The sequence below is a fragment of the Ambystoma mexicanum genome, chromosome 6q, assembly GCF_040938575.1.
Source record: "Ambystoma mexicanum isolate Mex_15411 chromosome 6q, UKY_AmexF1_1, whole genome shotgun sequence".
Classification (NCBI taxonomy): domain Eukaryota; kingdom Metazoa; phylum Chordata; class Amphibia; order Caudata; family Ambystomatidae; genus Ambystoma; species Ambystoma mexicanum.
The window spans coordinates 775,556,692-776,133,407 of NC_090937.1; the positions used below are offsets into that span (position 1 = coordinate 775,556,692).

At 46.6% G+C, this 576,716-nt stretch overlaps 1 protein-coding gene and 1 non-coding gene across 4 annotated transcripts; one reads left to right on the forward strand and one right to left on the reverse strand.

Annotated features, from left to right (window-relative positions):
- Positions 1–6,372: 6,372 nt before the first annotated feature.
- Positions 6,373–433,478, reverse strand: PLRG1 (pleiotropic regulator 1). Of its 3 annotated transcripts, none has more exons than XM_069631306.1 (15): positions 433,149–433,478; positions 413,767–413,873; positions 405,043–405,167; positions 338,521–338,574; positions 322,942–323,035; positions 281,933–282,023; positions 258,133–258,234; positions 227,963–228,055; positions 227,398–227,547; positions 227,166–227,267; positions 178,723–178,825; positions 146,834–146,942; positions 117,611–117,750; positions 103,995–104,188; positions 6,373–6,552 (listed from the first exon to the last, which is right to left on the reverse strand). In XM_069631306.1, the coding sequence occupies exons 1-15, from the start codon at positions 433,185–433,187 to the stop codon at positions 6,493–6,495; spliced, it is 1,563 nt and encodes a 520-aa protein (XP_069487407.1). In that variant the 5' UTR covers positions 433,188–433,478; the 3' UTR covers positions 6,373–6,492. The 3 variants fall into 3 exon arrangements, with proteins under 3 accessions (XP_069487407.1, XP_069487406.1, XP_069487408.1); XM_069631305.1 differs by having other exon boundaries at positions 281,933–282,026; positions 433,149–433,291; XM_069631307.1 differs by lacking the exon at positions 413,767–413,873 and having other exon boundaries at positions 281,933–282,026; positions 433,149–433,287.
- Positions 433,479–510,172: 76,694 nt separating this feature from the next.
- LOC138517234 (U1 spliceosomal RNA) lies at positions 510,173–510,334 on the forward strand. The gene has a single exon (XR_011282445.1). It is a non-coding gene; the product is annotated as a U1 spliceosomal RNA (small nuclear RNA).
- The last annotated feature ends 66,382 nt before the right edge of the window (positions 510,335–576,716 follow it).

A 576,716-nucleotide genomic window follows, 5' to 3' on the forward strand; every position in this document is an offset into this window, starting at 1 on the left:
AGGAAGTTAGAGGGACGGCAGGCGCCGGTCAAAGAGGAGGTTGGGTTGAGGTAGTGCCAATGTGATAGCCATTAATGATATAATGATACATCTGGATGACGCAAAGCCCACCAAGAGGACTTACCATTTGGTGCCACCATTAATGGGAGAGGATGTGAAAGGGGAGAGAGTAGAGTTGAGGAGTCCATAGATCTGGAGAGGGGACAGAGAAGAGGATATCAGTGAAGACCTGTCTAGAAGTTGCACTGACACAGGTGACTGCGATGGGTAGGCCAGGGTTAGTGGCCATGATGTCTTTTTTGTGCTTTTTCTTCGTAACTCAGTGAGAGAGGGAAGGTAGGCGATCATGTAGCAGTTAGAGAAGATAGAGGAGATGTTGAGTGCCATAGGGGCAGCAGAGGATAGTTGAAGGAAAGGAGTGGCTGCACAGCAGTTCTAGCCCAAACTCACAGGCGGCCTCGTAGTTACAAAAAGGACACCAAGGACACAAAATGCACTGCAAAATGGGGTGCAAAGATCTTAAAAAAAAAAACAGACCTAGATTTGAATTTAAGGGACACAAAATGCAATGCAAAAAGTCGATCAGGTGAGGCAATGAAGGCAGGGTGAGATAGGCACAGTTTTGGTTCAGAGTTGTTAGTGGAGGAGGCAATGGAGAAGTTCAGCCAACACTCACTGGTAGATCTGCATAGAGGTGCAGGGGCCAAGTTCTTGCGGTGGCAGGCTGTACACCAGGAGGAAGCTTCATAGGTTGAAGAGGAGGGTGGGTAGGTAGGTTAGGGGCCCTCCGGGCCCTCCTCGGCCCAGACAGGCTCAGACTGGGCCTTAGCTGTGGGTCTTTGATGAAGGGGCCAACTAAAGCCTGCCCTCTTCCCGATAGGCCACAAGAGTGCTGAGCAGCCCAATCATGGTGCAGGAGAAGAGACTCTGAGGAACATTCCTAGTGTGGGCTGGAAGCAGCCATCTTGGAATTGCTGGAGGAATCCGTGATCTGTAGGCCGATTGGTTTCTGCTTCTTATGATCAGACAGCAGCTGTCTCATGGAATGATACCAGGCAGTGGGTCTGCGTGCAAAAGTGCACCGTCAGTAATTGCACAATTACACAAATAAAAATGCAGATTTTTCTTGTATTTAGGCAATTTCTTCTCATACTGTTCCGGTTGTATCCAGATGCTGCCAACGGGTTGGTGCAGGCCTTAGTAAGCAGTGTTGCGGCATCCGGCAGTCCTCAGGGTGGGTGGGAGTCCTGGTCTTCAGAACTCGCATGCGGGATAAGGTCCCCTGAGAGGATTTAAGTAAAACTGTCCTAACAAAGGGTTCTGCCACAAGGCAGAAACCAGATCGGCAATGGCCATGTTAAACGCAATGTTATCTCAATCTGTGGGCCCTTATTCAGGATGTCCGTGAGTTGGTAACACCCTAGTGATTTAGCCAGTGCCTCAAGGTATCCACCACTTTCTTAATTACCGTCTTGTATTGAATATGGGGTGCACAAATGGGGACACCTGCTGCATTTTGAGATCAGACAAGGTATCGCAACCACTGGTGTCGAAAAGACCCAAAGTCAAGTTGCCCATGTCTTTGGCCAAAAAGTCTGGCAAAAAGCCTGCCTGTGCTCCCAATAGATTCTGGGTCAAAAAGGACAGCATCATCCTCATTATCAACTATGCTCCGCATGGACTGGATGAACCGAACCCTAGAAAGCCCGACAGAGGCACCTAACTGCAACTCGGGCAAAGTGGTTGAGCCTTCAATCTCGAATGAGACAGACTTTGGTGCTTAAAACTGACAGACATTGCCATCTGAGGAGCCTGAACTATGAGAAGTCCTTACCGCTGGACAAGAGCTCCGCGGACTGCATGGCTGCTGTCGAGGATGAAGCTGTACCGACTTTGAGAAAATGGCCAACATCTGATCACTGCTTGTTTCTGTCATGATGCCTACCCCCGGAGCAACAGGCCAGGCCCAGCACCCCCGGAAGCAGGCATCATGCCCTTGGGTAAAAGCCCAGCGGCCCCTTATAGGGCCTCTTTGGACTCCGTCCTGGCGCCTTTGGCACCAGGCTCATAAAGGGAGGTGTTTTGTGCACTTACCTGATGCAGACCATGCTGCACGCTTCAGGCCTGAGACCTGAAAGGGACTATTTTTTCATAGGGACTATTTTTTCACTCGGGCGTGGCCAGGGAAGGATACATACCTAGTTGGGGAAGGATACATACCTGGGACTTCTTTGGAGGCTATTTAAGCCACGCCCAGACAGCAGCTCATGCTTCGCGGTGTTCTGCTTCCTGCAGCTTAACGCTCACCGTGTCTGCTCCTGCTCCTGGACTCCAGCCACGCCCGCCTCGAACCTGGAAGACCTGCAAGGAAGGAAGAGAAGAGAAAGGTGAAAACCAAGGACTATTTCAAACTTCTTACCTGCATCCGGAATCTTCTCGCCAGCATCCCTGAAGAAAGACTTCCATTTAAAAGCATCCCGTTGCTCGCTGCAGCGCCACGCTTCACTCACCTGTCCTCGAGACATCTCCCGGCTCCATCGCGGCTGTCAGCATCGGACGCCACATCTCTGCACCTAGGGGAGAGAGGAAGAAACAAAAGGTGAGCAGAAGGAACACAGAAGGAAAGCCTGATTAACAGCCATAATACTTACCGGCTTTTCTTCCACATTTCAGGTCGGCGCCGCCCAGTTGGCAGGTACCGTACCCCGGCCCCTATGGGGAAAGGACAAGAGACATTTCTGGGGAATAAGGACATTTAGAGGGATCGCCCTCATCACTACTCACCTCGGCAGTTTAACCCCTCTATGCATCGCCTTCATTCTGCACCTGAAATAAAGGACAGATCACAGGTTAGAAAGACAACATAAAGGGGGCCTCACTTGAACTTTCATACTTACGGCGCATCGCTCAGGAAAGTCAAGTGGATTTTGCCAGCGCCATTCTGAAAACCAGTGAAGTAACTGGAAGCAGGATGGAGAGTTCATCCTTCCAAACCATAAGGTGAGCTTAAACCGGGGTTTGGGGGAAGTTAGAGAGGAACGAAGGGGGAAAGAGGGGAGCTAGCACACCATTCTGCATACTGTTAATCCCCTTTCTCATCTGCAGAAGGATATTCCTACGGGCCAGGCAAGCACGATTTGGAGGTCCTGTCCAATCGGTGTTCCGGGTCCTGCACATCACGCTAGAAAAGGCCACAGCAATCCAGACTAGACCAGCGCCCCCGTGGGAACCAGGTGAGCGTTACAGTTTCCCCATTCTTCCCTAGGGGCATGCTTCAAAGGAAAATAGGGCTTACTGTCATAAGAGTCAAAAGATTCCTCACTGTCATCCCTCCTCGACATGTGGTGGTGCTCTTTTTGTACCAGGAAGAATGGTGAGATGTGCTGGAGGGACACAAGCACTTTTTGTTCTTCTTAATCCTACTACTCCCATCCTTTTTCTTTGAGGTGGGCTCCTCTGTCCCCAAACCGGACAACTTGTAAAGGTAGGGAGCAAAAGGCTTTGAGGGTGGACGGCATGGCGCCAGCTTAGTGGCCTGTACCCTGATCACTTGGGGTTCAATGACTGGCTTGAGCCACATTGCTCTAGATCATGGTCCAAACACAGACATTGTGCAGGTCCGTGATGAACATCCCACAGCTGCAGAACTGGAGGCGTTTGGAACCAAATGGCTTGGGACCAATAATAGTTACACAGCAAAACAATTTCGAAACTGAGGTAATAGGGCGAAGTGTGGGCTATTTATGCAGCAGCATGATGTCCCGAGTTGAGGGAGTCGAGCAACGAGGACGAGGGTCGCCGAGTTACATTAAGCCACCTGGACAATTTTGAGAACTGCTGGCACTGGAGGATATCCATCTAGATGAGCTCTGTGGGCAGATGCAATTTGATGACCCTAAAAGTGCTCGACATTTTCCAAATCCTCAAATGGGTGGATGTCAGTACTTTAATGCAGTTATGCACAGTGTGCTGCTAAGTTTTCATGAATTCTATTAGAACGATTACCACAACTGTAAAATAATTATGGCCATTGATTGTGTGAATAAAGTGTACAGGAAGTGGCTTAATGAATTAAAAGCATGTTCAAATAACTGTGAAAACCGCATTTTGCATACAGGTTACATCAAGAACCAGGTCAAGTGACAACATGCAGCTTAGCTCTTATATGAGAGAGTAAGAATTAATTTCTTGACAGAAAATAGTTTGCTGATTGCAACTACAACATATATCTTGAAATCACTCTGCCAGACTAGCAGTGTAGGGAAATAAGAACAACTGAAGAATGAGATGGATAGATTGGATGAAATAAGTTATTGTATTATTAGGGCATTTATTGAGCATGGGTGTAGCTTGGGGCAGCAACAGAGTGCTACACAATCATAGGGGGAGGGCACTGAAAGGGAAGCAGAGATACAAGGGTGCGGAGAGCAAACAGAGAAGGGCAGGCAATTTGGAAGCAAGAGATCTACAAGCAACCAGGGAGTAAACAGTGGGGAAGAGATAACCCAATCTTGAGAAGGGTGGGGAGTGGAGGGTGTGTGGACCTAGCTGTTAGGGAGGAGCCATTCCTTGAAGGGAGGGCCTTGAGCTCCTTCTGGAAATTTAGAACCGAGGGGGGTGAGTCTTGTGTTGACAGGGAGGAGGATCCAGAGCTTGGGGGCAGAGACAGAGATGGCCGGTCTTCTGGTTCTTTCGTTCTAAATAAATGAGGCTCCAGAGAAACCTCCAACAAAGTTGAAATTTGAAAGTACCTTATGAAGTTTATGCATTCCTCAAAAACTGATGCTTAACTTGGAAAAGACTCATACTGATGCAGCAATACATTTATCCTCATCTATATTACAGTAGGCCCATTCTGTTCCCCAAGTGCACACCGCCCCATAAAAGCCGGTCTGACTCAATGTCACAACACGTCATGACCAGATGCACGCCTTTTTCGTACACTATGCCAATGCCATTTATGGAATAGGACATTTGCTAATATATGCTGACAATGTAAGCGCTTGACTTGTTACTGTCTTAGATTACAGTAAATAAAGGGGTTTGTTCCCCTTAGGTTACATGTGACTTGGGTGCATGCCAATATATGTGTATAGGAGAGAGATCTCTTAGCTACAACCGCAGAGCTCCTAATCGCAATCTATGTGCTTGTCATTACAAGCTTTCCAAGCCTCAGCTGATTATTGTTCATTCTGTATTAGAACACCCTAGAGGGTGTTGAGGGTTGTGATTGTTCAATCTAAGGGCTATACGAACTGGTGTAGCCCGCAGATTGAATACAGCTTGCAATTATTGGGGGAATTCCATAACTGTTCCCTGTCCGGGCGCCCACGTAAGCCTGCAGAGTTGCCGTGTTTGTCTCAGTGTAATTTCGGAACGGAAAGTGTTACCTTTTCGTTCCGAATTACATGTTGCAAGACCAACGTGTGCAACGCAGCCCCGTCCACTGATGTGAAGCTGGAAGAAACGCTTTCCGCTTTCACTTCGTATGGAAAGCGTTTCATGAAATGTAAAACGGCAGAGAAAGGAAAGCTGCATTTTTTTTGTTATGGAACGTGGCACGTTTCATTTTTCCCCAAAATTAAGACATAGGGAACCTTGCTCTCACCTCCTCACGTTGTTTGGATGTTTGGTGCACAGTAGTATGGGAAGGATAATCTGAAACCAGATCATACAAAGGTAAGTTGATAGCACGTTAATTTACATGGAGCGTCCTTGCTAATGTTGTGCTACTGTGTTTAAGTGTGCAATAATTGGAAGGGTATGTTTGTGTATAGGGGGGACACACGTGAAATTATCTTAATTGAAACACTGGGCATGCATACCCACACCCGATTTTTGTTTAATATGATACTCCTCCCACCCAATCACCTTGCACCACACTGTAATAAAAAAGAGAGACATGTTTGGTTTAAGTACAAAAAATTGCAAAATGGTAAATGTCTGCAACATTTATTTACCATTTTGCTATGTTTTGTACTTCAATTAAACATGTCTTATTTATTCTATTTTAACTAAACACTGAGGGTATTCGAATAGCTTTATAGACATGCAGCAAGGGCCGTACAAGGCGTTATGGTCCCTCATACCTCGTTAAAGGTGCTCACGCACCCGGTACAGCCCTCGCTGCAGGTCTATAAAGCTATATTATTGTGCGTCTAATAACAAACCAATTTATCCATCCGCTTGCCGTCCAAGTGCTCTGGGCTCCTGTGTTGGTCTCTGGTCCCTTCTGGGCTATAAGTGTCTTTTCCAGGCCACAACAATACCAACACTTGCTCCATACAAAGGGAATAAGTTCAAAATCAATACATCCAAAAAGGAAAAAACAACTCATTCCATGAAGCAGACAAATTCAAGGAAGCCACCAAATAAATAAAACAATTTAATAACTAGGAGGCACAACAACAATGCAGCGTTTTACTCTGGCACAGAGTAGAATGTAAAAAAAAAGTCACTGATATAATGAGAGTAATTTTCCATTTGTGTCCTTTAAAATCGCTTCCGCTTTGTAATTTCTGGTTTCCAACTGACAGGATGTGTTTCTTCCGTCTAAAATAAAAGAAGAGAGTTGCAACTTAGATGTTATATGAAAGATGTCAAACAGAAAGCAGAATCCACTACTGGGAAACCAATTTGTCAAGCTTGAAGGCAAACGGCAATGGTATTTCCATGCATAGACAGCACATATAGAGACAGCATGGAAACAATCTCCAAGGTTAGGCATCAGCACTGAAAAAAAGACACTTCTTTGCCAAGAAACATATTAGCAATATATAGATCTAAATGCCTGGCCCTAACGTTTCAACTTGTAGTACATGCAGATTTCAGTTACCAAATTCATATTAATTCTTCGGTAAAGAATAGGGCAGTAGGATTTCTTCTAAAAGATTTTAAGTTCCAGATGAAAAACATGGTAGAGGCCATTTGCTCAAAATCATTAAGTATCAAAAGGGTTACCCAGATTTCCTGGCTTATGACTTGGGAGAAGGAAGAGAGTGAAGGGGGGAGGGTGCTTGAGTGGGGGACTCAATGATTGTGCTGATAACCAGATGACAACCGTGCTGTTGACAGTGCCTATAAAAAATATTGCTAGTAGCTTGCTACTTGAAACGTTTACCCTGTTGCAGAGCAGTTATTGGTTAAACAGGTTAAACCTTTAACATTTCACAGTCTTCACTACTGTCGCATCTCGGAGATGTCTATTGTTAATAGGTAAGTGAAAGTCTATTCCTGTGCTGGTTTAAAGTTCGTGGGTACTATACGTCCACAGGGTCTTCATCCTCCTCAAGTTCTTCCTAGTCTATTTCCAATTTCAGGGATTCGACTGCCAACTTTTTCGACTGTCAGTAATCTCTCCCAATACTCCTCCTCTGTCTCCTCAGAGATGTTAACAGTGTAACTTTCCATAGCTGACTGGCATCACATGTCTGATTGTTTCCAAATGGTCTTTGTTTTTACAAAACCTACAGTAAGCTTTTGATTTTTCCAAAAGCTTTCTTCTCCATTTCACCTCTCTGGAGTTCCAGATATTAAGTCTACATCTCAACAGGACGTCTCTATAGTGGCTTGATGGACATTTTGCCAGGTAAGGGGGGAGCAGATTTAAGCCTTTTCGCTCCCATAAAATGTTACTGATTCTTGGACAGTCTGATGCCCGAGTTTCCTCTCAATCCTTTTCCTGGATGATTCTTTTTGCCTTGTCTGGATTGGATTTCAGGGTATCGTCAGAGATTCCGAACTGTTCCAAAATTATCTTACATTTCTTTTTCCAACCGAGTATCGTATCTCCAGTTAAGGGCCCTGTCCAGGCTAGGATATCTTACGGTTTAGGTGGCTTATCCAGGATGCATTTTCTGTAGAGCGATCAAGTTTTCCACAGCACGGTTGATACCAAGGATTGGAGCCTTAGTTCAGTTCTTATAAGCTCTGACAGCGAATTTGGGAGGCGTAGAATTTTCCTCCAAAAGTAGGACCCGCAAAAGTTCCAGGCTTCCCACCATAGGGCTAGCAGGGTCTTGGCCCCATAAGTGATTACGGCCACAACTTTTTGTTTATAGAAGGTTATTATGAGCATCATGGAAAACTTTCCATACCTTTGGTGTATAACTAGCCCTTGACTGGTCAGAGTCGTTAGCTTTTCCCGGATCAATGCGTAGTGCCCTTCTTCATTGCAGTTTTTATTTATTCTTACCCCAAGGTATAAAGTTGTGGCCACCACCTCCAGTTTTTCCTTCTCCAGCGACCAAGCAAAATGTTTCCCTGCCATTTTTTTCCCACGACAGGACTTCATTATTAAGACCATTGACTTCTTGATGTTTATTTTCATGTCGTTTTCGACAAGGTACTTGTTGAAAGTCACTATTCGACGCTGGAGTCCTATGGGCGTTTGGTCAACCAGTACGGCATCATCCGCATACAGCATCCACATCACTTCAGTCCCGTTTATCTTTGGAGGGAAGGCACGGACTAGATCTTGCAAGGTCTTCATATCTGCCATATATATATATATATATGACAAATAGAAAGGGGGCTAAGGCACATCCCTGTTTGATTCCATGGAAGTTTCAATCTTTGTCAGCCCTCCATTAGCTGTCGTTTGAATCTGTATAGTAGTGCCGGTGTACAAGGCTTGGATCGCTTCTAGAAGATCTGGCGGGCATCCCCAGTTCGTCATTTTGATCCACAGGCGATCCCGATTTACCCCATCGAAAGCCTGTTCGAGGTCAATAAAAGCTAAATAGGGAGCTTTCTTTCCTTCCAAGGCTTTGGCTTTCAACAGGTTGATCAGGAAGAGGTTTAGACCAGTTTCTACTCCGCTGATGAAGGCTGTTTGTCGCTCATCCATGATGTTCGCCAGGATCGCCCATTTTTTTTAGATCTCTTAGAAGGAGAGAAGCAAATAGCTTGCCAATAGAGTCCAACTCCGCTATCGGCCTATAATTTTTTGGGCTGCTTCGATCTCCTTTTTTATAGATTGGGACAATATATGCCTCTGTCCAATAGGAGGGGATTTGCCTAGCTCGTTTTATTTGTTGGAACAGCGCATATATTAGATCCGACCAATCTTCACAACTGTCTTTCAGTATCTTATTCGAGATGCCATCGGGGCCAGTTGCCCTAGAGGCGCTGAGTTTTTTTATTAAGATTACAATGTCGTCTCTATCGAATTCAAGGGCCCAAGGAGTTTGTTCGTGGATCTTCTCTGTAGGCATTTTCTTGGTTTTCCCCTCATACAACCGGGTGTCGTGGTTAAGCCAATTCTCCTCCGAAACTTGATTGACACCTAATGCCGATTGATTGCGATTTCTGGTATTCAATAAGTCCCACAAGCTTCGTGTATTATTTGTTGAGACTGCAGCTGGCATTTTCTCTGCATCCCTTTGTGTTCTTAGGAATCGGGTAGAGCATAGCCAGTTTTTATACGACTGCTGACACTTCCTGTGGAGATCATACCTCGACGCAGTTTGCCTTTTAAATCTGTGTCCGTTCCGCTCTGTACAGTTTTCTTCTGGCTACTAGAGCTTTATCGTAAGAGTTTCCTTTCGATTGTTTTCACTCTGTTCGGGTCAGATTTAACTTCAAATGCTTCAAAGCAACCATTTATATTCAACCACCTCTTTATCCTTCCAAATATAGTCTTGTACCAGGTTTAGTATTGCCTGTTTTTTGAGCTTTAGACAATTTCGACCCCACGACACCTCAGTTTCCATCAGACCTTTTTTCCTTGGAATTGAACTTATTTTCCAGGCTAGTTCCGTTTCCAACAGGCAACGGTCGCTATTTGTTTGCCTTATTATTGTGAAAGAATTTACCCATGCAAGCGCGTTTCCTCCTACGAAGCAGTAGTCCAGACAGGCTCCCGATTTGCCACTATGCCATGTATTCGCTCCGTTCAGGCCACCTCTCGTCTGGCCATTTAGCAACCTCATGTCTCGGATACGCATTTCTTCCATCCATTTTTGTTCTTTCCCAACTAGATGTTCTGTCTTTTTAATTTTACCCTTACTGTCAAGCAACTTGATATTTAGGTCCCCACTGAGAAGGATCAACTGGTCTTTTTCCTCCGTCATTGATTTATCGATGGCATTCACGATGGCTTTTAGATACCCCGCCAGATTCGGCATATTTTCGCTCCAATAGGTGTTAATCAGTAGCAGACTTGACGGGCCATCGGTCTTCTTCGATTTGACTGCTAACTTTACTATTTGCACGTAGGGGTTCGGGTTGTGTGCTCCAGCACTTGTAGGGGGCCATCTAATTTTTTTAGGATCATGAGGCCCGCAAAGGGTCTCCCTTTCGGCCCCTTTCTGGCTGTATTTATGTATACTTCGTATCCCTCACACACTGGTGGTTCACGCAGCCAATATTCCTGGATAGAGATGAGGTCGTATTTGCCCAATAATCTACTGTTTTTAGAGAACAGATGCTTAAAGCCTCTGGTATTCCATGAGGCGCTGTAGACCGATCTTTGTGGCTCCAAACTATTGTTTTTTCTTTGTGTTTAGAGTGTTGGCCATCCACGGCCAGTCGTTGGACTTCTTATCCCCTTTCTTAGGGTTTATATTCCCCTTCCTCAGGTTCACAGAGTTGTCCACAGTAAACCTCAAGGTCCTCAGTTTTTCTATACTGTTCTTCATTCTGGGTAGTATTGCCTTTTGGGTTTTATTGTCTTTGTTCGTGTTTTGGCTTGAGGTCTTCTTTATTTCATCCACTGGGACTGGTTTTTGCACTAGTCTCCTTCTCGGTGTCTTGCTTTGTATTGTGGACATTCCTCACCCCCATACGGTCCTTTGCTTCCTTTTGTTTCTTTTATACTGGCAGGCTTGTTATTTTCTTCCAGAGTTTATAGTCTGAAACCTCTTATGAGGTTGTCACTGGCCTCCAGCAATTTCTGTTTGATCCTATTTGAGGTTAAGTGGAGAATTACTTGGTCCATCCGCTTTTCTTTTGGAAATTCAACAATTTTCATATCGTCTGTTGATAGCATGCGCAGTGCTGAAATTTCATTGCAGAGTCATTACGTAGCTTCTATTTAATACCACCCTATTAGGGCCTTTGGATGTTTCTAATTTTTAGTAGTATCCTTTCGGGGGTCTTGTATTCTTTGGCCTTTGCCGAGGAGAGGCACACCTTGGCGTATCTTCAGAATGTACCCTTCTTTTTTATTCCTTTTTGGAGTTGGATGGAACACTTCTTGATGCTTCCTTTCGGACTTATTTTTGATGTCATCCTCCTTCCTTTTTTGTTCAAGTGTTTTGAAATGAATGGCATCACATTGATCGTCACGGAGCCTCTATGTACGGAATCCGCTTTATTCCCAAGAATCTTGGTCATATTTGTCGGTTTCTCTCTTTTGGACTTTGGCGTCTTAACACTTTTTGGTTGCATTCCCGGGTCAACAGTTTCCCAGTTATCTAGGGTTTGCCAGTCAGATAAACTGATGCTCTCCCATTGCTCCTCTTCAGTGTTTTTGTCCATCATTTCAATTAAGTCACTTAGATCCACGGTTTGCTCCGTCTCGTCCCATTCTTCATCCTCCATTGCCCCCTGTTCTTTGGCTTCCGTTTCCCTGTCGTCCATCAACATCACCGACACTGTCAGAATCAGTTCTCTTCTAGGTTTCTTTGCGCACTGTGAACTCTTTTTTGGGTGGCGTTCTTAGATTCGTCAGGAAGGCTCTCGAGCCATTTACTTTCCGTGTTAGGGTTTAATTCTTTGATTTTTTTCCTTTTTCTTGGGTGCCTCCTTTCCATTCAGCAAGTCCTGGCTGTTTGAATTGCCGCCAGCAAAAATGGAAAAGTTTTATTGCTCCAGTTTCAATGCGGGAGCACTTCTTTCCTCAATTATCTTTCGAGGGGAGATCAGAATTACCTCTTCCAGTGGGTTATCTTTGTGTTTGGGGTGTCTTTTATCCTCTTGAATCCATTTCATTGGCCCAGTTCATCCATGTACATTCTCTCCTCTGGGGTCCAAGTCGTTTTTCTGTTTATAAACAGACCTCATCCATTTGCAGTCCTCAAGGACTGCCTTCATTAGCAATGATTTATCAGTTGCGTCTCTTCTCGCTAAGTCACTGAGGCGAATTTGCCAGAGTTGCGATTGCTCTGCTTCCTTATTTATTCGGGTGTCCAAGCTCTGTAAGGAGGTTTCCATTTTCAGATTTGCCACTTTGATTTGTGTATTAGTGCTGGCAACTTCTTGGAGAGAGTCCTTTATCACCTCGTAGAGCTTTAGAAATGGAGCAAGCGTGATGTTCAATGATGCCATAATAACCTTTTGACAGTGGTCGGTATCCATTTTTCTTTGTTTATCCAGACTTCATTGACTATTTGGGTCAATTGCTCTTTAATCAGCTCAGCTTGGGACAGGCTATTATCGTCGCAAGGTGATGTTTGGGTCATTTTAGTTGAGGATTTTTTCCCTTGGGGTATAATGGGAGTCATGACTAGGTCCTCTTTGGAAGAGGTCCCTTTCACATGGTCTTTGTCTAGGGCAGCCATTTTTTTCATTTATGAAGGAGCTTTTCCTTTTCTCTTTCAATTTTCCCTGTTAAATTCGTTATGTCTTCCATGATTTTATTCGCCAGACTAGAGTTGCTCTGGCTAGTTCCCAGCGAGTTTGGGTATACGTTATTTCGTAAACCTCCTGACAATCTCGTTCTCTCAACGGGCGTCCGTACTCGATTATGACTAAAACCAAAATCGGGTATTTCGGTTGTCAATTCCTGGATGGGGCAAAAGCTATGACTTCCCTCCCCGCCTATATTTTCATTAGTCTTCGACATTACATTGTGCTGTTTGCTCACTCGATAACTTCTACCTCTGTTTCCTTGATTTTGGTGGTCTTCCTTGAATGGCAGAAAAATGTCAAACCCTGTTGGATTAGTTCCTGTTGGGGTTATTTGGTGCGACATTTTCCCCTTGGTGGTCTTAAGGCCCTGGAGGGCTTTGTCCAGGTTGCCAAGCTCGGTCGGGTCCCAATGGCCGGCATTTTCCGATAAGGCCTCTGCAATTGCAGAGGCCCATGGGATATCATTGGATGGTATCTTTGTTCTATCGGAATCCGGACTGAGTGTCGCAAATTCCACCCCTAGCTTACTTCCAATCGTATTGCTCAAAAGACATTCATTTTGTGCCTTAACAGGCAAAGGCGACCCTTCCCGGGTCGGGGGAGTCAAATCAACAGTTAGATTTCACATTCTGACCTGTCGCTTGAGCCCCAAAACTCTTGTTGGAGGTTTGGGGGTCCCCCCAGGGGGAATCATTTGGGCGACCAGCCTTGGTGGTTCTGGATTTCTCCAAAAGGTTTGAGTTAAGATTCTCTTTATCTGGCCTTGACCTGTTTGACAGGTTCTCGGGGGTCTCAGAGTTCCGGTCTTATTAGACCTAAGCAGGTATCATGCGGAGTAGGGAGAATAATACAATCCGTCTGGCCTTTTTCCCCCACATGACTTGCCTGAAGCTCTCCGATGCTCCCCACAAGTGTGCATGCTTCAGCCGCTTGGATATTGTCAGGGTCCGAGGCCGGCAGGCTAGTACTCTCCACTGACATTGGATTAAGGCAGTCATTATGGAGATGAGCGAGTTGAGCGGCAGAGGCCGAGTTGCCCTCCACTTCCAGAGGCACCAATGAGCTCTTTTCAGTTGACAGATCGGCCCCCACTGAGAGGCTCTTTCTCTTCTTTGTACTATAGGGTAAACATGTCTGTTTAAGCATAGGCAGATCCTTTTGCATCGTTCTAGGAGAAAGAGCAGGGTTGCCCTCACCTTCCGGTAGTGAAGTGAAACGTTGTCTTACCTGAAGACTAGTTCTTAGAGTCGCGATTGAGGACTCCACGTGCACACACTTCATTTTGTCGTGCAGCTCCTCTATCAGCTTCCCTCCTGGTAGTGACCCTTAGGTGGCTGGCAAAGCCACAGCAATCAGCCAAACAGCACAACAGCAGGTACTCCTGAGGACACCCTTTGCACGCACAGGCTTCGCACCGCAAGGGTGCCTGGGAAGATCTTTTCTAGGCCCACTTTCTGCCAGGCAGAGCTGGGGGCAAAAGGGGGCGGGGCTTAATAGCGCAACAGGGCTTCTTCTTTCACAGTCAATTTCACTTGCTTTCTGAGGAACGGCTGAGGTATAGATACTCCCACGCAGCCACCGCACAACAGCAGGTACTCCGGACGACGCCCTTTGCACGCACAGGCTTAGCAAAGTATTAAAAGTCACTGTTAGGAAAATTTTCCTTAAGTCCACTTGAGGTAAGACTTCAAAAAGTATTCCTATGGCATACAGGTACCCAACTCTTAGTATAAGCTTGTACTATTCAAGGAACATTGGTAGAGTTGCAGAGCAGTCAGGCTTATCATAGAAGGAAGTTGTGAGCTGTAGGTGTGTACACTGCAGGCATTTAGTACAGTAGTCCAAAGAAACACTTACCCAATACACAATATATATTATATTTACAAAAGGAATGTCTTAAAATACATCATTTAACCAACACACACAGGATTACTTATGAATACTTTTCAAAGGAAACTGCTTAGTTGGTAGTTGCTTGCGATACAAGTTTGACACTAATGACAGTTCTACCATATTATTGGTACGACCGCGCACTCACGTTAAGATATACAGTCATTGTATTTAGTTAGCAAAACTATATGAGAAATTCTTTTAGTAAGGAAAAAGATTGGTTAGTCAAACAGTAGCAGAGCTTAACATTCTAGAGGCGGGTTCTTAGCAAACTAAAGCTTTTAAAGTTGGATTCCCCAACTATGTAAATGTCAGTTCGGAGAGTGCTCAAAGTCTGACAAAGCAGCAGAACAGCAAAGGTTCCTGTGGATACTTTCGGTCTCTAAGACAAGATGCTAGAAAGGTTTTGGAAGAGTTCATGCAGACCCTGTAAAAGGACTAGCTAAAGGGGCACAAGCCGGCAGCTTGGATCAGAGGTAAGAGTGGACACCCCTTCACGCACTCCAATAATCTGGAGCCACTTCTTGGTTAAAGATGAGCAATACTTTTTCATCCATGTGAGAAACCTGAATGTGTCTCCCTAGCTAGTCCCTGTGGATCTGTCATTCAGGTGGCCAGGACACGGCCATCGCTATTGGATCCAGTTCCTGGGTGGTGGACCAGTGAAGGAGGATCACCTAGATGGCGGGGTTCCTCGGGGAGTGGGACACTGATGGGTGAGACGAGGTATCCCCCTTCTTTCAACACCTTTTCCCCATCCTACCACGTAGGACATTCAAAACCAGTGCCGCCCCGCCACCCTTTTCCGACATGAACATTTTCACACGACACAGCAGAGCCATTTACCTGACATGTCCCAGTACACGAGTCAGGCAACTGATCAGAATCCCACACACCGGATGGCCCTTTCCCTTCCTAAAAGGGGTAAAAGGTGGAGCAACAGAGGACAGAACTAGCAAGGCTGATCGCACAACACCACAGCTATCCAGACAGCAGTTCAAGAGAAGGAGAAAGGCAGCGAATATCGAGAGGCTGACAAGGAGAGACACGACCTTGCCCTTTGCAACACAGACCTGCGAAACCTCCGCAGAGGGAATATTAAGACGGAGGACAATAGCCCAAGTGTGCTGCAACAGATGTCAACGGTACATGGAGCGTGTCGAAGCTGATAAGCGGGAGCAAGGGAAACTCCTGCTACCCTGGTACCAACCTTAACTCCAGTAAAGAAGAAAGCCAAGCGGTTCATCACAGCTGGTGAGTCGAGGGGAGAGCTGATAAGAACTCGGCTGTGGTAAATGAAAGTCGCAAAGTGAGAAAGTTCAAAGAACTGTAAAAGATTAAAGGGGAGACCGGCACCACGAGGGTGCTGCTCTGAGAAACTCTGGTCGATCCCAATCCGAGTAAAACTACAGAAACCAGAAGGCCAAAGGAGAGCCGCCAAGATAGGTCAAAGAGGTCATACAGCAGGTCAAGCAAAATCCCTGTACAGTCGAAAGCCTTTGATCTATGAATTATAAAGAAAGTAAGGGGAGTGAATCCCACCACATGAGAAAGCGATGGGAGTGAATCCCGAATACACTGAAAGGAAGTTGGCAAGTGTGAGGGATGCGGATGAGAAGGGGGCAAACTCTGAAGTCCCAAGAACCAGTATGTTGACAAAGATGAACCCGGCCGAGGAATGTACACTGGAACTGTTTAAAAAGACATTAAGATTTGTGAGCGTAGGAAAAGTCATTGTGAACACAGAGGAGGGAGGCTGAAAGTAAAAAGGGGTCAGCATCCGGAAGAGGGAACCCGCAGGTGAACAATCCTCACCCAAAGTAAAACCAGGAAAATAACTAATTGTTTTGAAGGAACTTTTGTTTTGTTATTGAATAAGTTAGGCCAGCGAAGGCAAGAAACGTTCAAGAGGAACAAGACTTGGCCATCGACGGTCCGGATAGCTGCAAGTGGAACTGTCGACTCGTGCTGGGAAAGCTATAGCGTGTACTGTGCTCCAAGATCCCATCTTACCTCGTGCTCAAAACGTGGGCGAAAGTAGATCCAAGCTAGCACATCCTGACATTTTTTGTCAACACTTCTTTCTTTTCTTGAAAACCACCCCACACCCTTTTTGTATTAGTTGTAAGATTTGGCAAGGTTTCTTAGTATAAGCCCTTTTTATATTTGACACAACACCACAAGGACTGCCTTATTTTCATTTGATGGTCGACGCTTGCTCACATCTTAGATTTAGGTTTAGATTAGGCGTTTTTTTCCGATCTGCATACAGTTTAATGAACACTCTTGAACTGTGATCACTTGTGTCGGTCTTTACTGTTGCCTCCAGGAGTTCCTTACACCACACAGTACCTTCGGTTTCAAGAAATGTTCATGGCTGAATGTTACTCTGTGCAGCAGTGGCAGACCCGGTCTCCTGATTTCTCAGTCTGGTGACGAACAGAAGGGCTCTGAATGGGATATCTCAGCAGCAGTCTCGAGAGAGAGAGAGAGGACCCTTGGCACGGATTTCGTCTTCTCTGGTCAATCTGCAGTTTTGGTGGCTTTCCCTCAGCACCAACAAAGGACAGTATTCACGCGGTCGATCTTCGAATCCTGGAGTCCCTCACTCAGGTGAAGGGACTTGGATGAGTTGGATTGTGTCTCTCAAGGTAAACCTGGAGCTCAGCAAAGACTTGGACGGATTCAGCCTCGGCAACACCATGCACTACGATTGGGCCAGAGGTCTCATGGTAATCGTGGTCTGCAGCTCTGGAAAGTCACAGCACCTAGGGAGATGGCTCAGATTGTAGTTCGTCTCAGGTTTGGTTGTTCTCACCAGTCAAAGGGAAGGAGTCGTCCTCTTCAGAGCTCCTCTGTCAAATAGAAAACTGGGTTTGGACAGCAGTGGTCACTTCATAGTGATGCAAAGGGTCTGCAGGCGTCTCTGGTTGTCTTCGGTTACTTCAGTTTCCAGTGGTCGACTTGCCTTTCACCTCAGGAATCCCACCTTTTATTCAGTTTCACCACACACTTATCTGCAAACTCCCACAGCATTTTACAGAAAGGGGTGGGTGGCTGTCCAATCAGAATAGCAAGCCCCCTCAGTGGGAACTGGTTCCATTCAGTCACCCAGGCAGACAAAAAAAGCACAGCGTGAAAAACTCCTCCCCCACTTCCTGCCTGCCCAGACACACTGAAACCTAGGCAGGGACACTCAAGGGTTCTCACTAAAGCCAAAACACACAGACCTCTGCCTCTCAGAATGGTAGAAGGGCTAACAAAGAAGAACCATGCTAGAAATTGGGAAAAAGAAAGGAGCCACCATGTTAGTACATAGGTGACCCTATTGTGCACAACCGAAACCGACTAGTCTCTGCGGTAAGAAATAGCACAATAGTTGGTAGAACACATCCACCAGACATAACTAGAGGGTTGTCTATGAGACTATAAAGTCACAGGAGCAGAGAAAAGGGGGGATACAAAATATCCCCTTGGCATTCCAGATAAGGTGGTGTGCAAATCTCTCAGAATATGAAGTTTTAGGAGAGCTCTATCCTCAAGAACAGTAGTAAGGATAAGGAAATTATATCAAAGGGGAACCCAAAGGGTTCCCAGCAACACTGCCCATAAGGACCTGTGAGCTGCAAAATTTAAAAACAGATGCCTTAAAAGAGCTATGGAGGAAGGTAGACTCCATAGTAAAGGTAAAACACAGAGTTCCAAACAGTAGAGCCCAAAGGAATGAATGAATGGAAAAAGGCTCCACACATTCAGGATATAAAAGGAAAAAAGTCCAGAAAAAGTGCTTGGGGTCTCACTAGGAGAAGGGATGAAAAATAAAAATGATAAATCTGCTTAACATTCTGCCACACTACAATTACCTTGGTTGGTATAGACTTGTACTAAGAGTTGGAGTTTCTGTATTGCCCAAGAATAGTCTTGCAAAGTCCTTTGGGTGGACCTTAGAAAAACTGTCCTAACAATTACATGGACCAAGGAGGAATGGCATGACTGCAAGGATCATGAAAGTAGAGCCCTGCTCTGGGGTCTGTTTGAAAAATCGAAATGTTAGCAAGATCACCCTTCAGAGTGCTAATCTACAGGCCCTTCAGGGCCAAAGACAGTGGAAAATCCAAAACAGAGGATGTGGAGCAAGTAAAAAGGGACAATTTTCATTTCTGTGCTAAATTCCTCCCACCTTAGAGACCCCCAGCTCTTTTGCTTAACTTAGGACTTCTTAATTTTAACCCTGGAGTGAGACCGACCTTTTTCTCATTCTCCCATGTGTTTTTACCAGATTTGGACTGTGTTTTCACTCTTTTCGAGTCTGACAAACTGCACAGGCATCTGATTTTTGTATGGGGTCACAGCACTTTCAGTGTAGTGTCACAGAGATCCTTTTAGATTTCTCACAAGGTTAAAATACCTTTTCTTGTGTGAACTACAGTTCCCAAGAAAAGTAAAGTGAAATTGACTTTACTTACCTTTTCTCTTTGTAGGTCCAGCACGCACCATGTTATGTGGAGTGCTGGGGGGGTTACCTAGTAGTCCCTTATCCTAGATTCTCATGTAACAATGTTAGGTTACCCTCCCTATTTTAAATTGCAGGTGGCAGTGGTTTACTTTGTCCTAACATTGTGCTTTTCTACCGCAGGCTGAACCTTCAGCTGCACTACAGCACCCCTTGGTGACCATTTCATCAAAACGGCCCTAGCCTCCTTTTTTCGCCATTTTTGGTTTGTGAGGTCTTTCTTGGGTTTTACTCTGTGCGGTGAGACAGGTTTGAGCCCTTTGTTGGTCTTGCCTTTGGCGGGCTTCATGGCTCCAGTATGTATGGAAGGACAAGATGTGAGGGAGGGTCCCGAAACTCCCTTGTCCTTTGTCTCTAGGAATGCCTGAAAGGAATTAGTCCTGATTGGCTAGCTGTCCGTTCAGTACAGCCACACCGCTGTGTGATTGACAGCCTAGGCTGTGCATGAATGGAAGAAAACTACTTAAAAGCGAGGGTTTTGCGACTACAGGCAGTGTCTACCACTGGGAGAAACACCAGATGAAGAAACCGTGAACGAAGTTTCTGCATCCTCCAGGACCTTTGAATTGCCTGGTGTAGCCCTGCTGCTGTCCTTTTTTACCTCGACAGAGAAGCTCTGGACGGAAAGACTTCTCCCCTTGGGTTAGTGGGACCAACTAACCTCGAGACGAACTCCACTGGACCATGGTCCCTGACTGGCTGTACTTCTACGTTGCTGTAAGAACCGAATGCCAGGGTCGAGTAATCCGTAGTTGAGTGAAACGTTTGATGCGGTAACGAATAGTGATCAAAGCCCAACCGTGACGGTGCTGTTTGCTAAGCACTGAAACTGTGATGTGCTGCTGAACCGAAAAGAGCCCATAGATGCAGACGACCTCCCAAGCACCGATGCACAAGTCCTCCAGACTTCCTCCATCTTGTCCCCACGACTGAGGATCAGGAACAAGGGTCTGCACCGCTCTAGCAAGACAGAATCCCGCTGGACTACGTTTCTTCAAACCAGAGGTACTGTTTAGGCTTGGGGTACTTACCTTGTTGCCTTTTAGCTGTGCTTTTCTCAGTTGGGAATTGCAGTGGCTTACCTTTTAGAGTTGATGCCAACTCTCCTTTCACAGGCTTCGCAGCTTGTGACCATACAAGTGATTCTTTTCTACAAACGCTCTAACTTTGTGCAGGACTTTTATGTAAGTAGTGCATCAGATCAATAGACTGTGTGCAAATTGACTTTGGCTGTCCTGACGAATCTTCTGGTCCATTGACTGCGATACTGTTTGTCCCTCATAGTTGGTAGCTTGTTGTAAACTGTTACTGCTGGGAAAGGCTGATCTAGATTTCATTGGAAGAGTCATTTGTCCTCACATATGCTGAGAAACGGTTTCACATTTTCCCTTCCTTAACCTTTCCGCTACCTCAGAATCTGCAAAGTCTAACTAGTGAGATATATAAATGCCATTACTGTCCTTGTGATGGACGTCAGGAATGTAGGAATTGTGTAAGAAGCATATCCAAAGATTATCCACTAACTTGTTCTAATTCTAAAAAGCAATTCTAAAGTATATTTACATTGTTACATGAATTGCCTTTTTAAAGAAGTCTTATTTAAAAATGTATGTTAATTAAATGACTAACTGAAGCCTTGAGTGTCAGTATTGTATTTATTCTTATAAAGCGCTTTATACCAAAGCGCTGTACAGTTACAACAGGGTACAATTAACATTAAAAAAAAATTGTAACAGAGGCAAATTACAAACATGAATCAGTCTCAAAAACAGAATGTAGAGCAATTATTCGGAAGGGGAGAGGAGGGGGAGGGCTAGGAAGAATGGGGAGGGAAAGTGGGAGGAGCTTGGAGGAAGGGGGTGGGAGAGGATAAGGGAGGGAGGAGGGGAAAGGGGGTAGGAGAGGGGAGAGAGAGTAGGGGGGTGTCATGGCGGGGAATGGAGAAGGAGAGATTTGAGGGAGGTGCAGAAGGAGGAAAGGGTAGGAGACGAGCAGATAGAGAAAGCCAAGGAGTTCCAGTGGAGGAGGGGGGAGGAGCAGTTGGAAGGAGCGTAGTCAAGTAAGTGTTACTTGACTACTTGTATTCACAAATTGAATTTGTACAGCTCACATTTAACCCTCTTGAGATAGGCCTGGCTGCTCAGTCACACTACCAACGTGTGTAGTACCGACCTATATGAAAAGGTGGGGAACCTAATACCAGGCAGACGAGTATTGTGTAGTCTCAGTGTGACTGCATCAATTCTTACCTAACAAAACGTACGCTCACTGCAGGCATAGACTGATTTGGTGCCGGGCCTTCTAGCTGACAGAAGCAAGTCTAGAACATCCTTTGACAAATCCCATTCCTTATACCTCAGCCTTTCAGAAGCCAGGCATAAATGTTCGGGCTGCAGAGGTTTGGGTACAGGACCAGCCTCTCCGAGTGGGAGACTAAGTATGTCCTCTGCGGCAGGCACCAGTGAGGGCAGATGGCCATGCCCAGCAACTCTGGGTACCACCCTCTACCGGCCCAATAAGAAGCGATCAATATCACCATGGGCCCGAACAGGCATAGCCTCCTGAGACCCAGCGATAAATGCAGGGATCAGTGGGAACACAGAGCAGGTTGAAGTCTCACTTTGCTGTCAAGGCATCCCCCAATGCTCCCCGACAAGGGAATTCTCTTGAGCTGAACCACTTGCCACTTACTGTTCACACTGAAAGCGAAGAGGACCACCTAAGGAGTGCCCCAAACATGAAATTCCTGTCAGAGCTCCCACTCGTGGAAAGTTGAACACTGTCTGCCCAGGGCCATCCGCCAACACGTTCTCCTTGCCAGCCAGGTGAGCTGGCGTCAGAGACCCGCTGTTCTCCAAAGCTCTGTAACACTGCCTCGGTGCAGAGATGCAACAAGGCTAAGAGCCAACACCATTTCGCATGGCCTCAGAGTTGTCCGTCATGACCAGCTTGGTCTTGCCTCTCAGAGGGGAAGAAAAGGTTCCAGCTGAAACACAACAAATTGATGTGCTCCCATTACTCCAACGGGGACCACAGGTTGCTCAGCGTCACGTCTTGGGGGTAAGTGCTCCAGCCTTTTTAGGCACACATCCATGACCATAGTAAATCTGGGACAGGGTTGTCAAAACAACGCCCATCTTCGCAGGTTGTCTTTCAAGGACCATCATTGTATGTCTCCAGACACTTTTGCAGAGACCTGAAGATCTGAGGTCGGTCCGTGAAATCGAGACCACTATGAACTCAGAAGCCACTGAAGCAACCTCATACGTAACCAAGTTTCTGCCACCACAAAGATGCAGGCAAGCACCAGCAAGCACAGAAAAACTGAGGCTGGAATCCTTGCCAGTATTCGGAAGACAGAGACCATCTTGGAGATATTCTCCACCCTGTCCTCGGTGGCAAGGCAGAGGCAAATGTCCAAGAACGCTCTGATGAATTGGGGAGTGTGGGGGACTGGGATGCCAACATTTGAGACTTCTTGAAGTTCAGGGAGAAGCTCAAGTGGTCCAATAGTGTGTACATCCAATACAAGTGTGCAGACGCAATCAGAACAGACGTAGAGACCACCGGCACAGAGGCTGAAGCCACCAGTCAGGACCAGTGCTGCCAGTGCCTTGGCAAAGAGGTCAAGCATCTTCTGCATGAAGGCCTCACAATCCTCTGGAGTGGTTCTCCTCTTTGAATGGTACCTTGAAGAAACACCTGGAAATCTGGATCTTTTGCAGTGTTGCTTCTATTTATTCTTTCAGAGGGAGGACCATTTTTATGTGCCGCCGTCCACGCCCGACTACCTTGAACGGGCTCATTTGTCAGCTCTCTGCTTGTGGAGAAAGGAGAACAGCTTTGCCTCATGTTCTCCAAGTGCCTTCGGGTGCGTTGAGTGGTACAATGTGTTAAGACCGTAAAGACAGATGTGGGGTGGGTCTGAAACCGACATTTAGCACCTGCAAATGACACAAGATACCACCAAATTGTAAGACCATTACCACTACTTGGTCTTGCAGCATTACTGCCGAATTATAAGTGGTGGATTTAGTCCCCTTTTAATTGGAGGCCATAGGACTCCATGGGGGATTTTGGCGGAATTACTGCAGCGGTAATTCCACCAAAAGGTTGCAGATTTACCTCCAGCTCATAGCTGGAGTTCAATCCTCCAACTTTCTCCCAAACTCCTAGAGGAGTGGTGCTGTAATGCCGTGGAGACTGATACCACCACATTTTAGCCACACCGCCCAACTCCTAATGAGACCCATTGTGTAAAACTTGATGACTAGCGATTACCTAGTGTTCAACATCCACTACATATGTATGCCTCGCTATTCTGCTGACCCCATAACATGGCTAGATCTACCCTGGTATGCTGGACATTCTACATAAAATCTTGACTAATTGTGTTAGACTAGTAAGTTTAGTTTATTCATTTGTATTGCGCACCAGACCCGAGCGTATGAGGGTGCAGGAGCAACAAGGTTATTCACAGCTTGGTTACAGGTTACAATGCATTACTATAATTACAATGGGACAATGGAAGGCAAAAGGTTTACAAATAATTTATATGGTATACAGCGGGGCAGTGGGCTGGATAGTATTAGTGGTCATTGTTCTTTATCCAATGGATATAGTTGCGTCTAAAGTGTGTGTAAGTTTGGGGTGTCCTTAGAGAGGGTGGTAGGGAGTTCCAGTGTTGGGCTGCTTTCACCTGGAAGCTGTTGCCACCCATTTTGGTGTGTTTGAACCTGGGAACTGTGAGCAGGTTTGCGTTGGAAGTTCTGGTAGGTCTATTAGAGGTGTATTTGCTTATTCTATTGACTAAGTAGCGGGGGGGCAGCGTTGTTAAGGCATTTGTGTGTTAGTGAGGCTACTTTGAGCAGGATTTTATCTGTAGTGTTGAGCCAATTATGGGTTCTCCTAATGTTAGAGATGTGTTCTCTCATGGGGATGCCGAGTGCTGCTCTGAGAGCGTTGTTTTGTAGCGTCTGTATTTTGTTAGTGACCTGCTTGCTAGCTCCTACGTAGAGGGCATTACAGTAGTCCAGTTTTGCTAATACAAGGGCTCTGGCTAACGTAATGCACCTCTGGGTGGATAAGAAGGGTTTGGCTGCTCTTATAAGCTTACATGTGTAGGCCGTGGAGGATGCCATAGAGCCAACCTGTTTATGGAAGGAAAGGGAGGAGTCGATGTATATTGCTAAACTTTTCACTTCTTTGGCTACCTTGATCGGGTTCCCATCTTATAATGAAGCTGGTGTAGTTGTGGTCCAATTTGGTTAGGTTTGAGGTGGAACCAAGGATGAGGAGTTCAGTCTTATCATCATTCAGGCATAGACTGTGAGAAGCCATCCATGCCTGGATGATGAGGTACACCTTTTTCACCAAGGCCAAATCACGGTTGTAATCTCCCGTCAACGGGATGAGGATCTGTGTATCATCGGCGTAATTAGTGTAGGTGATACCCAGACCATCTAGATCATCAAACAGGGGCTTCGTGAACACATTGTACAGTGTAGGGGAGACCCATGAACCTTGGGGGACTCCACATGTGAAGGGGTCGGCGGCAGCAGAGGTGAAGACACGCATGGATCTGTTGCTGAGGAATGACTCGATCCAGCTGATGGCTTCTTGGGAGAAGTGGGCAGCTGAATCCAAGTGATTGCATAAGATTTTGTGATCGACTAGATCGAATGCCACGGAGAGGTCCAGGAGAAGTAATAAAGCAGTTTTCCCATTGTCTCCAAGGGTGTCAATTTGAGCCTTCAGGTCGATAAGGGCCGTTTCTGTCCCGTGTTGGGGTCTGAAGCCTGATTGCCGAATACCTAGGAGATGGTTTATTTCAAGGTATTTTTGGATTTGTTGGTAGGCTGTCTTGTCAAATATCTTGAGCAAGAATGGGACGGTGGTAATAGGTCTGTAGTTAGGGGGTCAAGAGAGGGCTTTACGAGAAGGGGGAGGACCCAGGACTCTTTAAGGTTGCTAGGGACGGTACCTGAGGAGGAGGAATTAATGAATCTGGTGATGAATGGCAAGAGGTCTCTTGCATCTTTAAAGATTTGTGGGGGCAAAGGTCGCCCTGACAGTTAGATGGTTTTAGGCTGAGAATGATTTTTTCCACTTCAAGAGTGGAGACTTTGGAAAAGCTGAAGCGAGTGGGGTTGGGTCGGGGGTGTTGGGGTGTGGGGCACTATTAGTGGGGTTGGTTGGTTTAGCTATGGATTTTTTCTTATTTTTAATTTTAGTTTGTAGGCCTGTGACTTTATTGTTTAGGGCATTTTGGACACTAGTGCACCATTGTTTGTCCTTCACACAAGTGTCTGGAGTTAGCACCGGTGTTTCCAGTTCTTTAATGATCGTAAACAGCTCTTTGGTGCTGGAGTTGGATTGTGCAATTCTCTGGTTGTAAGACTCTTGTTTGGCTGCTATGATTTCTTTTTTGTAGTTGGACGTTATTTTATTAAGCACTATCTTGTTATGGTCTGTGGAGACTGTCTCCAGGCTTGTTCCATTTTGCGTTTTTCTAATCTAAGAGCTTTAAGGTGGCTAGAGAACCATTGGTTGAGGTGCTTTTTCGGTTTACATTTTCTTGGTTTTAATGGTGCAATGGAGTCTAAGGCTGTGCTGTGCGCATGGTTTTGTTATAGCCTTCTGCGAGGTCGTAGGGGTTGGAAGTAGCAAGGAGTTTGTTAAGCGTTGGGAGGATGAGAGGGATCCATTTTTCCACTGATATTTTTCTTACTTCTCGTGGCGAAGGCTGAGGCTAGCACATTATTGGTGATGGGGCTCGAAGCTTCGAGGGAACAAGTTACTTACCTGTAACTGTTCTCCACCATGGGTCTGGCATGGATTAAAGTTCTGCTCTTTACTCTGGAGAATTACTCCCTTCTCCTGGATGCCAAGTGTCTATGTTTTCTCAAACTAAAGGTTCCATAAAGTTCTGACTTGTGAAACAAAAACAACAAAACGGTTCTGCAGGATCCTTGTGGGGCTAGGAGAATGACTCCCTTCTATCTGGTTTCTCAATGTTCCTTATAGTTTTCTGCTCAATGGGCGACTCCCTTACAGAGGTTTTCAAATTTCAAGATTCTTTATATTCTTTATTCCACCCCCAATGGGACAATGAAGATGCTCCCCAAGTTCCAGTCGACTATTGAGCACCATACCTTTGAGGAGCTGGTCAGGGAATTGTTATTCCAAGTAATTCACTACTTTGTTTCCTTTACATTTATAGTCTCAAGTATTCTCGATTCCCTGGATGTTACCAGAATACTTTCTAAAAGTAAGGGCCCGATTCTCAGCTATTCAAAAAGAGAATTAAACGACAAAGATAAGGATTTTCTTCTTACTTCAAAAGGGAGTGTTATTTTATTTCATTGGATATTTGTATGATGCCTGTACGACAAGCATTACTTACCGTAAAAGCATTTCTGATGATTGTATCTGCTTAGATTCACATGCTGTGCATATGGTCCGACATCCAGTGGTAAGCGCAGAGTATTGCATCTCGTCTTTCGGGGGACCGAAAGGGGACGTCGGCATAGGCGTGTCTGAAACACTATCCTTATCGTGACGTGTGTAGTATTCAAAATCCCTCACGCGCCGAGGTCCCTCCGATTGTATTTTTTCGGCCATGAGGGAGCCCAAGGCTATAGTGAGAGTACATGAAGAGAGAAAATAGTAAGAAGTCTATGTTCTTTCCACCCCGAGTGGGGAGGTAGGGAGGGCGCATGTGAATCTAAGCAGATACAATCATCAGAAATGCTTTTACGGTAAGTAATGCATGTCTTCTGATGCTTGTTAATCTGCTTAGAATCACATGCTGTGCATAGACTAGCGAGCAGTACCCGGAGTTGGAGGTGGTTTGTGAGAAGGAACAGTAGAAAAAAGATGTCTTAGTACTGCTTGTCCCACCTGAGAATCAGACCTAGAATGAGTGTCTAGGCAGTAGTGTTTTGTAAAGGTGTGTACAGAACTCCAGGTTGCCGCTTTGCAAATGGACTCATGGGGAACATTTGCAATGAATGCTATGGATGCCCCAGTGCCTCGAGTAGAATGTGCTCTAGGTTTGAAGGGCAGTTCTCTCTTTGCAAGAGTGTAACATAGTGTGATGCATTTGACAATCCACCTTGATATTGCCGATTTAGAGACAGGGTCCCCTTCTCTACAAGCTGCCACTGAAACAAAGAATTGTTTAGTTTTCCTCAGTGGTTTAGTTCTATCCATGTAGAACATGACTGCCCTGCGCACATCTAGTGTGTGAAGGCTTCTTTCGGCCATGTTAGTAGGTCTCTGGAAGAACGTGGGTAGTTCGATTGACTGGTTCACATGGAACTTCGAAATAAATTTCAGCGCAAATCTGGGATGAGTGCGCAGAACTACTTTATCTTTGTGGACTGTAACAAAGGGGTCCAAGACCGAGAGGGCCTGTAGTTCGCTAACTCTTCTGATAGAAGTGATAGTTACTAGAAAGGCTGTCTTGTAAGTCAGGCCTTTCAGACTAGCTTTATGCATAGTCTCAAAAGGTGGTCCCATGAGCCTAGTTAAAACCACATTTAGATCCCACCCAGGGGCTGGGTGAGTGATGGCGGGATAAATTCTTTTAACCCCTTCCATAAAGGCTTTAATCACAGGTATTTTCCACCACGACACCTTCTGCTGTGACGTGGTGTAGGCTGACAACGCCGCTAGGTGAACATTTAAGGAATTGAAGACTAACCCAGAGTCCAAAAGATGGGTTAGATATAACACAATGTGTGAAGGAGAACAATTGGTGGGATTGACTCCTTTGGAACTGCATCAAATGACAAAACGTTTCCATTTGCTGGCATAGCATAGCTTTCTTGCCTCCCTCAGTATGTCCATGCATCTTTGAGGGAGTTGCAGATGTCCAAACACTTACTTCAGGAGCCAGGCTGCTAAATTCAGAGTTTGTGGGCATGGGTGCAGTCTCTCCCCCCCTGTCCTGAGACAACATGTTGTACGGGCAGGGCAGCTTGACTGGTGGGGAGGGGGACATTTCCATCAGGTGCGCGAACCAGGGTTGGCGGGCCCACATGGGAGCCACCAGAATCATGGTGACTGGTTCCTGGTGCATCTTGTGCACCATCTTGTTCAGAAGGGGAGTTGGGGGAAAAGCGTAAACAAATTTCCCCGGCCAAGTTATCCAGAGACCGTTCCCCTTGGATCGGTTCTGGGGGTACCTGGAGGTGTAATCTGGGCATTGGGCGTTCTCCTGAGTAGCGAACAAGTCGATCTCTGGAAACCCCCATTCTGCAAAGACGTTGGATACAATGTCTTCGTGCAGACGCCATTCGTATTCTTCTGGTAGAGGAAAATCTCTGCTGAGTACGTCTGCCAGACGATTGAGTTCCCCTGGAACATGTTGGGATATCAGGAACATCTTGTGTTTGAGAGCCCATATCCAGATGTTTTGGGACAGCTTGGATAGCCTTGGAGAGTGAGTGCCCCCCTGCTTGTTCAGATACATTGCTGTTGTGCTGTCGGTTAGGCCCAGCACCGTCTTCCCTTGCTGTTGCTCCTGAAAGGCTTTCAATGTTTGAACACTGCTAGTAGCTCCAGTAGGTTTATATGGTTGGATGCTACCTGAGGGGACCACACTCCGTGCGCTGTCTGTTGAAGCAGGTGAAGGGCCCCCCCACCCTGTGAGAGATGCGTATGTCGTGAGAGTGGCTTCCACTGCAGGGGTGGTGAAGGTTTTCCCCTTCAAGAGGTTCTCCCTCGACCACCACTGCAGAGAGAGAACATCCAAAAAAAAGCGCAACGGCAAAATGGTTCACCCCACTATTAAACGACATGAAAAAGGAAAACAAAAAGACGGAATTAGAATGAGGAAAGAATACAACCCAAAAAAAAAAAAACACTGTACCAGAAACAAATCCGTGCATACAAAAAGGAAATTCAAAAGGCAAAGAGAAGACATTACAATGACAGAATCAACAATGCCACCAACACTCAAAAAGAAATGTTTAGCATCATCGAAGAAATGAGAAACTCACCAGGCTGCGATAACACCCCAAACCCCTCAGAAAAACTATGCAATGACCTGGCGGACCACATAAAAAACACAAAAAAAAAAATCAATGACATCCGTCAAACCATACAAAAGCGACTTACCAACCACAACATACAACCCAACGAACCTAACACGGAATCACAGCACAAACTCCGAAGCTTTCCTGAAATATCAGCAGAGGCATTCGCAATGCTGGTAAAACAAAGCAAGAAAGCAGGATCACCCATGGACCCATGTCCCGCAGACATCTACAAATCGATCCTCGCGCAAGGATCGCTAGCAGGACACTACAGAAACCTTCTAAATCTATCACTATCAACAGGGACTGTACCGAAGATCTTCAAATCAGCATACATCAAGCCACTCTTGAAAAACACAAGTGGTGATGTAGATGACCTTTCCAACTACAGGCCGATCTCTAACATCCCCTACCCAGCAAAACTTCTAGAAACCTATGTATATAAACTAACCCAAGAACACGTAGAAAAACACCACCTCCTGGACCAAGCTCAAATCGGTTTCAGACCAGCAAGAGGAACGGAAACAGCACTACTATCCATCTGTGACGACCTCAAAACTAACGCAGACTCGAACACTACCTCAGCCCTTATTCTGCTCGACCTCTCCGCAGCCTTTGACACAGTTAGCCACAACACCCTGACCAAAAGACTAGAAGACATAGGCATAACTGACACAGCACTACGCTGGACCAAATAATTCCTAGCAGACAGGACAGAAACCGTATGGATCAAACCTTTCAAATCCACTCCACGAGTTAACGACTGGAGTGCCACAAGGATCTTCACTATCCCCACTATATTTCAACATCTATCAGACTCCGGTCATCAGAATCTTAAAAAAATACAACATTACATGTTACTACGCGGACGACACTCAGATCATCTACAAAATCGAAGACACCAATGCCGACCATTCAACCCTAATCGACTGTCTAAAAGATGTCTTCAACTGGATGGATGCCAACAACCTGAAAATCAACCCAGGAAAGACAGAAATCTTGATCGTATCCAAAGACCAAGAGAACAAAACCACCATCCCATGGCCTACGGAAATGGGAAACACACCAACACCATCGAAGGTAGTAAAAAATCTGGGAGTCCTAATGGACAATACCCTAACCCTGGAACCACAAATAAATGCAGCAGTGAAGAAATGCTTTTTTCTCCTCCACACGGCAAGAAGAATTCTACCTTTCCTCTCCTTCACGCACAAAACACTCACTATTGTCGCCCCAATCATGTCAAAAATCGACTATGCAAACAGCCTCTACCTAGGAATACCAGAATACTTCCTAAAGAAACTGCAACGGATCCAAAATGCGGCAGCAAGACTACTCCTCAAACTATCCAGAAGAGACCACATTACAAACACTACACTGGCTCCCAGTAAAAACGCATCACCTTCAAAACAATGTGCATAACGCACAGGGCAATCGGCGGACAAGGAGCGGAATTCCTACAAAGGAAAATAAGTCTACAAGGCAATAAGACCCCTCCGATCAAGCAACGCAATCTGCCTGGAACTCAAACCATACCTTAAGAAAAAACTTGGAGGCACCTCTTTCTACCACTTAGCCGCAAAAACCTGGAACAACATCCCAAAAGAAATAAACACTGAAGATCACCTAAAATTCAGGAAATCACTAAAAACCTGGCTCTTCAACACCACAGACCAAATCTGGAAACCAAAACCGGAAAAAGGACGACTAATCTGGAAAGGTCACAGACATCCCCGACCCGAGAGGGTAGCTACCACGACACCTGGACAGGTTACTCCAGACAGGTTGGAACACAGGCGGCATGCACAGAAACGGAGTCAACTATCCCAGACAATCCCAACAACACTATCGCCTGCTCCCTTAGGTACCACAGTAGCGTGGAATTGTCGAATATTGGCTATCACCACACTACCTGAGAAGCTGACATAGGCAGGTGCACTGGCCACAGGAGTAGGAAGGAAGGATAAGGGGAGCTATGAGAGAGCATGTTAGAGGTGTGGGCCAGAGGAGTAAGGTACCCTGTCTACCAATCGGACCCAGATCAGGAGAGAGCCGCATCAGGGGAGACTACGCAAGCCGAGCACCTCAAATCAGGATAGAGACGCAAACTAACCAACCCTACTAACAATCTCCCTTTCTGCATACACCTCTCAAACTCCAAACCAAACCCAACCCAACCCAACCAAAACCTACAGCACAACAAACCGCACACACTTCACTACATTGCAACAACAAAACAAAAACACACAATCTTGCACAACAGTACACGACGACTGCCGGCCGCAAACACCCCAGGCCCAGCCAACGGACCCACCGGGCTGAGGCCGCCAACAGCACATCACTGCTCTCTTGCACTTTTCCTGCTTCCTCCCACTAACTCAACCTACGCTCCTCTTTCAGAGCCGCCAGAGCGCCAGGGGACCACTCCGGTGGTGATAGTGCACAGTCCAAATGTCCTTTAACATTAACATTCCCCTCGCTGTCCGGCAGAAGATGAGGAATTAAGACAACCTCATCCTGCAGCCGCTGACTCATCCAGTCCGGCGACAGCTGTGACCAAAAGGCACTTGGGTGCGGATTCTGACACCCTGTACTTTTTCTCCAGCCTTTCCCTCTTGGCCGAATCCAGGTTCTTCAACAGGGCCAGGTCTTCCGCCCAAACGTCATCCAGGAGAGGCACCGCCATGATGGTTTTCCTTTTGCTTTGCGATTCTTGTAAAGGAAACATTCCTTTTTATTCTCCTCGGGCGTTAGCTGGAAGAGGTTTCTAAGCACGGAACCGGGGCTAGAACCTGTGCTGATCGGCATCGTCTTGCTTCCAAGGCGAGCGCGCTGTCCGGAGCCATCATCCCGAGACCTCCATGAAACGGCCCCACTTCATCTGGTGGGGATGCCATCAGCTGAGGCGATCCATCCACCGAGACGATGTCGCCAGTCATCGCCGTGGCTGTGTCAGTCTCCGTGTACCTCACGGGGTAAGGCATGCGGCACGGATGTAGAGGTTGATGCGGCGCTGTTGTGTGGCGATTCCTCTTTTTTGCCAGAGGCTCCTGCAAAGCCACCAGGACTGGGGTCGGAGGAATAATTTTTTTAATTTCTGACACCAATATGTGCAGGGTCGGGAGGATGTCCAGCGATAAATCTCTTGGCAGAATACGAGTGGTAGGCCTACTAGACCAAGCACCGTCAGCATTTCCGCCACCGTTTCCGCCGTTGTTCTCCACCATCGTTATGGATTGTGTGAATGGATGATTGGTCTTCATCGTCCGAAGAAGAAACACCTGTGCCTTGGAGTATGGTCTTCCCTGAGGCCTTCTCGCCCCCCGTTTTTTGCATCCTGAGGGTTTGGATTCGGGCTTAGTGATGGCATCCTCTTTTCCGGTGTCCTCTCTATCGCCCTGGCGGAGGCTTTCCGCTTTTGGGGTAGGGAGACTTTGGCTTTACAGGCTCAGCCCCTTTGTCCTTCGAAAGAGCGGCCGCCACCATTTCGATAGTTGACGATTTGTCGTGCCCTGGATGGGCCTTGTTTGGCAGGTCGGCTGCATTCTCTTGCACCCTAGGCTTCTCCTGTAGCTTAGCTGGGTTGGCCGATTCCCTCTTTGAGGAGGAGCTGGATCGATGGCTACAGATGGAGGCAGATGGTGAGGTAGATCGCGCCCTGCCCATCATGGGACCCGCTTGCTCGGAGACCCCGACGGAAATGGAATCGCGTTGCTTGGCCTGGCACCTGCTCCTCGGACCAGCCGGTCCTGAGCGAGGCATGCCCCTTCCTGGGGCACGGGGCAGAGACCTTGGCGCTGAACCACGCCACCAGTCTACTGTTATTATATATCATGTTTCTCTTGGTGAACCCGAGGAAGATTTCTCAATCTCCTTCTCGGTGGTCCGGATAGAGACAGTAGAGGCACTGAAGGCGTTTGTCCTCCACAAACATATTCTGCAGTCCGTAGCTGAAGCAGAGCTTGAAAAGGGAGTTCCCTCCTTCTCTTCCGACCTGGTCCGGAGTGCAGTGTTGGCCTGATGGCCTTCTGGAAACTTCAGCGAAACGCAACGATCCTTGCCCTTGAGGGGCATTGAAATTCACTGAAAAACAGATCCCCGCTTGTCGGTCGATGGAGAGAAAGAGCACACGGGCTCTTGTTTGACAAAAATAAGACTTTTTCCTCGAAAGTGCTGGAAAAACGTAGAAAAGCTCAGAGCAAAATTCGAGGACTCAACACTTGAACGTATGGTAAAAATCTGAAGATGGCTGCCAGAGGAGGGGCTAAGGCGGAGGGCAGTCATTTGCTGGGGGCAGTATGACCCAGAGTACAGCGACTGGTTTAGAGGGGAAAATACCTTTTGTAAGTGAAAGTGAAACTGTTCTTTCTTGTACTGAGGATTCCCAGCCAGACGACGGGGAATATTCATGAGCATGTGAATCCATGCCAGACCCCATGCTGGAGAAATACCTTTTTTTCTCTCGTTGGGTGCTTGTTTCATCGACCCTGTACTGATGATTGCTCTGGTGTTGGTAATAGACTCGATCCTCCTTTCCGTACAAGTCGTTCAGCCACTACTACTCTGGATGCTTCTCAAACCTGTTAATGTGACTTTTCGAAAGGCCGGGCGTTAGCGTCTCTGCACAGTTAGTGGGTGAACCGTGCGGGCCACCCACTAACGGTCAGACCTCCACAACCTGATCTACGTCCTTCCGTTGGGCCGGTTCACAACAGACTGGCATGATGATTTACAGGCGTCTCACAAATACCATACGTTTGTTTCACTGGGGCGTTGCGTTTTCTCAAAATGGCCTGTCTTGTGTTGCCATTCCTTCTCAGTTCGTTTCTTCAGGGCTTTTAATCTGTTTGAATTGGGTTCGAGTCCTGTGTGTTTTGCCTTTGGCAGGCTTCAACCCTGAAGCCCGCCCAGGCTCCAGTGTGTCTGGAAAGGCAGGAAGTGAGGGAGGGTCCTGAAACTTCCCTGTCCTTCGTCTCTAGGTGTGCTTGAGTGAAACCATTTCCAGAACACCCACCCTGCTGTGTGATCGACAGCCTAAGGATGTGAATAAATGAGAATGTGCATAAAAAGCAAGGTTTTTGGAACCGGAGGCAGAGTCGACCCATGTAGGACAACAACCAAAGAAGATGACTTAAGACGCCAGCAGCACCCTCCTGGACCGCAAAGTGCCTGGTGAAGCCATGCAGCTGTGCTGGCCCTGTTTTTGAATTGACTGGGAAGACCCGTACGGGATGAATTCCTCCCTTAGGCTGGTGAGACCAACTAGACTCAAGACAAACTATTTTAGCGCACCCCCCGACTCGCTGTGACTTTCCAGGGCTGTAGAATCCCAATACCCGGGGTACCTCAACCATCTGAGTGCATTGTCTTCCAAAGTGCAAATCTGGCCAAAACTTTGTGGGCATCCAGGGGACACTACAGAAGAAGGAAATCTGCATCCAGAGTCCCCTCACCAGAGTCCAGGACTGAGGGATCAAAGAACATCGAACCAAAGCCATTTGTTTTTCTTTGGCGCTGAGAAAAAGGCTATCAAAAATGATGGGAGGCATGAGGGAGGTAAACTTCTCACCAGGCAATCCCTCAAAACAGATTTCAAAACCTTTAACTAACAACAATGCGTGCGGGTAGAATGTCGTTTCAGGGTGGGTACCAAATCCTATCAAGGGAGTATCGCTCTTCTTAGGCGATATACTGACAAAGAGTTTTTCAATCAACTCATAAAACAGTTGAATTATAATCAACAAAAATATAAATTTTATTTGAATACACATTAATTAAAACAATTTTAGTTTGTTGCAAAATGCAAAACAGTACGCAAAAAGACAGTTGAAACTAAAACTCACAACAGGCATTCAATTCAGACTACTACTCACTCACACCTTCATAATAAAACATTCTCATCCATCCCAACATATTTCTTTCCTCGACATGCAAATGGAATGTTACTTTGGGAAATTCTTCAGTGGTTAACTGTCTTGCGACTGTACAACAATGTGCAGTTTTGTGTTCAAGACCACCACGGTCTGGGAATGCAAGATTTCCCTTTTAATTGGTAACGCTGCATTCTTTAGTGCTGGTCCTATATTGATGTCCTCACTTGATTGGGAAATCGTATCCTCCGCTGAGAAAAAGGCACAAAACCAGAAAGAGCGCTGAATTGATGGAAATCCATTGCTGCCGAGACCCTCTTTCGAGTGCTGCCCTGCCTCAGGAGCACGTCACACGTCTCCCCTTTCGTCACTGCGACCAAGCACCAGGAAACAAGGGTTTCCTGCACTGCAACCAGAAGGCATCCAGCTTGAACAACTTTTTCAATTCAAAGTTAATGTGGGGCTTGGGGTACATTATCCGTTTGCCATTTGGGGTGCTTCCTACCTTTGGGAGTGCTATTTAACCCTACTCTGATTTGACCTCAACTCACTTGCACTAGCCTTTCAGCTTGTGCTTTAAGGTGGCTACTCTTGAGTTGCTGTGATTTCTTATTAAACTAATGACTATTTAAGAAATGTTTTCTAAGAAGAGCATCAGAACTTTACTTTGCCCAATGACTTGGGCTTTCCTGGCTCCCTAAAAGCCTCCTTCTAAACCTATTGGCTTTGGAAGTGCTCGTTTCCTTAAAGGTTTTAATTGTAGAACAATTAATGCTGGGCTAAAAGATTGCCTGCATCACTTTGGGAGAATCTAACTGTTTCTATAGAATACCAGTCTGTTCTGATCGAACCCGAACCTTTCCATCCTTAACTCAATACTGCAAAGGTGATACAAAATAAGTGTTATATTGACCTGAAATGAAGTTACCCTTGGTGCTGGAAAAAAAGGAACATGAAAAATTACTCACCTGCTTTATTTTTCACTTTTTGAATTGGATCCTAACTTGGGATTTGTGTTACTGCTTGTTACTGCTTTTTACAGAATGCTTTAAGTATCTTTGTGTATAAATACATATTTATTATATCGCTAAGTGTGTAGTGCAGGCCTACATTATATATTAAAAGGTGGGTTACCCAATACCAAGAGATAAGTCTTGTGTAGACCCACATCAGTTGGGCTGCACTAATTCTTACCGACTTTAGGAAAGTATTACCCTCAGCCACAGTACACCTCAGCAGTGAAGTAGAGCTTGCAGATGGACACCTTCGCAATTCAAGAGCGGAGGATTCAGTCTCTGGATTCTTGGTTGTGGTGCCGAATGAAGGGACGCTGGATGGGAATGTGCAGCAGTAGTTAACAGAAAAGGCCTCCAACAGAGGATTCTTTGGTGCTTCTCACAGCTCTGTGGATTTGGTGCTCCTTTCAAAGTACCAGCTAGGGAACAGTCAACGTCTGATCATTTTCCCTCGCTATCTCGGTCCAGCACTCTGGTCAGGGAACTTCAAGAAGTGGAATCCTTGCTTCTGGCGGTCCAACAGGAGTCCATCCAAGTTTCAGTGATTTTCATTCACGTGAAGACTTTGCACAGCACTCCGCATCAAGGTCCCAGGGTATTGGCAGTATGCAGCCCAGGAAAGTCACAACTCGTTGTGGGATGGTTCGAAATGCAGGTCTTCTTAAAACTGATTGGTCCCACCAGTCTAAGGGCCGTTGTCTTCGGGACTGCTCTGTTGCACAGAACGAGGGGTGAGCAAGCACAGGCAGCGGTTACACAGCAGATATCTTCAGTCGCTGGAATCCGCTACAGCTGTCTTCGCTTCTTCTTCTTCATCTGATTAAGCTCCAGTGGTCGATTTATCTTCTATGTCCAGTTGTAGGCCATTTATTCAGAAAGGGGATACTATGAATCTCCTCCGCATTCCACATAAGGTGGGGTGTGCGGATCTCACAATGGGAATGTAGAAAGGATAACATGTATCCTTCTACCCTTGGGAACAGTAGTTCACACAAGGATCAAAAGAGAAAATAAAAAGAAGCCCAAGGTGCTCTTCAACAGCACTGCACAGAAAATGCTGTGTGCTGCAATGATAAAATGTATATGCCCAAAAAGTTATAGGAAAGTATGAGTCACAAAATAAAGAATGGAGAGTCACAAAATGACTTCCATGCAAAGATCAAAAGAAAGTGAGTGGGGAAAAAGGTTCCCACACTCAGGAACAAGTCCAGCAAAACGTGCTGGTGGTCTTTCAGGTGAGGGAGCTTTAGCATAAATAGGAAAATCTAATCTGACACTCTGCACTTTAATGGCTCTAACTGCAGACCTACTACTGCTGCCTATATACCTAGTACATAACTAGTTTACTTTAAGCTGTGCATGCGCACCTTAACTGACCGTGCTATCCCCATAATAACTGTAGCTTGTGGCATTTCATCTACACTCCCAATGTATAACTGGTTGGACTTCCTTGTATTTACCTGAACAACCAGTACCAAAATAAATCAAAACACCTATTATAGCTATTCTGTCATAAGGAACAAGTTACTTATCTGTAACTTTTCTTCTCCAGCATGGGTCTGGCATGGATTCACATGCTCATAAATATTCCATCGTCAGGCTGGGAATCCTCAGTAAAAGAAAAAAATCAGTTTCAGTTTCATTTCTTTCTCCTAACAACCAATCACTGAGCTCTGGGTCATACTGCCCCTAGCCAATGACCGCCCTCTACCTAAGCCCCTCCTCTGCTCCTCTGGCAGCCAAATTTCAGATTTGGTAGCACATAAATTCGCAGTAGGACCAAGAGAAGAGCCGCAGAGGGGTAGGTGGTGGGGCTCGCATGTGAATCAATGCCAGACCTATGCTGGAAAACAACAGTTACAGGTAAGTAACTTGTTTCTTCTCCAGCATGGGGTCTGGCATGGAGCCACATGCTCACGAATAAAGAATACACAGCAGTACAAACATGCACAACCACGGGAGGTGGCAAAGCTCAAATAAGCATCTCTTGCCTTCTCATAAAGCTCACCTTCAAGTGAACAGAATGCACAGCATTGCTTGGCCAACTCTGGGCTCCTCCCTAGAATCCCTGTTGATGCAGTAGAATTTCGTGAAGGTGTGCATCGACCTCCATGTAGCAGCCACTGAATTCTAGTGCTGCAGGAGCCACACCTTCAGGGTTAAAGACCCTGGATCGGGGTGAAGAATGGCACTGCCTTCCTTGGCGAGAAGATCTGCGACTACTAAAAGCTTGACTGGGTACCAGATCTGCCTCAGCCACGCAGGTGCAACGAAGACCATCCGGCACTGGTACTGCCTGAGTTGAATGATGACTCGAAGTAACAGCGGAATGGATGAAACACATACAGAAAGGGGCCTTTCCAAGGGAATGAGAATGCGTCCCCCATGCTCCCCTGCTGGGGGAACCTGCTGGCAAACCTCTGGCACTTGGTGTTAGTCGCCGTCGCAAACGAGTCGATCTGGGGATAGCCCCATCGGAGGAAAAGGTTCTCTACTAGATTTTGACAAAGTTCCCACTCGTGGCAAGAGCGAAGCTCCCTGCTCAAATAGTCAGCGACCGTGTTCTTTATTCCTGCCAGATGAAATGGAATGATGAACATCCATTAGGCGACGGCCCAGTGCCATAAATCCTGCGCCTCTTTGGAGAACGCTGGGGATCTGGTGCCCCGTTTCCTGAAATAAAACATAGTGGTGGTGTTGGCTCCCCATCGTTCCAGGGAAGCGTCTGTCGTGATTGTCTTCTGGTGCAGTGGGGCCTGGAAATCTGCATACCCGGTCAGATGCGAGCGCACGACCCACCAGCTTATCGCCCGATGGAACCCCTTGTCGAGAGTGATCCCATCTTGGAAGCTTCCAGACACCTGGCTCAAACGGGCGTCGAGGAACTCCTGCAGTGGGCGCATCCATAACCTGCAGAGCAGCATGAGGTAAATGCATGGCATGCCGAGCAAAGACTTGATGGCCCGCACCGTGGTGATTTTCAGAGCCAACAGCTGTTGCACCTTGCCCAGGATGGCCACTACCTTCTGATCCAACGGTGACACCAGGCATGACACCGTGTTGAGGCAGGATCACAGAAGGAACAAGTTACTTACCTGTAACTGTTCTCCAGCATGGGTCTGGCATGGATTCACATGCTCATGAATATTCCCCGTCATGCCGGGAATCCTCGGTATAGAAAAAAATCAGTATCAGTTTCGTTTCTGATCTGTCTTTCTTAGTAGTAACCAATCATTGGTCTCTGGGTCATACTGCCCCCAGCCAATGACTGCCCTCTCCCTAAGCCCCGCCTCTGGAAGCCATCCTCAGATTTGGTAGCACGTAAAGTGGCAGTATGACCAAGTGAAGTGCCGCAGAGGGGTAAGCGGGAGGGTTCGCATGTGAATCCATGCCAGACCCATGCTGGAGAATAACAGTTACAGGTAAGTAACTTGTTCCTTCTCCAGCATGGGGTCTGGCATGGATTCACATGCTCATGAATAAGAGAATACATAGCAGTACACACATGCACAACCACGGGAGGTGGCAACAGGCTCAACATTAAGCAATACAACAACTCAACATTAAGCATCTCTTATCTCCTCACCAGGCTCACCTTAGGCGAACAGGTTGCGCAGCACTGCTTGGCTGACCCTGGACTCCTCCCTGGAGTCCCGATCGACGCAGTAGAATCTTGTGAAGGTGTGCGTCGACCTCCACGTCGCAGCCCTGCAGATGTCCAGCAGGGGCACACCAGACAGGAACGCCGTGGTAGCAGCGATCGCTCTGGTCGAATGGGCTCTCGGACGGCCGGGCAGCGGTCAGTTTGCCAACCGGTGACAATGCATGATGCAGCCGGAGAGCCATCTGGAAATGGAAGTCTTCGAGAGAGCCTTCCCTTGGTTCACAGGTCCAAAGTTCACAAACAGCTGTGACGTCTTCCGAAAACTCTTTGTGCGGTCCACGTAGAACTTCAGCGTTCTAGCTACATCCAGCGAGTGCAAAGTCCCCTCGGCCGGCGACGAAGGCGACGGGAAGAAAACTGGCAACACCAAGGGCTCGTTTAGGTGGAAGTCTGAAGGCACCTTGGGCATAAAGGAGGGGTGCGTCCTCAGCACCACCCTCGTGTCATGAAAAGTCAAGTATGGAGGCTTGCAAGATAGGGCCTGATCTCTCCCACTCGTCGTGCGGAGGTGATGGCCACGAGGAAAGCGGTCTTCCATGACAGGAACTTCAAAGGCGCCGAATGCATAGGCTCGAATGGGGCCCCCCATGAGCCTGGTCAGCACCACATTAAGCTCCCAGGCAGGAGCCTTCACCGGCGGGAATGATCAGAATAGTCCCTTCATGAATTCTTTCACCAGGCGATGAGACCACAAGGACGCCCGTCCCGTAGTCCTGGTATATCGGGAGATTGCAGCCAGATGTATTTTGATGGAGGCGTGAGCCAGTCCAGCTTTGGCCAGCGACAGTAGGTACGGCAGTACTTGAGGGGCCGTAATCCGCAGAGGGTTAATCTTCTGTGCACGGCACCAGACAGAGAATCTCTTTCATTTATGTCCGTAGCACGAGAGTTGAGGACGCTCTGGCCTTTGCAAGAACCTCTCTGCAGTCGGCCGGGATGCCGCACCCTCCAAACTCTAGCGCTGCAGGAGCCAGGCCTGCAAGTTCAGCGGCTCCGGGTTGTGGTGAAGAATGGCACCTCCTTCTCTGGAGAGAAGGTCTGCGTCCGTTGGCAGATTGACTGGTGTGGACGTTGACAAGTCCAGAAGGTCCGGGAACCAGATATGTCTCGGCCACGCCGGTGCGACGAGGATCATCCTGCACCGGGACCTCTTGAGCTGGTTGATGAGCCGGAGCAGCAACAGCAGCGGAGGGAACGCATAAAGAAATGGGCCGTCCCAGGGGAACGAGAAAGCATTGCCCATGCTCCTCGGCTAGGGGAACCTGCTGGCGAAACTTCGGCATTTGGAATTCATCACCGTCGCGAAGAGATTGATTTGGGGTTCGCCCCATTGTCGGAAGAGTCGATCCACTTGATCCTGGCGTAGTTCCCACTCGTGGCACGAGCGCAGCTCCCTGCTGAGTGAGTCGGCGATCGTGTTTTTTATTCCTGCCAGATGAAGAGGCACCAGAAAGATCCGTTGGGCGACGGCCCAATGCCACAGATCCTGGGCCTCCTTGGATAGGGCCGGGGACCTGGTTCCGCCCTGCTTCCGGATGTAGAACATCGTGGTGGTGTTGTCGGTGAAGATCCTCACCACCTTGCCCTTGGAGGGACGGAAGAAAGGACCTGAGGACCCAGAACACTGCACAGAGCTCCAAGATGTTGATGTGGAGTGACTTCTCCTCCGGGAGCCAAAGGCCTCTCGCGTGAAGATCTCCGGAGTGCGCTCCCCAACCTTCCAGGGAGGCGTCCCTCGTCACCGTCACCTGGTGAGCTGGGGTCTGAAAGTCCATACTAGCCAACAGATGGGAGCGGGTACCCCACCACCGGATCGCCTGACGGAACGTCTCGTTGAGAGGGATCCTGTCCTCGAAGCTGCCCGTCGACTGGACCCAGCGGGCGTCGAGGAACTCTTGTAAGGGGCGCATCCAAAGCCTGCAAAGGCGCACCAGATAAATGCAGGAGGACATCATCGCGAGGAGGGACTTGATAGATCTTACCCTGGCCATGTCCGTGGCCAGCAGACGCTGCACCTTGCCCAGAATGGTCCTGGTCCTCTCCTCCGACGCCGAGGCCAGCCGCGCCACTGTGTCGAGCTTGGCTCCCAGAAACAGGGTGACTTGCGACGGAACCAGGTGGGATTTTGGAAAGTTGATGGAGAATCCCAGGTCCGTGAGCAGCTGGACGGTCTTCGCAGTTTGCTCCACGGTGAGCTCCCTTGTCCTTGCCCGGATGAGCCTGTCGTCCAAGTAGGGGTAGACGTGGATCCCCTGTAGGCGCAGCCGCGCCTCCACCGGTGTGAGGCACTTGGTGAACACCCTGGGTGCTGACTTCAATCCGAATGGGAGGGCCTTGAACTGGTAGTGCCGCCCTTGGACCACGAACCTGAGGAACTTTCGGTGTCTTTTTAGACTGGGGATGTGGAAGTACGCATCCTCCAAGTCCAACGAAGACAGGAAATCGCCCTCCTCCAGCTGTCCCAGCACGTGCTGGAGGGGGACCATACAGAACTTCTGTGCCTTGATGTACTTGTTCAGTCGTCGCAGGTCCAGGATGGGGCGCCATCCTCCTGTCTTCTTTTTCCCGAGGAAGTACCTTGAGTAAACTCCGGAGCCCCGAAGCCTCTTTGGGACAAGCTCGATGGCACCCCTCTTGAGCATCGCCCTTACAGTAGTTGAGGGACATGAATTTTTTTCCTGGCCAAGGGTGGAACGCGAGGGCACTTCTTCTGAAACTCGAGGGCGTGCCCTTGGGCCAGGGCGTCCAGCACCCAACGGTCGGTGGAGATGGACTCCCACACGCTGACGAACCTCGCCAGCCGGCCTCCCACCGGGGTGCTTCGGCGGGGGCCCGACCCCACGGTCGGTTCAATCTTGTTTGGAGGCTGCCTTGCCTCCTTGACCTCCCTGACGACGACGGGCACCACCTGACTTGCTGCGTCCCCTGTAGGCTTCCTGGGACGAATATCTTGCCGGTACATGGAGGAGCCACTGCTGGATCCCTTGGAGGCACCTTGTCTGCCTCTGGAGCTCCGAAAGGACGGCCGTCGTTGTTGGAGCACTCCCAGTGCCCGGCTAGTGTCTGTGTGTCTTGATGGCCTGAAGAGACTCATCAACCGCCTTCCCAAACAGGTTGTTCCCGTCGAAGGGCATGTCCAAAACCTTGGTTTGTACGTCCTGGCGGAAATCCGTGGCCTTGAGCCATCCTCGACGTCTCAAGCAAACGCCGTTGCCCAACTGGCGGAAACCGGTGTCGGCGATGTCCGTTGCCACCGTGATGGCGTGGTCCGAAGCAATCTCACCTTCCTGTAGGATTTCAAGGGCCTCAGCCCTTTTGGCGTCCGGAAGGAAGTCCAACAGAGGGGCAATTTTGAACCACAACTCCCTGTCGTAGCGGGCTACGATAGCCAGGGCGTTGGCCGTCTTGATAGTCGTCGCTGCGGATGAGATGATCCGTCGTCCCATCGTGTCCAGCTTCCTGCCCTCGCCGTCCGGCGGGGAAGTTGATGTCGAGGCCGATGCCCCCCCAGCTTTCTTCTTTGCCGCCGCCGAGACGACCAAATCCAGGGTAGGTTGCGCCCAAAGGCACAAGGGGGCAGCGTCGGGGATCGGTACTTCTCGTACCGGTCCCTCTTTGCCGGCGTCATGGCAGGGTTCTTGAGGAGGGCGAGCCCCTCATCCCAGATGTCATCAAGAAGCGGTACGGCGAGGACCGTCTTCCTTTTAGCATCGCGCCGTTAGTAAAGGAACCCTCCTCCTCTTCTGGGCAGAACTGGAAGAGCTCGGATGCCCTGGAAATCATGGCATGAAAGGATCCAATCTCGTCGGGCGGGGACGCCCGGGCAGGGGGCGACACGTCCCGTCGTCGCCTCCGTCGTCATCTGTACCCGTCGTAGCCGTGTCCGTGCCTGTATCATCCCCGTGGGTAGTAGACTGGGGGGGGAGGCAGAGCAGGCCGCAGAGTTGGGAGAGGTGGCGTAGGATGAGTCGTCCTCTTATGCGATGGACTTTCCGAAGGTCCTGGCTCCGGTTCCCCCGTCGGTCTGGCTCAGGTACCTCCGTCAGGGGGGAGGGGCAACCTTGTACTTATCTCCGAGCATAAGGACTGAATCGCTGACAAAATGGCCGCCGAAGTGTCCTGCGGCACCGGAAACGACAGGCGCGAGGGCTCTGGAGGAGCCTCGGCGACACCGTCGCTCTCGTCGGGATCCCTCCCGATGGGCTGGGCTTCTTCCACGACTTCGATGAGCTCTTCCTCAGAGGTCGTGTCCATATCCACGATGGCCACCAGCCCCTCCCCCACCTTTCCCAACGAGGACTTTGTGGGGGTCTTCTCAATGGGCCTGAAAGACGACTCCCTCCGCAATGGCAGGGAGACTCTGGGTCCTGAGGTCACCTCCACTGGTGTAGCCTCCACAGGCTGAGCCAGGGCCGCGGCGACATCCTCAATCGAGGTCTTAGCAGGGTGAATTAAGGCCATCGTCACCTTCTGTACGCCTGGGGCCTTCACCTTGGGGGGGGAGGGTCCGAGCCTCGCTCCCCCCTCTGCCGGAATCTTCGAGATCGACCGAGGCCTTTCCAGAAGCTTCGCCGGGTTCTCAGACTTCCTCTTACCCGAGCCAGAGAGTTGGCTCGTGGTTGATGGCGCCGGGGAGGATGCGCCCTGCCTGGCAGCCAAGGAGCCCGACCGTTCGGCGCTCCTGGTGCCCACGGACTCGCGGTGCTTAGCCTTTTGTTGGGCCCCCGTCGCCGGGGCGCCCTCACAGGACTTAGAAGACCGCTCAGACTTTTCCTTCTTCTCGCCTGACGGGCTCTTCCCTTCCAGCCAGTTGGCGAGACGGAGGTGGCGATCCTTCATGGTCCGCTCCGGCATGTTCCCACAAAACGCACAGTCCTTCTCCGTGTGCATCTTGTCCTCATGGAGACAGTAGAGGCATAACGAATGCTCGTCCTCCTTGAAAACATTCTGAAGCTGGCATCCAGGGCAGGTCCTGAACAGCTTCCCGGGCGTCGAGCTTCCTTTCTCCTGGGCCATGTCCGGGGTAGGCCTCGGAACTTCTGGAATCCTCCAAAAGCGTAACTCGACGAAATCTTCACCCTTGAGGGGCGTAGAAAACTCCAAAACGGATCCCCGTTGATCGGATGTAGAAACGGTGGAGCTTGAGGCTCTATTTAACCGAAAAATGAAAATAATCTCCTGAAAAAGCACGAAAACGCAGCAAAAGCTCGAGAGCTACAGCACGAGGACTCCCAACACTTGAACGTGCGGTAAAAATCTGAGGATGGCTACGAGAGGCGGGGCTTAGGGAGAGGGCAGTCATTGGCTGGGGGCAGTATGACCCAAAGACCAGTGATTAGTATGGTACTGATTTTTTTCTATACCGAGGATTCCCGGCCTGACGGCGGGGAATATTCATCAGCATGTGAATCCATGCCAGACCCCATGCTGGAGAAACAGAGCGTCCTGCGATGGAGTCAAGCAGGAGTTTGTATAATACACTGAGAACCCCAGATCCGTCAGTAGGCGGACAGTCCTTGTTGTGTGGTCGACTGCGATGTCTCTTGATTTGGCCCGGATGAGCCAGTCGTCCAAGTAAGAGTAGACATGGATCCCTTGTAGTCGCAGATGGGCCGCCACCGGCGCCAGACACTTGAAGACTCTGGGTGCCGATTTCAGCCCGGAAGGAAGGACCTTGAATTGGTAATGCTTCCTCTGAATGACGAAACGCAGAAACTTAGTGTCCTTGGTGAATGGGGATGTGGAAGTACGCATCCTCCAGATCCAACTACAGAAAAACTCTCCCTCTTACAGCTGTCTGAGCACGTGTTGAAGAGTGCATGTGTTGAAGAGTGCATGTGCTGAAGAGTGACCATTCGGAAATTCAGGGACAATGTACTTGTTCAGTCGTCGCAGGTCGACAATGGGCCTCCAGCCCCCGGTCTTCTTTCGCACAAGGCAGTGGCTTGAATAAACGCAGGTTTTCCTGCCGGGCCACAAGTGTTATATGAGGACACCTTCGCTGGAACTCTAGAGTGTGTCCGTGGGCAAGAGCGTCCAGCATCCAATGGTCGGTGGAGATGGTCTTCCATACGTTAATGAAGTTAGTCAGCCGGCCACCCACCGGGGTGCACGGTTGGGGGCCCGACACCCTGGCCAGTTCATTCCTGTTTGGGGGTAGACAAGCTGCTCTGCGGGCCCAGACGACGACAGCGTCCTCATCCGAAGGCCTTGTTGGTTTCTTGGGCAGAGGAGTGGGAGGGTTGGTGGTAAGAAGAGGAGCCCCCGCCGGAACCCCCCGCAGACTGGTGAGACTTGCCTCCTGGGGACCGAAAGGATGGCAGTCGCTGCTGTAGTGTGCCCATGGCACGTGCCGTCTCCGCTTCTGTCTTGATCGCCTGTAGGGCCCTCAGCCACCGCTTTCCCGAAAAGATTATCTCCGTTGTAGAGCATGTCCAAAACCCTTCTTTGGACCTCCTGTTGAAGGTTGGTGGCCTTGAGCAAGCCACGGCGGCAAAGACAAACGCCATTGACCATCTGGCGGAAACCTGTGTACGCGATGTCTGTGGCCACCATGATGGCGTGGTCCGATGTCACTTCGCCCTCTTGAAGAATCTCCAAAGGCTCTGACCTCTTGTCAGGAAGGAAGTCCAGCATGCCATGATAGCAGGGGCATTGGCTCACTTGATGGTCGTCACTGCAGAGTAGATAACTCTCCTACCCATCGCATCCAACTTCTTCCCCTCGTTGTCAGGAGGGGTGGATGCTGCAGAAGAAGTTGAGCCAGACGACTTCTTGGCTGCTGCAGAAACCACTGAGTCCGGCAACGGTTGGGCCCGCAGGCACTTAGTCCGGCACCCTAGACTTCTCTAGGCGGTCCCTCTTCGCTGGGGCTTTAGAAGGGTACTTAATGAGAGTCAGTCCTTCTTCCCAAATATCATCCAGGAGTGGGACTGAAAGGGTGGTCTTTCTAGTCACCTTGCGGCGCTGGTATAAGAAGCCCCCCTCCTCCTCCGGCGCGAGCTGGAAAAGCTCTGATGCTCTGGAAATCATTGCATGAAAAAATCCTATCGCGTCTGAAACTGATTTCTTCTTTTACCGAGGATTCCCAGCCTGATGAAATGGAATATTCATGAGCATGTGAATCCATGTCAGATCTCATCCTGGAGATCCAGTACTACTTCACTGCAACTAGGACCCTCACACAGTATCAGACACAAACAATTCTTCAAATTCAGGCAATCATTGTAAACATACACCTTTCCATAACCTGACCACTGGAAAATCAGCTCACCTGTATGGTCTACAAACCAATGCCCTATAACATACTCAGAACAGTTTAATAATCTCCCAACTAACCATTGTCACATAGGGATAAGGAAATCCTTAAATGAACCAACCACAAATGCAGACACAAATAAAATCCCATCTGGCCTTGCTTTATCACCCCCCACCCGCTCTTCGCGACCCTCAAAAACTAGATGGTGAAAACATGGTGACAAGATGCCTAGAAACAACAAAGGTAGCAGAATCAGAAAAGAAGAAAGGACAGAATTAGAAGCAGCCCTCACTACCCCTTCTGGTCAGGCATCCAGAGACTCTTCAAGCTTCCCACTACCTCCCCTGAAGAGACTTTTGATGGCTTTTATAATCAGATAACTCCTAAAGCATCTAGCTGAAGCACATTACTATGCCCTACCATTGGTCCAAGAAACGGCTCACCAACAACATAACACCCTTGCATGCATATAAACCAGAGAACCATTCAACCAACCATAAAATGGGACCTGCAAAAAAAGACCTAGTACTCCATTCAAGGAGCATGGCACAGAGCCGCATTGAATCTCAAAGCCTTAACGTTGTGCTCTGGGAAACAAATGAAAACAATATTTAAATTAAAAAAAAAGCACTACACAGAAATTCTAGGCGCACAATGCCTCCTGATTAATGCATATTCTGTATCCAAATACACATTTGACCTCATCTCCGAAGATAGACTTATTCTTCATCACAGAAACGTGGGTCTCAGATGATCAGTCCCCCGGTTATCCAAGAAAGTATCTCACCAGGTTCAAGATCATTTGTGCTAATCGCAACAATAAAAGAGGTGGTGGCATAGTTCTGGTGCACAGACTGTTGTGTCAACCACCTCTACTGACATCATCCCAGACTTGTGAATCGCTCGCTCTGTCCTGCTCCATCTCTCCCACAATTACCCTAAGCTTCCTCTTAATCCACAGCCCTCCCTCCTACAACCCACACTTTACTGACAAACTATCTGATGCAGACATACCACCATAGATCGCCAACTACTAATTATACTTGGAGATTTCAACATTTGGCTCGAGAAAGAAGACAACTTGCATTGTTGGGCACACTCTGGATGGCATTTTTGTAATAAAGACATAATCACTGTTGGCTCAACAGGGCACCTGCACTGGGGAAGTCACTCATTTTGAAGTTCCTGTGAATATTGTGAACAAAATAGATAACCATCAACCATGATCAAAACAGTTTAAAGAAACACTCCCTATTAGAAAGGCTGGAATCATTCTAATCTATCATCCCCGCAGATGAACCAACAACCACATTGGATACAATACTCCTCCACATTCACAACTGGTTTTTTTCGCATTGGATCGTATTTCCACTAAGAAACCTTTCAAACACGCTCAAAAAAAAGAAACAAACCAAATAGTTCACCCCCAGACTAAATTACTTAAAAGAAAATCGGAAGATGGAGAAAATCTGGAGGAAAACCAATCCACAAACTAGCAAATTCACCCACCATCAGCAGCTATGGCTTTACAGAGCTGAAGTACTTAAAGCAAAGAAAGCTCACTACTCCAAACACATTGACTCTGCGCATAAACAGCAAAAGGGAAAAGTATAAGCTCAGAGAATTCAAAAACCTGATAGTCTGTAATGCAACCCCTACACAAAAGGTAGTATGTTGCTTACCTGTAGCTCCTGTTATCTAGCACTGGTATCTTCCATGGATTCCCATGATTTGAATATTCCCCGACGACAGGCTGTGAATCCTCTGCAACATTTTATTATAGCTTATAATGGAGCTTTTAAGCTCAGTTTAGTATCCCATACATGTTCTCTTGGTTGTATTCTGCCTCAGCCAATGGGACGCCGAGTGACAAGCCCCACCCAGGAGACCATCTTCAGATTCTATCCCCAGACAGATGAGAATTAGCAAATGTAGCCTTGCTGCCTTAAAGGTGGTAGGTGGACGCATATGAATCCAAGAAGGATACCAAAGCTGGAGAACAGCAGTTACAGGAAAGCAACATACCTCTTATCCAGCATTGGATCTATCATGGATTCACATGCTTTGAATATATTGCCACAGCAGTTAACATTTTGTAATAGGTTGTGTAACGGGAGAAGGCATACTTTATTGAAACACGTATTGTAGTACGTCTCTTCCGACCGTTGCTTCAGCTTCTCCTTGTTCCTCCATGCAGTAATGCTTGACGAAAGTAAGCAGGACTGCCCGGGAGCTGTTAGGGGAGCCCCTGCCCATAGTGCCACCAAAGACCTCCACTGCCCTACAGGAATGGGCGCAGACGGGTCCTTGTAGTGGCCGACTGGCTTGAGTGTGCCCAAATCGCGGTAGAAACCCATCTGGCAATAACTTGCTTCGAAATAGGTCTATCTTTGTTAGGGGGCCCGAACGCCACAATAGTTGAGATGTTCGATGAAAATTCTTTTTTCTGTCTATGAAGGTCTAGCAATTGCAGCTGGTGTGGACGGGTTTGCGAAGAAAACCTGTAAGGTTACCTCGGTTTGCAGGTGGAAGTTGAACACTTTGGAAACAAACGTAGGAATCTTTTTTACATTTTTTTTTTTTATTTTTTTTTAAAGACTGTTCTTTTCAAACCGTAGATATGGAGGTTTAACAGATCGTGCATGTATTTCCGACACCTGTCTGAAGAACAAGTTACTTTCTTACCTGGTAACGTTCTTTCGATGGGATGGTCCGACGACGTATTCCATATCTATGACATGTAATCACCACAGCTGTGCTGCTTCGGAAACTTTTTCGGCGTCTGCGTCCTGCGTCGATGACGTCGATGCGCCGTCGTCGAGGACCTCCTCCGACGTCCGACGTCATCCGATGTGATAAGTAGGACGCCCGACGCCCATAGCCTCAGTTGTAGTTTTTTCCCCCAGAACGTGTGACATAAATCAACTGCCAGTCAGACACCAAGCCTTGCGGAACGTACGCTGCAATCGCAAAAGAAATTCTGCAGCGGGGAAGGCCGGGCGGGAGCGATGTGGAATACGTCGTCGGACCATCCCATCGAAAGAACGTTACCAGGTAAGAAAGTAACTTGTTCTTCGAGGGGATTGGGTCCTCCAACGTATTCCATATCTATGACAGACTCCCAAAGAGGTACCAAAGCAAGGAGGAGGGAAAGAATTTAGAATCAAAATGTAGAATAGCCAATCAAATAGCAGAGCAAAGGACCGCCTTGCCAAAGGCCAGATCCTGTGCTCGGATGGAATCAAGGGAATAGTGACGTACAAACGTATGTACTGAAGCCCAGGTGGCTGCATCACAGATGGTGCGAATAGGAACACCCCTCTGCAGGGCAGTAGACGCAGCCATACCCCTGGTAGAATGGGCCCGCAAGCCAGCCGGTGGGTCCTTACCCGCCAAACGGTAGCACTCCGAGATGGCCAAAATAATCCAGCGAGACAAAGTCTGTTTCGTCACAGCTTGCCCCAAACGCTTTCCAGCATAACCAATAAAGAGTTGATCATCCACTCTGACCCGGGACATGCGTGAAACATAAAAGCTTAAAGCTCTCCTAGGATCAAGCCTATGGAGCCTCTCCTCTTCCTTACCAGGATGCGGAGGAGGAAAGAATGCCGGAAGAACAACCTTCTGGGCCAAATGAAATTCCGTCACTACCTTCGGAAGAAAAGAAGGACGAACTCTAAGGACAACCCTGTCCTTGTGAAATACAGTGAAGGGAGGCTTAACTGAAAGTGCCTGTAACTCACTCTGCGAGCGGAAGTAACCGCAACCAAAAACACAGTTTTCAGAGTTAATAGCCTCAAAGGGCAAGAATGTAAAGGCTCAAACGGAGCACCCATAAGAAACTTAAGAACCAGGTTTAAATCCCAACCGGGCACCAGGAAAGGTGACGGAGGGAACACATTAGTGAGCCCTTTCAGGAACTGTGAAATCAAAGGGATTTTAAAGTAAGAACACTCTTCAGACGAGCGCTTAAAGATGGACAGCGCCGCCAGGTAACCCTTAACGGTACCCACTTGCAAGCCCCTGTGGGCCAAAGAAAGTAAAAAGGACAGAACCATGGGGATGTCACATGCAAAAGGATCCACATTCTGAACTCTGCACCAGTCGCAGAACTTACGCCAACGGCAACGGTACAGAGACTTTGTTGCCGGCCTTCGGGCCGAAAGCAACACCTCCATCACGTCCTCAGGGAGGTCCCAATCCTTATACCTCAACCTTTCAGAAGCCAAGCGTGAAGGTTGAGGGATCTGACCTCTGGATGGAGAACCTGACCCCCCCCTCCCGTGAGAGCAGATCGTCTCGGTAGGGAAGACGACGTGGAGGGCAGATGGATAAGTCGAGAAGGTCCGGGTACCACGTCCTCCGAGCCCACGCCGGGGCAATGAGGATCATGCGGGAACCAAACTTCCGTAACCTCCGCAGCACTTGCGGGATGACGGGGACTGGAGGAAACGCGTACAGCAGCGGGAATGACCACTCCACCACGAACGCGTCTCCTAAGGCTCCTTCTGGAGGAAATTCCCGCGAGCAAAACCTTTCGCACTTCCGGTTGACTACGGAGGCGAAGAGATCCACTTGAGGGGTCCCCCAAAGGGCGAAGATCTCCAGGAGAATCTCCTGAGCCAACTCCCACTCGTGAGAGATTGCGCTCTGCCTGCTCAGAGCGTCCGCCGTCACGATTTCGGCTCCGGCCAGATGAACTGCCGAGATCGAAACTTCCTGCTGGATGGCCCAGAACTCGAGCTGCATCGCCTCTCTGCACAGAGGAAGTGACCCTGCCCCCCCCCTTTTTGTTGAGGTAGTGCATGGCCACTGTGTTGTCCGTCAGGATCAGGACATTCTTCCCTCGCACAGACGGCAGAAAAGCCTTCAGGGCTAGCCTGACGGCCCTCAGCTCCAACAGATTGATTATGGAGTCTGGACTCCGACGGAGACCAATGACCGCTGACTGTCAGCCCGTTGGCATGAGCTCCCCATCCCGTGAGGGATGCATCCGTCACGATCGTCACCTCCGGCCAGGGAAGCCAAAATGGAGCCCCATTCATCAAGTTGCCTTCGACGGCCCACCACAGAAGGTCCCGGGCGACCGAGGACGGCACCTGAATCGAGTCCGACATCCTGCCGGAGGACTGCGACCATTGCGTCTTGAGTGCCCACTGCAAAGATCTCATCCGCAGGCGAGCCTCTGGCACCAGAAGAATGCAGGATGCCATGAGGCCGAGCAACCTCAAGAACTCGAACGCTGGGAGCGTCTGGGCATGCTGAAACTTGTGCACCATCTGCTGAATGTGAAGAGCCCTCACCTGGGGAGGAAAACACTGCCCCAGGAAAGTGTCGAGCACTGCTCCGATGTACTGGAGCCGCTGTGTTGGCGTCAAATGGGACTTCTTTAAATTGAGGGAGAAGCCCAGCCTGTGAAGGGAGCGACAGGTGATCGATAAATGATCCAGGACTTGCTCGGGAGAGCTCCCCCTGATCAACCAATCGTCCAGGTAGGGGTAGACGTGAATCCCCCCTTGCCTGAGATGCGCTGCCACCACCACCACGAGCTTGGTGAAAACCCTCGGGGCGGAGGTCAATCCGAACGGCAGGACCCGAAACTGAAAGTGCGAGTCGCCAACCGCGAACCTCAGGTACTTCTTGTGCTTGGGATGGATCGGCACATGGAAGTAAGCATCCTTGAGGTCGAGTGACACCAACCAGTCCTGAAGCTGAAGGGCCTGGAGGACTTGAGAGAGAGTAACCATCTTGAACTTGTCCTTCCTGAGGAGTTTGTTCAAACCGCGCAAGTCCATGATGGGTCTCAATCCCCCGTCTTTCTTCGAAACCAAAAAATAAGGGGAATACCATCCCTTGTTCCTCTCCGCTACAGGCACCAGTTCTATGGCGCCTTTCTCCAGCAGGGCTTGAATTTCCTGCGCAAGGAGCGGATCCGGACTCTGCAAAGAGAGGTTCCCCGGTGGATTGTCGCGAGGCCTGTGCCGAAAAGGAAGACAGTAGCCGTGGGTTATGATCTCCAGAACCCACACATCTGAAGTAATGGCTTGCCACTCTACAAGATGCTGCGCCAGCCTTCCCCCAACCGGCGAACCATGGGACATGGCCTCACGACTGAGTGGGAGCGGCTGCGGCGTTACCTGAGGGCAAAGAGGCAACTGCCCGAGCGGCCCTGGCACCACGGGTACCCTGTCGTCCACCTCTGGTACCCCTGCGTTGGCCTCTTTGACTGCCAGCTCCTCTCGCTTTACTGAAGGATGAGTAATAGCGAAAGGAACCACCCCTCCACTGCTGTCCCCTAGGACGAAAAGGCGGAGGTTGGCGAACCGCAGCGCCCAACGACTTCGCTGCAGCTTTTGAGGTCTGCAACCTCTCAAGGCTCTCGTCAGCCTTGCTGCCAAAAAGGTGTTCACCATCAAAGGGCATGTTGAGGAGCCGGGACTGCATATCAGGAGCAAACCCCGACTTCCGCAACCACGCAAACCTGCGTATCACGGTGCTCGCCGCCATGGACCTACTGACGCATTCAGCCAAGTCCAGACCCGACTGAACGGACTCACACATGGCATCCTTACCATCCTGGACCATAGAAAGGAAACCATCCTGTTCATCCCCTTCGGGAATATGTTCAGCCGCTAACGCAACACAGTTCCACAGAGTGTGCGTGAAACGTGACAAGGCACAAATGGAGTTGGCCGCCTGAAGCGCCATACCACCAGAAGAAAACACTTTCTTCGCCCAGCCATCAAAACGTTTGTCGTCCCCATCAGGAGAGATGGTAGGGTACGACGCCTGCTATGCCGGGGCCGTGGCCGCCTGCACCACCAAACTTTCCGGAGTAGGGTGCCTGGTCAAGTAGCAGGGGTCGCTACTGGCTGGACGGTATTTACGCGACAAGGATCTGCCCACCGCCGGGAGACTCTCCGGAGCAGTCCAAGCCGCCGCCACCCTTCTCTGCAAAGCCATATGGAACGGCAGTACCGGGTCAGTTGGGGGACCAACATTAAGGATGTCCGTCAGATCATCCTGCACAAACTCCCCTGGGGGAGCAGACCATCCCAGATACTCAGACACCCTAGCCATAAGGCGCCGGTACGAGGAATCGGCATGGGAGCCAGGCTCAGGCCTACAAAATTCCACCTCCGGAGAGGTGTCTAGTCCACTGGCATCATGCAGTGACTGCCTCAAATCGTCAAACTGACTAAGGCCCGAGACAATTTCATCTGGCACCTGACTAGGAACCAGGCCATCAGAATCCTCATCCGCCTCCGAAATATATTCCAGGTGGCGAAAAGGCACCCGAGAGTGCTTGCTCCTAACCAGAGCCTTCCTAGGGGGCACACCCGTGACACGGGGCACCTCCGACACGAAAGGCGTCGATGGCGTCGAGCGAATCGGCGCCGAGAAAACCGGCAACAGCGCCGAGAGGGTCGACGTCGAGGAAATCGGTGTCGACGTCAGATGCAGCGCCTCCAGAATCGGCGGCGTCGACACAGCCCTCGAAGCCGGAGCCCCGAGCGTGTCCCTCGACGACCTGATAGTCGACGGCCTCGACGACGTCCTCTAAGCCGGAGCCTCGAGAAAGCCTGTTGGCCGAATAGAAAATAGAATAGAATAGCCTTGAAAGAAGAACCGACACCACCACCATACCCACCAACTTCCTGATAGAATGTATCCGAATAGCCATGGGAGAAAACTTTTTTCTATTCGGCCAACAAATGTACCAACAGATCAAAGGCGTTAGTATGGGGGCCACCTTTGCACCAGACGTCGCAAACCTCTACATGGCCCAGTATGAGGAAGATAACATTTATAACAACCCTCACAGATCACACATCAAATTTTGGCGCCGCTACATTGACGATGTGCTCTTGATCTGGGAAGGCAATCGAGAATCACTACTGGCTTTTCATCAATGGCTGAACACACAGAATACCCACATAAAGTTCACCATCGAGTGGGATTACCAAGCAATCAACTTTCTCGATCTACATATTTATCGATCTGGAGATAGGTTGAAAACAGAACTTTTCAGAAAGCCCACCGACAGAAACACCTTGCTACATTTCACGAGTTACCACCCAGAAGGGTTAAAGTACAACCTCCCATACGGCCAGTTTCTTCGCATCCGTCGAAATTGCACCGACAGAGAGAAATTCTTCCATCATGCAAAACAACTTCAAATACGCCTAGGACAGAGAGGCTATCCGAAAAAATCCATCAGGACTGCCAGGAAGAGAGCAGAGAACACCGACCACTCGATTTGCTTGACAGCAAAAGAAAAAAATCCCACCAACAGGACTGTCTGTGTAACTACCTTCAACCCGGTCAGCAATTTCATAAAGAGCACCATCAACAGAAACTGGCATTTGATTAAGAACGAGGGCAGCCTAGCGAAGAAACCACTGTTCGCTTTCAAGAAAAACAGGAACCTGAGGGATACCCTTGTACACACATTTTTGGAACCCACGAAAACGACTGCAACCCTATGGAGTATCCCTCCAGTTACTGGTCACTTCAGTTGTGGACACTGTCGCCTGTAAATACACCACCAACAGTAAGACCTTCACACACAAGGACTTCACATGGAAGATGAACAACCACACCAACTGCGAGAGCAGATGTGTTATCTACGCCATCAAATGTCCCTGCGACATGGTCTACATTGGCAAAACAATAAGGCCCGTAAAACAAAGGATTAATGAACACAGGTCCTGCATAAAGAACTCAGTCCAAGACAAACCACTCGTTGAACACTACACCAAAAAGGGCCATACTCATGAACAATTTCCATGGACCGTGCTGCAACAGCTCCAACCACAACGTCGTGGGGGGGATATCAATTTGATTCTGACAAAACTGGAACAGAAATGGGTTCACAAATTGGACACCGTACGTCACGGTTTAAATATAACCGTTGAATGGAAACATTTCTAAAAACAAAAACCCCCTCACCCTCTTTTATCATTTCGGGACACCAGGGGCAACCTATATAGATATCTCAGCTTGCATACATTAACAACTGTATTACTGTCACCAATTGTTTTAATCTCTGGCAATCAGAACCTATGTAACACCAAGTGTACACATGTATTCACATGGACTGTGGTTTTTTCACCAATTGTTTTGACATCTGGCAATCAGTACTTATGCATCTCCCGTTAACACCAAGTGTACACATGTATTAATTACCACCACGGGTGACATGTGATATGACATGCATATATGTCCAATGCTAATTAACCTTTTATTTTATGGACCCGTACAATGAATGGATGCCTATGCACTCAACAGCATGTATAGTGGACCTCTCTACCTGTATTATGCCAGCACTCACAATAGGCAGTTTGGACAGATCATGCACTGGTATATACAACGCACTTCCCGCTGGTAATAATTAATAAACAATAGGTGTCTCTATGGAGCCATTATGAAATGCTACCAGACTCAGAGCCAACCGGTTTGCCCGTTTCCACACACCCTTTTCCACACTTTGCATTCAGTGCATCCCATTCAGCATTGCTTTAGCCTGCAAGCACCGTTTCTGGGACCACACCTCCCATGATGCTCCACCATTCGAGTAGTTCAATTATGCTCCACCTTCTTGACAACACGCGATTGGTTCAAACTCCTTCCTGTACCCATTGGGTACTTCCAATGCGCGTTTTTGATTGGCTGCCGCCTAGCTTGTAAAATGTATATTTACAACGCACTTCCCGCTGGTAATAATTAACAAACAATAGGTGTCTCTATGGAGCTATTATGAAATGCTACCAGACTCAGAGCCAACCGGTTTGCCTTTTCTACACACCCTTTTCCACATTTTGCATTCAGTGCATCCCATTCAGCATTGCTTTAGCCTGCAAGCACCGTTTCTGGGACCACACCTCCCATGATGCTCCACCATTCGAGTAGTTCAATTATGCTCCACCTTCTTGACAACACACGATTGGTTCAAACTCCTTCCTGTACCCATTGGGTACTTCCAATGCGCGTTTTTGATTGGCTGCCGCCTAGCCTGTAAAATGTATATTTACACAGCAGCCAGCATTCTCCTCAGTTTCATTTCGAGCTAAGGACCCCGTATACAGAGGTACGCCAGACATACTGCGGTAAGCTAGCCAGGGAACAGCACCTTAGCTTTTCAATTGTTGACCAGAGCGCGCCCCTTTTTGACTTGGCTTGCCAGTCTGCACTTACTATACCCTGCTGCCGGGCTCCACTCTTAACTAAAAGTAGGCATTTCAGGTGTCCACACCGCCACATACAGGCACCTAATTACCCGAATTTTTGCACCTCCCACGTGCCTTTTCTCACTCCCCAGATCCCAACACGATCTCACTGCATTGAATATAGTGCTCCCTACTACACCTCAGCGCCACTTCATGCGCGCACCTTCAGGCACTCTAAGTCCTCCACACCCCTCGTGCCGTTTTTCCCAACTCGGTCTCACTGCATCGATTTCAGTCTTTTCACCGGTCATTTTCCTGCCTAGACCTCAGCGCTACTCGATGCGCGCTCTCGCACTCCCGATAGCCACACAGGATTTCGACATGCGGCTAGTTCCACCCCCATGGACCACCGCTGCACCGGAACGACTCTACCCCCGTGGGAGCCACCCTGCTCACCGAGATGTACTCATCACAGACCACCTGAACCACTGGTCAGACGTCTACACCTCATAGGCACGTACTCGCCCACCACCATGCTCTTCGAGGGCAGTCTACCCCGAGTAGGATTCTCTCACCATCATCAAATCCACTCCTCTGAATCCTTATCCAGGATCATGCATTCTGATCCTATATTCTCTTTCTCTCAGATCTGGGACCCACTGTGGCCCTTCACAGTCAGCGGGAACCAGAGAGATGTCGGCCTGAAGCACTCTCAGGCATATTCCTAAGTGCAATCACGCACACACTATCCTTCAACCACGTGAGGATATTTCCCAGCTTGCCACTGCCACCGGAGCAGCAGGTAAGCCGTTTCTCAGTTGCACCATGAGATGTAACACCATGGCCAAATTTGGCCAGTATTTAATACTATCCTAAATTAATTAAATCACCCCTTTTTGAAGATCCTCACTGCCTCTCTTAAACCCACAGAATCAACGGACAGCACCACCAATGGTGCCTTTCCTGACGAAGGCCAGCATATAGACCGGCTTCAATCAAGCCATGTTTTGGCCGAAACACACCTGTGTCGATCCCCGTGACACAACTGTATCTTCCCCCTTGTGTATGTTGTGTAAATATCTGTTGTGTACACCTTGTGTGAACTAACCCTGGGGCCATTTTCAAGCCTCAGGTATACTTTCCCTGCTTGATAGTTCTTTCTCTATCACATCTATACAGGGAATGTACTTCAGTGTGGAGTTTTAACCTCAATACATCAGAGGTTGACACTTAACCCGTGTCACCACCGTTCACAATCACTTTTGTCCGTTTGATGCCAAAAAACTTTCTTGCTTATCGAAAGACCTGTAAAATAAATTGTTGAATGAACTAAAAAAGGACTGTGTCAATGTAAAATAAACATACATGCACGGCACAACTGGCTTACTTGTAGGATCTTCTTCATCCTGATTATTCCTCTTAATGTTAAGGGAGCAAAACAAGGCTCCAGGAGGTACAGACAAAAAGGGATCAGAGTTAACCCTTTTCAATACTCCATGTAAGATGGGGTGTATTGTGTCTGTAGTTTAAGTGACTACATAAAGTTAATGGAAACTTTACCCATTTCTAGGGGACAGTATTCAGCCCCAGAAAAAATGAGTCAGTGGGAAGTCTCAGAGACAACCCTGTGTCACTGCACTGAAGGTGCTGTGTAACACGCACAGAAAGTGGGGCTCACTGAGTGGTGTGGCTCCAGAGCCCAAGAACACACAAAAAGTAGAAGTACACATGACAAAACACATGTAAGAGTGGGAAAAAGGTTCACACACGTATTAGGTGGAAAAAAAAAAGAAATCCAGCAAAGCTGCTGAGGGACTCACTAGTTAAGGGAAATTAACCATAAATGTAAATTCTCCCAAAGAGTGCTGGGGGGTTACATAGTAACTCCTTATCCCACTTCTCATGTAACATTCTGTAACACGAACTTGAATGGCTGGTGGCAGTGGTTTCTTTTTTTCTACCCTTGTGCCATGCATCTGCAGGCTGATTTCTAGCACCCAAGGGTGACCATTTTCCCAAAATGGCCCCAGTCTTTTTTCACCATTTCTTGTTAGTTAGTTCCTTCTGGCATTTACTCTGTTTGAATTGAGTTTAAGTCCTTCGTGCAGTTTGCCTATGGCAGCTTCAGGCCCGAAGCCCGCCCCGACTCCAGTGTGTCTGGAAAAGCAGGAAAGTGAATGAGGGTCCAGAAAACTTCCCTACACCTTGTCTATAGGTGCCCGAGTGAAACCAGTGCAGCGTCTTCAGAAGTGCAAATCCAGCCGAATCTTTGAGGGCATCCAGAGGACCCTACAGAAGCAGGAAATCTTGGGGCTACTGTTGAGCTGTCAAGGAAAATGGCTGCCTATCCCAACGGCACATCAGCGCGTATATCTGAGAGGGAAGCAGCACTATCTGGCAATATTATCTCTGCTGGGGGGTGGAATGTGCCCCCGCAATGCTGGTGCACCCAACCCAAGGACAACGTTGCAGCCTTCTAGCTGTCCGGGCTGCAATGAGAGAGATCCTGTGATGGAGACGGGCCATAACACACGAGGAGGAGACCTGAGCAGCCCATATCGATCTGTTCGCTGCTCCTGTAACGCTCACCTGGTATCCACAGGGTACCACCCGACTTGGTTGGGCTGCTTCCGACCTGGATTCGCCTCCCCCGGGTTCTCATTCTGCCGAGGATCTAGTCTGGAAGACAGGAGTTCTGGTTTAGCCCACAGCCTCTTTCTCTTGGAGCCTAGCGACCCTTAGAGTTTCTCACCTTGTGTTTCGATGAGATGCGCTCTCCTTCCTGCCGTTCTGTGAAGGGGTGCGTCGTGATGGGTGCCTTGCTGTCAAGTTACTTCACTGACGTGGCCCGAGAGTCCAGACCTGCTGCGACTCTGTTCTTGAGGTAAGTCTATTGTTCTTAAATAATGTGTCCGTAATTGTAATTGCCCTAGTTAATGTCCTTCTCTCGTAGGTGCAGAAAGGATGATGAAGACGTCGAGCTGATGGAGAGGGCTGTGATCGAGATGGTAAGTGAATGCGTGAAGCGCAGCGATTTGTGCGCTTTTGCTATTTTGCTAACCTGTACTATTCTTTTGCAGGCCACCGTGATGTTCCTGGATGAAGAACAGCCGGGAGGATGCGGAACGTTGAGTGGAAGATGTCCGGACAGCCGTGGAGTACCAACGGAGTGTTTCACTAGGTAAGCGCTCTTCCGAATGATGTTTGAATGAGGAAGGCGAACGCTTACTAATGTCCTTTCCTTTCCTCCTCCAGGATGCTGCTTTCAAGTGAGGACGAGCTTCCGAGGTGAAACTGGAGCAATTGAGGAGCTGGATTGCCAAGCAGGTAAGGATGGTTAATGGTGTTCTTCTCTTCTCCTTTGCAGGTGCAGGCCTGGAATTCTGAGGACAGATCACGGTGAACGCCATGCTGCGAGTGCAGAGCAACGCGAAGCATGTGCTGCAGCTCGGGCGTGGCTTAAATAGTCTACAGGTATCTCGGGTGCCTTCAGGGCTGACCACACCCTAGAGGCTAGACCGCATGTTTCAGTTCTGAACTGAACCATGTGGGGGAAGCCATGTTGTTCCATTCCCATTGGAAGCTCCATCTGCCATATGAGCCTGGCGCCAAAGGCGCCAGGACTGACTTCAGTAGTCTCTTGAGGGGCATGATGGGGCCCTGCAAGAACACCGATTGGGCCCAGAGACCCAGAGTACCAGCGCCAGGGGCTATGGCCAGGACAGCTCTCTCCCCTGACCCCCCCCACCCAAAACCCACTGCGCCCCCCCCCCTTTCTCCCCCCAAGGCACCTCTCACGGTGGTTCCTCTGTCTGGTCCTGTCTTGGTGGGGTACTCTCAATGAAAATGTCGCATTAAACGTGGTGCATGGATGTAATCACTGGGTTCCCATGTTATGTCCTGTGGACCATATCCCTTCCAGTCCACTAGGTAGTATAGTTTTGTTCTAACGTACTTTGAGTATAAGATGTCCTTGACCTGGAATTCTGGTTCTCCCTGGAGCATTATAGGTCCTGGTGGTGTGGTTACTTGAGTCCCAGGCTGAACTGGTTTTAAAAAGGGACACATGGAACACCGGGTGGATATGCATGTTGGTTGGCAGAGTCAGTTTAACTGCAGCCGGGTTTATGGATTCAATGGCAAAAGGCCCTAGATATCGTGGGCGGAATGTCCAGGTCCCTTTTAGAGGTACATGCTTGTATGCTAGCCACACTTTGTCTCCTACTTGGTAGTCGGGAGCCTTTTGGCGATGCAGATCTGCGTATTTCTTTTGGCGAACTTTGGCTTGACGCAAGTGCTCAATGGCCCTTGTGAAGCCCTGAGAAATGGTGGCGTGTAGGGTTTTGATGGCTGGCTTTTCCAGAGTCGTGGGAATGTCCAGTTCGGACGTGCGTGGGTGTCTGCCATACATAGTATAAAATGGAGTCTGCCCAGTGCTGCTGTGTAGCGAATTGTTATAGGCATTCTCGGCAATCCACATCAAGTCTTTCCAATCCCCTTCCATTTGATGGAGCATACAGCGCAAGTATTGTTCGAGTGTCTGGTTAGTCCTCTCAGTTTGGCCATCAGTTTGGGGATGGTGGGTAGTGTTTAGCCTAATGTCAATTCGGGTCATTGAACAACATTTCCTCCAGAGGTTGGATACGAATTGGGTGCCCCGATCCGAGATCAATACTGACGGGAACCCATGGAGCCGTACAATGTGTTCTAGGAATGTCTTAGCCAGGCTGGATGTGTTCGGAAGACCGGCAAGAAGTGGGCCATTTTAGAAAACAGGTCTACGACCACTAGGATGGTGTTATATCCTTGACAAGAGGGTAGGTCAGTCATAAAGTATGCCATGGGGCGGGTGGAATGTTCAATGGCCCAAGGAGCCCGGCTGGTCTTTGTTTTGATGACTTATTCTGTGCACAAATACCACTAGAGATGACAAACTGAATAACGTCTGTGCGCCACATTGGCCACCAGTAGTTCCGCTTCACCTTGGCCAGGGTTTTAGCTATTCCCGGGTGACCTTCCATGAGGGAATCCTGATACTCTGAGATGACCTGTTCCTGAAGCTCTTTCTTGGGTAAGAATAAACGATTCCTGTAGTATGGTAGTTTATCCTTAACGGCATATTGTTCTCCCTGCAAAATCCATTCACGTAGTAGTTCCCTGAGTCATTCCTTGTTGGATTTCTTGCAGCAATTCGTCTTGAGTCATGGTGGTTGTAATGCCTAGGAGTTTGTCGCTCGGTATGATGGCCACGGGATCGGGGGGTGTGTACACCAGTTCATCTGTGACCATGCACGGAAGGGCATCAGCTTTGCCATTTCTGACTCCAGGTCGCAAGGGGATTACGTAGTCGTACTGCGCGAAGAAAAGGGCCCAGCGTAGTTGCCGAGAGGACTGAGCCTTCGCACTCTTCAAGTATTGTAAATTTCGATGGTCAGTTATCACGGTGAGTGTCTGGCCCCAAGCAGATAATGTCGCCAGGCGTTGAAGGCTGATTTTATGGCCAGGAGCTCCTTGTCAGTGATGGCATAATTGAGCTTGGGCGACGAGAACTTAAGCAACCAGAAGGCTACTGGATGTAACTGGCCGGTGTGTGGGTCCCTTTGCGATAGAACAGCACCCATAGCCGTACGGGAGGCGTCAGTTTATGCCACAAACGGAAGATCTGGGCGAGGATGCCGTAAAATTGGAGCAGTAGTGAATTTCACCTTGAGTTCCTAAAAAGCCTTTTCAGCCTCTTCTGTCCACTGGAATTTCTTATTGCACTTTCTTAATAAAGACTTGATTGGGTATACTATTTGAGAGAATCTTGGGATGAATCGGCGGTAAAAGTTTGCAAAGCCTAACATGCTTTGGACCCCTTTGAATGAACTTGGGGCTGGCCAATTTAGAACAGCGTTGACTTTGTGCACATCCATTCAGATTCCTTTTGGAGTGTGGATAAACCCCAGGAACTCTACCTCAGTAATATGGAATGAGCATTTCTCAAGTTTGGTGTAGAGATGATGTTGACGAAACTTAGTAAGGACGGAACGCACATGCTTGACATGGTCCTGTTTTGAGGTCGAATATACTAGGATATCGTCTATGTAGACTAGAAGACATCGTTCATGAAATATGGCGGGGGCATTGCAAAGGCCAAATGGCATTACTTGTTATTCATATAACCCATATTTGGTACAGAACCCCGTTTTCCATTCGTCCCCTTTTTTAATGCAAAAAAGATGGTAGGCCCCTCGAAGGTCAAATTTTGTGTAGATTTGGGCGTCTTTGACTTGGTCTAACAATTCCGGGATCAGGGGAAAGGGGTAACGATTCTTGACGGTGACTTGGTTTAACTCGCGGTAGTCGATGCAAGTCCTCACATTTCCTTTCTTCTTCGGCACGAAGAATAAGGGAAATGCTGCAGGTGACTGAGGGGCGGATGAAACCGTTGGCCAAATATTGTTCGAAGTATAATTTCAAATGTTGGTTCTCGGGGTTCTGGGAGTGCATAGATTCGGCCACAAGGGATTTGCGCACCAGGTATCAGGTCGATCTGGCAATCGTAGGGTCTGTGTGGTGGCAAGGTATTAGCTTGTTCCTTTTGAAACACATCTTAAGTCCTGATATTGGATTGGCAGGGTAACAACCAAACCTAAGGCACTTGTCGCCCCTTCCTGAACAGATGAGCCAGTGTTGTCTTCCTCCCTTTATGATAGCAGGTGTGTGTACAATCCTGGGAAAAAACCAATTCTCGAGCACGCCAGTTGATTCGTGGGTTATGTGCGACCAGCCACGGCATCCCTAGGATCAGTCGGAACTGAGGTGCTTTGATAAGGTCAAAAGCGATTGATTCCTGATGGCCACCCTGACATAAGAGGGTGAGAACAGTGGTACATTCCGACACGGGTCGGAGGCGATTTCAGTGCCATCTAGCGTGGTTACAGTCTCAGTGGTGGATTTAGGGCAGAGTGAAAGCCCCATCTTTGCTACAAGGTCCCGGTCCATGTAATTCCACACGGCCCCGCTGTCAATGTAAGCTTCTAACAAATGCATCTTTGACGGCTGTTGGTGGTTGATCAGGATCACAGGCAACGCAAAATGGGAAGTCTGTAATTGGGTTTCTTCTCTCAACAAATGGACCCCTACAATTGCCGGGCTTGGTAATTTTCAGACTCCTCACTTGATTTCTCCTCATCTGTGGCTCCTACGATCCTTCTAGGTGGTTTTACTGGGTATTCTTTGAGAAAATGGCCTGCCTTTCCGCAGTACAAGCATAACTGCTGTTCTCTCCTCATGTCCCTTTCTGCTTTGATTAAAGGGGGTCTGACCCCTATTAGTTGCATTGGTTCCACAGAAGTTTGTCCCCCGCTGAACATGGTCCTTGGAACGCACAAACATGGGGCATGCATCTGGTCTACTTCGATCTGTTCTTCGATCTTGTAACCTATGATCAAGTTGAACCACCAGGTTAATAAACTCGGCACAGTCCTTGGGTGGATCTACTACTTGGGCAAGTACATCCTTTAACTCCCCTTGTAAGCCCCGGTGGAATAATGTTGTCCTTTTGTCCTCTGTCCACTCTGCTTCGACCACCAGCCTATTGAAGGTAGCTATGTACGTCAACAGATCCTGGTTTCCTTGACGGAGGGACAAGAGTTCATTGTCTAAGGACTGTCCATGGGAAGGACGGGCGAAGAGCTTTTCCAGCTCCTGCTGAAAACCCCCAAAATCGTGTAGCGGTGGATCATCCCAGCTAATGAAGGGCACGGACCAGTCTGCAGCACTGCCACTCAGATAAGACAAAGGCCACTCGCGACTGGTCATTAGGAAACGCCCCAGGTCTGCAAAGAAAATGGAGGCAACACTGGTTCATAAAGGTTGCATACTTCCTAGGGTCCCCCGAGAAGAGCTCCGGTGGAGCTAAAGGAACTGCTCCAGGAAAGGTGATGTGCACTGGGTTACTCACTGGGGTTGGCATCGATGGATTGATCCCAGGCAAAGGGGCTTGTCCGGCCTGTGATTGAAGGAGTTGTCTACCTAGATCATCAGTACGTTCTTTGATCAGTATTAGCTCTCTCCGCAATGTATTGGTTTCCTGTCAGGCTGAATGTACCTCTGCGCGTAACTGCCCCAGTACCTGAGCTAACTGGCCGGTTTCCGAGGTTTCCATGCTGGGCGCCCGCGTGGATTATAATGTTGCGGCTTCGCGTTCTGGAACGCTCACCTGGTATCCACAGGGACGCCACCCGTCTTGCTTGGACTGCTTCCGACCTGGATTCGCCTACCCCGGGTTCTCGTTCTGCCGAGGATCTAGTCTGGAAGACAGGAGTTCTGGTTTAGACCAGTGTCTCTTTCTCTTGGGGCCCGCCTCCTGTGTGGACCCCAGCGACCCCTTAGTTTCCTCACCTTGTTTCTCGATAAGATGCGCTCTCCATCCTGCCGTTCTGTGCAGGGGTGCGTCGTGATGGGTGCCTTGCTGTCAAGTTACTTCACTGGCGTGGGCCGAGAGTCCGGACCTGCTGCGACTGTTCTTGAGGCAAGTCTATTGTTCTTAAATAATGTGTCCGTAATTGTAATTCCCTGGTTAATGTCCTTCTCTCGTAGGTGCAGAAGGGATGATGAAGACGTTGAGCTGATGGATGGCTGTGCTCGAGATGGTAAGTGAAAGCGCGAAGCGCGTCGCTATGTGCGCTTTTGCTATTTGGCTAACCTGTATTATTCTTTTGCAGGCCACCATGATGTTCCTGTATGAAGAACGGCCGGGAGGATGCGGAACGTTGAGTGGAAGATGTCTGGACAGCCATGGACTACCAACAGAGTGTTTCACTAGGTAAGCACGCTTCCGAATGATGCTTGAATGAGGAAGGCGAACGCTTACTAACTGCTTTCAAGCGAGGACGAGCTTCCGAGGTGAAACTGGAGCGATCGAGGAGCTGGATTGCCAAGCAGGTAAGGATGGTTAATCGTGTTCTTCTCTTCTCCTTTGCAGGTGCAGGCCTGGAAGGCTGAGGACAGATCACAGTGAACGTCACGCTACGAGTGCAGAGCAACGCAAAGCGTGTGCTGCAACTCGGCATGGCTTAAATAGTCTACAGGTATCCCAGGTGCCTTCAGGGCTGACCACACCCTAGATGCTAGACTGCATGATTCAGTTCTGAACTGAATGATGTGGGGGCAGCCATGTTGTTCCATTGCCATTGGAAGCTCCATCTGCCATATGAGCCTGGCGCCAAAGGCGCGAGGACTGACTCCAGGAGAGTCTTGAGGGGCACAATGGGGTCCTTGGGGCCCTGCAAGAACACTGATGGGGCCCAGAGACCCGAGTACCAGGGCCAGGGGCTATGGCCATGACAGTTCCTCACAAATCTAGTGATCCACATTTCACCCAAAGCCCGCCTGCAGTATCTAGCGAAACAGAGCGACCTGGCATCCGGATGTCTCAGTGCTCCTCCGGGTTCTTTCTGACCCCAGCCCCTCCTCAGCGGCTGGCGGGGCAGGCCCTCCCATCTCCCTCAACATGTGCATTGATCGCGGCCCTGGAGCAGGGAAGCAGCAGAACAGGCGCCAAGGACAGCCCGACCTGCAGCGGGGAGTTGGAAGCCTTATCCACACAATGGGTATATGAGGTGAGGAACACTACCCCCCCCCCCACCCCAACCACACAGTGCATGGCCCGGAAGGACAAATTTGCACATTTCAGCACGAAAAGGGCAACTGAAGCCTGCGTGACATAGAAAGCACATGGCACCCCCCGCTTTACAGCTCAGCCCCGGGGCGGCCCACAGGATATCCAACACAGTTGTTGAGTTACCTCATAGTGAGAAAATAGACTGGTGACCTCATAGCAGACCTAGACCCTAACAATCTGTACGAGGTGGTAAGAGCTACCCCCACACAAGGCAAACAGCAGGCCCCAAAGGGAATCTTGCATGATATACAGTGCACGGCCCAAGAGACCTAGCGGTTGGGGCATAAATCATACTGAATAGCTCCCTGAAACCCTTGGGCCCCATGTGCACATACCAGCACCAAAGAGGTAAAGTAGGAAACCTATGAGACCGCGGGGCTCGGATCATTTTTTACCACTGGGACATGCGAGGCGAGCCAGAGAATATCCTTCACAGTGGTGAAGCTCCCCCTTAGTGGGAGAGTGGACCGGCAACCTCATAGCCAGAGAACAGTCCCGGGTCCTAACCATATTGCTTGCTGAACCCCGGAACTGGATCCCCATAATTCACCATGACAAAAGGAGCCGGTGGGGGGAAAAGAAAAATCCAGAGCCTTGGACAAATTCAGAAGATCCACTCCCAGAGGTGAGCAGGGACAATAAAGTCAGGTCCAACTGGACCCTGTCCTCCCGACCCCCGGGCTTGCACCTTCCCCAGATCTGATAAACATGATGGAAGCAATGGCGAAAGGATTTGACGCCCTGTACGAAAAGCTTGACGACGTGACAGCAAATGTGGCGTCCATGCGCTCTCAATTGGCACAGGAAGGGGCCCGGATAATGAGGCAGAGGCAAGGATAGGTGCCACTAAAAGAATGTACATGCCCTCCGGGATACTGTTGCTACCCTCACCAGGGACATGACATTTGTCAAAAACAAATGCGATGACCTAGAATTGCACTCACGCAGGAATAACATCCGTATAGTTGGGGTACCGGAGGATGCCCTGACTGGAAGCATGGAATCTGCCGTGTAAAGCCTGCTCAGAGACCTTCTGGGTCACCTAGACCTTTTCCCCTTCTTTGCTGGGGTACGAGCCTACCGCGCTTTAGCCCCCCCAGACTCAAACCGGGTGACTTCCCTAGGCCCAACATAGCGAAAATACTGAGTTACCGATACAGGGATCATCTGCTGTGCTTGGCCTGAGAGAAGAAGGCACTGAGATTGGGATTCCCAAACCATTTGCATGTTCCCAGATTTTTCACTCCCGATGCAGCACAGGCGCCGTTAGTTTATTGGTGTAAAGAAAATGCTCCGGGAGTGCAATATACAATACGCTATTCTGTTCCCAGCATGACTGAGTCTCCAGTTCCGGGGTAAATTCTACTTTTTCAGAGTCCTGAGCGAAGCTGTGAAGTTCATTGGAGCTCAGATCCCCATACACAACCCCATTGCTGACCCTGCTGAGGGAAATATACCTGACTGAAGGATTTAATTGCCCAGCGACACATTTAACAGTTGGGGTTTCATACAAGTTGTTAGTAGTACAATTAGGTGTATTTGGTGCCTCATTACTGTATACATAAAGGATGTCATCCAATGTCAAATGTTAAGTGCCGTGCTGCAACAGTGAGCCCCATTGCAGTTGCTTTGTAGGAATTGAGAGAAACAACCCCCTCAGGCCACGTTGGAACTGAGGGGCGGGGGGGAGGGAGGGTTCTGTACACTGCAGGTGGGGGGGGGCGGATATGGCCTTGTGCTATAATAGGCCTTCAAGTATGGCTGTGTGCCAGTTAAGCAGTTCAGGGGAGTTGGGGGGAGAAAACATTTTATTGGCAATTGAGTGCTCAGACTGCATATTTCTAGATTGCACAGAAGTTCGGACTCTTAGTAAACAGCGTAAACCATGAAATAACACACATGATATGTCACAACAACTGAGAATAATGTGTTGGAATATCAGAGGTCTGGGGAATTTCACTAAAACACGGAAGGTGATGTCCTATGTACATAGACATAGGGCAAATGTTCTACTCCTGCAGGAAACCCATGCTAAAGAAGGAATATTCCGTAGTATTGCCCTTACATGGGCGAGGAAGGAACGAGTTACTTACCTGTAACTGTTCTCCAGCATGGGTCGGGCATGGATTCACATGCTAATGAATATTCTCCGTCATCAGGCTGTGAATCCTCGGTTAAAGAAAAAAACAGTTTCACTTTCTTTTATAAACTGTCTTTCTCCTATAACCCAATAACTGAGCTCTGGGTCATAGTGCCCCCAGCCAATGACTGCCCTCTCACTGAGCCTCTCCCCTGGCAGCCATCTTCAGATTTAGTAGCATGTAAAGTGGCAGTATGATCAAGGAGGGCCGCCGAGGGGCAGTCGGGAGGGTTTGCATGTGAATTCATGCCAGACCCACGCTGGAGAACAACAGTTACAGGTATCTAACTTGTTCCTTCTCCAGCTTGGGGTCTGGCATGGATTCACATGCTCATGAATAAAGAATACAAGCAGTACATGCATATACAACCACGGGAGGTGACGAGGCTCAACAGAAGCAATTACTCTTACCAGGGCCAACCGCTCTGGTGGGGGTGTAGCCCTGATCTTCCCCGAGTGGATTCCTGCCTCTGTCACTCCTATGCAGGCCTACTCCTCTTTTGAATGCCCCGTCTGCAGGCTCTCCCTCTCCCCTAGCTATTCACTTACTGTGGCTACTATCTATCGGCCACCTGGTCACATTTCATCCTTCCTTTCCGAGTGGGCGGACCTCTCAGCCTCACTCTTGGCCTTTGCTACTCAACTCCTACTTCTTGGAGACTTCAACATCCACCTGGATGCCTCCTGTCCTGACTCATCCTGACACAGCCCTCTCCACGCTCCACTCTGCTATATCTGATACTCTTGAGATCATTGCCCCTGTCATGAGAATCCGCCTGAAGCCCAAAGCCAAGTGCAACTCCTGGTACGACTCAGACCCCGTCACCCGAAAACGCAAGTTTAGGGTGGCCAAGAGGAAATGGCGTGCTTCATGTACATCCTCTGACAAACTGGCCTGCCGCCTGCTGCAAAGGCAATACCGGCTCTCTGTCCTAACCAAGAAGAGAGCGCATATTCAAGCCCACGTCTCTGCAGCATCTAACAACTCGGCTGAACTAAATCTGCAAGGAACTGGCCAATCCTGCCGCAGTCGCTACCTCTCTCGTCCCCTCCGAGGCCCTCTGTACGGCACTAGCTTCTAACTTCATCTCTGAAACTCAGGACATCCTTTCCTCTCTCTCCCTCTCCTCCTTTCCCCTCCGTCCCCCACTCCCTGTTCTTCCTCTGGCCCTTCTGCAGCAACCTCTCTTCCCTCCTTCTCCTCCTTTCCCCTGTTCTCCGCAGACAAGGTTTCTAGACAGGTCCGATCTATGAAAGTCTTGTCGAAACAGGTTCACCCCTATTCCTCCAAAACCATCAAGGACCACATCAACTCCCTGGCGCCTGCCCTGGCTGATTTCTGCAATCACTGCTTCGCCACTGGAGTTTTCCCTTTCCCCCTAAAGCACTCCCTTGTGCACCCCCTTCTTAAGAAACCCTCTGCCGACCCCTCCTGCCTGGCTAAATCGCCCAATCTCCATCACTCCCTTCCTGGGCAAGCTCCTGGAGAAACTGGCCATCTCCCAACTTAATCTCCACACTGAATCTGTTGGTTGTCTTCATGACCATCAGTCTGGCTTCAGAGCTGCCAGAAGCACGGAAACAGCTCTCCTGAACATCCGTGAAGACCTGCTGTCCAACCTTGACTTGCGCCCTCATCCTGCTTGATCTCACCTCTGCCTTTGACACTGTCAACCATGCCATCCTGCTCAACCGTCTGTGATAACCTGGGTATCACTGGTCAGGCTCTGGCGTGGCTGACCTTTTTCCTCTCTGACCGACCCTCCCAGGTCCAACTTGGGTCCTTCCTCTCTGCTATCTTTTTCTCAACCCGTGGTGTCCCCCAGGGGTCTATCCTCTCCCCTGGTTGTTCAACCAATAACTGGCACTCCTGGCTCACTGCATCGCTGCTCCTGCCCCAACTTTCAGTGCTATGCGGATGACACCCAGCTCATCTTCAGGCTACCCTTGGACTCCTCCTCTACTTCCCTCATCTCTGACTGTGTCTGCTATCCAGGAGTGGTGTGCTGCCAATGACCTCTGCCTTAATGCCAGTAAGACAGACTCTCCTCATTGGCACACCAGCTCCCTCCTTTCCTGTAGCTCTCTGGCCAGTCTCTCTTGGCCCTCTTCCTGTTGCTACCTGCAAGGATAAAAACCTCGGGGTCATTTTCAACTCTACACTCTCCTCACATCTCCGACGTCTCTAAGAAGTCACACTACCTGCTACACCTTCTCAGAGGTATTCTTCCTTTCCTCTCCGCCCCTCAGAAACTCACGGTCTCCAGAGCTCTGGTTCTCTCTAGGCTGGACTAATGTAACCGCCGCTTTCTAAATCTGCCCGCTTCTACTCTCCGCCCTCTGCAACTTATCCAGAACAGGACTGTGAGACTTGTCTTTGGCCTCAAGCCCAGGGATCGGATCTCTCCAGGACTGAAATCTCTGCACTGGCTCCCAGTGGCTGTGAGGATGAAGTTCAAAACCCTCTGCATCGTCCAAAAGGCCTTCTGGGGCCTGGGCATCAACTCTCTCTTCCTAAATACCTTCCTTCGCGAGCTCTTTGCTCATCTGCCTTAAACTCCCTCAGGGTCAGTCGCTTCTCCAAGCAACAAGTTGGTGGTAGATCTCTCTTCGGCTGCGGCCTCCCTCTGGAACAGCCTCCCTGAAACTGGAGTAGAATCATCTTCGGTTCCGGAAGCTCCTCAAAACCTCTCTCTTTGCCTCCACTTTTTCTCCTGCTCTCCCTTGCGAACTTCCAGGCTGACACTGAAACTGCACTGGCTACCTGGCCACCCTCTGATCTCAGGCCCAGGTCCCCTCCCCCGCCAGACGTAATCCTGCACAGCCTCCCTAGGAACCCCCGCACTTGGGACTGTTGTCTGTACCCTACAATCCCACCACCAGCACTTGACACCTGATGTCTGCACTTCCCCTTGCACCTACCACTTGCTGGCTGTACTTTACTTATTGTTATTCATTTCCCCATCCCATGTACTGCCCAGTCCTCTTCCCCTTCCCGCCGCACTTCTCCTTCCCTTGCGCGATCTGAATGACACCTGGCCTTGTAGGATCGTTGTCTGTCTTCCCACTGTTCCTCCCCCCTCCCTTGCCTCGTCTAGCCTTGAAACACTGGTGTATAGGCGCGTTATAAATGCCATATCATACCTCCTCACCAGGCTCACCTTCAAGCAACAGGTTGCGTAGCACTGCTTGGCCGACTCTGGACTCTTCCCTGGAATCCCTGTTGACACAGTAGAATTTCGTGAAGGTATGCGTAGACCGTCACGTAACAGCCCTGCAGATGTCCAGTAGGGGTACACCAGACAGGAACGCTGTTGTCGCAGCGATAACTCTGGTAGAAAGGTCTCTCTGACAGCCAAGCAGCGGTCACTTTGCCAACCGGTGACAATGAGTGATGCAGCAGGAGAGCCACCTGGAGATGGAAGCCTTCGACAAGGCCTTCTCATGGTTCACAGGACCAAAGTTCACAAAAAGCTGAGAAGTCTTCCAGAAACTCTTGTGCAGGCCACATAGAACTTCAGCGCTCCAGCAACAGCCAGCGTGTGTAAAGTCCTTTCAACCGGCAACAAAGGCGTCGGAAAAAAACACAGGCCTCACCAAGTGTTCGATGAGATGAAATTCCGACGGAACCTTGGGGGTGAAGGAGGGGTGCATCCGCAGCACCACCCTTGTCTAGTGGACAGTCAAACAAGGCAGCTTGCAGGACAGGGCCTGGATCTCACCGGAGCCAGGCACTTTGTAAAGACTCTTAGGCGGCAACTTCAGTCCAAAGGGGAGAGGCTTGAACTGGTAGTGCTTCCCTTGTACAACGAAGCGCAAGAACTTGCACTGTTTTTCGCGGATGGGGACGTGGAAGTAAGCGTACTCTAGATCCAACAACAACAAAGTCTCCCTCCTCCAGTTGGCTCAGCATGTGCTGCAACGTGACCATCCTGAATTTCTGGAACTTGATGTGCTTGCCGAGTCATCGTAGATCGAGACCTGGTCTTCTTTCTTACCAGAAAGTACCTTGATTAAACTCCGGAGCCCCGTGGTCGCTTCGGAGCCAGCTCCATCGCCCCTTTTCTTAACATGGGCCGAACGTACAGCAGCAGCCAAGGGATGTTTTGTTCCTGCCGGGCAACCAGTGGTATTTGCAGACACTTTAGTTGCAACTCTAAAGTGTGTCCGTGGGCGATAGCGTCCAGCAGCCATCGATCAGTGGAGGTTTTTTCCCCACATGCTGACTAAGTCCGCCAGCCGGCCTCCCACCAGGAAGCAGGGGCCCGACGTTTTGGATGGTTCAGTCCTGCTTGGAGGCCGGTGCGCTGCCCTGGGAGCCTAGGCGATGACTGGCCACCCCCAAAGCCATTGACACGACCCCTGTAGGCTTCCTGGGTCATGGAATGGGAGGGTTGGCGGTAAGAGGACGATCCACTGGTGAAAGTCTTCAAAGACCTACCAGACTTCCCTCCAGAAGGATAAAAGGTGGTGTTGCAGTGTGCCCAGGGCCCAGGCCATCTCCGTGTCAGTCTTGATGGACTGGAGAGATTCATCAACAGCCTTGCCGAAGAGGTTGTCCCCGTCAAATGGCATTTGGAGGAGCCTCATCGGAACGTCTTGTCTGAAGTTGGTGGCCTTCAGCCAGCCACGACGACTGAGGCAGACTGTTTCCCATCTGGTGGAACCCTGTGTCCACAATGTCCAGTGCTACGGTGATGGCGTGGTCCAACGCCACCTCGCCTTTCTGAAGGATCTCCATTGCCTTGTCCTCGAGTAGGAAATCCAGGATTGGAGCCATCTTGTACCATAGCTCCCAGTTGTACCTGTCCAGGATCGCTAAGGCGTTGGCCGCCTTGACTTTCGTTGGTGCGGAGTAAATGACCTTCTGTCCGACGGCGTCCAACTTTTTCCCCACGCCATCCAGGGGGACAGAGGCAGACGACAACTGTTTGGATGATTTCTTCCTAGCCACAGCAGACACCACTGAGTCGGCAATGATTGTGACCGCAGACATTTGGGTGCAGATTCCAGCACCCAGTATCTTTTCTAGCTGGCCCCTCTTCCCAGACGTCAGACCTAAACCGTGCCAGCCCCTCATCCCAGACGTCATGCAGGAGCGGTACCAACAGAATGGTCTTCCTTTTCGCCTCTCGGCGTCGATACAGTAAATCCTCCTCTTCTGGGGTGAGTTTGAAGAGTTCCAATGCCCGGGCAATCATGGAGTAGAAGGAACCCACTTCGTCCGGTGCAGAAACCCTTGGTGGCGGATAGATTCTGCCGCTGTCAGTATCAGCCGTCGCTGTGTCCGTCCCAGTGTCCCTAGGGGGCGGGGAGGTAAGGGGGGGGGGCAATGCCAGTTGGAGCAGAGGCGTAGGGTGTCTCCTCCTTTTCTTCAGCAGTGGTGGCCCAGGTGTCAACAGGGTCGTCGCCGATGGTGTTGCTGGGGGTGACATCAGCACCCTCTTCTGAATCTCCGACACCAGTGTCTGGCGGGTCAAGAGAATAACATGCGACTGATCTCTGGGAGGTGCCTGGGGAACAGGGTCGCTGGGCCCAGCGTCCATGTCCTCGTCCCCATCTTCGACATCTCCGGCGGGCATCTCTTTGGTAGTCGTGCCCTGGAGCACTCTCATTCCCCCCCCCCCTTCTTTGGTTCTGAGGGGTAGGAATCGGGCTAAAGTCCGGCATCCTCTTCTCCAACGGTTTGGCAGACGCCTCCCACCTGGGAGGAAGAGCCACCCTGGCCACCACTGGGGTAGCCTGGACCAGGTCAGCTCTCGCCTTCGAAAGAGCAGCAGCAACCATCTCGAAGGAGGATGATTTGGCCTGCACCACCTGGGCCTTGACTGGCAGGCTGGACGCCTTGTACTTCTTGGCCTTCTCCGGCTTCTCTCAGCTTCCCCGGGATAGCCGACATCCTTTTTGACGAAGAAATGGAGCAATGGCTGGTGATCGAGGCCGATTGATACGATGAACGTGCCCAGACCGTCGCGGGACCAGCTTGCGCAGCGACTCCGACGGAAGCAGACTTGCAGTGCTTGTCCTCGACTTGGGCCCCCACGGATGGAGCACCCTGAAAGGACTTCGAAGCCTGCTCTGGTTGGCTGGATCTGGATGAGGCCTGCTCCTGTGGCCCACACGGGGTAGAGACCCTGGCCACCAGTTGAACGTGCAGATCCTTCATCGTGCACTTGGAAAAGCCACAGCAGATCTTGCAATCTTCCTTGTGCATCGGGTGAAGACAAAGGCACTGGGAATGCTGGTTGTCCGTGAAAACATTCTGCATACCAGCTTGTGCAGAGCTTGAAGAAGGAAGCCCCGCCCTCCTCCTCCTACGACATGGTATAGTCCTGATGGACTTCTGGAAACTTCCAAGAAGAAAACACTCGATTTTTGCCCTTGAGGGGCAATGAAAGTTGATGAAAAACAGGTCCCTGTCAATCGGATGAGTAAATGATGGAGCACACAGGCTCGATTGAACAAAATAGGGGTTTCCTAGCTAAAAAAAGCGTGAAAAACACAGAAAGCTCTAAGAGTGAAACACGAGGAGTCCGAACACTTGAACGGGCAGTAAGAAATCTGAAGATGGCTGCCAGAGGAGGGGCGTAGGGAGAGGGCAGTCATTGGCTGGGGGCAGTATGACCCAGAGCCCAGTGATTGGTTTATAGGAGAAAGACAGTTTATAAACGAAAATGAAGCTGATCTTTTACCAAGGATTGCCTTCCTGACGACCGGGAATATTTATGAGCATGTGAATCCATGCCAGACCCCATGCTGGAGAACAGGTATTTTACCCCTTACTCCACGAATGTCTAGAGGAGTCATGATACTTCTACATAAGACCCTAAAATGTGTGGGAAAAAAAAGACATTGACATCGAGGGGAGGTACGTGGTGGTTCATTGCGTCCTTGAAGTAACTGAATTAGTTATTGTAAACACATAAGGCCCAATGTTGCCCCCCCTGAGTTTCTTTACCTTACTGGAGGGATCATATCCCGGTACTGTGGAATTCTATATTGTGGGGTCGAAGGGAGCGTGGACATGAATCTGATCCTAGATTGTTTACTAGACAGAACAAATGTGGCACCCAGGCCCCAACCCAGAGCTGCCCGCCGACTGCTGTCCCATATACAATCACTAGCCCCATTTTAAACCTTTTGAGTTGACCTTAACTCACCTGCAAAGGCCTCTCAGCTTGTGCTTCTTCAAGGTGGCTCCTCTTGAGCTTCTGGGATTATCTACTGAACTACTATTTTAAAAACTGGTTCTAAGAAGAGTGCACCAGAACTTTTAACTGATCCATTGACCTTGCCTGTCCTGGCTCCCAAAAGTCCCCCTTCTGAGCCTATTGGCTTTGGGAGTGCTTGGTCCCTTAAAGGTTTTCATTTTGGAAAACTATTATTGCTGGGATAAAATACTGCCTACATCCCTCTAGAAGAATCTAGCCATTTTAGTACTTACAAAGTAATTTCCGATCTAACTTTTCCCTCCTTGAAACTCAATATTGTAATGGTAATCACAAATCAGTGCTAATACGGCCTCAAATGACATCACTCAGTGTGCTGGAATGGGTTTAGCCTAAGAAAAGTTTACTCACCTACTTTATTGATCCTGTTTAATTGAATCCTAACTTTGGGATTAATGTTACTATTAGTTGCCGCTTTTTAAAGATGGCCTAAATATCTGTGTGTATATATAAATAAGGTTCCATGTCATTTCATCGCGGGATGTTTCTTCGCAGGGTTTTTTACCGCGATTTCTTTTTCGACAAAAACCCAATAAATTTCCCCCCCAAACCCTTGATTTTCTAAAAAAATGCGATTTTTTTTTCCACAAAAAAAAAAATTGCAGTAAAAAAAACCAGCGAAAAAACATCCTGTGACGAAAGGACGTCGTACCATAAATAAATATGTTTACTATAACTAAGTGTATAAGAGTTTACTTGGATACCTGTACTTACGGATTTCATTGTACAGCTCACATTACCCCTCTTAAGATAAGCCTGGCTGCTCAGACACTAGCAGCTTGTGTAGTACAGGCGTATTTTAAAAAGGTGGGTTACATAATACCAAGAGAAGTATTGTACAGTCCCACAGCAGTTGGACTCTACAAATTCTTACCTAACAGGAGCGGAAAACGAAAGGAAGCTTGAGAAAGCATTTTAAGGAAATCAGAAAGAAGGAAAATGTGCTAACGGTGCAGGAGGAAAGTAAAGACATTTAAAGTGTGTGAAAGTGTGCAGAGACACGGGAAGAAAACGAACAGGGGCAAGTGCAAGTGTGCACGTTAAAGAAAAGAGTGTGCCAAAGGCACAAACCCGATAGAAAAAAGCAGAGGACGGTGCAAGAGTGCACGAGAAAGTAAAAGAAACAAAGGAAAGCAAGAAAGGGGTAGAAGAAGCACCTGAAGGTGTGATGTTGAAATGAAAGAGCAAGGAATAAAGAGGGGATACCGATCAGAGTGGTCATGCCAAAGAGAAGCAAACAACCTGGCGTTAAGTTTCTGATTATACACGTGAAATGTGTATGAATGAACTCAATATAAAAAGGAAAGGTAAATCCTGACAGCTGAACTTGTGTTTGAATCCAAGAGGGGCCTAAACTTGGGGAGAAACTGTGCTTATTTCTTTTTGGTTGCGTTTTGGAACTTGTTCGAGCTAAAGCTTGGAGAAGGGAATCCCAAGGAATTTAAGACATTTGAAAGTGTAACACTGCATCAAGAACTATGGAGAAGGTTCGATGAACAGTTCGTTGTTGATAGAACTCATTTTTTTGAAGCTGACCTCCCCACACCTGGTGAGAAAGTCTCCTGAAACCAACCTTGCTTTCCAATTTTTTGTTGAACCACTATTTGTTCCTTTTTGAAGACCTCCTAATACATTTTTGTAAAGAGTGAGGGCAAGCATAAGTTAGACACAGACGAACTATTGTTTTGGACTCTCAGACATGGAAGGTCCTTAGGAACATCAGTTAAGGTAACCATCCCTTTAGAGTTCGGGCCAGCTAGGCATTACACCAATCTAAGAACCCTAGTAAGACATGCATTACTCACCGGAATAGCATTTCTGATGATTGTATTTGCTTAGATTCACATGCTGTGCATATGGCCCGACATCCAGTGGTAACCGCAGAGTATTGCATCTCGTCTTTCGGGGAACGCAAGGGGACGTCGGCATAGGCATGTCTAACACTATCCCTATCGTGACGTGTGTAGTACCCAAAACCCCTCAAGCTTTGAGGTCCCTCAGATTGTTTTTTTCCGTCCAGATAACTGGCCACCCTATAGCAGAGCTCTTACTAGACACAGTGTTCATCTTTACTGAATTGTCGGTTTATTCCCAGTGAAGTCACTTCGCAAATAAATACATCTTCGACGAAGACTACGGGGGAATCGCCTATGGCTGTGGATTTCGGCGCCTAAGATCCGGTGGCCGGATTGTCCATGTGGTCGGGCCCTCTGGCCGACCTATACAGTAGGGAGTGTGGGGTCGGGGTGGCCATATTGTTAATAGGTCTTTCCTCCTTTCCCCTCTTTTCCCTTTCGGTCTGGTCATCCTTGCCTTTATGCTAGGACTCCTTTTAGATTCTGCCTTAAGTGTAGGATCAGATATCCTTGGAAGGACGAACACAGGACGTGTAACGCCTGTCTCCCCCTAGAGCACGACGAGAAGCAGTGTGCGGCGTGCAAACTCCTTCGGCCTAAGACCCTTAAGGAGCGCCGTGTAAAGCGGTGGGCCACGTCAAGATGTTTAATGTGGTTGTTGAAATATTGGGGCATCTGGGCTTCCTTGGAATTCTATGATGTGTCTTTTTTGTATTATGTCTAACACTCTATTTGTCTGTGGTCATTTGTTGCCAGTGTTGTAAATACTACTGCACGTTGACCACCACTTGCCGCAGTTGGACGGTTGGTGTCCTTGGAAGTCAGGCTTGTTTTTGCTGCCGGCCCCTACAGGAGGATGTTGTTTATCGCCTTTTTGGAGCTTGCTTGTAGTCGTTTTGGTTGTATCGGTACGCCCGGCGATAACCCTGGTTGTACATCTGAATACGAGGCTCTCCACTGGTATACCTTCTGCCTCTATTAGTCGCCGAAGAGTGACCCGAGACTCCTCGGAAGGAGCAAAAAGTGCATTTTACAGTCAGTGTGGTAAACGATCTTGCTGTCATTTTAGGACAAAAAAGCCAGGTCTAGTGCCTTTGATTGAACATTTGTCCTGAAATCTGTGCATTTTAACCAGGCCTTTCTCCGTTGTATGACGCCATTACTGATTTGTTTAAAACCTGTTTCCACTATGTCGACTGCGATGTTGATTGCATGATTGGAGGAGTCTTCCCCTTGTAGGATATTCAGGGTCTGCTCTAATAGCAGCATCATCATGTTTAACATCTCACAGTCGTATCTCTAGATCATGGCCACTGAATTTGCCACTTTTACTTTTGTGGCGCCTTTGGCCAGAATTATCTTGCCAAAATCATCTGGTTTTCTGTTGTCGTCAAGTGGTACTGTGCATTTCTGACCTTACCAGTTAGTAGCAGCAGCAGCATGCAGAAAATCTGAGTCGGGGGTTGGTTGGGATGTAAGGCATTTCGGCACACCTCCGGCACCTTAAATGTCTTCTACAAGCTGCCTTTTAATGCTGGTTCTGAGAAGGGTTTTCTCATAACAGCCCTTCTTCCCAAACATGGTCTAGAATGGGAATAGAAGTAACCGCCTTACTGCGCTTGTGTATTAAATCGAAAAGGAAACAATCCTTTTTCTGCTCCGATTGCATTAGGCCAAACTTCTCACATGCCTTTTGGATCGTATTGTGAAATGCTATTATGTTTTCGGGTGGAGACTGACGCAGCGATTCTTCAGAGTCTTGGTTTAGACCCAATTCCGTGTCCTCGCAGTTATCGAGCTGCAGTGAATTAGAGGTGTCGGTGTTGCTATTACCTCCCTCATCATCTGTGGTAAAGGATTGACGTTGTCCCTCCTCCCGACTGTATGGGGAATGTTGTGGCTTGGGGAATCCCCTCATGTTCTAGTGGGACTGCTGGTCCTGTTCAGTCGCGTATGCCTCATAGGCTTGATAGGCGGTTCTCTTTGTAGCAAGGTTACACACTTGGTGGGTGTATTGGGCCTTGGTTAATCTGCCTGGTTCCTTGGAGCTGCTCTGTCAGGCAAGGGCCTGGCGCCTCGTTGGGTGCTGTAGGTGGGGTTGTTTCACTGGTAGCCTAGTGTCCAGTTGTTGAAGCAGAGTCTGGAGAGTAGATAAAACCTGTAATAACAGGAACTGTGGGTGGAGTAAAGGTTCTGTTGGCTGGGGAGGGGCAGTTAGCGCCTCCAACGTCTGCTACGGTAACACTTGTAACCTTGGTTCCACAGGCGTTTCTCGTTGCGAATATTGGTCTCCCTCAAAGGACTGGGTTAGTATTCCTGTTCAAATTGAGGGGTAGTTTACACCTGTACAACAAGGCCCAATAGTTATTAGAGTCCTCTATTGGCTCTTGTTCCTTTTTGTCTCAAGACTTGTGTTTGTGCTTGAATGTTTCCAATTTTCCTTCAGTTTTCCAGATTTTTGATATTTTCTGCGTGTACATGGACGATGATGCTCTAAACTCCTTTGTTGCCCCCTGTTGACAGCACGGACAGGATAGGGGTTGGTGAATTTCCGTGTACCGTCAATGCTGCCGTCAACGTTGTCCAGATTTCCGTGGACAGATCGACGGAGAAGCAGTCGACCCAGTCGACGGAAAGGTCTTCGAGGACATGGTTGAAGACGATAGTTTGATGGCCTTCGACGATGAAGAGGTTGACAATGGCTTGTGCTGAGGAGGAATATAGTGCCGTTGGCTAGTTTTCAGGATTCATTGCCCTCGTCTCATCGTTTTTGCCCTCGGCGGGCCCCTAGTTAGCAAGGTTGTCGCCAGACGGACAGATTGTTCAGTGTTTCCTTATTTTTCCTCTTCAAGGAAGCAGAAGACATACTCTCCTCTGACCTGCCCCCTCCCCCCCCATGAGATTTTGGCCTATCTGTTCTGTCCTCCACCACACTTCTATAGGTACCTGCCCTCATTTAGCCAAAAAGCTAGCCTCCTGTTCTCATCCTTGAGGGTTATTGTGCTACAGGTAGCACACATTTCACAATCCCCCTGAATGGGAGTTGGATAGAGACAGTATGTACATTCTGAATGCTTGCCTCCATCATACACATTCTTTATTCCACATGGCGGTCATGCCGCGAAGAGAGCTTTTAGTTTTTCTTCCATTATTATGAAAGTGAGAAAACACATCTGTTCAGATGGAACAAGTTACCCACATGTAACTATTGTTCTACCTTAGGGCACTAGATTGTAAACCCAAGACTTTATCTGGGATAGTAAAAAATCCTTTTTCTAGCATTGAATATGTCTGAGATTCATCTGTCGTGTTCATAACACTTACATTTTTTTATAAATGTTGGCCGCTAGTTGGCATTAGAATGTACATCTACATTCCCTGTTGGGACAGTAATTATACATATCATTTGAGTTTTTTACAACATCTGTAAGTAATGTTTTGGATTGAGAACATGTTGAAAGTTTTGAATTCATGATTTTGATCACAGTGCAGTATGACACTTTTCTTGATACATTACATATATCCACAAATCGCGGTGAGATTACCCACACCCTATAACATCTTGTAGTTTTATTAGCTATACCCTTAAACTCCTGCCTATTCCGCTATCCTAAAAGCTTGGCACCCCATATTTGGGCTGGCCACAATAACGTATTCTGATGCATAAATAGGGGTACATTTATACCCCATTGTAACCCGTTCCTTCTTATGTACTTCTTTTCACGCTATTCAACAAGGGTATTCCGCATACTTTTGTATTCATAATACAAATACATTTTCGGCACTTACATCCGTGTTTGAGTTCGTGGACGTTCATTCGCGCATGCGCAAGTGACGTCATGATTTCGTCTGACGCCGCCGACGCATGTACGAATTACGTCATAGCCGTCATCAGTATAAATACACGGCCGTGTATAGGTAGGCTCATTCAGCCGCGGTTCCTCACCGCATCTGGACACCTCCCAACTTGCCTGTTACAGATCTAGTAAGTATTCTCTTCAGCCAACGCTATTTGGCTTTCACCCAGTAACTTTTAGCATACTTAGATACTTGAACCAACTATCAGTCTTTGTAGATTGAAAGTTTTTTTCAAGAAGCCTGCTTCCCTTACCTGTTCAGAGATCAAGTGATCTAGTGATCTTACTTCCGACAGTCTTCAACTGACATAACCATCAGTATATGCTTTATCTTGCATCTTCTGGTAAGATGGCAACTTACTTCTCACGCCGCTCTAACATGCACACAAACCTCTAATTTGTGCACTAACTCCCCTTCTTCACATTAAATGTATTTTCATTTTTTTGATTATACCACACTGAACGCATGGGTATTACTTATAAAGCCACCTTTGGCATAAAAATGTATACAAATATCAAATCTGTGTTTGAATCTCATACCACTAAAATGCTTACACAGTGGAAATTCATTCCACATTAGTACCCACTCTCAGAAGGTTGAGTTACTATTGGGGCACAAATGACAGGATGTTTTGTTAAATAAAAAGCACAAGTGCTACTTTAATGGTTACTATGATTTCTCGGATTGGATGTTATATTGATTTACAAGTTGGTTTAAACAAACACTAATATTTTGTTATATGTAATTTTCCTTTCTGTAGAATTTAATTGTTGAAATATGCTGCCCCTGATGAAGTGTGTTCATTACTCGCTACCATTGACAAATGCAATCCATAAGGATCCCTGTAGGATCCATGACCTCATTTTTTAACAATCACGCAATTGCCAGACTTTGCCCCCATCATCCTAACCCTCATCAACGACTTTATGTGCAGCGGAAGAGTCTAAGCTTATTTGAAATCTGCATACATGAGACCTTTGCTTAAAAAGCTCAGACCTTACCCATATGACCCAGCTAGCTATCGTATCTCAAACAACCCTTTCATCTGGAAACCGGTGGAAAAATTATAATATCGTCAACTCTGGGATTTCATCAAAACAAACCAACTCCCGATTGTGGCACAGCACAGATTAAGACCTTTTAGGGGTACATAATCTCCTCTGTGCTTCATCAGTGATACACTTAAAAACAATGCGGATGAAAGCTCACAGTGCGCTCGTCCTGCTAGGCATCTCAACCGCTTTTGAAATATTTAGTCACATGATCCTCTAAAGACTGGAAGACTGATATTAAAGACACCACTCTACACTGGATCACCTCCTTCCTCACTGGTAGAACAGAAAATATCTTCGGCCCTTACAATTCCAAGGCACATCGACTTACCTGCGGAGTACCCGAAGGAACCACACACTCACCTTTACTTTTCAACATCTACATGACACCCCTACTAGACATTAATAAACCTGTTATCGCCTGCTACAACTATGCAGATGCTAAACATTCTACGCATTTGTGAACCACCCATCACCAAACATCATTGAATGATTTGCACAAGTGGATGCATAGATGACCGCAAACAGACTAAAACTCAACCCTAACAAAACAGAACTGACACTTGTAATCCTACAGGTTTTAACTGCATCACAATCCCTTCGCCCGATGAGCTGCGACCTTGCTCAAAACAGTCAGTCCATAGAAAGGAATCTGGGAATGACAAATGGACAACACCCTGAATCTTGATCCAGAGGTTAAAGCCATCGTCAGAAGAGGTTTGTTCCAGCTGCACATACTAAGATTCATGTTTCCTTACATTCACTCACAGGGTCAAGCCCATAATTTCTCTAATACTAGCTTAACTATGCAAACAGACTATCTCCCAGAATGCCTAATGAGGAAACTTCAGAGAGACTACTTTTCAGAATTAAGCCATTTCAACACATCACACCAGCATTACGTATTCTCCACTCACTATCCATCAACAAAAAGGGTTGGTTTTCTATTTCAGATGCATGTTTCAACACTGCACTCCTTACAGAAAACCTAGGTCCAGCAATACTGCACTACTTTAAAAAGAAACGTCAAGAACTACCCAGTTCTAGCCACAAAACTGTGGAACACCCTACCCAAACCTCTACACCTGGAAGTGAAGAATCTGACTTTCAGGAAACCACTCAAGACTTGACTTTTCAAGCAACCACTTTGAAATAAATGAAAAATAAAAGCAACTGATAAAAACTGTACACCAGAAGATTGGGCTAATTTACAACATGCAATTTTCAAAGCTCTTGGGACTACAATCTTTGGAAAACCGACACTTGTCTGCACCTTAATCTCAGTGAAATTTGCCAAAATCAATTTTTCAAATCTGGCCTGGTGGACAGATTTCTGGACATTACCCTAGTTATAGTGAACAGCAGAACTTGGAGGTTAGCCAAACCCAATCAAGGTAAGAGTGGAGAGTGGTCAGGTCTTAGTTTCAGGAGAGGCGAGTGGGGTCAGAGGTCCACAATGAGTCCACACAGTGAAATACACAAATGATTTATTATAGGCCCAGAAACACTAGAAAATTGAATCGAGCACGTAATGCTACACACAACATATACATAGTCAGCTTTGGTTTGTAGAAACGCATACAATTCACAATTCACTTAAACACCTCTAAGGAAGGTTATTATGTAACACCCTAACTTTATGAGCCCAATCCCCAAGTTGAATGGGGCCCTGGGCCCAATAGTCACAAAGTTTCTCTAGGAGAGGGGAGGAGACAAAGTTAAGAAAAGGTCATTGTGGTGGTGAAAACTGTTCCAGAAGACCTCAAGGATGTTACAGGTAAGTAAGATACTTTTTCTGCCTCTTAGAACAACTTTTATACTAAACGTTTAAAAAGCGAAGAAATGGAATGAATACGTTTTTCACAAACTGTATTATGGGGGAGATAGAGACTTCTGGATGTATTCAGATTACTCACTGCCCTTACTCCGATTTTCCCAAGTGACTTGGCAGGTCGACTGGGGGGACTCTGGAGATAGTTTTCCTGCCATTGGATCCATTCGAAGATCCCCAGGTGCTGTGGCTGCAAGGAACATTCTGGTCCGGTCGGTTAAGGGAGTTTTTCTAAGGTCCTACTGGTAGTAAAACTTTAGTAAACTAGCCCAGTGGTTTGTAGATCTCCAACTCTTAGTATCAGCCTGTACAAACTCAGGACCTTGGTAGAGTGGCAGAGCAGTCAGGCTTATTTTAAGAGGAGGATGTGAGCTGTAGACAAGTACACTGAACCTTAGACATGCACACTAAAGAGACTCTTACACGTATAATTTATATAAAAGAACAAGTTACTTTCTTACCTGGTAACGTTCTTTCGATGGGATGTTCCAACGACGTATTCCATATCTATGACATGTATTCACCACAGCTGTGCTGCTTCGGAAACTTTTTTCGGCGTCTGCGTCCTGCGTCGATGCGCCGTCGTCGAGGACCTCCTCCGACGTCCGACGTCATCCGATGTGATAAGTAGGACGCACGACGCCCGTAGCCTCAGTTGTAGTTTTTTCCCCCAGAACGTGTGACACTAGCCAACTGCCAGTCAGACACAAAGCCTTGCGGAACGTAAGCTGCAATCGCAAAGAAATTCTGCAGCGGGGAAGGCAGGGCGGGAGCGATATGGAATACGTCGTCGGACCATCCCATCGAAAGAACGTTACCAGGTAAGAAAGTAACTTGTTCTTCGAGGGGATTGGGTCCTCCGACGTATTCCATATCTATGACAGACTCCCAAAGCAGTACCAGAGCAAGGAGGAGGGAAAGAATTTAGAATCAAAATTTAGAATAGCCAATCAAATAGCAGAGCAAAGGACCGCCTTGCCAAAAGGCCAGATCCTGTGCTCGGATGGAATCAAGGGAATAGTGACGTACAAATGTATGCACTGAAGCCCAGGTGGCCGCATCACAGATGTTGCGAATAGGAACACCCCTCTGCAGGGCAGTAGATGCAGCCATACCCCTGGTAGAATGGGCCCGCAAGCCAGCAAGAGGTAGCACTCCGAGATGGCCAAAATAATCCAGCGAGACAAAGTCTGTTTCGTCACAGCTTGCCCTAAACGCTTTCCAGCGTAACCAATAAAGAGTTGATCGTCCACTCTGACCCGGGACATGCGTGAAACATAGAAGCTTAAAGCTCTCCTAGGATCAAGCCTATGGAGCCTCTCCTCTTCCTACCAGGATGCGGAGGAGGATAGAATGCCGGAAGAACAACCTTCTGGGCCAAATGAAATTCCGTCACTACCTTCGGAAGAAAAGAACGACGAACTCTAAGAACAACCCTGTCCTTGTGAAATAATACAGTGAAGGGTGGCTTAACTGAAAGTGCCTGTAACTCACTCACTCTGCGAGCGGAAGTAACCGCAACTAAAAACACAGTTTACAGAGTTAACAGCCTCAAAGGGCAAGAATGTAAAGGCTCAAACGGAGCACCCATAAGAAACTTAAGAACAAGGTTTAAATCCCAACCGGGCACCAGGAAAGGTGACGGAGGGAACACATTAGTGAGCCCTTTCAGAAACTGAGAAATTAAAGGGATTTTAAAGTAAGAACACTCTTCAGACGAGCGCTTAAAGATGGACAGCGCCGCCAGGTAACCTTTAACGGTACCCACTTGCAAGCCCCTGTGGGCCAAAGAAAGTAAAAAGGACAGAACCATGGGGATGTCACATGCAAAAGGATCCACATTCTGAACTCGGCACCAGTCGCAGAACTTACGCCAACGGCAACGGTAAAGAGACTTTGTTGCTGGCCTTCGGGCCGAAAGCAACACCTCCATCACGTCTTCAGGGAGGTCCCAATCCTTATACCTCAACCTTTCAGAAGCCAAGCGTGAAGGTTGGAGGATCTGACCTCTGGATGGAGAACCTGACCCCCCCTCCTGTGAGAGCAGATCGTCTCGGTAGGGAAGACGACGCGGAGGGCAGATGGACAAGTCCAGAAGGTCCGGGTACCACGTCCTCCGAGCCCACGCCGGAGAAATGAGGATCATCCGGGAACCGAACTTCCGTAACCTCCGCAGCACTTGCGGGATGACGGGGACTGGAGGAAACGCGTACAGCAGCGGGAACGACCACTGCACCACGAACGCGTCTCCTAAGGCTCCTTTTGGAGGAAATTCCCGCGAGCAAAACCTTTCGCACTTCCGGTTGACACTGGAGGCGAAGAGATCCACTTGAGGGGTCCCCCAAAGGGCAAAGATCTCCAGGAGAATCTCCTGAGCCAACTCCCACTCGTGAGAGATCGTGCTCTGCCTGCTCAGAGCATCCGCCGTCACGTTTTCGTCTCCGGCCAGTTGAACTGCCGAGATCGAAACTTCCTGCTGGATGGCCCAGAACTCGAGCTGCATCGCCTCCCTGCACAGAGGAAGTGACCCTGCCCCCCCCTTTTTGTTGAGGTAGTGCATGGCCACTGTGTTGTCCGTCAGGATCAGGACACTCTTTCCTCGCACAGTCGGCAGAAAAGCCTTCAGGGCTAGCCTGACGGCCCTCAACACCAACAGATTGATATGGAGTCTGGACTCCGACGGAGACCAACGACCGCTGACTGTCAGCCCGTTGGCATGAGCTCCCCAACCCGTGAGGGATGCATCCGTCACGATCGTCATCTCCGGCCAGGGAAGCCAAAAAGGAGCCCCCTTCATTCAAGTTGCCTTTGACGGCCCACCACAGAAGGTCCCGGGCGACCGAGGGCGGCACCTGAACCGGGTCCGATATCCTGCCGGAGGACTGCGACCATTGCGTCTTGAGCGCCCACTGCAAAGATCTCATCCGCAGGCGAGCCTCTGGCACCAGAAGAATGCAGGATGCCATGAGGCCGAGCAGCCTCAAGAACTCGAACGCTGGGCGCGTCTGGGCATGCTGAAACTTGTGCACCATCTGCTGAATGTGAAGAGCCCTCACCTGGGGAGGAAAACACTGCCCCAGGGAAGTGTCGAGCACTGCTCCGATGTACTGGAGCCGCTGTGTTGGCGTCAAATGGGACTTCTTTAAATTGAGGGAGAAGCCCAGCCTGGGAAGGGAGTGGCAGGTGACGGACAGATGATCCAGGACTTGCTCGGGAGAGCTCCCCCTGATCAACCAATCGTCCAGGTAGGGGTAGACGTGAATCCCCCCTTGTCTGAGATGCGCTGCCACCACCACCATGAGCTTGGTGAAAACCCTCGGGGCGGAGGTCAATCCGAACGGCAGGACCCGAAACTGAAAGTGCGAGTCGCCAACCGCGAACCTCAGGTACTTCTTGTGCTTGGGATGGATCGGCACATGGAAGTAAGCATCCTTGAGGTCGAGTGACACCAACCAGTCGTGAAGCTGAAGGGCCTGGAGGACTTGAGAGAGAGAGTAACCATCTTGAACTTGTCCTTCCTGAGGAGTTTGTTCAAACCGCGCAAGTCCATGATGGGTCTCAATCCCCCGTCTTTCTTCGAAATCAAAAAATAAGGGGAATACCATCCCTTGTTCCTCTCCGCTACAGGCACCAGTTCTATGGCGCCTTTCTCCAGCAGGGCTTGAATTTCCTGCGCATGGAGCGGATCCGGACTCTGCAAAGAGGTTCCCCGGTGGAATGTCGCGAGGCCTGTGCCGAAAGGGAAGACAGTAGCCGTGGGTTATGATCTCCAGAACCCACACATCTGAAGTAATGGCGTGCCACTCTACAAGATGCTGCGCCAGCCTTCCCCCAACCGGCGAACCATGGGACATGGCCTCATGACTGAATGGGAGCGGCCGCGGCGTTACCTGAGGGCAAAGAGGCAACTGCCCGAGCGGCCTTGGCACCACGGGTACCCTGTCGTCCACCTCTGGTACCCCTGCGTTGGCCTCTTTGACTGCCAGCTCCTCTCGCTTTACTGAAGGACGAGTAATAGCGAAAGGAACCACCCCTCCACTGCTGTCCCCTAGGACGAAAAGGCGGAGGTTGGCGAACTGCAGCGCCCAACGACTTCGCTGCAGCTTTCGAGGTCTGCAACCTCTCAAGGCTCTCGTCAGCCTTGCTGCCAAAAAGGTGTTCACCGTCAAAGGGCATGTTGAGGAGCCGAGACTGCACATCAGGAGCAAACCCCGACTTCCACAACCATGCAAACCTGCGTATCACGGTGCTCGCCGCCATGGACCTACTGACGCATTCAGCTAAGTCCAAACCCGACTGAACGGACTCACACATGGTATCCTTACCATCCTGGACCATAGCAAGGAAACCATCCCGTTCGTCCCCTTCGGGAATATGTTCAGCCGCTAACGCAACACAGTTCCAGAGTGTGTGTGAAACGAGACAAGGCACAAATGGAGTTGGCCGCCTGAAGCGCCATACCACCAGAAGAAAACACTTTCTTCGCCCAGCCATCAAAACGTTTGTCGTCCCTATCAGGAGGGATGGTAGAGTACGACGCCTGCTTTGCCGGGGCCGTGGCCGCCTGCACCACCAAACTCTCCGGAGTGGGGTGCCTTGTCAAGTAGCAGGGGTCGCTACTGGCTGGACGGTATTTTCGCGACAAGGATCTGCCTACCGCCGGGAGACTCTCCGGAGCAGTCCAAGCCGCCGCCACCCTTCTCTGTAAAGCCATATGGAACGGCAGTACCGGATCAGTTGGGGGACCAACATCAAGGATGTCCGTCAGATCATCCTGCACAAACTCCCCTGGGGGAGCAGACCATCCCAAGTACTCAGAAACCCTAGCCATAAGGCGCCGGTACGAGGAATCGGCATGAGAGCCAGGCTCAGGCCTACAAAACTCCACCTCCAGAGAGGTGTCCAGTCCACTGGCATCATGCAGTGACTGTCTCAAATCGTCAAACTGACCATGGCCCGAGACAATTTCATCTGGAACCGGACTAGGAACCAGGCCATCAGAATCCTCATCCGCCTCTGAAATATAGTCCAGGTGGCGAAAAGAAGGCACCCGAGAGTGCTTGCTCTTAACCAGAGCCTTCCTAGGGGGTACTCCCGTGCCACAGGGTACCACCGACACGGAAGGCGTCGATGGCGTCGAGCGAATCGGCGCCGGTGTCGAGAGAACCGGCATCGGCGCCGAGAGGATCGGCGTCGACGTCGAGGAAATCTGCGTCGACATCAGATGCAGCGCCTCCATTATCGGCGGCGTCGACACAGCCCTCGAGGCCGGAGCCCCCGAGCGTGTCCCTCGACGACCTGAGCGTCGACGACTTCCTCGGAGCCTCGAGAAAGCCTGTCGACGCCTCAGACGTCGATGTCTTCCTCGAAGACCTCACAGGTGCACACGGTCTCGAACGCGTCGAGGACCGGGACCTGGAACGGGTACGTCGAGAACGAGTCCCCTTGTCCGAACGGGACCTCTCCCGTGACTCGTGCCGACCAATCTTGCGAGCGGTGTCTCTCGACCTCTCACGACCGACCCCACTCGGGGGCGCGGACGGCTTAGTACCCTGCGACTCATTTTCTTCCCGAAGGAAGCCCATTCCTCCGGCGTCGCACGGCTGGTGGGGTAAGCGTCGTGCCGGGAAGAGTCCTCCGAAGAGGACCTGGAAGACGACCGGTGTCGGCGCTTCCGAGAATGCCTCGAAGAGGCTGAGGAGTGGCGAGACCGACTCTTAGAAGGAGACCCACGAGACTTCCGACGATGACGCGGAGAGTCACCCCTCGAATCATCCGTCGAAAGCCCCGCAGACTTCGACTTCCTGGGCTTGGACACCCGACCTACCGACAACTTCTTCTTACGTTCGCGTAAGGCTTTGGACGTGAGCGACTGGCAGTCGATACAGTCATCCGTGTCGTGGGCCTCCCCGAGGCACCAGAGGCAGGCGTCGTGCGAGTCCGTTACCGACATCTTGGACCCACACTCCCTGCAATTCTTGAAACCCGGACGCGGGGTCGAAGACGAAGTAGAAGACATCTTCACACGAAGGATTTTCACAAAACGAACAGGTTCGAAGAACCGAGAAGAACAGAACTCTAAAGAGTCGAGGCGTGAACCGAGAATCACAAAGCAACACGTTCGCGGAAAAAACGGAACTGAGGCTACGGGCGTAGTGCGTCCTACTTATCACATCGGATGACGTCGGACGAGGTCCTCGACGACGGCGCATCGACGTCATCGACGCAGGAGCCGAAAAAAGTTTCCGAAGCAACACAGCTGTGGTGATTACATGTCATAGATATGGAATACGTCGGAGGACCCAATCCCCTCGAACTATATATTATACACAAACACACAGACACCCTAGAATCACTTTAAATACTTTAGACATTTATGCTAGAACTCTTCGGAATACTTGAGAATAGACCTCAAAGGACACTTTGTCTGTTCGCGGTTACATTTGTAGCAACATTCGAAAGGGAAAAGACAATGGTATCGTATTATCAGTTACTACGCACACCTGCGGTTTCTAACAGTTTATACGGTAATACATTTACTCTGCATTAACTCTGCAAAGACATATAGTTAAGTTACTTTAAGTGAGGAAAATTGTTAGTGTAACATTAGCCTGGTTCTAGAGAGGGTTTCTTTGCACAGCAAGTCCAAAAACGCAACCCTAGCTAAGTTTGGAGAGGGCTCAAAGTCTTGACAAGAAGCACAATACGAAGAGTGCCAGAGGATTTCTTCCAATCTCTACTGTTATAGAAGCAGCAAGTTAACAACTAACAAGGGAGACCGGTAAAAGGACTTGATGAAGGGACACAAGCAGCAGCGTGGACACCTCTGGGTGCACTCCAACGCTCCGGAGCAACTTCTTGGAATCAGGAAAGCAATACCTTTTTCCCCACAGTACCACCTTAGGTCTGAGGAAAATGCTTGTGCTGGATGCTCCGCGATGTTGCAGCTCTGGATCCGACCACCAGATTCCTTGGTCTGATGACTGAAGGCAGGACAATGGACAGGATCTCTAAGCAGCAGTCTAAGGGAGGACCTGGGGCACGACTTTCAGCAACTCTTTGGTTCACTGCGGTTTGGGCGCCTTTTCTGCAGCACCAACAAAGGAGACAGATTGTCCGGTCAATCTTCTTTGCTTCTTGCAGTCCAGCACTCTGGTGAGAGTCTTGTGAGAGCCTCTGGGTGAGTTGGATCGAATCCCTGGAGTGTTCTTATGAGTTCAGCAAAGGTTTTGACAGATTTGGCCTTTCCAAGATGATGCACGCAAATGAGCAGCTGGTCTCCTGGTACTGGGATTCTGCAGATCTGGAAACTCTTAGGACCTCAGGAGATGGCTCAATTCAAAGTTAGTCTTGGGACTGGTTGTTCCCACCAGCCAAAGGGAAGGTGTCATCCTCTTCAGATCTTCTCTGTCGCATAGAATACTGGGTCAGAACAGCAGCAGTCACTTCACGGTGTGGCAAAGGGTCTGCAGGAGTCTCTGGTAGTCTTCTTTGGTTACTTCAGCTTCCAGTATTTGACTTTGCTTTCACTCCAGAAGCCTCACGTTTTATCCAGTTCCAGCACACACTTCTCTGTAATCTCTCTCAGCATTTTACAGAAAGGGCCATTTGGCTGTCCATACAGGGCAGCCAGACCACCTGTGGGAGCTGGTCCTCTTCAGGCATTCTGGCAGACAAAGGTCAGGGGTGGGGGGTGAAAAGACTCCTCGCCCACTTCCCGCCTGCCCAGACACTCTGGAGCCTAGGCGGGGATACCCAAGGGTTCCGCCAAAGGCAAAACACACACGCACCTCCCCTCCCTGGATGGTAGAAGGGCTAACAAAAGGAAAACCATGCTAATAATAGCAAAAAAAAGAAGGGAGGCCCCAAGTTGGTGCTTGGGTGCCCCCATTGTGCACTACCGAGGCTATGGACACAGCCTGCGGTACAGAAATTACAATATTTGGTAGAACACGTCCACTGCCACCAGCCATAACTAGGAGATTGTCCATGTGACTAAAAAGGCACAGGAGTAGATAGAAGGGGGCCACTAGGCATCCCTTTAGCACTCCACTGAAGGTGGTGTGTGCCAATCTCTCAGAATATAGCGGTTTGGGAGAGATACAGAGCATCTCTCCATCCTTAAGAACTGTAGTTACTTAAGGATATAGAAACATGACCTTAAAGGAGGACCCTAAGGGTCATCAGCAAAACTGCCCATAAGGAGCTGTGTGCTGCAGTAGTCAAAACACAGATGCCTTTAAGAGCTAGGGAGCAGACAGACTCCATAGCAGAGGTAGAATACAGAGTTCCAAAAGACAGTGCCCATAGAATGAATGAGTTGAAAAAGGCTCCACCCATTCCGAATTTAAGGAAAAAGGTCCAGAAGTCCAAAAACATATTGCTGGGTCTCACTAGGAGAGGGGATGAAGCATAAGGATAAACCTCCCCAACAGGGACCAGGAGTGGAGTGCAACCCTTCCTGATTAAGGAAGCAGCAGGCACCGAGGCCAGGCTCTTCAAGACACTCTACCAGACAGGGTGTTAGGGAGAATTATCATAAAGGTGCCAATTCCTCCCACCTTAGAGCCCTCCAGCTCTTTTGCTAAAAGTTGGGACATTGAACTTTTTAATTTGGTTTGTTTTCTGTGTTTATTTCTTTGGTTATGGAGTTTTAGGCAACTCCATAGGCATCATCTTTTCATTTGTGTCACACAGCACCCTCAGTGCAGTGACACAGGGAAGCCTTTTAAATACCTTCTCTGGGATAAACTACTGTTTCCCAGAGAAAGTAAAGTGAAATTGACTTTACTAGTTTTTCCAAATTCCTAGACCCATCACACACTAACTTACAATAGAGTGCTGGAGGGGTTACTTATTAACCCCTATGTCTAGAGACTCATGTAGCAGTCAAATGCTACCCTTTCCTCTCGAAATGGCTAGTGGCAGTGGTTTTACAACTAATTTCCATGATTTCTCCCGACCGCGAACACCAGTAGCGGTAAATGGCGGGAGCCATGTTTTTCAAGATGGCATCTGTGCCCCCTTTGTTTAACCAGGCCCCAGTATTCTTTTTTTGCCATTTCTTTTTGGAAAGGTCCTTCTAGAGTTTGTCTTTGCGCCAAACCAGGTTTGGTCCCTTTGTTCCTAAGCCTTTGGCGGGCTTCAGGATAGAAGACCGCATCTGGCGCCCGAGTGTCTGGGGTGGACAGGAAGTGAGGGAGGTGCCCGAAACTCCCTGTGCTTAGTCTCCTAGGAGACCCAAATGCACTCTGGAGTGATTGGCTGGCTGAGTGTCCGGCAAGGATAGCCACCCTGCTGGGCGAGTGGCAGCTAGGCTGGAACGAATGGGAGGAAACTGGATAAAAGGCGAGTCTCTTGGCTTGAAGGCAGAGTCGACCACTGGAACGAAAGAACCGAAGACAAGCTGGAAGAGTATGGCTGCTGCAACTACTGGACCGTTGTGGTTTGCCTGGTGAAGCACAGCTACAGGTACGAATCGCCAAGTTCATCTCAACAAAGAAGCCCTTCAAGGACAACTTCTCCCTTTGAGTTGGTGGGACCAATCAACTCGTAAGCCACCTGGATACCATCCTTGGAGCTGGTTTTATTTTCCTCAGAGTGCAGGAGGAAACCGAATAGCTAGGGAGGAGGACACCAGTTTGTGTGCTTGACTACAGCTACCGGAATTGAAGGTTTGCCTTTGACAGCTTTTTGACCAGTCCCAGTGCAGCGCAGGAGTATCCCAACATCCTCCCTCTTATCCCTACGACTAAGGCTCACAAACAGCAAGATCTGCAGGAACTGCCAGGAACAGATGTCTTCAGCTGCATCTTTTTCTTCATTGTAAGGTACTGTGAAAACCCGACAGAAAACTTACCTCTCACTGCGAAAGTGCTTGAAACTTTGTCAACTTGCAGGCCTACTCCGCTTGTGACCCAACATATGAATCTTTCTTTTATGAACTACTTCTGAGAACTTTGGCAAAGACTTTTCCGTTTAACTTCCAGAACTGCTTTATCCTATACAAGACTTTACCCATTGGCTTTGGCCTAACCTGTTTCATTGAATCGGCTCCTCTGGTGAACTCAAACTATTTGCAATGTTTTAGAGTAACTGTAATATTCATGTTATTAACATATGTCTTTTTGCTCCTACTTCAAACGCTCTGAATGCCATTTTGCTCCTCCTTCAAAGAAGTTTAAATGCCTCAGAACCTGATATTGTTAAGTACTGAAGTATATTTTTGTGTGATATAGATTGTCTCCTTCTAGTGAATGTTTTATAACTGACTGTGAAATAAATGAATAAGTGTTTTACCAAGAAAACTTGAGTATAAGAGTCTATTTGAATACTTGTAATTATAGACCTCTGAGTAACATCCTTACAGCTCACATTCCCCCTTGAGATAAGCCTGGCTGCTCAGCAATGCTACCACAAAACTGTGTAGTACAGACTTCTACCAAAGGTTGGTTTTGCTTACACCTGTAGTCTTAGTTGTATGTAGTGGTCCCAAAGGGTACTGCCTACAAACTCTGCCTAACACAGGGGATGGCCAGTGACAGTCAATGCACACGTGCGACAGCAGACATCTCGCCAACTCTCAGGAGACAGACTTCCAGTATCGGATCCCTTGATGCTGCAAAGCTAAAACGTGGCAGGAGTAACTTGTAGGATGAGCTGGCGACCACCCAAGTTCCAGACAAACGCGGAATGGCAAACGCTTCTGGGGTAGTAGCCTAATTCAGAGCTGGTCTGTCCACCGGGTGGCCCAAGGTCGATTGAGGGTTCTAGGATGCCGGTGCATGAGAAGACTGGAGACTGGTTGTTCCCACCAGTCCAAGGGTCGAAGCATCGCAGAGGGCTGTCTCAGATCAGGTAGTCTAGCAGGGCTTCAATGGGGCAATTGCAGGAAAGGCTGCTAGGCCTCATCAGGAGTCGCCCATGGGACTTCAGTCGGCTGCACAGCTACACAGTATACTTGGCTCAGTTGCTAATCTACTGGAATGGCTGCAGGACCTCCTCTTATTCTAAATTCAAACTCAATCCTCCATTAGCAAGGATCTGCAACACGCACTAGGCCAGCAGCGGTGCAATCACGGACCACTGTGGCTTTTACTCACAGCAGACTTACTGGCCACAACTTGTGGACTGGGACCAGACAGTCCCAACCCACTTCCTGGGTCTAATGGCATACACCAGACCACGAAAACAGCATCTCTATTGGTGAAATTCATGACCATATTGTCAGAAAGCACCAAAGTATTGACTGAAAAGGATACGGTACTCAAAAGGATACAGATGGTAGGGTCTTCCGGATCCCTGTTCATACGATTTGATAGTTGTGAAGTCAAGTTTAGACCTTCCAAATGATACAACTCTCTGACTGACAAAACAGGCAGAGAGATGGATCACTGGAAAGGGCGTGGGTAAGGTATAGGAAGTCAGCCTAGAACAAAATAAAGGATCATAAGAAACTGCCCCAAATTGACTATGATAGAACAGGATTTGACATTAATGCACACACTGACCTTAAGTCTAGGGCAGAAGAATCCAGCAGAAGTCTCTTGAGGAAAATCCAGAAGTAGAACAAACGACAAGGAAGGGAAGATTAGTAAGGGAGACTTATCCCGAACGGAACGAGGCTCACGCTAGATACCGGGTTGATGCACCACAGGATAGCGTCCAAAGTACTGTTCACTGTCACCTTCCAATAATCCTTGAAAAGCTTCCTTCCCACGTAGAGAAAAGTATAGAAATGAATCAATCCCCCTGTTAATATCACAGGTGCAGGAGTTGGAAATAGCGCCCTTTTTATGGTATAAACAAAGTACACGCGGTTCTGAACAGCCGCGAAGAAAATAGCGTGCGCGTGCGGAAATACACGCGAATAGGATTCACGCAGTCCAGGCCAGCCGCGCTTGAAGATAGCGTGCGCTTGTGGATTTACACGCGAACAGGATTCACGCAACCCAGGACAGCCGCGTTTGAAGACAACGTGCGCGTGTGGATTTACACGCGAACAGGATTCACGCAGTCCAGGCCAGCCGCGCTTGAAGATAGCGTGCGCTTGTGGATTTGCACGCGAACAGGATTCACGCAGCCCAGGACAGCCGCGTTTGAAGACAACGTGTGCGTGTGGAAGGACACGCGAACAAACAGCTCCAGGAATCAGCGTGTGGCGGAAAACACGCTATAGAAGGCCCAAGAAGCAGCTGAGGAAACCTGCAAGGATGCAGATTGGAGGTTAAGCTACACAACGCCAAATGATTCGATCAGAAGCAGCGAGTGAAGTTTCCACGCTGCTTATATACGTAATGCCGTAGTTCACGTGACGAAGCAGAATACACGTGAAGTTAGCGACGTGAAAAGTGCAAACGTCGTTTTCCCGGCAACGTATCGAACAACCGCCATTTGGAATAGAACAGTCTAGCTGTTCTATGAGCGTAAGAGGTAGGAGCATGCACGACAGTGCCATCCCCCAAAGGGGCAACCTCTCCCCGTCTCGTGTGAAAACGCTTCAATAAAGCAGGAGCATGAATATTGGAAAGAGGTTCCCAGGACCTATCTTCGGGACCATAGCCCTTCCAATCCACCAGATAAAACGGCCTACCAGTACGTAGTCTCATATCCAGTATGTCCTGTATTCATCTGAACCCCGCACAGAAATAGCAACAGGCCGTACAGGCAATCTGGTAGCTTCAGAACACGGCTTAATGAGTGACACGTGGAATAGGGATGCACTCGCCATCGTTGTGGTAAAGCCAGACGGACAGCAGCCGGATTAATTACTTGGAGTACTGCATACGGACCAATGTATTTAGGCAATAATTTCTTTTTGCCTGGTATCCTCAAGTTCTTAGTGGACAACCATACTTTCATACCAGCCTTGTAGACAGGTGCGGGTACTCTATGAGCATCGGCATAGAACTTGTCGCGTCTTTTAGCTTGCTCCAATTGCTGCTTCACTTTCCTCTGTAGATTCTTCAGATCACGAAAAGTACGGCCTGCGGCAGGAGTATCCAAAGACAAGCTGGAATCCAAAGGTATTGATCGGGGGTGTTGTCCATAAAGAGCATAGAATGGTGAAGTGCCTATGGCACTATGATAGGAGTTGTTATAGGCGAATTCTGCTGCCGGCAGGACCTTGAGCCAATCTGATTGAAACTGCAGACACAAACACCGCAGATATTGTTCCATAGTGCTATTGACTCTTTCGGTCTGTCCATCAGTTTGAGGGTGATAAGCACTGGACATTCTGTCATCAATCAGTAATGCTGATGTTCGTGCTCTCCAAAAGCGTGACGCAAACTGTGAGCCCCTGTCCGTAATGATTACTGACGGTAGACCAAAGAAACGGAATATATGTTGAATGAATAGGTCAGCCAGAACAGCAGCGGTTGGTAAACCAATACAGGGAATATAAAGAGCCAATTTAGTGAAGTAATCCACTACAACCCATATGGTATCGTACTCCTGGTTTTGTGGGAGTTCTACCACAAAGTCCATAGATATCATGTCCCATGGTTTGTTAGGGACAGGTAGGGACTGGAGTAAGCCCACTGGTTTACCAGGAGTGTTTTTGCATTGGATGCATACAGAACAAGTCGATACATGATCTATGACATCTTTTGTCATGGATGGCCACCAGCAGCATCTTTTGAGCAGCTCTAGTGTTTTCTTCCGTCCAGGATGGGCTGCGATCAAGGAATCATGATTCCACTTGAGGGCCTTATTCCGCGTCGAAGACGTTGGTAAGTAGAGCACTCCTTGTGTGAAAGGTAAACCGTTATGTACGTCCAGATTCATATCCTGGATAACTTGTGGATGATTTTTCACCCACTCTTGTACTTCGGTTTTTAAGGATGGTTGAACAGAACTACATATTACATGATCTGCCAACAACTGATTTTGCACTTGTGCTTCTTCCTTCGCCTCTTCACCCATACGAGACAACGCGTCCGACTTAACGTGTTCTCTGGCAGGACGATATGTGACCTGGAAATCATATTGGGCAAAAAAAGACATGCCATCTGGCCTGTCGAGCCGTAAGGCATTTCATAGATTTGAATGCTTGAAGATTTATGGTCAGAGTACACCAACACCTGATGTTTGGCCCCAAGAAGACGATGACGCCATTCTCGGAAGGCATCCTTGATAGCCAGCAATTCCCGCTCAGTGACGGTGTAATTTCGTTCATATGGGGTAAGTTTGCGAGAGAAGAAAGCCACTGGGTGCTCCTCCTTGGTTTCTGTGCAAACTTGTGAGAGTACCGCTCCAGTAGCGACACTGGATGCATCCGCTTCAACGATAAACTGGCGATCTGGATCTGGATGTTGAAGCACGGGTGCAGTGGTAAATGCTTCCTTTAACGTTTCGAATGATGCTTGGGCATTCTGGTTCCAACAGAAAGCCGTCAAAGGAGCTACTGTTTTGGAGAAGGAACGAATAAATCTGCGACAAAAATTCGCAAAACCTAGGAAAGACTGTAATGACTTGACATTGTGCGGAATAGGCCAATTCAATATGGCCTTCACCTTTGAACGGCTCATTCGAGCACCTAGATTGGTAATGTCGTAACCCAGGAATTCCACTTCCTGTGAATGAAAGACGCATTTCTCGGCTTTCACAAAAAGAAGGTTCTCCCTGAGTCTTTGTAAGACTGTAGAAACGTGTTTGACGTGTTCCGAAAAAGATGATGAATCAGAATATCATCCAAATAAATCACCACGAACTGGTCCATTATATCCCTGAATATATCATTCATGAAGAATTGAAAAGTGGCGGGAGCGTTGCACAGACCAAAAGGCATCACCAAATACTCGTAAAGACCATACCGTGTCTTGAAAGCGGTCTTCCATTCGTCGCCCTCACGAATGCGAACTAAATTGTATGCTCCTCGCAAGTCCAATTTGGTGAAGTACCTGGAAGTACCTAATTGATCCAATAGAACGTTTATCAGTGGTAAAGGATATTGATTTTTTATGGTGATGTCGTTAAGTGCCCTGTAATCAATGCAAGGCCTTAGATCTTCCTCTTTCTTCGGAACAAAGAATAGAGGAGACGCAGCAGGTGATTGCGATGGCCGTATGAATCCCATCGCTAAAGCTTTGTCGATGTATTCTTTCAACACAACGTCTTCTTTTGGAGTCAGTGAATATAAACGACCTGTAGGAATTTTAGCTCCAGGAATCAATTCAATTGGACAGTCATACTGTCGATGTGGAGGCAATTGTTCTGCCTGGCCTTTATCAAAGACATCGGCGTACTCAGCGTATTCGCATGGTATGGTAGTATTGCTTTGTACCACGCTAATAGTTGAAACTACACCCATAGAGGCCAATATGTGTTGCTTGTTTGACACCTCCTGACTGGTAAAGCAATGTTCATTGCAATAAATTGAAGGATACTGGAGCAATCCCGAAACCCAGTCAACGGCGGGATTATGAAGGGTTAACCAGGCAAGACCAAGTATGATTTCGTACTGCGGAGCAGCTATGACATCGAAGACGATTTCTTCCGAATAATTATTCGATAATGTTATCTGAACAGATACCGTCTCCTGGGTTACCATACCAGAAGTCAAAACAGATCCGTCCACGGTATTAACCGTTTCAGGTTTGTTCTTGTTTACAAGGGGTATGGAACAGTACTTGGCATATGTGATGTCTATGTAATTGTTGGTGGCTCCGGAATCAACCATGGCCTTGGAAACCAATTCTCGGTCATCACAACGTAACGTCACCTCAACAGCTATGGGTGCGTGATTAGGAATGGTACTGGAGTCCGATGAAACACTCGACACAGGGACTCCTGCTACTGTCGAGTTTTGGCGTTTCCCGAACGCTTGACGGGTTTCTTAGGACATGTCGCTAATAAATGCTCGGATGAACCGCAATACATACATAAATGGTTCTTTCTTCGGATCTCTCGTTCTGCATTGGACAACCGGCCTCTCACGGCGCCAATCTGCATTGGTTCAGGGTCGTTCGAGAGGACTGCCGATGTCTCTGAACGAACCGAGGCTTGTATGAAGGGTTTTTTCTCTCCTTTCCGAGCATTTCTTCGGGCATCGATTTGTAGAACCAAATCGAGCAACTCTGTGAATCCCGTAGGAACTACCGGAACCGTAGATAAGGCATCTTTCAGTTCTTCTGAAAGACCCTTGTAAAAAACAGCCGTTTTCTTGCCTTCAGGCCATTGAGTTTCGGCTGTTAGTTGATTGAATCGGGCAATGTAAGGCAAAAGAGGTTGATTGCCTTGTTGTAGATTAAGTAACTCCAGATCCATGGCTTGAGTAGCGTAACGCATGTCAAGGACTTTACTCATAGCAGCCAAGAGATCGTCACAGTCGTATAACAAAGGGCTATTTGTTTCCAACAAAGGGTTAGCCCAAGCAGAAGCTGTACCCCCTAAATGGGAAAGCACGAATGCTGCTTTTGTGGTTAGGTCAGGAAAAGATGTAGGACGACAAAGAAAATGGAGTCGGCACTGATTAACGAAGGTTCTATAGGTTTTGGGATCACCAGTGAACCGTTCCGGGGGGGCCAAGGGAAACTGAGTGGGCATAACCACATTAATAGTTTCCTGTGGGGGTGTCATAGTCCCAGATCCAGATGCAGTGGCCATTGGAACCTGTGCTCCCTGAGGACTAGCGTGCATGGCGTCTTGCATAACGTCCATACGGTGCCGTAACATGTCCTGTGCCGTAACCATTTCATTTCTCAAATCGCTGATCAACTGAGTCAAAACAGCTAAAGGATCCGTACCCTCCATGGCTTCTGATTCTGTCAGAAAGCACCAAAGTATTGACTGAAAAGGATACGGTACTCAAAAGGATACAGATGGTAGGGTCTTCCGGATCCCTGTTCATACGATTTGATAGTTGTGAAGTCAAGTTTAGACCTTCCAAATGATACAACTCTCTGACTGACAAAACAGGCAGAGAGATGGATCACTGGAAAGGGCGTGGGTAAGGTATAGGAAGTCAGCCTAGAACAAAATAAAGTATCATAAGAAACTGCCCCAAATTTACTATGATAGAACAGGATTTGACATTAATGCACACACTGACCTTAAGTCTAGGGCAGAAGAATCCAGCAGAAGTCTCTTGAGGAAAATCCAGAAGTAGAACAAACGACAAGGAAGGGAAGATTAGTAAGGGAGACTTATCCCGAACGGAACGAGGCTCACGCTAGATACCGGGTTGATGCACCACAGGATAGCGTCCAAAGTACTGTTCACTGTCACCTTCCAATAATCCTTGAAAAGCTTCCTTCCCACGTAGAGAAAAGTATAGAAATTAATCAATCCCCCTGTTAATATCACAGGTGCAGGAGTTGGAAATAGCGCCCTTTTTATGGTATAAACAAAGTACACGCGGTTCTGAACAGCCGCGAAGAAAATAGCGTGCGCGTGCGGAAATACACGCGAATAGGATTCACGCAGTCCAGGCCAGCCGCGCTTGAAGATAGCGTGCGCTTGTGGATTTGCACGCGAACAGGATTCACGCAGCCCAGGCCAGCAGCGCTTGAAGACTACGTGTGCGTGTGGATTTACACGCGAGCAGGATTCACGCAGTCCAGGCCAGCAGCGCTTGAAGACAACGTGCGCGTGTGGATTTACACGCCAACAGGATTCACGCAGCCCAGGACAGCCGCGTTTGAAGACAACGTGTGCGTGTGGAAGGACACGCGAACAAACAGCTCCAGGAATCAGCGTGTGGCGGAAAACACGCTATAGAAGGCCCAAGAAGCAGCTGAGGAAACCTGCAAGGATGCAGATTGGAGGTTAAGCTACACAACGCCAAATGATTCGATCAGAAGCAGCGAGTGAAGTTTCCACGCTGCTTATATACGTAATGCCGTAGTTCACGTGACGAAGCAGAATACACGTGAAGTTAGCGACGTGAAAAGTGCAAACGTCGTTTTCCCGGCAACGTATCGAACAACCGCCATTTGGAATAGAACGGTCTAGCTGTTCTATGAGCGTAAGAGGTAGGACCACGTCCAGCATGCATGACCCATATTAAGGATTTTCAGACCTGGGAAGGCAGGAGGAAGGCCAAGAAACGAACTGGCCAAAGAACAAGCAAAATATCTTGTGGCACAGCCATCTAAGGACACTAGCCATTGTTAGTAGCCAAACATGGTAAACATGATTGTGACAACTAGAAATATAGTACAAATATATCTGCTGCCACCAATTTGTCTATAGGCACATTTAAATTAACCAACAATTCCATAGTTAAAAAGGCTAGGATGATGCAAAAGTAACCCCATTGCACTGCATTGAACGATACTGTGTGCAATGTTAAAAAGTTACCAAACAATGTAAAAAGTAGAAATACAAAAGGGAAACAGTTTCCCAGTACAATAGCCTGAAGGACTAATCCGTTTCACCCCAACAAATGAGCAAAAGGCCAGGGAAGTGAAGCTGAAGGATTCCCTTCTCTGTAAAAGTCAAGAGAAGATCAAAAACCGTAGCAAAACGTTTAGGGGGTCCATAGACTAGGGAGGGAACATTGCCTAAAAGAGAAATCTTTCCTACAATCTACCAAGATCCACAAAGCGACTACAGCCTCAACCTCAGACTCCACCCACCTTATCCCTTAACAAACTCCTCACTACAAATGTCTTGCACTATTACACCTCCCGCACTCCTTCAGATGGCCTCCAGGTCTAGTGTACTTAACAGATTCAGACCCTATCCACCTTCCATCAACAAGCATGCTGTTAATTTCTGTACTCCACAATTCGGGTTCTGCCTATATGGCTAACCTTCCCGGTCGGTACCAACCACAAACAGAGATTGCTATATCTGCACACAGGTAATGGGTACTTGCAACTTGCATCAACACCAAAGGTTTCTGCATCTGCCTTCCCGTTAACACACCCTGCCGTTCTTTCTTCCAGAGCCATGTGCAGAGAAGCCAACATTACTGGCAGAAGGGTGGTACATAAGACCACTCTACACGCAGGAAAAAAAGAAGGATCTTTAACAATAAGCAATACCTGGTGTTGCTTCACCTCTCACTAGAACACTGTAAAAACTGCTTTGTCCATAATCTATTTTTTTAAATTGTTAAAAACTGCATTTGTTTTTATCTATTTAGTACTTCTTTTAAAGAAAATTAATAAATGCGAAAATCTGAGCTACATTTCTGCAGAACCACGATTCTCATGTTCTGCATGAAAATGTTAGAAAAATGCAACCCATTTATAACCTTAGTAACAAACCTATTAAGAATACATATAAACTTCTGTCACGTCAGAGCATATGTTAAACAAAAAAGGATTCATCATTTTGTAGAAGGTTTACTTCACAACTTGGCAGGCTGAGAGAGCATAGGAATTTGTTATTATAACAAATATTAATACATACTGCAGTGTCGTCTTCCTTGTACACTTTGATGGTTTTATCAGCCTCTGCTGTGATTAACCTGCTTTCGGACTGGTCAAATGTGCATGCAAATATCCCAGATTCACTGTCTAATGATCCGGGTTGTACAGCTGCATGAATTCTTTGAAAGTTATACCCAGTTCTCCAATCCCAAAGATGCATTGTGCCATTGTCAGCTGAAACAAGGAAAAACAAATGCAAAAGATTATAATGGCATAGCCGGGGCATTGTGTGTGCAAATAAAAATATGTGTTTCCACTTTGCACCTTTTCATTCAAGTTGATTACAATGTGCACTTTGAAAAGGACATTTTATCCCAATCCTCACATAAATAGTTACATTTGATTTTTAGAAAAGTATAACAATTTTATCAAGCTCTTGCTGAGAATGTACATTTATTCAATCTCTAAAACATTGGAGTGTTCGGGAGAATTCTCCGAAATTTGCCAATTCCCTCCACCTTAGAGACAGACCCCCAGCAACTTTGCTGGATTTGGGGACTTGATTTATTTACCTGGAGAGAGCGCGACCCTTTTTCCACTCGCTCATGTATTTTAATGTGATTTTTGAACTCTTTCTTTTGGTTATGGAGCCTGACAAACTCCATAGGTATCATCTTTTACATTGTGTCACACAACACCTTCAGTGCAGTGGCACAGGGAAGTCTTTCAGATTTCCCAAAGGTTTAAATACCTTATCTAGGATAAACTACTTTTCCCATAGCAGTAGAGTGAAATTGGCTTTATTTACATTTGTAACTGTCTAGACCCAGCACACAACATCTTTCAATAGGGTTCTGGAGGGGTTACTTAGTATCCCCTTTGTCAAGCTTCTCATGTAACATTTTTATGTTACCCTTTCCTCGATGAATGGCTGGTGGCAGTGGTTTAATTTTAACTACTGTGTTGTGCATTTACCGCAGGCTGCATTGCCAGCTGCAGTAAAGCACCCAAGGGTGCCATTTTTGTCAAAATTGTTCCGGTCTTCTTTTTTCACCATTTCTTTGTGGATAGGTCCTTCTTGAGATTAACTCTGCGTGCCAAACCAGGTTTGGTCCCTTTGTTCGCTTTGCTTTTGGCAGGATTCCCGAGTGAAGCCCGCCTCTGGCTACAGGGTGTCTGATGGGGGCAGGAAATGAGTGAGGTGCACAAAACTCCCTGTGCTTAGTCTCCTAGGAGACCCAAATGCACTCTGTAGTGATTGGCCAGCTGACAGTCCGGCAAGAACAGCCACCCTTCTGGGTGACTGACAGCTGGGCTGGAATTAATGGAACAAAACCGAATAAAAGGCAGGGCTTTTGGCTTGGAAGGCAGAGTTGACCACCGGACGAAGAAACCGAAGAAGAACTTTAAGAGGACGTCTGCTGCAACTCCTGGACCATTGGTTTGGCCGGTGAAGCCCTGCTGCAGTGCTGAAACTCCAAATTTGTATCGAGAGAGAAGCCCCTGCAAGGATGACTTCTCCCCTTGAGTTGGTGGGACCAATGAACTCCAAAAGTAAGCCACCTGGACATCCTTCTCGGAGCTGGATGAATTTCCAGAGTTGCTGTTGGAAACCGTGTAGCCAGGGAGTGGAACACCAGATTGTGTGCATTGCTTTTAAGCTGGCCAAGAGCTCCAGGAAGATCCTCCAGACTCCCAGGAAGCAGGACTGACCGAGCCTGAGCCCCCTCAACAGATTGCAGGACCCAGAAGCAAGGAAAGTCCATATCAACAGCCAGGAACCGCTGTGTTGCCATTTGCGGTAGTTGCAAGGAGCTGAAACATCAAAGTGCCACTTCTTGGAAAGATTGCCGGTTGTGAGCGGTGACCGTCCCATTGCAATGCAGGAGTCCCCAGAAGTCCTCCCTCTTGTCCCCACGACTGAGGCCCAGGAACAGAGATCTGCAGTGCTGGACAGGAACAGAAGTCATCTACTGCACTTTTTCTTCAATACAAAGGATACTGTAAAGTCTGAGAGAACTTACCTCTCGTAGAGTCGCTTGCATCTTCTACCTTTCACAAGTCTAACTGCTTGTGGCCCATTTGAATCTTTTTTCTTCAAAGACTTCTAAAACATTGTGCAAAGACTTTCTACTTACCTACAAAGAAGTACTTCAGCTCAGATAGACTTTTGCCTATTGACTTTGGCTTAGCCTTATTTCACTGAATAACTCTTGTTGGAGAATCGGAAAGTATTTGCCTGCTTAAGAATATTTGTGGTCTCTTGTATGTTCTAACTATCTTTTCCTTTGACTTATTCCTACATGATTCTAAATGCAACAGTAACATATTAATGATCCCTGCACCCTAGCAATTGAAGTCACCTGAGGGTGTAGGTTGTGTCTGAGCCATCCCAAAAAGGTCCTTTCTGATTTAGAAACTAAGAATGTGTGTTTTGAAGTGTATTGGAGTGTTACTGTGATATTGCCCCCTTCTGAAGAAGGCTTACTCTAACTTACAAATTAATAATTGTTTATTCAAGAAACCTTGTGTGCAAGTGTTTATTTGAATACTTGTCACTGTGAATCTCTAACTCCCCTACAGCTCACAATGACCCCCTCTTGAGATAAGCATGGCTGCTCAACACACTACCAAAACTGTGTAGTACAAGCTTATACCATAGGTTGGGTTTCCTATACCTGTAGTCAGAGTTGTTTGTAGTGTTCCCAGAGGGTACTGTATACACACTGTGCCTTACAGAGGTCTCTGTGTGTGTTTTGCCTTTGGCGGGAACCCTTTGGTGTCCCCGCCTAGGCTCCAGTGTTTCAGGGCAGGCAGGAAGTCTGGGAGGAGTGTTTCACTCCCCTGCACTTTATCTGCCTGAATGCAACCAGTTCCCACTGGGGGGACTGGCTGTCCTGATTGGACAGCCACCCGCCCCTTTCTGTAAAAGGCTGTGAGTTAGCACAGAAGTGTGTGGTGAAACTGGATAAAAGAAGGTTCCTGAGGTGAAAGGCCAGTTGACCCCTGGAAACTGAAGTAACCAAAGATGACACCTGCAGGCCCTTTGCATCACTGAAATGACCACTGCTGTCCTGCCCAGATTTTTATTCGACGGAGGAGCTCCGAAGAGGGAGAGAATACGGAAGTAACGCCTCGCTTCCAGACAGCAATGCCAATTAACCATTCCACAAACAATTTCACCCTCTGCATACACCTCAAACTCTAACCAAACAACCACAAGCCTACAACACAACAATCTGCACAAACTTCACTACACTGCAACAACAAAACAAACCACACAGACTCAAACAACAGCACACAACAGAGTTCCAAAAGGTAACAGAAGTGGGGAAAATCCAAATGAACAAATCAAAGGCCCGGTTGGAGCTGTCTAAGACTGGAGAAACATGAGAGGACCAATCCAGTTATCGAATACCAACAACGAGGGATGACCACTCCAATGGGGTGAAGATAAGAAACCAGGAGGGTTGTTCTCCAGCATGGGTCTGTCATGGATTCACATGCTCATGAATATTCCCCGTCGTCAGGCCTGAAATCCTCAAAAGAAAAAAAAAGTTTCACTTTCAAACCATCTTTCTCCTCTAAACCAATCACTGAGCTCTGGGTCATACTGCCTCCAGCCAAATGACTGCCCTCTCCCCAAGCCCCTCCTCTGGCAGCCATCTTTGGATTTAGTAAGCACGTAAAGTGGCAGTATGACCAAGAAGAGCCACAGAGGGGACAGCGGGAGGGTTTGCATGTGAATCCATGCCAGACACATGCTGGAGAACAAAAGTTACAGGTAAGTAACTTGTTTCTTATCCAGCATGGGGTCTGGCATGGATTCACATGCTCGTGAATAAAGAATACATTGCAGTATAACATTACACAACCACAGGAGATGGCAAGGCTCAACAGAAGCAATTACTCCTGCCTCCGGAACAGGCTCAACCTTCAAGCTATCAGGTTTCATAGCACTGCTTGGCCGACCCTGGAATCCCTGTTGACGCAGTAGAATCTTGTGAAGGTGTGCATGGACCTCCACGTAGCAGCCCTGCAGATGTCCAGCAGGAGCACACCAGACAGGAATGGGCTCTCGGACGGCCGGGCAGCGGTCGCTTTGCCAACCGGTGACAGTGTGTGATACAGCTGGTGAGCCACCTGGAGATGGAAGCCTTGGACAAGGCCTTCCCATGGTTCACAGGACCAAAATTCACGAATAGATGAGATGTTTTCCGGAAACTGTGTGTGCCACAGAACTTCAGAGCACGAGCCACATCCAGTGAGTGCAAAGTCCTTTCAGCCAGCAACGAAGGCTTCGGAAAGGACAAAGGCAACACCAAAGGCTTGTTGCGGTGGCATTCCGACGGGACCTTTTCATGAAGGAGGGGTGCGACCGCAGCACCACCCACGTGTCTTGAAAAGTCAGAGAAGGCTGTTTGCAAGGAGGGTAGGTGAGATTCAGGCCCTATCCTGTACAGGGGATGGCCACAAGGAAAGCCGTTTTCCACAAGAAGAACTTGAGAGGGGCCTGATACATAAGCTCCAAGGGGGCCTCCCCCCCCATGAGCCTCACCCGTACCACATTGAGTTCTCACGCCGGGGCAGGTGTCTTCATCGGCGGGAACGATCTAAACAGTCCTTTGAGGAACTCCTTGACAAAACGGTGGGACCAAAGAGAAGACCTTCCTGGAGACCTCGATAGCTGCCAGATGCACCTTGATAGAGGCATGCGCCAGCCCCGCCTTGGCCAAGAACACCACGTTCGGAATAATCTGCAGGGCCGTGACCCTCAGAGGGTTAATCTACTACAACTGGCACCACGTAGCAAAACGTTTCCACTTGTGCCCATAGCACTACAGAGTCAACAACGCTCTGGCCCTGGCAAGGACCTCCCTGCAGTCCGCCAGCAACTTGTACACTCCTAAATCCAAGGCTGCAGGAGCCAAGCCTTCAGGTTGAGCGATCCTAGGTTGTGATGCAGGATAGCGCCCCCTTCTCTGGTGAGCAGATCTGCGACCACTGGCAGCTTGACATGGTGACACTGACAGGCTGAGAAGGTCCGGGTACCAAATCTGCCTCAGCCACGCCAGGGAGACTAGGATCATCCTGCATCTGCACCGTTTGAGTTGATTGATGAATCGAAGCAGGAGTGGCAATGGGGGTGGGAGGGGACACGTAAAAGAACAGGCCTTCCCGGGGGAAAGAAAACTTGTCCCCCATGCTCCTCAGTTGGTGGAACCTGCCGGCAAAGCTCTGGCATTTGGAGTTCATTGCCATCGCAATCAGATTGATCTGGGGTCTGCCCCATTTGAGGAAGAGGTTGTCCACTTGATCCTGTGGAGGCTCCCACTCGTGGCAAGAGCGCAGCTCCCTGGTGAGGAAGTCAGCAATGGTGTTCTTGACCCTTGCCAGGTGGAAAGGAATGAGGAACATTTCCTGGGCGACGGACCAGTGCCACAAGTCCTGCGCCTCTCTGGAGAGCGCTGGGGGATCTGGTTCTCGCTGCTTCCTGATGTAGAACATTGTGGTGGTATTGTCTGTGAAGAGCCTCACCACCTTGCCCTTGGGGGACGGAAGGAAGTACTTGAGGGCCCAGCTCCAGGACATTGATGTAGCTATCCCTCTCCTCCGGCAGCCACAGGCCTCTGGCGTGGAGACGTCCAGTGTGGGTTCCCCAAGTGTCTGTGGTGACCGTCTCCTGGTACGAGGGGCTCTGGAAAACTGTGCCCCCAGAGATGTTGGAGCGCACACCCCACTACCTTATTGCTCGACAGAACTCCTTGTCGAGAGTGATCTTGTCTGCATAGCTTCTGACACCTGAACCTGCCAAGCGTACAGGAATTCCTAAAGGGGTCGCACATTTCGACTTTGTTGCCACTTGTTGGTAACATTTGATCACTGCACAAAGTACCTTGGAGTACCTTGCAATGGCTTCTGTGTTCTATGGTCCTAGACACCCTCTAAGGAATAAGGAATTACTGATTGTACAATGTGCCTAGGAACCGAGGGGTGGCAGCAGTAGCCTTTTCCTGTATTTGTACAACTCTTCACAAAGCCTTATTGCATTTAGCGCATATGGCTCATGACTGGCTGGTGTCTAACATGGTTGTGCCACAAGGTCTTTTGTCTATTCCTTTGGCCATTTTGTCTCTTGGCCTTCCGCCTGCAATGGGTGGGATTTCCTCATTTGGGCATGCAATTGCACATCAAAGCTGCTTCTTTTGTGGGTCCCTGCAGGTCACGCGTGTAGACACCCAGGAAGAGGGCTGGGACTATCTGGTCCCAAACCATACTACTGGTGCCAGGGTGTCTGTTGGGCTTCAAAGCATGAGAACCCCAGTGGTCCCTGACTGGACCACTGCTGGTGTGCATGCATGGAGAAGATCTTGCCATTGGTGGGCTGGGTGCGAGCACTCACCAGACTGTGGATAACAGGAGGGCTCCAGCATTCATTCCAGAAGATCAACAACAAGTCAGAACTGACTAGCAGAATGAACCAAGTATCCTGAGGAGCGCAGCAGAACAAAGGAGGATCCTGAGATGCACTTGAAGAGGTCTGGCACCTGAATCTCATTGTCCCAGTGGAGCCCTGCTTTGCACCTGATCTCAAAAGACCTGTGAAGGTGCTTCAAACCCTTGTAGTGGTGGGACCAATCAGACCTCCTGGTAACCCTGCAAGTGAGCCTGCTCGGAAGCATCCCTGGGCCATCCAGTGGGCTGGCCAGCTCAATCAGAGGTTGCCGTGCAGTAGATGCGCTGTTTCAAGTTGCGCCTTGAGGCTTTGGGGAGTACCAGTTTATCCAACAAAACACCCTTCTGCCGAATTTTGTCATCCCAGCACATTTGGGCCGCAAGAAAAAAGACTGCGTCATACCGCGAGAGTTTGGTGCCCCCGCATCACTTTGCTACAGTGATAGTTGCTGAAGACGGTATTTCTGCGTTCTTTTCAGTGCCCAGAGTCCTGCTCCATTAGTGTTGGTTAGGGAGAATTTTCAGTTCTGTGCCAATTCCCTTAAACCTTCAAGACCCCCAGCTCTTTTGCTAGAATCTGGATTTTTTGATTTTCAACCTCCTGAGCAAGTGGTGCGTTTTGCCACTCAAGTGCTTTTCTCGGACTAGGATTTTTAACTGTTTAATGGGGTCTGGTAAACTCCGTAGGCATCTGCTTTTTGCATAGGGACACACGGCACCATCTGTGCAGTGCCACAGAAGTCCCTTGGACTTCTCTTAATGTTCAAATACATTTTCTTGGGTGAACTACAGCTCCTGAGAACACCGAGATGGAGAAATTACCTTACTGTAATGTTCTTTCTATGGCTTTTTCTCCTGCAGATTCCTCATCATGATAGATATCCATCACCCAGCTCTACTGTTCGGAAACTTTTTCCAACAGGGGGGTGTAGTGGACCTCTACTCAACCATCGATCCATCTTGTATGGCTCTCAATCGGCGGCTCCAGAATTGATGACATACAAGACATTGATGTCGTATATGTAGCATTTCACTACGCCCCATGCTTCAGTTCCTCTAATTTTACCCCCCGCGACTGAACACTGCAGAAGGAAAAACCACGGGAGGATAACTAGCCGTTAAACATTAACCAGGGTGCATCCCAATAGAAGCAACAACCCACAGAACATTCTGAGTGGGCACGGACGGGAGGGCCGAAGAGGAATCTGCGGGAGAAGAATCCATAGAAAGAACATTACGGTAAGGTAATTCTCCTTCAATGGATTGCTTTTCTCCCGCAGATTCCTCATCATGATAGAATCCCCAAACAGTTAGCATAATGCAGGAGCGCAGAAAGATTCAAACCTGTAGATTCTGTAGAACCACCCTACGAAACCTAGCCTCTGCTCCCGTGCAACACCCAAGGCATAGTTGTTCGATAGAATTTTCACAGAAATGATCAATCTTCCTGACCTATGTCAACCCCAGAACGTTTTGCTTTCACTGGGGGATTTTTTTTCTTTATACCTCCGAGTGGGAACCTTTTCCTACACTCACATAATCTTTTACTCTTAATGGGTGTCATTTTTTAGACTCTCCATAGTGTCTTAAAAGTTATCCTCTGACAACTTTTTTGGCAATAAGTGCCTATTGTCGCTGGGTTGCCCTAGGGGCTTCGCTTTTAACTTTCTCTGGCTAACCTTGTGGAAACTACAGTTACCAACGGTAGAAAGGATCTTTGGATACATTTTATTAAGCAAGACCAGCACCCCCCCACCGTATGTGCTGGGGTGATGAGGAGTATCCCCTTTCTCATATCCCCACTCCCTTTGGTCCCACAATGATGTTCCATTGTGCCCCTCCTTCCCGCACACAGGTGTTGCCCGTTTTGCTTGATTCTTCTACCCTGCTGCCTAGCTGGTGGAACCTGCTGGCGAATCTCTGGCACTTTATGTTCTGCGCCGTCGCAAATCGGTTGATCTGGGGTCTGCCCCACCTGAGGAACAGGTTGTCCACTTGATCCTGCCGAAGTTCCCACTCGTGGCAAGCGCGCAGCTCCCTGCTGAGAGAGTTGGCAACGCCCAAGTGTCACAGCTCCTGCGCCGGTCTGGAGCAAGCCACGGATCTGGTGACCCCCCCCTGCTTCCTGATTTAAAACATTGTGGTGGTACTGTCCGTGAAGACCCTCACCACTTGGCCCTTGCGGGCCCAACACACTGCCTGCAGTTCCAGGACGTTGATGTGTAGCTCCTTTTCCTCCGGCAGCCACAGGCCTCTGGTGTGGAGACGTCTGGTCTGGGCTTCCCAGCCCTTAGGGAAGCATCCATTGTGACGTCTCCTGGTATGGGGGCTCTGGAAGTTTGTGCCCCCAGTAATGTTGGAGCGCATGGCCCACCACCTTATCGCTCAATGGAACGCCTCTTTGAGCCCAATCCTGTCTTCGAAGCTTCTGGACATCTGGATCCAATGGGCATGCAGGAATTCCTGAAGGGGTCGCATCCGCAACCTGCAGAGCGTGATCAGGTACATACACGATGACATCATGGCGCGCAGAGACTTGATGCTCCTCACCGTGGCGATCTTCAGTGCTAGGAACAATTTACTTACCTGTAACTGTTGTTCGCCAGCATGGGTCTGCCATGGATTCACATGCTCATGAATATCCCCCTTCGTCAGGCTGGGAATCCTCGGTTAAGAAAAAAAAATCAGTTTCACTTCTGAACTGTCTTTCTCCTATCACTGGTCTCTGGGACATACTGCCTCCAGCCAATGAATGCCCTCTACCTAAGCCCCTCCTCCGGCAGCCATCTTCAGATTTGGTAATACGTAAAGTGGCAGTAGGACCAAGAGAAGAGCCGCAGAGGGGTAGGCGGGAGGGTTCGCATGTGAATCCATGCCAGACCCATGCTGGAAAACAACTGTTACAGGTAAGTAACTTGTTCCTTCTCCAGCATGGGGTCTGGCATGGATTCACATGCTCATGAATAAAGAATACATAGCAGTATACACATGCACAACCACGGGAGGTGGCAAAGGCTCAACATTAAGCATTACATCCAAAACTCAACATTAAGCACTTCTTACCTCCTCACCAGGCTCACCTTAGGCAAACAGGTTGCGCAGCACTGCTTGGCCGACCCTGGACTCCTCCCTGGAGTCCCGATCGACGCAGTAGACTCTTGTGAAGGTGTGTGTCGACGTCCATGTAGCAGCCCTGCAGATGTCCAGCAGGGGCACACCAGACAGGAACGCCGTAGTAGCAGCGATCGCTCTGGTCGAATGGGCTCTCAGACGGCCGGGCAGCGGTCGGTTTGCCAACCGGTGACAGTGCATGATGCAGCAGGAGAGCCATCTGGAAATGGAAGTCTTCAAGAGAGCCTTCCCTTGATTCACAGGTCCAAAGTTCATAAACAGCTGTGATGTCTTCCGAAAACTCTTCGTGCGGTCCACGTAGAACTTCTGTGTCCAGCAACATCCAGTGAGTGCAAAGTCCTCTCGGCCGGCGTCGAAGGCGACGGGAAGAAAACTGGTAACACCAAGGGCTCGTTGAGGTGGAAGTCCGACGGCACCTTGGGCATAAAGGAGGGGTGCGTTCGCAGCACCACCCTCGTGTCATGGAAAGTCAAGTATGGAGGCTTGCAAGATAGGGCCTGGATCTCTCCCACTCGTGCGGAGGTGATGGCCACGAGGAACGCTGTCTTCCATGACAGGAATTTCAAAGGCGCCGAATGCATAGGCTCGAATGGGGCCCCCCATGAGCCTGGTCAGCACCACATTAAGCTCCCACGCCGGGGCCAGGGCCTTCACCGGCGGGAATGATCAGAACAGTCCCTTCATGAATTCCTTCACCAGGCGATGAGACCACAAAGACGCCCGTCCCGTAGTCCTGGTATATCGGGAGATAGCAGCCAGATGTATTTTGATGGAGGCGTGAGCCAGTCCAGCTTTGGCCAGCGACAGTAGGTACGTCAGTACTTGAGGTGCCGTAATCCGCAGAGGGTTGATCTTCTGTGCACGGCACCAGACAGAGAACCTCTTCCATTTATGACCGTAACACTAGGGAGTTGAGGACGCCCTGGCTTTTGCAAGAACCTCTCTGCAATCAGCCGGTATATCGTACTCTCCAAACTCTAGTGCCGCAGGAGCCAGGCCTGCAAGTTCAGCGACTGTGGGTCGTGATGGAGAATGGCGCCTCCTTCTCTGGAGAGAAGAGCCGCGTCCACCGGCAGCTTGACTGGCGGGGACCTTGACAAGTCCAGAAGGTCTGGGAACCAGATCTGCCTCGGCCACGCCGGTGCGACTAAGATCATCCTGCACCTGGACCTCTTGAGCTGGTTGATGAGGAAGAGCAGCAACGGCAAATGAGGGAACGCGTAGAGAAACGGGCCGTCCCAGGGGAACGAGAAAGCATCGCCCATGCTCCTCGGGTGTGGGAACCTGCTGGTGAACCTCTGGCACTTGGGAGTTCGCTGCTGTCGCAAACAGGTCGATCTGGGGTTTGCCCCAACGTTGGAAGAGCCGATCCACTTGATCCTGTTGCAGTTCCCGCTCGTGGCACGAGCGCAGCTCCCTGCTGAGCGAGTCGGCGATGGTGTTTTTTATTCCTGCCAAGTGGAAGGGAACCAGAAACATCCCCTGGGCGACGGCCCAGTGCCACAGATCCTGGGCCTCCTTGGATAGGGCTGGGGATCTGGTGCCCCCTTGCTTCCGTATGTAGAACATTGTGGTGGTGTTGTCGGTGAAGATCCTCACCACTTTGTCCTTGAGGGACAGAAGGAACGACTTGAGCGCCCAGAACACTGAGGTAGGCCGCAGATCTTCCGGAATCCTCCAAGAAGTATAAACTCGATGAAAACTTCACCCTTGAGGGGCGTAGAAGAATTCTGAAACGGGTCCCGGTTATCGGAAGTAGAAACGGTGGAGCTTGAGGCTCGATTAAACCGAAAAAAATGAGAAAATCTCCTGAAAAAGCATGAAAACGCAGTAAAAAACTCAAGAGCTAAACACGAGGACTCCCAACACTTGAGCGTGCAGTAAAAATCTGAGGATGGCTGCCAGAGGCGGGGCTTAGGGAGAGGGCAGTCATTGGCTAGGGGCAGTATGATCCAGAGATCAGTGATTGGTTACTGATAAGAAAGACAGATCAGAAACGAAACGGATACTGATTTTTTCTTTACCGAGGATTCCCAGCTTGACGACGGGGAATATTCATGAGCATGTGAATCCATGCCAGACCCCATGCTGGAGAATACCAAAGCCAGCACAGTAAGTCAGCAAAGAAGAATATTTTGCAGCAGGAGGACTTCAGGATCTGTAGCCAAAAACCTAGTTGTTTTATTCCTTCATCAAGAAGACAGGAGACAGGACACTGGAAGGATTTTTGCAGCAAGGATCACAGGGAAGGCTCTAAGCAACGTTTTGCTCACAGCTGGATGCGGCTCTGTGGATTTGGCACCTTTTTTCAGGAGCACAGCAGACAGAATATTGCCGGTCGGATTCTCGTCGTCCAGCATTCTGGTGAGGGGACTTTTTGGACTGGAATCGTACCTCTCAAGATCCAGCAGGATACCCACGAAGTTTCAGTAAAATTCGAAGACTGTGCACAGCACAATGGCCTGAGGTCCCAGGGTATTGGGGTATTGCAGTCAAGCAAGGTTTGCAGCACGGTGTGGGATGGCTCAGAAATGCAGGTCTTCGAATCTAGTGGGACACAGCCAACTCAGGATCGGGGGTCATCATTACGGAGTCCCCAGGTCGATTGGAAGGAAGGGCTACAGCATGCTCTGGTTACACAGCAGGCTCTCTGGTCGCTGGAAATATTTTCAGCCGCGGCTTCATCTTCCTCTTCGGTTTTGGTTCCAGTGGTCGACTACCTCTTCAGCTTCCAGGTTCGCACTTTTATGCAGGAACCCAGCCAATCAAACAGCCTTGCAACATTCAAACTTGGGGGGTTGGCAATCCTTTCCGGACCGGCAGCCTCCCAGTTTGAACTGGAATCTTGCACTCCGGCTGGAAGAAAAAGGACTGCAGTGGTTTGGACTCCTCCCTCAATTCCTGCTTTTAAAAACACTCTGTAGCCTGGGTGGGGAGTCCACAGGACTCCCGCCGAAGATAAAAATCACATTAAGGAATTTCCCACCCTGGAGGTCAGGGGAAGGACAAGGAAGACTAAAATGGTGAAAAAACAAAACCGGGTCCATTTTGGTAAAATGAGCACCCATGGGTGCCATTACTCGGGCTGTGCTAACAGCCCGCAGTAAAGGTGCACCAAATTAATAAAAAGGTTCACTGCCACCAGCAATTAAAGGTAAGTTTGTCCTTGTAACATAAATGTTATATTTAAAATGAGAAGGAAATTTAGGGCCTCATCAGGAGTTTCTGGTAACCCGGCGGTATTACCGCCGGGATACCGCCAGGGCTAATAGCGTTCCCGCCACCCGGTCCGGCGCTATTAGCACTGGATCAAGGGTTGGCCGGTAATGGGTATTCCCCGATCAGATCCATTGGACCCAATGGGGCATTTTTTAGAGTGCGCTAATTGCACCCGAGAATGGGCGTTAAATTGAATCATTTACCCCTAGCAAGATTGTCTGTGTGGAAAAAGGTTCCCAGAGGTATAAGGAAAAATAATCCACCAATAAAAGCAAAATGTTCTGGGGTTGACACAGGTCAGGAAGATTTATTACTATGAAAATGTTACCCAACAGTAGATGACAGAAGTGAATGAGGAAAGCAGGACTCAAACATAACAAGAGGTCAAAAGGGTTCCCAAAGAACAGAGTTAAAGAATGAGTGTGGGGGAAAAAGGTTTCCAGTCACTCTGGAGGATCAGACAAAAATCCAAGTCTCCAGCAAAAGGTGCTGGGAGACTCAGGTGGAGAGAATTTGACTCAAGAAAGAAAATCTACTCTTAACAATGAATACCATTCCCCACCCGAAATCAAACACATCAATCTCTGCTATCTAGTGGTCAAACCAGAGATTGCAGCGTAGTCATGTGCCAATAGATTGGTATTTAATGCTTGTACTGGTATATGATGAAGGCACAGAAGTATTTAAAGATCTAAACAGCTAATCCAGGGATATAAAAGTACAGTTAGTATTCACATAGTTCTTTTATTATTGGCATCCAACTTTATTTATGCTCAATTTACTCAATGGTAGACTGCTTATTCCTGTTATATGACCAGATTGTTATTAAGTATTTTGTGTGCTTCTTACCTCCTGATACCAGCACTCCATCCGAATTCACAGCCAATGTGTTGATGATCGCATTATGACCAGAGAGATTTTGAATGAAGTTTCCATCTGGGAATTTCCATTGTTTAATGTTATCTGGAGAGCCAGATGCAAATGTATATCTGAAAGATAAGGTAAGCAACTTAATCATCACTGAGCCCTTAGAGAATCTGAAAACAATAAGCTTTCCTAATAATGGACCCAAATCTTCCCTTTTTTGGGGGGTGCAGGTGTTTTAATCCAAATACACTTGTCACTCAAAAGATAGACTACCTCAACCTTCATCTTGATGAGAAAGTATTTGCAACATAGTCCAGACATATCAATAAGCTCCTTTCATCTTTCTTACAGTTACAAAAATGTACATTATTTGAGACAGCAGGATTGATCTTTAAATGGTTAAATCTATGGTATTCCTTCGGTTGGAATGATTGCCAAACTCGTCTACCCTTAACAGTACTCGCTCAGCGTGACATTAAGAAGGTGTTAATCACCATTTTTGTTGTCCATGGGACCGCATGCAGACCGGGTCAGCTTTATCAAGACTGGAAAATCTGATGCAGTAAATCAGACAATAGGAGGTAAATGGCATGCATTACTCACTGTAATAGCATTTCTGATGATTGTATCTATCACAGACTATTGCATCTTTCTTTCAAAGATCGAAAGGGACGTCGACATGGGCGTGACTAACACTATCCCTAACGTGACGTGTAGTGTACCTAAAATCCCTCATGCGTCGAGGTCTCTCTGGTTGTATTTTTTCTGCCGTGAGGGAGACTTATAGTCGTCATGCGCGAGCATAGAAGAGAGAAGGTGTAAGAAGTCCATGTTCCTTCTACTCCACAAGGAGAGGAAGGGTGGCCGCATGTGAATCCAAGCAGATACAATAATCAGAAATGCTATTACGGTGAGTAATGCATGTCTTCTGTTGCTTGTGGATCTGCTTAGAACCACATGCTGTGCATAGACTAGCAAGCCCAGCAGTTGGTGGTGGGATGTGTGAAGGAACAGTAGAAAAGAGATGTTTTAGCACTGCTTGTTCCACCTGAGAATCAGACCTAGAGTGTGTATCCAGGCTTTAGTGTTGTGTAAAGTTGTGTACAGAACTGCCGGTTGCTGCTTTGCAAATGGAATCTAGAGGAACATTTTCAATGAATGCTATGGTAGCCCCTTGGCCCCGAATCGAGTGTGCTCTAGGCGTGAAGAGTAGATCTCTCTTACCAAGAGTGTAATACAGTGTGATGCGTTTATGTTCCACTTGGAAATAGCTGATTTAGAGACAGGGTCCCCTTCTCTACCAGCTGTCACTGAAACTAAGAACTGGTTTGTTTTTCTTAGTGGCGTTCTCTTTTCCAGATAGTTGATAACTGCTCTTCTTACATCAAGTGTGTGGAGGCTTCTTTCCGCCACGTTAGTGGGGTTTTGGAAAAAGGTGTGTAGTTCTATGGACTGGTTTACATGGAACTTTGAGATAAACCTGGGTGCAAAGCGAGGGTGTATAGGTATAACAACCTTGTCTTTGTGAATCATGATGAAGGGGTCCTGAACTGAAAGGGCCTGCAGTTCGCCAACTCTCCTTATAGAGGTGATCGCCACCAGGAAGACGGTCTTGTAGGGGAGTGCTTGAAGGCTAGCCTTGGGCATTGGTTCAAAGGGAGGTACCATCAGTCAGGTAAAAACAGGACCCACCCGGGAGCTGGGTTGGAGAGGGGGATGAATTCTCTTTACCCCTTTCATAAAGGCTTTAATTGCAGGAATTTTCCACCATTAAAACTTGCTCTGGGACGTGCTGTATGCCGGATGCGCGGCTAAGTGGACTTTAAGGGAATTGAAAATCAGTCCTGAATCCAACAGGTGAGTTAGGTAAATGACGATATCTTTAGGTGAGCAATCAATAGGATTGATGTCCTTGACATTACACCAAATAACAAAGCGCTTCCTTTTGCTGGAGTAGCAATGTCTGGTGGTATGTTTCTGTGCCTCTGAGTATGTCCATGCATCTCTGAGGGAGCTGAAGGTCACCGAACTCTATGACCACAGGAGCCAGGCTGCTAAGTTTAGAGATTGAAGGCATGGATGTAGTATCTCTCCCTGATCTTGAGACAGCATGTTGTATGGGCACTACAGCTTCCTGGGAGGGGAGACTGACAATGCCATGAGATCGGAGAACCAAGGTTGGCAGGCCCACATAGGGGCCACCAGGATTATCGCAACTGGTTCTTGGTGCTTCTTGGGCACTATTCTGTTGAGCAGCTGTAGCCGCCACTCGTGCTCTACGGGTAGGTGGAAGTCTCTGCTGAGTACGCCTGCCAGAAGATTGAGTTCCCGTGCAACATGCTGTAAAAGGAGGAACATGTTATGTTTGAGTGCCCACTTCCAGATGTTTTGGGACAGTTTGGACAGCCCTAGAGAGTGAGTGCCCCCTTTTTTGTTTAAGTAGTACATGGCCGTAGTACTGTCCGTGAGGACTAGAACCGTTTTCCCCTGGAGTTGTGTCTGAAGCCCTTCAGGGCCTTGAACACTTCTAGCAGTTCCAACAGGTGAATGTGATTGGATGCTACTGCTGGAGACCACACGCCGTGCTTTGTTGAAGGAGGTAACTCTCTTCCCCCAATCCCGTCAGAGATGCGTCTGTGGTGAGAGTGGCTTCCAGTGCGGGGGTGGTGAAGGTGTTCCCCTGCAGAAAGGTTTCCCTTGATCACTACTGCAGAGACTGGACGAGGGCTGCCGAGAGGACCAGTAGATCGTTCCACTGGCCTGATACCATTGGCTCGAGAGCCACTCTTGCATGGGGTGTATGCGCCGACGAGCGCGAGGAACTAGGTAGACACAGGAAGCCATCATCCCCATCAGTCGCATGGCCTTACGTACGGTCACCTGGTGATTGGCTACATAGTGAGGGATCTGGAACAGCATGTTTTGAACCCTCTCATTGGAGGGAAAGACAAGCAGTCTTTGGTCTGAATTAGAGCCCACAGAAGCCGTTTGACCTGGCTGGTGTTTAGGCTGGATTTGTTCTCGTTGATCGAGAATCCTAGGTTAAAGAGGAGATTTACAGTGGTCTGGGTATTTGTCTGGCATGTCCCGTACAAATCCCCTGTTATGAGCCAGTCGTCGAGGTAGGGATAAAATAGTATGGGGACTGTCTGCGCAGGTGAGCCTCTACTACAGCAAACACCTTTGTGAATACCCTTCGGTCTGAGACAATGCTGAAGAGGAGAACCTTTAACTGATAGTGGGTGTCCTCCATCATGAACCTGGAGTATTTTCTGTGCGCTGGCAACATTGAAATATGAAAGTATGCATATTTCATATCCAATGTGGCCATGTAATGCCCCTGCTGCAGCAGTGGGATCACCTCCTGACTTTTGAGGTTTGACATACTTGTTTGCAGGGAGCAGGTCTAAAACAGGGCACATGGCGAGTTCCTTTTTGGGTACAAGGAAGTACACTGATAAATAACCTGGTATACCTGGAGAAGGGGAACTACTTCGATGGTGCCCTTTTCCAGCAGGATCTGGACTTCTTCAGGCAGGATGCGCAGGTGTTCTGGCAACAGGAGTCTGCATCTCGGTGGGTGGTATCGAGGTGGTCATAGAAACTCTATACAATACCCATGGACAAGTCTTTAGTACCCATTGATATGAAGTGATCCCCCTCCCAGGTGTGGATGAATGAAGACAAGCGACCCCCAATTGGTGAAGCGAGGGAGGGGACCTGAACTGGTGACTCACTTTGAGGTGGAGGCCAGGGAATCTCTAGGACTAGAGTTTCTTCCTCTACCCTTGTCCAAACTAGAGCCTCTTTGCTGGTATTGGAAGTTACCAGAGGAGCCGTGACCGGAGGACCAGGGGGTATTCCCTGAGCCGTATTGCTCCTGGGGCAAGCGGGACAAGGATTGGCCACAAAAGGACCTGCGTGCGTTAGAGCCTCCACGCTGGTGAAAGGGTTTAGCCGCGATTTGGCTAAGTGACTTTAATGGGGTGCATTCACTCTGTGGTGATTGGCCGGCGGACTTAACGACAGTCCGCCGGCCAATCACCACAGAGTGAATTTGGGTCTCCTAGGAGACTAAGCACAGGGAGTTTCGGGCACCTCCCTTCCTGCCTACCCCAGACACCCTAGAGCCATAGGCGGGCTTTACTCGTGAATCCCGCCAAAGGCAAAGCGAACAATGGGAACAAACCTGAGTAAATCTCAAGAAGGACCTTTCCACAAAAAAAAAAAATGGTGAAAAAAGGAGACCGGGGCCATTTTGACAAAAATGGCACCCTTGGGTGCTTTACTGCAGCTGCGAACGCAGCCCGCGGTAAATGCACACCATGGTAGTTAAAACGAAACCACTGCCACCAGCCATTCAGTGAGGAAAGGGCAACATAAAATATGTTACATCAGAAGCTAGACAAAAGGGATACTAGGTAACTCCTCCAGCACCCTATTGTAAGATAGTGTGTACTGGATCTAGAAAGTTACAACTTTAAGTAAAGTCAATTTCACTTTACTGCTCTTGGAATCAGTAGTTTAACCAAGAGAAGGTATTCAAACCTTTGGGAAATCTGAAAGACTTCCCTGTGCCACTGCACTGAAGGTGCTGTGTGACACATTGTGAAAGATGTTCCCTATGGAGTTTATCAGACTCCACAACCAAAAGAAACCGTGTTCAACAATCGCATAAAAATACACGAGAGTGGGAAAAAGGATCGGACTCTCTCCAGGTTGAAAAAATCAAGTCCTAAAAATCCAGCAAAGTTGCTGGGGGGTCTCAAAGGTGGAGAGAATTAGCACATTACTGAGAATTCTCTACAACAGACACTGGAACAACTTGAAGACAATCCTGCACTAGGCCCCAATGGGCATCACTAACACGCCAGGAGCGTGGTGTTATTTGCAATCTTTGTTGAGTATGCCGCAGAGGCGGTGTCCCGCTTAACCCAAGGCGCAAAGCTTGTTGCAGTCTTTGTCCGAAGGGGATTCTGCTGAGGACAGTGGTACCCACGCCCTCTTCTCTAAACGACTAAGGAGTCCAGTGTGGCATTCAGTCCCGCTTCGTTGCCCTGCCCTGAGGGCGACTGCCCACTTACCACCTCCACCGTAGGCCTTGGAAGGAACAAGTTACTTACCTGTAACTGTTGTTCTCCAGCATGGGTCTGGCATGGATTCACATGAATATTCCCCGGCGTCAGACTGGGAATCCTCGGTAAAGAAAAAAAAAAAAATCAGTATCAGTTTAGTTTCCGATCAGTCTTTCTTAGTGGTAACCAATCACTGGTCTCTGGGTCATACTGTCCCCAGCCAATGACTGCCAACTCCCTAAGCCCCGCCCCTGGCAGCCATCCTCAGATTTGGTAGCACGTAAAGTGGCAGTATGACCAAGTGAAGAGCCGCAAAGGGGTAGGAGGGAGGGTTCGCATGTGAATCCATGCAAGACCCATGCTGGAGAACAACAGTTACAGGTAAGTAACTTGTTCTTTCTCCAGCATGGGGTCTGGCATGGATTCACATGCTCATGTATATAAGAATACATAGCAGTACACATGCACAACCACGGGAGGTGGCAAGGCTCAACATTAAGCATCTCTTACCTCCTCACCAGGCTCACCTTAAGCGAACAGGTTGCGCAGCACTGCCTGGCCGACTCTGGACTGCTCCCTGGAATCCCGGTCGACGCAGTAGAATCTCGTGAAGGTGTGCGTCGACCTCCACGTAGCAGCCCTGCAGATGTCCAGCAGGGGCACCCCAGACAAGAACGCCGTGGTAGCAGCGATCGCTCTGGTCGAATGGGCTCTCGGACGGCCGGGCAACAGTCGGTTTGCCAACCGATGACAGTGCATGATGCAGCCGGAGAGCATCTAGAAATGGAAGCCTTCGAGAGAGCCTTCCCTTGGTTCACAGGTCCAAAGTTCACAAACATCTGTGATGTCTTCCGAAAACTCTTCGTTCGGTCCACGTAGAACATCAGCGCTCTAGCTACATCCAGAGAGTGCAAAGTCCTCTCGGCCGGCGACGAAGGCGACGGGAAAAAGACTGGTAACACCAAGGGCTCGTTGAGATGGAAGTCTGACGGCACCTTGGGCATGAAGGAGGGGTGCGTCCTCAGCACCACCCTCGTCTCGTGGAAAGTCAAGTATGGAGGCTTGCAGGAAAGGGCCCAAATCTCTCCCATGCGTCATGCAGAGGTGATGGCCACAAGGAATGCCGTCTTCCACGACAGGAACTTCAACGGAGCCGAATGCAAGGGCTCGAATGGCGGGCCCATGAGCCTGTCAGCACCATGTTCAGCTCCCACGCCAGGGCTGGAGCCTTAACTGGCGGGAACAAACGGAACAGTCCTTTCATAAACTCCTTCACCAGGCGATGAGACCACAGGGACGACCGTCCTGCAGTTTTGGTGTATCGGGAATTCGCTGCCAGATGCCTCTTGATGGAAGCGTGAACTAGTCCAGCTTTGGCCAGCGACAGTAAGTACGGTAGCACTTGAGGGGCTGTAATCCGTAGAGGGTTAATCTTCTGTGCACGGCACCAGACAGAGAACCTCTTCCACTTGTGTCCGTAGCACTTGAGAGTTCAATACGCCCTGGCCTTTGCAAGAACCTCTCTGCAGTCAGCCGGGATATCGTACCCTCCAAATTCTAGTGCTGCAGGAGCCAGGCCTGCAAGTTCAGCGACTCCGGGTTGTGATGAAGAATGGCGCCTCCTTCTCTGGAGAGAAGATCTGCGTCCGTTGACAGTTTGACTGATGGGGACGCCGATGAGTCCAGACGGTGCAGGAACCATATCTGTCTCGGCCACCTCGGTGCGACGAGGATCACCCTGCTCCAGGACCTCTCGAGTTGGTTGATGAGCCTGAGCAGCAACAGCGGGAACGCATACAGGAACAGGCCATCCCAGGGGAATGAGAAAGCATCGCCCATGCTCCTCGGCTGGGGGAACCTGCTGGCGAACCTCTGGCACTTGGAGTTCGTCGCCGTCGCGAACAGGTCGATTTGGGGTTTGCCCCATCGCCGGAAGAGATGATCCACTTGATCCTGGCGTAGTTCCCACTCGTGGCACAAGCACAGCTCCCTGCTGAGTGAGTCGGCAATGGTATTTTTTTTTCGTCGTCGCCGCTGACGAGATGACTCGTCCCACGGCGTCCAGCTTCTTTCCCTCGCTGTCCGGTGTGGAAGTTGAGGATGAAGCCGAAGCCCCCCTCAGCTTTCTTCTTGGCCGCCGCTGAGACGGCCGAATCCAGGGTCGGCTGCGCCCTAAGGCACAACGGGGCGGAGTCGGGGACCCAGTACTTCTCGTACCGGTCCCACTTGGCAGGTGTCGTGGACAGGTTCTTGATGTCCAGATGTCATCCAGCAACGGCACTGCGAGGACAGTCTTCCTTTTGTCCTCGCGCCGTTGGTAGAGGAAGCCTTCCTTCTCCTCAGGGCAGAGTTGAAAAAGCTCGAATGCCCTGGCAATCATGGCGTGGAAGGAGCCAATCTCGTCGACGGGGATCATCCATCCCCGTCGTGGCCGTGTCCGTTCCCGTGTCGTCCCTCGGGATCATGGAAGGTGACAAAGGCTGAGAAGGCCGTGAGGGCACTGGATGAATTCTCCTCCTCTTGTTCGGAGGGCTTTCCGACGGACCCGGTACAGCTGGGTCATCCGTCGGGGGTAGGGGCAGTCTCGTCCTTATCTCCGTGCATAAGGCTTGAATTGCCGTCAAAATGGCCGCCGAGTTGTCCTGAGGCTTGGGTTGCGACGGGCGTACCGGTAGCGACGGTTGTTCCTCCACGGGAACCTAGTCGTCGTTGCCACTCTCGCTCTCATCGTCCCCCTCCTCGGGATTCCTCCCGTGGGGCTGGGCCTCTTCCAAATTCTCGGTCAGTTCCTCCTCTGAGGTTGTGTCCGTGACAGCCACCGCCCGTCCCCCCCTCTTTTTCCACCGGGGTCTTCACGGGGGTCTTCTCGATGGGCCTAAAAGAAGATTCCCTCTGCGGTGGCAAGGAAACTCTGGGCCCCGAGGTCGCCTCCACTGTGATAGCCTCCGCAGGCTTCGCCAGGGCCGCAGCGACTCCCTCGATAGCGGGTAAATCGAGGCCTTTACCACCTTGGGCGCGCTTGAGTCCTTCACCTTAGGGGGAAGGTCACCGCCTCGGCCGGTTCCTCCAAGATCGACCAGGGCCTCTCCAGAATCTTAGCCGGGTTCTCCGATTTTCTCCTCCCCGAGCCAGAGCGTTGGCTCGCGGTTGATGGCGTCGATGAAGGTGCGCCCTGCTTGGCAGCCGAGGAGCCCGCAGACTCGCAGTACTTTGCCTTCTGTTGGGCCCACGTCGCCGGGGCGCCCTCACAGGACTTAGAAGACTGCTCCGACTTCTTCTCACCTGCTGGGCTCTTGCCTTCCAACTAGTTGGACACTGGTCCGGCGATCCCTCATCGTCCGATCCGACATGTTAAAGCAAAACGCAGAGTCCTTCTCCACGTGCGTTTTGTCCTCGTGGAGGCAGTAAAGGCATTTCGAATGCTCGTCCTCCTTGAACATATTTTGTAGGCCGCATCCAGGGCAGATCCTGAACAGTTTGCCAGGAGTCGAGCTTCCCTTCTCCTGGGCCATGTTCTTCTCGTCCACGAGGTAGGCCTCAGAAACTTCTGGAATCCTCCAAGAAGCGTAACTCGACGCAAACTTTACCCTTGAGGGGCGTAGATAAATCCAAAACGGGTCCCCGTTGATCGGATGTAGAAACGGTGGCGCTTGAGGCTCGATTAAACCGAAAAATGAGCAAAACGCAGCAAAAGCTTGAGAGCTATAGCACGAGGACTCCCAACACTTGAGCGTGCGGTAATAATCTGAGGATGGCTGCCAGGGGCGGGGCTTAGGGAGAGGGCAGTCATTGACTGGGGGCAGTATGACCCAGAGACCAGTGATTGGTTACTACTAAGAAAGACAGATCAGAAACGAAACCGATACTGATTTTTCTTTACCGAGGATTCCCAGCCTGACAGGGAATATTCATGAGCATGTGAATCCATGCCAGACCCCATGCTGGAGAACAGACTCTGTAGGCCTTCTGGGTCGTGGACCTGGGGGGCTGGCGGTACGAGGAGAAACCTTTTGTCAATCTGCTCGACTTTCCTCCAGTGGAGCGAAAGGAAGAACAGGGTTGCTGGAGCGAGCCCAAGACGACGGAGGCAGACACGGTTAGCCATCTGCCAGAAACTTGCGTCAGCGATTTCCAGTGCCACTGTAATGGCATGGTCCGAAACCACCTCTCCCTCCTGGAAGAGGGCCATCGCCTCCACCCTCTTGTCGGGGAGGAACTCCAGAATTGGGCCCAGCTTGTACCACAGCTCCTTGTCGTACCTGGCCATGATCGCCAGTGCCTTGGCCGCCTTGATGGCTGATGCCACGATGTAGATAACCTTCCTTCCCATGGCATCCAACTTCTTCCCGTCGCTGTCCGGGGGGACGGAGGAAGAGGGAGAGTTCAACGACCTTTTCCTTGCAGGTGCCGATACAAAGTCTGGCGATGGCTGAGACCATAGGCGATTCGGGGCGAACTCGGCACCCGGTACTTTTTCTCCAGCCTATCACGCTTGGCCGGGCCCTCCTCCCACACGTCATCCAACAGGGGTACTGCCATGATAGTCTTCTTTTTGGCCTTCTGCTTCTAGTACAGAAAACTCTCCTTCTTGGTCTCCTCAGGCGTAAACTGGAAAATGTCAGAAGCTTTGGCTACCATGGAATGGAACGACCCCACCTCCTTCGGAGGGGACGCTCCTGGCTGCGGAGATCGCCCGCTGTGACTATATTGTCTGTCGTCGCCATGGCCGCGTCTGTCTCCGTATCGTGGTCCACCGGGGGAAGAGGGCACCCGATGCGAATGCGCCGGATGATGCTTCCTCTTCTTAGCCGGAGGACACAGGAACCAGGGTTTACGGCCTACTTTTCTGGATTTCAAACACCAAAGTGTGCTGGGTCGATAGTATGTCCAGGGATACATCCCTTGGCGGAGATGGCGTGATTGGAGTGCTAGTTACTGCACCGCCGACGTTGCCGCTGCAGTCATCCTTGTGGACCGTGTGCAGGGACTCCAGGTCCTAGTCCGCGGATGACACTTCCATGGCCTGGGTCACTGCATGGGGCTGGCCCGGGACTTCCTCGTCCCCACCCCTTTTTGGACCCCCGAGGGGTCGGAGCCCGGCTCAGAGACGGCATCCTCTTCGGCATGCCAGCCAGCTTTGCCACAGTCACTGTGAAGGCTTCCCACCTCAGAGGCAGAGACCTTTGGCGCAGTAGGGGTTACCTTAACGGGGTCAGCCCCTTCCTCGACTTTTTGAGCAGCTGCTACCAGCTCAATCGTTGACTAAGACTTCTCCTGTGCCACCTGGACATTCTTGGGCAGGTTGGCCACTTTTTCCTTAGCCCTTGGCTTCTCTCGCAGCTTAGCCGGGCTGGGACTGTCTGCTCCCAATCCACAAACTGGTCTCTGAGTGATATGCATGAATGTTCCCGCCAGTGGTCCTGATTGGACCACTGCTGGGGTGTGTGGACTAGTCCTGCTAGTGGGAGTTGCGGCTCTTTTAGGATAAGAAGAAGACCCCCTGCACCCATTCTTCAGAGATCCTGGAGTAGCCCGAAGGACTCAAGACGTCTGTCCAGCTGTGAGACCCGTGAAGAGACTCGACTGAAGGAGGCCTGGTGACCAACTGCTGCTGTCCTGGTGGAGCCCAGTCTTGCTCATTATCTACAGCAGTCCTGCGAGGGAGCTGAGACCCTTGGAGTGGAGAGAACATCCATTCCGGACGTCTGCTCGGTACCCTGCGAAGATGAGCCTTCAGAAGTATCTTGGGACCGTCCTGAGGCTGACCAGCTCCAAGTTTGGGCTACCATGCTGCCGACGTCGCTGCTCAAGTCCCGACCTGGAACTTTGGGGATCCTCAGCTTGTCCTACAAGATTTACCTCTGCGTCCTAGCTTCGAGGGGACCCGAGAAAGGAGGGAAAGTCTGACCATGGCAAGCAAGGCACTTTGTGTTGCCGTGCAGCGGTGACCACTGTCCGAAATCACTTACTTGACCCTGGTCCAGCCCTGAGAGTGTTCCTGCTATAGGTTTTGCTGCATTCTTCATCCTAGAGTCCTTGCACCAGCGAAAGACACCAACCTGAGATCAACTCAAACCGGCAACCCCTGCAAATCGAGGACTGCAACGGACGGTGGGAAAAACAACCTCAGACCCTCTTCCATCCACCTGCCAAGTCTGGAGAAGAATCGGAGTACGGGGGCAGGGGGTAAGTTACAGTTCTTACCTGCCCCTAAACTCCCTTTAAAAGTTTCCCCAACTTTTACTAAACTATTACTATACTTTGGTTTTACCATAGCTTGCTGGCACAAGCCTTCCGAAAGTTGGGGAAACTTCTATTAGTTAGAAAACATTGTCCTCTAAGCCTTGGAACTGTTCATTGGACCCCAGCGACCCTACCTTCATTTTCTTACAGCTTCACTAACTTTATTGGAACTTTTCTGAACCTTTGGGCATAAGACCCCAGACAATTTGGGGAAGGACAATTGAAGTTAGGGGTAACTCTCTGTGGACCACTGGTGCATAATCTAATCTGTACTTTCTTTTGCAGGGGTTTGATTTGCATTATGCCCTCAACCAGTGACTGTATATATGTAATCTATTAGTTTTGTGCAATATTTGTAACTGTTCCTAGTAAATTGCTCAGTGATATTCGGCCATAACTACATTTTTATACATACTGTCTAGGTGTAATCTGTGATTCCCATTGTGTGTAATTATTGTGGACCCTTTACAAGCTTACCACCTCTTGAGACTTAGCCAAGACCCTCGTCACTGCTACCTTGAACTGGTTTGGCTACAGCTCCTCAGAGTTGTCCCCGTCACAATATAGGTTGGCCTTCTATACATCTGTCCACCAGGCCAGAGTATAGAACAATCAGTCCTAACAACGGGGAAGGCTCTAAACAAGATGTTCCTCACAGGGACTACTTAGCATAGAAGGGGATGCCAAAAAAGGGACTTCAGGATCTGCAGCCAAAAACTGAGGCACTGCGTTCTTTGTCAGGAGGAGAGAAGACAGGACCCTGGATGGGCTTATTTGGCAGGGATCAACACAGAATGCTTCAGGAAAGTGTTTCTTCGTGGCTGGTTGCGGCTCTGTGGATTTGGCGCCTTTTTCAGGAGTCAGGAGAAGACAGAATATCGCTGGTCGAATGTCTGCCCTTTGTAAGGTCCAGCACTCTGGTGAGGGGACATGTCGGACTTGAATCGTGCCTCTCAAAATCCAGCAGGAAGGCCAAGAAGTTTAAGCGAGATTCGAAAGTTGTAATCCCGTGCATCGCCAGATGGTTCGCGGTACTGGAAATCGGATTTCCATCTACCTCTTCGGTTTTGGTTCCAGTGGTCGACTACCTCTTCAGATTCCAGGATAGGAATTTTATGCAGGAACCCAGCCAATCAAACAGCCTTGCAACATTCAAACTTGGGGGGTTGGCAATCCTTTCAAGAAAGCCAGTCGCCCAGTTTGAACTGGATTCTCACAGGCAGGCTGGAAGACAAAGGGCTGCAGTGTTTGCGACTCCTCCCTCGGTTCCTGCCTACACAGGCACTCCCGCCGAAGATAAAGTTAAAAAAAAAGGAGTTTCCAACCCTGGATGTCAGGGGAATGAACAAGCAAGGACAACTAAATGGCCACAAAAAGACGACCGGGGCATTTTGGTAAAAATGAGCACCCATGGTTGCCTTTACCGGGGCTGTGCAAATAGCCCGCAGTTAAGGTGCACCAAATTAGTTAAAAGGTTCACTGCCACCAGCCATTAAAAAGGTAATTGTGTCCTTGTAACATAAATGTTACATTTAGAATGAGAAAGGGGTTACCCAATATCCCTCCAGCACTCCACATAAGGTGACCCTCAGAGGGGTTATCTTCTGCGTCCAGCACCACATCGCGAAAGGTTTCCACTTGTGTTCGAGTCGACGCTATGGCCCTGGCAAGGACCCACCCTGCAGTCCGCCAGCAGCTCATACCCTTCAAACGCTTAAGGATGCAGGAGCCAAGCCTTCAGGTTCAGCGATCCTGGATCGTGATGTAGGATTGCACCTTCTTCTTTGGCAGCAGATCCGCGACCACCGGCAGCTTGACCAGGGGCGCCATTGATAGGCTGAAAAGATCCAGGTACCAAATCTACCTATACCACGCCGGGTTGACGAGGATCATCCTGCATCAGCACTGTGAGTTTATTGATAACTAGCAGCAGGAGAGGCAACGGAGGGAAAGCATACAGGAACATACCTTCCCACAGGAAGGAAAATGTGTCCCCCATGCTCCCTCGCTGGTGGACCTGCTGGTGAATTTCTGGCATTTGGTATTCGTCGCTGTCCCAATGGATGGATCTGGGGTCTGCCACATCTGAGGAATAGGCTGTCAACTTCATCCTGTAAAAGTTCCCACTCGTGGCAAGAGCGCAGCTCCCTGCCGAGTGAGGTTTTCTTCCAAGGGGGCCGCCAGGCAGGAGACTGGAGTCTGGCTTCCAGGTATAGCATGTCCTGCAATGGTATACAGGATTTTGGATAGTTGACGGAGAACCCCAGAACCGTTAGCAGCCGGACAGTCCTCCCTGTGTGTACGATGGCTACTTCCCTTGACTTGGCATGGATGAGCCAGTCGAGGTATGGGTACACATGTATCCCTTGTAGACGCACAAGGGCCACAACTGGCGCCAGGCACTTTATGAACACCCTGGGCACCGACTTCCATCCGAGGGGAAGTGCCTTCAACTGGTATTACCTTGCCTGTATTATGAAGCGCAAGAACCTCTGATGCTTCTCGTGAATGGGGACATGGACGTAAGAGTCCTCCAGATCCAGCGACGTCAAGAAGTCTCCTTTCTTCAGTTGGCCGAGCACATACTGCAACGGGACCATCCTCAATTTTTGGGATTTGAGGTCTTCTTTATCTGGAGTAGCTACTAGCAACCACCTGAAAACCCAAAGTTGGTCCAGATAGTAAAACCAAACCCAAAGAGAAGATTTTATTTGACTGTGGGGTGGACTCAAATCTATTCATAAGAAGAATATAACAAGGTTGTGACTGAAGACAGAAGGGTAGAGCGAAACAAGGGTACTATCCCTGCCTAAAGTGCACTCTTGGCTAGGTTGCGGTGTTACAACGCCTGTCTATTAGTGACAGAATAAGAATACCACTTCTATGATATGTAATGCGTTCAACCTTGAGAGTCCCAACCCACTCTCTTCCCGATGGGTTTGAATCGGAAGAGACTACCAGTAAAACCAGGGAAAGGAAAAGGAAAAGAGAGTGAACCCAGGGAAGTGAAGAGAGTCAATTTTTCTCTTCAGAACGAACCATGTGGCATCTAATGGGATAGACAATTTTTAATAGCCCATTGATGGTCACACTGCTCCTAGGGTACTCAAATATAGAAATGACACAACTTAGGGAAATAGGATAAATTCCCAATCCCGAAAACACACACAAAGACAATACAATCACAACTTCCCATGTGGAGTCAACTTTTTGCTCATGGAAAAGTGGGACAATGTAAAAAAGTTTGCTCAAAACTAAAATGGGGGCAAATTGGAGCCCTTTTAGATGATACAAACACCTTCGACCGGTTTCAGTGGCTTGGATTTAGTAACGCCACATTCATCAGGACAGTCTACGTTCCTCACAAGCTGGTGCATTTCATTGTACAACAACCAGTTTAATGAGGAAAATGGTTAAAAACAGTAGATGTTCCCACGGGATCTAACTCTACAACAAAAAACACAACCGGTGGGAGACAGTACGATCACAGCAGTCTTTAGCTATTCCAATAAAATCAACTTGATTAAAAGGGAAATCATTAAGCTATGGCCTATACTCAATGTCGGGCAGGTCAATTTGCCATTACCCCGATTTGCCATGAAAAAAAGAAAAAATCTGAGGGACACCTTAATACATTCATATACACCAGCCCAGGAGACGACAGGGCAAACTACCCTGTGGAACAACACCTCCCCACAAGGACATACACCATGTGGCCAGTGCAATGTATGTAGTCTTACAAAACGCACCAAAACACTAGACCTTGGTCTAAAGACACCATGGAAACAACTTGTTTTTCCGAATTGCAACACATCAAATGTGATTTACATGATACGGTGCCCCTGTGATAAAAATATATTGGTATGACTACAAGGCCAATTAAAAAACGCATCCAGGAACATCCATCATGTCTTAGAACTCACCGGGAGAATGCCCCCATGGTGGACCACTTTCAGAGGCTCAAACACCTGGCCTCTGAAATTGAGTGGACCATTATAGAAAAGGTAAAATGTCCCAGAAGAGGAGAGGATATGAGTCTCCTTTTACTAAAGCGGGAACAAAAATGGGTTTTCCGTTTAAAAACCGATAAAGTGGGTCTCAATGAAAATATACCCAGGCATTCCTTGGCCATGATGCCCTGAGCCATTTATGTAAACACCTGTGAGTAACGATTGATATCTAAATCACCATGAAGATGCTCTGGTGGTGTGCCAAGACTCATAGGATGTTAGACTGTGTGTTCCCTGTGAATGTACATTTCTCCTATGTACTTCAATATGAACCTTTTTTCTTTCCCTCGAGGTGACACTTTGGGGATGGGGTTCCCTTTGGGTCGGCTGTGATTGAGTGCAGTCTGAGCACGTGAGTGACCCAGTGTTAGGGTCCAATATGTGGTGCCTGACTGGGTCCGGGCACCCCCCTCCTATTTGCAGCGTATGCGGCATGGCGCATACACCGGAGGGGCGTCTTTCCAGCCATGCGTGAGATGCCTGGCTGAGCTCCCGCCTGACCTCATCGTACAAAAGTGTGCGCGCGCATTGCAGGAAGCGTTGCTGGACCGAGAACGAGCCGGCCAATACAGAGGCAGGCGCATGAGCACGTGACACGTGGATGTCACGTGACATCAATAGACATGAATTAGCCAATACGGAGGCAGCGGCATGCACACGTGACACGCGAATGCGAGTCACGTGACATGCGAAGGAAAGGCTGCCGCCCCCTTTTCTCCTACTTAACACACGGAGATTAGAGTTACAGGGGATAGACGCGCTTATGCAGAGCGCCACGCCTTGACAAAAAGGCGCCCGTGTTATGTACTTTCCATGTAAGTATGTGTGAAGATTCTTGACTGCAGGGATGTTTTGAATGCTCTATTTTGCCTTTGGGATAATCCATCAGTTGTATTTATCCCCCTCCCTTGACTGCAGATTTTACCAATACAAAGCAATCTTGCATTTGTTGTCTGGGACCTTATGATTCTTTGTCCCCCTTACATCTTTGCCCTTAAATAATTGCCCATACGATATAAACTGTGATCGCTCTAAACTGAGAGCTTCTGAAATTCAGTGTACTTGAAAATAAATCTTGTAATTATTCACAGATGCATCACATGTGGACTGGACAGTAAAAGTTGGGCACTAATTTGTGGCACACCATTCTTTAGAACAAAAGGGAGTGAACATCAAGGGTGAGTTGAGATCCCTCTGTTGTCAATACAATCTCAGGAGTTGTTCATGAGTATTCCTTACCATCGTTAGAATTATCACACATGTTGTGGTCACTCTTTTTTAAATAACATTGTGGCTAACAAATGCAGGTGGCATTCTTTGACACCAAAGAGATGAGACTTTTATATCGAGATTGGGAAATGAGGTGGTGTTGTGCGACAGCCATGGGGGTGTGTCTGTTTTGGTTGGCAAACCAGTGTTGTGCCATCCTAAATCCAATATGTGGAATTTAGCAGCCTCCTAGTAACTGTGGTTCATTTTTTTGATTCCACAGGTTCCTTCCCAGACTGTTCCAGGTCCATGACACCTACTGCAGGGTGGTAATGTACCATGCCATCTACTGTTTTTAACCATTTTCCTCATTAAACTGGTTGTTGTACAATGAAATGCACCAGCTTGTGAGGAACAGACTGTCCTGATGAATGTGGCGTTACTAAACCCAAGCCACTGAAACCGGTCGACGTGTTTGTATCATCTAAAAGGGCTCCAATTTGCCCCCATTTTAGTTTTGAGCAAACTTTTTTACATTGTCCCACTTTTCCATGAGCAAAAAGTTGACTCCACATGGGAAGTGGTGATTGTATTGTCTTTGTGTGTGTTTTCGGGATTGGGAATTTATCCTATTTCCCTAAGTTGTGTCATTTCTATATTTGAGTACCCCAGGAGCAGTGTGACAATCAATGGGCTATTAAAAATTGTCTATCCCATTAGATGCCACATCTGAAGAGAAAAATTGACTCTCTTCACTTCCCTAGGTTGACTCTCTCTTTTCCTTTCCCTGGTTTTACTGGTAGTCTCTTCAGATTCAAACCAATCGGGAAGAGAGTGGGTTGGGACTCTCAAGGTTGAACGCATTACATATCAGAAGTGGTGATCTTATTCTTATATTGTCACTAATAGGACAGGCGTAACACCGCAATCTAGCCAAGAGTGCACTTTAGGCAGGGATAGTACCCTTGTTTTGCTCTATCCTGTCTTCAGTCACAACCTTGTTCTATTCTTCTTATGAATAGATTTGAGTCCGCCCCACAGTAAAGTAAATAAAATCTTCTCTTTGGGTTTGGTTTTACTATCTGGACCTAGCTTTGGGTTTTCAGGTGGTGGCTAGTAGCTCTTACACAGTTGTGTGTTGCCTAACCTTTTGTGTGAATATTACTTATCTAAGGGCAATACCCTGTCAATTTATAGAAATTGCCCCATTGTTTGCTAATGTATCTGGAGTAGACCAAGATGTATCTGGAGTAGACTCCAGAGCCCCGGAGTTGCTTTGAAACCAGCTTTATCGCCCCTTTTCTTATGGCCCGTACTTCCTGCAGGAGCTGGGGGATGTGCTGCTCCTGTCGGGCCACCAGTGGTATCCGCTGACACCTTTGTTGGAACTCTAGAGTGTCCATGGGGGAAGAGCGGCGAGCACCCATCGGTAGGTGGAGATCTTTTCCCCCACTCGCTGACGAAGTCTGCCAGCCGGCCTCCAACGGGGGTGCATGGGTGGGGGCCCGAAGTCCTGGTCGGATCAATCCTGCTTTGGGGCCTGCGTGCCGGCTTGGGAGAGACATCAGCCACCTCCACCGAACGCCTTGGAACAGCTTCTGTAGGCGTCCTGGGTCATGATCGGGAGGGTTGACTATATGAAGAGGACCCTCTGCCAAAGCCTTTCGATGATCTGCCAGAGGTACGAAAGGACGGGCGATGCTGCTGAAGAGCGCCCAGGGCATGGGTTGTCTCCATGTCCATCATAATGGCCTGCAATGATTCGTCGACGGACTTCCCAAAGATGTTATCCCTAAAGGGCATTTCCAGCAACCTCGTCTGGACCTCCTGACAAAAGTTGGCAGCTTTCAAGCAGCCACGACAACGGAGGCAGACACTGTTCCCCATATATTGGAACCCCGTGTCCGCGATGTCCAGGGCCACAGTGATGGCATGATCCGATGCCACCTTGCCCTCCTGGAGGATCTCAAGCACCTCGACCCGCTTGTCGTCGGGTAGAAAGTCCTGTAGCGGGGCCATCTTATACCACAGCTCCCCGTCGTATCTGGCCAGGATTGCAAGCACGAAAGCTGCCTTGACTGTCATTGCCGCCAAGTAGAGCACTTTCCTACCCTTGGCATCCGACTTCTTCCCTTCGCCGTCTGGGAGAACGAAGGCTGAAGATGAGTGGGTTAGATGACTTCTTCCTCGCTGCTGCCAAGACCACTGAGTCCGGGGAAGGCTGCTAACGTAGGCACTTGGGTCCCGACGCCGGTGCATACTTTTTCTCCAGCCGATCCCTCTTTGCCGGGGTTGAGGCCAGGTTTCTCATCAGTGCCAGGCCTTCGTCCCAAATGTCATCCAGGAGAGGCACTACCGGAATGGTCTTCCTTTTGGCTTCCCGCCGTTGATATAGGAAATCTTCCTTCTTGGTCTCTTTTGGCGTCGGCTGGAGGAGTTCAGACGCTCCAGCGACCATGGCATGGAACGACCCCACTCCATCCGGGGGAGAAGCCCTCAACAGTGGAGAGATGCCATTGTCGTCCGTGTCCGTCGTTGTGGTGTCCGTCGCCGTATCTCCGGCGGCGGGCCCAGTGTCCCAGGGGCCGCCGACGTCATTGCCATCCTCTTCTGGATTTCCGACACCAGGGTGTGGAGGGTTGAGAAGATGTCGAACGGTATGTCCCTACGAGGTGGCGGGAATACGCTTGCTGGGCCCAGTGCCCACGTCGTTGGCGGCATTCCCGTCTTCCCCCGCGGCGTATCCACAGTCGTCGTTCCTCATGTCCTCCGGGACCGTGTGGACAGACACCAGGACGTCCTCATCAGAGGAAGAAATATCCGTGCCCTGGAGCACGGTTGAGGCCTCTTCCCCCACCCCCCCCTCTTTTTTGCATCCTGAGGGGTTGGTTTTGGGCTTGGGGATGGCATCCTCTTCTACGTAATCTTCTCCACTGGCTTGGCCGAGGCTTCCCGCCTCGGGGTCAGGGATACTCTGGGCACCGCCGGGGCGCCCTGGACAGGGTCAGCCCTCCCCCCAGACCCTCATCGAGAGGGGGGCCGCCACCAATCGTCGAGGATGACTTTGCCTGAATCTTCTCCGGCTTCTCCCGCAGCTTCCCTGGGTTAGCCGATTTCCTCTTCGAGGAGGAGCTGGAGTGATGACTGGAGATGGAGGCAGATGGTGAAGATTAGCATGTCCTGACCACCGCGGGACCCGCTTGTGCAGCATACCCAGATGGCAACAGACTTGCTGTGCTTGGCCTTTTCTTTGGCCCCCACGGATGGAGCGCCCTCAAAGGACTTAGAAGTCGGAATCTCGGACCAGCCGGTTCTGGGTGAGGTATGCCCCTGCTTGCCGCACAGGGTAGAGGCCTTGGCGTTGAACCACACCGCCAACCTACTGTGACAATCCTTGACAGTTTGCTTGGAAAAACCAATGCAGATTTCACAATCCGCTTCCCTGTGGTCCGGATGGAGACCGTAGATGCACTGGAGGGGGTTGTCCTCTACAAACATGTTTCTCAATCTGCAGCTGGAGCTGAGCTTGAAGAGGGAGCCTCCCTTTTGCTCCTCCGACATGGTCCGGCATGCGGTGTAGGCCCAATGGCCTTCTGGAATCTTCGATGAAACTTTGATGATTCTTGCCCATGAGCGGAATTAAAAGACGCTGACGAACAGATCCCTGCTTGCCCTTCAAAGGAGCAAAAGACAGGCTCTATTGACCAAACATGAACTTTTTACCTGTTGACTAATGGAATATGAGATCGATCATCTCTAAAGGTGAATGTGTATATATGTGATGTCTGGGTTTTCATTACCTTACTTACCTGTGATATTTTGACTCTTAGTATATTTAGAATGCCTAATAGTTATATTTTCATACACTTACTGACTAACTTGAATTATTGGTGTTTCTCTGTGGACTCACTGTAGCCCTCGATGCACTTTTCCTGAGACTTAGCCTTGACTGCTCACCCACCTACATTGATTGGGTTTTGGCTTGAACCCGAGGTGGTCCTTTAAGACGAGGTAACAGTATCTGAGATGGATGGGGATGCAGATTTTACTCATACATCAATATTCAGACTGACTCAGGAAGTTGGCAAAACTTGGCTGTTTTAACAACAATTCTTTAGACCAGGGAGTGCAGCGGACATCATCCGACGTCGCACAGTTACTCTCAACCATTTTACAAAAAAAAAAAACACAGCTTTATACCAAAAATGTCTCATCACTGACGTCATGCTATGTGGCAAAATAAGAAAACATGGGGATGGGATAGGCTTAAAAGGAACATCCAGGTATACTTTCTATGGGGGACGGGACTGGGATTGGGTATCTAAGGTCAGGTGGACACCCCTGGTGCAAGTGATCTTCAGTGTCATAGTAGTACACAACGATCTATTGGCTTGTCAAACTATAGGGCTCCTCACTATGTGGCCATCTACAACTGGTTTGCAGGCTTGTACCCTTCTGGAATACAAAAATACCCTTCTGGAATACAAAAATGCCTTGACTAAGTATTTATTGTTAAGCAGGAACTGAGACAACATGCATCTGCTAAAGCAGTGGATGCATTTGTGGTATTACAAAATACAAAAGAAAATAAGATGAAGTTTAAATACATTTGATAAATGTAACAGAATCTGTGTAGATGTGTTATAAATTGGGGGGAAAATTCCCTAGGAAATGAGGGAAATTTGAGAACTCTATAATAAGAAACTAACTGAGCGCACTTCGGGAATGCTCGGAAGTTGAACTTGTGTTGCAAAGAACAAGTTACTTACCAACTGTAACGTTCTTTCGACTGGATGTTCCTCCCACGTATTCCAAATCTTGTGATAAGTCGTTCTCTCCAGCTTTGCTGCTTCGAAAAAAGAAATTCTCGGCAGAGGGCGCTGTGCTCGAGGTCGTGGAGTTGATTGTCCCTCGACGGACTCCGTACTTTGTCGACGTCACCGATGGTATAAATAGCTCGAGCCGCGCCCGTTGCTTCAGTTCCGTTTTTTTCGATGAACATATAGGAGGAACACCCAGGCGTGCCCCATGACTGTTACCTTCTTCCTGAGAGGTAAGTAAGAAAACGTAAACTGTACTGTGGGGTAGGATGGGAGGGTCGATGAGGAATACGTGGGAGGAACATCCAGTCGAAAGAACGTTAAAGTTGGTAAGTAACTTGTTCTTCGAATGGATTGTGTCCTCCCACGTATTCCTCATCTTGTGATAGACTCCCATAGCAGTGGCGATTTTGGAGGTGGGAGTACTAATTACAGTTTTCATGGACAGAATGTAGAACTGCCCTGGCAAATAACCCCTAATTGGAGGAGGCAGTATCCAAGCAGTAATGCTTGATGAAAGGATGCATTGTTTTCCAAGTTGCAGCTGAACAAATCTGCTGCCGGGACTCCCCTCTTTAGAGGGGCAGTAGTAGCCATTCCCCTTGTAGAATGGGCTTGAAGCCCATCTGGTGGATCTTTTTCCGCCAATCTGTAGCATTCAATTATGGCCAAAATGATCCAGCGAGATATGGTCTGTTTTGTTACTGATAAGCCCAGTTTATGACCAGTATAACCCACAAACAGTTGGTCATCTTGTCGTAATTTAGACATCCTTGAGATGTAAAAACTAACAGCCCTCTTGGGATCTAGTCTATGCAGTCTCTCCTCTTCCTTGCCCAAATGAGGAGGAGGAGGATAACATGTTGGTAATATTATTTTTTGTTATAAAAAAATAGTATATGGTGGTTTGCATGAGAGAGCTGAAGTTCACTAACCCTGCGGGCTGATGATCGGGCCACAAGAAGGACAGTTTTTAATGTTAGAAGCCTCAATGCACAGGAGTGCAGAGGCTCAAAAGGTATGCAAGTCAAACATTTTAGTACTAAATTTAAATCCCAAGTTGGGACATGAAAAGGTACTGGAAGGGTATACGTGAGTAAGCCCTTTTAAGAATTGAATTATTAATGGTATTTTGAAATATGAAACCTCTTCCGAAGTGCACTTGAAAATGGACAGCGCAGCAAGGTATCCTTTTATTGTTCCTATCTGGAGCCCCAGATTGGCTAGATGTAACAGAAAAGAGAGCACTACTGGAGTGCCACATTGAAAAGGGTCCACATCCTTATCTCTGTACCAGTTACTAAACCTGTTCCAGCAACATCGGTACAAAGATTTTGTTGCTGGCTTTCTGGCCGAAAGCAAGACTTCCATTACGTCATCCGGAAGATCCCAATCCTTGTATCTCAACCTCTCAGAAACCATGCGTGAAGGTTGAGTGTCTTGACATCTGGGTGGAGAACCCGACCTTCCTCCTGCGAGAGAAGATCCTCTCTTTGTGGAAGACGTATTGGAGGGCTGATGGACATGTCTAGAAGGTCCGGGTACCACGTCCTTCTGGCCCAATCCAGGGCAATTAGAATCATGGTTTTCCTGAACTTTCTCAACCTCCTGATTACTTGAGGAATCACGGGGGACTGGGGGAAACGCGTACAGTAGTGGAAAATTCCACTCCACTACGAATGCATCTCCCAGAGCTCCTCTTTGAGGAAATTCCCTTGAGCAGTACTGCTCGCACTTCCGATTGATTACGGTGGCAAACAGATCCACTTGAGGGGCTCCCCAAAGGGCGAAGATCTCTTGAAGGACTTCCTGAGCTAGCTCCCACTTGTGAGAGACTGCTCTGCCTGCCGCCGTGTTCTGCTCTCCGGCTAGGTGAACTGCCGATAGAGAGATTCCTTCTCGTATTACCCAGAACCAGAGCTGCATTGCCTCTATGCACAGTGGTAGTGACCCTACACCACCTCTTTTGTTGAGGTAGTACATGGCCACTGTGTTGTCCGTCTTTATCAGGACATTCCTTCCCTGTACAGAGGGCAGGAAGGCCTTCAGCGCTAATCTGATTGCCCTCAGCTCCAAAAGGTTGATGTGTAGTTTGGACTCCGATGGAGACCAACGGACGCAGATTGTCAGATCGTTGGTGTGTGCTCCCCACCCCGTGAGTGAGGCGTCCGTCCCTACTGTTATCTCCGGCCATGGTTGCCAAAAAGATTCTCCCTTGAGAATGTTGTTGTTGCAAGCCCACCATAGAAGATCCTGAGCAACTGCACTCAGGACTTGCAGAAGATCTGACATATTCCCTGAGAACTGGGACCACCGAGTTCTGAGTGCCCATTGAAGGGATCTCATTCTCAACCTGGCCTCTGATACTAGGAAAATGCAGGATGCCATGAGGCTGAGCAACCTGAGAAAATCGAAGGCCGGTAGACGTTGGGCATTCTGGAACTGTTTTACCATCTGCAGAATGTGAACAGCTCTCACCTCGGGGGGCAAGGCTTTTCCCGAGGAAGTATCCAAGACTGCTCCGATAAACTGCAGCTTTTGGGATGGGATCATATGGGACTTCTTGAAATTGAGGGAGAAGCCCAAGTTGTGGAGGAAGTGGCAGGTGATCGAAAGATGTTCCTGAGCTTGTTTCAGAGAACTTGCTCTGATCAACCAGTCGTCCAGGTATGGGTAGATGTGAATACCCCCTCTCCTGAGACCCGCTGCCACAACCGCCAACAGTTAACCGCCAACCGTTAGGTGAAAACCCTCAGGGCGGAGGTCAACCCGAATGGCAGAACTCAAAACTGATAATGAGAGTTGCCAATCGAGAACCTCAGGTACTTTCTGTGCTTTGGATGGATTGGCACATGAAAGTAAGCATCCTGAAGGTCCAATGATACCAACCAGTCTTGGAGCTGGACAGCCTGAAGGATCTGAGAAAGGGTCACCATCTTGAACTTGTCCTTCCTGAGGAACTTGTTCAAGTCCAAGATGGGTCTCAATCCTCCGTCCTTTTTTGGGATGAGAAAATATGGGGAGTACCAACCCCGTTCCTCTTCACTACAGGTACCTGTTCTATGGCACCTTTCTCTAGCAGGGTTAAAATTTCCTGCAACAGGAGCAGGTCTGGAATTTTTACAGAGTTGGCTCCCGGTGGATGATTCCGAGGCCTTTTTTGGAAGGGGAGACAGTAACCTTGAGCTACTGTTTCCAGTGCCCAAGCATCTGAGATAATGCCCCGCCATTCCTTCAGATGCTGAGAGATCCTGCCTCCCACTGGTGTTTTGTGCAACAAGGTCTCAGAGAGATTCGGAGACGGCTGCAGGAGTGGCTGAGGGTAAAGATGCCGCTCCGGAGGCTGATTTTGCACCTCTTTCTCATGCACCACAAGGGAAATTTCTTTTGCCTCTTTGAGAAGCCTGTCCTCTTCCTCTACCAAATGAGGAGTAGTAACGAAAAGAACGACCCCTCCAGGAAGATGAGCCGGAATAGGGTTTTTGAGGCTGGCGCATAGAGGCACTAAGCGATTTAGATGCCGCTTTCGAGGTCTGAAGTTTTTCTAGGCTTTCATCAGCCTTACTGCCAAACAGCCTCAACCATCAAAGGGCATGTTGAGGAGTCTGGCTTGCACGTCTGGTGCAAACCCAGACTTCCTCAACCACGCAAATCTGCGTAGCACAATGCTTGCAGCCATGGATCTGCTGATTCTATCAGCAGTATCCAGTCCAGACTGGAGACATTCCCCCATTGCCTCCTTCCTGCTATATTCAGGAAGCCTTCCCTTTCCTCGCCTTCTGGAATATGATCAGCCGCCACCGAAATACAGTCCCACAGGGTATGGGTAAACCTGGCCAGGGTACAGGTGACATTTGTCGATTCAAGGGCCATGCTGCCTAGTGAAAACTTTACGGGCCCAAACATCAACTTTTTTATCCTCTCTATCTGGAGGGATAGAGGGATATGTAGTTTGTTTTGATACGGATGCTGCCTGAATAACTAAACTCTCTGGAGTTGGATGCCTGTTTAAATATTCAGGATCCGTACCAGCTGGTCTGTATTTCTAGGGGAAATTACTATTTGCAGCAGCAACGCTCTCAAGATTTACCCAGTTTTTCTCCACCGTCCTCTGAAGAGCCCTGTGGAAAGGGAGAACTGGATCTTTTTTGAGGACCTCTGACAATTATATCTGTCATGTCGTCCTGTTCAAAAACGGGTGAAGTGTTACCCCCAACCCATATACTCAATCACTCTGGAGTGTTAGGCAGAAACTTGTGCAGTTCCCTTAGGGAACACTGCAAAAGATTTAGGACTACAGGTGTTAGCAGTAAACCCACTTGGTAGCAGTCTGTACCACCCAGATTTACCTGGTAGCTGTGGCTGAGCAGTCAGACTTCCCTCAAGAAGAGTTAGGCAGTATGCAGAGTATACACAATAGGCACTCAGACACAATAATACAAGCAAACACTGACCAGAGCTTTGGTATCAAAGTATATACTTATTTATTTAAAAACAACACTGTTTGAAACACTCCAGCACTCTTATTGTAAAATACTCTAAACACAGTTACTATTATAATATATACAACCCTTATTCCTTATCAGATAAGTCTTAGTTAACACCACTTATTTTCATACAGAGGTGAGCGCTTAACTATAGATGGCACTCCAATAAGTTTATGAAAAAGGGAGGGAAAAAGACAGAATATGGAAGGTACACCACTCTAAAATCTAGGAACACTATTAGCAAGGCAGAAGAGCAAAAAGTCACTTGTGAGCCAAAGTCCATAGGCTGAGCCCACTCTTAGAGAGAGCAGAGCACAAATGCGCCCAAGATCACACAGTTACACTAGGCTTAGAAAGTCTTGCAGAGAGTTCGAAAAGAGTTTAGGGAGGCTTAGAAAAGTTTAGCCAGGGTGTCCCAGGCTAACCCAGGTTCGAAAGCCGGGGGCTAAATCTACCCCGTACAGTCGGTGGCAAGGGAAGCCAGGCGGAACACGGTACCTTAAGTGGGAAGGATCCTCCGGCGCTGGCAGTTGTTCCTGGCAGTGATTGCAAGTCTCGGCGTCGTCCAGGGGAAGAGAAGATCTCGACTTGGCGGAAAGCTGAAGGTCGTTGCACTGCCAGGGAAGAAACCAGCCGTGGAGTTTTCCGGTTAAAGGTAGTACCCTTTATTTCGCGGCCGTGGTAAAGCGTGGTATTCCGGTTGCCGGGGTGCTTGGCACAGGCAAGGCGGCCACGAGATGCGGCGGGAAGGCGAAAAGACGGTGAAACTGGTTATCCCCACCAGTCAAAGGAAGAAGACTCTCCGGCGGGAGATCTCCTCTGTCGTTGGGAAAAGTGGTGAGACGGTTCAGCAGGGCTCCACCGGTGGTGTCGTCGTGGCAGGTCGGCTCAGCTTCTCCCTCGTCGGATTCTTAGGTCCTGTGGCGACTTCTGAAGTTCCAGTCCCCAAAGCCCTGCTTTTATGCAGAAAACCCCCATTCACTCAGCCTAGCTGTCACTCAAACATGCTAAGTGGTGAGCCGGCCGGCTCACCACTTGGGCCAATCAGGACGGAGTGGGACATGAGTTGCCTAGGCAACTCAGTCCAGGGTGCCTAAATCCCCCTCCATCCCTCCTAAGTACCCCAGACAGAGTGGCACCACTTTGGAGGGCTTCTGTGTAGAAGCCCGCCAAAAAGTTGAACAAAGGGCTCGACTTGGGTTGGAGTCACAGACGAGAACACAAACGCCGTTTTAGAACCGAGTTTTGGCAAAAAATACCAACCGGAAAATTAATATTAATTAAATAAACCGGCGGTATGTTCGAGGCTATCGTAATTAAATAAATAAAGATAGTAGCCTCGAACAATGGGAAAATCCCATAGAGAAATATTCGCGGTGTAATATAAAAAGTAGTATCCACTGCCACCAGCCAAAACTCTATCAGGGGGGACGGAGACGTGCCCCCTCGACTAACAGACCCCGGGGCAATCCACTTGCCCCAGCCAGTACGTCCACAATATGATGGTTTGTACTGGTTCTGTTCAGAATTCAAGACTAGTAAAGTCAATGGTGACTTTACATGCCCTGGGAGACAGTAGTCAGTCCCAGGGTATGGAGTCTATACTTGGGAGTCACTACGACACCCCTGTATTACTGCACTGAGGGTGCAGTGTAACATCACAAAAACACATGAAGCCATGAAGCCCTATGGAGTAAAAGACCCCATAGCCCATTAAACACATCGAGAGTCAAAGAAACACACTCAAATCATGCCCAAGAGTGAGGGTAAAAGAGTCTCACTCTTGGCAGGAGAAAAAATTAAACCCCAAAAAAAAGCAAAGCTGCTGGGGGACTCACTAGGTTAGTAAATTCAGCCTAAACAGAGAATTCTCCCTAACACTCTGGTCATAAGACTCCTGTACCCAGAGTCTGCATGTTCTGTAGGATCAGGTCTGGCAAACTAATTCTGGGGAGGTGTCGATTCCACTGGCAGAATGTAGAGCATCACTCAGGTCTCTCATTTAAGACTCTTGCTCAATTAGTTCCTCAGGAACTTGTTTTGTGCCATATGAAACTCCGAAAGGAGTGACTTCATCTTCCTCCGAGACAGATTCCTCATAAATTGAGGACATGGACTTAAGGTCTGACCTACTCAATGGAGTAAATCTCCTTTCTTCCTCTACAATATGCGTCAAAGGAATGGAAAATTCCTTCGAAGTTGTCGAAGGAATCTTTGATGACTTTGAAGATGACTGATACAGGCGTCGAGGATGCTTTTTGCTTTGATGCCGAAACGATAGACGCCGATGAAGTGGTCGAAGCCTTCGACGACTTATGTTTTTTTATGTGGCACCGGAGAGGTGCTCGACTCGAAGAGTCCTCGACGACTTGTCGTTGACTCGAGTTTTTAGAGTATCCTCGACACTACTGGCTTTTACCATAGTAGTTTTAGACTTCCCTTTGTCGTCCAATGGAGCGACTTTAGGGGTATGGCTCTTCCGAGATTTATTCGAGGGGATCGGGGCCGCATTCTCGAATACTTCCATCATCTTTTTACGAAATTCCTCCCATTTTCTCGGGGAATCAGATTTTGTCGGACATCGAATTTCTTCGGTCGACTCAGAAGATGAGGGAGATCTATGGCTCCTCTTCATTTTTTTGGAGGAGGAAGAAGAAGAGTGTCTCAATCTACTCCTAGATCGAGATCTCTTGGAATGCTATGGCGATCCGATTCCTTCGAATCGGTCGCTTTATGTTTTTTGGACGTATCCTTCTTAGAGGCTTCCCTCCCCACCGACAGTTTACCTCTCCTCTCACGAAGGGCCTTCTCGGTCATGGATTGGCAGGAACCACAGTCGTCGGTTTGGTGACTTGAACCGAGACACCAGAGACAAACTCGGTCGGGATCCGTGATCGACATTTTTGATCCACAATCTACGCACTTCTTGAACCCAGTCTTGGGTGTCGAAGGAGTCAAGAAGACAACATTTTCTTCACAGAAAATCTCAAGCGCGCCATTCTCGATTGCAAAGCGATCGGAAAAACGGAACTGAAGCAACGGGCGCGGCTCGAGCTATTTATACCATCGGTGACGTCGACAGAGTACAGAGTTCGTCGAGGGACAATCGACGCCACGACCTCGAGCACAGCGCCCTCTGCCGAGAATTTTCTTTTCCGAAGCAGCAAAGCTGGAGATAACGACTTATCACAAGATGAGGAATACGTGGGAGGACACAATCCATTCGAAAGAGGCATTTTATCATGTGCAAGTCTGCCAGTTCTTAGAGTTGAGAAACAACTGAACAATTACTGTACATATAGTCATAATGGAATTTTAAAAACACAGGTGGAGAATGCTATAGATGAACACAATTTCTTACTGTCTTGGATGCAAAACAACTGCTCTCACAGATTTTTTGTGATTTGTCAAAGTGGCATGCGTTTTACCACCCGCCATATCCCACAATCTTATTGTTGTGTCGTGGCTGCCTGCAAAATAAAAAAAGTTGTGTAAACAAAACAAGTAAATATCTCTAGTACACTCTAATGTGAATGTATAAAACAAAGATGTAAAAAAGAAAAGCATTTCTATCATTCATATATCCTGTACATATTTGCCATTAAAGTAAAAAAAAGAAATCAGAAATAATTACATAATAACCAAATAAAAACGGTTTTCCTCCTTGAATCAGATACTTCAAATAGCTCCTGTCATTAATAAGATAATTTCAATAAGATACAAAAATAATGAGAATCATAGAGCACGTACCTCCTCTCATACTGTTTAGGCAGTTTTTGTATAACCACTAACCTTAGGGGGGTGTCTAACATACCTAACAACCATAAAGAAAGTAATGCCAAACCTCTCTTAAAAGGTGGTTTACGAAGACAGACTGACGAGGCTTAAATCCCATGTAGGTTTGTTTGGACAGTTTTTCTGAAGTCTTAGTAAAACCATTCAACTGTGGCAGTAGAAGACTCCACTCTTAGCAGAAGGCTGTACCACCTGAGTATATGTTAGCGTAGACAGAGCAGGGAGGCTTATCTTAGGAGGGAGAGGGCTATAGAATCAGTACAAAAATTACAAGTTACTCACCGTAGTGACTAACGTACTCTTAGTCCATAGTCCCCTTTCCTCCATAATGGATGGGCGTCCCATCCAAGGGACGGGAAACAACCTTTTTCACCAGAAAAACCTTCTTCCCCTTTACATTTAGAGGCACGCGGGGGTGCGGCCCAGGAAACATGCGCTGCCCTGACTACGCCCTCTAGCACCACACCTCAGTCCCCATTGACACGTCTGCAAAAGATTTAACATTGCCTAATGACACCAGTATTTTCAGGGGGGAGGTTGGTGGGACATATGGAGGAAAGGGGACTATGGACTAAGAGTAACTACTCTTACGTCCCGTCCCCTCTCCTGCATACTGCATGGGCGATTACAACCGATTGTAGCCCCAGGTTGGAGAGGAGACCCTCCTTAAGCAAATGGGTTCCTGAGAACCACCTGTCCGAAAGCGGCATCAGATCTAGAGCCGGCATCCAAACAGTAATGCTTGCAGAAAGCAGAGGGAGGCCGAAGTGGCCGCCCTGCTTATGACTTGCCAAGGGACATGGCGCTGGAATGCAATGGCCGTTGCCTTGGCCCTGACTGCGTGGGCATCAATGTTGGCCGGGAGCGGCTTATGCTGGCCCTCATAAGCTTCTTTGATGGCAGAGACCATCCAGCGGGATATGGAAGCCTTCGAGGCATGATAGCCCGGTTTTGAGCCTCCAAAAGTGACAAACGAGGCGTCCGATTTGCAGCAGCCGATGGTCCTCTCCAAGTAAAATTTCAGAGCAAGCCCGACATCCAGGCAGTGCAGCACTCTGCTTCGTCCTTGGGATCGAGGAAAAACGTAGGAAGGACTATTTCATCGTTCAAGTGGAAAGCCCACCGAACCTTGGGCAAAAATGCCAGGTGTGTCCGCAGGACTACCTTGTGTTAGGGAGAATTCTCATTTATGGCTAATTTCCCTCACCTAGTGAGTCCCCCAGCAGCTTTGCTGGACTTAGAGTTTATTTTTTTTTCCACTTGGTAAGAGCTTTTCCAACCACTCTTACCTATGTTTTGCCATGTGTATTTCTCGGTTTTTGCGATTGTGGACTCTGAAGTACACCACTTCAGTAGCCCCCTTCTTTTTGTGTGTCACACAGCACCTTCAGTGCCGTGGCACAGGGTTGTCTTTGAGACTATCCTCAACTCCATTTCTGAGGCGACTACCGCCCCCCAGAAAAGGGTAAACTTACCATTAACTTTACTTAGTCAATCTACCACAGACCCAGTACACCCCATCTTCTATGGAGTACTGGAAAGGGTTAATTCGTATCCCTTTTTATCTGTACCTCCTAGAGCATTGTTTCGCTCTTAACATTTAGACTTGGCTAGTGGCAGTGGTATCTACCCTAACTTTTCTAACGCGATTATATTAGATAAACGTGGTACCGTTCTTGGCTATTATATTAGCCTCGAACATAAACCCGCTTGACCAAATAGTCTCTCTTTTGGCACCGGTTGGGTTTATTCGCCATTTATTTTTGATGAAGTCCTTCTTGTGTTTTACTTTGCACGGCAAACTAGGTTCACCTTCTTTGTTCACTGTCTTTTGGCGGGCTTCTGCTCAGAAGCCCTCCTCAAGGCTTTGTCATGATTAGCCAGGGTAGTTGTCCGGGCTGGACAACCCCCCTGCTGGGTGAATGACAGCCAGGCTGTGTGAATGGGGTTTTTTGCATAAAAGGCAGGTCTCTTGGGCTAGAAGTCAGAGTCTCGCCACTGGAACTACAAGGAACCATAGAGAAGCAGAGAAAACGACGGCTGCTGCAACTACCCTGTCCCGGTGAAGCCCTGCTGCAGTCCTGAGCTATCTTCCCTTCAACGACTTAGAGAAGATCCAGTCCGGAGTCGTCTTCCCTTGAGCTTGGTGGGGATAACCAGCTCATCTTCCAAAGCTAGAGGATCCTCTTCCTTGGTAGAAATCGCTGCACGCTGCTGTAGTGGTCCGGATAGCCATCTGAAGAGCTAGTGCGCCCAAGATTATGTTAAGGTCCCACACCGGGTGCGGCCTCTTGACGGGCGGGCAGATACTTGCAAGACCCGTCAGATGTTTCTTGACGATAGGGTTGGAGGAAGAGAAAATGCCCTCTTCAGAGATCCTGTAAGCCCCGATGACTGCAAGGTATGTGCGGCAGGTGCCCACCTGCACGCCTGAAAGAGCGAGGTGCGCCGAAAAGGAGAGCACGTCGTCCAAAGTGCATGCCAAGGGGTCGATTCCCCTGGAGTCTGCCCAGTGGCAGAATCAGGTCCATTTGCTTTTGTACTGTGCCCTGGTAGCTTTGCTCCTGGTGCCCTGTATGATCTCCAGATCGGCCTGTGAGAGGCTAAGGTGCCGAAGCGTTACCTGCTTAGGTACCACACTGTGAGGGCTAGTTTCTCATGCTCTGACTCTGCCCCCCTGCTGTGCGAGATGATGTGCTGGGCCCGTCAGGAGGTGAATCAGGGGCACCTCCGAGAGACTGAGTAGCTCCGAAAACCATGGCCTTGCTATTAGACTTATGAGGAGTCGGCGACAGTCTTTGATTTTGCATATTACCCTGTGGATCAGGGGAGTGGGCAGAAAGGCGTAGGCTTGCATGCCGGTCCACTAGAGGTGAAATGCATCACCCAGAGAGCCAGGGCCCTGACCGTGCCAAGATGCGAACAGGGGACACTTCTTGTTGTGCCAGGTGGCAAAGATATCCACGTGACCCCCCACCTGTTGAAGATCTCCTGAATAACAATGTTGTTTAGCTGCCACTCTTAATTGTCAGCTCACAGCCTGCTGAGCCCGTCTGCTTCCAGGATGGATTCCACCGGGAGGTGGACTGCCGTAAGGTAAATGTTTTCCAGGGCCCACTTCCACATGCGGATCACCAGTCTGCACAGAGGAGGGGATCTGGTGCCTCCCTGCTTGTTGACGTAGTACATGCTGGTCGAGTTGTCCATCTGGATGAGGACAACCTTGCCACTGAGAAGTGGTAGGCAGGCCCTAAGCTCTAGCCAATTGATGCGGTATTCCTTTTCCCATCGAGTCCAGGTTCCGTGGACCGAGAGATCGTCCAGTGTGGCTCCCCAGCCCTCAAGCGAGGAATCTGGTGATGGTGGCCTGCAGAGTGGGCGGCCGGAAAGGCTTTCTCGTCCACCGGTTGCAGTCTCTGGACCACCAAGTCAGGTCTGGGTGAAGAGATGGCGGAACGTTGATCATCTCGGATTGAGAGCCCCGCTCCTGGTTCCACGAGGCCGCCAAGTGCAGCTGAATCCTCCTCATCTAAGACAGCTGCCAAAAGAACCAGGAGATGTTGGTATATCCATGCTGAGGTCACTTCTCTGCTGAGGAAGGGGGCGGTGGCCCGCTTGATGGCCGAGATTTTGTCCTCCGACGGAAATACGGTCTCAGAGCACGTGCCCAAGATGAGGCCCAGGAATGTCAGCGAGTAAGCTGCAGCTGTGACTTCTTGAGATTGAGCGAGAAGCCTAGATCATGCAGTGTGTTAATGAGGGCATGGGAAGAGTGGTGAACCGCTTCCGGAGATGTAGCCCTGACGAGCCTGTCGTCGAGGTATGGGTAGATTAAGGCCCTGCGCTCTAAGGAGGTTCGCCACGGCATTCATGAGTCTAGTAAAGACCATGGGGGCCGAGTTGAGACCAAAGGGAAGGACCTTGTATTGAAAAAATGGTAGCCCATGATCCTGAACCATAGGAAAGAACGGTGGGGCTGCCAAATTGGGACGTTTAGGTACGCGTTCTTCAGATCCAGAGAGCACATCCAGTTTCCCTTGTCCAATGTCGCCGCTATAAAAGCTGGCATAACCATCTTGAATTTTTGCAAGGGTAAGGAGAGGTTGAGGGTGGGAAGGTCCAGCCCAACCCTCAGGCCCACCTGGTTCGTCTTCTGAATGGCGAAAATCCTGGCGTAAAAGCCAAAGCCTCGCTGGGAAGCTGGGACTTCCTCCACTGCCTGGCTCTCTAGAGCGACCGGATCTCGTTCAAAAGAGTTACTGTCCCAAGCTGTGGGAGGGGAGGATGGAGGAGAGGCTGGGATAGGAAGGCGGTACCCTGCGGATACTACGTATAGGATCCAGGGGTCCAAGAAATTCTGGCGCCAGAAATGTGCATGGAAAGCAAGCCTGCCCCCCACCGGAGACACGTGGACCCGAAGGGGCGCGTCATGCTTCCTTTCCCTCATAGGGTGTTGTTGAGGAGGGGGACTGGAAAAATCCCTTAAACCCCCCACACCCCATTTTGTTGCTTGCGCCGGCTCCGAGAGGTCGAGCGGTCCAGCTGCCTGGATCTGCGTTCCTGGAAGCCACGGAACCATCCATATGTATGACCCCTTTCTGAGCGCTGCTGAGATTGGGTGTACGATTTGGGCGTGGTCTTTGTAAGGATGGATAAAGACTTAGCAGTTTGTGAGCTGTTTTTCTTCTTGTGAAGCTCTTTATCCGTAGAGTAGTGGAAGAGGCCCCCCCCTCGAACAGTAGATCTAGTATGCGTTCCTGGACATCCGGGTTGAATTTTGTTGCCCGAAGCCAGGCTGTTCTTCTCATGTCCATGGCAATACAGATGGCAGGCCCTGAGGTATCAATATGAGCCACTGTGGATTCCATGAGGTCAGGCACCACCAGCTTGGCTTCAGCTAGCCCTGCCTTAAAGTGCGACTGGCTCTGGGTGGGGAGTTCCGGGAGGGTGTCCGCAATTTCCCGCCATAATCTTTGGTTGGCGGCTGCCAGCATGGCATCGGCTTGACATAGATGTAAAGAGACGCCGGAATAGAGTTTCTTGCCATACGCCGCCAGGATCTTCTCCTTGCCTGGCAGCGCTGCAGAGGAAGAGGCTAAGGACGACTGGGCATTGGAGTATAGTGATGCCGCAAGCGATCACCAAAGAGTGTGGCTGAGGATGGGCCGAAAGCAAGAGTGTATCCCCCTCCACTTGCCTGTACTTGGCGTCCAGGCGTCAATTGACTGGCTGGGCCGAGTGGGGTTTGAGCCAGCCCTTCTTGGCTAGGGAGACATCGGTCTGCATAGGAATCCCCGATTTGGCAGAGGGGTGTCGTGTGAGGTCTTCAGCCAGAACTGCCTCTGCCAGCTGCTTGACCTCGGGTTGGGGGAGGCCCATGTACTCCGCCAGACCAGCAAGACGTTTGTGGAAGGCCCTGGCTGAGGATGGCATGTCTGGATCCTTCTCGTCCATATCATGCAGATCTGGAGGATCCTGTGGAGGAGGCGGCGGAGTAGTTGGTGCCAGAGGCTGTGGTACAGGGCCTGCGGCCGGAGGGTGAGGCGGCGGCAGAGGCTGGTATGGAGCCCCCTATGGAGTCGGCTGGGGAGCCGGAGGAGGTGGCTGCGCCGGGGCCTGGGGCGTCAGCATCTGTGGTGCCACTAGCATTGCGGGAAGGACTTCCCTGATGGTGTCTTTGATGATAACCCCCATCTGAGGTGACCTCATGAGGCCGAGGAACTTCTCGAAGAGCACATCCTCACTGGCCAAAAAGGTGGCAGGGGGGTGCCTACGGGGTAGTGGGGAGCTGCTGGAGCCACTGCGTACGCTGTACATATGGATGCAAAGGAAAGCTGCCCTGCGCAAATGAGGGGTAGACTGTAGGCCAGGTACCTGGTTTAGGCCAGTCCCACCTTGACACTCATTCTTTGACGAATTCCTGGAATGGCGTTGTACGGGTGCCCCTTTCTGGCGTGGTGGCCATTTTGTCAAGCTGCCTGCCACATGCCTGCAACAGGTTGCTCAGCCCGCTGGGCCCAACCTCCTCCAAAACTCTTGCATGCGGGTCACGAGGCCTACCCTGCTCCTCGGGCTTAGGCCTGGTAGGTGCGACACCCTCGAACCGGGGGTCGGTAGAGCTGCGTTCAGAGGCACCCCCTCTGACATATTACCGGTATTAGGGTGTAGCCCCTCGGCCATGGTGCCGGTAAAAGGGCAGAGCCCCTCGGGTGGAGACCCGGTACAAGAACCTTCCGGTCCCTCTACTGCGACCGGGAGGATCCGAGGATCCCTCGACCCGAAGGCCGGTAGCTGAAGCAGCCTCGGTGCACGTGCTGGTAGGAGGACCAGATTGGTCCCTCCCGTGCGGGAGAGTCCCTGGGAAGAAGCCCCCTTGCAGGGTGCGATAAATATTGGCCCTACCTTGGGCCTGGTTCGATGCTCCCCAAAGTTCTTAGATCCTCTGGAGATGACCTCTGGAAGAGCTCCCTCCACCTGGCTAGTCTGTCCTTCAGTGCTTACGAGACCAGCGAGTCACACGCTGAACATGATTGCCAACTGTGGTCTGGGTCAAGGCAACGTAGGCAGAGGGCGTGGGGGTCTGAATTTGGGAAGAGCCTGTTGTAGGATGGACACCTGCTGAACCCTTTAGAAGTCGGCGTATGCCGGGGAGGAGCGTGTGACGCCTGAGGACCGAGTAACTCAATGTTAAAAAAGACAGAAGTATACGCGCGTGGAATTACATAGCCGAAGCCAAACCCAGGAGGGCTGGTGAATTCGGCCTGTTCCTGTCGACGCAGAAAAGGGGACCGAGGTGTGGCGCCGAGGGTGGAGTCAGGGCAGTTCATGCGCCCTGGGCCGTAACCCCTGCGCGCCTCTAAATTTAAAAGGGGAAGAAGGGTGTTTCTGGTGAAAAGGGTTCCGTCTCCTGTCCCTAGGAAGGGACGCCCATGCAGTATCAAAGAAAGGGGACGTGACGTAAGAGTAATCTGGTCCAAAGAAACACAAACACTATTTATTGTAAAAAAATAAATGGTTTATTTAAATACAAGTAGACAAAGAGACATCTTGGGGAAACTAAGTACCATCACAGATCATATAAACATTATGGAAAAACAACACTATGCTTGATGGTTCACAGACCAAAGCATATACACGTATTTGGAACACCTAACAGGAGTTCTAGGGAAGTCAAAACCAATAGTTACTTTTAGATTACTTTCAGTAATACCAGGTTAGTAGACCCCATCAGTTGTACTGTGATGCTCAGGAAGACAATATCCATTTCTGATCTAGTGAAGCACAGATTCAAGGAACAGTATACACCTATAACTCTGTTTCAGGATAACAGTTAATCTAGGGGAGATGGACCTTGGGGTGTAATTCAATTACAGTTGCTTTTCAGTTCACAGACTAAGTGAAGCAATAACTAACTTATTTTCGGATAAGTTATACTCAAGGTAAGTAAAACCTATACACTTTTTACAGGAGCTATAAAAGGCAGGTATAAACCTAAGACCGCTTTTGTGCCCATCTACAGCAGATCATGGAAAGCAAAACCCAGTGTAACACTTTATGAATGCCAACGTTATTCTAGGTAGGTAAAACCTAAGGCAGGCTTATTCCGAACAAGCTAACTGTTGGGTAAGATTTTCATGGTAATGATATATCTTCCTGACCTGTGTCAATCCCAGAACATTTTGCTTTACTGGTGGATTATTTTTTATACCTCAGTGTTAGGTAAGATTGTATGTAGTAACCCTGTGAGACTACACCAGCCATGTCCTCTTGGTAATAGATAACCCCACCTATTGATATAGGTCTGTACTACATGAGTTGTTAGAGTGACTGAGCAGTCAGATTTAATGTTAAAGGATATTTGTACCGCGCACCATCACCACCGTAGTGGTCCCCCCGGGGCTCTGGCAGCTCTGAAAAGGGAAGGGGGCGGGGGTGAGTTTGTGGGAATAAGCAGGAAAAGTGCAAGAGAGCAGTGATTTGCCGCTGGCAGCCTCAACCCGGTTAGCACTGGTCACTGGGCTTGGGTTTTTTTCCGGTCGGTAGCCATCGTGCGCTGTTGTGCTATAGGTTGTGGGTGTGTTTGGTTACAGTTTGAGAGGTGTATGCAGAGGGGTGGTTCGTGGATTGGGAAATTGGCATTACTACCTGGAAGCGAAGCGCTAAACTATCATATTCCCTCCATCTTGATATGGTGCTGGTTGACACCCACAGTCCCTTCCACACATAGTGCTGTTGGGGGAGAATTCACAAAAATGTGTTAATTCCCTCCACCTTAGAGACCCCTGCAGCAACTTTGCTGGATTTTGAGGACTTGATATTTTTAACCGGGAGAGAGCGAGACCCTTTTCCCCACACTCATGTATTTTAATGTAATGTTATACAGTGTTTCTTTTTGGTTATGGAGTCTAACCAACTCCATAGGCATATTCTTTTACAATTGTGTCACAAAGCACCTTCAGTGCAGTACCACAGGGAAGTCTTCCAGATTTCCCAAGATTTAAATACATTCTCTGGGATCAACCACTGTTTCCCAGAGCAGTAAAGTGAAATTGACTTTACTTAGCATTGTACTTGCTAGACCCAGCACACCCTATCTTACAATAGAGTGCTGGAGGGGTTACTTCGTATCCCCTGTGTCTAAATGCTCATGTAACATTTTTTATGTTACCCTTTCTTCAATTGACTGGCTGGTGGCAGTGGTTTTGTTTTGAACTACCATGGTTTGCATTTACCACGACCGTTCGCGGACCCGGTAACGATAACTGCGGTAGCCATCTTTTCCAAAATGGCGTCAGCCATCTTTGCTAAAATGTTTGCTGGTCTTTTTTTGCCAAGTCTTTGTGGAAAGGTCCTTCTAGAGAGTTTCTCTGCGTGCCAAACCAGGTTTGGTCTCCTTGTTAATTTCGCCTTTGGCAGGCTTCAGGAGTGAAACCCGCCTCTGGCTCCAAAGTGTCTGGGGTAGGCAGAAAGTGAGGGAGGTGCCCGAAACTCCCTGTGCTTAGTCTCTGAGAAGACACAAATGCACTCTGTGGTGATTGGATAGCTGACTGTACGGCAAGGACAGCCATCCTGCTGGGTGAGTGACAGCTAGGCTGGATGAATGGGAGAGAACTGAATAAAAGGCGAGTCTTTTGGCTTGGAAGGCAGAGTCGAAGAAGGAACCGAAGAAGAGCTTGAAGAGGACACCTGCTGCAACTCCTGGACCATTGGTTTGCCCGGTTAAGCCCTGCTGCAGTGACTACTTGCCAAGTTCATCTCGACAGCGAAGCCCTGCAAGGACGACTTCTCCCTTTGAGTATGTGGGACCAATCAACACCCAAGTAAACCACCTGGACACCTAACTCGGACTGGTTGAATTTCCTCGCAGTTGCTGCAGGAAACCTTAGAGCCAGGGTGTTAAGCAAAGTTTGTATACAGTACCCTCTGGGATCACTACACACAATTAGGACTGCAGATGTAAGCAAAACCAACCCTTGGTATAAGTCTGTACCACACAGTTGTTGGTAGCGAGCCGAGCAGCCAGGCTCATCACAAGAGGAAATGTGAACTTGTAAGGGTGTTACACAAAGGTCTACAATAGCAAGTATTCAGAGACACTTGTACTCAAGGTTTCTTGGTAAAACTTAATATATTACACAATCATTTAAAAAGCATTCACTAAATGAGGCAATCAATAGAACACAAAAATTATACTACCACACTGATTACTAAGCAATTGAGTTCCCTTGAAGTCAGAGCCAGATAGCATTCAAGTAGGAGCAAAAAGGCATAAGTTGATAAAACAAATATTACAGTTACTTTCAAACAATGCAAATAGTTGGAGTTCACCAGAGGAGTTGATTCAATGCAATAGGTTGGCCAAAGCCAATGGGCTAGTGTCTTGTATAAATAAAAACGGTTATGGTATTTAACACTGTTGCCCATCTGGAGGAATCCCGAGTTTGCGATGTCCGTGGCTACCGTGATGGCATGGTCCGACGCCACCTCGCCTTCCTGCAGAATCTCCAGTGCTTCCGCTCTCTTGTCGTCGGGCAGAAAGTCCAAGAGGGGAGAGATCTTGAATCAGAGCTCCCTGTCGTAAAGAGCCACAATGGCGAGTGCATTGGCAGCCTTGATAGCCGTCGCCGAGATGACTCGTCCCATGGCATTCAGCTTCTGTCCCTTGCTTGTAGGCAGAGGGAGGAGGGGGGGGGAAGTGTGGTGAAGTTTGTCGACGCAGACGAACCCGCACACTTCTTCCTAGCCGCCACCGAGACCACCGAATCCGGCGAAGGCTGCGATCTCAAGCACTTGGGTGCAAAGTCCAGCACCCTGTACTTTTTCTCGTACCGGTCCCTCTTCGCCAGGGCCGAGGACGGGTTCTTCATGAGGGACAGTCCCTCGTCCCAAATGTCGTCCAACAGCGGAATAGACAGCACGCTCTTCCTCTTAGCCTCCCGGCGCTGGTACAGGAAGCCCTCCTTTTCCTCTGGAGTCAGCTGGAACAACTCCGAGGCCCGCGTTAGCATGGCGTGAAACGAGACGATCTCATCGGGAGGTGAGGCTCTGGGTGGCGGGGACGGGGACGGGAGATCCACTCCGCTGTCGTCGCCCGTGCCCGTCGTGGGAGGAAGGGTTTCGATGGATGGTAAGGAGGTGAAGGATGAACTCTTCCTTTTGTGCGGGGGTTCCCCCAATGGCCCAGGAGTCGTGGGTTCTCTCGCCCTGCGACACAGGCATCCTTGTCGAACCTCTAAGCACAGAGTGTGAAGCGCCTGAAGGATGTCCACCGAAATGTCCGCCGGAGGCAGCGGTGGCTGCTGCGGTGGTTGCATGGAAGAGACAGCGGCAGAGGCGTAGTGTCCTCCGGCTCCTGAACGCCCTGCTCCTCCTAGTCGGTGTCTCTGTCAATCTCCACATCTGCCTCATCTGCGTCCCTCCCGTAGGACTCGACCTCGACGGATCTTTGGTCCAAGACGGTCTTGAGAACAGCAAACTCCTCCTTGGAAGAGATGTCCATGCCCTGTACGACTTCCGTGCCCCCCCCCCCTTTCTTCTCGATCAAGAGACTGTCTCTGGGAGATAACCGGCATCGTTTTATCAGTGTCTTCTCTACAGGCTGAAAAGAGGATTCCCTCCTGGCCAGCAGGGAAGCTTTCACTTTGGGGCCCGTGTTCTGTGAACCCGTATCAAAGGCCTTCGCCAGGGACGCCAACAATCCTTCAATGGAGGTTTTCGCTGGGTGAATCTGGGCCTCAACGACCTTGGTCGTGCTTGGGGCCTTCACCGTGGGGGGAAGGGGGGAGGGGAATCAGTGCCACGCTCCCCTTTGGCCTTCTCCATCAGAGCCGACTGGGACTTCTCCAGAGGTTCACCCGGGTGCTCCGACTTACTTTTCTTCGCCAAGCCGGATCGTTGGCTTGTGGTCGAAGGTGTCGGAGATGCTGCACCCGTCCTGTCCACCGAGGAGCCCGCACCAACAGACTTGCAGTGCTTTGCCTTCTGTTGGGCCCCCGTCGCCGGGGCGCCCTCAAAGGTCTTAGGAGATCGCTCGGATTTCTTCTTGCGGCTGGGTGACCGGACTCACCTGACTGGAGCCACTTGGTAAGCCGTTAGCGCCGGTCCTTCATGGTGCGGGGAACCATGTCCTTGCAGAACGCACAGGCCTCCTCCACTCACTTGCGTCTGGTCAGTGTGTAGGCAGTAGAGGTACAGAGAGTGCCCATCGCCCAGCAAAATTTTTAATAGGCTGCATCCAGGGCAAATCCTGAACAGAGGCATAAGTCTCCTCTATCTTCAGCCATGTCCTAGGCCTCCAAGAATCTTCTGGAATCCTCCAAGAAGGTAACTAGACGAATAATCACCCTTGAGGGGCGTAGAATGTTCCAAAAAACGGGTCCCCCTTAGTCGGATGAAGGATCGATGGAGCTTCAGGCTCGATGGACCGAAAAAATAAGACCAAATTCTTAGACAAATCGCAAACGCAGTAAAAGCTTGAGAGCTGTAGCACGAGGACTCCCAACACTTGAACGTGTGGTAAAAATCTGAAGATGGCTGCCAGAGGAGGGGCTTAGGTAGAGGGCAGTCATTGGCTGGGGGCAGTATGACCCAGAGACCAGTGATTGGTTGTTAGGAGAAAGACAGTTCAGAAACAAAACCGATTGTTTCTTTACCGAGGATTCCCAGCCTGACAACGGGGAATATTCATGAGCATGTGAATCCATGCCAGACCCCATGCTGGAGAACTTCTGCAACTCACAAGTCTAATCAGCTTGTGGCCCTACATTTGATTTTTCTTTTTATCAAAGACTCCTAAGAACTTGTGCAAAGACTTTTCCATTTGCTTACCTGAAGTGCTGCATCCTATACAAAGACTTCTGCCCATTGACTTTGGCTTAGCCTATTTGAATTGAATGACTAAGTGCTATCTGAAAGTATGTGCCCTGCTTATGAATATTTGTAATTTCTTGTGTTCGAATAACCTTTGCCTTTTACCAGCTTTTGAGAGTGTTCTGAATGCCAACAGCAAAATATTAATGTCCTCAGCACCCTTGTTACTGAAGTCACCTGTGAGTGTAGGTTGCGTCTGTGGGCTATCTCAAAAGAGTCTTGTCCGATTCAGATACTCAAAGTGTACAGTACTGAAGTATATTTGGGTGTTACTATTCGATTGCACCCTTCTGAAGAAGGCTGTATACCTGACTAATTATTAATTGTTTATGCAAGAAACCTTGAGTCTAAGAATTTATTTGAATACCTGTAGCTGTGAATCTTTGTGCTACAGCTCACATTTCCCATCTTGAGATAAGCCTGGCTGCTCAACACGCTACCAAAACTGTGTAGTACAAGCTTATACCAAAGGTTGGGTTGCCTATACCTGTAGTCGTAGTTGCTTGTAGTACTCCCAGAGGGTACTGCATTCAAACTTTGCCTAACAGGGGCCCGCCCACATTCACAACTGTGTCCAAGTTTGGCCCCCGTCCACCTCCATCAAACCTGTCTGTATGCGGGGCGAGCAAGCATTCGTGTCTCCGTCCAAATCTGCCCCGATAGCAAACTCAATCCAGTCCATAAGCGGCATTGGTCAACCAACGCTACTCCATCCAGATGCAGCTGCTTTGAAGCGGGGCACGTGCCAACACTTGCAGCTGCGTCAGGCGCTGCACCTGCCAACATCCACAGCTCCATCCGGGCCTGGCGCATGCCTATGTCCACAACTCAGTTCAGGTGTGGCAACTGCTAAAATTCACACAACTCTATCCAAGTATGGTACCTGGTAGCATTCATGTAGTGGGTGCAGTTTTCAGATGGCGTTGTACGGGGATGCCAATTCCGTCCTTATGGGGTGTGGCCTCTCTTGTTAATGTAGGAGTTTCCCGTAGTCGGTTCTGGGTGTGGTCAGTGTCATTGAATTCTGTCATCCTGTTCTTTCCTGTTTAATTGTTTCAGTTTCAATCTATGGTGTTGAAGAGACAGCTTTTTAGTAGGTTTTCTGAAGTGGTCTTTGGTGTTTATTTCTTTTGTGATGTTCCACGTTTTTGCGGCTAGGTGGGAGAAGGAGGATCCCCCTAGTTTTTCTTGAGGTATGGTGTTGGTTCCAGGCGGATTTCGTTGCTTGATCAGGAGTCAGGTTGGCTTGCAGATTGTCATTTTCTATTGTAGGAATTCCGCTCCCTGTCCGCTGATTGCCCTGTGTGTTATGCACATTGTTTTGAAGGTGATGCGATTTATTATTTATTTATTCATATTTTTAAAGCGCACGCTCAGCCCGTGGGCATCGTGGCGCTGTTACATATAAGCAATTGGCTGGTTACAGAAGGAAGGTTGTTAAAGTTTACAGGCATTTTGAGTTACGGTATATATGTTTTAGAAATATACGTTTACAAGGCATTAGATTTACAGTAACATGTTTTAGTTACAAACTTAGCAGTGCAGACATCATGGCGTTTAAAAATATGTCAATCATGTCGGAGGGGAGGGTAGGAGGTGATTATGTGAAGAGCAGGGATTTCCAAAAGGAAAGCAGTGAAGGTTCGGCTCTAAGAGAGTTAGGGAGGTTGTTCCAGAGCTTAGGTGCTATGTGTGGGAAGCCAATGCCTCCAGCTTTAGCTCTTCTTATGGTGGGGACTCGGAGTTGGTTGTCATGGGGGGTTCTTATAGGGCGAAGGGAGGATTTCCTGGTGATGGTTTCTGCTAGGTAGGAGGGAGCGGTATGATTGATACATTTGTGTGTGAGGGAGAGTACTTTGAAGTTAATTCTTTCTTTAACTGGGAGCCAGTGAGCATTTCTTCTGGCCTGCGACACATGGTCGAATTTGGGGATGTGCAGGGCAGCGCGGAGCGCATTGTTTTGCACTGTTTGGAGTTTATTCAGGTTTTTGGTTGAAGTGCCAGCTAGGAGGGCGTTGCAATAGTCTAGCCTGGCTCCTATGGTGGCTCTAGCAATGGAGAGGCAGTTGGGAGTGGTAAGATAGGGTTTTATTGCGAGGATGAGTTTGGTGGTCAGTGCGGAGGAGGAGGAGATGGCGTTGACCTGTCTTGTCATGGAGAGAGTAGCGTCTAGATATACTCCTAGGGTCTTCACAGCAGTGGAGACGGGTATGTTGGTGTTGTCGATGGTTATGTGTGAATAGTCTTGGCTGAGCTTGGAGAGGATTTCGCTGGGGGCCAGGATGATGATCTCTGTTTTGTCTCCGTTAAGACAGAGGCCATTGATCGCCATCCATGCCTGTATCGTGGAGTAAATGGTAAGGAGGGCTTCTGTGTCTTGGGCATAGTCTCCAGTGAGGGGGAGGAGGACTTGTGTGTCATCGGCATAGTTGGTATAAGCTATGTCGAGAGAGTCCAGTAGGTCGAAGAGGGGTTTAGTGAAGAGGTTGTATAGGGTCGGTGCGGTGCATGACCCTTGTGGGACTCCACAATTTATGGTAGTCGGAGGAGCATTGGCCTGATCAGAGTACACCTTCATGGCTCGGCCTTCTAGAAAGGAGGTGATCCAAGAGGTTGCTTTAAGGGAGAAGTGGGCTGCATTAAATAGGTGAGATGTGAGGATGTCATGGTCCACTAAGTCAAATGCCGCAGAGAGGTCGAGTAGCAGGAGGAGAGCAGGTTTGCCTGTGTCCATTATTTTGGTGATTTGATTTTTTAAATCTAGTAGGGCAGTTTCGGTCCCATGGCCTTTGCGAAAGCCCGATTGTCTTCTGCCTAGGATAGAGTGGGTCTCTATGTATTGCTGAATTTGGTTGTGGGCTGCTTTATCAAGGATTTTAAGGAGGAAGGGGACGGTGGTGATGGGGCGATAGTTGCTGGGGGAGGTGGGATCTAAGGAGGGTTTTTTTAAGAGTGGGCGAACCCAAGCTTCTTTCAGGCAATGAGGTACGGTTCCTGAGGAGAAGGAGGCATTGATGAAAGCTGTGATGATGGGGGTGAGGGCTTCTGAGCACTCTTTGATGATAGTGGGAGGGCATATGTCTCCCTTGCAAATGGAAGGTTTAATGTTTTTGAGTAGAGCAGAGGTTTCTAGTTCTGTGACTTCTCTGAAGGCAAAAAGGGGTGTTTGCGGGTGAGTGTTGTGAGGGGGGAGAGAAGGAGTCGTGGCAGAGGTATTGAGTGCTTTACGTTGGGAGGCAATTTTGTCTTGAAGCGTTTTGACTTTATTTAGGAGGGCTGTCTGGATGCCTGTGCACCAAGCTTCATCCTTGATGATTTCGTCTGGGCTGGACTCGGGAGTGGTGAGTTCTTTGAAAATAGAGAATATTTCTCTGGTTTTGGAACTGGATTTGGTTATTCTTTGATTGTATGATTCAGATTTAGCTTTGAAGATGGCCATTTTGTAGGTCCGTGAGATTTCTTTGAACTCGTTGAGAGAGGATTGGTTGGGCGTAGACTGCCAGTTGGATAAGGCTTTGCGCTTCATGGTGCGCAAGACAGATAGTTCTTCTGAGAACCAAGAGTTGGAGTGCATGGATTTTTTTCCTTTTTTGTCTTCCAGCGGGGCAATAGAGTCAATGGCTTGGGTGAGGGCGTTGTTGTAGATGTTAGCAAGAGAGGTGGGGTCTTGGATAAAGGGATGCTTGAGTTCAGGGATATCAAGAAGAGGAGCGAGATTGGTCGCTGTGAGCTTTTTGGAGCTTCTGACTTTGGCGGGGGGTGCATGAGTAAGGATTTTACGAGTGGGAGTGGGGGGGATGGAGAATTGGATGAGATGGTGATCTGTCCAGGGGAGGGCTGTGATGGAGGTGATGGATGAAGAACAGTTATGATCTGCTACCCAGTCGATGGACCGGCCTTTGCAGTGAGTAGGTTTGGTAATTTTGTGGATGAACCCCATGTTGGTAAGATCGTTGGCCAGGTGTGTGGCAGATTTGTCCTTGGGGTCATCTAGGCCAAGGTTAAGGTCACCAAGTAGAATGGTTTTGGTGGAGCTTTTCAGGTTGTTGCTAATGATTTGGAGGATGTTTGACTGGGAGCCAATGCAGTATTTTAGTGCTTGTGTGGTGGTCTCTTCTGGATAGTTTGAGGAAGAGTTGGCTGCTGCATTTTGGATGTGTTGTAGTTTCTTCAGGAGGTATTCTGGCATCCCGAGGTAGAGGCTATTTGCGTAGTCGATTCTTTACATGAGGGGGGTGAAGATTGTGAGTGGTGTGTGGGTGAAGGAGAGGAAAGGTAGGATTCTTCTTGATGTGTAAAGGAGGAAGAAGCATTTCTTGATTATTGCATTTATTTGTGGTTCTAAGGTTGAGGTCTTGTCCATCAGGATTCCCTGCTTTTTTACTATCTTAGATGGTGTTGGCGGTGTCTAGTCAAAGGATCGAATCCAATGGATCGACAGGTCAAAGGATCACATTTTTTTTAAATTATATATTTTTTGGCGGTTTTCGTTTAGGGGAAAAAAAAGTGATTTTTGGCAAAAAAAAAAAATAAATAAAAAAAAAAAAAAAAAAAAAAGAAGGAGGGATGGGAAGGATAAATAGATCCTTTGACCTGTCGACCCTTTTACTCTGTCGATCCTTTGACCTAGAACCTGTGTTGGCGTGTTTCCCATTTCCGCTGGATAGGGAATGTAGGTGTCGTTTCTTGGTTATTGGATATAATCACGATTTCGGTCTTTCCTGGGTTGATTTTCAAGTTGTTGGCGTTCATCCAGTTAAAGACGTCTTTTAGACAGTCAATTAGGGTTGAGTGATCGGCTTGAGTGTCTTTGATTTTGTAGATGATTTGAGAGTTGTCTGCGTAGTTGTACCATGTAATTTTTTATTTTTTGAAGATTCCGATTACTGGAGTCTGGTAGATATTGAAGTATAGTGGTGATAGTGAGGATCCCTGTGGGACTCCACAGGGAGAAACTCAAGTAGTAGATTTGAAGGGTTTTATCCAAACGGTTTCTGTTCCGTCCATGGAATTATTTAATTCAGAGTAGTGCCATGTCCTTTATACCTATGCCGTCCAATCTTTTGGTTAGGGTGTCATTGCTGTGTCAGAAGCTTACTTCAAGAGGGGTAAATGTGAGCTGTAGAGATGCAACAAAGATTCACAATTACAAGTATCCAAATAACACTTATAATCAAGGTTTTCTAGTAAAATAATTATTTGTCAGTCAGTTTTAAATAAGCCTTCTTTAGAAAGGGCAATATGCAACAATAAAAATACACTTCATAACACTTCCTCAGATTTAAGTTAAGCAAGAAGATACCCTTTTGGGAAGTGTCACACGCACACACACAATGCCTACACCCTGAGGTGACTTCAATTGCTAGGACACTGTGGCCATTGATATATCACTTTTAACACTTCATGCAATACTGAGGTAGTGGAATAAGGAAAAGGTTATAGAAGGAAAAGGGTTAACAGGTTCTCAAAATATGTGAATACTTTACAATCTTCCAATGAAGTCCAGGTTAGACCTTTTGCAGGAATACAAGTTAAACTTATTAACCACCGATGAGGGAATGTTAAAACCAAAGTCAATGGGTCAGAAGAGTCTGCAGGGAGCCGGGACAGCCAAAGTCAATTGAGACAATGTCTACGGAGCTGAGGCACTTCTTCGTATAGAACAAAAGTCTTGCACAATGTTATTTAGAGCGTTTGCAGAAAAAGAATCACTGTTGGGCCACAATCTGTAAGGCCTGTAAAAGGCAAAGCTGCAAGCAACTTAGCAAAAAGCAGCGACTGCAAGTCTCCAGTGAGAACAAGCAAGCTACAGACAAAAGGAGGCAAGTATCCCTTCACTTAAGACAGTACCTTAGGTTGGAAGAAGAGGATCCGGCTGGCTTCTGTTCTGGTTGCAGTCCTGGGCCTCAGTCGTGGAGATAAGAGGGAGGACGTCTGGAGGACTCCTGCACTGCAGTTTGAAGGTCAGCGGCGGCAAGGGGCTCTTTCCAAAGCAGCGGCACTTCGCGGTTTCAGCTACCGGTTAATAGCACCACCGCGGTTCTTGGACACCTTATGGGCTTCCCTCGCTTCTGGGGTCTAGCACTCTGTTGAGGTGGCACAGGATTGGGTTGTCCTGCATCGAGAAGAGCAACAGTTCCTGGTGTTCCTGTCTCCGGTCACTCGGTTCCAGCAACAGAAAAGTAGTACAGCCAGCAGGGAGAGGGGTTCCAGTAAAGTTCATCTTGGGGTCAGTTGGTTCAACCAACCCAAGAGAAGAAGTCCTTTCCGGGCTTCTCTAGTTGATACGAAATTTGGAGCTTTAGCACTGCAGCAGGGCTTCACGGGGCCAACCAAATGTCCAGGAGGGTGCAGAAAACTTCTCTACCAGTTTCTTTCTTCGGTTCCTTCATCCAGTGGTCGTCTCTCCCTACTGAGAGACCTCACTTTATGTGCATGTTTCTCCCATTCATTCGCAGACTAGCTGTAACTCACACAGCAAAGTGGCTGTCCTCCAAGGACAGCCAGGTCAGCCAATCACTGTTGGGTGCATTCCTGTAACCAAGGAGACTAAGCACAGGGTGTTTTGGAAAAACCTCCCTCACTTCCTGCCCTGCGGAACACGCTGGAGCCAGAGGCGGGTTTTCAGAACTGAAGCCCGCCAAAGACAAAATGAACAAAGGGACCAAACCTGGTTTGGCGCGCACAGTAAAATCTAAGAAAGACCTCACAAGCAAGAAATGGCGAAAAAAGAAGACCGGGCTATTTTGACAAAATGGTCACCAATGGGTGCATTACTGCAGGTGAGGATTCAGCATGTGGTAAAATGGTAGGGAAATTAAACCACTGCCACCAGCTATTAAAAGTATTGAGGGTAACATAAAACATGTTATATGACTAAGTAGGAAAAGGGGCTACTAAGTAACCCGCCGAGTACTTCCACATTAGATGGGCTGTACTGGACCTACATAGAAAAAAACAGCAAGTAAAGTCAATTTCACTTTACTACTCTTGGGAACAGTAGTTTAATCAAGAGAAGGTATTTAAACCTTAAGAAAACTCCACAAGACTTCTCTGACATCGCACTGAAAGTGCTGTGTGTCGCAATACAAAAGATGATGCCTATGGAGTTTGTCAGACTCCAAAAGCAAAAGAAACAGAGTCCAAGTCAGATCAAAAATCCATGATAGAGTGAGAAAAAAGTCCTTAAATCCAGCAAAAGAAATGGGGACTCTAATGTAGAAGGGAATTAACACAGAAATGAGAATTCTCCCTAACAAAGACCATCACCACCTTGCCCTTGAGGGATGGGAGGCCAAGAACACTGCCCGCAGCTCCGTGACATTGATGTGGAGATCCCACTCCTCTGGTAGCCACAGGCCTCTGGCGTGGAGGCAGCCAGTGTGGGCTCCCCAGCCCTCCAGGAAAGCGACCGTGGTGACCGTCTCCTGGTATGGGGGGCTCTGTAAGTCCATGCCCACCACCTTATCGCTCAACATAACTTGTCGAGAACAATCTTGTCTGCGAAGCTTCCTGACACCTGGATCCACCAAGCGTACAGGAATTACTGAAATGGTTGCATCTGCAACCTGCAGAGTTGGATCAGGTAAATGCACGACACGATGGTCCACACTGTGGCGGTCTTCAGTGCCAACAGCTGTGCACCTTGCCCAGCATGGCCGGTAACTTCATAGAGGTGGCCACCAGGCAGGAGATAGTGTTGAGCCTGGCACCCAGGAATAGTGTGTTCTGCAATGGTGTCAAGCAGGATTTTGGATAGTTGACGGAGAACCGCAGATCTGTCAGCAGCCTTGTAGACCGAGATGGGCCACCACTGGCGCCAGCCAATGAGTGAACACCCTGGGCGCCGACTTCAGTCTGAAGGGAAGGGCCTTGAACTGGTAGTTCCTTCACTGTACCACAAAGCACAGGAACGTCCGATGCTTCTCGTGAATCAGGACGTGGAAGTATGCGTCCTCCAGATCCAGCGATGACAAGAAGTCTCCTTGCTCCAGTTGGCCGAGCACGTGCTGCAACGGGACCATCCTGAATTTTTGGGACTTGAGGTATGTGTTGAGACTAAGCTCTAGCGCCCCCCTTTTATAGCATGGCCTGTACTTCCTGCAGGAGCTGAGGGATGTTGGGCAAGATTGTATGCAGTACCATAGGGTGCACTACAACAACCTTGACTTCCTGGCAGTAGTAAGCCAACCTTTGCTACAAGTCTGTACTAACAGGTTTTTAGTGCGGACGAGTGTTGGGCAGAGCTTGTATGCAGTACCCTTTGGGACCATGACGCACAACTACGACTACAGGTGTAAGCAAAACAAACCTTTGGTATAAGTCTGTACTACACCGTTTTTGGTAGTAGAGCTGAGCAGCCAGACTGATCAAGAGGGAATGTGAGCTGTAACAATGTTACACAGAGGTCTACAATCGGAGGTGTTAAAATAAACCCTTACACTCAAGGTTTCTTGGTTAAAAACTTATTAATTTATTCAACAGTTATAAAACATTCACTAGAAGGAGGCAGTTAGATTTCACACACAAATATACTTCATACTATACTCATTAAGTTTCTGAAGCAGACTACTTTGAAGGAGGAGTAAAATGGCATTTGGAATACTTTGACGGAGGAGCAAAAAGGCATAGGTTCAGAACATAAAAGAATTACAATTATTCTTAGACAGTGCAGATACTTTGAGTTCACCAGAAGAGTCGATTCAATTCAATATGCTAGACCAAAGTCAATGGGCTAAAGTCTTGGATAGGACAAAACGGTTCTGGCAAGTAAACGGTAAAGTCTCTGTAGAAGTTCTCAGAAGTAGTTTGTAAGAAGAATTATATGTTGGGTCGCAAGCTGATTAGGCCTGCTAGTTGCAAAGGTTTCAAGCACTTTCACTGCGAAAGGTAAGTACTCTCAGTCTCGTTTCACAGTACCTTACAAATTAAGAAAAAGATGCAGCTGAAGACTTCTGTTCCTAGCAGTTCCTGCAGAGCTCGCTGTTCCTGTGACTCAGTCGTGGGGACAAGAGGGAGGACATTGGGAGACTCCTACACTACAATGGGACTGGTCAAAAAAGCTGGCACTGGCAAATCTTCAAGCACACAAACTGGTGTCCCTCTCCCTGGTTATTTGGTTTCCTGCAGCACTCTGAGGAAAATACAACCAGCTCTGAGAATGGTCTCCAGGTGGCTTAGTGTCGAGTTGATTGGTCCCACCAACTCAAAAGGGAGAAGTCTTCCTTGCAGGGCTTCTCTGTCGAGATGAATTTAGCGAGATGAATTTAGCGATTCGAACCTGCAGCAGGGTTACAGCAGCCGTCCTCTTCAAGCTCGTCTTCGGTTCTTTCGTTCCAGTGGTCGAATGACACCCAAGCCAAGAGACTTGCCTTTTATCCAGTTTCCTCCTATTCATTCCAGTCTAGCTGACATTCACCCAGCAGGGTGGCTGTCTTTGCCGGACAGTCAGCAGCCAATCACGCCAGAGTGCATTTGGGTCTCCTAGGAGACTAAGCGCAGGGAGTTTCGGGCTCCTCCCTCACTTCCTGCCCAACCCAGACACTCGGGCGCCAGAGGCGGTCTTCAGTCCTGAAGCCCACCAAAGGCAATGGAACAAAGGAACCAAACCTGGTTTGGCACGCAGAGCAAAACTCCAGAAGGACCTTTCCACAAAGAAATGGCGAAAAAAGAAGATCAGGACCTGTTTTCACAGAGGGGGCTCAGATGCCATCTTGAAAAACATGGCTCCCGCGATTCAACGCTACCAGTGTTTGCGGTCGGGAAAAATCATGGTAGTTCGTTGTAAAACCACTGCCACCAGCCATTTCGATAGGAAAGGGTAGCATTTGACTGCTACATAAGTATGTAGACACAGGGGAAACTAGGTAACCCCTCCAGCACTCTATAGTAAGATAGGGTGTGCTGGGTCTAGGAATTTGAAAAGACTAGTAAAGTCAATTTCACTTTACTTACTCTGGGAAACAGTAGTTAATCCAAGAGAAGGTATTTAAACCTTGGGAAGCCTGAAAAGTGTCACTGCACTGAGGGTGCTGTGTGACACAAATGAAAAGATGATGCCTATGGAGTGATCTAAAACTCCATAACCAGAGTAAAACACATTTCAAAACACATGAGAGTGGGGGGAAAAGGACACAATCTCTCTAGATTAAAAAGATCAAGTCCTCAAAATCCAGCAAAGTTGCTGGGGATCTCGAAGGTGAAGGGAATTACCACATTATTTGAGATTTCTCCCCAACACTCGTCCCCCCCCCCCTGCCCCCCAGACTAAGGGACAGGAGGATTTAATCTACCCCTGGATGAATCTCCTTACTCCAGTCGGTCATACATTCTGGAGAGACTATCACCATTTTGGTGATTACATCCTGACCTGTGTTCAATGGTAAAATCAACCCCCTGTAGGCTGATTGACCATCTTAACAATTTAGGATTCCACCCCCTTCATCTGCATTAACCATCTCAAGGGTTGGTGGTCTGTCTGAATCACAAAAGTAGATCCATACAAGTATGGTCTAAACTTCGTCAGAGAACACACAATGGCAAAACACTCTCGTTCTATGGTTGACCACCTTGTCTCAGGTTCCTTCAGCTTCCTGCCGATTTAGCAGATTGGGTGTTCCCTACCTTTCTCATACAGCGGACTCAGAACTGCACCTATACCAGTATTGGAAGCATCTGTTTGCACAATGAAGGTTTGGCTGTAGGCAGGAGCTCTTAAGACTGGAGCTTGACAAAGGGCTTTCTTACGTCCTTCAAATGCCTTAGTGCACTCCTCATTCCACCTGACCTTTTTGGGGAATTTGGCGAGGAGACCACATTCAAGGGAGAAGCTATGGACCCATAGTTCTCTAGGAAGTTCCTATAATAACCAGTGAGGTTTGAGTAGTAGGGGTGGCACATTCTTGTACAGCTTGTACTTTGCTAGGCAATGGCCTTCTTTCACCTCCTCCTACCTCATGTCCAAGGTAGACCACTTTGCTTTGACCAATTTGACATTTACTTGCCTTTATGGTCAGATGGGCCTGCTCAAGAGCCTGAAATACATATCCTAGGTGTTCTTTCCAAGTAGGGCTGAACACTGCAATGTCATCCAAGTATGCCATGTAGAAGTCCTCCATTACATTCATAACTTAATTAACCATCCTTTGGAATGTAGCAGGTGCATTTGTTAATCCAAAAGGCATAACCTTAAACTGGTAGAGGCCCCCTGGGGTTGAAAATATAGTTTTCTCTTAGGCATGATCTGTCAGAGCTATTTGCCAATAGCCTGAGGTTAGTTCAAATGTACAGAGGTTCTTGGCTGAACCACGTTTGTCCACCAGCTTATCTGTCCTTGGTAAAGGATGGGCATCAGTCCTGGTGACTCCATTAAGGGCTCTATAGTCCACACAGAATCTCAACTCCTTGGATCCTGCCTTTGGTACTAGCACAACTGGACTAGACCACGGACTTGTAGACGGCTCTATTACTCCGATTTCAAGCATCTTGTTGACCTCTTCCTTTATGTGGGTTCTTACATGTTTTTAACAGGTAAACAGTCACCAGTGAGAACACCATGCTGGCCCCAAAGGGACAAACCTGGTGATAGTGAAAACAGAGGGGCAAACTGATTTAACAGAATGTTGCACTTCTCCTGTTCGTGTCAGATTAGAAGAGAGATTAGCTCTTTTCTATCTTCCCATATAAAGGTGGCCCCTGGGGAGGTCAGGTAGGGTTTCACTCCTCTCTTCCCCCTGAGCAGAGACTATAAGCAAAGCTCCCAGTTCTGGTCTAGAGACATAGGCTTTTGGACGGTTGGTGTGAAAGACCCTGGGGGCCTCCTTATGATTGCATAAATCCACCAAATAATTGACCTCTCCAAGTTTTCCCACAACCTTGAAGGGTCCAATCCATTTGTCCTGTAAGGCCCTCTGCCTTGTAGGTATAACTAGAACTTGCTGGTCTTGAGTAAACTCAACCATGTTGGGCGCCTGGTCATGCCAATGCTTCACCAGTGCCTGACCTGCTTTCTGTCATCCTCCCTCGGAGACCCAACACATAGTCAGTGACTCTCACTGGATTGGGGGGAAAGGAGCACTCTCCAACCCCTCCTTAATTAGGGCCAATGGACCTCTAACTGGATGACCATAGAGGAGCTCAAAGGGACTAAATTCAACTCCCTCCTGAGGGACCTCTCTATAACCAATCCATTCGTATGGGGATGGTAGACAGTTGAGAACTTGTAAGTTACTCCACAATTTGTCCACATGGCCTGCATGTAGTGGGACATAAAATTAGACCCCCCCCCCCCCGTCAGAGATATCCTCATTAGGAAAACCTACTCTGGTAAAAATACCAAGTAGGGCCTTAGCCACTGCCTGAGCAGTAACAGTCCTCATAGGTATAGCTTCTGGATATCTAGAAGCATGGTCTACTACAACCAATATAAATCGATGGCCTAAAGATGTAGGAGGGTCTAAGGGACCGACAATATCAATTCCTACCCTCTCAAAAGGAACTCCCACCACTGGGAGAGGCACCAAAACGTGGCACATTCTTGGCTCCATTCTTGCCAGATGTCCGACAAGTGTGACAGCTCCTACGCAATGCATCTACATCAGACCCCAATTTAGGCCAGTAGAAATAAAGAGAAAGCCTTTCCTTGGTCTTCTTAAAGCTTAAGTGACCGGCCAAAGGAATCTCATGGGCTAACTGTAGGAACTGTTGTCTTATCTCCTGAGGCACTACAAGTCTTCTGTAGTCCCCTGGGATAGACTCACTGTAGAAGAGGCCATCTTCCCAGTACAACCTGTGCTTCCCTGGCTCTTGCCCTTCCAGCTGGGAAGCTGGATGTTGGCAAAGTCCTTAAAGAGTAGGACACTCTGTGACCTCTGCTGAAGTCTGCCCTACAGGGGCCACCTTCGGTCAGTAACGACTGCAGCTCAGGATGGTCTTTAGGATCCAGATCTCCAACATGGGGAATGTCTTCTCCCAGCTCTGTGTCATCGGTACCTGATTCAACCTCTTCTGGTTGGACCTCACACTCAGCCTCAGCTGGTGGAGTAATCACAGTGTGACTTTGGACTGTCCTCTCGGGGATGTCCCAGTTTGATGCACAGGAGTGCTATCTTTCTCGTTTCCTGAGACCTCTGGTTTCACCTTTGTCTCTTTCTTCCTGGAAATAGAAGATCTCTCCCTGTGGATTGGGTGTTATAGGCTCTTCTGTAACAACCCACTGAGAGTCAGTCAAAGCAAGCTCTCCGGCCTTCCTAGTCTGCTCCTGCTTCCTTTTACTGGGAGGCCTGGGGGTGCTTGATACAACTCCAAGAGTTTTTAAGTCATTCCCCAGCCGGACTCTCCCAGGCACCTCACTTTGTACTCCTACAGTCATATTGTTGCACTGGATGAGAGATGGTAGTTTTGGAACCATCTGGATAGGGCCTCCAGCTAGCTTAGTGGGGCCTTTGGGTGCCTTAGCAACATCCACAGGTTTGAAAAAGGTTTCATCCACCACTGTGATGCTGGCCCCAGTGTCTCTAGTGGCAGGGGTCTCCTGACCATTTACAAGTACACTGTTCTTGTAGTATTCTTTTGTGTTATCTGGTATAGAGTTATACACATCTATATTCTGCTCTTCCCACAGACCCAAGGACACCAAAGAAACACTGGCAGAGACTCTAATGGGGTTTTCAGCCAATAGTTGAAAGTTTCCACTTGCCATATGCATATCTCCCTAAGGGATGAAGGCTAAGGAGGCAGTGTGGAACCCTTAAGGTTTACACCCTTGCATCTGGGATACCGTTTCACATGGTCAGTTGACCCACAAGCATAACATTATCTAAATGTTTTGACAAATTGGGGGGGGGGGGGGGGGGGGGGCTTCTGCTGACCTCCCTCTGGTTTGGCACCAGAGGTTTCACTAGACTGACCCGGTTTCCCAAATGGTTTACCCTTCTTATGTTTGTGGCCCTCTTTTGGATGGGAGGTTTTAGAATTCTCTTTGTCATCTTTCTTGTGCTGCTTCGACTCATCCTATTTGTGAGTGGCTCCAGAATCCTTGTGAGTAGCCCCGTTGGCAACCCACAAGTCAGCAGCTTTTGTAGTTTCTTGGGATCAATCTCTTTTGAGTCAGCCAAGTGCTGTCTCAGCTCAGGAGAGCAGGCATCAAAAATAGATTCCAACAAAAACAGATTTCTCATTCCTTCAAAGGAGTTCACTCTGTAACCCTTAACCCAACCATCTAAGTTTTTCAAACATTCACACACCGAGGTAGACCAAGGGGAACCATCAGTCTTTTTGAGGGTCCTAAACCTCTTAAGGTGAGAAGGAGTTTTCCCAAATCTAGCTATCAAAACTAGCTTCCCATTTTCATACTCCAATCTTTCAAGTTCCCCCACCTCCATTAAAGCATCAGTTACAACCTGGGGGAGCCTAGACAAAAGCCAAGGAATCGACTGATTCCCTGTGAAACCCTGAATCGCATAGTTATATTCAAAAGCACCCAACCAATCCAAAATATCAAGTTTCACGTCATAAATACTCACTGCTTCTTTAGGCATGTGAGGTCTCTTTGGACTGGAAGACCTAGAATACTCTGGGATAGAAACATTTTCAAGAGACAATTTCTTCATTTCAAGAGCATGTTGAATTTCCATTTCCCTTAGTTTGATATCCTGATGGTTGGTTTCAGCTTGGATTTGTAATCTTTTGAACGCTAAATCAAGTCTCACTTTCTCAAGAGACACAAATTCTGGACTCTGTGTTGGACCTTGTGGCTAAAGGTTGAGGCATAAGGTAAAGAGGTAAAGGGGGCTATCTTCCTCAGATTCCTCTGACTCTTCAACAATATTAGAGTTAGACTCTGAATTATCATCCTCATTATCATTTTCCATATTTCCTGGGTTAGTAGGTGTGACATTTTTGATTATTCAACAATCTTGCAATTAGTTCATTTTTCTTTCCTTTAAAAAGGGAAATTCCTGATTTTACACATTTCTTTCACTTGCTCTACTGTTAAAATGATCAGGGCTTCCTGCCTGAATATCTGGCATATTACAATTGCTTTTCTACTGGAGCTTAGCCATGAAGAGTTTTAGTGGAACAAAAGCAAAGAAAATTCTTATTGTAACAACTCTACAATGTAAGCTCACCGCCTGCCACCAGAGTTATGGAAAGTTTGCATGCAGTACCCTTTGGGTGCACTACACCCAACCTTTGGTATAAGCATGAACTACATAGTTTTGGTAGTGTGCTGAGCAGCCAGGCTTATCTCAAGAGGGGTCAATGTGAGCTGTAGGGGAGTTACACAGAGATTCACAGTGACAAGTATTCAAATACACATTTACACACAAGGTTTCTTGAATAAACAATTATTCATTTATCAGTCAGAGTAAGCCTTCTTCAGAAGGAAGCAATATAAAAGTAACACTCAAACTTCAAAACACACACTCTTAATATTCTAAAATCAGTGAAGACACTTTTGGGATGGCCCACAGACGCAACCTACACCCTCACGTGACTTCAATAGCTAGGGTGCTGGGGACATGAATATCTTACTGTTTGCATTTAGAATACTGTTCGAAGTTGGTAAAAGGAAAAGGTTATTAGGACAAACAAGAGATCACAAATATTTTTAAGCAGGCAAATACTTTTGGATACCCACTGCAGAGTCAACAGGCTAGGCCAAAGTCAATGGGCGAAAGTCTTATATAGGATGAAGCACCTCTGGTAGGCAAGTACAAAAGTCTTTGCACAGCTTTGAAGAAAAGAAGAATCAAATGTAGGCCCACAAGCCGATTAGACTTGTGAGTAGTAGAAGATGCAAGCAACTCTACAATAAGAGGTAAGTTCTCTCAGAATTTACAGTACCTTTGTAATGAAGAAAAAGTGCAGCAGATGACTTCTGTTCCTGTGCAGCTCTGCAGATCTCTCTGTTCCTGGGCCTCAGTTATAGGGACAAGAGGGAGGACTCCTGGGGACTCTTGCACTGCAATGGGACGGTCACCGCTCGCAAACGGCAAGCTTTCCAACAAGTGGCACTTGTGTTTCAGCTCCTCGTGACTACCACAAATAGCAACACTGCGGTTCCTGGCTGTCGAGATGGACTTTCCTTGCTTCTAGCATCCCACACTCTCTTGAGGGGGCTCAGGCTCAGTCAGTCAGTCCTGCTTCCTGGAGATCTTGGACAACTTAAAAGCAATGCACACAATCTGGTGTTCCTCTCCCTTGCAATACGGTTTCCAGCAGCAACTCTGGAAATTCAACCAGCTCAGAGAACGAGGTCTACGTGGCTTACTTTGGAGTTGATTGGTCCCACCAACTAAAGGGGAGAATTTGTCCTTGCAGGGGCTTTTCTATCGATACAAATTTGGAGTTTCAGCACAGCAGCAGGGCTTCACCGGGCAAACCAACAGTCCAGGAGTTGCAGCAGGCATCCTCTTCAAGTTCTTCTCCGTTCCTTCGTCCAGTAGTCGACTCTGCCTTCCAAGCCAAAAGCCTTGCCTTTTATTCAGTTATCTCCCATTCATTCCAGCCTAGCAGTCAGTCACCCAGCAGGGTGGCTGGCCTTGCCGGACAGTCAGCTGGCCAATGACCACAGAGTGCATCTGGGTCTCCTAGGAGACTAAGCACAGGGAGTGTCGGGCACTTACCTCCCTTCCTGCCCACCCCAGACACCCTGGAGCCAGAGGCGGGCTTCACTCGTGAATCCTGCCAAAGGCAAAGCAAACAATGGGATCAAACCTGGTTTGGCGTGCAGAGTAAATCTCAAGAAGTACCTTTTCACAAAGAAAAGGTGGAAAAAAAAACACCCGGGCCATTTTGACAAAAATGGCACCCTTGGGCGCTTCACTGCAGACGCAAAGGCAGCCCGCTGTAAAGGCACACCACGGTAGTTAAAACGAAACCACTGCCACCAGCCATTCAGTGAGGAAAGGGTAACATAAAAATGTTACATGAGAAGCTAGAAAAAAGGGGATATTTGGTAACCCGTCCAGCACCCTATTGTAAGATGGTGTGTGCTGGGTCTAGAAAGTTACAAAATGTAAGTAAAGTCAATATCCTTTCACTGCTCTTGGAAACAGTTTAACCAAGAGAAGGTATTTAAACATTTGGGAAATCTGAGGGACTTCCCTGTGCCACTGCACTGAAGGTGCTGTGTGTCACAATGTAAAGATGATTGTCAGACTCCAAAGTCAAAAGAAATACAGTGTTCAAATTAATGAAAAATATGAGAGAGTGGGAAAAAGGTCTTACTCTCTCCAGGATAGAAATTAAAAGTCCTAAAGTCCAGCAAAAAGAGCTGGGAGTCTAAGGAAGAAGGGAATTAGCACATTTGAGAATTCTCCCTAAAACCTCAGAGAAGCTCCGGACGGAACAACTTCTCCCCTTGGGTTAGTGGAACCAACTAACCCTGAGACCAACTCCACTGGACCACCATCTCCGACTTGCTGTGCCTCTCCGTCACTTCGGAAGCCCAATGCCAGTGGTCGAGTGTCTGTAGTAGAGTGCAACGTCTGCCGTGGAACAAATCCGGCTAGAAGCTCCAGGAGACTCCCAAGGACCATTCAGAAGCAGGACCTCCAGATCCGGTCTCCCCTCACCAGAGTGCAGGGCCGAGGGAGCCAAGAGAGCCCAACTGCTATCCAAGATCCGGAACGGTGCAGTTTGCTAAACGCTGAAACCACTAAGTTCCCTTCCCCTTGCACTTTTCCCCCTCCCCCACCCCTGTGCGATCTGAATGACATAGTAGGATCGTTGTCTGTCTCCCCTTGTTCCTCCCCTCCCTGCCTCGTCGCGCCTTGAAACACCTGTGTATAGGCGCGTTACAAATGCCATATCATATCAAGTGCCACTGAAAAGAGCCTGTAGCTGTCGACGATCTCCCAAGTAGCGCCGCAGGAGCCCTCCAGATGTCCTCCCTCTTGTTGCCACGTCCGAGGCTCAGGCACAAGGGTCTGCACCGCTGTAGCAAGACAGAATCCAGCTGGACCACGCTTCTTCAAACCAGAGGTACCGTTTAGGCTTGGGGTACTTCGCTTATTGCCTTTTAGCCACCCTCTTCTCAGTTGGGAATTGCATTGGCTTACCCTTTTTAGAGTTGATTTCAACTCTTCTCACAGGTCTAACAGCGTGTGACCCTACAAGTGATCTTTCTAAAGACTCTCTAACTTTGTGCAAGACTTTGATATAAGATGTGTATCAGATCCATGGACTGTGTCCCAAATGTCTTTGGTTGTCCTGGCACCCTGAAGACTAATCTAGTCCATTGACTTTGATACTGTGTGTCCCACATAGTTGGTAGCTTGATGTTTAATGTTACTGCTGGGAAAGGCTTACTCTTATTTAGATTTCATTGGAAGATTGTTGTCCCCACATATACGGAGAAACTGTTTAACCTTTTTACTTCCCTAACCTTTCCCTTCTGCAACCTCAGAATCTGCAAAGTATAAAAGTGTGATATATAAATGCCATTACTGTCCTTGAAGTTGCCTCCGGGTGTAGGGATTGTGTAAGAAGCATATCCAAAGATTATCCACCAACTTGTTCTGAAAAGTAATGTTAAAGTAGATTTGCATTGTTACAACAAATTGCCTTTTTAAAGAAAGCTTATTTAAAAATGGATGTTACTTAAATAACTATTTATAACTGAAAATGTGAGTGCAAGTGTTACTTGGCTGCTTCTATTTACGGATTTCATTTGCACAGCTCTACAGCACAGATTTACCCCTCTTGAGATAGGCATGGCTGCTGAGTCACACTACCAACTTGTTTAGTACAGACCTATACCAAAAGGTGGGTAACCTAAAACCAAAGCAGTTTAAGTGTGACTGCACCAATTTTTACCTAACATGCATTTGTTGCTTATTGTGAACCCCAGTTATCCTAGGTTAGAGTGTGCTCCCTTAGCTTTGGTTAGGCAGGGAATTTCTCCTCAGTAGAGACAGTGAGACATTCTGAACATCTTTATTTTAAGAATAAAAAATGGCATATGCTGAAAAATCAACAAACAGTGGTCCGCCTCGCATTACTGCTTTCTTGTAGCTTCTGGAATGCCAGGCAGAAATGACTGTGATGTGTACTGTACAACATGAAACACAAATTACTCACCTGTTATGATTTGAGGTTCTGCTGCCTGACATTTAACAGTTGCCACTGCATTTGTGTGTCCTTGCAAGGTATGCACTCCCGCTTTTGTCCTCACATCCCAAATCTAATACAGAACAGTAAATTCAGGAAATTACTTGAAGAAAAATAATCCAAAGATAGATGAAATACCTTTATGCACTACTACAACTCAACAAGTTACCAGGTGTAAAATACAAAAGTTCATCAGGATTTATTTATATCATGCATTATTTTGTTTATATAACAGCATTAATCATCAGTAGCACCTTAGAGCAATGGGCAATATACACACCTGAAACTTTACAAAGTAACATGAACATACCAGATGCCTGTTGGGTAAGATTTTCATAGCAATGAAAAATCGTCCTGACCTGTGTCAACCCCGGAACGTTTAGCTTTTACTGGTGGATTCTTTTTCCTTGTACTACTGCGAGTGGGAAAGTTTTTGCACACTCACAGAATCTTATACTCTTTTTTTGGGTGTCATTTTTTTAAGACTCTCGATAGTGGTTTTTAAAAGTTTCCTCTGACAACTTTTTGCCAAGAAGTGCCTATTGTTGCTGGATTGCCCTATGGGCTCCACTTTTAACTTTCTCTGGCTAACCTTGTGAGCATGCACTACAGTTCCCAAAAGTAGAAAGGATATTTGGATCCATTTTACATTAGGTGAGACCAGCACCCCCCACCCTATGTGGAGTGCTGGGGAGATACCTTTTAGAATGGGAATGGGTATACATGGTAACGTTTATGTTACCAGGACAAACTTACCTTAAATGGCTGGTGGCAGTAAAACTTTTTACTGATTTGGCGCACCTTTACCGGGGCCGGTTTCCATTGCTTACCAACATGGACCGGTCTTTTTTCGCCATTTTAGCGTTACTTGTCCCTTGTTTCTTCCCCTGACCTCCAGGGTGGGAAATTCCTTGGTTTGATTTTCATCTTCGGTGGGAGTCCTGTGGAAACCCCGCCCAGGCTCCAGAGTCTCCGTGAAGGCAGGAAGCGAGGGAGGAGTCCAAAACCCTGCACCCTCTTGTCTTCCAGCCGGAGTGCGAGAAACCAGTTCAAATTGGGAGGCTGGCTTTCCTGAAAGGATTACCAACACCCTCCACCCCCCATGTTGTAAGGCAGTTTGATTGGCGGGGTTCCTGCATAAAAGTCTGATACTGGAAGCTGAAGAGGTAATCGACCACTGGAACCAAAAACGAAGATAACACATGGCTCAGACGATCTCCAGCGTCCAGAGAGCCTGATGTCACCCTTCCTTCCAATCGACCTGGGGACTCGGAAGACGACACCGACCCAGAGCCTGGTGAGACCAAATAGACTCAAGACCACCTGCATTTTGAGCCATCCCACGCCATGCTGCGACCTTGCAGGGCTGCAATACGCCAATGCCCTGGGACCTTGAGCCACTGTACGGTCTTCCGAATCATGCTGAAACTTTGTGGGCATCCTGCTAGACCAGAGATGTGAATCGAGTCCGAACAGCCGCCTCAAAAGAATGCTGGACCTTGCAAACAACAGGAATCCGAAAAGCGATATTCCGTCTTCTTCTGTGCTCCTGAAAAGGTGCCAAATCCACAGAACCGTGCCCAGCCACGAAGAAGCCCTTGCCTGAAGCCTTCTGTGTCGATCTCTGCTGAAAAAGCCCATCCAGGGTCCTGTCTTCTGTCCTCCTGACAAGGAATGCAGTGCCTGGGTTTTTGGATGCAGATCCTGAAGTCCCTCCTTTGGCATCCTTTTCTTATGTGCCGAGTAGTCCATGTGAAGAACATCTGGTTTAGAGCCTTCTCTGCGATTCCTGCTGCAAAAATCCTTCCAGAGTCGTTGCTTCAATCTTCTTGATAAAGCAATTCAACCACTGGGTTTCTGGCTGCATCTCCTGAAGTCTTCTTGCTGGAACTCTTCTTCACTGATGAAGCACTCTGCTGGCTTGGGTATTTACTTGCCTTAAGCTCGAGTGATTCTTGTGTGCATCCTTGGGGTGCTGCTGTGCTGAGGAGGCCACCCGTACAGTTGATCCTGGTCCACTACTGGAATCCGCCTAGGGTGTCTTCTTTGAAGCCCCTCGACCCTCATCCAACTATGAAAGTTAACTACCTACTTGTTTGCCCAGTCTTCCCCTGGAACTCTGACTTTACCTGCAACTGAGCCTTATCTCACCCTGCCTACTGCTGGCTCCTAGACCACTACTCCCTCTTTTGCCTCTGATAGAACTCATGTACTAGAATTGGGAAGGGATGGATAAATTAAGGGGTCTGCCATGAAAAGTAAAACATGTGTTGAAGTGTGCTTACTTGTAACAGAGTTAGTTGGTAACTTCAAACTCAGAGGAAATATTTACAAAATGTTATTACTTACCTTAGCTATGTTCTGCCATGTTGAAAAGTATGTATAGGATTTACTTACTCTGAATAAGCTGTGTGCCTTCTTAAATAGGTAATCTCCAAGTCTTGCTTTCCTTAGAAACTGACTCGCCATTCTAACTGAAAGTAGACTGAAGGTTAAGTTACTCACCTGTGAATAGGGTTCCCCTCTTCCCAAGAGTAATGCTGTTGGTTTCACTTTATTATTATTCCGGTTAGGATAATTGTATGAGTGTCCCAATTGAGTCTTGCTTCACCTGACTTGCTGTTACCTGTACAGAATAAGCTCCTTACAAAAGTATAGAAGTTTCACTTACCTTGAGTTAGCTGTGTGCCAATCTAAAATAGGTTACAAAGTTCTTGCTCGTCTTAGTCAGTGAGTCATGTTAGGACAGTTTTTATGAAGTCCAATAAGGGCGTAGTAAAAGCATTCGACTGAGACAGTACAAGACTCCCCTTTTAGTAGAAGGCTGTACCACCGGAGTTCATGGTAGTGTAGACAGAGCAGACAGGCTTATCTTAGGAGGGAGAGAGGGCTCTGGAATCAGTACAAAGAAATTGTAGAATACTTATGGCCCAAAGAACACTATGTATAGGAAAAAATAAAATAAATGGTTTATTTAAATACAAGTAGGCCCAGATAAATCTTGGGGGTAATCAGTACTATTACGGATCATATGACATGCATTACTTACCATAATAGCATTTCTGATGATTGTATCTGCTTAGATTCACATGCTGTGCATATGGTCCGACATCCAGTGGTAACCACAGAGTATTGCATCTGGTCTTTCGGGAACCGAAAGGGGACATCGGCATAGGCGCGGCTGTAACACAATTCCTATTGTGACGTGTAGTGTAGTGTACCCGAAATCCCCGACGCGCCAAGGTCCCTCCGATTGTATTGTTTCTTCCATGAGGGAGCCCAAGGCTATTGTGAGTGAGTACATGAAGAAGAGAGAATTAGTAAGACGCCTATGTTCCTTCCGCCCCGAGGGGGGAGGTACGGAGGGTGCATGTGAATCCAAGCAGATACAATCCTCAGAAATGCTATTACGGTAAGTAATGCATGACTTCTGATGCTTGTTAATCTGCTTAGAATCACAAGCTGTGCATAGACTAGCGAGCAGTATCCAGAGTTGGAGGTGGGCTGTGAGAAGGAACAGCAGAGAAAAGATGTCCTAGTACTGCTTTTCCCAACTGAGAATCAGACCTAGAATGAGTTTCTAGGCAATAGTGTTTTGTAAAGGTGTGTACAGAACTCCAGGTTGCCACTTTGCAAATGGACTCAAGGAGAACATTTACAATGAATGCTATGGATGCCCCAGTGCCCCGAGTAGACTGTGCTCTAGGCTTGAAGGGCAGTTCTCTCTTACAAGAGAGAAACAGTGTGATGCATTTGACAATCCACCTTGAGAAAGCCGATTTAGAGACAGGATCCCCTTTCTCTACCAGCTGCCACTGAAACGAAAAATTGGTTTGTTTTCCTCAGTGATTTAGTTCTTTCAAGGTAGAACATGACTGCCCTGCGCACATCTAGTGTGTATAGGCTTCTTTCGGCCATGCTAGTGGGATTCTGGAAAAAAGTAAGTAGTTCAATCTATTGGTTCACATGGAACTTCGAGATGAATTTAGGCGCAAATCTGCGGTGAGTGCTACTGTAACAAAGGGGTCTAGAACAGAAAGAGCCTGTAGTTCGCTAACCCTTCTAATAGAAGTGATAGCCACTAGGAAGGCTGTTTTTTAAGGCAGGTCCTTTAGACTTGCTTTATACATTGGCTCAAAGGGAGGTCCCATGAGCCTGGTCAAAATCACATTTAGGTCCCACCCAAAGGGCTGGGTGAGAAATGGGAGGATGAATCCTCTTAAGACCTTCCATCAAGGCCTTAATCACTGGCATCTTCCACCACAACACCTTTTGTTGTGATGTGGTCTAGGCTGAGAGGGCAGCCAGATGAATCTTTAGGGAACTGAAGACCAACCCAGTGTCTAATAGATGGGTAACGTACAGCACAATGTATGTGTGTAAGCAATCAATGGCACTGAGGCCCTTGGCATTACACCGGATGACAAAACGTTTCCATTTGCTGGCATAGCAATAATGTGTGGTCGGTTTTCTAGCTTCCCCGAGTATGTCCATGCACCTCAGGCTGCTAAATTCAGAGTTTGTGGGCATGGGTGTAGGGTCTCCCCCCTGTCCCGAGACAAAATGTTGTACAAGCAGGGCAGTTTCACTGGTGGAGAGAGGGACATTTCCATCAGATGAGCGAACCAGGGTTGGCGGGCCCACATGGGGGCCACCATTATCATGGTAACTGGTTCCTGGTGCATCTTGTGCACTATCTTGTTGAGAAGGGGAGTCAGGGGTGGGGAAATTTCCCTGACCATGTTATCCAGAGACCGTTCCCCTTGGAGCGGTTCTGGGTTACCTGCAGGCACAGTTTTGACATTGGGCTTTCTCCTGAGTTGCGAACAGGTCGATCTCTGGAAAGCTCCATTCTGCGAAGACGTTGGACACAATGTCTTCGTGCAGACGCCATTCGTATTCTTCGGACAGAGGAAAATCTCTGCTGAGCACGTCTGCCAGAAATTGAGTTCCCCTGGAACATGTTGGAACAACAGAAACATCTTGTGTTTGAGGGCCCATATCCAATTGTTTGGGACAGCTTGGATAGCCCTGGAGAGTGTGTGCCCTCCTGTTTGTTCAGGTAATACATGGCTGTAGTGCCGTCCATTAGAATCTGCACTGTCTTCCCTTGTAGTTGCATCTGAAAAGCCTTTAGTGCCTTTAACACTGCTAATAATTCCAGTAAATTTACATGGTTGGACGCTACCTGAGGGGACCACACTCCATGTGCTGTCTGCTGAAGCAGGCGAGGGCCCCCCCATGAGAGATGCGTCTTTTGTGAGTGGCTTCCACTGCAGGGGTGGTGAAGGTCTTCCCCTTCAAGAAGTTCTCTTGACTACCACTGCAGCCTTTCCGAAGAGGTTAGCTTCTTCAATCAGTTTATTGATGAGCGAGGCCTGTGTTTCGGGCTGAAACCCTGCGGTACGCAGCCAAGCGTGCCTTTTGAGTAAGGTTCCTTGGGCCAGGGACCTTCCTGCTGTTTCAGCCGTGTCCAGAGTGTTCTTTATTACATTCTGGTTCAACAGCCTTCCCTCGGCCACAATAGCAAGAAGCATGGACTTGCCTGGTTCTGGGACCTCCTGGAGGCCTTCCTGAAGTAGGTTCCAACTCGCCAGCAGCGTAGTATTAGTTGCTATACGCATGGTATATGCGGCAGCCGAGGTGACTTGCTTGCCTAAGGCATACAGCCTCTTGGATTCCCTATCCGGAGGGGCCTCCCCCGTGGCAAGGGGTACTGCTGCCCGTTTCCGGGTGGTAGTCACTACCAGAGAATCGGGGGTGGCGTGCCCTAATGTATTGTGGGTCCGAAGGAGCTGGCCGAAATAACTTTTCAACTCTTGGGTTCACTGCTCGAGTTTGAGCTGGTGACACAAGAGAGGAAGCCAATCTTCTCTTAATAGAATTAAGAAGGGGAATGGCCTGGCTAGAGGGAGGTTTCTCCTTAAGAATATCCTCTACAAAGTCCTGCTCAGGCACTGCCTCTTGCGTAGAGATTTGAAAATGCTCAGCTGCCTTCTTTAACATGGTATTGAATGCCATCTGGTCATCTACATGCGAGGCCTGGTGAGCCAGGGTGGACGGAGGGGAATCAAGGCACTATACATCAGTGTCCTGATCTTATTTATTTATTCATATTTGTTAAGCACGCAACAGCCCGTAGGCATCGTGGCGCTAGTTACAGACAATGAGGAAAGCTTAGTTACAGTAGAGGCACAAATACAGTTTACACAAGTTTAAGAATACAGTACAATCATGTATACAATTTACACATGTTACAGAGTACAATGAGTTGGGATCAGTGGGAGTTGAAAAGTGATGTTTTCAAGTTTCTCCGAAAATCAGGGAGTGAGATTTCAGCTCTGAGAGGTGGGGAGCGAGTCCCATAGCTTGGGAGCTAAGTAAGGGAAACCTAGCCCTCATCCTTTAATAATAATGATTTGGCATTTATATAGCGCTACGAACCCTCAGGTATCTGAGCGCTGCTTATTATTACCCGCGGTGTGTGGTGCTCATTTATCGACCTCGGAAGGATGAAAGGCTGAGATTGGCCCCGCCGGGATTCGAACCTGCGTCAGCAGGTTCTGCACGGTGTCAAAGTGAGTGCTCTACTCGCTGTGCCACTTGACCGGCCTTTGGTTCTGTTGATGTGTGGGATAATGAGTCGATTAGTGTAGCGTGTTCTGATGGGTCGGGCTGAGGTGGATCTGGATAGTGTTTCTGACCAGTATGAGAGTGCTGTGAGGTTGATGTATTTGTGGGCGTAGTGAGGATTTTAAATGTGATGCGGTCCTTGACTAGGAGCCAGTGAGCCGACTGTCTTGCTTGAGAGAGGTGGTCTGTTCTTGGAATGCTTAATGCTGCTCTTCCTGCATTATTTTGAGCGACTTGGAGTTTGTTTAGGTTCTTTGTAGAGGTGCCTGCTAGGAGAGCATTACAGTAATCCAGTTTGGCACCTATGGTGGCTCTTGCTATTGAGAGGCTGTTGGACTTGGTTAGGAAGGGTTTTATGCCATTGATGAGTTTAGTGCTTAGGGCTGACGCTGAGGCAATAGCATTGACTTGCTTATCCATGGACAGCGTGGCGTCAATATGAAACCCTAGTGTTTTTACGGACGATAGAACGGGAATGATGGAGTTGAAGTCTGAGTAGAGGCTGTCAAGCTTGGATAGTGTGGACTTTTGACCGAGGAGAAGGATCTGTGTCTTGTCTCCATTAAGACAGAGGCCATTTTCATCCATCCAAGCTTGAATGGTGGCATAGATTTGTTGTAATGCTGCTGCGTCTGTGTCATGGGAGCCGGTTTAGGGTAGAAGTACTTGGGTATCGTCTGCATAGTTGGTATATGCAATCCCAAGAGCGTCAAGTTTATCAAAAAGGGGCTAAGTGAAGATGTTGTATAGTGTAGGAGCAGTGCATGAGCCTTGTGGGACACCGCAGTGAATGGTGGTCGGTGCTGCATTAGCTATGTTCGAGAAGACACATTGCTCGGCCTTCCAGGAAGGAAGCGATCCAGGAAGTTGCTTGAGTGGAGTATTGTGCTGCTTGCGTGAGTTGAGTAGTGAGTGTTTTGTGGTCTACCAGGTCGAAGGCAGCCTAGAGGTCTAGGAGGAGGGCAGGGTTGCCTTCATCCATAATTTGGGTCATTTGTTTTTTTTAGGTCTAATAAAGCAGTTTCTGTGCCGTGCCCTTTGCGGAACTCAGACTGTTTTTCCCAGAATAGAATTGGTCTCTAGGTATAGTTGAATTTGGCTGTGAGCCGCTTTGTCCAGTATTTTTAATAGAAACGGGACGATAGTTATAGGCCGGTAGTTGTTGGGTTGGGCAGGGCCCAGGGAGGGTTTTTTCAGGAGGGGTCGTACCCATGCCTCAGACTGGCAGGAATTATGCCTATTTTGAATGAAGAGTTGATAAACGCTGTGAGGAACGGGGCAAGGTCTTTAGCACAATCTTTTATGTTCTGGGGGGTGGGGAGGGGGGGGCATATGTCTCTCTTACATGTGGACGGTTTGAGGTGTTTTCGAAGGTCTATGACTTCAGGTTCAGTAATGTCCTTAAAAGAGAATTTGGGAAGATGGTGTTTTTTGTGATTGGGCGTGAGGTAGTTTATTCTGGCTTAGTAAGGCTTTGTGATGAACCAGGATTTTGTTTTGAAGGAGGTCCATTTTGTTCAGCATTGCAGCTTGAATGCTTGCGCACCAAGCTTCGTCCTTGATGATTTCATCAGTGCTGGTCGGGGTTGTGAGGAGTTCCTTAAAGATGGTGAATAGTTCTTTAGTTTGAGAGTTAGCATTTGTTATTTGTAGATTGAAAGCATTTGATTTGGCAGTGAAGACTGCTTGTTTGTACTGCAGAGTAGCTAATTTGAAATTGTCTTTGGAAGTGGCATTAGGGTTAGTTTGCCAGTTTTTTTTTTTTTACATCTGTCGTTTGTTGGATCACAGAGTTTGAAGCTCCTCTGTGAACCAAGAATTGGAGTGAAAGGACTTTTTCCTTCTTACATTCTAGTGGTGCTATAGAGTTTGCTGCCTTGGTGAGGGTGTCCCTAAAGATATCAGCTAGGATAGTGGGGTCTTGCGAGAAGGGCGGTGATAAGCATGGGATGTTGAGATAGGGACAGATGCTCTCTGTGGTGAGCATCTTGGAGCTTCTAGCTAGTGTTGGGGGGGGGACACGGAGTGGTGATTTTGGTACAAGAGGTTATGGGGATGGTGAATTGAATGCAGTTGTGGTCAGTCCATGGGTAGGCGAGGTTGGATGCGATGGCGGAGTTACCATTGTGGTCGGTGATCCAATCAAGGATGCGACCGTTAGAATGAGTGGGACTCTGAACTTTTTGGGTGAAACGTAGATCTGCGAGTTCTTTGGCAAGTGCAGTGGCAACTTTATTATGAGGGTCATTAAATCCTAGGTTTAAGTCTCCTAGAAGTAGCAATTGTGTGTTTTTTTTAAGGTTGTCATTCAGTAAGTGGATGATATGTCCCTGGAAGTCTCCAGAGAGTCCTGGTGGCCGATATAGAAGGTGGATATTGATTGAATTAGTGGGTGATAGGTGATAGTTTTGTCGATGAGATATCTACGTTAACCTCCCATACATGAGGGATTGGCCTAATGGATAGGGTTTCTTTGTAGATATAGGCCAACCCTCCTCCAGTCTTGGAGGTCCTGTCCTGTCTGAGGATGGTGTACCCTGGAGGTAAGGCCAAGGTGATCGAAGGGCCTGAGGCATCGTGTAGCCAGGTTTCCGTGATGCCTATAATATCTAAGTCTTGACTGAGTATGAGGTTGTTTATTTCTAATGCATGAGCGGGGGGGCAGCGAACATTTATCAGTGCGCATTTGAGGACCGGAGGTTGTGTGGTTTTGTATTGGCGCAGTCTGGCATTAGGGTGATAGGTCGGGGGTTTGATGGGGAAGGTGCGCTGTCAGGTTGTGTGCATCTTTCTTTGTGTGTGGTTAGGCTAGTGATGGGACGAGGCTGGTTGATTATAGTGCGGTTTCGTAATCTGGAATTTCTGCGATTAGTGGGCATGGAGAGGCTGCTAAGGTGTACTGGTATGGTGCGTGCTCTAAGTCTAGAGTATCTGAGCGAGCCGTTCGAATGGTGTGTTGGTGTGATCCATGCGTCTCCTTTAGTGTGAGAGGGTCGAATCATGTTCAGGTGGTGGGTGGCGAGGATGACTGTGGTGGTGTGTGGGGAGGGAGTAGGTGTATAGATGCGGTGTGGTGGTGGTGTTTTGGTGTGAGGTGTTAGTGACTGAGTGTAGTGCGAGAGCTGTGAAAATGAGGGTAAGAACGGCCACGTGTTGAGAAGGTAGAGCTGTCAGCTTCATGATGTGGGAGAATGAGAAGTGGGGATGGTGGTGGGGAGTGGTGCGATCTGTGTGGACTGGGTCTAGGGATATAGCTGAAATAGTAAGGGTTGCGCAGTATGTGCACAAGTTTGGTCATACAGATTTTTAAATCATAATTGCATGGCATGAGGCAGTGCTAAAACAGTTTGAAATCGCAGCTTAGGCACGCATGGAAGCCCTGCAGTGCATGGAAAAACGAATTATTGATAGCGACGTAGGCAGTGCATGAAAAACAAAATTACAAGGTAAAGGCATGCTTGGAAGCCGTGCAGCGAAAACAGATCATGAATACAAATTTAGTCTACAGTTTCATAAAGACAGACTGCATAGTACAGAATGCAGAGGTGGTAAAGGAATGCTGCAGGGAGGCAACCGGTAGTGAAGAAGAGTGAGCGGTCGTGAGATCCTGACAATGGGCAGGGTATAGGAGGTAAGGCGACGCGCTAGGTGCTCGAGTGCCTTGATATAGTCTTGTGGGTTGGCACGTTGGGGTTGGCGAAGTGGGGAACGGTGTGCGATAAGTTCTGCTATGGTGAATAGAGGGATATCGCTTTCATCAAATGTAGCGCTCGCAGTGTACAGCGTGAAGATGCTGTGGAGCTAAGTCTTATAAAGTGCGGTCAGTCTTACCTATTGGGGGGCACTTTTAACCAGCAGAGTTTCTGGCCCACGGCCCAGGCGGGTGCGGTCAGGCTCGTTCAGGCAGAGCCTTTTTCGTTTGCCTTTCTCGGGAGTTGGTTCTCACCTGCCAGTACCCTGTGATTGGCTAAGAGGGCTTGGATGGCCAATCGCATTACTCCAGGGCTTCTGAGGTGCAGAAGCAAGTTGAAATTTCGGCTGGGAAATTGATGGGGGAGCGTCTATGGGTCCGTCCCCACTTGCTGTGTTTCTTCCCAATTGTCCATGGCATCCGCCTGGTCCATAGAGACATCCGGTAGTGAAGAAGAGTGAGCGGTCGTGAGATCCTGACAATGGGCAGGGTATAGGAGGTAAGGCGACGCGCTAGGTGCTCGAGTGCCTTGATATAGTCTTGTGGGTTGGCACGTTGGGGTTGGCGAAGTGGGGAACGGTGTGCGATAAGTTCTGCTATGGTGAATAGAGGGATATCGCTTTCATCAAATGTAGCGCTCGCAGTGTACAGCGTGAAGATGCTGTGGAGCTAAGTCTTATAAAGTGCGGTCAGTCTTACCTATTGGGTGGCACTTTTAACCAGCAGAGTTTCTGGCCCACGGCCCAGGCGGGTGCGGTCAGGCTCGTTCAGGCAGAGCCTTTTTCGTTTGCCTTTCTCGGGAGTTGGTTCTCACCTGCCAGTACCCTGTGATTGGCTAAGAGGGCTTGGATGGCCAATCGCATTACTCCAGGGCTTCTGAGGTGCAGAAGCAAGTTGAAATTTCGGCTGGGAAATTGATGGGGGAGCGTCTATGGGTCCGTCCCCACTTGCTGTGTTTCTTCCCAATTGTCCATGGCATCCGCCTGGTCCATAGAGACATTTATAGTGAAGATGAAGAAACTTCCTTCCTACAGAATTATGATAAGTGTCCATCTGGACAATGTCTTCATGCTGGACAGGGACAGAAGGCTGATCTTGTAGATTCGCAGCAGTTTGAAGATTAGGCTCTCCACGAGATCTTTTCGGGGAAGGATGTTCAGAAAAACTAATAATTTTCAAGATGGTCCATACACCCTTCAAATTTCTCCCTTGTCGATTTAGAGGACCCAGAAGGGCCTGTGGGTGGAAAAGTGTCATCTTCTGCCCTTTGGCGCCGAAAATTGTCTTTTAGGGTGTTGGAAAGAGGCTCTTGACTGTCCTCATATTTATCGGGAGAATGGGGGTGCCATGGCGTACCCAAAGATTTGTCCACGACCTGCCACATGTTTGTCGGCGGAACAGGAGTAAGCCCAACAGCTGAAGTAATTCTCTTGATGCTGTCTTTGATTATCGCAGAATCGGTGTGATAATGGTTCCGAAGGTCTATCGGGAGATTTATTGCCTTCCACAGCGTTAGTGGGCCTAGCAAGCGTTTTTTTTCCGACTTGAGGCCTAGTTGTAATTTTTTGGGCCTACCGCGGCCTTCGGGAACGTCGTAGTGTCGGATTTCCGCGCATGTGAACCTGATTTAGGGGTAGAGCCCTTGTTTGTTTTGAAAAGCTCAGCTGCTGCGGATGCGGGGAAGGCTTTGGATCTGTACCATTCGACGAATCTGACGAAATTTTACGGGCTTGCTGGCACTTTCACCTTTTTCGACATACCCATCAAAATAGGTGTAAGGGTTGTGTTCTTAGTGAAATGCGATTGTACGCCGCTGTCGCTGGGTGTTGTCCCTGAAGCGAGACCAGAGTCGGGCCTTGAAGGGTCGGGGACGGGCGTGGCGAACCTAGAAGTGTCCACCTCGAGATCTATCGCATCCGCAATGGATGTTTCGTCATCAGAAGTACCTCTGTCACTTTCGGCAGGTGTGGCATTGGAGAAGGGGGCTCCAGCTGCGACATACCGATCTCGACCCACTGCTTTACACAGCGCTCCTTAAGGGTCTTAGGCCGAAGGAGTTTACAGGCCGCACACCGCTTCTCGTCATGATCTAAGGAAAGACAGGAGTTGCACGTCCTGTGTTCGTCCTTCCACGGGTATCTGACCCTACACTTAGGGCAGAACCTAAAACGAGTCCTTTCCATAGCAAAAGGGAAAGGTGACCAGACCTACAGGGAAAAGAGGGGGAAGAGGAAACATAACGGAAATATGGCCACCCCGACCCCACTCTCCCTACTGTAAAAGCCGGCCAGAAGGCCCGGCCGGCCAAATAGATGCTTCAGCCGAAATCCACCGCCGTAGACAAGTCCCCCGTAGTATTTGTATTTATTTATTTATATTGCGCACCTTGCCCAGAGGCTTGCGGGCGCATGTTTAGGAGGAAGTTACAAGTTACAGAAAGGAGGTTACAGGTTGCAGAAGGGGTGATAGAGTATACCGTTACAGGTGATATTAACATAGATAGTAACAACAAAGTAGCAGCACCCGGTTACAGGAGAAGGGTACAATCTGTGAGCAGTTACAAGTAGCAAGATAAGTATACATCAGATCCGTTTAAATTACAGCAGAATCGCCAGGCAGGCGAACCTAAACGCGTTAGGCAAATGTGAGAGCCGGAGTGACAATGTGCAGACAGCCGCGCAGAAACAAACACTAGCCGCTGAAGGATGCAGGGGTGGAAGGTGAGGTATCTTGTTCTCGTATCCAAAGTTTAGCTTTGGCTTTAAATTCGAGGCAGTGCGGAATGTTCCTTAAGGCATTAGGAAGTGAGTTCCAAAGCTTGGCAGCAAGGACCGGAAAACTCGACCCTCCCGCCGAGCGTAGTTTGAAGCTGGGGATGTCCAGTGTGTGAATCTGGGCGGATCTCAAGGGTCTAATGGCTGTGTGTTGCGAGAAGCGTGATACTAAATAAGCAGGAGCTGCATTGTTCTGAGCCTTGTGTGTGAGCACAAGTGATTTGAGTGATATGCGGTGGGAGATAGGTAACCATTGAATGTTGCGTCTAAAATTGGAAATGTGGTTCCGTCTAGGTATGTTGAGTGCTGCCCTTATGGCGTTGTTTTGCGTGACCTGGAGTTTGTCCAGATTTCTTTGGCTGGTCCCAAGGTAGAGGGCGTTACAATAGTCTATTTTGGACAGGATGAGGGTTCTCGCGAGGGTCAGGCAATTGTCCGGAGTCAGGAATGGTCTGCAGGCTGTGATCAATTTGCAGGTGTACGAGGATGCAGAAACAACTGCATTAGTTTGTCGAATGAGGGACAGTGTGGAATCGAGGTAAATTCCTAGAGTTTTGGTGACATTGGCCACTTTAATGTCATTCCCGTCAATAGTGAAGGATTTATAGTTGGTGTCGAGTTTCGAAAGTTTAGTTTGGGAGCCCAGGATGATTAACTCCATTTTTTCGTCGTTAAGGCAGAGCCCGTGATTAGCCATCCAGGTCTGGATGACAGTGTAGACTGTATTGAGAGATTTTGAGTCGGTTACAAAATCGCCCGTGATAGGGATGAGTATCTGGGTGTCATCCGCATAATTAGTGTAAGAGACACCCAGATAGTCAAGGATATCAAAGAGTGGTTTAGTAAACACATTGTAAAGTGTGGGAGATACACAGGATCCTTGAGGGACTCCACAAGGGACGTGGGATGGGTCAGCCGCTGCTAGTGGAGAGAAAACCCTCATGGTTCTGTTAGCAAGGAATGAGCTGATCCAAGAAGTAGCTGCGTCTGAGAAATGGGCGGCAATTTTGAGATGGTGACAGAGGATTTGGTGGTCGACCAAATCAAAGGCTGCTGAGAGATCAAGGAGGAGTAGGAGCGCCATTTTGCCCTTGTCTTTCAGGTCCTCGATTTGGGTTTTTAGATCTAGTAATGCTGTCTCAGTGCAATGCCTGGGACGGAAGCCAGATTGTCTCAACCCTAGTAGATTGTTGCGTTCGAGATACTCCTGGATTTGGAGATAGGCTGCGCGATCGAGGATTTTAAGCAGATAAGGCACGGTGGTGATGGGCCTGTAGTTTGAAGGGTTGCTAGGGTCCAGATTGGCTTTTTTAATTAAAGGTATGACCCAAGCATCCTTGAGGTTGTCAGGCACGGTACATGATTCAAAGGAGGCATTTATGAAGGAGGTAATAAATGGGGCGAGCTTAGGTGCGGCTTCCTTAATGATGACGGCGGGACAAGCATCACCTTGGCAGTTGGAAGGTTTTAGCTTAGTTATAATGTTTTCTACTTCCTTGATAGAAAGGGTAGAGAAGCTGAATGGTTTAAGATCTTGTTTAGGCGCCTGGATTTTATAATTCAAGGTGGCGCTGGTTGAGCCCGAGAGGTGGGTTTTTTTTGCATTGATTTTAGTTTGGAGAGTGGTAATTTTGTCTAGTAGAGCTTTTTGGATATTTGTGCACCATTCAGTGTCCGGGATACACTTATCGAGAGGAGCAATAGGGGACTCAAGTTCCTTGAGTATCTTAAAGAGTTCCTTGGTGTTAGAGCGGGCTTGAGTGATTCTTTTATTGTATGCTTCCTTTTTAGCCGAGAGGATAGCTTCTTTATAGGCAAGGGTGGCAGACGTAAGGTTGTTTTTGTTGGCTAGGGACGGGACACTTTTCCATAGGACATCGGCTTTTCTTTTTTCTTTGCGTAGGTCACGTAGCTGCGGTGTGAACCAGGAGTTCAAATGGGAGCGCGGTTTTTGTTTACGCAATTTGATGGGGGTGATAGTGTTGAGGGCTTTTATCATAACACGATTATAAGTGTCTACTAACACTGTGGGGTCAGAGCACGACTCAGAAGCCGCGTTCAACAAAGGGAGGATGAGTGGTAGAAGTTTCTCAACGGTGATGTCTTTTTTATTCCGTGTGAGCGTGGGTGGGGCGAGGTTTTGCGAGTCCTCAAGAGGGCTAGTGTTAATGGAGAAAGAAATTAAATGGTGGTCGGACCAAGCGCAGGAGGATACAGAGATATCATTGAGGGCGCAGTGCAAGTCGGCAACCCAACCAAGATTACGGCCCTTAATGTGGGTGGGCTCCATGATATGTTGTGTGAAGCCGAAATCAGACAGGACATTTGCTAAATCGGTGGCTTTGGCGTCATTCTTGTCCAGGTAACCCAGGTTGAAGTCACCCATGATCATAATTTGGGAGCTAGGCTTCGCACTAGATGCTAGGAAAGAGGAAATGTCTTCAACAAATGAAGATGTGGGGCCAGGAGGCCTATAAATGAGGTGGACTGTGGCTGTATGATTGGGGGAGATAGGCAGTTTAAGAGAAAGGGATTCAGCTGAGAGTACCTGAAGGCTATTTGCGGTTCTGATGTTGAGCGCGCTCTTAAATATGACGGCTAGGCCGCCGCCCTTAGTTTGATTAGTATCCCTGTCACATCTGATTATGGAGTAGTTGTCTGGGATGGCTAGTGTCAGAGAGGGACCAGAGGCCGCGTGCAGCCAAGTTTCCGTGACTGCAAGTAAGTCCAAGTTTTCTGAGACAATGAGATCAGCAATATCAAGGGCATGAGCTTGGATAGATCGTGCGTTGATCAGAGCACCTTTGAGTGTAACGTTGTCTTGTTGTTTAGGGGCCGTAGTGGCGTTGTCTTGTTGTGTGTCGGGGGTGGGTGTCGAAGGAAGATGTGGTTTGTGAGAGCTGGTGTTGCAGATGTTGTCTGGTACAGGGCTATTAGTGTGGTATGACCAGTGTGTGCATCTAGATGCTAGTTTTTGGTTCCTGATTGATAAGGCACAAGGTAGACTAGGTTGGGTGGCAACAGATGACGTAGCGTAGTGAGACTGTGTGCTGTCGTAGGCGGAGTTGTAGGCCAGAGATAAGGTTGAGCGTAAAGTAAGGTGGCTAGAGTGTGTGTCTGTGTTAATGGTTCCAACGTGTAAGTGCTGGGGTGCGAGGCGCAGCCGCAAACCAAGCCTCGAGTTTCTATTGAGAGTCGTGCAAGGGTAGGTATTGATAGTATCACGGCAGGTATGACTGAAGGGCTGGTGAGAGACATGAGGGGTAGGTGGGCTGGTTCTGGTATTCAGTCTAGTGTTTCTCTTAGCGGTAGTACAAGGTTGGTTAGGTATTGGTCTTGTGGCAAAGTGGCGTATCCAAAGTGCTGGATCGTCCAAGTACGGATTTGCAGGTGTCATGGTGCTGGGCCACGAGGAAGGGGTAGTGGTTACCATATATGAGCTAGAGAATGTGTCTTGATTAGAGTGAGGGTTGGGTTGGCTAGTCCAGTGTCTACTATATGTATACAATAGGTGGATGAGAGTCGATAGGCACCAATACATGATGGGTGGCGTCGCTAGTACTCAGGGTAATGGGTGTGGTCTGTTAGTGACCTGAGGCACAACACAGGTCGGTTCAATGTGGTCAGAGTGTAACCATAAGGATCAACACAGCAGTCAAAGTGGTCTGTGTGCGACTATAAGGCGCGACACAACAATCAAAGTGGTCTGTAGGCGGCCATAATGTGAAGCACAGTAGTCAATGTGGTCTATGGGCGACCATAAGGCACAACACAACACAATAGTCAATGTGGTCTGAGGGCGACCATAAGGCACAACACAATAGTCAATGTGGTCTGAGGGCGACCATAAGGCACAACACAATAGTCAATGTGGTCTGTAGGCGACCATAAGGCACAACACAATAGTCAATGTGGTCTGAGGGCGACCATAAGGCACAACACAATAGTCAATGTGGTCTGAGGGCGACCATAAGGCACAACACAATAGTCAATGTGGTCTGAGGGCGACCATAAGGCACAACACAATAGTCAATGTGGTCTGAGGGCGACCATAAGGCACAACACAATAGTCAATGTGGTCTGAGGGCGACCATGAGGCACAACACAATGGTCAGAGTGGTCTATAGCGACCAAAGGGCACAATGCGGTTAGTGTGGCACAACCATGGTGCATAAAACAGATCGGGTATGGACTAATTAACGACCAAATGACACAATACACATCAGTGGAGTCCGTAACCCTAAGGTACAAAACAAGGGTGCAGAGGAGCAGCATCTGGTGGGGTAGCGTTCAAAAGGTTCAGAGTCGTTCTATGATTATGAGTCTGGGGTGGTGGCACAAGCAAGCAGCAAAGGACTTGGCAAGTAGCAGGTCGTGACAATGTTTCGAGGGAGCTTTCTGGAGGGGTTGGCCGTCTGGTATGGAGGACTCGCCTGGTATGTTCTAGGAGCAGAAGGATTATGGACAGCATGCAGGCGCCTATCGCCTGTTGCGCTCTGTCAGCTCCGACAGCAGGGGAGCCTTCTTTCTCTACCTTACTTCTCTAGTCTTCATCGAAGTTGTACTTGCCGTCAAAATGACTTAAGGGGAAATAACCGACAAGTCGGTTAGGGATAAACAATGTCTCTTATGTAAGAGCTCTGCTATATATAAGGCGACCAGTTATCTGGGTGGACAAAAACAATCGGAGGGACCTCAGCACGTGAGGGATTTTGGGTACACTACAAGTCACGATAGGGTTACAGACACGCCTTTGCCGACGTCCCCTTTCGGTCCCCGAAACACAAGATGCAATACTCTGCGGTTACCACTGGATGTCGGACCATATGCACAGCATCTGATTCTAAGCAGATTAACAAACATCATAAACACCTATTCTCTTAAAGAAAGTGTTAGTGAAGCCAGCAGCATTACCTTTAGGAAACAGGCACAGCCAATTTATAGGTGATTAAAATAACCTTGCATCTACTTTCTATTAGAACGGCAAAACAGTTTGTAAGGAAAGAAAGAGGTTATATATACTTTTCAGAATGGCATATCATTTCTAAGGTAAGTAATGTTTTTTAACTGTTCACTCTCAGAGCATGTTACCAACCAACTTCTTTTGCAAGTAAGTAACTTTTAAACACGTATTCTCTTTTTTAGGCAAAAAGCCCAATCCTTCTCAGTGGCAGAAGGGGGTCACTAGGGTCTTGTGTCCAACAGGCAAGTCAGGAAAGGTTCTTAAGTAGCAAAAGTCAGAGTTCCTAAGGAAGACTGTTCGAAAAACTAAGTACTTACTTTAGAGTTAGTTGAGGGTCCAGCGGCTTCAGAGAAGACACACTAGGAGGATTCCAGCAGCGGCCTGAGTGCACAGTACTAGAGGACTCGATCACAGAAAACACCCCAAAACACAGGAATTGTTAGGTTAGAATTAGTGCAGTCCAGCAGGTGTGGGACTACACAAGACTCATCTCTTGGTATTAGCCAACCCACCTTTTAATATAGGCCTGTACTACACAAGTTGATAGTGTGACTGATCAGCCAGGCTCATCTTAAGGGGCTAATGTGAGCTGTAGAGCAATTAAAACACATACACACAAAGTTATAATAGATATGCATTTATACACAAAGATATTTAAAGCCTTCTTTAAAAAGCAGTAATTAGCTGCAACATTAATCCCAAGTTAGGATTCAATTAAAAAAATGAACAATAAAGCAGGTGAGTAATTCATTCCTATGTTACACATGTTCCAGCACCTGGAGGTGACGTCATTTGAGGTCAGTGTAGCTTTTATATAGTATCACCTTTCAATAGTTTTTCAGGAAGGCAAGGTTAGGGTTAGATCAGAACAGACTGATATCACAGCCGCAGGCGACTGGCGTGTGTGGAGGAGGTGGAAACAAGGACGCCATTAGACTGTGCCGCCACGTTCCATTTTCTACGTGTTTGACGGTCTAGTTTTTTTTCCCAACATGGCTGCCGCCGATAGTATTTACCATTCGTCTGTCGGCGGCTCGGCGCGTTGCAACTGTGCTTATTCCTCTGTTGCGTGCGCTTTTTGCTACCTTCCCGGCGGTGTTCTAGTTTAACTCTTCCAGCCATTTATTCACCCTCCTTCTACTCCCTGGTTCTCTCTCCCTTCCCTTGTACCTGCCTCCCTTTGTCTTGCCTGAGCATTCCATTTTGCTTCCTTCCCCGTTTGCCTTTCCAATAGGATTCTCACCTGTTCCGCTGTGTTTTCACTCCGTGGATCTTCCATCAGTCATCCTCCAGGAGCGACGATCCTGTGCCTCTTCTTCCAGTGGACGTTCTCGGCACGGGTACGCTCCTCCACCCGCTTCTCCAACTGTGGACACTCCTGAGACCCCAGCCAAATCTTCTGACTGCTTCTCCGGCGTCTACTCACCTCCGCACCAAGCGGTTTTTTGAGCAAAGGCGTTTTCCCCTTGCAACATCTGGCTGTCACGGAGGGGAGACACTGTGGATCTCTTGATCTAGAGTCACGGTGGCTTCCTTTCGAGGCAGACCCTATCTACTCAAGAAAAGGAAGCCCAACGCTCGACACACCCGAAGGAAGAAGTTGGACTATTCAACCTCATCAGGTGAGGAGGAGGGGAGATCGGGGGAACTCTGTTACTTAAGTGAAGAGGAAGCTATTATTGAACCTTTAGCCGATTCCATTGATCAACCCGTTAGCCCCGATAGATAGGTTATACGAACAGTTGGATTCTCCCAAAGGTATGCAGGCAGTCTTATCTCAGCATTAAAGTGTTCAACATTTAAAACCTGTACGGGAACACACTGCCAAAGCCAATAGGTTCATGCTAGCGGACTAACGTGCAGAGTAACAGTCTGCATCAGTGTGAGGACGTGCTTTTTGTTTCCCTGCTCTGCTGCTGCTTTTCTTCGTGGAGTGCTGCTTTAAGAAACAACAAGACCCACTGACTATAAAAACCCTTCTTCAGCGCGGAGTAACGTGCAGAGTAACAGTCTGCATCAGTCCGCAGCGGGGAGCACCTGCTCGGCTCTACTGATCGGCCGTTGCGGACATTGTTCCAGAGGTGGTGAGGTACTCTTAACGTTCATAACTTTTGAGACTGTGATATTATGCTGAACACCTGACACGTGTCTGAGCCCCCGCTCCGGCAATGCACGCTTTTTTGATTCCGCTCAATTTCTGCACTTCTACAAATTCATTAACTTTCATTAAACTGAAAAAAATGGAAGAGGAATCTGACCATCGCTGCCTTAGGAGCCACACGAAAAAAATAAAACTGTCAGCGTTGCAAGCTCTAAATTTAAATAATTCCATCCCCGCGCCTAGGACGGGGTGTGTACTTGAATCTCTACCTGACTCTCCTGATCCTTTTGACCCGGCTGAAACCATGGGCTCCCCTCTCCCCCTTCCCCACTCCCCCGTTCCCTTCCCTTCGCCCCCAACTGGCAGCTCGAGTCAAACAATGCCCGTACCTCCAATGGGTTTAAGCGGGAAAGAAAACAGCAACGATCACTTACCGGCTTCAGGCGGCTTTCTAGCTACCTCACTACATGTAACTTCAGCTCCGGACTCGCTCCCTCCTCAGACGGCCAAAGGGGGAGGAACTCCTGCACCAGTGGAGCAAGCACAGGCGGCCCCACTCGCCAACGCCATCCACCCCATCACTGCCTCGGCGAGTGGTCTAGCCACCGAGAGGATCCCTCGCGGCGGGCCTGGGGGCTGTGGAGGAGGCGGGCGGGCGGAAACGTACAAGTGCCGCCACACGATCTTCAACACCCATTGATGGGTCTCACAGAAGAAACTCCGTGCACGCCAATAGACTCCCGATTTAATTTCGCCGCGGGACATCAGCGTAGAGGCTGCAACCGACAGCGTTGGGAGGTGCGTCACCCAACCCATTTCCCCCGACCAGTACCAAGGACATAAAGAAAGTACTTGTCATCAGACCATTTTGGCCATGGTCCACCTGCCGCCTCAGGGAGCACTGCCTTAACAAACTGACTTAGTGAAAACTCTGGCTGCATTGAAGGCATTACCCGCGCCCTTTGAGTCACTTCATAAGTCTCTATTGCATCTTCCTGCTGAATCAATAAAGAGGACTACGGCACAAGCACAAAAGGCGATTGCGGACCCCGTCTGTGACATGGGCCCCCACAACCACAGTGTCACCTCAATACCTAACTCGGACTCAGACATCGAACAACAATACAGGGGTCTGGACAACTCAAGCTCAAAACCGAATTCCCCGACAAACAAGAAGCGAATACAGTATAACAAAAAAAAAAAAAAAAGGAAAGCCCAAATCAAAACTCTTTACGGGACAAGCAATTGCAGAAAAAACGACAACACAATAAAGAAAGAGCTCACTACAGAAGAAAACAAATCAACCAAAAGCTTGGCCCCTCCCAAAAAACAGGGGACAGGAAAATGCTCTCTACCAACCCCGCTCCTTTCCAATGCCCTCCTGAATTTCTTCAGGACCCAAGGAAAGCGAAAATTATCCGAGTCCGAACTCTCGGACGCGGAAATTTTAGAAGCACTGGGCGAGACCCCTCCGCTAACAAAATGTAGAAAAACACTTTCTCCTCAAGATGAACTTCAGGGCGTGACACAGAGAATCCATTCACACGCCTCTCATGGCTGGAAACACTACATCTACAGTGCCCCGCATTTACCCCGAAATAACAGCAATGAGAGAAGTTGAAACGGGACCGCCAATTCAAGGATCCTCCACACTCACAACGTCCTTTGCTAAATTGGCTCCGTTAGGACCAGACCAATTGAAACAAATACAACATACAGAGCCGCAGTCAGGGCAATACCATTCCAATCCAGTCCTCCCCCACCCAAGGCCACAAAGTCCATTGACAGAAGCGCAGGCAGAGAAATCTTATCCCCCTGAACTAAGCATCATGGACAAAACCAGAGACACGCCAGCAATAGAAGTACGGCCGGCCCAGCACGGAATGTCAGACATACTGGATCTGCTTCAGCCAAATTCATATCCAACACACAGAGAAATGAGTCCACAATCTTGGAGCAAAGTTCACTTATCGACTCCGAGTGCACGGCCGTCCATACAAGAACAATCAACAGCCCCACTCCGTCAAGGGTGTGTGGGCAGCGGCCCATGGAATTCCTCTCCACGATTATTCAATCACCCGGAGGCTGGGGACCTGCAGTTAGACGTCGGCACTCAGTTACAAGCACCTTAACAGACTTCAGAGAAACACCCGCAAATAATGGAAGGCCAAATGAATCTCAACCACTCAAGCAAAAAGACTAACTGAATAACAAGAAAGACATGACAACGATCATGTCGGCAATAACTATTGCAATGGCACCATTTTGCAAACTTTACGAAACCTTAGGAGACGCCTCGAGAGACAACACAGCCACATTGGCCATCATACAATCGAAGTTGACATTTCTCAAAGGCTTCATAACGGCCATAGATTTGAAGTATGATATATCACAAAGGAAGAGAGACAGAACGGAATCTGAGTGCGAAAACAGCACGGCGGCCAAAAGCCAAAAAGATCTTCCACTGGGGCGGATGGAATCAAAATCAACTCAGGACGCAGCTGACGAAAGGAAATGACGAGATTGCCCAAATATTCCATAACAAACCGAAAACAACTGCAACAGTGAGCAGAAAACAGCCAAAGATCAACTCCATGGCAACTCAGATTGTTAATCAAAGCCAGCGGCCGGAGAAAAAAGCCCTTACACTGGCGGAGAAGGAGCAAACAGAACCACTGATTCAATCTCAGATACACGTAAAACTTGCTACGGTCATGACGGAACCCAGGCTGACTGAAGACACTTTTAACCAAGACCCAGCCCAAAAGCCGGCTGTCTCGTCAATTGATCTAACCCAATCACCCAAATCTGCCAGCAATTTCCTGAATTCCAGTATTCCAACCAACGTCTTACCATATGGAACAAGAGGGCCCTGGCGACTCCAGATCTCTCAATAAGTCAGAGTCAGGTCACAACGAACCCCAAAACATTACAACCCCCCCCCCCCAAGAAGACACCAGTGTCAAGTACCATGGAAGGCCCCCTGTCAAGACCTAAGTCAAGCCGAACTCCTTTGCTCAGCCACAAACAGAAACGCCTGCGCTGCCTATAGGCTCCTCAAAGGAATCTCCTTATGGAACTCTGGCGACCCAGGCTCTGAAGCCACATACGCCAGCAGAAAAAAGAGGCGACTAACTACGGATAAATAAACGGGCCTGTTTAAAATCAAGCAGATCTCAAGCAGAGAAAAATACATGGTCCTAAACCGTAGAACAGTGCTAAAAATCACAGCGGCCACATCTGGCCTAAATTACCTGAAAACGGAAGATTTCAAACTAATAGAGCCATACCACAGAGACAATAAGGCAAAAGCCTTTCTTCACATAAAAACACCGGCAATCCAACACCTGAGTCGGGATGTAGAGAAAGAACTAAAACTGGCTGGATTTCTGCTATCCGAAATAAAAACCCGGCAACATCACACAGAAAAGGAATTCAGGAAGCTCCGGTGGCGACAAAGAGAAGGTTGTCACCCAACGCATCTTAACAGCACAAAACCCGCAGAGCGGAATTGAAGGCCCACTTCGGGGTTACACTTGAAAGGGAAAAGGAACCTCGGGAAGAGGAGCATAATACATTGAGAAAACCAGACTTGAGGGCAGCTCGTTGGAGATCCATAGAGAAACACTATCGGAAATACTCGGTTGCTATACCAGAGGTCTTCCCAAGACAAAAGTAGGCATAGTCCGGATCACTCATCACTGGCTAGATACTGTGGATACCAAAGAAGAGAAAGGATAAAACGCTATTCTCCCCAAAGAAGACTGACTAGCAACAGAAACCATAGGCATCAGTCGCCGAGCAACACATTCCCTGATACAGCGGCCAACACAAAGAAAGATCTGACCTCAGGCGGACCGTGGAACTGGCTAAAAGGAGCGCTTACTTCAAATCGAAGCAGATAATTATCTAATGAAGCCAAACAAGTCGACTATTCAAAGGTGCCAACGCTAGCCTCGTGGAACACCAGAGGCCACGCACACCTCACTGACCCCGACAGTGAAGATCTTGGCCGCTTCGACATTCTCTGCCTCCAGGAGACCTGGCTTCTAGAAAAACCATCCATGGAAGGATTTGAAATTAAGGTCTCCCCGGCGGTCAGAGGACTGCTAGGCCGGCCTTCTGCTGGCTTACTTATCGCTGTGAGGACAGGCCAAAACTTGAAAATCGTCAAAACCATTGTCAGAACCTACGGGATTCTGGCAACTCTTATCAAATTGACTCACTTCTTGGAGAACACAAGACAATGGACTGAGACCTCACTTGCAGTTATCACAACTTACTGGAACCCACAAAGAACGTCGATTACGGCTTTCTGTCAATCAATGGCCGACAATATTGACGCTAGTTGAGTGGAACACCACGCATGTTGTAATATGCGGCGATCTGAACGCCAAATGTCTCCACCCTAAAGAAGCATCTCTACAATCAGTTGCTGCGTCACTTACGGAATCAAGGTGCAAAGCCTGGATGAACTTGATGGCCTCAAGATATCTACACAATGCGGCATGGATCAAAGAGTGGCAAGTGCAAATCCCAACTTGGGAATGAGGCTCCTCCACGGCCACCCTGGACTATATTTTCGTTTCGAATGACATATGTTCATACATCGACAGCTTCAATGTGATCAAAACTGACTGGAGCGACCATAACATGCTCACTGTCGGATGGTCTACGGTCACTCGAGAAACTACAAGCTACACAGCTCCGGTGGAGCCCAATCCTCAGCAAACTCGACTCAGCCTCACTGCCGCCAGTGTTAGAGCTATGATCCAACAATTTGCCACAACCGGGGACTCATCTACGTTCACCGGGTCATCGCAGAGACCCAACTATATCCCGCTCCTGATTAAGTAGAAGTCCAAGCAGAAAGAGGAAAAGCCTATCCCCTTCACCTACAACCACACATGACAAAATAATAGCTGGAAAAAAAAAAAAGGGTGAGGAAAAACTCCAATCAGGGGTGGGAACTATGGAGAAAGGAATACAAAAGCTACAAATATTGGATCACACTACGTAGGGCTGTTTTGTACCAAAACAACGCCAAAACCATGATGAGAACACCATCAACTAAAAAAAAAATAATAATCAGCTGACTTTTGGGCCTTGGTCAACATTTCACAAAGAAACACAAGGTCAAATATGATTAACTTAGTCTCGGAACTAGCCTGGGTCGAATTTTTCACACATCTTTGCTCCTCTGACAGCAAATGCGACCCCCAGCCAGGCTCTAAACTTGGCTCCATGGGTGGATCTTTCTGCAAAAGCAGACATTGTTGCGGCCATTCGAAAGCTAAAAACCTCCAGAGCCACGGGACCCGACGGCTTGACGAACACCGACTTAAAAACTCACATCACAGAATGGACAGATTTCATCAGTCTTCTGTTTAGTCGATCTAGAGCTACCAGACAGATTCCAGCGTCTTGGACAAAAGCTACTGTCATCCCAATTTTCAAAAAAGGAAGCAGAGAAGAAGCAGAGAAGAGCCAGCAAACTATCGACCAATAGCCCTCCTAGATATCATGGGCAAATTGTTTGCTACTCTTCTTCACCAACTCGTCCGGCGCTGGGCAAAATCGGCCCCGTTTGAAGATCCCTTCTAGCTGGGCTTCAAGATAAACGGTGGAACGGCAGTGAATAACCTCATACTCAGCATGATCAAGGCAAAAATAAAGCAGGGAGCTCCAACAGTTTACGAGGCCTTCATAGACTTCTAGAAGGCTTTCGACAGAGTCGATAGAACACTCCTTTGGAAAAAGCTAAAAGGCTAGAGCTGCCCAGAAGAAATCTTACATCCCATCATAGCCCTCCATTCGAACACCACCCTATGTGTCCGTCTAAACAAGCAAGGCATCCTTACCAAAGAAATTGCGGCAGAAAGAGGAGTGAAACAAGGATGCCCGCTGGCCCCGGCACTGTTTGTAGCCTTCTTGGGTGACTTTCAAAACTCAGAAGCTAATGTTCGGCGCATTCCCCTAAAGCTCGGCAATACCGTGGTGTCTCAAATTCTCTATGCTGACGATATGATCCTCTTAGACCAGACCCAAATAGGCCTCCAACGTCAGCTGGACAATTTGGCAGAGTATATGGCCTCCAATAACCTCACTAAAACAACACCAAGACAAAAATCATGATCTTCGCCAAGAATCAACAACCTAAGACCGCAGCTCATATTTGGTCAGTGAACAACTGCCGTATCGAAGTGGTCCCTCACTTTAATTACCTGGTAGTTATTCTCGACGGAACACCACAGGAGTCCCAAATGCAATCTTATCTTTGGGACAAAGCTAAGAACCTGACCTCGCAATTGAGACTGATTGACAGCAAGTTTGGCAAATTTTCAATGATTCCAGCAATCAATTTCTATAAAGGGAAAATAGTTCCTGCCTTAACATATGGCATGGACGCCACAATCAACATGCCGAGTTCATTCTGGCCAAAATTGGAGGGCTACATTTGGAAGACGATCTTGGGTCTACCTAACTCGATCCCAATCGCTGCTGTCAGAAGAGAGCTGGGCCTACTGTCGTTGGGGGCCACTGTCAGTCTGTCCTCACTCGATATGTACAGAAAGACTCTCACCCAAGAGGGTCTGCCGATTTTTCACACCATTGGCAAAGTGTTAGCAGCAACTCAATGTGAGGGGATTCAGAAGTGGATTAAGTGCCAAGAAAAGAAACTGGAAGAGGTGGTCTGCACCAAAGAGGACTTGATCTCTATTCCTCAAAAAGTGATCCAAAAACTGAAATATCAAGACTGGATAGCTACTGGTGACCAATCATCGGCGATAAAATCCCTGAAACATTTGCCGCCAACATACAATAAGCTAAATTCTGCTCTGGCTTACTGCAAAAAATTTCCGGACAAAAAACTACGAAGTGTCTTTGAGAGCCCGTCTGAACCTGCTCCACACTAGAGAGAGTTTGGGGATAAGTCAGGCCAGTGTTACTACATGCAGACTGTGCCTAAATGAGGACGCAAAAGAAACAGTCCGACATCTGCTAAACTGTCCCACTCTGAATCCAGAACGTTCGGCAATTTTGGCACCTCTATGGATAAACTCTGTTTTGGTAGAAGACACTTGGTGGTGCCGACTTATTTCTGGTGAAAAAGCATGATGGGCAGTCGCTACAAGCAAACTAATGGAATCAGCCTTCAAAAAAATAAACGCTAAGATCCCAGCCAGCGGCCAGTGACCAACTAATACATCGTCTAATTAAATCTGACCGTAAACCCATCGGGGTAACATGATCAGAGCTTCAAACGGGTCTCTTACTGCCTAACTAATGGTCCCACGAAACACCCCCTGCACTTGATGCGGCCGGACTCGAAGTGCTACGCTAACTACTCAGGGCTGAACAAACCAGCCAAGCGAACAAGACGCATAACTTGGAACCTTCAGCAAATTGCTGGAAATTGATAGAAAGTTCATATGTCTGCACATGCAAAGTTCTTATATACGCGTATGAAAATATTATTTCGTTGACTTCCTCTTGTAAAAATCATTTTTTGTGTTTTGATTATATACAAGTAAATAAATAAAAAAAAATAGGTTCATGCTAGGCACGATTGTATGCAGTACCCTGCGGGAGACTGCACCAGCCTTGTCATCTTGGCAATAGTTAACCCAACCTTTGGTATAAGCATGTACTACACAAGCTGGTAGAGTGACTGAGCAGCCAGGCTGATCTCAAGAGGGGTCAATGTGAGCTGTAGTGTTGTAACAGAGTTTTCCAATGACAAGTATTCAAATAAACACTTATACTCAAGGTTTCTTGATTAAACAATGATGTTTTAACAGTCAGTTGAATAAGCCTTCCTTAGAAAGGAGCAATTAAATAACACTTAAAATATACTTCAAAAATACTCTGTTTCAATAAATCAGTAGATACCCATTTGGGATGTCACACAGACACTCCCTACACCCGAGGTTGACTTAAATAGCTAGGACACTGTGGCCATTAATATATCACTGGTACATTTAGAGCAATACTGAATTTGGTGTCAAAAAGGAAAATAGTTAGCGAAAAGAATGGTTAACAAATATTCTTAAGCAGGTAAGTACTTTTTAAACGCCCCCCCCCCCCCAATACAAAGTAAATTAACCCTTTCCCAGCTACACAAGTTATAGAATGTGTGACTTTTTGGAGGGACAGGTAAAGCACAAAGTCAGAGTTTAGAAGAGTCCTTCAGGGAGCAGGGACAGCCAATGTCAATTGAGCAAAAGTCTAGGTGAGCTGAAGCACTTCTTGCAGGCAAGTAGAATGTCTTGCACAATGTTTTAGAAATCTTTTTAGAAAATGAAATCACTGTTGGGCCACAGGCTGGGAGGCTTGCGATGGGCAAAGCTGCAAGCAACTCTGCAAAAGCAACGAAGACAAGTCTCAACTGAGAGCTAGGGAGAGGGACTCTTTCCTTCCTAGGATAAGCCTGGCTGCTCGATCTACGCCATCAAATACTCTGGTGGTACAGCCTCATACTAAGAGTGGACTTCAGAAAAACTGTCCCAACAGTAACGCTCTTTAGGGGCCTTGAAAGTCCAAAAACAGGTCCCCGTTAATCGGATGATGGATCGATGGAGCTTGAGGCTCAATTGACCGGAAACATTAACTCTAAGAAAAAGCACAAAATGCAGTAAAAAGCCTGAGAGCTAATCACGAGGACTCCACCAATTGAACGTGCAGTAAAAATCTGAAGATGGCTGCCAGAGGAGGGGCATCGGTAGAGGGCAGTCATTGGCTGGGGGCAGTATGACCCAGAGACTAGTGTTTGGATGTTAGGAGAAAGACAGTTCAGAAGTGAAACTGATTTTTTTTTCTTTACTGAGGACTCCCAGCCTGATGACAGGAAATATTCATGAGCATGTGAACCCACGCCAGACCCCATGCTGGAGAAGTAAATTTGTCACGAGTATCGTCAAAGGTCCTCTGAAACTTGGCCAAAGGAGTAAAAGGAAGGTCCTTACAAGGCCTTTTGGGAGCCAACCTTTCCGAAAAAGAGACATTTCTCTAGTCTGTCCATACAACTTCTGCCTGGTCCATGAAGATGATCCAGAGGAGGAAAGGGGTCATTTTGACTCAATTCTTCTGTAGAACGTCGAGATGGGGCTCTCAAAGCATTCGATAGAGGCACAGGGCTCTCAGAATAGTCCTTGCGAGGCTCTGGGCATTGTGACTGTCTCTCGGCGAGTCTCTAGGCAGTTCCTTATGTTTCGACCTCTCCTTCGCCTGTTCCTTATGTCTAACCGCCGAAGCGATCCTTGCGATACTATCGCTGATGCTCGGGGTAGTAGGGAGGTGTGCCAGGTGGGCCGGTGGCTGCGCGGTGGATTTTGGCGCCACTGGGGCCTTAAGCGGTGTCGGCGCTTTCTACTGCAGTGTCTCGACGGCGTGTGTTTTGGTGCTAGCGTTCTTTACTTTGGACTGCCCAGTCGCATGCCGCTGCTGCGGTTGCGGGGAAGGCTGCTGATCATAAAGCTCAGCGGATCCTGTAGAAGTATCCGATGTATCCGTCAGCACTTTGGAATGCTTAAACTGTGCCGATGAAGCAAAACCTTGGGTTGTGTTTTTAGTGTGGGAACTTTGTGCTTCCCAGTCGCGGGGTTTCTTCCCCATAGCATGACTCGTGTTGTGCCTATCTGGGTCGGACGCTGCGGAACGAAAACTCTCCGCTGTTACGTCAATAGCCTCCGGAACTGAGACTTGGTCATCGCCTAGTCCCTTCGTCACACTCAGCGGCTGTGGCGACTGGGGAATTACTTTTGGATTGTGACATACCATAGGCCGCCCACCGCTTCAGACTGGCTAAGGGGCAGACGGCCTTACACGGACAAAATCTAAATGGAGTCTTGTCCATAGCGCAAGATAGATATAGCAGTGACAAAACCCAGGGAACAAAGAGGGAAAGAGGAAAGGCATATTTGAAAACAATATGACCACCCCAACCCCACACTCCCTACTGTACAGGCTGGCCTAAAGGCCCAGCTGCTAGGCAGAATCCTCATAAATGTGCTAATTCCCTTCACCTTAGAGACCCCCAGCAACTTTGCTGGATTTTGAGGACTTGATTTATTTTTTTACCTGGAAAGAGTGAACTTTTTTCCCCCTTTCTTTCATGTATTTTGATGTATGTTTCACTCTTGTGTTCTTTGATTATGGAGTTTTAAGATAACTCCATAGGCATCTTTTCATATGTGTTACACAGCACCCTCAGTGCAGTGACACAGGGATGTCTTTTTAGACTTCACAAAGGTTTAAATACCTTCTCTTGGATGAACTATTGTTCCCCAGAGAATGTAAGGTTAAATTGACTATGCACAGGTCAGGGTGTAATCACCAAAATGCTGATGGTCTCTCCAGAATGTATGACCGACTGGAGTAAGGAGATTCATCCAGGGGTGGATTAAATCCTCCTGTCCCTTATTCGGGAGGGAGAGGGGGGAAGGAGGAGTGTTAGGGAGAATTCTCAAACATTTGCTAATTCCCTTCACCTTAGAGACACCCCCCCGCCCGCCATCAACTTTGCTGGATTTTGAGGACTTTTTAACCTGTAGAGTGTGAGCCTTTTCTCCCACTCATGTATTTTGATGTGCGTTTTACTCGTGTTCTTTGATTATGGGGCTTTAGACAACTCCATAGGCATCCTCTTTCCATGTGTTACACAGCACCCTCAGTGCAGTAACACAGGAAAGCCTTTTCAGGCTGTCCCAAGTTTAAATACCTTCTCTGAGATAAACTACTGTTTCCCAGAGAAAGTAAAGTTAAATTGACTTTACTAGTCTTTTTAAATTCCTAGATCCAGCACACACTATCTTACAATAGAGTGCTGGAGGGGTTAACTAGTCTAGCAACTCACGTAGCAAAATGCTACCCCTTTCTATTGAAATGGCTGGTGGCAGTGGTTTTAGAAAGAACTACCATGATCATTCCCGACCGCGAACACCGGTAGCTAGAAATCACAGGAGCCATGTTTTTCAAGATGGCGTCTTAAGCTTAAGCCCCTTTGTTTAAACGGGTCCCAGTCTTCTTTTTTCGCCATTTCTTTTGGGAAAGGTCCTTCTAGTGTTGGTCTCTGCACGCCAAACCAGGTTTGGTCCCTTTGTTTCCATTCCTTCGGCGGGCTTCAGGACTGAAGACCGCCTCTTGAGTGTCTGGGGTGGGCAGGAAGTGAGGGAGGTGCCCGAAACTCCCTGTGCTTAGTCTACTAGGAGACCCAAATGCATTCTGGGGTGATTGACTGGCTGACTGTCCGACAAGGACAGCCACCCTACTGGGCGAGTCGCAGCTAGGGTGGAATGAATGGGAGAAAACTGTTTAAAAGGCGCGTCTACTAGACCGGAAAGCAGAGTCGACCACTGGAACGAAAGAACCGAAGACGAGCTGGAAGAGGACAGCTGCTGCAACTCCTGGACCGTTGGTTTGCCCAGTGAAGCCCTGCTGCAGGTCCGAATTGCCAAGTTCATCTCGACAGAGAAGCCCCTTCAATGACGACTTCTTCCTTTGGTACCACCAACTCAATCAACTCGTAACCCACCTGGTTACCATTATCGAAGCTGGTTAGCAATAACCAGGGGGAAGGACACCAGATTGTGTGCTTGAAGAACAGCTACACAAACTGAAATGACTCCATTTTGTCAGATTTCCGACTCTCCCGTGCAGTGCAGGAGTCCCCCGACGTCCTCCTTGCCCCCACGACTGAGGCTCAGGAATAGTGAGATCTGCAGGAGCTTCCAGGAACCAACGTCTTTAGCTGCATTTTGTTCTTCATACTAACGTACTGTGCCAACCAGATTGAGAGAACGCTTCTCTTGCGGTGAAAGTTTGTGGAACTTCCATAACTTACAAGCCTAATCAGCTTGTGACCGCATCATATGATTCTTTTTCGTACAAACTACTTTTGAGAACTTTGGTAAAGACGTTACCGTTTACTTCAAGAACTGCTCTTTCCTATCCAAGACACTAGTCCATTGACTTTGGCCTATGCTTATAGAACTGAACCGAGTCCTCTAGTGAACTATAACTATTTGCACTGCCTAAAAAAGTATTTGTGATCTATTCTATTAACTTGTGCCTTTACCTTCCCCTTCCCATTGGAAGTGATTGAAATGCCCCTTGGCTCCCTTTTCAGGGGAGTTTAAATTGTTCAGAAACTTGTTGGTTTTGTGTTGAAGTATATTTGTGTATAATATTAAGTTGCCTCTTTCTAGTGAATGTTTTCTAAATGATTGTGTAATACATTTATAAGTGTTTTACCAAGAAACCTTGAGTATAAGGGTCTACTTGAACCACTGATTGTAGAACCTCCGTGTAACTTCTTGTACTGCTCACATTCCCTCTGGAGATAAGCCTGGCTGCTCAGCTTGCTACCACAAAACTGTGTAGTACAGACTTCTACCAAAGGTTGGTTTTTGCCTACACCTGTAGTCCTAATTGTATGTGGTGGTCCCAGAGGGTACTGCATGAAATTGTGCCCAACACCGGCCACATGGTCGGCAGAGGCGCCGGATCAACAGGCATTGAAATTCTGCAGCAGTCTTCGGCAGTGCACAGGATTCAACCGTCAAAGTGACTTAACGGGAATAGACGACCAAAGGTCGATAAATACAACAACGCAATCTCTAATGAAGAGGTCTGCATTAGGGCGACCAGATAACTGGGCGGAACAAAACAATCTGAGGGACTTTGACGCGTGGGGGATTTTAGGTACACTACACGTCACGCTAGGGATAGTGTTACAGGCACGCCCATGTCGACATCCCCTTTCGATCCTTCGTAAGACAAGATGCAATACTCTGCTGTTACCACTGGATGTCAGACTATATGCACAGCATGCGATTCTAAGCAGATTAACAAGTATCAGAGGTAACAATTCTAATACACTTCAATGCACACTTGGTTTCTCTAAATCAGATGATACCCATTGGGGATGGCACACGACACTTCCTACAACCGCAGGGGACTTCAATAGCTAGGACAATGGACAATGATTTATCACTGGTACATTTAGAGCAATACCGAGTTTGGTGCAAAGGTTAGAAATGGGAATAAAACAAAGGTTAACAAATAATTCATTAACTGGCAAGTACTTTTAAAACCCTCCAATGAAAAGTAAATTAAACATTTCCTGGGGGAAAGGTAAAAGCATAAAGTCAGAGGTAGAAGAGTCTCTCAGGGAGCCAGGACAGCCAAGGTTAGTTGAACAAAGTCTAAGGGAGGTGAAGATCTTCTTTGCAGGCAAGACAGTCTTGCACAATGTTTTTAGAAAAGTTTCTATAAATAAGATTCACTTGGAGGGCCACAGGCTGTGAGGCTTGTCAGGGGCAAAGCTGTATACAACTCTGCAAAGGCAACCAAGACAAGTCTCAACTGAGAACAAGTAAGGCTACACAACAAGGGGTCAGTTCTCTTAGACTTTACAGTAGCTTTGGTTAGAAGAAATAGTTCCAGCTGGCTTCTGTTCCAGTGGGGCTCTGCAGATCCTTTTGTTCCTGTACCTCAGTCGTGGGGCCAAGAGGGAGGACATCGCGGGACTCCTGCAAAACAATGGGAAGGTTGGTGGCAGCAATTGGCAAACTTCAATTGAGCAGCACTTCAGTGTGTCAGCTCCTCGCGTCTGACAGCAAATAGCAACACTGCGGTTCTCGGAAACCACTTCAGACTTTCCTTGCATCTGGGGTCCAGCACTCTGTTGAGGTGGCTCAGGCTTGGTCAGTCCTGCTTCAGGGAAGTCCGGAGGATCGTCCTGGCACTCGGGTCCGACTTAAAAGCGATCCACTCAATTTGGTGTTCCTCTCCCTGGCACTTCGGTTCCAGCAGCAGCAGCAGACGTACAGCCAGCTCCGAGAAGATGTCCAAACGAGTTCACTTTGGAGTTGATTGGTCCCACCAACTCAAGAGGAGAAGACGTTGTTGCAGGGCTTCTCTAGTCGAAACGAATTCGGAGTTTCAGCACAGAAGCAGGTCTTCACTGGGCAAAACAGTCCAGGATTTGCAGCAGACATCTCTTCCAAGTGCTTCTTAGGAATTCCTTCATCCCGTGGTCGACCTGGACTTCCATGCCAAAAGCCTTGCCTTTTATGCAGATTTCTCCCATTCATTCCAGCCTAGCTGTCAATCACACAGCAGGGTGGCTGTCCTTGCCGGACAGCCAGCCGGCCAATCTCCTTTGGGTGCATTCCTGTAACCAAGGGGGTTAAGCACAGGGAGTTTCGGGCACCTCTCACTACCTGCCCATGCCAGACATACTGGAGCCAGAGGTGGGCTTCACTTGTGAATCCTGCCAAAGACAAAACTGACCAAGGGACCAAACATGGTTTGGCGCGCAGAGTAAATCTCAAGAAGGACCTTTCCAGCAAGAAATGACTAAAAATGAAGACCGGGCCAATTTGACAAAATGGGCACCCATGGGTGCCTTACTGCAGCTGAGAACGCAGCCCGTGGTAAAAACCCACAAAGGTAGTAAAATGTAAACCACTGCCACCAGCCATTAATTGTAGAAAGAGTAACATACAAATGCTACATGAGAAATTAGACAAAGGGGATACTAAGTAACCCCTCCAGCACCCTATGATAAGATAGTGTGTACTGGGTCTAGAAAGTTACAAAATGTAAGTAAAGTCAATTTTATTTCACTGCTCTTGGAAACAGTAGTTTCACCAAGAGAAGGTATTTAAACCTTTGGGAAATCGAAGAGACTTCCCTGTGTCCCTGCACTGAAGGTGCTTTGTGTCACAATGTAAAGATGAAGCCCATGGAGGTTGTCATACTCCAAAGTCAAAAGAAACAGAATCCAAATCACAGAAAAATACATGAGTCGGAAAAAGGTTCTCACTCTCTCCAGGTTAGAAATTAAAAGTCCTGAAGTCCAGCAAAACAGCTGGGGGTCTCTAAGGTAGAAGGGAATTAGCAAATCTAAGAATTCTCTGTAACAAGCCATTTGTTCCTTTTGCCTTTGGCGGGCTTCAGTACTGAAACCAGTCTCTGGCTCCAGTGTGTCTGGAAGGGCAGGAAGTGAGGGAGGATTCTGAAACTCCCCTGTCCTTTGTCTTTAGGAATGCCTGAATGCACCCAATCCGGATTGGCTGGCTGGCTGTCCTTTCAGGGCAGCCACCCTGCTGTTTGAGTGACAGCTCGGCTATGCATGAATGGGAGAAACCTGCTTAAAAGGCTAGGGTTGTGGGACTGTACACCGAGTCGACCAGTGGGAAAAGCAACCTGACGAAGAAACCGTGAACGAAGCTTGCAGCATCCTCCTGGTCCTTTGAATTGCCTGCTGAAGCCCTGCTGCAGTGCTGAAACTCCTTTTTCTCATCGGCAAGAGAAGCTTTGGAAGGGACGACTTCTTCCCTTTGGTTAGTGTGAGCAACTAACTGAGACAAACTCCACAGGACCATTTTTCCCTGACTGGCTGTACTTCTTCGCTGCTGCAGGAACCAAAGGACAGGGGTTGAGAAATCCGTAGTCGAGTGCAACGTATGTGATCCGACCAGAAGCTCCAGGAGTCTCCACAAGGCCCTTCCGAAGGAGGACAACCAGAGCACGAGTCCCCTCATCTGAGTGCAGGACCCCCAACAGATATCCAAGATCTGCGGTGGTGCCGTTTACCGAGCGCTGAAACCGCAAAGTGCCGCAGACCTGAAAAGTACTCCAGACGTCCTCCCTCTTGTCTCCACGACTGAGGCCCAGGAACCGAAGATCTGCATTGCTGCAACCCAACAGAAGCCAGTTGGACCACTCTTCTTCTAACCAAAAAGGTACTGTTCTGACTTGGGGTACTTACCTCAGTGTCTTTAGCTTTGCTCTTAGCAGTTGAGACTAGCAGTAGCTACTTTGCTAGAGTTGATTTCAGCTCTAGCCTTCACAGGTTTAACAGCTTGTGACCCTACAGTGGCATTTTCTTCAATAAATTTAACTTTGTGCAAGACTTTTCTATCTAAGAGGTGACTCAGCTCCATAGACTGGGCTCCAGTTCACTTTAGACTAGTCTGCAGGAAGCCAGGACAGCCAGTCCATTTGACTTCGATACTTACTGTCCCTCATAGGTGATAACTTAACTTGGTTTTTAACTATTATTGCTGGGAAAGGTTTTATCTAGACTTCACTGGCATATGTAAGTGCTCACATGCTCCGAGAACCTGTTTAACCTTTTTCCTTCCCTTAACCTTTCCTTTTTACCAAGACTCTACAAAGTATAGTGATAGTGATCTATAAATGCCATACTGTCCTAGTTAGTAACGTCACCTCAGGGTGTAGGAAGTGTGTAAGAAGCATCTCTAAAGAGTATCTACTAGCTTTGTGTTGATTCTGGAGAAAGTATTTTAAAGTAGATTGGATGGTTACATACATTTCCCTTTTTAAAGAATGCTTATTAAAAAAAAAAAAAAAAAAAAACTTAAATAAATAATCATTTATAACAAACCTTGAGTGGAAGTGCCATTTGTATTGGTGGATTTCATTGCTACAGCTAGCTCTACACCTCACATTTACTCCTCCTGAGATAAGCATGGCTGCTCAGTCACACTATCAAACTTGTGTAGTACAGGCCTATACCAAAAGGTGGGTTACCCAATATCAAGAGGACAAGGGCGGGATAGTCTCCCACAGGGTTACTACATGAATTCTTGCCCAACACTGTTGGCAAGCAATGGGATAGACGTAGAGTGGTTACATTGATCATTTGCTGTTGGGGTGTGGCTTGCAGCCAATGGAGTAGGTCCTCTCCACTGGCTGCTCCTGCTGGATTGGACATGATCCGTGAGTAAAGCATATTAACCGGCGGCAATTCATGCCGCTAAGGTAGGAACCGACAGCGGAACGCATCAGGAGCACCCTGCAGGGCAGTGGAGAGCAGCGCCTTTGCAGTTTGCGCTGTGCGAGGCTCGTCAGATTGGGCTTGCTCAGAGTGCCCGAATCCAAGATGAGGCTACTGGGTAACAGACTCCTGCAGGACGACCCAGACACAGAGCCTGGCAGATGACTGGAGAAGCCCAGCAGGACGGAGGAGATTCAGTGAGGGACGGCTGCACAGTCTAGGAGCCGTGAGCGACCGTTTCGCTGTGCCATACAAGAAGCCTGGCAGAGGTCCGGAGAAGCCCAGCACGATGTAGGAGACACTGTGAAGGAAGCCGACACAGAGAAGATGCAGTGAGAGACAGTCAGGGCAGGCCAAACACGAAGCCTGGCAGAGGTCCGGAGGAGCCCAGGTGAGGAACAGCTGCAAAGAGAGGATGCAGGGAGGGACGGCTACAGCGAGTGCAGCGCAGAGGCAGATGAGAAAAGGAGGAGCGCTGGAGGGGTAGAGACGGCAACGGGCTCCTGCTAAGGAGCATAAGGGTAGCTGGAGGAGCCCAGTCCGAAAAGCACTATAAAAAGGCAAGTGAAGGTTCTGCCCCCCTGACCCCCCCCAGCCCACGGGGTCGGGTTAACCACACAGAATAATCGCGGGGGAGCAGGGCATATACCACGATGCCTGGAAGGGCAAGGATATGCGCAAGCTGCATTCTTGATGCCCGTAGGCCCACTGAAGGGGGGGGGGGGGGGTGAATCACCCCACTCCTTCCCCCTTATACACCAGGAGTTCAGGAAGTAGGAGGCTTGCACTGGAAGAACCCGGGCTGGGCGGTGTAAGCAAGGGAGAGCCTGTGAGCCTTGGGGTTACCTATGAAGCTGGAGTGACACAAGGATGAGCGGGCTTGGGGTAGGGAGGCCAAAGCCTAAAGAGTAAGAGAAGCAAATTAGCAGACAACGCCTGACCTGGAGGAGGTAAGGGGCGCAAACAGCCCCCCCCCCCCATGGACTGGGATGAATGCCTTATAAGACCCCCTTTGTAAGCTTGCACAACCTGATCGCTCAAGCTGCGGCAGCAGGGAACGCACCTAGGAAATGTTGGTAGAGCCCAGCACCATCAATTGAGACCTGATACTGCACGCCTTAACAGTCTGAATGCCTCCAAAAACTTTCCAAATCGAAAGCGGGCCAGCTGACACTGGATAGTTACGCCAGGGCTGCAAAACAGGCTCCTAGGGGTAGGATGGACCTGGCACAGGCAAAAGGAGGTGAGGCCATGGATCTACACAATCAGGTGCTGTAAGCCATAGCAGATTTGAAAACCACACCTGGGACACAAATGTTGGAAGTGCAGGTAGATTTCGTGTTGCTGCGCCAAGACGTGCAAAGCCTGGCAGAACGCACTACCACGTTGGAAACGTAAATAAAGGAAAACGCGGCAGAGATCCGGGAGAGACACCAATGTCCTTGTGTTGCAGCAGCAGGTCTGTTTGCTGGAAAACCAGGTTGAAGAGGCAGAGGGACGCACCCCTAGAAATAACATCTGCATAGTAGGCCTACCGGAAGGGGAAGAAGGCACAGACCCTACCTCTTACATTGAGAATATGCTCCACCAGAAAATTGGTCCTGGGAATCGGACGCAGGGATTCACAATCGAGGGGCTCACAGAGCTCTGCCAGACGCCCGCCTCCGGGGGCGCCTCCCAGGCCAGTAATAGCAAAGGTCCTGAACTATAAGCACAGGGAGAAAATACTAGCCTTCTCCAGACAGGGGGGTATACTGAAGAGAGCATCGGCCGACCTGGCAGTCTATTCCGATTACAAATTCCAGGTGCAGAAGAACAGAGCACAATTTTGCGCGGCTAAAGCTAGGCTCTGTACAGCAGGTTTGAAATATATGTCGAGCTACCCAGTCAGCCTGAAAATAATACACAAGAACAGGGCACTGTTCTTTGAACTCCCGGAAAAGGCACAAGAGTGGATGGACAGGAAAATGATGGGCCCCAGCGATGATGCCAGGGCAGATTAACAGCAGAGGCACAAGGGAAGCTCAGAGTAACTCGAGTCCGGACTGGGTGAAAGATCAGACGAACGGGCAGAGGGTTCTGCCTGCCAACATGGTATCTACTGAATATTGCGGGTTGCTAAGGAGGAAAAGAAAGAAAAGCTCTTATGGAAGGGGTATGTCCGTTATTTAGTGGAGATGCATGGAATTTTAAACTTTACTAGAACGGATCCTTCATGTTCATGGAGGGACTTCAAGGACCATTGTTTTACAATCGCTGGAGGGAGACCTCACCTATGGCTGGGGTAGCCATGCATTCTGAGTTTCATTTATTTGGGGCACTTGTTTTTGGGCCCACCCGCTGTGCACTAGACCCTGGTAGGCTTACTGGGGGCGAACGCAATAAGCGGATATGCCCGAGCATGGACAAGGATGCTGGGCTATTATTGTTGTTTGGGGAGTTACCGGGGGGGGGGGGTGCGAGGGTTTGCCTGGAAGCTGGTGGTTGAGAGAAAAATCTAGTGATTTTGTCGGGATCACGGCATAGTGAGAATGGAGAAGCATCCGTTGGATTAGACACAGATGCAGATGTTTTAGTAGATGGGGACAAGTGCTTTTGGCTGGGACTGGAAATTTACTTACTTGGAATGTAAGGGGTCTAAATGCTTATGTCATAAGAAACAGGGTCTTTACATACCTGAAGCGATGCAAGGTGGATATCGCCTTGTTGCAGGAGACGCATCTTACGGGCGAAAAACAAACATTGTTTGGCGAATAAATGGAGGGGGCGAGAATTTGGTTCCCTGTACTCTGCCTATGTCACAGGGGTCCTGATTTGGGCATCACCTGCGGTGCCTTTCAAGGTCACCCAGGTTTAAACCGATAATTAAGGTAGAGTGGGGATGGTACAGGGCCTGCTTGAAAGGTGGAGGTTTGCCTGGTCAACAACATATGCCCCCCCCAACCACAATGTTGCTACGTTCTTTCGGTCACTATACCACCGGCTCAACCCATTTAGGGATGTCAACATCATATAGGGCGGGGGTGGATTTTAATCGTATGCTGAACCCCTCCTTGGACAGATCCGACACCAAATACGTTAATCCGGCTCTGCCGGCCAGAACATTACAGACGCTCTTAGACTCATTTGCTTTAGTGGATGCATGGAGAGTACTCCACCCGGATACTAGACATTATTCGCATTACTCAGCGCTGCACTCTGTACATACACAAATAGATACTACTTTGTGGAGAGAGAGTTGGCACACCTCATCACAAGCGCACAATACAAAAGGTAGGGTCCTGTCTAATCGTGCCCCACTCAGCCTTCAGTGGCAATACATATCCCCCAAAGGCCCCTATTCCGACATGGAGACTTGGATGCGAATCCCTGCAAGATACCCCATTCTGCGATTGCTTGAGAGACGGTATTCTATATGGAGCGTACCTAGAGCTGGAACATTTGGGGAGGCGATAAAAGTAGTTAGAGGAGTAGCGATGGCGGGGTCGCGTGGCTGCCAAGCTACCATCAGTAAGGAACTGGTCTCTGATGAGGAAATTGGAGCAGTCCCAGGGAGGCCTCCAAGCAAGAAAGCAGGGGTTATGGAGCTCAAACAAGAATGCATGAAGTGCTGGGAGAGGTTGGGTAAGACATGCATTACCTAACCGTAATAGCATTTCTGATGATTGTATCGGCTTAGATTCACATGCTGTGCATATAGTCCAACATCTAGTGGTAACCGCAGAGTATTGCATCTTGTCTTTTGAGGATCGAAAGGGGACGTCGACATGGGCGTGCCTGTAACACTATCCCTAACGTGTCGTGTAGTGTACACAAAATCCCTCATGCGTCGTGGTCCCTCCGATTGTATTTTTCTGCCATGAGGGAGCCTTACGACTATCGTGAGTGAGTACAGAAAAAAAGAGAATAGTAGTAAGATGTCTGTTCCTTCTATCCAAGCGGGGAGGAAGGGTGGGCCCAATCATACAATCATCAGAAATGTTATCACAGTAAGTAATGCATGTCTTCTGATGTTAATCTGCTTAGAATCGCATGCTGTGCATAGACTAGCGAGCAGTACCTGGAGTGGCAGGTGGGATGTGAGAAGGCACAGTAGTGAAAAGATGTCTTAGTACTGTTTGTCCTACCTGAGAAACAGACCTAGAATGAGTGTCTAGGAAATAGTGTTTAATAAAAGTGTACACAGAACTCCAGGTTGCCGCTTTGCAAATGGATTCTAGGGGAACATTTGCAATGAATGCTATGGAAGCCCCAGTGCCTCGAGTAGAGTGTGCTCTAGGCTTGAAGGGCAGTTCTCTCTTAGCAACAGTATAGCGGAGTGTGATGCAATTGACAATCCACCTTGAGATGGCTGATTTAGAGACAGCATCCCCTTCTCTAGCAGCTGCCACTTAAACAAAAAACTGGCTAGTCTTTCTTAGTGGTTTAGTTCTTTCCAGGTAATACATGACTGCCCTGAGCACACCTAGTGTGTCTCGGCTTCTTTCCGCCACGTTAGTGGGGTTCTGGAAGAAAGTCGGCATATCTATAGACTGGTTCACATGGAACTGGAAATAAATTTGGGTGCAACCGAGGATGAGTGAGCAGGACCACCTTATCTCTGAACTGTAACAAAAGGGCCTAGAACTGAAAGGGTCTGTAGTTCACAGACTTCTTATTGAAGTGACTGTCACTAGGAAGGCAGGCTTGTATGCAAGAGCTTTGAGACTCACTTTGTGCATAGGCTCAAAGATCTTGTATAGGTAAAAACAGTTCTGGTTGATAAACGGAAAAGTCTTTGCCACGGTTCTCAGAGTTCTCAGAAGAAAGTTATATGTCGGGTCACAAGCTGACTAGGCCTGCAAGTTGCCAAAGTTTCACGCACTTTCGCAGTGAGAGGTAAGTTCTCTCGGTCGGGTTTTGTCAGTACCTTATATTGAAGAAAAAGATGCAGCTGAAGACTTCTGTTCCTGGCAGTTCCTGCAGATCTCGCTGTTCCTGCGCCTCAGTCGTGGGGACAAGAGGGAGGACATCGGGGGACTCCTGCACTGCACAGGGACTGGTCACAAAGCTGGCAAACTGGCAATTCTTCGATTCCGGTAGCCGTCTTCAAGCACACAAACTAATGTCCTTCTCCCTGGCTATTTGATTTCCTGCAGCACTCTGAGGAAAATAAAACTAACTATGAGAATGGTATCCAGCTGGCTTACGAGTTGATTGGTCCCACCAACTCAAAATGGAGAAGTTGTCTTTGAAGGGCTTCTCTGTCGAATTGAACTTGGCGATTCGGACCTGGAGCAGTTCTTCACCGGGCAAACCAACGGTCCAGGAGTTGCAGCAGTCATCCTCTTCCAGCTCGTCTTTGGTTCTTTCGTTCCAGTGTCGACTCAGCCTTCCAAGCCAAGAGACTTGCCATTTAAACAGTTTTCTCCCATTCATTCCAGCCTAGCTGCCACTCACCCAGCAGGGTGGCTATCCTTGCCGGACAGTCAGCCAGCCAATCGCGCCAGAGTGCATTTGGGTCTCCTGGGAGACTAAGCACAGGGAGTTTTGGACACCTCCCTCACTTCCTGCCCGCCATAGACACTCAGACGCCAGAGGCGGTCTTCAGTCCTGAAGCCCGCCAAAGGCGTAGGAACAAAGGGAGCAAACCTAGTTTGGCGCACAGAGACAAACTCTAGAAGGACATTTCCAAAAAGAAATTGCAAAAAAAGAAGACTGGGGCCCGTTTAAACAAAGGCGGCTCAGACGCCATCTTGAAAAACATGGCTCAGCGATTTAACACCAATGGTGTTCGCGGTCGGGAAAAATCATGTTAGTTTGTTGTAAAACCACTGTCACCAGCCATTTCGATAGGAAAGGGTAAAATTTGACTGCTACATGAGTTTCTAGACACAGGGGATACTAGGTAACTCCTCCAGCACTCTATTGTAAGATAGTGTGTGCTGGGTCTAGGAATTTAAAAAGACTAGTAAAGTCAATTTAACTTTACTTTCTATGAGAAACAGTAGTTCATCTCAGAGAAGGTATTTAAACCTTGGGACAGCCTGAAAATGCTTCCCTGTCTTACTGCACTGAGGGTGCTGTGTAACACATGAAGAGGATGCCGATGGAGTTCAATAAAGCCCCATAATCAGAGAACACGAGTAAAACGCACATCAAAATACATGAGGGTGGGAGAAAAGGCTCACACTCTCTACAGGAAAAAAATCAAGTCCTCAAAATCCAGCAAAGTTGATGGGGGTCTCTAAGGTGAAGGGAATTAGCAAATTTTTGAGAATTCTCTCTAACACTCACCCCCCCACCTCCCCGAATAAGGGAGGAGGATTTAATCCACCCCTGGATGAATCTCCTTACTCCAGTCGGTCATACATGCTGGAGAGACCATCAGCATTTTGGGGATTACACCCTGACCTGTGTTCAATGGTAAAATCAAACCCCTGTAGGCCGATTGACCATCTTAACAATTTAGGATTTTCCCCTTTCATCTGCATTAACCATCTCAAGGGTTGATGATCAGTCTGAATCACAAAAGTAGATCCATACAAGTATGGTCTAAACTTCTTCAGAGATCACACAATGGCAAAACACTCTTGTTCTATGGTTGCCCATCTTGTCTCGGGTTCCTTCAGCTTCCTGCTGATGAAGCAGATTGGGTGTTCCCTACCTTTCTTTCGACATTTACTTGCCTTTATGGTCGGATGGGCCTGCTCAAAAGCCTGCAAAACATATCCTAAGTGGTCAACATTTTCATTCCAAGTAGGGTTGAACACTGCAATGTCATCCAAGTATGCCATGCAGAAGTCCTCCATTCCATTCAGAACTTAATTAAACATCCTTTGGAATGTAGCAGGTGCATTCTTTTCCGTCTTGGCATGGTCTGTCAAGGCTATTTGCCAATAGACTGATGTTAGGTCAAATGTACTGAGGTAATTGGCTGAAACTCCGGACAGAACGACTTCTCCCCTTGAGCTGGTGGGACCAACAAGCCCCGAGACAAACTCCACTTGGGCGCAATCCCCGACTTGCTGTGCCTCGCCAGTGCTGCAGAAGTCCATTGCCAGGGGGCATTACCGAGTGCAACGTCTTCCGTGGAACTTTTCCGGCCAAATGCTCCAGGAGCCTCCTAAAGACACTCCAGAAGCAGGAAATCCCGACCCAGAGTCCCCCGCACCAGAATCCAGGACGGAGGGAACAAGGAAAGTCCAACCAGGGATTTTCGTTCTGCATCAGTGCTGTTTGTGAGGTGCTGAACCCACGAAGAGCCGCTGAACCTAAGAATCTAAGGAAACCCGTAGCTGACTAAGTCCTCTCCCGAGTACCGCTGCAGGAGCTCGCCAGACATCCACCCTCTTGTCCCCACGACTGAGACTCGGGAACAAGGGTCTGCTTGGCTGCAGTAAGGAGTAATCCAGCTGGTAAACTTTCTTCAAACCAGAGGTACTGTTGTGAGCTTGGGGTCTTACCTTGCCATAAATCGTGCTTTCTCACTTTAGAAGTCCACTGGCTTACCTTTTCCGAGTTGATTTCAACTCCCCTCGCACATGCTTAAAAGCTTGTGTCCCTTCAGTGATTTTCTTTAACTATCAGACTTTGTGAAAGACTTTATCCCAGAAGAAGTGCATCAGAACTATTGATTGTGTCCAATTGATTTTGGTTGTCTTGGCTCCTTAAAGGCACCCATCCTAATCTAGTGACTTTGGCATTGCTTGTCCCCTCAAAGGTTGTAATTTGTTGACACTTTTACTGCTCGGAAAGGCTTACCTAGATTTCATAGGAGGATTCAAACTCTTCATTTTATGAGAAAGTACGTTTTAACCTTTCTATTTCCTTAACCCTTCCTTCCTGAAACCCAGAGTCTAAAAAGTATTTTATTTATTTATTTGAATGTATATAGCACACAAACAGCCCAAGGGCATTGAGGTGCTGTTACTTGTTAGAGCTTAGTTACAGAAATACAGGAGTGGTAGCAGATGTTGGTACATTATAAATACTACAGACATAGTTCAATACTTACAGTTTATGCAATTGGTCATTACATTACAGCTTATGCAGTGGGTCATATGAGTATTGTATAGTATTCATGCTGATGCGAGGGACCTTATGTGAAGAGGATGGTTTTCATTGCTTTACGGAAAGCAATGAGGGAGGCCTCACCTTGGATTGTGGGAGGTAGGGCATTCCAGTGTGTGGGTGCAAGATATGGGAAGCTAGAACCACCTGCTCTGGCTCTTTTTACTAGTGGCACATAGAGCATGTTGGTATAGAAAGATCTCGTTGGCCTTGTAGAGGAGCGGGGTGGATCCTTTCTGAGAGGTAAACAGGAGCAGTGAGGTGAATGCACTTGTGGGTCAGCGTTAGAGCTTTGAAGAGGATTCTTTCCTTTATTGGGAGCCAGTGGGCTAGTTTTCTAGCCTCCGAAATGTGTTCTCTTTTAGCAATGCCTTGGGCTGCGCTGAGAGAACTATTCTGTATGACTTGTAGCCTCTCCAGGTTTTTATTGGAGGTTCCTAGAAAAGAGTACGTTGCAGTAGTCTAGCCTGGAGCCAGTGATGGCTCTGGCAATGTTTGTGCAGTTCTCTTTGGAGAGAAAGGGCCTGACTGCATTGATTAGTCTAGCGTGATATGCAGCTGAGGAGGCTATTGCATTGACTTGTCTGTCCATGGATAGGTTGGAATCCAAATAGACTCCAAGAGTTTTGACTGAGTCTGAGACAGGTATTTTGATGGTGTCGATGGTGAAGTGACTGAATTGGGAGTCTAGATTTTTTAGTGTTTCGGGGGAAACTATCAGGAGGAGTTCGGTCTTATCAGAGTTGAGGCATGGTCCATTGTCTGCCATCCGGGCTTGGATAGTGTTGTAGAGGCTGTTAAGGGTCAAGGAGTCAGTGTCGTAGTTGCAAGTGAGGGTAAGGAGGATTTGGGTATCGTCAGCGTAGTTAGTGTAGGAAATACCCATAGCGTCGAGGATGAGGAAGAGGGGCCGTGTGAAGATGTTGTACAGGGTGGGGGAGAGGCAAGAGCCTTGGGGCACACCACAGAGTATGAAGGTGGGTGAGGCGGAGGCTAGGTCAGAGAATACTTGAATGGTTCTGTCTTGTAGGAAGGAAGTGATCCATGCAGTGGCGTCAGTGGAGAACTTGGCATTGGAGGAGAGGTGGTGGCATAGGACGTTGTGATCTACAAGATCGAAAGCCGCGGATAGGTCAAGAAGGAGAAGTGTTGGTTTGCCCATGTCTCTGGCATCGTCCATCTGATTTTTCAGGTCAAGTAGGGCGGTGTCAGTCCCGTGTCTCGGGCGGAAACCAGATTGGCGGAGTCCCAGGAGTTTGTTCTCTTCAATAAAGTGCTGAACCTGCAGGTAGGCAGCTTTGTCCAATATTTTGAGGAGGAATGGGACAGTTGTAATGGGTCTATAGTTTTTGGGGGATGTCGGTTTGAGAGTTGTTTTTAAGTTGATGATGTGCATTGGTGGTTAACATAAATGCAATACCTTCCGTGTTATTGAAGTCACTTCAGGGTGTAAGAGAAATGTATTAGCATGTCCAAAGTGAATTCACCAACTGTATTGACTTTGTAAAGCGATTCCAAAGCTTGATTGACTGTTATAAACAATTGCCCTTTTTAAAGAATGCTCAACTAAAACTGATGTGTAAATAAATATATATTTTTAACTGAAACCTTGAGTGTAAGTGTTACTTGTATTGACTGATTTCAGTTGTACAGCTCACATTTACCCCTTTTGAGACAGGCCTCGCTGCTCAGTCACACTACCAACTTGTGTAGTACAGACCTATACCAAAAGGTGGGTTACCCAATACCAAGCAGGTGTTGTGTAGTCTCCCACTGGGTGACTGCACCAATTCTTACCCAACACCACTGCCACCAGCCCCAAGTGTTTGCTTTCCCCAGTACCACAAATGTTACTAGGTCAGTGATAACCGGGATACCGTGTATGGTGGGGCGTGCTAGTCTCACCTTTACAATTTAAAAGGGGATACAAATCCCTCTCTACCTTGGGAACAGTAGTTCACCCAAGGTAGACCAAGTGAAAATAGGGGTAGCCCAAGGTGAAACCCAGCAACACTGCACATAAAGTACTGTGTGTGCTGCAATATATAAATGTATATGCCCAAAAAGTAATAGGAAAGGATATCTTCAAAAATACACTATGAAGAGACATAAGAAGGCCAAAAAGAGTAAAAGAAAGGGTCAGTGGGGAAAAAAAGGTTCCACTCAATCAGGAACATGGACAAATCACCAAGTCCATCAAAAGGTTCTGGGGGTTTCTTACAGGTGGGGATGAATTAGCATAGAAATGAAAATCTAACCTAACGCAGCCAGCCTCCTGGTTGGAAGCGGCTCCAGGCAGGCACAGCAGAAGACAAAAACCAGCAGAGTTTCAGAGTCCTCCCCGGTTTCCTGTCCTCACAGAATCACTGGAGCTTTGGTGGCTGCCCAAAGGGATCCACCACAGACAAACGTCAAAGCAGGACGTCCTCCACCTTGCACGGCAGAAGGACCAAGAAAGGACAAGCCATCTTGAACTGGCAACAAAAAAAAAAAAGTCACCATTTTGGGTAAATGGTTTCCCTTCTGCGCACTACCGCGGCTTTGAACACAGCTTGGGGTTAAACATTGTATAGGTAGGATAAAACCAGTGCCACCAGCCATTCAGATTAGCTTGTCACAGTAACCCAAAAGTTACAGGAGCAGTGAGAAAGCCCCCTCAGCACTCATGAGGTGAGGTGTGCTGATCGCACTAGAAAAAGATAGGAAGGATACAAATATCCCCCTGCCCTTGGGAACATGCGTTTCCCCATAAGGAAATTAACAGAATAAAAAGGGAAGGCCAAAGGGCTCCCAGCAACACTGCACAGAGTGCAGTGTGCTGCAAAAGTAAATGACAGATGACACGAAACTTGGAGGAAAGCATGTCTCAAAGAAAAGGTATAAAAAGAAATACAAAAAGATCAAAGATCGAGTAAAAGAATGAGTGAGTGTGGAAAAAGGTTCCCACTCACTTAGGAGAACAGACAAAATTCAGTAGTCCAGCAAAAGGTGCTGGCAGCTCCCAGATGAAGGAGATTATGCATAAAAAAATGAAAATCTACCCAACAACTTCTCCATTTTACAAAATTTCAATTACCTGTTCGTGTATTGTTTTCGCTTTGCCTTTCTTATAATTATAAAGCGCATATTTTTATAAAAATCTAGTGTGTGGAACTGCTCTTATTTGGTAATAAGGAAAGGTGTGCACTGTACCTGTCAAAAGGCCTGGGGTGCTATGATACAACTTGGTGAGCTCATATTCACTACCAAGAGGGAAATCTGACTTCTTAGCCATAAAGTCAGGAAAAACTTGGTGGAAACCGCTGCCTAACAGTACAGGTTAGTGTTTCTAAGCCATCACCAGAGGACACTTTATAACTAACACATTACACAAGTATTATTTCACTTACCCGTGCAGTAGAATCTCTGCTACAAGTGACCAAGACATCGATGGTTGGGTGCAAATCCAATCCATACACAGCACTCAGGTGGCCATGGTAATGTCTAATGACCTAAGAAGTAAAATGAACAACTATGTGTCAAATAAAATACCTCAAAACATGGCATGTTTCAGTGCAATGGCACTGGGCATCAGAAAATACAACATTTCTTTCAGAAAAGGGTAAACGATAAAAAACGTACCTTGTTGTACTCAAGATCCCAGCATTTCACTTGCTTATCTTCTCCACAAGAAAACAGGTAAGGGCTTCGAGCACTCACAATCACTCCTCGGACTGTACTAATGTGCCCAGTCAAAGACAGCTTGAGTTTACCACTAGCAAGGTCCCAGATCTAATCTCAAAGAAAAACATGTGTTAGTATAGCAGAAATCCACGTGTGTGCCCATGCATGTACTAGGAAGACTTTAAAAGCAACAAGCTTCAAAAACAGGTATGATGTTTATTTTGAAGATTAGAAGCTCAAATAAATGTTGGCAGTTGGAGGTAGATTTTCAAAGCAACTAAAATAAAACTCGTAGGGACTCTCAGACGCCATTTGTTTCAGTAACATCGGGGGGGGTGACATTATCAGATAATTAAATCGCAGAATGACATCACTGCCTCAAGGAAGGAGTAACGCTGTCTGGGCCAACTCAGAAAGACTACATTGTTTTTACTCAAACATTTCAATGGACAGAACCAGTGAAGAATAAGGCATAGGCAATTAAACAATCGTGAAAGATTAGGTTTGCATTTCTCGCACTGACCTTAATGGTTCTGTCGGCAGACCCTGTAACAAACCACTGATTACCAGGTTCCACGGCAATACTTCTCACCCAGCCCAAGTGACCACTGATAACCTACAAATACATAACGTATTATCACACACATAGCACAAAATAAAGCAACTACACCAATGTAAAACAAAGCATCAATGTGGTCATTTGTAACACTTAAAATATCACTTTTGTATATAGGTAGCATAAGAGAAACTAGTGCTATTTAATACATTCTTTGCAGAGCATAATTAAGAAATAAACCTGGCATTGGCAAATTTTAGCCACAGCCACTTTCAATAACAAAATCGAAGGGGTTCAACATTCACAGGCACTTAACTTCTCATTGAAGTTGAAGCAGTAATAATAGTAATAACTGTACTTTACAATGTAAAGCAACCAATTTCCATAAATGCACAATTGAAAAACAAGGTGCTACAAAAATATTTTGCCTACAAATGTAATTCACAATGGCATTTGCCATATTTTTCTTGCAAGAGTCCTCAAATGTCACCAAAGAAGTTATCCTGCCTTTTTGCTAATGGTCTGCATCCGGACTGATTTTTGGGGTGAGTGGTGCCCATTTCCCTTGCTCACCTGGTTAACTCCCTTTGTTTAGGGTGCACTGGTCAGCCTCCATGCCTACCAATGCAGGGAGAGATTCTACCATTTTTCCACCTTTATTTTTTACATTGCAGCACAAACCATCTAAGTGACCTACTGCCCAAACACTATTGTGGCCCCTTAACCTTTTTGAAAGTAACATTGTAATTACCTCGGAGGTCCACTGAACAGGTTAGTGGCAATTAACCGATGTTTGGGGGGGTGGGGGGGAGGAATTCTCAGCAATGTGCCATTTACTTTTGACCTTAGAGACCCCAAGCTCTTTTTGCTGGACTTTAGGTCTTTTCATTTCTATCCTAGAGAGATGGAGACCTTTTTCCCCATTCACTCATGTATTTTTAATTAATTTGAACACTTTCATTTGACTTGGGGGTCTGACAAACGCCATATGCATCATCTTTACAGTATGAGACACAGCACCTTCAGTGCAGTGTGGTAGGGAGAATTCTCAAAAATCTGCCAATTCCCTTCACCTTAAAGACGCCCATCACCTTTGCTGGATTTTGAGGACTGATTTTTTTACCCAGAGAGCGAGAGGGTGACCCTTCTCTCTGGGATAAACTACTGTTTCCCAGAGAATGTAAAGTGAAATTGACTTTACTAGTCTTTTTAAATTCCTAGAGCCAGCACACCCTATCTTACAATAGAGTTCTGGAGGGTTTACCTAGTATCCCCTGTGTCTAGATACTCATGCAGCAGTCCAACTTTCCTCTCGAAATGGCTGGTGGAAGTGGTTTTACAGCAAACTGCCATGATTTTTCCAGTCCACGAACACCGGTTGCATTAAAATCGCAGGAGCCATTTTTTCCAAAATGGCGTCTGAGCACCCTTTGTTTAACAGGTCCCGGTCTTCTGTCACCATTTCTTTTTGGAAAGGTCCTTCTAGAGTTTGTCTCTGCGTGCCAAACCAGGTTTGGTCCCTTTATTTCATCGCCATTGGCGGGCTTCAGGACTGAAGACCGCCTCTGGTGCCCGAGTGTCTGGGGTGGGCAGGAAGTAAGGAAGATGCCGAAAACTCTGGGCTTAGTCTCCTACGAGACCCAAATGCACTCTGGCGTGATTGGCTGGCTGACTGTCTGGCAAGGACAGCCACCCTGCTGGGCGAGTGGCAGCTAGGCTGGAATGAATGGGAAGAAACTGGATAAAAGGCAAGTCTCTTGGCTTGGAAGGCAGAGTCAACCACTGGAACGAAAGAACCAAAGACGAGCTTGAAGAGGACAGCTGCTGCAATTCCTGGACCGTTAGTTTGCCCGGTGAAGCCCTGCTGCAGGTCCGAATCGCCAAGTTCATCTTGACAGAGAAGCCCTGCAAGGACTTCTCCCTTTGAGTTGGTGGGACCAATCAACTCATAAGCCACCTGGATACCATACTCAGAGCTGGTTAAATTTTCCTCAGAGTACTGCAGGAAACTGAATAACCAGGTAGAGGAACACCAGTTTGTGTGCTTGTTGACAGCTACCAGAATTGAAGATTTGCCAAGTGCCAGCTTTGAGCAGTCCCAGTGCAGTGGTCCTCCGACGCCCTCCCTCTTGACCCCACAACTGAGGCACAGGAACAGCGAGATCTGCAGGAACTGCCAGGAACAGATGTCTTCAGCTGCATCTTTTTCTTCAATGTAAGGTACTGTGAAAACCAGACCGGGAGAACTTACCTCTTGCTGCGAAAGTGCTTGGAACTTTGGCAACTTTCAGGCCTAGTCAGCTTGTGACCCAACATATGAATCTTTCTTTTACAAACTACTTCTGAGAACTTTGGCAAAGACTTTTCCGTTTAACTACCAGAACTGCTTTATCCTATACAAGACTTTAGCCCATTGACTTTGGCCAAACCTATTGCATCGAACTGACTCTGGTGAACTCAAACTATTTGCACTGAATAACTGTAATCTTTATTAACTTCTGCCTTTTTGTTCTTACTTCAAAGTACTCTGAATGCCATTTTGCTCCTCCTTCAAAGTAGTTTAAATGCCTCAGAAACGCACAGTGTAAAGTACTGAAGTATATTTTTGTGTGCTATAGATTGCCTCCTTCTAGTGAATGTTTTATAACTAACTGAAATAAATGAATAAGTGTTTTAACAAGAAACCTTGAGTGTAAGAGTTTATTTGAATACTTGTGATTGTAGACCTCTGTGTAACATTACAGCTCACATCCCCTCTTGAGATGAGCCCGACTGCTCAGCTCTGCTACCAAAAACTGTGTGGTACAGACTTATACCGAAGGTTGGTTTGGCTTACACCTGTAGTCATAGTTGTGTGTAGTGGTCCCAAAGGGTACTGCATACAAACTCTGCCTAACAGCGGTACAGGGAAGCCTCTCAGATTTCCCAAAGGTTTAAATACCTTCTCTTGGTTAAACTACTGTTTCCAAGAGCAGTGAAGTGAAATTGACTTTGCTTACATTTTGTAACTTTCTAGACCCCGCACACACCATCTTACAATAGGATGATGGAGGGGTTACTTTGTATCCCCTTTGTCAAGCTTCTCATGTAACATATTGATGTTACCCAATTAATGGCTGGTGGCAGTGGTTTACTTTTTGCTACCATTGTACGTTTCTACCGCGGGCTGCAATCGCAGATGCAGTAAAGCGCACATGGGTGCCCATTTTATCAAAATGGCCCCAGTCGTCTTTTTACACCATTTCTTGTTGGAAAGGTCCTTCTTGAGATTTACTCTGCGCGCCAAACAAGGTTTGGTCCCTTGGTTAATTTCGTCTTTGGTGGGATTCCTGGGTGACGCTCGCCTCTCACTCCAGCGTGTCTGGCAGGACAGGAAGCGAGGGAGGTGCCCGATACGCCCTGTTCTTAATCCCCTTGTTTACAGGAATGCACCCAAAAGGTGATAGGCTGGCTGGCTGTCCTCAGAGGACTGCCACTTTGCTGCGCGATTGACAGCTAGGCTGCAAATGAATGGGAGAAACCTGCATAAAAGACAAGGTCTTTTGCCTGGAAGGCAGAGTCAACCACTGGATGTAGGAATCCAAAGAAGAACTTGGAAGAGATGCCTGCTGCACATCCTGGACTGTTTTGCCCGGTGAAGCCCTGCTGAAGTGCTGAAGCTCCAAATTCGCCTCAACTAGAGAAGCCCTGCAAAGGACTACTTCTCCCCTTGGGTTGATGGGACAAATAGACCCCAAGACAACCTCATCTGGAAATCCTCTTGGAGCTGGCTGTACTGCCATTGCTGCTGCAGGAACCGATTGGCAGGGAGAGGAACTCCAGAATCGAGTGTATCGTTTTTAAGTGGGACCCCGAGCTCCAGGAAGATCCTCCAGACTACCATGAAGCAGGACTGACCAAGCCTGAGCCACCTCAACAGAGTGTTGGACCCCAGATGCGAGGAAAGCCCATAACATATCGGAGAACTGCGGTGCTGCGCTGCTGATCTGAAGTTTAGCCTTTGCAGTCACTGACTTTCAATTCATAGTGCAGGTGTCCCCAGGCGTCCTCCCTCTTGTCCCCACGACTGAGGCCCAGGCACAACAGAACCTGCAGACATACAGCTGGAACAGAGGCCAGCTGGAACCAATTTCTTCAGAACTAAGGTACTGTAAAACTAAGGGATACTTCCCTCTTGTTGTGTAGCCTTGCTAGCTCTCAGTTGAGACTTGTCTTGGTTGCTTTTGCAGAGCTTGTGGCCCAACAGTGATTTCATTTTCTACAAAGACTTCAACACATTGTGCAAGACTTTTTACTTACCTTCAAGAGGTGCTTCAGCTCCCCGAGACTTTACTCAATTGACATTGGCTGCCCTGGCTCCCTGAAAGACTCTTCTATCCTCTGACTTTGTGCTTTAACTATCCTTCAACAGAAGCCAGACATTCTATAAGCTGGGAAAGGGTAAATTTGCTTTGCATTGGGGGTTTTGAAAAGTACTTACCTGCTTAAGAATATTAGTTGACCTTTGTCTTATTCCCAAACTATTTTCCTTTTGACACCAAACTCAGTATTGCTCTAAATGTGCCAGTGATATATCAATGTCCACAGTGTCCTAGTTATCAAAGTCACCTCAGAGTGTAGGAATCATCTGTGTGCCATCCCAAATGGGTATCTACTGATTTATTGAAACAGAGTGCATTTTTTAAGTACATTTTGTGTTACATATATTGCCCCCTTCTAAAGAAGGCATATTAAATCTGACTGTTAAATAATTGTTTAATCAAGAAACCGAGTGTTAGAGTTTATTTGGATAATTGTCACTGTGAAACTCTGTGTTACAACCCTACAGCTCACATTGTGCCCCTCTTAAGATAAACTTGGCTGCTCAGTCACTCTACCAACTTGTGTAGTACATGCTTATACCAAAAGGTTGGGTTAACTATTGCCAAGAGAACAAGGCTGGTGCAGTCCTCCACAGAGTACTACATACAATCTTGCCTAACAAACAATTTTTAGTCTTTTCCTGTTGCATTGCCATGCACCTTTGCAACTTTCTGCAGTAATGTCTTTTAGAGTACCATATACTCAAAATGTCTGCTCCTCCTGGTCTAAGCAATGTTCTTTGTGCCATTTTCTTTGTTGCCCATGTAGGGAAGGAACCAGGGTCCTCCCGAACCCCCAAGCGCTTTATAGTTAGCAAGACATCTTTAAAGCACTCTAATGGAGTAGGGCAAGGAGGGGCACTGTGTTACGCTCACCTGGCTCCCACAGGAGCGTCAGTCGGACCCAGACAGCTGCGGTCTCCACCCACGTGATGCGTAGTGCAGCAATGACTGACTGGATCTGCCCTCCTAATCTTGTCTGCTTAACCCGTAGAAATATTCTCCTGCAAGTGGAGAGATGGTTTTAGCCACTTGTGGATTCAAGTGATGGCACCCCCACAGTCCTCCCCAACTAATCACCTCCGAAATGCCCTCACAGCAATCTCACCTTATATTCTTGAAAGATGAGCTCTCCATCCTGCATGGATTTGCAGGGGCGCGTCGATTCCAGTTACTTCACTGGTTTGAAGGCTCGGGAGAGTTCCGGAGAGTATTGACACTGGTCCTCACCAGGAACCTCAGAAAGTATTAAGTTCATAGAGTTCAATATGTCTGATGTTCACTCTTGTTCCCCCCTACCTTTCTTGTCTTGCAGCTGGCTCGTGAAAAGATGCTCTTGTGGCAGCTGGTGGCGCTCCGGTAAGAGTCTGTATTACCCGGCGCTGTCCGGTAAATGTTGCACGTGGAAAACGTTGTTTTGTCTCTCTTTACAGATGCGGCATGTGAAAATATGGAGAGTCACAAAAGGATGCCGCCAGTGGTAAATCAGGTAAGTCTATGGTGGTAAGAATTATATTTGTTGGTTCCCTCAGCTCACCTTGTGGTTTTCTTTTGTCTCCTAGGTGCCGAAGTTCAGCGAAGAAATGATGGAGGCAGCGCCGACCCGAAGGATGCTGTGAAGACTGGCGAGTATGGCGCGGCGCTGCAGCTGGAGGTGCGGCGCGTGCAGAAATGAAGTTCTTTACAGGTCCGGAGACGAGATGGACCCAGAATCGGGTGTGGAATAGAAATAAGTTCGTTTTCTAACCTTGTCCCTTTCTTTCCTCTTTGTTTTAGGAGCTCCGGATTCGAGGCGGGAGTGGGAGAAGACTGGATGCAGGCTGCAGGCACGGTGAGCGTTACGCTGCTGGATGCAGAATAACGCGAAGCGCGTGTTGCTGGTCGGGCGTGGTTTAAATAGCCTCAAAAGTAGTCCCAGGTAAGAAGTCCCTAGAACCACACCTGAGTAAAAAAATAGTCCCTGTAGAAAAATAGTCCCTTTCAGCCTTCATGTTGGATTGGAGTTATTTGCAGCATGGTCTGTCTGAGGTAAGTAATGACTATGAGCCTGGCGCCTTAGGCGCCAGGACTGAACCCAGATAGCCCCTAGCCGGGGCTGCTGAGGTTTTACTAAATGTCTAGATGCCTGCTCCCGGTGCTGATGGTCTTGGTCCAGATGCCTGGGGGTAGGCATCATGACACACTGAGAAGCCTCTCTCATGCAAACATAATCACATACACAGACATAGGCGAGCAATGAAGAAGGTAGTTCTTGTTTACAGAAGGATACATAAGGCACAATTAACTTAACTGGATAGATTTGTAATGTCAGATCATAGGCATTGTAAAAACCTAGTGCTATAGAGGGTTGTATACCAATTGACCATTTCACAATTCACCTCTGGAGAATTGACCTTGGGAAAATCAACCTAATTTAGAAGGTCAATTAGGACATACATGCAGAGGGAAAGCCCTCCCACCCAATCCAAAGCCCCCTGCACCCCCCACCCAATCCCCTTATATTATTTATAATCCAAAAAGAACAAAATACATATATAAAATAACTAAAATAAAGGTCAATTGTGCACAAGGTCAATTAGGACCACTGTAATTAGGTCAATTGTGCAAAAGGTAAATTGTAAAAGGTCAATTTGGGTAATACCCTATATAGTAGTCGACGCCCCCTCCTTGCCAGAAGGAATGCGGCCTGTGAGATCTAAATAGACAACAGGCCCTTAAGCGTGCATTGTTCTTCACTATGGCCAGTACGAACTGACTCACCAGGTGTCCACTGTCCGTCAAGGGTCCATGAGGGTTAAAAATAGGACGCAAATGTTGTGTGGCAGAGTGCATTTAGAGATAAAAAATTAAAAGTCTAAATTGTGGAGGGAACTGCAGGACCCAGATAACGTGAGCAGGATGAGTGGAATATGGCTAGAATGAATGGAAAATGTTTGTACATGGATAACAAGGTTTAGTTTTCCTTGGGCTAGGCCTCAAGGTTTGTGAAAGTCTGCAGAGCTGCAGTGGGTTTTTGCATAGTAAGCAAAATGGAGGAAAGCATGAACTACAGTGTGCTTTTGGATACCAAGCCAAAGGTAGAACAGAATGCCCTGACTCAACTGCTGACAATGAAAAAAGAAGGCTTTGGAGCATCCCCATTATGGAAAAAGGACTGAGGACGGATTGGGATGAAGTCATGATCCAGCTCCAGTGACATCAGCATGGCAAGTTGGACATATACAAGTCCCTGATTGACACCACTCTGGCAGGATGGACAGGCAAGAGGTACAGGAGAAGACCGTTCACGCACCAGAGCCCTTTGCTACCATCCTCATTTTGTAAGATTAAACTGGTTTTCCTTACAAGATCGCCTTTAGCCATATTTTTCCTTAGCGCGGCATATTGATTCTGGTGTGAGCGTTATTAGGGACACCCTAACAAGTGGTGTCTATCCCGACGTGATCCCAGCTATCCCCATACCTTGCAGGGGCTCCAGGCCACTTCTCCAGTAAAGAGCCACGCCCACCTACAGCAACCGGTCCCCCAAATAAAAAACACGTGTTTCCTGAGCGGTTTTAGAAGGAGCCATTTTAATAGAAATCCTCTGTGCTCTGAGGGGGGAGTGGCTCCAGAGAGGACAGGCCAGTGTTGGACCATGTAAAGGAGAAACTCGGCTGAACACGCACAAGTCAGTCAACTCTTGCAAGAAATAAGAAGGGGACAAGTGAGTATGACAGTATGTGAGGTGTGAATGGATAAAGTGCAAGGTCAATGACAGAGTGGATAGGACTTTTTGTGATGTGGTAAGGTATGGATTGGATAAGAGGAGGGTTATGTATTGAAATTGTTGCGTATTTCTGTTTTTCTACTTTTTATGATGGAAAAGCATATTAAGACTGGGAGGTAAGGGATCCTCTGCCATAATAGGTTGAGAACTAGTGCCACGCGCAATTCTTTTATGACGATAAAAGCAATGGGATCCTCAGAATGTAAAAAAAAGCTGAGAAGGTGGTACGAGGATATACGGAAAAAAGTAGTGGCTCGGTATAAGGAATGGGTCTGGATTTTAGTAATTTATTTTAGTTTATTTTCTCTTGCTGTATGTTGTGGTAAAAAAGGAAGGTGGGTGAGTCGTGGTGTGTATGTGTGAAAAAGTGGGAGAAAAGCGGTGGGGGAAAAAGTGGGTTGATCTGTATTTCGGTGTAACAAGCAGCAGCATGCGCAGCATAGCAGTAAGGTCTAAGTAAAGCATAAGGGGTGCACGCAATATTACTATGGGGAGAAACACCAATGAGACACATGCATAGGGCCCTGCCACTGTACTATGACGGGATAGAAAAATCTAGACAATGGGTGTTGGAAATAAAGGAAGGGGGTGGGGGGAGGATGTCCTGCTCCTGGCCAGAGCAGGGCTACCATAACAGAAACACGCTAGAAATAATGTTCATCTTTTTAGCAGCAAAATAGAAAAGAGAAAGAAGTTACAAAAATAAAAGATTTTAGATCTCTGGCAGTTATTCGAAGATATGGAAGATTTTAAAAATAAAAAAAATTAAAAAAAAAAAAAAAAAAAAAAAAGATACATTGTAAGGGGATATACCCCAGAACAGTGGGGTGAAATAGCCCTGGATGCCATAAATAAAAGGCCGGAGGCAGTGGGGGACATGCCCCTAAGTGAAAAGCCCCCGCTGGAATAATGAGGAAAATGAGGCTATGAAATCAAAGCGAGAGAGTGAAATTGACCCTCAAAACGTCATAACATGAGTGCCAAATGCCTGGCATAAGGGAAAGACATGAGACAAGGTTTGTCAAATTTTTGGAGAGATGAAATAAGTCCCAGAACCCAGAGTCCACAGAACCCTCAATGGGATGTCAGCATTGTGTGCTGCAGTTGCAGTGGAGCAGATTGTTTTCTGGCATGAACATTAAACAAAATGAAATCATTCCGTTTTGGTTTTTTTAAACTTTCTTTATTGAGTTTCAAACAGCAACCAAGCAATAAGGTTCCCTTCAGACCTCCGACCCTTCAAACCCACCCCTCCTCCCGCTCCCGACCCAGAATATTAAAACCAAGGATACCCATACAATTCAGTAACATCATCAGCGTACAACGAGAGGGTAAAATTCAACATATCCAGCTGCCAGGCCCACGGTGTGGAGGACAGGCCCATCACGAGATTGTGCTATTGGTCATACACCAGTACGGATGCAGGGGAGTGTGCTGGTGAGCGCACTGTTGTAATGTGTATCTGAGGTGAGGTGGTGACATCATTGTTACATTGAATGTGGTGATGTCAGAGTGAGTGGAGTGTTGGGATGTTATGCTCTGAAGCTGGGTTGTATGTTTTACAGTTGAGTTATGCTGGCTTGAGGGGAATATATCTTACAATAAACCTACAAATATCTTACCTGCTGGTCCGGGTGTTGCTTCAGGTACCAAGATATTACACGCACTTCAGACATATTGCCTCAGTGGTAGCCAGTAGTCGAGGGGGTGACAGGAGACGGGGAGTGTAGAGGCATAGCCAGTCTCCCTTCGCTCAGCGGTGCTCATAAACCCCAGCCATTTAGAAAAGGTAGGCGGTTGGGTCTCCCCCAGTTTCTGGCTACACGATACCTAGCCAGCACGGAGGCCATGCTTAATAGTTTTTCTGCACAGCTGTTGCCATCTGTCAGAGCCAGCAACCAGAACTCCGGGGTATAAGTGCGTATCGAGGGTAGCATCACACTCATTGCCGCCTCTATGCTGGAAGAGAAGGGCATTATGCTGGGGCAGGACCAAGCAACGTGGTAAAAGTCAGCATCCATGCCGCCACACCTCTTGCATGCCGAAGATCTCCCAGGAAAGAACCTGCAGAGGGGGGCGGGAGAGTAGTAGGCCTGATGGATACATTTGAACTGAATCAGTCTGTATCAGCAGTTTAAGGATTGTGGGATGTTTTTACCCATGCGTCCGAGCCCTACCACAAAAACTGTGCAGTACTGGCATTGAAAACATCATGATAGCCAGAGCTTCCCAGAAAATGCCCAATGGAAATGCATGAAGAATAGGCTGCCACCCATTTTTGCCGATGTTATGGGCACAGAAGGGCACTGCCTAAAACCACCATTGGACTACCCACACAGTAGCCTGAAACCATTGGGAATGGCAATGCATATTGCCAAAAGCAAACTAGAACTGTGGGGAATTCATTTCTTAAATCACAAAAATGGTTGCATTACCAGTACTCACCACTATCAGAAAGCCGGCGTTTTAAAACAACACCAGACATTTGTGTAAAACTGAATAAATGAACCCAAAGCAGGCCAAAGAAAGACTTACTGAGAGGTGGATACAATGTAAAGTTATATTCTGAAGTGACTTGAACGTTCATAACAAGACTGGCTGAGCTCTGCAGGTCTGCAGCAGCCTAACTGAAACTGGATTTAAAACTACCAAAAATCGAAAATGTTTAAATTAACTGAGTGACCTACTTTTGAGTGTCACATAGTTTGTCACTGTTAAAATGTCATAGTTTTAAACTTAGAATCAGCATTCTAGCTGCATGCGTAAAAATTGGAAGTTTGATTTGGACAGGAAAACTGGCAGCCAAAGAGACATTTAGCTGAGGCCTGGCTTAAAAAGAGAGGGAATTTTGCCCACCAGCTACCCCCGACAGGAGTTGAGACTTGCACAACAGCTGTGTTCCCAGGCCTAGCTGCCTTTTGCTGTTCCCACCAAAAGGGATATGACACTTCTCTGATTGAATTACCTGGGCTCTGCAGGAAATTGAACAAAGCCCTGTCCTGACTCAGGCAAATGTTTTATGGGGGAGGGGGGGGTCGTAAAAGTGGCTTCCTCCTGGAAGGAAAGGGGAGGAGCACTGCCTGTGAGAGCAAGCTGGCTTGGCAGAACTGGAAAAACCAGAAATTCAACCTTGTGCTGGGGGGAAACCACACCCCTTTGGGGCCAGAACATAAATCTAAAAAGATGGATCATTCATAGAGCGGACTTGTGAAAATTTTATAAGTGATATCATTATTCTTGTGATTTTTCTGTGCACATTTGAAGACGTGGTAGGACCCGGTGGTATGTTCAGGGGGGTTTTAGCGGAAAAAGGGGATATTACTCTAAATGTATGTATGTTAAAAATCTGACACTCCACCACCTAATGCCCACATGCTTTGCGAACATTTGTGTAAATGCGGGGACAAATCCAATATTGGTAACCCGACCAAAAAGTGAAATATGTTGGCATTTTTGAACCCAAGCTCCTAGAAAAGACAGAATTGGAACAGGGGCTACCATCAGTAAATGCATGATGTGTGTATGCAATGCCAAACAACTATCGGGGAAGTATGTATTTGTATCAGATATAGATTGTGTGTAAAGTTGACAGGGGTGGGTTCTCTGTATCATAAACAGACCTCATCATGATGACACTTCATTTCATTCCCCCAATCAAGGGGAAAAGGAGGAAGTGGCCAGTGACAAGTGGAGAGGGGTAGGGCCTAGAAAGCTAGCCTCTCCACCCACTTTCAAAACACATAAAAGCAGACAGTCAGGACAGATAGGGACATTCAATTCCATTTGCTGCGGAGCATGCTGCCGGACCATACAACATCCAGAGATCCAGACTTCAAATCCATCAATCTCCAGAACCTGTAGCAGTACCTAGAAAGCAGAGCAGTATCCAGAATCCAGAGAGGCTAGACCAGCAGAGCAGAGCTGACCCAGACCGCTGTTCGCAGAACCAGAGAGCTGAACCGGAGTCCAGTCCAAAACCTGACCAGATCCGTGGCGAGGCCTATTTTAAAATATATTGTGAGTACCTAGCAGAACTGTGCAGAACCAATCTTAGTAAAAATAATATAATTCAATCTATTTTAATCTAACCAGAACTGCTTCCTAACTGTCACCTGTCATTTGCAAAGCTGTCACTTGTCATTTTCTAGCGGCAAGCTGTAACCTGTCGCTTTGAACTTTTAAAAATTCAAATCCGAAAAAACTACCTTTATTTAATCGTCCGTATCTCGGGAACCATTTGGGCTGGGAACTTGGTTTAACTTTCCCCTGAAAGCTTAGAATCTAAGCTTTTCAACAAGCTTAGAACCGACTTGCTACTCCATATACTTTTGCCGTAATCACGATTCTCGCACTCGCGAATTTTACCGCGATTTGCGATTTGGTTAAAAATCTAGCCACGTGTGAAAACAGCAGCTTCATTGCTTTCCTTTGCCAAAAATTCGTTTAACCTGCTAGTTACTCCTAGATCCTTGCTAAAGTGAGCCTGAACTCATCCCAAGTATATTTCACTCACCCTGAACCTCCTAAAGGGAATTAAAACCATTTTCAGCATATTTCTCACTGCAGTGTCACCATATTCAAAGCATTTTGCCTGTGTTTCAAAACTCCTATCTGTTGTATAAGCTGCTGGGGGGGAATTGAACTGAATTCTATTTGATTGCATTCCTAAGAACTGTGTCATCTTCATCTCCTTACAGTGCATAAAAGGGGGGGTGAATTGTCTAAGAAAGTGATTACATTGTCTTTTGCTGAAATCCTATCAAGTTATTTTCTGTACTGCATTTCATTCCATATTGCATCCATTTGAAACCGTAAAAGTATTGTTGCTATCGTATCCATCCTATAACCACTCATCATTGATTATAAAGAAGTGTGCTAGTGCCGGACTATCCATTATTGATTACTGCTCAGATTAAGTGTGATATTCAATTATTAATTTATTATAAAGTGTGTTATATATATATATATTGTTTAAATTATCAAATAAACCATTTAAACTTGCAAAACAGAACTACTTCGTGGCTCAGTGGGGTCAGGGGGATTCCAAGAGAGTGGTGTTATATAGGGGTAGTCATCCAGAACGCATGAACTGGACGTAAAGATATATCAATAAGGGTTTCCATTCAGTATCCCAGACTAGGCATTGACTTAGCTGTAGTGTTGAATTGAATCCTCTTACAGGTTATGTGCAGAGTCTGCATGCCGACTGCCTTTCATTGATGCTCGCTCAAAGGCTCCCCAAGGGCAGTTCCCCATAAATGTTTGTATCTGATCACTATATTGCCTCCCTGTTCTGACCAGTTTTAAAAAGAAGACACCACTTTACCGGATGACCGTGGTTGAATATTATAATTCAGAACTGAGTGAGCAGAGGGGGCTCGAGGAAACTCTGGCCATTAAGCTTTAAGTGCACCTCTAAGCCTGTAGTAATGAAGCAAAGACACCGCGTTAAGCTCTCCTCTGGTCTTGAGTTCCTACCAGGACACCATCTGATCGTTATGGACAATATCAGAAAGAGTTTGTACCCCCAGCCTCGAGAAGAGCTCCTTAAAAAGAATCTTTCATGAGTGAGTGGGATCCCCACCATGTCAAAAATCGGGAGGGTGGCTTGATAACGGGGACAAGACTCGAGCATCTGACACAACTTATCCCAAGCCTTACATGCCACTGCTAGTGGTTGAACCTCCCCCCTCAGAGTGGAATCCCTATAACCCCACAGCAACCCAAGGAGCACATTTGGGAAGTCGACTGCTGCCGCGAGATGGGTGTGAGGAGTGTCAAGGCTAGGAGAGCACCACCCGGCAATGTATTGTGCTGCGAGATAATATAAAAACATATCTGGGTACTCTAGACCACCCTGTTCGTATGGCCTGGCAAGGATTTCGTACGATACTCTAGGCTGCTTACCTGCCCAAACAAGTTTGTTCATCATTTTCCTGACACGCGTCCAGAAGCGCACTGGAGGCCACAGTGGGACATTAATATATAACAGTTTAAGGAGTATGACCATCTTAGACAATGCAATGCGGCTGCCAGGGACAAGGGGAGCAGTATCCACGCCTCAACCCTCTGCTCTAGTTCCTCCAGGGCTTGTATGTCCCTGTACAGGGCATCTGGCGTGGTGGCGACCCTCACCCCTAGATAGCGTACCCCTGTGGGCACCAACGAAAGCTGCCTGCCACATCGGTCTGTTGTACGGCAGGAGTCAGTGGAAGAACTTCTGCCTTGGACCAGTTGATTTAGACCGGATTGTTCCCCAAACCGGACCACTTCTTGAGTCAGTGGATTTAAATTCAGCCGTGGGTGTTTAACAAACTAGAGAATATCATCAGCGTATAGGGATATCACAGCACGATGCGTGCGCAACAATAGGCCCCCATGTGCATGTAATTCCCGAATGTGACACGCCAAGGGCTCCATGGCGAGAGCAAATAGGACAGGCGAGAAGGGGCACCCCTGGCGGGTACCACGTGTAGGGTGAATATACTCTGAGATTATACCGTTCGTGCATATTGCCGCTCTGGGGGCTGTGTATAGTATTTTAATCCACTTTATGTATGTTAACCTGAACCCGGAACAGGGAGCACCTCGAAAAGGAAGGGCCATTCGATGGAATCAAAGGACTTCTCCGCAACCAGTGCCCCTATGGCTATTGGGATCTCCGGGTTGATGTTGTGCATTAAAGTGAACAAGCGCCTCAGGCTGCACTGGGTAGAGCGGCCCGGGACAAACCTGGCCTGATCCGGAAGGACCAGCACTGGCAGGTGGGGAAGGATACTGTCAGTAAGAATTTTTGCAAGGATTTTGTTGTCGGTGTTGATAAGTGATAATGGGTAGTACGAGGACAGCTGACGGGGGTCTCGCCCAGGCTTTAAAAGTACAGTCACTATGGCTGATCTAGTGTTCTCCGGAAGGGAGCCACTAGAAAATGCATTGTCGTACATGCTCAGCAGATGGGGAAGTAGTAGGTCTACATATGTTTTATAAAATTCAGCCATTATCCCATCCGGCCCAGGAGCCATCCCACTAGGGAGAGATTTTATGGCTTTGCGAATTTCCTCCTCCGTGATAGGGTCGTTAAGCAAGCTACCCTGCGCTCCCAGTCCAACCAGCCCAGGGCAACCTCATCTAGATACCGGGTCAGAGCATCATGGCCCGGTAGCGGCCGCAACGTGTATAACCGATTATAGTACTCGTGGAATTTGGTGTTTATCCCTTGCAAATCTTTGACCAGTGTCCCGTCCTGTCCCACAATCTCGGTGACTACAGGAGATTGTGGCTCTTTCCGAATGGCCCAAGCCAGGGTTTTACTCGGGAGGTCCCCTTCTCCGTATCTCATCGCTAGGATGGGGTCCTCTCCTCACTCATGGCCAGGCGCAACAATTCCTCCCTAAGGGACGAAAGTTCACGACGGAGCTCATGGGAGTCCGCCTTGCCCTGCCAATTCTCCCCCTCTAATTTTATCCTCAACAGCACGTATATATCTCCTGATGACTTTAAGTACGCCGCCCTCCCTAGAGATACAACATCCACATAGGTAGACCTTAAAGGCTTCCCAGATTATGCCCTGATCAGGGACTGAGTTGACGTTGAATTGGAAGAATATTTGAATATCCTGGCCCAACTGAGACTAGGGCGCGAGCCCTGAATCTCGACCGAAGATGGCCCGGGGAGTCTGTAGGAACAGTAATGCTAACCAGAGCGGGAGAATTGTCGGATAGGGTGCGGGGAAGAATGGAAGCCTCAACGGTATCCCTTAGGACCTGGGGAGTAACCGAAATATAATCAATCCTGGAGCAACTGCTATGCAATCCCGAGAAAAATGTATATTCCCTAGTGTCAGGGTGTAGGAATCACCACACATCATGTAGGCCATGGTACTGGGATATGGCGGCCCAGGCTCTGGCTGCTGAGGGTAAGGATGTTTGACTTGTCACCGACCTATCCAGCCCGAGTGAGAGGGCCAAGTTAAAATCCCCAGCCCATATGATCTCGTAACCCAGAAATGTATGTTTATGTGCCGCACACTGATGAAATAACTCCGAGGAGTCCATGTTCGGGGCATACACATTTATGAGCAGTACCTTAACACTGTTTAGTTCTCCAGCCAGAATCAAGAACCTACCCTCGTTATCCCCAAGTTGCTCATGCAGTCTATATTGCAAGGAGCTGTGAATATATAGATGGCTATTCCTCTGGAGTGAGATGTATAGGAGGAATCGTACCTATGGATACCCCATCCAGCCAGCCTAGGAAGAGTGAACCCCCCTTGGGGAGATGCCTCTCCTGAAGGCACAGTATGTTAAACACATGATTCCTGCAGTAATTCGCAAACAGCCAAGTCTTCTTGGAGTTGGTGAATCCCCTAATATTCGAGGACAGGACCGAAATAGCCTTTAGCCTACCCCCTCCCACCATTTGCATGACTGGACAACCAAGAGGGCGCTATGATGAGGCGAGCGGGTCGTGGAATGCAAGCTGACCTGTTCTGTCTATGTAAGTGGTTATAAGGGCCAATTAATCGCTGTGGTAACCATGAACAAAAAACAGCCCAGCTGGTGTCACAGCTCTTCCCTTCATCCCCAATCCATCCCACGCCAGAAACCGTAACTTACCGGCATCACTACCCCACCCCAACCACAACCAAACCAAGTAACAAACAATCAAACGGCAGTGCCTGCTGGTATTGGTGGTGCGCTGTAGGCGGCCAGCGTGCTCCATAAGGCCTCAGCCCATAGGAGATATCTCTTGGACCAGTCAACCAGAGCCGACGCTCATCGTTCCATCACACCTAGTTGGCACCGTTGGAGTGCGAGGGAGAGCGAACTGAGGGACCTGCATTGTCCGGGAGGTTCGAAGCGAAGCGTTCAGCAGCCTCAGGAGAGGTGAAGACTGCAGTCCCATTGTGTTACACATGAAGTTTAGCTGGGTAAACATCGCATATTTAATCCCTTTCCTTCTGAGTGCGGCCTTGACCGATTGAAAGGTCTTACCTTGATCTTGGACCGCAGGACAAGTCCGGAAACAATCTGATCACGGATGAGCCCCATCGTAGTTCCCCCCCCTTCTCCCTTGCGGTGCGCAGGATGGTATCCCGATCACGATAGTTAAATATTCTAGCAATGATCGGGCGCACCGGAACGCCAGGGGGAGGCCTCGGTGCTGGAAAACGATGTGCCCGCTCCACCATGAACATCGATGTAAGGGAAGGGCGATCCAGAATATCAGCAAGAAGTGTTTCCGTGAATCTTTCCATGTTATCAATAAGTGTGGATTCCGGCATCCCAAGTATACGTATATTGTTCCATCTGGAATGGCCTTCCAGATCCTCATTCTTGGCCGCAATTTTCTTGACTGCTTGTTGCAGATCTGCCACCTCGCGCTGCAGTGCAGAGACTTTATCCTCAACCTCACCTATGTGCTGCTCCGCTTCTGACATGCGACTGCACAATTTCTCAATCTGTATAGCCGAGATGTCCACCTTATAGGTTAAGGAGTCCATTTTGGCACCCAGATTATCCGTACTACTCTTTAAAACAAGCAAGGTTTGGTTCAGTGCAGCAACATCAATTTGAGATGGAGATTGGCGCGAGGAGGGAGATGGCGGCCTAGAAGGCTGGTCGGCGCGGGCAAATTGGTCCATTTTGACCTCCTTGCGATTTCTCATAGCGGCCAAGGTGGGTGCCAGGGGGTACAGCGCAGACAGCAGTACAGGGGCACAGGGGGAGTTTATTCCTCCGCTGACTGCACAGGTATCCAAAGGCTATTTAACCCCCCCTGCGTCCCGAGGATCAGCAGCACGTGTCGCACCAGTGCGTGGATTAGGCAGCCAGAGTCCCACTCCGTGCTCTCCGTACGGAGGAACGCAGAGAAGCCAGTGATAATCCAGAGGGTTAAGCGCCGGTCGGTGGGGGGGGCGTGGGGAGGAGGGGGGGGTGGGGCGGGTTTTGTGGGGGGAATCACAGGGGCGCAAAGCCCCACCACCGATTGGAGCAGGTGCGGTCGATGACAGGGATGATTGGCAGCAGGAGATCACCCCCTTTCTCACACCCCCTTCAGTGTTGAAGCAGCATACACCAATGACTCCCCCCCCCCCCCAACCACCATTGGATACCAGCTGAAGGGTAGTCTCACCACAGCGTAGTGGTCTCCCAACTCTCGCAGGCCAGTGAGCGGAGCCTAGTTCCTAGTCGGTGGCAGCCTGGGGCCGTGGGAGACCAACCCACTTGGGCGATATATGATGAAGGGCATATAACGGAGAAGGCCCAGTTGCAGGTGGCGTATGGATCGATAACTGGGGCCACAAGCGCGTCACTGAATCAAACATATCACAGGGCCAGAGGTCCTCCCCTACGGGCAGAGCGAACCAGAAGGAAAAAAAAAAAGTCCAAAATGTATGCCACCCCAGGATGGCACCCCGCTCCCAGTCTGGGTGCCCACATTAGAGCGCTATCCCAAGCAATAGGGCAAGGCAGGAAACCACACAGCAGCATAAGGTGAGCCGGAAGCCAGTGGTAGAGCACACTATGCAGGGCGCCTCCCCTTATCAAAATCCAGATAGTGCCGAACAGCCCTCACAGCCAGTCTAGAATTGGGCCAAGAAGAGAGTCTACCCCAGCTCCACCTACCACGCCAGCCGGAAGGGTCCGCCGGTCGCGCTCCCAGCACCGCACTCGACTCGGCCTGCAGATGGGACCCCTCTGTGGTCCAGGGAGCCAGGTCAGGGAGATTAGGCAGGCAGCAGGCCCCCCAGGCAGCAGATCACAGCGGACCGGAGGCCCGCAGCGCAGGCTACACTGGCCGACAGAGGGGACGCCGGAGCAATAGCGAGCCCACACCAGGCAGGAGCCCAGGCAGCTGCAGCGCGGCGCCGGCTGAACGGGCTCAGGATCTCCAGTACGTGCCCCAATCCAGACCGCTGACTCCAGCAGACCAGACCAGCTCCAGTCCCATAGCCAGGGGGACGAGGGGCAGCAATGTGCCATACGGGGCGAGCCGCGGGAGCGCACCCCTACACCACACGCAGCCCCAGGAACGCAGCAAGGCCGGCACCTATCCAGCCTTGCGGCCCCCAACTCGCTCACAGGAGGACAAAGCCAGCTCAAAGGGTGCCGTACAGCTTCAGCCAGTGCCAGACGAGCAGCCAAGGGTCCAAGGAGAGGAGGGGTCCAAGGAGAGGACGATTTCGATCAGGATATAGAGGCCTCAGTCAGAGCCTCTCAGGCAGCAGCCATCTCGGATAGCCGCGCAACAGCGCCCCCTCAAAATCATTCTGTTTTTTCCCTTTAAACTAAAGTAATGTTCATCAGAATGTGTGCAAGGCTGTCAAATATGAACTCATCCATCATGAGCCCATCACAGAGGAAACAGTGTACAGAATCCATAAGGTGAATTTCAACTACAGTAAAATGAAGGCCTTTCCACGGCTGAAACTAACAATGACATTTCGATTTTGGCACTAAAGTGACACTATGCACAGCCAAATGTGCAGTAAATCCTCTAACAATGTAATTATGTTGCTCTTCTTTAACCACTACGTGCAGGGAACTACTATACAAGAGGTTTACATGTTAAAATTGTGTACATTTACAAGTGATCATTTGAAAGTGAAATGGAGTTACAAGGCCATGTTGGTTAAGTGGGGAAGGCCTAATCTTGGTTTCGTTTCTCTGTGCTTGTGTCTTCAAACGTGAAACTAGATTCCAAAGCCCATGTTGTCATGGGGATTTAGGCATGGCTCACTTCAAACAGGTGTGCTGCTTTTAAAAATATAGCTTAAATACGAGATCAAATTACCTGTGTGGACGACATAGACATACCTGTCTCAGACTCAGTCAAAACCCTTGGAGTCTATTTGGATTCCAACCTATCCATGGAGAGACAAGTCAATGCAATAGCCTCCTCAGCTGCATATCACGCTAAACTAATCAACGCAGTCAGGCCCTTTCTCTCCAAAGAGAACTGCACAAACATAGCCAGAGCCATCACTGGCTCCAGGCTAGACTACTGCAATGTACTCTTTCTAGGAACCTCCAACAAAAATTTGGAAAAGCTACAAGTCATACAGAACAGTGCTCTCCGTGCAGCCCAAGGCATTGCTAAAAGAGAACACATCTCGGAGGCTAGAAAACTAGTCCACTGGCTCCCAATTAAGGAAAGAATCGTCTTCAAAGCTCTTGCACTGACCCACAAGTGCATTCACCTCACTGCTCCCGTTTACCTCTCGGAAAGGGTCCACCCTGTCTCCTCCACAAGGCCAACCAGATCACCCTATACCAACATGCTCTATGTGCCACTAGTAAAAAGAGCCAGAGCGGGTGGTTCCAGCTTCCCATATCTTGCACCCACACACTGGAATGCCCTACCTCCCACTATCCGAGGTGAGGCCTCCCTCATCACCTTCCGTAAAGCTATGAAAACCATCCTCTTCACATAAGGTCCCTCGCATCAGCATGAATACTATACATTTGACCCACTGCATAAGCTGGAATGTAATGACCAATCGCATAAGCTGTAAGTATTGTATTATGTCTGTAATATTTATAATGTACCAACAACTGCTACCATTCCTGTACCTCTAAGCTCTCACAAGTAACAGCGCCTCAATGCCCGTGGGCTGCTTGCGCGCTATATAAATTTAAATAAATAAAATAAATAAAGGCAGCTCTGTTTCCCAGCTTTTATGACCCAGGTCACTTAGGCCACAACAGTCCTTGCCTAGCCTCGCAATTAGCTCTTGTGCTGTGCCAGCTAATCTCAACACAAGGCCCCCTCTTGACGTCACAACCAGGAACAGGCACATGGCAAGGGTAGGGGCCAGAAGTCAAGGAGGGAGTTGATTTCCCATTATGTAAAATGGGAGAAATGTTTCATAGCATATGAAGCCAAGAATATTCATCCCACAATAGTCATTTTGAGATTTCTGGAAAGGTGTCAGCTAGCTGATTCTGGTAACCCCAAAAGGATTTGTGTGGGCCCACCATATCAAAAGTTATTAATAAAAAACAATGTGGACTGCGTATGAATGTGAGAACCATACAAATTTGATAGAACATGTAACAAATGATTCATATGCCGCCCACAAAGGGACACATTTTTCACTGATAATTTTGGAGTAAATGGGGTGAAAAACTGTAGCTCTACACAGGAATGATGTGCAAGCTCTGGAGTTGAATCATTTGACCTGCCGTAAAATATAGGTTTAAAAATGCCGTCATATGTGTAAAAATATGAAGATTAAGGGCACTTGACATGAAGTGAGATTTCTATGTCCATGAATCAGACCAAGCCCCCGGTCAAAAGAAGATGATGCAGTGGTCGTCTCCTCTAGCCAGTCCAAAACATTCCTACATTTTCTAAACCCATCAGCACACAGATGGGCGTAGACCAGTGGCACTCCTTTTTTATTAGGATATGATCAGTTATTAATAACGCGCTTAATACCTAGAGGTTTCTAAGCGCGGACCCGGGGACCGAGCCTGTGTTGCTCTGTCTTGCTTCCAAGGCGAGAACGTTGCCACTGAGCTATCCTCCCGAGACTAATTGATTTGGCTGCAAAATTCAACCTTTTTATACAAAACATTTCCATTGAAAACCTTCTCACTCAATAAAAAATATATATAGATGAAGAAAACAAATAATTAAACCACATCAAAATAAACTTTCCCCATGAATTCCTTAGCTAATTGAGATTTGTTATATCAACAATTGCCACTCCAGCGACACTCCACCAATCCCTTCTTAGGGAACTATGACACATTGAGGTCACTTGCCCTATAACTAGGTAACTCAACCGCAAACCAGATCTCTTGCCACTAACCCCGGAGGTGATCTACATGCCGAAATCTGGAGAAACATCCAAGCAGTGACGCCTAATCTTGCAGAGGAGCCAGGAGACCTAGTAGCCGATTTGGGACTCCTTGGAGGAATAAGGAAATCCTTGACTGACCCCATTGGCTGTCTCAGCAGTGGTGCTCTGATGCCCCCTGATGTCAAGTCCAGTCCTCTCCTGTAAGTAGAAATAACCTCAGTCCTACATTGGATACGCCCTTTATTCTTGTAGCATTGGATTCAATATTCGCCACATTGAAAATTCCCCATTGAAAAACTCCAATTGCCAGTGCATTTGTCATCTCGTCATCTCGCCATTGAAGAATCTCGTTTGCCAGTGTAGGTTAGCAAATCCCCATTGTAAAACCCCTAATTTGTCTGTGTAAATCCGTAGTGTATTTTTGTAAGTATTGCCCCATTTATTTCACAGGGTTTGTATGGCGGGAATTCGAAACACACCATCTCATACCACTGCCCTGGGAATTGGTATAGTTATAAAGTGTTGACCAAAGGAATTAATTCCATTGCGATCTAAGAAACACATTCGTCCCGGTGTTTAAATTGTGCCCTGCTGAAAGAATTTCCATTTACAACTGTAAATTCTCTTTGCATCTGTCATCCTAACCAAAAATTTTTTTTTGCTGGGGCCAGCATTGTAGTGGTGGACAAATCTTTTTTCATACCCGAGGATGTTGCCAAGGCACCCAAAGGCCTCACTAAGCTTGCTGGAGGCCCTGTTCAAATGCTTCCAAGATTTGTCAGCTCTCATCCAGTGCAACAACAAGACTGTCAATATACCTGTTAGTGTGCAGAGTGAGGTGCATTGGAGATTCCTGTTGGGGAAGGACTTAAAAAAAATTGTAGTTGTATCAAGCACCCCCAGGTCTCCCAGCAAAAGGAAACAGGAACAGACAAGGAAGGCTAGAGGATGTTAGAGAAGACTCTATAACACCCAGCCCACAGGAACTACTAACTGCTATTTCTAAGAAGGAGACAAAGGGGAAACCCAAGGTCTCAAAGAAAAAGCAAGAACGCACTCCTGTGCTTTCAACAAGGACATCCCCGAGAGGACTGTCCAAAGTCACACCCGAGACTGCTCCACCAGCTGAAGCTGAGTGTGAGGAACAACCAGTAAAGGTTGAATCAGATGCTGAAGATTCAGAGCTGGAAGACGACCTTCTCCCAGTTGGCGATCTGGATCCTAAAGACCATCCTGATCTGCAGTCTTTACTTGCAGAAGGTGGCCCCTGTAGGGCAGACTTCAGCAGAGGTCAAAGAGAATGTCCTACTCTTGAAGTACTTCACCAACAGGCAGCTTCCCAGCTGTACGAGAAAGAGCCAGGGAAGCAAAGGTTGTACTGGGAAGATGGCCTCTTCTACAATGAACCAACTGAGTCTATCCCAGGGGACTATAGCAGACTTATAGTGCCTCTAGAGATAAGACAACAGTTCCTACAGTTAGCTCATGAGATTCCTTTGGCTGGTCACTTGAGTTTCAAGAAGACCAAGGAAAGGCTTTCTCTTTATTTCTACTGGCCTAAGTTGGAGTCTGCTGTAGATACGTTCTGCTGTTCACACTTGTCAGACATCTAGCAAGAGTGGAGTCAAGAATGTGGCACCTTTAATGCCTCTCCCAGTGGCGATAGTCCCTTTTGAGAGGGTAGGAAACAACATTGTTGGTCCCTTAGACCCTCCAACCTCTTCAGGCAATCGATTTATATTGGCTTTAGTAGACCATGCTACTAGGTATCCTGAAGCCATACCTATGAGGACTGTTACCGCTCAGGCTGTTGCTAAGGGCCTACTTGGTATTTTTTACCAGGGTAGGTTTTCCTAACGAAGTCATCTCTGACAGGGGATCACATTTTATGTCCCACTACATGCAGGCCATGTGGAAAACCCATAGAGTGACTTACAAGTGCTCAACTGTCTACCATCCAAAGAATAATGAATTGGTAGACAGGTTTAATAGAACTATGAAGAGCATGAAAGGTGCTTTAGAAGAACCACTTATAAGAAAGTGGGACCTTCTACTGCCATGCCTTCTATTTGCTTATCAAGAAGTCCCTCAGGATGGAGTTGGATTTAGTCTCTTTGAGCTTCTCTATGGTCATCGAGTTAGAGGCCCCTTGACCCAAATTAAGGAGGGCTTGGAGAAAGCTCCTTCCCCCAAGCCAGTGAGAGTCACTGACTATGTGCTTGGTCTCCGGAGGAGAATGATACACATGATGACAGAAGCATCAGATAATTTAAAAGCAGGTCAGGCTCTGGTGAAGCATTGGCATTACCAGAAGGCCAACATGGTTGAGTTTACTCAAGACCACCAAGTTTTAGTTATGGTACCTACAAGGTTGAGGAACTTGCAGGACAAATGGATTGGACCCTTCAAGGTTGTGGGAAAACCTGGAGAGGTCAATTATCTGGTGGACTTAGGCAATCCTAAGGAGGCCCCCAGGGTCATCAACACCAACCGTCTAAAAGCCTATGTCTCAAAACCAGAAGAGGGAGCTTTTCTTCTAGCTTCTGCTCAGGAAGAGAAGGAGAGTGAACCTCTACCTGATCTCCTCGGAGGACAACCTTTAGATGAGCAATAGGAGTTCATTTCTCTTCTAATCTGACACTGGAACAACAGGAGGAGTGCAAGTTTCTGTTAAATCAGTTTGCCTCCCTGTTTTCACTATCACCAGGCTTGACCCCTTGGGGCCAGCATGACGCTCTCACTGGTGACTGTTTACCTGTTAAAAGCAGAGGTTACAGGATGTCAGATCATGCAAGAACCCACATAAAGGAAGAGGTCAACAAGATGCTTGATCGCGGGGTAATAGAGCCATTTAAAAGTCCATGGTCTAGTCCAGTTGTGCTAGTGCCAAAGGCAGGATCCAAGGAGTTGAGATTATGTGTGTACTCATAAAAAATGCCTCAACATCGCAAGGGCCACAACTTGTGCAAAACTTGACTACTGCAACATTCTACTTCTAGGCACCTCCAATAACAACATCAACAAATTACAAATCGCACAAAACAGTGCCCTCAGAGCCGCACTTAGTATACCCAAGAGAGAGCACATCTCCCAGGCACGGAAAGATGCTCATTGGCTCCCGGTCAAAGAACGCATAATATTCAAAGCCCTCACCATCACACACAGATGCATCAGCCAGTCTGCCCCAGCTTACCTATTGGAAAGAATACACCAATCAGCAGCCCACAGACTGAAACATGACCAATATGCACACCAACTGTCAGTCCCTGCATTCAACAGAGCTAAAGCAGGCGGCTCTAGCCCATAAAGCTTGGAACTCGCTCCCACTCAGTCTAAGAAAAGAAGAATCCCTGACAACTTTTAGGAAAGCTCTAAAAACAAAGCTGTTCAACTAGACCATCTCATGTCATGCATTATCTCTAAAACTTTCCCTCTGTAACCCGTAACACCTTCTCTACAATGGCATATACTGCTGTATACATCTGCTCCTGCAACAATGTTATAACCTGCACCGAAGGTATACCCTGTATAACATGCACTAAGTGAATATCCTGTAACAGCGCCACGATGCCTCCGGGCCGCTGGGCGCTTTATAAATCCAAATAAATAAATAGAGCTCCAAATGCAGTCACAAAGACTGCTGCCCATCCTTTACCAAGGACAATGACAAACTTGGTTCAGCCAAGTACCTCAGTACATTTGACCTAACGTCAGGTTAGTGGGCAAATAGCTGACAGACCGTGCCAAGGGGAAAACTGCATTTTCAACCCCAGCAGGCCTCTACCAGTTTAAGGTAATGCCTTTTGGATTAAAGAATGCACCTGCAACATTCCAAAGGATGGTTAATCAGGTTCTTAATGGGATGGAGGACCTCTGTGTGGCATACTTGGATGACATTGCAGTGTTCAGCCCTACTTGGAAAGAACATGTTGACCACTTAGGATATTGTTTTGCAGGCTCTTGAGAGCAGGCCCATCTGACCATAAAGGCAAGTAAATGTCAAATTGGTCAGAGCAAAGTGTTCTACCTTGGACATGAGGTAGGAGGAGGTGAAATCAGTCCATTACCTAGAAAAGTACAAGCTGTACAAGAATGGGCCACCCAAACTACTCAAACCCAAGTGAGATCCTCCTTACGCCTCACTGGTTATTGTTATTATAGGAACTTCATAGAGAACTACGAGTCCATAGCTTCTCCCTTGAATGTGGTCTCCGCACCCAAATTCCCCAAGGTCAGGTGGAATGAGGAGTGCACAAAGGAATTTGAAGGCCTTACGAAAGCCCTTTGTCAAGCTACAGCCTTAAAAGCTCCGGACTACAGCCAAACCTTCATTGTGCAAACAGATGCTTCCAATACAGGTAGATCTGTCAGCTGGATGAGAAAGGTAGGGAACACCCAATCTGATTCATCAGCAGGAAGCTGAAGGAACCCAAGACAAGGTGGTCAACCATAGAACAAGAGTGTTTTGCCATTTTGTGGTCTCTGAAGAAGTTTAGACCATACTTGTATGGACCTACTTTTGTGATTCAGACTGACCACCAACCCTTGAGATGGTTAAGGCAGATGAAAGGGGAAAATCCTAAATTGTTAATATGATCAGCCTACAGGGATTTGATTTTACCATTGAACACAGGTCAGGGTGTAATCACCAAAATGCATGACTGACTGGAGTAAGGAGATTCATCCAGGGTGGATTAAATCCACCTGTCCCTTAGTCTGGGGCGGGGGGGGGACAAGTGTTGGGGAGAATTCTCATAAATGTGCTAATTCCCATCACTTTAGAGACCCCCCAGCAACTTTGCTGGATCTTGAGGACTTGATTTGTTTACCTGGAGAAAGAGTGAGCTTTTTTTTCCCCACTCTCTCATGTATTTTGATGTATGTTTTACTCCCGTGTTCTTTGATTATGGAGTTTTAGACAACTCCATATGCATCATATTTTCATGTGTGTTACACAGCACCCTCAGTGCAGTAACACAGGGAAGCCGTTCTAGGCTTTCCCAAGGTTTAAATACCGTATCTGGGATAAACTACTGTTTCCCAGAGAATGTGAAGTTAAATTGACTTTACTAGTCTTTTTAAATTCCTAAACCCAGCACTCAATATCTTACAATAGAGTGCTGGAGGGGTTACCTAATATCTCCTGTGTCTAGAAACTCATGTAGCAGTCAAATGCTACCCTTTCCTAGTGAAATGGCTGGTGGCAGCGGTTTTACAACGAACTACCATGATTTTTCCCGATCGCGAACACTGGTAGCATTAAAACGCGGGAGCCATATTTTTTTAAGATGGTGCCTAAGACTCCTTTGTTTAAACGGGCCCGGTCTTTTTTTGCCATTTCTTTTTGGAAAGGTCCTTCTAGAGTTTGTCTCTGCGTGCCACACTGGGTTTGGTCCCTTTGTTTCTATGCCTTTGGCGGGCTTCAGGACTGAAGACTGTCTATGGTGCCCAAGTGTCTGGGGTGGGCAGGAAGTGAGGGAGGTACCCAAGACTCCCTGTGCTTAGTCTCCTAGGAGACCCAAACGCACTCTGGCGTGATTGGCTGGCTGACTGCCCGGCAAGAACAACCACCCTGCTGGTTGAGTGGCAGCTAGCCTGGAATGAATGGGAGAAACCTTTTTAAATGGCAAGTCTCTTGGCCTGAAAGGAGAGTCGACCACTGGAACAAAGGAACCGAAGACGAGCTGGAAGAGGACAGCTGCTGCAACTACTGGACCATTGGTTTGCCCAGTGGAGCCCTGCTGCAGGTTTGAATCGCCACGTTCATCTCGACAGAGAAGCCCTTCAAGGACGACTTCCTTCGAGTTGATAGTACCAATCAACTCGTAAGCCACCTGGATACCATTCTTGGAGCTGGTAAGGATTAACCAGGGGGAAGGACACCAGCTTGTGTGCTTGAATAACAGCAACCGGAATCGAAGATTTGCCAATTTGACAGCTTTGTGACCCGTACCTGTGCAGGAGTCCCCTGACATCCTCACTCTTGTCCCCATGACTGAGGCTCAGGAACAGCGAGATCTGCAGGAACTTCCAGGAACAGAAGTCTTCAGCTGCATCTTTTTCTTCAATATAAGGTACTGTCAAACCCAACCGAGAGAACTTACCTCTCACTGCCAAAGTTTGTGGAACTTTGGCAACTTGCAGGGCTAGTCAGCTTGTGACCCGACAAATGAACCTTTCTTCTCTGAACTACTTCTAAAAACTGTGGCAAAGACTTTTCTGTATTAAATACCAGAACTGTTTTTACTTACACATGACACTAGCCCATTGACTTTGGCCAACCTATTGCATTGAATCAACTCCTCTGGTGAACTCAAACTATTTGCACTGTTTTAGAGTAACTAATATTTGTTTCATTAACTTATGCCTTTTTGCTCCTACTTCAAGGGCGCTCCACTGCTTAGTAATCAGTTTTGTAGTATATATTTTGTGTGATATTGGTTGCCTCATTTAGTGAATGCTTTATAAATGATTGTGTAATAAATTAAGTGTTTTTACCAAGAAACCTTGAGTACAAGTGTATCTGAATACTAGTCATTGTAGACCTTTGTGTAACACCCTTACAAGCTCACATTCCCTCTTGAGATGAGCCTGGCTGCTCAGCTCACTACCAAAAACTGTGTGGTACAGACTTGTACCAAAGGTTGGTTTTGCTTACACCACCTGTAGTCCTAGTTGTGTGTAGTGGTCCCAGATGTTACAGCATACAAACTCTGCCTAACAGCCACATAGTATGACATTGCTTATGACAAGTTTGTTATAAAAAGTTGGGTTTTATGAAATTCCCCGAGAGAAATCGAGCAAACGTCCATTGATGTCAGTTGTAACTTCCTGTTTTAGACAATTGCAAATAAAACCGCACCGTTTTGCCAACTTCCTGAGTCGGTTTGATTATTGATGTTTGAGTAACGTCTGCATCCCCATTCATCTCAAAGTATTGCCACCTTGTCTTAAAGGGGCCTAGGTCACTGGGTTCAGGAGAGGTACCAAGCAGCTCTCTATCCTTAACCACAGGAGTTACTTGAGGCTATAGAAAAAGAATCTCAAAGGAGGACCCTGGGGGTCCCCAGCAACACTGCCCATTAGTAATGCCCATTGGTGCTCCAATAGTAAAATACAGATGCCTTCAAGAGTTAAGGAGTAGACAGACTTCATAGCACAGGTAAAATACAAAGAATAGAGTTCCAAAAGACAGAGCCCACAATAATGAATGAGTGGAAACGGGCTCCTCTCATTCAGGATTTAAAGAAAAAGGTCCAGAAGTCCATCAAAAAGTGTTGGAGGTCACACTAGGAGAGGGGATTAAGCATAAAAATGATAAATCTCCCTAACAACCATCTTTTTTTTTTTTTTTACAAACAGTGTTAAAGATAGATTTTCAGAATCAACCTTGTGGGCTATTCTGAGAGGCCTACGACAGCGATCGGGAAAAAGATACTACATTTTAGCCAAACTTGATCAAGGTAGGTGACTGGGCATTAAAGCCTATACGTATTTGAGAGTACTGAATGGTTAAATGTGACACAGAGCGCACTCTTAATTCAACATAGACACCATGGATAAGTTATTTATTAGGCCTAAAACATTATTTTCTTTACAAAGAGTGCATCACTAAATCAACACTATGCACATTTCTATTTACCATGGAGTGGGGAAATGTCTTTCTGTGCTTGGTCTGATCGAGAGAAGTCTAGGGGTTGCGGGTGCAGGGGTCACTTTTGGGACGGTATTTATATTCCTTGTTAAAGCCCTGGGATAAGGAATAGACTCTGCATCCTCTTGAATTGGGGCACAAATCAAAATCATGAAGCACATCAAACCAATGCTGAGAATGCGGAGCTCCAAAATCTCACATTGATCACCTTTAAAATAGTCAGATTCACACATTAATTCAACTCAGGTTCCATATAGACACTTCAGACAGTCAATGAAGAAGTATTGGAGATGATGTGGTGTGCACTGGTGATCAATTTGAGATGAATGGCACGGTATGGAGGGGAACAGTCCGACAATGCAGATATTTGAAGATGTGCACTTGAATGTAGTGGAATATGATGCTTGCACAATACTGATAAGGATGAACTAGAATTTGTGAATTCAGACATTCCTATGGAACATTCAACGTCACTATGTCAATGAATGTACTGTAAAACAGTGCTCTAGTTCAATGTTCACCAATAGGAGTTTGTAAACTTACTCTGTAGAGTTTCCACGGAGGATGCCACTGAGGTTTGGGCATAGTTTGAGCTTTCTTTATCATCAGAGCAGCATTCTTAGTCCCACCCGATTCCATAGATGCCTAAAAAAAAAAAGAACATGTTAAGAAACACTTTTCATCCAATACTTCAGAGTAGAGTTTATGCACTATTACAGGCTGCATGAACATTTAGAAGCAAGTATACCGATGGCAGAGACCATATGCTAATATAATCTGCAGATGTTGCGGTCTTCTGTAACAGCGCATACTTTGGTTTCCTAATCTGAACCAGGAGTGGCTCATGGACCGGTTAGAGTAATTTGAAAACATGGAGGCATAATAGCAAAGTGATTCAAACATGAAACGTCAAACTACTGTACTTGAAAGATCCTGTCAAGTGGCAGCCTTTCAGATATAGCCAACAGATTACAAAGCTACCATGAGATGTGATAATAAACCATATTATGAGGAAAGGATAAGCAACATCCACTAATAGACACAAAGAACAGTATCTGCAGAAATGATATAATACAAAAATACCCAATGAGAAATTACAAATTTATTTTGCTCGAATTCGTTAGGGATTTTTGTTCATTTTTATTCAAAATAGATGGGGCTGGAGTAAGCGGATAGGTTAAGGTAGGGGGTGGGGGGTATTCCTCTGCATTATTTTAAAACAATTAGACCAAAAGAAATTCAGTAATTTCTCAGTGGGTCATTTTTTGCGATCATTAGACGGTAATCCACAAAAAATTGGTTAGTCATCCTAGACCTTACTTTTTGTAAAGTTTGTTTTATTCACTTGTAATGCACGGCAGACCCGAAGGTAACCGGGCGCAGCAGTAAAGAAAATGCAAAGCTTAAGTTACAGGGTAGCATAGGTTACATACAGAGCACAGAATACAAAATACAGATATCACAGGAAGTAGGCAATTAAATTTACAAAGAGGCAGAAATGGTTACCAAGTATAGTAGGGACAGTATATGTACAGGTACTGAATGGAAATTCTCTCCTCGGCCAGGTGGGCAGAGTGGGGAGGTTCATAGGATCAAAGAGAGCACCAATGGGCTAATCATTGGCAGACCTCAACAGGTTAATGTAGTTGGTTCTAAATTTCAGAAAGGGCTGTTCCTCACGTAGAGGGTTTGGCAGGGAGTTCCATAATTGGGCCGCTTGAACCTGGAAGCTACTAGCCCCCGCCTTAGTTAGCCTAAATCTTGGAATGATAAGGCTATTGGCATTTGCGGTTCTAGCTGGGCGCATATGGTTTCTTTTTGTGAGTCTATTGGTGAGATAACGTGGCATTGTTTAGGACTTTGTGAACCAAGGACACTACTTTTGGGTGGATTTTGCTTTGGGTGGACAGCCAGTTATTTTGGCGTCTGATCTTTGAAATATGCGATCTTTTAGAGATACTGAGGGCGGCTCGCAGGGCATTGTTTTGTAGGATTTGAATTTGGTGGGTGATGGATTTATTAGCTCCAATGTAGAGGGCATTACAATAGTCGAGCCTTGAGAGGATTAGTGCTCTCGCTAAGATGAGGCAGTTGTTGCCAGAGAGAAAGTGCTTGCCTGCTCTGATAAGCTTACAAGTGTAAGCGGTAGCCGATGCCAAGGACTTCACCTGTTAGTTGAAAGAAAGGGTGGCATCCAGATAGAATCCAAGTGTCTTCACATCTTTGACACTCTGATGATATTGCCATCAATTTCGAATGGGTTGTAGTCCTGGCTAAGTTTTTTAAGGTTAGAACGCGTCCCCAGGATGATAAGCTCTGTTTTATCATCGTTCAGGCATAGACCGTGGGTTGGCATCCATGCCTGGACGATGACATACACGCTGTTCACAAAGGCCAAATCCTTACTATAATCCCCGGAAAGTTGGAGGAGAATCTGGGTATCATCTGCATAGTTGGTGTAGGTGATACCGAGAAGGTCCAGATCATCGAAAAGGGGCTTGGTAAATATGTTGTACAGAGTTGAGGAGACACACGAACCCTGAGGAACTCCGCACAGGATGGGGATTGGGTCAGCCGCTGCCAATGGGGAGAATACCCTCATGGTTCCATCGCTGAGAAAGTTCTCTTTTAACCAACTTTCCCCTTCATATTTTATGGCCCCTTCCCCCCCAAACGTTTTGCTGTTTGTTTTTGACCTGTCCTGACTATATAGTGATGTCAAGCCTTCAGATTCACTTCCCGGGCTTTTTTGCTAATTTCTAATGGGGAAACTGACGAGTCATTCCGAATGTCAGTATTGGGAAACTATTGTTAGGGGAGTTTTCCTAAAGTCCCACTTGGAGGTAAGACTTTAGTAAGCTAGCCCATGTTTTGTAGATTCCCCCAACTCTTAGTATCAGTCTGTACTACTCAGAGACCCTGGTAGAGTGGCAGAGCATTCAGGCACATGTTAAGAGGAAGATGTGAGCTGTAAGTAAGTACACGAAACCTAGTTAGTACTGCCCATCAAAGAAACACTTACACATACATTTATATTAAAATACAGATTGTATTTACACAAAAGTCACTGTTAAATACTTAACACAATAAACCAACATGTATAGGCATACATTACAATATTTTCAAAAACCAACATGTATAGGCATACTTTACAATATTTTCAAAAGGCTGCTTCTTAGTTGGTAGTTGCTGAACGCGCACAATTGCTACATGAGTTTGGCAGGTATACACTACTATCGGTAATAACACACACCAACAAAGAAATACAGTAATAGCATTTAGTCATCATACACATAAGATAGTGATTTCTGAGAAGGAAAACAGTTTGTTAGTGTTTTCCTAGAAGAGCATCAGGTTCTAGAGGCAGTTTCACTGCACAGCAAGTCCAAAACACAACACTAGCTAAAACTCAGTTCGGAGAGGCTTAAAGTCTTGAAAAGCAGCAGTCAAATGTTTCTGCAGATACTTTCTAGTCGCTAGGAAAGAAGACAAGCAGACTTAAGCAAAGTTGGAGACCCTGTTAAAGGACCCGCTAAAGGGACTCAAGCAGCGGCTTGAGTCAGAGGTAAGAGGGGGCTGCCCTGGACACCTCTACGTGCACTCCAACGCTCTAGAGTGACTTTCTGTAATAAGTCAAGCAATACCCTTTTCCCCACAGTACCTTAGGTTTGAAGAAAACGTTTGTGGTGGATGCTCTGCGATGTTACAGTGCTGGGCCCGAATTCCGGATTCCTTGGTCTGGACACGAAAAGCAGGACAATGGACAGGATCTTTCAGCAGCAGTCTCAAGGGGGGCCCTCTGGCACAAACAAAGGATGTGATTTGCCCAGTCAATCTTCTTCGGTTTCTGCAGTCCCCACACTCTGAAGAGGGGGGTGTGGCTGAGCTGGATTGTGTCTCTGGAGTGTCCTTGAAGGTTCAGCAAAGATGTGGGTGAATGCAACATTTCCACGCAATGGGCATCAGGTGTCCTGGTATTTGGGTTCTGCAGCTCTGAACACTCACAGGAGCTAGGAAGAAGGCTCAAATCAAAGTTAATCTTGGGACTGGTTATTCCCACCAGTTAAAGGGCAGGAGGAGTCCTCTTCGGAGTTCCTGTGTTGCACAGAAAACAGGGTCAGGGCAGCAGTGGTCACTTGACAGAATTGCAAAGGGTCTGTAGGGGTCTCTGGTCATCTTCAGTTACTTCATCTTTCACTCCAGGAACCTCACCTTTTATACAGTTCAAGCACTGACTCCTCTACAATCTTCCTCAGCAGCTTACAGAAAGGGGCATTTGGCTGTCCAATCAGGACAGCCAGACCCCTAGTGGGAGCTGGTCCCATTCAGGCACTCCAGCCGACAAAGGACAGGGGGTGGAAAACTCCTAACCCACTTCCTGTCTGCCCAGACACACTGGAGCCTAGGCGGGGATCCCCAAGGGTTCCCACCAAAGGCAAAACACACACACAATGACCTCCCCCTCCCAGAATGGTAGAAGGGCCAACAACAACACTGGTAATAACGAAAAAAAGAAGGGAGGCCCCAAGTTGGTACTCGTGTTTCCCTATTGTGCACTACCAAGTCCTTGGACAGCCTGCGGTAGGGAGAAAAAAAAGAAGAAAAAAAAATCACAATAGTTGGTAGAACACGTCCAGTGCCACCAGCCATAACTAGGCAATGGTCTATGCGACTAAAAAGTCATAAGAGCAGATAAGGGGATACTACGTATCCCTTTGGCACTCAACCCTTTGGCATAAGGTGGTGTGTGCCAATCCCTCAGACCATTGAGTTTTTGGAGAGATACCAAAGAACTTTAGTTACTGGAGGATATAGAAACGAATCTCAAAGGAGTACCGTAAGGGTCCCCAGCAACACTGTCCATAAGGAGTTGCGTTCTGCAGTAGTAAAACACAGATGCCTTTAAGAGCTATGGAGCAGGCAGACTCCATAGTACAGGTAGGATAGAAGGAATAGAGTTCCAAAAGACAGAGCCCACAAGAATGAATGAGTGGAAAAAGGCCCACTCATTCAGGATTGAAAGAAAAAGGTTGACAAGTCCAGCAAAAAGTGCTGGGAGTCTCACTAGGAGAGAGGATGAAGCATAAAAAGGATAAATCTCCCCAACACTTGTCCCACCCAGACTATGAACAGGAGGATCTAATCCACTTTTGGATGGATGTCTTGATCCAGTCGGTCATACTTTCTGGAGAGACCATCAGCATTCGTAGGTTGGGTACCAGACCTGTGCTCAATAGTGTAGTCAAAGCTTTGTAGGCTTTTGGACCAACTGAGCAATTTTGGATGTTCTCCTTTCATCTGCACCAACCACGTTAAGGGTTGGTGGTCAGTTTGAATCTTGAAAGTAGTTCCATAGAGGTATGGTCTGAGTTTCTTTAGGACCCACAAAAAAGAAGAAAAAAAAATATTCAATGATTGCCCGATCTTAATTTCCGACTAATAAAAACAGATGGGGTGTACCCTGCCTTTGTATAAAACTGGCTCAAGACCGCTCCTATCCCTGTGTTGGAAGCATCAGTTTGGACTAGGAAAGCCAGAGTGTAATCTGGAGCTCTCAGCACTCAAGCTTTACAGAGGGCATCTTTCAGCCCCTGGATGGCTCTTTCACAGTCCTCATTCCACCTGAACATTTTAGGGTACTTGGAAGAGGATATGGTATTCAGGGGAACGCTATGGTCCCATAGTTCTCAATGAAGTTCCAGTAATACCCAGTAAGTCCTAGGAAGGCTCTTACTTGAGTTTGAGTAGTTGGGAGTGGCCCAGTCATATACAGCCTGTACTTTGCTGGGTAAGGGCTTGATCTCCCCTCATACCTCATGACCAAGGTAGACCACTTTGCTATGACCAACTTGACATTTACTTGCTTTGATGGTCAGATTGGCCTGTTGAAGGTGTTAGAGAGAATTCTCAGAAATGTGCCAATTCCCTTCTACCCTAGAGACCCCCAGCTCTTTTGCTGGGCTTTAGGACTTTTCATCTCTCATGTAATTTTAATGTGATTAAATGTCTGTTTTTTTTACTTGGAGTCTGACTCCATAGGAATCATCTTTACATTGTGTCACACAGCACGTTCAGTGCAGTGGCACAGGGAAGTCTCTTAGATTTCCCCACGGTTTAAATACCTTCTCTTGGTGAAACTACTGTTTCCAAGAGCAGTGAAGTGAAACTGACTACATACAATTTGTAACTTTCTAGACCCAGCACACACTATCTTAGCATAGGGTGCTGGAGGGGTTACTTAGTATCCAGTCTAGTTTCTCAGGTAACATTTTTTATGTTACCCTTCCTACAATTAATGGCTGGTGGCAGCGGTTTCTTTTTACTACCATTGTGTGTTTTTACTGCAGACTGCGTTCGCAGCCACAGTAAGGCACCCATGGGTGCCCATTTCGTCAAAATGGCCCTGGTCTTTTTTCGCCATTTCTTGACAGGAAGGTCCTTCTTAAGATTTTACTCTGCGTGCCAAACCTTTTGTCTTTTGGCACGATTCAGAACTGCATGCAGTACCCTCTGGGACCACCACATACAATTAGGACTACAGGTGTAAGCAAAAACCAACCTTTGGTAAAAGTCTGTACTATACAGTTTGTGGTAGCGAGCTGAGCAGACAGGCTTATCTCAAGAGGGAATTTGAGCAGTATGAGGACCTTACACAGAGGTCCTACAATCACAGTGGTTCAAGTAGACACACTCAAGTTTTCTTGGTAAAGACATTTATTAATTTATTACACAATCATTTAGAACACATTCACTAGAAGGAGGCAACTTAATATTATACACAAACACACTTCAATACCAAACCCATAGGTTTCTGAACAAATTAGGCTCCACTGAAATAGGAGCAAAATGGCATTTCAGTTACTTTCAATGGGAGTAAAAAGGCACAAGTTGGCGGAATAGATCACAAATACATTCTTAGGCAGTGCAAATAGTTTTAGTTCACTAAAGGACGCGATTCAGTTCAATAGGCCTGGGCCAAAGTCAATGGGATAGTGTCTTGGATAGGAAAGAGCAGTTCTTGAAGTAAACGGTAAAGTCTTTGCCAAAGTCCTCAGAAGTAGTTAGTACGAAAAAGAATCATATGTTGGGTCACAAGCTGGTTAGGCCTGTAAGTTGGGAAAGTTCTGCGAACTTTCACAGTGAGAGGTAAGTTCTCTCAATCGGGTTGGCACAGTACCTTAATATGAAGAATAAGATGCAGCTGAAGTAGTCTGTTCCTGGCAGTTCCTGCAGATCTCACTGTTCCTGAGCCTCAGTCGCGGGGACAAAAGGGAGGACGTCAGGGGACACTTGCACTGCATCGTTGGAAAACGCTGACAAAATGGAGTCACTTCAGTTCGAGTAGCTGTAATTCAAGCACACAAGCTGGTGTCCTTCCCCCTGGTTAATCCCAACGAGTTCAGACAACAGTATCCAGGTGGCTTACGAGTTGATTGCTCCCACCAACTCAGAGGAATAAGTCGTCCTTGAAGGGGCTTCTCTGTCGAGGTGAACTTGGCAATTCGGACCTGCAGCAGGGCTTCACCGGGCAAACCAATCAGCTCGTCTTTGGTTCTTTCGTTCCAGTGGTCGACTGCTTTCCAGTCCAAGAGACTTGCCTTTTAAACAGTTTTCTCCCTTTCATTCCAGCCTAGCTGCCACTCACCCAGCAGGGTGGCTGTCCTTGCCGGACAGTCAGCCAGCCAATCACGCCAGAGTGCATTTGGGTCTACTAGGAGACCAAGCACAGGGAATTTCAGGCACCTCCCTCACTTCCTGCCCACCCCAGACACTCAGGCGCCAGAAGGGCTCTTCAGTCCTGAAGCCCTCCAAAGGCGTAGGAACAAAGGGACCAAACCTAGTTTGGCGCGCAGAGACAAACTCTAGAAGGACCTTTCCAAAAAGAAATGGCAAAAAAGAACACCGGGACCCGTTTAAACAAACGAAGGTCGTCATCTTAAAAAACATGGTTCCTGCAATTTAACGCTACCGGTGTTCGCGTTTGGGAAAAATCATGGTAGTTTGTTGTAAAACTACTGCCACCAGCCATCGAGAGGAAAGGGTAACATTGGACTGCTACATGAGTTTCTAGACATAGGGGATACTATGTAACCCCTTCCATCACTATTTAAGATAGGGTGTGCTGGGTCTAGGAATTTAAAAAGACTAGTAAAGTCAATTTAACTTTACTTTCTCTGAGAAACAGTAGTTTATCCCAGATAAGGTATTTAAACCGTGGGACCGCCTGAAAAGGCTTACGTGTGTCACAGCACTGAGGGTGCTGTGTAGCACACATGAAAGGATTACGCCTATGGAGTGGTCTAAAACCCCATAATCAAAGAACACAAAAGTAAAACGCACATCAAAATACATGAGTGGGAAAAAAAAGCCCACACTCTCCAGGTAAAAATAACAAGTCTTCAAAGTCCATCAAAGTTGCTAGTGGTCTCTAAGGTGAAGGGAATTGGCACATTTATGACCCTTGTAGGCTGACAGACCATCTTAATTTCAGATTTTCCCCTTTCATCTGCATTAACCATCTCAAGGGTTGCTGGTCTGCCTGAATCACAAAAGTAGATCCATACAAGTATGGTCTAAACTTCCTCAGAGACCTCACAATGGCAAAACTCACGTTCTATGGTTGCCCGCCTTGTCTCAGGTTCCTTCAGCTTCCTGCTGATGAAGCAGATTGGGTGTTCCCCACCTTTCTCATCCAGTTGACTCAGAACTGCACCTATACCTGTATTGGAAGCATCTGTTTGCACAATGAAAGTTTGGCTGTAGTCAGGAGCTCTTAAGGCTGGAGCTTGACAAAGGGCTTTCTTAAGTCTTTCAAATGCCTTAGTGCACTCCTCATTCAACCTGACCTTCTTGGGGCATTTGGGTGAGGAGACCACATTCAAGGGAAAAGCTATGGACCCATAGTTCTCTATGAAGTTCCTACAATAACCAGCAAGACCTAAAAGACTCACACTTGGGTTTGAGTGGGAGGGGTGGCCCATTCTTGTAAAGCATGTACTTTGCTAGGCAATGGCCTCATTTCACCTCCTACTACCTCATGTTCAAGGTAGACTACTTTGCTCTGACCAATTGGACACTTACTAGCCTTTATGGTCAGATGGGCCTGCTCAAGAGCCTGCAAAACATATCCTAAGTGGTCAACATGTTCTTTCCAAGTAGGGCTGAACACTGCAATGTCATCCAAGTATGCCATGCAGAAGTCCTCCATCCCATTCCGAACTTGATTAACCATCCTTTCGAATGTAGCAGGTGCATTCTTTAATCCAAAATGCATTACCTTAAACTGGCAGAGGCCTGCTGGGGTTGAAAATGCAGTTATCTACTTGGCATGGTCTGTCAGGGCTATTTGCCAATAGCCTGACGTTAGGTCAAATGTACTGAGGTACTTGGCTGAACCAAGTTTGTCCACCAGCTCATCTGTCCTAGGTAAAGGATGGGCATAAGTCTTTGTGTCTGCATTTAGAGCTCTATAGTGCACACAGAATCTCAACTCCTTGGATCCTGTCTTTGGCACTAGTACAACTGGACTAGACCATGGACTTGTAGATGGTTCTATTACCCCGAGATCAAGCATCTTGTTGACCTCTTCCTTTATGTGGGTCCTTACATGGTCTGACATCCTGTAATCTCTGCTTTTAATAGGTAAACAGTCACCAGTGAGAATATCATGCTATCCCCAAGGGGTCAAGCCTGGTGATAGTGACAAAAGGGAGGCAAACTGATAAACTTCCACTACGCCTGTTGTTCCAGTGTCAGATTGGTAAACTATCTTTCCATCTAAAGATTGTCCCCTGAGGAGATCACGTAGAGGTTCATTCTCCTCCTGAGCTGAAGCTAAAAGCAAAGCTCCCACTTCTGGTCTTGAGACATAGGCTTTTAGACGGTTGGTGTGAAAGAGTCTGGGGGCCTCCTTAGGATTCTGAAACGGGGGGGGGTGTCCTAGCCTCTAGAATTCAAATCTTTGCAAAAATGTAATGCAGACACATTCAAACCGTTGCGAGAAAACTCTTGAGGCAATAGTACTTTTGTCTCATAAGTAAGCAACCTAGAAATAAACAAACACATCATTCTGTTGTATTTATACAGCTTTTTATTGTTTAGCTGTTATTTATTTATTTTAAAGCATGTCATCAATCAATCAGTTGTGCCCATAATTCTAGAACATGATGGCTTATGAACACTACTTGCAGCAGAAAAGCTCAACACAAAAATTGACCACAACATGGCGTGCCCTCCAATCTTGTGACTAAACAATAAGCATATATGTGATTTACACCTCATCAGTGAGTTAACCTTTTGTTGATGAAAGGTACGTGTAGTCTAATGTATTAGTTCCACAGTCTGAGTTTGTAAATAAGGAGACCTCAATGGAGGTTCACCTTTGCCCGGCAGAAGGATGACCTCTTGATGGCCTCCTTAGGATTGCCTAAGTCCACCAAATAATTGACCTCTCCAAGTTTTCCCACAACCTTGAAGTGTCCAATCCACTTGTCCTGTAAGGCCCTCTGCCTTGTAGGTACCATAACTAGAACTTACTGGTCTTGAGTAAACTCAACCTTGTTGGACTTCTGGTCATGCTAATGCTTCACCAGAGCCTGACCTGATTTCAAGTTATCAGATGCTTCCGTCATATGCATCATTCTCCTCCGGAGACCAAGCACATAGTCAGTGACTCTCACTGGCTTGGGAGAAGGAACATGTGGCAAAGCAGCTCGTCAGCAATAACAGGAACGACCAGGTAAGTTTCATGTCTCTTTATTGTAGCCTACTTTGTACATTGAGCCACAAGTAGGAGAAGAGCACGATACAACCCCACCCGGCAGGCGAAGTCCTCCAACTGTCCCCAACCATCACCTTGCATTCAAGCGCACACCTCCCACATTCCAGCACGCACTCATGCCCAGCTGCAAGCTATCCCCTTCCACTAAGGAGCCTTCCTATCTGCACGCGACCTTAACCCACAGGATACAACACTTCTCCCTCCGTCAATCCAACAAAAAACTTACTTGCTCACAAACGCGAGGACCAATACATAGGTTAACTAGCAAGCATGAACCAACGAGAAAGACCAAAGATAAGGGAGAAACAAGACCCAGGAAACAGAACCAACACCACCAAAGAACCCATGGTAACACTAGGCCACCAAAAACTCCTACACCACTACCTGCCCACCTGAGAACACTTAACTCCTTCCGCCCAGTCTGCCACCCCGGGCCTCCAGCCTGCCACACTGGAACACAGACAAAGAAACACTGAGTCCAACTGGCCACCCAATGTCCCCAACGCAAACACAACTAACTACTGTAACGAACTAATCCACGGAAAACACGATGACCAACGCGTACGGAAAATGACCCAGAGAAAATCATGAATCACAGGGCTCGGCCGGAACCTTGCACACATAGCAGAAGCTCAGAATAAACCCACACTCACACAACCACATGACAAATGGCAACCTACGTCAAATAACCTCAGAAACTACAACCACAGGCCCAATAAGCACTGTGAAAATAACGCATATTAAACAATGCCGCACGGACAGATGGGACACTGTAGAAATTAGATCAGAAAACATCTGACCACGCTGCACTCGGATTTAACTGCAAACCGCAACATTGCTTAAAATCCCACCTGGCAATTATAAGCAACATAGCGGACCACTAAAATGGAAGCTGCCCTACAACCGCTCCCACAACTCACCCCACCTACCACAAATCACCCTCACAAACTATAAGGAAGGAATATACAACCTCTCGCCCTCTCCACACACAAATTAATGCGACACCAAGGGCCGCAAGCAGATGAAGGTACCAAACCCACCCGGCAATTTGGCGCACACAAAGTACTACCGGAAATACATAATACTGGAGTGAAAACAACAACCTCATAGCAGTAAATATAATCAGAAACATAACAAAAAGTAACATGCCCAACCCAATGATCCGATGACAACCCCTACAAGTACAGAAAATGCCCAAAAGACAGGGCATTAATTGGAGTAGTCCATAACAGGAACGACCAGGTAAGTTTCATGTGTCTTTATTGTAGCCTGCTTTGTACGCTGAGCAACAAGTAAGAGAGAAGAGCACGATACAACCCCACCCAGCAGGCAAAGTCCTCCAACTGTCCCCAACCGTCACCTTCCATTCACACGCACACGTCCCACATTCCAGCACGCATGCGAGCCCAGCTGCAAGCCATCCCCTTCCACCGAGGAGCCTTCCTCATCCGCACGTGACCCTAACCCACAGGATACAACAGAACACTCGCCAACTCCCCCTTAATTAGGGCCAATGGACCTCTAACTGGGTGACCATAGAGCAGCTTAAAGGGACTAAATCCAACTCCCTTCTTAGGTACTTCTAAGCAAAGAGAAGGCATGGCAGTAGAAGGTCCCACTTTCTTCTAAGGGGTTCTTCTAAAGCACCCATCATGCTCTTCATAGTTCTACCCAATCGTCTGGGGACGGTAGGCAGTTGAGAACTTGTAAGTCACTCCAGTTTTTCCACATGGCCTGAATGAAGTGGGACAAAGTTTGATCCCCAGTCAGAGATGACTTCCTTAAGAAAACCTACCCTGGTAAAAATACCAAGTAGGGCCTTAGCAACAGCCTGAGCTGTAACAGTCCTCCTAGGTATTGCTTCAGGATACCTAGTAGCATGGTCTACTACAACCGATATAAATTGATTACTTGGAGGTTTAAGGGACCAACAATGTTGAGTCCTACCCGATCAATAGGGGGGAGGGGGGGTCCCAACTAGGAGATGCACCAAAAGGTGCCACATTCTTGGCTCGACTCTTGCCAGATGTCTGACAAGTGGGACAGCGTCTACAGAATGTATCTACATCAGACCCCAACTTAGGCCAGTAGAAGTATAGAGAAAGCCTTTCCTTGGTCTTCTTAAAGCTTAAGTGACCAGCCAAATGAATCTCATGGGCTAACTGTAGGAACTGTCGTCATATCTCTAGAGGCACTACAAGTCTTCTGTAGTCCCCTGGGATAGACTCAGTTGGTTCATTGTAGACAAGGCCATCTTCCCAGTACAACCTGTGCTTCCCTGGCTCTTGCCTGTCCAGCTGGGAAGCTGCCTGTTGGCGAAGTCCTTCAAGAGTAGGACACTCCCTTTGACCTCTGCTGAAGTCTGTCCTACATGGTCCACCTTCTGCCAGTAAAGACTGCAGCTCAGGATGGTCTTTAGGATCTAGATCTCCAACAGGGGGGAGGTCTTCTTCCAGCTCTGAATCTTCAGCAGCTAATTCAACCTTTCCTGGTTGTTCCTCACACTCAGCCTCAGCTGGTGGAGCAGTCACATGTGTGACTTTGGACAGTCCTCTCAGGGATGTCCTTGTTGGAAGCACATGAGTACGCTCTTGCTTTTTCTTTGAGACCTTGGATTTACCATTTGCCTCCTTCTTAGAAATAGCAGTTAGTAGCTCCTGTGGGCTGGGTGTTATAGTTTCTTCTGTAACATCCTCTTGAGAGCCAGTTAACGTACTCTCTCTGGCCTTCCTTGTCTGTTCCTGTTTCCTCTTACTGGGAGGCCTGGGGGTGCTCGATACAACTCTGCGAGTTTTTAAGTCATTCCCCAACAGGTCTCTCCCAGGCACCTCACTCTGCACACTAACAAGTATCTTTACAGTCAAGATGTTGAATTGGATGAGAGCTGGTAATCTTGGAAGCATTTGACCAGGGCCTCAGCAAGTTTAGTGAGGCCTTTGGGTGCCTAAGCAACATCCTCAGGTTTGAAAAAAGATTCATCCACCACTGTAATTCAGGCCCCAGTATCTCCAATGGCAGTGGGTCTCCTGAACATTTACAATTACACTGTCCTTGTAATATTCTTTTGTGTTCTCTGGAATTGAATTATAGACTTCTAAATTCTGCTGTTCCCACAGACCCAGGGACACTAAAGAAACACTGGCAGAGACTCCAATGTGGTCTTCAGCCAGTAGTTAAAAGTTTTCACTTGCCATCTGTACTTCTCCCTCTGGGGAAAAGGTTAAGGAGGACCCCTGAAGTTTAACCCTTGCATCTGGGATCCCCTTTCACATGGTCAGTAGACCCACAACATAACATTTTCCAAATGTTTTGACAAATGGGGGTTTCTGCTGACCTCTGTCTTGTTTAGCACCAGAGGTTTCACTAGCCGGATTCGGTTTCCCTTGTGGCTTACCCTTTTTCTGTTTGTGGCCCTCTTTTGGATTGGAGGTATTAGAATTCTCTTTGCCATCTTTCTTTTGCTGCTTTCCCTCATCCTTCTGAGTTTGGCCTAGAATCTTTGTGAGTAGCCCTGTTAGCAAACCACAAGTCAGCAGCATTTGCTAACTTCTTTGGATCAACCTCCTTAGAGTCAGCCAAGTGCTGTCTCAGTTCAGGAGAGCAGGCAACAAAAATAGATGTCTCATTCCTTCAAAAGTGTTAACTCTAACCCTTTACCCAACCATCCAAGTTCTTCAAACATTCACACACCCAGGTAGCCCAAGAAGTACCATCATGCTTTTTGAGGGTCCTAAACCTCTTAAGGTACTGGGAAACAGTTTTCCCAAGTCCAGCTATCAAAGATAGCTTCAAATCTTTCATGTTCCCCCACCTCCAGTACAGCATCTGTTGCAACCTGGGGGGGTCTAGACAAAAGCCAAGGAATCAGCTGATTCCATGTAAAACCCTGAATCCCATAGTTATACTCAAAAGCAGCCAACCAATCCAAAATATCAAGTTTCACCTCATATATACTCACAGCTTCCTTAGACATGCAAGGTCTCTTAGTACTGGAAGACCTAGAAGACTCTGGGATAGAATCATTTTCAAGAGACAATTTCTTCATTACAAGCGCATGGTGCATTTCCATTTCTCTGAGTTTGATTTCTTGATGTTTACTTTCAGTTTGCATTTGGAGCCTTTCGAACTGTAACTCAAGTCTGATCTTTTCAAGAGAGACATCCTGGACTCAGTACTGGACCTGGCAGGGTCCCTATGGCTAAAGATTGAGGCCTAAGAGCAGGTAGAGGTGCAGTGAGGCTCACATCCTGAGACTCCTCTGGCTCCTCAATAACATTAATGCTAGACTCTACATCTTCCTGATCAACATTATCTACATTTTCTGAGAAATTAGGGGCGACAGCCCAATTTCTCATACTTTGATGTTCCAACAATCTTTCAATTCATTCATTTTTCTTTCCTTTAACAGGGAGGTTTCTGACCTTGCACATTTCTTTCAGTTGATCTACTGTTAAAATGATCAGGTGTCCTGTTTGTAGTTATCCATATAAGGCATGAAAAAACTGCTTTTCTAGTGGCGCTTAGCCCTGTGAAGGTTCCCATTTAAAGAAAAGTAAAGCAGAACTCTCAAAGTAACACCTCTACAATTTATCCTCACCGCCTGCCACCAGTGTTAGGCAAAGTTTGCATGCAGTACCCTCTGGGACCACTACACACAACTATGACTACATGTGTAAGTAAAACCAACCTTTGGTCTAAGTCTGTACCTCACAGTTTTTGTTAACAAGCTGCGCAGCCAGGCTTATCTCAAGAGGGAATGTGAGCTTGTAATGAGGTTACACGGAGGTCTACAATTACAAGTATTCAAAACTTACACTCAAGGTTTCTTGGTAAAACACTTAATTTATTACACAGTCAGTTAGAAAACATTCACTATAAGGAGGCAATCAATAGCACAAAAAATATCCTACAGTACTTCACACTAACTGGTTCTGAAACATTTAAATTACTTTGAAGCAGGAGCAAAAAGGCATAAGTTAATGAAACAAATAGAAGAGTTACTTTTAAACAGTGCAAATAGTTTCAATTCACCAGAGGAGTTGGTCCAATGCAATAGGTAGGCCAAAGTCAATGGGCTGGTGCCAATTGGTTACTGCAGCAGCAATGGAAGTACAGCCATCTCCGAGAGGATTGCCAGAGGAGTTTGTCTTGGGGTCGATTGGTCCCACCAACCCAAGGGGAGCAGTCGTCCTTTGCAGGGCTTCTATAGTCAAGGCAAATTCTGAGCTTCAGCACTGCAGCAGGGCTTCACCACTGCAGCAGGGCTTCACAGGGCAAACCAACGGTCCAGGAGTTGCAGCAGGCGTCTCTTCCATGTTCTTCTTCGGATTCCTTTGTCCAGTGGTCGTCTCTGCCTTCCAAACAAAAAGCCTCGCCTTTTAAGCAGGTTTCTCCCATTCATTCGCAGCCTAGCTGTCACACACAGCAGGGGTGCTGTCCTACAAGGACAGCCAGCCAGCCAGCCAGCCAGCCAGCCAATCACCTTTGGGTGCATTCCTGTAACCAAGGCGATTAAGCACAGGGAGTTTCAGGCACCTCCCTCGCTTCCTGCCCTGCCAGACACACTGGAGCAAGAGGCGAGCTTCACCAGTGAATCCTGCCAAAGACAAAACGAACACACAGACCAAACCTGGTTTGGAGCGCAGGGTAAATCTCAAGAAGGACCTTTCCAACAAGAAATGGCGAAAAAAGACCAGGGACATTTTGACAAAATGGGCATCCATGGGTGCTTTACTGCAGCTGCAATTTCAGCCCCCGGTAGAAACACACAGGTAGGAAAAAGTTCACTGCCACCAGCCATTAATTGTAGAAAGGGTAACATAAAAATGTCACATGAGGAACTAGACAAAGGGGCTACTAAGCCAGCGCCCTATTGTGATGTGCGCGCTGGGTCTAGAAAGTTACAAAAATATAAGTAAAGTCAATTTCACTTCACTACTCTAGTAAACCGATTTCCCAAAGGTTTAAATACCGTCTTGGCGAAACTAATAATAGACCTCCCTGTGCCACTGCACTGAAGGTGTTCTCTGTTACAATGTAAAGATGATGCCTATGGAGTTCGTCAGACTCCAAAGTCAAAAGAAAACACAGCGTCCAAATCACAGAAAAATACATGAGAGAGTGGGAAAAAGATCTCTCTCTTCAGGTTAGAAATTAAAAGTTCTAAAGTCCAGCAAACATTGCTGGGGGTCTCTATGGTAGAAGGGGATTAGCACATTTCTGAGAATTCTCCCTAACAGAGGGGATGCATTTTATCTCCCCAGCACTACACTTAGTCGGGTGTGCTGGTTCTTCACCTAACCAAATGTAGAAGGGATACAAAGGTTAGCCAGAGAAAAGGGGAGCCCAAAAGGGCAACCCTGTGACAATGAAAAGGTACACAAAAAAAGTGTCAGAGGATAAAATTAAAAATTAGTTTTAAAAATGACACCCAAAAGAAAAGTAAAAGAATATGCGAGTGCGGTTCCACAGTTCCCACTCACTATGGTATAGGGAAAAATAATCCACCAAAAAAATTCTGGGGTTCTCACAAGAGAGGTAGATTTAGCCCTAAAGGTGAAATCTTACCCAACAGGCATAATTGTTTCACCCCTTACCAAGTAAACCTATCCGTGTTGGAGTTCCACTGGACTTAAAATGTCAACCTTGGATTAGAACGGGGACCAGCAAGAACAAGTTTGTTTGTTCCACCAGCAAGTAACAAGGAAGAGAGCAGAGCAACTCAAGTACCTTTGGGGCATCCAGGTCGGGTAGTTTATCTTTTTATTTTTTATTGATTGAGCTGAACTAAGTCAACTTTACAATCTATAATTAAAACATATAAAGAAAAAATTTGATACAACACTTCATCCTAAAACAATCAATTAACATTACAAAAAGTATAGATAATAAAACAGAAATACACTTAATAAGATAAATCAATCATATTAAATGATTCAGTATTTCTTGAACATATTTAGTTTTGCTGTTTCCTTTTAAGCCTTGTGTCTTGCTATGAACTACATGGTAATTCAACTTAGTTTTCAAAAAATTAACAGAACAGATTCTTATGTGATATCCTGCATGAATCATTAGCCATAAATGTTGGGATGTTAAGGCTTTTAAATCTTAAGTAGCCAAGGCTGACCACTCAACCATTAAATGTTGTAATGACTCTCTGACCCTCAGAATTACAAAAGCAACATATTTTCAACTGTTTTGTTCTGTGAACGCCTTGCTTGGACTTCTTTGGTGTGAAAAATATTCAAGCGTAAGCGAATAAATTCACATCTATGCGCCACTGATGGATACTGCACCAAATATTTTTCAGGATTACCATATTTCTTCCTATCGAAATGTATTTTCATTGACCTCACAGTATTTTTCACATTTGGTTCTCGTCCAATCCATCTGAAAAAGTTTGGTCTTCACACGCATTGGATTCTGAATCAGTATTAATAGGTATCAAGTTACATTTTCAAAAAACACATTTTCGAAATGCCATTTTGTCGAAACAAAAATGCAGAAAAAAAAATTCCAAATGTTTTTTTTTTATTTAAAATGTTTTTTTTGTTTCGTTAGTCAAAAAAAAGTGTCGAAAAAAATGGGTTAGGGGGAACCCCCCACCCATTTAAAAAATAATTTAAAAAAAACATTCGAAAATTATTTTTTTTCAGCATTTTTGTGTGGAAAGAAATGGCATTTTGAAAATGTGACATTCGAAAATGTCACTACAAATCGTATTAATAGTTTAACATCTGCCACTGCGTGTACAACCAAATGACGCCATTTCAGAATAAATTTTGTCTTTGTAAGAAAAGACATGGCTACCCAGTGTACTCAGAACCGTAGGGGACTGAAATGCAAGTATGCACTTCCTAAACAAGGCGATAACTTGCCATGGATTTCGTGCATGCTAGGAGATCAGCCCCAGTTCGTACAAAATCCATGGAACCGGGACACAATCCGGTAGATATAATAAGCTGCACCAATATTTCCTTTCTAACTTGTGATAACAGGCACAAATGTAAATTTACAGAATATTGCCTGTATCATCTTAGCTTGTGATGTTGAAGTTATTAACTCAGTTTTCAAAATCTCTCTATGGTTCTTTACGTCACCATGGCTTGATAGAACCATACCTAAATATATAAATGGTTGAACACATTCTAGTGTAACACCTCCTAATGATCATATTTTTTTTTTTTCTTAAGTTTAGTCAGTATGTTACACCTCATTACCTTAGTTTTCTGCAGGTTTATAGTAAGGTTTGCTTGGACGCAAGAATCGAGAGCATTCGGTAGCCAACCCTTAGGAGTCTTTGAAATCATCAGCATATAGTAAAGATGTTATGTTCATTCTTGGGGCATCCGTGATAATCTCCCGAAATCCATCACCTAGGTTTGCAATATAGAAATTAAAAAGGGCTGCAGCAAGTGTGCATCCCGGTCTTAACCCTCTAAATGTTGCTATAGGGGCAGATAGTTGGCCATCTGATGTAAGCCTCAACTGGATAGTATTTCTATGGTGCAGATCTCGAATCAGGGAGACAATATGAGGCTTCCGAATTAAATATCTGCCTCGAAAATGAATCAAAGACCGCCGTCAGGTCCACGAAGATTAAATAGAGAGGCTGTTTGACTTTCGCATGATGCAAGAGTTAACAGATGTACCCATCCCTGTGATAAAACCCTTTTGAAACTGGTCTCTTTGCAGATTTTCAATGGACCATTGTGTAAAATCTCTCAAGATAAATCTCTAATTTTTCCTGGAGCGTCGAGCAACGCAATTGGGCGATAATTAGCTGCATATCCCTGGTCAACCCTCTTAAAAATCTGGACTATCACAGAGTGGTGCCAAGTACATGGTACCGCATTTATTTGTATTACTTGTTTGAAAATGTTATACAAAATACTTGCCCAGAGAACCGGATGTTTCTTAAACATCCGATTACTCAAGCCATCAGGGCCTGGAGCACGAGAGTTGCTCAATTTACAAATGCACTCCAGGATCTCCTGTTCTGTGATATTCAGTCCAAAGTAATTAGAGGATTCAATGACAATTTAATTTCCACATGAAGGAGGAAGGGCATACATTTCTGAATAAAACTCCACCCATTGTGTCTCGTTTACCCCATTAATTTGGACAGGATTTTGGGACACATGATTTGCTAAGTTTATTAGCGTCCATATTTGGGGCCGAATTTTTCTTTTTATAGCATGAAGCGTCGTTCCCCCCCCCCCCATCTGCCTGAAGTGATTGGGCTTGATGCTCACGTTGCCAATTTTGGTATTTACATTGGGCCGCCTTAATTGCCTCTTTTTTATTTGGTATTTTAGATTTCACAATAGCTCTTTTGGTGGATCTAAGCCAGCATTTCATCGTGCAAACCTCTGGACTAAATTCATGCCTAGGCTTAAAGCCTGTACATCTAACTACTTTATTGTGAACTTGATATAGATGGAGAAAATGTATGTGTTGGAGCGTCAGTCCCACCAGGTGTAAAGGATTTCATTATGTTATTTTCAAGGGATCTTAGAGTGACTTGATTCCAAGAGAACCGTGACTGCGCATTTTTTACAATCAGAGCGTGTTGATTTGGCAGTTCGTTATTAACGCATGGAATCTGATCTTCCTGCCAGTATAACACCAACAATTCATGGTCACTAGTCTTGTTTTTCCACAGCAAATTTTGCTTTATTAAAATGTGTTCCGGTCAATGAAAACCTAATCAATCATTGAGGCGCTCACAGGTATTTTGGGCAGGTATATCACCTGGCAGCAATCCATTAAACATTAGATAATTTCTATCTTCCATTATGGTCAACCATTTCCTACTAGTGATGGTTTTAGTTCTATTATGCGCTGAAAGAAGATGCATATTTAGATCACCAGCGATTATAGTTCTTGTAATATCAGGTGTCATCGCTATACTATTTAATAGCTGGACAAACTCAGCCAAGAGCTTTTTATCCGTTATCCCCACTGGGTTTCGGTACACATTTATGATGGCTATTGTGTCACCTGGTCGTGTAACTCTAACCATTAGCAGATGCAGATTTGGGGCTTCCCATAAGGAGATCTTCCAATCTTTATGGTTTTTGATGGCAACTAAATGTCCTGCAGAAGGCTGGCCACGTGATGAAGTTTTGGCCGCATGTAATACTATAGAGTGATCGTCCCACGTAGGTGTTTCAGTTAGCCACGTTTCCTGAAGTAGTACTATATTGTAAGCTCCAAGAAAAATAGCACTGGGACCAACCAAATGTGTGAAACCGCATGTATTCCAGCTGGCAACTGGGATTACAGCGGGATGGTTCCCTTGTAAAGGTTAGGACTGTGGTGTCCACTCTATATGGTGAGGCTTATATCTTGGCACCTGATCTTTTCCCTTGTGAAAGCCACTTTGTTTCAATAGGTCTAGATTTTTCAATACGGCCAATCGGAGCAGTCTTCTGCTCTCCTTGTTCGTCTTCTAATTCACATGGTGTAGGGTCAAGTGCCAAAAGAAAGCCCATCTCAAATAGCTCCATACGAGCCGGCTAGCCAAAAAGCATTCCTTACAAGGTTGGCTTGCAGGAGTATCAAAAAGAGGAGTTAGAGTCAAAAGCTACCCTTGTCATTAACACAAGAGGCGGTCACATTTGTGTTAGCAGTGAAGCTAGATTAAAATATAATAGCTCATAAGGATCACCAGGAACAGAATATCTTAAAACAAACTTTAATTTAACAATAGACACATTTACACAACTAGACATGTGGCACGTGGGGTATGCATAACACAGAACAGTATAATATGCATAAAGGTGGGTTAGTAGGTAGAACAAGTGACTGTTATTTTGACTGTTATTTCATGTATTGCTAAATCAAGTAGCAATACGCAAAACATTAGGGACTACCTGCCCAGGTAGAACTAATCGCACCTCTGCAGGCTCATTATGCATTACTTTTGCTTTGTCTAGGTTGAGACCTGGCGTCTGCAGCAAACTTCCTTACCTCAAAATTATACGCTTGTTGATCATTCACTCGACTGCTTGCTAGTTATCGCTGTCAAGTTTCCCAGTAACTATACCAGACCGCTATAATGGAGAGACCAACACGGGTACTCTAAGAGTTCCGTCGGTCTCACACTGATCATTGTTGCATTTTTGAATTCTTACAGGACTGGTCTGTTGTAAATTAACATTTTTCGATAGATTTATCTATTTGTATTTTTAGAACACTGAGAATTAATGCATTTGTTGTTGCGACTACGTCATGTACCAGTGCGGCAGGCATCTGTGTTTGAGCATCGCCAACCTGAGAACCAGCATCAACCTTTAGTACATTGACCCCACTACCTACCTCCACAATAGCATTTACCATGTCATTAAGGGGAGAATAACTGCTCCCTGGCATTTTAATTCCTCCCTCGGAGGCCAGGCTCTGACAGGTATTCAGAGACTTTGTTTCTAACCCTGCCACACGATACATCGGAGCAGATCTCATCTTCAACCCGATTCTCGGTACAAATTGCTTGATACCGCCTCTAGCCCCCTTTAAAGAAGCACTCTGGTTTTTACTTTTCTTTTTCGGCGGGCTATTACGTTTTTCTTAGGGAGGTTGTCAAACAAGTTGTAGGTTGGAACCGGGATTGATGCTTCATCATCAGTGATAATCGTGCCTTTCTCAGCACCTCTCAAGGAGGAGGAACTTAAGGCAACCTGTGATACTTCAGTGTAATTTATGACCACAGGAATCGCGAGAGGAGAGCCAGCAGATTTTGTTCTGGCGGCATTAGGACCTTTCAGGGTGGGGGTGTACTTAGGGTAACCTGCGGCACTTCAAAATCAGGTACAACCATAGGAATCCTTGGTAGAGCCCTCACACACTCTCATAGCATTATGGCCATTATCGATCTTAGTTTCAAGTTTAAGATTCTTCACATACTGTACACTATCACCAAATACCAAATTTTCAGATTTTGACCCTTTCATAAGCTCTTGCATCCACAGAGCTAGTTGGTCAATCTGCAGATTGGGTTTAGATATTTTTGCATCAAGGAAATCAAAGAGTTTCGTAAGTGAAACTATTTTCATACGCAGTGCACTAAGCGCGATTCCCAATAGGTCAGTTTGTGATCGTAACGGGGATGCATCTCTCATGGTTCTTTCAGGTATCGTTCTTTCTTCGCTTATCATCCCGGTCGGAACTGATCCTCCCTGTATCGCAATTCCAAAGAGACTTGGGGAGGAATGATACAAGCTATTTAGCTCTGTCATTTAGCGACAATGAGGCAATAATCAATATAATTTCTACAAAAGGACGGACAGTCAATCACTCAAGTTTTGAATGGTCGAGATGGACGTGCTGATTTCTGGGATTCCTTTATCCAGTTCAGTAAAAATGTCCGATTGGCACGCCCTAATCTGAGTGTCAGTGATAGATTTGTTACTTGAGGGGGCGGGGGAGTTGGGGGGGGTGGGGGGGAAGGCGAACTGTTGTGGGTCTGCAAGTTTCATCATTACCACAGATAATAAAAGGCAAGGTTTGCAGAACTCTCCAATATCGATTTGTTTTGTCAGACATGAAACGGTCTATGCCAGTCATTTTCCGTTTAATGTCAATAACCGGTGACTGTTTCACCAGGGTTCATTTAAGCACTACTGAAGTGCTGTTAAGTTTCAGCTGGTTAGGCATTCCTGATTTAAGGGAATAAATCGCACGGTTCATCGACATGAAAGACCCAACGTGTTGTCCCGGGTTTCCATAAATGCCATTTTAACAAATAAATACTGCGCTGCTCACGCAGTTAAGTTCAACTAATCGTTAGTGCCAGAACGGTACACTTGTCAGGGGTGCGGTCGCTCAAAGAGATAAAACTCGGCAGTCGCCCCCAGACTCACTTAAACGACTAGACTTGTGTTATCAGTTTCTCATTACTTCTCACTCTTTGTGTCGCTCAAAGGGCTATACCCCAACAGTCGCGACAAGGGGTGACGATATAGCAGGGCAAAGCCGTACACCAGCATAAAAGTCCATAGAAATGAAAAGGCTCACAGTCATGTGTTCTTTGGCAGATCAGATATTTTCTTCACTTGTTAAATATAAACAAACAAGACTTACCTGATCTTGGGGGGGGGTATTACCACCCCTCTTCCCAGACACCAGACACACTGTTCGTGCAGCGCTCCGTGCATGAGCAGTGTATTTAAGGGGAGTGTCACAGATTTTAGATGGAGATGGAAGTAGGACTGGTCCAAGGCTCCTGGGCAAACAGCAATACCACGTTGTAGGAGCAGCAAAATCCAAAGTCTCGACTCCACACCTCCACCAGACACTGCTCGCACACCGTCTTATCAGTCAACTCCCAGGGAGACATACGGAGTTAGATCGACAATGGGGCCCAGGATGGGGACTTACTGGGAAAGAGGTTGGTGAAACAGAGCAGGGGGATGGGTGTGGGTGGGGAGGCGGGGGGGGGGGGTGGGGGAGATTTCCTTCAAAATGTACATCTCATTTAGGTCTTGAAATGTCATGAGAAGCAAAGACTCACTGACAAAAGTATTGTTAAAATCAGGTTAGCATTTTGCTGAGAAAACTCACCAGTGACAGACCAGTAGGCTGCGGCCGTTCTGGCACACTAGCATTCCTATATACGTCACCTACGCTGGCAGTGGTACGCTGAGTATCAATTCTGCTAAGAAGAAACAAAAAGGACATATCACATCAAATACCTATACACTTTGAAATGGTTCTCACATGCAGAACAATCGCAACTGAAAATATGCAGACCAACATGAAATGTCTAATGTTCTGCAATGCATAATCCTACAGACCACATTAACCTAGGAGCAGAAAAAAAATAATACTTCGATTGAGAACACTCATGGGTGAAAATCGACATCACCATTCTGTGCTTATGGAAGTGTGTGAAGCACATGAAAGGAGGCACTCCATTAACCCACACTTCCCATTCAGGCTGCTAAGACGAATAAATAGTCTGTTTTCCAACATTGACATTGATGACCCACTGAGCCCTGTGTCGATAATAGACCACTGGTAAATAAACTTAACTTCTTTTACTTGGGGAACAACACATGTACGAGTGTTAGGACAGAATTCCATTTTGGGGTTAATTCTGTCCCCATTTTGAGAAACCCCTAAACATTTTGCTTTTTCCTGTTCATTTTGTCTCTGACATTGTTGTAGTCGGAGGGTCCTTGTTAGGGAGAATTCTCAGAAATGTGCTAATTCCCCTTCTACCTTAGAGACCCCCAGCTCTTTTGCTGGACTTCAGGACTTAATTTCTAACCTGAAGAGGAAGCCCTTTTTCTCACCCTCTCATGTATTTCTATTGTGATTTAGACCCTGTGTTTCTGTCAGGCAAAGTTTGAATGCAGTACCCTCTGGGAACACTACAAACTATGACTACAGGTATAGGCAACCCAGCCTTTGGTATAAGCTTGTACTACACAGTTTTGGTAGCGTGTTGAGCAGCCAAGTTTATCTCAAGAGGAGAAACATGAGCAGTAGTGGAGTTACAAAGATTCACATTTACAGGTATTCAAATAAACTCTTAAACTCAGATTTCTTGCATAAACAATTATTAATTTATCAGTTCTAAAGCCTTCTTTAGAAGGGAGCAATATAATAGTAACACACAAATACACTTCAATACTGTACACTCTTAGTTTCTGAATCAGACAAGACCCTTTTGGGATGGCCCAGAGACACAACCTACACCTGTCAGTCCAGAAAAACCAAACACCCCTTTAGGGTCCGGAAATGAATGATAATTGGTTGGCCGAAGACCAACCGCCTCATTTACAGTGTTAAGAATATATATTCATTAGTGATTGTGTAGCTATTAGTTCAACTAGAGTGAGGCCATTTTAAGATGACCCGAATCGCCATTTTGTTTTCTCGCTCTGCTCGCTCGAACGTTGCCACTTTGCCCCATGTAAAAGTGCTTTGCTGTAGATATTATTTTGCTTCAATGGTCCAAGGCTAAGAAACATGTTGAAACATTACACTGGAGAGCCAGACAGAAATGCCCGATTCCCTCCCTCACATATCCTTGAAGACAGGGAGCAAGGCATTTAATCAGTACCAAATGCCAGCGAGTCTCCTGAAAGAATAGCAATTTACGAAACTAGCCTTTAAAGAGTTGAATTATGCTCTTCTTTACGGCCCCCCTTTCTGAGCCCAGTGAGGCACCGGAGAGCGGGCTGACCTCTAGAGCGAGAATCGAAAGAGATAGTGAGGTCTGGTATGTGCCAGTCTCCTACGCGCAGCTTGCCCATGAAAAACAAACGCTGTGTTCTCGCAAATAAAGAATGGTGTCTGTAAAATTGAAGATTGCAAACCGTTACTAAATATGGTGTTCTAAGGTGTCATATTTATCACACTGGTCAATCCTCAACTCTAATTCAAAGGGAAATGAATTGGGGGTGGCATCAAATGTGTCATACTGTGTCATTGCTGATTGTAAGGTGCTCGGTTTGTATATATGTAACTGATGTACGTTTCACACTCTTGCGTTCCCCGAGATCAGTTAGACACACGTCACGGGGCGTGGGACCATTTGGCCAACTGGGACTTCTTTGTATTACAATAAACCCTAGATTTTGGGAACGGAACCTCGTGTCTGGCGTATCTATTCGAGTGTGGTGACTGTGCCCTGTTGCCACATCCGAGGGTCCCTCAGGGGTCCCTTCAAGATGGTGCCCGAATAGGGACCCTCCCCTACTTGTTCCATCGTGTATGTTGCAAAATAAGGAAGGTGGTAAGAACGGCGAGGACGGGAGTGATCGAGCCGGGATCGAGAGGTGTACGGGGCGCCCCTGCGAAAAGTGATGAGACTCCTTTGCAGATCTGCACACCGCTGATCCCTGATCGATGTCCCTGGCCAGCGAACGAGGCGAGGGTCCCGAAACGAGGCATAGCCGAGATACGCAGACACAACGTCATTGGTTGCATCAGTATATGGACGAATTGTGTCTTGAAAAGACCAACTGACTAATCTGGTGAGTCGTGCCACGATTCGTAAGTGATCCTGATATTGGTTGAGAGTTGATTTTGCAAAATCAAACACCCAGAGTAAGTTTGATTAGCCAAGGGAAAGGTTAAAACATGCCTGGGGTATTGTCCACCTTAGCGGGATTGTTCCACTGCGGCGAACAATCTTTGGAAACTGGCCAAGAAGCACCACCGGGACGAACGCCGGCTTATGATATGTACATAAAGTATGGTATGGGAGCGATAATGTTTTGTGAAACTTGGCATAAGCAAACCAGAAAACAGGAAAATCTTCAGTGGCCGAGGGATGGGAGTTTTGAGATGGGACGTATAGATAACCTGGAAAATGTGTTGATAAGTAAGAGCACGCCCTGGGGCACTTGATATCCTTAGGGACTGGAGGAGGGAAGCAATGCTCCGATTTAGAAGTAGAGAAACATGCGCGCAGGCACAAGTCAAAGGTGGAGAAAGCTGAGGAGAAGGAGGAGGGAGTAATAGCTTAAGAAAGACAAGACGGCGCAATAAATTAAACATAGAAAAAATATATCCACAAAGAGAGCTACACTCAGAGGAATTCATAAACAAAATTTTAACTGAAAGAAAACGGGGCCCGAGGAGTGAAACTAAACAGATTACGTCAGTAGCTGCCGCTCAACCGCCTCCCGTTGCTCAGCCCCTCCCAATCCCAGCAAAGCCACAGGCTACATCAGACACTTCACTGCCCACTAGCTAGCCAGCCAGCCCCGAGTGTTTCGCAATTACCACAGCCCCAGCAGACATATCCCACTCACTGCCCCCTCCGCACCTCCCGATCAAGAGGGTGCCACTGTTCCGACCGCCCCTCCCATGAGTGGAATTGAGCAGAATGAATGTACGAGAGTAACTCGCAGCGCGATCAGTAAGGAGAGAAGGCGTGAGTTGCAAGAACAGGCAGAAATGTATATAGACCATAATGATGGGGTATCCACGCTAGCGTCCCTATATGACTTCAGAAGGAGCAACGAAAGACAGGTATTGTTGGAATGCATGGGGGAATATTTGTCGGGACAATGGAAAAAGTTAATTGGGAAGTTACCACCGCAACGATTGTCGGATATGAATGCATTATCCCGTTGTAGAGGGAGAGATGAAGAAATAGAAGAGCATGTGAAACAATTGTTTGAAATAAAGAATTCATTGGATGAAGAGTATTCTGAAGTACTCACCACACCAGGAAATAGGAGAAAGAATATTGAGAGAGGCAGGAAGAAAGCGTCAGGACTGTATATGCAGAGATCTTTGCCGCCCTGGGACAGATAGGTGATGGACAAAGATTGCAGGTGTGGGTGCGGGAAACGATGAGATGGATGTCAAGCCCTAGGACTTCGGTAGGGGAGATAAATGAGATATGTAAGGAGTACCCTTTGCAAATAAGAATAGAAGCTCTGCGGATGATAGTAGGGGTGTTACTCCAGCAGGTAGCAGGACAACGGGGGAAGGGGAAATGCACAGAGTAGGGGACATTTGAATATGCATGGAGGGACATTTGAATATGCATGGAGGGCCTTTGGGATTAAACCAATGTGCATACTGCAGAGAGGAAGGACACTGGCGGGCACAATGTCCGCATTTGCAAAATAGAGGTGGATATAGTCAGAGAAGGCCTCACAGAGGGCACATGGGAACAAATGGTCACAACAAATCATATGCAGCAGCACCAAAATAATTATGGGAATGGTGCACAGAATAAAGGCCAGGCTCCAAATCAAACTACTCAAAGTCAAAATCAGCAGGGTGTACAAACGGGAAGTAGAGGGAGAGGGGGGAACATTTTTGATAATCATAACAGTGGAGACTACACATCGGATGATGTGTTACCCCAATAGGACAGCCCAGGACAGGGGTCGGAACCAGTGTCAATTCCCATGAATCAGAAAGGACCCTACGTAGAGATGAAAATCGGGAATGAAGAGCATAGATTCCTCGTAGACACGGGGGCACAAAAGTGCTCGATAGATCATCATCTGGTTCCAGACATACCTCTGTCAGGGCGACAGAATATTTCAGTAGGGTTCGCAGGTACCCCAGTAATAAACCCAGAGTCCAAATCAGTAGCAGTGACAATAGGGCCTTTTACTGAACATTGTCCATTTCTTTTAACAGAGCATTGTGGGGAAAATTTTAGGATTGAATCTATTGAAAAAACTAAGCGCAGTTATTCATTGTACACCAGATGGGGTATTTTTCACTATTTCTCCCCAGACTATGCAGACTTCTGAATTTGTGACAGAACCTTTATCAGGGGAATTGAGTAAGGTACCAGCTTGCATTTGGGCCGTGAATGACAATGATGTGGGATGCTTGAAAATAGAGTCAGTAAAAATGACATTAAAATAAGGAATAATGCTACCACGTATTCCGCAGTATAAAATTTCAGCAGAAGGAGAAAAAGGATTGAAAAGCATTGTTTCTGATTTGGTGAAGTTGGGAGTGATTGAAGAGATTACAGGTAGTGTATGTAACAGTCCCATTCTCCCCGTGTACAAGAAAGGGGGTACCGTACTGTTTCATAATTGATCTCCATGCACTGAACAAAGTGGTAGACCCCCAATAGTGCCAGATGTCACTACGATTTTGACAATGATCCCTGCGTCAGCAGAATACTTTAGTGTTATCAATTTAAAAAACACTTTCTTCAGCATTCCAATACACAAAGAAAGCAGGTATGTATTTGCTTTCACTCTAGGAGGACGATCATTCACATTTACACGCATTCCACAAGGCTATACTAAAAGCCCGAGCATATACAGTAGAGCATTGAAAGAACAGCTGGACATGTTAGAATTACCAGCAGACTGTGTGTTGCTACAATACATTGACGATTTACTAATCGCTGCCGACACGGAAGAGATATGCAAGGAAGGTACTGTTCTATTATTGACTCATCTAGCTACGCATGGCCATAAAGCGAGCTTAAAGAAATCCCAGTACTGTCAGAAAGAAGAACAAGTTACTTTCTTACCTGGTAACGTTCTTTCGATGGGATGGTCCGACGACGTATTCCATATCTATGACATGTAATCACCACAGCTGTGCTGCTTCGGAAACTTTTTTCGGCATCTGCGACCTGCGTCGATGACGTCGATGCGCCGTCGTCGAGGGCCTCCTCCGACGTCCGACGTCATCCGATATGATAAGTAGGACGCACGACGCCCGTAGCCTCAGTTGTAGTTTTTTCCCCCAGAACGTGTGACACTAGTCAACTGCCAGTCAGACACAAAGCCTTGCGGAACGTAAGCTGCAATCACAAAAGAAATTCTGCAGCGGGGAAGGCAGGGCGGGAGCGATATGGAATACGTCGTCGGACCATCCCATCGAAAGAACGTTACCAGGTAAGAAAGTAACTTGTTCTTCGAGGGGATTGGGTCCTCCGACGTATACCATATCTATGACAGACTCCCAAAGCAGTACCAGAGCAAGGAGGAGGGAAAGAATTTAGAATCAAAATTTAGAATAGCCAATCAAATAGCAGAGCAAAGGACCGCCTTGCCAAAGGCCAGATCCTGTGCTCGGATGGAATCGAGGGAATAGTGACGTACAAATGTATGTACTGAAGCCCAGGTGGCTGCATCACAGATGTTGCGAATAGGAACACCCCTCTGCAGGGCAGTAGACGCAGCCATACCCCTGATAGAATGGGCCCGCAAGCCAGCCGGTGGGTCCTTACCCGCCAAGCGGTAGCACTCCGAGATGGCCAAAATAATCCAGCGAGACAAAGTCTGTTTCGTCACAGCTTGCCCCAAACGCTTTCCAGCGTAACCAATAAAGAGTTGATCGTCCACTCTGACCCGGGACATGCGTGAAACATAAAAGCTTAAAGCTCTCCTAGGATCAAGCCTGTGGAGCCTCTCCTCTTCCTTACCAGGATGCGGAGGAGGATAGAATGCCGGAAGAACAACCTTCTGGGCCAAATGAAATTTCGTCACTACCTTCGGAAGAAAAGAAGGACGAACTCTAAGGACAACCCTGTCCTTGTGAAATACAGTGAAGGGTGGCTTAACTGAAAGTGCCTGTAACTCACTCACTCTGCGAGCGGAAGTAACCGCAACTAAAAACACAGTTTGCAGAGTTAACAGCCTCAAAGGGCAAGAATGTAAAGGCTCAAACGGAGCACCCATAAGAAACTTAAGAACAAGGTTTAAATCCCAACCGGGCACCAGGAAAGGTGACGGAGGAAACACATTAGTGAGCCCTTTCAGAAACTGTGAAATTAAAGGGATTTTAAAGTAAGAACACTCTTCAGACGAGCGCTTAAAGATGGACAGCGCCGCCAGGTAACCTTTAATGGTACCCACTTGCAAGCCCCTGTGGGCCAAAGAAAGTAAAAAGGACAGAACCATGGTGATGTCACATGCAAAAGGATCCACATTCTGAACTCTGCACCAGTCGCAGAACTTACGCCAACGGTACAGAGACTTTGTTGCTGGCCTTCGGGCCGAAAGCAACACCTCCATCACGTCTTCAGGGAGGTCCCAATCCCTATACCTCAACCTTTCAGAAGCCAAGCGTGAAGGTTGAGGGATCTGACCTCTGGATGGAGAACCTGACCCCCCTCCTGTGAGAGCAGATCGTCTCGGTAGGGAAGACGACGCGGAGGGCAGATGGACAAGTCGAGAAGGTCCGGGTACCACGTCCTCCGAGCCCACGCCGGAGCAATGAGGATCATCCGGGAACCGAACTTCCATAACCTCCGCAGCACTTGCGGGATGACGGGGACTGGAGGAAAGGCGTACAGCAGCGGGAATGACCACTCCACCACAAACACGTCTCCTAAGGCTCCTTTTGGAGGAAATTCCCGCGAGCAAAACCTTTCGCACTTCCGGTTGACACTGGAGGCGAAGAGATCCACTTGAGGGGTCCCCCAAAGGGCGAAGATCTCCAGGAGAATCTCCTGAGCCAACTCCCACTCGTGAGAGATCGTGCTCTGCCTGCTCAGAGCGTCCGCCGTCACGTTTTCGTCTCCGGCCAGATGAACTGCCGAGATCGAAACTTCCTGCTGGATGGCCCAGAACTCGAGCTGCATCGCCTCCCTGCACAGAGGAAGTGACCCTGCCCCCCCCCTTTTTGTTGAGGTAGTGCATGGCCACTGTGTTGTCCGTCAGGATCAGGACACTCTTTCCCCGCACAGTCGGCAGAAAAGCCTTCAGGGCTAGCCTGACGGCCCTCAGCTCCAATAGATTGATATGGAGTCTGGACTCCGACGGAGACCAAGGACCGCTGACTGTCAGCCCGTTGGCATGAGCTCCCCAACCCGTGAGGGATGCATCCGTCACGATCGTCACCTCTGGCCAGGGAAGCCAAAATGGAGCCCCCTTCATCAAGTTGCCTTCGACGGCCCACCACAGAAGGTCCCGGGCGACCGAGGGCGGCACCTGAACCGGGTCCGACATCCTGCCGGAGGACTGCGACCATTGCGTCTTGAGCGCCCACTGCAAAGATCTCATCCGCAGGCGAGCCTCTGGCACCAGAAGAATGCAGGATGCCATGAGGCCGAGCAACCTCAAGAACTCGAACGCTGGGAGCGTCTGGGCATGCTGAAACTTGTGCACCATCTGCTGAATGTGAAGAGCCCTCACCTGGGGAGGAAAACACTGCCCCAGGGAAGTGTCGAGCACTGCTCCGATGTACTGGAGCCGCTGTGTTGGCGTCAAATGGGACTTCTTTAAATTGAGGGAGAAGCCCAGCCTGTGAAGGGAGTGGCAGGTGACGGACAGATGATCCAGGACTTGCTCGGGAGAGCTCCCCCTGATCAACCAATCGTCCAGGTAGGGGTAGACGTGAATCCCCCCTTGCCTGAGATGCGCTGCCACCACCACGAGCTTGGTGAAAACCCTCGGGGCGGAGGTCAATCCGAACGGCAGGACCCGAAACTGAAAGTGCAAGTCGCCAACCGCGAACCTCAGGTACTTCTTGTGCTTGGGATGGATCGGCACATGGAAGTAAGCATCCTTGAGGTCGAGTGACACCAACCAGTCCTGAAGCTGAAGGGCCTGGAGGACTTGAGAGAGAGTAACCATCTTGAACTTGTCCTTCCCGAGGAGTTTGTTCAAACCGCGCAAGTCCATGATGGGTCTCAATCCCCAGTCTTTCTTCGAAATCAAAAAATAAGGGGAATACCAACCCTTATTCCTCTCCGCTACAGGCACCAGTTCTATGGCGCCTTTCCCCAGCAAGGCTTGAAGTTCCTGCGCAAGGAGCGGATCCGGACTCTGCAAAGAGAGGTTCCCCGGTGGATTGTCGCGAGGCCTGTGCCGAAAGGGAAGACAGTAGCCGTGGGTTATGATCTCCAGAACCCAGACATCTGAAGTAATGGCTTGCCACTCTACAAGATGCTGCGCCAGCCTTCCCCCAACCGGCGAACCATGGGACATGGCCTCATGACTGAATGGGAGCGGCTGCGGCGTTACCTGAGGGCAAAGAGGCAACTGCCCGAGCGGCCTTGGCACCACGGGTACCCTGTCGTCCACCTCTGGTACCCCTGCGTTGGCCTCTTTGACTGCCAGCTCCTCTCGCTTTACTGAAGGACGAGTAATAGCGAAAGGAAACACCCCTCCACTGCTGTCCCCTAGGACGAAAAGGCGGAGGTTGGCGAACTGCAGCGCCCAACGACTTCGCTGCAGCTTTCGAGGTCTGCAACCTCTCAAGGCTCTCGTCAGCCTTGCTGCCAAAAAGGTGTTCACCGTCAAAGGGCATGTTGAGCAGCCGAGACTGCACATCAGGAGCAAACCCCGACTTCCACAACCATGCAAACCTGCGTATCACGGTGCTCGCCGCCATGGACCTACTGACGCATTCAGCTAAGTCCAAACCCGACTGAACGGACTCACATGGCATCCTTACCATCCTGGACCATAGCAAGGAAACCATCCCGTTCGTCCCCTTCGGGAATATGTTCAGCCGTTAACGCAACACAGTTCCACAGAGTGTGTGTGAAACGAGACAAGGCACAAATGGAGTTGGCCGCCTGAAGCGCCATACCACCAGAAGAAAACACTTTCTTCGCCCAGCCATCAAAACTTTGTCGTCCCTATCAGGAGGGATGGTAGGGTACGACGCCTGCTTTGCCGGGGCCGTGGCCGCCTGCACCACCAAACTCTCCGGAGTCGGGTGCCTGGTCAAGTAGCAGGGGTCGCTACTGGCTGGACGGTATTTTCGCGACAAGGATCTGCCCACCGCCGGGAGACTCTCCGGAGCAGTCCAAGCCGCCGCCACCCTTCTCTGTAAAGCCATATGGAACGGCAGTACCGGATCAGTTGGGGGACCAACATCAAGGATGTCCGTCAGATCATCCTGCACAAACTCCCCTGGGGGAGCAGACCATCCCAAGTACTCAAACCCTAGCCATAAGGCGCCGGTACGAGGAATCGGCATGAGAGCCAGGCTCAGGCCTACAAAACTCCACCTCCAGAGAGGTGTCCAGTCCACTGGCATCATGCAGTGACTGTCTCAAATCGTCAAACTGATTATGGCCAGAGACAATTTCATCTGGAACCTGACTAGGAACCAGGCCATCAGAATCCTCATCCGCCTCTGAAATATAGTCCAGGTGGCGAAAAGAAGGCACCCTTGAGTGCTTGCTCTTAACCAGAGCCTTCCTAGGGGGTTCTCCCGTGCCATGGGGTACCTCCGACACGAAAGGCGTCGATGGCGTCGAGAGAACCGGCATCGGCGCCGAGAGGATCGGCGTCGAGGAAATCGGCGTCGACGTCAGACGCAGCGCCTCCAGCATCGGCAGCGTCGACACAGCCCTCGAAGCCGGAGCGTGTCCCTCGACGACCTGAGCATCGACGGCTTCGACGACTTGCTCGGAGCCGGAGCCTCGAGAAAGCCTGTCGACGCCCTCGACGCCTCAGACGTCGATGTCTTCCTCGAAGACCTCACAGGTGCACACGGTCTCGAACGCGTCGAGGACCAGGACCTGGAACGGGTACGTCGAGAACGAGTCTCCTTGTCCGAACGGGACCTCTCCCGTGACTCGTGCCGACCACTCTTGCGAGCGGTGTCTCTCAACCTCTCACGACCGACCCCACTCGGGGGCGCGGATGGCTTAGTACCCTGCGACTCAAGAATCGCCAGCATTTTCTTCCCGAAGGAAACCCATTCCTCCGGCGTCGCACGGCTGGTGGGGTAAGCGTCGTGCCGGGAAGAGTCCTCCGAAGAGGACCTGGAAGACGACCGGTGTCGGCGCTTCCGAGAATGCCTCGAAGAGGCTGAGGAGTGGCGAGACCGACTCCTAGAAGGAGACCCACGAGACTTCCGACGATGACGCGGAGAGTCACCCCTCGAATCATCCGTCGAAAGCCCCGCAGACTTCGACTTCCTGGGCTTGGACACCCGACCTACCAACAACTTCTTCTTACGTTCGCGTAAGGCTTTGGACGTGAGCGACTGGCAGTCGATACAGTCATCCGTTTCGTGGGCCTCCCCGAGGCACCAGAGGCAGGCGTCGTGCGAGTCCGTCACCGACATCTTGGACCCACACTCCCCGCACTTCTTGAAACCCGGACGCGGGGTCGAAGACGAAGTAGAAGACATCTTCACACAAAGGATTTCCACAAAACGAACAGGTTCGAAGAACCGAGAAGAACAGAACTCTAAAGAGTCGAGGCGTGAACCGAGAATCACGAAACACGTTCGCGAAAAAAACAGAACTGAGGCTACGGGCGTTGTGCGTCCTACTTATCACATCGGATGCCGTCTGACGTCGGAGGAGGCCCTCGACGACGGCGCATCGACGTCATCGACGCAGACGCCGAAAAAAGTTTCCGAAGCAGCACAGCTGTGGTGATTACATGTCATAGATATGGAATACGTCGGAGGACCCAATCCCCTCGAAGTAGCTTATTTGGGTTACCTACTTTCAAAGGAAGGGAGAAGATTAACGCCAGAGAGGATAAAGAGTATTTCTGATATGCCTATTCCAACACAGAAAGGTGTTCTTATTACCGTCAATGGATTATAAACTTTGCTTTAATTGTAAAACCAATGGTGGAATTGACAACAAAAAAAAGAAAAAAAAAAAAAAAAAAAAAAAAAAAAAAAAAAGCTGTGATGCCTTTGCAGTGGAATGAAGAATGTCAGAAAGCATTTGATTCACTAAAAAACCATTTTGAGTTCTGCTTCAGTTTTGGGCACACCGAATTATGAAAAGGTTTTTAGGCTATTTGTGCATGAGAACGAAGGATGCGCGTTGTCTGTCTTAACACAGGAACAAGGTGGAAGAATTAGGCCGTGCAGCTATTTTTCTTCTGCACTGGACCCTGTAGCGCGCGCACTACCACGATGTTTGCGAGCTGTTGCAGCGGCTGCTGCGTCAGTAAAACAAACAGAAGGGATGGTTTTGGGGCACACCTTAATTTTGATGGTGCCATATGCCATAGATGTTCTACTCAATAGAACGCAGACGCAACACCTCACCTCTGCTAGACTGACTAGATATGAAATTGTATTGTTCGTGCCCCACATCCAAATTATGAGGTGTAGTGCTTTGAATCCAGCAGAATTAATGCCAATGCCCGAGGAAAACAGTGGTGGGACTGAATTGCCTCTCCACGATTGCCTAATGGTTACTGAGGAAGAAACAAAAGGGAGAATTGATTTGAGTGACACCACTAAAAGAACCAGAAGGGGAACTGTTTTGTGACGGCTCCTGTTTTAAACTACCTGATTGCACATCAACTACCGCATGTGCTATTATGACATTAAAAAGCGTTGTGGAGAGTAAAATAATTCCTTATAACTGCCCAGGCAGCAGAGATAATTGCCTTAACAAGAGCTTGTGAAATTTCAGAGAACTTGAGCGTAAATATCTATACTGATAGCCAGTACGCCTTTGGCGTAGTCCATAACTTTGGCCGATCATGGGCCGAGAGGGGTTTCTTAACATCACATGGGGCAAGAATTCAACATGGCCCTCCAATTGTGCGATTACTGTCTGCACTTACGTGTCCAAAGCACCTGGCAATAGTGAAATGCGAGGCGCATAAAAAGGTGACATGTAAAGTGGGAGAAGGAAACACATTTGCAGACAAGATTGCGAAACAGACTGCCACTGATTTGAATACAAAAATGTTTACAGTACAATCGGAGGAAGTGCCCTGCATGATAGAAAATGGAATTGCGACTGTTAAAGAAATGCAGGCGGAAGCTACCGCCAACGAAATAGAGGGATGGGCCAAGGGCTCTGCAGAATTGGATTTGGAGGGTTGCTGGGTGGACAAGAAAAGCGGGAATTGGATGTTGCCAAATGCTTATGTAAACGCAATGGTTACAATGGCTCACAGTCCCACACTCATCTGTGCTAAGAAAATAGTCAACATTTAGCCACAGTCTGGGAAAATCCACTCATTAAAAAAAAGAATGCCGAAAGGCTGGTACAAAACTGCATTACATGCCTACAGCCCAATGTGGGAAAGGGAACGGTGACTCCAACAGGAAGTTTTGGACCTCCCTCTATGCCATTCGAAGTGATTCACTTTCACTTCATAGAAATGGAGAGATGCCAAAATCTGAAGTATGTTTTGGTGATCATATGTGCATTCAGCAAATGGGTGGAAGCATATCCATTGAAAGACTGCACAGCCATGAGCACGGCGAAAGTAATGCTAAAAGTATTTCTCTCGCTTTGGTCTGCCCCGTGTCATATGGTCGGACAATGGTCCGCACTTTGTAGGTGCAGTGATACTGCAGATTTGTACAAGATTACAGATCGATAAAAGATTCCATTGTGCGAGACATCCTAGTTCGGCCGGTCTTATTGAACGGCATAACGGAATCTTGAAGTCCAAAATCAGTAAGATCTGTGCAGGCAGCAAACTAAGTTGGGTAGATGCATTACCAATAGCGTTACTGTGTATGCGAACGTCGGTGCAGGCCAGAACTGGACTCTTCCCCCTATGAAATCATAATGTGGAGACCGGCGAATGTGTGATGCGCACCCCAGCCTAGGAGAATGAGAGGTAGAATACCCTGTACTCAGCATTTATTGTAATCTGTTAGTAAAAAAACTGCGTTTGATTCATCAGCAGGTGCAGGAGGCATTACCATGCGGTATACTGGCCCAGGACATGCATTGGAGCCAGGGACCTGGGTATTAGTCAGAAACTACGAACAGAAAACATCACTGGCACCCAGGTGGCGTGGGCTGTATCAAATACTACTGACCACGCAGACAGCGATTCGCGTGGATGGACGCAAGGCGTGGATTTATGCCACGCACGCCAAGAAAGTCCAATCGCCATTCGACACGTCAACTGATCGGGACATAGACCAGAAGGAGGCAGCAGCGGTTCAAGAATGAAAAAGGTCGTTGCCAGTGCTTTGCCAAAGACGTTGCCTGATCGTGAAACAGAGCCTGATGAGATTGCCATAAAAACAGAAGAGCAAAGAGTGCCTCAACGTTGTCCAGCAGATTCTGCATCTCTGCTGGCCGACATCAAGCGCATACCTCTGTGGCGCCCACCATCTTCTGTTGCGCCACAGCCTGCATTGTCGCCTGGGCACCCATCATCTGCCATTGTGCCCCAGGCTGACTCCAAGCTCGAGACCGGAAGTGCACCCGCACTATTTGTTGATCACTGGGTACCAGGAGCAAATCGGTACAACCTGCGGAGCGATCACATTTTCATCTCTTGCTGAATTTCTTGCCTCTGTTTCCTATTTTCGGATGAAGTGGGAACCGGAGGCCTAGAGGAGGGTGGCGTAAGAGTTGTGCAAGTTAGACAGCTCACGAAATGCAACTCCTCGGTGCTAAATCCATGTGTCAGGAACCAGAGTGAACAAGCAGGGCGCACGTGGTACAAAGGCAGCTGCTCTGAAACTATAGGGCAATGTGAAAATGCACGAAGGCCTTGCCAAATGAAAAAGCAATCCAGGCAGATAGCAAACTGGCATAAAAAGATTGTAGACATTGATTGAATTCTGTCAACATCCTGGGAAGCACATGAACAAGAGATATTCACGACGAGCACAGCAGATGAAGGAAGAGAAGAAATGCCAGAACCAGCAAAAGCCCCCTCCTGCACCAATGCTGATAGAGAATTAAACGTAGTACATAGAAAGGCGGAAAAAGGACATGGTAAAAAGAGTTGTATGCTGGGTCTAACCATAGTAATGTGCATAAATGAGTATATTAACCCCAATGCTGACCATATCAGTATTATGGTACCTAGAGGAAATGCACCCTTTTGAAGTACTTTTGCCCATTATGAACATTTCCACAACAGAAAGCCCAGTTCATGCGATTTCCTATACCTTGTCCCCAATGGAAGAAAGACATAGGGAATGATATGGGAACAACACATTGCTCTTAATAATGAATATGACACACTCAATCCTAAGAAAAAACAATTGCTGGGTTTGTGCCCATTTGCCTCAACATGGTGGCAAAGGAATAGGATGGTATGTACAGCCCCTGCCATTGACTTCCGCATGTTATGCATCTCCGAGTGCCCTATATTATGGGAAATGGAACGAAAGTGAAACTGGTCAACTAGATAAAACAAATATGAATGAATTCGAGGAAGTGATTATGAAACCGGTGGGTTGCTCCATATTCCATAAAAGACGATTAATTACACCAGCAATAATGCCACAGTATAGATTGTCTGTACCTCATAAAACTTCTGTGATCACGTTCCACATGAACCCACAGGGAATAAGGATGCGGAACCCCCTTCATAAACAGTGAATTATAACCCTCATTCTGTTTAAAGAAAAAGGGTTCTTTCCAGGTAGGAACATTTACCAGATGCAGGAACATAGCATTCCTTGATAAACAAGTGGATGTGGGAGATCCTGTGTATTTCGTATGTGGAGAAAAAGCATATCCTCGCTTACCTAGGAACTGGGGAGGCACGTGTTATTTAGGTTTCCTGTTTCCTGGGGCGTTCGTTTCAAAAACAGCGGATATAGCCAAGCTGACCAGGTCACGGCCTCGCCGGAATAGTGGGGACGGGTTGATTGCAGAAGACATAGCGAAATCATTTGTACCATTTTGGGGCCAGACGATAAACTCTTCTAACATAAGACTGTTTGGGATATTAGAAGAAACAATAAATGGAATATAGGACTCTCGAGGAAAAAGGAATTAGATTAATGTCCCTGCAAAATAGAATGGCCCTTGATATAATCTTGGTAGATCGCGGTGGAGTTTGCGAAATTGTGGGATCTACGTGTTGCGTATTTGTAAGTGACTCCTCCCCCACGATTTTTGAGGCGATAAGAAAATTGCATGTGTTAAGCTCTGATCTCCACCCCCATGAAGGTGGCTGGGAATTGAACATAAGCTCCCGGTTCTGGGAAGTGTTGCGGTCCTGGCGATGGAAGCCATTTGCAATCCTAGTAGCAATCCTAGGAATATTCGTGACATGTTCTTGTTGCATACATTGTCAATTTTACAAAAATCTTGGGTTGGCAAGGTTTGCTTGTTCTTTTTAATTCTTTTGGTTGACAAGTCTCCTCTGTTAGGCAGAACTGCATGCAGTACCCTCTAGGTCCACCACATACATTTAGGACTACAGGTGTAAGCAAAAACCAAACTTTGGGATAAGTCTGTACTACACAGTTTTGTGGTAGCGAGCTGAGCAGCCAGGCTCATCTCAAGAGGGAATGTGAGCAGTACAAAAGGTTACACAGAGGTCTTGCAATCACAGCGGTTCAAGTAGACACTTCTACTCAAGGTTTCTTGGTAAAACACTTGTTAATTTATTTACACATTCACTAGAAGGAGGCAATTTAATATTATACACAAACACACTTCAATAGCAAACCAATACGTTTCTGAACAAAGTAGGCTCCCCTGAAATCGGAGCAAAATGGCATTTGTTACTTTCAATGGGAGCAAAAAGGCACAAGTTAGCAGAATAGATCACAAATACTTTCTTAGGCAGTGCAAATAGTTATAGTTCACTAGAGGACTCTATTCAGTTCAATAGGCATAGGCCAAAGTCAATGGACTAGTGTCTTGTATAGGTAAGAGCAATTCTTGAAGTAAACGGTAAAGTCTTTGCCAAAGTTCTCAAAAGTAATTTGTACAAAAAAGAATCATATGTTGGGTCACAAGCCGATTAGGCCTGCAAGTTGGGAAAGTTTCATGAACTTTCACCGCGAGAGTGGCATTCCCTCAATCGGGTTGGCACAGTACCTTAGAATGAAACAAAAGATGCAGCTGAAGAAGTTGGTTCCTGACAGTTCCTGCAGATTTCACCGTTCCTGAGCCTCAGTCGTGGGGACAAGAGGGAGGACGTCAGGGGACTCCTGCACTGCACGGTATTGTTAGAAAACGCTGACAAAATGGAGTCACTTCAGTTTGAGTAGCTGTTCTTAAAGCACACAAGCTGTGTCCTTTCCCCTGGTTAATACTAACCAGCTTCGAGAATGGTATCCAGGTGGCTTACGAGTTGATTGGTCCCACCAACTCAAAGGAAGATGTCATCCTTTAAGGGGCTTCTCCGTCGAGATGAACTTGGCAATTCGGACCTGCAGCAGGGCTTCACCGGGCAAACCAATGGTCCAGGAGTTGCAGCAACCGTCCTCTTCCAGCTCGTCGTCGGTTCTTTCGTTCCAGTGGTCGACTCTGCTTTCAGTCTTGGAGACTCGCCTTTTAAACAGTTTCCTCCCATTCATTCTAGCCTAGCTGCCACTCTCCCAGCAGGATGGCTGTCCTTGCCAAACAGTCAGCCAGCCAATCACACCAGAGTGCATTTGGGTCTCCTAGGAGACTTAGCACAGAGAGTTTCGGGCCCCTCCCCCACTTACTGCCCACCGCAGACACTCAAGAGGCGGTCTTCAGTCCTGAAACCGGCCAAAGGCATGGAAACAAAGGAACCAAACCGGGTTTGGTGCGCAGAGACAAACACCAGAAGGACCTTTCCAAAATTAAATGGCAACAAAAGAAGACCAGGACCCGTTTAAACAAAGGGGCTTAAGGCGCCATCTTGAGAAACATGGCTCCTGCGATTTTTAGCTACTGGTGTTCGCGGTCGGGGAAAAGCATGGTAGTTTGTTTTTAAACCACTGCCACCAGCCATTTCGATAAAAAAAGGTAGCATTTGACTGCTACATTAGTTTCTAGACACAGGGCTACTAGGTAACCCCTGCAGTACTCTATAGGAAGATAGTGTGTGCTGGGTCTAGGAATTAAAAAAAAAGACTAGTAAAGTCCATTTTAACCTTACATTCTCTGGGAAACAATAGTTTATCCCAGAGAAGGTATGTAAACCTTTGGGAAGTCTTTAGACATCCCTGTGTTACTGCACTGAGGGTGCTGTGTAACATGAAAATATGGGTATCCGGTAATAAAATCACGGCAAAAATGTCGAATACAAGAATACAAGAGTAAAACATACATCAAAATACATGAGAGTGGGAAAAGGCTCACAATCTTTCCAGGTAAAAAAATCAAGTCCTTAGAAATCCAGCAAAGTTGCTGGGGGTTTCTAAGGTGAAGGGAATGAGCACATTTATGAGAATTCTCCCTAACACACCAAAAGGTGATCGGCCGGCTAGCTGTCTGGCAAGGACAACCACCCTGCTTTGTGATCGACAGCTAGGCTGGAATGAATGGGAGAAACCTGCATAAAAGGCAAGGTTTTTTGGCTTGGAAGGCAGAGTTGACCACTGGACAAAGGAATCTGAATAAGAACTTGGAAGAAACGCCTGCTGCAACTCCTGGACCATTGGTTTGCCCGGTGAAGCCCTGCTGCTGTGCTGAAGCTCCGACTTTGCCTCGACTAAAGAAGCCCTGCAAGGACGACTTCTTCCCTCGAGTAGGTGGGACCAATTAACTCCAAAGTAAGCCCGTCTGGACATCCTCTCGAAGCTGGCTGTATTTCCACTGCTGCTGGAACCGAAGCGCCAGGGAGAGGAACACTAGATGGTGTACGTTACTTTTAAAAATCGGACCCAAGCGCTAGGAAGATCCTCCGGACTTCCCTGATACAGGACTGACCAAGCCTGAGCCACCTCAACAGAGTGCTGGACTGCAGAAGCAAGGAAAGTCTGAAGTGGAATCCGAGAACCGCAGTGTTGCTATTTGCTGTCAGATACGAGGAGCTGAAACACTGAAGAACCGCTGAATTTAAGTTTTTCCATTGCTGCCGCTGACCTTCCCATTGCAGAACAGGAGTCCCCAGACGTCCTCCCTCTTGTCCCCACGACTGGCTCAGGAACAGCAGGATCTGCATAGCTGTACAGTTGCTATAGCTCTGCCCCGCACAAGACTCCCGAGAGTCTACAAACATTTTCCAAAAACTTTGTGCAAGGCTTTTTACCTACGTACAAAAAAGATCTTCAGCTCCACAGGACATTGTTCAATTAACATTGGCTGTCCTCTGACTTTGTGCTTTGGCCTTTTCCCCCAGGAAAGCCCAAATCTACTGAACATTGGAAGGTTTCAAAAGTGCTTACCTGTTTATTAATTATTTGTTAACCTTTGTTTTATTCCTCTATTCTATCTTGTGCACCAACCAAACTCAGTATTGCTCTAAATGCATCCGTGATAAATCAATGTCCACAGTGTCCTAGCTATTTAAGTCACCTGAGGGTATAGGAAGTGTCTGTATGCCATCCCCAATGCGCATCATTGGATTTAGATAAACTAAGTGTGTTTTGCAGTGTAGTATACATTTTTATGTATATTGTTCCCTTCTGAAGAAGGCTTTTACAATTGACTGAAATAAATTAATAATTGTTTTATCAAGAAACCTTGAGTGTAAGTGTTTATTTGAATAACTGCTACTGTGAAACTGTCACAACATTACTGCTCATAGACCCCTCTTGAGATATGCCCGACTGCTTAGCCACACTACCAACCTGTGTAGTTCAGACTTATACCAAAGGTTGGGTGCCTATTGCCAGGAGGTCAGGGTTATTGTAGTGCACCCAGAGGGTACTGCAAACAATCTTGCCTAACAGTCTACTGCTGTAGTCCCCCTGGCACTGCAACCCTTTTTGATGTGCTAACCTATGGTAGTGTATATAGTTCTTAGCACAGGGGTCGTTTTTAAGAATGCTTGTTTGAGTCCTAGGATGATTCTATCACCCTACACTTGTATTTTGGAATAGGCTCATGGCAGCTGTAATGTAGTTTGAACTTCACCAGTCGTGCAGCATGTTTTCCCGCATTACTATCCCAATGCAGCAGTATAGTAGCATTAAGGCCTAATCTGTTTTTTTTAAAGTCTTACTTCTGCCATTTTGTTTTGAGCTATTCCTTGGACTGTGGTGTTTACAAGGCAAGGCCAAAATGGCCTTTGTGCACTATGAGGGGTCAGAAATGAGAGACGGACAAAGTTATAACTTTAACATTTGTCATTTAATTCAAAATAAAAAGGGGGCTGGGATAGATCTGTCCCTTTCCTAACAAGAATGTTCCTACCTAGCAAACTAAGGCTGAAAGAAAATTGATCTTGTGTCCAAATATATCTAACTCTCACACTAACATACAACCAAAACATGTAAGGTAAATGTATCTGTTTCCAGGTCAAAATAAATGTTCCAAAGTTCAAAATTTGAATTCCAACAAAGTAAACCTTGTTTCCAGGGTTTGATTCCCTTCCCCTAAATCAAATCAGGAAGACTTTTGAAAGAGTTCTGTCCGAACAAGATCATATTCAGTTCAATTTCTTTCCTCCAACACATCCCTCAAATTGGCAAAGTAAATGTCTCTTTCCATAGAATACTTGTTCTAAGCCAAGGTAACTGTTTCTTTCACAAAATATTCTTTTCAAGATGTCAAAATTCGTGGAATACTTTTCTCAAGTAACACAAGTGTTTCTTTCAGCAAAGGTTTGCTCACAAGGTCAGAGTAAGAGTTTCCTTCTGTTAGGGGAGTTTTCCTAAAGTCCTACTGGTAGTAAAACTTTAGTAAACTATCCCAGTGCTTTGTAGATCGCCAACTCTTAGTATCAGTCTGTACTAATTCAGGACTTTGGTAGAGTGGCAGAGCAGTTAGGCTCATCTTAAGAGGAATATGTGAGCTGTAGGCGAGTACACTGAACCTTAGTTAGACATGCACATCAAAGAAACTCTTCCACTTATACTTTATATACAATATAGATTGTATATAGACCAGAATCACTTTAAAAATACTATAGACGTTTACACTAGAACACTTTGGAATAATTGAGAATACACTTGAAAGGATGTTAGGTAAGAATTAGTGCAGTCGAACTGGTGAGGACTACACAAGCCTTATCTGCTTGGTATTAGGTAACCCACCTTTTAATATAGGCCTGTACTACACAAGTTGGTAGTGTGACTGAGCTGCCAGGCTCATCTTAAGAGGGGTACAGTGAGCTGTAAAGCTGTACAATTGAAATCAGTACCTACAGGTAGCCAAGTAACACTTACACACTCAGTTATATATAACAAATTTATCATATACACAAGGTTTAAATAAGTGTTAGCACAGAAATGAGATTTCTTCCTAATTCCGTTCAACCTTAGAGAACCCCAGCTCTTTTGCTGGACTTTAGGACTTTTAATTTTTATCCTGGAGTGAGACAGATCTTTTTCTGACTCTTATTTTTTTATCTGATTTGGACTCCGTTTCTTTTGTTTTTGGAGTCTCACAAACTCCATAGACATCTAACTTTTGTACTGTGACACACAGCACCTTCAGTGCGGTGTCACAGAGAAGTACTTTTGAATTCTCATAAGGTTTAAATACCTTCTCTTGGGTGAACTATTGTTCTCAAGATTAGTAAAGAGAAATGGGCTTTACTTACCTGTTTTTCCTATGTAGGTCCAGTATATCCATTCTTATGTGGAAGTACTGGTGGGTTACTTAGTAGCACCTTTTCCTACTTACTCATGTAAAACATTTTATTTAACACTCAATACTTTCAATGGCTGGTGGCAGTGGTTTAAATTTCCTACCATTGTGCGTTTCTACCGCAGGCTGAATCCTCCGCTGCAGTAGTGCACCCATAGGTGCCCATTTAGTCAAAATGTCCCTGGCCTTCTTTTTTCGACCATGTCTTGCTTGTGAGGTCTTTCTTGTGATTTACTCTGCGTGCCAAGCCTGTTTTAACCCTTTTGTTCATTTTGCCTTTGGCAGGCTTCAGTGCTGAAACGTGCCTCTGGCTCCAGTGTGTCTAGCAGGGCAGGAAGTGAGGGAGGTGCCCGAAATTCCCGGTCCTTAGTCTCCTTGGTTACCTGAATACACCCAGTGCTGATTGGCTGACTGACTCTCCTTGCTGGACAGCCACCCTGCTGTGTGAGCGCCAGCTAGGCTGTGCATGAATGGGAGAAACCTGCATAAAAAAGCAAGGCTTCTTGAACTGAAGGGAGAGTCGACCACTGGACGAAACATCCGACAAAGGAATCTTGAAGAGAACTTGCTGCACCCTCCTGGACTGTTGAGCTGCCCGCTGAAGCCCTGCTGCGGTGCTGAAGCTCCAATTTCGAATCGACTAGAGAGCCCCAGAACTGATGACTTCTTCTCTTGGATTGGTGGGACCAACTAATATCAAGACGAAATTTGGTGGAGGACATTCCCCAACTGGCTGTACTTTTGCTGCTGCTGGAACCGAGTACCAGGGGTCGAGAAATCCATAGCCAGACCAGAGCTCCAGGAGGATCCTGAGGACTCTTCCGAAACAGGACGACCCATGCTCGAGTCACCTCACCAGAGTGCTGGAGTCCAGAAGCAAGGAAGCCCATCAAGTTTCCAAGAACCGCAGTGGTGCTATTTGCCAGTAGCCGAAACCGCAAAGTGCTGCTGAACTGAAGAGCCTGTTGCCGCTGACGACCTTCAAAACTGCAGTGCAGGAGTCCTCCAGACATCCTCCCTCTTGTCCCCACGACTGAGGACCAGGAACCCTTGATCTGCAAGACTGCAACCACAACAGATGCCAGCTGGATCCTCTTCTTCAAAGTTAAGGTACTTTGCTGACTAAGGGGTACTTACCTCTTGTTGTCTGTAGCTTGCATGTTCTAACTGGAGACTTGCAGTAGCTATTTTTTTTTTTGCAGAGTTGTTCTCAACTCTGATTTTCACAAGCCTAAGCTCCCTAGACATTGTTCAAATTGACTTTGGCTGTCCTGGCTCCCTACAGACTCTTCTGACCCATTGACTTTGTTAGGGAGAATTCTCAAAAATGGACCAATTCCCTCCACCTTAGAGAACCCAGCAACTTTGCTGGATTTTGAGGACTTGATTTTTTAACCTGGAGAGAGCGAGAACCCCCCCCCCCCCCACCCCCCAACTCTCATGTATTTTAATGTGATTTCTGAGCTTTGTGTTTCTTTTGGTTGTGGAGTTTGACAAACTCCACAGGTTTCATCTTTTACATTGTGTCACACAACACCATCAGTGCAGTGGCACAGGGTAGTCTGTTAGATTTCCCCAAGGTTTAAATACCTTCTCTGGGATAAACTACTGTTTCCCAGAACAGTAAAGTGAAACTGACTTTACTTACCCTTTGTAACTTTCTAGACCCAGTACACAGCACCTTACAATAGGGTACTGGCGGGGCTACTTAGTATCCCTTAGTCTAGCTTCTCATGTACCCTCTCCTCACTGAATGGCTGGTGGCAGTGGTTTCGTTTTAACTACCATGGTGGGCATTTACCGTGGGCTGCATTCACAGCTGCAGTAAAGCACCCAAGGGTGCCATTTTGGTCCTTCTTGAGATTTATTCTGTGAGCCAAACCAGGTTTGGTCCCATTGTTCGCTTTGCCTTTGGCGGGATTCACGAGCGAAGCCCGCCTCTGGCTCCAGGGTGAATGGGGTAGGCAGGAAGTGAGGGAGGTACCAAAAACTCCCTGTGCTTAGTCTCCTAGGAGACCCAAATGCACCCTGTGGTGATTGGCCGGCTGACTGTCCGGCAAGGACAGCCACCCTGCTGAGTGAGTGACATCTAGGCTGGAATGAATGCGAGAGAACGGAATAAAAGGCAAGGCGTTTGGCTTGGAAGGCAGAATCGACCACTGGACAAAGGAACTGAAGAAATTTAAGAGGACGCCTGCTGCAACTCCTGGACCGTTGGTTTGCCCGGTGAAGCCCTGGTGCTGTGCTGAAACTCAAGTTCGTATTCACAGAGAAGCCCCTACAAGGACGACTTCTCTCCTGGAGTTGGTGAGACCAATCAACTCCAAAGTAAGCCACCTGGACATGCTTCTCGGAGCTGGTTAAATTTCCAGAGTTGCTGCTGGAAACCATATAGCCAGGGAGAGGAACTGCGTTAGGAAGAATTCTAAAAAATGTGCTAATTCCCTTCACCTTAGAGACCCCAGCAACTGTGCTGGATTTTGAGGACCTGGAAAGAGTGTGAGCCTTTCCCCCCCCCCCCCTCATGTATTTTGATGTGCGTTTTACACTTGTGTTCTTTGATTATGGAGTTTTAGATAACTCCATAGGCATCATCTTTTCATGTGTGTTACACAGCACCCTCAGTGCAGTGACACAGGGATGTCTTAGACTTCCCAAAAGTTTAAATACCTTCTCTGGGATAGACTACGGTTTCCCAGAGAATGTAAAGTGAAGTTGACTTTACTAGTCTTTCCAAATTCCTAGACCCAGCACACACCATTGTACAATGGAGTGTTGGATGGGTTACATAGTATGCCCTGTGTCTAGATACTCATGTAGCAGTCAAATGCTACCCTTTCCTATTGAAAAGGCTCGTGGCAGTGCTTTTACAATGAACTACCATGATTTTTCCCGATCGCGAACACCGGTAGCTAAAAATCATGGGAGCCATGTTTTTTCAAGATGGTGCCTTAAGCCCCTTTGTTTAAACAGGTCCCGTTCTTTTTTTGCCATTTCTTTTTGGAAAGGTCCTTCAAGTGTTTGTCTCTGCGCGCCAAACCAGGTTTGGTCCCTTTGTTCGTGTGCCTTTGGCAGCCTTCAGGACTGAAGACCGCCTCTGGTGTCCGAGTGTCTGGGGTGGGCAGGAAGTGAGGGAGGTGCCCGAAACTCCCTGTGCTTAGTTTCGTAGGAGACCCAAATGCACTCTGGCGTGATTGGCTGACTGACTGTCCGGCAAGGACAGCCACCCTGCTGGGTGAGTGACAGCTAGGCTGGAATGAAAGGGAGATAACTGTTTAAAAGGAGAGTCTCTCTGACTGAAAAGCAGAGTCGACCACTGGAACAAAAGAACCGAAGACGAGCTGGAAGAGGACGGCTGCTGCAACTCCTGGACCGTTGGTTTGCCCGGTAAAGCCCTGCTGCAGATCCAAATTGCCAAGTTCATCTCAACAGAGAAGTCCCTTCAAGGACGACGTCTCCCTTTCAGTTGGTGGGACCCATCAACTCGTAAGCCACTTGGATACCATTTTTAAGGCTGGTTAGGATTAGCCAGGGAGAGGGATACCAGCTTGTGCGCATGAAGCTACAGCTACTGGAACTGAAGTGACTCCATGTGGTTTGCTTTTTCGACGATCCTGTGCAGTGCAGGAGTCCCCCGACTGCCTCCCTCTTGTCCCCACGACTGAGGCTCAGAACAGTGAGCTCTGCAGGAACCACCATCTTCAGCTGCATTTTATTCTTCATACTAAGGTACTGAGCCAACCCGATTGAGAGAACGCCACTCTCGCAGTCAAAGTTTGTGAAACTTTCCCAACTTGCAGGCCTAATCAGCTTGTGAACCAACATATGATTCTCTTTCGCCTAAACTACTTCTGAGAACTTTTGCAAAGACTTTACCGTTTGATACCAGAACTGCGCTTTCCTAGCCAGAACACTAGCCCATTGACTTTGGCCTGGCCCATTGACTTGTATATGGGATCTATTCTCCTTACTTTGTCCCTTTTGCTCACTTCTAAGTAACTGAACTGCCATTTTGCTCCTATTTGAGGGAAGCTCAAACGGTCTCAAAGTCGAGTTTTGTGTTGAAGTGTATTTGTATATAATAGTAAGTTGCCTCCTTCTAGTGAAATGTTTTCTAAAGGACTTTGCAATAAATGAATAAGTGTTTTTACCAAGATACCTTGAGTAGAAGTGTCTACTTGAACCACTGTGATTGAAAGTCCTCTGTCCAATTACTTGCACTGCTCACATTCACTCTTGAGATAATCCTGGCTGCTCAGCTCGCTACCAAAAACTGTGGTACAGTTTTATACCAAAGGTTGGTTTGGCTAACACCTGTAGCCCTAAATGTGTGTAGTGGTCCCAGAGGGTACTGCATGCAATTCTGCCTAACACTGGTGTACAGCGGTGAGGATAAAGTATATAGTTATTACATTGAGAGTGCTGCTCTTACTTTTGTTCAAGTAGCCTTCACAAGGCTAAGCACCACTAGAAAAGAAATTGTTTTATAATGCCAAATATGATAACTTCAATCAGGAACCCCGGATCATTCTTACATTAGATCTAGAAAGATGTGTAAAGTCAGGTCTCCATCTGTTACAGGCAAGAAAAATGAATTGATTGATAAATTGTTAAATCATCAAAGACTGGGAGGTAGAGCTATAACCGCTATCCCCTCAGCAAATGTGGATAATTTTGAGGAGGATGGTAATGATTCAGAGTCAAGCTCTAATGTGATTGATGAGTAATAAGAGGCAGAGGAATCTCAGGATGGGAGCCCCACTACACCTCTACTTGCTTTAGGTCCTCAAAGCATAACCCTCAAAAGCATAACCACAGGGAGCCTACCAGGTCTAGTACCGAGTCCAGAATGTGTCCCTCTTGAAAAAATGAGACTTCGTTGAGTTCAAAAGGCTCCAAAGGCAAAATGAAAGTAAACATCAAGAAATCAAACTGAAAATGGTTCTCTGAGTCTTCTAGGTCTTCCAGTCCTAAGAGGCCTTGCATACCTGAACATACCTGAAGAAGCTGTGAATATGTATGAGGGGAAACTTGATATTTTAGATTGGTTGGCTGCTTTTGAATATAACTATGGGAATCAGGGTTTCACAGGGAATCGGTCGATTCCTTGGCTTTTGTCTAGGCTCCCCCAGGTAGCAAATGATGCTGTAATAGAGGTGGGGGGAACTTGAAAGATTGGAGTATGAAAATGTGAAGCTAGCCTTGATAGCTAGATTTGGGAAAACACCTTCCCAGTACCTTAAGAGGTTTAGGACCCCCAAAAAGCATGTTGGTACCCCTTGGGCTACCTGGGTATGTGAATGTTTGAAAATATTAGATGGTTGGGTAAAGGGTCACAGAGTTGACACTTTTGAAAGAATGAGAAATCTAATTTTGTTAGAATCCATTTTTGATGCCTGCTCTCCTGAACTGAGACAGCACTTGGCTGACTCTAAAGAACTTCTAAAACATTGTGCAAAGACTTTTCCATTTACATACCAGAAGTGCGTCCTCCTATATAAAACTTTTTCCCATTGATTTTGGCTTAGCCTGATTCAACTGAATGACTCTTCTTGGGGGATCCAAAAGTATTTGCCTGCTTAAGAATATTTGTGGTCTCTTGTTTGTTCTAAATAATATTTTCCTTTGACTCATTACTATACGATTCTTAATGCAACAGTGATTATATTACTGTCCCCAGCACCCTAACAATTGAAGTCACCCGAGGGTGTAGGTAGTGTCTGTGGGTCATCCCAAAAGGGTATCTACTATTTAAAGATATTAAGAGTGTGGATTTCATGAAGTGTATTTGAATGTTACCACTATATTGCTCCCTTCCGAAGAAGGCTTATTCTAACTGACTGATAAATAAATAATTGTTTATTCAAGAAACCTTGAGTGTAAGAGTTTATTTGAATACTTGTAACTGTAGATCTCTGTTTAACTCCACTACAGCTCACATTGACAACTCTTGAGATAAGCCTGGCTGCTCAACACACTACCAAAACTGTTTAGTACAAGCTTATACCAAAGGTTGGGTTTCCTATACTTGTAGTCAGAGTTGTTTGTAGCGTTCCCAGAGGGTACTGCATACAAGCTTTGCCTAACAACCATTCTCTGCTTGTTCCTCACACTCAGCCTCAGCTGTCGAGGGGTCACAGGTGTGAGCCTGGAACATCCTCTCTGGGAGGTCCTTGAACTTTGAACAGGTGCGACACCCTTCTTCTTTCGCGTCTCCTTCGTCCTAGAAGTACAAGGCTGTTCTTCCTGTGGACTGGGAGTTATAGGTTCCTTTGTAACTTCCAATTGAGAGTCTAAAGTTGGCTCTTTGGCCAATATAGTCTGCTCCTGCTTCCTTTTACTGGGAGACCTGGGGTGCTTGATACAACTCCAAGAGTCTTAAGTTATTCCCAAACAGGGCTCTCCCAGGCAACTCTGACAGGAATCCTCACAGTCATTATTGCACTGGAGGAGAGCTGGCAGTATTGGAACCATCCTGATAGGGCCTCCAGCATGTTTAGTAGGAACTTTAGGTGCCTTACTAACATCCTCAGGCTTGTAAAAGCTTGCATCTACTACTGTTATGCTGGCCACAGTGTCTCGAATGGCAGGGATCTCCTGTCCATTCACAAGTACACTGTCCTTGTAATATTCTTTGGTATTTTCTGGAATAGAGCTATACACATCTACATTCTGCTGTTCTTACAGACCCACAGATACTAAAAAGAAACGCTGGCTGAGACTCCAATGGGGTCTTCAGCCAATACTTGAAAGTTGCCACTAGCCATATGAACTTCATCCTCAGTGATGAAAGCAAAGGAGGCAGTGTGGACCACTGAAGGTTTACCCTTCTATCTGGGATCCCCTTTCACATGGTAAGTTGACCCCACAAGCATAACTTTTACCAAATGTTTTGTAGTATGGGGGTTTCTGCTGACCTCCCACTGGTTTAGCTCCAGAAGTTTGTTGACTGATCTGGTTTCCCCATGTGGCTTACCATTTTTCTGTTTGTGGTCCTCTTTTGGGTGGTTGGAATTTGAATGACATGCATTACTCACCATAATAGCGTTTCTGATGATTGCATCTGCATAACATCTAGTGGTAATCGCAGAGTATCGCATCTTGTCATTCGAGAATCGAAAAGGGACGTCAACATGGGCGTGCCTGTAACATCTAACATGACCTGTAGTGTAACCAAAATCCCTCACGGTTCCAGGTCCCTCTGATTGTAATTTTTCTGCCATGAGGGAGCCTTATGACTATCGCGAGTACACAAAAAGAGAAGTAGTAATAAGATGTTCATTCCGTCCGAGCAGGCAGGAAGGGTGAACGCATGTGAATCTAAGCAGATACAATCACCAGAAATGCTATTACGATGAGTAATGCAGGTCTTCTGATGCTTGTGAATCTGCTTAGAATCACATGCTGTGCATAGACTAGCGAGCAGTACCCGGAGTTGGAGGAGGGAGGTGAGAATGAACAGTAGTGAAGAGATGTCTTAATACCACTTGTCCCACCTGAAAATCAGAACTAGAGTAAATATCTATGCAGTAGTGTTTTGTAAAGGTGTGAACAGAACTCCAGGCTGCTGCCTTGCGAATGGACTCTAGAGGGGGCTTTGCAATGAATGCTATGGAAGCCCCAGTGCCCGAGTAGAGTCAGTTCTAGGCTTGAAGGGCAGATCTCTCTTGGCAACAATGTAACAGTGCGATGCAATTGACAATCCACTTAGAGATGGCCGATTTAGAGACAGGGTCACCTTCCCTACCAGCCGCCATCGAGACGAAAAACTTGTTGGTCTAGTCATTTCCAGATAATAGATGACTGCCCTGCGCACATCCAGTCTGTGAAGGCTTCTTTCTGTCATGTTAGTGGGGTTCTGGAAAAAAGTGGTTAGTTCTATTGAATGGTTCACATGGAACTTTGAAATGAATTTGGGCGCAAACCGTGGGTGAGTGCACAGAACCACCTTGTCTTTGTGGATAGTGACAAAAGGGTCTAGAACAGAAGGGGCCCGTCGTTCACTAACTCTCCTTATAGAAGTGACTGCCAACAGGAAGGCAGTCTTTTAGGTAAGTGCTTTAAGGCTAGCCTTATGCATAGGTTCAAAAGGGGATCCCAAATGTCTGGTTAGTACCACATTTAGGTCCCATCCGGGAGCTGGGTTTGAAATGGGGGGGGGTGAAGTCTCTTAACCCCTTCCACGAACGCTTTGATTACTGGGATCTTCCACCACAACACTTTCTGCTGGGACGTGGTATAGGCTGAAAGTGCAGCTAGTGGACCTTCAGGGAATTAAAAACCAACCCTGAGTCAAGATGGTGAGTCAGGCATAGTACAATAGGAGTAGGAGAGCAGTCTAGTAGATTGATGCTCTTGGAATCACACCAGATGACAGTTTCCATTTATTGGAGTAGTGTCTGGTGTTAGGCTTTCTTGCTTTTCTAAGTATGCCCGTGCATCTTTGCGGATGGTGGAGGTGCCCGAACTCCATGACTTCAGGAGCCAGGCTGCCAAGTTGAGAATTTGCGGGCATGGGTGAAGTGTTTTCCCCCTGTCCTGCAACAGCATGTTGTATGGGCAAGACAGTTTCATTGGAGAGGAGATAGACATCTCCATCAGATGGGAGAACCAGAGCTGGCGGGCACACATCAGGGCTACCAATATCATGGTTACTGCTTCCTGGTGCATCTTGCGCACTATCTTGTTGAGTCGGGGGTCATTGGGGGGGGGGGGCGTAAACAAATTTCCCTGACCATTTTATCTAGAGACCGTTCCCCTTGGAGCGGTTCTGAGGGTACCTGGCAGTGTAATCTAGGCATTGAGAGTTCTCCAGAGTTGCAAACAAGTCAATCTCTGGGGAGCCCCATTCTTCGAAAACAGAGACTAAGTCTTCGTGCAATCACCATTCATATTCTGTGGGTAGAGGGAAGTCTCTGCTGAGCACGTCTGCCAGAAGATGGAGTTCCCCTGGAACAGGTTGAGACAGGAGGAACATCTTGTGTCCGATAGCCCACTTCCAAATGTTCTGGAACAGTTTGGATAGCCCTGGAGAATGAGTGCCCCCGTCTGTTCAGGTAATACATGGTCGTGGTGCTGTCCATGAGGACCAGCACTGTCTTTCCGTTCAACTATGTCTGAAAAGCCTTCAGAGCTTTGAACACTGCTAACAGCTCCAAAAAGGAGGGGAGCCCCTGCACCCAGTGAGAGATGAGTCCGTAGTGAGAGCGGCTTCTGCTGCGGGGGTGGTGAATGTAACGCTTACCTTTTCCCCGCAGGAGCGTAAATGAACCCTGGTGATCAAGCAACACTGGTTAAATAGGACTTTCCCCTGTCATAAAGGAGAGAGAGAAAACAGGACGGGGGAAACTGGGATCAGGAAACTCAGAGGGCTCTCCCCTCTTCTCACCTTGACTGGCTCCCATATAGCTCCTAAGGCCCACACTCTCCTCACTCACCGGTGTTTTGTTTGGACAAAGAATATGCTATTTAGATCATGCATTAAAAATAAGGTAGACCACAAACCCCTCGTGGCACATTACATTTGCCACCAACACAAACCCAATGAAATATTTTGGTCCATCCTTCAAGTAATAAACACTCCTCGAGAAGGTAATAGGGACTTAACCTTAAAAAAATATGAGCAGAAATGGATATATAATCTAAATACCGTAAAACATGGTTTAAACTCTCTGTAGAGTAGGGGAGTTTTCTGTAATCATAAACAGGCATCAACTTGGGAAAACAATGGGGTGCTCCATCTTATTAACAGCACACGTCTCAAAAACGAAAACGTTTGGAACCCCATCATTTTTCCAAAAGCAGATTGTGGATATATCAAAAACTAAGAGATAAAGCAGGAAAGCACCCTTGAATATACTAGAATGCGTAATGGTTCCAAATCTGTGATGTAATAACAAATTGTGCAATATTGGAATACTATATCATATGTCCGGGCCGTTTACAAAAAAATAAAATAACAGTAGTAGAACGATATCCCAAGTGAAATAAATACGTGAATGTATTGGGGCGATGTTTGTTAAAATCAACCACTCCAGTAAGTACTTTAACAGTAGTATGGCTGTCATCTAATGTATAACATTAACCTAAAGGCACTTTCTAAATTGGCCGCTCCACGATCAAATAAAAAGAAAGATACAATTGCACTAGCAGTCTTTGTCATAACATCACGTGACCGCAGCCCAATCGATCACGTGACGACGCTCGACCATTTTAACAGCCGGACCACACAAGGGCTAATTCATAGCCTATATCGAATGAGCCGGATGATTTCTGCGAGTTTAACGCACGAACACGGTAAAGAAAGTAGATCTAACACAACGCATATAGATTATTTGATATTCTATATACATTCCCGCTAGCGCCATAGTACCAATATACTTCAGGTGGAAGGAGGCAGCTTGCCCCTCCAGACAAACAATGAGACAATACCGTTGACATAAAACTAACATATAAACAGCTGGTGACCCGGAGAAAGGGCGTAAAGAATCTCTCTTTTTTGTTTTTCCTTTTGCCTTAGCCCGTAATTGGAAGACACCTCTACAGTAAACTGGTATGAGGAAGAAACATGAGAACTATTCACGGAAATTGCAAATGTGAAAATTAAATAGACAATGCTAAACAAACAGGTCAGTAGAAACATCTGTTATAGTTCTTTTATATGAAAAATATAAGAATTTGCAGAGCAATAGGAAAACTAAGATATATATTCCTCTTGTGCTTAATTGCAGGGCGCATTGCTCAATACTTGTGAATAGGAGTAAGTAATGAATTCAATTTGGGAATAATAAAAAGCCCCATCCTATGTCAAATAATGAAGTTCCAATCCGACCATTCTTGAGACAACAGGTTGGTCCACGCAATACTGATACTTGTATAAATCAGGCAGTTTCACCATCTACGTGGTTTTATTTTTTGCTTTTAGTATATGTGAGATGACAATCCTACAGTCCGATTTCCTCTCCCCTACAAAAGAAATACCACCTGTCCTGAAGATGGCCAAAACATCAAACAAAGATGCAAGGGATGGCATCCAATGTATTTTTTTAAAAGGCTGAAACTTATGAACACATGTAGACATCCAGATCTTTTCTGTGAGGCAAGGCGTTGGAATACTTGTTGGCGCTTCAGGTACGTATGCGCGTTTGGTTATTTTCATTCACTACTAGTCTGTAATGTTCTTTAATTAACTATGGTACCTTTGTCTTTGTAGGTTTATGGAGGCCGAAAGATTTCAAGATGAAGCTGCTGCCGTGGACAAAGACTGCTGACTGAACTGCGGAACTGAGAATGAAGTCACCTGTCGGAGGACTACTGCTGCAAAAAACTCTGGTCAGATACTTTGAAGACTAAAGTCTGTGGATTTCCCGTTAGCTATTTGAATTCATAACATTACTTTTTTCTATTATTCTCCAGGTCTGTGAGCTGGGCGCCGGTAGCATTACACCGCTGTCAGCGGAACTAAAGCGAAGCACGTGTTACTGCAGGGGCAGGGTTTTTATAGTCCTCTATGCCCAATGACTACTTAGACAGTGACCTGCAGGGCAGCCAGCTTAAAAGGGATTGGTAAACCATTGGATCTCTATGGGAGCCCATTGTCACCTTGGTACTGAATGTGAGAATGCCATGTTTGCCATGCTAAAACCCACCTAGCCCCTACAGATCTGTACCAAGACTCCTTCCTGGCCCGGACACCAGAACCTAACCCTGGAAGTGATCATGACAGTGAAGGCCTTTCCCTTCAAGAGGTTTTCAACTCGACCAGCACTGCAGAGAGAGAACAAGGGCTGCCGAGACAACCAATAGATTGTCCCATTGTCCGCAGGCCTGACACCATTGGCTGCTGAGCCACTCTTTCACGGGGCGCATGCGCAAACGTGCGTGAGGAACTAAATAAATGCAGGATGCCATCATTCCCAACTGTCGCATGGCTTTGCGTAACGTCACCTATCGACTGGCTAAATATTGAGGGATTTGAAACAGCAGGTTTTGGGGAGGGGAAGACAAAGCCATCTACTGTCTGAATTAGGGCCACTAGAAATTGTTTGACTTGACTGGGGTCTAGGCTGGACTTCTTCTCGTTTATGGAGAATCCCAGACTAGGTCTATCGTCTTTTGGGTGTTAATGTTTCGTATGAATCCCCGGTTATGAGCTAGTCATCGAGGTATGGATAAACTGGGATGGATTGCATGCGCATGTGAGCTGCTGCTGCTACTGCCAGCACCTTTGTAAATACCCTTGTGGCTGAGTAAATGCGAAGGGAAGGACCTTTAACTGATGGTGCTTGATATGATATATGAAAGTTTATTTATATAGCGCCTATACACAATGTGTTTCAAAGCGCTTTAAGGCAAAGGAGGGAACAAGGGAAAATACAATGACATTCTTACAGGCCATAAATAGTAAGGATGTGAAATTAACTATCATACTCGGCTTGACGACATTTCAGATGGTGCAAGAGCTAAGACATAGATAAGGAAGGGAGGGGGAGAGTGGGAAGGAAATGGAAACAGACAGGTGACTACTGTACTAGGCCTGACGACATTTCTGGTAGAGCCGGAGAAAAACAAAAAGGTGAGGAGAGTGGTGCAGGAGGGGAGGAACAAAACAAGCGACTATCATACTAGGCCTGACGACTTTTCAGATAGTGCTGGGGTGGGGAGGAAAAAACCAGTAATGGGAGGGTGGAGGAAACAGACGAGGTTGCTATCATATTAGGTCCAGGGACAATTCTGATACAGTAAGTGCACAGAAGAAAGTAAGGGGAGGAGATAGGAAAACAGAGAAGGGAAAGGAGGAGAGAACAGAGAGTAAGCAGTCAAAAAGAGTGGAGAAGCAAGACTGGAGAGTGGATACAATTGCAGAAGTCAGTAGTAACACATAATGTTGCAAGCCAGGATACGAGATGAAGATGGGACCAGCATGATTCAGGGCCACCATGAGTACAAGATGCAAAGACAGTCCAGCATGAGAGTTGAGAAAGAGTAACGTACCGTGAATGAATGAAGTCCATAAAAGTCAAATCCAGCATTGGCCACAAGATGGTGAAACCAGAATGTATCAGGACAGACTCCTGCAGAAGTAGGCTGGAGGAGGTTGAGGGGGAGCAGGGTAGAATAATCAAGCAAAACAGGCAACACCTGTGTGCGAGAAGGGTGGGGGGGGCACAAGGTAACATCACAGGGGGACCAGACAGGGTGGGGATGGCCGGCGGGGACAGAGGAGGTAACACATGTTGGTGCATGCTGACCTACTGTCTGAGCAGGGGGTCGGGCCCTGGGTCCTCCTGGTCCAAACAGGAATTGACCTTTTCGTCTTCTGCCCTTCGGACGCCCGGGCGAAAGACGCCCATGATCTAATAGCCCTGCCTCTTCCTTCCTGCTCTTAACTAAGAAGGTGGGTGGTGCTTAGACCAGGTAACCTAGATCCACTTGCACCTGCTGCCCATCTGCAAAGGAAAAGAGGCTCGGTATTTTCTATGTGCAGGCAACATTTAAATTTGAAAGTAAGAATCTGTCATGTCCAATGCTGCCATTTAATCCCCCCCGTGTTGGTAGAGGGATTACTTCTTGCAGCGTTATCATTCGAAACTTTAGTGGTCTGACAAATTTCTTCGCTGGGCGCATGTCTAGCACAGGGCGCATGGCAAGATCCTTTTTGGATACAAGGAAGTACACTGAATAAATACCCTTGTTTACCTGTAGAACGGGGACAACTTTGATTGCGCCCTTTTCCTGCAGATTCTCGATCTCTTGCAGCAGAATCTTCAGGTGTTCCGGTATTAGATGTCTGGACTGAGGTGGTCTGAGTAGAGGTGGCCGGCTGAACTCTATACAATAACCATGGGCGACAGCCTTGAGCACCCACTGGTCTGTGGTAATCCCCTCCCATGCATGTAAGAATGATGTTATACTCCCCCTCCCCCTCCGCCAACCGAGGCGGCATGGGAAAGGACCCGGATCTGCGAGTCATTTCTGATTGGAGGCTGGGGAGCCTCTAGGGGTGGTACTGTGACATCCTTCCCTTGCCACGCCACTGTCCTCTAGGTGGATACTGGTTTGAGGCGGCTGACCCCTGTCCCGAGGACTATGTGCTACCCGTACCATATTGGTTGTGTGGGGAATGCGGATTGGATTGGCGGCGAAAGCTGCGGCGAGAACTCCCACCTCGCTGTTGAAAGGGCCTTTCAGTGATCTGGTTTAAAGATTACAAAATCTCATGCTTTTTTTTTTGCAGTTTCTAGCGCCTCATCTACAGCTTTACCAAACAGGTTAGCTTCTTCCACCGGTTTGTTAATGAGGGACGCTTGCGTTTCTGGCTTAAACCCCAGGTTTTTTTTAACCATGCGTGCCTCTTTAAAAGGGTACCTTGGGCCAGAGTCCTCCCTGCTGTCTCTGCAGCATCTATGGTGTTCTTAAGGATATTATGATTTACTCGTCTCCCCTCGTACACAACCGCGAGCAAGCGTGAACAGACCGGTTCGGGGACCTCCTGCAGGCCCTCCTGGAGCAGGTTCCACCGAACATCACAATAGCTGGCCAACAGTGTGATATTGTTGGCAATCCTAGTGTAAGGCTGCCGCAGCAGTGAAACGCTTTCCTAGGGCATACAGTTTTTTTGCAGTCCTTGTCCGCCAGTGCCTCACCCATGGACAAGGGTACCCCCACTCTCTTCCTAGTTCTAGTGACCAGTGAATCTGAGGTGGATTGTCCCCGAATGTATTGAGGATCTGTAGGGGATGGGTGAAAAAGTTTCTCCACCCAAGGGTTTACAGCCCTGGTTTGTGATGGTAGCAATAAAGAAGGTGCAATACGCCGGTTTAACCTGACTGGCAGGTGGCTTCTCCTTCAGAATATCTTCCACAAAGTCAGAGTCCTACACTGCTTCTTGCATGTCAATTTGGAAATGTCATCTATGGGAGATGCCTCTAAGAGGTGGAGATGCGGGAGGATCCATACATATTGTGTCTGGATCTGGGGTATTAGTAGGAGACATCCATGGTGGGTTATCCACTGGTGCCTGGTCAGTGGGGTCTTCAAATGGATCATCTTCATATAAAAAAAAGGGGTCCTAAGGAACCTCTTTCAGATCCATCAAATCATACACCTCCTCCTGAAGAGGGCAGGAGGTCCTCTGAAATTTTGGCACAGTGGGGTTAAGGTCTTCCTCACTAGGCTTCTTCGGCATGGTAAACCTTTCTGAAAAGTCAACAAACTTTGCAAGCCTATTCATACACCCCTCAAACCTATCCCTGGTCCATAAGGAGGAGCGGAGCGGTCTAGAGGGGAAAAGGGCTCCTCTTGCGGATCTACCTGCTTAGACCACCTGCCTTATTGGCTGCCGAAACAATCTTTGCGAGACTCTCGTGTATGTTCAGCGTCTGCGGGAGGGGTTTCGGTTGTTCTAATGGCTTCGCCGTAACTTTCGACATTGCCATAACCTTCTGCGTCAGCGTGCTCTTGAGAGGGGTCTTGACGGCCTTATGAAGTTTGGTGTCGACGCCCCTGTCAGTGGAATGCCCAGACGCATGCCGCTTAGGCAGTTGTAGGGAGGGCTGCCGACCCTGCGGATCGGCGGGTTCCACCAAAGAAATCAACATACCCGTTGGCATCTTGGACCGTTGTGACGAATCCGTCAAGGTGGTATGGGGGTTGTAGGTTTACCCTTATGTGTAGTGGGTGCCTCCCTGTCGCCGGGATGTACACTCCCCATAACAGAGCAGTCGGTCTGCCTGCCTGATGTGGCCAGGGACAGACGGTGCAGAGCGCGGTCGCTCTACAATAGGTCAAAGGCATGCGCATCGGAGCCACGGCCATCGCTGAACTCCGTCACTCTCCGTGCCTGTGGCGGCGGGGGAGCTACCCTCAGACTGCACCATGGCATACTCCATCCACCGTTAAACTCTACGCTCTTTTTCATCGTCATAGGACGCAGACCGACAGGACGTTTTAAGGAAAAAATATCCCAATAGTAAAGCAAAAAGTTCTGGTGTTGACCCAGGTCAGCAAGATTTACCAGTTCTGTAAAAATAATATCTAACATTGACCTTGTGCGTTTCTTTTGCTTTTGGAGTCTGACAAACTAATCTTGTGTGTCACAGCGTCTTCAGTGCAGCGGCACAGGGAAGCCTTTCAGATTTCCCCAAACGTTTAAATACCTTCTCTTGGATAAACTACTGTTTCCAAGAGCAGTAAAGTGAAATTGACTTTACTTACAATTGTAACTTTCTAGACCCAGCACACACCATCTTACAATAGGGTGCTGGAGGGGTTACTTAGTATCCCCTTAGTCTAGCTAATCATGTAAAATTTTTATGTTACCCTTTCCGCACTGAAAGGCTGGTGGCAGTGGTTTACTTGTAACTACCGTGGTGTGCATTTACCACGGGCTACGTTCGCAAGCTGCAAAAAAAAAATTTACAAAAAAAAAAACACCCAGGTGTGGCATTTTTGTTAAAATGGCCCTTGTCATTTTTCGCCATTTCTTTGTGGAAAGATCCTTCTAGACAATTACTCTGTGCACCAAATCAGGTTTAGTCCCTTTGTTTTCTTCGCCTTTGGCCAGATTAACGAGTGAAGCCTGCCTCTGGCTCCAGGGTATCTGGCGGGGGCAGGAAGTGAGGGAGGTGCCCGAAACTCCCTATGCCTAGTCTCCTAGGAGACCCAAATGCACTCTTTGGTGATTGGCTGGCTGACTGTCCGGCAAGGATTGCCTCCTTGTTGGGTGACAGACAGCTAGGCTGGAATGAATGGGAGAAACCTGCATAAAAAGGCAAGGATTTTTTGGCTTGGAGGGCAGAGTCGACCACTGGACGAAGGAACCCAAGAAGAACTTGAAGAGGATGCCTGCTGCAACTCCTGGACCGTTGGTTTGCCCGGTAAAGCCCTGCTGCAATGCTAACTTGCCATGTTCACATCGACTGAGAGGCCCCTACAAGGAAGACTTCTCCCTTTGAGTTGGTGGGACAAATCAACTCAAAAGTAAGCCACCTGGACATCCATCTCGGAGATGGTTGAATTTCCAGAGTAACTGCTGGAAACCGTAGAGCCAGGGAGAGGAACACCAGATTGTGTGTGTTGCTTTTAAGTTGGCCCAGAGCTTTTGGAAGATCCTGCAGACTCCCAAGAAGCAGGACTGGCCAAGCCTGAGCCCCCTCAACAGAGTGCGGGACCCCAGAAGCAAGGAAAGCCCACCTCAACAGCCAGAAACCACGATGTTGCCATTTGCAGTGGTCGCAAGGAACTGAAACAACCACTGAAAGTGAAGTTTGCCGATTGCAGTTTTTGCCAGTCCCAGTGCATTGCAGGAGTCCCCGACGTCCTCCCTCTTGTCCCCACGACTGAGGCCCAGGAACAGTGTGATCTGCAGAGCTGCACAGGAACAGAAGTCATCAGCTGCATCTTTTCTTCTTTACCAACGTACTGTAAAACAGGTCTAAGAGAACTTAGAGTCTAATCAGCTTGTGGCCCTACATTTGATTCTTCTTTTTATCAAAGACTCCTAAGAACTTGTGCAAAGACTTTTTCATTGAAGTGCTTCATCCTATACAAGACTTTTGCCTATTGGCTTTGGCTTAGCCTATTGAATTGTATGACTCTTCTAAGAGGGTCTGAAAGTATTCGCCCTGCTTAAGAATTTTGGTGACCTCTTGTGTTCTAATAACCTTTGCATTTTACCAACTTTTACTAGTGTTCTGAATGCCAACAGTAAGATATTAAGGTCCCCTGCACCCTTGTTATTGAAGTCACCTGTGGGTGTATGTTGTGACTGTGGGCCATCCCAAAAGGGTCTCGTCGTATTCACAAACTCAAGAGCGTACAGTATTGAAGTGTATTTGTGTGTTACTATTATATTGCTCCCTTCTAAAGATGGCTTTATAACTGATACATTAATAATTGTTTATGCAAGAAACCTTGTGTGTAAGTGTTTATTTATATACTTGTCACTGTGAATCTCTGTGTAACTCCCCTACAGCTCACAAAGACCCCTGTTGAGATCGGCCTGGCTGCTCAACACGCTACCAACATGTGTAGTACAAGCTTATACCAAAGGTCGGGTTCCTATTGCCAGGAGGTCAGGGTTGTTGTAGTGCACCCAAAGAGTACAGCATAAACCTTGCCCAACACAGGGACAAGCTTACATTCAATCGCTGGTGGCAGTGATACCTTGTAATTTGGTGCACCTTTACCGCGGGCTGTGTTCACAGCTGCAGTAACAGCACCTAAGGGTGCTCACTTTACAAAAAATTGCCCCCTTCTTTTTTCGCCATTTTAGTGTTTGTCCTTTCATGTTCCTTTCCCTGACATCCAGGGTGGGAAATTCCTTTGTGTGATTTTTATCTTCGGCGCGAGTCCCCTGGACTCCACGCCCAGGCTCCAGCCTGTCCGAGGGCAGGAAGCGAGGGAGGAGTCCAAAACTCCACAGCCCTTTATCTTCCTCCTTTCCTGAATGGGGACACATCCAGTGGGAGGCTGGGTGTCCTGAATGGACAACCAGACCACCCCTTGTTGTAAAATGCAGGGAGAGAATGCAGTGGTTGTGCTGTAGTTCTTGTTAAATACTGCGAACCTGGAAGCTGAAGACAAGTCGACCACTGGAACTGAAACCAAAGAGGATGATTAAAGAAAGCGGCTGAGACGATTTCCAGCAACTGTAGAGCCTGCTGTGTAACCAGAGCCTGCTGTAGACCTTCCTTCCAATTGACCTGGGTACTCCGAAAATGACAACCCTGACCCAGAGCCTGGTGAGACTAACTAAACTCAACAAGACCTAAATTATTAGCCATCCCAAGCGTTACTGAGACCATGCATTGCTGCAATACCCCAATACCCAGCGACCCCAAGCCACTTCTGAATTCTGAATCTCACTGAAACTTAGTGGGCATCCTGGTGGATCTCCAGAGATATGCGTCCGAGAAGTTCCCTCAGAGTGCTGGACCTTTGAACGACGAGAATTCAACCACGATTTTCTGTCTTCTTTGAAAAAAGGTGCCAAATCCACAGAACTGCATTCTGCCGCGAGGAACACCTTGCCTAGAGCCTTCTTCATCGATCCCTGCTGCAATGTTTTTTCCGAGATCTTGTTTTTAATCACCACAACAAGGAATCCTCTGACTGGGTATTTTGGCTGCAGACCCTAAAGTCCTCCTGCTGCAAATTCTTCAATGCTGTGGTACTGTGTTAATGGGTATGTATTTACCTAACGTTTTTTTAGGATTATTGCCATTAGTACCCCGTCCAGTTAGATCAGGGTACACTTTTTTTTGTGCGCAATGCGTTTCACAGCTAAAAGAAAAAAATGGCTGCTGGGGACCGGAAAATGTAGTCGGTTTTCTCTTTCAGTGGTGACCATAGTAAACAAAGAAAATGGCCACCATGGCGCCCATTGGTGTAAACGTTAAAAAAAAGGTGAACAGAAAAATTTCTGCCATGGGACAGGGAGAAGGGGCTACATGTAGTCCATTCTCCCTTTCCATGGAGCAATTCAGGAATGAAAAAGTTGAGTCGGACCGGAGGGAGCGGCACATCATAGCGTGCTTGAGATTACCTTACAGTTGAGGCTCGGAATATAACCAAAAGGTAAGATATTCTGTTTCTTGCTGCGCCAGGTACTAATCCAACATGTGGCCCAACAATAATAACCCCTCACTTGTTCAATATGGCTATATTATCCAGACAACAGTAAATAAACAATTTGAAGATCATGTATGGTATATAAGGAAATAATGCAGTGCCAGAGCAAAGCACATTAGCCACAACGACAAAACAAATTCATCTGTACCTGGATTGGGAGGAAGGAAGTGCCAGTGCCAAAGACTGTGCTGCTGATTCACTGGGCATCCTCTGTATCTGTGTATCTGCTGTCAGAGCCACACCTACGAAAAGAAGGGGACCGTTAGACCAAGATCAGACCAAAACAGTAACTATGCATTTGCTTCATCCATTATTCTTTAAACTGAACTAAAATAACGAATTTGCCTTTCTCTGCTTTCCCCAAAGCAAACCTAGATCTGAATAAAGACCTCAAAACTGGATAATATATTTATTTGATTTTCAAATTGGAAAGATTTGTTTACTTCTCTATTGCACAGGAAAACAGAGAACATCAAAGAAAGAAAAAGAAAGCAAGGAACAGACATAACTTTGTGTATATCTATGTCATCAACTTTGCATCAGATATTGGGTACACATATCTAAGAGTGCATGTAAAAGTTAGAGAGAACATTTGGTCAGCATTTCTCATTTGAAGACATTTACAACTTTGAACACTATACGTTCAACATGCGTTTCTTTCAAACAAATCTGGGGAACGCCTCTGCATTGTCAAGGATAATGAGTCTGAGAAGACAATTTGGCTCACATCAGGCCACTTTGCAGAGGAAACATCAAATAGCAGGGTGCTACACATGTTCCTTGGTAAAAACGCACACACTGTCCAACAAGGCAGGGGCTTTTTGACAAGGGACAAACGCAGACACTTGTTTCAGATAATATAGTAAATAAATAATGCAGTGTTTGTAACTAAAAACACATACACTTGCTGCTTGGCTTTAGCGAAAGGCAATGAGCAGGAAACTGTAGCTTCCCCCTTCAGCAGAGAAACCAAACCGCAAGTGGTTACTTCCTGCCTTAAACAGCCCATAGCAAGATCGAAAGATGCTTTTTACACCATTCAGATCTGATGAGCAGCAAAAGGACAGGAAGCACGACACCAAAATACCCGCGCATAGTTAAAAGGTGTGTGGAAGCGAATACCCCTTCAGAAGCCCACTTAATATAATGGAGTGTGAATTTGTGTGTCAGCAATTGTATCTATATTTTGTATTTTATTTATTTGTATAGCGCACCAAGCCCACAGGCATCTGGGCGCATTTCTTAGGGTTACAGTTACATGTTTATGCAATGATTACATTATGCTTTTGCACGTGTGGTTACATATATTTACAGAGGTACTTGCCATAATACATAATAAATAAGATGTGTACATAAATACAAGGTAGCAGGAGGTAAGTACAATACATGCAGTTAGCACAATAGCATTGGGCTTAAAGGTTATTTACATAGTTGTGGTCGGTTGGCCACGAATAAGTTGGCTAATAGTCTTGTGCTGCAAGCCAGATTTTGGCTTTGCTTCTAAAGGAATGGACTGATGGTTCGGTTCTAAGTGAGGTGGGTAGAGTTCCATAACTTTGCGGAAAGCACAGGGAAGCTGCTGCCACCAGCCTTCTGAAACTTAAACCTTGGTATCGTGAGGCAGAGTACTTTGCAAGGACGGTTAGTGGGGTTGTGCGTGAATAGGTTTGACAAGTATCTCAGTGCGCAGTTTGCAATGCATTTATGCATAAGTGACAGTGATTTCAGAGCGATTCTGTGGTTGACAGGTAACCACTGCAGGCTACGTCTAGTGTCAGAGATGTGATGTGATCTGGGAATATTCAAAGCTGCTCCAATGGCATTATTTTGGACTACTTGTAGTTTTGTTAGTACTCCGTTGGCAAGTCCCCAAGTAGAGTGCGTTGCAGTAATCTAGTTTGGACAAGACCAGAGCTCTAGCTAAGGTCATGCAGTTGACAGTGGTTAGGAAAGGTCGACATGCGGTAATTAGTTTGCATGTGTACGCCGCTCAGGAGATTACGGCGTTAGTTTGTTCTCGTTAGAGTCGAGGTATATACCGAGGGTTTTAGCGTTACTGGATACCTTAATGGTATTGCAATCAATGGTGAAAGTCTGGATCTAGCTTGTCGAGTTTGGGTTGTGAGCCAAGGAGGAGTAGCTCTGTCTTATAGTCAATAAGACAGAGCCCGTGTTGTGCCATCCAGGCCTGGATGACAAAGTAAATGTCATTGGGTGCTTTACAGTCTGCTTTATGGTTTCCAGTGATGGGAATGAGTATTTCGGTGTCATCTGTTTGTTTGGTGTAGATGACACCCAAACGGTTGAGGATGTCGAAGAGGGGCTTTGTGAATACATTGTAAAGGGTTTTGGGGATACACATGATCCCTATTGAAACGCCTTACCCGTTCAATGAACGTAAGCCCAGTTAATAATGGTAGATAAAACCAAAGGACACCAACGCCTGACTAGTTTGCAGATATGTATGTCGTATGTTCAAAGCAAGGGAACAATCTTAAGCGTTGGGCTTTAACCTTGCAGGTGGGGGAAATGAGGCACACATGTTAGAAAGACCAAGTCCCGTATTAAGATATAAAGTACAAGCTGACGGGGCAGGACAACGAGGTTTTTCGCAAAGCAATCGGCAAAACGCCAGTCCTGTGGGCTGGGAAGAGATCAGTCATCACAGAGCCCACAGCAGAGGAGAGAGAGAGAAAAAGAAAACGAGAGAGAGACAGAGAGAGACAGAGAGACAGAACGAAAGAGAAAGAACGAAAGAGAAAGAAAGAACGAAAGAGAAAGAAAGAACGAAAGAGAAAGAACGAAAGAGAGAAAGAAGCAGGTCCCTCCGAACAGGAAGCCGTGGTTGGGTCGTATGCAGCACATCTTGTCCTAAAGCTTTAGTTGAAATGAGCTAATATTGCTGTGTGCATTTTGAGACTAAAAGGCGTCTGGAATGTTACACCACTCCAGACCATAGCATAGCATAGCTGAACATAGTATAAATCCCAAGTCACTCAAGCTGCTGAAACTAAAATGATCACTTGTCCTTTCCTAAATAAATACAACCATGCTCATCCTTTGTTAATTGCAATTCATGATGCCCTGTAAATCCTACAAATTGTTATTCTAACATCACAAGAAACATAACAACTCTAGGTGTCAGTATTTCATCTTTCTAAAGAAAACTATCCAAGGGGTGAGCAGCTTTCATGGGTTTAGGTGGGTTATCAGGGGGGCACAGGCAGGGATACATCCATCATTCCCCCTTGTTAGATCCACCGATGGACACCAGTGTAGCATGTTAATACAAGAAAAAAAATATCTGGCCTTCATGGTCAGTCGGGGTTAGGGTGAACGGGGGTACTATCTGGTCAGAGAGCACTTAGCCGGTACATCAAGAGGTGGTGGGATGATAGTTAATTGTAGGTTTCCTTGTCGCTTGATCAAACTTACACTGTTGTGTTTGCCCGTCAGTAATAGTATAGCTTAGACATAGATCTTCAGAATATATGTGCGAAGGATAAACAACATAAGTCACAATTCCATTATTTTGTTTATTTTCATCAACAAAAAAAAAGTCATTTTATTTGAGTGTACATTGTTCAACATAAAGTTCCGTAGATTGATCAAAGCTTAAGAGAGAGCCTCTACACATGTTTCACCGCTACATGTGGATCCTCACGAGGCAAGTAGTGTTTGTATGCTTGTTAATTGTTCTGGTTTGAGGTGTAGCATAATGTATTGGTTCCTCAGCACAGATCCTTATTTCAGGTCTTGTATGAGGTGTATTAAATTTACAAAGTTGGTTTTTGGAAGGGCTGAAGAAGCTACTGAGAGCCAGAACTATCTCCTTCAGCCTTTTTCCCCCTTATTCATTCTTACCTGCTCTAACCATGGGAACTCTGTTCTTTATGTTTTACATACTTTTATGGAGTCTTGCTTTCTTCCAGATCTCTTTAAGGCATCCGCATTTCACGTTTGAGGCACACAGCACCCCATGTGCAGTGTTGCTGGGGATCCTTTGGGTTCTTTTTACGTGCTTTCATTTTCCCCAAGAACTACTGTTCTTAAGGAAAGAGGGACACGTTGTATCCTTCCTTAAACTAACTTATGAGAGATTAGCACACCCCACCTTGAGTGCTATGGGGATACCAATTTTTCTGAAGTCCACTAAGGGCTTAGTAAAACCCTTCAACTAAGGCAGTACATAACTACACTCAGTATAAGGCTGCACCACCGGGGTTCATGGTAGCATAGAGCTAGCAGCCAGTCTTCTCAGGAGGGAGAGAGGGCTGTAGAGTCAGTACAAATGAAATTGCAATACAAATTGCAAAGAAACACTGAAACACTATGAGCCTCATTACACGGTAGGCGGTAAACCATGGCGCTATTAGCGCCATGGTTCATGCCGGTAATTTACCAGTACCGCCTTGGAGGAAAGGGGAATTACCGCCCTATTCCAAGGTTGGGAAGGCGGTAATTCCTCCTTCCTCCATTGCCCTTCCCCATTCCCATTTTTGCCCCATAGGGCATAATGGGAATGGGGAAGGCGCTAATTATGGTACCGCAAATTGCTCCCTGGACCCTTTGCAGGTTGCAAAAAGCAGGCGTTAAATTCCCCAACCCGCAAAGGGACCACGTAGTAAGGCGGTAAGGATTTACCGGTAAAATACCGGTAAACCCTTACCGCCTACCGTGTAATGAAGCCCTATGTATTGAAAAAATAAATAGTTTATTTAAATACAAGTAGGCTCAGATAAATCTTGGAGGAAATGAGAACTATCACAGATCATATAAAACATTATAGAAAAACACAACCCCACTTCACAGGGCAGGAGCCCTCGCCGCGGAGCACGCTGCAGGAGCAGCTTTACCTTTGGATGCCAGTATGGAGCTAGAAGCACTGCGCCTCTCTCCGCCGCTCAACAGACAGAGCTGAATCAGATTCAAGCCGCATACCCACAGAAGTGCAGCAGATCCAGTGTCTTATCCCGCCATCACCCTCGTGGAGTGAGGGATGCGCAACAACTCGCAGCCTTTTTAGCATTCTAAAATGGCCGCCGTAACCCGTTCTTGATTTGTGTATTCAGGTTGCTAAGCAACCACCTACGAGTGTGCTCATAGGCTGCTCCAGCTAACCGTAAGGCGCCAACCGCGCCCCCTCTGACCAAGGCCCATTTGTACAAGGCCCACACCTGTCTGGACTGCCAGGGCAGCTGGCCACTCTCAACTTTGACTATCACACCAGCCCGAGTCTCCATCCAAAACACCTATTCACAAACAGATCTGAGATTTCGGACCCCCTGATCCACGTCACCATGCGTGACAAAGCATACTGAAGGTGTCCCCCTCACAATCCGTTCAAGGCGGTAAGTGCGTCATATACCAAATGCCACACTTGTATGTTAATTTACATGTTGTAACCGACCTAATTTGTTTATCCCGCATCCCCATCCAGGCCTCAAAAGAACACATTGTAATTTGGCATGTTAGTTTGTAATGGTGCAGCTTTTATGTGTCGTAATTTAACTGATTCTCTAGCAAATGTTACTATTGATTGCGATTGATTGCCATCAGTGATACCCTGGATTATTACGGCATGCTTAGCGAAACTGCTATAGCTTAGTCTCGCTTAAGCTCTCCAACCTTACATGTACTTGACCTGCACTATCTTGGCACACTGCGGCTCTTCGCCAATCTACTGAATCTGCATACCACTCCTAGCCGATCCTTCGATTGCCATACGAATTGTACCCTTTACATTCAGCCTTTGACCATTTGTGATACTCACTGCTTGTGTTTCCGACTGATGTTCTGCATAAGCTACGCCCCTAGGGCATAGCTCCAGAATTGTTGTTGGGACTCCCCCTTATGCTACCCACTGCACTCTGTTACCAAATGACTTATGGCATTATCTAGGTCACATAGGGCAAACTAGCAATGTTGCTTCTAGTAGGCCTCTGCCTACGACTGCTAACTATTGCATTATGATATTTGTGCTAACTATTACATTGTGATATTTATGCTGTACTGTAGTATTCATTCACCCTGATTCTGCCTGCTCACCTCCTAAATCAATGGCCTGTCCACCATATTCTGCATGCCAACGGCGGCCTCATTGTAAAATTATTGCTTAAATTAATGAATACTAGCCTCCATGCTACAGCCTCAGTTGCCTTACAATTAGAGTGTCAGATTAATATCAGGACTACTCCCAATGCGCCACCACTCTGGATCAAACCTCCAAAATTCTTACCACCTCTGAAGCAGAGCCTAAAAACTATAAATATTAGACCGACCAAGTTCCTACCAGAGTGTAATCGGGATATGAAGCCTGCTAATATAGACAGCGTTACCCCCACAGACTCAGAGTGAACACCTATCCAACGGATTAAACAGTTTGCCACCAAACCAGTACCTAATAAACCATGCCCTACTGGAGTGAGAAACAGGCTTGGCTCCAGACTTACTAGAACTTACATTATACAGACGAGACTCCCAACAAACTTAATCTTACCCATGTGTTTAACAACCCTACTTCTAAAATGAAATACACCAAGAAAAATGTAACCACTCAGAGTAATCCTTGTCCTATCCCGTCTAACACTACCCCACTGATCAAAGGTACCTTAATGCTAGATCATTGGTAGCTCATCCTACAGACATAGCCGACCTGATTAACTTACAAAAATTAGACTTCCTTGCATTAACAGACGTGGCTCCACACAGCTGCTGGTCCTGGTCTTTCACTTGCGTTACCCGACAACTATATTATCCTGAGAGCAGATGGAAGCCGCTAGAGGTGGCGGCATTGCCTTCATTGCCAAGGCCAGTCTAGGCTTAAGACAATCCACATCACTGCATGTTCAGTCGTGTGAAAAGCTTGCGGTCAAACTACCCATCAAGAACTCTCGCACACTTACTGCTCACCTTATCTACAGACCTCCTGGTCCCATTGGCTCTTTCAAGGAAGACATCACCATGATACTATCTACTAATACCAAACCCACATCACAAATACTAGCGCTAAGAGACTTCAACTTGGGCCTAAACAACCCTAATGACCAACACGCATTGGCGCGATCAAACACCCTCATCGAACTAGGCCTTATGCACAGAGTTCTTAAACCTACCCACGACAAAGGAAGAACCTTAGATTGGGTGGCTGATTTCAACTGAGATTTTAATCACTTCCATTGAACTGTAAACCTGGACTGACCACCATTTATTGTCCTTCCTAATTGCTGCTTGTACACAGACCTTGAAGTCTAACCTAATGACGACTCCTCTCCAGAAACAAATGAAACATCACAGTAGACGCGCTACTGCCTCATCTGACCACCATACTCTACTCCATACTGGCCACCACAGACCCAGATACACTAGAATTATTCAACTCTACTATCACGCAAGCCATGGATGTCATTGCACCACTCAAAATGCGCAAGGGTAAACCCCGAGCCCATCTCAACTCCTGGTTTACGCCCAAACTTAAATCCCTGCGGACAGAAAAAAAGAAACTGGAAATTTTGTGGGGGGCGGGGGGGGAATAAAAAAAAAAAATCGCCCCTCTGAAGAGAATAAAAGTAATCTACTAATAATGGCAGCTAAATACAAAGCTGAAATACTTCGGACTAAACGCGAGACCTATAACGAGAGGATCAACAAAGCTAGTTCCAGTAAAAAGGAACTCTTTGCTATCCTAAGAGAAATGAAAGCTCCCATCCCCCCCGACGATACCTGCACAAAGGATAAAGTATGGTGTATAATATTCAAAATGCACTGTCCAACAAAACCGCCCTCCTCCAAAACAAAATACCTGAAAAAGGAATAAACCTTACTAAAACAGGAACTACTCACAGTCTATAGACCATGCCTCTAAACCCCCTCTCGGTTTTCAATTCTCCCAAGTATCCACGCCAGAGGTGGAAAAAAATCATCACCTTGCTTAAGCCCTCAAGATGCCAGGGAGATATATGCCCAGCCAAAATTAAAGAAGCAGCGTAGACACCTGGCTCCCTTCATCACCAGATTAATGAACGCCTCATTTGTAACTAGTAGTGTCCCAAATAACCTTAAGGATGCATGGGTTTTACCATTCCTTCCTTAGACCCTACTATCCCAAATAACTACAGGCCGATTACCACAGTGCCGGTTTTACTCAACATAATAGACAAAGCAGCCTCCCTCCAGATCCAAGCATACCTGGAGACTAAATCTCTTAGGGTTCTGGTCATCTGGCTTTAGACCTCAACATGGCCCACACACGGCCCCGATAGATCTTAAAAATCAAATAGACCAACTCAAAGACAATAGGAAACTCGCTATGTTAATATTATTAGATCAGCTGCTTTTGATCTGGTAGATCACAAAGTGCTCTGTAAACATCTGTCCACTGCGGCACATTTTTCCCCAAGAAGCCACAACATGGAGTCACTCATTTCTGAATAACAGGTCATTGAGAGTTTTTTCTCTTTCTGCCTCAGCAGACCCTCACCCATTACATATGGTGTACCCCAAGTCTCGTGTGTATCACCTACGATGTACAATGTCTTTACCAAGCCACTCTTCGAAGACCTCGACCATCTGGGTGCCACCTACCCAAATTATGCAATGACACCCAGATCCTCATACCCCTCACCAGTGACTACAATACAGACCTGGCTCTGGTGAACAAAATGTACCTAATCATTCAGGCATGGATGGCATCCCACGGCCTATGCTTGACTGATGACAAGACTGAGCTCCCAATCCTAGGAGCCCTGGTCAACCTTAAACTCTGTATTAAATGCACAGCTTTCAATATTGATGGCATCAACATTAAAGTGGTAAATGAGGTACATACCCTAGGTTTTTATCTATACTCCGCCCTTAATCTACGCAAACTGGTTAATGCCACGGCTCTGCTTACACGTGAAAACTGATACATGCCTGTAAACCGTTCCTTTCCACTGAGAGTTGCATCAAATTAGCGAGAGCGCCAATTCTTTCAAAAATGAATTATTGCAATGCTCTATAGGAGCTAGCAAATACGTTGTCAACAAATTCCAAATACTTCAAAAGAAGGCACTTGGAACAGCCCTTAGTATTCCTAGGAGACAACACAGGTGACAATTGGCTTGCAATCAACAACAGAATCCAGTTCAAAACAGTTTCCCTTACCCACACATACCTTAACAATGCTGCCCCGAAATACTTAAGGGACAAAATTGCAAAAAAAATGTTCCACGTCCTACCAGGACGACCAATTCCTTTTGCCTTACAGTCCCGAGATTTAATCTGAAAAAAGCAGGCAGGAGCAGCTTCCCAGTTATGGCTGCTCAGTCATTGGAAAGCCCTCCCATCTGGCATGCATTCAGAACAATCTTTCCATATCTTTAGGAAAAACACTAAAAGCTGGTTAGCCATGAATGACAGATGAAGTCTTCTGGACACCCTACGAATGTTCAGCAAATTCCATCATGAGATTGTCCATTTTGTAAATGGTTGTATTGCACCTTTGTATGTACACTGCCCTTATCACATTACTGTATACTATGACTGTAAATACTCTGTAACCTGAACATTTGAAAACTACTTGTACTATGCGCCCAGATACCTCTGGTTTTAAAGCACTTTATAAATCAATAAACAACACTATGCTTGTAAGTACATAGACCAAAGCATATAACCTAATTTTGAACACCCAATAGTAGTTCTAGGAAAGTCAAAACCAATAGTTACTTTTAGATTACTTTCTGTAATACAGGGTAGACGACCTTAACAGTTGTACCGGGACGCTCAGCAAGAAATCACATAGCAAGTCAACTGGACAATATACGTGTCTGATCTAGTGAAACACAGATTCTAGGAACAGTATAAACCTATAACTGTTTCAGGATAACAGTTATTCTAAGGGGGGTTAGGCCTTGGGGTGTAATATTCAATTAAAGTTGCTTTTCAGTTCACAGACTAAGGGAAGCAATAACCAACTTATTTTAGGATATCACAGTTATACTCAAGGTAAGTAAAATCTATATAGTTTTTACAGGGGCTATCAGCAAGTATAAACCGAAGACTGTTTTTGAGTCCTTCTACAACAGACCAGGGAAAGCAAAACCCAGTGTTACACTTTATGAATGACTCAGTTATTCTAGCTGGGTAAAACCTAAGGCAGACTTTTTCTGGACAGGCTAACAGCAAGTCAGGGGAAGCAAGACCCAGTTGGGGACACTCGTACGTTTATCCTAACAGGAACAGTGAAGCAAAACCAACAGCATAACCTTTGGGAAGAGGCACAACCAAATCACAGGTGAGTAATATAACCTTGCATCTACTTTCTGTTAGACTGACAAAACAGTCTCCAAGGAAGGGAAGATGTTATATACACTTTTCAGTATTGCAGATCATTTCTAAGGTAAGTAATAACTTTTGTAACTGTTCACTGTGAGTTACAGTTATCAACCAACTTGTTTTGCAAGTGAGTAACTTTTAAAACAAGTATTCTCTTTTCGAAGGAAAAGGCCCACTCCTTTGAAGTCTTTCCCTTATTCTTGGAGCAGGAGTGTTCTCGGTTGCAGAAGGTGGGTGGGGGGGGGGGGGGAGCTCTAGGGTCTAGTGTCCAACAGGCAGGTCTGGATAGGTTCTTAAGTAGCAAAAGTCCAGATCCTAAAGAATACTGTTAGAACAATTAAGTACTTTACTTTTGAGTTAGTTGAGGGTCCAGGGGCTTCAGAGAAGAGACCCTAGGAGGATTCCAGCAGGCGCTTGAGGGAACTGGACGAGAGGACTCCCAATCACAGAAAACACCCAAAAACTACACCGGACTCACAGGAGACTTAAGTAAATACACAAGCCAAAACAGTACCTTAGAACAGAAGATTTCGCAGCAGGACGACTTCAGGATCTACAGATAAAAACATGATCGTTGAATTCCTTCATCAAGATGACAGGACACTGGAAGGACTTTTGCAGCAAGGATCACGGGGAAGGCTCTAGGCAAGGTTTCCTTGCGGCTGAATGTAGAAGACTGTGCACCGCACAATGCTTCAAGGTCAAAGGGTATTGGGGTACTGCAGCCCCACAAGGTTGCAGCACGGCGTGGGATGGCTCAAAATTCAGGTCCTCGAGTCTAGTGGGTCTCACCAGGCTCGGGTCGTCATTTTTGGAGTCCCCACATCGACTGGAAGGAAGGGCTACAGCAGGCTCCAGTTACATAGCAGGATCTGCGGTCGCTGGAAACTGTTTCAGCCGCAAATTCTTCATCTTCCTCTTCCGTTTTAGCTCCAGTGGTCGACTACCGCTTCATCTTCCAGGGTCGGACTTTTATGCAGGAACCAAGCCAAACAAACAGCCTTACAACATTCAAACTTGGGGGTTTGCAGCCAGCCTTCCAGTTTAAACTGGAATCTCGCACTCAAGCTGGAAGACAAAGGGCTGCAGAGTTTGGACTCCTCCCTCGCTTCCTGACTTCACAGACATTCTGGAATTTCCTGCCCTGGAGGTCAGGGGATGGAACAAGGACAAGGAACACTAAAATGGTGAAAAAATAAGACAGTAGCCATTTTAGTAAAATGAGCACACATGGGCTTCGCGGGCCGGTGCAAACAGCCCGCGGTAAAGTTGCACTGAATTAATAAAAAGATTCACTGCCACCAGCCATTAAAAGGCAAGTCTGTCCTTGTAACATAAATGTTAAATTTAAAATGGGAAAGGGGATACTCCGTATCTCCCCAGCAATCCACATACGATGGGGCTGCTGGTCTCACTTAATAAAATGTAAAAGGGATCCAAAGATCCTTTCTACCCTTGCTAACTGTAGTTCTCTCAAGGTTAGCCAGAGAAATCTAAAAGGGGAGCCCCTAGGGCAACCCAGCAACAGTAGGCACTTATTGGCAAAACGTTGTTCAAGAGGAGAACTATTAAAAAGGACACTATGGATGGTCTTAAGAAAGGACACCCACAAAAAAGAGTAATAGATTGTGAGTGGGGGGAAAAGGATCCCACGAAGAGGCATAAGGAAAAAGAATTCACCAGTAAAATCAAAACGTTCTGGGGTTGACAAAGGTCAGGTAGATTTATCATTACTATGAACATTTTACCTAACACCCCTTCTCTCTGCTCCTTTGACTTTTAGTCACATAAACAACCCTGTTTATGTGACTGGCGGCAATGGGCGTGCTCTATCAATTATTGTGGTATTTATTATCGCACACTGTACATAGTGTCACCTATGTTCTAACATGATGGCTCCTTTCTTTTTTCATTACTCTAGTTTTATATTTTTGAATCACACTATGCAAATAGTATTATTTTGTATTAATTTGTTCCTATGAGGGATAGATGACAAGATCAAGAAGCTCAGTTGCATTCTAGTGCCGCACGTTGTCCGATATAGGAAGTATTGCATGTACCTCATTTTGACAATTCTTAACCACACCTAGCTTATATTATTAATTACCTCATCGGGTCCATGAGAAAAGGATTATACGACCAAATGGTTCAGATTATTTCAGGGCTGCACAACGTTACACTAACTCCATCACAAGATGGCCAACCTGTCCTACCGGTTTGTAGGAACCCAACTAAGAACATACTATCTTAAGATTATCTCGCAACTGTCACCATGACTACTGTCCCTGTCTACAATAGCACCAGTGAGCACACTTCCGCTCGTACTTGGACCGGAGCGAAACGAGAACCTTTGATCACACAGAAGTGAGTGAATCATGGAACTTCCTGGCACAATGGTATTACGCCTGGCCAGAAAGTTTCGGATAATTACATTCCCTTATAGCAAATTTCTTTGTAGAATCACGGCATCATGCCATCGCGCTGTGCTGCCTAGTAAAGTAACAAAGGTTAGTCAGCACGCTGGTTACTCACTAGGGAGTCAGCATGCTACACCACCCATAGTTAATGAATGGCCACTTGCATGGAACAATAGTTTTAATAATTTTTTCTGGCATCTACCGGGTTGAGAAGATCGATAAACTCCCAAAGCAGATTAATACAGACGTGTTATTAAAACATGAAGGATACTGACATATTGATTCACGGGATCACGTTCTAGAATCAGATAGCAGGATGGGGAATAGTGTCTTAATTCACTATTGTGACGGTCTCTTCATTAGACACCACAAGATAACAGTGCTTCAATGTGCCGATCCGACTAACGTTTTTCTCCATGTTCTCTCGATGTTCTCTCGATGTTTTCTCTGCGTTTCCCATTCCCTACAGGTTGTTGGTGTTGGTTTGTCTTGTGGCCCAACGCTTCCGCATTTTATTTGAATTATGATGGATATATTGTTCTTAATGGATGGATTGGCTTGTTATGCAATATCAACTTTGAGATTTTATGTTGGGTTGAACATAATAATGATCACTGGTTGTATTTGACAGTGTACACATCAGACGAGAATCAGAGGCCCTGATGAAGTACTGTAAATAGTCTGAAATGCATTGGCATGATTTGCATCTGCACTGAATAGATTTGACAATTAAAACTTTGTGAACAGAAAATAAAATGAACTAATGACTATCCTTTATTAAGAAAATAATGCAAAGAAAGTTTAATTGCAATCATAAAGAAACATAACCACAAGGTGGAATTCAGGGTGTGCAACCCACATTAAAGGGTCAACAGCCTAATTACGTCCATTTTTGTTCACTATTGACATGCCCAGCACAAAGGCGTTTTTTAGTGGGTCTGCACCCCACTCACAAATACTGAAAAGACATTTGAGGTAATAAACCAAGTAAGAGCAGTGCCAGCTCACAGCATTATAATTTCTTTTTTTGCCATTTCTTTCATAGTTGTTCCTGGTAAGCCCTTCTACCATTCTGGGAGAAGGTCGTCTGTGTGTAGGTTTTTGGTGAGTACCCTTGGGTGTCCCCGCCTAGGCCTCAGTGTGTCTGGGCAGGAAGGAAGTGGGGGAGGAGTTATTCACTCCCCTGCCCTGTGTCTGCCCGAGGGCCTGAATGGAACCAGTTCCCACTGGGGTGCTGGCTGTTCTGATTGGAAAGCCACCTGCCCCTTTCTGTAAAATGCTGTGAGAGTTTGCATAGGAGTGTGTGGTGAAACTGAATTAAAGATGAGGCTCCCAAGGTGAAAGGCAAGCCGACCAATGGAAACTGAAGTAACCAAAGCTGAAGACAACTAGGAGAAGCCTGCAGACCCTTTGCATCACCATGAAGCAACCACTGCTGTCTTGAACCGGTTTTCCAATCGACAGAGGAGCTCTGAAGGGCATGCAGTAATAAAATGGTGGCAAAAATGTCGACTGTGCAAAATATGACAGTAAAAATGCTTTTGTTTGACCAGGTAAAGGTGAGCCCGGTTATACCATTTAAACGGAGCGGGGGTTGCGTGGGTGTCCTCCGTTCCGCTTAAATGCTATAATGGTCTGGGGGTTGCAGGGGTATCCCCCACTTCCTTTACATGGATTTTTTGTGTAAACGGCCATTTTTGCCACGATTTTAACACATGGAACCCTCCGAAGAGGACGGCTCCTTCCCTTTGGCTGGTGGGACCAACCAACCAACCCTGAAACAAACTGCAATTTGAGCCATCTCCTGAGGTGCTGTGCCTTTCCAGAGCTGCTGACCACGAATACCAGGAGTCTTCTGACCCATTTGCAGTCCAACGTCTTTGAGAGGCCGAATCCATCCAAGTCTTTGCTGCGCTCCAGGTGAACCTCCACAGACACAATCCGATTCATCCAAGTCCCCTCACCAGAGTGCAGGATTCCAGCCTCTAAGAAGATCGACCCAACGAATACCGTCCTTCGTTGGTGCTGAGAAAAAGGTGCCAAAACCACAGAGACTGAAGAAATCCGTGCCAAGGGTCCTCTCTCTCTCGAGACTGCTGCTGCGACATCCCATTCAGAATCCTTCCTTTTGTAACTTTTTCTAATAGCAGCCCCAATCTCTGCTGCTGGACTAGGTCCCTTGTAGGGGACCCAAAACCATGAGCAACCAAAGCATTCTCAAGACACTACTTTATCAAGTACCATCAAGTGAGAAATGTTTTCGATACTAACTTTTGCGATGCGCTATGGCAAATCTTGCATTCACCATCACCATGCAATATTGCATGGTGAATGTTTTACCTCTGTCAATCTACTGAACTGAGAGCCAGGGGTTTCTTAGGGTATGGTTCCTATCCTTTTGGGGGAAAAAAGCATGATTCAGGTCCAGTGGGAGTTCTGTATCTCTCTCTCTCTCTCTCTCTCTCTCCTCCCTCTCCCCTGCCCCTCTACCCTCCAGGCTATTCTGCAAAGTCAAAAAAGTTGTAAGCCTAGAGAACATTTACTGGTCAACTAAGTACCAGTGCAAGACACCAATTACATACCCATTTTGCATTATTTTGAGACATTAGGTTTACATACATAATTTATAAGCTGAAATCCCTTAAGATTAAGCCACTCATGGCTCGTCAGCATTCCTGAGTGATCAAACTAGGCATTTAGCACTATAAAAAGGAAAATAAAACCCAATATATGTGCAAACTACAGCACCTAGAAAGTGCATTTTATTAAAAAGGTGGGCATTACCAAGTGCAGTGTTCTTGCAAATCTACATTTAAAAGTACAAATATATTATTATTCTAAAGGAAAGCCAAACGTCCAACTCAGGGTGACGCAGTCTGTCTTTTTCATGTGCACGACAAACCATCTCACGAGAGTGACAAAACAGAGGACGTTCGAAGTTATCCAGAGCAGTCAGATTGTTTGGGAAAATGTAAGTAAATTCATGCCAAACTTACCAGGTCCTGATGGATAAGGAAGGGTTCCTGTTACTGCATACTCCGACTCGAGACCTAAAAAGATCCCCAAAAATAATATTCCATCAACTAGGGCAAACTCTCACAAGACCAATACCTTCCCTTCTATTCATCACTTGCATCACACAAGGTAACAGATGTTCAGGTACTGAAGACCGAGCCTTTCATGATGTACTTGCATCTCCATACTTATAAATGTTCCAAACATGTACATGTAAAATTAATCCAGACTTAGGTTATTGGTCACAATCATGTAAAACAAGCAATTTGAATCAACAGAAATGAATTACAATAAGGCACCTACGATTAGGATACACGGGATAACATGTCTGAGCAAATCACAATTTCCTTCCAAACTTTATTGATCCCAAAAGGAGCAGAGTGAAAGAATGTTGCATGTTGAACCCTCCCTGGAAGCCGAGAAAGTCAGCAGTATCTGTCAACTACTCACTAATAATCCCACCAAACTGAATCCCAAGGTAGCTACATACGCCACGCACAGGCCACTGAATGCACCACCGAAGTAGAAGAGAAAGGAAGGGTCCTGCTGAAAAAAGAAGGGGACTAGACTTTTATTCAAACTCCAAACTCCCTAATCTCTGTACTTTTGGCATAGCTCATCCCCTTAGCAGTGGACTCGAAGATCAGTGTAGCAACCAGATGTTTGGAATAAAGTCTTAAACTATGATTCACAGCGAGTCACTTTTCAGTTTGCAGGGCTCGCAAAACCCAATTGCATAGTCTAGGAGATGTTATGAAGGTTAAGTACCATTATAATGGTACTCTACCGTGCTGGCATGTATTGGAAGGTTTGAAACTTTGTTTGTATAAAATGGCAAATAAAGGTTTCACTGTGCACATCTCAGTGGCAGCATTGCTTCAAAGATGAAGTGTTCTTATGGTGCAATGCAACGTTTTACAGAAAGCACTGGTATATTTGGTCACCCATCAACATGAGGCAAATTCATTTCTCTTAGGTCAAGTAGGTCAACTTAGGAACTTGCACTGCAGGTCTAGTTTGATTTTTAAGAATTGTGATGCTCGATTTGTGCCTCTTCTCTTAAGGTTGGTTTACTTTTTCTGCCCAGCGAGTCCCCATCCAGGGTCTCACTGGTGATTTAATTCAGTGCATGTGTCCCTAGAAGTCGTCAAGATTCGGGGGGCATGGGGGTGCTGTTGAGCAGCCTAAGAAACGGCTGCCTAGCTGTACAGCTCTGCATGTAGCCGACAACAACCCGATATTAGTGGCGGTTCTACTGTTCCCCTGATGCTAAGAAAACACTGCTGGGGTACTGAAAGTGAGGTGCACAGCTGGACCAAGTTTCAAGAAGATTGAGCACCCCGGTGCGGGGATCGAGCCCTGTGCGGCCTGGAGTGCGTAGTGCAGCTGGGGCCGGACCGACGCGTCGCGGACGGTGATATGCGGTGGAATCCGGGGCAGCTGTGACCTCCTGGAGGGGCCGCTTGGAATGCATCCCTTCTCGCTCTGCCGAGAGAAGACCAGCAACCCGAAGAATGTCCACCAGTCTCCCGGGTGGCCTTGCTGGGGGCTGACGTGAACCGCGGGGAGGCCTGAGAGCGGACGGAGCGAGGGAGAGACTGCTGTCATGCTGAACCGGCACTGGCGTCCCGCTTGCCTCTCCAGCGGGCGGGCCAGTGTGGAGCATTGATGGTGTGGCCCCGCTCCACAGGGTCGGGCAAATGAATGCAGCGGCGGCCATCGGCCCCAGACACGGACACCCTCGCCGGGAGGACCTGGCCGAAGAATCACCACAGCCTTGTTATTAACTGCGTATGCGGTTTTGAGCATCCAGAAGAACAGCAGGGGACGGGACAACCTCCATCCTACTCCCCCAGGAGGAGCGTGGGACTGCTACCTCCAGCCCTATAACACGGGTGAGGAGACGCATCTGATACAGGCGAGGGGTTAGAGCCCTGGCTCGTGGGGCGGCTGAGGCCATGTAGGGGTCCTCTCCTGGGCATCTGCATGACTGTTGCTACCAGGACAAATCGAGAGACACCGCCACCCCTGCTACGATAACGCACGTGTGGGGAATTGACATGGAGGGGCCCCTCCCGACAACAAGGACCCGCTACCAAGGCCCACAGTGACAAGGCAGCTGCAGAGCTGATCCGGCGTCCACGAACTGCTTCCTCCACATCAAGTGCAGTGTTGGGGAAACACTGAGCTGGTGAGCCCCGGGGCGAGCCCTGTGCAAGTTTGGGACATAACCGCTGGATGTATCCACCGCTACATTGAGACCCATGGAACCATATCCACTACTTACCACCAAAGGCACATGTACGAAGGCAGCACCCAGCCTCGAGCAGGGGCACTCCACATCATGCCACGACGACACCCCACTGCTTGGAGCCGCAGCTGCCCCTGACCTAACAGATACGTTACACCCCGGGTCCAAGTTGTTGGTTGCGTGGCAGCAGCGTAACCCTTTGCGGCAGCTTTAAAATTGGAAGCTCTCATGGACATAGTATTTAAAGCTGAGATTCCATCTGACATTGAGAAATTATTTTAATGCAATACACGACATGATTCTACAGTGGGGGTGGGTTGGGAGGTCTTCAAGGTGTACATAAGAGGCATGGCTATATCAAGGGGGGCAGGAATGCATGGCTATATCAAGGGGGGCAGGAATACTAATGACCTCAACCGGTCTGAAGCCAAACCAAAGGGTCTGGAAGAGGAATGCGCCACAGCAGCTACCCAGTCAAATTAGCACAGACACAGGAGGAATTGGAGATCTTTGAGGCACATGCCTTGTGAGAAATACGCTACTTCTCACGCCCACGGGCTGCAAGGAAATATGGGGAAGGTGAAAGGCCTGGTAGAACATAGGCTAAGTTAGTGCGGGCGGAGGGACGGCGCTCCCAGATAGAGTGCATCGCCAATGATCAGGGCACTCTGCAGTGGGCAGACCAGCAAATACTTCGTTTTTTTCCAAATTCTACACCGAATATCAGCCCAGCCACACGACACACAAGATATATGTGGGCTACTTGACCACATTCCTAGGACCACCATTTCCCACTCGACCAGGGAGCTCCTTAACTCCCCTATTACGCTAGATGAAACAGTAAAAGCCATAACTGAGCTGCCGAAGGGTAAAGCCCCTGGGCCTGATGGCCTCACTTCAGAATTCTACCAGGAACATGTAGCGCTACTGGCACCACGTTTACTGGCGGTCTGGACTGAATCACTTAGCAAGTCTATTCTCCCCCCCCCCCTCCATACGCGAAGCAACCATAACCGTCCTAAAACCGTGCAAACCTAGTGATGAATGCAGATTGTATAGAGCCGTGTCACTCATGAATAGACACAAAAATATTTGCCAAAACAATAGCAAACAGATTCCTTCCAATTATGCCCCATCTAGTACATGAAGACCAGGGAGGATTCGTCCCTGAGCGATCGACAGCCCTTAACATCAGAAGACTCTTGAATGTACTATCTAGAATTGACCAGAAGGCTGGGGCTGTCACGCTTGATGCCCAAAAGGCCTTTGACATGGTCTCGTGGCAATACATGCAGGAGGTCCTGGGGAAAATGGGCGTGGGAGCAGACATGATCAAATATATTAAACTATTGTACACATTTCCCACGGCGAGATTACTGGTCATCTCTCAAACCTCAGCACGCTTTGAACTGAGCAGGGGCACCCGGCATGTTGTCCCTTCTCCCCCATTCTCTTCGCCCAGGTTATTGAACCAATGTCAGACTATATCAGAGCTCGAGACACCCTTATGGGTATACACCTAAAAAATTCCAGAGATTATATTGCTATCCGCTGATGACGTGCTACTGTACGTCAGCAACCCATACACAGACCTCGATCCCATACTGAGGGATGTGACCAGAATAGGCACCTTCTCCGGATTCTCGATCAATTACAGCAAATCTGAGATATTCCTGCTTACTGCGACAACACAACAACCCACATGCGAGTACCCCCTCGGATGGTCTCCCGGTGGTATCCGGTATCTAGGGGTCCAGGTGTCTAGCTCTAAATCATCACTAGTAGCCAACAATAATGCTGAAGTCGAAAGATATGTTCGCTCCAAAACAACAAGGTGGCACTCCCTTCCGCCAACACTGGCTAAGAAACTATCACTGGTGAAAATGATTCTTGTCCCCAAACTCTTGTACATATTTGCAAATGTCCCTGTCTGGCCAGGAAAACAATACTTTGAGGGTCTACACAAAGCATCCGCACAATTTCAAAGGCACGCCGGGGCGGTTTGCAAGAAATGGGCGCCCATGACTCTACCTTATGAGAGAGGGGGCTTCGCCGCCCCCAACCTCAAACTATAGTCGATAGCAGCGCAAACCCAATATGCCACGTACTGGTACTTTAGTTCTACTACTCCCCCTCATGCCAAGTTAGAAAAACTTGCGCCAGGCAAAGTTAATCCGAAGACACCAATACTCCATCGGACCTACACGGACGACTCGCCATTAGATCCTACTGCGATTACACTACTAGCATGGGATAGGCTACTACACCCATGGTCGGACACCCGCCTGTACTATAAATGGCTCTCGATCTGGAGGTATCCGGGGCTTGAACCCATACATGACATAATTCCTGTCCCAACACTGGCAGACACTGGGATACCTTGTACTGAACGACGTATTCCCGTAAGGGAAATTCATTACCCCCACTAACATGGCGACCTGGACATTCAGGCTCAGCACTGGAAATGTTGCAATACTATAGACTTCGGGCTTCCGTCTGTGCTATGTGGTCGTCCTACCCTGACGAACCCCCAGACACACCTGAAATACAATATATAGCCAACTCAGAGGGGGCTAGTGGCCTGGTCTCCTCAATATACAAGATTCTATTAGCAAAAACCCTGGATCAACCCCCTCAAAGCACGAAACAAATGGGCACACAAACTGTATGTTAGCAAAGAAATGTATACTCCAATGTTGGAAGCGTTTCTCGCCCCCCGACCTTTACAATGTGGCTGAATGCCCTGACACGGACCCAGACATGTGAGGAGGAATACATAAATACCCACTCAATACAAGCTCGACCAAAAAAAAAAAATGTATGGACAGACTTCCGCAGCTATCTCATCAATCTAACCGATAGGGACCCGGGATACCCTGTACCAGCCGTAAATGAAGGGCTAACCTAAGTTGTATTGTGAACATGTTTTATCACATTATGTCCATATGCCTCACTGTACTACCTGATCCTGTTGATGGTGAACTGGGTCTATGATTGTATAATGCAAACCTTTCTTGATTGTGTATGTTGTAAACTCCTGCCAATAAATAAAAGTACAACAAAAAAAAAAAGGATTCTCAGACCAGGGTGCCCAAGAGGTGCCTTGTAGTTGGTTACTTGATCAAGCCCACCTGCTCACATACTTTTGCTAACTTGCTGGCTTATGGAGGTGGTTTTTAATACTTTAGAAAGCTGCATTCTGCTACAGCCAGTAAGGGAGTTTTTCCATAAACTGTCCTGCAAGAGGTTTTAGGAAGCCAAAGCAGTAGTGTCAGAAGAGGCTGTCCCACGCGGTTCATCTAACTCTCTCGATGTTAGTGTGACTGCCAAGAGAAGTCAGCCTTTACTCTTAGAAGGTTATGGGGCTGATGTCAAGGTACAATCAGGCCCACACACACACTAACATACCATAAAAGAACATTTCCTATTCATTTAAGTATTGTGAAAAGGTAAAAACACAGGCAATAATTACCAAGGTAAGTGAACATTACAAACACAGTAAGTATATACAGGGTTCAAAATTGTGCTCCTGCTTCTACCAAATGAGAGCCTGGTTGCCTTAAAACCCAAGTGCTACGTTTGGCTCCCAGGAACAACTGGTGCCTTATAAAACACATTTGACAAAAAGAAAAGTGTTCGAGAATTGTGATAAAGAATTAGGACACATCTTGGACTGATTTAAATATAAACATCAGCCAAAAAAAAGGTAGGCGTGCATCTGAAGTGGAAGTTGGATTTGCAAAGTGCTGTGTACTCGCTCCCGGTTCCCAAGAGGTAGCTCCTGCCTTTCGGGTGATGCCTTAAACCAAGTAACTGGTTTTAGCTCCCGATAATTGAATCGTAATCTCAAACCCGGATATATAGATCCATTTGGTTGAAATGATCCCAACTGCCTCCAAACTATACAACAGTCACCAAAGTGTGAGATACTGAACACTTTAAAGGTCCTAAAAAGGGTTTAGAACACTTACACATAAAATGCATTTTATGTGGTCTAGGCTTAGACAGCAGAACTACCCCTCCACTTCTTACGAACTTGAGGCTGAGAAGGGCATGCATGTCACATGACGTCAGAAACCAACCAGCCATTTAAAAGAAGCCCACACTGCCAAGACATCTAGTCACTTTTGGAACTAGCTTCAAAACTACACAAACCCACCCCATAAACCTTTACAAATTGGGTAAATTGTTATTATGGTACAAATCAGTCCCCCATTCCTCTCCCTTTTGAAGCACAAATGGATGCCAATGCAACAGACAAGTCAGTGCCATCCTAGGTCTAGTAGAACCCCTTCCCACATATACATATGGTGGGCCTGTGCTATGATAATCCTCGACAGACCCTCACTTTGGAATCAAACCCTAAAACGAGATCAACATTGCAAACATGCATTTGCCTACGCTGTATTATTTACAGTTGTATACGAATTGTTCGTTTTACAACTGTTCGAATTACAATTGACCTTTTCACAATTGACCGAATTGTGAAGGTCAATTGTAACATATGTGGGGGGAAACCCCCCCCCCACAACGCCATATATATATGAGAATGCATTACTTACCGTAAAAGCATTTCTGATGGTTGTATCTGCTTAGATTCACATGCTGTGCATAGGTCCGACATCCAGTGGTTACTGCGGAGTATTGCATTTTGTTTTTCGTAGTCGAAAAGGGGACGTCGACAAGGCGTGTCTGAAACACTATCCCTATAGTGACGTGCGTTGTACCCACAATCCCTCACGCGTCGAGGTCCCTCTGTTTGTATTTTTCTGCCCTGAGGGAGCCTTCTAGACGTGAGTGAGTACAGAAAAGAGAGAGATATATAAAGGAAGTCTATGTTCCTTCCATCCGAGCGGGGAGGAAGGGTGGGCGCATGTGAATCTAAGCAGATACAACCATCAGAAATGCTTTTACGGTAAGTAATGCATTCTCTTCTGATGTTTGTTAATCTGCTTAGAATCACATGCTGTGCATAGACTAGCGAGCAGTACCCGGAGTTGGCGGTGGGTTATGAGAAGGAACAGTAGAGAAAAGGTGTCGTAATACTGCCTGTCCCACCTGGGAGTCAGATCTAGAGTGTGTATCTAGACAGTAGTGTTTTGTAAAGGTGTGCACAGAACTCCAGGTAGCCGCTTTGCAGATGGACTCAAGGGGAACATTTGCAATGAATGCTATGGATGCCCCCGTGCCTCGAGTAGAGTGTGCTCTTGGCCTAAAGGGCAGTTCTCTCTTAGCAAGAGTATAGCAGAGAGTGATGCATTGAACAATCCATCTAGAAATAGTGGATTTTGAAACCGCATCTCCTTCTCTTCCTGCTGCCACCGAGACGAAGAACTGATTAGTCTTCCTCAGTGGTCTGGTTCTTTCCATGTAGAACATGACCGCTCTGCGTACATCTAGTGTGTGCAGAGTCCTTTCTCCCAAATTGGAAGGATTTTGAAAGAACGTTGGTAGTTCTATAGATTGGTTTACGTGGAATTTAGAAATAAATTTCGGAGCAAACCTAGGGTGAGTGCGTAGAACCACTTTATCTTTGTGAACTGTAACGAAGGGGTCTAGAATAGAAAGAGCCTGAAGTTCACTTACTCTCCTGATGGAGGTGATAGCTATTAAAAAAGCAGTCTTAAGCGTGAGGTGTTTAAGAGATGCTTTGTGCATGGGTTCGAATGGAGAGCCCATGAGTCTGGTAAGTACCACATTAAGGTCCCATCCGGGAGCTGGGTCGGCTATCGGGGGGTGTATTCTCTTTACTCCCTCCATGAAGGCCTTTATAACAGGGATCCTCCACCACAACACTTTGAGTTGGGAAGTGGTGTATGCAGAAAGTGCAGCTAGGTGGACTTTAATGGAGTTAAACACTAGACCTGAATCCAATAGGTGGGTCAGGTATAGGACCACATGTGTGGGAGAGCAGTCAATAGGGTTGATGCTTTTACTCCTGCACCAGATGACAAATCTTTTCCATTTGCTAGAATAGCAGTGGCGAGTGTTTGGTTTTCTGGCTTCCCTGAGGATGTCCATGCATCTTTGCGGGAGTTGTAGATGTCCGAACTCTATGATCTCAGGAGCCAAGCTGCTAAGTTCATGTTCTGGGGGCATGGATGCAGAGTCCTGCCCTTGTCCTGAGACAGCATGTTGTACGGGCAGGGGAGTTTTATTGGGGGGGATAGAGACATCTCCATCAAGTGAGCGAACCATGGTTGTCGTGCCCACATTGGGGCCACTAGTATCATGGTCACTTGTTCCTGGTGCATCTTGTGCACCACTCTGTTGAGTAGGGGAGTCGGGGGAAAAGCGTAAACAAATTTCCCTGACCATTCCATCGACAGACCGTTCCCCTTGGATTGGTTCTGGGGGTACCTGGAGGCGTAACTTAGGCATTGTGTGTTTTCCAGGGTTGCGAACAGGTCTATTTCGGGGAATCCCCATTGTGTGAAGACGTCGAAGACGATGTCTTCGTGCAGGCGCCATTCGTACTCTTCGGGCAGGGGGAAATCTCTGCTGAGACTGTCTGCCAGCAGATTGAGTTCCCCGGGTACATGTAGTGATAGTAGGAACATGTCCTGTTTGAGAGCCCACTTCCATATATTCTGGGCCAGTTTGGACAGGCCTGGAGAGTGGGTGCCCCCTTGCTTGTTGATGTAGTACATGGCTGTAGTGCTGTCTGTAAGGACCATTACTGTTTTGCCTTGTAGGTGTTCCTGGAAGGCTCTTAGCGCCTTGAACACAGCTAGTAGCTCCAGTAGATTTATGTGTTTGGATGCTACGTTCGGAGTCCACACTCCGTGAGCAGTCTGATGGGATAGGTGCGCCCCCCATCCTGTGAGGGATGCGTCTGTGGTTAGAGTGGCTTCCGCCGCGGGTGTGGCAAAGGGTTTCCCTTTTTCCATGTTTTCCTTTGTCCACCACCGTAGCGAGAGAACCAAGGCTTGCGAGACCACAACTAGATCCTCCCATAGTCCGCTGGCCTGACACCACTGGCTGTTGAGCCACTCTTGCATTGGGCGCATGCGCATGCGCGCGTGAGGTACCAAATAAATACACGACGCCATCATTCCTAGCAAGCGCATTGCTTTGCGTACCGTCACCTCTCGACCGGTCACATATTGAGGGATTTGAAACAGCATGTTTTGGACCCTCTCTTTGGAGGGGAAGACGAGGCCGTCCTTTGTTTGAATTAGAGCCCCTAGGAATTGCTTGATTTGACTAGGGTCTAAACTGGACTTCTTTTCGTTGATGGAGAAGCCCAACTGGAACAAAAGGTCTACCGTCTTTTGGGTATTGGAGAAGCATGTTTCGTAAGAATCCCCTGTTATGAGCCAGTCGTCGAGGTAAGGGTAAACTGGGATGGACAACCTGCGCAGGTGGGCCGCTGCCACTGCCAGCACCTTCGTGAATACCCTTGGTGCTGATGCTATGCCGAAGGGTAGCACTTTGAACTGGTAGTGTTTGCCCTCTATCATGAACCTGAGGTATTTTCTGTGCGCTGGCAACATTAAAATATGAAAGTATGCATCTTTCATGTCCAATGTTGTCATGTAATCTCCCTGAGAAAGCAGTGGGATCACTTCCTGTAAGGTTACCATACGAAACTTTTGGGGTTTGATAAACTTGTTCGCTGGGCGCAGATCTAATACAGGGCGCATGGTTAGATCCTTTTTGGGTACAAGGAAGTACACTGAATAAATACCTTCCGTTACCTGAGATAGAGGCACGACCTCTATGGCTCCTTTTTCCAGCAGTTGTTGTACTTCTTGGAGAAGGATGGCAAGATGTTCCGGTGTCATGCGACGTCCCCTCGGGGGTCTGTAGGATGGGGAACTGTTGAATTCGATACAGTATCCGTGGGCTACGGTGGAAAGTACCCAACGGTCTGACGTTATCTCCTCCCATGCAGGAAGAAAGGATGTTATCCGGCCCCCGACCGGTGTTGCATGGGAGGGGACGCGAATCTTCGCGTCACTTGGAGTTGTTGGGGGCTAGGGAGCCTCTGGGGGTGGATCCCCGACCTCTCCCCTTACCCCGGCGTTGGCCTCTTTGGCTGTACTGCCCACTATTGGTCTGGTAATTGGTGGCAGGGTATTGTTGATGTTGACTTTGTTGTTGTTGTTGGCGTTGGCCACGAAAAAAGCGTTTGTTGCCATAGCCGCGTCTGGTAGTGGGCTTAGAGATTTGGTCAAGAGTCTTGATAGTATCGAACTCTTTTTTTCGCCATCTCTAGAGCTACATCCACCGCTTTTCCGAAGAGGTTAGAGTCTTCCACAGGTTTATTTATTAAAGACGCCTGTGTCTCCGGTTTAAACCCTGAGTTGCGCAGCCATACATGGCGTTTTAGGAGTATTCCCTGCACCAGGGAACGTCCCGCTGTTTCTGCCGCGTCCAGAGAGTTTTTTACAATGCTCTGGTTCACCTGGGTTCCTTCGCCAATAGTTGAAAGTAGGCGTGTACGTAAAGGATCCGGTGCTTCCTCGGCGTCCTTGCGCATTTTGGCCCACTGCGCGTCTGCATAGCTAGCAAGCAAAGAATTGTTGTTCGCAATTCTTGCTGAAAAGGCAGCCAAGGAAGTTACTCTTTTTGCAAGGGCATATAGCCTTTTGCCCTCCTTGTCAGGGGGTGCCTCACTGGTGGAAAGTGGTACCCCTGCCCTCTTTCTAGTATTAGATACTACTAGGGAATCCGGAATGGAATGTCCCCTAATGTAGAGCGGGTCTGAGGGAGAAGGAGTGAAAAGTTTTTCAATTCTCGGATTGACCCCTCTGATCAATGCGGGAGTGGCCAGCGAAGGGATGATTCTTCTCTTCACTGAAGCTAGGAGGGGAATGGTCTGGCTGACCGGGGGTTTCTCTTTAATTACTTTTTCCACAAAGTCTAATTCTGGAGAGAGCTCCCCAGTGTCCAGTTCGAAATGCGCTGCTGCTCTGCGCAACAGTGCATTGAAAGTGGGCTGATCGTCAATTGGAGACGTGTTCCTAACCGGTGAATTGTCAGGAGGATTTAGGTTTAGGACATCAGTGTCGGAATACACTGATGGGGATTGCCAGGGGTGCGAAGGTCCTTCTTCAGTGTCTTCTCGGAAGCCTTCTTCTATAATGTCTGGCCTGTCTTCCAGACATTCCTCCTGGTTCTGTCCTTCTTGATCGTCCATGAAATCATCCTCCTCCTCCAAGTATTCTTCCTCCCCAGTGAGGTCGTATACGTTATGGAAGTCTGAGGCTGTGTCCACCTGGGGATCGACTAGCCTTGGATTTTTGGCCCTGGGGTCCTCCTGAGGCCCTGCTCTAGTCCTCTTGGGAGTTTGAGAGGTCTGGGTATTCATAAACCTTTCCATCCTCTCCATACAGAGGTGGAGTCTTTCCATGGTTTCATGGGGTATCCCAGAGCGGTCTCGCGGGGGAAAAATAGAGTCATCTAACTGGAAACGGCTCGACCTCTCCCAAAGCGTCGAGGAAAGTGTCCCGTCGCCCTCCGAAAAACCTTCAGGTGTGCTGGGTGACCCCCCGACTGAAGGGGGTAGTCCCTGCCTTTCTTCGGGCTTTTTCGGCGTGTCTTTCGACTTATGCGTAGCGCTCGACGTGTTCTTCGGCGTACGCTTCTGGGCGTCGGCTACAGCGATCCTCGCCAAGCTGTCGGCGACTCGTTTGTCGGCGAAGCTTGCGTTTTCGACGCTATGGGTGTCGAACGCTCTACGGCGGTATGCGCCTTCTGTTGATGCGCGCCGGCCGATGGTTTGGGGGCGGCGCCCTTATTTGCCGAAAGCCCAGTCGCTGGTCGCGGCTGCGGTTGCGAGAGGGGCTTCGAACCCGAACGGTCCGAGGAAGCCGCCGGTGGAACCTGCGTCTCCTTGGGCGCCGAAGCTCTTTTCGTCTTAGACGAAGAAGAGCCGTGGGTTGTGTGCTCATGTGAGTCTTTGTGCGCGTCAGTGTCGCCGGGGTGTTCATCCCCATAAGCAGGGCGTGAGCCGAGCCCGTCGGGGCCGGGGACAGACGACGAAGCGCGCAAGCGCTCCTTAGAGGGGGTTTCGACTTCCGTAGCGGAGGTCGTGTTATCGCGTTCCTCGTCACTGTCGGTGGTAGCAGCGGCGGGTGAACCTTCGGCCTTCGACATCGCGTAGGCCGCCCACCTTTTAACCCTACGGCCTTTTAGAGTTTTAGGCTTAAGAAGCCGACAAGCCGCGCAACCTTCCTCCTTGTGATCGAGGGGCAAGCAGCGGTTACACCGTGAATGCTTGTCCTTCCAAGTAAATTTGCCTTTGCAAAGCGGGCAAAACCTAAAGGGTGTCCTCTCCATAGCCGAGGCAATAAATCGCGATAAGCACCCCAAGGGAAAGGAAGGGGAAAGGGAAAGGCATTCTCAGAAAAGACCCAGTGATGTCCCACGACCCCACTCTCCCTACTGTATATGGCCTGCGAGGCCAGGCCACGTGTTCGGCAGCGCCGAAGGATTTCCTCCGCTCGACCCTCCGTCGAAGATTCTTTTCGGCGGAGAACAGCTTACAACTGCGTCGAGGGAGGGATTATTAATATTATGAGAAAAAGCGACCAAAGGTCGAGGAGTTGCAATGTCTCTCGAGGAGCTCCGCGTGAAGGTGACCAGAAGCTGGGCGGAAAAAAACAATCTGAGGGACCTCGACGCGTGAGGGATTGTGGGTACATGGCACGTCATTATAGGGATAGTGTTTCAGACACGCCTTGTCGACGTCCCCTTTTCGACTAAGAAAAACAAAATGCAATACTCCGCAGTAACCACTGGATGTCGGACCTATGCACAGCATGTGATTCTAAGCAGATTAACAAACATCAGAAATATATATATAATACATTACTCACCGTAATCGTATTTCTGATGCTTGTATCTGCTTAGATTCACATGCTGTGCATAGGCCGACATCTAGTGGAAGCTGCAGAGTATTACAGTTTGTTTTTCGAAACTCGAAAATGGGGGTCAACACAGGGCGTGCCAGTAATACTATCCCTAGTGTGACGTCCACTGTACCCAAGATCCCTCACGCGTCTAGGATCCTCAGATTGTATTTTTTCTGACATGAGGTAGCATGAGGAGTAGCGTGAGTACAGATGATCCAAGCAGATAGACAGAAAGGTAAGACTACAAGCAATCCTGCGCCTTCTCTCGGAGGGGAGGAAGGGTGGGTCGCATGTGAATCTAAGCAGATACAAGCATCAGAAATAATATTACGGTGAGTAATGTATCCCTTCTGAGGCTTGTGGAATCTGCTTAGATCACATGCTGTGCATAGATTAGCGAGCAGTACCAGAAGAAGGAGGTGGGATGTGAGAAGGGTCATGAGAAAATAGGTGTCTTAGAACCGCTTGTCCCACTTGTGTATCTGCCTTGGAATGGGTGTCAATGCAGTAATGCTGAGTAAAAAAGTGTGAATAGAGCTCCAAGTAGCTGCTTTGCAAATGGTATCAAGGGGAACATTCGCAATGAAAGCCAGAGTGGCCCCAATGCCTCTAGTAGAGTGGGCTCTTGGCGTAAAAGGCAGAGTCTTTTCAGAGAGTGAGTAACACAGCTGGATACAGTTAATAATCCACTTCGAGATGGCACCTTTAGAGACGCGATCCCCCCCTCTGCCTGTAGCTACGGAGACAAACAGTTGATCTGTTTTCCTTAGCGGTCTTGTTTTATTTACATAGTAGAGGACCGCCCTACGCACATCTAGGGTGTGTAGTTTCACCTCAGCAGAGCTTTGCGGGTTCTGGAAGAAAGCCGGAAGCTCTATGGACTGGTTTACATGGAATTTTGATATAAATTTAGGTGAGAACCTAGGATGTGTGCGTAAAACCAGTTTGTCTTTATGGATAGTGAAGGGATCCTGCACTGACAGAGCCTGAATTTCACTGACCCTTCTTATAGAAGTAATAGCTACTAAGAAGGCCGTTTTATAGGTCAGGTGTTTGAGACTGCTTTTATGCATGGGTTCGAAAGGGGGGCCCATGAGCTTGGCTAGCACCACATTAAGGTCCCACCCTGGTGGTGGGTTTGAAATAGGAGGGTGAAGTCTCTTTACTCCTTCCATGAAGGCTTTAACTACTGGTACTTTCCACCATAACACCTTGCTATGGGAAGTGGTGTAAGCCGAGAGGGCTGCCAGGTGTACTTTCAGTGAGTTAATAACCAATCCTGCATCTAGCAGGTGGAGCATGTATGTAACAATGTTGGAAGGAGTGAGATCAACCGGGTTGATTTGTCTACTCTGGCACCAGATAACGAACCTCTTCCACTTGTCAAAGTAACAGTGCCTTGCGTTTGGTTTCCTAGATTCCTTTAGGATGTCCATACACCTCTGTGGCAAATTGAGATGTCCAAACTCTATGACCTCAAGAGCCATGCTGCCAGGTTCATTGAGTTGGGTTGCTGGTGCACTGTTTGATCTTGGTGCTGGGACAGTAGGTTGTACCAGGCTGGAAGGTTGATGGGCTCGCACACCGCCATCCTGCGTAGGTGTGGGAACCACGGTTGTCTTGCCCACATGGGAGCAACTAGGACGAGCGTCATCGATTCCTTGTTCACCACTTTCCTGATGAGGAGTTGGTGGAAAAGCGTACGCAAACATCCCTGACCAGTTCATCCACAGGGCGTTCCCCTGGGAGTCTGGTTGGGGGAACCTGGATGCAAATCCTGGCCATTGTTTATTTTCGCTTGTGGCGAATAAGTCTATAGTGGGGAAACCCCACTGAGAGAAGAGATCTTCTACGACCTCTCTGTGAAGAACCCATTTGTGTTCCTCTGGGAGGGAGTCTCTGCTCAGAGCATCCGCTAGGGAATTGAGCTCCCCTGGAACATGTTGCGATGACAGGAAGATGTTCCGTCTGAGTGCCCATATCCAGATTTTCTGGGCAAGCTTGGACAGATTTGGCGAGCGAGTCCCTCCTTGCTTGTTCAGGTAGAACATGGCTGTAGTGCTGTCCGTCCGGATTTGCACTGACAGGTTTAATAGATGGGGCTCGAACGCCTGAAGCGCTCTGAATACTGCCAGAAGCTCTAGCAGGTTGATGTGGTTCTTGGCCACTGAGTGAGACCAGAGACCATGTGCTGTGTGGTGGAAATGGTGAGCTCCCCACCCAGTCAGACATGCATCTGTAGTGACTACTGCCTGTACTTCAGGATCGTAAAAGGGTTTCCCCTTTGCGAGATTGTCTCTTGTCCACCAGTGGAGGCTTTGTACCAGTGTTGGCGAAACGACCACTAAATCGTCCCACTGACCACTTGCCTGAGACCACTGTTTCGCCAACCATTCCTGCATGGGACGCATGCGCAGGCGCGCGTGGGGGACCAGGTAAATGCATGACGCCATCATGCCCAGTAACCGCATTGCTTTGCGTACCGTTATTTGTTGACCGGACTGATAATGCGGAATTTGCAGTAGTATATTCCGAATTCTTTCTTCTGAAGGAAAGGTCAACCCCTCTTGGGTATCCAGGATTGCTCCTAGGAATTGTTTTGAGGTGCTTGGCACTAGGCTTGACTTCTTCTCGTTGATTGAGAAGCCTAATTCGTGGAGGAGGTCGATAGTCCTTTGAATGTTTGTCCTGCAAATTCCTGGGGTTTCCCCCGTTATGAGCCAGTCGTCCAGATAAGGGTACACTGGGATTGCCTCCCTGCGTAGGTGTGCAGCTGCCACCGCCAGTACCTTGGTGAATACCCTTGGTGCTGAAGCTATCTCGAAGGGCAGTACCTTGAATTGGTAGTGGCGACTGTCCACCTTGAAGCGCAAGTACTTTCTGTGCGCTGGGAACATGGAAATATGAAAATAAGCATCTTTCATTTCCAAGGTTGCCATGTAATCCCCCTTTTTTAGGAGGGGGATTACCTCTTGTAGCGTGGTCATACGAAATTTTTGGGGCTTGACATACTTGTTGGCAGGCCGTATATGTCCAATACTGGACGCATTGTCAAGTCTTTCTTTGGCACAAGGAAGTAAGTTGAATAAATACCCTTGTTTACCTGGTGTCCCGGGACGAGTTCTATCGCGTCCTTTTGTAGAAGAATGGCGATCTCCTCGAGGAGAATCTTCTGATGTTCTAAGGAGTGTACATTTTGTCATGGAGGATGGTTCCGGGGACGCTGCAGTAGTTCTATACAGTACCCTGTGGATACTGTTGACAGCACCCATCTGTCTGATGTGATCCCTTCCCAAGCCTGGGTTAAGTTTGAAATGCGTCCCCCTACTGGGGTTGCGTGAGAAGGGACCCTGAACTGAGCGTCACTGCTTTGGTGGAGGCGTGCCGCCTCCCTTGCTGGGGCTGCCTCTGCCTTTACCACGACCTCTCCTATTACCTCTGCCGTAACCCTGGGTAGACTGTTGGTTGTTGTTCCACTGTGTACCCTGCCCCTGGGAATAGTTAGATCCTCTCTGGGAATTTTGGCCGCGTGGGCGACGAAAATTACTATTCCCTCTCTGGTTAGGGGGTTTATTGGTTAACTGGCCAAGGGATTTGAGTGTCTCGTATTCGTCCTTGGCATTTTTCAGTGCGTCTTCGACCGCCTTCCCAAACAACAGATCGGCTTCCACCGGTTTGTCTAATAATGATGCCTGAGTTTCTGTCTTAAAACCAGACTGCCGTAACCACGCATGTCTCTTGATAACAGTACCTTCTGCTATCAATCTGCCTGCGTTGTCCGCGGCGTCGAAGGTTGCTTTTAAAATGCAACCAGACACGGCTCTACCCTCTGCGGAAATCCGAGCTAATTGGCCCTTTAACGGTTCAGGAGCAGAGGCTATGAGAGCCGCGACTTCTTCCCACTGATGGCAGTTGTAGCTGGCCAACAGGGTGGTGGAGTTAGCAATCCTTGCTTGATAGGCGGACATTGAGGCTACCTTCCTGCCGAAACCGTATAGTTTTTTGCTCTCCTTGTCGGGAGGAGCTTCTGACGAAGACAAGGGTGTTCCAGCCCTCTTACGAGTGTTGGTAACTAGAGAGTCTGGCTTCAGATGTCCTCTTATATAGAGAGGGTCAGACTGAGCTGCCCTGAAAATTTTTTTAACCCTGGGATTGACTGCTCTGGTGAGGTTTGGGTTCACCAGGGACGGATCTATTCTCCGCTGAATGGATTTAAGGATAGGGATGGTCTGGGCCACCGGCCTCCTTTCTCCCACTAACTCTTCTGCGAAGTCCCTTTCCTCCTGTACACCGTGGGTGTCAATGTGAAAATGTTCTGCTGCGCGAGCGAGAACCTCATTTAGGAGGGGCTGGTTATCGACTGGGGAGTCGGTAACCGGGGCTTCGTTCTCTACCGGGGAATCTACTCTGTATGTTTCCGGGTCATCCTCTTCTTCCTGGTCCTCATCATCCCCATACTATCCCGTCCCGGTTTGCTCTTCTATCATATCAAACTCTTGGTCTCCACCAAAGGAAGCCTCTCCTTGATACCGAGAGTATGGTGTTGCGTAAGGTTATACCTCCAAGGGTTCAGACCTGATCGGGGTTTCAAACCGGGCCTTCTTACTCGGGGGGATAGGATCAGTAGAGCCTGAGGGTGTGGCCCCTTGTGGATCATACGAGAGGAAATGTTCAGGATTTTTATCATAAAAATTCAGCCAAGGAAGACATTCTTGACATGACCCTATCTATGTCTTCACTGGACCATTTTTTGGAACTGGGAATGACTCTCTCAGCAAGTCTATGGGATTTATCCTGAGTAGCTTTGCTGGTTGTGGACCTATCAGCATACCTGGACTTGTCTGTCTGTTTAGGGGGGTTGGAGTGTCTCACAGGCGTGGAAGAATGTAGAGGTAGTTTCTTCTGCTGTTTTCCCCCCTCCCCGTGCGTAGAAAAATGTTTTCCCTGTCCCTTAGTGGCTCCGGAGTTCTTCGACGCCTGGCGTCGAGGATCGGGAGAGGTGTCCCTGTCCTTCGAGCGTGGGGCCTCGCTGGTTTTGATTGCGGGCTCCGCCTCCTGGAGCGCGGCCTGGGGGTGGAAGTCGTCTTCGTCTTCCGACGATCTAACTTCTGTTAGCCTAGGGAGCGAGGCACTCTTGGCAAGAGTGGATGATTGCCTGGCGTCATGCGGCGATCTTGATCGAGAGCGCCCAGAGGACACCGAATCAGACCGTTCTGTCTGTGCCTCTTTCCGAGAACTCGACGTCGTCGAGTCTCGGTTGGACTTAGTGTGTTTAGTGTGTGTAGTATGTGAAGCGCTTGCGTCGCCGGGGGTCTTCCCCATACCTGCCCTGCCGGACGACCTTCCGAGGTCGGGGACCTGCGCTCGGCTGTCTTTCGACGCCGTAATGCCCTCGCCGTCCGAAAATACGGCGTCGCTGCCATCGCTGAAGGCGCCCTCCGCTGCCATGGCCGCCTGCCTGGCGTGGTGGGCCCAACGCTTCGTCGAACGGTCCTTAAGTGTTTTAGGTTTAAACCTATTACACGCTCTGCAGTTCGCTTCGGGGTGGTCCCTCGGCAAGCAGAGATTGCACGTGGCGTGCCTGCCGACCCAAGGGTATTTGCGGTTGCACTTGGGGCAGAATTGAAAAGGGGTACCCTCCATACGCACCTTGAGGCAGCGGCCTGTTAAGTGTAGGAAATATATAAGGTGTACCTATATACCAAGAGTGTAGAGTATGTACCACCGCCCACTCTCCCTACTTGCAGGGCCGAGGCCAGCGGCCTACCAGATCCGGGCCGAGGCCAGCGGCCTTCCGAGGCCCAAATCCGTCGTGCAGCAGCCGACGGTCGATTTCTTCTCCAGCCGGCGTCGAGTGTCGAAGTTCGACGTTGGGGTGGGGAAGGATGTCAATAGATTATTTTATAATTTTAGCAAAAGTATGGCTAAGGCCAGGGGACTCCGCAAGATGCTTCCGACCAGTATGGTGGAGAAAAACAATCTGAGGATCCTAGACGCGTGAGGGATCTTGGGTAAAGTGGACGTCACACTAGGGATAGTATTACTGGCACGCCCTGTGTCGACGCCCATTTTCGAGTTTTGAAAAACAAACTGTAATACTCCGCAGCTTCCACTAGATGTCGGACTATTCACAGCATGTGATCTAAGCAGATTCCACAAGCCTCAGAAATATATATACGGTCAATTGTGAAAAGGTCAATTGTGACCCTTTAAATTCGGTCAATTGTTCATTCGAACAATTGTAAACGAACAATTTGGGTAATACCTTATTTACCTCTTGCTCAAAGCTTTGCAACGAGCACAAGCAGAGTTAATTACTTAGTAAGGGAGACAGAGAAACGGAAAATTAGAAAATGCTGTTTATTGGAATGCCCTCCTATCCCCGCTCCAAAAACCTTTAATTGTCAGCACGCTTCCCTTAGTCTTCCTACAGCCACTGCACCCCCTTTAGACAGGGGATGGAGCACCCAGATTCAATAGGCACAATGACAAATCTGCACTCCTTTTAGCTTTCATATGCCTCATTTCACGCTGAAGGAACCACATGAAGGTTTTCAGCCACGTGAGTGATGGCTGGCTCAGGGGGGGGTGAATTGCATTTTGGTCAGTGGCTGTGTAGACTACGCAAAGGGAGTTTTGGAATCGAGACAGACACTGGGGTTTCCTTCAGTGAGAAATTACCAAAGATGTTGGGTCCTGTCAAAAATCAACTGATGAACACCTGAAAATCGCCATTTGCTGCCCTGATGGATCGCAGTGGGCCCAGCTTCCCACAGCCAACATAATAAGGAAGGTAAAATGGACGCCTAGTGTCCACATTGCTCAAGCAGCATATTTTTCTGAAAAACATTTTACCTCCCATAACCCCTAGCAGATGGCAGATAGCAAACGATAATGGGTCAAGTCTCCCGACTGTGCGGTCCCTCATCTACTAATTCCCAGATCCGTACTGCACACAGGGTACAACGTAAGAGAGAGGTAGTGAAAGACAAAGACAGATCAAGACACAGAAAAGTGAAGAAAAAACTTGATTAACAGCAGCAATGGAACAAAGTGAAATGGGACCTGCCTGCTAAAAGGTCAGTGTTGCTATAACTTCTAATGCTTTGCAAGGATTTTCATAACAGTTTTCCTGGATGGCACCCACCACTTTCCCCTGCCACTTCGTATACCTAGTTTGTGTGCGAGGTATAATTAAGGGAGCAGAGAGCAGTAGACAAAGCCCTCACACATGGCGAGCGCATGTCTTGCTACTACCACAAACGTTATTCGAGCTAGGACTAAGCACTCAACTCTAGCCCAATCGCACACTGCCCCCTGCCCCCACCCCAGAGAAGCAGTTAACTAGAGCCAAAGAGCTGTAGCCAGATCTTGGACACTCCCCCTTCCACTATCCTATTCCCAATTGTCTACACAAATCCCATAAAAGCAAGATAACACTCCGATGTCCGATACTTCAAACCTGCATCCACCATCACAGGCTTTGCATCTACCTCACCCGCTATCGGCCTAACACCACATCTCATGCTTTGCTTAAACAGCCATGGCCAAACAAACATGGCAGAAGGGAGTGATAGCTAAGGCCACATTACTTAGACAGACCATAAAAAGTAACCAATAGGGTAAGTAAATAACAGAAATAGGGCACCTGGTCTAAAAAAGACCCCCTTCACCAACAATCACAACAAATTATGCATACACTTGTAGGCACAATGAAGATACAAAAGGAAATGCGTTGTGTCCACTGTAGTGATTTAGAATTTTAAAATGAATACGAAATCAACTGTACGGTTAAGGGGCACTTCTAGAATCAGGCCGGATGGACAGAATGTAGGAGGCCACCACCCTAGTTGTATTGAACAGTGAACTCAGAGTTTAGCTAAAATCCAATCAAAATGGCAATAGAGAGCCGTCAAGGCTTATGCGGGGGGGCACTCAACGAGTCCACACAGTATGGCACACAAGAATTCAATTTAAACAGTACGTATAAAACAGTTCGCCATCTAAAAACGGTAGTATTATCACACAGTCCTCTAGGATACAAATATATACATTCACCATAGGTTCAAATATACAGAAAATGACCTATTCAACAACACAGGTAAGTAGATCCGTCTAAGTAAGCGTCAGGAAAGAATTTTATTTTTGCCACGCCCACTTTTTAGATTTCTATGGGACTGTTTTGCTCGTTTTGAACCGTGCCCGACAACTTTTTTGGACTTCCCTTGTCCAAGACTTTCAGTACTAAGAGACTGTCTCCATTTGTGAAGACGACACGGAGCAACACAGGTTCGATCCCTGTGTCCACGCTTAGAAACCTCTGGGTATCAAGCACGTTATAAATAACCAATTACAATATATTTAGTAATATGCAAAATTAACAGAATTACTGCAAGTAAATAAACCTTGGCTATATTGCCTACCTTGTAGCTATATGCATTAATTTCACACACCTTTCTAAGCGCATAGAAAAAGCTTGCTTTTGGAAAATATTAGATACATATACAATGTTCGATTTATGAAAGTCAACATTGAACAAACGAATGGCCTACAGTCATTTTAAAACTCATTTTAAAAAATACCCTTCTCTAAGCTCAAGAAGCAATAAGAGTAAACAGTCCAGTAGATTGAACATGGATAAGAAGCCATTAGAAATTATTTTTAACGCACAAGGTAATCAACACCAGCCCAACAGTAAACTGACCAAAAAGCAAAGTGCACACTGGAGCAAAGTGTCCTCGGAGATTATTAAAGTCTCAGCAATTAGCACTTCAGATTACATTTAATTAGCCCTTTAAAAGTTATATAAAGAGGCACATGTTTAGCATGAAGCACAACCGCAGAAGAAAGTGGTCCGGTGCAGTATTACATAGCAATGCAGATGGCAGCAGAGCAGTGCCAAGCAGATACGAATATCAAATAGCTGAACATCCGTGAACCAAGATGAAAGCTGCTACCTATGAATATAGGGGTATGAATAGTCATAATTAAAAAGCAATTATTTTGCACTTGGGTGCTTTACGCAACAATTCTAATGAAATTAAATGATTTGTATTATTCAAAGGAGGAAAAAAAAAGCATTTGGCAATCCCCATACAATTAAGCAGATACACGAAAATTAATACAAAGACAAAAAGAAGTAAGTTTGCATTTTTGTTTGATGTTTCCCCGTAACCTAGATTAAGGCATAAAAAGAGGCCTTCATTTAATTCTTGATTGAAACTAATACACTAAATTATTTCAGAGAAAGAAGTGAAGAATCTGCTAGCAGCATGATTCAGGTTAGACATGACAGTTGAATAAGTATCCGTTCAGTGTGAACACTGACATTTTTTAAATGAACTAAGAAATTGGAAATACAATTAGAAGAGTGGATTCCTGAAAGGTGGAGATCTTTTTTTAAAAAAAAAAAGGTTGCATCAGTCCGAATGTGTTTATTTTATTTGCGATATTTAAGAGAAAATTTAAACTTTTTTCATACTAAGCAATTGTTAGGGAGAATTCTAATTTCTGTGCTAATTTCCTTCAAAATTAGAGACCCCCAGCTCTTTTGCTGGACTTTTAATTATTTTATCCTTGAGTGAGAGACCTTTTTCTCAGTCCCTCATGTATTTTTGATATGATTTCGTGTTTATTTTGGTTTTGGAGTCTGACAAACTCCATAGGCATCACCTTTTGTATTGTGAGGCACAGCACCTTCAGTGCAGCGTCACAGACAAGTCCTTTAGACTTCTCTTAAGGTTTAAATACCTTCTCTTGGGTAAAGTGAAATTGGCTTTACTTCTTACCTGTTTTTCTTATGTAGGTCCAGTACACCCCATCTCATGTGGAAGTACTGGGGGCTTACTTAGTAGCCCCTTTTCCTACTTATTCATGTAACATGTTTTATATGTTACCCTCACTAGATTTAATGGCTGGTGGCAGTGGTTTAATTTTCCTACCATTGTGCTTTACCGCATGCTGAACCCTCAAGCTGCAATATTGCACCCAGGGGTGGCCATTTTGTCGAAAATGGCCCAGTCTTTTGTTCGCCATTTCTTGCTTGTGAGGTCTTTGTTGGGTTTTACTCTGCGCGCCAAACCAGGTTTAACCCTTTCGTTCATTTTGCCTTTGGCAGGCTTCCGTGCTAAAACCCGCCTCCAGCTCCAGTGTGTATGGGCAGGACAGGAAGCGAGGGAGGTGTCCCTCCCTGTCCTTAGTCTCCTTGGTTACCTGAATACACCCAGTTGCAATTGGCTAGCCCACCCTGCTGTGCGAGTGACAGCTAGGCTGTGCATGAATGGTAGAAACCTACATAAAAAGGTGAGGTCTCTTGAACAGAAGGCAGAGTCGACCACAGGAAGAAACATCCGACGAAAGAATTTTGAAGAGAAGCTTGCTGTACCCTGCTGGATCGTTGAACCGCACGGTGAAGCCCTGCAGCAGTGCTGAAGCTCCAACTTCGTTATCGACTAGAGAAGCTCAGAACGGTCAACTTCTTCCCTTGGGTTGGTGGGACCAATTGACCAAGACAAAATTTGCTGGAACCCCTCACCCTGCTGGCTGTACTTCCTTGCGGCTGCAGGAATGGAGTGCCAGGGGGTCAGGAACACCTGAAACAAGTGCAACTTCTTTAAGCCGGACCCGAGGACCCTCCCGAAGCAGGACAACCCAAGCCTGAGCCACCTCAACAGATTGCTGGACCCCAGAGGCAAGGGAAGCCCATAAGGTATCCAAGAACCGCGGTGGTGCTATTTGCCAGTAGCGGAAACCGCCAAGTGCCTCTGATTTGGAAATAGCAGCAGACGACCTTCGAACTGCACTGCAGGAGTCCTCCAGACGTCCCCTCTCTTGTCCCCACGACTGAGGCACAGGAACTGGACTGCAACCAGAACAGAAGCCAGCTGGATCATCCTTTTTTTTCTTTTTTCGGGTGGCTGATAGATATATATCTATCTATCTGTTATATATTATATACACACACACACACGTTTTAAAAGTTGCAACATTAAGATTTCAGCAGTTATACTCTATATTCTTCCAAACATTTTTCACATTTTTGATTCTCACATTGCATTTTTACAATACAAATCAGGATACAATTAGAAAAATAATTAACAATTCATCCAATAGTAAAAACAGACTACAGATCTTTCCGCAGACTAACAGTATTCGACACAAATGATTATCTCCCTTATTAACTGTTTAGTTCTTATATTTGCTAAAAATCAAAATATTGAATTATGGCAATGCGAACCGCTAAATCTTGTATTCGAAAAAAGCCATTGCCATACTTGATCAGTCTCCATTTGGAGATATTTAACAGTGGTATTCTTAAACATCTTGCATGTCTCATATTTTAACTCTGGGCATGTTACAATACATTGTTGCAGAAACTACAGTAATTCTGATCCTGAGGAATCATCTCGCCATTACATCACTGGTCGGCAACAAGTTTAACCTAAATCGCAAAAATTGTGATCTTAAATATGGCGATGGACATTTAATGAGATAACCGGCCATCACACTAAATTTTATGTAGCCAAACAATTTCGTATCAAAATCGTAAGTCATGCAGCGACTGATTCAAAATCCAATCATATTGGTATATTTTAAGCTTTGCTCTATCAGGGTTTTGCAAAAGTTGCTCTAAGTTGACATCTGCATCTGCGAATACCTTTACAACACAGTTAAGCCACACTTTGGAAAAAACATGTGTTTTTCAGTTAACAAGTATAGTGCAACTATTCCCAAGATATTCGGAGCATCTTTGCCCAAGAAGGATTTTCTCAAAAAGGCACACATGTTCCACTGGACCTGTGCATGAAGGGAGATCAACCCCAATTCAAATCTCATCAATGTAAGTGGGGTGCAGTTTGGAAGATTTAGGGTTTGTTTCCAAAACCGTGATACAATTTTGTCCCACCACTCCTGTCCCTTGGGTATATTTGTTTCAGATCCATATGCTATAATCGGAATTACCTTTTGTTGGTAAAATACCAAAGTATGTTTGAAAATTTTGCCAATTTTCGCATTATTATTTTTGCCTGTGATAAAGTGTGCAATTTGCTTTTTAGTTCTATCTTATTTGTCTCAGAATTCATAAGATAAGTGATTGTGATGCCAAATTACTTATACTGGGAGACTCTAGCAAGTTCTATATTATGCAGTTTCCACTTATAGGGCCTTATCTTAACTCTGCTATGTGGCTTGCAGACCATTATTTGTGGCTTGTCTGTATTTATGACCAAGTTGTTGTTCGTTACATAATTGTCAAGGGCATCAAGCATGTTTTGCAAGCCAGCTGGCGTTTGTGATAGAAGCGCGAGATCATCAGCATAAAGTAAGTGATGAATTTTCTGACCTGCAATTCTGGGTGGGTCACCCATTGTGTCTAGAAAGGATTCCCCCATATCCAATATAAACATGCTGAATATGGTAGAGGCCAGAATACAGCCCTGCTTAAGTCCTCGTAGGGTTTCAAATGGTTTCGAGAGTTGTCCATCAGTAGTTAATCTAACGCGCATGGTTGTTTTGGTGTGTAATCAGAGGACAAGCGAGCAGAGTGTTTGAGGGCAATTGTAATGAACCAATTTGTGATAAAGAATATAACGATCGATGGAATCGAATGCAACTCTAAAATCAATAAATGCTAGATATAGTGGCAAGTTTAGAGATACATAAATAGCTTTAATCATATTTATTGTAATATTAGGCACGGTATCCAAGCCGGCAACAAATCCGGCTTGAAACGGATCTCTTAATTGCGCCCTTTTGGTCCAGTTATTAAAGTCCCTTAATAGTCTGGAACATATCTTCCCCAGTGCGTCTAGGAGTGCTATGTCGATCACCCTTTTTATATATTGGGACAATGATAGAATGTATCCAAGTTGAAGGAATAGTCTGAGTATTGTTTATTGGTGTGAAAATATTGTTTGCCCACATTTCTGGATGTCTCTAAGGTTTGATTTGAGAGACCATCCGGTCCACGCGTTCTCAAGGCTCTTTTGATGTAGTATCGAATATCATCTAGATCAAATTTGATGACAAATTATTTCTGCTCAACTGTATTAATGGTCAGTGAACCCTTAGGGAGAGAATAAAGCTCTGTAAAATGATCAACCCAGCACTGTTCAGCTACGCCATTTGCCCGATAGAGAATTTGCAGCCCCTGTGTGGCCCGATTTAGTAGGGACCAAGTTTTAGCTGGGTTTTTGGATTGAAGCATACATAGCATTTTAGCTCCATCTTGATACAGCTCAGCTCTCATTGCGCTTAACCAGTTCTTATATCTGGTACTTAGGTGCGCTAATATGAGTAATTTCACATCTAGCGGTAGTTTGAGCATCCCGCTTGTGGGAGCGATACAAGGTTTTTTGCATTCTTATAGATATGGAGTTTTGGAAGATTATTATTTCCCCATCGATGCTTTAGTTTGTTTTATGTAAATTGCATTAAATCACAGTATGAAGTGTTTGACAGACTACCTCTAGTTTTTTGTGTTTTTTGCTCCAGCAACAGCCGATTAAAGTGTACTAGGGAGTCTTCTGACCATCAGTCTATTAAGAGCAGGGTTCACACTAAGAGCTTTGTGTTAATGAGTTCCTACTATGAGGTTTGTCAGTTGACATGGCCCACTTCATAGTTAGCTGATCATGACCGCTAGCATCGGTTTCAATAATGCAAAAATCCAAAATCACAGATAGTAGGCCAGCAGTAACATATGTAATCTATGGTGGAACAGCTGGTTCCCCTTCGCCATGTGGGTCTTGTTGGAATGTCTGACTTAAATTCTCCGTTAAGTATATACAGATTATGTGATTTTGTAAAATGCTTTCACTTTAGCAGTCTGGGATTTTTAGAGTGCAGGTTTTCGCATACAAGATCGATATTAAAGTCACCTGCAATTATGATATAATTTACCGACGGCTCAAGTGTGATCATTGAAAACAAATCAGCAAGGTCCTTAAAGAAGCAAGTGTCAGAAATTCCCACGGGATTCCAATATACATTAATTACAGCAAAACCACACATTTGATAGTAGATCTGTCATTTGCATGAAGCTATTCGGTGAGGACCAATGCTCAGATTTTCTACCACTTGCTCTTTTTACTGCAGTGAGAAGGCCCGTAGTTGGTCTACCTTTAGGAGTTTTTCTATTGCAGGATTCAAGTAAACATCATAGCTATCCCATATTGGTACCTTTGATAGCCATGTCTCTTGCAATAGTAGGATATTAAATTGGTCCAAGGTACTTTCATTACTGCTTAACAAATGCTTAAAGCCTATGGTGTTCCAACTAAGTAATGAGACCTCTGATTTGTATATTGGTACATCTAGTTACTTGCAGGCATCCTTACATTTACACACAAATGCATTTTGATTTCTTGAGGGTTTTGATTTCTTGAGGGTTTAGATATTTCAGAGGTGGATTGAAGCTCTCGACCCCTAATGACTAGTTCCTGAAGATCGTTTTTCGGGACCGAAGATGGTAAGGTTTCTGTAGAGATTTCAAATCCCAGCATATATAACTGTTTTTTAGCCAACCAAATAGTGTTTTGGATGACTCTCGAATTCATCCAAATTTTAATCGAATTTAATTTGGGGGTGTTTGGAAATTCACCTAATAAGATATCAGAGGAGACAATGTCTTCCAATTGAGGGATATCAGAATACTGCCAGCACTGACTGACGATTCAGGTCATACTGTTTGCATGGACTTGGTCTGCATTTCAGATTGAGTGGGGGCGTCTTTGTTGAGGTTTATCAGTTTTGTTGCGGCCAGATTTTTGGGCTTTTTGGTCGATCTTTCCATTAGTTGTTGCCAGGCATATGTCTTTATTTGAGATTAGCACGGCATTTATTAGCTGTATTATGTCTGGTGCTAAATCTGCCAACAAGGAACCATTATTTCCTTGTGTTTTTCGTGGCACAGCCTCAAGCATAACTGGTGGTATGTCTTCTTTAGAGGCATTCTCCCCTAACTTCACACCTTTCTGGCCATTGCCCACAGCCAACAAGGGCTGGGAATCATGGTATTTATGGGTAGAGCCTACCTGGGACGGTAAATTGTCGTCAGGGGTTCTTTCTTTATCACTTATGCCTAAATTGCTATCTGGATTTATCGTGATAATTTCATTCTGTTTTATCGGGTGGCCAGCCATATAGGCATCTACGACTTTTCTAAATTTCTTGCCGATGGGCATCCAATGCCGTTTGCAATGTGCACAATGTTCCAGCTGGAAGGCCAGACAGTTGATCCTGCTTGGCTGGTAAGTTATTTTCTTTTGTTCTTTCCCTGTTCATAGCTTCCTCTACCAATTCATCCAAATGCTCATAAGGCACCACTTTTGTGCTGAAGTTAGTCGATTGTTGAATTGTTCTAGCATGGGCTTGCTTTTGATATTTTTTTGTTACAAATTTATCCGTGGCTTCAAATGCAGTATTAGGTAATTTGATAGCTTTAAAAAATTGCTTTGTATTTGTTATGACTTTCATATTTGAGTCTTTGATTTTTCGTTAGCTTTGTTTGCATAGAAGGCCGAGATTTCTTTTTAGAGGAGTTGGAAAAAAATTGTATAAGTACTTTTAGCCAATTCCTTACCTACTGGTTGACTTATTGTTATTCAACTATTGTCCTCCTTTGAATGATCGGACAAATCGTAAATGATTGCTTCATGAAACACCACCAGCATACTCAGTTTGCCCTGTGATTCGGAAACTAAGGCCTCGAGTTTAATTAGATGCGTTTTACTACAAGGCGATGTTTGGCATGCAACTGACACACACGCTAGGCACTTTGCTTCCACCAGCACTTCTCTCGACTTCCGGTTCAGCATAATGCCGGTTTCTTTTTGCCAGTGAATAATTTGTTCAATTTGCTTTGTTTGTACAGCAAATTTCATATCAAATGATTCATATAATTTGCTCAACGAGAGCATTGTAATGTTCATGGAATTCAATGTAATTTTCACTAATTTCATCACTGAATCCGATTTTGGGGAGATGGACAGGTTTACAATCGGGCCAGTATGTCTCTGTGGCGTTGGAGCATAAAATGACGCCACTGACTCAGGGTTTGATTTATCACCCCCGTCAAATAAGATAGGAGAGCCTGATAAATTTGCAGATAGGCAATGAGCCGAAAATCGAGAGGCGCTTGGGTCCAGATCTATAATGGCAATGTCAGGAGAGACATTTAAACTCGGGAACACCATTTCAATTTGTTCTGCAGTGGGGGGGCATTCTTCAATGACGGATATTGTACTCTTGAAGAGTTGGATTCTACTTCTGTTCCCGGCACCATTTCTTTCAGCACATGTGTCACTGGAACAGTATTCTCCTCTATATTGGGAGCTTGGTGTGCAAGTACAGTTAAAAACACTTTGAGATCTTCAAGTAGCACAATCCAACACAGAGGTCTAAACATATACTACTCATTAGGCATGAACACATATGCAGGTAAAACCTGAGAATACTATGCACCACAAAACACATCTACATGTATTTGGGCAATTCAATAAAGCCAATTTGGACATTGAGAAAGAGGTCTTCAGGACTAGGGTGAGCCGACGAGGGCAAATCCTTTATAGTTTTACCCATATTCTGGGTTAGACAAATAGCACAAGTGTAATGTAAGAAATTAAGGTGAAAATTAATTGCGTTAGCAACCACTATCATACCATTTTTGCTAGAGTGCCACAGCAAGGTAAGGGAAAGTTGATCTTGGAGAGCGCTATAAAATGTCCTGGTGAAACTTGCAATTTTTGGGAGATCAATACACCATTTCTTTTTCAGGAGCCAGATCCTGCAACACAAGCAAGCTAGAGGGGTAATCTGAGATTGATGCAACACAGACCATGACATCACTAGGTGCCAGAGGCCCTTTTCGGGCTGCAGTTCGAGCCGATTCATCAACCAAAGTGAGTTACCAGCAGTATCAGAAAGTTCAGGAGCCCTGAATTTATACTGAAGATAAAAACAATGTTTCTAACAAGGTACCTGCTCAACTCGTAGGGGACAACTTATTGCAGCCATTTTGCTGCACTATTTCCATGCAATTTCTTGGGGGTGGTGGAGCGGAGGGGTTAAGGTATATTTTTTTATTTAAATATCTATGTGCAGTAGGGGAAGCAGTGGGCTTGCTCCACATTAAAATGGCACGTAAAATGCAGAGAAATGGACAGCAAGGAGTTGGCCATCTACGAGTTATACCAGATTCTCTAACAAAGCAGCAACATAAGGACAATTTCATTTGGGAGTTCCAGCTGAGATTAGGTAGCCATGTTCTTTTCACAGTATGCCAGATTTGTGCGCGACACCACAGCACTGAGGGGAAAGTTTAAATCGTGTCCAAGATTTGACAGAATACAAGTAGGTGTGTCAGGGTCACCAGTTCGGCAACCTAGGCTGAATCGGCATTAAGTAATCAATGTGATTTTAAAATCTTAAATTCTCCACATAATGCATAACCCGAAGAGGCCTCCTTAAGAATCTCTCAAACAAGAACAACCATCCACATACAAGATTAGCAGTAGAGTTTCCAATGTTACATCTTCTTTTTAATTTTTTTATTGATATAGTTGAATAATAAACTTTTCAATAAATTTAGATACAAACGAAAATTTTAAACAATTAAAATCAATTAACACAGTAAAAACACAACAGTAAAAAGCAAATAAAAAAAGGAGTAAACTCATGTATCTTAAACATAAAAGAATTAGATTTCTTTTTTACGTGGTGTTATCAGCGATTTATAATCATATACATATATATTATCCATCTTGTTACATTCACATGATTGTTATAAGTGTATTTTCGTTGTTAGAAGTTCAATAAAACTGAGTTTATACCTCAAGTTAATAAGTGTTTTCTTCCCCCCTTTTTTTCCATTTTTATTTTTTTTTAATTTTGCAACTCACAGAGGACATTGTAATGTATTAAAATAGCAGTTCAAAAATGTTTTCTTTGTGGTCGCTTTAGTTTTAGTATCAGTTTAATGCAACATGACTAGTTATCTTCCAATTTTAATGAAATTAGAAAATGTATCACAAGTCTCATTGAATTCCTATCATTGTTATATTGGCAATTCCAGAGTATTTCTGCAATGAGCAGCCTGTATCCTTCAAAGATGTCTTCAACAAGTTTGGGCATCTGGCTATGAGATGCACTAAGGTTTCAGGTTCTATTGCAAAAGCGGTAGTGATTTTCATCTGATAGAATTAATTTCCATTTGGCTAATACTTCTTGTGTGCCAGATGTTGAATCTAAATCTAATAGATTTCAGTACGTCGCCGCCGGGAACTTTGATGACACAGGATTCTGGTGGCCTATCCAGTGTTGCAAATTAACCGGACAGTTTAAATTAGAGTTTGTGAAAGAAGTTCTCTAGACACTGAATCAAATGCAGTTTTGAAGTCAATAAATGTGGAATACATAGGTTGTTTCAACTGCCATTCGTGCTGCTTGATGACATGTAGAACATGTAGGTTGATGGACGTCCCTAGGCCTGGCGTAAAGCCGGATTGGAAAGGATCATGAATATCAAATTCTTTGGCCCATTTGTCGAATTCTTCCAGAACAAGGCAAGCAAATAGCTTTCCCGGGGCGTCCAACAAGGCCACAGGGTTATAGTTTCGGGGGCAGTGCCGGTCTCCCTTTTTATAAATTGGCACAATGACCGATTTTTGCCAAGTGTGTGGAATGCGTTGGAAATGAATCGCTTGCAAGATTATCACCCTTCGAATTCGAGCCCAAGATTCGGGATACATTCTCAGCATAGTATTAAATAGCTTTTCTAGAGTCCTGGGGCCAGACGGGCTAAGTCTCTTGATATTTGAGATTATTCTTCGGTTACTAACTGGGTGAGATAGTTGAGGGATATTGTTGGAATCTAACATGACCAACGGGTGTCTGCATACAACGAATTATAATAATCCACCCAGACCTCTTCAGGAACTGCATTTATTTGCATAGGTATTTGTGTAGTAGCAGTTACTGTCTTTAAGAGACCCCATAACATGGCAGAGTTTTTAGATGCCAACGTTTTTAACATTAATTCAGCATCAGCTAAGTACATCTTGGCTTTTCTCATTGTAACCCAGTTAGCATATTTATTTTTAAGCCTAGATGTTTCTCGAATTTTTAGGGCATTTGGTAGGATCGCGAGTGCTCAGATATCTCTCAACTTAGTTTTTGTCTCCTGCAGTGATTTATCGAATGCATGCAGGTGTACTTCGTATTTTTAACTGGCTGTTTTTTGGATCTAATGATCTGTAGGGCAGCTATATATAACCCACCCGAACGGATGATTTTAGGATGTAAGATGTCCAAAGGATAGGAAATAGACAGCAATAAATCATTAAGATTGTGACCATCTAAAGCGATTACCCCTGGTTGATCTGGCCAGTTGGTGTAATCAGCTATTTCCAACTTGCCAGGTTTTGGTCATGACCATGTCAGTTCCAAAATATTGTGATCACTCACAGTTTGTTCTACTACTGTAAAGCTTTTCATTGCAGCAAAGAGGTTATCTACATAAATGTAGTCAATCAAGGCAAATTGGTTAGCCCTCTGTCATGTGCGTTTCGGGGGAGTATCCTCTTTAGTACACCCATTAGTCATCAAAACACCCCTTTCCTGCATTATAAGGTTCCATTGTTTTACTACTTTTTGGTGTTTTGTCCCCTTGCTTGGCAGACATTTCATATTGAGATCCCCTGCAATGATCGTGTAATCAATTGTTGGGTTGTTAGCAATAAGATCCAACACCTGCTCTAAATCATGAAAAAACTGCATCATTAATGGCTAGATGATTCCCATAAAACATTTAACCAAGCAATAACAGCAGCATTGACATCAACCTTAACGAATTGCATATGCCTATTGGGCATGGCCCATGAGGTCACCCTAAAGCCTGTGAAGGTCTTAACGGCTACCATTAAACCAGTCATGGGGCTTCCCCTTGCCAGAGTTCAAGCAGGTACTAATGATATGGTATGGTTATCCCAGATAGGTGGGGAGGATAGCCAAACTTCTTGAAGCAACACTATTAGAGTCAGGCAGTATGTTGCGGGAGGATGAAGTCAAGTGTTTATGGTCTTGTGCGCTCCAGGATGCCCGTTTAAAAACAGGGTTATCCCTTAGCTTGAGTTGTTACTGAGTAGTTACTTGGGGGGTGGACGTGGTTATAGTTCGAGCACTTGTTTGATTAACTTGTGGATATAAGGATCGGTCAGCCAAGGTTTGTTTTGTATGGGTACCTGATTGTAAGTCATCGTTGCATGGTTTGGATTCAACGGGTCTGTTGGATGGAGTATTAGGAAACCTAGCGGATATAATTCTTGTCTAGCTTGCCATATGATGTTTCCAACTACTCCCGACTTCAACCATAGTTTTACCACCGAAGTATGTTTTATCCCAGAGAAGGTATTTAAACCTTTGGGAAGAGATGATGCCTATGAAGTTATCTAAAACTCCATAATCAAAGAACACAAGTGAAAAATCACACAATACATGAAAGAGTGGGGAAATAATGGCTCGCACTCTTCCCAGGAAAAAAATCAAGTCCTCAAAATCCAGCAAAGTTGCCGGGGGTCTCTAAGGTGAAGGGAATTAGCACATTTATGAAAATTCTCCCTAACATGAAGCCCTGCTGCAGTGCCGAAACGCCAAGTTTGCATCGACAGAGAAGCCCCTTCAAGGACGACTGCTCCCCTTGAGTTGGTGGGACCAATCAACTCTAAAGTAAGCCACATGGACATCCATCTTGGAGCTGGTTGAATTTCCACAGAGTTGCTGCTGGAAACCATATAGCGAGGGAGAGGAACACCAGATTGTGTGCGTTGCTTTTAAACTGGCCTAGAGCTTTTGGAAGATCCTCCGGACTACCAGAAGCAGGACTGACCAAGCCCGAGCCCCCTCAACGGAGGGCGGGACACCAGAAGCAAGGAAAGTCCATCTCGACAGCCAGGAACCGCAGTGTTGCTATCTGCGGTAGACGCGAGGAGCTGGAACATTGAAAAGCAACTGAAAGTGAAGTTTGCCGGTTGCGAGTTTTGACTGTCCCAGTGCATTGCCGGAGTCCCCCTGCCCCCCCCCCCCCCCGACGCCCTCCCACTTGTCCCCACGACTGAGGCTCAGGAACAGCGAGACCTGCAGAGCTACACAGATAGAAGTAATTTGCTGCATCTTTTCGTCATCTTTAAAAGGTACTGTAAAATGTCTGAGAGAACTTACCTCTTACTGTAGAGCACTTGCCACTTCTACAACTCACAAGTCTAATCAGCTTTTGGCATGCATTTGATTCTTTTCATCAAAGACTCCTAAGAACTTGTGCAAAGACATTTCCATTAATTTACCAGAAGTGTTTCATCCTATACAAGAGTTTTACCCATTGACTTTGGCTTAGCCTATTGAACTGAATGACTCTTCTATGAAATCAATCTAAAAGTACTTGCCTGCTTAAGAATATTTGTGGCCTCTTGTTGGTCTAATAAACGTTGCCTTTTTTACCAATTTAAGAGTATTCTAAATGCCAACAGTAAGATATTAATGTCCACAGCGCCCTAGTTATTGAAGTCACCTGCGGGTGTAGGTTGTGTTGGTGGGCCATCCCAAAAGGGTCTTTACTGATACAGTATTGAAGTTAATTTGTGTGTTCTATTGCTCCCTTCTGACTGATAAATTAATAATTGTTTATGCAAGAAACCTGGAGTGTAAGTTGATTTGAGTACCTGTAACTGACTCTGTGTAACTACATTACAGCTCACGTTTTCCCCTCTTGAGATAAGCCTGGCTGCTCACCACACTACCAAAACTGTGTAGTACAAGCTTATACCAAAGGTTGGGTTGCCTATACCTGTAGTCAGAGTTGTGTAGTGGTCCCAGGGGGTACTGCATACAAACTTTGCCTAACAGGCTGAAACCGCTACCTAGCAATAAAACACATTATTTGTGACCTGTACACATGTATTAGGTTGGGCAACGTCATCTGCATGAGAACACATGCCTGGTTGGGTCGACCAGTTTTGATAACCATAGCAATTAGGATCATCTTCTTCAGGACAATTCGTGTTCATCATAGGGCACACTCCCTCTCTGGATCTCCGTTGTGATCCAGGTGACACCTGCTTCCTATGGGGAAACATAAGGCAGAGAAACAGCAGGGCAAATATACCCCCTGTGTAGCACGCATCTATATGACAGTGAACTACTTTTGTGTGCATTATTTTACTCTTATTATTAATTCTACTACTTGTATCCTTGTGATAGCATCTCATATATGCCGGAAAGGGCAAGGTAAGTGGAGTACCAATATTAACCCAAGATCATGCGATGTTTATGTAGTGCCTAGAAAACATGGGCCGCCTAACTTTTTTCTTAAATCTTAAAGCAAAAGCCAAGTCACACCTCTGTTGTATACTATGTCAGCATGCAAACCAAAGAAAGGCAGTTTAATCACATGCAGAGGTTCCTACCCAGATTCCGTCTAGCAGTTGTCTGACACGTTAGGGTAACAGAGCACATCAGTTGATAGATGTCTAGAGATGCAGATTCATTTAACAGTGAAGATGTAAGGGTTACACATGCATGTTCTGGCGTAGCATTTCGTGTCTCTTATTTGCAATGGCTTCTCGGCTTACCTTGGCAATAGCGTGATTGTAACAACGCAGATTTTTTCATTGGCAAGCTATGTCATATTGCGGTACGTGTTGCATCTAGGTATTCCTATGGGGCACATTAAATACAATATATTCTGTTTTCAGTATAGAAATGTTGTTTAGTGCTGTGAAACAACTGTTATGATTACAGGAGGACAGCTGACTGTTAGGGAGAATTCTCAATATGTGCTAATTTCCCTTACCTTTTGAGACCCCCAGTAACTTTGCTGGATTTCTAGTATTTGATTATTTTTACCTGGAAAGAGTGAGCCTTTTTTACCCCCCACTCTTTCACGTATTTTGATGTGGGTTTTACTTTTGTGTTCTGTGGTTATGGTGTTTTAAACAAACTCCTTGGCATCTTTTTTCTGTGTGTCACACAGCACCTTCAGTGCAGTGGCACAGGGGTGTCTTTCAGACTCCGCGAGGTCTAAACACCTTCTCTGGGACTGACTACTGTCTCCCAGAGCATGTTAAGTTAAATTGACTTTACTAGTCTCTTTAAAGTTACTGACCCAGCACACACTATATTCCACTAAAGTGCTGGAGGGGTTGCTTAGCTTCCACCGAGTCGACACACTCATGTAACAGTAAAATTTTACCTTTCCTACTTTAAATGGCTGGTGGCAGTGGTTTAGATCAAACTACGATGATTTTTTCCGACCGTTAACAACGATAGCTATAAATCAGGTCAGCCATGTTTTTCAATATGGCGCCCAAGACCTATCTGTAAAAACAGACTCCAGTCATCTTTTTTCACCATTTCTTTTATGAAAGGTCCTTCTTGGGTTGGTCTCTGCGCGCCAAACCAGGTTTGGTCCCTTTGTTTGTTGGCCTTTGGCGGGCTTCAGTGCTGAAGCCCTCCTCTGGCGCCTGAGTGTCTGGGGTGGACAGGATGCGAGGGAGGTGCCCGAAACTCCCTGTGCTTAGTCTCCTAGGCGACCTGAATGCACTCTTGCGTGATTGGCCGGCTGGCTGTCCGGGAAGGACAGCCACCCTGCTGGGTGAGTGACAGCTAGGCTGGAATGAATGGGGGAAAACTGTTTAAAAGCAGGTCTCTGGGACTTGGAAAGCAGAGTCGACCACTGGAACGAAAGAACCGAAGTGGAGAGGAAGGAAGGAAGAGGACTGCTGCAATTCCTGGATGACAGGTGAAGCCCTGCTGCAGGTCCGAATTGCCTGAAACTGCGACGACAGAGAAGCCCTTCAAGGTTAACTTCTTCCCTTGAGTTTGGTGGAAAAAAAAAAAAAAAAAAAACTCGCAAGCCACCTGGACACCACCCCATTCTGGTAGAATTATTCTCAGAGGGCTGTTGAAAACCAGATAGCCAGAGGGAAGGAAACCAGCTTCTGGACTTTAAGTCACTCGCACCTTAAACTGACGTCTTGCTACAGCTTGCGGCAGTGCAGGAACCTCCCAACGTCCTCCTTGAACCCACAACTGAAGCTCAGGAACAGCGAAATCTGCTCGAACTGCCAGGAACAACTGCCTCAGCTACAGCTTTCTTCATTGACAAGGTACTGTGCAAACGCAGTCTGGAAACCTTTTTGGCCATCGAGAAAGTGCGTAAAACTTTCCTCAACTATGAAGGCTTGTCCTTCCCTTAACATTCGTCAAACTTTTCGCCTAGCCAAATCCTTTAAAAATCTGTGGCAAAGACTTAACCGTTACTTACCAGAACTGTGCTATCCTTTACAAAAGACTCTGAACCATTGACTTTGGCCCAGGCCTATTGAGAAAAATTGCTGGTTGTATTGAACTGAAACCCTTTGCCCTGCCCATGAATGCATTTGCGCTGTCTATTCTTATAACCTTGTCTTTTCCCTCCCTTATTAAATACCTGAAGTGCCATTTTGCTCCCACTTCATTTTGGAGCTAAACTTGTTCATTTACTTACCGGTTGGATTTTTGTGGTGTATTAGTGTGTGATATTGAGTGGCTTATTCTAGAGTAATGTTTTCTAAATGAGTAAATAAATGTATATTCTTTTACTAAAACCTTGAGTAAGTGTCTATTTCAATCACTTTATTGGTTTGTCCATTGTGTAACTTGGTCTACTGCTCACTTAAACTCTTGAGATAAGTCTGGCTGCTCAGCCATCGCTACCACTTTACTGTATAGTACAGGCTTGTACCAAAGGTAGAATTGTACTGAAGCTTGTAGTCTTAATTGCCTGTAGTGTTCCCCAAGGGTACTGCAGGCGATTCTGCCCAAGACTGACAAACATCCTCAGCAATAACTGAATTTACAGTTTACATTTCAATGCGCAGCCTGTGTAAATATGTCACAAGCAGCAAGTTCAAGCACTGCACACGCATTTTTGTTGATACAAGCAGTGGATACAAATACAGTATGTTGGTTTGTAACCAGCATTTTTTCCATTCCAAGATGGCAAGTGGAAGTCAGTTAAAAAATTCCTTCCGGTATCCGCAAGACCGTAGAGACACCCACCCACAGCAGACGCGTACAAGCAGTCACTCGCGGTTATTGACACACCGAGGTAAGCAGTCTTGAACTAGTACTCGGTTGACATGAATCTGACATTTTATCAATTGATTTATACAATTGTTGGATAGGGAGATTTCCTTCTGCTATCTCTTTTGGATAGGTGGTGCACCATCCGTCGCCTAGGGAGAGATCCATTGGGACAGGGTGTTCTTCACTCTAGGGACAGTCTGCATGTGTGCCTTATTTTAGCTAACAAGAAGATTGGTTTCTCTTCTCTAATGGTCTCCTCCAATAACGTTCTTTTGTGTTACGATACTGTATCCCAACAGCAGGAATGTATTTAGGACCACATGTTCTTTAATTAAGCCTGAGGTGCGTTTTTCCCCCCCTCTGCCACAGCATGATTTAAATCCTTTCTTGGCACAAGAAGTATGAATGTTGCAAAGGACACTGCATACTCCAACAGGACTGCTTACTTGCGGCGTGCCCCAGGGGTCATGTCCGCCACCATTGCTTTTTAACGTTTACTCAAGACACCCATGTGACCTGTCTAACTTGGGGGGATATTTTGCAAATTACGCAGCCGAAGCACAGATTGTTCTGAGGTTAGGTGTGTATATACTGATGATTCTGTGCACATTAACAACATCTTAATGGTGATTCAAAAATGGATGGCAATGAATTCACTAGCCCCGAACAACTCAAAGACTGAGCTTCTTAACTTGGGCACCCAACTAAAGCTTAAAAAGGTTGATTCTAACTAGGACAACTTTACTACTGCCCAACACGTTATCCCTGTTTCCAAAACAGTAAAGACTTTAGGTGTATTTTTTTAGCCCCCCCTCCCTCAGCTATCCTTCAACGGTCAGGTCAGCCATCTTAAATCCTCATGTTGTTACTACACCCAACTATTATGGCACATAAATCCTTTTCTATCTGATGCTAATCGACCGATGATCGCAGCTGCTATCAACTGCAAATTGGATTACTGTAACAGTCTATTACTAGGCAACTTGCAGACCAATATCAAAAAACTTAAGGCAATTCAGAATGGCGCTGTCCATGCAGTCTGTAGTCTGAAGCGCAAAGCACATGTCACTGAAGCCCGTAGGATCCTAAACTGGCTGCCCATCCGACAGAGGTTAGAGTTTAAGGGCCTATTCACAGTGTTCAAATGCCTTCACAATGACGCCCTGCTATCTGAATACCAGACTAAATAAGAAGTCCACTGGATGCATGATGCGCTCTAATGACGTTGTTCGTTTGGCTCAACCACGCATCATCCTGAAGATTGGTGGAGCTAGCTTTAACTCCTGCCCTGTGGAATGCCCTCCCCAAATATCTTGTTCATAGCGACTCAATGGTTCTGTTCAAGAAGCACTTGAACTTTTCTTTTCGATGCTGAACTCAGCTGAATGAATCAAAACCTCTAGCCCCCTAAAGAAGCCATTATTCCAACACAAATGAGTCCGTAGCTTGTCCTTTTGGTGTTTTTTTTCCCTTTTGTCTATGTTTTCTGTTTGTAAGCACCCTGAGGCTTATGGGTTAGTGGCGCAATATATAAAAAAAGAAAATGAATATGTCAGAGTACTAAACTGTCAGATTTTTCTATCAATAATGCAGTTGCAGCAACTGAACAAGGAGGCAAACCTACTGCAACTTCAGCCCAATTCCACAATTAATCCAACAATAAGCATGCACATTGTTTTGAGGGGGCATCCAAAATCACTAACAAGCGATAATTGCTGGGGATTGGAGCGGCAGCCTTTTTTCCAAATGAGGACAATAATGCTGTTGCGCCAAGACAGTGGTATCGTTTGGGCTCCTTCAATCGGAAAAGCCAGTCGAGAGCACTAGGCCATTGAGAGGAATCTGATTTGATCAAGGAGCTACATATTACGATCCAGGCTCAGAGCTCTGGAAGATTTTCTTCTTCTGATCAACTTCAGGATGTTGACAGGGCCTTGGGAATACACCCATTTGTGCGAGATGGAATACGAAAGAAACCACCATATCACCATTCCCCATGGAACTAGGGATATACTCGGTCCACGCCAATTCCACACCTGCTACATCACAGGTCAGCAAGGAGTCGCCTTCAAAAGACCTCCGGAATTGGCGAACCTTATTGGCTAACGTGTAGTCCACCAAAGATCTCCAGTGTAGACACTCCAATTGGTACCTACGATGCCTCACCCATTTACGATAATTACTTTTGAACTGGCTGACTTGCGTGGCAATCTCAGCTGGGTTCAATGTCATTCGAGACAGCTTCCGAAGAGAGGAAGGCAACTCTTTCCGCTTAACTGTTAACTTTTCAAACGAGTGAATGCGGGGTCTCTGTGGTTGCTTGAGCTTTGGAATTTCTTTTGACAAAAGGTCTTGGCGATAGTTACCTCAATAAAATCACCAAAACCCTTAATGGCATCAGCTGCACGTGTGTTGGAAATGACAAGTAGCCTTTCCACTCTATCCCTGACATAAGAGATAAATGCCACCTGCATAGGTACAATGAATGACTACAACCTGTGATTGGTCCAAGATATACAGTTACTAGAGGAGTTAAATCAACTCCCTGTTGGACGTCAAGGGCAGTCAGGGCAAGCAACAGTTCAAGCTAACCAAGAGAAGAAGATGGTCAATTTCAATTCTGTGGGTCACGCCCATGACAATGAGTTTGCCACAAAGACATAATTCAGAATAGTACAGGATTTGTTCCAATACAAGTATATTGAGAGAAATCCAATGGTACCGAGCCATTAATCATCTTGAATCCAAAGGAACAAAGAATAGTTTCCCACTCAAGACCCCTCTTACAAAATAGAGAAAGGAAGTCCGCATCCACCTGGTCAGACGTAGTGAAAACGTCACTAGCTGAGGGGGCCAGATCTCTCGGGATCCAAGAGTTAAAATCCCAGCAGATAATGCACGAAAAGCGGGCGAGATGGAGAGAAAGCAAAGCCTCCATTTCAGACACTTCAAGCTCATGTGGTAGCCTATACGAGAGATCATAGACATTCACCATTCACCTTTAAGGCCCCTTGCAATGGAACCTAATGGAAAGGAAATTTTGCCCATGAGCAAGCAGTAATCCTCCCTTAGGACGGCCACGAGAGCCCTGAACAGCCAAGAGTTTGCCAGCCATTGATTACCAATTAATTAGTGAGCCAGGTCTCCTGAAGGGCCACCATAGTGTATTCATCAATTTTCTTTATCAGGCTACCGCCCTCCAGGAGGTGGCGATTTCCACGGGTGTTTCAGCTAATTAGCATGACCACAGGCACTAAATGCTCAAGATCCCATGTTGGGCCACAAACTTAGCCCGCCAGGCCCAGGGCAGTTCTTCTCCCCACCCCCGCCCCCTTGGTATGGCCCCATGCCCCACTCCATCTTGCACACCAGGGGCTACTGTGATCTTATTGTCACTTAAAGCGATGATCCTAGAGACCCATTGTGTTTAGGGAAGTAGCATCTCTTGCCATACTCAGTTTCCACCAAAGTACATTCATAGCCCATACCGCCAAATAAACTCACATGTGCCAATACATAATTCAAAATACTATTTGTTTGGAGAAAAAAAACATTTTTTAAAGTGAAACTAAGTCTCTTGCTTAGGTCTCAAGGTAGTCAATCGTGGCTTTCAGTCCAAAGTCTGTGGAACGTACCACAATGAAGATGCGTTAAAAATTAAATTATTTCCTTTGAACATGTTTAAATGGCTGCATAGATGTTTCGTGTCAGCAGCAATAGCAGGCTGTTTATTTTTAAGGTGAAAATGGATGTGGTCTTGATGTGCAAGAATCCAGCTCCCAGTAAGCACTCAATTTGTTTTGAGTTAATACATGTTGAAAAGTATTAGTTGCAACTATGCTTTACACAGCAAAATATAAATGTGGATAAATACAGACAGAAATGTTGAAACAATAAAATACCATAAAACCGTGAGCCTTAGTTATAATGCATTCAAATGACTAGACACAGGAGGCAAGTAACTTAAGGCAATAAATATGTACCAAGTCACAAGTGAAATCCCTGAACTTCAGCAGTGCAGTCCCGAGGAGGAATGGGGCGTTGTGCCCAAAAGTGACCAGAGGCACAATGTTTCCCACCGAATGTAGTCTCTGTATGCAAGTATTAATTTTACTTGTGTTGAGAATTGTTCAAAGAAGATATTCAATAAAGGTTATTAGGTAGTAATTTGATGACCAAAAGGTACTGGAATGAAGATTAGGATACAAAAAGGAGTTGTTCCTAATGTCATCCTATGGAGGACGAGGACAGGGGTGGGGAGGGACAAAAGCTTTGCATTTACTTAAACACCCCCCGCGCCCCTGACACTGATTTTGTTGTGTCAACTGGGGGGTGTTGTATCTGGTGACAGGTGCCCAGGAGCTGAAGCTAGTAACCACCAAATTGTCAGGTGCATCCGCGGAACAACAACGCTTCTGGTAAGGTAGCCCACGAGAGAGCTGGTCAGTCCACCGTGTGGTCCAGATATACTTCCGGCTGGATCCTCCAAAAAGGCATTGAGACTAATTGGTCTCACTAGCCCAAAGGCTGAAGCACTGCTCAGGATCTTCAGAGATCAATGAAGGAGGGCTTCACCAGGTCGGACACATGAAGGGATGCCAGGCCTCTTCAGGAGTCTACTTCGGATCTTCGTCTACGATGGAGTCTGATCTGATGAAAAGGCTGCAGGAGTCAAATCCAGCATGGAAGCAAGTCCAAGTCCCTAATGGGAAGGATCTGCACCATTGAAACAGCCAGTAGTTGTCCAATCAGGGACAACTACTGGTTTCAATCATGACCAACACCTAGGCTCTCTGGCCCGGGACAATGCATGACCTGGCAAGGCAGGAAGAAGGCCAAACTACAATATGATATGTTACCTGGTCTTGTACCACACACTGCTGCCACTTGTGTGGTCTCTTGGCACCCTGGTGGATCTGCAATGCAAGGAAGGAGGGAGGGAGAGAGGGTTGGAGGAGGGGGGTGTCAGTGGGCTTTGATGTGCTGTTGGCAGCTTAAGCTCAGAGGAACAGGTCACTGAGCGTTGGTGTATTTTCAGTTGGTAGGCGTCATGTGGTGTTGAGGTACGAGTGCGCATTGGTGCTGTGTGTGTACGTGTGTTTGGTTTCAAGTAGGGGGTTGTGGATTCTGTGCAGTTTGTGGTGTGGTATAGGAATGGGTGTGTTTGTTACGAGTTTGAGGGCAAGTATGCAGAAGAACAAGTTACTTACCAACTGTAACGTTCTTTCGATTGGATGTTCCTCCCATGTATTCCTCATCTTAGATATATCCTTACCTTCAGCTTTGCTGCTTCGGAAAGGGCGCTCTGCTCGAGTCCACGGGGCCGATGTTCCTCTGCGGTATCCGGTCGACGTCATCTGCAGTATAAATGGCTCGAGCCAGACCCGTTGGCTTAGTTCTGTTTTTTTTCGTATATTGAAGTCAATTATCAGATGAGGCGTGTCACTTTGACCAAAAGCTTAAAAAGGAACTTTGAGTGTAAAGCACGTAAACTGTACAGTGGGGTCGGTTGGGAGGGTCGATGAGGAATACGTGGGAGGAACATCCCACCGAAAGAACGTTACAGTTGGTAAGTAACTTGTTCTTCGAATGGATTGGGTCCTCCCACGTATTCCTCATTTTAGATAGGCTCCCAAAGCAGTTTTAATAGGAGGAGGGAGTACCATAAATAATGTACAGAATGAAGTACTGATTTTGCAAAGAGACCTCCCTGTGAAGAAGTGGAGTCAAGGGAGCAGTGTTTTACAAATGTGTGCATGGATGACCATGTGGCTACTGCACAAATATCTTGTTTCGGGACACCTCTCTGAAGAGCTGTTGAAGTCGCCATGCCCCTGGTTGAATGAGCTCTCAGCCCATCTGGAGGATCTTTCCCAGCCAATCTAGAACATTCAGTTATAGCTAAAATTATCCACCTGGACAATGTTTGTTTTGTCACTGCCAGCCCTAATTTACGCCAGTCTATCCCACAAAAAGCTGGTCACACTGACGAATTTCAGCCAGTCCCCATATATAGAAATTAAGAGCTCTTTTAGGGTCTAATCTGTGTAATCTCTCTTCCTCCTTACTTGTGTGAGGAGGAGGATAAAATGCAGATAATGGTATCCCTTTGTGACAGGTGAAAATCTGAAGCAATTTTCGGTAGAAAAGAGGGTTTAACCTTTCGAATAACTATCTTTGTAAAAGATAGTGTGAGGAGGTTTGCTAGAAAGCGCTTGCAACTCACTCACCCTGCAGGCTGAAGTAATCGCTACAAGTAGTATAGTTTTTAGATTTAGGAGCCTTAACGGGCAAGAATGTAATGGCTCAAATGGAATACAAGTGAGACATTTTAACACTAAATTTAGATCCCACAGAGCTACTTGAAAGGGTATAGGAGGAAACACATTAGTAAGTCATTTTAAGAATTGTACAATTAAGGGTATTTTGAAATAAGATTCCTCCTCTGAGGAGCACTTAAAAATGGATAGCGCTGCCAAATAACCCTTAATCGTGCTAACTTGGAGCCCCAAATTGGCCAAATGTAAGAGAAAAAAAAGACAATATTTTAGGAATATTACATTGAAAAGGGTCCACATCCTTATCTCTGAACCAGTTACTGAAATTGTTCCAACGACACCGGTACAGAGACTTAGTTGCTCGCCTTCTGGCCGAAAGCAAAATCTCCATTACGTCATCCGGAAGGTCCCATTCTTGTAGCTCAGCCTCTCAGAAACCATGCATGAAGTCGGAGTGTCTTGACGTCTGGATGGAGAACCCGACCACCCTCTCGCGAGAGAAGGTCTTCTTTGTGGAAGACGTATTGGAGGGTAGAAGGACATGTCCGGAAGGACCGGGTACCACGTTCTCCTGGACCAATTCGGGGCAATTAGGATCATAGATTTCCCAAACTTTCTTAACCTCCTGATTACTTAAGGAATCACGGGGACTGGAGGAAACACGTACAGAAGTGGAAATTCCCAGTCCACCACAAACGCGTCTCCTAGAGCTCCTATTGGAGGAAATTCCCTTGAGCTACTGCTGTACTCAGTTCGTACTTCCGGTTGGCACTGGTCGCATACAGATCCACTTGCGGGGTTCCTCAAAGGGCGAAGATCTCTTGAGGAACTTCCTGAGCTAGTTCCCATTCGTGGGATACTGTGCTCTGCCTGCTCAGATCGCCTGCCGCTGTGTTCTGGCTAGGTGAAGTGCCGTCAAAGCGATTCCTTCCTGTATTGCCCAGAACCAGAGCTGCATTTCCTCTGCACAGTGGTAGTGACCCTACTCCTCCTCTCTTGTTGAGATAGTACATGGTCACTGTATTGTTCGTCATTATCAGGATGTTCTTTCCCCGTACAGAGGGCAGGATGGCCTTGAGCACTAGTCTGATCGCCCTCAGCTCCAAAAGGTTGATGTTTAGTTTGGACTTCGATGGGGACCAAACGACCACTGATTGCCAGTTCGTTGGTGTGGGCTCCCCACCCCGTGAGTGAGGCGTCCGTCACTACCATTATCTCCGGCCATGGTTGCCAAGAAGATTCTCCTTTGAGGATATGTTCGATGCAAGCCCACCATTGCATATCCTGTGGCACTCTTGTCGGGGCTTGTAAAAGATCCGACATTTCCCCTAAAAACTGGGACCATTGAGTCCTGAGGGCATCTCATCCTCAGTCTGGCCTCTGGCACTAGAAAAATGCAGGATGCCACAAGACCGAGCAACCTTAGAAAATCGAAAGCCGGTAGATGCTTGGCATTCTGGAACTTGTTACCATCTGCAGAATGTGGTGAGCGCTCTCTTCGGGAGGCGAGGCTTTACCCGAGAAGGTATCCAGAACTGCTCCAATAAATTGGAGTTTTTGTGATGATATCATATTTGACTTCTTGAAATTCAGAGAGAATCCCAGTCTGTGTAGGAAGTGGCAGGTCTTGCTTAGATGTTCCTGCGCTTGTTCTGGAGAACGTGCCCAGATTAACCAATCGTCAAGGTAGGGGTAAATGTGAATTCCCCCTCTCCTGAGACTCGCTGCCACTACCATAAACTTGGTGAAAACTCTCGGGGCAGAGGTCAACCCGAATGGCCGAACTCGAAACTGATAGCGAGAGTTGCCAATCGCGAACCTCAGGTACTTTCTGTGCTGGAGATGGCTTTGCACATGAAAGTAAGCATCCTGAAGGTCCAATGATACCAACCCAGTCCTAGAGTTGGAGAGCCTGAAGGATCTGAGAAATGGTAACCATCTTGAACTTGTTCAAGTCCAAGATGGGTCTCAATCCTCCATCCTTCTTTGGGAAGAGAAAATATGGGGGAGTACCAACCCTGGTTCCTCTCCACTACAGGTACATGTTCTATTGCACCTTTCTCTAGCAGGGTTAAAATTACCTGCAACAGGAGCGGATCTGGAATTTTGGCAGAGTTGTATCCCGAAGGGTGATTCAGAGGTTTCTTTTGAAAAGGAAGGCAGTAAACTTGGGATACCAGTGCCCAAGCATCTGAAGGAACGCCCAGCCATTCTTCCAGATGCTGAGAGATTCTGCCTCCCACCAGGGTCTTGTGGGTCAAAACCTGAGAGTGGCTTTGCAGCAGCTGCAGTAGGGGCTGATGGGGCAGATCTAGCACCTTTTCCTCGCCATCAAGGAAATTTCCATTGTCCTCTTTGACTGGCCTGTCTACTTCCTTTTCCAAATAAGCAATAAAATCGAAGGGACGACCCCTCCAGGAAGATGAGCCTGTGTAGGGGCGTTGTTGAGGTTGTCGAATTGTGGCACTAAGACTTTTCTGCCGCTTTAGAGGTCTACAGCGTCTCCAAACCTTCATCTGCCTTGCTGCCAAACCTCCTCAAGCCGTCAAATGGCATATTGAGAAGTCTGGCCTGCACATCCGGTGCAAAACCTGACTTTCTCAGCCACGCAAATCTGCGTAGCACCGTACTAGATGCCATGGACCTGCTGATGCTGTCAGCAGTGTCCAAACCGGATTGGAGGCATTCCCCCGTAGCCTCCTTTCCGTCCTTAACTATGGCTAGGAAACCTTCCCGTTCCTCACCATCAGGGATATGTTCCACTGCCGCTGTTGTACAGTCCCACAAGGTGTATGTAAATCGTGCAAGTTACATTTTTAGATTTCAATGCCACGCTACACAAAGAAAAAATAAAATTCTTACAGGACCATGCGTCCATTTTTTTTTTTTAATCATCCCTGTCCGGGGGAATTGTCAGGTATGCTGTATTCCTATTAGACATGGCCGCCTGAACCACTAGACTCAGGTGATGAATGTTTTTTTAAATATTGTGGGTCTGAATAAGACGGCCAGTAGTTAGATGTGAATTTTTTTTATTCACTGCAGGAGCCGATTCAGGGTTTTCCCATGCAGCATTCACTTTCCTTTGCAAAGCTACGTGAACAGGAAGTACTGGGTCTTGTCAAGGTCCCGCCGAAAGGATGTCTGTCATATCATCCTCTTGTTAAACCGGAGAATTTCTGTTCCATCCCACAAATTGTGTTACTTTATTCATTAATTTCCCGTATCCTGCATCTGAATGATCAGCAGGGTCAGGTTTTTCAAATTCATACCCTGGAGATGTGTCCAGCCCACTTACTGTTTGTAAGCACTCGTACATGTCTGCCATTTTTGAATGAGGGTCAATTAAGTCCTCAGGGACCTCTTGTCCCAAACTTTACACCAGCTGGTGAAATATCCTCCTCCTCTGGATTTCTCCTTATAAGTGGAGGACGTGTATTTGAAAAAAATACTGTACTTTTCGGATGGAAAATCTTCTCCGGTGGCATAGACCTTACCTTCAACAGCAGTCGATTTAGTAATGGAATAAGCGAAGACGTCGGCAATGGCGTTGACGTTAACGGTAAAGGATTCGATACAGTTGAAGGAGCCTTCAATATCATCGAAGAAGTACTGGACTTTAGAGTCTGCGAGTGGCTTGTCGACACCTTGGACTTAGACTAAGAAAAGCTTAGAGGAAGCCTTCGATGATGATTTTAAATGGCGAATGAGTAGCCGATGCCATTTCATCGAGTTTTGCCTCTGGGTTTTGCACTGGTAGGCGTTTTTTTGTGAGGCGTCGGTGAGGATCCTCTCAACGACACCCGCAACAATTTTTTTTTTTTTTTTTAGATCTTCCCCCGTCACCTTTAGTATGAGCAGGTGCATGGCTTTCAATAGCCTTCTTTGAGGGGGTCTGGCCCGTATTCTCAAATATTTTTAACAATGAGGTTCTGAAGGCCTCCTACTTCTTTGGAGAATTATGTTTGGAAAGGCAGGTGATAACCTCCTCTGAAGACTTTGAAGAAGAGGAAGGAGACAGGTATCACCTTTTCTTCTACTTTTTTGAAGAAGACTTCCTAGATCCAATCCTCGACCTTGATTTCTTAGATTTAGGACGTCTTTGACTAGACTATGCCAAGCCTTTCTTTCCTCTCGAAGAAGACTTAGAGAATTCCTCCCACACTGCTAGTTCCTTTATCGGTCATCGACTGATGGGAACCGCACTCGTCTATCCGATGGTCAGGACGAGGCACCAAAGGCAAATTCAATGGGGATCTGTTAGCGACATCTTCTTATCGCATTTCTGACATTTCTTGCAGCCAGTTTTTCGGCATAGAAGGGTTTGATGACAAAGACATATTTGAGAACTGAAGCGCCGTTTTCTTGGTACGAAGCGAAAGCGGTCGTAAAAACGGAATTGAAGCCAACGGGCACGGCTCGAGCCATTTATACTGCGGAATACGTCAACGGATACCGCCGATGGAAATCGACACCGCGGACTCAAGCAGAGCGCCCTCTGGTGGAGATTTTATTTTCCGAAGCAGCAAAGCTGAAGATAAGGATATATCTAAGATGAAGAATATGTGGGAGGACACAATCCATTCGAATATTAGTTTTTAGTAGGGTTAGTGAGCACATACTGTCAGGAATACACAGATTCAAAGCACATGCTGTGTTGAAATGCACCTAGATTCAGCGCCTACTTTGTGTTGAAGATATACCTAGATTCAAAGCATGCACCTTGTTGGAATACATCTAGTTTCAGTGCATACGCCGTGTGAGAGGATCCGGCAGTACAAGAGTATAAGTCAGCTTGGGTCAGTAGGTTTGTCAAGTGTAATGAATAACCTACCCGCCATTCCCCACCCTCAGAGGTCCAACTAAATGCAACACATTGCCAAATCAGAAGCTTCTAGTCAAGCGAGATGATCCATCACTTACTAAGCACGAAAAGTTCTTCCTGCTAACAGAGCATTCTACATAAGGAGTTGATGGATTAAGACACGCATTACTTACTGTAATAACATTTCTGATGATTGTATCTGCTTAGATTCACATGCTTGTCCCACCTGAGAATCAGACCAAAAATGTGTTTGTAAAAGGTGTGTTTTTGTAAAGGTGTGTACAGAACTCCAGGTTGCCGCTTTGCAAATGGACTCTAGGGGAACATTTGCAATGAATGCTATTGACGCTGCAGTGCCCAGAGTAGAATGTGCTCTAGGATTGAAGGGCAGTTCTCTCTTAGCAAGAGTGTAACATAGTGTGATGCATTTGACAATCCACCTTGAGATGGCCGATTTAGAGACAGGATCCCCCTCTCTACCAGCTGCCACTGAAACAAAAAATTGGTTTGCTTTCCCTCAGTGGTTTCGTTCTTGCCAGGTAGAACATGACTGCCTTGCGCACATCTAGTGTGTGTAGGCTTCTTTCGGCCATGCTAGTGGGAAAAGGTAGGTAGTTCAATCGATTGGTTCACATGGAACTTCGAGATGAATTTAGGTGCAAATCTGGGATGAGTGCGCAGAACTACCTTATCCCTGTGGACTGTAACAAAGGGGTCTAGAACAGAAAGGGCCTGTACTTCACTAACCCTTCTGATAGAAGTGATAGCCACTAGGAAGGCCGTTTTAGAAATAGGGTCTTTTAGACTTGCTTTATGCATTGCTCAAAGGGAGATCCCATGAGCCTGGTTAAAACCACATTTAGACCCCATCCAGGAGCTGGGTGAGAAATGGGAGGATAAATCCTCTTAACCCCTTCCATAAAGGCCTTAATCAACGGGATCTTTCACTACAACACCTTTTGTTGTGATGTGGTGTAAGCTGAAAGAGCAGCCAGATGAACCTTCAGGGAATTGAAGGCCAACCCAGTGTCCAACAAATGGGTTAGGTACAGCACAATGTGTGTGGGTGAGCAATGAATGGGACTGACACCCTTGGTATTACACCAGATAACAAAAGGTTTCCATTTGCTGGCATAGCAATAAAGGGTGTTAGGTTTTCTAGCTTCCCCAAGTATGCCCATGCACCGCTGAGGGAGCTGTAGGTGTCCAAATGCTATGACCTCAGGAGCCAGGCTGCTAAGTTCAGAGTTTGTGGGCATGGTTGTAGGGTCTCCCACTTTCCTGAGACAACATGTTGTAGGGGCAGGGTAGTTTTACTGGTGGGAAGAGGGACATTTCCATTAGATGAGCGAACCAGATTTGGCGGGCCCACATGGGGGGCACCAGTATCAGTAACTGGTTCCTGGTGCATCTTGTGCACCATCTTATTGAGAAGGGGAGTCGGGGGGGAAAAGCGTAGACAAATTTCCCTGACCATGTTATCCAGAGACCGTTCCCCTTGGAGCTGTTCTGGGGGTACCTGGAGCGTAGTCTTGGCATTGGGCGTTCTCCTGAGTCGTGAACAGGTCAATCTCTGGGAAGCCCCATTCTGAAGAGACATTGGACACGAAATCCTCATGCAGATGCCATTCGTATTCTATGGGCAGAGGGAAATCTCTGCTGAGCACATCTGTCAGAAGATTGAGTTCCCCTGGAATATGCTGGGACAACAGAAACATCTTGTGTTTGAGAGCCGACATCAAAATGTTTTCGGACAGCTTTGATAGCCCTGGAGAGCGAGTGCTCCCCCGTTTGTTGAGGTAATACATGGCTGTAGTGCTGTCTGTTAGAATCAGCACTGTCTTCCCTTGTAGTTGCATCTGAAAAGCCTTTAATGCCTTGAACACCGCCAATTGCTCCAGTAAGTTTATATGGTTGGACGCTACTTGTGGGGACCACACTACATGCGCTGTCTGCTGAAGCAGGTGAGCCCCCCCACCCTGTGAGAGATGCGTCTGTCGTGAGAGTGGCTTCCACTGCAGGGGTGCTGAAGATTTTCCCCTTCAAGAGGTTTTCCCTTGACCACCACTGCAGAGAGAGAACGAGGGCTGGCAAAACAACTACCAGATCTTCCCATTGTCCGCTGGCCTGACACCACTGGCTGTTGAACCACTCTTGCATGGGAGAGATGCACAGACGCACGTGGGGAACCAAGTACATGCATGATGCCATCATTCCAAGCATAAGCATGGCTTTGCGGACTATCACCTACTGGCTATATATTGAGGGATCTGAAAAGGCATGTTCTGAACCCTCTTGTTGGAGGGGAATACGAGGCCGTCTTTCGTCCAGATTAGAGCTCCCAGAAATTGTTTTATTTGACTGGGGACTAAACTGGATTTCTTCTCGTTGATATAGAAACCCAGACTGAACAGAAGGTTTAAGGTCTTTTGGGTGTTCAAAAAACATGTGTCGTACGAGTCCCCTGTTATGAGCCAGTCGTCAAGGTAAGGGTAAACTGGGACGGATAGTCTGCGCAGGTGTGCTGCAGCTACTGCCAGGACCTTCGTAAACACCCTTGGCGCCGAGGCGATGCCGAAGGGGAGTAGCTTGAATTGGTAATGCCTGTCATCTATCATGAACCTTAGTTATTTCCTGTGCACTGGCAACATTGAAATATGAAAGTATGCATCTTTCATGTCCAATGTTGCCATGTAGTCGGATCATCTCCTGTAGCGTTACCATGCAAAATGTTTGAGGTTTTATGAACTTGTTCGCTGGGTGCAGGTCTAGAACAGGGCGCATGGTGAGGTCCTTTTTGGGTACAAGGAAGTACACTGAATAAATACCCTTGTTTATCTGAAGACTAGGGACGGCTTCTATGGCGTCCTTTCCCAGCAGCGCTTCCACCTCTTGATTCAGGATCTCCAGATGGTCCGGTGAGCGGCGCCGTGAGCGCGGTGGTCTGAATTGTGGAGGTAGGGTGAATTCCATGCAGTACCCGTGGACGACCGTCTTCATGATCCACTGTTATCCCCTCCCATGCCGTGAGGAAAGATGTTAAGCGCCCCCCGACAGGGGTGACATGGGAGGGGACCTGGATCTGATGGTCATTTCTGACCAGAGGCTGCGGCTCCTCTTGGAATGGGGCCTCTACCTCTGGTTTTGCCGCATTGATGACCCCTTGGTGGGTAGTATGCAGGGCTTCCTGATGTTTGTCCAGCATTAAAGTTTCCCGTGCTATAGTTGTTCTGACTTGCAGGGGACTGCCCTCGAAAAAACCGACGAGAATGACCTCCCCTTTGGGGGGTGGAGGTTTTTGAGTAATCTATTGCAGGGACTAAGAGTCTCATGCTCTTATTTGGCCCTTTCCAGGCCTTACTGACTGCCTTTTCGAAGATGTTAGATTCTTCAATGGGTTTGCTGATGAGACCAGCCTGTGTGTCAGGCTTAAAACCTGCGTTACGAAGACAAGCGTAACGCTTAAGTAAAGTGCCCTGTGCCAGAGACCTGCCTTCTGTTTCAGCCGTGTCCAGAGTGTTTTCTGGTTTTACTTGCCTGCCTTCGACTACAATGGTGAGAAGCATGGAGCCGACAGGTTCTGGGACCTCCCGAGACCTTCCTGTACTAGGTTCCATTGAGCGTCAGCATAACTCACCAGCAGCTTAGTGTTATTCGATATGCGCGTGGTATATGCAGCAGCCGAGCTAACCCGCTTACCTAAGGGAAACAACCTCTCAGGATTCCCCATCCGCAGGTGCCTCCCCCGTAGCAAGGGGTACTCCTGCCCATTTCCAGGTGGTAGTCACTACCAGGGAATCAGGGGTGGCGTGCCCTTTAATGTATTGAGGGTCTGTAGGAGCAGGCCGAAATAACTTTTCTACTCTTGGGTTCACTGCCCGGGTCTGAGCTGGCGACACCAGGGAGGGGGACAATCTTCTTTTAACATAATTAAGGCGGGGAATGGCCTGGTTTGAGGGAGGGGAGCCAGGGGGGGGGGGTTCTCCTTGAGAAGGTCTGCTACATAGTCCTGCTCGTGTACCGCTTCTTGAGTAGTGATTTGGAAGTGCTCTGCTGCCTTCCTTAACATGGCATGGAAGGCCATTTGGTCGTCTACAGGCGAGGCATGGCGAGCTGGGGTGGACGGAGGAGAATCCAGGCACAGAACATCAGTGTCCTGATCTTGTTAGGAGGGGGGGTGGGGTTGAGCATCCATGGGTCCGTCCCCACTTGCTGGGTTTCTTCCCAATTGTCTGTGGCATCCGCCTGGTCCTCATTGTAGTCCCGCAGGAAGGAAGGTTCTTCATCTTCACTGTAAATGTCCTGATGAGTATCCATCTGAATGATGTCTCCATGATGAACGGGGTCCAAGCGCTGATCTTCTTGGAAACGTGAAACCGATTTAAAATTAGGTTCTCCACGAGATCTTTTCAGGGAAGGATGTTCAAAAAAATTGAACATTTTTCTCAAGATGATCCATGCACCCTTCAAATTTCTCCCTGGTCCACTTAGAGGAACCAGAAGGGCCTACGGGTGGAAAGACGTCATCTTCCGCCCTTTGACGCCGAAATTTGTCACTCCGGGTGTTGGAAAGAGGCTCCAGACTGTCCTCGTAGGTCTCGCGAGAATCTGGGCACCATGGCGTATTTATAGATTTGTCCGCGGCCTGCCCCATGTTTTTCAACGGAATAGGTAGAAGCCCAAACGCTGAAGTAATTCTTACGATACTGTGTTCAATTACCGCCAAATCAGCGTGAGTTAGCGGGTCCGAAGGTCCATCGGAAGATTAACCGCCTACCGCAGCGTTAGAAGGCCTAGCGGTAGATTTTTCACCTTGTGGCGGTGGGAATAAGGTGGAAGAGGGTTCCACCTGCGACATACCGTACGCGGCCCACAGCTTTACAAATCGCTCCTGAAGGGTCTTAGGCCGAAGGAGTTTACAAGCCGCACACCGCTTCTCGTCGATATCTAAGGGGAGACAGGAGTTGGACATCCTGTGCTCGTCCTTCCACGGGTATCTGACCCTACACTTAGGGCAGAACCTAAAAGGAGTCCTTTCCATAGAGAAGGGGATAGAGGACCATCCTAGAGGGTAAAGAGGGGGAAAGAGGAAAGACATAACGAAGATATGGCCACCCCGACCCCACTCTCCCTACTGTGAAGGCCGGCCAGAGGGCCCGGCCACGTAGATGCTTCAGCAGCCGGATGTTTGGTATTGAAATCCACCGCTGTAGACAAATCCCCTGCAGTCTTCGTTGAAGTTGTTCCTGCTGTCGAAGTGACTTAAAAAGGGAATAACCGACAAGTCGGTTTAAGATAAACAAATGTCTCTTATGTAAGATCTCCACTATAGGGCGACCAGTTATCAGGGTGAAAAAAAAAATCCAAGGGACCTCGGCGCATGAGGGATTTTGGGTACAATACACGTCACGATAGGGATAGTGTTACAGACATGCATATGCAGACGTCCCAATTCGGTCCCCGAAAGACCAGATGCAATACTCTGCGGTTACCACTGGATGTGGACCATACGCACAACATGTGATTCCAAGCATCAGAAACAGAATTAATGGTACAGTAATTGTGCTGGCTCTCTGGTTATATTGTAAATTATGCAAGGTAGGATGTGGGGGTTGAGAGGATAGTGAAAATACTGGTAGAGGCAGTTCAGCAGTCTGCCGGGCAGATCGATTTGGGAATGGAGACTTCCATTAACCGAACTACTTAAAATAGCCTCCTTGGTCATTGTACAAGTTTACATCTGCCTAACTTGAGCTCTCCCTTGCCACACAGTGACGGAATTCCTCTTCCTCTATTTCTTTCCTCTTCCTTAGGGTTTGGTCCTGCCAGGTGTGTGATATTTGCTGTGCAGAGGCTGAAAATGCCGACTCCTCAAAGCTATTAATATGCTTTCAGTGTGCTTTGTCTCCCTTCTCTGAAAGTGCTGCATGAGTGAAAATACCTCTGGCCATCCCAGCCAGTGAGTTTTACCTTACCATCTTCTGGGATTTTGGGTTGCAGCCCCATTATAAATGCAGATACCATGGCTTGCTGAGCAGGTTCTGCCACATTGGGGAACCCTCAATATTGATCAAAACATTGTTCAAGCGTCGGCAGAATTTTTGTTCTTGCATTGATTTTTGTCCAATTAATCTTTTTGGGGCTGATAAAAAAGTTGTAAATTAGCTCCTGAGGTTTTTGTAATGGCCAGTTTCTTCTCGGCCTTAATAGAGTGCACTTGTCTGGATGGATAGTGGCTCGGTAACAATTAAGGAGGGCAGAACTGTAGCAATCCATCACCTGAAGCTCTTCTTGAAGATCCACACATACTTTAGGAAATATTTGGGCAATGTTAAGTAAAAAAAAAAAAAAAAGTAAAAACAAAATCAGTGGAGATTGCATGCAGAGTCACTAAAATATTTCCTACTCCAGGAAATTGTCTTATTGGGTATGATGATGCATTTCGGAGGGTTGTTAGTAAACGCTTCTAAAGATGATGCACAAGCTGAGGCACCAAAATGATTAGAGATCAGCCATCTATCCCTTACTGATCAAGAGATGAAAGGGAGTTTAATGTGGAATCTCCCATCAATTGAATGCAGGCAGATTGTGCGGTTGATTTGGTGCCTGATCGCTGATATGAAAGATTTTGTTTTTGCCCGTTTCCTCCCATGGACCTCTATGGGACACGCTTTCCTTTTGCTTTGTTTTGTACTGTATTTATTTTCAAATTTGTTTATTGGCATTTATCATAAAATCAGTAGCACATAGCCGGTCAATCGTGCCAAATGAAGCTAACTCTTTGCAGTAATATCTTAGTGAACAAAGGTGAGGGGGGGATGGGAGGAGGGGGGGAAGGGCGAAAAGAAAAAAAGGGGGGGGGGGGAAAGTAGGGGGGGAGGATAGAGAGTGAGAGGGGAGAGGGAGGGCGCAGGGAAGAGGGGGGGGTGTTCCAAACAATAAACAGTAAACCAATAACATTAACATAAACCGTCTCCGCATCTAGTCTTCTTCGTGCTTTTGCCAAGGCTTCTGTAGAGGGTGGTATGGGGGGGGGGCTCTTGAGTGCAGCAGTTTCCATAGGTGTTTGGGGGCCTCCCACATGAGTTTCTAGGTTTTGCAGTTCAGCACAATCTAGCTAGTGCCTGTTCACGGGGGTTTATCGTCCGAGGGGTATGTGATAGTTCTAACTATCTCCCTCCATGCTTCTAGGGTGGAGCTGGAGTCATCGGTAGATTTGGAAACGCTGTCCTCCCAAGCCTTAGTTTCTGCATCGGCCCATCTGATAAGTTCGCTGTGCCAGGCGCCATGTCTGGGGCCTGTTGGTTTTTTCCAGGACATGGCGATATGTCTTTTGGCCAGAAGGCACGATAGGTCCATTAGTTTCACCATGTGCTTAAGTTTGGCCGGTCTAGAGTACGTTCCTAGGATGCATTCTTCAGGAGTCCATCTGTATTTGGAGGCTCCTGCCTTCTCAAGTGTTAGCTTGACTTTTGCCCAGAAGGATTGTACTTTGTTGCACTTCCAGAACATATGTGTGAGGTCAGCCCCTTCTGCCCTGCACCATGGACAGTCGGAGCTCGCATTCCTGTTGAATGTCGCCAGTCTGTGCGGGGTGAGATATGTCCGATGCAGGACATTTAGTTGTATAAAGCGGAATCTGTGGTTTCTCGACACAGCCTTAGGGAATATTAGCGCCCTGGACCATTCTGCCTCCGAGAGTTCTCGGCCAATGTCCGTTTCCCATTTGTTTTTCAGGGCCTCTCCCTTTGGGTTGGGATTATCGTTGAGGTGGCTGTATATTTGGGAGACCGGCCGTTGCCCCTCGCCTAGGTTATATAATAAAGTTGTGAGAGGATCAGACTCAGGTTCTTCTGGCCAGGTGTCCCATTTGTGTCTTGCTATTTCGCGTATCTTTCGGTACCACAAGTATTGACTGGTGGGTATTCCGTCTACATTGTGTAGTGTGTTGAACTCTTTAAAGGAGCCTTCTTCATAGAGATCTCCCCACGTGTAAACCCCCTTCTTCTCCCAGGTCCTGAGATGTAACAAGTCCAAGTCTGACCTACACAGGTCCCAGATCAGTGGTATCTCTGGGGAGTACAGGTGTGTTAGATTCCTTAGTGATTTCGTTCTATGCCAGATTTGTTTCCCCAGAGTGGCTATGAAGGGTGTGTCTTTCAGCAGGTGTTGTGGCGCCCAAATGAGTTCTTTAAGTTGCAGTGGAGGAATCAGGGACTGTAGCAGGGGAGTCTCGGATGTGATCTCGTCAGCTAGCCATTTGGACACAAAGCTAAGCTGGGCTGCTAAGTAATATTTTTCGAAGTGCGGGAGTTGGGTTCCACCTTGAGCGTGTTGCAGAACTAGTGTGGAGTGTGCTATTCTGTGCCTGCCCCGCCCCCAAATAAAATCTCGTGTTATGGACCCCAAGAGGCGGAAAAATGAGCTCTTGATGTAATATTGCACATTTTGGAACCTATACAAGAGCCTAGGGAGGACTATCATTTTGGTCACCGAAATTCTCCCCATTGCCGACAGTGGGAGCTTTGCCCAGAAGGACATTGATCTTCGCAGCGCGGGTATTGCTGCATTAGTGTTATTTTCGTGCATCAATTGGGGGGTGTGCATAATCTGGATGCCCAAGTAGCGGAACCTGGTGGTCTGCCACTGTATCCCTAGTGTTGGAAGCTCCTCCGAGCATCTGTCCCTAAGGCCAGCTAGTGGGAATAGGCAGGATTTTGCCCTGTTGAATTGTATGCCTGAGACTTTGGAAAAGTTATCAAGGACGTCCAGCATGGTTGGGACGTTGAGGTGGGGGTCCCTGACGTACAAAAGCACATCGTCCGCGTACAGTGAGATTATGTGATCTGTCGTCCCTAGCCTTATTCCAGCATCGAAAAATTGTTTCCGAAAATAGATAGCTATGGGTTCTAGTCCCAGTATGTAAAGCATGGGGGACAGCGGACAGCCCTGACGGGTACCTCTGCATATCTCCCAAACTTCTGACACATGTCTCCCAGTTTTTACCCGTGCTCTTGGTTCGGTGTATAGTATTCGGATCCACCTGATAAAGCGTGGGCCAAACCCGAATTCCTTCAGAACTGCTAATAACCACTCCCAGTATATGGATTGTTTTGTACTGTAAGTAAGGCATGGTATCAAAGTAAGAGACACATCACAGTTCAGTGGTGTTTAATAAAGTGTAAAAATGGGTGAGATAAACACCTAATCTAAACCTAAATCTAAGATGGGAGCAAGCTATGACCATCAGTCTATTCAAATAAAAGGGCATATACTTTATAAAAAAAAAAAAAAAAAAAAAAAAAAAAAAAACACTATTGCAAATCCTTACTGCTACGCCGCTACAACAAAATAGGGTGGGATAATGTTCACAAGAAAAGAAAGAAGTGTCACAAAATGATAAATCATGGATGGTTTGAAGCACGGTACAAGGTGGGACTTGGAGCACAGCACACTTCTGGGCTTCTCCAGCCTAAACTCGCAATTCCTGTTCCAATATCAGGACCTTCTGTGCCCAAGTCTCCAGGACCTTCTGTGCCCAAGTCTCTTTAAGCAAAGTCTCTTGCCTCAGAGGGCCTGATGTATCACAAGCTGTTCCTTCAGTAAATCTTCAGATCAGGGGATTCCTCTTCACCAGAGGATCCCCCCTCAGCCGGGTTCGATCCATTTCACAATGTTAGCCTCCCTCGATCGGGCTCGGACCAACATCACACGGCGGACATCCCCAAGTCGGGTTCACTCATCGACACAATGTTCGCGGGTATAGCACGGTTCACCCCTATTTGTAGGCATCCCTCAGACGAGTTCAATTTGCCCGTAAATCTATCATCACTTTGTAGTAGCCGGGAATCTTAATGGTCTTTTTAAACAATTGTGCAGCTTACTTTCTTCCTTTAGAGGTTTCCCAAAACACTTGCCAATTGAAACAGAGTTCTGAAGGGCGATCACATCCCGTTGGATTACCCAGTTTTCTCCATGAGAAGTGCTGGTTTTCACATTCAACATACGGTGTTCCCGTTTCCAGGTGCAAACATCACCTTCCCAATTCCTTTACGTTTGTGCACACTTTCACAACGTGTCAAAGACTTTCGAGTGTACAAGGGGTTTGACTTAACCCTTGTATGACCACTTTGACATTTCTAGTCGGCCTCACGGTTTTTTGCAGTTTTCTCAATTTACCATATCCTTTTTTGTTCAGGAGCAGGGCATTCATTAGAGTCTTTCGAATGAGCACCAATGTTGCGCCGGACCACTCCAACGCTGATGACTTGTTTGTTCACAAAAAGACCTTGGTCTATTATCTTATTACCTATATACAAATGTTACCACTGCAACCTTGAGCTTAACACAGTTCGGTCGACTATCAGCTTGCTCCGACTCACCAGTTGTGATCAATTTCCGGCTTTTCTTCTGCTGGGGTCTAGGACGGTACCAGAGCGGCAAGCTCTTTTGCCCACCATGGCTATCAGTGCGTGAGGGCCCCCTCCGCCCCATGTACCGTTGACACCTATCACACCACTCGCCAGCTGCGATTCCCAGTCTTACGTTCGGTCTTACGTTCCTTTGTCCGAAGGCTTCGTGGGTCTGGGGTAGCAAGGGCAATTTCCCTTCTTGTCGTCCTTTGAGGTTTCCACCGCCTTTCGCCTTTGCTTGAACTGCCGTCGCGGAATAGCTGCTTCCTCGTGCGTTCGGCCTTGCTCAAAGTGTGCTCTCATGCTCTGCCTCTTATCCTTGTGGGGGAGGGAAAAGGGCCGTCAGGTGTGTGTAGTTATCGGCAATTGCCCGACTCTGCCTAACCCTTGTCTTGGGACACCAGGTAAACAGCTCCAGTGTTAGTATTTATTCATATTAATTTTATTTGTAAAGCGCACCAGGCCCGAGGGCTTCCGGGCGCATACCTTAGTTACGACATAGTAAAAGGTGAACAGTACAGTCAATTTACAGTATAAATTACAGTTATATACATAAGGCACAAAGCATGAAAAAAACAAGACTAATCAGGAGGCTATATACATAAAGTGAGGCTGATAATTATTGCACGGAAAGAGGTTGGCCAGTAGTGCGGGGTGAGTCATTGGCAGATAGCCAAGCTATGGTTAGGTTTTTTAATCTGTGGAAGGAGGGTTCCACTCTTAGCAAATTAGGGAGCGAGTTCCACAGTTTAGCCGCCAGGACTGGGAAACTGGTGCCGCCTGATCTTTGCAGGTTTTATCATGATATAGCAAGGCAGTTGGTCTGGGCAATTCTGCGGGGTCTGTTGGAGTTTAGTAGGGTGAATCTGTTAGCTAGGTAGCAAGGTGCCTGGCTGGCGAGGCATTTATGGGTGAGAGCAAGTGTTTTTAGAGAAATTTGTTGAGGGACTGAGAGCCAGCGAATATTGCGTCTGGTGTCTGAAATGTGATGGTTCCTTGGGATGTCAAGAGCTGCTCTTATGGCATTATTTTGGATAATTTGTAACTTGTTTAGGTTACATCGGTAGGTGCCTAAATAGAAGGCATTGCAATAATCGATTTTCGACAACACAAGAGTCCTGGCAAGTGTAATGCAGTTGGCTGGTGATGAAAAGGGGCGGCTATCTGTGATGAGTTTGCAAGTGTAAGCCGCTGCAGAAGCGACTGCATTAGTTTGTCTGGCTAAGGATAGAGTAGAGTCAGGTGTCTTTGGAGACCTTGATGGTATTGCCATCTATGGTGAAGGATTTTATTCAAGTTCTAATTTGGAGAGTTTTTGGGGGGAGCCGAGAATGAGAATCTCTTTCTTTTTGTCATTAAGACAAAGTCCATGCTGCGCCATCCAGGCTTGGATGACTTGGTAGATGGCATTTATAGAGAGAGAGTCGGCTGTGTAGTCTCCTGAGATGGGGGATGAGTATCTGGGTGTCATCAGCATAATTAGAGCGACACCCACATAGTCCAATATATCGAATAGAGGTTTTGTAAATACATTGTACAGAGTGGGAGAGACGCAAGATCTTTGTGGTACTCCACAGGCGACAGGTGAGGCTGCTGCTAGGGGAGAAGACTCGCATTGATCTATTGTCCAGGAATGAACTGATCCAAGCTGTTGCTTTGTCAGAAAAGTGGGCTGCTTGTTTAAGGTGTCTGCACAGTATTTGGTGGTTTCCGAGATCGAAAGCTGCAGAGAGTTCTAGAAGGAGTAATAGTGCAAGTTTACCCTTGTCACGCAAGTCTTCAATTTGGGTCTTCAGGTCGATAAGGGCTGTTTCGGTGACGTGGTCGAAACCCAGATTGCCTTAGTCCCAGGAGTTTGTTGGATTTAAGATATTGTTGAATCTGTAAATGGGCAGCTCGGTCCAGGATTTTTAGTAGGAACAGCACTGTGGTGATGGGCCTGTAATTGGTGGGAATGTTGGGGTCCAGGGTAGGTTTTTTTTAGGAGCGGGATAACCCAGGTGTCCTTAAGGTAGTCTTGGTACAATCCCAGTACTGAAGGATGAGTTAATGAATGTGGTAATGAAGGGAGCTAGCTCAGAGGCGGCCTTTGATGATTGGCGCAGGGCACAAATCCCCCTGGCAGTTGGAGGGGTTGAAGCTATTGATAATATTTTCCACTTCAGGAACGGGGAGCGGAGTGAAGCTGAAGGGAATCAAAGATTCCGGGCTGGGAATATTTATTGTTGGTTGAGAGTTAGGTTGAGGGTTAAGTTGTAAGCTAGCTTGTTTGTTATTGATTTTGGCTTGGAGGGTGGCTATCTTGCCAAGGAGAGCATTTTGAATATTGGTGCACCAAGTGCTATCTTTGGTGCAACTTTCGGGAGCCGAGACAGGGGTTTCCAGTTCTTTTAAAATTCGGAACAGTTCTTTCGTAATAGATTTGGCTTGTTCGATGCGTTTATTATAAGTTTTGTTGCCTGGAGTATGGCTTCCTTGTAGTTTAACGTAGCTAGAATGATGCTGGCTTTATTAGCTTCCATGGGGTTGCTTTTCCAATGCGATTCAGAGGTTTGTTTTTCTTTACGTAGGGTTCTGAGGTGTGAACCAAGAGTTAAGATGAGCTTGAGGTTTGGGTTTTCTTAGTTTAGATGGGGCAATAAGGTCAAGGGCTTTTGACATAGAATGGTTGTAGATGTCAACCAAAGCAGTGGGATTGGTACATGAGAGAGCCTGTTCATTGAGGGATGGAAGGAGAAGAGGGAGAAGTTTATCGCAAGTTATGTTGCACTCGTTTCTAGTGGGAAAGGCCGGTGCAACATCTGGGGTGGAACTAGGAGTTTTGGCAGAGAAGTTAAAAAGGTGATCAGGTGATGGTCAGTCCAAGCACATGGTTGGTTAGAATCAACATTAATTTCACAGTTATGGACGGCTATCCAGTCAAGGGTCCTCCCCTAGGTAGTCCATTGTCTTTCGCGGTGGGAGGAAGTGTTTGGGTAGGAAGGGAGGTGGGGGGGGGGGGTAGAGTTGGAGTATCCTACGGGGTAAAATGGGGAAAAGATGTCACAAGGAAGGGGATACTGCGTCTCACCCTTCGGTGTCCCACCTCCACTCCCCGAAGAACCCCCATCCAGGTGATCCTCCCGCATTGGTCCACCCCCAGGAATGGGTGGAAAAAGAAATGGCCATGTCCTGGCCACCTGGATGACAGATCCCCGGGGACTAGCAAGTGAGACACCTTCAGGTTTCCCACGGTACCATCTACTGATTTTTTGGAGTCAAGTAAAGCTTCTGCTTACTGAGACTATGTCTCAGTGTGAATTCTTGTATTGTTAAAATTGCACAGATCACCTTACAGTGAAATGCAGTTAGGATACTTTGCATCATAACTTTAAAAAATTGTGTTTTGGTTCCTTTTACAATGTGCCTAAAACAAGCTAGTAGCAGCTGTGATATATGTACAGTTTTTGAAACATTTTACTCATGCACTTTTGCAGTTATTGCAAATGGCTTCTTAAAAGGTGGCTAGAACCCCAAGATGGCTGCGACACATGTTTTGTTTGGCCATATTGTTCTTTAGCCTTCTTCCCGCCTTCTCAGGTCAGAAAATACCTTGTATGGAATGCCCTTTCAAGGGGAAAGCTGTGGCTTTTGAGGGCTAAAGGGTGGTTTGCATGTGGTGCCAAGGGATGGGGATAGGAGCCTCTAGTCCCAATCCATATCCCTGGTGCCTGAATGGCTGTTGCTGGGCAGATGTGGCCAGTGGCTATCCATGATAGAATAGCCACTGTCCGTTTAAAGGCAAAAATCCTTACCATTGGTGGGATTGGGCATGTTCCCAGCCCAAATCTTGGCTAAAAGGGCTTCTGCAGCTATTCAACAGGTAATCATTGGAGCCAAGACCTCCACAAAGAAGTCCGGTTCTGCTGGCGACCCAGAGGGCAACCCCTAAAGCTGACATGCATCGACTCCCCTGGAGTGGTCGGAACAACCAGTCTCAACATCTGCTAGAGAATCCAGGCCTTAAGTGTCCCTGGACCAACAGCCTACTGATGCTCCTGGGCTACTTTGCTGCAGTCGTCGCCGTTTCGACTGCATCCTTGGAACTTGGGAGGATCTTCAACTTTTGTAACAAGACGCATGCTCCTGCATTTTCGGCCATCTTGTATGAACGGAAGCTGTGCTGGGCCTGCTCCTTTGTTCGTCCATTAAAGATCGGCAGTTACCGTCTCAAGTGTGGCAACTCCCGTTGGAACACTCCTTTTGAGGCTTGGAGGCATCATGAGGTGGTCTTAAGTATTCATCTTTCTTTGTTTGGGTGTTCTACTGAAAGGAGAATAGCACAAGGGCAATGCACTGGTCTTGGAAGCAAGACCATGCAGAGCAACAGAGGTTTGAATCCCGGATCTGTGCTTCGAAACCTAACTCAGGTAAGGTATTAGGCTTAAAAACTATTAAATTAAAGCTGTCTAGAACCAATTCCTAAGCACTGCAACTGACCGACAGAAGAAAATCCTACATCGGAAAATCAACTCTGCAGCCGTGACCCCCGAGCCTGCCTTAGTTGGCAGGATCGAGCACAGAAGAATGTGCCTCCAATGGATGGCAGAACATCAGCATTGGTCTCTAGAGAAAGAGTAAGGGAGGGGAGGGGAGGTGGGGTGGAAGTTAACCTAACCGCTTTTTGACTCTTCCTAAATCATTGGTATTGCCAATCTCTTTATAAAGCTACCTGTGAAGTATCTACTTGGAACTGGTGACCTTTGGGCAAAAGGATAGCAAGATTATAAGAATCAAGGATATCCTCTGGCGAATCTTTCTGTGAGAGTACCCCCCCCTTGGATTGCCACATAAAGTAGACTATAACCTTTCCAGTTCTTAGAAACTGCCAAAGGTTCTTGTTCTGCCGATTATTAGTTACGCTTGGAGCCTAAATTGGGCATCTTTCATGGCTTCGCTCTTGGATTTTGGGCCTCTTGGTACCAGTCGAAAAATGCAACCCACAATATTTGATCAACTTTCAACCCATGGTACTCCAGAGCTCCTTTTAAGTACACAGCTTTACCTACATCAAATGTCTCTTTCTGAGGAAATTGCACTCATGTCATCCTGTGAAAAATAGTGCCATTGATCCAGAAACGTGCAACTCTTGGACGAATAATGTATGTGCATAAAATGAACCAGACTTCCTTTAGAAGAGAGTCATACTTGCTCCGACTGACCTGTTCCCATTCTCACAGGGGTAAGAAAAGGGTTAGCCTATGAGAAAGTCCCAGTCGCTCTTCACAATGACCTGTGCAATCTTGGTGAGACACCGTTAGATCGGACAACTCATGGCTACTTCTCAGTTACTATACAATCACACAGCAGTTTTGAAACATAGTCTATACTCTGAATATCCATTCAGATATGAAGTAGGTAAGGAGACAGTGTTTACACACGGACAAGACTGATTAGATCCCGTTCCCAGGATAAACCGGGTAGAAAGTGAAAAGGGACTAGGTGCGTCATTGGTGTAACCTTTACAGAAGCCACTTGAACTGGGGCAACTCCAAAGTCTTCACGAATGCCGCATAGGTCATGGAATTGGAGTTGCACAAATGTGATTCCTTCCTGAACCAGATTCAAACGGACAACAAATTCTTCACACAATCACATTTTGGCACCTGTAGAGTATTCACTACCCTCTGCCCTATAATAAAACCGATCCCCAGTGGAACTAGCAGGGTAGGTGCAAGGCTGTATGTTGTTTTTGAATTGTGCACAGACCAGATCTATTTTACATATTCACTCAAGAGACATTCATCTAAGAATACAGACTCCACTCCCTGCATTACAGAATTGCATTAGCGTAGTGTATGGATGCAAGTGCTTGGTGCAACAGTTGAATGTTCCTTGACAAGATGGTATTTTTTAAAGGGCTCTTCCAGACAGATTCTGAAAACAGTTAACAAGAGACAAACAAAATAAAACTATAGAGTTTAGTCACAGTTTTAAATATTTACACCAGACTGTCGAAAAACACTGGATCGTGCCCCAGTTAACCAAAGGCTCCCTGCCCCCCCATCAAGACAAATTGCCATACCTTCTCAAATTACCCCCTGCCCCCACGTGCTCCTCCAGGGATGTCACCAAAGAGCTTACTCGCACCTCTTCTGAAGTGCCCTTCAGCCAAAGTATCCAAAGCACACAGCACCAAAACTGCCGAAGCATCTACTTACCTGCTTCTGAATATTGTGATAATTACTAATGAAATAATAACCCTGACTTTTCTTCCCCCAATTATAAACAAAAAAAGAAATTCTTCGCTTTGAATTTGGACCCCCCCACCAACCCGTTTGAATCCCTTACCTCCACCCCCCATACATACACCTTTTTAAAAATAAATAAAAAACATTTTGTTATTTAATATTAGTTATAAAAGTTATTAGTTATTTTCATTTTGAGATCACTGTATAACAGGCTGTGTGGATAGTTCCTTAATGTGTATTGCATGCTACACTGTACCTTTACCTCAACCCTGCTACTCTTTCAAGAGTATAACCTTAAAGGACCTGCTAAATCAGTAAAGGGAAGAGGGCATGCATAAACAGAGCAGCCCTGCAGCCTAAGTGTGAATTTATCTTCCAGAGAACTTACATGGGTTCTAGGAAAATTAACACCTACCGCAAAAGCAGGTTTTGCCAAATCAATGTTCAGGTTATTGCAAAAAACTGAGCAAAACCCAATTTGCCAGTGTCTGAAAAAAATAGGCTCTATGCAAATCATCATACACACCCTGGTTTGCTGGATACTGGGGATAAGGCTCGCCCACTGTCTTCTCTCTGGTCTCCTTCACCACCGGCATGTGCAGCACTGGTCCATACTCTGTGCGCAGCTTAATGGACATCTTCAGCCTATGACTGAAGAGAGGAAAACCCCACAAATAATAGGCATGAAATCATTTAAAAATCAAAACAGCATTTAGCAATAAGGCATTTGTTTTTTTACTAGGACGGTTCATTGTTTCTTGGAAAATTCAACTGAAAAAAAAAAAATATATATATTAAAATATTGCAGTGGTTTAGAATTTAAGGCTATTTATTGCTCAGTTCCTGCCAAAACATTGTGCAATCTTTACATTTCTTACAAATGTGTGCAGAGCCTACAGTGGGACAGGCTTTAACTCCAATGAACAGGCAGGGGTTGAAATACCTGGGAGTTATTTAGCACCTGGTTATGGTCTACGGGAGCCTGGTTGGCTTAACACCGACAGCTAACAGGAGCTACATTCTGCTTCCCAGGCCAACAAGTAGCATACAGATACACCCATGTGTCATTAACTCAGGGTTTGAGAATGTGTATAAATGAGCATTACAAGCCAATTTGAAGACGTTTAAAGCATAATGGGCCATATGAAGTGGGCAAAAGGTTAAAGTTTGCAGCTCATATAGGAGCCAACCCTGTGGCACACTAATGAATAGCTTCTGGTTCCCCAGAGGCAATTCCTGGTTACTGTGCGATGCCGGACTCCTGGAGCTGCTTTTAGCTACTGCTAATGAAATCCGTATTTACAGCCCTGCAGGGTCAGATCAAGCAATGTCTCCATGGTGACTCTGCCAGATTGCCTTCCAAAAGTCCTGCACTCCACAACATTCACAGAGCATGTATCAAAGGGTATTCCACGAATGCAACAGCTATATGACTCTCTTTGGCACTGTACATCTGTCCATAGAGCTATGTTCATTCGAACGTATTGTATCGGTCTGAACCCAGTGACAGCTGTTAAAGAGTAACTATTCCAAATTAAATGCCTCTGGGCCTCTAGGTTATGTTAGGTTGATTTATACTGAGCACTGCTACCACTCAGGAGTATTCGCGCGGCGAGTGCAACAACGAGGACATTGTTGGTTCAAGAGGCTGGAAAGGTCCAGAACCAGGAGAAACTGGCGCCTGGGTTTGTTGGCTTGCAGTTGGTTGATTGCATGCACTGGTTTGTTGTATCCGTATGGGTAAGGTCCTGTGTCAAGGATCGTTTGTTGTATGCGAGTCATAATCATGTTGGGTTTTGTATGTAATTTGGCAAGTGTAAAACTCCTCTCTTCCACACAAGCGGCCATGGAGGTCGTTTTCGGTCCATCTGTGCCTTACACCATGTCTGACAAATCAACTTCCGGGGCACCAGTGGTCCAGGGATGAATATCGGTTTCTAAACCATCAACCCCACACCTCTAGTACACCAGAAGGAATCTGAAACAGATTGGAATACAAGTAAATTAGAAGACCTCCTTGTTCAATTTTTGGTAACGTTCAATTTAGGTCATGGATCAATTTAGGTCATGGATCCATGACCTTCCTTATCTATGCAAGGTCATGGATCATAGGTTAGTTGCAACACAGCGAACATACAATTAACCAATGATAAAAGGGATTGTCCAGAAAAGGATGTATAAAAATATCTACTTTATTATTACTACAACAGACAGTTCTATCACACTACAATTACAACCCACACTTTAAAGGAACACTGAGGACAGACAGTTTCACAAAGGAATGGGATGCACTCTGGATACTGACAGGAGGGTAGTTGGTTAAGTAATCGAGTCTTATATTTCAAGATTATTTGGTTTCAACACCAAAGGGGCAAAGGGTCGTAACGGCCTTTAGAGAAGGACCAGAGGGGGGGGGACGGGACGGCGGCTTGGGGGCCAGAACCACAATGTCCCTGGTGCTGAAGAAGTCCTTGGTGCTCCACAGTGTTGAGGTGGTTCCAGGGTGCTTTGCAGCCCGGGAGACAGTTAGTGGTGGGAGACAGCTGCAGGTACCAGGCAGCAGGTAGTTCGGCAAGCAAGGCTGGACAGACATCTGCAGGATGTCCAGCTCAGCAACTCAGGGCCAAGAATGGTCGTCTCAGTACTGGTTGGGGAATCTGGAATGCTGGTCGAGGTGTCTCGGATGGCTCTGGTGACTGCAGCATGACAACACTCAGCAGTGCAGCCCAATGTGGTTCGAGGACTCCACATGGTCTCAAAATTGTCCTTAAAAAGATGGACGCTGGATGATGCTTGTGCGGCACTCCTCGTAGCTCCTTCGCAGGGCTGGTGTCCTTTCAAGGCGGACAGCCCAAAGCTCAGGCGGGTGTTAGCAGGCAACAGCACTGTCCTTTGTCCAGAGACTCTCCGGCACTTCCCACCTACGAAGCTTGCGGTCAGAACTTGGCAGGGCACACCGTGTGCTGGCTGGGTATCAGTTCTGGAGCTGCTGGATGGGTCCTCTGAATCCGGTATCTACCTCTGTTCGAAGGATCTGGCTTCCCTATTGGAACTCCTGGCCTTCCTTCACTGGCAGAAGATGTAAGGTAGACTGTATGCCAGTCAAGTGGCACAGCGAGTAGAGTGCTCGCTTTGACATCCGTGCAGAGCTTGCTAACGCAGGTTTGAATCCCGGCAGGGCCAAACTCAGCCTTTGATCCTTCCGAGGTCGATAAATGAGCACCACACACTGTGGGTAATAATAAGCAGCGCTCAGATACCTGAGGGTTTGTAGCGCTATATAAATGCGAAATTATTTATATATTTCTAAATTATTATTCAGCTAGAGTCCAAATGAGTCCTTCTTGATCCTTGCTAAGTCTTCAGATGATCTGATCAGTGAGGGACTCAGCCCTCTTTTAAAGCCAAACGGGCCTCAGTGATTGGTGCAGGCTAAGCCCACCTTAATGAACCAATCATGGGTCCCCACCAATAATCTTCAGTGATGCTTCAGATCAGAGTGCTTGGAAACAGACAGGGGAAGATGACAACATATACTTCTAAGTCCCACCCGTCTGTGGTACTTCAAAGGGTCTCCCTAATTAACTGAGCCCTAGGCGGCGCTTGGTTACAACATGGGCCTCCTTTGAAGTAAGGGCGATGCAGGCAGACTTTCGTCTCCTACAATTCACATACTACCCTGCTCTAAAAGGAGTGGTTCCAGGCAGAACATGCAATGCCCTTTCATACCAAGGAGGGGTGTTAGTACCAAGTTGACACATTGCATTACAAAAGAGGTGTTGTTCTCTGGTCTCCATTGTCACTTCCTGCACCCAGGCCTTCCCCGAGGCCTGCTAATTAACATTCTTCAGTATTCGCCGCCACCAGCAAGATGTAACAATGGAGATTATCATTTCAAGGCCCCATGGATTTTAATCAGGCTGCCCACGGCCAAAGGCTTTTGATGTACCTACGGCTGTCAGGTGTCAGCTACACATGACAGGGGAGGGAGACGCTGGTAAACTGAGGGTGACGCTGGTAAGCTGCGTCCTCCCAGAGTACATGACTATTTTTCTGCTGCACGGTGATTGTGGAAAATGTGTGGGAATGGCCCCACATGTTTTCCTGGAGGTTGATATCCCATCATTCATTCTTTTAAATAAACAAAAATAAAAGCCCAGGCGAGCGCACTCTCCCTGTTCGGATAGTTGAATTCCTCGCAATGTCCAATCAGGCACCACTGTTGAAACTCATGCATACACTACAGACATACAGAAACCAGTTTGTGTATTGGGACCAGCCAGTCCCAACCCACTTCCTGGCTTTCAACACGCATGCCCCTGCACTTGTCTGCGAAAAGCACTGCTTTCCCGGGCAAACGCATGGCCATAAAAGCTTTTCCTGACCCGAGAAGGCAGGAAAAAGGCAACAAGATAAAATGGTCAAAGGATAAGTGAAAAACCCTGTGGCACAACCACGTTACAGCACTAGCCAGTTAGTAGTCGAACGTGGTAAAGACAAAATAAAATACACTTAAAATAGTGAATAAGTAACTGCTGCCACCAGCTTTTCTTTAGGCACATTTAAAAAGGAACCAAAAATTCCTCTGAATGTAGTCTAGGGTGATACAAAAGTAACCCCATTGCACTGCATTAGAAGATGTGTCCAATTGTAAAAAGTTACCCAAACAGATAAAGTCAAAAGACTAAGGGAAACCTAGTTTCCTAGTACGAACAGTCTGAAGACTAGTCAGTTTCACCACAACAAGCAAGAAAAAGGCCAGTGGAGTGAAGCTGAAGGCTTCACTTCACTGCAAAAAGCCAGGATATGGTGTAAAAACAAAGCAAAACGTTGGGGGTGGGGTCCATAAAACATGGAGGAAATGTTGCTCCAAGAAAAAAAACTTTGCTAACACTCCTAATCAGTGCTCCGACCCTTGGACTGGTAGGAACAACGAGCCTCGACCTCTGCTCGAGGATTCGTGGTTTCATGCCTTCGGAAGTGCCCTTGGAACAGCTGGTGGACTGAGCAGCTCTCCCATGGGCGCTCTCACTGCAGCGTCACCGTTCCTAGTGCAGCCTTGGAGTTTTTGGTAGGATCTTAAACGTATGTAACAAGAAGCCTGCTCCTGATTTTCAGCCTTCTTGCATCACCAGCAGCTGTGCTGGACTGAGACAGGCATGGTGTCAAGAGATGACACGGACAACAGATTGTACAATTCCAAACAAAACTTTATTAATGATCAGGATGGTGGAACACCTAACTTGCCTTATGTGAAGGTCAGATGTTCCCTACCTAAAGATACTAAGGATAGTCTAGGTCTACAAGTCCAAAATAGAGTCTGTCAGTGTCAATACCTATGCTTGTCCTCACAACTATAACTAAACATAGTGGGCGAATCTTCTCAGCCAAACGTAAGTGTTCAAAAGTACAGGTTAAGTTACTTTCATCTTGAGTTCCCAATCTCAAGTTCAATACAGTTCCAATATAGGTTCACTTCAATAGTTTGGTCAAGTTCTGAAATTACCTTCAAGTTTGAGTGCCTAACAATTCACACCAAATAAAAGGTCCTAGGCTTCTCAAGTTCAAATGTAGCAAGTTCACACAAAACAGAGGTCCTGGTACTCCCTTCGCCAAGATAACAGTCGTTGGTCGTTTGTCTCTCAGGATTCCCTTCCCCAAGACTAACTCAGTATTCACATTGTTTCATCTGTTCAATGTCCACAAGAAAACACTGGGTTCACTTGACACACCTTCAGGTTTACTTCACCAATGGTTTCATATTTCTTTGCAGCTTGTTCACCATTCAGGGTTTCCTGCTCTAAGTGCAGTTAGCAGACCAGACGGGCCACCCATTACAGGTCACGGCACCAGAACCCCTATACTTGGTCTTTTGCTTTATTCTTGATGTTGGTAACTCACATTAGGAGACTTTCTGGTCTGGGCGGAGTTGTCAGACCGCATGGTCCACCCATCACAGGTCACACAACCACAAATCTGCCCAAAGCTGCTGTGATCCTTATAGGCTCTTCTGTCTTGGGTTTTCACTTTCCACACTTATTACTTGTAAAACTCTTTTATACCAGTTCTTGGCTCGTCATATACTTATGACTTTATGTTTGCAGTTATAACTGATATTATTCTTCTTTGCACTTGTAATGCTCAAAACAACTCTTCAGTTTCCTCACGTGTATTTAATTATGTTCATATTACGTTTTACTGGCAGTGTGTCACTTGTATGTCTGACTTAGTGTTCACTCAGCACAACGTAGATTAGTGAAATAGCAGTTTTCTTTCAGTTCAGCATTCATTAAATACAGCATTTACTTGGGTTTGTGGACCGTTACTTATTTCCGGTCCCTTTGGAGCGCTCCAGTCTCTCCAGTGTCTCCCGACACTTGGGGGGGGCCTGTGGGTCAGTTTTACTGGAAGGGGGATACCATGTCTCTCCTTCAGGTACCCTCTCTCCAATCCCCAAGGACCCTCCATTGAGGTGATCAATCCTTGCTTGTCCACCCTTAGGGTCAGGATCCAAAAGCGATGGCCCTTCCCTGGCCACCTGAACAGAAGATCCCTGCGGAGTATGTGTGCGTGTAGCTTCAGGTTTCTCACATAACCTGATCCTTTCTTCGTCCACTGAAGATAACATGGCGCCACCTGACTGGGGGGGCGAGGGGGTACTCCCTTTGAAATTGGTCTTCTTTGCTCCCTGAAGATGTCCGGAGGTTTAATCTTTTCTTCATTTGGTATCCTGCTGGAAGCGGTCTGGAACAGAATCCTATGTCCGAATGTGACCTCAGCACCTGCGACCCTGGGAGTTCCTACACAAGGCCAATCACAGAAGACTGTCTCCAAAGCAATCCAGAATCTCAGCACTGGTCTCTGAAGAAAGCAGTCTCAGAGGTGCAATTTAACATACCTTTGTCTGCCCCCTCCGTTCTGTACAGGGTTACATGGGCATACAATTCCTGCCCCTAAGTCACGATTTCCTGACTTTGGTCGGTAGAGGCTTGGGTAAAGGATCCCTTCTCAGGTCTATTCCAAGGATTGTGATTGAATGAATTCACTTACCCGTTACCTGAACTTTACCTAACTTTTTGACTCTTATAACCACTGGCATCGTCAATCTACTTTGAATCTGGTGATTTTTTTTAGCACAAGGCCTCAAACCATCTTAGGAAGCTGTTGTATGGTTCTTCTAAAGTGCATTTTCTAAAATGCTTTCCAACATCTCCTGATGGTGATCATCTAGATCTGTTTTATCATGTTGGTGTGACAATATTTGCCTAGAGGGTTTTTACTTGCTTAAGTGTGCATTTTCATAATCGATCATTGTATATTTTTGTACTTGCCGGTCTAATTGGAATTATTGTGTTGTTCTGTGTGGACTCAGTCTCATGAAGGGTGTAAGCAGGGCTCCAAATAAGGTGAGCACTAGGCATTTTTTTTTGTTTTTTTTTTTAAACGCATGTAAATACGCCAGCTTTATTATTTTCCTGGGTACATTTACACACAGGTTTAGAGCAGAGGGCAGTGCAAAGGTCAGGTTACTTGAGAGAAACCAGAAGGCTTCTTGTGATTTTTATCTACATGGATGTAATTGCAAGCCACCTCTGAAACAGAATGTATTTCTCTGAAGTCTTTAAAAAAAACAAACTGCACACTGATAAAAGGAATGGTTTCTTTTTTCCGCTTCAGAAGCACTGTGCAGGTTTTCCTAGAATTTTACGATTGTATAATTAATAAGATGGAAAACTAAGTTGCAAATGAGAATTCTTTTATTTATTTTAACAACTTTTGCCTTTTTTCCAGTGAAAGCAAACCAGTATTGAACAATTGTATTTTTCAGAGTTCCGGTGCTGTGTGCATAATCATGCAGAGGCAGATCATTTTTACACTTCTAATTTAATTTACAGTCCAATTATAAAAACAGTGTGTAAAATGATTACTAGGCACAGTCTAGTTTACATCCATTCAACCTTGCAATCAATGGGGTACATTACTGTTAGTGGCAGCAGAGTCTTTGCTCAAGGGTGAGTAATTGTCATTACACTGATCACAGGTGTTCTTGCCTCTCAAATCTTCAAGACTACAAATAAAATAGCCAAAACCTGACTCTCGTGCAAGCGCTATTCAAAAACAAATGAAAGTTACATTGGTAATTGAAACTCAGCAAAATACGTCCCTGTGATAATCCAGATAGGTATTTAACTTTATGCAGCGCTTCATAAATGGTTTGTCATTCATCTAGGTACTGTGATCATTATAACTCAGTCGATTCTCAGTTAACCAACCTCTGAAGGATGTTAGCCAACAAGATAGCTCAGCTGGTTGAGCACTCGTTGCTGCAATCTCTGCGTGATCTGTGGGTTCGCCTTTCATCAGTCTTTCGAGGTCGATAAGGAGTACCGACTTTGGTTTGGTGGTAATTGTGATGTACAGCACTTTGCCAAAAGAGCTATATAAATAACCATTTGACCACTAGATTAGATATAGAATTTAGCATGGAGTCCTCGCATCTCTGCACTGTTGTATCATAACATTGGCATACCATTAGGTAGTAATAGCTCCAGGAAATTAGGACCTTCATTAAACATCAAAAGACAATTCTGTTATCGAATCTCAAAAAACACAATACAAATTCATGTATGCTTTACTATATAATTGGCTAGGTTTTTGTGATTTCAACAACATTTAAATACAGGAGAGATCAAATGGCCAGAAATAATGAAAAGTGTATTCTGTCACAATGCAGAATACTGCCGCATAGTAATGATTTCCATACAGTTTTTTCACACGTCGGCTGGATGTCGCATACATTTTACTCTTGCGAAGGAGAAAAGTCATTTTTACTCTCATAAAATCACATTTACTCTCAAAGTTTAAAAATAGAGAGTAAAATAAATACTCCCATCTCAAAATCTTATCTGGAGCACTGGGTGTAAGAGTGGTCTAGGTCTAGAATAAGCTCTGCTGCTCTGTTACCTTACATTGATTGGATTTGGCTAAAATCTCAGCGTCTCCCAGTTTACCATAGTAAGGTGGCCTACCAAAGTCCTACCCGTTATAGAATTTCAGAGCTTGGAAAGCAAAACCATCCAGTGCAAAACGGAGCACAGATATTCCAAATAGTGTCAATGGGCCCTGGTCACAAAATTTAACACAGCCAATACCCATCATCTGTCACCTCACCAAACTAGACCTAGAAATACCCATGTATCACTCAAAAAACAAATCTTTTGACAATGAAAAGTAAGGTTATAGCCCTTACCTTGTTTCATCTGCTGCTATTGCCTTCGCGTTGTCAGCCACAAACATGTCGTGTGTCCTCTTCAAAGACCTGAATACAAGTGTGTGCACAGAGTGCTTCTGCACATCCTACGGACAAAATACAACAACACAGTAGTGAGGTTTCTGAGTTTCCAACCAACAATTGTAAGGGTTCAATAGCAAGCATCTGAGCCTCATCTCTGTACCAGAAGTAGTAAACTTCCAACTGCTGTGATGGGACTAAAAATATAAGAAAAGGCCCGCTCTACACCATTTGAGACATTTTTGGGAACAAGCCTGACATTTTCTGCTTGCAAATAGCAATGTGCAAGTTAAGTCTGTTCACCCACTTATCAAAAAGGATATTTGGAGATTTGGGCAAATTACAATACAGGCACAACTTTTTTGAACACCGACTAGCACCCATGCCATCATCCTGCTACACTGTGCCCTTTACAGCCAGTCCCGGCCAACAACAATCAAACTACCGCTATGCCCTGCTTTTCAAATCTGCTCTTAGTGCATTTCTCATTCTGATTCTTCTGGATGGGGTCTAATAAGTTAGAAATGCAAATGCACCCGCCTCCAAAGCTAAATATAGAGCAACATTTATTTGAATCTGTCATTGTTACATATATATCACCTGTAAGGATGAACTGTTAGTTAAGAATTGGTGCAGTCACACTGTGAGAGACTACAACACTTATATGCTTGATATTAGGTAACCCACATTTTGGAATAGGTCTATACTACACAAGTTGGTAGTTTGAGCAGCAGGCCTATCTCATGAAGGGTAAATGTGAACTGTACAAATTAAATATGTCAATACAAGTAGCCAAGTAACACTTATACTCAATGTTTCAGTTATAAATAATTATTTATTTAATTAACACAGATTTTTAAATAAGCATTCTTTAAAAAGGCTATTTGTTGTAACAATGTAACTATATGTTATGTTGTTATTTTGCACTTATATAGCGCCTTATATACCATTGGTATGGTCTGAAGGCGCTGGTAGGTTGAACGCCCTTGGGAACCGAGGTTCTTGTCAGTAGAGGGAGGAGAGAGGATCCAAAAGGTGCGAGTGCGCAACTGGTGCGAAAATTCATGTGGAAGCTGCTTCATAGCGGTAGGTGTGGTGTTAAAATTACTTTTCCAGAATACAAACAAGTTAGTGGATAATCTTTGGATATGCTTCATACACAGTTCCTACACCCCGAGGTACCTTCAATCATAAGGACAGTAATGGCATTTATATATCACACTAGTATACAGAGGTTGTAGAAAGGAAATGTTAGGGAAGGAAATAGGTTAGGCAGTTTCTCAGTACATGCAAGGACAGCTAAATCTTCTGATGAAATCTAGATAAGCCTGTCCCAGCAGTACCAGTCTACAACAAGCTACCACCTATGAGGGACAAGCAGTATCAAAGTCAATGGGCTAGAAGGGTCTTCAGTGAGCCAGGACAGCCAAGGTCATTTGGGACACAGTGTATGGATCTGATGCACTTCATAGATCAATGTCTTGCACAAAGTTAGTGAGACTCAGAAAAATCACTTGTAGGATCACAACCTGTAAAGCCTGTTGAAATCAACTCGTAAAAAGGTAACCCAATGCAATTCCCAAGTGACAAGAGGGCGGCTAAAGGCAATAAGGCAAGTACCCCAAACCTAAACAGTACTTCTGGTTAGAAGAGTGGTCCAGCTGGATTCGGTCCTGCTACAGCAGTGCAGACCCTTGTTCCTGAGCCTCAGTCGTGGGGACAAGAGGGAGGATGTCTGAAGGGCTCCTGAGGTGGTACTTGGAAGATAGTCAGCAGCTACAGGCTCTTTTTGGTTCAGCAGCACTTTGAAGTTTCAGGGCTTAGCATACAGCACTGATGCAGATCTTAGACACTGGTTGGACTCTCTTCGCTCCCTCGGTCCGGCACTCTGGATCTGGAGGTCCTGCTTCGGGATGGTCCTTAGAAGTCTCCTGGAGCTTCAGGTCGGATTTGTTCTGCGGCAGATGTTGGACTAGACTACGGACACACGTCCACTGGCAATGGGCTTCCAAATGGAGAGGCACAGCAAGTCGGGGATGGTGGTCCAGTGGAGTTCGTTTCAGGGTTATTGAGAGTAACAGCTTGGTACTTCCTTGCGCTCCCTACCCAAAAATTCTATTCTGTATTACATGGATTACCACTCTTTACAAACAATTGGGTCAATTGGCTGAATCTTTTAGTTCAGAATACGACTCCAATCCTATTGTCACAACAAGTTTAAAAGAAGCACCAGGGATGCCTAAAATGCACTGGTGATTTGGAGGGTCGTACAGACCCGTGGAACACTGCTATAGACTATTATGATAAAAGGAACTCTTTTAATGAAGAAGGATCAAAACGTATTGCTGATTTGGGAGATCGTGCTGATGACAAAGATCTAGCACAAACACAAAGGCTGGTGCAGTGCATTCAAGTTATCTGTTAACACACTTATAACAGAATTGGGACCTGTAATTGAAGGTCGAAACACGTGCAGGCAGGAATGGCATCATTTTGTTTCTAATAAAGTCAAATTGTGTTAATTGATCAGATAGTAAGATAGAAATTTTGATTTTAACAAACAATACAGATGCTGAATGATAATGTATGTTTTATAAATGTGTGGGATATCATTGGTAAATAGATTTACTGTTGTTGAGTCGAACACAAGGAGCAAGAATCTTGAGGGAGCAAGATGGATGTCATTTATGGAAGATCTTAACTTAAAAATGGCAAATGGTGCGATTTTGGGTGACATCCCTCCCATGAACACCTGGAAGAGAGGTAGCTCCAAATCTACAATTGATCACATCTTCATGTCTAACAGCATTTTTATGAAGACCAGCAAATTTGTTGTTGTAAAAAAGACAGTCAGCGATCACCATCTACTTGCTGTATTCTGGTCGGCTGAAATTCAAAATCGTTCCAAAGCTGAACTTCGTTATAAACAGACTTTATCAGTCAATAATGCCAGAAATCGATGCAAGTGGTCTACTAATAAACTATTAGCACTGAATGGTGCCATTTTGAGCAGTCAGAGGTAGGGATGTAACGGTATACCGTTAAAGATATCGTGAACCACTTAATTGAACAATAATAACCATCACATTGTTTATACCGTTATACCGTTCATACCGTTAAGTGTGCTTTTCAATCTGATTTGTAAAGGCTGCAGTAAGCAAGTGCTGCGCAGACTTGGTCTTTCACTGTTGGATCTGCCGTCTGCCAAGTAGTTTCAGTTGGAGCAGTTTTTAATGCCATTCCATAAACCACACGTGCCTGACACAAAATCAATATGTTAGCAATAGGAAGAATAGATACAGTGCCAAGAAGGAAAAGGGTTTACTTTGCGTTGGCGGCTTTGGGGTTTATATATTTATAATGGATAATGTTCTCTAAACATATGGCAATGGGGGATTTCCCTGGTTCCATCATTGAATTTACATATAATAAGTCACATCTGTCGGTATTCCCTGCTGCCATACCAAAGGGTAACATGTCTGTGATTTATGAAAACCTTTTGGCCCGCAAGTAAACTAAAGGCTGTAACGTAAAGAGAGTGCGTGCGCGTGCGTGCGTGCGCGTGTGTGTGTATGCGCACAAGCGTATACTACCATCAGCCTCCATTGATCTGTGGCATGCAGGTTATCAAGATGGCAACATGTTCATCTTCACCAGTAGCCAGTAGGGGAACAAAAAGTCTAAATGACCACTTAAGAAAAGCTATTTAGTTTGCTTTGCCAGTTGTATCAGGGCCCCCTCCCCCTCTCCACACATGTGTGTGTGTTTGGTGGAAGCAAGTCATTTCAGTGGAAAGTATGTTGAAAAGCCCAATTCTGGCCATGGGTGCATGGTTTTGTTTGAGATGATAAATCTGTCAATTTATGACCTTTTGGAAAATATGTGTTAAGATTAGTTAACTCCACCTGCTATACCGCGATAACCATGATATACCGTCATTTGGCAAGAAGGTTATCGTACCGTCATAAAACTAATACCGTGACACCCCTAGTCAGAGGTTGCATAAGGCTGAATCTTATATAGATGTATTAAACACATTCATGAACCTTTATCCTGTTCACAACAAGCCTTTTAAGAAACATGTACATGGGTTTGATTTAGCTCTTTATGAGAGAAAGAAAGCTTATAGAAAAGAGATTAGAAGCCTTCGGAAACTACCCATGAATGTGCAGATCAAAACTGTTAATATTGCTAGTTCTAGATATCGAAACTGGATTCGGTCAAGAAAAGCTGCATTATATCAATTAGATAGTGAACATTTTCTAGCAGCCTGTCGCAATAAAAACTCTGCTTTGGTTTGGGAGCTACTGAACAAATGTAACAGCACCCCAAGTTCACTTGCAACTTAATGGAGTATCTGAATCCGCGTGGGTTACACATTTTACCACACTATATGACGATTCTAAGATGACCTGTTACAATTATCACAGCAATTCAGCGAAATGTTGGTACTTGCATTGTACAAAATCAATCATTCAAGACTTTATCAAAACATCATCCTCGTCAAGAGCGGCAGGCCTTGATGGTCTTACAAATTTGATGTTTAAACAAAATATAAAAGAATGGGCGTGTATTTTGAACAATGCCTTTGATCACATTTTGCAAACCAAAAATATTCCAGACTCATGGCGCTCATCCGTGATTATTGCAATCTATAAAAAAAGGTGACCGTATGGATGCCAAAAGCTATCGTCCGATAGCATTTTTGGACGCTCCTGGAAAAATGTTCTCTAGGATAGTGTTAAGAGACTTAATGTCTGGTCGGCCACAGCAAGACATGATCCAGCACAAACTGGTTTCGTGGCTGGTTTGGGAACTGGCGTCAATTTAATTGCTTTAAATGCCATAAAACAACAAGCTCAGAATAAGAGACAACCAAGATATTTTGCGTTTGTGGATCTTCACTCCGCCTTTGATTCGGTATCAAGACCGAAACTTATTGATAGGTTCATCAAGGCGGTGTGTCCCTCCACCCTTATTGCCATTATTTTTGCTCTTCATTCGAACACTAAGGTCTTCATAAGATTAAACACTGATGGTCTCTTATCTTCCCCAGTTTTCACGTTTAGAGGGCTGAAACAGGGGTGTATTTTAGCATCAGCCCTGTTAAATTTTTTTTTATTAATGACGTACGCTGGATTTTCAGCAAAATACTGTCTGATGCACCTAAACTGAATGGAGTGAAAATTAGTGCTCTGTGGTATGCTGATGATCTTGTCTTAGTCTCGAAAACACCAAGTGGCTTATGCAATCTTTTGTCCGCACTCTGCTGTTATTTTAAAGAAAATGAATTGGTGGTAAATACTGGTAAAACACAGATTGTTACGTATGTCCCTAAAAGGTCAACGTAAGCATCAGCTCGAATGGCAAATTGAGGGGATCCCTATAAAGATGGTTCCAAATTATGTTCTTCAATTTATTAGAAGCTAAATTCTGGCGTGTCATTTTACATCTCCCACAGTGTATTCCTGGAGTGTTGATGCGTTATGAATTAGGTCTAATTTCATTAACTGCTTTACATAATTGGCGCTTATGTGCCTTATTTCGTAAATGTATGCTATCTTCATGCGATAACTCCACATTATCTTCCATCTCTAGTTATCTACTTAACTCACCCGAAGCATTTCCAAAACACTGGTCCACAACCATTTTAACAATTATGGCGTACGCTGATATACCACTTGATATTCTTGTGTATCACCCTGAGCGTGCAAAGAAGAAAGTATACTTGATGGACTGGATTGATACTAGAGCTCAATGTTTAACATACAAAGATTTTGACTCTGCAATATTTGGTCCAAAACGTTATAGAGACACTGCATCCTATTTACGTTTGGCTCCATCTGCTGCCACCAGAACTGCAATTCTACAGTTGCGGTTCAATATTTGGCCCACTCGTGAGGTTAAAACAAGAAGAAAGCATATTCCCTCGGACCTTAATTGGTGCAGGTTTTGTAAAAATGCAGCGATTGTCGAAATTCTGCAACATATAATAATTGAGTGTTCAGCCCTTACGAATTTGAGAAGATCTCACTTTGTAAATCATTTTGCGTATTTTGCTCAAATTGACCCTACAAATAGATGGGTCGCCTTGGCAGCTACTGAATGTATGAGCATTAGACTTGCCACAATTAATTTTTTAAAGGCTTTGAACATGGAATGAAAATCGTGTCGCTGCTCTTAACTCTGCTATGATAAATTTGTTTGCAATCGTTTTATTTTTTCAAAATAATGTATTGAATACTGACATCTTAACTTGTGAATTTATATGAATGTCTGGAATGTAAAAATTGTTTGTTTTTTATCTTTTATGCTTATGAAATCTTTACCATGTATAAATTGAAAAAGTTGATGTAATTTCAACTATATTCAATAATAAAAAAAAAATTTTAAAAAGATTTACTGTTATTAAAATTGGTTTAGGGATGTTCAAGAACCACTGTTCTACCCAATACATTTTATAAATTCAATTAGGCCAAGGTGTCAGGCGCATCAGTTGGTGTCAACCAGTTAAATTTGTCTCGGGGTTAGATGGTCTCACTAACCCAAGGGGATAAGTTGTTACATCTGGAGCTTCTCTGTCGAGGTGAAAAAGGAGTACAGCACAGCAGCAGGGCTTCACCGGGCAATTCAAAGATCCAGGAGGTTGCAGCAAGCTTTGTTCACAGTTTCTTGGTCGGGTGTTTCTAGCAGTGGTCGACTGCCTGTAGTCCCAAAATCCTCACCTTTTAAGCAGGTTTTCCCCCCATTCATGCAATCATGCATGTCCTAGGCAGTCAATCACACATTAGGGAGACTGTCCTGAAAGGACATCCACTCATTCAATCAGGACCAGTTGCATTCAGGCATTCCTAGAAACAAATAACTGGGGCGTTTCGGGACCCTCACTCACATCCTGTCCACCCAGACACACTGGAGCTAGGGGCGGGTTTCAGGAGCTGAAGCCCGCAAAAGGCAAGACAAACAAAAGGCTTAAATCAGTCTCAACGCACAGAGTAAAACCCAAGCAAGACCTCACAAACAGGAAATCGTGAAAAAGGAAGACCGGGCCATTTTTGAGAAAATGGTCACCCATGGGTGCTGTACTGCAGCCGAGGGTTCAGCCTGTGGTAGGAAAAAGTAAACCACTGCCACCAGTAAAGTAGTGAGGGCAACATAAAAATGTTACATGAGAATGTAGGATAAGGGGCTACTGGGTAATCCCCCCAGCACTCTCCATAAAATGATGAGTGTTGGGCCTACAAAGAGAAAAAGTAAAGTCAATGTCACTCCACTTCCACAATCCCGCCAACGAAAGACATTCTGCCACCATCTCTAAACTAAAACATATACCCCTGCCACCACCCACAGACCAATATCCAAACCCCCCCCCACCCCAGATACATTTCCTTGACTCTTTCTCTCCCATCACACACCTAGAATTTCTCTCGTTCATAGCAGTCAGCCGCCTGTCAGGTTCCCCCGAGGACCCCTGCCCACCCTCACTCCTCAAAAACATCCTAGCCTCCACCTGTGCAGGTAGTGAAGCTCGTACAATCCTTAACCACTCACATCAGGATCTTTTCCCGGAAGCCCTTAAAACATCCTTTATCAAACTGATCCTGAAAAAACTAACACTCGACCCACTCCTCCCCCAGAACTACCTGCCTATCTCCAACAAGCATTTCATCGCCAAACTCATGGACTGCGTGGCTTACAAACAGTTTGGACAATTTGCAGAAGCCAACAACCTCCTAGACCCTGCACAATCAAGCTTCAGACCACTAAAGGGAACATACTCTTCCCTAGTCTCCATCTGGGACAACCTAAAAAGAAAGCCGACGTAGAAGGCTGTGCTGTTCTCATCCTGCTGGACTGCTCTGCAGACTGATAACATTGATCACACCATCTTACTAGACAGATGCAAGTCTGCATGGGCTAGCTGGAGTAGCTGGTATTTGGAGAGGGACATTCATCCCGATAGAACAGATGTAGTTCATGTGGCCAATTTCTTAGCACAGATGGGAGCCCAAGGCAAAGCATATAGAACCATCAATACAGCCAGGTGAGCGACATCAGCAGGGCACCCCAGGATCGAAGGGAATCGCGATGGAACCACCCCCTGAGATTTGTAGACTATTAAGGGGAGTAAAGCTGTCTAGACCTCCTAGAAAGAAATATACTCAATTATGGAATGTGGACACAGTATTGAAACAGTTTCTGTCATGGCCGGATAATCAGGAAGGCCAATTATTAGAGCGCTGGAGATCAATAGGAAGAATGTTTCACCGAACAGAGTGACCTTCCTCATAACGAGGAGGACTAGGACAGGTGTGAAATCCATATCATATGAATCTTTTCCGGGACAAGGACTATACTGATTTATTAAGTTTGTCACATGGTCAATTTGAGGACCAATAATATCAGAACTACCACTATTTCAATGGTTATTGTAGTTTTATCGAGCTCTGTTATTGTATATATTGTTGGTTGTACTTTGCTGCTGAAGTAGTAAAATGGAAAGAGAAGCATAACCCTTCACCTCTGTGTCTAATAGAATTATGACTTTCTGGAACGAATGCGTTTATAATCTGAATTCTTAGTCTACTTTTTAGGTCTAGATTTGTTCTGTTTCTTATGACCCCCTCTGCTTTTTAGCTAGAGGGGATTTATTGGAGACTGAGACATCTGCGACTATTTACATTTTTTTTTTTTTTTTTTTAGAAAAGGGCTGCATGATGGCATGAAGGCTTGTGCTACACTCCACGTTCACATGATTTTAGCTCGTATTATTACAGCTATCTGGAAACGGGAATCTATTCTGTGGATACAGGGTTTCTTTCCACGGGATTCGTTTCGGCACCCGGTCAGTACTCCATGCTCACCCCATTGAAACATGCCTGCCGCACCCCGATTCTGAAGTACAGTTTGAGTGTAACAAACAGATGTCACAATGTAGATGCTGCACACATTGCCCCTTGATTTCCAAACTCACACTGCGGCATGTAAGAGATAACCAGCAGCTCAGAATGTTTAATTCCCGACGCCTTTAAATGCTGGTAAATTATTTAGTGGTTAGTGGTTCTGTGTCCCACTCGGTCCGTTTCTTCCAGCGTTGATCTCAAGAGCACCAGCTATTCATCATCTTTGTGGCATGTGTTTCGTTCTTGGCATAACCCATCAATCGTCCCCGCCCCCCTGCCCCTGACTCCACTCCAGTCGATTTTCCTCTTGAAGACTGGTCGATTCCACGTCCAAGTCTGAAGGCTGCTGGGCCTTCCACAGCTTCCCTCCCCACTACTTTCAATGAGCAGCAATGATTCACAGTACCGGAGGGCCTCCTTGACCTCAGCAGAACAATTTCAAGTTACAAGCCAGGCATAAAAGGTTAGTTGCCACCGCAATTCTACACATCACAGCATGAATCACTTACTAGACAATGGATTGTGGAAAGGGAACATTTTTAGGCCTGCCTGCAGGAGTCGTGGGAGGCTCTTCTCCCACTTCCTACAGATTATTCGCCCCCAGCAGTAAACATGCATTAAGGAAGGGACTGCAATTTTGTTGCTCCTTTTAATGCAGGTTAAGCCTGTATACTAGAAGGAGACCGATAATTGAACTAGGCACTCAGGGAAATCTTAGATTTACAAAAATGGTTCCTTTAAATTTAAATAATGCGTATACATTTCAAAGAAAAAAAGATTCATATAGTATGGAACCGAAAACAAATAATGCTACGTTTGTCGTGAACTACACAGAATAATAAATAATTTCTTATTACTAGAAATAATGACATATTGAAACAAAAACAAGTATGCCTACCAGTAAGGAGTTGTTGGAGCCGAAATGCTTAACTCTGTTCTAGTCTGGAGGACAGGAATATATATTTTTTAACTTGGGCACTTAGGTGAATATTTATAAAGGTACGTAGGTGAATATAAAGTGCTACATCTCGCCTAGCAAGAGCCATTATGGCGCTAAGATCTTAAACTTCACAGCACACAACCACTTTTGATTTAGTGACAAGAAGGTTTTCAGGTTTTGCCCGAATTCAAGATGGGTGTCGAGAGAGCGTAGGCATGTGTGGCCAGTCAGGAGAAGGATGCAGACTCAGACAAGCCATTTTACTGCTATCTTTATTAAAAACTAAGATAATGCCCGTCTTTCCCCATGTTAGGAGGCATCTCTACCTATCAGAACTGGCAGGTACGCATCAGTGAACGTGAACAGAATCTGTTCACCGTACAAACAAACTTGAACTACCGCTAAGATAATTGCTACGGACAGGAGAATGACTCCCTGGGCATTTGCTTCTCATAAACTTCTTGTTCAATGGTTGATTTTTAGATGGTCTCTGGTGACTGCTTTGATCAGTTTGCTCAATAATTTATTGTGCTTTTGTTTCTTTATTTTCTTCTAGCTTAATATCCTCAGTGAGTTTATTGTTCTCCTCTAGTTTTTCTTCTCTCTTCCCATGGTAAAGTTACCCTATTTTTATAACTCCGTGTTTTAGTATTCTGTTCCCTTTTACACAATTCACAATCCTCAATTCCTTTTTTGATGCGAGTCTTGGCACAGGTACATAGATGCAGCCTGATCCTTGAACTTTTCTTTTGTTGTTTTGCCATCTTCTTTCTTTGCCTTGACTGATACGAATAGGAGTATCCCAATAACGATTGACACAATCTCTTTGTCCTGACTGGGAAGAGTACGAGTGGTCCCATAATGATCCCTTACCCTGTTACCTGTTGCGCCATAAACAATAATTTAGTGATTTGTGCTTCTCACAGGATCTGTGACATTGTAGAGATGTTTATACCAACATGCTGTTACCTTAAGGGGAATTTTAAATACTTGCTCAATACCATGATAATCGCAGCATACTGTCACCTTGACAGCAGGTCGTCATACTGCTGCAACAAAAAAAAACAAAAAAAAATAAAATCAATATTCTGGGATGCTGCGAATACCGTTCTGTGGTGCAATTTTCAACTAATTTGTTGCACTTTCCTCGCTGCCCATAGGTGGAAGCAGAGTGCGCAGTATTTTATATATCAAGATCATGTCATGGCCTGATGTAGGGCCGACTGCCCTTTTGTTTACTGGATGATGTAGTGGAGGGTCTGATCTCAGAGCAACTGGCATTCAATGGGTTTAGAGAACTGAGGAGTCCACTGTCTGATTGTTAACGGTCTGCTCAGAGTGCCAATCTAGCGAAAAACTCAAAGAGTACGTATCTATTGCATCATATGAAGTCAGTAGACTTCATGCTCATTTATATTCATCCACAAAAACATTTCATGAATGTTACAGTCAATGTAACTTAGCCAGGACTAGGCTCTGGCCTGCTGTGCCCTTCTAATACTATTGCTATGACACAAAACACAACAAATTCTATCTGGATAGAATAAAATTCAAGTATTCAAGTTTCTGGCTATCAAGTCATGTCTCATTTCACAATTGCCTTGTAGAGAAGTCTTTCATAAAGGAATGGGCACCAATGGAGGCATTCTTAAGATCAAGATTACGGTTTATGAGGCTCACAGTATGGGTGGTTCAACATCCCAGTGAAGATACCACACTCCCCAGGCCTGGCAATTAACTCATCATTAATTCAAAGAGCGCAAGGTAAACGTGAGACAGAAGAGTTAAAACTCTTCTAGTGCGTAGCAGTGGAATTGTTCTGGAATGTAGTGTCCTGAACTGCCAAAACCTAAGCACAAAACATTTTCGACTACTCTTAGTGCACAGGAAACGCGTGTGTAGTGTCAGTTTTATGAAAATCTGTTCTGAGGGCTCAGTCTTGGAACTGCAAACATGCTCAGCCATAAATGATGCGTTCACTACTTGGTGTGAAGCGATCGCAAACTAAGCACTCAACCTCTGTACTTGCTTCAGCCTTTCAAGCTCTCAGAAATAAAAGCATCAAGTAAAGTCTTTAACATATTTGAACTAGTCGAACACACTAAATTAGATCCTGGTTCAAATGACAAATTTGAAAGTTGCCCTTGCAGGTGCCAAGTAGTGGAATGTCGTTGTTTTAGACATTAACCAGGAAACATTCTGTCCTTTTAGGAACCCTGCTAGTGGACTGTTATGGCAAGGAATCAAGCTGGCCAGCCACAGCTCACCAAAAAGAGTCAAGTCTGACTAATATTACCATCTGAAGCGGTCACACACGGTGTAAACTGAATGACTTATAGAGACTTCTGATTTTGACAGATAAGGCACAGCGAGAAAGCTAGTGTGCCAATAGACACATCAGGTTAAGTAGAAAGTAGAGGTGTGGGATTTTTGAAGTCTTCAACTTTAGAACGTGTTCCCAGCTCCAGTTCATGAAAATGTGAGCTGTTTTTTTAGAGATATCTTGAAAAGTAGACTTAATGGCTCAACCTGGCAAATGTAAACATGCAAAATATTATTTTTTTCCCCCCCGCAGTTTATATGGAAGAACACAAGTGCAAGGATACGAAGCAATTTGATGCGACAAAAATGCACTCTGGGTATTTTAGATATACTTTTAAGACTTAGACACGCAACGAAAAATGCTAAGGCAGCTAACTCGACGCAAGTGTGTGGCTCCTTTTTATGAGGAACAAAATGTGACAAACCACATGTGGCAAACAAGCATACATGAAATTAAGGGAAACTTTTTAAAATTATGTTGGTTGAATTGTTTTAAAAAAGCGTTTGTGCCCCAGTGTCCCACATCCCTGCGCCGCTTTGCTCCTTTCTGGTTCCCTCTTCAGCCCTCCTCCCTGCCCGCCTACCGTCCCCGATTGGTTAACTCTCCGGTAGCACTCGAGTCTAACGACCCATGCTAGGCCCCCTGCTCCCTCTTGGCCTCCGTCCGTGCAGGTGAGTGCAGTGCCCCTGAGCTCCATTTTATGTAAAATTCCCTTGAATGGTTTTAAAAAAGCAACTCTGTGCCCCTGTGTCCCGCATCCCCTCGCCGCTTACCTTCCTTCCTGGTTCCCTCTTCAGCCCTCCACCCTGGCCGCAACAGATCGTGTCCACAGGTGTCAGCAGGAGAAGCCAGTAACCAGCCACCAACCATCAAGGCAAACGTAACCAAGGTCACTCCCACCTCACAGAACACCCATTCTAATTAAACGTTACCTTACGTCTTTCCCTGCTGAGTATTTCTGACTCAGCTGTATTAATAAGGATACACACCCAACTCCTAAAACTGTACATACTCCTAGATAACACTCCCTTAAAATAACTGTACTGCTCTCTACCTGCCAAAGTTTACTGTGTTATACTCTGCCTCATAAGACTGTCACATCTAGATAGTGCGCTCAAAGATTACCATGTTAATCTGCCTCCTAAAACTGTCTCACATCTAGATAGTGCAGTGCACTGAAAAGTTCACCGAGTTATATTCTACCTCTTAAGACTGTGTCACATCTTCATAGTGCGCTAAAAGATTACTGTATTATGCTCTGCCTCTTAAGACTGTCACTTCTAGATAGTGTGCCCAAGCGATATTGTGTTGCATTCCACCCTCTTAGCCTATCCCAAATCTAGATAGTGCACTGAAAGATTACTGTGTTGAACTCTACCTCCTAAGGTTGTGTCACATCTAGATGGCGACCCTGTCTTGCAGGTTTCCACCTCTCACACCAGTCCAGATTCCTAGAACCCCCCCCCCCACACCCTCCTTCCTGTCCCCTTAGTCCCCACGGCTCGCCAGCCTCACGCTAGCACCCACCTTCTCGAGCCACCCCTTCATTCCTTCACTGAGTACATCCGTCAAATTCCCCCCGCCCAGCTCACTTCAGCAGAACACCTCCCACCCAATCCCCTACCTCCACCCCACATCCAACTCCGAATTCAGAGCTGCACTCTGGCACGCCAACCACCTCCCTCCTCAGAAGCCCATTCCCCCCCCTGAACCCATTGCTCCCCACCCTCCCTCTAACCGCCTTTGAGAACTCCCCATTACACCACGCCATGACACCCTGCTCCCTATCAGACTGTAAAATCAGAGCCACACTCGGCGTGCCAACCTCCCCCTTCCTCAGAAGCCCACTCCCCCTCCCCCCTACCAAATCTCATCGCCCCACCCCTGACCACCATTGAGAACGCCCCAATAACCCTCGCCATGACACCCCGTCCCCTATCAAAATCCAAAACCAGAGGAGCCCGCTGGTGCTCCAAACAACTCAAACCCTCTCTTTCTTCCATCCCTTCCTCCCACCCTCCAACGACCATCGCTCCCCTCCTTTCGCCCCAATAGCTCAGTGTCCCTATCCCCTAACCCATCAGAGAAGTGCCCTCCCTCCAGCCCACAACCCCCACCGTCCCTTCGCCGCCCCCCCCAGCCTCCCCTCGACACCAGCCAACTACCCACCCCCACCATATCCCTTCCCCTCTCTAAAAGCAGCTGCCTCGCCCTCGCAAGAACAATAGCTTCATCTCCATCACCTTCCGACCCCCCCTCACCCTCTCACACCCCTGCTGCACTGAAACTCCAGCAAAATAGAAAACAAGCCTGGTCCCCCTCCAAGACGATCTACTCCTCACCACTTTCACCTCGTCCCAGCCTCCAAATCTCTCCCTCCCCACCCCATCACACTCCCCCTGCCCTCGCCCTGCTTCCACCCCCCTCTCGACTTCTCTCCCCACACACTGGACTCCCCCACTCCTTTGAGACTCACCCGAGACTCTCCACCCCCTAATCCCCCCTCACCCAGTGACCTTCTGTCCACTCTCCCGCCCCTCCTCAACCCTACCCACACCCCTCTTCAGCCTGCCTACTCTTCCCCGCCTCCAGACTTACCCCCACCATTCGTCACCCTGAGCCTGCTGACCCCCTACCTCCCCACACCTCATTTACCTAGAGTGCCCCACTCCCCCCACTATCCCCCGCGCACCTCCTACTCACACCCCAGCAACCTCCATGACCACACCCCACTTACTTAGTCACCCTAATGCCCTTTCTTTTCCCTCCTTTCCCATCCTCGCCCCCTCCTTCCCTCTTACCAGCACAGATTAATTGCTCTACATACTGTTTTATTGGTTTGATTCATGTTTTGTTTGCTTCTACTGTTAAAAAATGTTTTATGTACCTTGTTATAATGTACAGCGCTTTGGATTAAAGCACTACATAAACACAATAAATACAAATACACAGAATCATATCTGAATTCGTCAAACTCACTTGACCTCTTCCCAATCGGCCCCATCACAATCGCTCTGCGGCTCTCTCCCTCCACTTCCACACCATCGCTCTTGACAGGACGACGTCCCTGAACAAACTGTCCCTCCTCTGCCCCCCCGCCCCAACTACCGACCAATCCAACATCCCCCCCACCGCCCCATCCCCCAGCTTACCCACCTTTGATTCCTTCAAACCTATCTCCAGAGAAGAATTTCTCGACCTATCTGCTAGCAAACCATCTGGTTCCGCCCTAGACCCCTATCCCGCCTCAGTCCACCAAGAAATATTCTGGTCCACCTGCGCAGGAGAACATGCAAGAACCATTCTAAATGACTCCCTCAGCTCTGGAATCTTTCCAGATGCCTTCAAAATTGCACATGTCGAGCCTCTTCTTAAAAAACCATCCCTTGACCTCAAAAACTACAGAGCCATCTCAAACACCAGATTCCTTATCGACCAAAACAGCATACTCCCAACTAAATGCCTTTGTCGAATCCAACAACCTCCTCGACCCTGCCCAATCTGGCTTCAGACCACGACATTGAAACGAGACCACTCTGTCCTCAATCTGTGACGATCTCAAGATCACTGCAGGATGCGCTGCAATAATTCTCCGACATGTCTGCAGCCTTCGACACGATTAACCACTCAATTCTCCTTGACAGTCTCCACTCCCTTGGAATCCGTGGAACCGCTCTTGAATGGATCAAATCCTTCCCCAACAGGAAACAAATAACCCTCCTCTCCCCTTTTGTCTCAGCTGCTCGCTCAGTTAATACTGGAGTACCGCAAGGCGCATGTCTATCTGCTCTCCTAATCAACCTCTGTAGGTCCACCCTTCCTGGAATCATCCGGCTGCATATCTTGTGCTACAACTACGCTGATGATCCCAAATCAAACTTAAAATCCACAACTCTGACCCCAACTCCCAGCCTGCCTCCTAGATATTGACAGTTGAGGACTATAAACCACCTCCTCCTAAACCCCACTAAAACTGAAATCATGGTGTGCGGCAACACTGAGCACCTACCTCTTCCACTTCCTTGGCCCATCTCCCCACCCCCACAGTAAAAAACCTTGGGAGCACTATGGACTCTAACCTAACCCTCCCCCGACAGGTCAACAACTTATCTAAATGTTGTCACTACCATCTCAATATTCTCAGGCGCATTTTTCCCTATCTCTCCTTCACAGACTTGCTGCTGTTATGTCTATTGTAATGTCGAGATTGGACTATGCCAACTCCTTATACCTAGGAATCCCCGCATACCACCTTAATAAACTCCAAAGAGCGCAAAACGCTGCTGCTAAACTGCTCCTCGCCCTGGGTCTAAGAGACCACACCTCTCAGAACCCTCTACTGGCTCTCAGTCGGACAAAGGTTCACTTTCAAGACCCTGTGCATCATCCATTGTGCAGTGCACAAGACTGGCCCACCTCCCACCTTGCCCTCCAAGATCAAGTTCTGCCCTCCTTTTAGTGATCCCAACCACTAACTGTCAGGATTGGAGGATCCTTTCTCAGCATTGGCCCCGACTCTGTGGAACTTGCTTACACCACACATCAGACACACCCAAGACTATAAGACATTCCGCAAATTACTAAAAACATGGCTCTTTCCATAACACCAACAACTTCTTAAAGAGGCATGTTAACCTGCATCTGAACCCCCATCATCCCAATGACAAAAAACACAATGGGACTCCCAACCCCGTCTTCAATGAATACGCCCACTGATTGGGCGATAGACAACGTATATGAACCCCGAACAATGATCCTTAGATCCATGGATGCAGTGGATTGATGGAAGGAACGTATGGCATAGATGCATGCGGAATTAATGGAAAGTATGTATATGGAATGGAACAAATGGACAGAGTGGATAAAATGGAAGGATGGACGCATGTGTAACAAATGGATGAAATAGATGGCATGGATGCATGTGGAATGGTTAGAATATATATATATATATATATATATATATATATATATATATATATATATATATATGCAATGGATGGATGAAATAGAATGAACAGATGGATGAAATGAATGCATGGAATGGATGCATGTGGAATAAATGGAACGTATGTATACGGATTTGATGGAATATATATATATATATATATATGAGAGAGAGAGAGAATAGGCATTGGATGGAAGGAATGAAGAAATGGATAGATGCACAGACAGAAAGGATGAACAGATGGAATGAATGAAGAAATGTAATAGAATTACCCTACCCTCTAGTAACCGTGTGTGCCCACAGTGCACGTGTCTCTAATACCCTCCTATCGCTGCAAATCCAGCCCGTCACTGTGTCCGTGCTTCGATGTGCTCCCTGCCGTCCTGTTCCCGTGATGTCGCTATGTATCCCAATGCATTACCCAACCCTCTCGTCATCATGTGTGCCCACCGTGCCCCTGTATGTACTCTGCTTTCTTATCCCCCATGCTGTTACTATATATCCGTGTCCCCCCCTCCGGTCAATGTAAGCCCAGCCCACGGTCACTGTGTGTCCTTGTGTTCCGTGCAACCCTATTCATGTGCCTGGTCTCAGGTGCTTTAAAGAACCACCATATTTCACATCACTACGCCTACTCTCTACTATACACCATCACACAACTAGAACACAGCTATACCCTGATAAACTCGGCCTAGCTGTTCACATACGAACACCACCCCATGAACACCTCACCAGCCTAATAAAACACAGCTTTCCCATGACATTCCAGCCTAGATGCTCACATAAGCGTCCTTCAGGCCTAACGCAGCCAAACCCAGTGTGGATGTTCACCCTCCTGACTGCACACATTCCAACTAATATCTTCAACACCACACCTATCGCTAGGATACAGCTACCATCCAGCTACTACATCAGCTGCACACAACTGGCGCACCAAATGACACCATCTCTGTCTACTGACCTGAACTGCGATTCCCGAGGGCGTTCAATCTACCAGCGCTTTGGGATCATACCAATGATATATAGAGCGCTATATAAAAATGCCAAGTAACATTAACACATGTTAATTGCCTTGAAAGAAGGTATGTATCTGCATGGCGAGGTCTTTCACAAGAAAAAAAAAAAAAAAAAAAAAAAAAAGCGCCCATCACAGTTATCATCAAAACTTATTTTTTGAGTCTTGTGATAAACAATGGTTATTCCAATTAACTACCACTAATAATAAGGATTTTTCGAAGACTGCCTAAAACAAAGCAGGGAAGGCATGCAGCCAACTACTTAAATCGCAGATTAAATGAGCCTATAGCCTAGTTTAACCACTAAATCAAATTCTATGATCCTGGCAAATCACTGAATCCCAGTGTGTGTCTTATCTCCACAAATTGGGAGTCCCTAGAAATGACTAAGTTTACAGCTTTTACTATTCAAAATCTCACTCTTGATTTACTAGATTAGACTACGGAGTTACTCCATCTCTATTCTATCAACAGTGGTTCATCTACTGGACATCATATTTTGATCTCGACTTAATCGAGGCAACTTCTTTTTAATCTCCCTACTCATGATGCACTGGAGTGCCAATAGCTGATGACATTTTGGAAATGTCCTTACTTTTGGGTGTGTCAATCAATATGCAAATTAGAGGGTCTTACGAGCCCTGTTGGGAAAAGGACATGATGCCCCAGTTCTTACGCATAACTATAGTTTTATGTTATGCATGTTTTTGTGATGTTCATGTTTTAAAATCGCACATGCCAATACGTTTACCAAAAAAGCGTATACGTGGCTAAAAGGAGGGACGCGACCGCGCGCACGATGACTGCTTCTGATGCCTCTGCATCAAAGGTGTCCTGCGAAATCATTGCAAGTCAACCACCCTCGTTAGGATGCAAGATTTCATTTGAAGATTGTAGTCAGCGGCTCGCTCGATACAAAGCCCAAATTGTAATTTAGATAGTAAAGCCTTTCCTTTATTGTTTTGCGAACCAAAAAGGTTAAAGCACCCCACACAGTGAACGCCGCAACATACTTTGTTTACATCCGTACTTAGAGCACGTGACATTGGATAGCCCAATCCAGTAGGCATAATTCGACCAAAGCTACGCGACAATTGGCTAGCGGAATGGGGGAAACGTGGATGGGCGTGGCTTGCGCTCAGCATGCGTGTTAGCTATATTCCGTCATGAACGCACGAACTTACCGCAAGCGCTGAGAAATCGTTCCACCTACCTCCGCATTGATCCATTCCCGTTGTGAACGTTGAGACATGCTGGGTCGGTAGTGGCGCGAAACATCAACGCATCCAGTAGAGTATGCACCCCGCTACTTTTCTGCAGCCTGTCAGCTTACCGGAAAAACACGACAACACAGCCTGGCCGGAAACGACTCAAGGATAGTTTATGAGCCCTAGAATTTCTTGCAGCGCCATCTTCTGTCCGGGAGTGAGAAGTGGAAGAGTGTTTACCAGCTACCATCCTCTGCCGGCGGCAGGTGGCATTGCAAACTTGGAGACTAGAGTGTGCGACCCGCTATGACGCCGTGTCCTTTTGTCAGCTGGCCTCAGATTGTTAGCACTGGTTCAGGATTCAAATTGTATCCGTGCCGCTAAAATGTGCATTTCACCTCACAAAACGCCCATGGCACTTGAAATCCTTCCTGCACGCCTTCGTGGTCTCCCCATTTACCGCTACAGAGGAGCATAACATTCACACGTGGTTTAATCATTTTGGAGAGTCTGATAACCTTTCTCTAAAACCCTTTTACTATTTTAATTGAGCATGGCAATGTTCCTGTACAAATAGTCTTCTAGTCCAATGGAAATCCAGCTTTTAAACGCAAAGCTAACAATGGCCTATCATTCAAATATGTTATGTGAAATTTGCAGAGTGCCAAATGCTATTTTAGGCCAAGACACAGACGCTTAATTTTTACAGTTAATTTCTTTTATGAACTGCTAGCATCAAAGATGTATTAAAGAGAAAACTTAAGGGGGAAAAAAGTGCACTCTCAAGTCTCAACCAGTGACGCTTAGCAATGTAATTTTGTATATTTAAATAGTACTGTTTAGTTTGAAGCACTTGCCTCTTTTGGTTAAAGTAACCTTTGTAAGTATTTGTAAGTATTTTTTTATATATATATATATATATATATATTTTTTTTTTTTTTACATATATTTTGTTTCCTTTTTTCCTTGCTATATGTCCCACTTTTTTACACCCTCATAAACTGGCTCACAACTTGTTCTCGTCATTGTGCTATTGTAAAGGCTCACTTCATGGGAATGCCTCCGCCATATGTAAATGTGTTATTGTAAGCGATTTTTATGTTCAAAATGGACATTCCTTTTTTTCAATAAATACAGCCCCAGGTGTTATATACATCATTAACATTATTCATTTTTGGTGCTTAACATAAACTCCCTCTTCTTTGCTGCTCAGAAATTAAGGGCCTCATTACGAGTATGGAGGCAGCCATGCCCTTAGTAAGGGCATGGCTGCCTCCATACTGGGTTCCAGTACAGGGTTCCTCCAATGAGGATTTACCGGGCTATTCCAACCATGGAGGACCCGGTAAATCCTCATTGGAAAAACCCATCCCCATTGAGCCCCCATAGGGTTCAATGGGAATGTGGAGGGAGATAATTACGGGCCCGTTAATAACGGGCCCGTTATTAGCTCCCTGGTCCCGTACCGGCACCCTTCATTACGGGAGCACCATGGCCGTAATGAGGCCCTAAGTGTCTGTATCTCATTTCTCTGTCGTTAAATCTTATGACTGTGTTTGTGACTAATGTTATACAATGAGCCGGCTTGAATGTCGTGCCACTGCCAGCCTGGGTTTCATTGCGTTTGCTGATTTGCCCCCGGGCTGATGTGCGCTCTACAAATCTGAATAAATAAATATTTTAATGTAGCAGGACTGTTCAACCTGCATTGTTCGCGCTGCAAAGTGTGATGCTGTAGCACTGACGCAGTGCCCCGCTTGTGCTCTGTTTAGCTCTGTTGCCGACTTTGGAGAGAGGGAGGTAATGGTGCAGTACACGACCTCCAGGTCTTGGGTCTTGCCCATGGTACGAGAGAGGTTGCTGTATAGTGCGCCACCACAAAGTCACTTTGAGAATCGCCAGGGCCCACGCTTTAATTACGGGCTGGGCTAGTGCTAATTTTTTTAGACAAAAAGTCTCATTTCTATGAACACAATTGCATTTCTATTCACACGATCAGCAACAGATATTATGTTTTCAGCAGGGTGCAAAATTTGCCCTTACGACTAGCCATTGGCTAGTGATATTTGACACTTGGTGAGTAGGAACTGGTGTGCTGTGTGAAGAAACGTGGGTATTAGTCCCTTCTTGCCAAAGAGGAGCACCCCCTGTGAGGCTAGGGAGGTGAACCCCTTCTGCAATACCCACCATAGGGGTTTAGGCAATGGGACCACATCCAGGAAATACTCCCCCTTTGGGGACAAGGACTCCCATTCTCAGTAGGAACGCCTTAAAGGACCTTTCATGATAACACCAGTATTTCTTCCTGATAACAAAACCTCTGAAGAACAAGTTTAAATAATGCATTACTGCCAACCTGACATACAAAATAGCAATTTAAAATCCCATTTTACTTGGACGAAGAAGAGGCCCCATGGAGGTAAAGAGAACCAAATAGAGAAAGAGAAGAAGGAATGGCTTCTTACACAGGGAAGTCCTCCAGCAATGTCACCCCAGAAAGGGGAGGAGTCTGGGGAACTGAAAAGACAGCAGACGAGATTTCGAAAGGAGACAGACTGGCTACGAGGAGCTGAGGTGAGATGTGCATTATTATGCAGTCATGCAGAGCGCTGAGCTGTCAGACATGCTACGGTCGGTAGCAAGAAACTCAGCAAGGAAGAAAGCGGATGTGTGGTGTGCCGAGGAGAAGAGAAAGAGAGAGGCACAGAGTGGTGGCGTGACCACAGGAGGTTTGTGGTGGACCAGAGGTCCAATTAACTACGCAGGGACCATTTGCATATGGAGAACTCGGGACGAGTGGAAACCAAGATAATAGACTGCCAACCTGAAAGAAAAGAGGAAAGAGAATCTGGCAGAGACACGCAAGATGCCAGGAAAGGATCAAAGGAAACCCGTCCTGATGCCGTGAAGAACCCAGTGATGCTAACCCTCAACACAGAAAGAAAAGGGGATAACGGGAGACCCGGAAAAGGGAGTGTGGAACGGATTGCTCATATTTGTTACAGCCTAGAAAGACATGGAAAACCAAAAGGAATCTCAAGAGAGTAATACATGAAATCACAAAACTCCTCTTCGAGGATGACTCGATTGACGAAATGAAAATGAGAGGGTCCATAGGGTCGGTGGTACGTCTGGAGGCCAGAGATCGGTACTGGCGGGCTTCCACATCTACCCGGACAGCCTCAAGATCTTGGACAAGGTGAAGTAAAGGGGGCTGGTGTTGTTGGCAACATCGAGGGTTACTATCTTCCAAGACCCGTTCTCCCTCACTCTCACAAAGAGGCGACTGTGCCTACCCTTGACAAAGTGGTTGAATGAGAAAGGTGTGCGTAGATCGGGACTCCCGTTCTCGATCTCCTTCGAGCTGGATGAGCAGAAGCACAGGCTCATGACAGAGGAGGAAATAAAAAGAGTTACTCGGGAGCTACTCAGCGACAAAGAACTTGCCCCAGGACCGTAGAGGGAGAACGAAGGAGAAAGAAGATGGTGCATTAAGGGCCCGAAAAGGAGGAGAATCCCGGGCTCCAGGAAATTTATGAAGCTCAACACGCCCCCTCCCAACGCATCCTGAACACATTTCCGGAGGTGGCACTGAGATTGTCCAAGGGAACTTTATTTACAGTGTTAACTCCTGGGGGTATGTTGGAGGAAAGGGGCGAAGGGCAGTCAATACCTTACAGAGTGCAAACTTCCTATGGTTGGTCTGTGGTTTAAGAAGTGTTTTAAGAAGTGTTTAAAGATGTTTGATTGGTATTGGACATAAGGCCCTTTGGGTAGAGTGTCATGCACAGGATGGGAAGCAGAGTAACTCTTACACCAAATAACAGAACCAACTCAGGAAGTTGGCAAATGTTTTTCTGTTTTAATATCAATTGTCTAAAACAACGGACGTCGCACAAGCTCTCTCAATACATTTCTTAAAAAATTACATTTATATAGCAAAAAGGTGTCATACGTGACGTCATACTACATGGCAAATAAGAGAAACCTACGGGGGGTGTGATACGCTCAAAGGGAACATCTAAGTATACTTTCTATAAGGGGTTGGGTTGTGATTGGACATCTACTGTCAGGTGTACAACTTATGCCCACCAAGAGTGCAAGTCATTGTCGTCATTATTAAGTACATGGTACATCATTGGCTCTCAAACTTTAAGGCCCTTCATTATACAGCCATCTACAATTGCTGTCACGCTTGTGCCAGTCTGGAACCTTCGGCTCATTAGCAGCACGTAAGCTCATACCCCAGGTGCCAGGAGGTGCACTTGACTGCACTTCCCCACCCAATTAGCCCAACGTCTCTCATCACCCATGCCTTCTGCCATGAAGATTGTCTTTGAACTTTGCCTTGCAATGTATTGTCATCTCTGGGAATATAAGGGAGTGTGAGCATGCGCTATCATAGTTCTGGAAATGTCTGCCCAACACTATTTTCATCCTTGGCTCATGTGACAGCAGACCACTATTCAGACCATTTTGTAGTAATTAAATGTTTTAACTGAATAAAACTTGACACGCATGGTGTTCTTTCTTTGCACCCTAACAAGGAATGATTCAGCTTCTCACGTTTGCCTTGAGAATAGATAACCGGCCCTGGCTTGCTTCAACTTTGATACCAGGCCACACAGCTTCACCATTCAAATCCGTGATCTCAGCTAATTCTTTGCTGCATAACAGCTCTTGATCCTTCTTTCTCTGTGAGTCTGAGCTTACTAATTTATGACACTGATGTCCAGCTTCTATACAATGGCAGCTCTGCCTGCAGTCTATTTACTACTCATAGCCAGCGTCTAAGATTACTTGATCTACTTGCATTGATATGATATGATATTTTATTTATAATGCGCCGCATCTGTACATTATTGAACGACTTGCACTTTCTGCAGTGTTCTTCATACGTGCAATCTTATTTTCGCATATGAATGTTTTACTCAATTCTTTATCACATCATCAGTTTCTATAAGGGTCCTACATCTTCTTCGGCCAGTCTTCTCTGTGCTTCACGGTCACTTTTTGTGACATTACCAGCTCCTTTTCTTGCTCCTTTTCATATTGTTTCGGGGATATCCTCCATGAGATTGTCATCTCTTTGGGAGTACATCTGATAGGGTTTTCTTAGTGGATACCTTTTCTTGAAGATTTGCAGCAGAATGGTCAGAACTGCTGGTATCAAGCATGACACAATCTCAGGCCTCCAACATACAGGTGGAAGGGGGCGGGACTTCCTGCAGGGGCATTCGGCTGCTCCTCTACACTCCCCCTCTGGTCAAGCCCTCGACTATACCTTCACCGTTCTCCACATCTTGATACCTTCTCTTGAAGAAGTGCTTCTTCGGAATCCAGATCTTCATCACTCCCTTCAGAGACCCGGCTGATTTGACCTGTTCATCCACACTCCAGGTCATGTAACTACACTGTCTACGTACTTCTTGTGTTTCTTCAGATGCAGGAACTTCATTCCCTCAGATGCTACAATGCTGGTCTCTATATATTTTCTGATATCTTCATCTGTTAATTCTTTGGGTCCAAACCCTGATTCAATATCGATCATAAACTTCATCCCTATGCTTTCTTTGCTGTCTTCTTGCACTGTGTAATTATTATTAACCTAATCACACAGAATTCAAACATCACCTTCACTAATGCTGCTCCAAGAAATTTGAAGATATTCACCATTCACTGTGGAATCCATGAAAATATGGACGCAAACCAACTGTCATCTGCAATGTCCTCTGTCCCGTCTTCCATCTTGTTATGTAGATTCGTCAGCAACGTTATGGCCTCTGTCAAGGTTCCATTCTCGTCATTGTGAGACGGAATGAACGTGCAACATGATGGCCCGATTTTGGGGCAAACTCCTCCTTCCATCGCAGTGATCATGTCAAGGACATATCTATTCTGTAGGATCATCAGCCGTATGGCCCTCAATTCTTTAATGCCCTTAAATCCCTTTGATGTGTTGGTTGTTTGCAAAAGCTCCAATATGGTAATCTGCAACCATTTTGCATTTGCCATCGTCTGGATCCCAGACATGAAAATAGTTTTGAGTATTGAAGCAGTCTTGCTGAACAGCCTGTGCTCATACGGAATGGCTTCATATGCGTCTATTGATTTGGCGGAGAAGTCGTTCTCTCGTGTGGTTCCATTGAGAAATTCAAGCGATCTTCTCCTTCTCAAATATGCATCTACCTTCCGAAATTCTCCAATCTTCAGGCCACTTTGAGGAATTATTGACGCTGGAACATGGACAAGCACCAAGGACCACGTTCCTCCCCAATTCTTTGTCAACTTCATGTAGGATCTAGGCCCACAAGCCCAATATCGATCCATCAGAACAGCTGTCCCTGCTCCGATTATGGAAATGTCAAATGTAGTTTTGCAGCCTTTATTATCTCCCACATGATTCTTTCCCTGTCTCCGGAGAATAATGTCGCATTTGCCAATGGGATCACAATCTTAGGAGCTGATTCATCTTCTACCCATGTTAGAAGCTTGCCATGCTTAGCCCATGACTTTAAACATCTATCGTTCACTCTTTGCACCTCGCACATAGTCTGCCTTTAGTAAGTGAGCTGTGCAGGACATCAGTCCCTCTTCCCATCCCTTCTGGGATTTCACTCGCCCATAAACTAAGACTTGAGTTTGTTCCTAAAATCCAGGCCATCCAGCTACTTCCGTTTTTATCAGGGCAGTTCAATCGCTTCATCTATGCAACGACTACCTCTTCTTGTCCTGTCGCAGTATACGTAAGCATTTTTTGTTCTTCCATGCAGGTTCTTTTTCCATCTGTGTAGTCTTGATATATTCATCCTGGAATGGAAACAACCATTTCAATCTTCACAGATGAGTGGCCCAACTTCCCTGGAATTGTCCTCGGGTCATGCATGCTGCAAGATGAACAAGGCATCTGGCATTGTGTTCTGGGACTTCTCTTGAAAAAAACGTTTGCACTGTATCCATGGCATAGGGTATGAGAGCGCAGACATAACAACTCTTCTTAGACGTTCTCTCTCCTACACTGTTCATGTGCTGATTCCACATGTTATGACCCAGGTGTGCTGCATTGTCCAAATAGGTATTTATCCCTTCATTAATTTCCTATGCATTTCTATTATGTCTCACCACAAATTCACAGCTCGCATAGTAATCAAGAAGCAAGTCAGAAAGAGTTATCATCTTGGGGAGAACCATAGGAGCCTCTACCTCAGTGGAACTAAGCAAATCAATAGCAGTTCCTGTAGTAGGGGGAACCATAGTGGCCTCTACCTGATCAAGAGCACTTGTATAATAGAGACTGTAAACAAAGAGGGATAGAAATACAAATAATGTAATTGTGCAGGCATATATCATGTACCAAAATACTGACATCCACCTTTTGTGACATCCTGGTACTTGTGGTTCTTTCTCCAGAATCGTGCCAGCTTCCAAATGTCTCATTTCTAATACAATCTACCGATTTACTTTACACCTGCAGTGGCAGTATCTGCTCAATGACTGCAATTAGCAACCTTCTAATCACAGGGCCATGTTTAGGATCCTGTAAAAATGTTCAAATATCAATGTCTCTTCTGACAAGAGCAGCATAAGCTTGAAGCATAAATACAAAAACAGCAAGCACAAGCCTATGCACATCACTATCAGTCAAAACCATGGAGTTGACCACTTAGAACAGGTAAGCACCAAGGAATGAATCTGGATACTGAGCTCATTTCCAATTTCTGATCAAGAAATGATGTTTAGGCATGACTTTGATACGTCAATGTAATTCTAAAGTTAAATTTTCAAGATTCCTAAGACTCTCAGCAAGGGTTTGCACTCCTACCATAACATCTATAAGGAGTGTCCGTATGAGTCATAGTCCAAATGCAAAATCTGCACCAGCAGATGGTCACCTTATCGTCCTTTTTCTTTGTCATTGAACGAGTGTGCACACGCTCAAATTCTTCTTCTGTCTTGCTTCTGGATCGGCAACGGTGGGAGGGAAGGTCTTGCCTTTATATTTTTCCACATCACTTAAGTGAAGCCAAGCTCGCCTGCCTTGGACTTTCACTGCTGAGGGGGTTAGATTTTCAACGCAAAAGGGGCCATGGAAACGTGGCTCGTGCCACTTTCTGGTAAAGTTCTTTACAAGCACGAGATCGCCAACAAACAACTTGGTTACTGATAAAGGTTCAGATAATGGTTGCTGAATTGTCTTCACCTGTGTTCTGAGATCAACCCCTCTGACCCTTGATTCGATCTGAAATGAGAGAGATACTGGAGGTCATACATGTCAAATAGTCATTTCATTCATCACCTAACATTTTAGCTATGCTCTGGACATCACTTCTACTCCTAGACGGAGATGTAAGAGGCGTTCTCATTTGTCACCCTGTCACTAGTTCTGTGAGGTGATGGTCTGAACCAGGCTGATTCCGAAGAACATATAAAGCTAAGGGTAGGCAATATAGCCTTCCCTACTTCAGGGTCAATTTGATCTTGGCAGTCCTTTCTTTAAGGAGGCCATTGAGCTCCCACATATCCCGTTTGCTTGCGTGTGATAAGCAGAAGAAACTTGTGTTTTATATTCAACAGGAGCCCTATCGGGTCAAATACCTCATTCACAAAATGCGTCCCATTGTCGGATGTCAGCACTTCACACACACACCAATCTCGGGAAGACTTTGCATACTAAAAACCTTGCTGCACAAGCGGCATCAGGGTGTGTACATGAACCTGCCTCGATCCACCTAGAGAAGGGACACATCACCACTATCAGATACCTATATGCATTACACACCTGCAGCATATCAACAAAATCAATATGCAAATGCTGAAATTTACCATTTGGTTGAGGTATTACCCCTCTTATCATTCTCAGTTTATGTCAGCAGTAAACCTTTGACACACGATGCAATTCACTATTAAGAATGCAACATGTTCTAACAGATTCGGAATGAACCAGTCTTTCCGCAATAGTTTCAGGAAGTCTCTCCCTTGTTACATGCACGGGATAATGCTGCTGTTCAAGTGCTACCTTTAATAATTCTACTGGCATCACCAGCTTTGCAGTGCTATCCTGCTGCCATAATGCTTCTGTGGGAGATAAAGAACACCCTCTTCATTTCCATAATTCCTGCTCTTCCAGTGGAGCACTTCCTTGAATCTCCATTAATTGGGTCATCAGCAACTTATTAAACCCTTCTTGCATTACCATGGTCGTGACTACTTTCTCTTACATACTTGGAGTATCAGAACCTGAAATATCTGGAGAATATGCAACCCTTTTTGCTTCTATATCTGCTGCTTTGTTTCCGCAAGAAATAAAATCTGTTCGCCTAGTGTGAGCTGCGTATTTAATGACCGCTGTGGCCTCTGGGAGTTATAGTGCCTTAAGAAGCCTGTCCAATAAGGATGCGTGCTGCACTGGAGTGCCAACCGCTCAGAGGTAGCCCCTCCTTTTCCAACGTGCTAGCCCTGCATGAACGGTTGACGTCACATAGGCGGAGTCACTGTACACCGTCACTTCCTGCCCTTCATGTTTCTCGAGCGCAACAATAAGCGCTACCAATTCTGTCGCTTGCACTGAAAAGTGCAACGGTAGCCTGGCACTTGCTACAACTTCAAATTCCCCATTCAATCTATGCCTCACTACAGTTGCGCCAGAATGCCTTTCCCCACTAGTTTGATCGATTTTCGAAGAACCATCAATGATGAGAATTTCCCCTCCTGGCAAAGCACTTTCTTTCGCACAGACTATATCATCATATAATTCGACATAAATAGCACAGCCATGAAACTGTTTGCCTTCTGCTATTGGCTCAGCTATAAACGTGGCAGGATTCATTATTTAACATCCAACCATTTTGATTGCTGGGTTCGAAATTATTACTTCATAGGCAGAAGCTCTCTGGGATGTCAATGTACCTTTGGGGTTCTCTAAAATGGCAAACAGAGCATGCTCCACAAAAAGGGTCATAGAGCAGCCCATTACAATACTTGTAGACTTCTCAATTTGGAATGAGGCAACTGCCAATGACTGTTCGCAAAGGAACGTGTCCTTTCATAACTGGGTCCAGGATCCCACTATAATACGCTAGAGCTTGTACCCCAATGTAGTCCTTTGTGTAAGTACCGCTGTCATGACTGTCCCATTTGTGTGCGAAGATAAATAAAACTCCTCATCATAATTGGGAATTCCTAAAACAGGGGCTGTACAAACTGCTTTTTTTAACTCCTCAAACCCTTCCACCATTGCTTCAGTCCATTTTATTTTTACTTTATTCACTTGTGCTTTCTTTAAAGCTTGCCAAAGAGGTCTCGTGTATGAACTGTGATCAAACACCCAGGCTCGAACATAGTTGAATAGCCCCAAAAACTGCTGCATTTGTCTCACTGTATCTGGCATTGTGGTTTTCATAATCGCCTCTGCTCTTTCAGGTGTCACCTTCTTTCTTTCATGTGAAATCAAATGGCCTATGTATAACACCTCTTATCGACAGTACTGTAACGTTTCTTTGTCTACCTTGTATCCTTTGTTTGCCAAGTCAGAGTTCACAAATCCATCTTAACAGACGGCTGGCCCCATGGACTTCTTGGCTCTGTGGTCCCTTGGTCAACACAGAAAGGGCAAAACTTTCTCTCTCATGAAAAGCAGCATCTCTCTCATGTTAGCTGGTTCGCATTTTTTAAATGTCCCGGCCCCTATTATGCGCTTGCAACAACTAGAACTCATCTTGTGCTTCTCACCGTTGCTCATCCTGATTACTCCATTCAGCTTTCTCGTTGCAGTACTTTGACATGCATGAAAATGGTAGTCAGTTCTTGGTAACTTATGTATAGAACACAGGAAGGTATTCTTAGTAGCTTCCATAGGTGGTTGAAGGGAGCCATGACAATATGTCATTAAGGCATAGGGACTAGAAATGGCATCCCTAAAAGGAAACGGGGGATACCATGTCTCTGTTGATGTCAACTGCTCCACGAGGGGCGCCTCCACATGTGATCCTCACTCACATGGCTGGCCCCAGGTTCAGCATCAGGGAACGGTTGCTGTCGCCTGCCCACATGAGGAGAGACTTCCTGCAGGGAAGGAGTGAGGACATCACATGTTGTGTCTACACTATGACCTGTGTAATTCTGTAACGGTATGAGTCATGGTCGGTGGTACGTCTGGAGGCCAGAGATCGGTACTGTCGGGCTTCCACATCTACCCGGACAAGCTCAAGATCTTGGACAAGGTGAAGTAAAGGGGGCTGGTGTTGTTGGCAACATCGAGGATTACTATCTTCCAAGACCCGTTCTCCCTCACTCTCACAAAGAGGCGACTGTGCCTACCCTTGACAAAGTGGTTGAATGAGAAAGGTGTGCATAGATCGGGACTCCCGTTCTCGATCTCCTTCGAGCTGGATGAGCAGAAGCACAGGCTCATGACAGAGGAGGAAATAAAAAGAGTTACTCGGGAGCTACTCAGCGACAAAGAACTTGCCCCAGGACCGTAGAGGGAGAACGAAGGAGACAGAAGATGGTGCATTAAGGGCCCGAAAAGGAGGAGAATCCCGGGCTCCAGGAAATTTATGAAGCTCAACACGCCCCCTCCCAACGCATCCTGAAAACATTTCCGGAGGTGGCACTGAGATTGTCCAAGGGAACTTTATTTACAGTGTGAACTCCTGGGGGTATGTTGGAGGAAAGGGGCGAAGGGCAGTCAATACCTTACAGAGTGCAAACTTCCTATGGTTGGTCTGTGGTTTAAGAAGTGTTTTAAGAAGTGTTTAAAGATGTTTGATTGGTATTGGACATAAGGCCCTTTGGGTAGAGTGTCATGCACAGGATGGGAAGCAGAGTAACTCTTACACCAAATAACAGAACCAACTCAGGAAGTTGGCAAATGTTTTCTGTTTTAATATCAATTGTCTAAAACAACGGACGTCGCACAAGCTCTCTCAATACATTTCTTAAAAAATTACATTTATATAGCAAAAAGGTGTCATACGTGACGTCATACTACATGGCAAATAAGAGAAACCTACGGGGGGTGTGATACGCTCAAAGGGAACATCTAAGTATACTTTCTATAAGGGGTTGGGTTGTGATTGGACATCTACTGTCAGGTGTACAACTTATGCCCACCAAGAGTGCAAGTCATTGTCGTCATTATTAAGTACATGGTACATCATTGGCTCTCAAACTATAAGGCCCTTCATTATACAGCCATCTACAATTGCTGTCACGCTTGTGCCAGTCTGGAACCTTCGGCTCATTAGCAGCACGTAAGCTCAAACCCCAGGTGCCAGGAGGTGCACTTGACTGCACTTCCCCACCCAATTAGCCCAACGTCTCTCATCACCCATGCCTTCTGCCATGAAGATTGTCTTTGAACTTTGCCTTGCAATGTATTGTCATCTCTGGGAATATAAGGGAGTGTGAGCATGCGCTATCATAGTTCTGGAAATGTCTGCCCAACACTATTTTCATCCTTGGCTCATGTGACAGCAGACCACTATTCAGACCATTTTGTAGTAATTAAATGTTTTAACTGAATAAAACTTGACACGCATGGTGTTCTTTCTTTGCACCCTAACAAGGAATGATTCAGCTTCTCACGTTTGCCTTGAGAATAGATAACCGGCCCTGGCTTGCTTCAACTTTGATACCAGGCCACACAGCTTCACCATTCAAATCCGTGATCTCAGCTAATTCTTTGCTGCATAACAGCTCTTGATCCTTCTTTCTCTGTGAGTCTGAGCTTACTAATTTATGACACTGATGTCCAGCTTCTATACAATGGCAGCTCTGCCTGCAGTCTATTTACTACTCATAGCCAGCGTCTAAGATTACTTGATCTACTTGCATTGATATGATATGATATTTTATTTATAATGCGCCGCATCTGTACATTATTGAACGACTTGCACTTTCTGCAGTGTTCTTCATACGTGCAATCTTATTTTCGCATATGAATGTTTTACTCAATTCTTTATCACATCATCAGTTTCTATAAGGGTCCTACATCTTCTTCGGCCAGTCTTCTCTGTGCTTCACGGTCACTTTTTGTGACATTACCAGCTCCTTTTCTTGCTCCTTTTCATATTGTTTCGGGGATATCCTCCATGAGATTGTCATCTCTTTGGGAGTACATCTGATAGGGTTTTCTTAGTGGATACCTTTTCTTGAAGATTTGCAGCAGAATGGTCAGAACTGCTGGTATCAAGCATGACACAATCTCAGGCCTCCAACATACAGGTGGAAGGGGGCGGGACTTCCTGCAGGGGCATTCGGCTGCTCCTCTACACTCCCCCTCTGGTCAAGCCCTCGACTATACCTTCACCGTTCTCCACATCTTGATACCTTCTCTTGAAGAAGTGCTTCTTCGGAATCCAGATCTTCATCACTCCCTTCAGAGACCCGGCTGATTTGACCTGTTCATCCACACTCCAGGTCATGTAACTACACTGTCTACGTACTTCTTGTGTTTCTTCAGATGCAGGAACTTCATTCCCTCAGATGCTACAATGCTGGTCTCTATATATTTTCTGATATCTTCATCTGTTAATTCTTTGGGTCCAAACCCTGATTCAATATCGATCATAAACTTCATCCCTATGCTTTCTTTGCTGTCTTCTTGCACTGTGTAATTATTATTAACCTAATCACACAGAATTCAAACATCACCTTCACTAATGCTGCTCCAAGAAATTTGAAGATATTCACCATTCACTGTGGAATCCATGAAAATATGGACGCAAACCAACTGTCATCTGCAATGTCCTCTGTCCCGTCTTCCATCTTGTTATGTAGATTCGTCAGCAACGTTATGGCCTCTGTCAAGGTTCCATTCTCGTCATTGTGAGACGGAATGAACGTGCAACATGATGGCCCGATTTTGGGGCAAACTCCTCCTTCCATCGCAGTGATCATGTCAAGGACATATCTATTCTGTAGGATCATCAGCCGTATGGCCCTCAATTCTTTAATGCCCTTAAATCCCTTTGATGTGTTGGTTGTTTGCAAAAGCTCCAATATGGTAATCTGCAACCATTTTGCAATTGCCATCGTCTGGATCCCAGACATGAAAATAGTTTTGAGTATTGAAGCAGTCTTGCTGAACAGCCTGTGCTCATATGGAATGGCTTCATATGCGTCTATTGATTTGGCGGAGAAGTCGTTCTCTCGTGTGGTTCCATTGAGAAATTCAAGCGATCTTCTCCTTCTCAAATATGCATCTACCTTCCGAAATTCTCCAATCTTCAGGCCACTTTGAGGAATTATTGACGCTGGAACATGGACAAGCACCAAGGACCACGTTCCTCCCCAATTCTTTGTCAACTTCATGTAGGATCTAGGCCCACAAGCCCAATATCGATCCATCAGAACAGCTGTCCCTGCTCCGATTATGGAAATGTCAAATGTAGTTTTGCAGCCTTTATTATCTCCCACATGATTCTTTCCCTGTCTCCGGAGAATAATGTCGCATTTGCCAATGGGATCACAATCTTAGGAGCTGATTCATCTTCTACCCATGTTAGAAGCTTGCCATGCTTAGCCCATGACTTTAAACATCTATCGTTCACTCTTTGCACCTCGCACATAGTCTGCCTTTAGTAAGTGAGCTGTGCAGGACATCAGTCCCTCTTCCCATCCCTTCTGGGATTTCACTCGCCCATAAACTAAGACTTGAGTTTGTTCCTAAAATCCAGGCCATCCAGCTACTTCCGTTTTTATCAGGGCAGTTCAATCGCTTCATCTATGCAACGACTACCTCTTCTTGTCCTGTCGCAGTATACGTAAGCATTTTTTGTTCTTCCATGCAGGTTCTTTTTCCATCTGTGTAGTCTTGATATATTCATCCTGGAATGGAAACAACCATTTCAATCTTCACAGATGAGTGGCCCAACTTCCCTGGAATTGTCCTCGGGTCATGCATGCTGCAAGATGAACAAGGCATCTGGCATTGTGTTCTGGGACTTCTCTTGAAAAAAACGTTTGCACTGTATCCATCCATGGCATAGGGTATGAGAGCGCAGACATAACAACTCTTCTTAGACGTTCTCTCTCCTACACTGTTCATGTGCTGATTCCACATGTTATGACCCAGGTGTGCTGCATTGTCTAAATAGGTATTTATCCCTTCATTAATTTCCTATGCATTTCTATTATGTCTCACCACAAATTCACAGCTCGCATAGTAATCAAGAAGCAAGTCAGAAAGAGTTATCATCTTGGGGAGAACCATAGGAGCCTCTACCTCAGTGGAACTAAGCAAATCAATAGCAGTTCCTGTAGTAGGGGGAACCATAGTGGCCTCTACCTGATCAAGAGCACTTGTATAATAGAGACTGTAAACAAAGAGGGATAGAAATACAAATAATGTAATTGTGCAGGCATATATCATGTACCAAAATACTGACATCCACCTTTTGTGACATCCTGGTACTTGTGGTTCTTTCTCCAGAATCGTGCCAGCTTCCAAATGTCTCATTTCTAATACAATCTACCGATTTACTTTACACCTGCAGTGGCAGTATCTGCTCAATGACTGCAATTAGCAACCTTCTAATCACAGGGCCATGTTTAGGATCCTGTAAAAATGTTCAAATATCAATGTCTCTTCTGACAAGAGCAGCATAAGCTTGAAGCATAAATACAAAAACAGCAAGCACAAGCCTATGCACATCACTATCAGTCAAAACCATGGAGTTGACCACTTAGAACAGGTAAGCACCAAGGAATGAATCTGGATACTGAGCTCATTTCCAATTTCTGATCAAGAAATGATGTTTAGGCATGACTTTGATACGTCAATGTAATTCTAAAGTTAAATTTTCAAGATTCCTAAGACTCTCAGCAAGGGTTTGCACTCCTACCATAACATCTATAAGGAGTGTCCGTATGAGTCATAGTCCAAATGCAAAATCTGCACCAGCAGATGGTCACCTTATCGTCCTTTTTCTTTGTCATTGAACGAGTGTGCACACGCTCAAATTCTTCTTCTGTCTTGCTTCTGGATCGGCAACGGTGGGAGGGAAGGTCTTGCCTTTATATTTTTTCACATCACTTAAGTGAAGCCAAGCTCGCCTGCCTTGGACTTTCACTGCTGAGGGGGTTAGATTTTCAACGCAAAAGGGGCCATGGAAACGTGGCTCATGCCACTTTCTGGTAAAGTTCTTTACAAGCACGAAATCGCCAACAAACAACTTGGTTACTGATAAAGGTTCAGATAATGGTTGCTGAATTGTCTTCACCTGTGTTCTGAGATCAACCCCTCTGACCCTTGATTCGATCTGAAATGAGAGAGATACTGGAGGTCATACATGTCAAATAGTCATTTCATTCATCACCTAACATTTTAGCTATGCTCTGGACATCACTTCTACTCCTAGACGGAGATGTAAGAGGCGTTCTCATTTGTCACCCTGTCACTAGTTCTGTGAGGTGATGGTCTGAACCAGGCTGATTCCGAAGAACATATAAAGCTAAGGGTAGGCAATATAGCCTTCCCTACTTCAGGGTCAATTTGATCTTGGCAGTCCTTTCTTTAAGGAGGCCGTTGAGCTCCCACATATCCTGTTTGCTTGCGTGTGATAAGCAGAAGAAACTTGTGTTTTATATTCAACAGGAGCCCTATCGGGTCAAATACCTCATTCACAAAATGCGTCCCATTGTCGGATGTCAGCACTTCACACACACACCAATCTCGGGAAGACTTTGCATACTAAAAACCTTGCTGCACAAGTGGCATCAGGGTGTGTACATGAACCTGCCTCGATCCACCTAGAGAAGGGACACATCACCACTATCAGATACCTATATGCATTACACACCTGCAGCATATCAACAAAATCAATATGCAAATGCTGAAATTGACCATTTGGTTGAGGTATTACCCCTCTTATCCTTCTCAGTTTATGTCAGCAGTAAACCTTTGACACACGATGCAATTCACTATTAAGAATGCAACATGTTCTAACAGATTCGGAATGAACCAGTCTTTCCGCAATAGTTTCAGCAAGTCTCTCCCTTGTTACATGCACGGAATAATGCTGCTGTTCAAGTGCTACCTTTAATAATTCTACTGGCATCACCAGCTTTGCAGTGCTATCCTGCTGCCATAATGCTTCTGTGGGAGATAAAGAACACCCTCTTCGTTTCCATAATTCCTGCTCTTCCTGTGGAGCACTTCCTTGAATCTCCATTAATTGGGTCATCAGCAACTTATTAAACCCTTCTTGCATTACCATGGTCGTGACTACTTTCTCTTACATACTTGGAGTATCAGAACCTGAAATATCTGGAGAATATGCAATCCTTTTTGCTTCTATATCTGCTGCTTTGCTTCCGCAAGAAATAAAATCTGTTCGCCTAGTGTGAGCTGCGTATTTAATGACCGCTGTGGCCTCTGGGAGTTATAGTGCCTTAAGAAGCCTGTCCAATAAGGATGCGTGCTGCACTGGAGTGCCAACCGCTCAGAGGTAGCCCCTCCTTTTCCAACGTGCTAGCCCTGCATGAACGGTTGACGTCACATAGGTGGAGTCACTGTACACCGTCACTTCCTGCCCTTCATGTTTCTCGAGCGCAACAATAAGCGCTACCAATTCTGTCGCTTGCACTGAAAAGTGCAACGGTAGCCTGGCACTTGCTACAACTTCAAATTCCCCATTCAATCTATGCCTCACTACAGTTGCGCCAGAATGCCTTTCCCCACTAGTTTGATCGATTTTCGAAGAACCATCAATGATGAGAATTTCCCCTCCTGGCAAAGCACTTTCTTTCGCACAGACTATATCATCATATAATTCGACATAAATAGCACAGTCATGAAACTGTTTGCCTTCTGCTATTGGCTCAGCTATAAACGTGGCAGGATTCATTATTTAACATCCAACAATTTTGATTGCTGGGTTCGAAATTATTACTTCATAGGCAGAAGCTCTCTGGGATGTCAATGTACCTTTGGGGTTCTCTAAAATGGCAAACAGAGCATGCTCCACAAAAAGGGTCATAGAGCAGCCCATTACAATACTTGTAGACTTCTCAATTTGGAATGAGGCAACTGCCAATGACTGTTCGCAAAGGAACGTGTCCTTTCATAACTGGGTCCAGGATCCCACTATAATACGCTAGAGCTTGTACCCCAATGTAGTCCTTTGTGTAAGTACCGCTGTCATGACTGTCCCATTTGTGTGCGAAGATAAATAAAACTCCTCATCATAATTGGGAATTCCTAAAACAGGGGCTGTACAAACTGCTTTTTTTAACTCCTCAAACCCTTCCACCATTGCTTCAGTCCATTTTATTTTTACTTTATTCACTTGTGCTTTCTTTAAAGCTTGCCAAAGAGGTCTCGTGTATGAACTGTGATCAAACACCCAGGCTCGAACATAGTTGAATAGCCCCAAAAACTGCTGCATTTGTCTCACTGTATCTGGCATTGTGGTTTTCATAATCGCCTCTGCTCTTTCAAGTGTCACCTTCTTTCTTTCATGTGAAATCAAATGGCCTATGTATAACACCTCTTATCGACAGTACTGTAACGTTTCTTTGTCTACCTTGTATCCTTTGTTTGCCAAGTCAGAGTTCAGAAATCCATCTTAACAGACGGCTGGCCCCATGGACTTCTTGGCTCTGTGGTCCCTTGGTCAACACAGAAAGGGCAAAACTTTCTCTCTCATGAAAAGCAGCATCTCTCTCATGTTAGCTGGTTCGCATTTTTTAAATGTCCCGGCCCCTATTATGCGCTCGCAACAACTAGAACTCATCTTGTGCTTCTCACCGTTGCTCATCCTGATTACTCCATTCAGCTTTCTCGTTGCAGTACTTTGACATGCATGGAAATGGTAGTCAGTTCTTGGTAACTTATGTATAGAACACAGGAAGGTATTCTTAGTAGCTTCCATAGGTGGTTGAAGGGAGCCATGACAATATGTCATTAAGGTATAGGGACTAGAAATGGCATCCCTAAAAGGAAACGGGGGATACCATGTCTCTGTTGATGTCAACTGCTCCACGAGGGGCGCCTCCACATGTGATCCTCACTCACATGGCTGGCCCCAGGTTCAGCATCAGGGAACGGTTGCTGTCGCCTGCCCACATGAGGAGAGACTTCCCCCAGGGAAGGAGTGAGGACATCACATGTTGTGTCTACACTATGACCTGTGTAATTCTGTACCGGTATGAGCCATGGATCCCATTTAACTTACGAAGTGCTCTCAATATAAGTTACACCAAAATGCTGTGAGTTTTAAATGTGCCACTGAACACAAATTGCATTGAATTGTAAGGAAATTATTTTTCACTTGGTACTCAATGTAAACGGGAGACCCAGGGCACCATATTTAAGACTGCACCTGTATCTTTGACACTTTAGCATTCTCTTTTCCTCCAGCCCTCCAGCCCTCTCGCTATTTCAGAGGTTTCCATGGAAAGCACTCCGGGCAATTTGGATTTACATTGGGGTTTTATTTACCTTTTTAATTGTGACTTCTGTGGCGAATCAGAAGTAAGACTCGAACCGGAGAACATGGTTCATCAAGAGGTCTTTATTTAAATCAAAATTAAAGAAAAATGCCTCACTAGCCCTATTGCTAAAATGTGTTCCCTTCTTAACAACTAAAAACTAAGGTGCTCATCAGGATGTCAAATAACTAATAATCAGTCCTCCGCCCTAACCTGTCCAACTAATTGGTCCTACCACTAGATGGAAAGGAAAACAAAAAATTGAGAGAAAATGTTTTCAGACTGGAGGTCATCAACACCTCCGAGCTGACCCTTTCTCCTGCAGACAATCTTTAAAATCAAATGTTTCATCCCAGGACACGGTTCCTGGCCTGGGTCACAGCAGTGGCTTTCAAAAGAAGAAATCATAAAGTTCAAAATTCAAGTCTGTAAAGTTCAAAATCCAAATCTGTCTCAGTTTGTCTGGTTACAAAGTCACTCAGTTTATAAAAGGTTTTCAAGTGTTCAAAAAGAATGACTAATTTCAAAAGAGGTTTCAATGCTTGGACCCCCAACAATGTTGTATTTTACGTTCCTTTTATGGATCTCTTGGCCATCAGTATTGGTATCAGTCCTCATATCCCTTGGGACACCTCGACCCTTATGTAAGCTATTCTGTCATGATCCCAGTGAGAGCACAAGGCACATGCATAAGGATACAAGGCACACCCTCCTATGTTAGTGTAGGAAGAGCATGGACATGCAGGGTGGCTGGCTGGTGGAGGCATTTATTAGGAGCTGCTTTGACCCACACCAGCATGGCTGCCAAGGTAGAAACTGCTGTGGAACTCAAGATGGCCCCTAGCAGACCCGAAGGCCTGACATCCCTGGTGGTCTAGTGTTACAGGGTGCGGCCTGAGTCTATAAAACCATGCACCAGACCACACCCTGTGCTTATGATATGATATGGTATGTATAACGCGACTATACACAAGTGTTTCAAGTGTTCGCGTTTCTTCTGCTACCTGCAAGAGCAGTGTAATACTTACCGCTCTTGTTTCCACGTGCACGGAGGCTGTAACTTACCAGTGCATGACCAAACTCATCTGCAGCCATACTTACCGAAGACTTCATCGTTCAAACTCTGTAACATCCTCAGTCTTGATACTTACTTGGAATCATTGCTGATCGTGGTCCGTGGCAATCGCAGCTCCTGAAACAGAGAAAATAACAGTAAGAGTCTGAAGTTTGATGACTGAGCTTTAGCTCTTCAGTGAATCAGTGGGGGAAGGAGTGGCTTGGGTGTTCATCATAGCCAGGTTATCCAGTGGGTCAATGCTTCGGAACAGTCCGGACTAGGCACTCCTGCAGGGCACCAGAGGTAAGCGTTACATATTCACAGGTTGTCTCATTCCTGAGCTCCTCTTGTCTTTTTCTGGCGGGGCTTGCAACCTTTCCTCCATATGGACTTTTCAATATGGTTCTCTTGACTGTCAGTGTTCTTAGCAATTATCTTGTTACTTTGGACACTTTGGTCCTTGTTCATGTAGTTCACGGGGTCACTAGGCCACTGGGTCCTCTCTGTGGTCCTGCCTCCAGGCTGACCTCATTCCACGCTCCAGTGTCAGTGACCACTCTGCGCGTCTCTTCCCCTGCCGTTCAGCTCTGTGTCAGGGAGTCTTCTCCTCCAACTAAGGTATTTGTATAGCAGTCTCTGCAACGAGAGACAACATATAGTTGATTATATGGTATTGAGTCTGTGGAGGGTTCAGCAGTAGTGTCAGTCAAAAAAAAGACCTTATGACCATTACAGTATCGTTGACCCCACCATATAGGTGGATAATACAGTCTTTATGGGAGATATCACTCTACCATGTCACTCTGAATGAGGTCCCACTTGCAAAAACCCCTAGGGGAGCGGGTTTGCAGAGCAGGCTCACCTCTTTAGCCTCAATGGGGGTGGTTCACCCTTGGGGAAATGGGACACATTTCGCAGATTCGTCACACTTCTCATTTGGCAAAAAACTGCTTGTACCCTCTCTAGCAAACTTCTTGCTCTGCTGGCTGCTGGGAACACAGGTCTATTCATCTCTCCAGTCTGCCTTCGAATCATTCTTCAGGTCTCGGTTCTCCCCAGCACTCTCTCTCCAGTTGTATCCAGAACATCTTCAATGTTCATCTCACCATATTAATTGATGCCCTATTCTGTCTGCATGCTATTACATATCTTTTGACTCCTCCTCTGAGCCTGTGAAAGAGGTGTGGCTTCCCCAGTCCCATGATCTAGAAAGGAGGGGTGAAACTCACTCCTAACCTATATAGAGGCATTTCTTTTTTTTAACTTTGAAATTAAATGTGCTAGCTTAACAAAATATAGATCACATGATCTATATTTTCAGAGAAAAGTGGTTTTCCTAATGATCGCCTAATGTTTCCATGACACCCCATATGGATTGCATATGTGCTGAAAAGTCATTTTCTCTATTTACGATTTAGAACTGGTCCCATGTTGATTGACCCTTGCATCACAGAGATATAACTTTTCTAATGATTACATTTTTAGTTTAAAATCCCATCCATTTGCTTTGTATTCAGGAATGAAAATTAAGAAATGCTGACTTTGGTCTGCATATAGCTCTGGCGATAAATCCGTTTTGCATTCCATTCTGATATGAAAACCTGTCAATGCAAGGTTTCTTTTGCTTTTATTCATGGAGATCAGTAGGCTCTCTCTTGTGACCTCCCGAGTTAATGGGTTTTATGAGAGGCCTATGCTTGATATATGTGATAGGTCTCTTTGAAGCTCACATGCCTGACCATCTGGCAGTCTCATTACTCACATAGTCTTCTGATCCAGCTTAAACGTATGAATTCAATATTGCTGTTTGCCCTCATATCTTGTGACTGTTTTCCTGAACTGGGGTTAGGCTTTAGAAAGGTACCTTTTTAGACAGTTTCACGTTACCCCAAGCTACAACAGCAATGTGCTCAGGCCTGTCCACTTTGAGTTTTACATACTAGATAATATAATTCAGAGTGAAGTGAATGCTTGGCAGAATAAAATTCACACGTGCATCTTTTCATTTATCATTGCATTTTCCTTTAAGTTCACAATTGAAAGGATAATAACACATTTAAAATTACAGATACATTTTCTTCTTAAGCTTCAAGGCTGCAAACATAAGTGTTCTTTTACCTGGCCTGAGTTCTCCTGCTGATGAGCACATGCTTGGGCCACAATATAGTTCGGGAGGTGCAAATTATCTATGATCATAACATGTTCCTCATGCAATCATTACTGCATTAAATCCCTCTGCTCAGGGCAGCTTGTAATCGGAGGGGTGAAACATTGCAGCATTAAGACTTTTCCAGACCTCAAATGCGTCAGTTAATTCCTCCTCTCTTACCTGCATAGACCCAGCCAATGCTTTTGTCTCCGCTAGGTACCAGCACTCAAATTCTTTGTGCCACTGATTATATTGGGGTCCCTGACTGTTTTCCATGACATGGCTATACATCTCTTCAGCAGGACACATGCCAAGTCCATGAACTTAGTTATGTGTCCATTGAACTGGGGTATGCTCCCAAGAGACATTCTAGTGGGTTCCATTCAAACCTAACAATTCCAGCCTTCTTGCAAGCCTGTTCAATACTAAACCAGAATGTCTGTGCTTGATTACATTTCCAACGCACGTGCATCAGGTCGGCCCCATCTACACCACAACAAGGACAAATTGGGGTCATCTCCGAATTAAATTTAGCCACTTTTCTAGGGGCCATATATGTACGGTGTAATACATTAAGCTGAACAAGATTTAACCGAGCATTCCGGGACACCTGTTTAACAAACATGAACGCCTGCTCCCATTGTGACTCTGTGATCTGCGACCCCATGTCGTCCTCCCATTTACTTTTCAGTCGCTCATTCCTTGCACCAACCACTCCCAACAGGCATCCATAAATCCGGGATGTCGGTCTCCAACCATCCTCCAGGCCATACACTAGGGTTAATAATGTCTCCTCTGCCGGCTCAGCGGGCCACTCCAACCATTTCCTGTGAGTCACCTTTGCCATCCTCATGTACCTTAGGAATTGGCCTCCAGGCAGTCCTTCATTCTGCATCAAGCATTCCAGTTCTCAAAATGTTCCATTCTCGAACATATCCCCCCAATGTGCCAAATGTCTTCCACAGTGTGGCCTCCTTTAGTTCTGTCAAACCTGTGCATGTATCTGCTATAATGGGGACATTTCGGGAATACAGGTGTGATAGATGTGTCTGCTTCAGCATCCTTACCCATATCTGTCTGCCCAGATCTACTAGTAGGCTTTGCAAGCCTGTGCAGCATCTAGGGAACCACAGCACTTCCATGAGTCTAGCCGGTTTCATCATCAACCGCAGCAGGTTAGTTTCACTGGTGACTTCGTCAGACAGCCACATAGTCACGTATCGCAACTGGGCAGCCAGATAATACAATTCCAAGTTTAGGAGCTGCATTCCACCATCGCTGTATGGCAAATGATGCATTTTGAGCGCTATTCTATTGCGTCCCCCCCATAGAAAGTCTCTAATTATTGTCTCGAGGCCTCGGAAGAATCTCGACTTTATGTAATAATGCACATTCGTGAAGGCCTACACTAATCTCGAGAGAATGATCATCTTGGTCAGCGAGACCCTTCCCAAAAGTGAGAGTAGCAGGCGTGACCAAAATTTCATGGACTTTCTAATCCCGGCCACCGTCCGGATTGTGTTGTGCATGTGTGTGTCCTGGGGCATGTGTGTTATCTGAACACCAAAATATTTAAAAGTGGACTTTTCCCATGTCAGCCCCAAGTCTGGTAGGTCTGTCTTGGCTCCCTGCCTAAGCCCCGCCAGAGGGAAAAGGCACTATTTCTGCCTACTGAACATGATGCCTGATAATTTTTCAAAGTCATCTAGCACATCTAGAATAATAGGGAGGTTGTGTGCCGGTTTGCTTAAATATAGCAGTACATCGTCGGCATATAGCGACATGAGATGTCTATGTCCTGCCACTTCTACCCCCGCTTCCAGATATTCCTGCTGTAGATATACTGCCAAGGGTTCTAGCGCCAGTATGTACAACATCGAGAGAGCATACGTCCTGATGGATGAGCTGCATATCAACGCTCACTGCATCGATTTTACCTTCTAGTGATGGTCGCAGGTCCGCAATAGTTGATAGCACGCTGGTTTCTTGGGGTTCCACTTGTGGCAGATGAGCTACGTGTTGTAGCAAATATGCTAGGGGAGCAGTGTCCCATGTCTTTGCCTGTACAGTGAAGAAATCCATAATCAAGCCTTTTTATTTGCTTTTAGTGGATGACATTGCCGGTGTGCTCCAATGCCTTTACCATGGACGTCATTAAGGGGTCGCAATCATGACCCCTGAGGTCTCCCTTGCTACCCCTTTGGTCTCCCTTGCTACCCCTGAAAAACATACATATATATATTTTAATTGAGGCTCATTGGCTGTGGCCGGCAGCATGTGGCTCTTTGTTTCTGGAGTGGCTTGTTTTCTGATAGCTATAGCCGGTAAGATAGCTCAGTGGGTTGAGCACTGGCTGCTGCAATGTCTGTGTGATCTGCAGGTTGCAGGTTCGACTCCCAGCAAGGTCAACTCAGCTTTTCATCATGCTGAGGTAGATAAATGAGTACCAACACAGGTTGGGTGCTATTGTATGTATATTTGTTCTACAAGAAGAGCTTAAGCGTAAGTGCTATATAATAACAGATCATTATCATTTGGCCTTGGACGTCTGCTTGCATTCACAGTGATTTGGTAATATGGACCTATACGCACTGATATTAACAATACTTATGGTGATCCATTCTTGTATGAAATGTATATCACTTTACAGTGATATCGTAACCATATTTTTCATAGTGTACTTAGAAACAATGCTATGTGATGCCACTTCCTGTTTTGTCGAGGGGTGAAAGGTTGTGTTCCATCGCTTCCCATGATGTCACTTTTGGGGCGGGGTGAAATGGCATCACTTCCTGTGATGTCATCAGAGGTCAAGGGTCGTGTGATGTGACTTCCACTACCCCTGGCATTTTGGTGAAATGACGTCCCTACCCTTTACCAGTCCTATCAAGCAGTGAGTTAGTGGTGCGCAGCAGCAGAGAGCCCCACAAGGTGGTACAGGCAGTAGGTGCCCATAAAAGTGAAAGGTCTTGGTGTTTCCGCAAGGAGAGAAATGTGGCCTTGGGACGTAGCCCAGTAATTATATTGTGCATAGCAAAGGATTTCAAGTGTAACGTGCAGTTTTTTTGCACCTTATTGCCTGGGCAGTAGCAAGCCCTGATGTATTATCAGCCCCAGTGCTCCAGCACCCATTGCCAGCCTTATCCCCTAAGGTCAAACAAAACTGCAATTATCCATGGATAAGTGCATACCCTCCTATTATTAATTTGTGCAATTTATGCGTAAGAACGCTGCATAATCCCTTCCAGGACAGCAACCCTATTTAAAGGGTATATGTTTTAGACACAAGACAGCATGTCAGAATTCATTTATTTTGAGTTTATTTGATCATATTTTAATCATAAAAAACATTTACAAGAGAACATATCAAATACATTAATAACACATCTATAAAAACCAGTTGTCAAGAACACACATTTTATCACACCAACAAAAAAAGCTTACATCTCACATATCATTCCTGACATACTCTTTCATCCCCATACATACAAAAAAACACCACTCGTACTTGTGCAAAAAAACGCAATCCTGATAATTTTGTTCTGTAGCTCAGAACATCCCATCCATTCGGGTTAGTATCTTAATTGCTCAAAAAGTGCCTAATTAACAATATTTTAAAAGTAAAAAACTAGGTAAATGTTCCAAAGTGGTTACTCATGGACACATATTGATTCCCATAGTTTGTCTGTGTAGACCAAAGTTAAAGCCAACTCTGGGAGGAGTAGGCTCTATTTTGTTGTCGACTCGAGTTTCGGGCTGCCAGAACGGTCTGTACAATTTCCGTCTGGTGCCTCATGAGGACATAAACATTACAAACAAGAACACAATTTAAAACAGAATTCAAGTTGATGTGAATTGAATTTTTGTTCAATTTTCAAAAGCTAGTTTCTTTTGCTTCACAAGATGTCGAATTACAGTGGACCAAAGTATGTCTCTCGGAAAGCCGCTTCTACCAATGACCAAGGGCAAAAGAAAAGAGAGACAAAGAGAGAGAGAGAGAGAAAACAGAGTTTACAATCCTTCTCTATAGCTTCGATGTAGGGGGTCATTGTGAACTGGCCCTCCCTCATAGCCATAGGTACTGCAGCCATCCAATGCGGCCAGGCACTCCAACAGTTCTTCTACGTGTCTCTGCTGGCTCGCCTACTATTGGAGAGCCGGCCCGGTTGCCATTTTGGGTCTGTGTGTGCTTGGCCACGGCATGCTCTTCCCGGCTCCTGCTCAGCCAGGGAATAGCGAGAAAAGCAGCCAGAATACTGTATTATGCCAGAATCAGGATCATTTATCAGAATCGCGGTGGGAGTTCAGGCAGAGCATGTGTTCACTGCATGAGCCTAGGCCACGCCCCTTTTCTCCAACATCATAAACATATTTTAAATATGCCTAAGAATTATTAGCAAAAGGTCTAAACCTAGATAAACCATAGACAAAGTGAGCCAATAGAATGCTGAACATACATGCAATAAGCACCCACTGCTATGGGTGCTACAAACTGAGCAAAATGTTATTTCTGCAAATTGCATTCAGAACCAAGAGTGTCAAACACAACACGCATATGGCTGTCAACAGCCAATCCAGATTTCATAAATGGTGGACTAAAATGATTAGTTCTACTGGTGGTGAGCATGGATCTGTCTTTAGAAAAGGATGTGGCCATTGGCTTTGCAACCACTGAGGCATTAACACAAATACTTCCTGAAAAGGTCTTGAGTCTCTAGGATCCAGATTACAGATTTCATGAATGATTCAAACTGACAGGGTAATATTTGTGGCAATGTCTTCAAAGTGTAGAGTGGTTTGAGATAGTATCAAGACACTCCTCTTCTCTTCAAGGAGTGGCTCCTGCCTAACACCTAGTCCTATAAACCGTCCGCTCCCCACCATACCTGAGACTGGGTGATCTGATCCCCCCTGTTTCCTCCTCTGGTTATTTGTAGAATTATTGCTGACAATTGCCCTCCCTCCCCTGTTGTTAGATCCCCACTCCCTTGTTTCTCTGCTCCCTAACCTTGTTCTTCCCACTATGATTGTAAAGTGCAATGGTCACAGCAAAGGCAGTAGCCAGGAGGATGTCCCCATGCCCATCGTCTTGCTCTGTTAGCTCTGACTGGGAGTTTTCTTGCTGATGCCATCCTTGGGAGTGGAGCTTAAATTATATCAAAAGTATATCAGAAGTACATTTTAAGTATGCCCCCAGTCTTAGGAAATATGCCTGTTGGATCTTTATTGTATGCGGATGATATGGCTTTGCTTGATTTAACTCCCGGTGGACTGCAGCAAAGTATTTGTAAAAGCAACGGAAATATCGAGGCTGAGTACCACAAAAGGAAATACACCAAACACGGGCTATAAAGATTCACAGATCTTTTATTCTACTGTACAGTTACAAAGAAACAGCATTTCAGATAGCTATCTGGCTCTCAATACATCACAATGAGTACCAGCCCTTCAGAGTAAGGAGTGAGAGTGCTGGACATCTAAACATTTGCATATTTATACATTTCAGTAATAATGTCCAGCCCCTCTACAGGTTATTAATATGTGGTCTAGCGTTCGTGCCGAGTTCACTTATGGCTCATACAATAATATGCACACGGATTACATAGATTTTCATCTCAAATAAGTTACAATGGCAAAGTGTATTCCTGGATTTAGCAGTAAGCCTTAGCACATATCCCTTCACAATACAGTTCTGCCAGTGTCCACGCTCGACATTTACATTATATTGTCCTCGATGTGTGTTCGTGGATGAGGCTTGTTAGTGCAGACAATCCTTAGACCACAGGTCATGCTTGGGACAAGGTCTCATTACCTAGTCTAAACATTCTGCCCTCGGACAGTCTAACCATTAACGGGAAGGCTCGGTTACAAGTTGGAAACACAGTCCACCATTTTAGAACACAGAATCACATATGAACAGAAATCAAAATGGCGGATGATCCTAAAATGGCAGCAAAGTCGATCTAAAATCGGAACTTTGCAAGGTGGTTTTCTTCGCAGAGCGACTAGGCTTCGGCCAATATATATTAGAAGGAGGCACAATATGATTTCCCATTTAACAAACCTTCCTTTTGGCCTAAGCCAAGCACTAATCTACTTTTAGTTACTTTACAAGTAACTCCACGTCTCAATGGCCATACACCCTGAATCACAATCTTCAGAGATATCGATCGCCATGAGGTCTATGACAGAAATTTCCTTCAACACAAATTCATTGGTCATTCTTTCTGGTGCGCGTACCCTTTGTCCTAATGTTCCCATAGTCTGTGCACAACATCCTCCTAACACTGAACATATGACAGGAAGATATTGTATACAGCAACAGCAGAACAACAGAATATGCAGAATAATCAATAAGACTGAGAGTAGTTTACATCCCCAAGATCGTAAGAAGTCCCAGAACCAAGCACTAAAATCCCAATTTCCCTCGGGAACATGCACTTCTGAACTAAGGACGTGCAGATTTTGTATAGCCTTAATGATGGCTGGGTAGGAATCCGGTGCGAAAACTCATCAAGCGGACCCCACTAATTTACATACTCCACCATGCTCAGCAAGGATGACGTCTAATGCCATCCAGTTGGGTAGGGCCACTAACCTTTTCGCTTTCTGTTCTAAAGTCATGTTATAGAGTATGTCAGTGGTCCTGTTGATGGTCCTCTCCACTACTCTTGCTAGTCTTCTGATATCCTCAGAGTTTAATATTTGTCCCCAAAAAGGTACAAAAGATTTCGCTACGTCACCCAGAACTTGTGATGAAGTATCGCCATTCTCATCCCGCCTTGGACAAGCTTTAGAGATTTCTATGGTGCTTGTCATGAATACCCCTGGTAACAGAATTCCTAAATAACAGGTTCCCTGCCAATCCCTAGGTAGCCATGGTAAAGCTTCATTACCGCAAACGAAGTAGACAGGTTCGCCTACATACAAAGGTCTGTCCTCACTGGTCAAGTTTGCAAAGTTGGTGCAACCCTTGAAATCACCCATTGACTGAGTATCATTCCTCTGTATGCAAAAAGAAACTGAACCGGGACTATGGTTAATAGTGTAGGAAGGTGGTGTGGCATCCCTATTGCCTATAGGAGCCATCTTGAAAGAGATCAGAGATTGAAAAGGTCGGGACAGTCTATCAGAAGGCCTAATAGAAGCAACATTAAGCTTGCTCCTATTCACAAAAAGTGAGCATCCCAGGGGCGTTAGAAGTCGTTCTTCAAATTCATTCAAATTTGTTCCATCAACGTTTCCCGAGATGCTATCGTTCTATCGGCCAAAGAATAGTGTCCTTAAAGAAGCATAACATGCAGTAGTCAGAGGCAAAGGATGAATATACCAGCCCAACCCCTTGTCTCCATGTTGCGGCAAATGAGAGCAGACCCAGCAATTAGACCTGTTCAAAATGGCGTGTGTTGCATTCATGATAAGCAGTAAAGTATTATTGTGGTAACTCTGTCTGTGCTGAGAGTCTCTAGGAGATAGAGTGTGCAGATGCATGAAAGGTGTAGATACAGTAGGTACATTTTCAGTGTGCAAAAGAGTTTCAAGAGGATGTACTTCTTCCATGCACCAAAATCTCAAAGCAATTACTATTGTGAAACCGGTTAACATGATTACAAGAAAACAATACGTATTCGATTGTCCATTGTCTCGATCTGCCACACAGTCACTTATTTGTTCCGTGCGAGTGAGAACGATAACAGGCATTGTTCCTTCAGATCGAAAAGCGCCAGAGTTCATTTGCTGGCGATCTCCTGATCGCACGTTTTTTAGTCCTTCCCTATCCCTAGCCAACAGCTTTTCTCTGTATGCAAAAGACAGGGCCAAAAGACAAGCCCTATGATGGATTTCCCATTGGCACAGCTGAACCGTGCAGTAAGTCTAGCTCCGTGGAGGCAGATTGTACCTTGTGACTCCTGGTACGGTGTGATCTGCGAACAACGTGTCGTTGCTTCCTGATGGAAGTGTTGGATTCACAACAGAACCTGACAGTGGTGAAAAAGGATCTGTAGGAGAGTGTGGAGATGAAGTGGCTGTTTCCCCAGGCCCCACAGGCTCAGGGAGTGTCTCCGAAGCACTCTCAGTACTGCTCAATGCTGTGTGATCGTTGGAAGCAGCACAGGTAAGATGTTCTGTATCTTTAGTATCGTGTGGCAAAGGGAAGGGAATTCTCTTGACATGCGACACATGGATCCAGTGCTTTTGTCCAGTCACTCGTACAGCGGTCTGTGTGGCCAGGAGGACCTGATGAGGGCCCGTCCAACGCGGTACGAGACAGGATGCTCTTTCAAATGCTTTTACAAGCACCCAGCTACCAGGTCGGATACTGTGACCTGGCCCCTCGTATTTGACTGGAAGGGCTTCTCGCACCTGTTGATGAATCAAATACAGATTTTTAGTTAACCGGTCACAGTAGTCAGAAAGAAGTACATGTTCAATATCCCTCAGGGCCTTAGGCTTGGGCAAATTCCAAATGTTAGCTGGCCTACCCATAACCACTTCAAAAGGGGAGAGCCCAGTCCTAATCTGTGGGGTTGTTCTCATCGACAGTAACACGATCGGTAAGGCGCCCGGCCATTTCAATTTGGTGCCGGCACACGTCTTAACAAGCTTGTTCTTCAAAATTCCATTGTGTCTCTCTACCAATCCAGCACTTTGAGCATGTCTAGCCGAATGGAACTGTTTATCAATCTGTAATCCCGCGCATATCTGCAAAATTACAGCAGTGATAAAATGTGGACCATTATCCGACTGATAACCCTTGGCAAACCAAACCTAGGAAAATATTCCTTAAGCATGGTTTTCGCCGTTGTCATTGCTGTGGCATCTTTAACAGGGAAGGCTTCAACCCATTTACTAAAGGCGCAAATAATAACCAGTACATATTTAAAGTTATTACAACGCTCCATTTCAATAAAGTGGATGACTTCAAAGGGGACAGCAGGTGGACCAAAACTACCCCTTGGTGTTGATGTACCCTTTCCCATATTGTGTTGTAGACAGATCATGCAACTTTGGACAAAACGCTCAGCTGTTTTCGAGATCTTATCATTCACCCAGACATTTTCTAACATTTTGGAAACCTTCCTTGCACAGATGTGGGTGGGCCCATGAGCCATTGCGACCATCATAGTAATATATGCATCTGGCAGCAACCATTTTCCCTCTAACTTATCCACCCAACACCCGTCATCATCCAACCTCGCCAAACCCTCAGCCCATTGTTTTGTTTCTTCTAATGTGGCATCGGCCTTGATATTCTTCACAGATTCAATACCCTCCTCCATAGTACAAACATTTGTGGCTTCCCTTGCAGTGTACATTTCTGAATAGAGATCAGTGGCAGTTTGTTTGGCTATCTGGTCAGCGAAAGCGTTCCCTTTTCCTACATCATTTATGATTTTCTGATGCGCTGCACATTTCATGATCACTAACTGAGTGGGGAGTGCAAGCGCTGAAAGTAACCGTACTATCAAGGAGCCATATTGGATCTTTGTTCCATGTGAGGTCAAGAAACCTTGTTCTGCCCAAAGTTTACCGAAGTTGTGAACTACCCCAAAAACATACTGACTATCAGTATATACGTTTACTCTAAGCCCTTCGGAAAGTTCACAAGCTCAAGTCAATGCAATCATTTCTGCAGCCTGCGCGGAATTATGCGTGATTCTCTTGGTTTCCACAATCGTGCTTAATGTGGTGATGGCATAAGTAGCCGTGGATGTACCATCCGGAAGTTTGAAACAGGAGCCATCACAAAACAGCTCCCCTTGTGGGTTGTTCAAAGGAATATCTTTCAGGTCTATCCTGCCTTTAGTCTCTTGCTCTGTGGTGTAAAGGCAATCATGTGACATTTCATCACTGCAAGCAGTATCTTGCAGGAAAGGTAATAGTTCAGCCGGATTCAATACACAACACCTCTGAATTTTAATGTGCGGTGTGAACAAGATCAATTCGTATCTAGTTAATCGTGCGGAGGTGAGGTGTTGCGTTTGTGTTCTGTTTAATACAACATCTACAAAGTGAGGTACCATCAGGGTTAAAGCATGGCCTAGGACCATACCCTCGCTCTGTTTTACAGACGCAGCAGCAGCAGCGACAGCTCTCAAACATCTTGGCAAAGCGCATGCAACAGGATCAAGGGCGGAAGAAAAGTAGCCACATGGCCTATTGTTCCCTCCATGTTCCTGCGTTAATACTGCCAAAGCACATCCATCACGTTCATGCACATACAACTCGAAGGCCTTTTCATAATTTTGTGTGCCCAAAACTGGTGCTGAACACAGTGCAGTCTTAAGCAGATCAAACGCTTTCTGGTGTTCCAAGTTCCACGCAATGGCAAAGAAATGCCCTTCTTTGTCAAAGCCAACATTGGTTTAATCACTAGCAAATAATTGGGGATCCACTGCCTAAAGTAAGAAGCCATTCCTATCAAGGCTCTGACTTCCTTCTGTGTATTTGGGACAGACACGCTAGAAATGATTTTGATCCGTTCAGGCGTCAATCTTCTTCCCTCCTTTGACAGGAGATAGCCTAAATAGGCGACCTCCTGTCGACAATATTGAAACTTTTTGAGTGAAGCTTTGTGTCCATGTTTTGCTAGGTGAATAAGCAACAACACGGTGCCCTCCTTACAGGCACTTTCTGAGTCAGCGGCTAAAAGAAGATCGTCTACATACTGAAGTAATGTACAAGTGGTTGGCAACTTGAGTGTATCAAGCTGCTCTTTCAAAGCCCTAGTATAAATGCTCAGACTTTCCGTGTACCCCTGTGGCGCACGGGTGAATGTAAATGAGCATCCCCCTAAGGTGAACGCGAATAGGTATCTGCTATCCTTGTGTGTAGGAATGCTAAAGAAAGCATTCTTAAGATCTACAACACTAAAGTGAGTAGCAGAAGCTGGGATCATGGTTAGTATCATTGTCACATCAGGCACAATAGGAAATTGTGGAGCAACAATCTTATTGATAGCGCGTAAGTCAATGATAAAACAAAAAGGAATTGCATTATCGCCTTTCTTATACACAGGCAAAATCGGACTATTGCACAAACTACCTGTAATTTCCTCAATTACCCCACGATGTACAAAATCGGAGACTATGCACTTCAAAGCTTGCTCACCATCAACCGAAACCTTATACTGAGGAATACGTGGCAATTTTACTCTGTGTTTCAAAATGGTTTTAAAAGGCTCAATTTGTAGAACACTGACATCATTGTCATCAATTGCCCATAAACACTCCGGAACATCACTAAATTCTGGCGGCAAAGGTCTAGTCAGAAACTGAGAGACACAAAGTTGCTGTGGTGAAATCGTCAAACACACTCCATCCGAAGAACAATGAATTACCGCATTTAATTATTTCAACAGATTCAACGCCAACACATTCTCTCCACAGTTCGTTGTCAAAAGAAACGGACAGTGGTCCATGAATGGACCTAGTGTAATCGGTACGGCGAAGAAACCAGACAAACTACTGGTGTACCAGAAAACCCTACAGAAATATTGGTTTGCCCTGACAGTGGAATGTTTGGAACCCGTGAATGGTCAATGGAACACTTCTGTGCTCCTGTATCTATCAAGAATAGATGTTTCCTATTTCCCACTATCATTTCAACGTATGGACCTTTCTGATTAACGGGAATAGGCGTCGGTTCCAAACCCTGCTTCGGGCAATCCTAGCGAAACAATATGTTATCAAAAGGAACGTCTTCAGAGAGATATCCAGTAGAAGGATGATCAAAAATGTTTCTATTATCCAAAATCGGAGACTGATTATCCTGTGAAAAAGGTTGTGAATTCTGAGAAAACTGACTTCCACCAGGACCCCCAGCCCCAGGGCGGCCTCTGGATCATCTACCCATGGTACCAAATGTGTTATTCGACCTCTGCTGGAGGGTCGGGCATTGTGCATGCCAATGACCCTTTTGTCTGCAATACGCACATTGGTTCGTGTGTACAGGACCCAACGGCACATTACCCTGTGGAGCATACTGTCCCCTAAATTGTGAATTACACCCTCTAGGGCCTCATAGTACTGAGCCATGTGCAACACTTCGGACTGAGACTTAGCTTGCCAAGTGCTCTCAGAAGTCATAATTTGCGACTGGATGTCAGGCAATAATCCACGCACAAATTTGCCTACAAATAGTCATTTTCCAAACTCTGTGCTCAAATCTTGTCCACTGAAATTTGAAAACACTTGTTCAAACCGATTAAAGAATTCGGTAGCACCCTCAGACTTCCCTTGGACAAAAGCAGTAAGTTTGTCCCAAATAATCCTTCTCTCAGGAATTATGGCTTTTTAGTTTCATCACTATTCTATCAAGCAAAGTCAGTATTACATGTGGCGGTCTCTCGCCAGCTGGTCTATCTCTATCTTGTCTAACTATATTATCCCATGTGTTCCCTAATCCTGGTACTTCACCTACTGTCCTAATCTGTTTCCACAAATCAATAGGTAGGCGCATGGGAAATAACAAATCTACATCACTCAGAGTAAATACTGACGACGGCAAGACAGATTCTATCTCTTTTTAGAACCCTGTCGGATTCCTTCTAATATCAGGGATGGATTGTTTGATGGTGTTCACTTCCTGTCTTGAGAACGGAACGTGAACAAACTGCGATACATAATGAGCAGGAATGTCATAGGCAGCTGTGCCTGCTCCGGCATTAGCTGGTACCTCGACTTTTGGGACAAATGTCAGAGGAACCTCTCTCATAGGCAACTGAGGGATAGGAAACTCCGACATCTTACTGAACAACAGAGCTAAATCGAGCACTAAGGCATCTGAAGAAGTGTCAGACGAAATATCTCTCTTATAGATATTCAATCATTCTGCAGGACAACAAATCTTTCTTTTTATACATTCATCCTGCAGGTATTCTACCATAATCTGTATCACTTTCCTCTGCATTTCTGGCATATACTGACTATACGTGTGTCATATACTTCTACAGGAGATATCGACATGTCTGAAATCCATCTAATTGCATCTTTTGTGCAAATTCGTGTTTCCTCACTCATTGACTTACAAAGAGCAAGGAACCATTTTTGTACAAAAATAGCATTCAAACTATCACCATCAATTTCTTCATTCCGTAACCTTTCCAACTCCCTGCTATACTCAAAAACCCTCTCGACGTGCTCATATACTTTCTCCGCAGTATCTCTTGAATATGCTAAAACATTCAGATCCCTAAACCCTTGTGGGAGACCTACATCATCCAGTCTGTTCCATATTACACATAAATGAATTCCCAGTCCTTCGATAAAACGTTTTTCTCAGGAAAACTTTCTAGATTAGAGAGTGTGGCAAAAACATCAGATTGTTCACCCTTCTCCATGCACTGTCTAGCCCATGCAGTCAAATCACACTTTCTCTCTTTAGACACAGTATTGCAGGTTACAATCTTTGATTCCGCTCCCTTATCAACTACAAGCGAAACAGAATCACTCGGAAGAGGAAGAGTAGACAAATCTTGTACAATCGGTAAAAAGGGTGCTATCACTGGTGCAGAAGGCAAATCTACCAGACCCGTAACAGTAGGCAAAGGTGGAGGTGCAAGTGGAGGAGCAACAATAGGAGGAAGAACAATACCTGGAGGAAGAGGAACAATAGGAGGAGCGATAAGAGGAGCAGGAATTACTACGGGAGGAAGAACGACAGCAGGAATAGGTACATACAGAGGTGGCGCAGCGGCACCAGGCCTTCGTTAATTTAGAAGTTTGTCAATTAATTCATCAGACACATGGAAATCTTTAGACGGATATATTTTCTCGATACCAAGCTGAAAAGCCCTATCCATATTTCTAACTGACTCTGGCTGTTTACTTTGATCATACAACAACGCTTTTCAGGCGTTGGTCATATGACGGCGCACATGTTTCTCTCTAATTTTAAGTTGCTGCATAGCTTCTTTCTTCCAATTTTGTAATACATGAAATGCTGCAGGTCTAGCCTTTTTCTTTAACAATATAGACTCTAAATATTCTATACGAGGAATTTCAAAGCTACCATTGGTTGGCCACTGAAGTTCGGAAGCATGTCTAGTTTGTCTGTGCCAAATATCATTAAACACTATACTACCAATGCCATGCTTACAGTACATAGTACAAGCCGGCGACCCCTCCTGTTGTGTCGGCCAGCTGAATGACAAAGATTGTCTGTCACTGCGGAATAATGCCCTGAAGCAGGCAGACAATTTCTCAGGCATATCAGATTCCTGGTGTTACCTGGTCAATAATTGTACTTGCGAGAACAATGCGCCAAAACAAATTATCAGGATACTTAAGAATCGGGTCATGACTCATCTGATGAAAGGACTAAAGGAGGTCCAATCTGATAACTAAGGACAACAAAGGACCCACGTGGTTGGTGATTTTGGCAAAACTGCCCGCCTCGATATATGGCCCCTCGTCAAGATGCCGTCTCGGACCGCAAGCTCACCGTCCAGGGATCGGGACGTGCAGTACTGTTGAGGTATTGCGTCTCATCCAAGAAAGGGGTCCCCTTTTTCACCATCTGATCCCGGTCCGATACCCGCGTCAACACTTCAACGAGATGGCATCAATCTTGAGGGTCCCTATTCGGGCTCCATCTGTAAAAGCAACGGAAATATCGAGGCTGAGTACCACAAAAGGAAATACACCAAACACGGGCTATAAAGATTCACAGGTCTTTTATTCTACTGTACAGTTACAAAGAAACAGCATTTCAGATTGCTATCTGGCTCTCAATACATCACAATGAGTACCAGCTATTCAGAGTGAGGAGTGAGAGTGCTGGACATCTAAACATTTGCATATTTATACATTTCAGTAATAATGTCCAGCCCCTCTACAGGTTAATAAACTGTGGTCTAGAGTTCGTGCCAAGTTCACTTATGGCTCATACAATAATATGCACACAGATTACATAGGTTTGCATTTCAAATAAATTACAATGGCAAAGTGTATTCCTGGATTTAGCAGTAAGCCTTAGCACATATCCCTTCACAATGCAGTTCTGCCAGTGTCCACGCTCGACATTTACATTACATTGTCCTCGATGTTTGTTCGTGGATGAGGCTTGTTAGTGCAGACAATCCTTAGACCACACGTCATGCTTGGGACAGGGTCTCATTACCTAGTCTAAACATTCGGCCCTCGGACAGTCTAACCATTAACTAGGCTCAAAGGTCGGGAAGGCTCTGTTACAAGTTGGAAACACAGTCCACCATTTTAGAACACAGAATCACATATGAACAGTAAACAAAATGGCGGATGATCCTAAAATGGCGGCGAAGTCGATCTAAAATCGGAACTTTGCAACGCGGTTTTCTTCGCAGAGTGACTAGGCTTAGGCCAATACATATTAGAAGGAGGCACAATATGATTTCCCGTTTAACATATTCACTATGCAGATTACTATTTCAGAATCAACAATCTAAAGCCGAATAAAAATAAAATAAATATCATGGTTTCTGGGATAGGCAAAAACAATTACTCATGGTTTCTAAATGGTGTGAGAATTGACATTGTGAACATCTTTCGTTAGTTGGGATAATTGTTTGCAAACAATTGGAAACATATAGATATGGTAGCCGAGAAAGCCCAGATAAGAATGGGTGGGCTATTAAGAGTTTATTATAAGTTCAGAGGACGCATTTTAAATAAGTGTTTAAATGTTTATAAAATTAATGTGGGGACTGTGCTGCTACATGGGATCATGGTCTGGGGGGTACTCAAAATGCTCTAAACTTGGTGTTAGATAGAATACAATCTTTATTAAGTTGACAGGACTCCCGCTGGGCACTCCAAATAGTGTTCTACGCTTGTAATTGGGGTGCCAACATTTTAAACATAGACAACTATCAGACATTTTTATGAAGAATCAAATTAGAGAGATTGAGAACCCAATTTTCCAAAATGCATTAATGAAAATTGTACATTCTCCTGCACGCAATAGATATACCTGGTATGAGGGGGGCTTTACATTATTCATGAAGTGGTGATTTGTAGATTTGAATATATTGAAGCAAACTAATTATGTACATCTAAGATCTATTTTAAAGCAAAGAGCTTTATGCTTTGATCTCCAGGAAGACAGTAGAACTGCGTGCAACTTGGGATCCTTAAGGTTGTATTCCGCTCTACGGGTGAACATAGTGACAGGAGGTGAAGTGTGTAACATCATGTCCCATGATTGTCAGAGAATAGTTTTGATGACCCGCCTAAATGTGCTTCCTTTAAATGCTCATAATAATTGGGGCAGGGGAGAAAAGACCAAGGCCTGCTTTTGTGAGATGGCTGCCCAAGAGGAGCTGGGTCATTTTTTACTGATTTGTAATTGCTTTTTGGACATTCACAGAAAATTGCTGAAACCACACTTTATCTGGAATAACATCAGGTGTTATGGGGAGGCAATGGGGTATCATATGAATTGCAATAATGCAGATGTTACTTACAACTTGTATAAATGTGTCAGGGTTGCGTTAATTCATCGATTAGGATACATGACATTTTAGGTTTTCTACTAATTTTAGGTAGATTTAATAAATGTATCAAATGTATGGTCTGGAAAAGCATCTACACAAGGTTTTATTAATTGGTGATGGGTGATATTTGGAATTGTTTGTATTGTTAATGGGTGAGTCAGAACTGAATAGAAAATGAATTGAATTGAATTACATCATCAAATGAAAAAGTGATAACCTCTGTGTGTGCTGTATTATACAATTGTGGTATTCCTTTATGAAAAATAAACCAGATCACGCAGCTTGGTATAACTGATATGGCTTTTATAGTATATTCCAAAAAATAAGATACATTTCAAAAGAGTAGTTTCAATTGGTCTCACAAATATGACACACGTTCACTTTAAAAGAATTGAATGGCTGCCTTCAGGATTATTTAATCCTTTGGTTCACAAAATTAGCAAAGGCTCAATAGCTGGCCAAGCCCTCATTGATCTATTGATAATATTACAAAACAACTGGCCTATTAACAAAGGCTGACCTGCATAGCAAGAAAATCACTGTCCTTGCACAAACATCGGTGGCCTACTGACAAAAGTCCTGGCTCAAAAGGAAGGGCGTGGAGGCATACATTGTCCACCATCTCTCATGTAAGTATCAGCTAGGGACTGGCCTAACCCGATTTTGCAACTGCTCAGGGGTTTCTCTGAAAACAGGAGATTTTGATAAGATGATGTTAATTTTGTGATCTGGTCGAAATATCCAGTTTCAAGCTATCCTTAATTTGGTGGCATTATGATGTCTATAGGCTTCATTCTGAGTATGGAGGTAGCCATGCCGCTTTTAGCAGCATGGCTACCCCCATACTGGGTACCGGGTTCGGGTTCCCTGAATGGGGAAATACCGGGCCATTCTGACCTTGGAGGGCCCGGTATTTCTCCATTCAGGGAACCCTGACCCTGTATATCCCCATTCCGATTTCCATAGGGCTCAATGGGAATGGGGATGATGCTAACAACTGGCCCGTTAATGACAGGCCCGTTGTTAACATCCTGGTCTACTCGTGGGACCTGCTAAGGACGTCTGGTAAAACCAGGCGTCCTTAGCGGGTCCCGCGAGTGGACCTCATAATGGTGCGGTAGGGGGTTAACGGCACCGGCAGCTCTACCGGAGCCGTTAAACCCCTACCGCACTCCTCGCACTCCTCGCTGGCATGTCTCTTTTTGGCCAGAGATCCCATGCTGTGAATGGATGGGGCCTCGTTCCATGTGTTCTAACCGATCCCTACTGCTGCTGCATCGCACGGCTTATTTATAATCCTCTAGCGTGTTGAGTGTTCTAGCTTGGGGGCTCTGGTGCTCGGCTTAGCAGTGATTTTTACAATGTGTGACTGTTCTTTGTGGCCCAGCCGCCTCGCTGCCTGCTCCGCAGTCGCTTCCTGGTTTCCTTGTCCCCTCCCTCCTCTCTGCCTTCCCCCACTTCTCATTGGGCATTCGGCCCTGCATATGTGAATGCAGTAGGGCAGCCCCACTGTCCATTGCAGCCCCCAGCGGTTGAAGAACCCAGAGGCAAAGGACAGCTCCAGTGGAATCATTTCCAGATGGTGTCGGCCAGTGTCAGCCGCTGAAGCAAGATGCCTGCAGCCATAAACCCGCTGCGACCAATCAGGTAGGTGCGGTCGGGGGGGCAGCAATCACTGATCCCCACTAAACTGACCCACACCTCAAATTAGTCCTACGTCTCATACTGGACCACACATAAACATCTCAGTTAACTGTATTGTTAAGCCATCCCTCACATGTCCCTAGGAAAGTCGCACTTTTTTGCATTGTTGCATTTTTTCCCTCTTTTAGGAAAGTCGCATAGGCTGTGCTTAAAAACTAGGACATTTTTCCCTGTTTTAGGAAAGTCACTTCTGGGTGTTGTGCATTGCTGCTGTGTTTAAAAACGAGGCCTTTTTTCCTTTAGGATAGTTGCATCTGGGTGTTTTAAATTGCTGCTGTGTATGAAAACTAGGCATTTTGGAAAGTCGCATCTGTGTGTTTTGCATTGCTGCCGTGTTTTAAAACAAGGCATTTTCTCCTCTTTTAGGAAAGTCAAATCTGGGTGTTTTACAGTGCGCCCCCCCTCTGTCTTCCGCCCACCTTGCTCCTGCGTCCCCCTGTGGTTGCTTGTTCATTGCCTCCTCTGTGCCTCCTTCTGTTCGAACCCTCTCCTTATTGCCTCCTTTGGTGCCCGGCTCAGGACTGTGCTTCTTTCCTCGCTCACGCTCCATTCTTGCCTCCTCACACCCTCTATGGTGCTCTCAATCTCTCCTATCTCCTCAAACTGCTACTCTATCTCCTATATTTTCCCTCTCACTAAGTCTTATAGGACAATGTTCAAGAGGGATATCCTGGTCTCCAACCCTGAACTCCCTATTGCAGATACCCACATCAGCAATTCCTCCAGACAGACCCTAACTGACATCCTTTTTGTCGTTTCCTCTCCAGACCTATTGACCCCTCATATGGTCTCAGATCTCTCTCCTATCTCTTCCTCTCCCATTAATGATGGCACTCAATTGGAGGTCCTCTTGTCCTCCTTCCACTCCTTCAAGATCATTATTAATGTCTATCTGAATGGCACCGCCTAGGTCCCCGGCCCTCAGCCCAATCTCCTCCTTTTCGATAGGCGTCTCCCACTTCTTATCAACTTCCTTCCTTCTACCGCTATTCCTACTAGCACCTCCCTGGCTCCTCTGCCACCTCCTTCTTCCACCCCCTCTCTGGCTCCTTCTTCCTCCTCTCTGGCAACTATGCCACCTTCTGCTACCACCTCTGCCCACTCTTGGCACTTCTACCACTTTCGCTGGGTGTACCTCAAGCCTGTACTCACCCCGAAAGTCTTTCAAATGTGGCAACCTGCTCCACGTCGCTACTCTCAACTCTTGCTCTGTTATCCAACACTCCTCTGACATCTGCCACCTCCTTGAAGAGCTGGACAGGGATGTCCTCGCTCTCACCGAGTCATGGTTCATAGCCAGCTCTGTCATGCGTTTTGACACTCTCCTTCCTGATGGCTACAAGATCCTCTCTGAGCCCAGAACCAACCAACTGGGAGGTGGAGTAGCTCTGACCTTTACAGATTTGGTCCCTGCCTCTGTCATACCCATGCAGGCCTACTCTTCCTTTGAATGCCTGGTCGAGAGGCTCTCTATCTCTCCTGGCCTCTCCCTGACTGTGGGCACCATCTACAGGCCACCTGGCCAGGTTGCCCTCTTCCTCTAAGAGTGGGCTGACCTCTCCTCTTTTCTCCTTGCCTCTACCTCTCAACTTCACCTCCTCAGAGACCTCAACAGCCACCAAGATGCCTCTAATCCCTCCTCTGGGCTCTTTTGCAACCTCTGCGACACTCTTTCTCTCTCTCTCTCTCTCTCTCTCTCTCTCTCTCTTTCTCTCTCTCTCTCTCTCTCTCTCTCTCTCTCTGCATTCTACCCTCTGATCCGACACACTCTGCTGGACACACCTTGGATGTTCTCATCTCCTCAGATATCCCCCTCTCTAACCCTCTCACCACTCCTCTCTCTTGGACTGACCGCTTTCTGCTTTCCTCTCACCTGAAACTCTTTGTCCCTCCTGCAAAGCCCACCACAGAACTGCCACCTACCTTCTCGGTAATTCGGCCCATGAAGCGTTTGTCAGTGGATGCCTTTGTCTCTACTTTCTCTGCTCTTCCTACTCCTGCAGCTGAGCCAAACTCTGACACAGCCCTCTCTAACCTGCATCTTTCTATCTCCTGCACTCTGAACACCCTTGCCACTGTCATGAGAATCTGTTTGAAGCCTACCTCCAAGTGCAACTATTGGTATGACTCTGACCTCACCACCATGTAATGCAAGTGCAGGGTGGCTGAGAGAAAGTTGAGGACTTTGGGTGCATCCTCTGAAAAACTGGCCTGCCACCTGCCCCAAAGGCAATACAGAGTCTCTGTCCTGTCCAAGAAGAGAGTCCACATCCAAGCCCATGCATCTGCAGCCGCTAACAAAGCAGCCAAATTAAAATCTGCAAGGAGCTGGCCAATCCTTCTGCAGTCTCCACCTCTTTTGTTCTTCTAGTCCCTCCCAGGTCCTCTGTAAGGCTCTGGCTTTTCACTTCACCATTAAAACTCAGGACATCCTGTCCTCGCTCTCCTCTTCCTCTCCCTCTGCTGCCCTTAGCCCCCCTCTGGCACCTCTCACTCTCCTCCTCCTTTCTCTTCTTTCTCTCTGACAACACCTGACAGTTTCTAGACAAGTCTGATCTATGAAAGTGACATCCAAACAGTTGCTCCCCTGCTCGTCCAGAACCATCAAGGACCACATTACACCCTCGCAACAGCCTTGGCCGATTTCTGCAATCACTCATCACTGGATCTTTCCCCTCTCTCCTCAAGCACTGCTTTGAGCACCCTGTCCTTAAAAAGTCTTCTGCCGATCCTACATGTCTGGCAAATTATCGCCCAATCTCTATCACTCCTTTCCTGGGCAAACTCTTGCAAAACCTGGTCATCTCTCAGCTTACTCTCCACACTGAATCTGTTGTTGTCTCCGTGACCATCAATTTGGCTTCAGAGCAGCTAGGGGCATGGAAACTGCTCTCCTGAACACCTGTGAAGGTCTGCCTTCCAATCTTGACTCCAGCCTACCTTTGGGCCTCATCCGCCTTGACCTTTCCTCTTTTTTTGATATGGTCAATCGTGCCATCCTGATTAATTGACTCTGTGAGAACCTGGGCATCACAGATCAGGCCCTGGAGTGGTGGACCTCCTTCCTCCTGGACTGATCCTCCCAGGTCCAACTTGGATCCTTTCTCTCCACCACCTCTCTCTCCACATTTGGTGTTCCCGGGGCTCTACCCTCTCACACTGGCTCTTCAATGTCTACTTGGCCCCTTTGGGCCTCCTGATCTCTACCTTCTCTAACTTTCAGTGTTATGTGGATGACACTCAGATCTCTTTCAGGCTTGTCTCATCCTCTTCTCCTCTGTCCCTCATTCCTGACTGTCTATCCACAATTCACCATTGGTTCCGCCTCCAAAGATCTCTGCCTTAATGCCAGTAAGACAGAGATCCTTCTTATTGGGATCCCTGCTCCCGCTTTCCCTCCCTCACTCTGGCCGCCCTCCTTGGGCCACTTCCTTCGCCTTCCTGTGAGGCAAGAAATCTTCGACTCCACCTCTCCTTCTCTCCTCACATCACGGAACTTGCCAAGAAGCCCCACTACCAGCTGCACCTCCTCAGAGGTATTTTACCTTTTCTCACTTTCCCCCAGAAGCTCACTGTCTCCAGAGCCTGGTTTTCTCTAGGCTGGGCTACTGTGACAGCCTCTTTCTCAATCTGCTGGCCTCTACTCTCCGCCCTCTACAACTAATTTAGAACAGGACTGCAACACATATCTTTGTCCTCGAGCCCAGGGACTGTATCTCTCCAGCCCTGAAATGTCTCCACTGGCTCCCAGTGGCTGCAAGTATCAAGTTCAAGACCGTCTGCATCGTCCACAAGGCTTTTTGGGCTGGAGCCCACACTACATCCAACTCTCTCTTCCAAAATACCTTCCTTCTCGAGCCCTGTGCTTAGCCACTTCCAACTCTCTGAGGATAAGACGCTTTTTCAGGCAGAGAGTGTGGGGTGGATCTCTCTCCTCTCCAGGTACCTCCCTCTGGAATGGCCTCCATGCCCCTCTCAAACTTGAGCCGACCACCTGAAGTTCCTGAAGCAACCTAAGACCCTCCTTTTCTCTTCTACCTTCTCTCTCTCTATCCCCTGCTGACCTACCTGTCTGCTGTGTCGACTGGTTGCTTGGCTACCCACAGAGTCTCACTGGGTACCAGGGTACTCCATAATCAGTCCCCCCTGCACTAGCTCCGGGCCTACCGCGCACTTAGGGTATGTAACTGTAACCCCTATGGTCCCCTGCCTCCTTGCACTTACCCAGAGCCACACTGCCCTGGCTGCACTAAATCAGAGCCTTCTGCCCTTATTGCACTTCCCCCTTCCCTCTCCCTGGCACTTCCCCCTCTCCCACCCCCCTGCACTCTTCATTGGCACACTTGCACAATCTGAATGACACAAGGCCTAGTAACCCGTGTGTCCTGTCCTCCCTGTCTTCTCTTCCTTGTCGTGCCTACTTGTGTACAGGCGCGATATGAATGACATGTCTTATCACATCATATCATACACTTTAAACTGTGTTCTCGACTTATTAATTAATGCAAATAGTCAATTGAGCAGCATTGAGACCTTTGATTTAAATGCCCTGAAAATGTTCACTACACCAGGTACTATTTTCATTGTCACAGAATCTGGCTTCTTAATTCTGCATGGAGACTAACCAAGGCTCTCCTTAGGAGCTCCCCATTGTCAAAGCGAAGTCGATGTTTAATTTGCTAGGCTTTCCGGCCGCAACGCCTGCCGATCGTACACACTGGTATGACTTCAACTGTAACTAATTATCTGGTGACTCGTGGTGCCTCTGTTTCAACAAATATTCAGTTTTCATGTTATTTTGAAATCTGTGTTTATGTAAGTGAGTATGTTTGCTGGTTGGTGGGTAACAGTACACATTCCTGCAGGATGGTCTGCTTCCAGCTTATTCCCGGAACGTTGACGTGTAACACGTGTCTACTAAATACATGGTCATAAAATACAATGACATGCTGGAAATCAGTCACCTTTTGGTGTCCGGCATGGAATGGAGGCACATACATACAATCACGCAGAGAAACTCGCACACACTCATTGACAGTCTCACACACACGTACATACTTTTTATTCCTTTTCAACTGTACTTTGCACACACTCATGGTATCTCCTGGCATGGAGGGGGGTCTGGAGCCATTTTGGGCCCGGATGATAGCTCATTTGCAAAGCGAGTGCCAGTCCCATGTTGCATTTAGCGCGTTATTAATCAATTCATACATTGTGGGTTGGGTGGGGATCAGGTCCCTCTTGGGATGTGCCAAAACGACTTCTGTTCTGCAGGAAGGAGTACAAGCATGAGTAGTGGATGAAGTGCCTACTCAGCCCCACATTACTAAGATGTGCCTTTTTTACTGCAAATCCAGGCGATTCTACTTGCACCCCCTCTTAAGGGAAGGAGCACTTGTTTATTTGCTGCTGCCTGTAGTGTGCACTTTCTATTGTGTAGCAAGTTTCCTATGCAATGTATCTCGTTATGTATCCGAGATGAGAGAATTGCTGTGCTGCATACTTAACGGTTCAATATTCTATGCCATTCAAGATCTGACATTTTAAGCTCAGTAGTTTACTCCTTGCGTTTTAAATGTTTATTATATCATGCACACGTTTTTCTTTTTAACGAGGAATGCTTTTTTGTTTTGTGATGTGTACATAGAATTCAAGTTCTTATGTGGTGTTTTTGTTTCTATACTTCATGGAACCTGTCCCCGAAATGCAATTGAATTTAATTGAATCAGCGTAAACAGATTTCTTGAGGATAATTGTGCAAGAACTTGTTGGACAATGTGCCACACCTCCCATAATAGCAAGGCACCGCCGCCTTAATGAATGCGTTTGCAAACGAAAACAAAAAAAGCTGCTATATCACAAAGCGCGATAAAATAAGCGATATGGTAAAAGTTGTGGTGTCATAAAATATACCGTATGGTGTTATTTGCTGTTCTAAAAATCCCCTTTAATTGTCAGCAATGATTCGCGGGGCCCCCACACCTGTTAGAAAACAAATCATATCGTTCTCGCTTCTTGCCAGACAGTGTCACTGTTGTGCCATGAATCGCCTGCCATGGTTCACTTCAGTTCTTCTAAGAGGGACCTGCTTCACTGGCCAGGTAGAGACGCTTATCCAGAGGACAGGGCTGAGAAGCACGAATGTGATAATGTACTGATATGACAAATGTCGGGAAAAAAACACCCGCCTAGTGCATGTTCATGGAAACTCACATAGAATAACCCGAAACTGTCACACGGGCAGTGCCGGCTGAAGATGTGTCAGGGCTGGTGGGGGCCCATATCAAAATGATGTGTGGGGGCCACCCTTGCCTTGTACCTGGGAACAACAGTCGGCGGTGCCCATGGTGTGATGACATCATATCAAAGTCAAAAGAAGGCAGACATGTAGTGAATAGCTACAGGACAGGCAGCCAGCACATGGCTGAAACACTAAGGTTCAGATTCTCAAAAATGAGGGCACATGAAACAAGCATTGGCAATGCCAACCGTCTGTGCTTTAGTGTAGGCATGGGAAAGGCACTTGCCAGGCGCTGCCCTACAGGTATTAACTGGCTATTGATGGTAGCCGGTGCAAACTGGTGCAAGTACTTCCTGGGCATCTAATATCAGTGCATGATACTTATATATAAGCCAAAACTGTTGGCTTTGCCAATGCTTGTTTTTAACAGGACTTCAGTGAAGGGTACACATAGTGCTTATACATCTCAAGTGGCTGAAGGTAGACCTGGTTAAGACATTTTTATTACACCATTAGTGCATTTACAAGTATATGTCATTGGGCTCATTATGAGTTCCCCAGTATCCCACCGGTAATTTCGGCGGGATACTGAGAAACTACCGTACCGTCTTCACTATCCGATATCCCAGTGTTACCAGGATATTACGGGCATCAGAGATGCCGGCAAATCCCCATTCCATGGAGTCCTATAGGATGGAGTTTGCCAGAATTACCGGCATCATTGGTAACAGTGTCAGTGATTCAGGCATTTATCTGCCGGTAGGGGCCCGAGCTACCGGCAGGTCAGGCTTGCTGGCAGATCAGAGCCCCTACCGGCAGACTTGTAGTTTGCCAGTCTGAAAAGGTGCTGGTATACATTATTACAGGCACCTTATTTCCAGACCGGCAAACCTGTAATGAGCCCAATTAACTCTCAGAAGTCTGCTTTGAGAAAAACTGGCAGGCCCTTTGAGTGAAACGTTTGACTAAAGCAAGCTCAAAGAGCTCCCATGAGGAGGTGTTTTGGGTGGGGAAGGGCAGGAACTGGGAGCAAATGGCCATAGGGATTAGCATGGCCATGGCCAGTCAATGGGTGGGCAAATAACCAAACAACACTTACAAGCTTTGTGTCCCTCCTCATATGCCATTCCTCCCCATCTGTACTCTAGCTGAATAGTTTCGGCTTATAGGTGGTGCCCGAACTAAAAAGCACAGAGAATGCACATTTTTCATCTGCGCTCATTGCTGAAATGCGCAGGTCATCTTATTCCCAAAGGTGACCTGCTCGTATTAGGAGGGACTGGTCAGCAGCGCAAAGATGCACGTCCAGCCCCATTGCATACATGCTCCCGAAACCAATGTATGACAGGATTTTAAAATATCACAAAATTCTAGAAACCTTACTATTGCTAATTTTATTGCTATCAAATTAGCATTCATCATAATCTTCCATAAAGTATCGGAGTCCACACTTGCTAAATCATGAACACACTTCTTAAAATACATAATTAGAGTAACAGAGGACAGTTTAACAGCAAATTACGTACATTTTCTTTTGCCCCACGGTCATCACAAAATCTACAAAATGACATCTCAAAAGTCAGATGTTTGCTAATACAACTCATTTCATTAGTTACATGTACATTAAATCTAAAACTTAAATATTATTTCTAAAAGATCAACCAGGAAACCTATCCAAATGCCTCTCTAAGGTTTCCGCCTTTTTATGAAGTAGTTCTAAATGCTTATAAAGACTTGCATTAAGCACTCTCTCATGTGTTTCAATCCAATCCGTTCTGCGAATGTGTACTTTCACCATATGTGGATTGGTCACTAGCAGTTCCTCTGTCACTACAATTTACTTCATAATATTAATACAGTAATCAACATACTCTCTCATTTCCCCTCCACCATATTTCATTAATTTCCCAAAGACCTTATATGGCAGGTGTGGAACGGAACTCACAATTTTACCATATAGAGTTAACAATCTCCAGCAGACTCTGCTACTTAAAAATGGTAAATGTGACGAAGGACTACTATTGGAAACAGTCTGTGGAATAAAACAAAAAACCCTTCTCCACATAATTGACTAATAATAATCACATTAATCATTTAGCCATTTTGGGAAAATCTCTAACCCGTATATACATTTTGGGACCACTTTCCCCATATAAAGTTTTTATACGGGGAGTAAGAAAATGTACGACATTTTTTAATCTATCTTTGCCATTTGCGTTGCAAGGAATTGAGCTTTTTGTTTTAAACTATTCCTGATAAAACCTTTCGATGGATGAGCTGTAATTGGGAATCGTAAGAACACCATACTAGTTTTAACAGTCAAAGTATTATCCTTAATAAACCAAGTACAATTATTTTTCTTATTTTGCCCACAGATCTTCATAACAACGGTTTAAGTAGGAGTAATGTGTAACTTATGAGCCTCAATAAAACTCCCAAATGCATTGATCATTCTTTGCAACCCATGCAGTATTTCTATTGCCTATTTTTACAAGATAGAAAGGAAGCATTCTGAAGGTGATGACCTATATTGGCCATATGTAAATTAAAAGACAGGGGGCCAAATTACACCCCTGTATAAGGCTGTTTTATTTTTAAAAAATAATTTGGACATGACACCCTCATTGCTGAATCTCACTTGAATAGGTGTGTCCTCGTGCATATGCATCAGTGTATCCAATACATTCCTTGGTAGTCCCCATTTATTTAATTTGTCCGACAGGAGGTCTGTATCCACCAAATCAAAAGCGGTGGATACATCTATTGTGACTACATAAATAGGCAGCAAATTATCATCTCATGCCAAATTCTGCATATAAGTCATTAATAACCCCCCACAATCTGTCCCCATCTGCTTTCTGAATCCAATTTGAAATGTACTAAAGATGCTATTGTCTAAAGACCATTTCTTAATTTCCTCTAATAATATTGCTGCAAATATTTTAGAGTCATCATTTGACATGGTCACCGGACGATTATCCAGGGCCATTTTATCCCTTTTTCTAATATATATAGGAATAACAAAAGCTGATTTCCATGAAGATGGTATAGTCATATTCTCTAAAGTGTCCTTAAACAAGATCGATAAAATATTCACTTAAATCTCCAGGGCTTGTTTAAAAAGTGCATTTGAAAGCTGCTTTGGTCCCCAAGCCCTTGTAGAGCTAGCATTTCTAATCTTTCTCTCAATATCATCAACTGAGAAGTCTAGGGACCAATTTACATTAGTTGGTTTGCATATCATACTACTTTCAGCTCCCCCACAACCATACATTTGTGCACAGTACTGCACCCATGAGTCCCCCGAAATGGTGTTAGATACCCTCACCTGTTTCGTTTCAACGGAATTTACCACAAACCAAAAATGTGACTCCTTTCTCCCCATCAATAAAGTCGACATACACTCCCTGCCTCGTTGATGTAACATATGATGGTAAGCTATCATATCGTTTTTTTTAACTTTTGTTTTATCTTTTTAATCGTCAAATGCTTTTCATCACTTTTCAACTCAGTCTTTTTTATATCACACACGGCCTTCCACTTTTCCCTTAAGACCTTTTACATTGACATCAAACCTATGATTATGTCTATCCTCCCACACTCTCGAACGGCCCCTTTTATGGATAGAATTCATGCCCAACTGTATTGAATTGTTCATTGCTCCTACCGAGCATTTATTTAGCTTCTTCATAAGTCGTAACTGTGAGTAATTGTGCAATAAATAAATTGAAGGTGTGGATGTTCCTATTATTCCACTTCAGGAGTTTTCCTCCCTCATTCACCTGAAAATCAGATGCACCGGTCAATGTTAGGGTAAAACCGGCAATTGACCTCACATTCTGCCACAAACATATTATGATCACTTGTGTTGTTTCCAATGATATCGAATTTGTTGCACTGATCCAACAGTAAACCACTTACAAATATATAACCAATAACAGAGCGAGCGTTACCCCTCTGCCAAGTTGAAAACTCATACCAATTCCTTCCCAAATTTTAATTCAACATACAGATGCCCCATTCATCCATCCAATAATTGACACCACTGAGCATCCTGTATGATTTTCCTCCGACCTTCCTGACTCCACTGTTTCTGACTCGTTTCTTGTAATGTATCATCTCGACAATCAGCATTAACATCTCCAACTACTATTACCTGTCCCCCTGAATAGGTTAAAAACCATTTCGCCAAAATGGAATGTATCACATCGATAGTATAAAATAATATCCCCATTCTCAGATGACCAATATATATTCACCAAAAGCAAATACATAATACTACCTCGCTCATCCTTCTTTAAGCCCACTACTACCAACCCCATTACATCAATTACTTGTTTACAAATCTCAAAACTAACTTGCAGTGAACAGCCACAATTAACCCTGCAGAAGGGTAACCTTTTTCACTCTGCAAGAATATCTGGCAAGATAAAACATATCCATCTAGGAACGGAACGGTCGTTAACCAGAATTCTTGTAAAAAAAAAATAGAAAAAGATCTTAGGTAGGCGCATATAGTAGGGTCCGACATCAAGGCTGCAGAACCCCTTGAGTCCCATGATACTTCTCTTGCTTGAAAGTTCTGAACGCCCTGGTAGCGTTCGGGTATCCGGCGGGGTCTGCAACGGCTTTGCAGTCTTCTGACTATTCCTGGGTGTGCATTGTCTCTCTCGCGTGCTTCGCTGGGGCCTGCGGCAGTCACAGGAGTCACTCAACAGTAACCTGATGATCCCTCGCACTGCAGACCACTTTTGGGTTCTCCTTTTACTCTGGTTACGGCTTCATGTGTGGTTCGCATCAGCTGCTCCTGTGCATGGCTCACCCCGGTTCCTTCTCAGAGGATCACACTCCTCTTCGGTGTCCCAGCTGAGCTTCTTTAGACTCCTGTTTGAGATTGTTGTATTGCTTTGGGCCAATCGCTTGCATTGAGAAGCTAGACCGCTCACTCTGTTCCTGTTCTGTTGTACTTGATGGTCGTGCAGATTATTAGGACCTCCGTCCCCAAGTACCACACTGACAGATTTAGGTATACTGTCAGTGTAATCTTTGAGGCCACAGGTGAGAGTGTTGAAGGCCGGAAACGGGAACGCCGGAAGGACCCCCTGACCGCTGTAAGGCAATAATGGTTAGGTCAGTTAAGAAAAAACAAATGGCAATGCAGTAAGGCGAATCAACGTGTGTAAGCTTACCCCAGTCTGATGGGCCGGACACTTTGAAGGGATAGGGGAGGAAGGATAACTGGGACCGGCAGGAGTATCACAAGCAAGTGTCAGGGCAAAGCAGTTCAATCCGTGAGAGTTCCGTGGTCGAGTAAGCCAGAGTTCCAAGCAAGTGTCAGGGCAAAGCAGTTCAATCCGTGAGAGTTCCGTGGTCGAGTAAGCCAGAGTTCCAAGCAAGTGTCAGGGCAAAGCAGTTCAATCCGTGAGAGTTCCGTGGTCGAGTAAGCCAGAGTTCCAAGCAAGTGTCAGGGCAAAGCAGTTCAATCCGTGAGAGTTCCGTGGTCGAGTGAGCCAGAGTTCCAAACGTGATAACTAAACGCTATGCAGCACTCAGGAATGAGGCAGCTGTGAAGCGTTTGTTGATTGTTTCCTTCGTTCTTTTAACGGCATACAGGGATCACGTGATTCTGCTCCGGGAGCGTGGAGTCGGATCAGGTGACCCTCGTAGTGAAAGGAGCAGCCGTCGATGTAGAAGCACGTGACTTGAGGCGCTTTGTTTTTCTCCTTATGGTAATACAACGCGGCGAGCGCCCTGCGTTGTTTGGTGATCCTGTATACCAACGTTGTTTGGGATAGCAACGCCAAGGTAGGTGCCAGTAAAAGAATGGACGCAGTCTGAACGAGGACTGGCGTGGGTTGCGGGATGTCCGAGTGTTACCCTGAGCTTGTGGTGTAGAAGCGGGAGGCTGGGAGTAAGACGTGGACCTGGGAGGGGAAACGGAGGATATGACAGAACCCCCCCCAAAGGCCCATGACCTCGTGGGCTTGACGGATGGTCACGATGGAATCGGGCAAGCAACCTCGGGGCATGGACGTCGCAAGACGGAACCCATGAGCGGTCTTCAGGGCCGTAACCCAGCCAGTCCACCAAATACTGGAGACGACCCCTACAGAGACGAGAACCCAGAATAGCATTGACCTCATATATATCGGGCGTAGAAACCGAAACAGGAGCAGGAGGGGCACAGATACGGGTAGTATCAGGGCAGGGCTTGAGCAGAGAGGCATGGAACACCGGATGGACCCGCCAAGCAGTTGGAACCGCAAGGCGCAAGGCGACAGGGTTGATGACCTTGATGATCTTATAGGGCCCCACAAAACGAGGAAGCAGCTTGCGGCAACCAGGGATATGGAGGTGACGTGTAGACAACCAAACACGATCCCCGATCTTGTATTCGGGTGCTGGCAATCTCTTCCTATCAGCCACTGCCTTCATGGAGGCCTGGGATTCCCGCAGATGGACGAGGGTCTGGGCGTGGACCGTGACGAGGTCGCGGGCACACGCATCAGCAGCAGGGGTGTTTGTAGGTGGGAAATCAGGAAGTGGCAGGGTGCGGGGGTGTTGGCCGTATAGTGAATAGAACGGGGAGAAACCAGTGGAGGAGTGAAGAGCGTTATTATATGCGAATTCCGCAAGATGCAAAAGGTTAAGCCATGTGTCCTGATGTTGGAGGGTAAGGCAACGTAGATACTGCTCCAACGACTGGTTTACCCTCTCCGTCTGTCCGTCACTCTCTGGATGATAGGCAGAGGAAAACCGCACATCGATGCCCAGTAGCTTGGCCAACGCCTGCCAAAAACGAGAGGTGAATTGAGTACCTCGATCGGATACTATTACTTGAGGTAACCCAAAGAGGCAAAAGACTGATCTGAAAAACAGGCGCGCTAACGTGGGGGCCGAAGGTATTCCCGTACAGGGTATGAATCGTGCCATTTTGGTGTATGAATCCACGATTACCCACACAGTGTCATGGCGTTGTACACATGGTAGATCGGTGATTAGATCCATAGAGATCGTGTGCCACGGTTTAGGGGGTATCGGTAGAGGTCGGAGCAAGCCTAAGGGGCGACCCCTGCGGGATTTACTTTGTGCACAGACGGAGCAGGAATTTACATATACCTCGACGTCATGTCTCACAGAAGGCCACCAACACCAACGCCTCAATAGGTCTAATGTACGGGTTTGTCCAGGATGACCATTGATAGCTGTATCATGTGACCAGTCTAGGGCCTGGTTGCGTGTGTCGGTAGTGGGCAGGAATAATTTCCCGTGTATGTAAGGCAGCCCATCCTGGAGGAGCAGGTCCCACTCTGTTAACCTATGTTGGTTCTGTAATACCCATTGGCGTATGGTGGCTATCATTGGCAGGGTAGGCGTGCAAACGCAAATGACGTGGTTCTTGTCTAACAACGTTTCAGGAAATACAGGAAGAGGGTCCCCCCCAGGTGAACGAGACAGGGCATCGGCCTTCCCGTGACCAATACCTGGTCGGTGTTTGATCATAAAATCGTAAGCGGCGAAAAACAAATGCCATCGCACCTGACGGCTGTTCAGGCATTTGAGTGTAGCCAGGTCTTGGAGATTCTTATGATCTGAATAGACTATCGTCTGGTGCTTGGCCCCCAGGAGATGGTGTCTCCAAGTCTGCATGGCATCCTTGATGGCCAAGAGCACTTTTTCTGTAACGGTATAATGCACCTCAGACGAGTTGAATTTCTGAGAGTGGTATGCCACCGGGTGTAACCGACCTGTGGTTGAGCAGGGCTGGGAAAGTACTGCACCTAATGCAAACGAAGAGGCGTCTGCTTCTAAGACAAACGGGAGTTCTGGGTCCGGGTGTTGGAGTACTGGGGCTGTGGTAAATCTAGCTTTGAGAGCATCAAATGCCTCTTGGTGTTCCGGAGTCCAAAGGTATGGGACCAGGGGACTGGTAAGAGCGGTTAACGGGGCAGTGATGGAGGAAAACCCCGTGATGAAACACTGATAAAAATTCGCGAAATCAAGGAAGGACTGCAGTTGTTTGAGATTAACTGGGACAGGCCACTCCGTGACTGCGCGTACCTTGGACTGATTCATAGCTAGACCCCCGGGTGTTATGTGGAAACCAAGGAAATCCACCTCATGGGTATGGAACAAACATTTTTCGGGTTTTGCGAACAGAGCATTCGCCTGCAGACGGGACAGAACCTCCTTGACGTGCATGACGTGCTCCTCCAATGAAGGGGAAAAGATCAAAATGTCATCCAGATAGATCACGACGTACACGTCCAGGATGTCACTGAACACGTCGTTCATAAAATGCTGAAACGTAGCAGGGGCGTTACAAAGCCCAAAAGGCATCACCAGATATTCAAAAAGACCCTGTTTAGTGCAAAAGGCTGTCTTCCACTCATCCCCCTTGCGTATGCGGATCAGGTTATAAGCCCCACGTAAGTCTAACTTGGTGTAAATGGTAGCGTGTGTTCGTTTGTCCAACAGCGTGGAGATAAGGGGAATCGGGTACCGGTTCTTTATGGTGATCGTGTTCAACCGACGGTAATCAACACAGGGACGTAGGTCCCCCTCCTTCTTAGGAACGAAGAATATGGGACTCGCAGCTGGGGAAGAGGAAGGGCGGATGTGACCCAGTCGCAGGGCCTTTTGGATGTATTCTTTCAGTGCTCGTTCTTCAGACTGAGACAAAGAATAGATACGGCCTCTTGGTACTGGAGCGTTTGGTAACAGATCAATGGGGCAGTCATACGACCTGTGGGGTGGCAGGCCTTCTGCTGAAACTTTATCGAATACCACGTGGTAATCCTGATACACCGTGGGTATACCGGCTGACACCACCCCGACCGTATGTGTTAGGGAAGAGTTATCTTCCATGGTAAGAGAAGCCACGACTCCCAGGATACTGGCAGGAGTGGACGGGACGGCGGACTCAACTAAGCAGTAGTGTTGGCAGATTTCTGACTCGAAGGATACTTGTCCGGTACCCCAATTGATGAAGGGGTTGTGTTGTTTTAGCCATGGTATGCCCAGAATGACCCCAAACTGCGGGGTTGTGATTAGATCGAAGGATATGGTTTCTCTGTGATTACCCTGAATTATTACTTCCAGAGGGGCGGTCTGTTGCTTAATAGGGCCGGAAGCGAGAGAGGTACCGTCCACGGCCTGGACTTGTTCCGGGCGGTCTTTCTCTATGAGTGGTAGGTTGAGTCGATGGGCTAACGCTATATCAATAAAGCAACCAGTTGCTCCGGAATCTATGACGATCTGGACTGAGTGCCCCTGATCTCTGCTAGGAATCAACACAGCTTGGACCACTATGGGTTGGATGGGACCAAAAGCAAGGTCGGAGGTGATCGTTGGAGTGCTCGCCCTTACCCCCGATCTCAGGGGCGAGCCTTCCGAAAACCCGGGTTCTTATTCTTTGGGCGACGGGGACACTCCTTTACGTAGTGACCATTCGTGCCACAATAGAAACAGGCATTGCCAGAACGTCTACGTTCCCGTTCAGCTTGGGTTATGGGGCTGCGAATCCCTCCTACTTGCATGGGCTCTGGAGTTGGGTTTATCGAGGAAGAGGTCCGGTGACCAGAAAACCCCCCCTCTGCCCTACGCTCGGTTCTCCGGGCATCCACTTGTAACGTTAGGTCTACCAAGTCTGAGTAGACGGAGGAAAGCGATGGTACGACTGCTAGGGCGTCCTTCATGCCCCCACACAAACCCCGATAAAATACAACCGCCTTCTTGTCTTCTGGCCATGAGGTTTCTGCGGATAGCTGATTAAAGCGGGTTATGTACTCTATGAGTGTCTGTTTTCCTTGGGCTAGGTCTAGCAGTTCTAGATCCCGAGACTGCGCTTTGTGTCGAGTGTCAAAGACTTTCGCCATCTCATTGACCAAAAGATCGAAGTCGTATAGAGCAGGATGGTTGTTTTCTAACAAGGGGTTTGCCCAAGTCGCAGCCACACCCGAAAGATGGGAAAGGAGAAAGGCGGCCTTTGATATAGAGTCAGGGAAGGCATGTGGTCGGCATAGGAAATGAAGCTTACACTGATTTAGGAATGTTCGATACCTACTAGGGTCTCCCTGATACCTTTCCGGGGCTGCTAAGGGAAAAGGACTTGGGAGTAACACAGGAGTTGGCACTGGAGGGGCAGCAGGGGTAGTCGGAACCTGAGGCGTGGCATCCCCGAATTCAGCGTTATCAGGTAAGGGGTGTCGGGTGCTCTGTAGGGTGTCTAGGCGGTGGTGGATCGCTGTAGTGGCTGCGGCCATGTCGGATCTAAGGGTAGCGACCGCTTGCAATAGAGCGGTCACAGGGTCCCCGGCGGAGGTGTCCATAATCTGAACGACCAAATAGGCTTCACAGTCTGTTCTGTTGTACTTGATGGTCGTGCAGATTATTAGGACCTCCGTCCCCAAGTACCACACTGACAGATTTAGGTATACTGTCAGTGTAATCTTTGAGGCCACAGGTGAGAGTGTTGAAGGCCGGAAACGGGAACGCCGGAAGGACCCCCTGACCGCTGTAAGGCAATAATGGTTAGGTCAGTTAAGAAAAAACAAATGGCAATGCAGTAAGGCGAATCAACGTGTGTAAGCTTACCCCAGTCTGATGGGCCGGACACTTTGAAGGGATAGGGGAGGAAGGATAACTGGGACCGGCAGGAGTATCACAAGCAAGTGTCAGGGCAAAGCAGTTCAATCCGTGAGAGTTCCGTGGTCGAGTAAGCCAGAGTTCCAAGCAAGTGTCAGGGCAAAGCAGTTCAATCCGTGAGAGTTCCGTGGTCGAGTAAGCCAGAGTTCCAAGCAAGTGTCAGGGCAAAGCAGTTCAATCCGTGAGAGTTCCGTGGTCGAGTAAGCCAGAGTTCCAAGCAAGTGTCAGGGCAAAGCAGTTCAATCCGTGAGAGTTCCGTGGTCGAGTGAGCCAGAGTTCCAAACGTGATAACTAAACGCTATGCAGCACTCCAGGAATGAGGCAGCTGTGAAGCGTTTGTTGATTGTTTCCTTCGTTCTTTTAACGGCATACAGGGATCACGTGATTCTGCTCCGGGAGCGTGGAGTCGGATCAGGTGACCCTCGTAGTGAAAGGAGCAGCCGTCGATGTAGAAGCACGTGACTTGAGGCGCTTTGTTTTTCTCCTTATGGTAATACAACGCGGCGAGCGCCCTGCGTTGTTTGGTGATCCTGTATACCAACGTTGTTTGGGATAGCAACGCCAAGGTAGGTGCCAGTAAAAGAATGGACGCAGTCTGAACGAGGACTGGCGTGGGTTGCGGGATGTCCGAGTGTTACCCTGAGCTTGTGGTGTAGAAGCGGGAGGCTGGGAGTAAGACGTGGACCTGGGAGGGGAAACGGAGGATATGACAGAACCCCCCCCAAAGGCCCACGACCTCGTGGGCTTGACGGATGGTCACGATGGAATCGGGCAAGCAACCTCGGGGCATGGACGTCGCAAGACGGAACCCATGAGCGGTCTTCAGGGCCGTAACCCAGCCAGTCCACCAAATACTGGAGACGACCCCTACAGAGACGAGAACCCAGAATAGCATTGACCTCATATATATCGGGCGTAGAAACCGAAACAGGAGCAGGAGGGGCACAGATACGGGTAGTATCAGGGCAGGGCTTGAGCAGAGAGGCATGGAACACCGGATGGACCCGCCAAGCAGTTGGAACCGCAAGGCGCAAGGCGACAGGGTTGATGACCTTGATGATCTTATAGGGCCCCACAAAACGAGGAAGCAGCTTGCGGCAACCAGGGATATGGAGGTGACGTGTAGACAACCAAACACGATCCCCGATCTTGTATTCGGGTGCTGGCAATCTCTTCCTATCAGCCACTGCCTTCATGGAGGCCTGGGATTCCCGCAGATGGAGGAGGGTCTGGGCGTGGACCGTGACGAGGTCGCGGGCACACGCATCAGCAGCAGGGGTGTTTGTAGGTGGGAAATCAGGAAGTGGCAGGGTGCGGGGGTGTTGGCCGTATAGTGAATAGAACGGGGAGAAACCAGTGGAGGAGTGAAGAGCGTTATTATATGCGAATTCCGCAAGATGCAAAAGGTTAAGCCATGTGTCCTGATGTTGGAGGGTAAGGCAACGTAGATACTGCTCCAACAACTGGTTTACCCTCTCCGTCTGTCCATCACTCTCTGGATGATAGGCAGAGGAAAACCGCACATCGATGCCCAGTAGCTTGGCCAACGCCTGCCAAAAACGAGAGGTGAATTGAGTACCTCGATCGGATACTATTACTTGAGGTAACCCAAAGAGGCAAAAGACTGATCTGAAAAACAGGCGCGCTAACGTGGGGGCCGAAGGTATTCCTGTACAGGGTATGAATCGTGCCATTTTGGTGTATGAATCCACGATTACCCACACAGTGTCATGGCGTTGTACACATGGTAGATCGGTGATTAGATCCATAGAGATCGTGTGCCACGGTTTAGGGGGTATCGGTAGAGGTCAGAGCAAGCCTAAGGGGCGACCCCTGCAGGATTTACTTTGTGCACAGACGGAGCAGGAATTTACATATACCTCGACGTCATGTCTCACAGAAGGCCACCAACACCAACGCCTCAATAGGTCTAATGTACGGGTTTGTCCAGGATGACCATTGATAGCTGTATCATGTGACCAGTCTAGGGCCTGGTTGCGTGTGTCGGTAGTGGGCAGGAATATTTTCCCGTGTATGTAAGGCAGCCCATCCTGGAGGAGCAGGTCCCACTCTGTTAACCTATGTTGGTTCTGTAATACCCATTGGCGTATGGTGGCTATCATTGGCAGGGTAGGCGTGCAAACGCAAATGACGTGGTTCTTGTCTAACAACGTTTCAGGAAATACAGGAAGAGGGTCCCCCCCAGGTGAACGAGACAGGGCATCGGCCTTCCCGTGACCAATACCTGGTCGGTGTTTGATCATAAAATCGTAAGCGGCGAAAAACAAATGCCATCGCACCTGACGGCTGTTCAGGCATTTGAGTGTAGCCAGGTCTTGGAGATTCTTATGATCTGAATAGACTATCGTCTGGTGCTTGGCCCCCAGGAGATGGTGTCTCCAAGTCTGCATGGCATCCTTGATGGCCAAGAGCTCTTTTTCTGTAACGGTATAATGCACCTCAGACGAGTTGAATTTCCGAGAGTGGTATGCCACCGGGTGTAACCGACCTGTGGTTGAGCAGGGCTGGGAAAGTACTGCACCTAATGCAAACGAAGAGGCGTCTGCTTCTAAGACAAACGGGAGTTCTGGGTCCGGGTGTTGGAGTACTGGGGCTGTGGTAAATCTAGCTTTGAGAGCATCAAATGCCTCTTGGTGTTCCGGAGTCCAAAGGTAGGGGACCAGGGGACTGGTAAGAGCGGTTAACGGGGCAGTGATGGAGGAAAACCCTGTGATGAAACGCTGATAAAAATTCGCGAAACCAAGGAAGGACTGCAGTTGTTTGAGATTAACTGGGACAGGCCACTCCGTGACTGCGCGTACCTTGGACTGATTCATAGCTAGACCCCCGGGTGTTATGTGGAAACCAAGGAAATCCACCTCATGGGTATGGAACAAACATTTTTCGGGTTTTGCGAACAGAGCATTCGCCTGCAGACGGGACAGAACCTCCTTGACGTGCATGACGTGCTCCTCCAATGAAGGGGAAAAGATCAAAATGTCATCCAGATAGATCACGACGTACACGTCCAGGATGTCACTGAACACGTCGTTCATAAAATGCTGAAACGTAGCAGGGGCGTTACAAAGCCCAAAAGGCATCACCAGATATTCAAAAAGACCCTGTTTAGTGCAAAAGGCTGTCTTCCACTCATCCCCCTTGCGTATGCGGATCAGGTTATAAGCCCCACGTAAGTCTAACTTGGTGTAAATGGTAGCGTGTGTTCGTTTGTCCAACAGCGTGGAGATAAGGGGAATCGGGTACCGGTTCTTTATGGTGATCGTGTTCAACCGACGGTAATCAACACAGGGACGTAGGTCCCCCTCCTTCTTAGGAACGAAGAATATGGGACTCGCAGCTGGGGAAGAGGAAGGGCGGATGTGACCCAGTCGCAGGGCCTGTTGGATGTATTCTTTCAGTGCTCGTTCTTCAGACTGAGACAAAGAATAGATACGGCCTCTTGGTACTGGAGCGTTTGGTAACAGATCAATGGGGCAGTCATACGACCTGTGGGGTGGCAGGCCTTCTGCTGAAACTTTATCGAATACCACGTGGTAATCCTGATACACCGTGGGTATACCGGCTGACACCACCCCGACCGTATGTGTTAGGGAAGAGTTATCTTCCATGGTAAGAGAAGCCACGACTCCCAGGATACTGGCAGGAGTGGACGGGACGGCGGACTCAACTAAGCAGTAGTGTTGGCAGATTTCTGACTCGAAGGATACTTGTCCGGTACCCCAATTGATGAAGGGGTTGTGTTGTTTTAGCCATGGTATGCCCAGAATGACCCCAAACTGCGGGGTTGTGATTAGATCGAAGGATATGGTTTCTCTGTGATTACCCTGAATTATTACTTCCAGAGGGGCGGTCTGTTGCTTAATAGGGCCGGAAGCGAGAGAGGTACCGTCCACGGCCTGGACTTGTTCCGGGCGGTCTTTCTCTATGAGTGGTAGGTTGAGTCGATGGGCTAACGCTATATCAATAAAGCAACCAGTTGCTCCGGAATCTATGACGATCTGGACTGAGTGCCCCTGATCTCTGCTAGGAATCAACACAGCTTGGACCACTATGGGTTGGATGGGACCAAAAGCAAGGTCGGAGGTGATCGTTGGAGTGCTCGCCCTTACCCCCGATCTCAGGGGCGAGCCTTCCGAAAACCCGGGTTCTTATTCTTTGGGCGACGGGGACACTCCTTTACGTAGTGACCATTCGTGCCACAATAGAAACAGGCATTGCCAGAACGTCTACGTTCCCGTTCAGCTTGGGTTATGGGGCTGCGAATCCCTCCTACTTGCATGGGCTCTGGAGTTGGGTCTATCGAGGAAGAGGTCCGGTGACCAGAAAACCCCCCCTCTGCCCTACGCTCGGTTCTCCGGGCATCCACTTGTAACGTTAGGTCTACCAAGTCTGAGTAGACGGAGGAAAGCGATGGTACGACTGCTAGGGCGTCCTTCATGCCCCCACACAAACCCCGATAAAATACAACCGCCTTCTTGTCTTCTGGCCATGAGGTTTCTGCGGATAGCTGATTAAAGCGGGTTATGTACTCTATGAGTGTCTGTTTTCCTTGGGCTAGGTCTAGCAGTTCTAGATCCCGAGACTGCGCTTTGTGTCGAGTGTCAAAGACTTTCGCCATCTCATTGACCAAAAGATCGAAGTCGTATAGAGCAGGATGGTTGTTTTCTAACAAGGGGTTTGCCCAAGTCGCAGCCACACCCGAAAGATGGGAAAGGAGAAAGGCGGCCTTTGATATAGAGTCAGGGAAGGCATGTGGTCGGCATAGGAAATGAAGCTTACACTAATTTAGGAATGTTCGATACCTACTAGGGTCTCCCTGATACCTTTCCGGGGCTGCTAAGGGAAAAGGACTTGGGAGTAACACAGGAGTTGGCACTGGAGGGGCAGCAGGGGTAGTCGGAACCTGAGGCGTGGCATCCCCGAATTCAGCGTTATCAGGTAAGGGGTGTCCGGTGCTCTGTAGGGTGTCTAGGCGGTGGTGGATCGCTGTAGTGGCTGCGGCCATGTCGGATCTAAGGGTAGCGACCGCTTGCAATAGAGCGGTCACAGGGTCCCCGGCGGAGGTGTCCATAATCTGAACGACCAAATAGGCTTCACAGTCTGTTCTGTTGTACTTGATGGTCGTGCAGATTATTAGGACCTCCGTCCCCAAGTACCACACTGACAGATTTAGGTATACTGTCAGTGTAATCTTTGAGGCCACAGGTGAGAGTGTTGAAGGCCGGAAACGGGAACGCCGGAAGGACCCCCTGACCGCTGTAAGGCAATAATGGTTAGGTCATTTAAGAAAAAACAAATGGCAATGCAGTAAGGCGAATCAACGTGTGTAAGCTTACCCCAGTCTGATGGGCCGGACACTTTGAAGGGATAGGAGAGGAAGGATAACTGGGACCGGCAGGAGTATCACAAGCAAGTGTCAGGGCAAAGCAGTTCAATCCGTGAGAGTTCCGTGGTCGAGTAAGCCAGAGTTCCAAGCAAGTGTCAGGGCAAAGCAGTTCAATCCGTGAGAGTTCCGTGGTCGAGTAAGCCAGAGTTCCAAGCAAGTGTCAGGGCAAAGCAGTTCAATCCGTGAGAGTTCCGTGGTCGAGTAAGCCAGAGTTCCAAGCAAGTGTCAGGGCAAAGCAGTTCAATCCGTGAGAGTTCCGTGGTCGAGTGAGCCAGAGTTCCAAACGTGATAACTAAACGCTATGCAGCACTCCAGGAATGAGGCAGCTGTGAAGCGTTTGTTGATTGTTTCCTTCGTTCTTTTAACGGCATACAGGGATCACGTGATTCTGCTCCGGGAGCGTGGAGTCGGATCAGGTGACCCTCGTAGTGAAAGGAGCAGCCGTCGATGTAGAAGCACGTGACTTGAGGCGCTTTGTTTTTCTCCTTATGGTAATACAACGCGGCGAGCGCCCTGCGTTGTTTCGTGATCCTGTATACCAACGTTGTTTGGGATAGCAACGCCAAGGTAGGTGCCAGTAAAAGAATGGACGCAGTCTGAACGAGGACTGGCGTGGGTTGCGGGATGTCCGAGTGTTACCCTGCGCTTGTGGTGTAGAAGCGGGAGGCTGGGAGTAAGACGTGGACCTGGGAGGGGAAACGGAGGATATGACAGTTCCTCTAGAGTGATCCTTGGACTCCCGGTCATCTTCTTCTTCACAGGACCGGTTTCAAAACTATATGCATGATACTTTGTCCTTTCTGGTCTTTCAGTCTTGTCATAGATGTTGGGTTGACTGACTTGACAACAAAACACATCTAGAGAGGGGGGTTTAGGTTTGGAGAAGGGATTGATTGTATTGAAGCTGGGTCATACTGCATTCTCTGATGATGGTCCTCCCCAATCCCATGGCGGGATCCCTTCCCCCTGTGATCCTCCATCAGTGCACTACTCCAGGGGAACTATTGCATTGTGGATGCACTGCCCTGGTCCCAGGGGAAGGTTTGCTCATAGGGGAGAAGGTACGACATCCTCATATTTGTCACATACCTTTCCCCTTACCTTCAGGCTACTCCCATTAGAGTTCCTCCTAGGATCTTGCAGGGTCTGTTTGGTATATGGGCATTCTTTTTGGTTTTCCCAATCCCAAGCAGGTAGATATTCAATCTTTCTATCTTCTTCCAGGAGTCTAATATTTTCTGGCAGGGAGTTTAAGGTCAACTATGATTTGACCGAAATTGGTGTAATCTATCCTGATAATTACCTCTTCTGGAAGACCAAGTATGATGGGTGAATTCATGAGGACCTTCTTATCGTGTATGGTAATTGAGACTGGAGTTCTCCAGTAGATTTCGTGGTCACCATGAACACCATGAACACAGGTCACCCTAATTGGCTTGCCACTTTTCAGCCCTCCAGCTTGTATAAGGTCAGGTCTGATGGCAGTTTGTTTGCTCCCAACAAATGCATAAGCAGGATGGGCATTTATTTTAACAGATTCATTGGTTTTAAAGGGTTCTGGGTTACAAAAACAATTACTGATGGTATCAATTTCTTCTTCATCCTAAGGAAGACATTTGTATTTATCACCTGCAATCCAACCAACTCCATTGGGTCTTCCCTCACATTTCTTGGGTAAACTGTAGCTAAATTTCCCTTTTCTCCACATGGGAAACAGGTAATTAGGGGACTTCCAAATGTTCAAGTCTCTTTGGTTATATTTCCCTTATCTATTGTTACTAGTGTTTTTTTTTCGTCCCTCTCAGATTCCTGTCCTACTGGTTTTTGGTAAACATTCATTCCACTTCCCCATGGCTTGTATCTTTGTTTTGGGATGAAGAGAGTTTCGGCTGCCTATTTTTATATCCCTTGTCCCATCATCCGTTTTATGTAAAAGTCTATGGACTTTATCAGCCTCTGCAGGATTTTGGGCAATTTCTATAGCAATAACAAGAGTGGGTTGCCTCATTTGTAAAATGGGCCCCTGGAGAGACAGAGGCAGACTATTTGTAAGCTGTTCCAGGGCCAAGGCCTCTAGGATCTCTGGGAGTTTTTTTCCCAGCCACAGTGACAAGGTGTTTTGAATTCCGGGGTTTCACCTGGATTTAGTCTGACCTCTCTACATGTATTTCTATAAAAAATGTTCAGTCTGGCCCTATCTGATTCGCAAACCCTATTTGATTTCAGCAAATTAAGTAAGCCCCAATGGATTAAGGGTCTGATAGGTTGTCTGTAGGTCTCCTTTTAGTAGGGGTGCTAGATAACAAGTTTTTAATGTTTTGCCCCAATGAAATCGTTGGGCCAATCGTTCAAAGTCTAGGAAATAATATCCCAAGTCTTCACCTTCTCTATATGACTGTAAGATCCTGTGAGAGAGGATGGCTCTTTGTTGCTGCTACTACCCTGGCAATACCCTCCTTGTATCTTGCCTCTGCTTCAACTTGGTGGGTTACGAGGTGTTCCAGGAGAGCTTCTGATAGGGAGAGTTCTCAAGAATGTGCTAATTTCCCTTACCTTTTGAGACCCCCAGCAACTTTGCTGGATTTCTAGGATTTTTATTTTTACCTGGAAAGAGTGTGAGCCTTTTTTCCCCACTCTTTCCTGTATTTTGATGTGTGTTTTACTTTTGTGATCTTTGGATATGGGGTTTTAAAGATCTCCATAGGCATCTTATTTTTCTAGTGTGTCAAACAGCACCTTCAGTGCAGTGGCACAGGGGTGTCTTTTAGACTCCCCAAGGTTTAAATACCTTCTCTGGCACTGACTACCGTCTCCCAGAGCATGTAAAGTTAAATTGACTTTGCTAGTCATTTTAAATTCATAGACCCAACACACACTATCTTCCTATAGAGTGCTAGAGGGGTTGCCTAGCATTCCCTGTGTCTAAACACTCATGTAACAGTCAAATGTTACCTTTTCCTCTTGAAATGGCTGGTGGCAGTGGTTTTAGAATGAACTACCATAATTTTTCCCGACCGCGAACACAGGTAGATAAAAATCGGGTCAGCCATGTTTTTCAATATGGCGCCCATGACCCCTCTGTAAAAACAGACTCTGGTCATCTTTTTTTGCCGTTTCTTTCAGGAAAGGTCCATCTTGTGTTTAACTCTGCACACCAAACCCGGTTTGGTCCCTTTGTTCAATGCCCTTTGGTGGGCTTCAGTTTTGAAGCCCTCCTCTGGTGCCTAAGTGTCTGGGGTGGACAGGATATGAGGGAGGTGCCTGAAACTCCCTGTGCTTAGTCTCCAAGGAGACCTGAATGCACTCTGGCATGATTGGCTGGCTGACTGTCCGTCAAGGACCGCCACCCTGCTGGGTGAGCGACAGCTGGGCTGGAATTAATGGGACAAAACCATTTAAAAGCAGGTCTCTGGGACTTGGAAGGCAGAGTCGACCACTGGAATGAAAGAACCGAAGACGAGCGGAAGGAAGGTGACTGCTGCAACTCCTGGACCGTTTGTTTGCCCGGTGAAGCCCTTCTGCAGGTCCGAATTTCCTGAAACTCCATCGACAGAGAAGCTCCTTCAAGGACGACTTCTTCCCTTGAGCTGGTGGAAACAACCAACTCGTAAGCCACCTGGACACCGTCTCCATACTGGTCGAATTTTCATCAGAGTGCTGTTGAAAACCGGATAGCCAGTGAGAAGGATACCAGTTTGTGGACTTTAAGGCGCTCACACCTTAAAACCGACGCTTAGTCAAGCTTGTGGCCTCTTGTTACAGTCACCTGGCTCCCACAGGGGCGTCGATCTGAACTGGACAGCTGCGGTCTCCACCAATGTGACGCGTAGTGCCGAGATGACGGACTGGACTGGCCCACCTAGCTTCGTTTGCTTGGCCCGTAGGAATATTCTTCTGCAAATGGAGAAAGGGACTTAACCACCCGTGGAGTTGAGCATTAACCCCCCCACTCCCGCTGTTCCCCCCACTGATCACCTTTGATGTCCCCTCTTATATTCTCACCTGATGGTTTGGAAAGATGAGCTCTCCATCCTGCATTGAGCGCAGGGGCGCGTAAATAACCAGTTGCTTCACTGGTTCGAAGGAATTGGTGAGTTCCAGAACAATATTGACTCTGAGATTCCAGGCAAGACGCCGTAAGTATGCAGTTCGTAAGAGTTCAAATGTCTGATTTTCACTCTTGTCCGATTCCTTGCAGATTGCAGCTTGACCCTAGCAAAGAGTTCCTCGTGCCAACCGGTAATGTTCAGGTAAGGATTTGTATTATCCAACACAGTGCGATAAAATAATGTCAATATGTAACCTGTTGCTTTCTCCTTTATTCAGGCGCTGAAAGAAAGTATGAAGTCTCGGGGAATAATGCCTCAGGCGGTAAAATCAGGTAAGTCTATTGTGGTGAACGTTTCCCCTTGTTTGTCGTCCCTTTGTTTCACCGTGCTGTCCTTTTGTTTCCCCTTAGGGGCCAGGGTAAGACGAAAATGCAGTGGAAGCTGCACCGACCCTTGAAGAGGATTAGTACCCCGGTGGTAAAATCAGGTAAGTATATGGGGGGGTAACTAATATTGCCTCAGTGTATTCCTTTGGCTCACCTTGCTGTTCTTGTCTTCCCCTTAGGTGCCGGAGTGCGGTGGGAACATGCAGGTGGATGCCATGGAATGTGAAGATGCTGCGAAGGCCGGTGAGTTCAGCGCGGCGCTGCAGCAGGCGAGGTGACGTGCATAAAATAACTTCTTTCTTCCAGCTCGAAGGCGCGATGGATCGGGAATTCAGGTAAGGATCAAAGGTATTGCTCTTGTTCTAACCTTTTGTCCTTCTTTCTCCCTTTTTCTAGGAGCTCCAGACTCGAGGCGGGCGTGGCAGAAGACTGGATGCAGACTTGCAGGCACGGTGAGCGTTACGCTGCTGGATGCAGAATAACGCGAAGCGTGTGCTGCTCTTCGGGCGTGGTTTAAATAGCCTCCAAAGTAGTCCCAGGTGAGTATTCCTCCCCAGCCCCACCCAAGAAAAAAATGGTCCCTAGGTAAAGTAGTCCCTTCCAAGCCTCTTTTGGCTTGGAACTCTTGCAGCATGGTCTGCATCAGGTAAGTTTTGCAGCATGGTCTGCATCAGGTAAGTTTTAATCTATGAGCCTGGCGCCTATGGCACCAGGACTGACTCTCCATATGAGCCTGGCGCCATAGACGCCAGGACTGCACTCAAATAGCCCCTAGCAGGGGTTGTTGGGCTTGCTTGGGATAGCCTGATGCCTGCTTCCGGGGTTGCTGGACTTGGTCTGGGTCCCCGGGGGTAGGCATCATGACACCTCTTCCCTGGGCAGTGCAGGAACCTCCTGATGTCCTCCTTCTTGTCCCCACGATTGAAGCTCAGGAACAGCGAGATCTGCAGGAACTGCCAGGAACAACTGCCTCGGCTACAGCTTTTCTTCATACATAAGGTACTGTGCAAACGCGTTGTGGAAATCCTTTCTGCTGCGGTGAAAGTTTGTGAAACATTCTCAACTTTGTTGTCTTGTTCACTCCTAATTCGACATATAACTCTTTTTCTGGCAAACTACTTCTTCAAACATTGGCAAAGACTTAACTGTTTACTACCAGTACTGTGCTATCCTATCCAAGACTCTGAACCATTGAATTTGGCCCAGGCCTATTGAATTTAATTACCAGTTGTAGTGAACTGAAACTATTTGCCCTGCCTATGAAAGTAATTGTGCTTTAATTCTTCTAACCGTTGTCTTTGTACCCCTTTTGAAAGTTACTGAAGTGCCATTTTGCTCCCACTTCAGGAGAGCCTAACTTGTTCAGAAACTTATTGGTTGTGTACAGTAGTGTATTAGATTGTGATATTGAGCTGCTTCTTACTAGTGGAATGCTTCCAACTGACTGTGTAAATAAATGTATATTCTTCTACCAGGAAACCTTGAATAGTGTTTGTGTGAACTACTAAGATTGCAAGCCCATTGTGTAACATCTTGTCCTGCTCACATCCCTCTTGAGATAAGTCTGGCTACTCAGCCACTGCTACCACATAACTGTGTAGTACAGGCTTGTACCAAAGGTGAGATTGTGCTTACGCCTGTAGTTTTAATTATCTGTAGTGTTCCCAAGGGTACTGCGTGTAATTCTGCCTAACAGCCTCCAAGGTAACTATGATTTAACTGGAACTGGTCTTTCATAGCGTCCTTTATCTTTAGGTGGAACTAGTCTTTCTGGGGTTTCTGCAGGTAGGAGGTCAGAAGACGAAAATTCTGGCATCCTGAAGAAAGAAATGTCCTCTTCAAACTCACAGGTAAATTCTTTGGTCTCTAAAGGACTACAGACATCTACCACCAGGGTCTCACTAGCTCTTATGAGCTTTTCTTCAGAACCTTGTGCAGAGCTTTTGGACAAGATATGGATCGATCCAGGTTTGGAGGAAGTTACTTGAGGGGGTTTCTTTAGACTTTGTTATATACCTAAACTCCCTATTGGTGGGAGGTTTTTATTAGGTCTAATAACAAAATGTAACTTCTGGTTGGGACCAAAGCAATAGTCAGAAAGACGAGCTCCATCAGTTAGGTGCACTTCCTTTAAAAAGGGGTTTTTGTTGTGAAATGTGGATTTTTTAAGATTGCCAGGAGTAACTGTTTATTGTGTAAATTGATTCAATTTGAGAGACTTTTAACTGGATTTCTTCACCATGTAACTCCTTTATATTTATTAACATTGAGAGGAGAAAGAAAATAAAAAGTATTTTACTGGGTTCCGTACAGTTTATCAAGTGGACCAGAATCCCACTCCAACAAGGATGCAAAAGTAATGTTTGGACACAATGGTGGCATATCTTAGAATATAGGCTTCATTAATTAAGAAAGGGTTGGAAAAAGGTCTTTCTATACCTAAATGTTAGAGTCCCCAATCCCACGGCAGAATCTCTTCCCCCTGTGAGCCTCCCTTGGTGCACTATCCCCAGGGGAACTATTGTACTGTGGATGCACCAACCTGGCCACATAGGAAAGGTTTCCCCCTGGGGAGAAGGGACGATATCCTCAGATTCGTCACAACTCCCATTTATAGATACATACATGCAATAGTCTTCACTAGAAATTCCTTCAAAGCAATCAGAGATGTACAAACCGCCATCTGTCAGCAACTGAATCCAAGGGAATCCCATCAAATGTTCTGTAGATTTGCCAAAGAAAACGAATGGGCATTTGAATATTTGGGGTGAAGAAATAGTGCTTACATTTTTCTTCTTTCTTGTCATCTATGTAAGTAAGTCGTAAAATAAGTTTCTAGGTGACCTTACTCTCAGAGGTCAGAAATGAAAGCCAGACACAAAGTTGACATATTATTGGTTAAAGACTTTTATTCAACTGAAAATGGGTTGGGAAAATACCTCTCTGGCCCTATTCTGAAAAGGAGTTTCCCTACCTAAAAAACAAAGGATCTAGCTGCGTCAGGATGTCAGACACTAAAAACCCGTCCTTGTGTCCAAAACGTCTGGTCCTGACTCTCACACTACACGCTAAACAATAAAGTTAGAAAGGAAATGTCTTCAACCTGATATTGGCAAATAGTGTTCATAATTTAAAAGTAAAATGACGCCAATGAAACATGTTCTCCAAGGTGGAAAGATCTTGGATCCATGGGGAGGCAAAGGTCGCTTTACTAACAGCTCCTTCGTGCAGCTCCGTGATGCACAATACTCCTGTTAAACAACACGCTTTGAAGCAGTCTTTCTTTAACACAAATTTCTTCTTTGCCTAACAAACACTGTCCTTCTGTAACTATTTTGTAGAACACAAATGTCTTCTTTGTCTAACAAACAATGTCCTTCTTTAATATCTTTTGTAGGTTTTCAAATGGCCTGGTATAGTTTATGCACTTCCAACTGCCTGTTGTACTCTTCTGCCAGGACTTCTCTTTTTGTACTTCCAACTGCCTGGTGTACTCTCCTGCCAGGACTTCTCTTTTGTTTCCAACTGCCTGGTATACTTCCTGTCAGGAATTCTTCTGTATTTTCACAGTTCCTCTTTATCACCCAAACTCGATATATCGCTCTTGAATCGGTATATCTGTTTGAGTCAATGGGCCTCATTCAGAGTCTGGCAGTAAAAATCTGGTGTTACAGTGATGGCGGTCCTACTGTGTCCACCACTGTGTGGTGCTTACGGCTTGCCAGCCGCACTCATCCCGAATGCACGGAACCGGTGGCACCGTCATCACGTTAACACAGGTAAAGACAGATGTACCGCCACCAATGTTGGTGGTGCATCCACCTCTGTTGCAGGCCTGCCTGACATAGCGGCACCGTGTACGCGGAGCCATAAATACCAGAACCGAAAATAACATGATCGCCGGAACCGGAAAGAGGCCGGCGGCATTCAAAAATCACAATGGCAGCACTGCAATCCCCCTGTACCAGAAGTCATCCAGCATCAGTTAGTGGGCCAACACACACAGGGACATGTCTTCAAGCATACCCCAAAACCGCATATGCAAGCCACGCTTCAGTGAGGCCAAGCTCACCATGCTGGTGGACCACATTGTGGCAAATGCAGGGGAGCTATTCTCTGCCGACCAGCGGCGCAGCACATAGCTCAGGCACAAGGCCATATGGGTACAGGCTGCCCAGAAGGTGACAGCTGTGGTTGTCACTGCCTGTAGCGTAAAGAACTGCCACAAACGCTAAGATGACCTCCACCTAAGGGTGCAGAACCTTCTGGCTGCCCACAGGCCACACATGCACAGCAACAGGTGGCAGACCACCATCACCCCTGAAGCTGCTCACATGGGAGGACAAGTGCAACAGTGTGCTGCATCTTGAGGGCATCGAGGGAGTCAGTGCAGCAGAGGCAGGATCTGGGACACCTGTCAAGGTTAGTGAGTACAGAAAGTGCACAAATGTAAAGCTGAATCAAGCTAATCCTGCCCACCCTCCAGCATCAATACACATGAATGCCCATAGCACAGCCCACATTACCCCAACCACACCCAGAACTCCCATGCCCACCCCTCACAGAATACACGCAAAGGCAGTCAGATGCCCTGCCTCCAAGTATAACCCATACACAACCACATGACAATGCAACACACATGAATGCATATAAACTGACACCTTCGTGTAAGCAGACCAACACACATGTGACAGGCCCAGCAAACATACGAGGATGGGCCATTAAAGTGGCTGCCATGGCAGCAGCGGCCAACCTGCCCTTCTGTGGCGGTTGCTGCGCTCCTGCCATGCAGAGCTGCCATGTAATCACTGCCACTGTCAACAACGTTGACACTGCACATGCCTACCCACCCAAATGGGACTGTATGGGACTCAACACAAATGTGACTCAAGAACATTGTGCCGCTTGACGTCCTGTTCCCTGTACTAGTTACATCCTAGTTGAACTGTTAAGTCAGCATATGTACATTGGTAAGGTGCCGATAGCGCTGGCATGGTCAATACAGGACCCATAATGAGTGTCACCTGCAAACTGCAGCAGACACACCCATGCTGGCACACCGATATACAGCTGCATGTACAGCATGGCATAGGCCAGACAACTAGGCCCCTCCGCCCCAATAATCCGCCCATGCGCACACAGAAGAAGAACTCACCAGCAGGCCCAAATATCTATACCACAACACATAACCTACAAATGCAACAACATGCATCGTGGACATGATTATTGCATGTGTGCCTTCCATGCTGCCACTGCCAGCACATCACAATACTGTTACGCCCTCACCTACACAGAGACATGGGTACACACTGATTGTGTAGTGCATGTTACTCATAAGAACCTGGCAGCCCTACCATGAACATACCACACACATCCTGGCCAGTCAACCAGGTCACACTTCGACTCTAGGCATGCCACCCCCTGCCCCCAACGTTGAGACACATCCCAAATTTCTGCACATGGGCAGGCACACATGGCACTACCCACAGCCCAATATGGTCGCACATGTGAGCATACCCAGCACAGCTGTGTCACATGTGCTGTCTGCACAGTGCCTGCAGCTCACTCAAGGCAACCCATGCATGAGCTAGACATAACATACATCAATGCCTGCACCCACAATGTGCTCTAGCTCGATGACCATGTTGCATGTAACTGTACAATACTCATCCTGTCTGTCCACTAACAGTATGCCTTTCATTCACTCACAGAAACATCATCTGACACCGATGGCAGACAAGCATGAACATCGAGGGAGACAGAATGTGCATGTCACACAGGACACCGTCCCACAACCTCTACTGCAGGCACCTTGGACATCAGGGAAGTCAGAACAGCTCAGGTACACCACACCAAGGAGACCGACACCCCTGCTGCCCCTGTGACACAGAAAGCCCTTATGCCCATCATCACTGCTGCCCCTGTGACACAGCAAGCCCCTCTGCCCATCATCCCTGCTGCATGTGCATTCCCACAGGGATGTGCAGCACCACCACCCCACCAGGCCGAGTCCCATGGCATGGGCAGCAGTGCTGAGGAAGTGGCTGTTGAGGCAGCTGGAAACGGCAGCAAGGACAACCAGAACACATCTGATGTACTGGGCACATTCAGCCCCATGGGCCCCAGGAGTCCCATGGTCCCATGCACTTGCCCACCCCATCAATGCAGGAAATCATCATGCGTCTCCAATAGATGGAGGAGTGCCAAGGCATGCTGGCCACACTGGTGCAGCAGCACCTCGAGGAGTCACAGCTACAGAGGGAAAGCAACCAGGAAATTGGGCGCCGGGTTGCATGTGCCGTTGGGAGGTCCGCTGCTACCAATGTCCTGATGTCACATAGGGTCTGTGAGGGCCATAGCATCCAATCAAACATTGCCAAGACAATGGCGCTGACCCTACAGGCCATCATGACGCGTCTACCGCCACGTAACACCCCAATGCCCTCCACAAGTACCACGCCTACTAGCTCCCAGGCAGGCAGCCCCTGGAGAAGGTCCATGCACCTGTCTGGGTCGTCGCAGAGGGACAAATATGCTGCCAAGGGTGGAAGGAAGTAGTGATGAATATGTGACACTTCTTCCACAACCTACTATTCTTGGCCTGGGAGGTGGGAGGGTATGTTTGGGAGGGGCAGGGTGGGTCCATAGTTGAGATAGGTAGTTGGGGCCTGGGAGGTGGGAGGGTGCATTTGGGAGGGAGAGGGTGTGTCCATAGTTGGGATAGGTAGTTGGGCCTGGCAGGTGGGAGGGTATGTCGTTTGGGAGGGTAAGGGTGGGTCCATAGTTGGGATTGGTAGTTGGGGCCTGGGAGGTGGGAGGGTACGTTTGAGAGGGGGAGGGTGGGTCCATAGTTGGGATAGGTAGTTGGGGCCTGGGAGGTTGGAGGGTACGCCTGGGTGGGCATTGTCGTAGCACCTGTTATCTTTTGTTTTTTTCTCAATACACTTGTTTGTTTTACTGAATAACAAGTGGACAATCTTCTTATGTGTTTCCATCAATTATTTAATGTAAGTGTTACAAATTACGTGTGTGAAAATGTGGTTGTATACTAATTGACCTTTTCACAATTGACCTCGGGAGATTTGACCTCGGGAGAATTGACCTAATTTAGAAGGTCAATTAGGACATATATGCGGGGGGAATCCCCCGCAACCACCTACCCAATCCAAAAAAACCTGCAACCACCCACCCAATCCCCTTATATTATTTAGAATCCAAAACCAACCCAATACATATATACAATAACTAAAATAATATAAAGGTCAATTATGCAGAAGGTCAATTAGGACCACTATAATTAGGTCAATTGTGCAAAAGGTCATTTGTAAAAGGTCAATTTGGGTAATACCGAAAATGTGCTCCTTGTGCTTGTGAGGATTGTTTAGAAGAAAATGTGAATAAGTGCTGCCCGTGCATGTTGACCATCCATTGCATCCTGCTGTGGTCGCACTCCCATCCCATCAGCGTCGTCATCCCCATCCTCCTTATCTGCTAGGTACATGTCTGGGGGCAGTGCAATGTTCCGTCGAATACACATGTTGTGCAACATGGCGCATGCCAGGACAATTTTGCCAAACTCTATGGGGCTATACATTAATGCACCACCGGATCTGCTGAGGCAGCGGAACCTGGCATTGAGCAGTCCAAACGTCAGTTCTATGATGCCCAGTGTACGGATGTGTACCCGGTTGTAGGCCTCCTCATGCCTGTTCGGTATTCGTCTAACGCAAGGTTGTCCAACGTACGCCCCGCGGGCCACAATGCGGCCCGCCAAGCCATTTTATGTGGCCCGCCAGGCCGTATGTTGGACAATGCTTGAGTTTAAAAAAAAAAAAAAAAAAAAAAAAAAAAAGAATTATTTTTTTTTAAATGTGCCTGTGCGCAAAACTACTCTGTGCTCTATTTGGGACACATAAAAGAACAAGACGAATGAGAATTCTGAGTGCACACTCACTCTACTAGACTGCTATTAGCATCATCAGTCACAATATTTTTGGGGGGAGAATTGGAAACATTGGCACAAAAGGAGAGCCGCTCTGTGCTGGATCACCATCCTTTCACCAGTAAACCCGATTCAATCACCATGGCCCTCTTACAAATCCCAGCCATGCTGCGATTGACCTGCGGACACATAAATAATCGTATCAATAAACTTTTTCTGCCTTTTTTATGGCGAATGCCAATTTCGCCACATTCATTTGGGTCAATTTTATTGCTTTTTTTACCACAAAAACCAGTGGCAGAACCCCTGCACCCTCACTTTCTATATACCTTACCCAAAATTACCATCTATTATTTTTTGGTAAAAAAGCGTAAAAAAATGCGGCAAAAAAATGTTTTGTCGAAATTGCCATTCAGCAAAAGTGGGCAATAGCAAATAATCTACACACTCAAGAACAACCTTTCAAAAAATGCTCTCCAGAAATGTATAGAAAGGAAACAAAATCCAAATCCAAATCAATGGGAACCAAAGTTTTCGTTGGTTAGTGGATTGAGTTTGTTCACAAAATGTTTGTTCGAATAGTTGCTGCAGCTCTGGAGAAAATACGAGTGGTATGATAGGTTATTTATAACGCGCTTAATACCCATGCAGCAGTGATCCCAATCATAAAAGTGAAACAGGCAAGCCCAACAGGTATAACTTATTTTCACTCTTTTGGTAGCGCAGTCTGAGGGCAGCCTATACCCTTCAGGAGAGGTGTGAGCTGATACAGTTGCAACACAAAAAACAATAGTACTATGTTCCTAAAATACCTTAGTTCTTGTCTTTCGGATCTCAGCAGAGCCAGGCTTTTCAGCATCAGACCAGAAGCATGGGTGCCTTTGCGCTGGGCTGGGGTCAAGTCTGAGAGCAGCAGCGATGGGCCCCAATGATGCAGTTCTGTTTGGCAGTGGTGCTGATTTGTGGGTAGAAAATGCTGGGAACAGTAGGCCGTGCCAAGTGGATGGCACTGGAAGACTCAGTGACCTCTGGGCCCTGACAAGGGAATACTTGCCTTTGGCGCTGTGCAGGCTCGGCTGACACAACACGGCATATGGTTACGGCAAAGATGTCAAAGCTTCAGCATTGTCATTGAGCAGAACTCTGAGATCCAGGGGTGGTGGAGCGTCGAGGTCCAGGATGATTATGATGGTGTGAATGGGGCCAGCGCTGAGCAGATACGCTCAGGAGGGCCATGGGCCCGTGTGGGGCTGACAGGCCAGTGGGCAGACTGCAACAGGCCTGCTCAAGCCATCCTGCTATTTATACAAATCTCGGGCCGAGCAGCACCTGATGGGAGAAAGGAACTGCGCTACAATCTGCTCTTCTGCTGGGCTCTGCCTGCTGGAGCTTCCCCCTACATGCGGGACAGGCAGCTCTGCAGACGCTCAGAGCTACCGGGGATTGGGGGGTTGGGGCTGGGTCAGGGCCTGCCTTCTCACCCTCGCTTAGCGGGGCTTCCCAGAACTGACCGAACCCCTGCACTCTTGCATGCAACTCATACTTAGCTGGCAGGGGAGAATGTGATCTCAAGGGCAGATCTCCCAGGGTGAGACTTACCCATTGCACATCGGATTTGCTGACCCCTGCTATGTTCCCAAATGCGGGATACACGACTGCATTATTTCTGGTAGTGGGGGACTGCGTTCGCGCTCTCCCCCCCCAATTTATTGGTGAAAGAAAAGGTAAAGTGTGCACTAGGCCTGCTAGGTTGCATACTTTTAGATTGTGCTCACATTGCGTTTCTTCAATTAGGTTCACCTTTGGGTGGTCGCTTTCCCACATTTTATCTGTTGAATTGAATTATGCTTCTTTCATCACCACAGAAGTAATGTGTATTACAGAGATAAGCTGCCATATGTATTGGGCACACTGCACATGCTCAGGCAGCATCAATCATGCTTTGTACAGGACAATGCTGGCCTAAATTGGGAACAGCCAGCATAGACATGTTGCTACAGAGGCATATTTTGGGTACAACCAGCATGACAATGTGTTACATCAGTGACAGTGCTGTCTTACACTGTGGCCACATTGATCATTAAAATGTGTTGTGTTGTAAAATATTCTTTTCTGCTGTTGGTGACATGGAATTTTCATGTTCCCCTTTAGAACTGATTGTACACTTATGGCATTTTGGTCACCTTTTCTGCTGTAAAATGCACAATTTCAACCCCATATTTGAAAAAAAATTCTTGGGGGGGAAACCCCCCCCAATCCCTCCATAGAATCTTGTAGCTCCCTCGCTACGCTCGGTCGCCCCCACTATTTCAGAAAAATATTAACACATAGACACTGAAAGAAATCACAAGCAACTAACCTTTGATCACTGCCCATGACACCAAAAGCTATCCTTGGGACTGCATGGCCATCACTGCCTGTGATGCTATTGTGTCAAAGGTCACACAATATCGCTTTTTAATATACTGCTTTGGGTGAGGTTGTTGACTTTTGGCTCGCCGGCCCACTGGGTGACAAAAAGTTAATGCTTCGGTCCCACATTCAAAAAGGTTGGACAAGCGTGGTCTAACGGGTGTCATCAGCCGTGGCGTTAGGGGATATCCCACATCACCTGCATGGGACTGACAGAGAGATGAATGGATGTTAATGGTGGAAATGTCCTGTCGGTGATGATGGCATGTACACATTCTCAGTATTTTGTTATCACACAAGATAGTAGATGCCACAGATGACACAATGCAATATGCAATATTTGATAGACACAACCTTTCTATATTGTAAACTTTGATCACTCGTTCCTACTGAGACTGTTTTGCTTGCTCAATGTCTTCAGCCATGATATGGCCTTCAATGCTAGTACATGTCTTATTTATTTCAATTCACACAATGGTGTGTTTCTGCATGCTAGGAGCCTCATGTCTTGTATGGTGCTGACAATCAGCGTCATGCACCCGCGCTGCACGAGAGTGAAGACACTGCTGTGCACATCTGTGAAAATTGGCATTGTGCACATGGGAGTAGCTGCTACTTTCTCACAGGTGTCAATACACCCATTTACATGTCACCTTTACATAGTGTGCCAGTCCATGGGTAGGGCCTATTTCCATTAGCCAGTACATGGATTCCCGTGACATGGCAAACAGTCATGGGCCTAATGCAGCGGTAAGCTGGGTGCATTCTGGTGAGTATCTATTTAACCCCCCATTACACAGGGGTCATGCATTGGTAAATCTACTCACCCAACAGCCAGGTCTACTCTGGTGAGTGCCTATTTAACACCCCCCACTACACAGGGGTCATGCATTGGTTAATCTACCGCCCCAAAAGCCAGGTGCTCTCTCCAATGTGATGTGCCATGTAATCTGGCAACGTGGAGTTCTGCAGGACCATTGAGTCGTGTGTCTATCCCGGGAAACGTGCACAGCAATGGGTGATGATATGTTCAGCATCAGAGACCATCTGCATATTGAGGGAGTGGAATTGTTTGCTATTTCTATACACTGCCTCAATGGCATGTCTGGCAACCAACTCCACATGGGTGCAGTCTAACGCATCAATGCAATTGGGCATGCCTACAAGGGCATGGAAGGCCCCTTTGGTGGCATTGACCTGGACAGGGGTTCGGGTAGGGTGATGTGGTCTGCCACATGGCGCAGCAGTGCATCCAGTACCTGGAACAATATCCTGGACAAACAGGGTTGTGACAGCCCGTGGAGCTCCCAGACGGTGTGCTGGTATGGCTGGTTGCCAGGAAGTGTAGTTCCGACACTACCTTCAGCAAGGGTGGAATTGCAGTCCGTATGTTTATCATGTTGCAGATGTCGTCATTGATGAGGGTGACTATTGATATGATGGTCTCCCTGTCCAGCCGGTATAAGGTGTGGATTTGGTTTGGGGTCAGGTTCCAGGGCGAGAACCTGATGCAGGGTATTGGTGACTGCCTGCAGGTTGCTACATGCTGCATTTTGATGTTAGGAATGGCCAACTGGTTCCTCATTTGTGTCCCGCGCCTACGTCCAATTGCTGCTTCACCGACTGCCAGCATGGTTGTGTTGGGAGGTGGGCTGAGTGTGGGTGTGGTCCTTTTGACACATTCCCAGGGGTGAATAGTGTGCAGCTGGGCTCATTTTCTACACCTGGGGCCAGTTGCTGCTCACCTGGTACTGTTTAACGCCTGGTCTGCGGTGCCCGCATAACAGGAGCAGTGGTCACGGTGGCACCTCCATTTTTATGGCGGTGTTTCCATGTAGGCGGAGAGGCGTGGCTAAGAACCTCGGGGTCATCTTTGACTCCACACTTTCCTTCTCCTCAAACACCTTTGACGTCTCTAAAATGTCAAACTTCTTACTGCATCTCCTTAGAGGTACTCTGCCTTTTCCTCTCCTTCCCTCAGAAGTTCACAATCTCCCAAGCTCTGGTTCTCTCTAGGTTGGACTACTGTAACAGCCTCTTTCTAAATCTATCTGCCTCCACTCTCTGCCCTTTACAACTAATCCAGAACAGTACTGCGAGACTTGTCCTTGGCCTCAAGCCCTGGGAGCGTATCTCTCAAGCTCTGAAATCACTTCATTGGCTCCCAGGGGATGCACAGATGAAATTCAAAACCCTCTGCATTGTCCACATGGCTTTCTGGGGCCTGGGTCCAAAATACCATCAACTATCCATCCGTAAATACCTCCCCTCTCGAGACCTTCGCTCCTCTACCTCTAACTCCCTCTGGGCCAGTCGTTTTTCAAAGAAACAAGCTGGGGGTAGATCTCTGTCTTCGGCTGGGGCCTCTCTTTGGAACAGCCGCCCTGTCACCTTGAAACTTGAGGAGAACCATCTCTGGCTCCGGAAGCAGCTCAAGACCTTCCTCTTTACTTCTGCCTTTGCCCCTCTTCTCCCCTGCTGATCTGCTTTCTCTCTCGGCACCGTGCACCTGGCCACCCTCTGTCCTTCGGGCCCAGATACCTGCTCACCCTGCCACCCTCCTGCACTGCCTCCGGTCAACCCCTTGCACTGAGGACTGTATCTGTACCCATACAGTCCCCCACCCATTTTTCTTCTGCATGTATCAGATACACCCTATCTGACTAACCTAGCACTTTGCCACTTGCTGGCTGCACTACCACTGTTTATCGCCATTATTTATTTATGTATTTATTTATTTATTTTACTTATTATTATTCATTCTGTTCTCTCCTCTGTTCCACACTTTCTACTCTCCCCCTTCCATGCACTTTCCCCCTTTTTCCCTTTCCCATGCACTTGCACACTCTTAATGTCACTGGGCCTAGTAAGGTCGTTGTTTCTTTTTGTTCTCCCATGTCTCCCTCCCTTTGCTTGGTCGCGCTCTGAAACACTTGTGTATGAGCACGATATTAATAAAATATATCATATCATACATTGATTATATGTATCAGCAACTGCAATATATCTGACAATACATTAAGCAATAAACTAGGTATTACATCATGAGAGTGTATGGCCCTACAGTATAATCAATAAAATAGCCCCTAACGTATGTAAAGAGGATACTGCAAGTCACCACAGAATTAGACAACTTTATAAAGGATCTCAGCCTTCAGCCTCATTGCACTGTGTGGTCACTGAAATCCTCACTGACTTGCAATAGCCTTATAACCATAGTAGGGGGTATTTTATCCCAAATATAAAGATTACAATTCTCAAAAATCAATTGTTCTATTTCTTGGCCTCTTAATATTGCATAATAAGTATAATTCCCAATAAAACAATAATCAGATTTCCAGCACCCCACACCATAAGCCTCATCTTCCCAATGATTACCATTTAACATGATCTCCACATTTGCAAACGTTTTTCTACTCATAATCTTCTTCCCCTCCTTAAAGATTATTGCTTTTAACATGGGATTCTTTCTTGAACAAGTGTTCTTCTTCCTAATTCTCTTCCTCCTTATGGGCTTATGCAGATACGAAGTTTAACATGGAATTTTACTTGCAGCAGTGTTATTTCCTCACAATACAGAAAGCCTTCCTCTAGTGGACCCAGCTACTTCCTCTGTTTGTGTTCTCAAACACCTTGTGCTCACAGGCTACAGATCATCTGTCATTCTCTTTCAGTCTGTCATGTTCTGCAACTCTGTCAGTACTGGCCCATACAGTATTTTCTTTTCTTAATGTCCAGAATGGGGCAAGCTCAGGTTCTCTTTTGGAGAGATTCTCTCACCTTCTGGCTCAATGTCTCTCTTTCAACTATGGTGTTCTCCACAGTTGAAAATGAAGATGACACTGTTCACCTAAAAGTGCCATGTTAAAAGCCATAACCTTTAATGAGGAAGATCGTTATGAATAGGGACATTGAGGCTCTGCTGGGTAGTTCCTCATCCCAAGTGCAGCCAGGTTTCCCTCCTCTTTGTTCTATGATCCACTAGTCTGTCATAGCCTGCCTTCCCTCACAGGCTCACCTCAGGCAACGTGTCTGTCTTCAATGGTGCCTTTCCCATGCTTGCACATAAGCCCAAGCTGTTGGAACTGGCAATGCTTGTTTTTTAGTTTGTACATTGTCTATTGTGCCTGCATGCAACAAATGCCACACACCATGAAGTGCCAAACACCCAATCCTCCCCCCAAGCAGCGCCACCTCCCCGTCAAGTTGGGTGTAATGGTCTTCAATGGTGTTTCAGGCCTCCATGTCTTGATGGGTTCTGCTCTGGATCAACATGGAAGTGCTTCTGGAACTTTACGTCATGCCACACACTTACTCTGATCAGTGTCCCTTTTCTCTCTCTGTGGCGTGTGTGCTTGTTCCCTTGATGAATAACAGAGAAACAAGACTCAGGATAGTCCAATGTCTTTTCCACCTCCTCACATACCTTGCATGGGCCCTAAATGCTGCCTATCTCTGTATGCGTGATTTCTTGTCACTTAAGGCAATTAGAAAGGACAATAAAGCTAATAATCTACTGAGAATGGATAAAAAGGCAAATAAAAGACCTAGACATGTCAACATGTAATCGTTCTGCAGACTATTGGGAGATATAAACCAAGGTAGTGAGACAAGCCAGCAGGCGAGAAAGGGGAATTCCAGCAACACCACTTTCTTCAGTAGTCTGCACTTGGAAATGTTGAATGATCACAAGTACTGTGAAGCCACATTGTTCATGATTAATTAGTTCTTTGCATGCTATTGATATAACAAAACACAACAATGAGGCCATTGCAATTGTTTTGGGATGCGTCACCATTGACTGCAGACATGGGATTGGAGGAAGTCCGACAATGCCTAACGCACTGGACTGCAATCATTTGCCTCTTCTTATTCATAACTTTAGGTTCTGGCTACAATACATGTGGCTAGGTGACACCTATGAACCAAAACCTAAAAATGCATCTCTCTTTCGCCCCATCCCATCTCTATCCTCATCTTGCCTTTCCCTCTCCTCCCTCTTGCACTGTTTCCTGCAAAAGAAAAAAGGTATCTGTTACCCTTTCTACACACCTTTGATGCCCGGCTCAAATTTCCCGTTCCTCCACGTGTTGCTTTATCTACTCCCCATTCTTAGTACAATGGAAAAGAAAAGAGCATTAGCCACACCTGGCAACAATAATGAACAACAATGCCTGCTGGGCACCCTCATGCTCCCCATAGTGGTGGCCTACATGGCATCAGAGTGGGAGCAATGAGATCCACGCCTGCCAATCTGCCCTCTGGTTCAACAGAATTGCAGGAGTTAGCAAGAGTAGAGCTTTTACCTATTCCTATAGGCTAGGAGAGTCAAAGTGTTTTCTACTTTTAGAGCCAATGGTAGGTTATAATCCAAATGAACAATCCGTACACAACATATATATTATGTAGCTTGACCTGTTTTGTAGCAAGCATATCATCTTTAGGTGGTAGTCTTCTCGGCTCAACCAATTCATAGAAAAAGGCATTCAACTGACCAGCAAAGCTACACCCAACGGTACATCAATGTGCCTGTCCCTCCATCTCTCATTTGAGCACATGGGTGCTCATGTTTCTGAAACATAATTTGGCAGTGGGGACCTGATAGATCTGCACTCAGGCCTAGCAGGTTCTTGCTGCCAACATTTCTGTCATTTGCACGGCAGAGTACAAATTTGCAGGACAAAAGGTGGCGTTCATGTGAACTTTTGCACTCCACCGTGCAAAGTGAGTAAACACTGCCTGGAATGCTTGCTATCTTGATAGTTTCTGGGGTCTGGGGAACAGAGAGCTTTGGGGCTTCCCATAAAACCCACGTCCTTCTCCCACCCCTCTGAAACCCATGTCACCCCCCTACTCAAAACCCATGCCCTCTCCCAATCCATTAAATTAAGGGATTACATACCTCATATCAAATTCAATAGAAATGTGTCTAGCCATTAAATAAATTAAAGAGTTGTTAATAAAATATAAACATTACACAGTTTCCTCAAGACAATGCTATATTGACAACTGTTAAAATTAGCAAGGACTGACTGGTGCTGGAGGTAGATGTACTATGGATTTCTGGATTCTGTTCTGCTCGGTTAGGCTGAAAGTAGACACAACCTCAATGAAAAGGGACAGAGCCCAAGGGAAAAATCCCTCCTTGTGTTGTAAAGCAGATGAATCTGTATCCTGGATGGCAGTGGTAATAGGATTTCTTCAGCAGAAGGGGAATCTCCACGGAGCACAGAATCCAGGCAAGCGTAGCACAGGAAACAGCCAAGCAAGCAGAGAAAAAAGAGAAGCAAGGCTAATATTGGAGCCCCGTACTGCCGTGAGCAGAAGACCGAACAGCTGAAGGCCGAGAGAAGGCAGCAGGCAATAGGTAAAAAAGGTGACCAAGACAAGGAGAGAAAAGAAACTCGAAGGAGCAAAGAGCATGCACACGGCCCAGGAACAGGAGAAAATAACAAGGAACAGCGTCAATGCTTGCCAAAACAAAGCAACGCAAGGAGCTTACCAGTAAGAAGCTCTATATGCAGTATCTGATGCCGGCAGTGCTGTGTGGAGCTCCCCTGTCTTCTGCTCCGCCTCCTTGGAATAAGCTAGACTGCTTATTCAGACTTGATTTCCTGGGAGAACGTAGCACCATCATGAAGGGGCATAGAGCCCACGAGGATATTTTTTCCTCCACCGTTGCTGTAGGGACATTGGTTCCTAACAAAAACATTTTCTCTTTGTTTTTAGAATAATATAATCATTTTAAAAGAAAATAAAGAAAATTATTTTTAAGCAAGCATCTAAGTCGTGTTTGTTTGTGGGTTTGTATGTGGCATTGTTCTTCGGGACGTAGCTTCTCATGAACAGTGTGGTCTGGCGTCATGAATTTTGCATGGAATATTCTTTATTTCATTGCCGAAGTAATGCAAATATTTCTAGCTCGATATTTCATCCCGTTTCTGAGATAACTAAATTGTTTTGGTTATTGAGCATTATGGTTTGTGCTCATCATCGCGCTGTCTGCACTGAACTAGTCTTGCGTTATTTTTGTTTTCTAATTTCTTTAGAAGAGAGTGAGTGCCTGTTTCTTTTCATTGATTTACTTAGCAATAAACTCAATACATGTTATTTTCACTAATTAATTGAACACCAAATTTCTATGTAGCTCTGAATTAAATTCTCAAATGAATATCGTATTTGGAAGCTTACTCTGATTATTTGCAGTGTATGTTTAGCAGCGACAATGGCCACCACTAGTTCATCAAAAGTCCTAGGCTCAAATACATTATCAAATGCCTTGTTTAAAAGTGCACAGCGGGAGTGGTTGAGTATTTCATCTATTCTGTTTGAGTAGATCTTGAAATGTCATCAATTTCCAGAATCATGGTGGGTGGCGCACTTTGTCCCAATTTATAAAAAAGGTCCAAGGTGCTACCCCAGAAAATACCGACCAACATCTATTCTGGATACAGACAGTAAAGTGTTTGCCGCCCTGATTCTTGGCCATCTAGAATCATGGATGGCACAGTCTGGACGTCTGCAATTGTGGGAGACAAATGAATACCACCTTAAATGGTATAGTACTAAAGTGTATTCGATCTCTTGCTTGGACAAGGCAATATAATTCTGTCTTTATTGCTACCATTGACCTGTCTGCTGCCTTTCGACATGATAGACAGAAACCTACTCTGGGTAAAACTGCATAACTGCGGTTTACCAAAAGGACTGTCCTCCAAAATATCAACATCAAGGGGCATCAGACAGGGGTGCATTCGTTGCCCCCTGTCTTTTTAATTCATACATGTCAGATATTGTGGAATACCTAATGCCCGCAGCTTTAGCCTTGCCTAAACTAGACACTTTGAAAGTGACATGGTTGAGCTGCGCCAATGATTTTTAAATATTTGATTGCTGAGATAGGCCTCAAATGACTTTTAACTGCTTTTAACACTGTTGCAATTGGATACTCCCTAAAAATGTATTCTAATAAAACAAAAGTCATGCACTGCACTTTAAAAACATATTTGACCTCTTTTAAGTGGTCTGTTCGAAATGGAATGAGTTGACAGTGTATCTACCTCTGCTTCCCTATTATCTCTAAACTGCACAAGTCATGAATTAGAGATTGGTTGTGCACACAGATTTCCACGCTAGCAAACCTGTTGATGTGGATGGATGCCCAATTTGATAGATTTTCTTTAATTCCAATTCTAAAATTCTTTGAGGGAAAGATCCTTCCAAATATACTACATGGGATTGAGATTCACTTCTGGGTGGTGGAAATCTTAGCCACACATGAGGCTACCTACTGGCGTTGTGTTTTTAACTTCCAGACCTCTTTTCCTTTGGTGGCGATTAAATATGTGCATTAACTCCCTGATGAGCAGAGCTAATGGGTACATTTTATCTCTCCACAGGAACATTATTAGTCATGACCCTGACTCTCTCTATCTTGACTAGGACATTCTGTTCAGGGATGGAAAATTGCAAACCCTGAATGAATTGGCAAAGTATTGTATGAACTTGTTGGGGGACATCGAATTGTCAAAAGACAATTTGATAGTGAATCCAGTCAAAGTAAAGTTACCTTTGTACCAACATGGCTGGATAATCAGATTGGAGAAAATGCATGGCTACAAGTCACTAAATCATCTTGCGATGGATGTCAAAAAGCATGGGATGTTAGCCTTGTACTGTCAGTTTATCCAAGTCATGGAGTTAAGAGGTCCCTCTTAAAATTCCATTGGAATCTTTATTACACCAAACAAGTAATAATCAGATATGGTTATTGTTCAGCTGACTCCTAATTGCAGATAATGTGGTCAGTCTGACTCGGAAGAGGCCCTAAAACAGCTGTTAATTGTGTGTCCTGCATTAAGAGAGAAGCATACACTTTATCTTTGAAAATGTACTAATGTGCAATATCTCGATGGTGGAGAGAACTTGTTTATTGATTGGCAGGTAGGACCACTTCAATGGTGTTGGCCATGGTAGGTTTCAAAAACTGCCTGTAGCTAATAAATTGCATCACTCTTAGCACCCCATAACATTCTTCTGCACATCATTAGGATATGAGTCTCAATTTATTAAAATTGCTGGCTTTTATGGATTTTAAATCTTTTCATAACTGTATTCTCGTGTCTAAGTTAAAATGTAACTGGTAAAGAGACTCTTTTTTAGAATTCATGGTACTGTAGTTACATTTTTTATTGTAACAATTTCTGCTTTTGTTATGTTTTAAATTATGTAATGAATTTTGTAATGTTTCGTAATGTCCTTGTTTTTCTTTGTTAAAGGCAATTTTGCCAAACAACAATTAAAAAAAAAAGAAAATGGGATGACCTCAAAGTGTGGGCCATCGCACTGCTTGGTTCTGAGGCAGGCAAGGTTGTGCTCACTTGCTTTCCCACCCATGGCCACACCCAGCAGTCAGGGAAGGCATAGAGAACAGTGACAAATGATTGGCTCATTGCAAGGAGGGGCCGAGCCATCAGAAAGCACAAGCACCTCCATGTCAATCATTATTGTTTTTTAATTTGGGCTATTAGGTGGTTCTTTTGCATATGAGAAGGGGCACAAAGCTTGAAGGAGTTGTTGGTTATGTGACCACACATTGACTGCCCATGGCCATGCTAATCCCTACGGCCATTCCAGCCCATTACTGAGGCCAAGTAATGTCTCACAGGACCACATCACTTGAGGCAGAGTCCACTAAATGCATGGAGAGGCCGAGGAAAGATTTGCCCAAACACTTCATTTATTGGTTGATTCAGAACTGCCTTAATTATTTTAAACTTTCCAGCTGAAAACACCTCCTCGACTTACCAGTGTTATGTGAGTGATTGATTTAATTGGAGTTGCAAACATGCTACTGTTAGGGAAAATTCTCAAAAATGTGCTAATTCCCTCCACCTTAGAGACCCCAGTAACTTTGCTGGATTTTGAGGACTTGATTTTTTCAACCTGGAGAGAGTGTTCCCTTTTTCCCACTCTCTCATGTATTTTAATGTGAATTTTACCTCTGTGGTTCTTTTGGTTATAGTGCCTGACAAACTCCATAGACATCGGCCTCATTACAACATGCCAGTCCGGGACCGCGCAAAATCCGTGACGGCGGTAAAAATGTTTCCGTGTCCGCAAGGTTGCGGAAAAAACGTCCGATTACACGCTGTCGGTCGCGCGCACCACACGGACTCGGAAACGTTGTTACCGCCGTCACGGAAAACCCCACGGAAATGGAAATAACGCAGCCACAAGTGGCGCAAAACCCGTTTCCGGAACCGGAAATACCATGATCGCCAAAACAGGAAACAGAGAGGCGGCCATCATATAAAAGCACAATCCATTGCCATCCAGAGCCAGCACAATACTAACTCTGAGAAGCCAAAAGGGACCGCCAGCATGTCTGCCAGGATTCCTGCTCAGAGGCAGCGCAAACAGCGCTTCAGCGAGGCAGAGCTAACCGTCTTGGTGGAGCACATTGTGGACAATGCAGAGATGCTGTTCAGCGCCGACCAACGGCGTGCCACACAGCAGCGGAGGAAGGATGTGTGGGCCGAAGCTGCACGCAAGTGCACCGCTGTGGGCGTGGCAGTGAGGAGCATGAAGGACTGCCACAAGCGGTGGGACGACCTGAGGCTGAGGGTACGCAACCTCATTTCCATGCACCGCCAACGCAGCAGTGGGACAGGCGGTGGACCCCCTTCCCCACTGAGGCTGCAAGCATGGGAGGAGCGTTGCAGCAGCGTCCTCCACCTAGAGGGAATCCATGGGATCGGGGAGGCTGAGGCAGGAGTGAGCCCACCTGCAGATGCCGGTAAGTGCCCAAACATGAATGCCACATGTAAATATGCAGTTGTGAGTACTGGCCCAAAGGACCCATTAACAACCGCCCCTCCCCCAGGCAGTGCATGTGTGGGCCAAATGACCCATCATGATCCGCATGGCAACCAATATCACAGAATGCATACACCAGCAATCAGATGCATGTGACTAACACTATTCAATGTACAATCTTAATGACGCATGTGATGCACCCATCTGCTACCACAACAACACTAATTGCATGCCCTTTGTGTCCCCACAGCCGTTTCAAGTGACAGTGATACTGCACAACAGGCCAGCCAATCTGCACCGGCAAGTACACAAGCCACCGCCACCACACAGGAGGATGCTGCCGGCAGTTCTGCACCTCCGCCACATTACCAGCCACTACAGATGTGCCGCCCACCACCACCACCGACGTACCCACCGTCTCCACACTGCCTGAGTCTAGACAGGTGCCACGGGGACCTATCAGGGCCACCCAACACAACACCGAAGGCAGCAGCACTGCAGAGGGGGCGGCCTGCAGTGATAACAGTGCCCCGCAAGAGCACTCGGAAACGGGGCCACAGGGGGAGATGCCCACATTTGAAGACCTGGGCTCCTTCCATGAGCTGGGGTTCAGCCCCACATCACTGGGGAGTCCCATGAGGTCGCCCACCCCATCCATGGCCGAACTGAATGCCCGCATGCAGCGGATGGAGGACCAGCAGGCTACCCTCACCCAGCTGGTGAAGAGGCAGCTAGAGGAATCCAGGCTGCAGAGGGAGAGCTACAGCCCCTCAGTGTGTCGCCTGTCGAGGTCCATCGGACGCTTTGCGAGCACTATAGTAACCCTTGCACGCCATGTGCGGGAGGGCAACAACCACACCTCCAGGCTTGTAGAGGCCATGTTGGTTGGCCAACAGGCAAATCTGGCACGGCTGCCCTCAATCCCAGATTCTGCGCAATCAAACACAACCACCCCATCCAGCTCCACTACTGCCAGTCCAAGTAGGCGCTCGAGTAGGCTGTGTCCCTCGGGCAAGGTTGCACAGGCACAGAAGCGCACACGGAAGTGATGGCATGTGTGTGGGGCAGTGCAGGACACATGTGGACTACAAGGGTGTGAGAGGGGTGGGCACGTTTGGGTGGTGGGGTAGGTAGTTTTGGGGGTTTGAACAATGGGACCACGTTTGGGTGGTGGGTGGCCCCGGGTGTACAGCTTCCCTAACCAATGCACCTCCTTCCCTGTTGTTATTACATCACCATTTCCAATCAAGACATACATGTGTGGACATTGATCATTTATTTTGCAGTGCAACTATTGATTCATTGTCGTCACCATGTTCGTGCATTTCTGTGAATGTGCTGTGACTCAAAGGTAAATGCGAATCAGGGCATCCCGTGCTCTCTGCCCATCATGTGGACCCCCAGGGGGAGGCGGTGCATCCCATCCCCATCTCCATCCCCATCTCCATCCCCATCCCCATCTCCATCCCCATCCCCATCTCCATCCCCATCCCCATCTCCATCCCCATCCCCATCTTCCTCATCTGCGTCTGGTGGCATTGGGATGTTCCTGCGCAGGCATATATTGTGCAGCATGGCACATACGAGCGTGATTTTACCCGTCTTCACTGGGCTGTACAGCAGTGATCCGCCAGATCTGCTCAGACAGCGGAAACGGGCCTTCAGCAGTCCAAATGTCCTCTCAATCATTCCACGTGTGCGGATATGTGCCCTATTGTATGCCTCTTCATGCCTGTTCCTTGGTCTCTGTACAGGTGTCATCATCCATGGCGTGAGTGCATATCCCGCATCACCTACATGGGATGTAGATGGGGGAACATGTCAGTGTTTGTGGCACCATGTCCTCATCTGCTGCTGTGCATTCTTGTGTCATCATTCATTCATGCATATGTACGATGCAGTGTATGGAGGTATTTTTTGGGCATCACGATGTATGTCGCTAACTGGATATGGGCCTACACATTAACTTGCATGTTTACTGTGCCCTGCGGGTAACATTTGTTTGTGTGCATGTCACGGTGCAGTGCTGTCCACACATGGCAGAGTGACTTCACTGTACGGAAGTAGTAAATACACGTTGTCTCATTTACACGCCTCTCGTGCCTTTTGAGGCAGTGTTTCAATTGAGGGCGGGTGTCTGCAGTGGCACAAGGTTCATGGGACAGTGACGGGATTGGCTGTGCCAGCGTGTGCACGGGCACATTGTGGTGCCCTGTCATGTCTTCCTTCATGATGTTTGGCATCCGCTGTGTATTTGGTAGATGGAAGGGGGGTGATGCATGTGCGGTCACAGCGGCACACTCACAATGCTCATTGGGCTGGACACACACACACCACTTCGACAGGGTTGTAGCATCGTCAGCTGTACTCACCCAATAGCCATGTGCTTTGTCCGGCATAGCGTTCCATGTACCGTGGCAACGTGGAATTCCGCAGTACCATTGAGTCATGTGATGATCCTGGGAAACGTGCGCAGCAGTGTTTAATCAGTTGCATGGCATCACAAACCATCTGGACATTCAAAGAGTGATACTGTTTCCTATTGCGGAACACCGCCTCAATTGCACGTGGTACTGTCAGCTCAACGTGGGTGCAGTCAACTGCGCCTATGCAATTTGGCATGCCTGCTATGGCATGGAAGGCCAACTTGATGGCAATGACCTCGGGGAGGGTGCGGGGTAGGGCTATGTGTTCCGACACATGGCGCAACAGGGCATCCAGTACCTGTACCAGGATTTTTGAGAAACAGGGTTGTGATATGCCGTGCAGCTCACCAACCGTGTGTTGATAGGTGCCAGTGCCAAGGAAATGCAGTACTGAGACAACCTTCAGGAGGGGGGGGTGGCGGTGGGGGTGTCAATTTGGCTGCTGATGTTGTCCTCAATCATGGCGGTGATGTGCAGGATTGTTGCACGGTCCAGCCGGTATAGTGTGTGGATATGTCCTGGGGTGAGGTTCCAGGGTGAGGCCCTGATGCGTGGTATTGGTGGCTGGCGGCGGGGTCGGGCTGGCTGGGCAATGGGGTTTGCCATAGCTGCAGGGTTGGCTGGTTGCCGCCTGCGCCTCCTCCGCCTACGCCTCCTCCTCTGCGCCATTACTGCCACCATGTGCAGTGCTGCCTGTTGGTTGAGTAGGCCCAGTCCCAGTGCTACTAGACCTGCTGCCTGCATGGTTCTATGTTGTGTTGGGCTGGGTGTGGCCCTTTTGTGGGCTCCCAGTGGCCTGCTAGGTCCAGCTGGGTTGATTTGGTGCACCTGTGCCCTGATTCAGTTCAGCAGGAAGTGTATGACGCCATGTTCGCGGTGGCGGCGGTTCCGTGATCACGGTATTTACGCCATTTTTTTCCCGGTATTTCCGTGTCCGCGCTAGTTGTGATGCTCACGGTGTTTCGTGTTGACGGTAACTCAGGTGTTTCCGTGCAGACGGACTTAACGGGACCCCTATTTCCGCGGTGGCGGTTGAGGGTGTTGCTATTACCGGGGCCGCGGGTCATGATTGGGCAGACATGGAAACGGTGCCGGTATGGTGTCGGTAGTGTTAATTCCGGACCGGAGTACTTGTAATGAGGCCCATCATCTTTTACATTGTGTCACACAGCACCTTCAGTGCAGTGGCACAGGGTAGTCTTCCAGGTTTCCCCAAGGTTTAAATACCTTTCTCTGGGATAAACTACTGTTTCCGAGAGCAGTAAAATAAAATTAGCTTTACTTACCATTGTAACTTTCTAGAGCCAGCACACACTATCTAACAATAGAGTGCTCGAGGGGTTGCTTAGTATCCCCTGTGGCTGGATGCTCATCTAACATTTTTATGTTACCCTTTCCTCACAGAATGGCTGGTGGCAGTGGTTTTGTTTTGAACTACCATGGTTTGCGTTTACCGCGGCTGTTCGCAACTCCGGTAAAGCAACCACGGGAGCCATCTTTTTCAAAATGGCGCAGAGCCATCTTTGACAAACTGGTCCCAGTCTTCTTTTTTCGCCATGTCTTTGTGGAAAGGTCCTTCTCGAGATTTTCTCTGCGCGCCAAACCAGGGCTGGTCTCTTTGTTAATTTCGCCTTTGGCGGGCTTCAGGAGTGAAACCCGCCTCTGGCTCCAGAGGGTCTGGGGTAGGCAGGAAGTGAGGGAGGTACCCGAAAATCCCGTTGCTTAGTCTCCTAGGAGGCACAAATGCACTCTGTGGTGATTGGCTGGCTGACTGTACGGCAAGGACAGCCACCCTGCTGGGTGATTGACACCTAGGTTGGAATGAATGAAAGAGAACTGAATAAAAGGCAAGTCTTTTGGCTTGGAAGGCAGAGTCGACCACTGGACGAAGGAACTGAAGAAGAGCTTGAAGAGGATGCCTGTTGCAACTCCCGGACCGTTGGTTTGCCCGGTGAAGCCCTGCTGCAGTGCCGAAACACCAAGTTCGCCTCGACAGAAAATCCTTCACAAGGCTAAGCTCCACTAGAAAAGGAATTCTAACATGCCATATATGGATAACTTCAGACAGGAAGCCCTGATCATTTTAGCAGTAGAGCAACTGAAAGAAATGTGTAGTCAGGTCTCTCCCTGTTAAAGGAAAGAAAAATGAACTAATTGCAAGATTGTTGAATAATCAAAGTCTGGCTAGTAGGCCTGATACACCTACTATCCTAGGAAATGTGGAAAATGATGAGGATGATGATAGTTTAGAGTCTAACTCTAATGTTTCAAAAAAGGTAGCAGGCGCTCCTCTCCAGAAAGAACATGGCAGGATAACCTGTTCTGAGATAAGAGTTTGCAGCACACGCTTTTTGCTCACTGTACCTTTCACAGATGGGAAATATCCATTTGCATATCAGTCTCTGTCCCGCCCACATGGGCAGTCCAGCACCGAAATGCTATGGCAATTCCTCTCTGAACAAGAGTACCAACAGCAATCCCATACACGTGTTTCAGCCTTGTTGGGCCTCATCAGTTAGGTGAAGCTGTGCTTCTCTGAGCACAGTGAGCAGGGAGTCCACGTCTGGCTGCCCCCAGGTAACTCAGGGTGACCAACCCCAAGTTCCTTGCAAATATTTCAAAAAAGGTAGCATGCGCTCCTCTCCAATACTAATATTGTTGAATAGTCAGAAGAGTTAGAGGAGTCTTAGGAAGAGAGACCCTCTTTACCTCAACAGGCCCTTATGCCTCAACCTTTAGCCACAGGGACCCTACCAGGTCCAGTAGTGAGTCCAGAATGTGTCTCTCTTGAAAAAATGAGACTTTAGTTAAAGTTAAAAGATTACAGGTCCAAGCTGAAAACAAACATCAGGACATCAAACGAAGGGAAATGGAATTGCATCATGCTCTTGAAATGAAGAAATTGTCTCTTGAAAATGTTTCTATCCCAGAGTCTACTAGGTATTCCAGTCCTAAGAGATCTTGCATGCCTAAAGAAGCAGTGAGTATGTATGAGGTGAAACTTGATGTTTTGGATTGGTTGGCTGCTTTTGAATATAACTATGAGATTCAGGGTTTCAGATGGAATCAGATGATTCCTTGGATTTTGTCTAGGCTCCCCCAGGTTGCAACTCATGCTGTAATGGAGGTGGGGGAACCTGAAAGATTTGAGTATGAAAATGTGAAGCTAGATTTGGGAAAAACTCCTTTGCAGTACCCTAAGAGGTCTAGGACCCCCAAAAATACTGAAGGTACCCCTTGGGCTACCTGGGTGTGTGAATGTTTGAAAAACTTAGATAGTTGGATTAAGGGTAACAGAGTGAACTCTTTTGAAGGAATGAGAAATCTCTTTTTGTTGGAATCTATTTTTGATGCCTGCTCTCCTGAGCAGAGACAGCACTCGGCTGACTCTAAAGAGATTGATCCCAAGAATCTAGCTAAGGCTGCTGACTTGTGGGTTACCAAAAGGGCCACTCACAAGAATTCTGGGGCCACTCATAAAAATGATGAGGGGAAGCAGCACAAGAAAGATGACAAAGAGAATTCTAAAACCTCCAATCCAAAAGAGGGCCACAAATATAAGAAGGGTAAGCCACATGGGAAACCAGGTCAGTCTAGTGAAGCCTCTGGTGCCAAACCAGAGGGGGGTCAGCAGAAGCCCCCATTTGTCAAAACATTTAGAAAATGTTATGCTTGTTGTTCTACTGATCATGTGAAAGGGGATACCAGATGCAAGGGTAAACCTTCAAGGATCCACACTGCCTCCTTAGCCTTCATCCCCAAAGGGAGAAGTACATCTGGCAAGTGGAAACTTTCAACGATTGGCTGAAGACCCCATTGGAGTCACTGGCAGTGTTTCTTTAGTGTCCCTGGGTCTATGGGAACAGTATAATGTAGATGTGTATAACTCTGTACCGGATAACACAAAAAAATACTACAAGGACAGTGTGCTTGTAAATGGTCAGGAGACCCCTGCCATTCAAGACACTGGGGCCAGCTGTCATGGTCATGAAGTTAGGGGCACAGGCATGCAGGGGTCGCATGCACAGGAGACCTGGGTGGACACTGCCCTGGCACCTTTGGCGCCAGGCTCATGAACAAAAGTAAACAAGAACATCCATTTAACACCAAAAAGCATTTATTATGGACATAGTACTTCAGATGTATTAACCTTGAACATTCCATCCATTAAGCAGGATGCATTAACCTTGAACATTCCATCCATTAAGCAGCCCCAAGTGTATTCTTGGGTGTGGCTGCTAATGGATTGCCTTTGCACGTGCTCACTCACTAGGAGTGGCAGGGTGTGGCTGGTAAGCCGGCCCTAATGGGCATGCCCACAATCTCAGCTATATAAGCTGCCCCAATCCTCAAAGCAGACGCTTCGCGTTATTCTGCACTTGCAAGCAGCGTAACGCTCACCATCGCCTGAGGTAAGACTTACCTTTGAAGATCCTGCTTCCTGGACATCCTGCTTCCTGTCAGCATACTTAACAACTGGGGCAAGCTGTTTTTACCTGTACATCTCTTGGGCGAACCAAGTATTCATCTTTACACTTTCCGGAACGCTGAAATCTTCATCTTGGCAGCGCAGCACGACACGATCCATCGTCGACAGCAGCGCCTGCAAGGAAAAACAGAAGACAAGGTTAGACATCGAAAAAACAGTCCGTTTAAGGTTGCGCTTCGACATACTTTGTGCTTTTCCTTAAACCATCGCTTACCTGCTGTCGACATCTTCCATCTGGCCGCGTCTCGTGTCTCGCAGCTGCATTGAGGCCGCATTTCCATCTAAGGGAAGAAACCAGAAGAGAGACATTATTGGAGGCATAAATAGGAGCAACATATAAAGACATTAAACAGAACGAACAGCATCACAAGAGCGCAAGAAAGACCTACCAATCATAAGGAGAAGCATAGTCCCAGCTGGACTGGACTAATCCTTATCAGGGATCAGTGAAGGAACTAGATCCCATTCAACGCACCCCTGCCAGAAGTGGTAGGACAGAGAGCTTATTTTCCATAATTCACAGGAGCTGTATCACCACGTACCACCGCTCACAGCTTTTCTACTGAGGGAGAGGCCTGAAGGGGGTGATTCAAGTTCAGGGAGGGCTGCAACTGTGCGCCAACGCCTCTGCAGAGACCATGTGACCGTAACACCAGCATCACAGTGGTGGATGACACTTTTTTCAAACCTGAGGATGTTGCTAAGGCACCCAAAGGTCCCACTAAGCTTGCTGGAGGCCCTATCCAGATGCTTCCAATACTACCAGCTCTCATCCAGTGCAACAAAATGACTGTAAGAATACCTGTCAGTGTACAAAGTGAGGTGCCCGGGAGAGTCCTGCTGGGGAATGACTTAAAACTCTTGGAGTTGTATCAAGCACCCCCAGGCCTCCTAGTAAAAGGAAGCAGGAGCAGATTAGAAAGTCCAGAGAGCTCACTTCAAATGACTCTCAGTGGGTTGAACATATAACACCCAGACCACAGGAAGTGCCAACCTCTATTTCCAGGAAGAAGGAAACAAAGGGGAAACCCAAGGTCTCAGGAAAAACGAAAGAAAACACTCCTGTGCATCAAACCAGGACATCCCAGAGAGGACCGTCCAAAGTCACACCTGTGAGTACTCCACCAGCTGAGGTGTAATGTGAGATCCAAACAGGAGAGGTTGAGTCAGCTGCTGAGGATTCAGATCTGGAAAAAGACCTTCCCACTGTTGGAGATATGGATCCTAAAGACCCCCCTGAGCTGCAGTGTTTATTGGCAGAAGGTGGCACCTGTAGGGCAGACTTCAGCAGAGGTCAAAGAGAGTGTCCTACTCTTGAAGGACTTTGCAACAGGCAGCTTCCCAGCTGGAATGGCAAGAGCCAGTGAAGCACAGGTTATACTGGGAAGATGGCCTCTTCTACAGTGAACCTATTGAGTCTACCCCAGGAGACTACACAAGACTTGTAGTGCCACAGGAGGTGGGACATCAGTTTCTACAGTTAGCCCATGAGATTCCTTTAGCTGGTCACTTAAGTTTTAAGAAGACCAAGGAAAGGCTTTCTCTTTATTTCTACTGACCTAAGATGGGGTCTGATGTAGATAAATTCTATAGAAGCTGTCACTCTTGTTAGACATCTGGCAAGAGTGGAGCCAAGAGTGGTGGGAGTCCCTTTTGAGAGGGTAAGAATCAATATTGTTGGTCCCTTAGACCCTCCAACATCTTCAGGCAACTCATTTATATTGGTTGTGGTAGACTATGCTACCAGGTATCCTGAAGCAATAACTATGAGGACGGTCGCAGCTCAGGCGGTGGCTAAGTATTTTTTACCAGAGTAAGCTTTCCTAAGGAGGTTATCTCTGACAGGGGATCACATGTTATGTCCCACTACATGCAGGCGAAGTGGAAAAACTGTGGAGTGACGTACACGTTCTCAAAAGCCTACCATCCCCAGACCAATGGGTTGGTAGAGAGGTTTAATAGAACTATGGAGAGCATGGTAGGTGCTTTAGAAGAACCCCTTAGCAGAAAGTGGGACCATCTACTGCCATGCCTTCTGTTTGCTTATAGAGAAGTCCCTCAGGAAAGGGTTGGATTCAGTCCCTTTAAGCTTCTCTATGGTCATCCGGTTAGAGGTTCATTGGCCCTAATCAAGGAGGGGTTGGAGAGTGCTCCTTCCCACAAGCCAGTGAGAGTGACTGACCATGTGTTAGGTCTCCGAAGAAGAATGACACACATGATGACAGAAGCTTCAGAAAACTTGAAAGCAGGTCAGGCTCTGGTGAAGCACTGGCATGACCAGAAGGCAAACATGGCTGAGTTTACTCAAGACCAGCTAGTTCTAGTTATGGTACCTACAAGGAAGAGGACCTTACAGGACAAATGGATTGGACCCTTCAAGGTTGTGGGAAAACCTGGAGAGGTCAATTATTTGGTGGATTTGGGCAATCCTAAGGAGGCCCCCAGGGTCTTTCATACCAACCACCTAAAGGCCTATGTCTCTAGACCAGACCTAGGAGCTTTGCTCCTAGCCTCTGATCAGGAGGAGGAGGAGAGTTAGCCTCTCTTCTGATCTGACAATGGAACAACAAGAGGAGTGCAAAGCTCTTTCAAATTAGTTTGCCCCTCTACTTTTACTATCACCAGGCTTTACCCCGTGGGGCCAGCATGAGATTCTCACTGGTGACTGTTTACCTGTTGAAAGCAGAGGTTACAGAATGTAAGACAATGTAAGAACCCACATAAAGGAAGAGGTCAATAAGATTCTTGATCTCGGGCTAATAGAGTTGAAATTCTGTGTGGACTATAGAGCCCTTAATGCAGTCACCACGACTGATGCCCATCCTTTTCCTAGGACAGATGAGCTGGTGGACAAACTTGGTTCAGTCAAGTACCTCAGTATATTTGACCTAACCTCAGGCTATTGGCAAATAGCTCTGACAGAACATGCCAAGGAGAAAACTGCATTTTCAACCCCTGGAGGCCTCTACCAGTTTAAGGTTATGCCTTTCAGATTAAAGAATGCGGACTCTACATTCCAAAGGATGGTAAATCATGTTCTGAATGGGATGGAGGACCTCTGCATGGCATACTTGGATGACATTGCAGTGTTCAGCCCTACATCGAAAGAGCATGTTGACCACCTAAGATATGTATTGCAGGCTCTTGAGCAGGCCAATATGACCATAAAGGCAAGTAATTGTCAAATTGGTCAGAGTAAAGTGGTCTACCTTGGACGTGAGTTAGGAGGAGGTGAAATAAGGCCATTGCCTAGCAAAGTACAAGCTGTACACGATTGGACCACCCCTACTACTCAAACCCAAGTGAGAGCCTTTCTGGGTCTCACAGGTTACTATAGGAACTTCATTGAGAAATATGGGGCCACAGCTTCTCCATTAAATGTGATCTCCTCACCCAAATTCCTCAAGAAGGTCAGGTGGAATGAGGAGTGCACTAAGGCATTTGAAGGACTTAAGCACGCTTTGTCAAGTTCCAGTCTTAAGAGCTCCTGACTACAGCCAATCCTTTATTGTACAGACAGACGCTTCCAATACAGGTATAGGTGCAGTTCTGGATGAGAAAGGCAGGGAACACCCAATCTGCTTCATCAGTAGAAAACTGAAGGAACCTGAGACAAGGTGGGCAACCATAGAACGTGAATGTTTTGCCATTGTGTGGTCTTTGAAGAAGTTTAGACCATACTTGTATGGATCTAGTTTTGTGATTCAAACAGACCACCAACCCTTTAGATAGTTGATGCAGATGAAGGGGGAGAATCCTCAATTGTTAAGATGATCAATCAGCCTACAGGGGTTTGATTTTACCATTGAAAACAGGTCAGGATGTAATCACCAAAATGCTGATGGTCTCTCCAGAAAGTATGACTGACTGGAGTAAGGAGATTCATCCAGGGGTGGATTCAATGCTCCTGTCCCTTAGTCTGGGGGGGGGCAAGTGTTAGGGAGAATTCTCGAAAAGCTGCTAATTCCAACAACTTTGCTGGATTTTGAGGACTTGATTTTTTTGGAGAGAGTGTGACCCTTTTTCCCACTCTCTCATATATTTTAACGTGATTTTTACCTCTGTGTTTCTTTTGGTTATGGAGTCTGACAAACTCCATAGTCATCATCTTTTACATTGTGTCACACAGCACAGGGAAGTCTTCCAGATTGCCCCAAGATTTAAATACCTTTCTCTGGGATAACCTACTGCCTCCCAGAGCAGTAAAGTAAAATTTGCTTTACTTACCATTGTAACTTTCTAGACCCAGCACACACAATCTTACAATAGAGTGCTGGATGGGTTTACTTGGTATCCCCTGTGTCTGGATGCTCATGTAACATTTTTATGTTACCCTTTGCTGGTTTATAGTGATAATGTCGAAAAAAAAATGTTGACTTACAAAAATGTCAAAAAAAAATGTCGAAAACAATAATGTCGAAAACCTATACATATAATGAAAAGAGTCAATTTTTAGAAAACAAAATGTCGAAAAAAAATGTCATTTAGCACTATCAATAAATACATAAACAAGAAGAGTCCCCCCCAAACCCCCTCACCCAACACCCCCCTGCCACCCCCCCACCCTCCCACCACCCTCTCACCCCTCATACTCAACACATTTTAATTATATATATATTTATTTATTTATTTATTTATACAATAAATAAATAAACAAGAAGAGTATCATTTACTAGGGGGGATTCCCCCCCAACCCCCCTCACCCAAAACCCCACTGTCACCCCCCTCCCGCCACCCACCCACCACCCTCTCACCCCTCATACTCAACACATTTTAATTATATATTTATTTATTTATTCAATAAATAAATAAACAAGGAAAATATCATTTACTAGGGTTTGTCCCCCCCAACCCCCCTCACCAAACACCCCCCTGCCACCCCCCAACCCCCCACCACCCTCTCACCCCTCATATTCAACACATTTTAATTATATATATTTATTTATTCAATAAATAAATAAACAAGGAAAATATAATTACTTGGGGGGGTCCCCCCAACCCCCCTCACCAAACACCCCCCTGCCACCCCCCCACCACCCTCTCACCCCTCATATTCAACACATTTTAATGATATATATTTATCTATTTTTTTCTAAAAATTGGAAAAAATGTAGAAACAATTCGACATTATTGCTTTTCTACATTATTTTTTTCGACTTTTTTTTCGACATTTTGACTGTCGACATTATTGCATTCGACATTATCACTGACCACCCCTTTGCTCACTGAATGGCTGGTGGCAGTGTTTTCATATTGAACTACCATGGTTTGCATTTACGCGGCTGTTCGCAGCTCCGGAAAAGCAGCCGCAGGAGCCATCATTGACAAAATGGTCTTCTTTTTTCGCCATGTCTTTGTGGAAAGGACTTCTAGAGATTTTCTCTGCGCCAAACCACGTTTGGTCTCTTTGTTCATTTCACCTTAGGCGGGCTTCAGGAGTGTAACCTGCCTCTGGGTCCGGAGTGTTTGGGGTAGGCAGGAAGTGAGGGAGGTGCCCGAAATGCCCTGTGCTTAGTCTCCTAGGAGACCCAAATGCATTCTGTGTTAATTGGCTGGCTGACTGTCTGGCAAGGACAGCCACCCTGCTGGGTGAGTGACAGCTAGGCTGGAATGAATGGGAGAGAACTGAATAAAAGGCGAGTCTTTTGACTTGGAAGGCAGAGTCAACCACTGGACAAAGGAACCGAAGAAGAGCTTGAAGAGGACACCTGCTGCAACTCTTGGACTGTTGGTTTGCCCGGTGAAGCCCTGCTGCAGTGCCGAAATTCCAAGTTCACATTGACAGAGAAGCCCCTGTAAGGACGACTTCTCCCTTTGAGTTGGTGAGACTAGTCAACCCCAAAGTGAGCCGCCTGGACATCCATCTCGCAGCTGGTAGAATTTCCACAGAGTGCTGCTGGAAACCGTATAGCCAGGGAGAGGAACACCAGATTGTGTGTCTTACTTTTAAGCTGGCCTAAAGCTTTTGGAAGATCCTTTGGACTACCAGGAAGCAGGAGTGACCAAGCCTGAGCCCCCTCAGCAGAGTGCAGGACCCCAGAAGCAAGGAAAGTCCATCTTGACAGCCAGGAATCACGTTGTGGCTATTTGCGGTAGACGCAAGGATCTGAAACACGAAACAGCCGTTGCAAGTGAAGTTTGCTGGTTGCGGGTCTTGATAGTCCCAGTGCATTGCAGGGGTCCCCAGACATACTCCCTCTTGTCCCCACGACTGAGTTCCAGGAACAGTGAGATATGCAGAGCTGCACAGGAACAAAAGTCATCAGCTGCATCTTTTCTTCTTTACTAAGGTGCTGTAAAACAAGTCTGAGAGAAATTCCCTCTTGCTGTAGAAGTGCTTATAACCTCCACAACTCACAAGTCTAATCAGCTTGTGGGCCTACATTTGTTTTTTCTTTTTATCAAAGACTTCTAAGAACTTGTGCAAATACTTTTCCATTTGCTTACCAGAAGTGCTTCATCCTATCCAAGACTTTTGCCCATTGACTTTGGCTTCGCCTATTGAATTGTATGACTCTTCTAAGAGCATCTGAATGTATTTGCCCTGCTTAAGAATATTGGTAATCTCTTGTGTTCTAATAACCTTTGCCTTTTACCAACTTTTAAGAGTGTTCTGAATGCCAACAGTAAGATATAAATGTCCCAAGCACCCTTGTTATTGAAGTCACCTGTGGGTGTAGGTTGTGTCTGTGGGCCATACCAAAAGGGTCTTATCTGATTCAGAAACTCAGAGTGTACAGTATTGAAGTGTATTTGTGTGTTACTATTATATTGCTCCCTTCTAAAGAAGGCTTTGTAACTGACTGATAAATACATTAATATTTGTTTATGCAAGAAACCTTGAGTGTAAGAGTTTATCTGAATACCTGTAACTGTGAATCTTTGTGTACCTCTGCTACTGCTCACATTTCCCCTCTTGAGATAAGCATGGCTGCTCAACACGCTACCATAACTGTGTAGTACAAGCTTATACCAAAGATTGGGTTGCCTACACCTGTAGTCATAGTTGTTTGTAGCGTTCCCAGAGGGTACTGCATCCAAACGTTGCCTAACAGCTACTGGTGTGATAAAAATATCAACCAGGTCTGCCTTCAGCTCCTCATTTTATAAGCACTATGCGTGTCCTTCACTGAAGTCCTGTTAAAAACTGGCATTGCAAAGCCAACAGCTTTGGCCTGTGTATAAGTATTAGACATTAGCCAGGTGCTGCTATTAGATGCCCAGATACTCGCACCATTTTGCAACTGATATCATGAACGACCACTTAATACCACTACGCAGAGCATGGCAAGTGCCTTTCCCATGCTTGCACATAAGCCCAAGCTGTTGGAACTGGCAATGCTTGTTTTTTAGTTTGTACATTGTCTATTGTGCCTGCATGCAACAAATGCCACACACCATGAAGTGCCAAACACCCAATCCTCCCCCCAAGCAGCGCCACCTCCCCGCCAAGTTGAGCGGAATGGTCTTCAATGGTGTTTCAGGCCTCCATGTCTTGGTGGGTTCTGCTCTGGATCAACATGGAAGTGCTTCTGGAACTTCACCTCATGACACACACTTACTCTGATCAGTGTCCCTTTTCTCTCTGTGTGGCTTGTGTGCTTGGTCCCTTGATGAATAACAGAGAAACAAGACTCAGGATAGTGCAATGTATTTTCCACCTCCTCACATACCTTGCATGGGCCCTAAATGCTGCCTATCTCTGTATGTGTGATTTGTTGTCACTGAAGGCAATTAGAAAGGACAATAAAGCTAATAATCTACTGAGAATGGATAAAAAGGCAACTAAAAGACCTAGACATGTCAACATGTAACCGTTCTGCAGACTATTGGGAGATATAAACCAAGGTAATGAGACAAGCCAGCAGGCGAGAAAGGGGAATTCCAGCAACACCACTTTCTTCAATAGTCTGCACTTGGCAATTTTGAATGATCACAAGTGCTGTGAAGCCACATTGTTCATGATTAATGAGTTATTTGCATGCTATTGATATAACAAAACACAACAATGAGACCATTGCAATTGTTTTGGGATGCGTCACCATTGACTGCAGACATGAGATTTGAGGAAGTCCGACAATGCCAAAAGCACTGGACTGCAATCATTTCCCTCTTCTTATTCGTAACTTTTGGTTCTGGCTACACTACATGTGGCTAGGTGACACCTATGAACCAAAACATAAAAATGTATCTCTCTTTCGCCCCATCCCATCTCTATCCTCATCTTGCCTTTCCCTCTCCTCCCTCTTGCACTGTTGCCTGCAAAAGAAAAAAGGTATCTGTTACCCCTTCTACACACCTTTGATGCCAGGCTCAAATTTCCCGTTCCTCCACGTGTTGCTTTATCTACTCCCGATTCTTAGTACAATGGAAAAGAAAAGAGCATTAGCCACACCTTGCAACAATATTGAACAACAATGCCTGCTGGGCACCCTCATGCTCCCGATAGTGGTGGCCTACATGGCATCAGAGTGGGAGCAATGAGATCCACGCCTGCCAATCTGCCCTCTGGTTAAACAGAATTGCAGGAGTTAGCAAGAGAAGAGCTTTTACCTATTCCTATAGGCTAGTAGGGTCAAAGTGTTTTCTACTTTTAGAGCCAATGGTAGGTTATAATCAAAATGAACAATCTGTACACAACATATATATTATGTAGCTTGACCTGTCTTGTAGCAAGCATATCATATTTAGGTGTTATTCTTCTTGGCTCAACCAACTCATAGAAAAAGGCATGCAACTGACCAGCAAAGCTACACCCATCGCTACATCAATGTGCCTGTCCCTCCAGTCATCCATCTCTCAGTTGAGCACATGGGTGCTCATGTTTCTGAAACATAATTTGGCAGTGGGGACCTGATAGATCTGCACTCAGGCCTAGCAGGTTCTTGCTGCCAACATTTCTGTCATTTGCACGGCAGAGTACAAATTTGCAGGACAAAAGGTGGCGTTCATGGGAACTTTTGCACTCCACCGTGCAAAGTGAGTAAACACTGCCTGGAATGCTTGCTATCTTGATAGTTTCTGGGGCCTGGGGAACAGAGCGCTTTGGGGCTTCCCATAAAACCCACGTCCTTCTCCCACCCCTCTGAAACTCATGTCACCCCCCTACTCAAAACCCATGCCCTCTCCCAATCCATTAAATTAAGGGATTACATACCTCAAATCAAATTCAATAGAAATGTGTCTAGCAATTAAATAAATTAAAGAGTTGTTAATAAATATAAACATTACACAGTTTCCTCAAGACGATGCTATATTGACAACTGTTAAGATTAGCAAGGACTGACTGGTGCTGGAGGTAGACTACTATGGATTTCTGGATTCTGTTCTGCTCAGTCAGGCTGAAAGTAGACACAACCTCAATGAACAGGGGCAGAGCCCAAGGGAAAAATCCCTCTTTGTGTTGTAGAGCAGATGAATCTGTATCCTGGATGGCAGTGGTAATAGGATTTCTTCAGCAGAAGGGGAATCTCCACGTAGCACAGAATCCAGGTAAGCGTAGCACTGGAAACAGCCAAGCAAGCAGAGAAAAAAGAGAAGCAAGGCTAATATTGGAGCCCCGTACTGCCGTGAGCAGAAGACCGAACAGCTGAAGGCAGAGAGAAGGCAGCAGGCAATAGGTAAAAAAGGTGACCAAGACAAGGAGAGAAAAGAAACTCGAAGGAGCAAAGAGCATGCACACGGCCCAGGAACAGGAGAAAATAACAAGGAACAGCGTCAATGCATGCCAAAACAAAGCAACGCAAGGAGCTTACCAGTAAGAAGCTCTATATGCAGTATCTGATGCCGGCAGTGCTATGTGGAGCTCCCCTGTCTTCTGCTCCGCCTCCTTGGAATAAGCTAGACTGCTTATTCAGACTTGATTTCCTGGGAGAACGTAGCACCATCATGAAGGGGCATAGAGCCCACGAGGATATTTTTTCCTCCACCGTTGCTGTAGGGACATTGGTTCCTAACAAAAACATTTTCTCTTTGTTTTTAGAATAATATAATCATTTTAAAAGAAAATAAAGAAAATTATTTTTAAGCAAGCATCTAAGTCGTGTTTTTTTGTGGGTTTGTATGTGGCATTGTTCTTGGGGACGTCGCTTCTCATGAACAGTGTGGTCTGGCGTCATGAATGTTGCATGGAATATTCTTTATTTCATTGCCGAAGTAATGCAAATATTTCTAGCTCGATATTTCATCCCGTTCCTGAGATAATTAACTTGTTTTGGTTATTCAGCATTATGGTTTGTGCTCATCATCGCGCTGTCTGCACTGAACTAGTCTTGCATTATTTTTGTTTTCTAATTTTTTTAGAAGAGACTGAGTGCCTCTTTCTTTTCATTGATTTCTTTACCAATAAACTGGATACATGTTATTTTCACTAATTAATTGAACACCAAATTTCTATTTGGCTCTGAATTAAATTTTCAAATGAATATCATATTTGTAATCTTACTCTGATTATTTGCAGTGTGTGTTTAGCAGCAACAATGGCCACCACTAGTTTATCAAAAGTCCTAGGCTCAAATACATTATCAAATGCCTTGTTTAAAAGTGCACAGCGGGAGTGGTTGAGTATTTCATCTATTCTGTTTGAGTAGATCTTGAAATGTCATCAATTTCCAGAATCATGGTGGGTGGCGCACTTTGTCCCAATTTATAAAAAAGGTCCAAGGTGCTACCCCAGAAAATACCGACCAACATCTATTCTGGATGCAGACAGTAAAGTGTTTGCCGCCCTGATTCTTGGCCATCTAGAATCATGGATGGCACAGTCTGGACGTCTGCAATTGTGGGAGACAGGTTTTCACAGACAAATGAATACCACCTTAAATGGTATAGTACTAAAGTGTATTCAATCTCTTGCCTGGACAAGGCAATATAATTCTGTCTTTATTGCTACCATTGACCGGTCTGCTGCTTTTCGACCAAGAAACCTTCTCTGGGTAAAACTGCATAACTGCGGTTTACCAAAAGGACTGTCCTCCAAAATATCAACATCAAGAGGCATCAGACAGGGGTGCATTCGTTGCCCCCTGTCTTTTTACTTCATACATGTCAGATATTGTGGAATACCTAATGCCTGCAGCTTTAGCCTCGCCTAAACTAGACACTTTGAAAGTGACATGGTTGAGTTGCGCCAATGATTTTTAAATATGTGATTGCTCTGGGAGGCCTCAAATGACTTTTAACTGTTTTTAACACTGTTGCAATTGGACACTCCCTAAAAATGTATTCTAATCAAACAAAAGTCATGACAGTGTATCTACCTCTGCTTCCCTATTATCTCTAAACTGCACAAGTCATGAATTAGAGATTGGTTGTGCACACAGGTTTCCACGCTAGCAAACCTGTTGATGTGGATGGATTCCCAATTTGATAGATTTTCTTTAATTCCAATTCTAAAATTCTTTGAGGGAAAGATCCTTCCAAATATACTATATGGGAATGAGATTCACTTCTGGGTGGTGGAAATCTTAGCCACACATGAGGCTACCTACTGGCGTTGTGGTTTTAACTTCCAGACCTCTTTTCCTTTGGTGGCGATTAAATATGGGCATTAACTCCCTGATGAGCAGAGCTAATGGGTACATTTTTTCTCTCCACAGGAACATTATTAGTCATGACCCGGACTCTCTCTTTCTTGACTAGGACATTCTGTTCAGGGATGGAAAATTGCAAACCCTGAATGAATTGGCAAAGTATTGTATGAACTTGTTGGGGGACATCGAATTGTCAAAAGACAATTGATAGTGAATCCAGTCAAAGTAAAGTTACCTTTGTACCAACATGGCTGGATAATCAGATTGGAGAAAATGCATGGCTACAAGTCACTAAATCATCTTGCGATGGATGTCAAAAAGCATGGGATGTTAACCTTGTACTGTCAGTTTATCCAAGTCATGGAGTTAAGAGGTCCCTCTTAAAATTCCATTGGAATCTTTATTACACCAAACAAGTAATAATCAGATATGGTTATTGTTCAGCTGACTCCTAATTGCAGATACTGTGGTCAGTCTGACTCGGAAGAGGCCCTAAAACAGCTGTTAATTGTGTGTCCTGCATTAAGAGGGAAGCATACACTTTATCTTCGAAAATGTACTAATGTACAATATCTCGATGGTAGAGAGAACTTGTTTATTGATTGGCAGGTAGGACCACTTTAATGGTGTTGGCCATGGTAGGTTTCAAAAACTGCCTGTAGCTAATAAATGGCAACACTCTTAGCACCCCATAACATTCTTTTGCACAGCATTAGGATATGAGTCTCAATTTATTAAAATTGCTGGCTTTTATGGCATTGCAGGAGTCCCCGACGTCCTCCCTCTTGTCCCCATGACTGAGGCCCAGGAACATGAGATCTGCAGAGCTGCACAGAAACAGAAGTCATCAACTGCATCTTTTCTTCTTTACTATGGTACTGTAAAACAAGTCTAAGAGAAATGACCTCTTGATGTAGAAGTGCTTGTAACTTCCACAACTCACAAATCTAATCAGCTTGCGGCCCTACATTTGATTCTTCTTTTGATCAAAGACTCCTAAGAACTTGTGCAAATACTTTTCCATTTACTTACCAGAAGTGCTTCATCCTATACAATACTTTTGCCCATTGACTTTGGCCTAGCCTATTGAATTGTATGACACTTCTAAGAGGATCTGAAAGTATTTGTCTTGCTTAAGAATATTGGTGATCTCTTGTGTTCCAATAACCTTTGCCTTTTACCAACTTTTAAGAGTGTTCTGAATGCCAACAGTAAGATATTAATGTCCCGAGCACCCTTGTTATTGAAGTCACCTGTGGGTGTAGGTTGTGTCTGTGGGCCATCCCAAAAGGGTCTTATTTGATTCATAAACTCAGAGTGTACAGTATTGAAGTGTATTTGTGTGTTACTATTATGTTGCTCCCTTCTAAAGAAGGCTTTATAACTGAATGATAAATAAATTAATAATTGTTTATGCAAGAAACCTTGAGTGTAAGAGTTGATTTGAATACTTGTAACTGTGAATCTTTCTGTACCTACACGACTGCTCACATTTCCCCTCTTGAGATAAGCATGACTGCTCAACACACTACCAAAACTGTGTAGTACAAGCTTATACCAAAGGTGGGTTGCCTACACCTTCAGTCATAGTTGTTTGTAGTGTTCCCAGAGGGTACTACATTCAAACATTGCCTAACACTGCTGGCAAATATATCTTCAATATATTATAGAGTTGTTACATTGAGAGTTTGCTTTACTTTTGTTCAACTAAAAACCTTCACAAGGCTAAGCTCCACTAGAAAAGGAATTCTAACATGCCATATATGGATAACTTCAGACAGGAAGCCCTGGTAATTTTAGCAGCAGAGCAACTGAAAGAAATGTGTACAGTCAGGTCTCTCCCTGTTAAAGGAAAGAAAAATGAACTAATTGCAAGATTGTTGAATAATCAAAGTCTGGGTAGTAGGCCTGTCACACCTACTATCCTAGGAAATGTGGAAAATGATGAGGATGATGATAGTTCAGAGTCTAACTCTAATGTTTCAAAAAAGGTAGCAGGCACTTCTCTCCAGAAAGAACATGGTATGATAACCTGTTCTGAGATGAGAGCTTGCATCACACGCTTTTTGCTCACTGTACCTTTCACAGATGGGAAATATCCATTTGCATATCAGTCTCTGTCCCGCCCACATGGGCAGTCCAGCACCGAAATGCTATGGCAATTCCTCTCTGAACAAGAGTACCAACAGCAACCCCATACACGTGTTTATGCCTTGTTGGGCCTCATCAGTGAGGTGAAGCTGTGCCTCTTTGAGCACAGTGAGCAGGGAGTCCACTGCTGCTTGCCCCCAGGTAACTCAGGGTGACCAACCCCAAGTTCCTTGCAAATATTTCAAAAAAGGTAGCAGGTGCTCCTCTCCAGAAAGAACATGGCATGATAACCTGTTCTGAGATGAGAGTTTGCAGCACACTCTTTTTGCTCACTGTACCTTTCACAGATGGGAAATATCCATTTACATATCAGTCTCTGTCCCGCCCACATGGGCAGTCCAGCACCGCAATGCTATGGCAATTCCTCTCTGAACAAGAGTACCAACAGCAATCCCATACACGTGTTTCAGCCTTGTTGGGCCTCATCAGTGAGGTGAAGCTGTGCCTCTCTGAGCACAGTGAGCACGGAGTCCACGTCTGGTTGCCCCCAGGTAACTCAGGATGACCAACCCCGAGTTCCTTGCAAATTTTTCAAAAAAGGTAGCATGCGCTCCTCTCCAATACTAATATTGTTGAATAGTCAGAAGAGTTAGAGGAGTCTTAGGAAGAGAGACCCTCTTTACCTCAACAGGCCCTTATGCCTCAACATTTAGCCACAGGGACCCTACCAGGTCCAGTAGTGAGTCCAGAATGTGTCTCTCTTGAAAAAATGAGACTTGAGTTAAAGTTAAAAGATTACAAGTCCAAGCTGAAAACAAACATCAGGACATCAAATGAAGGGAAATGGAATTGCATCATGCTCTTGAAATGAAGAAATTGTCTCTTAAAAATGTTTCTATCCCAGAGTCTACTAGGTATTCCAGTCCTAAGAGATCTTGCATGCCTAAAGAAGCAGTGAGTATGTATGATGTGAAACTTGATATTTTGGATTGGTTGGCTGCTTTTGAATATAACTATGGGATTCAGGGTTTCACATGGAATCAGTTGATTCCTTGGATTTTGTCTAGGCTCCCCCAGGTTGCAACTCATGCTGTAATGGAGGTGGGGGAACTTGAAAGATTTGAGTATGAAAATGTGAAGCTAGCTTTGATAGCTAGATTTGGGAAAAACTCCTTCCCAGTACCCTAAGAGGTTTAGGACCCTCAAAAATACTGATGGTACCCCTTGGGCTACCTGGGTGTGTGAATGTTTGAAAAACTTAGATGGTTGGATTAAGGGTAACAGAGTGAACTCTTTTGAAGGAATGAGAAATCTGTTTTTATTGGAATCTATTTTTGATGCCTGCTCTCCTGAACTGAGACAGCACTCGGCTGACTCTAAAGAGATTGATCCCAAGAAGCTAGCTAAGGCTGCTGACTTGTGGGTTGCCAAAAGGGCCACTCACAAGAATTCTGGGGCCACTCATAAAAATGATGAGGGGAAGCAGCACAAGAAAGATGACAAAGAGAATTCTAAAACCTTCAATCCAAAAGAGGGCCACAAACATAAGAAGGGTAAGCCACATGGGAAACCAGGTCAGTCTAGTGAAGCCTCTGGTGCCAAACCAGAGGGGGGTCAGCAGAAGCCCCCATTTGTCAAAACATTTGGAAAATGTTATGCTTGTGGGTCTACTGATCATGTGAAAGGGGATACCAGATGCAAGGGTACACCTTCAAGGATCCACACTGCCTCCTTAGCCTTCATCCCCAAAGGGAGAAGTACATCTGGCAAGTGGAAACTTTCAACGATTGGCTGAAGACCCCATTGTAGTCGCTGGCAGTGTTTCTTTAGTGTCCCTGGGTGTATGGGAACAGTAGAATGTAGATGTGTATAACTCTGTACTGGCTAACACAAAAGAATATTACAAGGACAGTGTACTTGTAAATGGTCAGGAGACCCCTGCCATTCAAGACATTGGGGCCAGCTGTCATGGTCATGAAGTTAGGGGCACAGGCATGCAGGGGTCGCATGCACAGGAGTTCTGGGTGGACACTGTCCTGGCGCCTTTGGCACCAAGCTCATGAACAAAAGTAAACAAGAACATCCATTTAACACCAAAAAGCTTTTATTATGGACATAGTACTTCAGATGTATTAACCTTGAACATTCCATCTATTAAGCAGCCCCAAGTGTATTCTTGGGTGTGACTGCTAATGGATTGCCTTTGCACGTGCTCACTCTCTAGGAGTGGCAGGGTGTGGCTGGTAAACCGGCCCTAATGGGCGTGCCCACAATCCCCGCTATATAAGATGCCCCAATCCTCAAGACAGACGCTTTGCATTATTCTGAACATCGCCTGAGGTAAGACTTACCTTTGAAGATCCTGCTTCTTGGACATCCTGCTTCCTGTCAGCATACTTAACAATTGGGGGAAGCTGTTTTTACCTGTACATCTCTTGGGCGAACCAAGTATTCATCTTTACACTTTCCGGAATGCCGAAATCTTCATCTTGGCAGACGCAGCACGACACGATCCATCGTCGACAGCAGCGCCTGCAAGGAAAAACAGAAGACAAGGTTAGAAATCGAAAAAACAGTCAGTTTAAGGTTGCGCTTCGGCATACTTCGTGCTTTTCCTTAAACCATCGCTTACCTGCTGTCGACATCTTCCATCCGGCTGCGTCTCGTGTCTCACAGCTGCATTGATGCCGCATTTCCATCTAAGGGAAGAAACCAGATGAGATACATTATTGCAGGCATAAATAGGAGCAACATATAAAGACATTAAACAGAACGAACAGCATCACAAGAGCGCAAGAAAGACTTACCAATCATAAGGAGAAGCATAGTCGCAGCTGGACTGGACTAATCCTTATCAGGGATCAGTGAAGGAACTAGATCCCATTCAACGCACCCCTGCCAGAAGTGGCAGGACGGAGAGCTTATTTTCCATAATTCACAGGCGCTGTATCACCACGTATCACCGCTCACAGCTTTTCTACTGAGGGAGAGGCCTGAAGGGGGTGATTCAAGTTCAGGGAGGGCTGCAACCGTGCTCCAACACCTCTTCAGAGACCATGTGACCGTAACACCAGCATCACAGTGGTGGATGACACTTTTTTCAAACCTGAGGATGTTGCTAAGTCACCCAAAGGTCCCACTAAGCTTGCTGGAGGCCCTATCCAGATGCTTCCAATACTACCAGCTCTCATCCAGTGCAACAAAATGACTGTAAGAATACCTGTCAGTGTACAAAGTGAAGTGCCCAGGACAGTCCTGCTGGGGAATGACATAAAAACTCTTGGAGTTGTATCAAGCACCCCCAGGCCTCCCAGTAAAAGGAAGCAGGAGCAGATTAGAAAGGCCAGAGAGCTCACTTTAAATGACTCTTAGTGGGTTGAACCTATAACACCCAGACCACAGGAAGAGCCAACTTCTATTTCCAGGAAGAAGGAAACAAAGGGGAAACCCAAGGTCTTAGGAAACACGAAAGATAACACTCCTATGCATCAAACCAGGACATCCCAGAGAGGACTGTCCAAAGTCACACCTGTAACTATTCCACCAGCTGAGGCGGAATGTGAGATCCAAACAGGAGAGGTTGAGTCAGCTGCTGAAGATTCAGATCTGGAAAAAGACCTTCCCACTGTTGGAGATATGGATCCTAAAGACCCCCCTGAGCTGCAGTCTTTACTGGCAGAAGGTGGCACCTGTAGGGCAGACTTCAGCAGAGGTCAAAGAGAGTGTCCTACTCTTGAAGGACTTTGCCAACAGGCCGCTTCCCAGCTGGAACGGCAAGAGCCAGTGAAGCACAGGTGATACTGGGAAGATGACCTCTTCTACACTGAACCTATTGAGTCTACCGCAGGAGACTACACAAGACTTGTAGTGCCCCAGGAGGTGGGACCTCAGTTTTTGCAGTTAGCCCTTGAGATTCCTTTTGCTGGTCACTTAAGTTTTAAGAAGACCAAGGAAAGGCTTTCTCTTTATTTCTACTGGCCTAAGATGGGGTCTGATGTAGATAAATTCTATAGAAGCTGTCACTCTTGTCAGACATCTGGCAAGAGTGGAGCCAAGAGTGGTGGGAGTCCCTTTTGAGAGGGTAAGAATCAATATTGTTGGTCCCTTAGACCCTCCAACATCTTCGGGCAACTGATTTATATTGGTTATGGTAGACTATGCTACCAGGTATCCTGAAGCAATACCTATGAGGACAGTCACAGCTCAGGCGGTGGCTAAGTATTTTTTACCAGAGTAGGTTTTCCTAAGGAGGTTATCTCTGACAGGTGATCACATGTTATGTCCCACTACATGCAGGCCAAGTGGAAAAACTGTGGAGTGACCTACAAGTTCTCAAAAGCCTACCATCCTCAGACCAATGGATTGGTAGAGAGGTTTAATAGAACTATGAAGAGTATGATAGGTTCTTTAGAAGAACCCCTTAGCAGAAAGTGGGACCATCTACTTCCATGCCTTCTGTTTGTTTATAGAGAAGTCCCTCAGGAAAGGGTTGGATTCAGTCCTATTAATCTTCTCTACGGTCATCCGGTTAGAGGTTCATTGGCCCTAATGAAGGAGGGGTTGGAGAGTGCTCCTTCCCACAAGCCAGTGAGAGTGACTGACTATGTGTTAGATCTCCGAAGGAGAATGACACACATGATGACAGAAGCTTCAGAAAACTTGAAAGCAGGTCAGGCTCTGGTGAAGCACTGGCATGACCAGAAGGCAAACATGGCTGAGTTTACTCAAGATCAGCTAGTTCTAGTTATGGTACCTACAAGGCAGAGGACCTTACAGGACAAATGGATTGGACTCTTCAAGGTTGTGGGAAAACTTGGAGAGGTCAATTATTTGGTGGATTTGGGCAATCCTAAGGAGGCCCCCAGGGTCTTTCATACCAACCACCTAAAGGCCTATGTCTCTAGACCAGACCTAGGAGCTTTGCTTCTAGCCTCTGATCAGGAGGAGGAGGAGAGTTAGCCTCTCTTTTGATCTGACACTGGAACAACAGGAGGAGTGCAAAGCTCTTTCAAATCAGTTTGCCACTCTGCTTTCACTATCACCAGGCTTTACCCTGTGGGGCCAGCATGAGATTCTCACTGGTGACGGTTTACCTGTTGAAAGCAGAGGTACAGAATGTCAGACAATGTAAGAACCCACATGAAGGAAGAGGTCAACAAGATGCTTGACCTCGGGCTAATAGAGCCATCTACAAGTCCATGGTCTAGTCCAGTTGTGCTAGTGCCAAAGGCAGGATCCAAGGAGTTGAAATTCTGTGTGGACTATAGAGCCCTTAATGCAGTCACCATGACTGATGCCCATCCTTTTCCTAGGACAGATGAGCTGGTGGACAAACTTGGTTCAGCCAGGTACCTCAGTATATTTGACCTAACCTCAGGCTATTGGCAAATAAATGAAGGGGGACAATCCTAAATTGTTAAGATGGTCGATCAGCCTACAGGGGTTTGATTTTACCATTGAAAACAGGTCAGGATGTAATCACCAAAATGCTGATGGTCTCTCCAGAAGGTATGACTGACTGGAGTAAGGAGATTCATCCAGGGGTGGATTCAATCCTCCTGTCCCTTAGTCTGGGGCGGTGGGGCAAGTGTTAGGGAGAATTCTCGAAAAGCTGCTAATTCCCTACTCCTTAGAGACCCCCAACAACTTTGCTGGATTTTGAGGACTTGATTTTTTTGGAGAGAGTGTGGCCCTTTTTCCCACTCTCTCATGTATTTTAATTTGATTTTTACCTCTACGTTTCTTTTGGTTATGGAGTCTGACAAACTCCATAGTCATCATATTTTACATTGTGTCACACAGCACAGGGAAGTCTTCCAGATTGCCCCAAGATTTAAATACCTTTCTCTGGGATAACCTACTGCTTCCCAGAGCAGTAAAGTAAAATTGTCTTTACTTACCATTGTAACTTTCTAGACCCAGCACACACAATCTTACAATAGAGTGCTGGAGGGGTTACTTAGTATCCCCTGTGTCTGGATGCTCATGTAACATTTTTATGTTACCCTTTGCTCACTGAATGGCTGGTGGCAGTGTTTTCATTTTGAACTACCATGGTTTGCGTTTACCACGGCTGTTCGCAGCTCCGGTAAAGCAGCCGCAGGAGCCATCACTGACAAAATGGTCTTCTTTTTTCGCCATGTCTTTGTGGAAAGGACCTTCTAGAGATTTTCTCTGTGCCAAACCACTTTTGGTCTCTTTGTTCATTTCACCTTAGGTGGGCTTTAGGAGTGAAACCCGCCTCTGGGTCCAGAGTGTCTGGGGTAGGAAGGAAGTGAGGGAGGTGCCCGAAACTCCCTGTGCTTAGTCTCCTAGGACACCCAAATGCACTCTGTGTTAATTGGCTGGCTGACTGTCCGGCAAGGACAGCCACCCTGCTGGGTGAGTGACAGCTAGGCTGCAATGAATGGGAGAGAACTGAATAAAAGGCGAGTCTTTTGGCTTGGAAGGCAGCGTCAACCACTGGACAAAGGAACCGAAGAAGAGCTTGAAGAGGACGCCTGCTGCAACTCTTGGACTGTTGGTTTGCCCGGTGAAGCCCTGCTGCAGTGCCAAAATGTCAAGTTCGCATTGACAGAGAAGCCCCTGTAAGGACGACTTCTCCCTTTGAGTTGGTGGGACTAGTCAACCCCAAAGTGAGCCGCCTGGACATCCATCTTGCAGCTGGTTGAAATTCCACAGAGTGCTGCTGGAAACCGTATAGCCAGGGAGAGGAACACCAGATTGTGTGCGTTACTTTTAAGCTGGCCTAAAGCTTTTGGAAGATCCTTCGGACTACCAGGAAGCAGGAGTGACCAAGCCTGAGCCCCCTCAGCAGAGTGCAGGACCCCAGAAGCAAGGAAAGTCCATCTTGACAGCCAGGAATCACTTTGTGTCTATTTGCGGTAGACGCGAGGAGCTGAAACGCGAAACAGCCATTGCAAGTGAAGTTTGCCGGTTGCGGGTCTTGACAGTCACAGTGCATTGCAGGGGTCCCCAGACATACTCCCTCTTGTCCCCACGACTGAGTTCCAGGAACAGTGAGATATGCAGAGCTGCACAGGAACAAAAGTCATCAGCTGCATCTTTTCTTCTTTACTAAGGTGCTGTAAAACAAGTCTGAGAGAAATTCCCTCTTGCTGTAGAAGTGCTTGTAACTTCCACAACTCACAAGTCTAATCAGCTTGTGGGCCTACATTTGTTTTTTTTTTTTATCAAAGACCTCTAAGAACTTGTGCAAATACTTTTCCATTTACTTACCAGAAGTGCTTCATCCTATCCAAGACTTTTGCCCATTGACTTTGGCTTCGCCTATTGAATTGTATTACTCTTATAAGAGCATCTGAATGAATTTGCCCTGCTTAAGAATATTGGTGATCTCTTGTGTTCTAATAACCTTTGCCTTTTACCAACTTTTAAGAGTGTTCTGAATGCCAACAGTAAGATATAAATGTCCCGAGCACCCTTGTTATTGAAGTCATCTGTGGGTGTAGGTTGTGTCTGTGGGCCATACCAAAAGGGTCTTATCTGATTCAGAAACTCAGAGTGTACAGTATTGAAGTGTATTTGTGTGTTACTATTATTTTTGCTCCCTTCTAAAGAAGGCTTTGTAACTGACTGATAAATAAATTAATAATTGTTTATACAAGACACCTTGGGTGTAAGAGTTTATCTGAATACCTGTAACTGTGAATCTTTGTGTACCTCCGCTACTGCTCACATTTCCCCTCTTGAGATAAGCCTGGCTGCTCAACACGCTACCAAAACTGTGTAGTACAAGCTTATACCAAAGGTTGGGTTGCCTACACCTGTAGTCATAGTTGTTTGTAGCGTTCCCAGAGGGTACTGCATCCAAACTTTGCCTAACAGCTACTGGTGTGATAAAAATATCAACCAGGTCTGCCTTCAGCTCCTCATTTTATAAGCACTATGCGTGTCCTTCACTGAAGTCCTGTTAAAAACTGGCATTACAAAGCCAACAGCTTTGGCCTGTGTATAAGTATTAGACATTATCCAGGTGCTGCTATTAGATGCCCAGATACTCGCACCATTTTGCAACTGATATCATGAACGACCACTTAATACCACTACGCAGTGCATGGCAAGTGCCTTTCCCATGCTTGCACATAAGCCCAAGCTGTTGGAACTGGCAATGCTTGTTTTTTAGTTTGTACATTGTCTATTGTGCCTGCATGCAACAAATGCCACACACAATGAAGTGCCAAACACCCAATCCTCCCCCCAAGCAGCGCCACCTCCGCACCAAGTTGGGCAGCAGGGTGGGTCTGGGCATTTGCCCCGTTTGCCCACCCATAAAAACATCTCTACTTTCAATTATGAACGCTGCTTACCATGCCTGGTAAAAAGTGGTCAAAATTACAATTAAATGCTGCCCAACATGGGAGCAAATCGGGCAGCATTTATCAAAGGCTGAGCGGCCCCCAGAGGGGATGATAGAGGGACAGCCTACATAGCGGACTGCCACCTTTGGCCGCCCCCTTCCAGGAGTGGTCATACGCTACACTTCCTCCCCTTCAAGGCGGAAGAGGCATCCCCCAGGGCCTGACCTCCGGGCGCAGGCACTTGGGGACGTTTATAGGGTGGGGGGCTGCAGCGGGGCAGTCTCTTTTCCAACAGCCCCCTGCCTTTTGATCTGCATTTTTGCAGGTCATGAAACACAAAATAGTCAGGGGTTTGTAGGTATACGGAGAAGCTGCCGGCCACCGCCAGTCACCGGTGGACTGTTTTACTTAACTACGATGCTCGCATTTTTCTTTACCGGCCGCTGCGCTGGAGGCCCTCTGACAACGAATAGTTGTTGGGCAGACTATACTGTGCTTTATCACCAGCGAGTGATGCATTGATTCAGATGCTGCTCCTGAGCCGTTGTATTTCATAACATGTATGTTTGCGGGCTCCGAGCCGTCTAATGGTTAAACATGTCCTTATTTAAGGTCACTGTGTCCTGTGTTTGAAATGCGGCCGCCGAGCCGGTGCTCTTACAAATATGTTACGGCATCCGAGCCGCTGTATATGACCACATATTTGCATTATGTTCAAGCACCGGATGATCACGTCTTCTCATTACGGTCACTGGGTCATGGGTTCGAAATGCGGCTGCTGATCCAGTGTATTCATGAAAGGTTCACGTTCATGACCTCCAAGCCGCTGGAGGGTAACCATGTTTTACATTAGGGCCACTGTGCGCCTGTTTAAAATGCAGTCTATTTGGAGGGGGTGCACACGCAGGGGCACCCACAGCACTTGCACCATTTCTCGCCTGCTTTCCGGCAGATCCGCTTTGGCATGGCACATCCCCCTTCAGGTGAAAGAGCGTATTTGGGCGAGAGAGTATTTTGATATATTATCTTTGTTGGCAGTTGAGACTGCTAGCCCCGATATAACTATCAGCCAAGAGGATGACAAAAAGAGGCAGAAAAAGTATAGAGTGGAGGGAAAATATATTTAATTGGAATAAGGCCTTTTCCTGTTGGTTGCATTATGGATGGAAACATTTCCCCAGCATGGCCCGGCCTTGTGGAAATATATGGAGACAATTGTGAATGAGCAAAAGAAATGTGGCTCAACTGTTTGGATTGATTACGATAGGGACTTTAGAAAAAACATGGCTTTGATTCCTGAAATGACTTAGGATCAGAACGACATGGAGGGATGGGTTTCCTTCATGGGTGGCAGAGAAAGAGCCAGAAGTGTGTGGAATGAGGGACAAAGAGGTTCCCGAAGGTCTTGGTATGGTAGGATTGACCAGAAGGCAAATGGTCAGCACTTTCACAGTGGCCCCCAGGCAAGGGAGGCATGACCTGGGTCCAACAATGCTAGCTCAGGAAGACCTTCTGAAGGTCAAAACACAGGGCGCTACCCATGCCTTTCATTCAATAAAGGGAACTGCATATGGAGGCCCATGTGCAGGTATCCCCACTAGTGCGCAAAATGCAGCAGCAGCCACCCAGTGGTGAAATGCATCAAAACTGAAGGTGGCAGCAGGGTCAGGTGCCACCGCAAAGAAGGCCAGTATTGGCCAACAGGTCAGGGGTCCCTCCCCCATGGATTTGTCGGGGGGAAATTCTGCCGGGGTCGGCCGGGCCGTCCGCAGACCTCCGGGCAGGGAGGCCCCAACTCCTCCCGTATATCCCAAATAAGATAGAGTATGAGACACACGCAAGAAGCAAGGTGACTCTGCTGTTTATTAGACAAAAACGGCAGGGATGGGTCAAGGAGCGTACGCGTCCGTCCTGACACACCCACAATCGTGGGGCTCGCAGGCCCTTTTTACTGTATTATGACGCGTTACTTGCGTCACTTTAGAAAGTTAACAAAAAACCTATCGCCACTCTTAATTGGTTGCTCGAGTGGTAGAGTTAGTATAGCACACGTATAGAGAACAATGTTAGTGGTCGAGGGTTAGTCAGGTGATATATCTGGGTTGTCCCTACAATTAGATACATGAGAATTGTTACATGAAGACTCCTAGGGATTGGTTAATATTACTGGCGTCAGTGATAAGAGCCCCATGTTCTGATTGGTGCGCCCGTGAGCTTCCCAGCCTGGGACCACCGCTGTTCCCAGCTCTTGGTGCACCTGCAATTTGCAACAATGTTTCACTATGGGTACGTGCAGACAATGTGAGGATTTATTCATAGCTGGAGGCTGACCGCTCCCACTGTCGCAAATGTCCATTGTGCCTTTCAAGTGTATCTGCCGGTGTCTCGTAGCGAGGGATCCAGACGCCTCTTTTCTCCTGGGCTTGGCATCTCGTCAGGTTCGGCTTGGTCACGTGAGGTGGGACCGTGTTTGAGGCAGAACTCTGCACAATTAATATTTTTTTTCCACTGTGTGTCTGGTTTTATTAGCAGGTGTGACTTTAACGTTGGTGCGCGGAGTGCGAGGTTGCAACATCGTACCCTTGATGATTTGTTCTTGGAATGTGGGTTTGCAATATTGCGACCTTGGCTGGTTGCTTCGCAGGGCTCATTCTGCAGGATCAGCAACCTGACTCTTGTTTTGTTAATGTCCACGGGAGCTCTTGCTTGAGGCCTACTTAGGCCTGGTGTATAAGTGGGTCCGTCTGGTGCACAGGTGCTTTAGGTTACAGTACCATATAGTTCCATGACCAGTATCGTCTCTTCATTATATTTCTCATGGTGGTAACTGGTTTTAAGAGAAGCGTGAGCAAGCTTTGTAGATAAGTTCATGACACGTCTTGCGTTTCTGCATTCTGAAAGCCTATGTAAAAAATAATAAAGATGCACGTCAGTGAGTATGCCTGTCGCCTACGTCATAGCACTGAGTATATTCTTCGTGTAGATTGGTGCGGGAATGTCCCGTGTGTATATTTGCACAGGTGTGCTTACCGTTGTCTAGGTCGTCATGGCATCTCTAACGACGTGTAGATTTTAGTCTAGTTGGTCCGTGCCGCAGGTGTCGGCATGGCCAGTGCGGGCTGCTGGGCAGGCAGATGGACACATCCGTATGTTCCTGTACCAGGGTATCTGGTCGTCTGGTAAATGGACAAACTCTTCTCGTGGCGGGTGTCTGGGTCGTGACCCTTTAGGCCAAGCACGAGAGGTGAAGGACGGGAGCCTGGTCTTCCATTCTCCCACTTCAGTCCCCCCTCTGGTTGACTTGTCGACCACAAACATATCCTTTTCGTTATCTCCTCTTACTCGCCATATCTTAGTTATTCCTCCTAGATGTCCATAGTGGTTTACATGATCTTCAAATGACCAATACATATATTCACAGGTTCCTCCAGGAGTACAGTATACCCATTTCCCCATGTAGCTCCTGGGGTTTCTTGGGTTCTCGATCTTCACTGATGGTGGGTCTAGATGGTTGGTGATGATTTGGTTGTGCAACTTCTCCCTCTCCTGTATTATCACACCTGTATGTTGGCCGTCATCTGCTGGCATCAAGGGGTGCATTCCCACCATTTCGAGCAACTCGTCAGTGGTACGTGCCTTCCGGGCCTTCCAAAATCTAATTATGATCAGCGTAGCTCCAGCCAAAATAGTACAACCCACTATAATTTTCAGTCCATCTGACAGCCAGGATGGCATCCATGACCATAATAGTGAAAACCAGCTCTTATCCTTGTTTACACCGTTACTTTCATCCATCATTTTGGAGTGCATCTGGGCCAATTGTGAAACTGCTTCTGTCAGTGTACCATTGTCAGCATCCTTGGCAGGTATGAACGTGCAGCATGATTGTCCTATCTTTGCACAAACTCCTCCTTCCATCGCTGTGAGAAGGTCCAATACATATCTGTTCTGGAGTGCTACCATCCTTATAGCTCGCAGCTCCTCTTTTATTGCGTTGAATCCATTCACTGTAGAATTGATGGTCATCATTAGTTCCCATCTAGTTATCTGGAGCCATTTTGCGTTTGCGTAAGTCTGTAGTCCCGGATGTATTATTGAGGAGAAGAACATTGCTGCTCTGCTGAATAGTCTGTGTTCTGGCGGTATTGAAGTGAGTGCCGTTTCCGACCTTCCCCACAGGTAATTTCCTGTCAATGGTTCTCCTTCTATTTAGGACAGTATCATTGCTGTTGGTCCTGTTCCCTTGCTCCTCCTGAAGTGGTGCAGATCTCTTTTTTCTCTTGTCCCCTTCATCCATTTTGGGAAAGTTCGCCACATTGACATGCTTCTTGGGTACCACTAGTGATGGTACATTGACGTGCACCATTGTGCACACACCATTCCACAGGGGAGGCAGTGTATGGTATGCCTTTTCTCCACAGGCCCAATAATGGTCCATTATTACTGCTGTTCCTGCTCCCCCCTCAGGTAACTCCATTACACTTGCACAGTTGGTGTTATATCCTACGTCCACCTCTCCTTTATGCTGGTAGCATACTTTGGGCGCAGTCAGCGGTAGTATTGTTATTGGGTCTTCATCCGTTTCTATCCACGTGAGCATTGGTACATACTTGATCCATGTCGTCCAACATCGGTGGTTGTGTGCCTCGATAGTTGAGATAGTTTCTTTTGTTACCATGTTGCTGCCAATCACTCCTATCTCCCAGCTGTTGTCCAGGTACACCTTCCCTGTTATCGTTATCAGCGGCCTCTCCCAACATCCTTGTTTACCCGGAACTTCAGTGGCATACCAATCACATGGTAGATACTGTAGTGTTACTTTCTTTGTTTCTCCTTTTGCAGGACCACTTGTTATGTATCTGAATGCTTCAGCATGTAGACTACTCTTGTGGTAACTCAAATAGGTCTTGAGGAAGTTGTTTTCATATGGGTATGAGTCTCGTGTTTTCCACGTCATATGCACCACTGTCCCTTGAAATCTTCCTTTCGTTTGGAACAGTGCCAAGTTTATTATGCACTGTGCTGTCTTTTCATCTATTTCTGTGGCAACAAATGTTCGTGACGCACTCATGGCGTATGGTATTAATGAGCAAACGTAGCAGCTGTCCTCAGTTGTCTGCTTACCAATGCGGGTCATGTGCTGGTACCATATGTTGTTTGAGACGTGTGCTGCATCTTGTATATAATTATCAATACCTTTATTGTCTGAGTATGTGCTGCGTTTAACTCTATTTTGCTTGGGTGCAATGTTACTACTATCACCTGACGTAACACCTGTTGCAGCAGGGGACGGGGGTGTATTAGGTTTGGGTGCAGCAATAAAATTAATAGCATAGCTGTACTGCCATACAGAGGCAGCCAAGAACCCGGTGATCATCAAAATCCCTATTATTTTTATTACATATGCTAATCTCAGCGGCATTTTGCTCTTACCTTGCTGCAGTCCTGGCAGCGTATTCTTGCGACGTTAAAGTTGCCCGCCTAAAAATTCTCAAAATGCTTGTTATTAAATGTTAGTTGTTGGTTTCCTTTAAGCTCTCCCTATCAAATAGTCATTCAGTGCCAGGCGAAGAGCTGTTCCCACGCTACTCTAAGCGATCTATCTCTTAGGGCAGGTAAGTATGGCCGGAGGTGGGGCATTGAATATTCTATGGCCAAGAGGAATGCTGTGTACTAAACACGTACCCTTCTCCTTTTTAGGTACGTTGGCCGTTTTATTTCGTATACAAATTGGTGTGACAATTCTTCTGGGTAGTTATCGTCTGGGAGTACCATCTACGCCTGAGCAATGAACTTGTTAGTTAGCTATTTTCTTAACAATACAATAATACGCAGTCCCTGTATGTGCGAGAGAAGAGAAAAAGAGAACATTTACGTGTTTACATGTGTACTTGTGCAGGCAATGTCCTTCAGTTCAGTTATTACTATATTTGGGGGTCGATGGGCAGGGGGGCTGTGCTCAGTTGGCGGTAGTATTTTTACTCCTTGAGCGTGTGACCATGGGGTGGGCAGTATGGGGATCACCCCTTTCTTCGTCAGTTATTGTCTCCGGGGAAGCTGGGTAGTGACACGGTATGGGAACAATTGGGTCGTTGTCTGTGGTAGAACTTTCTTCCGCTGTTGGGGATGTTGTTGCTGTTCTTCCAATGGACCTGTCGTTGGCGCTGGGGCGGGTCTGTAGTTTGTAGATCTTTACATCATGTAGGTGGTTCCAGGCACGCTTGTCCTTTAGCTTTACTGCTCTTGTCGATACGTCCTCTACCAGATGGGGGCCAGTAAACCTTTTATCGTTCCATTTCCTGTTGAAATTGCGAAGTAGCACGTGGTCACCTTTAGCAAGTTTGCACAGGTTCTCCTTTTCCAATTCTGTATTGGCGCCTTCTTGTTGATTGCTGGTAGACCCGCCCCGTGTGCGCTCGAGCTGTTGAGACACAAACACAACACTAGTAATCAAAGAAGACACATATTGGTACATTTCATCACCTAACACACTCGCTGTGCTTTCGTGATCAGTGAATGCCCTTGACGTTGGCGTTAGGGGAAGGCACATTTGACGTCCAGTGACCACCACGTGAGGGGTGAGGTGGTGGTCGGACCCTGGCCTATTCCTCAATTCAAATAGTGCTAATGGAAGGCAATACAACCAGCTTTTCTTTGTTGTTTGTTGTATTTTTGCAATTGCCTCCTTTAATAGGCCATTCAGGCGTTCACATACACCGTTAGCCTGTGGGTGGTATGCACATGCGAATTTGTGTTTTATGCTCAGCAAGGATGTGATGTGCTGGAACATTTCGTTTGCGAAATGCGGGCCGTTGTCTGACCTTAACACTTCGCACCCTCCCCACCTGGGGAAGACCTCCCTTACTAGGAATTTGGCTGCTCTAAATGCATCTGGGTGTGAACAGGGCCCTGCTTCAATCCACCTAGAAAATGGGCATACTACTACAATCATATACCTATTACCTTGACATATGTTGATCATATCAACATAGTCAATGTGAAGATGCCGAAAAGGTCCCTCTGGCCGAGGTATAGTACCTCTTATCACTTTTAGGGTATGACCGGCCGTAAACTGTTGACATGTGAGACAATTGCTGATAAAATTTGACACATGAGAATTTAACTCGGGGCAAAACCAATCTTCTCTAATTCGTGCTGCAATTACTTCCTTGCCTGTATGGGCTGGGTGATGTAATTGGCTCAGGGCGGTGTTCAAAAGTGCCAATGGTATTACAACTTTTCCAGTGCCACCCTGGCGCCATAGTGCGTCGGTTGGTGACATTGTACATCCTCTTTTTACCCATATTTCTTTTTCGGCCATTGGTGCAGCCGCTTGTAGCTCCATAATCTGCGTGGCTGGGAGATGGGTGTACCCCTCTCTTATCAACATCTCCCTAGCCATTCCCCTCCCTCTCCCTCTCTGTGATTCTGGGGGGTTCCATATCTCACCAAAGTACGCAGCATATTTCGCATGTGCGTCCGCTGCTGCATTCCCTTTTGAGACGTGGTCTTCACCATTGGTGTGTGCGGTGCATTTTACTAGGGCTAATTCTTGGGGGTCATTTATTACTTCAAGTAGTTCAGCCAATAAGAGGGCATGTTGCACTGGAGTGCCATCAGCTCTCCTAAACCCTCTTCTTCTCCATTTTGATAGCCCTGAGTGGACAGTGGATGTAACATATGCACTGTCAGAGTATATGGTTACTCGTTTGTCAAAACTTTCCTTTAATGCCAATATTAGTGCAACCAGTTCCGCGGCTTGAGCGGAGTAATGCTGTGGTAATTGTACACATTTCATAGCCACACACACCGGCACCTCCATCATTTTTACCACTGCTGCCCCAGTCCTCCGTATCCCATCTCCTTGATCAATAGTTGATGACCCATCAATAAACAAAACCTCACCTCCCTCTAGTGCGTTTTCTTCAACTTTCCTAGTACATGAGTACATTTCAGTTGTTTGGGTGCAGTCATGGGCATAATCTCCCTCCTCAATTACTTCTGCTAGGAACCTTGCAGGGTTAACCGTGCTACATCTAACAATTGCTAATTCAGCTCTAGAGAAAATGATCTCATAACCTGATGCCCTCTGCGTGGTTAGGGTGGACTTAGGTCTATTCAATATTGCAAATAGTGCATGTTCCACAAACAGTGTAGTTGGACGTCCCATGGTTATTGCTGATGCTTTTTCCACTGCAAACGCAGCTGCAGCGAGACCTTGTTCGCAAGGGAAGTGACCTAACATCACAGGGTCTAAGTGACCGCTGTAAAATGCTACTGGTTTATAGCCCATGCTCGTTTTTTGGGCAAATACTGCTTTCATCACTGCTGAGTCGCAATGTGAAAATATAAAAAATCGTCGCTCATAGTCTGGGGATGCCAGTACTGGAGCAGTTGATATCGCGTCTTTTAATTCATCAAAGGCCTCCCTCATTTCCATAGTCCACCCCAACTTTTTCTCCCCTTTATTAGCTTCCCTCAAACCCTCAAGCAGGGGTCCTATGTATGAACTGTAATCAAATACCCATGCTCTACAGTAGTTGCACAGCCCCAGGAATTGCTGCAGTTCCCTCACAGTCTGTGGCATTGGAGTGCTTGAAATGGCCTGTGCTCTTTGTGGTGCAATCTTTCTTCCATGTTGGGATATCAGTTGGCCAATGTAAAGTACCTGTTCCTGACAGTATTGTATCTTTTCCATGTCTACCTTGTACCCTTTTTCAGCCAATATTGTCAACATCTTTAATGAGTCCTCTCTGCATTTACTTTCGTTTGTACTGCAAATTATTATGTCATCCACATACTGTAACACTGTGCTTTCCACTTCAACGTTACCCAAATCCATCTGTATTACTCTATTGAAAATTGAGGGTGATTCGCAATACCCCTGTGGCAATCTGGTATGTTTCCACTTTGTATTTCGGTAAGTGAAGCTTGTCAAATCTTGTGAGTCTGGGTGTAATGGTATTGAGAAAAAGCATTTTTAAGGTCGATCACTGTAAATTGTGACGCTTCCGCTGGAATGCCACACAATATTGTGGCCGGGTTTGCTGTTACTGGATATTCTGCTTCTACTATGTTGTTCAAGGGCCTGAGGTCCTGTATGAAGCGCCAAGACCCCCCTTTAGCCTTGCGCACTGGGTACACAGCCGTGTTACATGGTGATTCTGAGGGGACCAATATGCCATTGTTTATAAGGGCCGTTATGGTTTCATATATACCCTCATCTGCCTCTTTTGACAGTGGGTACTGTTTCACTCTGGGTAGTATGGCACCTTTTTTCAATTTTATCCTTACTCCTCCTATGCTTTTTATGCATCCCACATCATAAGGGCTAATAGTCCACAATGATTTGGGCACCTTTGACATATCCTCCTTAAAGAAGGGGACTGGGGTGCATGCGGGTGCCTCAAGTGCCATCGCAATTTTCTGTGCTACTTGTTTGTGAGCCACTCTTAGCCATATTTCTACACTCATCATGAACACCATTTCACCTTCCTCCTTTTCTTCTGAGAACAGCTCCTCATCTGACACCTCGGTCAGCCTACATCCTTCTGCTAGTGCTATCACTGCCCTCCATGCTCTCCCTTCCTTATCTTGGGCGTGCACAGCAATATAATCAGCTGTTGCAATAATGCTCTCAATGTCCATTACAACCACCTTTCCTTCTGGTTCATTAACAGGTGTTTCTGGTCGGAACAGATAGGCTGCTGGCCTCCTCCATATTTTCCCTTCTATCCCCAGCATCCATGCAAATGCCATGCCTGTTCCATACTGGAATAGCTCGCCATCTACTGGCTCCGCCCTAATCACTGTCTGTCCACAGTATGCTTGCATAAGCTGTCGTGCTGCGAGCATGTTAATCCCTGGAGTAGAGCAAATTATGCCGTCCTCTGTAAAGGAGATCGTCATATTCAACCTGTTCATTATGTCCCTCCCCAGTATATTTACTGGTGAGGCACTATAATATAAATGTGGAACTGACAGATCATAATCTCCAATAGATAAGGGAACGTTATCAGTAAAGGGAACCAACCCTTTAGCCCCAGAGAATCCTTGGGTGTTCATGGCTTCGCCTGACATCTTAAATTTACCTTCCCTTATGCAAGACCGGGTCGCCCCGGTGTCAACAAGGAATGATAATTTTTTGTCACCTATCGTTACCTCTATGCGTGGCTCCTCCGCACTATTAGGTGTTACTGACAGGATGGGACACACCAAGGCCATCTGTGGGCTGTCCTATTGAGGGTACAATGATTGGCCATTCCCTGTGTAAGGGTTGTGTCCCAAGACCGTCACCCTACCCAATTGTGTTTGTTGCGTTTGGGGTTGTTGTGATATCGCTACTTGTTGTTGTGGCAGTGAATATGTTTGTGGCTGTTGTGTTATTTGTTGTTGTGGTTCACTTCCTTGTTGCAACGTCTGCTGTTGTTGTATACCCTGCTGTTCTGGTGAGGTCCTAGGTTGTACCTGTTCATTCCATGCTGGTGTTCCTGGCCTGACCCTACACGTGCGTGACATGTGTCCTAATAATCCACAACTCCAACACACGGGTGGTTCCCTACTTTGCCATGGGAAGCTCCCTGCGTTGTCCTGGTACACTGGTTGTCCTGTGGGGTAGGAATTCCTAAGTCCTCCCACCTGCTGTTGGGTGTTATATCCGTATCCTCTCCCTCTCATAAATCCTCCTCTCCCCCTGTTATAATTATAATACCCAGCTCCTTGCATTGGGTACCCTCCTCCCATGTTTGGTGCGTGTAATTGCAGTGGCGGCACTTGTTGTGTTATAGTCTGTGGAGGTGCTATTTGAGCGGGATCTTGTGCAGCCACTACTTGTGTGGGGCTTTGGGCCATTGGTGTGGGCGTAGTTATTAGTGCCCCTTCCATTGTGTATTTAGTAAGTTTTTTCTGCACTAATTTAGCCTCTTCTGTTTTCCTGTCCTCTTCCTTTTGTTTCATTTTTCCCTGCCATGTCCTACAGTGATGTACTATGGTCAGTTGTATTTCTGGCCATGGTTTTGCTTCCATTCCCACTACTTTCTTTAGTTGTTTCTGAACTCCTTCTGGGAGCCCTTGTACCAGTATATGATAAAATATTGCTGGTGTTTTATCCCATTGTTCTCTAGTTTCCATGCGCCACTTTTCTTGTATATCCTGGATATAATCAACAGGATCCTCGTTCTCACGCATCTTACGGGAGGTAATTGCTCCTATGTCTGATGTGTCTGGGTACTGTACTCTTAATGCCTGCCATAGTGCATGTCTGCAGTTCGCAAATGGTGCCCCATCATGCGATGTGTTTGTTATTGTTACCCCATGGAATCCCGCTCTCTGTCAAATGTCATCCGCTCTATCCCCTAATATTGATATTAACAAGCCCTTTACGTCTCCTACTGCTAGTTTCTGTCCTGCGGTGTGTTTCTCCATTTCATATATCCACTTACCCGCACCTCCACTTAGTGATGGAAGCCTACATTTTATATTTTCTTTATCCGTATGCTTCCAAGGGACATACTGTGGTCTAACCCCTCCTCTCTCCAACAGTGGCATTAAATTGTGTCTTGTGTCACCTTTTGCGTTCCATAATATCGAGTCCTCACACCCCTCCTCTACTTCCATTTCTTTTACCTCTTCAATTTCGTCCTTATTACCCCTGCCCTTAACTCCTTCTGCTCCATCCTTTCCCCTCCTGTCGTCATTTCCTGGCATGTTTATTAGTCTGTCCTGCCTGCGACTAGGGAGGTCTCTAAGCCGACATGCATAGGGTGTCAGTTCGTCCATGAAGGGCGCGAGCTGTATTCTGCGCAGCGAGCGTGAGGTGGTTGAGCATGTGGGGCGCGATTGGGGAGGGCGTGATGGGGATGGGGATGGTGGGGTTTCATGGGTTTGTCTTTCCATTAGTCCTTGCTCTCCCTCCTCACTTCTCTCCATCTCCCCCTTTCTCCTACTGATCCATGGTGAGTCTATGTTGGTTCGAGTGAGGTATAGCTTATCTAAGCTTTTCCTTTCGCTTTTTCTTCCTTCCCTCTCCACTCCTTCTTCCTCCTCACTACAAAAATCATTCATAAATGGCATCCCCCACTCTGTCTTTTTCCCTTTTATTGTTACTGTTTGTAAGTCTATTAGGTCTATTTCTCCTTTTCCTCCGTTACCAACTTCTCCCCTTAGTGCTGATGTTGTCGCTACTTCTCTGCTTCTATATACATCCCCCCATCTTTCACTCTCCCTACTCCTCTCTTCCCTTCCTCCTTCACTTCTCTCCTCCATCTCCCTACTATTTTCCTCCCTTTTCCTTTTCAATTCCTCCATCACTTCATTGCTCATCTGTTCCAATATCCTTGCATCCTCTTTCTTCCTCTCCCGTTTCACCCTTTCTCTTTCTACTATACTCTCTATTACCTTCCCCTCTTCATATTTCTTAGCTGTCTCTGATAGTAACCTCCTCTTCCATATTGCCATTTCCTTTTCTTTTTCTTCTTCTTCCCTTTTCTTCTCTCTCAGCACTACTCTTAATACCCTGTCTGCTGCTGCTTTTACCCTTTCAGCTTCTCTCCTTTGCTCCTCATTTCGTTCCCTTAATTTTTCCAATTCGTTCTTGCCTTCTTTTCTTTTCCTCGCTCTCTCTCTTTCCTCCCTCTCGAGCTGTTTGATCAATTCATTCTGCTCATCCCTTAGCTTTGCTAATCTTTCCTCCAAAATCTCTTCCTTTTGCCGTAATAGCTCCTCCCCCCTCACTTCACTCTCTGTGGCATTATCCTCGTCTGTTCTCTTCACTACCTCCCTCTCTTCTCCGGTTAGTGAACCTCGTAATTTTAATAATATCTGTGCAGCTACCCACTCATCATTTCCTATCTCTACAGTCTGCTCTTCTCCAATCCTCCCCTCCCCCACTGTCATCTTCTTATGAGCCACATATGGTGGAGGGCTGTATGCCGGGTTCGAGTATCCTTCAGCCGCCCTTAGCTGTCCTTCTATTTCTCCTAATTCTCTCAAGCGGTCCAACAACCCTCCTTCTGTTCTCACTCCCGGTGTTATGGGTATCTCGTTGTCTGGTTCCTTTTTTATGTCATCTAATTTATCAACCTTTTCTCCTCCCTCTCCTCCGTACCCCGTGTTCTTTGTGCTTTCACTCCCCTTTTTCCCATCCTCTCCTTCCTTCTTAATCTCTTCTTCTTCCGGTGTTTCCCCCATAGTGAACATTCCATTCGGTCCTGGTCGGGACCCTTGGAACATCCTCCATAAGTTAAACACCTCCACATGGCTTGCCAACTTCTTCCCCTTGTATGTATTGTGCAGGTAGTTTAGCAGTGAATGTTGGGCATATGGATCGAAGCTACCATTAGGCGGCCATGGTGTTAACATTTTGTTATCCGTCCCCTGGGTCCATTCTATGCTGTACTTAATTAGTTTCTCCCTATGGGGTGGCAGTGTGGTGCATATGTGTTGTAGTGGGGTAGTGAGGGTGTTCCCCCACCCTCCCGACCCTGTCCCGTATGACATAGTAGCGCTCCACTTGTTACCCTTCCCCTATCTGGTAGCAGTTTATCTCACTAGCAGTTTACAATATACAACCTTATATTGTTTACCTGGCCCCGTAAGTTTGGGGACTTTCGACAATTCCTTAATAAAATTACACAAAAAACAATATATATGGGGTTTTACATTTGTATATTCCCTTCTGTCTTTCTTTCTTTATACAACACCCTTACGGCCCCCTGCGGCCGAAGCGCACGCAGCCCCCTGCGGCTGCGTACCCCTTATTACGCTCTTATACAGTCGTCCTGTTTCCACGTTCTCCTCCCCCTTTCACACTTGCCGTGGCCGGCGTTCTCCGTGCGCAGCCACGCCCCTCCCCTCTTCTCCTTTCCCCGATCAACTCGCTTACCGTTTATCTCCGTGTCTACTCCCTTACTATATTTCTCTTCCCCACCACTCTCAAAACCAAGGTGCCTTGTGCTCGTAATATCCTATCAAAGCCCTACTGGTGACGTCACCGATCTCTTCGAGCTATTGGTAAGTTCTTCATATGTTCTTTAAGTTCAAAATACACTTGCAATCTACCCCCGTTAACCCTACAGCTGTCTTCCTGTCACTCCTGGAACAAGGTAATCAAATCAATAATATAATCGGACTGCACACGCTGCGTCGCCTCGCGTGTGATACGCCCCTCGACAGGAGGGATTAACCAGCCAATTATCTTCCGTATTGGGCAACTAGCTAGCTACCGTCTACAGGGAAGCGTCATTTACCTATCGAGTTTCTTGCTCGAACAATAGGGATCCTCATCTACTCATTGATCAATAAATGCCAAATCGTAGGAAACCACACACACACCCACCCTTACACGTGGTCGCGACCTAGGCCAATCAGTGTCTACGAGCGGCCGCACGTGATCTTTTCGTGCTCCGCCCCCCTCTTTCGCGTGACGTAGCCGACTGCTCTCGCACTCGTTTTACTACCATTCATTCCATTGCCAACACTGAGTTGTCAACCCGTCGCCGCTCACCTTTACCACACCTCCCTCTCTCTTATTTACTTCCTCCCCCTCCCTCACAATTTCGCATTGCTTGTTGTGCGTGTCATGCTCACCAAGTTCTCTCGATGCAGGGCCGCTCGACTGCGTGCACCCCTCCAAGCGGCTCGCCACCTCCCCTCGTCTGGACCACGTCTGGACACTCGCCGACCGCGGGCGGGATACTTCTCAACCGGCTCCCGAGGGCCAATATCCGGATTGCGCTGTCCGGTCTTCTCGCAGCTCCGCGATGGTCCTGTAGTCCTCAGAAGGGGGCGACGGCAGAGGGGGCCGCGCCGCCGGGCCTCCTCGCAACGGGAGTGCCTGGAAAAAATAAAAAATAAAAAGGTGGATCTTAAACAGATCTCAGCAGTGCCTCCAACTTGTCGGGGGGAAATTCTGCCGGGGTCGGCCGGGCCGTCCGCAGACCTCCGGGCAGGGAGGCCCCAACTCCTCCCGTATATCCCAAATAAGATAGAGTATGAGACACACGCAAGAAGCAAGGTGACTCTGCTGTTTATTAGACAAAAACGGCAGGGATGGGTCAAGGAGCGTACGCGTCCGTCCTGACACACCCACAATCGTGGGGCTCGCAGGCCCTTTTTACTGTATTATGACGCGTTACTTGCGTCACTTTAGAAAGTTAACAAAAAACCTATCGCCACTCTTAATTGGTTGCTCGAGTGGTAGAGTTAGTATAGCACACGTATAGAGAACAATGTTAGTGGTCGAGGGTTAGTCAGGTGATATATCTGGGTTGTCCCTACAATTAGATACATGAGAATTGTTACATGAAGACTCCTAGGGATTGGTTAATATTACTGGCGTCAGTGATAAGAGCCCCATGTTCTGATTGGTGCGCCCGTGAGCTTCCCAGCCTGGGACCACCGCTGTTCCCAGCTCTTGGTGCACCTGCAATTTGCAACAATGTTTCACTATGGGTACGTGCAGACAATGTGAGGATTTATTCATAGCTGGAGGCTGACCGCTCCCACTGTCGCAAATGTCCATTGTGCCTTTCAAGTGTATCTGCCGGTGTCTCGTAGCGAGGGATCCAGACGCCTCTTTTCTCCTGGGCTTGGCATCTCGTCAGGTTCGGCTTGGTCACGTGAGGTGGGACCGTGTTTGAGGCAGAACTCTGCACAATTAATATTTTTTTTCCACTGTGTGTCTGGTTTTATTAGCAGGTGTGACTTTAACGTTGGTGCGCGGAGTGCGAGGTTGCAACATCGTACCCTTGATGATTTGTTCTTGGAATGTGGGTTTGCAATATTGCGACCTTGGCTGGTTGCTTCGCAGGGCTCATTCTGCAGGATCAGCAACCTGACTCTTGTTTTGTTAATGTCCACGGGAGCTCTTGCTTGAGGCCTACTTAGGCCTGGTGTATAAGTGGGTCCGTCTGGTGCACAGGTGCTTTAGGTTACAGTACCATATAGTTCCATGACCAGTATCGTCTCTTCATTATATTTCTCATGGTGGTAACTGGTTTTAAGAGAAGCGTGAGCAAGCTTTGTAGATAGGTTCATGACACGTCTTGCGTTTCTGCATTCTGAAAGCCTATGTAAAAAATAATAAAGATGCACGTCCGTGAGTATGCCTGTCGCCTACGTCATAGCACTGAGTATATTCTTCGTGTAGATTGGTGCGGGAATGTCCCGTGTGTATATTTGCACAGGTGTGCTTACCGTTGTCTAGGTCGTCATGGCATCTCTAATGACGTGTAGATTTTAGTCTAGTTGGTCCGTGCCGCAGGTGTCGGCATGGCCAGTGCGGGCTGCTGGGCAGGCAGATGGACACATCCGTATGTTCCTGTACCAGGGTATCTGGTCGTCTGGTAAATGGACAAACTCTTCTCGTGGCGGGTGTCTGGGTCGTGACCCTTTAGGCCAAGCACGAGAGGTGAAGGACGGGAGCCTGGTCTTCCATTCTCCCACTTCAGATTTACATGTGTTACAGGAGTATTTGAATGATTATCCCAAGCAGTATGAGCAGGATTTGCTGTTTGGGGAATTTATGGAGGGATTTCACATCCCCTAGGAGGGCCCCCTGACTGTCCAGGTGGCTAGAAACCTACCCTCCACTGCTGACCATCCACTAGTGGTGGGGAAGAAAATATGCAAGGAGCTAGAGTTGGGGATGATTTCTGAGCCCTTTCCCCACCATCCCTTCCCAATTTAATTGTATCACCTCTAGGCATAGTGCCCAAAAAGGAACTGGGAAAGTTCAGGTTAATTCACCACCTGTCATACCCGAGGGGTGAGTCAGTGAATGACTGGCTCAAACCAGAGCACTGCTCGGTGCACTACGCCTCTTTTGATCAGGCCATGATGTGGTGGCTGGTATGGGCAGGAAGGCACTGTGAGCCAAGGTAGACATTGAATCAGCTTTCCGCTTATTGCCAATACACCCAGACAGCTTTCATTTACTGGGATTCCAATGGAAGGGCAGCTTTTATGTCGACAAATGTATGCCCATGGGTTGCTCCGTGTCTTGCCCACTGTTTGAGGCCTTTAGCACCTTTTTGGAATGGGCAGCCGCAGGGAGGAATTAAGGGGGGCTATCATCCACTACCTAGATGATTTTATGTTTTCTGGCAGGGATGGGTTTTAGGAGTGCGCCCTCGCACTGTCTTCCCTTTAAATCTTGATGAATAGGATGGGTCTAGCATTGGTTCCAGAGAAGACCCAGGGCCCCTGCAAGGTTTCAACTTTATTGGGCATAGAAAGTGATACTGTGGAAGGCACTTGCAGGTTGCCAAAGGAAAAGATCAAGGGGTTGGCAGCAGAGATTGTGAACAACTTGGCTAAGGAAAGGACCATCCTAGAAAAAATTCAGCAACTCTTAGGAAAGATGAATTTTGCAGCCAAGATAATCATGGTGGGCACAATGTTTGCACGCAGGTTAGCTAGGGCAACTGCCGGGGTCTCCCAAAAACACCACCACATCCACCTCACTGCAGGCCTAAAAGATGACTTAAGAATGTGGCTCACATTCTTGGGGAGTTTCAACAGTGTTCAGATTTGGAGGACACTCTGGGAGACTAGTGTTGAGTTACAAATGTATTCAGAAGCTGCGGGCAGCAAAGGATTTGGCGTTATCTTGGGGCATGAGTGGTGTGCCCAGTTCTGACCGCAGCAATGTCACAAAAAGGGCAGGACAAGAAACATCATGGTGTTGGAGTTGTTCCCTATTGTGGTAGCACTCATGCTGTGGCCAAAGGAGTTAAGTAACAAGAGGGTGCGTTTCTGGTCCGACAACATGGCTGTGGTGATAGCCATTAATCTACAGTCTGCCTCATGCCCTACGGTACTTAGCCTGCTGAGGAAATTGGGTGAGGTCTGCTTGTACATTATATTGAGTTTAATGCCCAGCATGTGCAGGGCACTGTGAATGTTGCTGCTGACACTCTTTCTCGATTTCAGTGCACCAGGTTTCGGAGAGCCCATCCAGCAGACAAGCCGGAAGGAGCACAGTTCCAAAAGGAGGGGTTGAAGTTGGTAGCGTGGACAGGGCATTCTGTGAATTGTGGGAGCGATCGCTCACACCAGGCGTCAGGTCCAGTTATCAGCAGAGCTACGGTAAGTTCCTGAGGGTAACTGTGGCATTGCAATATACTGAGCGTACTTTGGAAGAACAGGCCCGTGTATTTGTGGCATGGCCGCATAGGAAGGAAAATCTAAGAGCTGGGCAACAGCTCACCTACCAGAGGTGGCTTTTTATTGCAAATTGGGAGGGAAAGCCGATCCCACAAAAGGATTTTTGGTGCACACTGCATTAAACGGCTGGGCCAGGATGGAGCCTTCCAAACAAGATGGGCACAAACCCATTGAATTTGATTTACTGGTAAGGTTGCTGGCTGCCTTGGCTGAAGTGTGTTTAGATGCATCTGAACTGTCCCTATTTAGGGTCACCTTTGCATGGGCTTTTTTCATGGCTTTTAGGATTAGCGAGTTGAAATCTGCCTCAAAGAAAGACACATCAGGTAGGGCCATTGCCTTAAGTTTACTTATTCAGCAAGGGCACGGGTGAAAGGGTCATGATTAAGTTGAGGAAATGCAAAACAGACCAGTTACGTAAGGGTACAAGTATAGAGATGCATGGGTCCCCACTGAAGGACAGCTGGCCGGTCCACCTCTTGAAGCTCTTTCTAACAAATAGGACCAAAGAAGCTGGCCACCTTCTACTGCATGCTGATGCCTCCCCCCTTCACAGTGTTCCAATTCAGGAAGGTTTTGTTGACAACCCTGAGGGCACTGGGCATCCATGGTGAGGGTTGGTCCCCGCACAGTTTTAGGATTGGGGCAGCCACCACAGTGTTTTTACAGGGGATGTCAGCACCGGCTATCATGAGGGTGGGCGGATGGGAATCCGGCCGCTACAGGCTGTATGCACGGCCCCAAGCGGGCTCTATGACCGGTGGGAAATCTGATGCGGACCCCAACAGCGGGCACCCATCCCAGGTAACGAGGTTTTGAAGTATGTCAGGGGTGTGGGCGGGGCAGGATGCGAAGTAATTTTGATGACACTCATATTTATACCAACAGATGATGCAGTTTGGATGATTGGTCATGCCTTTATAACACAGGCAGAGAAAAAGGCCTTGCAATGGAAAGTTGTCCCCAACTTGGGATTTAAGGGGACAAAGGTGATATGGCTGGGTACCCCAGGTATGAGGTGGCACTCCTTGTTACTCGCAATATATTGGCAGCTGCAGTGGAGGCCTGCACCTAGAATGATAGTGATCCACCTGGGTGGTATTGACCTTGGAAAGTTGGGTCGGGGTCGCTTGCTGGCCCAGGGACAGGTGGCCCTGTGCATAGCGGCTCACTAGCTACCTGGCACAGACATATTTTGGTCAGTGATTGCCCCAAGGTGGCACTGGCATGGCACCCTTTCCCAGGAAGGGATGGAGAAATCTAGGGGGCACTTGAATAGGAGCGTGGAATAATTCACAAAATCTGAAGGTCTGGGCTTTATTGGACATTGCTGTTTGAATTCTCTCGCATTACATTTTGCTGCAGACAGTGTACACCTGTCCTATAAGGGAATGGATGTCTTCCTCACATCAATACAAGTCATTGAGAAGGGCTGGCTGCAGATAGAAGTTGTTGGTGAGTATGGCCTAGTTTTGAAGCGGCATTGGGGCAGCGGGAAGCCACCCCCAAAGTGTGGCAAAGTGTCAGGGTGGTCCTAGCCAGAGATGAGTTTTGACGCTGCGGCTTCAGCTGTGATATTACTTTAGTATGTGACTGGGACCATCCTATTTTAAGTTGCTCCAAATAATATTGTGACCTTGTGTTTCCAGATACTTTATAAAGGTGTCTGTGGTTATTATGTAAGGTAATTTATGACATGCTGTATCCACAAGAGGGAGGACGGTCAATGGGGGATTGCCCTGCTGTGAAACTGTACACGGTGCCTGCCACGTGTAAAATGGATCCCTGTGGGATCTGCCTACATTGCTAGTGCATAAAGCTGGCGGACTCCATAGGGATCTCCAGCATTTGCGCCGGCATGAAAATCCATGCCAGTGCAAATGCTGGGGCATTTGTATGATGGAGAGGAAGGAAGGTGGCAGAAACCCAAGTTGCGTTCCACCCCTCCTCTCTGCCACACAAATGATTGAAAATGTGGTGTGGTGTGAATGAAAAAGACATAAAAGCCTTACTCAGAGCTTTTACGCCTTTCATTCAAGTTACGCCACAATAAAAAATGAGCTCACATCCATGGTGTACAAATACGTTTCTCTGTCTCCCCATAACATGTTATGCATGTCATGTTATAAATTGTTTTTTTAAAGTGACTTGTTATTTACTTGGCTTCTAGTTGCTGAGAGCTGTCCATCTCCACGGTATCGTTATCTGCCCTTGGGTGTTTCCTTGAAGAACCAAACCACGTCCAGGTTGTGAAATTGAGTGTGCAATGGCACAAAGTTACGATAAATAGCCCCGAGGACAGCCTCCCACGGCGGACAATGATGTGGCGACACAGAGGCTCATTCCAAGCACTGAAGCCATGCTGTTGAAATGGGCCAGGGCACATTCGCTTCCGGCCTACCCTCGCCCACGGGCGCCTCACATGCCGTCCATCATTCGAACAACACAAGGTACACTGCACAACAAATATTTGCAGCAAACAAAAATACCTTCTTGCGGGGTGCAAAGATTGCAAAAATGTTTGCATAAACGTTTAGTGGTCAACAGAGGATTGCAACACACTTAAGTTTAGAAAAATATATAGACATGTCTAAACCTAGGTTAATCTCACAAATAGAGTTTATCGCCATGTTGAAGTTATGACCCTGTGGGTAAAACAAGCGGTGCCCACCTGCGGGTTTATCTGTGTGCCGACACTGGTTCTCTGTCCTTGACATATGCGCCTGTGTGGGCCGCTGACAGGGCATTGCACCCTGGATCAGACAAGGGCGAAGCCAACAGAGCGCACAGGGCAAAGGCCGCAGAATGGCTTCAGACTGAGGACACATCACTTTAACTCGTTCTACTGACACACACTGGGGTCCATCTATAGCGTGACTAATGGAGTCAGATCAAACGCTCAGTTCTGAAAGTCACACTGGAAGTGGGCACTGAAGGAACAATTGAGTGTTGTTTGCAGTTTGGTTCATCTGCAGACTACTCAGCGCCAGTGCACTTTGGTGTATTATTAGTACATTATTCTCCACGATTTGTGTCAGATTCCTGATAGGTGCATTCATATATGACCCAGGAGCTGCAGATTTCTATGATTTCATTGAGGCCACAATGTTCCATGCGAATCCCTCCACCCCCCCTGCCCCCTCCCCCATGGGCTGAAGCTAATGTTGGAAATTGTGGAGTTCAAGGCAATGGGAAGGTACATTACAGGAGGTGATACCACAGGATAATTCCTACAGCAAGCAGAACTATTTTGTGGACGTCCCCGGTGTTCTTACCCCACATCCTTGAAATGTCATTAAACATCACAAACCTAAAGGGGTTCACCTTTTAATCCCAAAACATACCAGGGGTTACCTTGCTTTGTGGGTGCTGCTTGTGGCATTTGAAATACCCCTTAACTCAAACCCACCAACTCCATATCTCCTCCTGATCCACAGGGCCCTGCCGCAGGGCATGGAAATGGAGAGGGACTACAGTCAGGAGAATGAGGGAGAAAAGTAGAGAAGGGGCAGGTAACATGAACACTGATGGGACAGAAGAGTGGAGAATGATGGAGGGCGGAGGGAGAGATTGAGAGTGAGGGAAGATAGGAGATAAAGTGATTGAACCGAGCCAGGTGAGGGTAAAAGGGTGAATGGGTACAGATGAATGAGGGCAGGAGAGTGGTGCAATAGGCACAAGAGTGACGGGAAAGCAGGCTGAAGAGGATTCAAGTTGGGGAAATAGAGAGCACAGTGTTCAGGACTGTGAGGAGAATGGGGGAAAATTGATGTCCGAAGAGTGAGGGAGGGCAGGAGAAATGGAGTGAAGGAAGGCAGGTGAGTATGCGAATAGCAGCAAAATGAGGAAGAGAGCATTATCTTAATAACAAAGAACTTTCAGCAGAAATGGAGAAAGAAAAGGTGAGAGGAGGATTAAGGGAATGAGGCAAGAACAGAGGATGACATAGGGAGGGATTAGGACCCAGGCGTTAAGGGGTTTACGGCGCCGTAAACGGCGCCGACCCTTAACGCCTGATTCCAAGGTCCCTTTGCGGGATGGTGATTTTAACGCCTGCTTTTTGCAGGCGTTAAAACCCATGCCGCAAAGGGACCTTGGTGCTAATTACGCCACCGTAATTTACGGTGGCGTAATTAGCGCCTTTCCCCATTCCCATTATGCCCTATGGGGCAAAAATGGGAATGGGGAAGGGTAAAATGGGAAATGGGGATTTTCCGCCCCACTCACCTTGGAATGGGGCGGTAAATCCGCCATCCACCATGGTGTAAATGTAGTTTACACCATGGTGGTAAGGGTACGACCCAGGCGGAAACTTACCGCCTGGGTCGTAATGAGGCCCATGGTGTTAAAAAAGAGCAGGAAAGAGTGGGATAGCAGAAAGGAAATTGCTAGTAAGGAAAAAAAGGAGGGCAAAAAGACTGCTGTATGGGAGAACATGGAAGCAGGAGTAAAAGGAGTAAAAGGGAAACATATTTGTGATGAGTGGTTGGCAGGTGCTTGCCATAGCTGCCTACCTATTTGCATTCACAGCTGCAATTGATAAATGAACAGGTAAACAATTACAATGCAGCCACTTAGATAAGAACGTATGCTCCACCAGTTTCAGCTTTGTGTCAAGCTTCATTCAATAAAACGATTAAAGGATGATGATCCAGACACACGAACGCCTGGGTAAGGACTGTTGTCCCTTAAAAGGTGCAATTGTTGGGTGATAATAAATGGGGAGTATAATGCTCATGTTGTGTAAAATAAGGGCTCAAGCAGATGACCTTATATTGAATTCTCCTTCACTGTGAATACCTTTTTTTCTAAACCAAATGATATTGTTTTTAGGTCCACATTCCTTTGCAGACTGCTACTGCAATTGTGCATTCAAGGTGGTGAAAATAAAGGGTATCCAGTGATGTTATCAAAAATCGAAATACTGAATCACATCGATAGTGATTCTATATTATTTTTACAAGCACTATCAAACACTTTCCCCAAATATTTTGGGACTGGAGTTTGATTAAATAACTGCACCACTCCTAGAATATGTTGGGGAGGGTGTTTAGAGCCTTTAAAACAAATTTCAAATCACTTTTGATGTGATTCAGTATTATATACATGTCTTTGTATGGCCTATTTCTATAACAATGTATGTAATGTCAGGTTGGTTTCTTATGTGATATATGTACTTTTCAAGGCATTGATAGTAAAATTAATTATTTACTTTTCGGAAACCCAAACTTTTTTATGTGACCTATCAGTGCGAAGATATGTAGTCAAGTGCTTAAATCACAGACTGTATCCAAATACTGATTTCACAACTTTAACGCAATTGTGATCCTGGGCAAATCATGTAATCTCACTGTGCCTGATCTGCTTACATTGGGAGTCACTAGAAGTGATTTAGTTTGCACTTTTTTGCTATGAAGAAAAGCCCTCATGGTTTAATAAACTATTGAGTTGTTGTATATTTATAATAGTGAATATTTATGTATTGCAGAGCATATTAATCTCTTGGCTTACACATGAAAACCTCTTTTAATGTCTTTATCAAAGTTATCCTAGAGTATTGAAGACTGATGTCACTGATTGTAATGCTATTTACTGTTTTGTTGCTACTTATCATGTAAATCCATATTGTGCAAATTAGGGTTCTGCATATCTTTTGCTGGACAGGCCCAGAAGGCAAATCTGAACATATCCATGCCTTCTATGCTTAACAGCCCCACAGTGTTGTGAATTGTTTGTGCTGTGTATGTGTTCAAGAGCCTCAGGGAGGGGGGCCCATGAAGCTGCCCCTATTTTGGCTGTCCCACTACACAGCAAAATATTTCTTTCATGGCATTAAATTCACCCTTTGGCCCTCATTACAAGTGAGCCAGTCCAGAAATAAGGTGGCGTTAAAAATGTTACTGACATCTTTACTGGACCAGCTCACTCAGAGTCTGCCGGTAGGGGCTGTGAACTAGCAGCATGCCTGCCCTCAAAATGAGGGCCTTGGATTTGTGTGCATGTTACAGGCTGCCCTTTTCTGGCTGATGTCACCTTAACTCCGTGGCATTCAAACTTGTTCATACCGAGTTGCCTCCCCCTAGTAAAAAATAAATGTCTGAGCCGTCTACCTAGGCGTTGGTTTCCCCCAGGGGTGGCAAAGACCTCTGGGTTCTTTAAAATATAAGCAGATTTTCTACTGATTATATTTTCTATTAAACGCAGTCACCTTGATGCTTTGTTATGTCAAAAAACATTCATCTTAATCTTATTTTACAGAGTCTGCCTCCCCCGCGCCCCCGGGCATCCTTCAGACCCCTTAGTTTGAAGACCACTGCCTTAACTGAAGACTTTAAATGTGTGCGTGGCAGCAAATTACAGATTGCCTTTGATAGCATCCAGCAGTGATTACACCTCTTTGCCTTTCACTCTGGTTTCATCTGCGTTAGCAACTTGCTGACAGAGCAATTACTACATTTTCAGTGGCAGAAGTGTTTCATCTCGCCTCTGGCTGCCTGCCTCTTGGGGTTAAAAGGCATTTATTTGTATCCATTCTTATTTAAGCAACCTAAGAGTTCCACAGAATGTGTCCACCCCTCGTAACAGTACGCAAGGGGGGCCCAATCATATTGAAACTGGCCCCCACGAGCCCTAACAAATGTTTAGCTCGGCCCTGTTCGTGAGCGGTAAGGCTGCCCTTTGTTATTCCAATGTGCCTGACTTCCAGCAAGGAGGGAGGAGGGCATGTGTATTGTGGCTAGTGTGATGAGATAGGATGGTGTCGGACCAGGAAATGGCAGGGCCCGGTCGCCTTTGGTCTGTCAGCCGAGTGCTAAATCCGCCTTTGCATTTTGAGCCACTGGCCAGCTGCAGCGCCTCAGGGTTTTGCAGTGTAGCCCAGAAACCAGGTCTGCACTAACTGTGTGGTGCACGATATGTACAGTGCACTCTTTTTATACTCTTGAGATAGTAACAAGAAAGGGCTCTCATATCAGGTTAAGCACTTTTCATCAATCTGTCCGGGCACTTCTTAACCTCTGCTGATTGCAGCCATTCAGGGTCCCATATGAAAATATTGTCTGTGCTCGAACTCTACGGGTCCAGGAAGATGGGGCTAATATAGCCACACATTTTCTTACGCCCTGCACAAGGCATTTAGGAAGGCCCCTTGCTGTAGGGGTTAGTTTCACATGCTCACTGTCTAGGGGGGGACAAGATTTTCTAGACAAAAACTGGGACAGCCAACAACATAAAAGAGGGACCCCTCACTCCCTCCTCGCCCCTCCCTTTTAACCCGACCCATTTCACCCCCCATCACAAAGTAACTGCATATAAATTGTAAGGTTTTATCTGTGGATGCAAGCATGTTACTACCATGTTGCTCTGTTTGACATTACATGTCTTTCTATATATTTACTCATTTATCAGCTAGTCTCTGTGATACAGGCGGTAAATGCATTGTGATAGTACCTGGAAGGTTAGTTGTTTAAGCCCATCCTCAAATGGCAACATAGTGGAAATGTCATGATAAACATTTCGTTTATAATTGTTGGTGGCACACTCCTTTTCCCCAGCACCAGGACTTGGTTTTTGAAGAAGAAAAACTCTCAGGATGGGGGACAGTACCAGCAAAACCAGGACACCATATTCAATTCAAAACACTGCGGTTTGATTAAGGATAGAAGTAAACAGTGATATTGCACATTGAGAAAGTGAGCCGGTTTAAGGAGAGCAGGTCAGGGGAGAGGAATGAATGTTCATCAGCAACACACAGCCAATGCTTATGTACGGCAGAACAGTGGCCCTAAGCCCAAATGTCTTGGACTATATATCGATCAGGGTTTACTGCAC

What these genes read in the sequence shown, in the direction of transcription:
- PLRG1 (XM_069631305.1), bottom strand. Translation starts at nt 433,187, where the DNA reads ATGTCTCAACGTTCACAACGGGAATGGATCAATGCGGAG. An exon ending in AGCCTACTGGTCTGTCACTG is followed by an intron (nt 258,235 to 281,932) that starts GTGAGTTTTCTC and finishes TTTTTTTTTTAG; the next exon opens with GCATCTATGGAATCGGGTGG. An exon ending in CTGCCGACAGAACCATTAAG is followed by an intron (nt 227,548 to 227,962) that starts GTCAGTGCGAGA and finishes CTTTGAGATTAG; the next exon opens with ATCTGGGACCTTGCTAGTGG.